Source organism: Lemur catta, chromosome 3, assembly GCF_020740605.2.
Source record: "Lemur catta isolate mLemCat1 chromosome 3, mLemCat1.pri, whole genome shotgun sequence".
In the NCBI taxonomy this organism is placed as follows: domain Eukaryota; kingdom Metazoa; phylum Chordata; class Mammalia; order Primates; family Lemuridae; genus Lemur; species Lemur catta.
Genome location: NC_059130.1, coordinates 3645163 through 4148565, shown reverse-complemented (window position 1 = coordinate 4148565; position 503403 = coordinate 3645163). Strand labels below are relative to the sequence as shown.

At 43.2% G+C, this 503403-nt stretch overlaps 5 protein-coding genes and 1 long non-coding RNA gene across 14 annotated transcripts; 3 read left to right on the top strand and 3 right to left on the bottom strand.

The window, feature by feature from the left end:
• The first annotated feature begins 37797 nt into the window (after positions 1–37797).
• CREG1 (cellular repressor of E1A stimulated genes 1) lies at positions 37798–48229 on the top strand. 2 transcript variants are annotated; one of them, XM_045546628.1, is made up of 4 exons: positions 37798–38153; positions 42288–42407; positions 43492–43676; positions 46997–48229. In XM_045546628.1, the coding sequence occupies exons 1-4, from the start codon at positions 37803–37805 to the stop codon at positions 46998–47000; spliced, it is 660 nt and encodes a 219-aa protein (XP_045402584.1). In that variant the 5' UTR covers positions 37798–37802; the 3' UTR covers positions 47001–48229. The 2 variants fall into 2 exon arrangements, with proteins under 2 accessions (XP_045402584.1, XP_045402585.1); XM_045546629.1 differs by lacking the exon at positions 46997–48229 and having other exon boundaries at positions 37799–38153; positions 43492–43680.
• A 14610-nt stretch (positions 48230–62839) lies between these two features.
• Positions 62840–142659, top strand: CD247 (CD247 molecule). 3 transcript variants are annotated; one of them, XM_045546627.1, is made up of 8 exons: positions 62840–62955; positions 134125–134228; positions 135350–135406; positions 136090–136170; positions 138458–138493; positions 139372–139428; positions 140293–140334; positions 141582–142659. In XM_045546627.1, exons 1-8 carry the CDS (start codon positions 62922–62924, stop codon positions 141645–141647), a joined length of 477 nt encoding a protein of 158 aa, XP_045402583.1. In that variant the 5' UTR covers positions 62840–62921; the 3' UTR covers positions 141648–142659. The 3 variants fall into 3 exon arrangements, with proteins under 3 accessions (XP_045402583.1, XP_045402582.1, XP_045402581.1); XM_045546626.1 differs by lacking the exon at positions 62840–62955 and adding an exon at positions 68350–68574 and having other exon boundaries at positions 138461–138493; XM_045546625.1 differs by lacking the exon at positions 62840–62955 and adding an exon at positions 68350–68574.
• A 13006-nt stretch (positions 142660–155665) lies between these two features.
• On the bottom strand, positions 155666–322447 carry POU2F1 (POU class 2 homeobox 1). 5 transcript variants are annotated; one of them, XM_045546620.1, is made up of 17 exons: positions 322330–322399; positions 228274–228339; positions 202771–202871; positions 197284–197337; positions 195471–195590; positions 193235–193423; positions 191654–191780; positions 186070–186164; positions 182848–183021; positions 177249–177390; positions 175898–176037; positions 174666–174845; positions 173171–173276; positions 161489–161834; positions 160656–160744; positions 156807–157158; positions 156589–156627 (listed from the first exon to the last, which is right to left on the bottom strand). In XM_045546620.1, the coding sequence occupies exons 1-16, from the start codon at positions 322388–322390 to the stop codon at positions 156848–156850; spliced, it is 2301 nt and encodes a 766-aa protein (XP_045402576.1). In that variant the 5' UTR covers positions 322391–322399; the 3' UTR covers positions 156589–156627; positions 156807–156847. The 5 variants fall into 5 exon arrangements, with proteins under 5 accessions (XP_045402575.1, XP_045402579.1, XP_045402577.1 ...); XM_045546619.1 differs by having other exon boundaries at positions 155666–157158; positions 322330–322447; XM_045546623.1 differs by lacking the exon at positions 322330–322399 and adding an exon at positions 249038–249385 and having other exon boundaries at positions 155666–157158.
• A 51544-nt stretch (positions 322448–373991) lies between these two features.
• Positions 373992–389610, bottom strand: LOC123634581. The gene is made up of 4 exons (XR_006733963.1): positions 389534–389610; positions 381465–381566; positions 376899–377090; positions 373992–374527 (listed from the first exon to the last, which is right to left on the bottom strand). It is a non-coding gene; the product is annotated as an uncharacterized LOC123634581 (long non-coding RNA).
• Positions 389611–412837: 23227 nt separating this feature from the next.
• Positions 412838–446678, bottom strand: STYXL2 (serine/threonine/tyrosine interacting like 2). 2 transcript variants are annotated; one of them, XM_045546618.1, is made up of 8 exons: positions 442953–443031; positions 442512–442538; positions 442088–442198; positions 441495–441620; positions 426706–426800; positions 423131–423362; positions 421087–421304; positions 412838–416117 (listed from the first exon to the last, which is right to left on the bottom strand). In XM_045546618.1, the coding sequence occupies exons 1-8, from the start codon at positions 442961–442963 to the stop codon at positions 413329–413331; spliced, it is 3609 nt and encodes a 1202-aa protein (XP_045402574.1). In that variant the 5' UTR covers positions 442964–443031; the 3' UTR covers positions 412838–413328. The 2 variants fall into 2 exon arrangements, 1 of the variants encoding a protein (XP_045402574.1); XR_006734016.1 differs by lacking the exons at positions 412838–416117; positions 421087–421304; positions 423131–423362; positions 426706–426800; positions 442953–443031 and adding exons at positions 443452–443589; positions 444538–444811; positions 446568–446678 and having other exon boundaries at positions 440974–441620; positions 442088–442538.
• GPA33 (glycoprotein A33) lies at positions 445105–474901 on the top strand. Its single transcript, XM_045546617.1, has 7 exons — positions 445105–445325; positions 460101–460255; positions 462415–462631; positions 467056–467211; positions 473238–473357; positions 473960–474092; positions 474590–474901. The coding sequence occupies exons 1-7, from the start codon at positions 445283–445285 to the stop codon at positions 474747–474749; spliced, it is 984 nt and encodes a 327-aa protein (XP_045402573.1). The 5' UTR covers positions 445105–445282; the 3' UTR covers positions 474750–474901.
• Positions 474902–503403: the final 28502 nt, after the last annotated feature.

The following is a 503403-nucleotide window of genomic DNA, read 5'->3' as shown; positions in this document are numbered from 1 at the left end:
GCTTGCTTATCTGTCCGGCCTCTTCTCGACAGGGAACACCCAGTACTCTAGACTCCAGCCACCCTGAACTACCTTCAGGTCCCTGAATGGGCTCTTTGCTCCACCTGGAATACATTTCCCGATTTGCACAAAGCTAACTTATTCATCTTTCAGTTCTCAGCTTAGGCTTCCTCTAGGAAGACGGTCCTAAGCACCAGCACCCCTTTCCCTACTCCCTTACCCCCCTCCCCCCGTGAGAGACACATTTCCTACGCGCTGCCTCATGCCTATACTGTCTCTGTCATTGCAAGGATTGTTTCAAAATTGCCTGTTTACTTTCTTTATCCTCCCACTAAACCTTAAGCTTAGTGAGGACGTATCCCATTCTGTCTTGGCCAAAGTTCTGTGATCAATGCTGTGCTCGAATGTGGTGAATACATACGTGTTCGATGAATGAATGGACACTAGCCCATGCAAAAAGGTAGATAGTTCATTTTGTAATCCAGTTCTTGCATGTTCACCTAAAAATGTAGCAATAGCGTAATGAGTGGTAATATAGATATAGTATAGTGATTTAGAGATCAGCTTTGAAGCCGATTTCCTTAACCATTTTGTTCCTCAGTTTCTTCATCTATAAAATGGGAGTGATAACAGAACTTACTGCATAGGGTTGTTGCAATGACCAAATTAGATTAATACATATGAAATGCTTAGAATAGTGCTCGCACATAGTAGGTGCATACTGAGTCGTTATTGTCATAGTAACAATAAGAGCGGCAACCACACTTTAGCATGAAGCAATGATTACAACAGGGGCTGGCCCAAGCAACCAACAGGGCTTCCTCGGCAACATGACTCCATGTTCGCCTCTTCCTTCCAAGCCATTCACTTGTGATTTCCACCTGCTTGTTACGAATTTCTCTGCTTGGCTACAGCCTAAGCTTGGAGGACAGATGCATCTTTGTCTTATTTCTTCTTATCTGTACCTTATCCAACAGTTCTTGAATATTCTAAGTTCAGATACAGTTCTGCATTTTATGTTTGCGCATGTCAAAAAAATAAGAAGGGGTAAGTTTTTAATACCTGAGTTTTAAGGAAATGTCACTACCTTGAATAGTGTTTCTTCCTAACAGAAACCAGTTTTGAATTACCTGGAATTAAATACTGCATAAATAAATGTCCATGGGGATTTTTCTGGCACATTTTTTCCTAAATTTTACCACATATCAAGTAGTTTATTTGCTCTCATTCCATTGTTTAACCTCACAACTTCTGGTGCCAAAGTCTTTCCCAAGATTTTACTGTTTGGGGGGATGTTATTATTACATGACCTGCTTCCTGATACGTGATGGTCTTTGAGATTTTTTTAAGACTTATCTCAGCGTATCCAATACCACCCCAGGACCCAAGAGGCAAGCACAGGGTCCCTGTCTTAAAAGAGTGCCGTTTATCTAAAAGGGCAGAATAGATCCTTGAATGTTTGAATCAGTGTATGAACTATGTACTAAATGTCCCAAAGCGGTGTATGACTGGATGTTGCTGGGCCCTGAGGAAGGCTGGTGGACAAGGACAGAGCACCAGGGAAGGCCTCCGGGGCCAGAAAAAGAGGAAGTTGACCCCAGCACGCTCAATGGGGAGTGGGGTTGTGGGCCTTGGCGGAAGCCTCTGACAGCAAAGAGCCAGGAGGCTGAGGAGGGGGGTGGGGAGGGGCGTGAGGGCCGGTCAGAGCCCCCTCAGGCCTCCTCAGGTTTGCAGGGCTGCTCCAACAGCTCCGTGCGTGGGCATGAAGTTTGGAATCCATCTAGCCTCCTTAGGGAAACCCCGCTGCACCCGCACCCAGAGCAATGTTCTGGAAGTGTGTCACGCTTGGTGTTTGCCTCTGTAAAGGTGGGTGGCATTTGATTTTGAAGGTTATTGAACTTGAGCAGAGTTTCTTCTGGTTTGCACTTTCTGCCTCTGTTTCTGTCATTGCCGGTGGAGGAGCTCTTAGGCGGCAACAAAGAGAAAGAGACAGGGTGAGAGTGAGCAAGGGAGAGAGACACGACAGCCGCTCACCTGCAGAGACCCTGCAGGCACAGGGACCGAGGTGAGGGCTGGGGACTCAAAGACCCTACCACACAGGGGGTTTGTAGAGGGCAACGTTACTTAACCACTCTCACGTTCTTATTCTACGATAGTTCTCGCCAGTCACCCAGGGATGCGGTAAGGAATTGCTAACCCCAATGACCGTAAATCTGAACCCATAATGAGATGGGTGACGCGCTAAACCTGCCCCCACACAGGCAGCTGGCACTGAAGCAGAGGGTGCAGACAGCCCCCGATGGAGGTCGCACAGGGAGATGATAGCTCCTCTCCTCCGCTGTGGCTCGGGGAATGGTGTGGGTGGCAGTGATTGAGAGCAGCGTGGGGGTGGGGCGGAAAAGGAATTTGCATCTCATGGCTCAGTCGGATCTGAAAGCTCACATCCTGTTTTGCTGTAGGTTGGGCACATCAGTAGCTGAAAGCCTCCTCTGGCCAAGGCCAGCCTCGGGAAGCAGGTGTCAACGGCCTTGCAGATGGGGACGCGGGTCCTAAGTGAGCACGCCTGAAAGCGCCGGGTCCCGCCCCCACCTGCACCAGCCCCCTGCCCACGCTCTACCCCAACCCTAGGGCTCCAGACCTCACCCCTCCTCCCCAGAGACCAGCAACAGGAAGTTAAGTCAGCTGGAACACTCTGTCCCCTTGACATTTTTGTTTTAATTCTGCAGCTGTGTTTAAGGCTTCGTGAATTATCTCTCTGGCTCTGAGTCTTCGGTCGGTCTGTGTGTCTGCCTGGTGCTTTTTCTCTCCCCGCCACGTACCGAGTCACGGTTACCCTAAGGCCAGCAGAGCAGGAGGAGAATGAGGGTTGGTGAGAAGGAAGTGGGGTGGTAAGAAAGCACATTAGGGCCTGTAATATTAGCTGTTGACGAGCTAAGGGTGGTGACCTGGTCACTTGCTTGGGAAGAGGAATTGCTGACTCGTTGACAGTGTGCACGGCCCACAGTTCTCACCCCTCACGGTGCTCACCTCTGGCTTGCGTCACAGCGGCGTGGGGGTGTCGTTCTCCTAGGTACTCTGCAGCGCCTACTCAGCCGCCTTCCCCACACCTGCACTTTCAGGAAGCAGTTGGTAACTCTCTCCTTCCTTTTATTCCATGTCCGTTTCTCACTTAAACAAAAACAAACAAGCCCCAACTTCCAAAGGCAACTTGGTCTTGCTCAAGGTGATAGTTCTTAGTCTCTTGTAGCTGCAGTTCACAGCTCTGTCTCCTTATCTGCCGAATGTCTGTCCTAGTGCTCAACAGTGTGCGGTTCCGAGACGCATCAGAGGACTGCTTTGCTCTTTCCTGGTTGCTTTTCCTTTTACTGCCTCTCATCAACATCTACAGAGAAAAGACCTCTAAACTTAGAGACCCTGAGTCTCTAAAGTCACCAAGTGCCTCGAAGAAAAGTGGTGATTAGTCTCTCCAAGAGCTACCTCTTCAACCGACCCGGGAAGAGGGTCCCCCGTTCATTACAGTGGCTAGTCCATTGGGCTCACATGTGTAGAACGTCAGGGTTGGCTTTAAAAGACCACCCAGCAAATGGCGTATTGTTGGTTATATGGATGAGTTATGCTTTGTCACTCACTCCCCTTGAAACCTAAGCATGAGAGAGCATAGCTCACAAGACAGGCATGGCCTCATATGTCTCCATAAAACCACATCTGAGGCTGGGCACGGTGGCTTACACCTGTAAGCCTAGCACTCTGGGAGGCTGAGGCAGGTGGACTACTTGAAGCCAGGAATTCAAGACAAGCCCGAACAAGAGCGAGATCCTGTCACTACAAAAAATAGAAAAATTAGCCAGGTGTGGTGGTGCATGCTTGTAGTCCCAGCTCCTTGGGAGGCTGAGGCAGGAGAACAGCTCAAGACCAGGGGTTCGAGGTTGCAGTGAGCTATGACAAAGCCACTGTACTCTAGGCTGGGTGACAGAATGAGGCCCTGCCTCAAAAACAAAACAAAACCACATACACACAAAAAACCACATCTAGAGAATCCATATGCAGATTTTCTGTTGCCAATTGATCATCCTGGGCTATCATTTCTAATGCCTGGCTAGTTTCTACCAGATTTAATATTTTAAAATCAGCCCCCAAACCCTGTATTTTAAAAGTAAAACTATATGAGGCCCACGATTATTACTAACATCATACTCCACAGGGAAAAACTGAAAGCTTTCCCTCTAAGATCAGGAACAAGGCAAATTTGTCCACTCTTGCTACTTGTATTCAACATGGTACTGGAAGTCCCACCCAGAGCAATTTAGGCAAGAAAAAGAAATAAAAGGCCTACAAATGGGAAAGGAAGAAGTAAAATTATCTCTGCTCACAGATGATATGATCTTATATATAGAAAACCCTAAAGATTACACCCCAAAACACTGTTACAACTAATAAACAAATCCAGGAAAGTCGTAGGATACAAAATTAACACAAAAAATCAGTTGTGTTTCTATACACTAACAATGAACAATCCAAGAAGGAAATTAAGAAAACAACCCCATTTACAAAAGCACCAAAAAGAGTTTAAAATATTTGGGAGTAAATCTAACCAAGGAGGTGAAAGACCTATACACTGAAAACTACAAAATATTGCAGAAAGAAATTAAAGGCACAAGTAAATGAAAAGACACCCCATGTTCACTGTTTGTAATATTGTTAAAATGTGCATATTACCCAAAGCTATCTACAGATTCAATGCAATTTCTATCAAAATCTCAATAGCATTTTTTGCAGAAAGAGGAAAAAAAAATTCAAAATTCCTGTGGAATCTCAAGGGACCCTGAATTGCCAAAATAACCTTGAAAAGGAAGAACAAAGTTGGAGGCCTCACACTTCCTGAATTCAAAACATACTACAAAGCTACATTAATCAAAGCAGTGTGGGACTGCATAAAGACAGACACTTAGACCAATGGAACAGAATAGAAAGCCCAGAAATAAACTTCTGTGTATATTGTTAAATGATTGTCAACAAGGTTATCAAGACCACATAATGGAAAAGTCAGTCTCTTCAACAAATGGTGTTGGGAAAACTGGATATTCACATGTAAAAGAATAAAGTTGGACTGTTACCTTACACCACATACAAAAATTAACTCAAAATGGATTAAAGATCTAAACCTAAGACCTAAAACTATAAATCTCCTCAAAGAAAACACAAGGGAAAATCTTCATGACATTGGATTTGGCACTAATTTCTTGGACATGACACCAAAGACACAGGCAACAAAAGCTAAAATAAACGAATGGGACTCCATCAAACTTAAAAACTCCTGCACATTAAAGGAAACAACATTGAAAATGCAGTCTATGCAATGGGCCAAAATAATTGCAAATCATATGTCTTATAAGGAGTTAATATCCAGAATATACAAAGAACTTCTACAACTCAACAATAAAGACCAAGTAACCTAGTTAAAAAATAGGCCAAGGACCTCAATAGACATTTCTCCAAAGAAGATGTATGAATGACCAATGGGCACATGAAAGGATGCTCAATGTCACTAATCAATGGAGAAATGCAAATGGAAACTACAATGGGCCGGGCGCGGTGGCTCACGACTGTAATCCTAGCACTCTGGGAGGCCGAGGCGGGCGGATTGTTTGAGCTCAGGAGTTCGAGACCAGCCTGAGCAAGAGCGAGACCCCGTCTCTACTAAAAATAGAAAGAAATTATATGGACAGCTAAAAATATATATAGAAAAAATTAGCCGGGCATGGTGGCGCATGCCTGTAGTCCCAGTTACTCGGGAGGCTGAGGCAGTAGGATTGCTTGAGCCCAGGAGTTTGAGGTTGCTGTGAGCTAGGCTGATGCCACGGCACTCACTCTAGCCCGGGCAACAAAGTGAGACTCTGTCTCAAAAAAAAAAAGAAACTACAATGGTATTACCTCCTCACACCCATTAGGATGACCCCTATAAGGAAAAAAAAAAAACCATAAAATAACAAGTGTTGGTGAGGATGTGGAGAAATTAGAAGCCTTGTGCACTGCCAGGGGGAATGTGAAACAATCATTACGGAAAATAGCGTGAAGGTTTTCCAAAAAACTAAAAATAGAATTACATACGATCCAGCAATCCCACTTTAGGATATATACTCAAAAGAATTGAAAACAGGATCTTGAAGAGAGATTTGCATACCCATGTTTATTGCAGCATAATTCATGATAGCCTATGGGTGAAAGCAACTCAAATGTCCATTGGCAGATGAATGAGTAGAGACAATGTGTTATATGCATACGATGGAATATTATGCAGCCTTTAAAAAGGAAGGAAATCTTGTCACATGCTACAACATAGATGAACCTTGAAGACATTATATTGGGTGAAACAAGCCGGTCACAAAGGACTCTATGATTCTACTTACATGATATATCTAGAGTAGTCAAAATCACGGAAACAGAAAGTAGGATGTTGGTTGCCAGGGGCTTTGGGGAGGGGGAGAGGGGGAGTTGTCTGATAGGTTTAGAGTTTCAGTTTTGCAAGATGAAAAAGTTCTAGAGATCTGTTATGCAATAATGTGAATATAGTTAATGCTACTGAACTGTACGCTTAACAATTGTTAAGAGGGTAAATGTTATATTACGTGATTTTTTTTACCCCAATTAAAAGTAAAACTGTAAACATTTGAATATGCCTGACCATAAATTGCCACCATCGGTGCCACTCCTAGGGGTTAACTTCAAAGGCCAGGCATATGACTAATGGGGTAAAAATTTCTAAGAAAGCAGATTTGGCATCAATAAAGAGAACACCTATATAACAACAAGTTTCCTAGCTGTGGTCTCCCTTGGAAGGGAGTGTGTTCTCCAGCACTGGACATGACAGGCCAATCTCAGACAATCACTTACGGGATGTTACAGAAACATCCATGTTCTGGTGGGGTCTAACTGCTTCACTTTCAAGGTAGTTTCCAGCGTGGAGATTTTTGAGATTAGAAACCACAAATTTGGGCTGAGAAGTGGTTAAAGGAGAGGAGAAGGCCCCTTAGCTTTGCGCGTTACTTCACTCTCTGTGATTAACCATGAAATTAATTGTGGAAGCCACAGACTGAAGCTACACTTGAGTGGACAGGGGACAGGCCAGCTTGACAATGTGTGTCTGGTGGGCAGGGGCCGGTGCTGTGTGGTCCTGATATGATGTGATCAGGAGGACCCAGTGACACCTAGGATGTGAAATTTGCAGAAGTAAACAAATTTAAAAAAGTAAAAAATTAAACCAAAGTCTAACCAGGCCTCTAGCTCTAACATCTAGTTTATAGGAAATATGGCAGATGGCCCATGTAAGACCCACGAGGATTCAATCAGCAAAACCAAGAATGTGGGAAATTTCTATAGATCAGATAAACTGGACTCTTTAACAAATAAACGACATTAAAAAAAAATAGAGAGAGAAAGAGCTGTTACACATTTAAAGAGACTTAAGAGAAGTGTCAACAAGATGCCATGTGTAGACCTTCATTGCATCCTGATTCAAACACACCATTGTTTTTGAGACAGTTGGGAAAACCTGAACACAGAAAGGACCTAAAATGATGTTTACGAAATCCATGTTACCTTTCCTAGGTGTAATAGTGATGTTGTGGTTACGTTATTACTAGATATAAAAGTTTTTGTCTGTCAGAGATACATACTGAAGTATTCGTGGCTAAAATTATGTGAGGTCCAGGATTGGCTTTAAACTGTGCCAGGGGAAAACGTGGTTAGGAGACAGATGAGGCAGGACTGGGAGTGTGTTGGTAGTTGTTGAAACTGGGTGCAGGCAGGTGGGAATTCACAGCACCATTCTCTCTGGGTGTTTGTATCCGTATAAATTTCCATAATAATAATAAAAAACAGTGAAAAGACTCATGGTGACCCAGGACAGGTTCTTGATGTAGGAGAAAGAAGGGTCTCGAAATTATCTCTTTTGGAGGGTTGCTTAAGGGCAGCCTCCTTCCTACAGTGGTTGCAAGAGTTACTTTATTCATTTCCTTAAAAATTGGAGCGTCTGCTCCATGACCCCGCAATTCCATGCCTGGGCAGACTCCCCAGAGAAATGGGTGGGTATACCTGTCAAAAGACACGCACACGCCTATCGTAATAGGACGAATCCCTTTCAGCCATCACAGTACAAAACTAGAAACAGTCCAACTGCCAAAGAACAGATCAACAAATTGTTGAATATTCATACAACAAAATGTTACTCAGTGATAAAGAGAAAGAAACTGCTGACACACACAGCAACATAGATGAGTTTCAGAAACGCAGTGCTGAGCAGGAGCAGGCACAGAGGGAGTGCCGGCTGTTATGCCCAAGAACAGGCATAACGAACTAGGGTGACAGATGTTGGAATGATGTTAATAGCCACCCCTGGACTGTGGCCGTGATGGGGAAGGGGCATGAGGGACCCTTTTGAGGTGATGGAAATGTTTTACACTTGATCCGGGTGCTGGGGTACACAAATGTAAGAGCTTATAGAGCTGGGCATTTAAGATCAGTGCACTTTTGTGTACTCTATGCTGTATATGTTATAACTCAATTTAAAAAATAATAATGGCAAAGAAATAATAAACAAAAATACGAACAGGAAGAAAAAACTGGAAGTGTTTTGAATTTCCAAAAGAGACCCAATGGAGTGAAATTTCAGATAACCTTTTTAGGATCTAAAAAAACTCTTCTGAATTCGCGACTCAGAAAGCTGAAGTCTCCTGCTAGGAGAATGCTGTCTGGAATGTCCTATAGCCACGGGTCAGAGAAAGGGTTCCAGTTCTACCCCCTAGACTTTCACCTTGCTTTTTCCCTTTTGCAACATGTATCAGACCTGTTTAGCCAGCTGTTTGCCCCAGTAGCAATGAAAGAATCCATTCTTTTTTGTATTTTCTTTTTCTGAAAACATTCATGGCAAAATCCTAATCGTCACCAAGTCAACACAGTAAACCAAATGAAGTGGTCATGCGCAGAATGAAGAGCATGCAGCCTGCAAAGAAGAAATGGTTTGTTTTCCTGGGCCTCGTCCTGGATTGCAAGGGGGAGAGGGGGGATTTGGGGTGGGGTGGCAGAGTTCGATAAATGGTACTAGGCTAGTTTTCTTACTAGAAGACTTGGGTTCTAAGTCTAGCTGTTTTCTGACTGGTTTACGTTTGGGGGCAAGTCACACACCTTCTCTTGCTGTCGGTTCCCCATCTGAGAACCGGGGTGACGGCCCTGCAGGGCTGCCGTGGGGAGGGGGTCACATCACTGCACACGGCGCTCAGCAAATGGTGACTAAAATAGAAAAGGAGTAGGAGGAAGCAGCATTTCCAAGTTCTTTATTTTCATCCTTCTACTAGTCCCTTTTCTTCTCCTCTTACCTCCTGGTGCCCCATGGCCCCCGGTCTTCCTGTGTCGAGCAGGACCCTGAAGGCCCTTCCCCGCAGGGGCTCCGCTGCAGACCTGAGAGGGAGCATCTCAGATGTAGCCCGTGCCCTCCAGATGCCCCTGTCCCCGTGCAGAGATGCGCAGCACAGAGAGCTGAGTGCTGGGCAGGTTCACTGAGCAGGCAACGCGGAATTCATAGCGAAAACCCCACTCAGATCCTTCCAGGCTGTGAGGCCATCGGAAGCAAACCGGAGGATATGTGAAAGGGGGAATGAAAGGCAAAGTCCAGTGTGGCTGGCCTGGTGGGGGGACAGGGCTGGATTTGGACACACGAGGGAGTCTGGATCTTATCCAGCAGGAGAAGGGGCAACGTGGCAAGGGCTGTTTTGCAGGGGTCAGATTTGCATTTTAGGACGACGACTCTGGCAGCAGAAGGACTCAGAAGCAATACATCTGCAGACAGGAAAACAAGCCAGGTCCCCATCAGCTAAGACACAATGAAGGCCTAAGCTGGAGAAGAAGAAAGGGGTTTGGGAGATATCATGAGGTTGATTTGCCAGCGGGTAAGTATGAGAATGCCAGGGTGGGAGTTGGGGGTGAGGGCTGAGTAGGAGGAGCTGAGAATAACTTAAACTTTCAGAGTAGGGCTACCAGGTTTATCAAATAAAAATATAGGACATCCAGTTAAATTTGAATTTCAGATTATCAATGAATAATTTTCAGTATAAATATGTCCCATGCAATAATTGACCTGAAGTTCAACTTGAATTTGGTGTCCTGTGTTTTATTTGGTAACCCTCTTTCAGAATCATCCCCCTAAAATGAAAATCTGATTTGTTTAAACTCTTGCTCTTTGGCTGGGCATGGTGTGGCTCGCACCTGTAATCCCAGCACTTTGGGAGGCCAAGGTGGGAGGATGGCTCGAGGCCAGGAGTTCAAGACTAGCCTGGGGAAAATGGTGCGACCTCATCTCTAAAAAATAAGAAAAAAAAATTAGCCAAGTGTGGTGGCACAGCGTTTGCAGTCCCAGCTACTTGGGAGGTTGAGGTGAGAGGATCACTTGAGCCCAGGAGCTTGAGGTTACAGTGAGTGAGCTACGATCTGGCCACTGCACTCCACCCTGGGTAACACCGCAACTACTGCTGTCTTAATTTGACTTCCCAGGGAAATAGTCCTCCTGGAAAGACGCTGTCCTTGTCACATGGAAGCAGTATTTGGGAGCACTTATATTTCTCATTTTCAACCAGAGAGTCAGCACAGTGTAGTGAAGAGCATTTTTCCAGCAGCATCTTTGTTTCTATGTCATGGACCATCTGTACTGTCATTTATTCAGTGGCTTTTTAGATCTATAGTAAATTTACTTACTTCTAAAATTTAGCATTGTCTGAAGTCATGATATCCATGAAATCACCAATTCAATGGGCTATATTTTCCTAGGCCAATTACAGGAAGCGCATGACTATATAATAACTTTTGTTATCCCCATGCTACCTAACGTTTGCATGTGCACTTGGGCAGGGAGAGCTGTGCCGGGGCAGGTTTGGTCTGACTCATACTCTACCAGCCTGGATCCCCAATCACTGTCTGGATGGGGAGGAGGAGGCCCCACTGTGCTTGCAAACCCTGAACTTGACCGGACTAGGTTAGGATAAGGGGGGCAGTCAGGCTTCTGACAAGGGTGGGCAAGCGGGGACTGGAGCTTAGCTTCCAGGAACCCAGTGGGTCCTGGGTGAGAGTTGCATGCAGGGCCGGGACCCCACGACCAGCGAGGAACCACATGGGGACTGGTGGGGGTCAGACATGGCTGGAGCTTGTGGTTGAGGCGTTCAGGTCCCCAGATGAACAACACCTCTCTCCAGGGGCTGTAAGCTGATCTTCAAGAATGCTTGTTGTGGGCTTTGGACACAGACTGTGAGCTACGTACTTGCACAATGTCTAATTGTTCCCGATTTGCTAATAAAGCTTCTCCTGATACTTGGTAGCAGTTCAGGTTGATGTCAGTGCCTGGGCTGTCCAGCATAGAGGTTTTCCCAGGTTTCTCAGTGGAGACTGGAGCCACCAGAACTGCGACACGCTGAACTTGAACCAACCAGTGACTCTTGCCCAGGCACCTCTGACCCCAAAGGTCATGCCAAGAGCCCAGAGGCTCTGATCTTGATCTCAGCACTTCATCCACGTAATAGACCCCACTGTTGTTTCCTAAATGCTACCAGGTTCTCCTCCTTCCAGGTTTCACTGACCCACTGCTGCTTATGAAATGACTCTCGGATTCTGCCAGCATGCGTTACTTGGGGGCCTCTCTCTCTCTGCTCATCAAATCTAGGCCCCTTGGTGTGAACTGATGAACCCTTGGATACATTTCCCTGGGTGCTTTTCCCACAATACTCCTGTGTCACAGGCTGCTCTGCACGGAGCAAGGCAGAGAGGCTGGGCAGGAGGGACAGTATCGAGTGTCAGCCGTGGGCCAAGCATTGTACTAAGTCATCCCTCACAGTCATCCCAGAGACAGATACCATCATCTTCATTTTACAGAGGAGGAAACCTACACTCAGAAAGATTAAGTAACTTGCATAAGACAGAAAAACAAAACAGAGCTGGGAATAGACCTCTGGCTTTCTGACCCTAACTCTGGGGTCCTTTGGATCATGACACTTGAAATCACCCTGAGAGGAAGGGTGATTGTTGGCTCAATTTTAATGCAATAAGAATCTGTGGGGACACCTTCCGTGAGGCCCAACACAGTGAATATAATTTAGACTCTGCATCAGGCAAAATCTACATGTCCTCCAGGCTTTAACTCCTATCCTTCTTTCTTTACTGTCCCATAGTCTTCTTTCCCCACAACTATTATCAGATACATATACCCACATTAGTTAGAGTAAAATGTTAGGCTTCTGTAACAAAGAAACCCAAGATACAATGGCTTAAACTTAAGCATATTTCTCTCTCACATAAAATTCCCGGTGAGTGGCTCAAAGCCAGCATGCCCCAAAAAAGCTTCCTCAGCTCCTACCATCACATTCTGCATCCCTGCCATCAGGATGGAGGAGAGTACACGACTTCTTTTTAAGGGTCTGGCCTGGAAGATTACACACATTACTTCTATTTATATCTCATTGTGGCCCAAACATCATGACACAAACAACGGTAGGTGCAAGTGACGTTGGGCAATGCAGTCTTCAGCAGAGTTGTCATGTACGCAGTGAAAACTCTGATGCCATAGAGAAAGAGAACAAATATAGCAGAGAACATACAGCAACACTACCATGAATTGACATTATGTTTTCTTTAAGAAGCCTGGACTTAGAGTCAGATTACCTGGCTTAGAGCCACAACTCTGCCACTTTGGTGTGATCTTGGCAAGTTGTGTAACTTCTCTGAATCTCAGTTTTTTTCCTCTGTACAATGAGGTCGTGGTCATTGGTCTGCCTACCTCACCGGGATGTGAGGAGGCCCAGATAATCTAATGTCTCGGAGTGCCTAGTCTCTGCTGTAAGGTCACACGGAAAGTGAAGTGCTACTGCCCTGGACACTCAGGGTTGTTTGTTTAGTTGTAAGCACTTGGTGTTGGTCCCCCAGCTTGGTTTAGGATGAAAACCGCGTATCTGAAATTGTTCTCTATTGTGTTTCTGCTCTGGGGGAGAGGGGTACTTTGGCTCCCACTCTGCCCGTGGGTGACAGTCACGGCAACCCTCCCCTGCTGGCTCCTTCTGAGCTCTAGTCACATGTGGCTGAAGAAGGCCCTGAAACTTACTCCTCCCAGCGTGGATTTGGGTGGAGAGCCCTGGAACAGGACTGGCAGGAAGAAACCCAGCAAACGGCCCCCAGCAATGCCAGTCTAAGCCATTTCCCCCACCTCGTGTGCAACAAATCACAAAAGACAACCTTGGCATGCTTTGGCAGCCCTGGTTTGCTTGTACGACAGTCTGCAGTGTGTGTTAGTTATAGCAGAACCAGTTCTTCTCTGTTACCCTCTAAGCTCCTTAAGAAGGAAGCAAAGAAACCTTTGCTCAGCATCTATTATATTGTGGGCACATAAGCAACTCGCCAGCATTGATCCCTCACCAGCCTCACTGCCAGCAGGGATTATGGCTTCCTTCTTGGCAGATGAGGAGTCAGAGTGTGAAAGAGCAGCTTGGTCAGCACCGCACAGCCATCAAGTGGAGGAGGCAAGATTTGAATCCAGGACCTCTGATGCCAAGTCTGGTTCCCTTCTCCAATGCCATGATTGTTGTTATTATAGTTGAGAATGAAAGGGTAGAAACGGGTATCCATTTTACCCTCCCCTGAGGCCAGTAGGGCCTCCAAAGAGTGAGAGTGAATGGCATTTTTGTCCATTTTATCTCTGGCAGCACACAGCACAGTACCTGACATGACAAACAGGTCATTGTATCAATAATATTTATTGAACATTCCAAAGTTGTTGGATTTATATTTTTAAAAGAATCAGCTGCATTCCAACAGTTGAAAGTGAAAGTGCCTTGCACAGCCTTCCTGGGAGCAGGATTGTCACGCGGATAAAACAAGCAGGTGAGACTGGGGAAGGTTTCCGGGGCACAGCTGTTCATGCCCGACTTCCTGACAGAGCCCGAGCAGGAGTCAACCAGGGGCCGACTGTGGCAGTGTCCGGCCATGCTCACAGCTAGCGTCTGTGGCAAGAGCAGATGGCGCCTTGGGCAGGCAACCCCCAGAGGATGGAATTTCCCATGAGGCATATGCATGGCAACCATCCATGATGGTTTCCTGGCATGGTCCAGCTTCACATCTTTTGTCCCAAAGTCCTTAGAAGGGCACCTGCATGGGGCAGGTAACGAGTCCTGCTTTTGGATTTGGGAAATATGGTTACAGCAGGCACGTGGCAAGTGCCTTTTCTTGCTTTTTTTTTTCTGCCAGTAGATCAAAGGCAGAGGGGCTGGGCCACCCAGGTCAGCCTGTGTCACCCAGGGAAGGAGAGGGCCCTCTGCTCAGGTCAGAAAGCCAGGGGACGCCTTCTGATAGGGAAAGCCAGCCAGGGCCAGGGCAGGGCTGTGTCCTGAGAATTCAGTGATTCTCCCAAAAGCAAAGAAAGTGGTGACAGGAAAGCAGCAGCAGAGGCAGAAACTGCTCTTTCGATCTCATCGTGCAAAGGAAGGAGGTGACCCAAGGCCTCTTGTGACACACGGAGAAGCAGAAGTGAGAGCTGTCCACAGGATGTCTTCAGATCAGAGGCCAACCCTGGGCAGCACCCCCGGGCCAGCTGGGGATGGGGCTCCCTTTGCACCTCTGGCTCTTTCCACCCTGGATGGGGTCACTGCTGGGGCGGGGGCCCCTCACGAGCACAAACCGTGCTGAAAGCCCATTTGTTTTCCAGGATCAATCTGTTAGCCCCTCAACTCCCAGGCCCAGCCAGGAAGGTCCCTGTGGGTTAAGCTTTGTGCTGGGGTCTCACCCTTATTCCCTAATCAGCTCTGAAGCTTTGGGTGCATCAGTTTTTTCCTCTCACCTCTGTTCTCACTGGTCCCATGAGGAGTAGGGAAGACTTACAGCGTTCTAGCGTCTTACTGCAGACTTTGTCCTGGGGTGATTCAACACTAAGAAAGCTCAAAAATGTTAGTTTTCTTCAGTCAGGTAAAATCCGTGTTATTCTACAGACCTCATTCATTCCTTTGCTTAAACACGTATTGAGCACCACTGTATGTCAACGCTGCTAAGTCACAAATGGTATTAGCTCTTCCTTCCTGAGTTCCTGCTGGGTGTCAGGTGCTGTTAGATGTTTTACATAGATCACCCCATTTAAGCGTCCCCACAGCTCTGTGAGATAATACCTCCATTTCTAGAGCAAGAAAAGTTTAAGCAACTTGCTCTAGGTCATTCATCTCTCATTCTAGGTCAGACTCCAAAGCTGGTATTTTAACACTCTAGTTCTGTTCTTGCAGAGATAAATGAGATGCAATTGTCCTGATTTCAAGGGGTTCCAACCAGCAGCCCTGTGGCCAGAAGACCAGTTTATAGGCCAAGAGCGCTGGCATTGTTCCTTGGGTACATCAGGACATGCCGCATGTGGGAAACATAGTGAGCCTAGAACACATGGCAAACCCCTTTTCTCTTCATATCCCCAGCCATGAGTTCCACAGACTTACTTTCCCACAAGAATTTCTGCACCAGGAAAATTATAAACTATAGAAATAGTGCCCTCGTGTGTCCAGAGTACAGCACACATTTGAACTCAGGAAAAAGACACATTTTAAACAGTCTTAAAAATATGGAACACTTTAGTTTTTGCTTTTGTCTGTTTGTTTTTGTTTTTTGCTTTCTGTGTCTTTGAAACATGCTGGGGAGAAGTGATGAAAAATTGCTAAACCTACAGAATTCCACCCACAGGCAAATTAAGTACTCAGACCAGCAGGAGAGAACGAACGGCGGTAACTCTGGAATATAGTTGGCCTTCTATATCCATGGGTTCCGCATCCAAGGATTCAACCAACTGAAGATCAAAATATTTGGAAAAAAAGTTTCACAAAGTTCCAAAAAGCAAAACTTGGATTTGACATGCTCCAAGTACTATGTTGAACCCACAAGAATGAAGTGTAGACATTATATAGACATTATAAGTAATTCAGAGATGATTTAAAGTACACAGAAGGATGTATGCAGGTTATATGCAAATACTATGCCATTTTACATCAGAGACTGGAGCATCCACAGATTTTGGTATCTTCTCCCTGTTCTTTCCACAAAGGATTATCAATTGTTTATTTTAAACACTTACAGTAAAAATGGCACTATATATACTTTAATGGATATGATGAAGGAAAACGTGTAACAATAAAAGGTTGAGGGTAAGACCAGTACAAAATAATGCAAACCACAGAGTCCGGTACACCTGCTGAAGTAGGTCACAAAATGTTTCACTGTGAAATTTCTCAGAAACCAAAGCAAAGAGGAAAAATAATTAGTAATTGTTTTTATCATCTCCATTAGCTTAAAATGAACCAATTGTTCTTTGGAAGTATCATGCTTTCTGATATGGAGACCCGACCAATTCTCCTACAGATGCGTATGAAGAAAGGACTGTGTTACGGTGGGAAACATCTCAGCAACAGCCCCACAGTAGCTCACTAAGGATCCCTAAAGTCCTTTCTTATTACAGTGTTCAAAGCAAGGCTGACAATGTAACTCCAGAGTACAATTCAGCAAAAACAAATCCAAACAAGGCACCAAAACAATACAATCCAAGTAGGTGGATTCCTGATACTCTGATACGTTTCAAGGCTAACATTTAGAATAGACAAAAAAAAAGAATGGACTGCGTGTTCTTAGGAAATCCACCACAGATGTTATTTCTTCTGACCAGGCTTTTGATAAAACTGAGCCCAGCAGAAAGTGAGGTTGTAACATCTCAAAAGAAGCTATGTTGCTGATAAAAAACAAAGATCGTTATGTTTTTATAATCAAAAGGGAAAAGAATAAAATCTTTTGAAGAGAATGAAGGATGCTATGCACATGCATAGAGGGTGGATAGCAGAGGGTGGATTAGGGAGTACCTAGAAGCAGAAGCCAAAGTCTCTTTCAAAAAACAGTTTGGGCACTTCTCTAGCTTGCGAAGGAAAGAGGGAGATATCAAAAGGATTCTTGAATGTTAGCGTGCAGGGCACCTAGTAGGATATTTATTAAAAGTGCAGAAATCCCAGGACCCACCCCATAGATTCTAGAGTGGGCCTATGAATCTGTACTCCAAACGGTTATTCAGGAAACAACTGGGACAGGGACACTGCCTTAAAGCAAAGCTATGATAACCCCAGCTGGGAAAAAAATGCAAAGCAAATGCTCAGGATTTCTCACTTGGACAAAAATTTCTCAATAAGACACCTTAACTTATGTTAATTTTAAGCTATAGTTTCCTGGGAAATCCTCTGTGACAAATTAGTTTAGAATTGTGTGTCCCCAGTAGATGAATGTTTTGATCTGCCGTATAGAATTGCTGCTATAAGGCAATTTATGTTGGAGGCTGCCCGCCAAAACGGATTTGATTTTAGAGTAGGTAAACTGAAGCCCTTAGATCAATTAGAATTAGGTTTGGCTGCATGTGACAGAAAAACTACAATGGCCTAAACAACATAGATGTTCTGTCTCCCAGAAATGAGGGTTGGCACTGGCAGTGCTGAGCGGGTATCGTGCTCTACAATGGCAGATACCTGGGCTGCTTTCATTGCTCTGGTCTTCAGCATGCGGCTTCCACTTCACGCCAAGGTGGCTGCTGGAGCTCCCGCGTAGTTCTGCATCCCGGATGGCAGGAAGTGAGAAAGGCAGAGGTGGATGTACTCCTGCCCTTCAAGGACACCATTCCTAGCTACAAGGAGTTGGGGGTGGGGTGGGGGAAGGGGCTGGAAAACGTAATCTTCATTTTGGACGGCCACGTGCCCAGCTAAACATGGAGGTTGATTACAAAAGGAAAAGGGGGAAATGGGTATTTGGGGACATCTACCAGGCTCTGCCACAGCCATTTATGGACATAGATTAGGAGACAAGATCAATTGTCTATTGACAGTAGGCACGATGGTACTGTCAACTAAAGAAAAAAATCAGGCTTTCAAAGAATTAAAGTTAGTTTTATTCAGAGTCTTACTGAGGATTGCAATTCGGGAGAGTCTTTCAAAGAGTTTCTGTTAGATTCCTCCGAAGCAACGCTCAGCCCTCGGCCTGGGCAGAGGTGGTGGCAGTTCTGCACGTGCTCTGAAGTTGCATTAGAGCAAAGTCTCATCAAAGTCTGGGTATGTGTGAGAGTACCTCTGGTTATATACTACAGGGGCATAATCGTTAATCCTGTCCGACATTATCTTATGTACAGAAAAGGACAAGGGCTCATTGAGCTTATCTTTTTTAAAAAAATGCAGGGATTCAGGCAAGAGACTGGGAACCTGTGCTCTGCCCTGCTTATTGTCTCCAAGGCGTTCCTCTGCAGGGCGGCTCACACGCTGAGCCGGGCTTTGGGAAGCTGTGCTGACAAGCAGAACGAGCAAACGTGGCTTCGTCACGGCAAGGCCAGCTCTGTGGCTGGCCGGAGGTACTTTGTCTCACATGGCCCGGTGGGCAACATCAAAGCCATGCCACCTCGCTTAGAAAAAAGCTTTCCTGATCTCAGTAGCAAATGCACATGCTTCCTCTTTATCTGAAAGCAAAGCAACCCATAAGATACACACCGAAAAGGTGTGAGGTCAAAATCCTTCTGCTTTTTTTCATTCTCATCATTTTGAAATTTTCCATGTGTAACACATGCTTGTTGTGACAAACCCAAGCAACACAGAAGAGTAAAAAGTGCAAGTTTCCTCTTGTCAAAACCCCTCTTTCCCCCCCAGTCCTACCGTTAACATTCTGGGCGTTTCTTTCCAAGTAAGATTTATGTCTCTCACTCAAAATTGTTGCCTGATCTATCAGGACTCCGCACTTACCCTGACTTCTATTTTGCTTTGTTCCATATTAGCATGTTTTCCAGCTACTCACTGTAAGGAGGGAGGCAGTGGGGTTCAAAGATTGCAAATGTTAAAAAGTGAAAGGGGCTTGAGAATTCACAATGCATTCTCACAAATGATTCCTTGGTTTTTGTTGAAATGTAGATAAGACTAGGCTTGGTCTTTTGCCCATTTGATTTAAGGAATTTTCTTCATTTTGTAATATTTCATTCATACAAAAGCAACTATGTAACTTATATGTTAATGTAGCATAGTAACATAATGAAACCTGTGCATCCCCACCTAGTTTGTCACCAATACCATCTAAACTACCTGTGTACCTCTCCTCTCAGCCCTTCACCTTCCCACCTGGGGTTGTGTTATCCTGAATTTTGTGTTTTAATTCATGTGGTTTTTAAAAAAATAGTTTATATAAATGTAGAAACTATATGCTAATTTTGCTTCTTTTTTAAACTAAAAAAAGGAATTTTATGGTAGACAGCCTTCTGCAACTTGACATTTTTTTCATTCAACTTTATATTTCCAAGATGCATTCATGCTCATGTAGGTAGCTGAAGATTAATTTTTCATTGTTGTACCCAATATTCCATTGGGTGAGTATTCCATAGGTTCCTTACCTCCTCTTTTGTTGATGGAATTTGGGTAGGTTCTGGTCTGTTTTGTTTTCATTTTGCTCTTATAAAATTGCTGCCCTGAACACGTTCCCTGGTGTATGTGAGCAAGAGTTTCTCTAGGGTACTATTTCCATGATGAGGAGAGGTGGGTGGAAGGGTATGTATCTGTTTATCTTCATTTAAAAAAATTTTTTTTATTTTTAAGTATCATCAAGTATCAAGCAATATTTAACTTTAGAAGATAATCACAAATTATTTTCCATAGTGGCTAAACCGATTTACATTCCCACAGTCATGTATAATACATTATTGACATTTGGTTTAGTGAAACTTTATCATTTTTGTCTACCTACTGGATATAAAACATTACTCTCATTTCTCTAATTCATAGTGTGGCTTGGCACCTTTTCATAGTGGTTTTACCCTGAACTTTAAAGTGATATAAGTACCTTTGAATGATGAAGAATCAATATTGAAGGTTGGGCATGGTGGCTCACACCTGTAATCCTAGCACTTTGGGAGGCCAAGGCGGGAGGATTGCTTGAGGCCAGAAGTTAGAGACCAGCCTGAGCAAGAGCAAGACCCTGTCTCTACAAAAAAAAAATATAAAAATTAGCCAGGCATGGTACCACAAGCCTGTAGTCCCAGCTACTCAGGAGGCTGAGGCAGGAGGGTCGCTTGAGCCAAGGAGTTTGAGGTTTCAGTATTGCAGTGAGCTATGATGACACCACTGCACTCTAGCCTGGGCAACAGAGTAAGACTCTGTCTCAAAAAAAAAAAAAAAAAAAGAGAAGAGGAAGAAGAATCAATATTCAGTATGTATAGCTTTGACCTATCAGCTGTCCTATCCACAGGGTCAAAGGCAGAGAAAAAAAAATTTTAATTAAAGAACACATTTTTATATTGATCCTGACAGATTTCCCCACAAGGTATTAAACATGTAAGTCATAGACTGAGGCTGGGTTCAAACCCACATGCATCTGGTAGGAATATTGGTCTGAGAAACCAGATTTATCAAGGATGAAAACCAACCTGGATTTTATGTGGAATACTATAGAAACTGACCCATCATTTATGGGAATAGAGAATTTCCCTCCTAACTATGAATTGGCCTCTTTTGGCATAGACTTGAGACAAATCTGATGATAGAAAACCTCTTTTGGCCTCTTATTTGAGGGTTCTGATCTGCTGCATCTGATCAGGGAGGGGCGAGGGATCAGCAAAGCCCAGAGCGGTTTCTCGTAGATTGCAAAGTCAAACAGCCTTGCTGCGTGAGAGACTAAGCAAATCTTTTGCGGGCAAATGCACCTTACATTTCCTGATTCCATGTAGACAGTTTGGCTGGTGGTGGGGAGATCATGAACTTGACTGTGTAGGTGGCTTAGTTCTGGGAGAGGGAGGATTTCTGACTAAGAGTGTTCCCTTTTGTTAGTCATCCCCAGGAATTTATGGCTCGGTCCTATAGGGAGAGGGGGTGGACGTTACAGACCTCCGAGCTGTGGAGGCCCAGGCAGTCCTGCCTTAGTGTCTGGGTTGACCATTTCTGTGTTCGTCTCCCAGCATCCTTCCCTCGCCGTGGCAACGCTGCCTGGCTTTCCCCGTCGCTCAGCCACGCGGCCAGGCCTCGGCAGTCAGCACAGTTCATTTTCTGGCGGAGAAGGGGGCGCGGATGGGAGTTGGTCTAATGAGAGGAAATTCAAGCCTCCTGGAGAACGACAGGTGCAACTTGTCCCGCCCTGGCCGCTGTGAGGTTATGATGGCTTGGTCCCACCCGGAGCCCCAGAACAACCGCAGCGCGGAGCGAGCAGAGCAAAGAGGCAGAAAGAACCGAACCCCGAGGACAGCACGTGGGCTCTCGGCCCAGCCCGGCTCAAGGTAGAGCTCCCCGTGGGCTTTTGTTCACACTTGACTTCTTAATTTGTTTTTTAATTTTTACTGATGTATACTAGTTGTACATATTCTGTGGGTACCTGTAACATTGTGATACGTGTATGCAATGTGAGATGACCTAATCAGAGTAATGGGGTACCCGTCACCTCAAACACGTATCTTTTCTTTGTGTTGGAAACATTACAATTCTTCTTCTGTTCTAGCTAATTTGAAGTATACTATAAATTATTGTTAACTGTAACTTCCCTACTGTACTATTGAATACTAGAACTTATTCCTTCCATTTAACTGTATTTCTGTGCCCATTAACCAATTTATCTTCAACCCCCCACCCCCTCCCATTCCCAGCCTCTGGTAACCGCCGTTCTATTCTCTGCCTCCATGAGATCCACTTCTTTAGCTCCGACATACAAGTGAGAACATGGAATATTTGTCCTTCTGGTTCGGCTATTTCACTTAACATAATGACCTCCAGTTCCATCTATGTTGCTGCAGATGACAGGATTTCTTTCTTTTTATATGGCTGGGTAGTATTCCATTGTGTATATATACCACGTTTGCTTTATCCATTACCCATTGATGGACAGTTCAGTTCAGATTTCCTTTCTTTTGAATATACGCCCAGCAGTGGGATTGCTGGATCTACAGTAGTTCTATTTTTAGCTTTTTGGGGGGCAACCTCCATACTGTTTTCCATAACGGCTGTACTAATTTACATTCCCACCAACCAGCATACATGTTCCCCTTTCTCCACATCCTCACCAGCATCTGTAATTTTTTGTCTTTTTAATAGTAGCCATTCTAACTGGGGTGAGGTGGTATCTTGTTGCAGTTTTGATTTGCATTTCCCAGATGATTAGTTATGTTGAGCATTTTTTCATATACTTCTTGGCCATTTGTATGTCTTCTTTTGAGAAATGTCTTCAATAACATGAATATTACATTCCTTTTTTCGGTGCTATGATCAGTCCGAATATGATTTTGCTGACAACTGGATTCAGAAAATGTCCCCATAGGTAACCATCTAAAAGAGTATGAAACAAATGACGCAAAAGAGAGGCCATCCTCCTTCTCTACCATGGCATTCAGGGGCTCTGGTGGCACAGATGGTGGCAGAAGCCCCCAGCCAGGAAGTGTGGGGTCTGCCACAGTGGCCCCCCGTGGATATATCTGAAGGGGTCAGCAGATGCAGTGACCCCCTTGCAGGGGCAGTGTTGTCTGGGGGAGTAAATGGAGCATGATGATAGCCAACGTTTATCAAGTCCTGATTTTTGCACCAGGCACTTTCTAAAGCATTTTATCTGACTATTAATCCTCACAACAACTCTATTATTGCCATTTTACAGATGAAGAAATTGAGGTACAGAAAGATTACACAGCTAGGAAGTGGCAGCATGAAAAAAGAAAAAAATAGATCAATTGGACTTCCTCAAAATTGAAAACTTTTGTGCGTCAAAGGACATTATCAAGAAAGTGACGACAACATATGGAATGGGAGAAAATATTTTCAAATCATATATCTGATAAGGGTCTTATAACCAGAATATACAAAGAACCCTTACAGCCTAACATGAAAAAGACAACCAAATTTTTAAAATGGGCAAAGGACTTGAATAGACATTTCTCCAAAAAAGATATATAAATGGGCAAAGCACATGAAAAGACACTCAGTGTGATTAGTCATTAGGGAAATGCAAAGCAAAACTTCAATTAGCTACCACTTAACATTCACTGGGATGGTAATAATCCCAAAACTGGACAATTACAGGTGTTGGTGAGGATGTGAAGAATTCTCTTTTACATTGCTGATGGGAACATAAAGTAATGAAGCCATTGCACAGTTTTGGTACCTCAAAAAGTTAAACATAGAATTTCCATATGACCCAGCAACTTCACTCCTAGATATATACCCAAAAGAATAAAAGACAGGTATTCAAATCTTTGTATAGGGATTTTCATAGTAGCACTATTCATAATAACCCAAGGGCAGAAACAACCCAAATGTCTGTCAACAGATGAATGGATAAACGCTTTGTGCTATATCCATACGATGGATTATTATTCAGTCATAAAAAAGGAGTGAAACACTGATAGATGTTATCACATGGATGAACCACAAAACCATTGTGCTAAGTGAAAGAAGCCAGTCACAAAAGGGCACACACATACTGTATGATTTCAGTTATAGGAAGGATCTAGAATTGGCAAATGCATAGAAGCAGAAATCCATTGGGGGCTGCCCAGGGATGAGGGTAGAGGGGAATGGGCAATAACTGCTTAAAGGGCACAGGGTTTTACTTGGGGGAGAGTAAAAGGTCTTAGAACTGAATAGATGTGGTGATTGCACAACACTGGGAACGTACTAATTGCCACTGAATTTTTCCATTTTACATGATTCATGTTATATTATGTAAATTTCACTCAATTAAGAAAAATTTTATTCTGCAAGCAATGGACATAGCAAAATGGTTTAAAAGGGGAGAATGCCACAACTTCTCATATCTATCCAGATTATTATGGCTCCTTTGTGGAGAATGGATTGTTGGTAAAGGAGGGTGGCAAGACTAGAAGAGACATTTAGGAGGCTAGTACAATCACCCAGGTGACAGAAAATGGTGGCTTTGACTTTGGAGCCAAGAATGAAACAGAGAGAAGCCATGGCAGGAAGAATCCACACAGTTGTGTCAGGTGAAGGAGGGGGCAAAGATGACTCGCGCTTTCAGGATGACAAATTAACTGAGTACTTCTATTCAGTTCCAAAATACAAGAGAAGATCGAGATTGGGTGGGAAGTGTATGGTTAGGCTTAAGGTTGAGACATTCGAGGGGAGGTGCTAATTAGGAAGCTGCACATACAGATTTGAGGGTTGTTAACCTGATGGCTACTGAAGCCACAGGAGAGGATGAGATTGCTTAGGGAAAGGGCGTAGAATAAGAAGGAAAGAAGGCTTACAACAGAGCCCCAGGAACCACAAATTTTAAGGTTAACTGGAAAAGGAGGAGCAGGCAGAGGAGACTAAGATGCGTCAAGCCCAATCAGGGAGTCGAGGGGAGAGAATGTTTTGAGAAGAGTGAAGCGGGCAGTTGTGTTGAACGCTTCTGAGAAGTGAAGTGTCCACTGCATTTAGAAACACTGGGGTATTGTCAACCCTTCCACGGAAGGGTGGGGGTGAAAGCCAGAGTCATTAAGTGGAAGAATGGGAGCTGCTATTTCTTCATCCTCTTGACTTCCAGTTCACTGCAGGGTTGTGCTAGATTTTGTCCTCTAACTTGTTACCCTTCATTCCTCATTTCTTCCCTGGGTGGCTTTCTCTGTATCTCTCCCTCTTCTTAACAGATAACACACCCTCCTCCCAGATTGGACGTGGATGTTAAGGGCAATTTTGTCTCTGGCCCAAGGGCTTGGTTGCTCAGGGAACACATTCAATTTTATCTTCCCCTCCTTAGTGCTAGGGCAAAGACCACCATTCACACAAAGCCCCCATCAAAACTATGCCAGTAAATGTTTCACAACCAGCTCTCTGGTGGTGATGCGGCCTGATCTGTAGTATTGGCCAATTTCTGTGGTGTAAAGACTCTCAACACAGCAAAGTTCAAGCTACTGTGAGGTCACCGGACTTGGAGACAGAAAGAAATGCACAGAATCAGCTATTAAGGACTAGTACAGACTGGCTCCAGCACACTACTGCCTCTGTTCCTACTTCAAACTTCTGCTTGGAAACTGGTTGTCTTTTTCTTTCTAATCTACTTCCTCCATAATTTATCAATTTTGCCCAAGAAGAATGCTTGGCATATAGGAGCTACTCAATAAATATTTGAATGAATGAAAGAATGAATAATCCAGGTGCGGTGGCTCATGCCTATAATCCCAGCACTTTGAGAGGCTGAGGTCGGAGGATCACTTGAGGCTGTGAGTTTGAGCCCAGCCTGGGCAACACAGTGAGACCCTATCTCTACAAAAATAAATTAAGAAATTAGGTGGGCATAGTGGTGCATGCCTATAGTCCCAGGTACTTGGGAGGCTGAGGCAGAAGGATCATTTGAGCCCAGGAGTTCAAGGATGCAGTGAGCTGTGATCTAGCCACTGTACTCCAGCCTGGGTGACAGAGCAAGACCCTATGTCAAAAAAAGAAAATGGTAAAATCATTGTTTCTTGCTCTACTAATCATGGGTGTACAGCAGGAGGCAAATGGTACTCACTGAAGAAAAAAATAGTTTAACTGAAAGGCACTCTAGACATAGAAAGGGCCCCAAACTTGAAGTCAGAAAACTTAGGTTCAAGACCTGGTTCTGTCACATATTTCTCTCACTTAGGGATGTCCCTTAGTGGCTCTGGACTTCTTTGGGATCATCTGTAAAATGAGGCTAATAAGAACCTGCCTCACACACAGGGTTATTGTGAGGATCATGGGAAATAATATAAAGTAAAAATTCCATGGTGCATCACTGTACAGCAGAATCAGAAATTCATAAAAGCAATGAATCAGTTTGTAAGGACATTCAGAAAGCAAAGTTAATAAATGCAGCTGCAGACTCAGTGCAGTGACCACAGGCGTTGAGTCAGACAGATGTGGGTTTGAAAATAGTCTCTGCCATTTATTGGCTGTGCGATCTGAGGAAACCACATCAGTGAAACGGAGATAATAATACCTACTTCAGAGGGTTGCTGTAAGAATTACAATTAGATAGTACGTCAGTCAAAGTAGGCTATTAAGAGATTATGCCATGGTAACACATAGCCCTTAAATCTTGGTGATTTCAAACAACAAAGATTTTTATTTATTTCCCCACTCATAATACATATTCACTGTGGTCACTGCAGGTCACCTTTGGTGGGGGACAGATCTACCCTACGTTACTCCAGGATCCAGGTGGACAGAGCACCCACAATCTGGAACCCGCCAGCTCCCTAGGTTGAGGAAAAGAGCCCTCTGGCGGGTCAGACACCAGCGTGGAAGTGGTACATACACATCGTTGCCACTTACAGCTCACTGGCCAGAACTGGTCATATGGCCCCACTTAACCCCACGTTGGCCAAGAACTGCAGTCTTGCCTCGTGCCTGGAAGGTCAACAGCCAGAAATGTTGGTGGGCAGCGTAGTGCCTACCACAAATAGCACACAGGCTAACCCTTGGCACAAAATGCCTACTCAAATGTTGCCCGCCCCCCGCCCCTGCCTCTTAGGTATGGAGGAATAAGATGAATTCAGCCAGTATGTCTGAAATTTATTTGATCAGCATATACTGAGTACCTACGTAAAGTTTCCCTTTGGAGTTTTGTAAACATGTAGAAGGGAGTTTAAAAATGGGCCCAGGATTCTTTTAGAAAAAGAACTACATTTCCTTTAACAAAATGCTATGAAAAGAAAAGCCATTTTGTTGTGGAAGATAGCCCCAGGGCCTTAGTGGCTGTGCTAGGAAAAGACGTTGAGCTAAACTACTGTACATATTCAAGAAAAAAAAATTTCAAGTCTCTCGTGGCAGCCTAGGAAACTTTCTAGAATAGAGATTCTGATGTTCAATTTTAAATAATTTGCTGCGGTATACGGCAATGTAACTCCACTCCCAAATCTTTAACAAAAACCTGCTATGATTTGAGTAAGTCGTGTTTGTTATGGGGGAATTAAGGCAAAGTGTTTGTTGGGTTAATTCAGGGCAAAAAGAAGAGAAAGCTTCAAGCAAGATCAAAAATCTTGCCAAAACTATTGTGAGAAACATGAAGCCCTGGGAACCCTCCATTATTCTGTGGGAAAATGCTGAGTTTCCCAGCCCAGCATATGAGATATTTTTATTTCAATATTAAAGGGAAAAGTGACCCCATTAAACTGAAGGAAATGGGGTTTTCTAGGCTGCTGCTGCTTTTTAAAAAAATAGTGTAGACCTCCAACATTGGTGGGTTTCTTTGAGGATGTAGATGATTAGCATTTTTAAAATCACAAGTGAAGCTGATTTCTTTGACCAATGCCAGCTTCTTGTTAAGGAAAACTCAGCACATAAAGTAAGGTGCTGCACTGAGCCAGTCAGGCATCGTCTCCCCGGGGGGCTGAGGCGGGAGCCAGCTCAGCCTGGGCTCCCCGCTGTCCTCCCGGAGAAGTTTCCCAGTAACCCACGGCCCCTCCGGGCGTCCAAGCCAGCAAGATGAAAGGGGGTTAACTTACCTCCACATGCCTCCTGTCAAACAGAAAATTACATTTTTCGAAATCCAAGTGGAACTTAGGGTCATAATAAGCTTATGTGTGAAGCACGTGGGGGGTTTGGGTTGTTTGTGGAACAAAACTGGGTTCTGTGAAGAGGTTGCAGTGAAATGAAGATTTATGGAGCTCTTTCTGAGAGGGGTTTTTTTGGGGCGGGGTGTCACTGAAAATTTCTGTAACATGTCAGCTGTTAAAAACACTTACCTGTGAAGAATTAGGAGGCTTTACTGAGGGTGAAAGGAGGCTCGTTAGTGGGAAATTCACCCCACAGACTCGGGGCCAGAGGAGCCCTGCGGTGGGAAGTGGCTGCTCTTACTTCCCTGCCAGACCTCGAGGCCGAAGGCCCGGCCAGAGCACTTTAGCCTTTTTAAGTATTATTAGTGTTTTTTTTTTTTTTTTTACTTTCAATAAGGGGGCATTTAGGCTTTTGTAAAAATTCTATATAATCCTTAAAGAAAAAAATATATTGTCAATGGCCAAGAAAGTCTGTCAGGGAGGAAATAAAATGGAGAGGAAAACGACCGTAGGCCTCCTCATCCGCCCTGGACAGGCAAGAAACATGGCAGTGCCAGGGTGGGCCTTCTCCCTACTCATCTTCGACTGCCTCCAGCCTGGGGCGGGACGCTGTGGCCCTGAGGGAGAGCAGCTGTGGGCGCAGCACCTGACTGAGGCTGCACGTCCCCTCTGACCCAGCCGCTGTGGGACCCAGGAGTGACTTGCAGGAGACAGGCTGTCTGTTAGTCTGCTCACTAAATGCCAGCCCTTGGGCGAGTTCCTCAACCCCCATGGGCCCCGTTGTTTCCTCAGCTCTAAGACAGGCTGACAGAAACAGCCCCTAATCCCTTACCTAAGGGCCCTGGGGCCAGATGAGTCTGGGAATTTAGGGCTTTTCAGATCTGAGAAACTAAGAAGGTGCCCATAGTATCTATTCTGTGTGTTACACGGTACCCCACAGCGGGGTCTGGAGCAGTACCCCACAGCCAAATGCACTGTGGGAGACACTGATGGCCTAGAAGCTTCTACAGAGGCCCTCGCTTGTCCTTGTCCTCCACAGCTCTTCTTCCCACCCACGCTAGCACACGACCTTAGCCCTCATCGCTCCTCCTCACTCCTCTTAATGAGATCCCAAACCAGGGCTGCTGATGTGCACGAGGAGGTCCTTCCTCTGCCAAGATCCGTCCTTCACCAACTATTCCTGAAATTGCTGAGCTAGGGACGACCCCCCTGGAATGGCCTGAATAAAGAAAAACGCCTCCCTCCCTCCTCAAGGCATTTGAGAACACTGTTTTCGGGGACTTCTCGTGCCCGGCGTTCTAGAATAAAGGCTTACGCTACTGGTGCTCTGGTTCTTTTCTTCCACAACATTCGTAATTCTTCAGTGAAGCACAGGAGTACTCACAGTACATAGGATGCATAAAAACCATAAAAGCCTCACTGAGGTAAGGTTTGCTGCCAACTGACTTCTGAAGACTTCCCCATTTTCAGAGCTCTTTGGATTTTGGAAATGAGAATATGAGATTGGGGACCTATAGTACTATCTTACAGGGTTGATGTGACAATTAAATGAGACAGTACCCAAAAGTATTAGGAACAGTGCTGGGCACACAGAGCTTAGTAAATACTTGCCATGGTGATCATGCTGAAAGGGGTTTGTAACGAAGGAGCTATTACATTGGGAGCTCAGACCTACAGGTACACAGAGTGACCACAGCTTAGGGCAACGCCATCAGAGAGGGCATCCTCTCATCCCTGCACCCTGAGAGACGATGGGGGGTGAGGGGAGCAGGGCCCCAGCCATGCCTGCAACCTGCATGAAGCTGCCTGTTCCCGGTGGAATCCCTGTGCATCCTCTATGGCTCCCAAGAAAGGCTCTGAGTGCAGCCTGTCTGTAGGGGGCTCTGGTTTCTCAGTTATTAAATTGTTTTTTTTTTTGCACGCTGCAATTGTAACAGGACTGACCTCATAACCTAAGAGCAGTCTAGAATTCTTGGGTTTCTTATTGGGGGTAGGAGGGTACAAAGATGGAAAGAATATGTTCTTTTGATAGCAGTATGGGGGTGGAGAGTGATGTGCTCTTAGATTGCACTCCACGTTACACAAACTGTAGAAGTAAACACAGCTGCAAACATCTTACATATGCCCCATGAGTTAATCACCCATGTATTCATTCAGCAGTCAGGCACTGTTCCCTGCCCTGGGGATTCAGGGACAAACAAAATAGACAAGGTCCTTCTCCCATGGAGTTTCCATTCTAGTGAAGGGGTGGACAAATAACTACGAAATATAATTGTGGCGAGTGCTAGGAGGAAAATAAAACAGCGTAATGGAACTGGGAGTGACTAGAAGTGAGTACTTTCCATGGGGTAGTCAGGGAGGGTCCCTGTGCAGTGATCTTCAACAGTCGAGAAGGTTGGGAAGAAGCCGGCTTGTGAAGAACTCAGAGAAGAAAGTTCTTGACAAAAAGAAGAGCAAGTGTAAAGTCCCTGAGGCAGAAAGTGTTTGAGATGTTTGGGAGCAGCCGGGAGACACATGCGGCTGGAGCTGGAGACTGAGTGGAGGCGGTGTGGGTGGGGAGAGAGGCAGGGGCCGGCTCAGCCACTGGGACCCCCCACCCTGGCCACGTGTGGATAACCAGCGTAAGGAGTAGCCACTGGTGGGTTTAGGCAAAGAAATATGATCTCACTTATCATCACTTAAGGAACATAAGAATTATTTTTATAGTGCATTCTGATCTAAGAGTGTTTACACACCCTTAATGGAATTTACAAGGCACAGCTTTTAAAGGGCTCTTAACTCATCCAGTTACTGTACCTGGTATTCTAGTAGTCACCCAGGTCACCAGCAGTTCCTTGAGTCACAGCCTTCGAAGTTAAATCATCTCTTGGTATGAAAACCTGTGACTATTGGACATAATGAACATGGTGTAGTATGCACGGCCTTTTCTATTGTGCAAAGACCCCTCACATCAAATATGTATTGATCAAGCCTTAGTTTAAGTGATGATGCATATGGAGACATGAAGTGAGAAGTAGAAGCAGCCTACATACCAGCCAAACATCTTGACAATTCAACTCTGTCACTACTTAGCTTTCATTTTCCTTCTCGCTTTTAGGAAACACTATGTACAGCCCCATAGGGACACTCCCTATCCCCTGACACCTCCCTGTGTCATGCATCCACTTTTTGGATAGAAGATTTTGACCCTGAGCCTAAGCCTGTTGGAGGCTGTTGACCAGCAACAAGGAGAATGCAAGGGTCAGTCACCTGAACTCAGTCCAGGGGCTGCCAGTCTAAGCCCTCTGACCAAAGCCAACTTCTCATTCACCTCCAACATGTCACTATCTATCTGGCTAATGGTTTTCCCTTCTTTCCAATGAAAGCTTTACCTACGTAGGTAGCTTCTGTTCGCCTGGGAGACAAAATGAGTCACATTACCAGTAACTCTGTGTTTATGTCCCTCATCTCCACTCACGACTGTGGGACCTCGAGCTCCCCTCCTGCCACTGTGGGTGTCTCACGGATGAGCTCAACCTCCACTGCCTGCTGGCGCCACCTCTGCCCACACAGCTGCATGAGGGCCTTCTTCTGTTGTCAAGGCCTTCGGTTGAGCCACTTTTCAGGGGGTACCATGGCACCAGACACTGCAGATCTGGGCGCTGGCCTACAACCACCAGGCGCCAAAGCTGGGCCCCCCCCACTATTGCCAAACATTATTGTTGACATATGCACTTTCAGTTCTTGTGGTTGAGGGTGCCTTTTTAGCGTCTTCTTCCCCTTTCCATCATGTTCCACTTCTAGACTGAAGGCGTGAGAACAGAGGAGGTTAGGGAGCTGGACGAGAGATAAACACGTTAATAAGTTATAGATGTTCTTCTGTCTTCATAATGACCCCTCCTCTCTGAATACTAACGCAGTGTAACATTGCCAATCCCGTATGTCCGCCTTCTTCACTTCCTGGCATCATGTCCTATATTAATTCCCTCACCTTCAGGGATGGGATGTCATTCTGAGATTACGAAAATGTTTTAAGAAGGCTCCAGCAGAGTCTTGAGATGCCTGCAGTCCTACCCGACAGCTTGACTGCAACTATCAGGAAAAACCTGAAGCCAGAGCCACTTAGCTAATCCACACTTACATTCTTGATCCAAAGAAATGGTGAAATAATACATGTTTGTTGTTTAAACCACTAGGTTTTGGGATAAATTGTTAAGGAGCCACACAAACATACACACGGAAAAGTATACAAATCAAGTGTAAAGCTCAGTGATTGTTTTTCTAAGGTGAACACACCTATGCAAGCCCCGCCTAGCTCGAGAAATGAACATTGCCAACAGCCCGAAGCTTCCCTCGTGTTCCCTTCCAGTCATTACCCCCCGAAAGGAACTGTTATTTTCGTGTTTATCACCTTAGAATGATTTGTCTACTTTTGATTTTATATAAGCTGAATCACAAGTGTTTTGTGTCTGGCTTCTCTTGCTCAACATTACATTTGTGTGATTCATCCACGTTGCTTCACGTAGCAGCATTGACAGCTGTAATATTCCACTGTATGAATATGCCACAGTTTATTTTTTGATTCTACTGTTGATGGAAAGTTGGGGGCTACTACAGATAACACTGCTATGACCATTCTTATACACATCTTTTGGTCAGTATATATGACTATAAGTATTTCAGCTGGGTATACACTGAGGGGTGGAATTTCTGGATCACAGGTTTATAGACACTGCCAATCAGTTTCCACCACAGCTGAACCAGCTCACATTTTCACCAGGAGTATATGGAGGTTCCCACTGTTCCACACTCTCACCAACACTGGGATTTTAGCTATTCCGGTGGGTACGTAGTCATATCACACTGTGATCTTAATTTGCATCTTACGAATGAGCATGAGGTTGACCACCTCCCAATAAACCGTACACACTCCAGGACTCCTCATGGGGAGGGGCTTTGTCAGTCCTGCACTGCAGGTTGACTTCTCTGCCCAATACTGTTTCCACCCCTTTGCTTTCAGAGGTGTTTATCCTTAATAAGTGCAGAGAAGATCCTTGACTTGTGATGGGGCTATGTCCCAATAAACCTATCATAATTTGAAAATAACCAATCATAAGTTGAAAATATTATAAGTCAAAAATGCACTTAACACACCTAACCTACCGCACCTCATAGCTGAGCCTAGCCTACCTTAAATGTACTCAGAACATTTCCATTAGTCTACAGTTGGGCAAAACCACCCAACACAAAGCCTATTTTATAATAAAGTATCCTATATCTCATGTAATTTATTAAATACTATAGTGAAAGCAAAAAACAGAATGATTGTCTAGGTACTTGAAGTACAGTTTCTAAGGAACGTGTATTGCTTCTGCACCATGATAAAATGGAGCCATTGTAAATCAGGGACCAATTATACTTTGCAGTCCAAACGCCTTGGTGGCGTCTACTTCTGAAGAATCCAACCTGTAACAAATTTTCTGTTCATACCATGGTCCCTACTACTGTCATATTGTCAGTTATAGTATTTTTAACTTATAGTACTTTGTCAATGTACACATTTGTTTTTCATGACACTGGAAGGTAGCAAAATCAATCTAAGTCCTATAAATAGTATTTTTTGACAAGTTTGTTAAAATGTTGTCTTAAAGCTTTAAGTTATATTTTGTTTACACATTTCTTAGTAAGATTATAGTATGTTTCATATTTAGAGGTCAAGTTCCCCCAGACTTTTTCTTTTACAAAGATTTCTTGGCTATACTTATGCAATGACAATTCCAAATAAATTTCAGAATGAGTTCATCAACTTCCATTAAAAAATTCTGTAGGGATTTTGTTTGGAATTCACTGAAATAGTAGACTAACTTAGAGAACAGCTCTCTCTATAAAATTGTATCTTCTTATCCAAAAATAAGGCATGTCCTTTTTTATGTTCTTCCTTTGTTCCGTTTGTGAACTATATCTTTTTCATTATATTTTATCATACTTTATTGCTAGTGTATAGGAAAACTATTGGTTTTTATGTTTATTTGGGTCTAGCCACCCTATGGAATTCTCTTTAGTCCTAGTAGTCTTTCAATTAATTCACTTGAATGTTCTAGTTGTATCATAAGTATATATTAATAAAACAGTTTTCTCTACCTTTCAAATATTTGAAATTCTTTTTCTGAGTTTATTCTGTAGTATGATCTTTCTAACATATGCATTTCTATGGCTTCACAAAGTTAAAATCTCCTCTCTGCATGACACACTTCCCCTACCCAGCTGAACATGTCCATCTCCCCCAACTGGTTCTCCACACTCTCTTCAACCTACAGCTGCTTTTCCGAACACATCATGTCTCCTTGCCTATGTCCCTTCCATTTCCTTTATGTAAAACTCTTCCCCCCATCAAAAATTACCTATGGGGTACAATGTATACTATTCGGGTGATGTGTGCACTAAAAGCCCTGATTTCACTGCTATATAATTTGTCCATGTATCAAAAACTACTTTATCCCCTAAATCCATTGAAATTAAAAAAATAATAAAGGGGAAAAAACTTACAACTTTTCGCCTCTTTCTGTCTCTCTCCCACCATCTCACTGTCTGTCAAACTTCTATTTATCCTTCAAGTTTCAACTCAAGGATTACATCTGATATGCAGCTCTGCTTTGAGGCAGGCCTCTGCTCCTTCTTCCATGCTCTCTTGCCCACGTATAGCCTGCCATGCCGTACTAATGACATTTAATTATAACTTGTCTGTTTGCATATTGGTGAATTAATTAGACAGAAGTTTTCTTTAAGGGCAGGGACAATGTCTATTAATATTTTGTTTCTCAGCACCTATCAGGGCTTGGTCAACACCCAATGCATACTGGTTAAATGTATAAATTTAATGCACAGATACATAAGTAACAGAAATGTTGGCATCTCTCCCTGTAGGCAAGGTGGAGAGATATTTTGTCATAGGCACCCTTTCATTTGTGCTTTTTAAAATTACTATGGTGATGATGGGAAAGGCTGGCCTTGTTTTAGTGCAAATTCTAATTTAACCATTTTCTTCTGACTCACAGATAACTTTATTTTCCTGTTTAATGTTACTCACACATTGAAATACTGGGAAAACTACTTTTCTAAAGCTTAGTTAATGTGTTTTTGATTAAACAAATGTAATCCAAAAGCTATTGATATGTCTTTTTACTTAACAAACACTATTAAACCTTTGGAAAACATGTCTTCTAGATTAAGAATTGTTCCCTAAATGCCTGGAAAATAATTGTTAGCCAAATGTAAACATACATGAAAGAGTAAAATATAAAACTCAGGGTAGTCAACAAAAGAGCAGATTTTTATTACTACTTTTTAAATTTTGGGAACATTTGTTTAAAGTAAAGGGAGATGAGAAAAACTGTAGAGGAAAGGACATCTGCTTAATGAAAAATAATACATATATACGTGCACTTTTCTCCCTCAAAGCTGGAGTGGGCTATGAAAATTTCCTCCATAGTTGCTTGGGGAGGAATTCCCAGACATTCTGTAAAGTTATTTTTTCAGGATTCTTTTTTTTTTTTTTTGCAGAGGCCACAGTGAAAGGTATTCAATCTCAAAAAGAGATTAAAAGAAGCAATCTACAGATTTTTAGAGTAAAAAATAGGAACAGAAATAGAACACAAGTTGCCAATTACTAATACATAGCTAACAATTATTGAGCATTTACTATGTTCCAGGCACTATGCTGGTTATGTTAAATGCATTATCTCATTTACTCCCCATAAAAATGCAATGAGGTAGGAGCTATTATTTTGCCCCACTTTAATGATGAGGAAAGTGTGGTTCAGTGTCATCCTATCTAAGGTCATGCTTAAGCGGCCGACTCTGAAGCTAGCTCTCTTCCCCACTTCACTAGCCATCTACTATTTGAAGCATGTATACCATGCAAACCAGAAGGTTTCTATTCTTTAAAGACTAAAGCCCGAGCAATTGCAGACAGCCTGAGAACCCTCTGCACTTGGTATAACTGTTCTGATGCAATTCATCTTGTCAACAACATGTAATGGGTGTCTGCTAGATGCCTGGCACTGCTCGATGCTGGGATGCAGAAATGACAAGGCAACACTCCTGACCTAGAAGGAACTACAGCTGGTGGCAACCTAGACAAATAAACAAGGGCAATACCATGTGAAAGAGGGAGCCTGCAGGGTGGGCTCTTCACCAGGATCGAATTCACACATAAGGAGAGGAAATTATTTCATGGTGGCCCTGCGAGGGATGGAGATCGGTGCAGGCTGTACAAATAGAAACACGAGTCAGGATGAGAAGCAGCAGAATCTGGAATGATTACTTCAGCCACTCCTGGCTAAGGGCTTCCCTAATATCCCTATGAGGATGGAAAAAGCTGACGTGCCCAGTTCTTATGCTTAAGTATCTCTATTCAGTTATCTTCACTTCCTGTTGTTGATTTATACAGCCCTATGTGGAAAGAATTTCACCAGAGATTATTCATTAAGTCAGGAAGTCATTCAATAAATATTTGTTAAGTGCCCACTCTGTGCTTTGGGGATATGGAGGTGGGCAAGATGGACAACATTCCTGCTCTCTTGGAACTTCCCTTTTAGCAGGAGAGACAATTAGCAAGTCACTAAATAAATAAACACTGTTATTACAGAGTATGATTATTGCTGTGAAAGAAATAAACAGGGTTGTCTGAAGAGTAACTGGGGAAGGCCTCTTAGGAAGGGTGGTCTAGGAGGCAGCTCCAAAGGGTGACAGATGGGTGAGATCCCGATGGGAGTGAGGCAGCCATGCCAGCAGCCGAGAGAAGGGAATATGGGGCACAGGGGGCAGCAAGTGCAAAGACAGACACTGAGGTGTGGTGCTTAAAGCTAGAGGGTTTGTAGACCTCATTCTCGTGCTCCAACGTGTGAGACCAAGTTCTAGGCGCCATTTTTGTAATGGAGCTGTAAACGAGCCTATTATTTTGTATGCCAACAATAAAAGGTGTGGCAATGAATAAAAAATACTCTTTCCATTCTCTTGCAAGAAAATTTATACTCTGAAACTTACAAAAGGCTTATATTTTGCATATTAATAGAAAAATAGGACATAGAGCTAGAGGAGGCATCAGATAGCATCTAATCTAACTCCTCATTTTAGATAAGAAAATTGAGGCCCAAAGGTGAGATAAAAGTCCCATAGTCACATGATATGATAGTGGCAGACCTGAGATTAGAACTCCGATTTGAAATTACTTGTGTCCTTTCCTTAACAGGTTAAGGATGAAATATTTAATATTTGTAACTGGCAGGGACCCCAAGTATTTGTATTAAGTATTTGTTTTGAAAGTGATGAACCTTTATTTTCCTCCTTTTAAATTTCTCCTATTTATTTTTCCATCTAGCCTGAAGCTCTTCCAATTTCAGTTGTTTAAAAGCAAACTAACTTTGAGAGCTGTTCACGTGCCTCTTAACCTGAATGTGGAAGCCGGTGTGTGTGACATCGTTTGGCCACCAGAGGGAACTGAAGACTCCTATGCAGAGAAGAGGGTCTTGTTTCTATAGAGTCCTGAGAAGTTGGCTGGATGCGAGGAGGCTGGGTTTGAGACAGGTCGTGGAGGCGGACTTCGGCTCACACAGCTGTCGCCCACACCTGCTCACATGACTGGCCCACAGCAGCTGAGTGAAAATACCTCACTGTGTTAAGCAAGGCAGCCTGACGACTCAACAGGGCCTGGACCTTCAGGGCGGACTTTGTGCCTGGTGTTCTGCTGGCAGACTCACCATCCCTCGGTGTCCGGGACACTCCCGGGCAGTCAGTTTACAAGGTCTCGAGCTTTGGGGCTTCTGCCCGACTTCGCCGTTGGGAACCTCGGCGCTGTTCGGTGCTGAGCGAGTTCAGCAGAAAAGAGGCGCACGGGTTGAAAATGCAGCATTTCCCCGCAGACGCTAGATAGCCATGTCCAAAGGCATGAAAAGAAGGGGTGTGTGTGTCAAGAAGTTGGTCTTTTCCCAGCAGTGTGACTTGGGCAAGTTGCTTAAATTTCTCCAGGCCCGCGTTTTCCAGCTGTCAAACAAAACAAAACGAACATCCCATTTAGGACATATCGACTCTCCTTAAAGAGGGCGGGGCGGAGCGATCAGAAGGCGCGTCAACAAATCGCGTCTCGCACTGGTTGTGGGGCGGCAGAAGGTCCCGCCCCCTCCACCCTGCTCATCCCTGATTGGCCCCCTCGGCGGGGGCGGGGCCCGGGCGCTCGGGGCTCCGGGCGCACAGGTCGCCGAGCCGTGACGCCCGCCCAGACGCCGCCATGGCCGGCCGTGCCCGCGGGTCCATGCGCGCCTTGCTGGCCGCGCTGCTGGCGCCGGCGCTCTTGTCGCTGCTCGCGTCGCCCGCGCGCGGCCGCGGCGGCCGGGGTCACGGCGACTGGGACCCGGTCAAGCTGCCTCCGCTGCCGCCCCGCGAGGACGCGGCGCGCGTGGCCCGCTTCGTGACGAACCTGTGCGACTGGGGCGCGCTGGCCACCGCCTCCTCGCTGGAGGAGGTGCGCGGCCGCCCCTTCGCCGACGTGCTGTCCCTCAGCGACGGGCCGCCGGGCGCGGGCCGCGGCCAGCCCTACCTCTACCTGAGCCCGCTGCAGCTCACCGCGCACAACCTGCAGGTGAGCGGGAAGCCGCGCCGCCTCCCCGCCTCGGTGGCCGTGGGGGCGCCGCGGGCTCGCGGCCCCGGGCCCGGCCTCGGGCGGGGCGGCCGGAGCGTGAACCTTCCGACTGTCGCCAAACTTCTGCCCGGGAAGTGGAGCGTGGCTGCTAGAGATAAGAATTTGAACCCGGCTCAAACGACTGCCCCCTCTCTCCCTCGCCGGCACGCCGGGCCTCCGGCGTCCCCGATGTCGGGCAGCCGAGTACCAGGACTTGGCGTACGCCTCCCCGCTGGGCGACGCACTGGGGGTGAATTCTTTCCCAGAACCGGTAGGACTTTGCATCCCTGAGTCGTCCTGAGCCGGTCTGGGGCGCACTGTCTCCATTAACCGAGTTCTTATTGTTAAAGGGTTTGCAGGGTAGAGAGGTGGTTGGGTCATTAAGCACTTTGCGTGCCTGACTTTGGAATTTCTCTTTCTTACTCTCCTTCTGAGTTAAGAATTTCCCCTTCAGCAGCAAGAAACTAATAACATCGTGGATGATTACAAGGATTACTGCAATCTTTAGGCCTCCCCATGCACAGTGGCTTCCTCAATACCTGGCAGAACTGATTTAAGGTCTGTCTCCTCATCCTCTGCCCATCTTCTGGGGCAGGGCCAAGCTCACAACTCCAGTGGACCTCTGCTGTCCCAAGGATGGGGTCACAGACACACAGCTTAGGAGGCTAGAGCCATACAGTCCAGGAATGGAGCCTGGTTTGGTGGAGGGTCTCTTTGACAAAGATCTCAGATCTGAGGCCAACTGGGAAAGTACAACATTGTTAATCAAGACAGGGTATAAGAAACTGATGTTTGATTAAGCACTTTCCACGTGCCAGGCCAGCCTTCACTTTCCATTCATTGTCTCATAATTCTTTGAAGGAGGTATTATTATCCCAATTCTGCAGATGAAGAACTTGAGGCTTAGATAGGTTAAGTTACTTGCCCAAGGCTAGTGACCTAACCCTAGTTTCATCTCGGGTCCATCTGCCTTCAAACCACAGGTCAGACTGGTGGCCTGTGACCTGAATATGTCCCATAGACCAGTTTTCTTTGGCCCACACAGAGTTCTGTCTTTAATAAATCCGAATGAGTTACCAACACTTTTAAATTGAGATTTTACCTAAAAATCTAAATTTCTGCCTTCTCTTGAAAAATTGGAAGATCTAGCAACACTGAGGACCTACATTTTCTGAGGAAAACAGAAGCAGCTGCCCCCTTTCAGCCAAGGCACATATACCCCAGTTCAGCATTTTCTTATTCCCAGCCCACTCCATTCCTTTAGGCATGTGCTCAAAGCACACTCATTCCAGTCCATCAGTGATGCTCAGCTTTGGCTGCAAATCAGTCACCTAGGAAGACTGTTTAAAATGCAGTGCCAAGGCATTTTATTAAAAACACATTTTTTTTTCCTAAAACAACACCCACTCCCCCCCTAAAAAAAAAAACCTCTCGCTGATGATTCTAATAGGGGAGGAGGGAGATTGAGCTATACGTGATCATATTTAAATTAGTGAGGTGACTAGGGAGCTGCTGGTATTACCATTCCCATTGCAGGAATGAGGAAACAAAGACTCAGAGATGGAGGGACTCACCTGTGACCAGCCAGCTAATGGCTGTCGGTTAGGACTTCAGCCCAGGTCCTTGACGTGTCCAGAAAGAGGCAATGGTGAGGACCTACCCAGGATTTTCACAATGGCAGTGAAAAGATGTGGCCACATCAGAATTTGTCTGGCTCTGATTCCATCGATTAACCGTTCAAGATTGGTTTATGTGCTTTCCACTTTTCCTCTTCTTTCTGACCTCCAGGATGCACTTCATGTCTTTGCATTGACGGGAGTGAAATAGTTCCAAAAAAACAAGAAGATCTAGTTTTGGGACCACTTTTCATGCGCAGAAGGCCTGTCGTCTCTAACTCAGAGACAGGTTGTAAGCTTCAAATGTACTTGGCCACTGGGATGTTTCTTTTGTATGTTTTTTTCTTGGTGGCATTTTTGTATAGTAAATGTTTCTAGGAAGATGTTGCTGATGTTAGCTGGTAATGGTGTCAGGTTGGGCTGCAGAGCCAGTGAATCAGAAATGAAATCTTGGGGTTTGATTCTGGGCACCAAGGTCTCTCCCTGTTGGCCTCCCTTCCTTCTTGGCACCCTTCTCTTGTGATATGACCCTCTCTTCTCTGATCACTCTTGATTTTTTTTTTCTCTGACCCACTAAAATGAGCGTCCTCCAAATTCAGTGTCTTACCTTTCTGTTCTCAGTGTGATCCTTAGAAGATCATATATACTCTCATTCACTTTATTCCCAGTTGTTATAAGATTCACTTCTAAATTTATGTCCTTTACTGACTTCTTCAAAGTTCTGTATTGCTAACTGCTTGCTGTTCATTTTCACTTCATTAGTTTACCACCACCTCAAATTCAGCATGTTTAAATCCAGTCCTTTATCTTCCTCCTGAAACCAGCTGCTCTTGCTGTTCTGCATTTCTGTTAATGGAATGATTGTTTTCTCAGTAAACATAGTTGGAATTCTCACTCCCTCCCCAAATACCTCATTTCCCAAGTCCTGACAATTTTCTGTTGTTTTCTTGTATTCTTGTCCCTTCCTTTTTATTCCTACCACACCATCCTTAAGGTTATCACCTCTTGCCTTAAAGTAACTCTTTAATAGTCTTCCTATCTGCCCTGTTCACCCTGCCCACCAGATTTTATGGTAACAAAATACCTCTCAACATACCTCAGCATTGCCCTCTGGCCTTTACCAACATCCTCTGCCCATAGCTGCCTAAGAATCACCTGGGGTGTTTGTTTAAAATGCAGATACCTGGGTCTGGAGTGGAGGCCAGGAATCAGCATTTTAACAAGCTCTCCAGGCAGATGGTTCTTGGAAAGCACTGACAAACACTGGCTTACAAAACACAATCTGGACTCCTTAGCTTGGATTTTAGCCACCCCAAACCACTTGCTCTGAAAGTCTCTCTAGCAAATTGGGTTTCTCCGTACTCTCCATTGTGTCTTAGGTGCTCTCCGTTCTGTGGTTTTTGCAGTCATCATTCCTTCTGCCTTTAATATGCCCTCCCACTTCTATCCTCACTTTGAATATATTATAAGGTTCCCTATAGTTTCTCCGTCACACCAGCCTATGCTGATGGCTCCTTATGCTGAACTTGGATTGCACTTTACCATTCATTTGCAATTAGTTATGTACTGCCTTCTGACTACTTCTCTGTCTTTTGCATTATTTAAGTTTTGTTTATGTTTGGCTTTTCAACCAGATGATAAACTCACAGAGGGAAGAGACCTTATCTGAGCATACTCCCTTTCTTTTTTTGGCCTCCTGTAGTGCATTGCTGTCTAATAGTTTCTAGACAGCAAATATTTGGCTAAATGATTTCAAGGAGATCTCTTTATTACTCACTGTTTTGATGGATCACTGTGAAATGGCAAAATTCTCCATAAGACATTTAGAGCTTAAAGAGTCTGAAATGCAATGTGCAAATTCTGCTGTAATCTGTCAACAGTGCATTTTATGAAGCTGATTTCTAAATAAGAATTAAGAATTTTGCTTACTTCACTTTGAATCCAGGATAACACTTCTCTTGTTGCTAAAGCAGGAATGAACAACTTCTACAAGTTTTAAAATCACATGACAATTTCTGCTAGCATAAGATAACCAAGCAGCATGATTCAGCTACTTTCTTGCCTAACTAGTTGAGCAACTGTGGTACTTTTATGCAATAGTTTCATATTAGAGTTTAACTCTTTAGATCTTTCAGTGAAGGCTATAGACCAGCCTTGACTTTGGGTAGTGTAATTATTAATATAATTCCTCTAATGAATATAGAACAAATTCAGAGTTTAAAGAAAAATGTGCTGAAATAATTCTTACTGAGTCAGTTAATTTTAAATATGACTCTCCCCATCTTTTGGGTGTGGGGGAGTCAGGATCAGTCTCTACGCAAGCAGTATTTTTCCCCTGACTGGAAGATGGTGTTTTACAATTCATTGTTTCATGGAAGACCGCTTGTGCTCTAGGTACATTATATATGCAACTTGAGAAATTTATTACCTCTCCAGAAACCGTATTTCACACGAGAGGGTCTTCATTTTCTTTCTACAGGGGAATCCGCACGCCACGCTGACCATGTCTTTGGCGCAGACTGACTTCTGCAGGAAACATGGATTTGATCCTCAGAGCCCCCTTTGTGTTCACATAATACTGTCAGGAACTGTGACCAAGGTAAATAGATATCCCACACGAAGAGAGATGGTTTTAGAAGGGCATGATCTTATTAACAATGAAAGAAGAGATCTTTTGAGAGTAAGGATTTGTGATTGAGATGCACAGTTAGAAGATGTTCTGTGAAGTAATTCTATGAAAATTAAAGGTTTTAGTCAGTTGCTTTAATATAGGTGCTCAATCTGGTATTTATGGGGCAAAGGAATGATTTTCTGAAGCCAAACAGATGTAACAACTATAAAGCTCCTATATAAAATTATTCTTGCTAAGGAACATCTGCTCGACCAAAGCTCTCTACTCTCCATCGTGTTTTACATTGTACAATATTTCCTGTGTCTGGGCTTCCTGTCTCCATATTTTAACAGTGGCATAGAGCAGGGAGAGCACATTAAGTAGGCCAATAAGAGGAATATCCGTTACTAAAAACTGGAAGTGAATTTAGTTTAGGATGAGTGCTGAGGGAAGAGGTTAAATGAAATTGCAGGCAGGGCAGTGAGCAGGTGCCCTGAGTGCTGATCTGATTGCCAAGCCAGCAGATTTGCTTTTTGACCTTGTCAATCACGAAAGCCTCAGACAAGCTTTATTTATGGCCTGGAAATTCTGTGTGGGTGCATCTCTGTAGTTGAGTCTCCCTCACTGGCAGGAGCAAGGGGGAGGAATGGCAAAGGCTTTTGAGCTCCATTGTGCTTCTGCTAAAGGCTTTTATCCTTCGTGTACACTCATTGATGTGTTTAACGTGTGTGTATCATGGGATAAATATGCTAATATTATGTGTCTTATCAGTAACATGTTATAGTACTTTGTGCAAGTTACTCTGGTAGCTCAAAATTACTGTTTAGCAATGAGAATTTGTACTCCTGATGGCTTCCCACTGTATTATATCTGTTATTACCAACATTTGAAATCTTTGTTGTTCTCTGCATTCTTCAAGTTTCCTTTTTTTTTGATTCCTTAAGTTTAAGATCAGGATTTATAACTAAGTAAACTCTTAGGATTTATAGAACGCTGGAATCATATATTCTTAACAAATGAGAGAACAAAATGTTACTGCTATGAGAATGTTTATTTCACATATGTCTTTTAGGTGAATGAAACAGAAATGGACTTTGCAAAGCATTCATTATTCACTCGACACCCTGACATGGAAACCTGGCCTGCCAGCCATAATTGGTTCTTTGCCAAGTTGAATATAACCAATATCTGGGTCCTGGACTACTTTGGTGGACCAAAAATAGTGACACCTGAAGAATATTATAATGTCACATTTCAGTAAGTAGTTGCACATCTTACGCCTTTCTAATATTGCGACCCTTACAGTGGTCCTCAGCCTTCTAAGGCTGGGGGTGGGGGGGCTGGGGGGTTTAACCATTTCGTGTGCCATGGACCCCTTTGGAAGGCTGGTAAAGCAAATAACTGCTTCTCAGAATCATATTTTTAAATTCATAAAATACATAGGATTACAAAGGAAACCAAGTATATTGAAATACATTTATAAAAATATTTTTTAATGTGTGGTATAGTAATATGTTTTACTAATTAACATACTGTACTTTCAAAGTAGTGAGGACTGAAGGCAGTATTTTAAGACATCTGGAACAACTGTAACATGATATGAAAGTGTATGTGATTTCTATATTTCTGTTGGGGACAGACACACTAATCACTGTGGTTTATTGCATACATTCGTCATTGAAGGGAATGATAGATACAGTGGGCACGGTGGCTCACGCCTGTAATCCTAGCACTCTGGGAGGCTGAGGCAGGAGGATCGCTTGAGCCCAGGAGTTTGAGGTTGCTGTGAGCTAGGCTGATGCCACAGCACTCCTCTAGCCCAGGTGACAGAGCAAGACTCTGTCTAAAAAAAGAGAAAAGAAAAGAAAGAAATGATAAACTTCAGTTAGAGCTTAATGAAAATGGAAAAACAAATTCCAGCCAAGTTCACAGCCCCTTGAACTCTACCTACAGGCCTGGACACCAGGCTGAGACTCCGTTCCGGGCTATGCTCGTTGGGCCCTGGACAGAGCCCACTTATGACCCGGGAAGGCATTTTCTCATGAGAATCAGACTCAGTGGCTTCTGGACCGTGAATGTCCCACAACCAAGTCTGAGCAAGGGAGCCTGTCCCCTCAGCTCCCAGTACTGAGAGTGCCTGGGGGGATGTGTGGTTTCTCCCACGAGGAAGTGCCGGCTTGCAAGGGAGGAGGCAGGGACGGAAGAGGCCGTGGGAGAGAATGAAGGAGAAGCAGAGTCTGAAGCTGGAAAGGGGCAGGGAAGGGGCTGTGATCAGATTCTCTGGAATAAGGTCAAGGTTCAAGTGAAGGAATACAAGGGACTGGTTCTTTTCCCAGGTGACAGGGAATTTTGGCATAGCTGAGGAGGTGATAACAACAACAATAACAACAGCAGCTAGTGTTTTTGAGCCTTTATTACGGGCTGGGTGCTATAGTGGTGGCTTTAAGGTATGAACTCATGGAATTCTCACTGCAAGCCTGTGAGGTAGCTACTGTTCTCCTCATCTGTGAAATGGAATGCTCATGCACAGAGAAGTAAGAGACTTGCCTAGAGCCTCACAGCCAGGAAGTGACAGTGCTGGGATTCAAACCCTGGCATTCTTGCTCCAGAGCCATCACCTCACTTCCAGCCATGGTGCTGTACTGCCCCTCTGGCTACCTCGCTGCTAGTTGGCAGGGCTCCTAATCCAGTGTGATTTATAATGCACTTTCTGCTTGTAATGACTGACTGCTGTTTGGGGAGATTAGGATGATGATACTAAGCTAGACTTGTAGGGTGTAGCCCATTTGGGGGCTTAAATTCTTAGCATTTGTTTAATCTATGTGTGATTCCATTGTAGAACAGTTCTATGCTGAGCTTTGGGTTGTTGTTTTTTTTTTTTAAGTTTTTAAAATCCCAGACGGGGCCTAAGACAGTGCATGGCACAGAGCAGGGAGCAGGTGTTTGGGAATGACTGGCTGATTATTTGAGACGAAGACGCTCACGCTCTTTGTTGGAATTAAGAATCCAACAGTCCTGGCGATTATTTTGCTGCCATGCATGTGGGAGAAGAGAAATGGGCCGTTGATCTTCTGGGCTGGTAAACACCTCTTACTTTACAGGAATTTAGAGGTAGCAATTACAACATTATTCCCAGGCAACAAATTATCAAGGACGATGACAGCAAGAATGCTGGGCCTGCTCTTTGAAGTTAAAGTTTACTTTCAGAGGACATAATCTCTGATGTGCGTTTATTTTGGTATAAATAACATGCCCAAGGGCAGTGCATGCTTTAGTCACAAAATAAAACTGTTTTCCCATAAGTCTTTGTGCTGAATAAGTGAGTTCCCACCTTATTATGCAGAGTGAGCACTTTCCTGCAGCGCAGAGATGAGACAACATTTTTTCCTTGTTCTGAGGGGAGGACCGAAGACTAGAGCAGGGTGTGAGCCCTTCTGAGTCAGTACACCAGACTCCGGGGACTGAGCAGGGCCTGAAAGCTGTCCTGTGTGACCAGGTGCCTCTGACTATTAATTGTCCATTTCAGAGTCTGGGAATGGGACCCGCTTCCCACCCACCCGGTTTGCCACCAGAACTGGTTAGTAGTCTGGGGAGGGTACAGTAATATCTGTCAGGACGAGACGTGCATATTCTTGGAAATCACTCACAGGGACCTCACGGGCATTCTGGAGCTTCCCTAAATTTGTAGCCACCTTGCTTGGCTTGCCCAGATCAGTTTTGGTTAACATTATTTCTCTAAGTACCATAAAGCCCTCTGCATCTGACATCTGTTTGGCTCAGATGAAGTCTGCCACTGGCTAGAGCAAATATGGAGCCTAACTGAACGTGGTTTGCCTCATTGGACTGTTGGGTCAAGACCCCATGAGCATATTTGCAAACCGAGTGGAAGGTTTAAATGTGTACACAGAGTACTTGCTGACACCCTTGGGGAAGCAGTTCTCCTAAGTATGAGCATCACCTCCTATCTCTACTGTCTGAGCAGCAGCCTGGTTGCGCGAGGCCTCATTTTATCACCTCTGGTGCATCCAGACATTTCCTAGCAAAGACAGAGTCATGAAAGGTCATTGATTATAACCTTGCCCAGTCTTGTTACCTAGATACGGACTTCCAGATCGGCAGTGGCTAAGACTACGGTGGGACAAGTTCACCTCCCGGCTGCACTTGGTTTCACCAGGCACCGGCTCGGCACTACTCTTTTGCCCTAATGTGAGGGCCCTTCTGTTCTCAATGCTTTTTGTCTATTAAACCTTCAGGTTTTCTTCTTAAATGAGATAAGAACAGCAGCCACATCCCAGCAGCATTTACTGAAGTGTGTTAGGATCACACTTGGAGAGGAGGGGTGCTTGCTAAAATGAGGGTTCATAGGCCCTACTCTTAACCCGTTGAAACCGGAACCCAGCAATCTGCATTTTAACAGACTCGGGTAATTGTTAGTATACTGAAGTGGCTGAAATCAACTCAAAATCTTAAACTTTTAGATCAGAAGTTTCTCTAGTCCTCCCCTAGAATGAATTAACTTTTAAGATTTGTCAACCCAGTTTAATGAAATAATTCTTCCTCTCTCTTCCTCTTTCTAGGTGAAGCAGAATGTGGCGCATTTAACTAACCACACGTGTGAAGTTCCTTAGGAGGCTCATCACAGTTACAGGGCTTACTGTTTCTCTGGAAAGTTTCCAGAATATTAGTCAGTTTTCTGTCACATGCTGGTTTCCTTGTTTGCCTGCTTATTTACCAGATAGAGTTGGACTGGATTTCTTGAGAGATGTGGTTGCTAAATTTTTTTTTTCCGTATTTTGAAGCCATTTACATGGAGAAATGTCTTTCACTACAATTAAAGAAGTTTTGTTCCATCAATTCCAAAGATGCTTCCAACAGTGCTCCTTAAAGAGGGGCAAGCACCAGATTTAGATTGCCCCTCGGCGTTGGAAGGTGCTGGAGCCCCCGGTGCTGGGAGTGTGCCCACTCAGCACCGCTGCTCCGGAGCGCCTGAGCCTGGTTCCTGCGACGGCGTGCCCAGAGAAACCTTGCCAAAACAGCAAGCAAGACGTAACACCAGTGCAGCTTCCTACTCACGTCAGTTTACGTCTGACAGTCCTGAGTAGTACTGATCCAGCACAGGACAAAACTATTTCGTATAAAGAACTTTTCAAAAACCTTTTTGCATTCTAAAATGATACTCATCTAGAACAAAAGAAGTTCGTAAGACTTTTCCTAAATTTGATTTCCCCACGTAAATGGAGACTGTATAATCAAAACACACACATTGTTTTTGGGGGGATTGCAAAAGAAAGAAGGGAATTTGGTGTGTCTCTGTTATTCTTTTATAATCAGCTTTAACTCAGGCATGGACCAGCTCTGGCTAGGGACAAAGTCTGTGTCCCAAACCACTCTGCATAGCTTTTTAAGTACTGCTGCTCCCGGCAGCGACCTAAGGCTTCGGCAGCTGCTCTGAATCTCTAAATAGCTCCTACCGCTGCTGTGACCTAAACCAGGTCATCAGACGGAAGAGAACATGGCATTTAAAAAATCACATTTCTGTGGAAGAGAAGACACTATTTAATTTTATTACCCAAACACATGATTTTAGAAGATGACATCAAGTTCCTTTTAAAGAAGTATGTCAGGAATCAAGCCACTGAATTCTTAAAAGGTAAAGAGAAAAGTTAAACATGAGTCATTATGTTTGAAAATACAAAATGAACTGAAATCAAGCAGACAGCTTCTGTTTAAGAAAAATGATTTATACTAAACTTAGTCAAATAGATTTCTTATTCAAAGCATCAATAATTAAAAGCATTATTTTAATGAAATGTGTTGGATTTATTTTCATAAACATAGATGTTAACATTTGCTATACTCTTTTTTGTCTACTATGGAGAACCTTTAGTGTTATTATTTTGACATGCTCTTAAATCATGACTGGCTATTCCAAAAATTGGAGTGACTAATACTACTCTTTCCCATTGCCAAAAAGCTCATTGTGTCCTAAAATTTGGGGGATGGTAATTAATGGAATCCAGCCCTTGTCACAGGTTCTGCCTCAGGGCTTCAGGTGCCAACGTATGTTGTGAAAGAATTAGGTTGAGGACAACTATTAGGTCATTAAATATGAAATGTCTGATTTCAAATCAAAAGTTTATTATATCTCAAACAAGAAACAGTACAATTAATCAAAGTATGCTCCTAAACTATGGACACAGTTTTGCCATCTTAACAGTAGCTTGTTTACACCAGCAGCAAAGAAGCCTGGAGAGCGAGTGGTGATGAAATTACAAAAGGTGTTTTTTCCACAGCTTGTTGAGAATTGAACATTTTTGCTTGCAAGAAGTGGTCGAAAGCCTGGAAGAAGTGGTAGTCAGTTGGTGCAAGGTGTGATGAATATGGTGGATGACAGAGAGTTTCCAAGTCCAGCCTCTGTAGTTTGAGCAGCGTTGTTTTTTGTGACATATGGTCTTGCTAGAGGATTAGCCTGTCTCCGTTGACCAATCTGAGCTGCTTAATCGCAAGCATCCTCATCGTTTTGTCTAACTGGTTGCAGTAGACATCTGCTGTAATCGATTGACCAGGTTTCATGAAGTTATAATGGGTAATACCAGCACTTGACCACCAAATAGACACCATTAGCTTTTTTTGATGAATATTTGGTTTTGGACTATGTTTTGGCACTTCTTCTTTATCCAGCCATTGTGCTGAATGCTAGCTATTGTCAAAAAGAATGTATTTTTCATCACACATAACAATACGGTATAGAAATGGTCCACCTTTATGCCATGACAGCAAAGAAAGGCAATTTTCAGGCTGATTTCTCTTCTGACATTCGTTTAATTCATGTGGTATCCATCTATCCAGCTTCTTTACCTTGCCAATTTGTTTCAAATGGTCTGATATTGTTGGAATAGTAACATCACACCTTGCTGCTGATGTATGCATAGATTGAGATGGATTCTCTTCCACTATAGCTTTCAGCTTGTCATTATCCACCTTGCTCTCAGGTCATCTGCATGGCTCACTTTCAAAATTAAAATCACCAGAATGGAAATTCCCAAACTATCAACATACTGTGTGTCCATTAGCTACATCCTTCCCAAATACTTCGTTGATATTTTGAGCTGTCAGCCCTGCATTGCTTCCATGATGGAATTCATACGCAAAAATAACGTGAATTTTTGACTTATCCATGGTTTCACAAAAATTGCTCTAAAAAAAAATTTGAAAGGTAATCACAAGCCAAAATATGCATCTGAAAGAATGAGGATGTTCCTTCACAATAGGAAAAAAACCAAGAAGTGTCAAAGTGAAATGTCAGAGATATAAACTGTCAAAAAACTTAGTACTTAAGGAAATCGGACATTTCATACTTAATATCCTAATACCTGGTTTTCTGCCTTTGCCCACTTATTGTAAATTTTGTCTTCAGCATTTGGCACTATATAAAAAACATCTATATTCAGATAAGATATAATTATCCATAGTAAAAACCAGTTTTTTCATAGCAGGTGCTGCACATTCCTCGATAACTGAACATGCAGACTATGTGCCTGTTACATTCTGATTGGCCACGAGAGGGCACTGTAGACTTGCACTTACCGTGCAAGTGCGGGGGTGGGGGGGTGGTTTACACAGTGGAGCTAATTGAGCCCCTAACAGGCTGGGTTGGGGTGGGTGGCCTTGCTGACTCTGGCTTAAAAGCAGCCCAGCAGGGGCAGGAGGAAAAGCAGAGGCCTAGTCTGCTGCTGCTGCTGCTGCTGATAGGTTTTCATGGATTTTTCACCCCCCGCCCCCCACTATGTGCTTCCCATCAGGCTCCTGTTCTGGTCCCTTTGCACCCTGCCCTGCTGCAGAGACTACAGAGCCCTGGCCTTAACAAGATAGGAGAAGAATGTCTTAGATTTGGGTGGGGTGGGGGTTGGCCTTGGCCCAGAGAGCAAGGCAGGCCTTGGTCAAGAAAAAAGTAGAAAGAGGGAATGGCTCTAGAGCCTGAAGCTACAGAGCCCAGATGGCTGCATTTGGCAGATTTTGTCTTGGCCATTGATCTGTGTTCAACTGGTCAAGGCCGTTTGTCTTTACCAAGCATGGCCAGTAATCATTTACTCTGTCTTCTAGTCTGGGTTCAAAGTCCTTTGGAATGTGGAGTGGAGAAGAATCCTTTATGAAATGAGACAAAGGTCAATGAAATAAATGCACAAATATTCTGTTGAGATTGTTAATGTCGTGTTCCCTTCTCAGTAATACTCAGACTGAAGATCACAAGGTAATTGAAGAGGAGACCATTATACTTTCCCATAAAGGAGCATGTTTTTCAGTTTTAGTACAGAGGAAATAACTCCACTCTGTGTAATGTTGGTTGATCAATATTTCTTAGGGGAATTCCAAACTGTCACTTCAAAACCAGGTGTTCTAGTAATATGAATTTTCATCAGAGAAGACAATTATAACTTACGAACTTAATTCCCCCAGACTGCAAGCTTCCCCAACAAGGAACAGAGCTTTCCCTACTAAACTTGTCAACGTGGCTGAGAGTAGTACTTTTGGGAATTAAGGGGGGATGTAAATAAAATGTCAATCTTTTAAGTTTTTTCTTTAGTATTTATTGTAAGACATATTTGTGTCAAAAATATAGAAAATAAAACATTTGAAATTCATAATCTCACCAGCTGGCATGGCTGCTCATATTTTGGTGCATATTCTTCCAATCTTTGCTCCCATGAAATGTTTAAACATAATCAAGACCATGCTGTTTATTGATTGTGTATCACTTTATCATAAACTATGTTCCTAGAAACATTCACAAGGATGGCTTAGAATGGCTGCAGAATATTTCATCAGATCAATACACCTAGGCTACAAAATAATGGTCTGTATCGGGACTCTGTTGCTAGTGACAGAAACTCAAGTTGAAGTAGTTCATTGATCTTAAAATATTCCTTCAGAACTTGTCTTCATTTCCTGGCTCCTCTTTCTGCTGTGTTGGTTTTAATTGCAGCCAGTAATCTTAGAGCAAAGAGGATGCATCCTTCCTAGCTGGGCCCTAGCCATTGCTGAGAACCACTGTATCTGGGAATGGGTGCCCTGCCCTCCCTGGCAGAGCCTGGGTCATGTGTTCTCTCCTGCAGCTGGGGGTTCCTCTCCGCACCCTCAGAATCTCAGAGAATGGGAGAATTTTGAAGGGGGACTTGGAAAAGAGTGGTTATGTTAACAGAAGTGTCCTGAGCAGGCAAAAACTAAGGGCTATTACCACTTTTTCCAGTTTTTAAACATTTAGGTTACTTTCAGTTTTTTCCTGTTATAAGAGAAAGATCTTTATGCATAAAGTATTTTCTGTATTTCTGTTTATTTGCTTAGATTCCCAGCCGTGGAATTCCCAGGCCAAAAGCTATTAGTACACGTTATAAATTGCTTTTAAGAATGTGTATCAATTGCTATGTCTAGTATTTGCTTTAAAATATTCTAGCAAAAAAAAAAAAAAGTATAGAGATTAGATGACATGACACTGGCAAAATGTTAACTGTTGGAGCTGGGTGATGTGTACCCAAAGATTCATTTTGCTATTATTCCCTTCACTTTTGTATATGTATGAAAATTACATAATAAAAAGATTTCTAAACTGAATTGGAAAAAATAAAGAATTGGAGATCTGGAGAGGGTAAGTGACTTTCCCAAGGCCACCCAATTGTGGCCTCTAGGCTGTAGCTCCTGTGCCGTTTCTTCTGCTCCACACTAAATTGGCATGTGGTCATAGTGGTGGTGTTTGAGACACAGATTATGCCAGTGCAATACAGAGCTAATGCGCATGTTTGGGGGTAGGGAGAGAGCTAGATAACAAGCTTGATTTGGGTGATTCAGGAGTCCAATAGAGATTTCCTGTATTACACAATTGATGTTGTCAGTAAAATTCTGGAAAATACATAAACTAATTCAAAGCTGGGGAAAAACAAGAATTTATATCAATTAACAATCCTGTAAGCAATATATGAAAGTGCTCACTTAGCGTGCTGAATTTGATAGGTGAAAATAGTTTATTTTAATTGTGTTATTTAATTTTTAGGTTACTGATAACACTGAACATTAAAAATTGTATGAGCTGTTTGTTTTTCCTCTTGTGAACTGTCAGTTTGTATTCTCTGCCCATTTATCTTTTGGGGATCATTTTTTAAAAACTGATCTTGGTGAACTCTCTACATATTAAGTCTATGAAACCAGGTAGTGATTAAATTTACTGCTAAGGCCCAGGTTGCTTTCCTTTTATTTTGTTTAAGATCTATAGATTTTCTAATTTCTATAGAAAAATTTTGACATAATCTAATATTTCCCCTTGACTTATTTAATTTCTTTTAAACTTCATAAGTTCTTTTCCTATGAGAAATTGGATGAATACCAGTTCAGATTTTCTTTCATTTTTAGGATTTATTTTTTTTTTATACTTAACTCTTTAACCCATTTAGAATGCATTCTGTGTATACTATTCATCATCACTTTTTCGGTGACAAACCCAAATTACACTTAGCTCTTTCAGTCTGTGTGTGAACCCAAACCTAAGCGTAGTTCTCTCAGCAGTAGGGACGAAAGCCAAGTTAGCGCCATCAGCCTGGCAGGCATTTGACCAATCTACGGGACAGTCATCCTGGGGACACTCTGCGTCCCTTAGCCTGGGCTCTGGGGACTGGGATTGGCAAAGAAGCATGGCTCTAATAATGTCCTCATAACTGGAGGTTGCCTAATATACACACACCCCTTAGCTAGATTCTCAAGTCCTACCACGATTAAACCGTAACTGGCTTTCTCCACATTATCTGCCGTTCCTCAGAGTATATCCGATGCTACGACCAGTCTGAGTTGGTCTTGCCCCAAACTTTTCCCTTTGGACTTTTCTGCTTCTGTGAGCGATCCTCCCTCAGCCAGGCATCTCCCCACCTCCTCACGCCCCTCATTCTTCAGCAGTGTGTAGTCCTTTGAAGGCAGACTCTGTGTCTGATTGTCCGATCTACCACTACAGCCCCATAACCAAGTCCCAATACTCCGTTACATGTAATAGCCGCTCAGTGAAAGTTTAATGAATGTTTTGCTTGCAGACCTTCTATTTAAAAGTTCAATGAGGCCAGGCGTGGTGGCTCACACCTGTAATCCTAGCACTCTGGGAGGCCGAGACAGGAGGATTGCTTGAGATCAGGAGTTCGAGACCAGCCTGAGCAAGAGAGAGACTCCGTCTCTACTAAAATAATAGAAAGAAATTATCTGGACAACTAAAAATATATATATAAAAAATTAGCCAGGCATGGTGGCGCATGCCTGTAGTCCCAGCTACTTGGGAGGCTGAGGCAGGAGGATCTCTTGAGCCCAGGAGTTTGAGGTTGCTGTGAGCTAGGCTGACGCCACGGCACTCTAGCCCAGGCAACAGAGCGAGATTCTGTCTAAAAAAAAAAAAACAAGTTTAATGAATATAGTGGAAGATGAAGGCTGAAACTCTAACTTGCTGTGTGACTTAGAATAAAGTAATTTATTTCAGGGAAGGCATGTTTAATCCCAAGCTTGGCAAGTGTCAGCAAGACTTTGCTTGGCACCCCAGACATCAGAGCCCGTTAAGGAACAAAATTCCGTGTTGCAGGCTTGGATGAGGTGTCTGTTTCGTGGATATACGGAGCAGCTCTGCTGCAGATGGTCCATGAGAAAGCAAAGGATTTTGAAGTGAGTTAATTATCATATCTTTGATTTTCAGATTTGGAAGACTATGTCTACCTCTTTCCATTCCCAAAGCCTGCTGTAGAGATGCTGTTGGAAAACGTCTGATGAACGAGGGCAGAGCAGCTTAACTGAGGCACAGTCTCCTTTCTTTACAGCTGCTCTGAGAAGGGAAATTTAGTGCACTGTACACATGCCCAGGGTCAGTCAACACACTCTCATTTGTTTGCCAAGAGTCATCTGTCTGTGTCCCTTGGATTCATCTTTGTCTTAGTTTACTCAGGCTGCCATAACAAAATACCATAGACGGGTGGCTTGAACAACAGAAATTTATTTCTCACAGTCTAGAGGCTGGAATTCCTAGACCGGGGTGTCGGCATGATCGGGTTCAGGTGAGGGCTCTCTTCACGGCTTGCAGATGGTTACCTTCTTGCCTTGTCCTCACACGGCAGAGAGAGAGAGAGAGATCTCTTCTTCTTTTTATAAGGCTACAGTCCTATTGGTTAGGACCCCAACCTTATGACCTCACCTAACCTTAATTATCTCCTAAAGACCCTATCTTCAGAGACAGTCACCTTGGGCGTTAGGGTTTCAACGTATGAATTTGCGAGACGCAATTCAGTCCATAGCAACTGTGTTTGGAAGAAAATAAGTGATCAGGCTTTAGTCCTCTTTGTTCATCCCAAACCCTTCCTCCTTTGATAACTCCCAGGCCCACCCACACAGGGGGATTCGTCCTCAATGGTTGCGAGTCCTTTCTTGCTCTGTGCCATGGTCTTCACGGCATGCTGGTGTAAGTTATGTCCTGCACAAAGACACTCACCGAGGGGCCAGTAGGAGCTGGAACCCAGCTCATGCTCCTGTCCATGTCCTAGTGTGAGCAGCGTCACCCCAAGGGGGCATGTGTTCTAAAATCACAATGGCAGTCTACAGGCTGAGTGCCTGGTCCTTGGGCCATTTCTTACTCTCGGTGCTTTTGCTTCCTATGCATGGGATCCTAGAGGGGGCAAAAAAAGAGCATGAGCAGAGCTCGAGGGAGCCCTGAGTTGTGCAGAAGGAAATTTACTGCCTGGTCCCACTGGTGGAAGCACAGAGTAGCAGAGGTTAGGAGCAGGACTCGGCTGTGAGAGTACCGGGCACATTCTGCCCTAGTTGTGCACCTGCTGCACGTGGCCCTGGGCAACTGGCTCCACTTCTCTGAACCTCAGGCCTCATCTGTAAAGCAAGGACAGTACCTCGCAGGATGGAGTGCAGATTAGCAAATGTGCACGTCACTCAGCACAGAGCCTGACAGCAATGATCATTGTGATTATTAAGGCCAATAAAAGAGGAACCCTCGAGCCCTGGTGGCCCTTATAGCATCTTCTCATCCAGACTTTGGAAGGCATCCTTGAAGGGCAACAGAGTTAGTGTCAAAATCAAGCACATGGGCTCTGCACACTGGCTACGTCAGTACAAATCCTAGTTCCACCCCTGACTAGCTGTTTACATCTTGGACAAGTTGCTTCCTCTGCATGTGCTGCAGGTTTTTCCTAAGTAAAACAGAGGATAATAATAGTACCTGCCCCGCCCTGCCGGCTTGTAGAAAAAAATTAAGTTAATAATAGAAGCACATGGAACAGTATCTGATATATCAAGCACTCAAAAAATACTAGTCCCTTTTCTTTCTTTTGCTTCAAATATCAATTAGTAACTGTAGGTTGAGTTTTCACAAAAATAAAAGTTATGATTGTCTAATCACTTAATTTTGTAAAAGATGTCATGCATGGTATTTTAGCTAACCCTTGCAACGAGCCCAAGAGATAGGTGGGGCATCCATTATTTTTCTTATTTCATGGAGGAGGTTGGATTCCCAGGTGGTTAGCTTGGGAGTGTGCACAGTCCTGTGTCAGACCCATTCCTTAAATCTGGCTCTGTCTCCAAGAGTCCAGTGACCCTTCAACTGCTGGGGACACATGGGTCCTTTGAAGAAATGTCTTGCCACTTGTTTTAAAAGGGCGCGGCACAGAAATGGCAAGTGCCAGGTGTTAGAACACTCTAGGCTTTCATGGGTAGGACGCTGACATCTTTTGGGACAAGGCAGTGTGAACTCTGAAGTCAAACTGCCCAGTTCAAATCCCAGCTCAACCGCTTAGCTGGGTGGCCTTAGGTAAACGCTCCTCAAGAGGTTCCCCTCTGTAAGTTGGGGGTGATACTTAGGATAAACAGTGGTCGTTGGTGTGATTTAGAATCCATCAAGGTGTGGAATGGCCCGAGGGGTTGCATGCATGAGCTAGCCAGGTTGCAGGGGAGCAAAGAAGCAGCCGTTCCCCCAGTAATAATGCCGTGGGAAGGTTGCCCCCGTCGCGTGCGCATTGTGGACATCCGCCCTCACCGTGTGCAGCGTGGGAGCAGAGTGCAGTGAGACGCTCTCTGCCATTCCGCCCTAGGGTTTCCCGATGAGAGCTCAGAGCGCCGGGCCAGGAGCAGGAAAGCCCCGGAGAACGCAGTTTGACAAAATAGCCACTAGAGGTCCCCGTGGAGCCGCATTGAACCGCCAACAGGGAGCCCCTGCCCTGGACAGGTGAGTCCCGTTTAATCCATCCTGGGCCAGACCAGCTGCGCCGCCGGAACCGGGACCCTCTTTGTCCGGGCAACCACTCTTCCTTCCCTGCAAGCTGGCGACCATCCTGAGGGGCATCCTTTAATGCTGGTGCTCCCAGGCGACCATCCTAAGGGGCCATCCTTTAATGCTGGCTCTCCCGGGCTCCTGACCCGCAGTCCCCAGAGGTGGGTCCTCTTCGGGCTTGTTCCCGAGGCGGGAGGACACAGGCCTGTTTGGGCGGGTCCCAGGGGCCAGGCTGGCCTCGGCGAGGACCTCCGAGAGCAGCTGCCTCCACCCCGGGAAAGCTCAGGGACCCTTCTCATCCTGCCCTCTTGCAAATGACAAAAATGCGACGTGCACGAGGTCAGAGCACGGTCAGATGGTGCAGAGCCTGCGGGTTAGGAGCTGGGCCCCCCGGGGAGCCGGGACACGGGCCGTCCCTGCGCCCGCCCCTTCCTCGGCGTGGCAGGCCAGCCAGGGGCTGCGCACCGCAGTGCCCGGGACGCGGCCCACAGCCACGTGCCTCACCCGGGAAGGTGACAGTGGGGAAGGGGAAAGGGAAGGGGACATTGGCAAGATGGAATTACACTTAACTATACTTTTTTTTTTTTTTGAGACGTAGTTTCACTCTGTTGCCCAGGCTAGAGTGCCCTGGCGTCAGCCCAGCTCACAGCAACCTCCAACTCCTGGGCTCAAGCGATCCTCCTGCCTCAGCCTCCCGAGTAGCTGGGACGACAGGCATGCGCCACCATGCCTGGCTAATTTTTTCTATATATTTTTAGTTTGTCCAGCTAATTTCTTTCTATTTTTTTTAATTTTTTTTTTTAAATTTTTTGTAGAGACGAGGTCTCGCTCTTGCTCAGGCTGGTCTTGAACTCCTGAGCTCAAATGATCCTCCCGCCTTGGCCTCCCAGAGTGCTAGGATTACAGGAGCCACTGTGCCCTGCCTAAACTTAAATATACTTATACTTAAATATAATTTTTGGCTAGAGGACACCTTGTGGGGGATGCCTAGCTCAGCTCCTTCATCTGATAGCTGAGGGCACCGAGGACCAGAGAGGGAAAGTGATTTGGTCAGGGTCACACAGCAAGTGAAGGATGAAGGTTTTCCCACACTGAGGGGAAGACCATTTGGTAGAGTCAGAGCTAGGGATTAAAAAAAAAAAGCCATGGCACAGCTGAGGAACTTGTTAAGAATATGGCTGCTTGGCATGTCGTTATAAACTGGTCCTTCAGATGCCTGGGGTCTCAGGGTTTGAAGCATGCTCATTTCCCAGGACGGTTTTGGGTTTGATCAGACACCCAGGCGCTGACTTTGTAAGGCTTCTGAGGTGAAGCTCGTCACCTCCAACAGTCCCAAGAACTGGAGCTATCTGTTCCTAAGGAATGTGAGGCAGATGCGTGACATTCTGACCGAGGGCTCAAGAACTGTGGGGGATGGAAAAGAGGAAGCACACGGTCCCTGCTCTGGCGACGTGGAGCTTCCCTGCCCTCCCTGTGGGGGGCTTGTCCAAGCCACCCATCATCAGCTCCACTCCACCCTTCCCCTCCGCACAGAGTGGGCAGCCCCATCCCTATTCCAGGTGCCCCTCATTCCTAGAGAGATTCTGTCCAGAGCATCTGCTGCCGAACATTGAGCAGCCCTCCGGAGTCCCTTCCCCGGGCAGACAGTGCTTATCACGTCACCTGAACGGTGTGGGAAGGAACTAACATTTCCCAACACCTGCTGTAATACATACTAGGCACATACCGTATGTCACTTTAGTCATTCCTCCAGTAGTCCAACGAAGTGAGCATTTTTAGCCAATGTGGAACAAAGGATTTCAGACATATATTAGCTCATTCGAAAACGTACACCAGCTAGTAAATGGAATTTGGAATTTGAACCTGGGTCTGCCTGTTCCAAATCTCATGTTCTCCCACTACTACGGAACAGCACCCAGAAAACTTGAGTTCTACTCCGGTTTTGGCCACTTACCAGCTTTGTGAGCTTGGGAAAATTACTTAATTTTCAGTTTCCTTTACTATCAGATGGAAACTATATATAATATTGGCAACCTTACTGGGTCATCAAGATTAAAATGACAACATATGTGAAAATGACACAAATGTAAGGCACCGCCCTTAAAGTAGAAAAAGTTCTTCTTCCAGTGGAAAGTGTTTGGCTGTCAACAGGAATATTTAGCAGGTTCATTCATCCCATCCCTTGATAGTGTCTCTTTAATCTTATCCATGTGCCCGGGTTGCTCTTTTTGTCATCTTTTTAAACTTTTATATCTTTTTACAATCTTTTACTTTCTTTTTTTCTTTTCTTAGAGGCGAGGTCTCACCCTGTCCCCCAGTCACCCAGGCTGGAGCGCAGTGGCATGATAATAGCTCCCTGCAGTCCATCTCCTGGGCTCAAGGGGACCTTCCGCCTCAGCCTCCCGAGTCGCTGGGAATACAGACATGAGCCACTGCTTCCGGCTTTTACTTTCATTTGTTTTTTTTCTGGTGTGTTTGGACATTAGGTGTGCCTTTCCTCCTTAATATCTCACCAAAGAACCAAACTTTTGTGGCTTAATATTTTAAAGGACAATTAGTTTTTTGAGGGGAAGGGCCCATTAGGTAAACGCCCTACCAAAGTGGACCTGTGCCAGTTGTGAAGTTTGCGAACACGTCTTTAATCGTATTCTCAGCATCTGTAACATTCAAGAACATTTTGATTGCAAGTTACAGAATCAAAGTCAAATAACTGAAGAAAAAAGTTGTTGACTCATGAGATGGGATGTGGGCATGGCGAGGTTCTCAGTGACGCAGTAAGTGTTCCCCCTGTCTGTGTGCATCCTTGCTCAGCTCCCCTCGGTGTTGGCTTCGTTCCCAGGCAAGCTTCCTCCATCTGGTGAAAAAGATGGGTACCAGGCATGCCTGATCTTCAGAGGGAATAAGGAAGTAGCAACTTTTCCAATAGCATTTCTGTGGGAGACAGGATCCTAGGATGGCCTCCAGGGTTTACGCACATCGGTGTATGTGCCCTGTATAATCTCCTTGAATGTGGGAGGAACCCATGACTATGAGGATCTCTCGCTCCTGTGCTTATGTGGTGTTATATGGCAAAGGAAGAGACTGTCCTCATCGGGCCTGAGCTAATCAGGCAAGTTCTTTAAAAGCAGAATTTTCTCCAGCTGATTGCAGAAGAGTAAGCCAGAGAGATGCACTCTGGTTGGCCCAGAAGGAAGCACTCACGTTGTGAACTGCCTATGGGGGCCACCTGGCAAGGAACCGCAGGTGTTCTCTAGGATCTGAGAGTAGCCCCGGGCCAATAGTTAGCAGAAAAACAGGCGCTCACATTTATAATTGTAAGGAAATAAAGTTTTCTAACAACCAGTAGGAGAGGACCCTGAGCCTCAGATGAACCTGAGTACCTGGGCAGAGCACCCAGGCATGCTGTTTCTGGACTTCTGACCTACCTTACTACGGTGAGATTATAAATCTGTGTTGTTTTAAGCCACTAAGTTTGTGATAGTTTTTTATGCAGCAAAATAAAACTAATACAACTTCTGAAAACCCCAACGTGCTTGTGTTATTAATAGCATCCTTTAGTTGCAAGCAACAGAAACCAACTCTGGATAACTTAAGCAAAAAGTAAATTTGCTGGAGGAGTTTTTATGCAGCCACAAAAGATGAGCAGCTCCTAGGATGGATCTGAGCAGTAGAAACAAACAGGGGTTATTTTCAGGTTTTATTTTACTCTTTTAAGATTTGAATTCCGGAGAGAAAGCAGCTGATTGACTTTATCTAACAGCCTCATCAAAACTATAACCAATGGAGGATAGTTGGCTCTTCAAAGCAAAGTTGTCGCTGTTGCTAGAAGATATGGGTATTAATGCTGGTTTGCTTTTTACTTTCTTTTTTTCTTTTCTTAGAGGCGAGGTCTCACCCTGTCCCCCAGTCACCCAGGCTGGAGCGCCCAGGCTGGAGGTTTGCATTGACGTGCTCTTCCCCACGTCAGTTACAGTGGCCAGGAGGACGGGGACTCTGAGTGACCAGGGCTGGCTCACGTGACCATCCTTGGGAGCAGTGGGGCTGCGGGTTGGCCCCACCTGTCTCGCATGCTCTGGCCAGGATTCGTATGGATGGAGGGGAAGGAAGGGATGCTCGGCATAGAAAATACATTACGTCTGCTGTAGCATCCCCTCTACCAGGAATCAGAGCACCCCAGATGCAGTCTGAACTCTGACACCGGCTAATTGTAGGATCTGCAGCAAGTCCTTGTACCTTTCTGGGTCTCAGTTCTCTCATTTGCAAAATAAGGGCTAAGATTAGATGACTTCCAGCCCCTATCTAACTGGACAACAGTCTGTGACTCAATATTAAATGCTTTACACCAAGGTATAAATAACTGGTAAGGCTTTATATATTTCTCAAGGGTGTTTGCTTCTGAATGGCAGGAAAGGGTTTCAGTCAATGGTGTTCTGGAAAATGTTTAAATGAACCCTGGAAAAGGGTTTCAGGAGCATGCTGGGGGAGAGGAGCGAACCCTTACGTATCACCATGGGCAATTTCAAGCCACCAGTGGTTTAACAACCAACCAGCTTGAGAAATTGCTGAAAATGTAATAGTCGGCTCTCACGACGGGCTGATACGAGCCAGCTCCAGCACAGCACTACCTTTAGCTAAAAGAATGGCTCTCGTAGTGTGTATTTCAGGGGATTAGTGAGTGAGTGGAGAAGGGGCACTTTGGGGATGGGAAATCCTTCTTGGCACCACTGAAATCACGTTCTACAGGCAGTCACTGTGGGCCACACGCAAAGTCAGCCGAATTCAGCTCAGATGAAGTCTGGCAGTTGTTGGTAACTAAGTTTACTCAGCCTCTAGTCCCAGCCAGTGGGGGCTCCTTCCGGCTCTGCCCCCTCTTCCAGCTTTGGTGAGACAAGAAAGAGTCATGGAACCCATGGAGTCCGTCAGAGCCGTGAGATGTGGATTTGTGTGGGGGAGGCAGCAGGCAGCCTTGCTTGGCCTAAATGTAGCATCTTGGAAGGCAGGTACCTGGGACAGTCACCAAACGGGCACTAGGCCCTCCCCTCAAACCCACCCTCTCACCCCTCTTTACACCAGTAGCGGGGCTTCCGGCCCTCGTTCATTCAGTAAATGTTGATGCCGCACCTTCTACGTACCAGGCGCCGTATTCAGTTCTGGGCATTCAAGTTGCCTACGGCGCGGTCTCTAGGCCCAGAGGCTGAATTTCCCACAAGGGAGTTAAGTTTTGTTGTCCTCTACTCTCTGCCCAATCTGGCTTTTGTGCCAGGAATTAATTGTCCTCTCTCTCTCCCCGTTTCTCATATTAAATACCAACTATGCACTGGACACTATAGATTACAAAATGAATGAGGCCCCTTCTGTAGCCTGGAGAGCCACCATGCAAACGTCTACGTAGACAAACAACCAAGGCAGAACAGTGACAAATGCTTTTTAAAGAAGCACCAGGGGCGTGCAGTGGACACGGCTGATGGATTCAGTGGGGGTGGACAGGCTTCACAGTGAGGGCACATTTGAGCCACATCTGAAAACAAGTCCAGGTGGAGAAAAGGCGGCAAAGGGGTTCCTGCCAGCTGAGGCCTGGAGTCACAAAGGAGGGGCTGAGACACCGGGCATGCCTGGGGACAGCGCCAGGATCCCGCAGGACGGGCAGCTCCTCAGGGGCCTGTGCCTTCCCGCCAGGGCCCGGGTGGTGCTTCCTGTCAGAGGGGTCTTGAGAGGGGCAGCTCTGGAAAGCTCGAAAGGCAGAAGCCCACCCTGTTTTTTGTGCTTCTGTCTCTGACAACCAGGAGCCAGGGAACTGTTGCTGGAAAGGGAGAAAGAACTCAGGACAACCAGAGGCGGGAAGGGCCCCCCAGGAGCAGGGGTCACGGGAGGGGGCAGAGCCCGCTCCCCTCGGAGCAGCCTCCATCTAGTTGTAGGCAAAGCTTCCCCCCAAAATTCTGCTCAGCCCAAAAATCACGGAGAGGGATTTATTGGCTCATGTTACTGAAAGGCAGGCAAGAGGGCAACAGGAATGTGCTTCCCTGGCCCATCTCCGGGCTCTGCTTTCCTCTGCGTTGGCCTCATCCCGTCAGGCTCCCCCCACGTGGGAAGTAGATGCCCCCTGGCTCCAGGCTTGCGTTGCCTCCGCAGGTGCCGTGCTCCGTGGAGTTCCAGCAAGAATCTTGCAAAGGGCTCTCGTTGGCCCTCCCTGAATCAGTCTTCGTGGACAGCAGGATACGATGCTCCCACACCCACAGCTGGAGCCCACTGCTGGTATAAACCCCGCTCAAACCCCTGGACCAAGGTTTGGGGGAGATGTGGTCCTCGCCAAGGGAAATGAGGTTGCAGCTTCCTAAAAAGGGGGAGGAAAGAGGTGCTGGACAGGTTGAAATAAATATTTCACCGGAATTACTTATTTGAAGCGTTAGGAGACTTCACTTACACAACATGCTGCTATGTCTTCCTTGGCCCCTCGCTTTGCACTGTCTCTGCAGCTTTAGCCATTTGATGTCCACCAGTTCAGCCCTGGCCCTGAGCCCCAGCGCCCACCCCATGCCTGGTCTTGACATTGTCTTCGTGCTGCCAAGTTCCCTGGTCACCCCACAGTGCCAGGGGCTCTTTCCCCTTTCCCAGCTGCAGCTCCGTTCGCCAGTTCTGGATTCCCCTGGCTGTGCTCTTCCCAGCAGCTGGGGCACCTTCCTACTTAGTGCTGGACTTTCTGTCTTCTGAGACATTATCATCCCACCCGGCTGCCCACCCACCGACCCATTCATCTATCCCCCCACTGCCCTCCCATCAAAATGTATCAGGAGCCAGGATTCAACTGTGAGGAAGATGCAGGTCTTCCCTACAAGGGACTCACAGCTGCTGATCATCGTGTTCTGTTTGGCGTCCTCCCAGCTCCTGCCCCAGCCCTGTCCTCCTCTACAAAGCCTGGGCCTCACTCCCGCTGCCAGCCCCTTCCCGGTGCACACACCAGGGTAAGGCCGGCTGCAGTCCACAGTCATTGTTTTATATTATATATGCCCAGAATCCTTTCCCTCCCTTTCTTCTAGTACAAATGATTCTGCTGGGGGCTGTTAACCACAGCGTCCCAGCTCCAATCTTGTCTTGTCCCCCTGGGAACAATGGTTGATACAAGGAGTGAGCATAAGATCCAAGACGAGCCAAATAGAACATTTCCTGAGATTGACGTGGGGATAGCTAGGGTGTCAGTTATCTGTTGGTGGGTTACAGTCCCCCCAAACTCAGTGGCTTAGAACAACCGCCGTTTTAGTTGTGCATGATCCTGTGATCAGCCACCTAGCCTGGGCTCAGGTAGACAGTGGGTCCGGCCTCACCTGGGGTTACTCCTGGGGCTGCAGCCCTCTGGTGGCTCACCGGGGAAGAGATAGGGTGAGATGGCCTTGCTTGTCTGGAAGTTTGTGCTGGCTGCCAGCGGGGCCCGGTGTCTCCAGCAGGCTAATGCAGGCTGCTTCACGTGGAGGATGCATCCCCAAAGCAGCAAGAAGTAAGGCAAGCCTCGATGTGCAAATGCTGTGTGCCTTTGAGAGTTTTTGTTTTTGTTTTGTTTTACAGTGGGAGAAATAACATGCTTGTAACTTATAGGAATGACTCAGTTTAGAAGAAAATGTTGCCATGCAGGAGAGAAAAGAGAGAACTTCTGCAGCAATGTCCTTGGGAAGCAAGAGGGGAGGGAACCCAGTGGGGAGATCGATGGCAATCTGATAGGTAAAGAAATATATTCATTGTAATTTTAATTTTGATTTTCCCATTATGGCTGATGTTGATATATATACTTTTTAATTTAAAAGTATTTGTTACTTCCTTTTCCATGATCTTTCTGTTCAAGTCCTTTGGTCATTTTTCTAATGTTGTTTTAGGTTTCCACCAGCTTGAAAATTTCACGAGGGTGAGGATTCTTTGTTCACTTTATTCACAGTCCTATCTCCAGCCTATAGGAGAGTGCCAGGCCCTGGGCGGGTGCTCGAAAGGCATTCGCTGTAATTGGATACTGTTTAGATGCTCCTTGTCACAGTGGTACAAGTACCTTTTTTCAGTTTGTAGTTTGACTCTGAAATCTGTTACAACAGATTAGTTTAGATTTTATAGGATTTTATATAAATGGCATCACTCAAAATGTACTTTTTGCCAAGCTTCCTTCACTCAGCATAATGATTTTGGGATTCAAATATTTTGTTGTGTATAACAGTAGTTTATGCCTTTTTATTGTTGAGTGTTATTTCATTGAATGGATATACCATAATTTGTTTATCCATTCATTTGTTGATAAGTATTTGGGTAATTTCCAGTTTTTGAGTATTGCAAATAAAGCTGTTGTGAATATTTACATACAAATCTTTGTATAGGCATATGTTTCCTTTTCTCTTGAGTAGAGAAATACCTAAGAGTGGAATGGCTGGATCATATCATGGGTATATTTAGCTTTTTAGGAAACTGCCAAACTGTTTTGCAGAATGGCCACACCACTTTCTATTCCTGCCATCACTGTGTGAGCATCCCTGTCCCTCCCCATCCCAGGCAACACCTGATATGGCCAGTTGTTTACTTTTAGCCATACTAATAGGTATGCGGTGATATCTCGTGGTTTTAATTTGCTTCTCTTTAATTATTAATGATGTTTAGTATCTTTTCATGTGGTTATTGGCCACTCATTTATCTTTTTTTGGGACTTGTCTATTCAAATCTTGTGCCCATTTTCTTATTGAATTGATTGATCTTACTTTTCAGTTAACAGAGTTCTTTATAAATATCCTCTGTCTGATATATGTGTTTGTCTGATGTATGTGTTTGCAAATAATTTCTCCTAGTCTAAGTTTTGATTTTTTTCATTTTTCTAATGGTGTCTTTCAATGGACAAAAGGTTTTAATTTTGATGAAGTCCAGTTATCAATTTTTTTCTTTTATGGTTTATGCTTTTTGGGTTCTATCACAAATATTTTTCTTCTATGTTTTATTCCAGGAATTTTATAGTTTTAGGTTTCACATTTAGGTCTATGACCCATTTTAGATAATTTTTGTATATGGTGTGAAATTAGGGTCACTATTTTTTTTTCTATACAGATATCCAGTAAGTAGGTCTAGCACCATTTATTGAAAAAACTATCATTTCCCTGCTGAATTTTTCTTGTACCTTTATGGAAAACCAATTGACGGTATATGTTTAAGTCTATAATACCATAAATACTTTATGGCAATTACACCACTTTGTAATGTTTGATATCTAGCAGAATTATGTCACTCTCCTTACTCTTTTACAGAGTTTTCCTGGCTACTCTTTTGTTTGTTTTAGCATTATTTTTGTATTGAGATATAATTCATATAACAAAAAATTTACCATTTTAAAGTATATACTTCATTGGTTTTTAGTATATTCACTATGTTGCACACCATCGCCACTATCTGAGTTTAGAACATTTTCATTGTCCACCAAAGAAACCTCATACCTGTTAGCAGCTAGTCCCAATTCCCCACTCTTCCCATCTCCTGGCAACCACGAATCTACTTTCTGTCTGCATGGATTTGCCTGTTCTGGACATTTCAAATTAATGGACTCATGCAATGTGTGGTCTTTTGTGTCTGGCTTCTCAGCATAATGTTTTCAAGGTTCACCCACACTGTAGTATGTGACAGTCCTGCCTTCCTTTTATGGCTGAATCGTATTGCCCTGTTTGGAGTTACCACCTTTGTCGATCCGTCTCTCAGTTGTGGTCCTTTGAATTGTTTCCAGTTTGGGGCTATTATTAGAGGGATGCCACTGTGAACATTCATGTGCTAGTTTTTGTGTGAACACATATTTTCAATTCTCTTGAATATACTTCTCTTGAGAAGTAGAATTTCTGGGTCACATAGTAACCCTATGTTTAACTTTTTGAGGAACTGCCAAATGGTTTTTCACAGGGGCTTCACCATTTTACATTTTTGCTAGCAGTGTACAATCTCTCCACATCCTCACCGACACCTGTGCTGTCTTTTTTATTTTGCCACCCTAGTAGGTGTGAAGTAGTATCTCCCTGTGGTGTTGACTTGCCTTCCCCTAATGGCCAATGATGTTGAGCGTCTTTTCATGTGCTTATTGGCCATTGGTATAACTGCTTTGGAGAAATGTCTATTTAAATCTTTGGTCAATTTTTAATTGTTTTCTTAATTATTGAGTTGTAGGGGTTATTTATGTATTTTGAATACTGGACCGTTATCAGTGTGAGATTTGCAAATATCTTCTTTCATTCTGTGGGTTGTCTTTTCTCTTTCTTGATAGTGTCCTTTGATGTACAAAAATTTTTAATTTTGCTGGGCACGGTGGCTCATGTCTGTAGTCCCGGCTACTCGGGAGGCTGAGGCAGGAGGATCGCTTGAGGCCAGATCTGGGCCATAGAGCGCTATGCTGGTCAATGTGGTGGCCTCCCAGGAGGGGCTGCCAGGTTGCCTAAGGAGGGGTGAAACAGCCCAGGTTGGAAATGCAGCAGGTCAAAAAAAATTTTAATTTTAATGAAGTCCAGCTTATCAATTTTGTTCTTGATTGCTTGTGCTTTTGGTTTCTCGGCCATTCTTGTACATTAATGTTTTTCATATAAACTTTGGAATCATATTATCTTGTTCTCAAACTTTTGTTGGTATTTTCAATGAGATAGATAGAATAATTTAGGGAGAATTGTGGTGTTCTTAAGAGGGAGCTTTCTATCAAAGAAGAATATGCCTTTCCATTTATACAAGTCCTTTCTATGTTCTTCAGGAGTGTTTTAAAGCTTGTTTCATACAGATCTCTTTCAACTTTGTCTTTTTTTTTTTGAGACAGAGTCTCACTCTGTTGCCCGGACTAGAGTGCCATGGCGTCAGCCTAGCTCACAGCAACCTCAAACTCCTGGGCTCAAGCCGGGCTCAAGCGATCCTCCTGCCTCATCCTCCCGAGTATCTGGGACTACAGGCGTGTAACACCATGCCAGGCTAATTTTTTCTATTTTTAGTAGAGACGGGGTCTCACTCTTGCTCAGGCTGGTCTGGAACTCCTGAGTTCAAGCGACCCTCTCTCCTCTCGGGCTCCCAGAGTGCTAGGATTAGAGGCATGAGCAACTGCGCCCAGCCTTCTTTCAACTTTTTATTAGGTTTACTTCTAGGTTTTAATCTTTTTATTATTTATAAATTACCCCAATGTTTAAATGTTGACAAGTAACAAATGTGTTTAAAATACTATATGAGCTATAGTATTGCAAACTATTTTATGGTCCAAATTCAGGCCAAGGTCAGATCTGCCACCTCAGATCTACTCCAGCTCTGATTTATAGAAAAAGAAACTGAAGTCTAGAGATGTTGAGTGATTTGCTCAAGGACACACAGCATGTAGATGGAAGGTAGAGATGTCATTGAAGCCTGACTCTGAATCCAGAATGCTGTCGTTTTATCAACCTCCATAAAATGTGTGACAGTCCAGGTAGACGGCAGATGTTCTCGCGTGTGTCGGGAACTTGCCTTTGCCTAGAAACTGACTTCACCTGTCAGAATAGAAATTAGACAAGAGTTAGAAAAAGAGGAACATTAAGACAATGGTGAAATGAGAGAAAGCAGAATTCAGACAGACAGACCAATGCACACACACCCCAGCCCTCAACCCTCCGGAGCTTCCTGCCCGGGAGCCGAAAGGGGGAGTGCGAGTTTCTCAGCCCGCAGGCAGGTGCTCTCAAAGGCCCCGCCGTCCTCCACTTCCTGAGGAGGCAGCGGCAGAACAAAGCCAGAAGAGACCCCTTTTCTCTTCCTCGTCCCAGCCCCGGCTGCCCCGGCCTCTGCCTCCCGGCCCCCCCCCTGGGAGAAAGGACAGGATGAAGTGGAAGGCGCTTGTCACCATGGCCACCCTGCAGGCACAGCTCCCAGTGACAGGTAGGGCGGCGATGTGTCGCCGGTGGCGGGGGACTTCTAGAGACTCTTTGTGAATGTGCACGGGGGGTAGTGGAGGGACGGCGAGGAGCTGGGGTCTCCCTCGCAGCCTGCCCTCCCCAGATCGAGGGGCTGCTGAGCTGGGAGGGGTCAGGGCCTGAGCTGGCATCAGTGCAGAGCCGGCTGCTCCAGGTGTTAATTCTTCCAGTGATAAAAAAGGAGAAAAGTCTGTGGAGGGGAAGGACGAGGAGGAAGGAAGCAGGAGAGCAGCTGAGGCAGGCCACGGGTAGAGAGACGGAGAGGGAGTGTGGGACAGAAGCTGGGTGGGATCGGGAAGTGTCAGCCAGGCCATTTTCATGCTGCGATGTTCCAGTCTCTGCGTCGGCTTTCACCCCCTGGCTGGCTCCGTCCCTCAGCCCCTTGCTTTCTGCTCCTGCCGACAAAGAATGTTTCGTGGGCCTGAAGGGAGCCTGGAGGCCCAGTCTTCCGTGGAGCCTTTGCCTCCTCGTGGCCCAAGGGTCCGCGCCTAGGCTCAGCCCTGTCATGGCTGCCCCCGTGCCCCGGCCCAGGGCTGCCCTGTGACGCAGCCATCCAGGGCTCGGTGACTCACCCGCCACCGTCCCCTCGGGCAGCTCTCTCCGAGCCAGAAAGCCGGTGACAGAGGGCAGAGGAGAGGATGTGCTCTGTTAAGCCTCCACCGTGAGCCACAACCGGCCACCAAGAGAACTTACTCCTGCCACCCTCCCGCGTGCGGAGCCTGGCCCCTCTGCAAGCCGTTAGCTTCCGTCATGTTTTCTAGCCCCAATAACGAGGAAGACAACAGGGGAAAAGAAGGCAAAGTGGACCCCTCCGGCATTGGGCATTTTTGCAAGAAACGGGACAGGCCGTGTTTGGATGTAAAGAAATGGGGAAGGTAGTCACAAACGATGTCCTCCCTCCACTTGACGGCTCACCTAAGTGTGGGAGTTTGTTCGGTGACAATGTCAGTGCTTGTGTTCCTCCCAGGGGGCACGGCACCGCCCTGGCCGGCACCTCGGGGTTCAAAGGACCGTGTAACTGCAGGGTTTGCTGCAAGATCGCAGCTCTGTTCTCAGAAAGGCCTGGCTGGCTATGAGTCACCCGGGGCTGTGGGCTCAGGGCACCAGAGCGAGGCCAGAACAGTCCGTCCTTGTGTGCAGGTACGGGAGGGTCCCTCACAGCCTGGGAATTTGGTGATTTCCGGGGAAAGAGCTGAGGGCAAGAGCTTCGGACTCTGGGCTGCAGGCTTGGGACCCTGCACCGGGGAGGTGATTTCCCCTTTCCGGGCCCTTACCTGCAGCCTCCTCGCTGGCCGTTTGTTTGCTAGGCGCAGGGCGAAGGCAGGGGCGAAGGGGAGTTAGGAAAAATGAGAGGCTGCTTGGGTGGTGGTGGCTGCGCAGCGTGGTAAGCAGAACCCCACCCAGCGGGCAAGATGGGGCCGAGCCCCGCGCCCACCAACGGGACAGGCAGAAAAGACGTTGCACTGACTGGATTTTTCACTTTCCAGTGCTCCTCACTTCGCCTCTGTGGAGACTGACATTTTGGCTATTTTTAGATAAGGCTAAATGATGAACATTTTCACATGTCCTAGCCCAGCAACAACACGCAGCAAGGCAAGGGGCGCTCAGAGGCCCCCACGCGGAGGGCCGCGATGGCACTTGTGGTGCCTGGGAGGACGCCCTCCCCAGCTTGCCCTGGCAGAAAGGCCGCCGGCAGACTGAGAGGCCAGTGTTCCCTCCTCTCTTGCTCAGTTAAGTAACTCGTCTCCTAAGCCCTTTAAAACATCTATTTTTCACTAAGCATTTTTCCAGTCGCGTGTCTTTGGAAATGCCCAGATCATGACGATCAATGGGGACCTCGTCTGTCCACAGAGGCAGGCCTCCCTGAGTGACAGTCTGCCAAGACGGCCAGCTGAGGCCAGAAGCAGCTAAGATGGCGCCGGGTGGTGGCACGGCTACGCTTTTGCCTGCAGACCCCTCAGCTCCTCATTGCCCCTAACGCTCCGTCCCGCGGCGGCCTAGAGTGTGCTTGGTGGTCCAGTGAGGAGATCGATGCAGCTCTGACATGCGGGCTCAGGAAACGCAGGACCCCCAGGGTTGTGAGTGGCCCTGCTTTTAGGTAGGCAGCTGGACGTGGTGCAGAGTGAGGCCAATCACAGATGGAATCCCAGCACTGCCACTTCCTATCTGTGCAACCTTAGGCAAGTTACTTAACCCCTCTGGGCCTCAGTTTTCTCCCCTCTAAAGAAAGGCCCGTAATACCCTCCTTGCAGAGATGGGAAGATGAGAAGTGATTGTAATGTGCCCAGTGCATAGTGGACAGCCAATAAATGGAAGCTGTATTTATTATTACCATTATTACATCTTGGACCATCTTCTTATTCTCAAAACCCGGAACGGGAGATGGAAACCCGTGGCTGAGATTCTTAATCTGCCCTCGACTGGGTTGTAAGGCAGCAGTGGCATTTTCTCCGCCTGTGAAATCCATTCGTCCCCCTTCTGATTGCCGGGCACACCCATCCCGCACAGAAACACGGCAGCGATCCCAGCGCTAGGACCAAAGCTTCATCCGGTCATAAGGTGACCATTGCAGCACCGCTTTAATTGTTTAAAGACACTTACTCTATAGGGGAGTATTTTCCCAAAGTGAAAACATGTCTGAGAAATATATATTATAATAATATGAATAGTCAAGGGGGAGGACATTAGAAACGAAATCCACCTGGTCATCGTTGGTTGGGGCGGCCAAGCGCATTCTGAAGCCGGGTGGTTGGTGTGGGCACTCAGTGACTGGGCATCTACATGCAAACCCCTGTAGCCCCAAATCTTTGCTAAAACTGCTTGGAGGGGAGCTGGAGGCAAGCTTTGGCGCAATGCAGTGCAAGTGTTTCGTCGATGGCGTTTTCACCATCAGCTTGTCTTGACCTCCAATGGCCTTGGCTCTGCTCATCCAAATGAGCTACATGATTTTTCTACCTTGGTGTGTCTCGGACTTGCTGCCCAGAGACCACGTGTGCAGCTGCCTAACACCCCCAGAAATAGCCCTGGGAAGCACTGGCCTAGGTGAATAACCACTGCTGTCTTCATTTAAAAATGCTTTTTGTTTTTGCTTTCGTTCTTTAAAAAATTATTTAATTTTTATTGGATACACACTTTTACTTCCTGAAGTCACCCAGCACCGTGTCTTGTGTTTTATTTAGAAGGGTCCGGGCACCATGAGGGAACTCTCTTGGATTAGAGTTGTCCAAATGTGTGCTTTTGGAATCCTTTTTCTCCCGAGCTGTATTTATCTATGAGTCTGCTAATTGATTTAATAAATGCCAGAAAGAGTTCAAAATAAATTTCTTAGCTCTGCTTGGGCAAAGGCTAGTTCTTATTAACTCTAAAGTGATAGTGTTAGTCAATTTGAGCAACATTCAGGCAATGTGGTTAAAAAGTAATGATGATTAAACCAGTCAGTTGACCTGTTAGTTGAAACAAAGTGATCACTTTAGTCACTGCATGGACATCGCGTATCTTCCAACCTAAAACATGACTCCAGGTTCCCTGGGGAACAGATGTCCCCATCTTGCTCCCAGCTGTGCCCCGGCATGTAGCACAGTACCTGGAGCAGAGTCAACATGCAATAAATATCAAGTATTTGTTGAATGAATTAAAAGTTGGGTGAATGAAGGAAATCTAGATGTTTCCATATGATTCAATTAACTTTAATGATCTATTTGGGGAGGATGTTGAATTGGCATTATTTGGACCTTTCCTCTAGAGAATTTAGTATGAAATGACGTACTTTAAAAACAAAACAAAAAACAGAAATTAAAGTGCAGACAGGGCACTTTGAGTGAATAGAATGATTCGAAATGAGTTGCAAGAATGGTTTAAGATATTGAAATTTTCCGGTTGGACCATATGAAATTTCCACTCTTAATTTTTTTAGACCTACAAAAGAGATAATTTCATCTGATTCAGCTAACATTATATCTAGAAATAAATAAATGTCTTCCTTTTTCTGATTTGGCTTTAACACTGGGGAAAAGCAGAAAATAAAGAAGGCTTTTACAGTTGGAGATCGTTAACTAATGAACTGATAAACTAATGAAAGGCCCCAAGGAGAAAAAGACTTTGTGGATTATAGTATAAATCACAGCATCCAATCACTCAGTTTCCTCAAACTATGTAAAGAAAAAAAAAAGCAGAATATCTAACCAGTATAGTTTGGTTTGATTTCGGTCGCTAGATAAATATTTCAGGTAGCTATCATTCCTTTCTTCTCTTAATTTGAGACATTTTAACAAAAATATCATAAAATCATTGAAAGAAGTTAAAATTTTCTTAAAATCCATAACAAGCCCTCCCGATAACTTCTTATTTTCACTTCTTTATATTCTATTCCAACTTTTTTTTATAAATGCATGATATCTTTAGATAGCTATTATCATAAAAAACAGTTTCATGTGCTTTTTTCTTACTATTTTATTATAAGCATGTTTTTTTCATGCTTACCCTCTGTGATTGTTTTTAATTGCTATGTAAGTTTTCATAGCGGATATGCATCATATTTTCTTCAGTATTTCTTATTTTGGCGCAGGTTGGGCGTACTTCTAATTTTTGTCGTTATAGCTAGTCCTGCAGGAGATTCTTTACATATGTATCTTTTGTTACTTCCTTGGGCAAATCCAGGACTGACAATTAAAAGAACAGGTTACAGTAAAAGAGCATGTCACAGGATACTCTAGATGTCTGTTGAAAACAATCCCATCGAGGGAGGAAAGTGTTTTTCTGTCTCTCTGTTACCACCTGCAAGTGTTGCGTCCTCTCTGGAGCAGGCAGTGGGGTGGAGGGACAGAGGAGCCTGTGGGGCCAGGCAGCTCTGCCCTAAGCCCCAGTTCCTCCAAGGCCTTTCCCCGTCGCGAGCGGCCCACCCCAGAGCCCCGTCCTTCCTCTGCAAGATGGCGGCTGTGCTGTCTGCCTCACGCAGGGTGCTGTGCAGTGGAGACACATCTGGAAGTGCCTACACACAAACAGTGCTTGGAAGGCCATAGCCATTAGCACGTGTGCCTCAGTTTCCCAATCTGTAAAATAGAAAGCATATCATTTCCCCAGTGCAATAAAAGAGGACCACAGAGTCACACTAAATTGCAGTGTAAACTTGCACAGCAATTTCTCTCTACGTTGTAGTTTTCTCATCTGTGAGACGAGAATTGATAAGAAGCTTGAAAACCCCTTGTAGCCACAAGATGCATTATGTGTGGTCTTGCAATTGCAAAGTTTTTAAGAACATTTAACTACCTGTCCCCCCCACCTACCTTACCTCACGGGTTATTGGCTCTCAGAATCTAGAACCTAAACTTCATTCTTCCCTCCTGCTCCCAATACATTTTTTATCTGGACTCCCACCTTATGACAGTATTTTTAACTATCCAGTGGGAGCCTCTGTTGTGAAAAATCCAAGACCAAAGTCCAGCATTTTCTAGCTCGTCCCTGATGCATGTGCGTGGGCTGCAGATTTATTGAGGGCCACACAGGGACTTTTGTTCGTGAGAACTGACTTGACCAGAAAGCAAATTGCTGCCCGAAGCAGGCAAATTGCAGTGGTGGAAACGTTAGGAGTTTTCACTGTCCTGTTTGCTCGCCTGTTATGATTTGTGCTACTTGGCAACTAAATTTCAGGCTCGAGGAGAAGAAAATAAATAGAAAGCATCAGGACAAGGACAGGCCGGGCCCTTGCCCAGTCGAGACTGCCATTCTCAGATTTTTATTTTGCAAGATGCCTGATGACGCCGTCCCTTAAGGGATCCTCGTGACCATGCGATGGCAAGTAGCAGAAAAAGCTCCAGGAATCTCTTCTTATAAATGAAGAAAATGAGACTCAGAGGTTTGGTGACTTGCCTAAGAGTACGACCAGGCCCCAAGCACAGTTCCTCTGAGCCCCAGTTTGGGGCACCCACCCTTGGCCGCCCCGTTGGCATCTTCACACCATCATACGCCCCCGATGACTAAATTCTGAACAGGCTGTTTAAGGTATTCCCCTTAGTAAGCACTTACTACTATTTTCCTCTCAGTTGTTGGGGTAAGAAATAATTATTTTGATGCTGAATGTCCTCATTTCATATATATTTTTTTCTGCTGAGTAGGAAATGCTGGCTTGTTAATGTAGAACTAGGGTTTTCTCTGACATATTACAGTTCTGAACTTACATTTTCTCCAAATCTGGTAAATACGTATTTTCCATTTTACTCTTAATAAATACCCCTGTTTTGGAGCTTTTCTTGAGAGGGATGGGCTCCACTTTGCGGTTGAGTCCATTCCTACATGTGCAGGTATATCCTCCCACCCCGACTTATGTGTAGGTACAAATAAAAATGTAAATTAAATCACATTTAAGGGACTTCAGCCCTAAATAATTTGCCAGTGATTAATCTGTTTGATGAGAATGTATTCTCATGTGGTGCGGAAGGTTATATGTGTATGAGATTTTCTGAAAGAATAGCACACCATTACACACAGACTCTGAGTTGTGGTTTGGTTTTTCACTAAATCCTCCAGGAGTGCGAGAGTTGTCTTTGAGTGACAAATGTCTGCCATCAGTTTGCAATTATTTACGTCAAATTTTAGGCTTGAGTCCGCTTGCGTCTGCCGAGGCTGGGCTCGGGTATTGACTGAAGCAAAGCAAACCACAGTAAGAAGGCTGCTGCCCAGAGCAAAATGCAAGAAGCATTACAGAGCCCAGGATGCGATACCTGTGACTCTCACTGTGGCCATCCCCAGAGGCGACTGGGAGGAGGGCTGGGGAGAGGGGAAATGTCCAGGAGCTTCAGCAGGACATTGGTGCTGGGCTGTAGATGCTGTTGCTTTTGCCAAACCATGGGGGTGGGGAAGGGGGCTCGGAGTGTAAACCCCACTGCCGTGTAGGGTTAAGCCAAGTCCTACTCCTCTCCCTCTCTGTATCTCACCAGTTCCCCACTACATAAATGGACTGGCTCTGAACTATAATGTGAATCACAGCCCCGAGTTGGGCCTGCCCTGTCGCCGTCCAGGCTGGTGCTGATGATGCAGAGTTGCAGGGAAGAGCTGTAATAAGGGAAAGGGCAGAACAGACAGGCTGGGGGAAGGGCGTGCAGGAGGCTGACTGGCCAGCGCAGCCTGCAGCAGAGAGCCAGGCGAATCCATCACGGGAATGGCCTCAGCCCAAGCGCTACGGGTGGTAGGCTGGTGTGGGCACTGGCAACATGCATGCCTGCGTGCGACTGCCTGGTGTGTGTTCTGATGGGCTGTAGGTGAATGTGCCCCAGTGTGCATGTGCTGCTATGTGTTTCTGTATGTGTTCTAGTGTGTGCCTATGCAGGCGTGTGTGGTCCATGTATATGCCCACTTATATGCTGACGGACGTGTGCCTGTGCCTGCGGGTATGTGTTTTTGTGGGCAGCAATGAGTGGTTTTGTGTGCATGGTGTGTGCATTTAATTGGAGTTTGGTGGCAGCAGGACAGCTCCATAGAAGGGAGGGCAAATGTCACTTAAGCTCAGAGCTGGCAATCTGGGTAGGTGAGTAGACGTCACTGAGCATATTCCAGGGATTCTATGGAGGAGGGGGACAAGAAAACTTCTGTCCCAATTGTACTGTCTGGGATCATGGAGAGGTGGGAGCAGCTTCTTCATGGCTGCGTAGACCTCGCAGGTTGGTCTGGCCTGAGTCCCCTCAGCGTTCTCCCGTCTCCCGAGCATGCCTTGTGTCATCCCTTCTCTGCACCTTCCTTCCTCCCAATTCCCCCGACTTGCAATGCACACTCGACACTACCTTTACCTGTGGAAACCTTCCCCACTCCTTAATTCTAAGCTCAGATGTGTGGGGATCTCACCCTCTGCTAACGTTGTTAATAGCGTTGAAGTGACAAAAGAAGGTGGAAAGTTGTCCTCAGAACTCGGGGTTAGGAAACCAACACAAATGGTTCCCCAGGATGAGCCATTCCCAGGGTGGGGAACAAATAGTTTCAGGAACACTTTCCTGTCAGCAAAAAATGTTACTAGCTCCCCAAATTCTCACTAGATCTTCCCAAAGTGGCCACCCTGTGTGATTTGGCTGAAATAGTCCAGATGAATTTGATGCTTTTCTTCCTTCGTGTCTTTAGAATAGACTGGCAAGAGATCCAATAAGGTGGCTCCTGGTGACCCACTCTGGCCATCAAGATAGTTGCTAGAACCTGTAGACCAATAGTTATTTTTAATACCTGATTATTTAAACCATCTGGCCGGCCACTCAACTCAACAGTGAGTAAATATTGACCAACTACCTCTCCTGTGCCTCGAGTCAAACAAACAGTCCTGTGGATGGTTGGAACCCCCCAGCCTACGGACAAAGCCAATGTCTTGGAGGTGAGCATTGAGTGATCGCGAGCCCATAAGTAAAAGAAAGCTCCTCTCGTCCCGGAAATCATGTTCTCAAATTTTGCAAAAAAGTCTGAATTTGCCTTCAGGCTCACTTCTTTTCATCATTTTGTGGCCCTGTGCTAATTTCCGTGCTGAGTTTAATAGCAAAAGAAGTGTATTTGGGGGGTTACCACCCAGGACAGTTTTGAGTTAGGCTAGAGAGCGTCGGAAACTCTCTTTTGATTTCTTCAGAGTAGAGAGCAATCTTTGTCTTTTCTCCCACTTAACTATCAATGCTTCAAAGCCCGGACCTATATAAAATACACAAATGCTTTCTGGACAAAATGAATCTTGTCCGTTTTCTTTGGGTTTCAGTGGGAACAATAAAGATCGAGCTACAAAAGGTTGGCAAAGAGGATTATTCTTTTTCTTTCTATTAAGCATAGAGGCTTCAAAAGAACAGCTCGGAAAGTCAAATAATTGTATCCACCACCGCTCACCCATCCATCTCCCTGCTGACCTGGCCTGTGAAATCCCTTTTAAAAACTTGGCTAGCTTTCACCTGACCATTGCAAATGCTGTATTGTTAAATGTTCCCATCTATAATTCCATGAGGGAGGCTGCTATAAAGCAAACTCCTTCCGTTTCAACGGAGCATCTCATCAGGGAATAGCTCTTTGGGGTGGGAGTCGTGGGGTGCCTCTAATTTTCAAAGCTTTGTGATCTCACGTTGGAGAGAGAGCTACTTGGAAACCAGAAATGGACAGTGAATAGAGTTACAGCCACAAGTTCTTGCAGTTCAAAGGGGCCAGCTGGTGGGGAGGACTTGGAAGGGAAGATTTAGGGAGCACTTTTTGATCTTCATGACAATTTCTTGATGTCGTTGGTTTGGAAAACACATCTTTTGTTTCTAACTATGCCTCTAAACACAAAGTCTCAGACTGGAAGCTGATCTAATTCCTGTTTTGATTTCAGATTGTATCTTCCTCAGAAAATTCCCTCAGCCATTTTGAAGAGCATAAAATGGCGTCTATACTCCAAGGGACAGGGGGAGGATTTGCTATTTAGTGGTTTTTAAATTTGGAGTTGGACATGTTCTAGCAGCATTCAAACCTGGAGTAATTTCAATAAGAAAAGAAATCCAATAGGCCAATCATCTAAAATTCAGTGTTGAATGATGACCAAAGGAAAACAATATTGAGTTGCTGGGCTTTTCTATGGGGTCAGAAAAGAGGCCTGGTTTGCTTGGTTCTGGATGGTTTCCCTGGAGAGTCCCTTCAAACCCGTGATCTTTCTCCACCAAATTTGACCCTGGGTCATCACCTCGCTCTCCCGTTACCTCTATTCCTTCTTTTTGAAGGTTAAAAAAATCCTTTCCAAGGGAATATACAATAAGTCATATTTAATGGGATTCTGAATTATATGAATTTGAAATAGTATGATACAAAAATTTAAAAGGTCTCAGTTTGTGTGTAGTTTTCAAAATAATGAAACTCTAATTTTACATTTATTTCTATGAGAAATTAATCAGAATTTTGCAAAGTCTTCGGGAATGTACCTCTCATGTAAGTGTAACTACCGTGTAGTCAGAAGTGACCAGTGGTAACGTCATGATTAGGCCGGGTGGAGGTTAGGGACGCGGCCGCTGGCTCTTACCTTCAGCGATAAGAGTAGTAGACAACACCTCTCTGGGAAGATTTTCTGTGATCAGAGTGGGGCTGGGCCAATATGTCAGAATCACAGCATATTTGAGATGAAAAGGGTCATAGACACCTTCAAGTTCCACTTCTGGATTTTGCCAGGGTAGAAATGATGGCCCAGGAGATCAAGAAACCAGCCAAACAGATCAGGAAGCTGCCACATGGTAAGCATGTGGCAGAGTCAGCACTTGAACCCAGGACTTTTGACTCTTGCCCTAGCCCTCTGTCCTCTGTGCCACCCGGCCGCCCTGTTGTAAGTAAATGGCGCTTCTGGAGCTGGCCGTGTGGGTTTCAGGTGTGTGTGACGAGGCCCCATATTGGAATGGCAACCACAGAAGAGCTGCAGGTGGCTGGTTCCCGTTGGCTCAGCCTGCCTGCCCATGAGGCCCTGGTGGTGGCAGACCCGCCACCTCCACTGGCCGGAGGATGGCCTTCAATTGTTTCCGGGGTTGCAAAAGGCATCGAGTCATCCCTGCAGTGAGGACACGCCCCAGACAGCTGTCCACCCTGCTGAAGAGCCTCCCTTGGTTTCCCTCCACTCCAGCTGTTACAGGCCAAGTGGCCAATGTCCTTAGATATTTTTGCCCTGTAGTGCCGTAGGCCCCGATCTGCCTGCCCACAGAGCAAGGGGCTGCGGGAGGGCGAGGGGCGGCCCTTGTGCCCTGCCGCACAGAGCTGCTCCCTCGTGGCTTTCTGGAGAAGATGAAGGTGGCATTCCCCCGGAATCCTTTCAGGAACAAAGCAGGCGGCTGGTCAGGCAGAAAGAAAGCTATAAACACACATGCCTGCAAACACACATAAGTGCATATAGCCAGACTGCTTTTTGTTTATATAGATGTTCAATAAGTTTAATGAGTGCCCAAAATACCATATTAATATATCTAGGTTTAGAAAATGTCTTATATGCAAGTTATACCTCGAAAAAGCAGTTTTTTAAAAAAGAAATTGTCAGCCACATACAAGGGGACCTTCCCTCTCTAGGGGAGCCCCTTAGAAAGTTTTGTGCAAGAAAATATTATAACAACATTTAAATCTACTTAGGAGAATGTTATTTAAAGAAAAGCTAGAGTAAAGTCTTCAGTATTATGAGAACTCGTTTTCTAATTTAGTTGTTTTCATGAGTGTGAATTTTCATTTGTTGGATTTCTGTAGAATTGACAGATATATTAAATTTTCCTAAAGAGAGACATGCCCAGATTTTCCTGTCAGTTGCTTACCAAAGGGTGAGATCCCTAAGCGTAGGCAGGATGGATCTCTAGGTCTTGGAAGAGTTTCCTTAAAGGACTTTCTATAAAGCCCATTCTAAGTAGGATCCCCACCCTCCTACCCTGGTGGCCCATTAACGACAAGGAGGGACAGAAAAAGCCTGTTTGTGCTGGTAAATCAATGGCATCTCCGATTCTCTGCTGAGACTAGCCAGGACCACAGTGACTGTGAGAGTGGTGACCCTCTCTAGGCTCCGGCAGCCAACTTGCCTCTAATAGCGATAGGGTGTCGTGTTAGGCTAAGCTAGTTGGGGACAGAAGACTAAAACCACTTAGAGAGAAACAAGGAGCTTTCCTATCAGTGAAGAGGGTGTGTTTTAATAATACCTTTCATTGTCAGAAATATTGTCAGAGATAGAAATAAAATACAGAGTATAGCCGTGCATGAATTCATTCTAAATGTATTTTCTGAGCAAGCACTATTATACCGCACATGCCGCTGGGTGGTCCATCACAATTGCTGCTCTTAAAGAACTCACATTTCTGGAGGAGACTAAGCCTGACACTTGTTGGGGGGGGGGCTCATGCTATGTGTTGTTTACACGTGTGAGGTCCGCCAATCCTGTAGCACTTTTATTGATGTGCCCATTTTACAGGTGGGGCACTGAGCCCCAGAGGTGCGTGGCTGGCAGGAACAGACTGGCCTTTGGCCCCAGGCAGCCTGGGCCCGCCATGAGCCACACTGCCTCTTGGTGGGGGGCGTACACAGCACTCGAAGGGCCCAGAAGGAGGGGTCTGCCTGGTGCTTGGTCTGTCTGATATTTGCCATAGACTTTGAGGAGGGAGTTGAGGTTTATTTGGCACGTGGAGGAGGGAGTTAGGAAGGGCAGGTCTGGTGGCGGGAACAGAATGTGCTCCCCCAGGAGACCAGGAAATGCCAGCTGTGGCTCTCTGTCTCCCCTACCCCCTCCCTGAATGTCACGGCCCACCCTCAGGATGGTTCTGAGAGGAAGAGGCTGGGGCACCGCTCACTGGTGGCCCTCGGCACGCTGATACAGAGGCCACCCCTCTTCCGGGCCAGCTCCTGACCTGCCTCCGCCGGGCCAGCTCCCAGGAAGACCTGTTGCCACCCTTCCTCATCCCGAGGAGCTGGCCCCTAAAGAACTCATTCCCCGCAGTTCCTATCAAAGGCGCTGTTTCCCAAACTGTGCTCTGCAAGACGGTAATGCTGTACTGCAGAAAGGGAGCACACATTTTGGAAACTCGAGCAAGCTCACTGCAGAAGGGTTTTGTTTGTTGTTGGTGAGCTGCAGGACTTTGCTAAAGCTCCTGTCTGCAAATGTGCATCACACAGTCCGGGGGCCGGGAGGGAGATGTGGTTACGTAATACTGTGCAGACTGATTTCTCCCCATTTGGCATTCGGTTTTCAGGGAACACCTGTTAAATGGCTGCAGGAATACGGTGCCAGGGTCTCACAGGGGGTTCTAAGGAGGCCGGGCTGCAGGAGTAAAGGGAGGCATCGCGGGGAGGGAGGATTTAATGCAAGAGGAGGGGAAGACACCCAGGAAGGGGAACCTGTGTGATCAAGGGCAGGGCCACAGCCTGAGGACAGACGCGCCAGGCGAGGGCCTCCTAGGCTCTGTTCCTTTGGACGCCCCAACCCGCAGGAGCAGACACAGCTGCTGCCCCTTGTGTGGCAGCGCTGAGGCACCTGCTCCACAGTTTCTTAGAATTTGCAGCATGACAAAGCTCCACTTGTTAACAGTGGCAGCTAGCCCGACATGCTCCCCTTACCGACTTCCTTCCCTCTCCTGCCTCCCTCCCCTACTGCATCAGTTCCCTAGAGTTGCTGTGATGAAGCACCACAGACTGGGTGGCTTAAAAAACAGAAATTTATTATCTCTTAGTTCTGGAGGCTAATTTTTTGTAGAGATGGGGTCTTGCTATATTGCCCAGGCTGGTCTCAAAATCCTGGCCTCAAGCGACCCTCCCACCTCATTCTCCCAAAGTACTGGGACTACAGGCGTGAGCTACCATGCCCGGCTACGACACCCTTTTAACGATGGTCCCTTGGAGGTACAGAGAGATTGTGAAATTTCCCTAGCACCATGTAGGAAGTCCCTTGAAAAAATCCTGATTTGAGTCAACACTGTAATTTTTTACTTAAACACAAGAATATGCTTCTCAGCTTCTCCTAAGACTATCCGGAGATGTCGTTTCTATGGTGGCTCCAGTTGTTTGTTTTGGATGCTGATTGCCGTCCCCCGTGCTGAGGCTTGACGGGGAAAGGAAAGGGTGTGTTCAGGTGTTTGCAGGGGGCTTTGGCATCAGGCGTCACCGAGGCAAGGACACTTCCCGTTCACTGCACGGACATTCGTGTCCAGCTCGGGTTGTTTCTCAGGCCCCCGCTGACATGGCTGGCACAGACGCAGAGCCGGCTCTGCCCCCCTGCTGGGTGGAAGGGGGAATACGTGCGTGTCAGGGCGGGGGGTGCCCCCCATCGGGAGCACCGGGGTTGCCCTTTAGGAAACATCGCCGGCACATTCTGCAGTCTCGAAATGAGTCTGAGCGGTAATCCAAGCAGCAGGGCTGTTCCGGGTTTCACAGTCTGCCTGCTTCAGGCCCCCTCTGTCCCCGTTCCAGCCCTGCCATCTCGGTCCGCAGAGCCACGGTCCGAACTGGCAGAGGGACCCTGACAGGCGGAGAAGCCGCGGTGGCAGCTGTGGCCGGCCCCACCTGCCTTCCGCGTGGTCGCCTTGGCTGGCGAGGGAGGAACACACAAAGTAGTTTTTCCAGGTCACAGCTGCCAGGGCTTCCACCTGTGGCGCGGGTGGTTCCGGTTCAGTCCTGTGTCAACAAGGGCTTCAGACGTGCTGTCCCTGGGAGAGATGGCAGGAATCAGCCGTTTTTCTCCGTAGCTTTCGGTAGTCAGTGGGCGTTTGAGAAACTGGTTTAGGGTTCAGCCCTGACTTGCAAGACTGTGTGTTTTAGTTAAGAGGAAATTTTAGTGCTAGTGAGACCTGCTTGTTTACAAAACAGATGTATAGGCCGGGACTAGGGGGCCTAGGGGTGACCTCGGTTTTCTCTGCCATTGCAGGAAGCTGTGGGGTGCGTGTGAGAGAGGTGAGGGGTGCGGAGGGAGGGAGAGGATTAGGAGGCAGGGAAGGAGCAGGAAGATGTGTTAAAAGCATATTCATGGGAAAGAATATATACTTCCGGGATGCTTTGCCTTTCTTCGTCAGCAAGCGGTATCTCTGGGCAGCTCTGGACGTGGGCGTGGCGGGGTGAGAGGAGGATGCGTTGACCGGGAGGGGCACTGCTTTCACTCTGCTGCCACACGGCCCCCTGCTGTAGGTGGCCACTGCCAGGTTCGTGTGCTCAGCCAGGAGCCCAGCTAAGGCCCAGCTGATCCTGGAGAAAGGACCTGCAGAGTGAGGAGGTACAGTCTTCATTTATTCCAGTGTCCATCCCCTGTTGCCAACTGTGCCATGTACCTTGAACTTCCATCTCTAATGACATTGATCACCGGCTTAAGCACGCCTGGTGTTGTCACATGCAGTCCCATCCGTAGCTCATTCGCGCCTATGACAACCCCACAAGGTCAGCCTTGGCACTCTATTTTGTGGGTGAGAACATCTACACGACTAAGAGATTCATCTTGGGACTTACAGCTAGTAAGTGGTGCAGCCCAGGTTTGGATCCCAAGTCCCCTTCCAGGGTCCTCACTGTGTGTAGTTCCACCACTATGACAGCTGCAGGGAGACGGGCCATTAGAGGACGGGCTTACGGTCCTGGATGTTGAGGCCGGACCTGAGTCTCTCCTCCAGGGGAGGGAGGCCACACTTCTCCCCATAAGGTTGTCGGACAGACTGCCTCAGTCCCTCCCTAGGGCACAGTGACCACCGCCAAGCCACCTGCAGCCAGCATCTCCTGCCAGCACCATTTGCCCAGGTCCCTCCCACCAATGTGTGGTGACTGGGGCGGATGCCGTTAGCCGGGGGCTGCATGCAACACCTCCCGGACGCTCTGAACGGGGTCTGGGAGCAGTTGGTCCTAGGAAGGACCTGTCCTCTGGCCAAGTGGTTATAGTAGCTGGTTATATACGTGTAACTAGCTGATTATAGTTAATGTGTAATGTAGTCTGTCTCTCCTGCAGGGAGGACTGTTTCTCAGACTCTTTTCCATCTTCTTGGCATTGCTCCTCCACCCCCAGCTTAGAAGCCTCTGCAGCCCAAACCAGGCGGTAGGAACACCTCCCTTCACGGAGCTCCTGATGCCGTCACCGTCTGCCCCTCCCAACTGATGGTTAAGAGCACAGGTTCCAGGCCACACATACGACCTTCAGTGCCTTTCAGCTGCATGTCTTGGGGCTCTCTGCAACTCGGGCTCCTTATCTCTATAATATGGATAATATTATCAACCTCAAAGGGATTTTTGTGAGGAACAAGCTTTAAAATGAATGAGAAGCATTAATATTGGGCTTGGCACCCAGCACCCGAACACTCAACATCTGCTGGCTAGTAAGATTGTCGTACTGTGTTATTGTTGGTAGCTGACCCATGTCATCTTCCAACTTTTGTGTTATTAATTAACTTTTCATGTGGCTGCACTTTGCTTTTTCAGCTGAAGGATTCTTGAGGACCCCGATATTTATTTATTTGTGTCCCCTGTACAGCTGAAGTATTTACCACTGGGCTCTCTCAGATGATAAGCCTGTGGCTAAGCAGTGGTCAGCACACTCTCCAAAGGATCCGAGAGTAAATATTTTAGGCTTTACGGGCCATACAGTTTCTATCCCAACTGCTCCACTCTGCTGGGGTAGTACCAGAGCAGCTACAGACGATACGTAAACAAATGGACATGGAGATGTTCCAATAAAACTTTATTTATAAAAACAGGCAGCCCCATGTATTTGGCCCGTGGGCTGTATTTTGCCAGCCCCTGGGGATCAGAAGTCAGATGGCTGGGTCCAAATCTACCTCCTCTGCTTCATACTCCCAGTTCTCCATCTCTGCGTGAGAGGAGGCCCCGTCAGTAAGCATCTGCCCCCTTCTGCCTGTTCCTACTCCCCAGCACCGGGGAGACACCTGAGGTCCCTCCGCAGGCAGCCACACTGCTGGGGTGGGTGGTTGGCCTCAGTGAGCAGAGAGCACAGAGGCCAAGCTAAAACCCAAACATGACAGACGTCTGTCGAGGGTTAGTAACCCTCTCGCTCAAGTGAAATGGAAAACCAAATGTGATTTAGCTAGCCTGAGTGATAAAAGCGTTTGTTATTATTCTCTGATTTGCTCTGCTCGTGGAGAGTTTAGTCACAGGGGTTTCTATTCTCGGGAACTCACAGCACATCACAATACACAGTTCATTTGTCCTCAAAATAATTCTGCTCGTAACGAGGTGTGGAGGGCAGTTATGAGAAACCATGTGTTTTAGAATTGCTGCGAGCACTTTGAGATCATCAGATAAAAGCCAATAAGCAACACAGACGTGTACGGGCCACCTCTCTAATTCATACTAGAAGCTCTGGTTGTAATCAAAGAATGGCATATTCTGTTTTAAACTTTTTTATAACCTTTGAAATTATGTCTGTTTTGGAAGTAAAAATCCAGCATCCTGTTAAGGGATGATGAAAATGGGCTAGAATTAAAGAGCAACACGAGTCTGGATAAAAGTGGCAAGAATTATTGTAGGACGTAAAGTGTTGGGTAATGTCAAGAATTCATTGCTTGGAAAATGCAAAGCTGCAGCATAAATGTTGTCTGCCTAATCATCCTAAGCATGCTCATTTTAATGGGATGTATTGTCCTCTTAGAAGCAATAATTTTTCCTTTGGGTCATGAGTAAAATAACTTGGGTTCAATGTTTCCATTTTATGATATAAAGAATATTTCTCCAGTGCCGCATAAGAAATAGAATATCACCCAGGAGAAGCTTTACATAGGCAACAATAATGTGGGGAACTCTAATAAAGATAACCCCATGCAGGGGAGACCCTCTGTGTGTGATTGTCATCGGGTGAGCAGTTAGATCATGCTTTGTGGTTTTGCCAAGTGCTTTTACGTAACTGACTGCATGAAAAATCCACAGCCCTGTGGAAATGTGTGGGTATAGCCCCCTTTTACTGATGGAGAACTAAAGCTTAAAGAAGGTAAGCGATTTGCTCCAACTGCTCATCCGTAGAGCTGGAATTTGAACTCCACACTTCTGGATCCAAATCCCAGCTCTCCCTGTGCACAGTTACATGTGGGCAGGTTGTGCAGATGTGGCCCGGAGGGAGGGGGTGCGGGGGAGTGAGTGTGAGTAACCTTTTAGGAAGGAATACCCTGCACTAAAATTTGTACCAGAGCTTCCATTATTACACACGCTTTTCGTTTTCTGTTTGTTTTCCTCTTAGAGGTTAAATTTTCCGTTCCTGATTTTAACCCAAAGAAAGGCTAAGTAAATTCCAGGGGCCACTCTTTAAAAAGGCAAACTGGAAAAAATACACAATGCCCACTCTCTTGCCTAACAGGACGTCACTCTCAGTCATGGCTAGATCTGTACAGTTTAACCCTGGCAACAATTTCCCAGAAATAAAACAACTACTTTTTCTGATCTTTGGTAGTCTGCAGCTGGGTCAAGTCCCTCCTGATTAAACGCTTGGAGCAGGGTTTCTCCACCTCTGCACCGTAACATTTGTGGCTGGATAATTCCCTGCTGGGGGGGTTGTCCTGTGCATTGTAGGATGTCAGCAGTATCCTTGACCTCTACTCACTGATGCCAGTGGCACCTCTCAAGTTGGGACAGCCCAAAATGTCTTTAGACATTGTCAAATGTCACCTGGGGACAAAATCTACCCCTGGTTGAAAACCAGTGGATTGGAGTCATCATTTTTGTTGGTCAATCACTCAGTGATGATTAGGCCATGATGGACAATTCAGGCTGACTTTGTTTCGGTCATTAAATTGACCAGGAGGCTGGCAGTGGACCCATTCCTAAGCCCTTTCCTCAACATTAGCTGCAGTGACAGCCTCTTGGCGCCGTGTGAGCAGGGCTTTTGGAATGGTTCTTCTCAAGGACAGCCGTAAACCATGGAAAGCAACCATTTGACTTTGGGTGTTCCCAGTTTGCAAGTGACTCCTATATCTTCCATCTGCGTTTCTGTCTAGATGGTGGGGTTGAGGAAGGTCAGTTTCGGGAGAAAGTGGGAAAAGCCTAGATTTATGAAGCAATCAGACCTAAATTTTGGCTTTATCACTACCTGGCTGTGTGACCTCAGGCAAGCTCCTTGACCTCTCTGAAACTGTCTTCTTCTATATAAAATGAAGATAACTCGAGCTGCCTTGAAAGGCTGTTGAGAAATGAAAGGCAATGCATGTAAAGGGCCCGGAGGAAGCTAGGCCCACAGCAGCACAGCATGATTGACTGAGCAGATAGGTAGAAGCCAAATGCTGTGCCCGAGCTACCTCCACGGGGAAGGCCAGTGGCCACGCCTGTGTGTGGCTGATCTCAAGGGCCCAGTGACCCCAGAGCGCGTGCTCATTCCAGTGCCCTTGAGGCCCCCCCCGACCCGGCCTCGCCCCAGTGTTCCTCTGACGCTTGAGGGACCGAGCACTTCAGAACAGAAGGTTGGGAAGCTGTGGGTACAGGTAGAAAGACGCCAAGGCACTGTTGGTTTTAGCACTGATGTCACCTGGGGTGTGAAAAGCAACCAGGTTCCCTGAGCCACAGAGAGAGAGAAATGTGCACAGGTGGGCAGCCCCCCATCCGAGTGGTGCAATGGAAGCCGCTGCCTGCGGCCAGGCCTGCAGCACACCTAAAGGGCAGGAGACCGCAAGACCAAGCGCAGGCGCCACGGCCCGTCTGCAGCAGGGTCTGTAGCAGGCACCAGGGACAAAGGGCCAGACCCTCAGGAAACTGTGGCCAGGACAGCTCGAGCTCAAACCATGAAGGAGGCTTTTTTTGGCCTCTTTGTGTTCGCCCCGGGGCATCACGGAATCTGTGCTTGGCAGGGAACCCTGGAGGTCCCCTTCACCTCAACTGTTCCTCACTGGCCTGAGAAAGGCGGTCGCAGAATGGCAAAGCTGGCGGCTGAGCCGGAAGGACGTTGTCGGTAGAATTCAGGTCATGGGTGGGGCTGAGTGCCCCTTAAGGAGAGAGTTCTGAGTTTGTTCTAGTTGAGAGTCTGTGATTCTAGATCTGGCCCCCGGGACTGACTGTCAGCCCAGTGCTCTTTCTGCTGGGCCAGGCTGCCTCTCTCATTCTACGTCTTATTTTAACTCCTACTGTTTCCAAATCAAATACCAACAACAGTGACAACGGTTCGTGTCCTTAGTTATCTAATGCTGCCCCTAAAAGTAGTAATTTACCACTGAGAAAGCCTTCCTGGCCTCATTTTACTAAAGAAAACAAGAACTAAGCAAAAGGGGACCTAGAAGTCAGCAATTCCACTGCATCCTATCTAGAATGAATGGACCTTATTTTCTGCTTTTAGAACCTAAAACACATGCACTTTAAAAGATGATATTTATCATATTTTACAAGGTCAAAGCATATTTACTGCAGAAATCTTGGAAAAGAGGGAAAAGAACAAAAAGAAAAACAATCATTTTTAAAAATATTACCCCTGAAGACTCATTAGTATGTGTGTGCCTATCCTTCTAGACTTGGCCATGTGCATTTAATTTTGTGACTGTTCTTTTCATATAACAATAAATCGTGGCCATCTTTCCCTGTCATAAAATGTGTCTCTACATAGATTTTAGTGCCTGTGGAATGCCATAATTTATTTTGCCACTGCTTTTAGTCAGACATTTAGATGGCTTCACATTTTGACGCATTATGAACAGCGTCGCTATGGACATCCCTGTGCGCACATCTGTGCCCACATTCGTGGTTATTTCCTTGCAGTACACGCCTGGCAGTAAAGGTGCTGTGTCTCCCCTCACTGTCTGTGGCCCTGCTCCCCGGGGCCTGCCTCTGGTGCCTTTGTGGGCCCAAATTTTGCATCCTCCTTCTCTGCTGTGAAGATTCTTGAACTCCAGCCTAATGACATCATCAGCCTGTCTGCATCGGATGGAGCTCTTGTGTGTGACATGGTGACATCATACCCCCCAGCCTGCTCTGCAACAGACAGAGCTGAGGACCATTTAGGAACAGTCCTCGCAATTCTAATGACCCGGGTCCTTGTTTAGCCTTCCTGTCTTGCCTGGCTGTGTCCCGGCTATGTGCCTCCAGCCCTTGCCCACCTCTCAGCCCCACCCAGGAGGCCCAGCTTGCCCGTTGGCCTTGCTGATTTCTGCCTTAGCCCAGCCCATCTGAGATCCAGCTGCTTCCTGTAGGTTCTTTCTTCCACAGTAGAAAGAGTCAGACTCTGCATGGGATGGAGCATGTTTCAAGGCCAGAGACATATACAACCTTATCCTTGCTTCAGGACTTGGCAGAAAACTACTGCTTTTGAGCAGACCTCTACCCAGGCGGGTTCAAGTGCTGACCCAAAGTCACAGGGTTCCAGCGATTCTAGCAGACCCAAGCTAGGTACAGCCGTCGGATAGTTGGAGGTAACTTCAAGGTCATCTCATCCAAGCTCTCTTCCAGCAGAGCTAACACTCAACAGCATCTTTGGTGGGTGGAGATCCAGGCTTCTGGGAACTCTTCTGTGATGAGCAACTCACTACCTGACTACCTCCAGCGTCATTCCACAATTCTGGCCATGCAAAATGAACAAACACACAAAAACCACCACTAATGCCATTCATTCACTTATTTATTCAACAAATATTTATTGAGTATCTCCTATATGCAAGGAACAGTAGATGAAGAAACTGAGGCTAAGAGAGGTTATGCAACATATCCTAGACCACACAGCTAGTAAGTAGTCAATCAGGACTTAAACACAGGACTATCTCACCCCAAAGTCTGCAATACTAACCACCATGTTGTTGGAAACTTTTTCTTACACTGGACTTTGAAAGTTCCTCTAGGATAGTACCAGACGTCTACTGAAATCTTTCGGGTGGCTGCCTGGGCCACCAGCCCTCCCCTCCTTGGGATCTACTTCCCACCCCGTGTGAGTGGAGGGTCCAGCACTGCTCCTGGGACACGAGATCTGAGTGGGAAGAGAACCAAGTCCAGCCCAACCGGGGCAGGTCATCTGGCCTCTCTGGACCCCAGACTTCTGTGCCGCAGAATAAGGCCCTGGGCTTGGTCTCTAACCCTCCTTCCAGCTCTGAAAGCCACCGATGAGTCCATGATCCGATGTAATCATTACCTCATCTTTGGGTTTTAATAAGACCTTCATGTTCTTTTTTTTATAAATAATTTTTTAATTAAGCAAAAACTTAAGTAGTCACATATTGTGGTGGAGACAAACTTCAGAGATTTGGTTCATACAAGTTACTAAATCAACAAACAACAATGACAACAACTCTCATAAAAAATTCAGAATCTGGAGTTGCTATAATGTATTTTCTAAAATGTCCAGTATTCAACAAAATAATTATGAGACTGTAGAGAAATAAGAAAGTGTAACCTATACTCAGAGAAAAGAGGAGTCAATCAAAACTGTCCCTCAGTGTTCCTCTATGTTTATTTTAACAGAGACTCCAGTTGCTATTGTAAATGGCAGCACAGAGAAAAGGAGCCACATCTGAAGAATTAAAGTATGATGCCAGGGGCTCAACAAATAGAGAGTCTCAACAGAGAAATTCAAAGTATAACCAAAAACCAAACAGAAATTCTAGAATTAAAAAGTAAAACAACTGAAAGAAAAAATTCACCAGAAGGGAACTTGCTGTTCTTCAGTAAACATTTCTCTGTACCCAGCACTTACAGGAGATACAAAACGCAAAGCAAAGCACCTGCCCTCTGAGAAACATGATTCAGCCTTTTTGATACTTGAGACAATCCAGTGACATGGACAGTGTGAAGCCGCAGTGCAAAGTACAACTAGGAAATTGCAAGAGGAAGACCCCGTACCTTTGAATGGTGCTGCTCAATATTGCGCCTCCCCCACCTGTTTTCGCATCGGACCCTCAGAGCAGCCCCGGGAGGTCGCCAGGGTGAGGAAATTATCTCCATATCACACATGGGAAAACGGCAGCCCAGTGAGCTCTGTGGTTTCTCCCAAGGTCCTGCTCACACCAGTGTAGTGTAGCCACCATATTTATTGACCCCAAATCCTCTGCCAACCCAACACAGTCTCTAGAACATTCCAATTACCTGGCCGTTCTTCATTCAGGAGACCATCTGACCCTTTCGAAAAAAATGAAAGAACTTGTTGGCAGAGGTTTTGCTGAACTGGCCCTGGGGATTCCAACTTGCTTGGAGCTATTTACACAGATGTCAAAAGACTCTTGGGAAATCATGTTTTATTTACCAGCCACCTCCATCCCCCGCCCCCTTCGTCCTCTACAAGTCACTCCTGACCCAGTTATCCCTCTGCGGGTTCTGCTCTCCTTATAACTCTGGGGGTGCAGCCCAGACCTCCCTAGCATAGCCCCATACTCTGTCCTCACTTTGCAGCCTTGGGGGCCCCCACAGCTGAGCCCCGGGAAGAAGGTCCAGGGTCCCTGAGGCTGCACCTGCAGACACAACAGATTCTGCAAAAGTAAGAGCATCTCAGTGTCACCGGTCTCTGGTGGCGTTCTGCTGATTCTGTGCCTGGTATTTACCAAGCACCAGGGTAAGTGCTTGGTAAATACTTCCTGGAGTTAATGCTTCTAGATACGTAAGACTAGCAGACACCCACCTATGGAACAGACCTCTAGAACAGGAAGAATCTTGAAATTAAGAAGCCAGCTTCTGGTTCTGGGCTCTGCTGCTAACTAGCTGGGGGGCCTTGGGCACATCTCTTGGTGCCTCTGGTCCTGTTTTCTTCTGTACATTACGGAGGGTTTAGACAGAAATGATCAGTAAGATGCCTTCTAGCCAGACTGCCAAGGTTCAAATCCCAGCTCTGCCACATGCCAGCTGTGTGATGTTGGACGAGCTACTTTACTTCTCCTAAGCTTCAGCATCCCTATCTGTAAAATGGGCACAATAACATCTATCTCATATGGCTTTTGTGAGGATCCAAAGATGCAACAGGGCCTGGCCCAGGGACAGCGCCCAGCTAAGTGACTGTTTCTAATATGCTGATGCTTATTCTGTGAAGCAGAAAGAGGATGGATGGAGAAGGAAAGGGGAAGAAAGGGAGGAGAAAAATTAAGGGAAATGGGGCAAAATAGGGAGTGGAGAAAGGCAGGAAAAATTTGAAGGTGGCAACTGGAATTATTTTCACCTGCCCAAAAGTAGAATGCTAAGTAGGGACTCCTCCCCTCCCTCTCTGCCCCCAGCAGACTCCATGCCCCCCACGAGGCCTCCTGTACCTGTGGGGCATGTTCCTCCAGGCTGACAGGACTGGGGGCAGGAAAGGTGCCTGCTCAGCCTCCCTCCCCCACGCCCACCACCCCAGGGATCCCTCTGAGCTGACGAGTGGTTTCCCACCTCCAGCTGGGGAGAACTGTCAGTTCAGGAAGGAGGTTTTGGGGATGAAGTGTCTCCCGTCTGGGGCTAACTTGGGCTGGGGAGGTTGTTTATGATTTGAAGCTGAGGACGGCAGCCTAGGTGACGTGACTGAGAGGAAAATTCCCCTCCCCGCTAGGTAGGAGGCTTCACAGAAGCTCACCAGCCTGTTGTTTTCTTTCTTTCTTTTTGTTCCTTTGTGCACACATCAGCTTCTCAATTTCACAAGCTGTTGCCTCCCTTTATCTCTGAAAGCAGTAGAAGGTGTTGGACTCACAAGAACAGGGAACAGCCAACGAGGGGAGGATGGGGGGAGAAGCGGGGTCTCCCGGTGGCTTCCTGCTGCAGGGTTGAGCCTTTCCCTGATGAAGAGGCCCAACGCCAACCCTTGCGTGCCTCTCCGGTCACTCCCGGTCCTTCACAACGGTGAAATGCAAACATTCTGTAATACTGACAGGCCAGTCTTGTGCCTAAGGCAATTTTATAGTATAGACTTCTACTTCTTCCAGCTTTTTGTGTGTGTGGTAAAATACACACAACATAAAATTTACCATCTTAACCATTTTTAAGAGTACAGTTCGGTGGTATCAGGTACATTCATATTGCTGTGCAACCATCACCACGACCCGTCTCTAGAATTCTTTTCATCTTGTGAAACTGAAACTCTGTACCCATTAAACCATAACCCTCCCGTTCCGCTCCCCCACCCTTGGCAACCACCATTCTACTTTCTGTCTCTATGATCTGGACTACTTTAAGTACCTCATGCAAGTGGAATCATACCATATTTGTCCTTCTGTGACTGCCTTATTTCACTTAGCATAGTGTCCTCAGGGTTCATCCGTGTTGTAGCAGGTGTCAGAATTTCCTTCCTCTTGAAGGCTGAATGATATTCCATCGTGTGTGTGTAACACGTTCGGTTTATCCATCCCTCCGTCCATGGACACTTGGGTTGCCTTCATCTTTTAGCTGCTGTGAATGATGCCGCTATGACCAAGAGTGTATAAAGATCTCTTAGAGACACTATATTCAATTATTTTTAATACCCAGAAGTAGACTTGCTGGATCATACGACAGTTCTAGTTGAAATCTGCTGAGGACCCGTCACACTGTTCTCCACCATGGTGGCACCATTTTGCATTCCCACCAACAGTGCACCACGGTCCAGTTTCTCCACATCCTCACCAACATCTGTTATTTTCTGTTTTTTTGACAGTAACCACTCGAATCGGTGTGAGGTGATCTAAAATTTTTAAGAAGGAATAAATGCCAAAACAAGGATGTCAGAAATTGTAAATATAGAATAAAATATGCTCCTTTATTTTATTTGTATTTTTTAGAGATAGGGTCTCCCTCTGTCGCCCAGGCTGCAGGGCAAGTGGCAGGATAATAGCTCACTGTGGCCTCGAACTCCCAGGCTCAAGCGATCCTCCTGCCTCAGCCTTCCAAGTACTGGGATTACAGGGGTGAGCCACCATGCTGGCCAAATATAAAACTTTAAATGTGACAGATTAATTTAACAAATTAATGATTTTAACACACACATAAAAATATAAATGTTATTCATAAGTGTTTTTCAAAATAATGTTCAAAGAAGGGAAGGTAGACAGAGAGGAGAAGATAGAATGAAAGGAGAAAAATTAGGTAAAATGAAGCAGGATTGAGGGGAAAGGTCTGGAATAATTTTTTTAGAGATGCAGGGCTAGGCCGGTTGGCTTTCCTCATGCTCCTGCGTCCTCCCACCGGAGGCCCTGTCTGTATACATTCACTTGGGGTCACTGCTTGCTTCCGCAGTGTGGCTCTGTGCTCCCAGGGACAGGATGCAAAGATGAACAAGCCGCAGCTCCTTGCTTGGGCCAGAAGGTCAACAGAAGGGGTGGGCTGGGGACTTGGCAGCCTAACTGGCCCTGCCTCCTGGGGCAAAAGGCCAGCTCCCTCCCTGGGCCCAGGTGGCCTGACACCTCAGTGACACCTCCACACCTCAGCACAGGCAACAGGTCAGAGGCCGAACCGGGTGGCCTTCAGTCTTGGGTTTTCATGCATTTTTAAGACCGCTCTGGAAGGAGCAAATGCATCACGGTTCTTTCATTTCAGGGAAACGGCCGTGAGAAAGGGGGAGGTGGGGGAAGGCAGCGCCGGAGGGGGCTGCCCTGGGCTTTGTCTGACGAAGCCGCAGCTGGGCTCTCGTCCTTGAACGCCAGTCTCAGAGCCCCTCAGCCTCTTTGCTGCGAGCCAGTGGCATCGCATTTTACAGATCTCAGAAAAGGAGACCCAGTCCCTGCGCTGGGTCACTCTGGGTTTGTGCCGTCATCTCCAGCACCCTGTTTTTCTGGGCAAACACAGCGTCTAGGTGAACAGTAGTATTTTGCTTCTCTCGTCACTGAATAGGGTCAGACTTGCATGGAATTCCGCCAGCAAACCGGATGAATAGCACGGAACGAAACTGAGCCCACTAAATAGGCAGGGCATTGCCGGTGGCTCAATGGGAGTGTCACCTGCTCACAAAGCAAGCAGGAAATCTTTAATTAACCCTGTTTCCAGACACAAAAGACCTCCATAACATGTCATCCTCTTTGAATAAATATTTTCAAAGAAGGTGATGTGGGAGCCCTTTTATTTTTGCTATTGGAGTGCTAATTTAACACTGTATGCATTTTAAGCTATCACATAAGAGCACAAAATCTCTACGCATCAACGCAGGGTATGGGGGCAAAATCCTTCTAGGAACTCTCCTTCATTTCTTTCATTTTTATTCCGCAGTGACACATCCCTCTTGGGAAAATCCTGCCCCGGATTTTTATTAGTCTTTTGTAGGCTGTCTGGTATTAAAACCTCACAATCCATTATGTGCCTCTCAGCGTTGCCTTCCAAGTTGCTTCGCCACGAGGTGTGGACTAATGAAACACCCGCAGGAGGAGCAGTTGTCCTCGGCCTCTCAGAAGGGGCTGTCCCCGAGGAGGGCCATCCTTCAGGAAAACCCTGGCTCGGACCCCTCCCCGGCGCTCACTCACCCTCACTCCCAGGAGCTCTTGTTCAGAGCTGCTTGAACCACAAGAACATACTCGTGTACAGGGCATGAAAACATGCACACGCATGCAGGAAGGAAATATTTGTTTTGCTCCATCAGAGAAGGTCTGTCTTTATTTTTTCAGAAATTTCTCAATATTACTGTTATGTCAACTGGCAAATATTCTCCGCTTGACCAAAATTTAGGCAGACTTCGGAACCTTCTCCTAGACCCATCTGTGTACGTCCCTTGTAAAATCCAGTTTTAGTAAGGAGCTCCGTAAGTCAGTTTTAGCAAGAACCCACACACTCAATATCTGCTCACTCTCAATTCCTCATCATCCTCCAGGGATGTCTGATCACCCTGGCCTGTCTAGGCCCGTGTAGCCAGAGCCCGCTCACCTGTGATGTTTCCTCTTAGTACTTTTCTGCCCACTGGCCTTCACCTTGCTCCTTGGCTATTATGCCCACTTGCCCACGCCGTGTTTGGAATTTAGTCTAATCTCTCTTCCCCACTGCAAGACCCATTGCAATGGTCCTTATACCTATGGCCACAGTCCTGAGTAAAGTCTTCCTTACCATGCTTTAACAAGTATCAGTGAATAATTTTTCTCTAACGTATCTTAGCACTAACATTATTTTAAAAATTTCATTAGAACATGTGACAATAATCTCATAGCCGTATCCTGATTTCTACTTCACAACGTGTTCTTATAATATTATCATCTCATTTGCCCCTGGTAAGACAACCCTTGAAAGAGTGATTGTCATTTCCACTCGACAGATGGGGAAACTGAGGTTCTGGGGGTGCTGAGTGAGTTCCTCAAGGGCACACAGCTAGAAAGTAGCATCGTGGGACAAGGACCTGCATCGTCTAACTGCTAACCTGCTGCTCAATCCGTTTGGCCACGTTGTCATGAAAAGATACTTGACAAAGCATTATTGCAGAATGGGGGGTCAGGCCCCTCGCAGAGTGAGATCAGGGCCCACTTTGGTCGGGATATGCAGTATGATTATTTAGCCTGAGCCCTGGATCGAGGCGCCAGGCTGAGGCTGCCAGTGCGTCCTGGGCCCGGCTGTGCCTGATCCCTGGCAGTGGGGGTCCAGGGGTTCCCGACTGGAGGAAGGGCCTCAACTGGCCTGGGCCTCCCCTCTGAAGAGCTGCCTTTTCCTAACTCACACAAAGGCAGCAGAGCGGCTCGCAGCGGGTGGCAATGCGATCGGAGCTCTTTCCCTGGGGGCTTGGTGGGGGGATGTTCCCTGCTGACCCCTCAGCGGGCAGCGAGTCCCACAAGCCAGAGAGAAAGGATGTGATGGCAGAGGCTGGCCTCTGTGTGTAGCCTGGGAAACAAACCTGCCTGCCCTTGGTGGCATGCCTGCTGAGCTCCAGGGCTGCCAGACAGGGGCTGACCCTGAGGACATCTGGGCTCTAGTCCCCGTAGTGCCACTGACCCCCTTCCATTTCACTTTCAGTTTAAGAAGTATTTTCACATGAGCAATCTCTGCTGATCCCCACAGCAGCCCTCTGGAGCTGTCCCATCCCCCGGTTTGCTCTGTTGCTCAGAGAGGTTAAGTGACTTGCCCAAGTCACTTAATTTGCACTTCTGCCTCCAAGGCCAGGGCACTTTGTGTCCCCTGAGTTGCTTCCCACTAGCCGTGGTGATTCAGGCAGGTCCTCTGTCCCTTCTGAACTTCTCATTTGAAAATTGAGGGGGTTGGTGCAAGAATCAAACCAGTTTTTTGATCTTACTGTGATGAAAACATGTTTTCTTTCCACTGACTTTTCCATGTCGCTCATTTCTTTGGCCCGACAATGCCTCTTCTCTTGCTCTGTCTTGGGAGCAGCCGAGCTGAGGCCACCTGCCCCTCAAGCATGGTGGTGTGTCCTTGCAGGGGTCAGAGGGCAGTGTGCACGAGGGGATGTGGAAGGAGGCTTCTAGAAGTTAGCCCACAATGAATCTTATTTCTCCCCCCCAACCCTCCAATCGTTTTTTGTTGTTGTTGTTGTTGTTGTTGTTAATGACCTAGTTGTTCCATCTTCTGGTCAGCTCCGTGGCTTCTTTCCTCCACTCCCATCCTCCCCGACTGGTCTCTTAGGGCTCAGCCAGAAGGAATCAGAGAGCAAAATTCTTATTGCTCGTGATGGGAAATAGTTAAGAAGGACCACACCCACCAAAAGGCACTGGTGGGATTTGGGACTGGAGATGAGACTGAAACAGGGATTCCTGAGCCTGGGACCTTTCAGGGTCCCTCCCCCCTGCCCTGGCTTTAGCCTCCTGAGCCCTGTTGGGGGGGGGGGCACCCTGCCCCTGGGAGCCTGGCCGGCGTGCGGATAGGAAGAGAAGACAGCTGCCTAATCTCAGGGAGCTCCCAGCATTTCAGGAGAGGCGGATGCGGGACACATCATTTCCTTGGGTCTCCCTAAACCTATACCCCACCCACACCCCCACCAAAGGTGGGAGCTTCCCCTCCCAGAACCGAACCTTGGCCTCTGTTTTGTCCTTCTGAGATGCTGAGTGGCGAGCAGCCCCATTCTCTCATTTATTCCACAAATACCCACTGAGCACCCCGGGCCCCCCAGCAGGCGACAGCGGCACAGAGACCTGGCGCAGCGAGCAGGACACGTGGGGTCTGTCTGCCCTTTGATGGGCTGAGTGTGATGCTCTTCCCAAAAGCTTCATTTTCATTTCAAAATGTCCCCGTTAGACATTCAGGTGGACTCACAGGTCAGGCGAGGGGCGAGCTGTGGCTGCATGCGGGACCCCAATGCCCCGTGCAACCACAGGGGTGCGACGGGCCTGGCTGTCCTTCCCAGGGGTGCGCCTGGGACTACGAAACCCAGGAGAGGGCCAGCATTTGGCCTATTGTGTCCTGGTTCCACCAGCCTGAGGTGGTGGCAGAGCCGCAGGGAAAGAGCCACTCCGCGAGCAGCCAGGGACCAGGCCGTCCCCTAGGCGCTCAGCCTCCTGAGAAGCCGCAAAGGGAGCAGTCATCCTACCTGGTCTCACCTCCAAGTGAACATCTGAAAGCCCTCCTTAAACCCTAAATCATTCTACCCGACGTAGAGCTTCCATCCTGTAATGTAAGGTGGGGGTGGCCGCTGGGAAGGGCAGGTGCCCCAGCACCACCCCTGGGTGGCTGACCAGCTCCTCCCAGGAGCTCAGGCAGGGCCACCTTCCCTTGAGCACCCAGACCCTCGCTTGCCTCTGTTTTCCTAGCGTGGTGAAGGGGTGGGAGGGTAAATGTAGGACATGGCTCTCAGAGTGCTCCTGCCAGAGTGCTCCTGCCAGCTCCTCGTCCTCCAGGACCTTGGCCTCCGAGCTCCCTGAGGGGGAGGGGACACACAGGGGCCTCAGAGACCCCGGAGAAGCCCGGCTTTCCCTGTAACTGAGGTGGAGCTTTAAGGAGCCTCCAAGAACAGGGGCAGCCTGCGGGGAAGGGGAGAAAACAGAGGGAGGGAAGAGGAGCCGGGCGGGTAGGAGACGCCTGCTCCTGGATGGAGAGGAGGGGTCTCCAGAAGACCACGTTACCCACCGAGAAGCAAGAAGGAAACAACGGGAGCGCTGGCCGCTGCCTGCGCAGAGCGACAGGGGTGACATTGGGAGAGCTGCACACCACCAGCATGGTCCCACCTCCGGTCCCACACTCTCCACTCTGCCGCAGACCCCCACGGCCCCTGGCCCGGCCCACGGCCCAGGCCCCCGGGCCGATCCCCTCGGGGCCACAGTGGTGGCAGAGCAGGGGGACACTTCCGTGGACAAACTGTTTCTGCTCAGGAAGCCTCCCGCTGCCGCTGTGCCAGCCGAGTGGGCAAACCATTTCGCAGGTTCCTCAGGAAGTGGCTAAGGTGATTCTGTGCTGGGGACGGAGGGGAAGCAGCACCTCTTCTTGGACTGAGCACAGACCCTGAGTTCAGAGCCGGGGAGCAGGGCTGCAGGGTGCAGAGCAAATGTCAAATACTTTCGTTGTCATTTTCATTGTCATCGCTGGACACATTGTGCCTCCTGCCAGGGCAGGTGCTACACTGCAGGTGACACGGGCCTTGCCCCGTCACAGAACAGCTCCTCTACCTACTAGCTGTGTGACCTTGGGCAAGTAACTTAACCTCTCTGAGCCTCTGTCTCCTCATTTGTGAGACGGGGAGAATCGGACCTATCTCCCTGAGCCGGCCCGGAGGGTTCGATGAGATAAACAGTTATAACCAGTGCTGGGAACATAGGCAATCGTAATAAATACCAGCCCCCTCATGGGAAAGCTAACATGAATTTTTTAAAGGCTATCAGGATCTTCAAGGTTGGTGGGAAAGCAGGGTGGGGGGAGCGTGGCTATTTTTAGGGTCCAGGCACCAAATCCCTGAGAGGGGCCCTGACTTTCTTCATGTGCACTGTAATTTATCAGCTCATTGGCAGCACAGTTTGTAGGATGACGATCAGATTAGACATCGCAGAAAGGGCTGAAACCACCCCGCCTGCCCTTCCCAGGGTGGGGACAGCTCAAGGCCTCTGTCCCAGGAGAAGAGACACAGAGCCCTTTGGACACACGTCTCTTAAAATCACTCTCTGGCGGCTGGAGGCCCCTGGGGCTGCTGCTTCCGTAGCTGGGGTGCCCTGCTGTGGAGTCACGGCTCCCCACTCTGCAAGGTCGGCCCCTGGCCCCAGCCTGCAGGGGTTTTGCTTCTGGAGAGGAGAGAGGGATGCGGGCTGATGGGGGAGAGAAAGCGTGTACCCACCCACGGGGCAGAAATGTGTTTGGGAGACACCCAGAGAGGAGAGCAGCTCTCTCAGCTCCACCCCCGCAGAGGCGAGATTCAAAACAAACCCAGGCTGGACGGAAGCAGGTGCCAGGACTCTCAGGCAGGCTGTCGCTGTCGCTGTCGCTGTCGGTGGGGAAGAACCGCCTTCCTTCTCGGTCGTCAGCACCTGCCAGAGCTCAACATCTTGTGAGCACTGGGGAGAACCTGTGGGGCTGCTGGCTTGGGGTTCCGAAAGCTTACTGAGAAGGCGGGGAGACGTCCTCTCGATCCCTTCGCTCTAGAGTGGCCAGGGACAGTGCTGTCCCCAGTGGGGCAGGGTGGGTTCACGGCCATCCTCAGGCCAGAGAACCTTTCACAGGGCCTGGGGAAGGCTCTAATTCCTGCTCAGTTCAGAAGGTTGAGCCTCCGTCTGAGTCGCCCAGAGGGGCAAAGAACAGGCCCCCAGGAAGTCTTGGCTGAGAGGCAGGGCAGCGGGGGCAGGCTCTTAGGCAGCGGTCACACCCATGCAAGGTGGGTCACACCCACTGCCAGACCCGGGCAGGCCCTGCTGCAGAAGACACAAGCCAGCTTGAACCGAGGCCTGGGGTCCTTCTCAGCACCCAGCCTTGGGTTCTGTCACGTCTGCCCCAGCTGCAGTGTGTCCCTGTGAGATGGGCCGACAGGAATCCCTGGCCAGCCTCACAGGACTGTGCGAAGTGACGAGTGTAGTCCTGTGACCCCCACTGCTTTTTCTGGAGAAAGTCAGGACAATGGTGCCATTTGCAACATGGCTCCACCTGGAGTATCGTGGGTCAATCAAGTCAACGAGCTTCTTCCTAAGCCCCTGGTGATCACTCCTGGATTGCATCATGCACTCGCTGCGTCTCTCCTCAAGAAAACTGTGGTTTAGAAAAGAAATAAGGCATTTCACACAAAACGATCAGAGCAGTCATTCTGAATTTTGCTTTCAACCTCAACCCACATTATGGCTGGCACCAAAGTGTGCATTACCCGTGTGCTTGCTAAAATGCCTCACCCTGCTCCCAACTTTCTTCCCTGAGGCAAGAAATCTTTCGGAAAGCAAATGAGAGAAAATGATCTTAATATACATACAGCTTTGATCCCTCTTTAGATTTTTTAGTAGAAGTAAGTTATTTCCAAGTTTTAGTATTCTAATTACTATAAACAACAGTTTTCTTTCAACACCTCCTAAGGATAATGGTTGAGAATCATACATAGCAGGAACTGAGTCTAGGACAATACTATAGTTGTGCCGTATGTCAGCCTTGTTGACTCAAAGATTCATGTAAATCTTACATGTGAAAGCAGGCTGTAGGTTAGTTTTTTCGCATCACAAATGGTCCCAAGAATGCAAAATAAAAGCCAAGAAGTTGCAGCTAATCATAAATGAATTACTTGTAACTAAATTTCAGAAACAAAATTATAAAAAATATTTTCAAATCTTCTTTATAGCAAAATAACTGCATATTTGATGTGGAACGAGCATACATTTTCACATTTAATTTAAAGCAGGGTGGGCCAAAGAGTTAAATGTCCTGCTTTAAAACTATGCTCCAAAATATGTCCCCAGTCACCTGAGAAGGATATTCCACAGTCACTTTTGTTTACATGCTTCACAGTCTGAGGTTTCAGGTTTAAGAAGTTGCAAACTAAACTTTTGGAGCTGGAAGAGATCTTGTGTTCTCTCCTTGGCTGGTTGATTAGGGAGAGAGCTCCGGGTATTGTGGGGGGACACTGGGGGGGGGGAGAGGGGACAGTCCTGAAAGCTGAAGTGTCAGTAGTGTCACAGCTGCCAGTTTTTCTTGGTATATTAAAGACTCCAGTGTGGGCTCATCTCAACTTTTTTTCCAGCTACGTTAACTCTATTTCATTTATTTTTATTCTACTTTCTAAGGCGCTTCCCATTTTCAATACCCTCCCAAGACCTCTGCAGCTCTCTAAACCAAACACCAAATGCTCAGAGAAGAGTGAGAAAACCATGTTTCTTTCACTCCAGGGTGGGATTGTGTCTTCGCCGACAAATAGCCTTCAACTCACAGGTCTGTCTTCCCAGACCCTCTGAGTGTATGTGCCATCGGTTTGTGGGCTACGGTGGGACGGGGGCGTCGGACCACGTGCCCGGGCCGTTGAGCCACTGTCATCGGGCCTGGGCTGTTTCTGGATCCTGTGTACTCCCTCATCACCAAGCTAGGTGTTTTTGTTAGGGGCGATAAAAAGAGAAGCTGAACATTCGGCCCCACGGTCACGAAGCTCGTGTGGGAGAGGCACGCAGCAGCATGGAATGCAGTCGTGCTGAATTGTTTGGTGCAGGTGAAGAACTGGCATTTGCAGGAGGAGCTCAGTGGCTGGAGTGGAAGAGGCGACCTTGACCCCTGGGTAGAACACAGATTGGTAGGAGGGAGGGCCCTTCCCGGTGAGGGATTGGTGACAGTCTGGGCGGGGCCGGAGAGGGCGGGTGTGAGTGAGTTCCCAGCGATGTGGGCCTGGCTGGATGGAAGAGACATGGAAAATGCAGTGACCAGAATGTGAGACCCTAAAGCCGCACGGTGGGGAGGGGAGGTCTGCAGCGTGACACAACAGCAAACCTAACGCCCTGGGTGGTTTTTGAACAGGGGGAGGAATGACCACCGTCCGGCCGTCTGTGCAGCAGATCGGGTGGATGTGTCAAGCATGTAATTGCCACCATCGTGTGGTCACAGAATCAGGGTCATGGAAACTAGATCAGCAGGTTTATGGGGGCCTTCGAGCTAACCTCGGCTGACCTCTTTCTCTTTTCATTGTTTTTTAGTTTAGTTTTCACTTATAGTTAATCCTACCCCTCCTCATTTTTAAGGCAGTACACATTTAATTTAGAAAAATCTTAAAGTACGGAAAAGAATACAGAAACAAACAAACTCTATTCACCCATCTCCCCAGAGTAACCACGGTTACCAGTGTCACCTGTTGCCTTGCAGTCTGTATTTTCATACACGAGTTTCTTCACATGGTTGGGATTAAAGAGTATAAATACCCCAACTGTCCAGCAGCTAGATGAGTTCAAATATTTTTAGTAACAGGGCGGTTTAAACCCTCTTAGTAACTAGGATCTCACTACAGTTTTAGGTACACTATTACCTTTTTAAATAAAGATCACATTATAAAAATGTTTTTCTATTTATGAAGTAATATGTGCTTATCTAGAAAATATCCAAGATTAAAACTTTAAATCACCCATAATCCTATTGTCCAGAAATTACCTCTGTTAATATTTTGTGGCCTATTCTTCTAGTATTCTTCCATGATAATGTGCATCTTGAAAACAACATTGGAATCACATCATATGCAATTTGGATCTTGCTGCTTTCGTTCAACGAATTAGAGATGTTTCCATTTCAACCTAACATTTACTGAGTACTCAGAATGGACCAGGCTCTTCAAAGCATTTTACACATATTAACCCATTTAATCCCCACAACAGCCCTCGGAGGGAAGTGCAGTTTTTTGTTTCCCCTTCGCAGATGGGGTAGCAGAGGCACAGAAGGTGGGATTTGGAGCCAAGCAGTCCGACTCCGGAGCCGGCGTTCGTTCCTGTGCACCGTACTTACTGCCTCTCTCACTGTCCTTCCCTGACGCTTCCTTCTGCCTGTCTGAGCTCTGTGCTGTCAGGCCTGGTTCCCCCCTTGGAGTCCTCCACCCTCCCAACACACACACACTCTCTCTCTCTCTCTTCCATGAAACAGCCTTTCAAATACAAAGGCACCTTTGAAGTCCCCATGTCTTTTCCAGACCTGACGTCCTCATCCCAGCCCTTCTTTGCAGCCCCCTTCGCCAGGCCGGCTACTCAGGCAGGTCTGGTTCTTCCATGTGCCTTTCACTGGGTGCTAGAAACAAACGCATGGCGGTGAGGTCCCTGCCCGAGGGAGGCTGGAGCCAGCCTCTCCCTCTGTGAGGGCTAGACAGGGGACACCCGTCAGTGTAGCCAGAGGCGCACTGGCTCCTCCACACAGCAGCTGTGTGGGATGAACACAGAGTGCTTTCTGCATGTCTGTGGTCTGGCTCATCTGACCTTTTGACTCTTTGCCTGGTTCTGCCAAGCAAAGCCCAGGAGAAGACAAGAGTTGCCAGGGTCCTTAGCGTGGCTTGGAACTTCCATGACATCCTGGTGGGGACCAAAATGGCAGCATCTGGCCTGCCTGGCCATCAGGGCAGGAGGGGACACCTAGGCTGCCCATAGGGTTGGCGGCGGCGGCGGGACCAGCAGCTACCCCAACAGCACCAGACGGTTTCCAAGTTTTCCTTTTTTTTTTTAGACAGAGTCTTTTTCTGTCACCCAGGTAAAGTGCAGTGGCATCATCATAGCTCACTGCAACCTCAAACTCGTGGGCTCAAGTGGTCCTCTTGCTTCAGCCTCCCAAGTAGCTGGGACTACAGGCACGTGCCATGATGCTCTTGGCTAATTTTTCTATTTTTAGTAGAGATGGGGTCTTGATCTTGCTCAGGCTGGTCTTGAACTCCTGAGGTCAAATAATCCTCCCTCTTCAGCCTCCCAAGTAGCTGGGACTACAGGCGTGTGCCATCACACCCGGCTGATTTTTCTATTTTTTTGTAGAGATGGGGTCTTACTCTTGCCCAGTCTGGCTTCCAAGTTTTGCACCAAGATGGCCCGAGGAGTTATCAGAAGTCTCCAAGACGTCAGAGCCAGGCTGGGAGAGTCTGAGCTGGCGGGAGGGATCGGCAAGGAAGGGATCTCCCGGCAGGCGCTGGAGTAGCACAAATCGCACATCCAGTAGGGGCCATCTTCCATCTCCGGGTCTGTCTGAGGAAAATAAAGGTGGCTTTGTTTGCCTTTCTTCTGGCACTGACCACCTGAGGTTGGGATCAGGGTGGGCTCCAGGTAAAATCACCAAGGTCAAGGACTTTGTCCTTAACACCTTCCTCCCTTGTGGTGTCTCCTGGCCCAGCCACTCCGATCTTCTCAGGGTCCTGACAGAGGAGGAGGAGTAAGCTGATAAACTCATATTAAGGCATTCGGGGTGGGCAGAAGTCAATGTTTTAACCTTCTCAGGGTCATTTCCATTTTAACGTTGAACTCTTGGAGACCAAATGCCTCTACCTAAAGACATTTTCAGCAGGAGGAGCTTCCTGTTGTCCTTCAAATTACAATAGTGCGGCCAACAGGCTCTTCCATCTACGTATGATAAGAACAAACACTATAAACTTGGCACCGTAATCTTTACGTCTCTGTGCCTTAAAGTCCGCATTTGTGAGATGAGGACAATCAGCACATACCATAGAGGGCTTCATGAAAATTGAATGAAATAATCATGTAAAGCTCTTAGAATTAAACCTGGAACATAGCAAACCTTCAATATGTGTTCAATATTATTCTTACTGTGAATTAGTTTAATTACAGAGAAGATTCAGATGTGTTATGCCATCTTATGCTTACAACAACACCGTGAATTAAGAATGATTGCCCTCATTTTAAAAAGAAAAGAAATTAAAAGATTACGTATGCAGCTAAATAAGACCTGACACAGCTGAGAGCCCTGGGAAAGGATCAGTCTGCTGGGCCTGGTGCTGCAGAGGGTATCAGAGAAGCCCAAGACTCACCCTTGGGAAGCTCACCGGGATCTCAGAGAAGGTGTCAGCAGCCTGAAAAAAAACGCTGTTTCAACCCATAATGTTGACGCTTCACTGTTGATCAACTCCTTTTCCTCCGAAGGGGAAACCAGGATGACTTTCCAGGGCAATGCTTTCTGTTTCAAACGTATATAAAAGTAGAGAAAATAATATAATGAACTACATGTACATATTTTAGTATGTTTCTCCAAAAGATAAGGATTCTTTTTTAACATACTATAATACCATTATCCCACTTACACAATCTATAATAATTCCTTAATATCATCAAATATCTAGTCAGTGTTTAAATAATTTCTCCAACAATCTCTCTTTTTTTTTTTTTTCTTACTTTAAAGTGTGTTGACTTCAGGTGGCTTGTATGTTTCTGCATCTCTTTTATATCTAGAATTTCCTTCCCTCCAACTCCCCACTCCCCTTTGTTTCCTTGAACTGTGTTTGTCGAGGAAGCCCGGATGTTTGTCCCATAGAACTTCCCACAGTCTGGATTTTGCTGGTCGCCTCCCTGTGCTGTCGTTGAACAGGTTCCTCTGCCGCCTGTATTTTTTATAAACTAGTGGTCGGGTCTGGAGGTTTACTTACTTGGATTCAGGTTTGCCATCATAGCAAAGAATACTTGAAGGTGGTTGGTGTCCTGTCCTCAGGAGATGCGCGATGTCCCACGCTTTCTTTCGGTGATGCTAAACACTGTTGATCATTGCCTACAGCCTCTGTTGTGTTAGGGGTTATCTCTTTTTTCGTTTATGTGCTGGAATATTTCTATAGAGAGAAACTTCCCCTTGTCATTTGGTTACCCTGATAAATACCCAGGATAAATGCTTGATTCCTTCTCATTATTTACAATGATTTGTTATTGATAGATGAAAAGATACAATGCCTATGATTTGGTTCCAAATAATTCAGAAGAGAGGGCACTGGGCATAGAAGAACAAGAAGAGTTGTATATTGGAGGTTCCTTGTACTATGCTACTTTTGTGTATGTTTGATAATTTTATAATAAAAGTGGCTTTTTTCAGTAAAAAAATTAAGTAATGATTTAGTTCTCTAGAATCCTCCAAAGGTGAGCAATGAGTCTGTTGGTTGGTTGGCTTTAAGGTTGTGATGAATGCATGATTTAAACATATTTAAGTGTTTTAATCTCTTGCAGTTCTTTTTCTTATTGATGCTGGTTTTTTTTTTGGTCTCACTTTGTATCCCAGGCTGGAGTACAGTGGCCTGATCATAGCTCACAGTAGCCTTGAACTCCTGGGCTCAAGCGATCCTCCCATCTCAGTCTCCTGAATACCTGGGACTATAGGCGTGCACCACCACACCCGGCTAATTTTTTTAAAAATTTTTGTAGAGATGGGGTCTCACTATGTTGCTCAGGCTAGTCCCAAACTCCAGACCTCAAACAATCTTCCCACCTCGGCCTCCCAAAGTGCTGAGATTATAGGTATGCGCCACCTCGTCTGGCCTGTTGATACTTAAATTGTTACATCATTGGTCAGTGGGAGCCTCTTCAAGTCGGCTCTCAAATTCTTTTTTTTTTTTGAGACAAGGTCTTGCTCTGCCACCCAGGCTGGAGTGCAGTGAATCCTAGCTCACTGTTAATCTCTGTAATCTCGAACTCCTGGGCTTAATCGGTCTTCTCCTCTCATCCTCCCAAAGCGCTGGATTACAGGCATGAGCCACCGTGCCTGGCCCCAGATTCTTTTTGAAACAAGCCCAGCAGTCTTCGATAGTGCCCATGCTTTCAGTATGACAAGGTGGCCCGTCTGTGCTGGGCATTTCCTATCCAGAAAATGGAAACTCCAAGGCAGGGCTCCTGGCTTTTGCTGAAGGTCTTTTTTGTGGCCTGATTCTCATCATTCCCACCTGGCCACTGTTTTCTAGAAAGGTCTCTTTGAGGCTCCAGTGAGGCTCTGTGGCCAGGAGCAGAGTCTTCCTCCCCACGCACCAGGCAAGTGTGCCTCCCTCCACCCCCACCACGTTTCACTCCCACCCGCTCCGAGCAGGTGTCTCAGTGGTGCGTTGACGGTGCTGGTGGGTGGGTGGAGGGGAAGAGAGATTAAAATCTGACTTTAAAGGCTCAGGCAGTAACTTGCTTGAGGTCGGCTCCCCCTCCCCAGCCCCACCTCCAGCCTCAGAGCCAGGGAGAAGGAAAGGGGGCAGTGAGAGTGTGCAGTATCTCTACCTATCTATCATTAGGCAGGTTATCTTGCAAAGTAGATCAAAGAGAAATTTTTAGGAAGGAGGCAGTGGGGTAGCTCTGGTTCACATGGCTTTATCTAATCTCCTGGGGCGGGGGAGGCAGAGGGTGTGCAGAGCAGGCAGAGCCCCCCAGAGACAAGTGTAAGATGAAAAAGGGCCCGAAGACCAAAGGGGAGCAGGCCAAGGCCAGCCTTCCCACATGTGAGGGCCACCAGGTAGAAGACAGAGCGTGCTGGTTAATTTCCGAGAGCAGAGCTAGCTAGTGTGAGGGTCAGTGTGACAAGGGGGCTGGTGACCAGTAAGAGCACCCAGCAAAGGAGTGAGGGGCTGCCCTTTGAGGCAGGGGGTCCGCTTCATGGTGAGAGCACCCCCAAGTCTGGAAGGTCTTAGGAATGTTTAGGAAAGGGGTGCCCATAAACCGGCCGGACACACACCATCATCTGGCAGAACACTTGGCTCAAAGAGAAGGCGTGGATTTGCAAGTGGCAGAGCAGAAAAGACCCAGGACTCACAGATCTGTGTGAACTTGGTCTGGTCAGTTCCTTCCCATTTTTCACAGTGGGGATAATAACCACGTCTCACTCTCAGGGCTGCTGCGGGGAATTGGAGGAATGGGTGAGCTGAGAAGCTCCGTGCAGCTCTGGGTGTGAGTGCGGCTAAGTGACCCCGTGAGCATGGAGAGTCTGCCACGGGGCGGGAAGCAATCACGCTTGTTTTCAAAGCAACGTCCAGGTTGCAGGTGCCCTCAGCTGCAGGACGCTGGAAGACAGAAAGGCCCAGAGTGGAGGAGACGGCAGGCAGAGGGCGGGAGAAGCCGAGCTCACCCCTGGGGAGTGGACAGAGGCTCTGGGGCAGCTGATCGTCTTGGGGCGGAGAACCACTGGGAGGCCCTAATGGAGGGTTTGAATGTGAAACCACTGCTTTGCAAGGAAAGGCCTCGGAACAGATCTCCCTGTAAGACTACAGGTGTGTTTGTGCATGCACGCGTGTGTGTAAAATTTAGAGAAAACAAGTGGTGGCAAACACCTCAGGGGTCGGCCTCTGCTAGGCCCGAGCTGCAGGTTACTGTGCGGGCTGGAAGGTGAAAGAGAAGCAGGCTGGCCGCCAGGAGGGCAGGCTAGAGCCCACGGATTCTACCCTAGCGAGTACGCACCGTCCTTCGTGCTGGCTGCACAGGGTGGACACAAAGAACCCTCTCTAGGACATGGAGGTCACTAGGCCATGAGGCCACCAAGCCAAATAGCCACTGGTGGCATGTGAGAGGGCATGATCAGACCTGAGTTGGGAGCCGTCACACTCAAGGACATATGCTCATTTAAAGCGTTTCCGGCAAATGCCTCTGCCCACTTTGATTTAACTTCTTTAGAGAAAACTGTGATAAATTAAATACAAAACCTATAGGAGGACCCAATTTTAACAGCAGCAAAATCCTCATAGAAGCGTTTTGATGATACCTTCCCTAACGCAGCTATAACCCAGCACGAAAAAGCAATCTTGGCTTTGGTGTTACTGTCCTTGAAAAAAAAAAAAAAAAACCACAATTTTCCCTTCTTAATTTTAATGCATTGAAAGAGGTAAACTGGATTTTGCTAGACTTGCTTTCCTCCGTGTGCACACTGTGTGTGCAAGTGTGAACACATACATTTGGCAATAGGTATGATTCTGCCAACCTGGGCTAATGCCTAAAACACTTCCTAATTTTTGATTGTTTTTTCACAATGCCATTGAAAATAGTACCCCCATGAAAATATAAGTGAATATATATTTGATCTCAAAATGAGAATAGGTTTTCTAAGCATAAGAGTAAAAGCAAAAATTTGACTACTTACGTTTCAACTTCTATGTGTCAAAGACACCAAATGAAAGGTAGACGGCAAAGTGGGAAAACAGTCACAATGTACGCCCTGGGAAAAGGGCGAATATCCCCAGTATAACACTCTTAGAAATTGCTTCATAAGAAGGCGCATCCAAAGAAAAATAAGCAAAAGTCATCACCACACAATTCATAAAATGAGAAATACACATGGCAAAGAAAACACGTAAAAAATGTTAAACATTACTAATAATCAAAGAAATACAAATTTTAAAATGAATTTCTGGTTTTTGCTTACTGAGTAGGTAGTTTTGTTTGGTTTGCTGTTTACCTGTTTAATGATAATACCCAGTGTGGTGAGAATACAATGAATTAGAATCTCTTAAAAACTGCTGAATATAAATTGGCCCTGTCTTTCTGGAAAGTATTTCAGCCCTAAGTTTAAAGAGTCTAAAAAAAATTTTTTTTTCCTTTTGGCCACATATTTCCATGTGTCTTAATTTATTCTTAAGAAATAACCAGAGGCATAAAACTATGTTCAAGGATGTTTATTGCAGCACTGTGATACTCAAAATCAACAATAATCTATATTTCTAACAACAAGGGGGTAGCTAAGGAATTATATAAAGCAATACATCAAAGTAGTAAAAAAATAAGTAGTACTGAGAACAGGCAAACAAAAACCCTAAGGATACTATTTCAATTTCAAAAAAGAAATGTATTCGAATAAACACTGGAAGAAAATATAGCAAAATGTTAACAGTGATTATGTTTGAGTGGTAGGTTTGTGGGTAATTTTTATTTTCTTTTTCATACTTTTCTATATTTTTTAATTTTCCTACAATTAACATTTTTACTCCTGTAAGTGAAAAAGTCGTATAGAAAATTTAAAAAATATTTCCACCAGTTTTGAATTGAGAAATCAAATGCCTCCTACATTCCCCAATGGCCCCAGAAAGAGCAGGTTTGGTGTGTGGGGGGCGGGGAAACAAGGAGTTCTGCTCAGGACGAGGTAAACCTGAGTGGCCCATGTGACATCTGAGTGATGTTCAAGTCTGGAGTCCAGGGGAGAGCTGGGGCTGCAAACATAATGTTGGGGCTGATGGTATATTGGTGGTGTTTTACAGCCCTGAGAATGAATACATGAAATCACAAAAGCAGTGAGTGTAGGAGATTAGAGGTCCAAGGCCTGACTCTTGACTTTCTTCAAGACATCTGGAGAGGCTGTAGCCAAGGAGACTGTGCCCAGTGACCACAGGGTGCTATAGCTGGCACTCAGTAAACAATTCTGCAGTGACTAAAGGAACAAGCAAATGATCTCCAAGGATTCATTTTTTTTAAAACCTCAGATCATTTGCCTGAACACTTTCGTTTATCTCTCCCTCTCCTTTCAGGCCCAATTCTTAAAAAAAAAAAAAAAAAAAGAAAAGAAAAGAAAAAGAAAAAAGCAGGACATGGCGGGAGGCATTGTTCTTGAAAATAAAAATAAAAACGTGTTTGGATAACAGAAAATATCAGAACAAAAAGTGCTGATTCAATGTGACTATCTTCATGAGCATGTTAAGCGTCTCAACATCAGCAAGAACCACTTTGCCATGCGCTGGGAGGTGCTGGGAGGTGATCCAGTGCAGAGGATTTTCTTCTCCAGTGAACCCCCTTGATTAAATGTTCCACTGGATCTCACTGCTAAGTATCAAGTAGGTCTCCATCTTGCGATCCAACTCCTTAGTCCTGTGGGCCCTTGGTTTAGATCTGGCACATTTGGACTATTTAAATGGACTTGGCCTCACAAATGTGTAAATCTTTCTTGCCAAACTTTAAAAAAAAGATTTATTTCAAAACATGATCGTGTCTTTTTTAGTGGTAGGAACTTCTGTTTTTGACTGCAGTTTGCTTCTTCTCTATGTTTGGAAATACACCTTCCTTTCCCTGCTTGGAAGGAAAGAGAACACTTTGTTTCTCTGTTTCCTTCTTTCAAAACGGATTGGCTAGGTGGAGGACCTCTGTCTAGAAGCGACTGACTGGGAACAGAGATTTTAGCCACCGCAGATGGGTTGGTTACAATGTAGCAGAAGGCAGGGCTGGCAGGGAAAGTGGAAAAAGAAAAGTGAGCTTCCTTAGCCTCGATTTCCCCTTACTGGGAGCAAGGTATCGAGGGTGGAAATACCCGTTGCCCAGGGGTTAGGTGGGTCCCTGAGAGCAGCCAGGTGATGGGGGCTCACTGTGTAAGTCACTGGACGTGAGGGAAGAAGGCCCTAACTCGGCTCCTGATGGGTTATCGGGAAGCTGACTTTGAAGAGTCTTCACATTAAGCTGATTGATGGTCTCTCCGTGTCTGGGAGAGGTGTTTTGGCTCCGTGTCAGAGCTCCCATCAGAAAGGCCTGAGCTATGAGAGGTTTGAAAAATGGTTCAGATGAAAAAATTGACTCTGCTCAATAATAAATTATAACGATGCTTTGTATTTATAGAGCATCCTTCAACTGACGGAGCTCTAAGTTCTTTATGGATATTAACTCACCTTTCCCACAATAGAGAAAAGATAATTTTGTCAATTCAATATTTTCGTAACCTTTTTTTTTTCTTTTATTGAGGGAGGAGGATGGCTATTACAGAGACGTTTCCTTGTATTAATTTGGAGGCAATAAATCTTCCTTTCTTTTTTTTTTCTTTTACCGAAACTCTTTTCTTATTGGATATCACCTAAGGAATTAAAAATGAATAGTGATGCCGAAAATGTATGTGTATGTGCATTTATATGTCGGTGTGGGTGTAGTAGCTTCATAAATATTTAATTTTTATGGTCTAAACCTTCTCCCTCAGTTTTCATGAGCTAGAATTTATTAGCTACTGAACAGTAGAGCTATTATTATTTGCTTTTGTGCCTAAATGATTTAAAAGTCAATTATGAATTGGCCAAGGGGATTGGAGAACCGCGGCGTGTAATATGGCTCTCGCACTTCTATTTGTTACCAATGTCTGGAATGAGGAAGTGTCCACGATGGGAAATGGCCCACAGAAGTGCCACACCGATATTAAAGCGACCAGACGGAGGCCCCGGGTCACTGGGATATGAGCAGCTCTGCTGGGTTTCAGGGGGTGGGCTGGGGGGCTGCGGGAGGACGCCGGAGGGTGTGCAGGCAGACAGATAAATCTGAGAATAAAGCAGAACCCGGGGCTGACCAAAACAATGACTTAAAATGGGCAAGCCCAAGAGGAGGCTGCTCTTCCAGCCAGCCCCCGACACTTGGGCTGTGCTCAGCGTGGACCCGCTCCTGGGTCCCCTGAGGGAACGTGAACATTTACAGTGTTTGCTGTTTATCTTCGAAGTGCCCGTCTTCCGAGTCACTGAGGCAAAGCAGCAGGCTGGAAGGTGGTAATAGCCCAATACAAAAAAAAAAATATCTATCGAGCAGAAAATCCCCCTATGGAATTCATGTCTTTTGAACATTCCAAGGAGGAGATGGGAGTTTTCAGGTGGGAAAGTCACCAGGCACAGTTCACCCGCCAGGGTCCTCCACTCGGTTTTTTTGATGTTATGTTCGCCTGAGGGCTGCTGAAAAGCAGACTTGCATTAACCTCGAAATTAGCTGGGAGCAAATGGCAGATCTTTGTTAACAAGCTTGGAGCCAATGATAAATTTTAAAAGTGCACCACAATGAGCATAAATTGTCGGTTGCCTCCTGGTCGTGGTGTGGAAGCTGGAAAGTGTAAAGTACTTCTGGAACAAGAGCCAGGCCTTCCTCTGCCTTTGCGTGCAAACTAGCTAGTGCTAACTAGCCGACCAGGGCACCCCAGCCTGCAGAGCTCACGTTGCCCGGTCATTACTCACTTGACTTCTTCACAGTCCCCACCTTTGGAAATGGAAATTGCTGTGCACATACATCACACACACACACATAGGTATGTATGTGTATATGAATATACATTTACATGTGTACCTCTTTATGTGCATATATATACACACATACCTATGCACACATACATACATGTTTTCCGTCATAAGTGAAACTGGATTAAACCTTGTATTCAATATTTGGGTGACTCAAAACTGAGAGGAAAAATTGGGGATGAAAAAGCAGGCAGGGCAATAATTATTCTGTAGATTATCTCTAAGTGGAAATGTCCCCATCAACATTAGTTCCCAATTCTAATATTAAAAAAATCTAATGTGGTACAATAGAAAAGGGGACTTAAATTTAATACACAAAACAGTCAGCAGCCTGGGTCAGTCCAAAGACAAACAGTTTTTTTTTCTTTCTAAAGACTATCAGAGTTAACTCTGGCAAATAGTCAGAAAACTGTGCCAGGGAGAGAGATTCTTCTGTTTATTCATTTGCTTGATTTTAAGTACTCTACTCCTAAGTGCTGTCATTGGTACCAATAATGAGATCTGTACTGAGCCACAAACTCCAAAGCTGCAACCTGAGCCCCCCGCCCCCCACCCAAGAAGTTAATTAAGTCTCAGTCTTGGGCTCCACAGCCAGTTGATGCCAGAATAAATCTACTGAGTTGTCAGCAGGCTGAACCAGAAGAGCAGAGCCCCAACAAAGAATTTCTATGCAGTAAATATCACTTAAATTCCTCTCAAAGTTGGAGCTGGTGTCAAAGTCCAAAAAAGCAATATTCCCTGGCAACTGCTTTCAAGAGCGTGTGTGTGCCTGGCCATGTATCATCTGAACACTCAAATTAGCAGAGGAGAAAGATAGTGAGTTAATATCACCCAGCTGACTGCTCCAAGAACTGCTTTAACTGTAGCCAGAGAAATATGGGGAAGGCATGGCCAATCATCAATGACCTCCAAATGACTAGATGCCCAGAACTTTCTGGCAGCCTGGGCTAGATAAATAATTCCTGCTGCTGTGAAATAAATAAATTCCCCCAAATATTTCAGGGAAACCGATTCTTTCACTTTCCAGTCACTGAGCTACAAGGAGCTAGAGAAACACTACAGGTGAAGAAGAAAGGAAACCTAGGAGCGACTTTCTTTCTCACTGATCTCCAGTTTATAGGGGCTGGCCACCCCAGGGAGGTTGGTCTGGCAGGGTGAGGGGGGCGGTCTTCCAAGAACTCTGTGAGGCTTGTGAACACATGATTCTGTGTCTGGACAAGTCCTTGAAAGGGAGGGAAGGAGGAGGGGAAGGAAGAAAGAGAAGGAGGGAGGAAGGAAGGAAAAGGAAAGAAATATTGGGAGATTGAGAATGGAAGAGAGAAGAGAAAAGCAAGAGACAGTGAAAATAAAAAGGAAATCAATGAAAAATGGAGAGAGACGGAATAACACCATGTAGCGCTCCAAAGTGTGCCTTTTCCACAGAGCACACACTGCAGATAAATATTGCAAGTTTGAAGTGTTTTCAGTAACTGTACTTCTAATAGTCTTTCCGTTTGCTTCTTTTCTACTTTAATGAAAAATGTTTGCCTTTAAAACAGGTTAGGGCTGTCACCCTGCATGTGCAGGTGTTTCGGAGCTAGAACTACAGGCAAAATTCTTCCTTTTGTCCCCCTCTTGTTCCACTCACCCTGCTTGCCTGGCCTTTTGCTTTTAGAAAACGGGTGGGAGCTAAGAAACAGAAAAATAGGGGAGTTCCAGGAATTTGGGCCCCTAAGTGCTTTAGGAGGTAGCACCCCCATCCAGGGCAGAAGGCAGCCAGTCCTGAGCCTGAGAGAAGCTTCTCCCCAAAGAGTTTCCCAAGGGAACCATTTCTCAGCCATTCTTCGTGGAAGCAATCCCTAGAGATGTTCAGAATTGGAACTAAATCCATCCTCCCCTGAAGAGAAACGGGGGTTTTTAGGAACGCATCCCGCAGCAGGGAAGCAGCCTCTGTATTTGGAGCTAAGCGTCTGGGGGAAACAAATAAGTTGCCTTTAATATCGCGCAAGCTGGGAATGCAAGAAGACTGCATCCTCGTGCTGGGCTCCATTGCAATCCCAAGGCGATCTTAGTTCAAGGAGAGTGGCATTTGCTTGGGGGAAATTATAAACTTATTATTACCATTTATAAATTAGGCTTCTCAAAGGAAGGGAACTTAACGGTTTTATTACTGTCCACTGAAAAGACAATTGCTACCGGCCACAATTGGCTCATTCTGTAGAAAAAACAAGCACAACCAAACATACGAGCCATTCCACTACAGGGGTTTCTTTCTGAGGCAGTTATTAAAGGCATGTGTCTTATTAGCTGGTGTCAGGATTTCTGGGGGTGTTTTGTTGTCTCAGGTAATGAGAAGGCCATTTCCAGAGCTGTGTGCATCTGAAGTCAGCAAACAAAACATCAAAAACAAACAGAGCTCCTTTTCTTTTTCACCATGTCTCTGACTATTCCCTATGAATTTGTAGGACACAGCACTCACAGAAAAAGGAAATTCATTAGCCATATGAATCCCTGGTTTAAATTCAGGCAATAGGTTAACATTGTCCTTAATTTAATAGTTTTAGGGAATAAATCTGTGTAGATTCAGATCAAATTCTAGCCAATCATTTCAATATGGTCTATTTTTTTAACGTACAAAAGTTTGATTTTGTTCCACAAAATCATGACTCTTTGAATTTGGTGTCCAACTAATAAATTAGCACAATTCCGTTCAAGTTCCCGCTAAAGTGGAGGCTGAAATGCAGGATCAAGAGAAAAGAGATGCAAGTTACAAACCTAGATTCTAAATAACCCAGCAGACTAACTCCATGAAACCATCTTTTATTTTTTGTGAATAAGTGTATGTGTGTTAGCTTCCCTCTCCCTTTCTCCTTTTAAAAAAAGAAATGATGACTTTTTCAGGTCTCTGCTTCCAGATTTGAAGGGCTTTAGGTATTTGAAGTCAGATGGGAGGCAGGAACGAGCGCTACTAATTGGGTGCATCCTGGTGTGCTAGTATAAAGAGCAGCAATGCAGTGGTGGGTTTCTGAGTTTGCTGTCTGTACCTGGCCGGTCTGGGGATTAAGAAAGGCTTGGGGGCCCCAGGCCACAGGTCACGTTGCAGACTTCACTGCAATTCCCTGGATGATTCCTGCACCAGAGCAGATAGTGTAACCTTCTGTGCTACGTAGCCAAGAGAAGCTCATGCTCAGTGGCCACCCAAAGGCTGCACACAGACCCTGGGAAGGGTTGCCAGGACGGCCCGGGGACTGCCTGTCCTCCAGAGAGAGCCGGATGAAGCAAAAGGAGCAGTCCCCAAATTCTTAGGGCTAAGGCTGCCAGGCAACCTGTCACCCAAGGCTCTCAAGGGGACAGGCAATGAGGCTACCTCAAGAAGTGAGCATTTGGCAAAAGAGGAGAAGTAAAGGAACAGGTGCAGGTGATAGAGAAAAAAATAAGGCTGGTGGGAGAGAATGCGGGAGAAAAAAGCAAGGGGACAACTGAGAGAAAAACCGGAGGGAAGGAGTGCCCCAGCCTGAAGACAGGATGACAGGGGAGGGACAGGAGGAGGAGGGCTGGAGGACTACTTCTCCAGGGGACAGGAGAATCGGTCTGGCCCCCTTTAACAGTCTGGTCCCATTCTTCTGACATTATAGAGAGAATTCTGGGGCGGGTGGCTGGGGGAGGGCCCAGAGGCCTCGTTATTGTAAATGGTCTGGAGCAGAGACTGCCCTTTGAAGGACCCCGTCACACCTCTCCCAGCACGGGCTCAGCCCCCAGCAAGGAGCATTTCTCCTCCTTTTCTTGCCGAGACACTTACTTCTGAGAGCAGGGCCTGCCCCGGTGCAGCCCCTCTGCTGTGGGCTCTTGTGTAGTAGACACACCGGCTTACACACATGCAGAGACGCCCAGGTCCCCGGGCCGGTTGTCCTTCCGTGTTGAGGACAGCCACAGAAGGCACAGATCTAGCAGCATCCCTGCCCATAGCTGAGGCCTTGTTTCCTGAACCACACTGGTCCGGCTGCGTCACTGGAGTCCCTGTCTGGCACGCAGGGCCCCAGCTGCATTCTACGAAGGGTTCTAGGACTGCCGATCAATGACCCCAGAACAACCCCAGCCCCCAGCCTGGGCCTTGTCCTGGAATGTGAAAGGAGAATGTCAAGCCCCGAGTGGGACAATAAGATGACGTGCTCACATCAGCCCTCTGAGCTTCAAGGGAGCCAGGTAGGGAGAGGGCCTGGGCTCCATGCAGGCTGGGCACCAGCCAGCCTGTGACAATGACCACGTTGCATGTGACTTATACCATGCTAAATGTTCAGCTTGCTTCCTGTGGGCTTCTCATACTCTGTGAACTGGTCAGAACCAACCTTTAACCCTGCATCCCACCGGCCACCCCCCTTCCTGCTGGTCTGTGCATGAAGAATGCAGAGTAATTTAGATACTCTTTGACATAGAGAGAAACTAAGGATCTGCGGAGGGGGCGCGATGGAGGTTAACACAAGGCATCAAAAATGTACTTTGACTACTTTCTCTTATTTCAAAATTATATTTTCTTATATACTGTAGAACTTGGAAAATAAGGGAAAGCATGAAGAAAATGTAAATCACCCGTACTTTCACAAACCAGAGATGAAACCACCGGTAACAGTTTGCAGTACTTTCTTCCAGTCTTTTTTCTATGGTGATATCCGTATCTCTAGCTGTCTACCCTTAATATAAACCCAGATTTGGAATAAGGTGAGAAGAAGCTCCAGGGTGCTGCAAGTGTGCCCATTGGCTCTGCCGGCGGATCTCACCGATCTGGGGCCGTCCAGGTGCAATGTCCTGAGGACCCCAATTACGGGGCAAATAAGAGAGCAAGAGAAGGGGGGACATGCCCGGCTCGCCGCCGCCGGGTAGCCCACCCAGAGCAGGGGGCGGCCCAGACTGGGTTTGGAAGCCGCCCGGTGAACTCCCTCCCTTGGGAGAGAGCGGCGACGAGGTGGCAGCCTAGCGGGGGGCTCTCAGCCCACGGTCGCCCTCGCCCCCAGCGCATCCCGGTGCGGCAGCTGCAGGAGCGCTGGCTTTGGGGGCCTTTGATCCGCGCGAAGCCCGTCTGGCGGGCGTGGGCTGGGCACACCGAGGTTGCCGGACCCCCAACACACCCCCAGGAAAGCCTCCCGCCCGGCCGGGTTGCAGACAGTCTGACTGTGAGATGCACTTGCCCTGCTCCCGTGCCCTGCCCCCCGTGCCCTGTCCCCGTGCCCTGTCCCCGGCGCTTCCAGCCCAGACTCAGGAGCGGGACCAGGCAGTCACCCAGTGTGGGGCAGGTGAGGGGCTGGGTCTCTCTCCCGCATCTTGCCACACTCGGGGGCAGATCTTTCTGAAGTGCACGTGTATTTCTCTTCAACATCTGAGACATAAAGCTTTTAGTCACATTTCTTCTTGTCAGACTTTTGGGGGGGATTAGGGAGGGAGAGTTGAAGACACAGGAATGATGGCCGCAGCCCACTCTGGGTTGAGCCCCAGAGACAAGAATGCCCAGAAACCCACTTGACATTGTCATTTATTCATTCATTAAATCCTTATAAGCACCTACTGCACGCTGGCTAGTTAGGGATTGAAGAGTCAAAGAAGAATAAAATATATCCTGGGCCTTGTAGAGTTAGTTTTCAATTTTTAAGGAGTCAGACAGACCTGTCATCAAATAATTAGTGAAAACTGTGCCAAGAACTAGAGTGTCTGAAAAGTCAGAAATATTACCATTAACTTATTTTTTAAACAGAATTTAAGCTACATTTTCAAATAATATGCTCAATATGTTTTTCTTCAACCTTCGCATGCATACCTTTTCAGGAAGTACCTCTAAATTTAAAGCAACGAGTCCAATTGTTAATGTAAGAAAAAGTGCAAGAAATACGTTACAAAGCGTCCAGAAAACCTGGAAACGCAGAGAAAGTGGTGTATTTCTTGTGCCTTTTTAAGAGATTAACAACTGGAACCATTTCCTTACATTTAGAGTTACTTCACTTGAAAAGGTATCTGAAGGTTGAAGAACAATATGTCGAATACATTATTTGAAAATGTAACTAACATTCTGTTTAACAATAAATTTTACTCCATGATTCTTGACTTTTAGGTCACCCAGCAGAATAGAAATAGGTGTCCGTTTAAGGGAAATGAGTTCCGTCTGAAAGTACCACAGAAGTTTTCTCAAAGAAAGTAACATTTGAGCTAAGCCTTGGAAGATAAGTAAAAGTTTGTCAAACTGAAAAACTTAATGGTAGGATGAGCTGAGCACAGTCTTATTCTAAGCAGTAAACTGGCCCAACCACAAAGCTGGCAGCCCCTTTCAGATGAACCTCGGGCCTGTTCTTTGTCCAGGCATTAGAAGGATGCTGTGCTGGGGGGGCATTCCTGCCCCAGCAGGGCCTATGCCTGAGTCAAAAACAGGGCCAGGGGTCTGCTCGCAGCCTGAGACCTGACCCGTGAGAAAAGGCCCTGCCAGCTCTCTTCCCTCTGGGGTGCTACACCATCCCAGTCCCCACTCACTCAAGCCCACATCAGAGCCAGCCATGTGGGGACAACAGGGAAGGCAAGGGGCATGTTTGGGAATATGCCACTTTGTCATGGCTGCTCATTAGGAAATCAAAAGCAATTTTTCTCCTGATGACTATCTTAACACTGGATCCCTGAGCAGGGCACAGCTGGAAGGAACCACAGAAATTATGATATTAACTCCTTTATTTGGAAGCAAAGATACCAGGGGTGAAGTAACTTCCCTAAGGTCACACACTTTGAGTGACAGCATTGGCCTACGCTCCCATAAAAATGGTCTCTTCCAACTCATAGTTTCTTTGTAATGTAAGGAGCCAAATTCATTCGTTTCATGGCATTAAGGACCATTAATCAATCAGTCAATCTCTCAATCATCCAGGCAACTATGTAATTCCTGAGTCCCGGTGATGCCTGCAACTGGCCTTCCTACAGTGGCAGAAACACAAGAACTAGGAACCACAGTGTTTGCCCTGGAGCAACCTGCAATCTAGATGAGTAGGAAAGAATGCTTTTGACACAATGAGAGTAACAAATAAAGTGTTCTTTGCACTTAAAAACGATGAATGCAATTGTGTTGGCAGTGGGCTGGAGCCCTGGGAAAAGGAAGCCTTAGGGGAAGGTGAAAGCTCAGAAAGGCTTGGAAAGGATTAATAGCAAGGGAGAGGGCAGTATCTGGATGGGGAACTTGGGCAATATTTAGGAAAACTCAAAAGGTTTGTCACAAACAGACAAGAGTGTGCTCCCTCCTAATCACACAGGCTCACTGGCTTCAATCTCAGCCATGCTCTCCTTTCAGGCTTGGTAGGTGATTTGGCTCCTCCTCCATGTGGGATCAATCAGTGAAGGATAGACGACCCAAGATTCCAGCTCCATTGGCTGCAACATTTCTTTGTTCTTTTCTCTTTTGCCGGTCATTCTGATCTGTTTGGGAATTGGACTTGCTCTCTGTGGCCAACTAACCCTGCCAGGGGTACCAAGCATGCTGTGGGGTCCCACACCCCCATCCCATTTCCACCCAGCCCTGAGCAAACCGCTCAGAGTCCCCAAGTTGTCCAGAGTAGCTTGTGGCACGGTACCAGGAGCAAAAGCAGGCTGAGATCGTGCTGACGCAGCATGAGACCCCACCCCAGCTTCTGCCCCTAAGCAGGCTAACACCTCGCACCGCTTTCAGAATCTTCCAGGACACAGCAGGGGCGAGGTCTCCCAGGCCGGGCACCAGCACCCACCAAGCTGGTCCTGAGAATGACTGGATGTGAAGAAAGCAGGGCTAGAAGGAGAAAAAGACATTCCAGGACTGTTCTCATACTAGTATGTTTTAAACAAAGTAGGTCTTCAGGTAGCCATGTTGGCTAAGGCATGATGTCCGCATGAGATTACACAATAACATGACAAAATTGGGGGAATGAACAACAGATGGCCCTGTAACATCAAAGTTATGGCTCACTCAGGTGTTTATCTGACAAAAGAGACAGAGTGTGTGCTGCCGGCCCCTGTTGACTTGCCCTGTGTCTGCAACAGAGCTCTGGGGCTGCCCTCCCTCAGGAGCAGCCTGTTTGCAAATGCTCAGGTGCCGCTGGACACGTTCATAGAATCTTCCAGATCCATGCAACCCAGAAGACAGTGGTCCCCAAAGAGTAGTGTGCATGAGAATATGGGGGGACGTGCTAAAAGGCAGATTCCTGGGACAGCCTTCAGAGACTGATTCAGCTGCTCTGGGGTGACTGAAACTCTGCTAAGGACTTGGAGTCTGCCAGAAGCCAAGAGGAGTAAAGAAACCCCTCTTCACCCTCCAACTACCTTTTTCTGTCTCTCTAAAATTTGCAAAATTCTCTGTATCTGTAGTTTTCCTAAGCACCTTGTCACGCAACCTGGTTAGCTCAAGTCAGAGAAAACCATAAGAAGTTAACAGTTACCGTCGCCTTGGCCCCTTCCCTCCCCAGCCTGGTGGCCCTTCAGCCCCGCAGCTGGGTGGGAGACAGCACAGCCCCAGGCGCAGGCGGGGCCGGCGTGGATTCCTGGAACTCCGCACAGAAACGGGCTCTGCGTAGGGGGAGCTGAAATTCGGGGCTCCCCCCTTGCCGGAGATGTGCGCCAGGAAAGCCCTGACACTTCTGCCTGCAGAGCTCTGAACTGAAAGCAGCCACTGATTCTGAGAGTGGCGGGTCTGACGACATGCGGAGTCCCCCTGCGTGAGAACAGAGAGACCCCCGTGCTTCCTGGGGGTCTCTGACGGATGGGCAGGAGCCCCGGGGGCCCAGCCGTGCGGGCCTGCGTCCTTCTGGGGCCCTCACCGTCCTGCCACTCACCGTAAACCTGCGTGCCGGCCGCGCCAGAACGAGGCCTTATCCTGTCACTGTCCCCACCCCAGGCAGGCCCCGGGGACTGCCCTCTCCCTGCCTCCCTGAGAAACAGCCCCTCGCCCCGCACCCCGAGCCCGGCCGCGGATCCACGCCGCCCCTGGGCGTCCGCAGCCCCGGGCCGGCTTCTCGGCGCGGGGGCCGGAGGCGGGTGCGGTTCGGGGAAGGGACCGCAAGTGGGGGCGGGCGCCGGGCTGTGAGAGCGGCTCCGAGGGCAGATCTCGGGCGATAACCCAGGCCGGGCTGGCAGCGCTCGACAGGAAACCTCGAGCGAGGAGGCAGCGAGGGGGCCGGGGCGGGGCTCGCGGCAACCGCACGGGCCGTGGCGGGACCGCGCGACAGCGCGTGGGGAGCCCGCCCGGCCGCGGGGCGCGAGGGCCCGGAGGCTCGTTCCCGGGGCGCGGGCCTCGCCTCCCCCGGGGGGGGACCTGCCCTTCCCGAGCTCGGGTCGCGCCCGGGCTTCGCGCGGGGTTGGCGAGAACGCCGGGCGCCGCAGCCCGCGGGAGCGCCGGGCGGGACCGACCCTGGACGTGGGGACGGCAGGGGGCGAAGCCCGAGCGCCGCTTCGCAGACGGCGGGTCTGTTTAGAATCGGAGGGAATTGTTCGCTCTGTCTCCCACGGTATCTTGTCGGTTTTCAAACCAAAATGCCATTTCCTCTCCCAGCGTCCCGGAAGCCTGGGGCCGCAGGAGGCTGCTCCATCGGGGGTCCCCCTGTGCCTGGTGCCCAGGACGGTTCCAGAGGGGGCCCGAGGGGCGAGGGCTGCAGAACAGCCCCCTGTGGACCCCGCTGGGTTGTCCAGGCAGCCTCATCTCCCCCGGCGCGGAAACCTGCTGGGCCTCTGGGGTCTCCAGCTCCCAGCCTGGGGTGGGGACCGGCTGCTGCCACTCGCCAGCGGCAGCGCAGCGCGTGCGCCCGAACCAAAAGCATCATTCCTGCAGCACTGCATGATAATAACAATGATGATCATGCTATTTGCAGCAGTAATAGTTTTTGTATTCATACATACATGTAATCTTATGCCCCAAATACCAGTACTGTGAAATTTTCCGTATAGCAGAGGTATTCCAAACCCCAGCAAGTATCACCAGAAAGGTATGGAGCCACAGCCCAGTTCAAGGTGCTTGGCTGGGTGGGCCAGTTTCTGCCCCTCCCCCTGCTGCCCCGCCGGGAACTTTGCTGCACACAATGCTTTGAATTAAGGATTCACGTTATTTGTTTTTGTTTTGGTTGTTTAATATTATGAATGTAATATACTTTCATAGTTAGAGTTTCAAAAAGCACAAAAAGATGCAAAGTGGAAAATAAGTAAAATTCTCCCAAGCTCTTCCTCCCCTGGCTCCTCTGAAGAAGTAACCACTGTGGATAACTTTTGTGTGTGTGTGTGTGTGTGTGTGTGTGTGTGTGTGTGTGTGTGTGTGTGTGTGTAACAGTCCAGATATACATATATTTTTAAAATTTTTAAAAATTGTGGTAAAAATACATAACAAATACTACCATTTTCACCATTTTTAAGTGTAATTCTATGGTATGAAGTACATTCCTGATGTCATGCAACCATCACCACTATCCATTTCCAGAACTTTTTCATCATTCCTAACAGAAACTCCATCCAGATACATTTTTATTGTTTGTAGGTATACAGGCCCAGCGTGGTGGCTCACACATGTAATCCTAGCACTTTGGGAGGCTGAGGCAGGAGGATCGCTTGAGACCAGGAGTTCTAGAGCAGCCTGAGCAGCACAGCAAGACCTCATCGCTATAAAAAATAGAAAAATTAGCTGGGTGTAGTGGCACACATTTGTAGTTCCAGATTCTGGGGAGGCTGAAGCAGGTGGATCACTTGAGCCCAGGAGTCTGAGGCTGCAGTGAACTGTGTGAGTGCACAACTGTACTTCAGCCTGGGTGACAGAACAAAACCCTGTCTCAAAAAAAGAAAAAAGAATATATATGTGTCCTACATAATTTTTTTTTCATACACAGACATTTACATGCCATTGTAGAGCTTGCCTTTTTTTCTCTAGTGCTGGGACTAACAGGTACATGCCACCGTGACACCTAGATAATTTTTAAAAATTTTTTATAGAGATGGGAGTCTTATTATGATACCCAGGCTGATCTTGAGCTCCTGGCCTCAAGAGATCCTCCTGTCTCAGCCTCCCAAAGTGCTAGGATTACAGGCATGAGCCACTGTGCCTGGCCTTGCCTTTTTTTTTTTAAGCCTAATTATCTTATAGATCTTTCCATAGTAGCACATACAGTGTGTGTTTTTTTAACTACTATATATGAGTATACCAAAATTTATCAGGCTCCCAGGTGGTGAATGTTTGCATTATTTTCAGGTTTTGTTTGTTTGGTTTTTGCTTCTGTAGATAATGATACAATGAACATTTTTGTACATAGGTCTCTGTGTCCTGTGAGAGTTTATCTGTAGAATAAATTAAATTCTCAGGGAAATGGCAAAATCCTGCCTGGAATTTTGACATAAGGGGGTTTGATCTAAAGTAGATTTCTTTTAAATGGTGCTGATGTTCAAGAACAAAATGTGAGGGCTATGTGCTGTGTGGGAAGGAACAAAGGCCTAGCAAGACCTGGCCTCTCCTCTGGGCTCTGCCACGTGAGCCATGTGACTGCAGGAGAGTCACTTCACCTCTCTGACCTTCAGTCTCTTTATCTGCAAAGTGGAGCAAATAAGATCTGCCCAGCTTACCTCATTCAATTGTTGTTAGGATCAAATGAAACAAAAAATATGAAAGGGTTTTGTAAACAAAGCGTGGAGCAAATGTTTGGTGTGATGATGATTGTGATAGTGTGGTCCCTGCAGTCGGCCAGGGAAAACCACGTGTCCAAGCTTGCATCAAGAGGTAAGAATATGTCTCTCTATCTCTGTGTGTGTATATCTCTGTGTGTATGTATTTATCATACATATATATTGCTCCTTCTGTATGTATATACACACATGCATACATATATGTATGTATTATTCTGTGTATGTGTATATATGCACACGTACACAAATGTGTGTGTGTGTCTCATACTATGTGCCTTGCACATAGCAAGTACTCTCTGCTAACTCAAGAGACTTGTCCTTGGGGGGGCTGCTGGGGGAATGAGTGGAGGGAACTGAAATAGGAAACCTCCTGGCCAAGGGAGGTCACTTGTGGGTCCTTGTCTTACTCCCAGAGTGTGGCTGCAGGTATTGTCCCCTCCCTTGTGTTTCCTTAACAAGCTGTGTCCCTCTCTCGTGCCCACCTCCCTGCTCAGCTGCAGGACTATATCTGTGTCTTTCACCTCCACCCTCACTGTCTAGCACAATGCCTGGAACTTCCTCTTAATAATAGTGGTCACCATGTGTTTTGAGCAGCTACTATGTGTCAGGCACTCTGCCAGGTGCTAGCTTACATGTTATATGCCCCCTCCTCACAATTACTGGAAAGTTAGGAATGATGGTGGCTATTTTCAGAGGAGATTTTCCAGGGCTTCCATGACAGAGCACTACAGACTGGGTGGCCTAAACATCAGAAATTAGTTTTCTCACAGTTCTGGAGGCCAGCAGTCTGAGACTAAGGTCCGCAGGGTGGGTTTCTCCGGAGGCTGCTCTCCTTGGCTTGGAGATGGCCTGTGTCCTCCCGTCACCTTCCCTCTGTACTTGTCAGTACCCCAGTCTCCTCTTCTGAGAAGGACACCAGTCATATTGGATTAGGGCCCTTCCTAATGACCTTATTTTTGACTTAATTACCTCTCTAATGACCTCATCTCCACATACAGTCACATTCTGAGGTTCTGGGGGTGAGGGCTTCAACATAAGAATTTTAGGAGGACACAATTCAGCCCATAACAAAACTTATGAGTGATCACTTAGTCATCAATAGGTGTTAATGAATGGTGCAAGAACAAAAGAATGAATGGATTGACATGCCTTAAGTAGAAATGGAACCACTTCCTGGGTGGAAACCGTAGCTCGGTTTCTGGGGCAGGGGCAGGGAGAGATGACCATCACTACGTTCGGGGGAGCACGGGGCAGATGGCAGCCTCACAGCACAGTCCGGGTTTCGGGCCCGTCCTGCCGCTGGCCAGGGCATCTCCAGCTGGCCCAGGGGACCAAGGCAACTGTGAACCTCGCCTTGTTCCAATTGGCTTTAATTTTTTCTTTGGAATTTTATTAACACTTTTGAAATTTAAAAAATAGCATGTACTTGTAAAAAGAGAAAACACTGCAATTGCTCCCCATCTCATTCAGAGTGAAAGCCACTGGGCAAGGAGGTTCTACCCAATGCCCCACACTCTTGTCGCCCTCCGACCTGGTCTCCCAGCACTCCCCCTCACTCATGCCACCCTGGCCACACCCACCCCCTTGCCGTTCAGATGCGCCAGGTGTGGGTCCACCGCAGGGCCTTGGCACCTGCTGGTCCTCTGCCAGGAGGGCCCTTCCTCTCCATAGCCTCACAGTGGAAACTTGCCCAAACCACCAGGAAAAATAGGATCCATCTCCTTGGCATTTTATACTTTCATCTCCTTGACCAGTAGTGAGATGGAGTGTCTTTTTATATGTTTATATGCAATTTGTTTTCCTCCTCTGAGAATTGCCTAGTTATATCTTTTGCTGATTTCTCTCTTGGACTATTAGTCTTAGCTTTCATTTTTCAAGGATTATTGATTGAATTCTAAATCTGTAAAAAGCTTTAGAAACGAGGCTGTTCATCACAGAACTATTTACAATGGTGAATAATTGGAAACGAATGACCATCCATGGGGAATGGTTAAATAGTGGAAGGATTATTAGGCAACCATTAAAAATGATATTCAATAAAACCATGAAGTAACATGAAATATGAACATATGAAATAACTAACATGAAATGCTAAATTATAATACTAACTGGAAAACACAAGTTTTGTCAGGGAAAACATTTTGATATAAAATGATTCAATTTATAAATAACAAACACTTTGGAAGGCAATCTGCCATCATATTAATAGTGGCTGTGTTTGAAAGTGGTATTATAAGTGATTTTGATTTTTTTCTACTTTTCTGCGCTTTTATGGCGAGTTGATTTACTCAAAAAGAAAAAGAAAAATGATCACAAAGTATTGCATGAACTATAAAAACTTTAATGGAAATAAAAATATAATGTAAGAAGGGAAACATTTGTCCACAATCTTGCTACCCCTAAGAAATCACGGTCCCTTTCTTCCCCCTTCCCTTGGAACTCTTTTCTATGGGAATCTATATTTTGTAGGCAATTGTGACCCAATGAAACATGAATATTTGAAATCCAGCACTGAGGAGAGGGATGAGGAGGTTTTGGCAGATAAAAGTGAGTAGCAAGACATTACATGTTGCCAATGAATTAGGTAGAGCTGCTCTGCAGGTCAAGGTGATTAGGGCGTCTCTAGGTAGGTCGTCCGAGATGTACACTGGCCAGTGTGGGTCCTGGCCTCACCTTTGGTAGCAGGCCATCGCCATCTGTTACCCCCCTAGGACTGTCAGCCCCGTCCCCTCAAAGAAAGGAGGCCAAGTGTAGAGTCCGGACATTACCTGCTGTAAAGGTTCCAGCCTCAGAGAAGGAAGGAGTTCACAGCCCTGTGAGGACTCCTCCCCCCAGCCCTGAGGACCAGCAAGTCGTCCAAGGGCAGTACCAAGTGGTGGTGAAGACCTGGACGATGGATCCAGACACACCTGGGTTCAACCCTGGCTCCAGCCCTTAGGCATGTTATGAACCTCTCTGCGGCTCAGTTTCCCCAGCTGTGAAGTCAGAGTCACTGTGAAGACCGAATGGAAAAACTCACATGTGGTTCCTGGCCCAGAAGAAATCTTCAGCTAGTGGTTATAACTATTACTCTGTGTGTCTAGCCTGTCTCTTTCCTGCTGCAGTGAAAATTAGTTGCTCAATGAAAGGGAGCAGCCCCCGGAGGGGGAGGTCTGGTGCCCCTGGGGCTGTGGCCATTGGGTTGGCCTCACACCCGGCACCCTGCCTGACACAGGCCCCCCATAGCTGCTGCCACTGCCTTCCTGAGGACACGTGACTTCCTGTTTTCGAAATTCTTAGCCTGCAGTGTCATTGCCAGTTGTATCTGAGCCTGGGGGCAGAGCTGGGCAGCAGCAGGCCCCTGGGCTCAAGGTGGGAGGTGCAAAGGGAGGAGAGTCAGGGGACTTGGAAACTGGCCACTCCCACCTGGATCGTGGGCTACTGTGATTAATATCGATTCCATTGGCTCCTATGAACTGAGCACTTACCAGTTACCAAACCCCTCCCATTTAAGTGTCTCACACCCTGGGAGGTAGCTACTATGACGCCATGATCACACAGTAACAGACCCAGGGCCTGGACTCACGTCGCCTACCTTCAGAGGGTTGGTTCTTAACCTGCAGTGCTGAAGTGCTTCCTGTTAAAGTGGAGACAAGCTGGAGGGGGGATTGGGAAGGCTACCCTATACAATCTGGAGGATTTGTGTAATTTGTACTTCTGAAGGCAGAACTAAGATCAAAATTATTTTTAAAAGACTGAAAATCAGAGCTCCCCACCAGTGCTTGGTGGGTGGTGAGCTCCCTGTCACCCGAGGTATTCAAGCAGAAGCCGAAGTTACCTGCTAAAGAAGAAATTCCTGCAAAAGGTGGGAAGCTCTATGGATGAGGGGAATCCCAGGGGCACTGGGATAAGGTGGAGAGAGCAGGGACTTTGCGTCAGATGCACTCAGGAAATTTCTAGCTGTGTGATCTATTGGAGCCTCAATTTCCTTTTCTGCAAACTTGGTAATATTTCTGCCCTTCGCATACAAGTTTGTTCTGAGGATTAAACCAGATGATGAAAGGGCGGAGAGTTCTCTAAACTGTATGCTGAGTGCAAATGTAAGTCACATGCTTATCATTTTGTGGAGTGAAGAGTTCTCAGACTGTCCATGCACTACTGAGCTCCTACTGCATGCCGGGCACTTTATACATGATCGTTATCTGATTTTATCCTCACACACCCCTGAAGGGTGGGTATCCCCTTCCTGAGCTGGGGATCTGCCCAGGTTCTGTCCCCAGCCCTGGCAAGAAGAGGTGGGAGGACCTGTCCACTCCTGCTGCTGCTTGTACCTGCAGAGCCTCCATTGTGGCAAAGGCCACTCAAGACCTGTGGGCTCAGCATGGCCACGGTGCAGGGCACCTCCCCGCACACTTCATTGCCTCTGCTGTGCACCGCCACCCTGTGAAGTCAGTCTTATTAAACCCCTCTGCAGTGCGGGACTGAAGCTGTCCCAGAACGCTAAGCCAGTAAGAGGCAGATTCCAAATTTGAGTCTTTCAGTCTTTCTGACTCGAAGGTCTATGTTCTTTCCTCTTCTCAAGCGGCCTATGATGTGCGAGGGGAGGAGGGGAAACGAGTAAGTGAAACCAAAATGCACCATCTGTGCTTTACAGAGCCCGTTGGTGGGGGGAACTCCAGGACGTGAAATGTTCACAAGCTGCTGTGACCAAGTGTCAAAGGCAGGCAGACAGCAAGGGGCTGTGAGCTCAGAGGTGGGTGAGAACTCTGGGTCCCGTGGCCACAGGTCAAATCACCTAAGGCAGAGAGCTAAGAAAAGTACCTGGAGTCAGGAGACCCAGTAATCCCATCCAGTTTTGTGTCTAACCTGCAGGCGTCCTTTGGTGAAGTTGCTTCCTCTAGTCTCAGTTTATCAACCTACGTATTGGGTCCAATAATAACCCCCTACTTACCTCTCACGGGAATCAAACCTGATCAGGCACAGGAATTTCAAAAGTACAAACTGGGGTTCAAATAAGAGGTATCCTGAGTAGTTGGATGTGAGGGCGTCCAGCGGAGGCCAGCTCCTCAGCAGGATTTGCTGGGGGACGAGGCTGGCTGGAGGCGGAGATGGGCACCAGTGTGTTCGCAGCTTCGGGCTGTGGAAGAACCAGGTTGATTAAGACCTAATAATCCTGTTTGCAGAAGTTGACAATCTGGCTCAGAGACAGACGATACAGTTCAAGTAAATTTCACTGGCAGAAGTCAGATTCTATAAGGACGGGAGCCTCCCCCGGGCTGGCCGCTGGGGCCTCAGAACCTTCCTGTTAATGGTCAGTGCCGTGGAACTTCCCACACTCGGGGCTTTTATGAAGATGGAGAAAGGCCGCATAGAGATAGCTAGGCTCACTCACACTAACTAGACTCATAACGTTTTTAGACGCAACGAACCACACGGCTGGATACTTTGTGATCAGCTCTGGCTGCCCCTGGAGCCTCCTCTGGGCCACTCCTGTGGACCATTCCAGGTGTCCTGCTACCAGGCAGGAAGGCGACAGCTTGTGTGCACGTGCTTAAAGTAAAAACTGTGACAATAGCTAACATAATGGAGCACATATCCTTATGGGGTCCTTCACCCCATAAAAATGATCTGATTTAGTCCTCACCCCATAAGAGTTAATCGTATTTAATCCTGTAACACTGTCTGCTGCTCCAGGGAAGCCCCTGTACCCTGTGTGTGACCTTAAGCCCACGAGGGCTGGGACTCAGAAGACCCTACCCAAGCGTTAGACACCGTTGTCTTTATAGAGGAAATAGAAGCCCTGTCATTTACAAAAACACCTACCAGTGTTATCTCATCTGATTCTCACCACAATCCTAAGGTGGATAGGATTTCCCTCCGCTTCATAGAGGAAGAAACTGAGGCCCAGAGAGGGGGGTTGACTTGCCCAAGACCACACAGCTAGTAAGTGGCAGGGGAAGTCCTAGAACCCATTTGTACCAATCCTGGGCTCCTTCTCTTCCAGCAGCCCCTGGCACAGAGCAGATGCCCAGTGAATATTTAATCAGTTATGTCATCGAACTGGGTCCTGCGCTGCTGCGTGGAGCTTTCTGGGCCTTCCTGAGCCCCCACCCCCACCCCCCAACACAGGCCCAGCGGACCGAGGAGAGGGAAGGCCCTGCCCGGGGAGCGTGCTGGGGTTCATACGCTCCCCTCTGCCCACCCGCACCCAGCACGCTTGTCATGGGTCATAAAATCATGCTGCTCTTAAAAAGAAAGAAAGAAAACTTGTCCCTATTACTTATCTCCAGGGAGGCGCCCCATTCCCCTGCCCCCCACCGCGCTGACTCTGCACAACACGAAGAAATATTTCTTCTTATTTGTGCTAAATTTACTGCCCAGTAATTTTTCTGTTCTCATTTTCTGCGACAGGCAGCTCTGAGCGATTTTCTCCCAGCTTTTTTTCTGAGTCTCAACAAGTCCCGTAAATCGCCACTGCCATTTCCTCTGCAGTCCTAAAAGGAAAAATCACCCCAGCTTCGGTGGCCTTCGAGGGGGGCTGGCTTGTCTCCCAGAGGCCTTTAGACCCTACCTTGGGTCACTGGGGACTTGCGGCCCTGCCTCGGGGCCAGGGGACAGGCACACCTCCCTCACTGGCCACCTCTTGCTCACTGCTGGAACTCAGCCCTGAAAAACCCCAGGGCATCAAGTGATTGTCCTTGTCGCGCCCTTCACTCTGACGCCGGGGTGGAGGAAGAGGCGAAGATGCAGAAGAGGCGGCCATCGGTCTCCAGTGCTCACGGCCTAGATGGCCTAGATGCAGGGGCATCCTGGAGTCCTGCTGAGTTATGCTTGGCCAGTGCGTGGTGGGATGCGGGCTCTTGCACCTACACCACCCGCCGAGTTTTCCTAGGCCCCAGGTGTTGGGAGTCTGATTTCGGCAGGTGCTGAGGGGAGGGTGCAGCCAGCAAGGCCAGTCCTGGAAGAGGAACCAGCTCAAAGCAGCAGGGAGGGAGGAAAGCGCTGGTGTGTTCACGGAAGAGTGGAGTGTGAAGGACAGGAGCGAGGGGACCAGAGTGGCAGGAAGGCGTGGCCCTTGCAGGGCGGGGCTGGCAAGGCAGAGCGCTGACGCGGCTGGACGGTGGCTCGGACTCCCCCCCCCGCGGCTGGGTCCTCGGTGGCCTTCGAGCAGGGTCTGCGGGAAGTTTCTGCAGAGATAGGCTGCCCGGGACCAGGACGGGGCCCGAGCTGGGGTTGGAGTCAAAGGCCCGAGGACGGAGGGATGCGGGGTGGTGCGGGCGGGGACGCAGGGGACAGCCTTGCATCTCCTGTTTGCGTGGCTCGCGGGGGATCCAGGGGATGGCCCGGACGCGCGGAGGGGCAGACGGGCGGGGCTGGGGGCGGGACGGGGGTCGGAGACACGCCGGGGCCGGTGCTGGGCCACTTGGTGCCTTCCGTGCGCTCTCAGCCTGGAGTCCTCGGTGCCTCAGTTTCCGTGCGTGGCTGGTAGGACCTGACAGTGATTGCATCTCAGGCAGTGTCTGGCTCCGAGTGAACACTGATGAAACGGAACAGCTTTCACTCTGTGTAACAGAAGAGGCAGCTGAAAGAGGGTAAATAGCTTGCCGCAAGTCACGCAGCTGGTAAGGCTGCGACAGCGCTCCAGCCTGCAATGTCCGCGCCTCTGCCCCGGCGTGGGCCCGCGGGCGGCCACCAGGGGGCGCCCCGGCCTCGGGAGACACTCGGGCCGCCCGAGCCGCCCTGGGGCCTGGGCCCTCCGGGTCGCCAGGCCGGGGAGGAGCGAGACGGGTGCTACACCCCGTCTCCCAGATTGAGTTGCTGCACACCCGCCTAGTGGGAAACACAGTCGAGACTAAAATCTGCATCTCCTCGTTCACAGCGCTGTGATCTTTCGAATAAAAACGCACATTTTATTTAACTGCAATATTTGCTGTACCTGGTTCCCCAACCCATTTTATGCCAATGCCAGTGTCAACTAAATGTGCATTAACTACAGTTGGACAAAGGTTAAAGTGGCCGTAGGGGTTAAGGGCCCCTTGGAAATTTGGGGTGGGAGAGGATAAACAGAGGGGAACGCTGAGCTGCATTTTGTAGGATGCATTCGATTTTAACAGCTGGCAGAGCTGCAGGGAGAGAAAAGGAGGGAACGTGAAGAGGGAACAGTGCACGCGAAGGCAAGGGGCTAATAGTCTGGGAGAGGAGACAGATGAGGCTGAGGCCACGGAGCAAGGCTGGTGGGCAGGGAGATGCCAGGCCCAGGAGGGGATGGGACCACTGAAGGTACCTCTGTGCCTTGCCCGTGAGACCCTTTGGGGCTGGGGAGGGAAGCCAAGCACCAGACTCCACTGCCCGGTGTGGGACAGTGTCTGGCTCTGAGGAAGCAGAGAGTTTGGGGGAAGTTAACCTAAATTCTCACTGTCCTAATTAATAGTTAGATAGTACCACCAAGTCTCTGAGCCCCACCCCTGCCACCCCCCAGAGCCCCGTTCTCTCCCTGCAGGAGCCCTCAGGAGCCACACAGCCTGGTCCGGGTGGTACCATTCATCCAGACCCGGGCATCTTCCCGAGGCTTCCAGAGTTCCTGGTTCCCACAGGGGCTCTCACACACCCGAGCTCCCATGCCCCCCGAGGCAGAAGCCCTGTGCACAGGGGTCGGGGGACAGCTTCACCTTCCCACCTCCCCTCCTGTCTCCCCAGGCTCTGTGACCCCACCAGGGGCCACATCTGCCTTGGGGCAGGCTGGGTTTTTCCAGGGGCTAGTCGAGGTGGGAGGGAGGAAGGTTGTGATCAGCCAGAGGTATAGAGATTGGATCTAGTCTCCTTGTCATGATTTCTTTGGCCATCCTGGGGTGATGGGGACATCTTCTTGTCACCCTGGGCCTGGCTAACCAGCTTTGTCTCTTGGTACAGAGGCACAGAGCTTCGGCCTGCTGGATCCCAAACTCTGCTACCTGCTGGATGGAATCCTCTTCATCTACGGTGTCATTATCACTGCTCTGTTCCTGAGAGCAAAGGTGGGTACCACTGGGCTCTGGGAGGAGGATGTTCTTGGAAGTTGCAGGCTAGGGTGGTACGTGGGGCTTAGTATTCATGGGCAAAGCAGGGACCAGCCAAGTACTGGGCAGGCTAAGGAGAAGGCAGGGGTGCATGTGTGGCTGAGCCAGACAGGGGAAGAGGGAGAGCCTGGTGCTGGGTGTCTCAGTGAGGAGATGTACAAAGATGTGCCATCACAGTGGCAGGGGATACTGCTGCCAAGAAAGGGGCTTACATGCAGGCAATTAAGAGCAGGGAAGTGGGGACCTGTGGCCCCTTCCCAGGTCCTGCTGTCCAACTGCTAATGTCCGCCTTTCTCTTGAAACCTCAGTTTCTCCATCTGTAAATGGGAGAGTCGGCCCAGAGCACCGGTTTTCACCTGGTGCCTTGCAGACCCTGCATTTGTTGGAGGGGCTGCGCATGGTGTGGACAGAGGGTGTGGACGGATTTAGGGGGAGGGGGAGGCTCCAGTTCCTATCATCTCTTGAGCGCCCCCAACCCATTTCTCTTTTGAATTTCAAACTTTGGCACAAGATTTTATTTAAAAAACAGAATCTTACTGACTTTTTAAAGTTTAAAAACGCTGCCCTAGATGACTGCTAAGGTTGTTTCCAATGTTCTGACTCTGTAAGATCTTGCAGTTTCTCTGGGCGGAGGCGGCGTGAACCGAACACAGGGAGGATGTGTGACCTTTCAGCAGATGCTCGGGACACTAAGCGCGTGCGAGCCCGAGTGTCGCCGAGCAATAGCAGAGGGCTGGGCGAGCGGTGCACAGAAAGCGCCCGGCCCCAGGGGCCAAGGTGGGAGGCAGGACCCTGTGCGGCCGCAGTCCTGGAACTCGGCCGCCCGGATGCCGGCACCATCCGGGGAATCGGCTCCCGCTGGCCCCGGGGCCGGCCTTGTGGATGCTCCTGTCGCCAGTGGGAGGAGAAAAGACAGCTGAGCTCAGAACAGGGGCTGCCACGTCCCTGGGCCTTGCAAGGGCTCGGCCCCAGCAGGCAGAGCACGCGCTGTCCATTGTCAAGGACGGGAGCGGGGCTGTCCCCAGGGTGGCCCCAGGGTCGCGCTGAGCAGTGACGCGCTGTGCTCTCGTGTGTTCCAGTTCAGCAGGAGCGCTGCGGTCCCCGAGCACCAGCAGGGCCAGAACCAGCTCTATAACGTAAGTCGGCCTTTCCCGAGACCCACGCAGAAGCCGGGGACAGTCCTCTCCCGGCACGTGGGGGACGCGCCGGCCAGACTCTCAGTCTGGGGTCTGCTCCTCGGCTGTCAGCTCTTTGACCCGGCGGCAACTTGTTCAACCTCAGTGTTCTAATCCCTAAAACGGGAATAGCGGTGGGACCTGCCTGGTGGGGGTGGCCTGAGGGTCGCACGGGCGCTGTCACGGTCGATGGCTGGAACGCGCCCAGCAGCGCTCCGCGCACCCCCTGCCGCTGACGAGCCCCCAGATCTGCCAGGGCTGGAGGGGCGCAGGGGGACGGTCCCAGCATCTGACCCCGTCAGCGGAGGGGGCAGCGGCCTCACGCTCCTGTGCGACAGGCCTGCGGCTGGATCCGCGACCCTCCCTGAGCCTCCGCTGCTTTCTTTGCTCCGTTGCTTCTCCCGATAGACCGACCCGCTCCCAGTAAGAAAAGCACTTGGAGACCCCGTCCCCACTATGGTGACGCGTGTTCTTTGCCGTGTCCCCTGAGATGATGGCGTCCGGATGGACCCATTACCGCCCCCTGCTCAGTCCCTGCCCCTTTTCTGTGAGCCACCACGGAGAGGGACACCAACCCCCCCGTCCAGCTGGCCCGTCCTCCTGAGGTTCCTTTCCTGCGCCTGACGCTTTCCTGTCTGTTTTAGGAGCTCAATCTAGGACGAAGAGAGGAGTACGACATTTTGGATAAGAGACGGGGCCAGGACCCGGAAATGGGAGGGAAGCAGGTAGGGAACCCCCCCTCTCGGCCCCTGTGTGGGGTGTGTGTGTGTGTTGGGGGGACCTTCTCAGCACCCACACACTCTGCAACCAGACTCCGCCCTGCCGTGTGTGGGCCGGGGGCAAGCGGACAGGTGGAGACCCACTTTCGGCCGCCCTCTCTTCCTGCCTCCCTGGTTCCATACGGGCCTAGGGGGGCCTGGTGCCAGAAAGTGCCCCTCCCCCCATGTCTCAGCTCCACCCGCCTCCCCTCAAACTGCTCCTTGGCCACCCTGAGATGCACACCGGTGGCACCATCTGCCCTCGGAGAACAGACCGGGTGAAGAAGGGGCCCAAGACCACAGGGCAGGGAGTTCTGGGTCCTGGGACCCCTGCAGAGCATGGTCAGGGTATGGGCTCTGGGGCTCTTTCCCCCTACGTTTTCCTCTAGTAGTTTTACAGCTTCAAGACTTATGGTTAGTAGGCGGGCATGGTGGCTCACGCCTGTAGTCCCAGCTCCTTGGGTGACTGAGGCAGGAGAATTGCTTGAGTCCAGGAGTCTGAGGTTGCTGTGAGCTATGGTGATGCCACTATACCCCAGCCAGGGAAACAGAGCGAGACCCTGCCTCAAAAACAAAACAAAACCAAAACATACAACCAAAAGACTTATGTTTAAGTCTTTATAATAAGTTTTGAGTTGATTTTTGCATGTGGTATAAGGGTCCAATTTCATTCTCTTGGATATGTATATCCAGTTGTCCCAACACTATTTATGGAAGAGACTGTCCATTTCCCATCGTGTATCTTTGGCACCTTTGTCAGAGATCAACTGACTGTAGGTAGGGAGATCTTTTCTGGGCTCTCTGTTCTGTTCCATTGCTCAATGTGTCTATCTTTATGCCTTTAACATTCTGTGTTAATTACTATCACTTTGTAGTATAGTTTGAAATCAGGTAGTGTGATTCCTCCACCTTTGTTCTTTTTGCTCATGATTGCCTTAGCTATTTTTTTTTTTGGTGGGTCCAAAATGCTGGAGAAGAAGAGCATTTTTTCTGTTTTTCTGTATTTCTATTTTTTCTATTTTGAGCATTTTTTTCTATATCTATGAGAAATGATGTTGGAATTTTGATGGGGATTGCATTGAATCTGTAGATTACTTTGGGTAGTATGGACATTTTAACAATATTAATTCTTGCAATTCATGAACATGGGATATCTTTCCATTTATCTGTATCTTCTTCAATTTCTTTCATTATATAGTTTTTGGTATATAGGTCTTTCACCTCTTTGGCTAAATTTATTCCTAAGTATCTTATTTATTTATTTATTTATTTATTTATGTAGCTGTTGTAAGTGTGATTGTTCTCTTGATTTCTTTTTCAGAAAGTTTGTTCTTGTGGAGAAAAGCTACCGATTTTTGTGTGATTTTGCATGCTGTAACTTTATTGAATTCCTTTATCAGTTCTGACAGTTGTTTTTTTGTTTTGGAATCTTCAGCGATATCCATGTATAAGATCATGTTGTCTGTAAACAGGGACAGTTTAACTTCTTTCTTTCTGATTTGGATACCTTTATTTCTTTCTTCTGCCCAATTGCTCTAGCTAGGACCTCCGGTACAATAGTAAACAGAGTTGGGGAGAGTGGGCATCCTTGTCTTGTTTCAGATTTTAGAAGAAAAGCTTTCAACTGTTCCCTGTTGAGTATGCTGTTAGCCGTGGATTTGTCATCTGTGGCCCTTATTGTGTTGAAGTATCAATACATTCTTTCTATACCTAATATGTTGAGAATTTTTATCATGAAAGGATGTTGAATTTTGTCAAGTGCTTTTTCTGCATCTAGTGCAATGATTTTTGTCATTCACTGTGTTAATGTGGTATATCACATTTATTGATCTGTGTATGTGGAACCATCCTTGCACCCAGGAGTCTCACTTGATCATGGTGAATGATCCTTTTAATGTGTCATTGAACTTGGTTTGTTTGGATCCTCTTTAAGAGCAGGGCTCAGGACAAAGGCCGGGGCTGCCTCAGCTTAAGGGCGGTACTGCCTGATGCTGCGAGTGGCCTCAATGTTTCTGGTCACACGTGTCCGTCAGCCCTTGTCCAGGCCCTCTGAGACCTGTGCGTGTAACCAGGTATGGGCCATGTTGTGCTGTGACCGATGGCGGCCTGACAAGGCTGGGAGCCCTGGCAGGAGAGAGGCAGGGGCAGGGGCAGGGCCCGGGGCGAGGGTCGGGGCAGGATGGGGCTCGCTGCACTTTCATGGCCTGGATTCACCTTTCTTTGCCCTTAACTTCTTCCCCTTTGTCTTTCCTAGCAGAGGAAGAGGAACCCTCAGGAAGGCCTGTACAATGTGAGTGGAGGAGCTTTCACATTTCACTGTGGAAAGTCAGAGGCAAGGGCTGAAGGAGGGCTCTGGGTGAAGGCGTTTCTCTACACTCGGTCATCTTTGTCCAGACCTTTCCTTCCCGGGGTCAAGCACTGTCTCACCTGCTTGCTGCCTGCAGTGGCACCTGCTTCTAAAAGGCCCCTTAAGCTGAAAAGTGACAAGTTATTCCCCATTCTCTTGCCTTCCCTCCCTTCCCCCTAAGCCTGCTGCCAGAGTTCCTAGGTTGGTAGCCTGGGGTGTAGGGGACACAGTGAGGTCACGCTGGCAGGCCCCTCCGAGGGCCCCCTGGTCCCAAGTGCAGAAGGTTCTCCCGAGTGTCTCCTCTGGTTGAAAGGTCAACCTCACCACCCTGGGTGTGAACCTGACTGTGGTTTTTGATCTGGGTCTGCCACGAAGGAGCCCCGTGCGGGTGGTGGCCTGCTATAAACGGAGCCACCTCCCCGACCTTCCTGGGCAGAGGAGGGTTGATTTCAGCCCCCGGCGTTGGCTGTGTGAAGGGACACCTGCTCACATAAATGATGCTGGGGGCCCCAGGTGAGCCCATGTGTTGTCCGATACCGAGTCTTTCTCTAGGATGCCACATCCTGTCTTTGTGAGCCTCACCTGAGCTTCTCAGCTCGGTGCAGAGGGCTGGCAGCTTAGAGGAGATGCCAAGGGGCTGCAGATGAGGGGGTTGGGCTGGAGCTGGTGGTGGGCAGAGAAGTTTGTGTGAATTAGGTTTGGAGCCTTGACTGTGGGAGCCTCCTGCCCACTTGGGGATCGATGGGCTCCCTCTTGCGGGGGACCCACCGTCTTCTGCATTAGTTCGTAAAATCAGAGTCTCGTGCCCTCTTCTTCCCCAGGCGCTGCAGAAGGACAAGATGGCGGAGGCCTACAGTGAGATTAGGGTGAAAGGCGAGGTGAGTGTGGCTCTCTCGTCATTCCCAAGGGAGTCCCGCGTGGGCTTCCAGACCCCCTGCCGCGGCCCTTCTTTCCCACCCACTCTTCCTCCCACCTGCAACGCCGGTGTGGCGGCCGCCAGAGGGGGGTGAGCCCAGCTCTCGCCTGCTCGGACAGCACATTAGAAACTAGGGCAGGGCCGGGAGATTCTCTGATTGCCTAAGCTGTGCACAAGCAGGTCACGTTTAATAAGTATTGAGAGCCGAATGTGTGTTCAGTGCCCGGGACTGCAGGTCTCAGGGCAAAATGAAATGGGGGGCCCCTGGTTCACAAATGATTAAGAATTTCAAACTAGAGCAAAACAGTGAACGTTTCTGAGCAGGGGCCCTGTGTGGTTTTATTTAATCCCCACAATAACCGGATGAGAAACACGTGCCCTTTAAGACAAAAGGAAGTTAAGTAATTTACCCAAGGTCACATAGCTAATAAGTAGGGGAGCCAGGATTTGAACCGACTCTGTCAGAGCTCGTAACTGCTCCTCACGGCTCGTTGCCATTCCCAGTGAGCGTGGGTGACTGGCCAAGAATTGTCATAGCTGAAGGGAAGCCCATTTATTCCAAGCAGGGAAACGACACGGCCAGATCCCGGGGGCCCGGACCCTGGCATCTGATGTTTGTGACCATCTGAACAGGGCTGAGCAAACCCGGGCTGGTCAGAGCCCGGTCTCATAGAGCCGAAGGCCTGACCGCGGCCCGAAGACCCTTCCCTCCGGGGGCAGGGGTGCTGCTGGGAGGGATCCCCTCGGACTTTCTGGGGACTCCTGAGCAGAAATGCCACTGCCGACTGCCTGACTTTCTAATCCTGTTCTCGTTTCACTTCTGAAGAACCAGCGGCGAAGAGGCAAGGCGCACGACGTGCTGTACCAGGTAGGAGCCGCTGTGTCCCTCTGGTGGGGCCGTGGGGGGCCCATCTGACAGGGGCAAGGTCAAGGCTTCCACTTTTTGTTTGCTGGTGGCACCAGCTCTTGCCAACAGCCGGACAGGGCAAGCCCAGGGCAGCCGTTCAGGACGGGGGTGGCTCCACGGCCAGTAACCCCCCAGAGCAGGGCTGGGACTCCGCCCCTCCAGCAAACTGCCTGGCTCCAGCCGGGGCCTGTGGCAGCCCCCGTGCACTGTGCGGCTGTGGCAGACGCAGCGGCAGCTGCCCGGGGGTGTGTGGTCTCCCCAGAGGCGCACACGCACGCACAGGATGCACACAAGTGATTCCTGCCTCTTCACCCACCTCTCGGGCCCTTGCAGCAACGCGGCTCCGCCTGGTATCCTTAGTAAGATGAGAGGGTGGGTGGGAAGAGTGAAGAAAAAAGAAAAGTGACAACTTCAGAAAGAAAATGTGATTGTAGCCAGGTGCCTGGCTTATGCAAATCAGTGCAAATAATTATGCAAAGGAAGCACAGTCAACCTACTTCTGTAAGACATGATTCCCAGTGGATCTCCTCTCCTCCTGGCTCCCGGGCTGCTCACAGCTCGCTCTTCTAACCCCAGAGTGTCAGGGTGCCGAGCGTGGCTGAGCTCAGAGCGGTGTCACAAGGGCCCCGGAAACGTGCCTGTGTGTTGATCTATCCCCTTCCTGGCCCCTGGATCAGGGAGGGAGGCGTCCCAGCGAGGCTGGGGCCAGGCTTGCCTGCCTGTGCCCTGACAAAGGACGTACTGGAATAGCTGGGCCTGGGGAGGAGAGGGACACAGAGCAGGGCTGAGGCCAAGGAGCCCCCGCTCACTCCCTGTGCCAAGTCCGGGCTGCTTGTAGGCCTAGGTACCCGGGACAGCAGGTTCTCTGGGGTGGGCCTGGCCCTTCCCCCCGATTCCAGCTCAGTATTTGGGGTGCGAGGCCCTCCTTCCTCCCTGGTCCGACAGGAAGTTGGCTGGGTCCACGCGCTGCAGGGCCCGGCGCTTGGGAAGTTGGGAAGAGGGGTGAGAATTTAGCTGGAAAGGAGCTGTCACAAGGCCACTCCCGGCAGGGCGCAGACCCACATCTCCTGCAGTCCTCTCACCCAGGGCTCCCGCTGGTGGGGCGGGAGGTTCTCCCTGGAGCCGGGTGGGAGGTCAGACCCGCGGGGCTCTGCGTCGGTCCCTGCCCGGCAGCCTCCTGACCTCCTCTTCTGATTTGCCACCAACAGGGGCTCAGCACGGCCACCAAGGACACCTATGACGCCCTCCACATGCAGGCCCTGCCCCCTCGCTAACGGGATTTCACCGCTCCCGGGGCAGACCTGCAGACGCCCAGATTGTGAGACCCGGGATAAAGCATTTACAACCCACTTCTCTCGTGTTTCTCGGCCTCCCGAGTATGCCTCTTTGTGATTGGGATGCTTTGGTCATAGCTGATCCCAAACCATCACACCCAGAATCTTGTCCCTGGACTCTCTAGGGGAGTGTGCACCCCAGAGGGACAGCCCTGGTCTAGGGCCTTCTGGTTTGCTGGTGACCGGGGGCAGACCCCTCTCCCGGCAGCTCCGTGCTGTCCCTGGGGCCCGGCACAGTCCCTCTCACAGCTGTGTTTTGTAAAGTCCCCGGAAAAACCCCAGTCGCTGGCACATGTCCTGATAGTCTGCAGTATTTGAGTGGCTTTGCTCTCGCTGTAAATTTGGTCACCCTTCCCCTGCTTTCAAGGTCACCTGTAACCGGGCTGTGTCGCGCCTGCCTGGGAGGGGGCTGGGCGCGGGGGAGGAGCCTGGGCAGGTGCGTGGCGGGGCCCTCGGTGGGGAAGGCGCGGGGCAGGGAGAGGTGACAGGGCAGGGAGAGGTGACAGGGCCAGCCGGGCCTCCTTCCCTCAGGCCGCCGTCCCACACTCACACGTGTGTGCCGGGCACCGGAAGATGAACAACACCGCCCCTGAGCTGTGCACAAACTGGTATAAAAAGTGTCATCACACCGCATGCACAGCGCGGGGGCGCAGCGGGAAGGCAGGCGACCGCGTTCTTCCCAGGGCCCTGGCTCGCCTCGCCGGCAGGGAAAGACGGAGAAACCCATCCCCGCGGAGGCCTCCAAGGAAGACCCTGCACCCGGGACCTGTCGGGACCCCAGAGGACAGGGGCACGACGCCGAAAACCTCAGTCCACCTAACTAGAGCCTTGCTGTGTGACTAAAGGGCGCATGACCGCGGAAGGAAAACCCTCTCCGCTCTGCTTGGGTTTAATTTATACTGGCTTGCTAAAGCCTTGCTGTTTTGCATAATAAAGGCTTCGGTGAAAACGCTGCTTGAAGCTTTATTTCAGCGGTCAAGCCTGTACGGACAGTTTAGTCTTCGGGAAACCAGCAGGTTGCCCGTGGGGGGGGGGGGGGGGCTGCGGGGCCGCTGGATTCTGGGGCAGAACAGGAGGCCCCTCGGGCGGGCAGGTGAGCGCAGAGCCGGGCCGGTGGCTGCGCCTCGGGGGAGCAGGGCAGGGCTGGGCGCGCCGCGATTTTGTGTCGTGTTGGGCCCGGCCTTACAACAGAAGCGGAGAGGGCCAGGAGAGGAGCGCTGAGGGGTGGCGCCCAGCTTGCGGGGTGCAGGAAAACCAGCCCGTGAGCAGAGGGTGTCCGGGAGTCCCCACAGCAGCTCGGGCCGCAGCACAAAATGCCTCGGTCCTATCATAGGGTTTGGGGGAAAGGCAGAGGCCAACAGAGCTCTTTTAGGTTAGTGTCTCTCACAAAAGGTGGCCCTGTCCCCAGCAGTATTTCCTCTAACTGCAGTGGCTATATATAAGGTCCCAACTCATCAAGCGTACCAATCAATATTTCATAACGACTTTGAAATCTATATCTTGATTTTTTTCAAACTAGAAATCCAAGGCCATGACCGTTAAAAGCCCTTGAAAGTTTGGAATTCCAACCGGAGCGATGCCTACCGCTGCCAGGCACGTGTAACAATTCACAGGCAACCAAGCAAGAGGCGGTATTTGATTTGTAACTTGTCTTCAGGAAACTTCTGCTACTCACCGGGATTTTAAAACTGAAGTCTGGCTCATCTGTTAGTGAAAGCGAGTGAGCCTCACACTTAGGGCTTGCTAGACCTGGGTTCAAGGTCAGCTAAGTTACAGACAGGCGATGTGACCTGAATGGCTGCTCTCATATTGAAAATAAGAGCTTGACCTCATTCTGTCAAGAATATGTCTCAAGTGGCGAGGAGGAAAGCTGGCACTGAGCTACGGTGCTGCAGCTAACCTGGGGTGTGGGGCATGCCAGGCTCCATGCATGACAGTGGCACAGCCCGCCGGCTGGGGGACAGCCGGGTGGATGAGCTCGCAGAAGCACGGCTGAGAAACCCGAGTTCCTGAGAGAGTGAAGTTTTGGATTCAGGGTGAGAGAGGCTACCCCTGGAATCGCCAGGATTCCTGCCCTCCCTGAGGGCTGGCAGTGCCCTCTCCAAAGCACGACTGTATTCCCTCCATCCCAAGACACCATTGATTGTAAAATACACTATCAAGTCATTTCAAGGTAAAAACACTCTGCTAAATATATCCACTGTAAGATGTAGCTCTGTTTTATTTGCTAAAATGTGAAGCTGTGTCTCAGAATCAGGGAAATACGGAATTTCGCTTGTATTGAGGAACCAAAATATATAAAGTCACCTCTCCATATTTTCAAAAGTGCATCATTTCAATGTCACTAAAATCAGAGGCAGGATGTGACTATTTCTGATCACTTTTCTTCTTAAGAGTACAATTCAAGGTTATTCTTGGAAGACTCAAGGTTCTTCGTTTGTAAGATTCCTGTGAACAGAGCAATACTTAAGACACCAAAGCCAGGCACGGCGGGGAAAAAAAGGGCAGATGGCCAATTTAGCTAAGAGGACAACTCCAGAGGTGATTTAAAGCCTTGTCATTTGGCCAGCTGTTCAGCTGTAGGCCTCATTCTGTCCATGACTTGTGATGTGTTTTGGTCACTTGGTGCTGGACATTTCAGTTGTTGATCAATAACTACTTTTGTGAACCCATGACAGTTCCCAGCACAGATGTCCTATAACTTCAACCCCTGGTCTTTGGAGACAGAAAAGGCTCTCCAAAGAGAAAGGAGTAATGGCAGATACTACCCATGTCAGCTCTGTCTATATCCCCGGATGTGGGTTAGAATGTAACCACCTTTTAAAAAAGGACTACAGGGTAACAGAATCTAATCAGTAGTTTATCCTCCTTCCTTAGGATGTGACAAACGGGTTTTGCTTGCTAAAGTCTTTTTTCTGTTAGTGAGCATGACACTGTCTCTACCAAATAGAGGATTTGTTAAACACGTGAAATTACTTTAAGAAAATAGCTTTACAAATGTAACTGCAAACCATAAATGTAAGAAGGGATGGAAAGGAAAGGAATGAGAAGTTCTTTGACATGGGAGCAGGGGAGAAGAGGACCCAGTGTTTACCTTCCCATTTTGGTCCCTTTCCGGGACAGCAGGCACATCTTGTGGCCGCTCTCCCTACCTGTCCCCTAACTCGGTGGGAACACCCAGCAGCTCGTCAGCACGTGCTAGGGAACTCCCCAAAGTTCTTTAACAAGCTGAGGCTTTTTCTCTGTGGGAAATTCATTCTAAGATCCAAACTTTCCTTTTTACGAAATCAATGAATGGTATTACGACACTGAATGCTAAGTAGCATGATAAGCCAAAGGACGCGAAGTCGTGCACCCTCAAAGAGGAGGACCAGCTGCCAAGTTCAGGATTAGCTCCCTGCACAGGACTCCCAGGAGAATGAATGTTCAGGACTTGGCAAGACATGCTAGAGGGACATGGCAGTTTAAACAATAAATTCGGAAAAGTCAGTTCAATCTCAGTTCTGCAGTCAAATACATGGTGAGCTGGGAGCTTTGAAGAGCTCTCTCGCAGGATCCATCAAGGGCCCGCGTGTTTGATCACACAAAGTGCTCATGTCTGGAGGAGACTAGTGCTACTCAACTCGGGGCCCCACTAAGCCACACTGAGGGGCGGTGGAGGGACAGACCAGTGGCCCCCCGCTCCCTGTGGAGCCCAGGGGAGAGCCTGAGGGCAGGGGCTGGCTGGGGCAGGGCGAGCACTTGGTGCTCGGGTGATTCTGGGCTTCCCGAGAGCATCTGCTAGTAAAAAGGACCGGAAGGCCTGCAGGGCAGTCTGTGAGGATGCGTGTGTGAAGCATCCAGAACCCCAACACAGCGACTTCAGAGAAACTCAAACGGTATGAAAACACTTGGAAAATGGTTTAATGATGTTTTACAACAGAAATGAACTGTACAGTTACAGTCAGTTTAATATATATATAAAATTACAGCAGACAAATGCATCTACACAAAAGCTACCATTTCATTCTGATTCACTGTCACCTACACAATCTCTCCCAAGCCTGCAGCACCCTGCAGGCAGCCCCAGGAGGGAATCACAGAAAGGGCACTTTTAAAGAGACAGCACCGCTCATATTCCCCGCCGCCTCCTCAGGCCTCAGGAGGTATCATCAGCTAATTCCCCAAAATGTAAAGTTGCTTGTGTTTCGGGTTTTCAAGACCAAGAAAACTTGTGTTTCCCAGGGGCACAGATAACAAGGTCCAGCACTTCAAGTTATCAGCTGATTCTTACAAAATATTCCTCCGGGGGAAATGGCTAAACAGGCGCTCTGGGGCAGTGAGGCTACAAAATAGCCACCCAGACTGCAAAGTGATCTAAGGAGAAATGTAGAAGGACTCCCAATAACCTACCTAGGAATTGTCACTGCCTCATTAAAGCTGCTGGACAGTTTTGGAAAGAATCATTTACACCACATCTTAAATTTCCACAAAGAAGAACTCAAACTCACATTTTAAAGTACATAAAACAAAAAGTTCGGGGAGGCCAAGGGGTCAATCAATTCCCCTTGTGTCCCTCCCTTGACAACAGTGGAAAAACACCCCTGAATTAATAATTAAAAAAAAAAAGAAAGAAAGAAAGAAAAGAAAAGGTGAGGAAGTTAAGATATTTAAAGACAGAGAGAAAGAAAACATCTTTAGAAAAACACGATCACTGTCTCTTTAAAACAAAACAAAATCCCAACTGGGAACAGTAATCAGGAATAGGCAATCCAAATTGACACCTGGTGGAAGATTATTATGGAATATTATGTACACTCAGAACTTTTTCATTTTCTTTTTTATTATGAACACCTAGGCAGTGAAAACTGTTATGTTAATACATACATAGACACACCCAAAACATACAAAAATACTATTATTTCAAACTACTAAGAATAGGACAGTTCAATTTTCATGCTATGACTTTAAGAGCATTACACTGAAACAAACAAGAAGTTAAACGACATTTTTTTTAATATCCCAGAAATATACCAAAATATACATCTAAGCTTTGGAATTACTGAGGTTAGACTAATGCAAGTGCTGGGTAATCGTACTTAATACACAAGTCTAAGGTTCTGCAGGAAAGAAATTATCTTTGGTATCTGCATCAGGCTAATATTATTAACATTTGGATTTTGCTTTGGGATAGAGCTTGTATGACCCTAGAACCAAATACCCCCCTCCCCCAATCAACTGAGATTAAAAAGATCCATGTAAAAAGTTCCTTCATTTGCAATCCCCCCACCCCCCAAGTTAAAAAGTCACAGGCATCTACCTAGCACAAAAGGTTGTGAAATACAATGCATAGTTGCACAGTGGTGCTGCAAAAAGGAAACAAAACTACAATCAAGAGAAATGAAAAGCTTGATAATCTTTCTGCATGTTTTCTCACAAACAGGACGGCCACTTCCAAGCAGTTCCAGTAAAGGAAAAGAGAAGAAAGGCTCAGAAGGGCCCCTCAGCGCGCATTCGCCCAGCCCCAGAGGTTAGAGCACCCAGCAGAGCAGCCAATCGTGCACCAGTGTCTTCAACCTCCCCCACTCTGTGGAGTCCTCGGCCAGCCCAGCAGTGGCTCCCACCCTCCCTGGTCCCTGCGGTGACCCTGGTTGTCGTAGGGTGGATTGCAGTGGTGACGGGTTTTGCCTTTTGTTTTGGAAAATCCGCGTAGGGTGGATTGCAGTGGTGACGGGTTTTGCCTTTTGTTTTGGAAAATCCGAATGCCAATTTGTGTCATAGCACGCTCACAGGTCGGCAGGGGCCGGAGCTACTGAGCATGCACCTGCAGAAAAGCCCAGGAGGCGGCCAGCGGCGTGCCTGCCCCTTCTGATCAGCCAGAGGCTCCCCCTGCCCGAGTGCCAGGACGCCACAGACTGGATTGATGCTGAAGACTTCCCTTTTCTTTGGTTTTTTTGTTTGTTTTGAGTTTATACAATCATTAAGAAATCTTTGGTTTTGGCTGGAAATTTAAAAAACAAAACAAAACAAAACAAAGAAACCACCCTCCCCTGGCTTATAGCAGCAGTATTATGACCTGGCTAAGCTTTTTTCAACACTGGGGGTGGGGACTGAAGGTCGGGAACTACATTCAAAGAAAAGGTGAAAGGGCTGGGGACGCAGCTTCTGGAGAGCCCACTGGATACAAGATTGTCAAATAATAATAATATTAATAATAATAATAAACTTAAATATTTGGATTTTTGGTCATGTCAAAGGAAAAAAAGCAAAATGCGCACGCAGCAGTCAGCTTGCAGGAGCCTTTGGTGTCTTCCCTTCTGCCCAAAGTCCTGACTGGAAACAGAACCCTGAGGCCTCAGAGGGGAGGGGACGGCCTCTGCCCCACCAGGGAAAAGGCAAGGACAGAAGGTGACGTGTGGCCAGCCATCAGGAACGCGGGCTGGGGTGGGGTGCATAGCTGGCCAGCCCCTAAAGGCAGGGTGGCCGGGAAAGCAGATGTTAAGAGACCTGTGAAGACCCCTTGCAACGAAAAGAAAGAGAAGATTGCAATTTGCCCTCAGCTGGCAGTAGCTTTCAAGCAGCGACATTCAGAGGCTTGTTTCGGGGCTCCCACCCTAGGCTACAGGTCCCGTGATGCTATAGGCCAGAGCTCGACATTACTGAGAGCAGGGAGGGCAGACTTGGCAACTCTGTAGGGGTTCGAGAAAGTTAAAGCAAGTCACTCAGTCACGAGTTAGAAATGAGGTATACAACAGCTCCTGGACTTGTGGTGGGCAGAGCAGCCCACGCTTACTCGCCTAGCCTTCACTACCGCCGCGGGGGGGGGGGGGGGCCTTCCTGCAGAGCGAGACCTTCTGTGGGGCGCAACGCACGCACACGCCCGTACAAGCAGAAGTGAGAAGCTGGAAGTCTTTCTCCCCCCGACAACCTGACCTTGGGGGAGACACACCACTTATGCTGTAGAAAGCCAATGTTGCAAAGTCTTATCCTCACACCCCCCTCCCCGCCCCCCCCCCCCCCCCCGGCTGTTTATCTCCAACTCTTTGCAGTTTTAAACCCAACCAGGCTGGCACTGGTCCACTCTACTCTTAGAAAGTATGTGCCTTCTGCAGGCTGATGCGGGACTGGAGCCAAAGACACGGTACCCGCCCCCCCCTACGACTACAGCCTTTTGTAGCAGACACTGTCATTTCAGCTTCTGAAAGTGCGTTTCATTTCCTCCTGTATTTTTCAGACCTTGAGACACTTCTAGCACCGGGTGGAAACACAAAGTCTTTTCTCTACTTGGCTCTGTCCTTTTTCATTCGAAAGAGATCCCGATTTTAAGGAACTAAAGTGTATGGATGTCTCATTTTTTACACAGCACTGTATCCAGCTGTCTGCCTGCAGACTTTGGGATAAAATGTTTGAGAACTCAATGCCGCTGCCAATTTACGGAAGGAAGCCTTAAGCTGCTTTTGTGAGGGTGTGGCCAACTTACACAACGATGAATAAATAAACAAAGAAAACATGGGAAAGCTTTGCAGCAGACCTCAACGTTTTTTTACAGTAAATTAGTTTAGGGGGTCTTAACTTTTGACAGTGTCCTGGGTTTGAACCAGAAGGTGGCAGTGGGTGGTGGAGCCCTGTGCAGAGCGGGCAGATTCAGGGACACAGAATCATAAAACACGTCTTCCCTCCCAGGCCCCAGAGAGCTTTGTTTCCCTGCTCAAAGTGGCGATCCACTACACACACCTTGTTTGCCCATAACTTTTGTTTCAAGTGCTCTCATCTTCAATATCACTATTATCTACTTATAAACCTATCTAGCACTTTGAAAAATCACACAATATTAATACCACCTTTATATAAAGTCAGAACAATAAGATTATTAGTAAAGCTTTCATGAAGTTCTGCAACCTGATCATTTTTGGATGGAATATTCAGAGAGCAATATATTTCTCTTCCCTCTCCCTTCCTGTGTCCTGCCAACGCACACACCACAATGAACTACTCAACTCCCCAGAGCCCAGAGATAAAAACATTTCGGAACAAAACCGTTCAACAGGAGAGAAACAGAAGATCTTCTGGTGTTCCATGTAATCATGCTCTTGAAAATGCTCATCCACCCTGGGGTGGGGAACCTGTGGCCTTGGGGTCACATGTGGACTTCTGAATCCTTGAGTGCAGCCTTTTGACTGAATCCAGATTTTACAGAACAAATCCTTTTAATAAAGGGATTTGTTCTGTGAAGTTTGGATTCAGTTTAGGGGCCGCACTTGGGGATATGGAGTAAACAAAAAAAATTCTTACCCCCATCTTTTGCCCTCCCCAAATTTCTGAGCAATTCCAAGAATGCTACACAGAGCAACCCTATCCATCCTTACAGAGCCAACAGAGCAAAATGAAATAAATCTCTTTCCCAACGCCACGATAACCAAGAAGACTTCCTTCAAAGAGGGGGGAAGGAAAGGGGAAGGAAAGAGACAACATAAAGCTTTTCCAAATTTCAGCTTTTTGCTCCTATTCCCTCTGCCTGTCCTGAAAACACAAGGATAAGCAATGAGTGACATAGCAGTGTCTTTGGTATCCAAACCAAATCCCACGTAAGTTCTGTGAGATAGATCAGTTACTTACAAAAATAGCCTTTCTGGAGATACAGTCTATGTGTGAACTCAAGGAGCTGAGGAAGTTTTGTCCCAGAGTACGGGCAGAGAGGGCTTGTGATTTTCCCTAAACCAGCGTCGTTTCTCATTCCCATTCCCATCGAGAACAATATACTCTCCTCAATCCCACCAACCAGCCAATCGTAAAGGGTCACAGCCATATCACAGATGTGAGGTGCGCAGCTTAGCTTTCAACTTCTTGGTTTGGTTTTTGTTCTGTTTGTGTTTTCAATCTAGAAAGAACTAGCCTCGGTATGAGGAAAGCAAGTTAAGGTTTGAAAACACTGTGCTACTAGCACACCTGGTAACTTGACAGAGGGCGACAGACAGAACCTGTTTCACTTCAGTTTTCCTAGATCAAGATACATCACTCACTCACCTCTTCTTTCCTCTCCCAATTAATTGGTGCATGTTTATTTCTGCCTCTATTTCTCAACTGCACACCCAGACATTCATACATTCATCCTTTGCCTAAGCTTTTGCTATGTACAGAGGTAATGAATCATTACGAGAGGCTGGCAGGTCTGGGGGACACAGGCAGCCGTAGGAAGGGATGTAAATGCACCCTCAGGGCCCCTGAACCTCCTGGATACCCCTTATGTTAGCTGCAGGCCACCACACACTGTGCTGCAGATCAGACCACAGAGAGGCCAACGAATCCCAAACCCAATCACAGGGAAAATCAAGTTTCCTTTGGCAAGACAGATAATAAGAAAAAACAAACATACACACACGAGCAACATTTTCCTTCTAACATAATCAACTTCTCCTCTTACCTCCCCACCCTCCCTAACCCTATAAATTGTAACCTATAAACAGGATCCTCAATACATACAGCATCAATCATGTTTATCAATCATAATAAACATTAGTTCAACTAAATGCTACAGCTAGAATCATTTCCACTATTTATAAAGGTTTTTCTTTTATTTATATGGTTTTTAGTTTAAAACCAGTTCTGCAACAATGCTAAGCTATGCTGAGGTATTTTATGAAGGTGCCAGAAGCCAGCTGTTACCCAGATTAAGGTACCACCATTCAAAGAGAAAAAGAAGGGAAAGAAAAGAGAAAAGGAGATCCAGGTTACAGAATCAACATAAGGTTCACTCAAATTTACTGCTTTTAACAAAGGCCAAGAGTAAAAGAGCTAAAACAAGGAACTGCTTTGTGAATACGGTCAGAAGAAAGCAGCCATTCACAAACCATACAGAAAACTGGTACGAACCAGACAACTCTGAGAAACACACATTCCCTGCCTTCCAGTGGAATCTCTTCCAGTATCTTACTGGGAATCTCAGGGTTGTCCCATCTAATTTCTTTGGATTAAGAAAAGGATGATTAGCTTTTAATGATGAAAGCGATTTATTTATCCTATTACTGTCCCAGCTTACATTTGTATTTTGTGCGCTGTCTATGCAAACCTATATAATAACTCATCTTAGGTATTCTTCTTAGAGGAATGGCAAAGAATGATTTTTTTTCCTCCTCCAGAGGGAAGGTAAATGCTAAGAAAGACTTATCACTTTATCAAGTGTCATCCTCAAAATGTTTTAAGACTGAAACATGACTCCAAACAGCCAGGATTACGATTTTACATGAATGTCACATATTAAATGCTTTTCACACATACATATAAAAGTGAACTCTTATCAGTTATGAGGAAATTAACGCAAAAATTCTTGCTCATTTGGAAAATTTTAAGTTTCAGGTCTTTAGTCTTTTTCTCCCCTTTTAACGTTTTCAACTCTAATAAACAAGGTTTGAAGAACAAATAAACTTTAAATTCATTGTTTAGATGATTTAATGAGAAACTATCTGACCAAACTCTCCTAATGAATCGTTGAGGTTTGTCTTTAACTGCAGACTGGTCTTTGGAGAGCCTCTAAGGGCTGAGGCCGAAGGAGCCTGCTAGCAAGAGGGCCTGGCCTTCCAACGTCATCTCCCTGGCGGCTCTTCTCTTTTTTTGGGGAGAAACAAAAGAAAGAGGCTTCTCTGTCTTCCTATTTCAATGATCTTATTTCTTTTCTTGGTCAAGAATGTTTTGTGAGGATGATATAGTTTGGGAACAGCTTTAGATTATGAACCACAGAGAGTTTCTTCTGTAAGCCAAGTATTTGCTATATACTAATTGCAAAGTTTTCTATCAGGATTTATAACTTTAAACATTTACATGAATTCCCTATGTTAGCAAGTGTATCTGGCTTTTCCAGCAAGTTGAAAAGAAAATATAATGTTAAAGATTGGGCTGAATTTAAATGTTGTGTCAAGCAAATATCTGTGCTTCTAGATAATACAGACAAGGTTTCCCTTATCTTCCCAAATGAATGAGGGATAATGGGACAAAATAACGTTTAAAAGAGGTATAATTGTGCTTTTTATCCCAACAACGAATGAATGATGTAGAATAAATTGGCAAGATGATGTCACTAAAAATCTTTTAATCAATCTTACTTTCCCTTTTTTTTTAAAACAAAAACGATTCATTTCTTATAATGCTACCATGAAGTATAAATAGGTATGGTCCTATATAAAATGAAAGTTGGATTCCTTTGGTTCCATTTCTCGAGTAACGAGTTGAGTAAATTGGGATGGTATTGATCTTTCTGATAATAAATAAAAGGAAGTGTGTATTATATCAATGAATATAAACAATTTTTTTCTTAATTCTAAAAAGCTGCCTATAGAACTTCAGAAACATTTAAACTAATATAGCACTCAACTTAGTTCTTAGAACAATATAGTAATATTGTTCCTGTGAGAAGCCCTTTTTTAGGTCTTCCTGCTCTGTCCTTCAGATTTATACAGGGTATAAATAAAGTTTATGACCAAATTGCACCACTTGTGACAAGCAGGATTCAAACAATTACATTCACCACTCCCTACGGAGGGCCCATTACTATGGGCAAATATAGTATTACTATAAATGCATTTAGAATTAGTCTTTGGCTTAGTATGTGTTAACCAAATTCAGGGATAAAATAAAACTTGCATAAATATTAAGTGGGAACAAAAAGAAGAATGATGCAATGAATTGTGATGACCTATCTAGCCTTTCTTCTTCAAAATGCAAAAACTCTACCAAACACCTCTTTTTGGTCAAATAGCCCCTATAGTTTCCAGACTCTGCCTTATGTAAGGCGGCTAAAAGTTAAGTTTGAGTACCTTAGTTTAGGAGATAGTTCATTCAATTCAAAATGCATTTCTTGAGATGACAAAAAAAGATGATATAAAGTAAAAAATGACTAAGGTGTTCATGAAGCAATATGATCAGCAGAGTGTCTAGGGATGGTGGTGGGGAGTTGATTTTAAACTAAGCACCCACCAACAAGCTATATTAGTGTTTCATGTGTACACGTGTACATGTACCTTTCATTTCACAACTTAGTTTTAAATAAGTGAAAAAAGAGAAAAAATTTTATCTTTGCCTAAAGATTTACCTTTGTCTAAAGATTATTCTTTTAAACAGATTTTTTTATGCTGGTTTAAGGTACTACCCTCATCAAGTGATCTACACACCAAAAGGCAGAATCCCCTTATCCCAAATTGACTAGAGAGAGAATACAGAACAGGGCATAGAAATAAATGACCACTGTACTGACATTTAAAGCTTAGTATCTTTTTTAATGTTAAAGTCTTTTGTTGAATCTTATTTGGGAAAGGGATCATTTTTTTTAACCACATGTGGAAAATAAAAAACAAAAAGCAAAACAGTCTTTCCTTGCCCTTCTGCCTGACTCACTGGGCTTGAGTCCCTGGGGACTCCACACTTCCTTTGGTAGCAATTTTGGGAAATTAATGCTATAACCTCTAATCCAGTGTGGTGAGTATCAGCATTTCCCTCCCCAAATCCTTCCTTCTAACTTTCGCCACTCCCAAGAGAGGGACTCATTGCCATGGGCAGCTACAGTATCACTGACAGCCCTAAAATCATTTGCACAGACTAAAGTTAGAGATGGCAAGTCAGAAGAGAAGATTAAATTTAACTACAACAGAGAAAAAGCAGATGGAGAGGAGAGAAATTAGTAACTGACACTGCCATTCTATTTACACACCAACCTAAATAAACTAGTTAAACATCAAGTTAATGTCTGCCCAGAAGATATTACAATTTACCAACATAAAAGATTAAAAACAAGCAGCAACTTTTATATAAAATTAACAAAGACAAATGAAAAAGAAATTGTCAGTAGCATCTATCTCCTCGATGTGTCTGAACTGCACATTATAAACTAGTCCATTAGTACAGCAGCTTGCTAAAAATTGACTTTGGTTCAAGCTTAGTTTAAAAAAAAACATAAAAAACACACCACACAAAAAAGGTGGATGGACATTTGTTAATTTCCCTGCTTGCAGTTCACTGATTTTGGAGGGATTTTTAGGGAAGGTGAAGGGTAAGAAGAGGAAATTTAGGGGTGGTAATTTAAATACTTTGTGAAATAAAATAAGACAGAAAAAAAAAACAAAGAAAAATTTAAAAGGGGTCTAAAATATTTCTGACCTTTTAATATTACTGTGACTGTCTCCCATTCGAATCACAAATAAAAGTCCACACTGTGTCTGTATTACTGCCTTTCTGCACAATGGTGAAGAGAGACAAACACACAGAATCCAAGCTCCCTTGACAGCATCAGACTGAAAACCACCTGTAAGCTCTCGCTACACCCTCAGCTTGAAAGGGAGAAAAAGTGCAGTCTTGGGACCACTGGAGATTTAAGCAAGCACCCATAGACACCAAATGGGAACCTTGAACTCCAATAAGAAGGGGACTTTAGATGAGCTGCACTGCAGTAATCCAGTCTTTTGGAAAATTTTTTGGTACAGATGGTACAGAAACAGTACATTGACAAAAAGGGGAATTTAATCTCCAAGTTACCCTCGTTCCTCTTCATCCACTTTCACAAGCTCTTCCTTTTCAGTGGGCTCATTTATATAGTCTAGAAACACCTGAAAACTATTACAGGAGCTAATCACTTCCTACACTGAATAGAGATGTGAATTACCTAGCAGGAGCATCACGAACAAACCAAGGAGACTCTTAAGATGTGTGCAAAGTTCCTGCTCAAAGTCCTTCTTTAAAGGTTCTACAGACCCCATGCCCGGCTATTAAGTGCCTCCTTTAGTCAGAGAACCAAGGAGAATCTCAGGGTTAGAGGAACTTATAAGCCATCCAGTGGAAAGGAAGTCTGCAGATTTCTAGAGGAAAAGGTGGTAACCTCAGACTCTTCTCATCACACCTCTTTTGGATATATAATTGATGGAAAATAGTCTAGTAGAATTCCTTTAGAAAATAAAAGAAGGGAAAAAGTTCCCCAATTTCAGTAAGTCAGTTTGTTCTTTGCCAAGTAAGTTAAAGGAAGTTTCGATGAAAAACTTCTGAAAAATGGAAAAAACAAACACACCAACAGTAGGAGCATTTTTCAGGAGATAAGAAATCAGGAGAACCACCAAGTCAGGTGTCTGCAGTAGTCTTTGCTCTTCGGAACCAAATCCTGCCCTGCAACATGTACAGCTGTTCCCATTGAAAGTAGCAGAAAGCAGCACTGTTGCACCGCAGGATCTGGGCCTCAGGGTCATTCAATGATTTGGGGGTGAGTGAGAGCTACAGTTCAGCAGGAATTCCTTCCTACACAAAAGTGCTCCAAAGGCACCACCTGATGGGGGGAGGGGGAGGGGACATGTGTGGAGTAGGAGTGTTTGCACACACTGTCTTCAGCTTCTGCACCAAGCCTCTTGCATAAGTGGCAAAAGAAAATAATTTTCTAGCACCTCTGTAAGAGTCATCAAGGATAAGGAAACCAGCAAGAACATTCCCCGCAGTTAAGAACAGAAGTCTCCCCTTACCCCGAAACCCTCCCTCCCCACAGTGTGGGAGCTCACTGAAATAGGATCCAGGAGCAAGAGATAAACATGTCCAAACTATATATATATATATAAAAAAAACGATAACAACAACAACAATAATAATAGAGATACAGTAATACAGGCCTGCCTAAATTGTACCAGTTAAGAAAGGAACCCCCAACACAATTGATACGATTATAAACACCTTGTTATGACTTAATGGCCTGTACAACAGACCCATAAAAATGATTTTTTTTTAAGATAAAAAGAAATTTAGATAAACAAGAAATCCCCTTCCTATATTGGAATTGGTAACCCACCTTAACTTGTCATCACGACTGCTGGAAATGATAAGTAGTCCTTTCACTTATTTTTTTGTTTGTTTGTTTTTGATTTTTTGTTTCTTTTTTTTTTTAAATTTTTGGTTAGAAAGTTCTCCAATCCATGAAGCAATCCTGAAAAGACAGTGTTTTATTATAAAATTAGGCAAATGTTGTTGTCCCATCTCCATCCTTTCTTTTTTTTCTGGTATGTGTTTTCCTTCTCTCCCTTCTCTCCTTTGCCCTCACAACATGGCGAGAGGAAGCCGATCACATTTTTCAGTTTATTGACCTGGCTGGCAGCCCAATCTCACCGCAGAGTGAAAAGGCTCCCGGCAGCCCAGCTCCGCCCAGCTCACTGTGCCTTGGAGGCGGTGGTGGTGGTGGATGCAGCCCCGCCGGCAGAGGCCACGGTGAAGAGAGAGTTCTGGATGGACTCGGCTGAGGTGGAGGTGGCGTGAAGGCTGGCTACAGGTGCAGAGTTCCCTGCAGAGGCTGCGGCAGCAGAGACCAAGCTAACCGGGTTGCTGGTGAGCAGAGAGAGGTTCTGAGGGTTCAGGAACAGAGGGGCGGTCACGATGTTGGGGGCTCCTCCGGCATTGGCAAACACCAGGTTCCCAGTGGCATCCAGTGACGTTATTGGAAGAGAGCCACCAGAAGCAAGAGCTACAGACAAAAATCCGAAAAACAGGCAGTAAGAAGAATGTTAACGTCATCCTGGAGAAGCCAAACAGATTCAAAGGTCTACTGAGTTTTCCTATAACTCAGCAGGAAAAAGTGTAGCCCTTCACTGAATTTTTTTCTCAATCACAGTACTGTATTGACACAAGTTATGGTTTTTTTTTATAATTTTGAAGAGCCTAAAGGACAAACAAATCTAACTTATTTAATGAGTATGAGCAGGGTACGTTAAGAGAGAGAGTTAATAAGAACTTTCTAATGAATCAGAGTCATGTTTCTATCTTGAAATCTCAGGTTTATTTAATTTACCTGGACATATTTGATAAATCTAATAATTTTATCTTTAATGAAGAGTGCTAATTTTAAACTACCTCTATGCTAGCTAAAGTAATTAAAGCATTAAAAATATATTTAGCTTTTATAAATCAACTGGTCTTATTGATAAATTTGACATATAGGACAAAAGCCATTTTTCAAAAAAGGTTTCATTCTAAAATAAATTATACATCACCAAATAAAATAAAACTTTTGGCCCTGAGAACTCTCATTTAAGTACAACTATTTTATTTTTATTTCAAATTTTTTTTAGAGATGGGGTCTTGATATGTTGCCCATGCTGGAGTGCAGTGGCTATTCACAGGTGCTATCATAGTGCACCGGAACCTCAAACTCCTGGCCTCAAGTGATCCTCTACCTCAGCCTCCCATCAAACTGTTTTAATTTTAAGAAAAAAATATTCTCTGATTAATATAGTGATGTCTCTCAAATTGTTTCCTTGAATCACATAAGAGCAAGCATCTTCAGACGCAAAGCTTAGATGCTAAACAAGGAAAACCCTTCACTGTGTGGAATGAATACTGTCCTGGATAACATGCTAAAAGGCTGAAAGGGACGCAACTAGGCTTGGAAAAGAGACATTATAATCCAAGAGAATATGTGCTCCCACTGACAGGGATATAAAAAGAGCAGGACCTAACAAGAATTGAAAGTACCCTTGAAGTCCACCTAATGTGCTCCAATGTTAACTCATTCATGATAGAACTTTCCCATGGCTTTCATGAGGACTTGGGAAGTCTTATTTGGACAAGTTTGCCTGGAGAGGGGTCTTAGATGACTACTTGGATAAACTTACGGGGGGGAAAAATCTGCCTCCAAGTCTATTCACATAAGATAAATATCAGCATAAAAGTCTTGGATAAACAAAATTGATAGACCTCTCGCTAGATTATCCATGAATACAAGAGAAAGGACCCAAATAAGCTCAATCAGAAATGAAAAAGGAGATACTACAGCTGATGATATCACAGAAATACAAAATATCATCTGTGAATACTATGAAATCTCTATGCACATAAACTAGAAAATGCAGAGGAAATGGACACATTCCTGGAAACACACAACCTCCCAAGACTCAATCAGGAGGAAACCGGAACTCCTGAACAGACCAATAATGAGCAGCAAAATTGAAGCAGTAATAAAAAAATCTTCCAACAAAAAAAAGTCCCGCACCAGATGGATTCACAGCTAAATTCCACCAGATCTGGTATCCATACTGCAGAAATTATTCTATAACATCGAGATGCAGGGAATCCTCCCCCATTCTATGCAGCAGGAAAAGACACAATAAGGAAGTGAAAGATCTCTACAAGGAGAACTACGAAACACCGAGGAAAGAAATCACAGATGACACAAACGGGAAAACATATCACGCTCATAGATCAGTAGAATCAACCTTGTTAAAATGTCCATACCATCCAAAGTGATTTACAGATTCAGTGCAATTTCCATCAAAATACCAACGTCATATTTCAGAGATCTAGAAAAACTAATTCTACATTTCATTTGGAACCTGAAAAGAATGCAAATAGCCAAAACCATCTTAAGCAAAAAGAACAAATCTGTCACATTATCAGATTTCAAACTATACTACAAGGCTACAGTAACCAAAACAGCATGGTATTGGTACAAAAAGAGAGACATAGACCAATGGAACAGAACAGAGAACTCAGGTATAAAACCATCTACATATAGCCAACTCATCTTTGACTAAGCAGACAACAATATACACTGGGGAAAAGAAGCCCTATTGAATAAATGGTGCTGGGAAAATTGGATAGCCACACGAAGAAGAATGAAACAGGATCCCTCTCTCTAACCACTCACAAAAATTAATTCAAGATGGATAAAAGGCTTAAATGTAAGACATGAAACCATAAGAATTCTAGAAGAAAATGTAGGAAAAACTCTTCTAGATATTGGTCTAGGCAAAGAATTTACGAAGACCCCAAAGGCAATTATGGCAACAATAAAAATAAATAAATGGGACTTGATTAAATTAAAAAGCTTCTGCACAGCTAAGGAAATAATCAACAGAGCAAATAGACGACCTATAGAATGGGAGAAAATATCTGCAAACTATACATCCAATAAAGGGCTTATTACCAGGATCTATAAAGAACTCAAATCAGCAAGAAAAAAAATAAACAACCCTATTAAATAGTGGGCAAAAGACATCAACAGAAGCTTTTCAAAAGAAGACAGACAAATGGCCCACAATGAGATATTACCTTAGCCTTGTTAGAATGGCTTTTATTAAAAAGTCCAAAAACAATAGATGCTGGTGTGGATGCACAGAGAAAGGAATGCTTATATCGTGTTGGTGGGACGGCAAATTAGTATAATCTCTACGGAAAACAGTATGGAGATTTTTCAAAGAACTAAAAGTAGACCTACCATTCAATCCAATAATCCCACTACTGGGTATAAACCCAAAGGGAAAGAAGTCATTTTATCAAAAAGACACCTGTACTTGAATGTTTACTACAGCACAATTCACAATTGCAAAGGTCTGGAATCAACCCAAGTGCTCATCGATTCATGAGTGGATTAACAAAATATGGTATATGTATACCACAGAATACTACTCAGCCATAAAAAGGATGAATTAATGCCTTTTGCAGCAATTTGGATGGAAGTGGGGACATTATCCTAAGTGAAGTATCTCAAGAATAACAAAAAATAAATACCATATGTACTCTCTAATAAACTGGAACTAACTGATGGGCACACGTGTGCACAGAGGGAAGTAAAAGTCATTAGAAATCAAGCAATGGGGAGCAGGGAAGAGGAGAGGGGAAAACCCACAGTGAACACTATTCAGGTGATGGGCACACTCACAGTCCTGACTCAAGCATTACAAAAGCTGTCCATGTAACAAAAACCTTTGTATCCCCTTAATATTTTGAAAAACAAAAAACAAAAAAAGTCCTGGTCTCATACAATATACCCAACTAAGTATATTTCCTGTTCTCACTCACAAACTAAACCTATATTTTTCTTACAAAGCTTTTTTACAAGGACATTTTCTTGGTCCTCAAGAACAAGTATTTGTCTTTCCCCATTGCTTTCACCTCTAGCAAAGCAGGCTTCCTCCATTACACACACACCCACACAAGCTACGTAAGGAAAAAGGTTCCACTGACCTTGAATAGTTGCCAGTGTACTGTTGCTCATCAGAGCTGGGCTGAGAGCACCGCCCAGGGTCCCTGGATTGAGACTGAGTAAGGCACCTCTGCAAGTCCAAAAGAGGGGTCACTTAGTACCATGCAGACACATCTGTCAGTTTGACAACACACCCAACAGGGATAAAGAAAGAAAAATGTAGCTAGGGAAGTATGTGGAAATATCTGCTATTTTCCCTCACTCTGACATGGTTTGGCCAATAGTTCTTGGTTACTGGTTTCCTTGATGCTTACTTATACAAACAAGGTTTCACTCAGCATAAAACGTAAAACTTTTACAGTCATTCTGACTCTTCTTTGAATGACTTCATTCTCTTTTTTCCCAAACAAAAGAAAAAACTCCAGAAGAAAGGATATATTTACAAGATGATTTTTATAATATGGTCGACAATAATATAAAAGTGGGACTTTTATTACTATCTCTCTTATCTATGTTGGAGAATTAGAAAGCCGACAGTAGAGAGAGTGCAATGGAGAAAACAGAGTCAGGAATTCTGGGCTTTCCTCCTGGCCCCATCACTGAGGGAATCAGTGACTTGGTAGTCTAGGTTATAATCTGGAAACAAAGGTATGACTACTGCTCTTTCTAGGGTGTTAAGAAACTTAAGCTCAACTATAATCAAGGTCCTTGCATGATCAAACAACAGCCCATTTCAAAGATTTCAAAGAGATTATCATTTTAAACTGATGCTTTTTTCATTTAAGATGGTGATGAAAAGTCTCCCCTACGAGCAATGCCAGGCATGACGTCCTAGTTGTTTCTCAGCTGTGAATGGATGAGAGAAGCACCGTACCCAGCCGCGAACTGCGAGGGCGCCATCAGGCCTGGGTTTAGTCCTGCAGCAGCAGCCATGGCAGCAAGACTGGCGTTTGCTGGCAGCTGTGCAGCTCCTTGGAGGGCGGCAGCTGCTGCTGTTTGCAAGCCTGATGCTGTCACCATCACCTGGCTGGTCCCGAGAGGGGAGGACAAAGGAGTGGAGGTGGTCTGTGTTGTGCTGGTCTCACTGGCACTGGATGCCTCGGAGGTGGAGGCTGAGGCAGAAGGAGACGGACTCAGAGAGGGGGAGGTGACTGCTGAGGAGGCCGGAGGTGCTGTGGAAATCACGGTTGCCGTGTTGTTGGAGGTGGTGTCTGTAGTGCCTGAAAAGAGAACGGGATTAGAAAATGACCTTCTGTGAATGATTTTTAGAAAAATGATAGTTTTATTCAGCCATACTCTAGAACCAATGGCATAATTGAACTAAATTGAACCTCTAAATTGGTCTTTTATTAACCTAGTCTAGTATTTCCATGGAAAGTAACCACAAAAACAGGCATTTTAGAACCAAAGCTATGAACCCTATACTTTAAGATACAAGAGCAATAAAGTAACCATGAAAGAAACAGACTAGTTTTCCATTGCCAGTTTCCTATTCAAAAAACAAAAGAAAGAATCACAGAAGCTCTCATTACGGAATAATGCTCTGAGGAAGAAACATAAGGCAAAAAGGGAAAGATTCTGTAAAGCTCTTTTTCATTCATACTAGGGAGACTCCCTAGTAGTTTCCATAGGAAAATCAAAACAACAAGAAAGACTGCACATTAAGTACTTTTCTAAGAGTTAAGTGTCAATAATATACAGAGATAGTATATAAATAACTAAAGGTATATGTCTAGATGCCTTGCTTGCATTAGAAAATTCAATTAGCTCTCAAAAGCCCACTGTGGTAAACCTTTTCTTATTTATTTATAAAAAACAACATACAATGATACTATGAATCTCATAAAAGTTAGCACGTAAAATGAGGATCTATGAAATTATTATTTGCATGGCCTTAAAAAAATCAAGGTGCCTGGATTTGTGTTTAAGAAGAACAAATGTTTGGATATAAATGACTAATTGACATTAAAAATATCATTATTAAACACTAAAACACATTCACTGGGATTGTTTCATGTTCAAGATCAGTGTTGCCTAACAGAAATACAATACATACGTAATTTCAAATTTTCTAATAGCCCCATTGAAAATAGTAAAAAAAAAAAAAAAAAGTGAAATTAATTTCAATTATACATTCTACCTAACCTAATATGTCCAAAATATTATCATTTCAAGATGAAATCAATATTAAAAAATTAAGTTATTTTGCCTTTTTCCTTTCTAAGTCTGGAAATGGCATGCATTTTATCATTACGGCACATCTAAATTTGAACTAGCCACATTTTAAGTGCTCAAAAGCCACTTGTGGCTAGTGGATGACATATTAGATACCAAAGGTCTGAAATATGTCTGGAAGTTAGGTCTGCAGGGACCAGAGGCAAGTGTGACGTAAAGAATGTTAAGTTACTCTGCCTACGGTAGAAATGGCTCATAAGGCTCTCGTAGGAGAGATAACCCTCCACAAAGCAGAAGGCATCAGCTCTCCCCAGTGAGCTGTAATTTTGATGCTACCTATAAAAGACAGTATGTATAGAACAGGCCCTCTTATTTCAGTTACCAATAAATGCTACATATTACAAAAACAGGCTGTCTAAACTAGCTGGAATTTAATGAAATTCATCATGTTCTAGGATATAATCAATCTGTTACCCACGGGTTCCGTTCTGTGGATTCAACCAACTGTGGATTGAAAATATTTGGAAAAAAAAAAACAATAAAAATATTATAAATTAAAAAACAATACAAAATAACTATACATATAGCATTTTCATCATATTAGGTATTATAAGTAATCTAGAGATGATTTAAGTATATGGGAGGATGTGCATATGCTATATGCAAATACTCTGCCATTTTATATAAGCAACTTGAACACCCTTGGATTTTGGTATCTGGTGAGGGCCCTGGAACCAATACCCTGAGGATACTGAGGGATGAGTGTACATGTATAAAGCAGAACCTAAGCAGCATTTCCTCAGGATACAGAACTCAAAAAGACAAAAAAAAAAAAAAAAAATCCATAAATTTTCAATATAATATAATCTTCTGAGGTATGGAAGACTTTCAATATTAAATAACTCAGACCAATCAAAATAAATATTTTAAACCTATAAGGGTATGACACATTGGAAAAATTTTATGTAAAAGATAACATTTCTTTGGTGATAAATCTATTACTAAGCTGCAGAACACTTTCTTCTCTCATAATAGCCTTACCACAAATTCAGACAGTTTTGTTCTTCCAAAATCTGTTTTGATGCCTTATTCTGGTCTATTCTAAGAACATCTAGAATTGAATTCTCTTCTCATTTCTACTCAGTTTTTTTCACATGTCATAGAGCTAGGAGAAACTCAGATATCATCTATATCAGCATTAACTCTTAATCTCCCTACCTTCTGCAATGCTGCACAAGAGTGGTTATGTGCTTGCTGAATCAATGAAGGAAACATATCTTTCTTATTGCTAATTGACAAGGGAGGATTTACTCTTCTTTCTGCCCTTCTCAAAAATATAAATGATTTCTTCTTATTGCAGCTTCCCCTAAATATAATCACATCTTTGTGGATATTATTAATCATATTTTCATTCTTTATTTTTTCTGTTCTAAATCTGTCAGACCCATCTGTATCACTGAACATCTGATGCTGTGTTGGTCCTGTGTTTGGCAGATTCATACACATTTTTTCACTTTTATCCTCTTTTCCTATTCCTTATCTTACAGAAAGGCAAACACCTTTTCTTATTTCTCCTCTACTGCTAAGAAATTTCAACATACTTACAATATTTTCTTGACCAATTTCTCACTTTATCTAACCTTATTTTACTGACAAGCACTACTTCCTTTCAAAGTTCTGAAACTGAAACTGCCCATTTTCATAAGAACTAACATCTTGAGGTCAAAAGGCTTACAATGGCTATTTTTTTTACTCTCCACTATGACCTTCAAATCATTCAGTATCTCTTTTCTAAAATCCCGTATGTTTACAAAGAAAATCTCAGTTAAATTTTATCAGTGAATTTAACCTGAGCCAGGAGATGATGATTCCAGAAACTATACAAAGTTGTTTTTTCTGGTTGTAATTCTCCAACCACATTCTGGGTATCTTCAATATAAACGTCATATAAGCACTATGGTATAACAATTTAACATGATCTTTAAACTAATTCTCCCAGCCAGTGAGTCATGTTTTAATCAATATACATCTTATATGACCTTAAATTCTTGGCAACTTCGCAGTTTAATTACTTGGGCAACTCTGATCAGTGACCTTAGGTTTGCTGAGCCTCAGTGTCCTCAACAACAGAGTAAGATGCCACCACCCACCTCACAGAATTGGTAGGATGTCACATCCAAGCACTGTGTACGGTGTGTGTGGCACTCTCTTGTGCTTTCCACCTTTTTTTAAAAAAATAGCTTTACTGAGGTACAATCTATATACCATAATATTTGTCCAATTTAAGTGTAAAATTCAGTAACTTTTCATTGATTTACACTGTTGTGCAACCATCACCACAATCTAGATTATGACATTTCCACCTCCAAAAAAGATCCCTTTGCCTGTTTATAGTCACTTCCCACCCCCACCTAGTCATCTGCTTTTTGTATCTATAGATTTTCCCTTTTTGGACATTTCATGTAAATAGAATCACAGAACATGTACTCTTTTGCATCTGGCTTTTTTAACTTAGCATTTTGTTTTCAAGGTTTATACATGTTGTAGCATAAATCAATACTTCATTACTTTTTATGGCTGAATAATATTCCATTGTCTAGATATACTGCATTTTGTTTATTCATTTACCAGTTGTTAGGCATTAGCTTGTTTTCCAGTTTTTGGCTATTATAAATAATGCTGTTATATGAACATTCGCATAAAAATTTTTGTGTGGAAGTGTTTTCATTTCTCTTGGGGAAATTGCTTGGTAGGATGGTAAATTTATGTTGAACTTCTAGAGGAATTGCTAAAGTGTTTTCCAAAGTGGCTGTATCATTTGCCATTCCTAAAAGCAATGTGTGAGAATTCCAGTTTTTCTGTATCTTTGCCAACGTTTATCATTTTTGGTCTGTTTGATTATAGCCATTCTCATGAGTATAAAGTGGTATCTCATTATAGTTTCAATTTACTTTTCCCTCAATGTTGAGCATCTTTCCATGTGCTTATTAGTCACTCCTGTATCTTCTTTGGTAAAATGAGTATTAAAATCTTTTGCCCATTTAAAAAACTGGGTTGTCTATATTCTTCCTATTGAGTTGTAAGAGTTCTTTATACATTCTAGACGCGATTCGTTTATCAGATACATAACTGCCGATGTCTTCTCCCAGTCTGTGGCTTGTCTTTTCATTTTCTTTAAGGTATCTTCTGAAGCACAAAGATTTTACTTTTAATGAAGTCCAATTTATCTTTGTTTTTTCTTTTATGGACTGTGCTTCTGGTGCTGTATCTATGAACTCTTCCACCTGACCCAAGGTCGTGAAAATTTTCTCCTACTTTGTTTTCCTAAAAACTTTATAGTTTTAGCTCTTACATCTGAGCCTTAGGTCCATTTTAGTTAATTTTTTTGCATGATATGAGGTAAAGATCTGAATTCATCTTTGTGCATATGGATGTCCAGTTGTCCTAGAACCATTTTCTGAAGACTACACTTTCTTTATTGAATAGTCTTGGCACAGTTTGTCAAAAATCAATAGAGCATAAATTTAAAGGTTTGTTTTTCAACTCTCAATTTTGTTCCATTTCATCTATATGTCTATCGTTATGTCAGTTTTATACTGTCTTGATTATTGTTGTTTTATAGTAAGCTTTGAGATCAGGACCTGTAAGTCCTCTAAGTTCACTGTTTTTCAAAATTAGTTTGGCTATTCTGGGTCCCTTTCATATATATTTTGGAAGGAGTTTACCAATTTTTCAAAACAAAACTAAAAAACCCCACTGGAATTTTGACTACGATTTTGTTGAATCTATAAATCAAGTTGGAGAAAACTATCATCTTAAGAATGCTGAACGTGGAGCACGAAAGGTCTCCACATATAGATTTTAATTTCTTTCAGCAAATTGTAGTCTTCATTGTATAAGTCTTGAACATCTTTTGTTAAATTTATTAACTAAGTATTTTATTTTTTTAACACTGTTTTGTATAAAGTATTTTCTTAATTTCATTTTTGGACTGTCCATTGACAGCATATACAAATGTAATTGGTTTTTATATATTAATCTGGTATCTTGCAACAATACTAAATTGATTACTGATTAATAGTTTTTTTTGTGGATTCCTTAGGATTTTTATGCATATAGAATAATACAAATAAAGACAGTTTAATTTCTCCCCTCAAATTGGATATCTTTAATTCCCCCCGCTCACTAAACTGGCTATAACCTCTAGTACAATGTCAATCGTAAGTCCACAAGAGCAAAAGTTCTTGCCAGATTCCCAGTCTCAGGGGGAAAAGCAATCCAGTCTTTAACCATTAGTAGGCTGTTTACTGTAGGCTCTTGGTAAATGCTCTTTATCAGGTGAGGTGGTTTCCTTGTATTTCAGGTTAAAGAGCTTTTATCATGAATGGATTTTAAATTTTGTCAGCTATCTTTTTTGTATCTACTGAGATGATCCTATTTATGTCCTTTCTTCTATTGCTATAGTACGGTACGTTAATTGACATTCACATATTAAACCAACCATACATTCCTGGGAAATAAATCCTCTTTGGTCATGATGTAGAATCTTTTAATTTCTTTACGTTGCTGGGTTTGATTTGCCAAGATTCTGTTGAGGATTTTTATATATATTTTCATGAGAAATATGAGTCTATAATTTTTTTTTCTTGTGATATATTTACCTAGCTTTGGTATTGGGGTAATATTGGCCTCCTACAAAAATAGAGGAGGAATGTCACTTCTCTATTTTCTGAAAAAGACTGTTGAAAATGGATTTTATTTTGTCTCTAAATATCTGAAAGAATTCACAGTTAAACCCATCTGGGCCTATGCTTTTTTCTTGGTGAGAAAATTAGTTAATAATTCAATGTTTTACTTGCTTTTGGTCTATTTAGGTTTTCTATTTCTTTTTGAGTCAGTTTTCGTAATTTGTGTATTTCTAAGAATATGTCTATTTCATCTAAGCTACCTAATTTTTTTTTAGCATTAAGATGTTCATAATATTGCAGTATGCCACATGATATAGCAATTTTACTCCTAAGTATATATCAACAAAAGAACTGAAAACATATACCCATATCAAAACTGGTATATGAATGTTCACTACAGCAGTATTAAAAATAGCCCCAAACCGGAAGCAATCCAAATGTCTACTAATTCATGAATGACAAACATAATGTGGTATATATCCATACAATGAAATATTATTCAGCCATTAAAAAAGAATGGAGTACTGATATACTCTGCAACATGGATAAACTTTGAAAATACAATGTGAAAGAAGCCTGAGATATTGAAAAGGCTACATATTATATAATTCCATTTATATGAAATGTCCAAAGTAGCCAATCCATGGGGACAAATAGACTAGTGGCTGTCAGGGGTAGGGGGAGGAATAAATAAGAACTGATAATGGGTATAAGGGTTTCTCTTTTGGGTGATGGAAAGAATCTAGAATTAGATAGTGGTGATGGTTCCATAATGTTAAGATTATATTAAAACCCAATGAATTATACACTTTAAAACTGTATACTAAAAAAGGTATGTGAGTTATATCTCAGTAAAAAATACTACATTATAATCTTTTTAACTTCTGTATGTTCAGTAGTGATGTCCCCTGTTTTGCTGATTTTGAAAATTTGTGTCTTTCCCCCTTTTTTTCCCTTGGTTAAAATTCATTTGTCAATATTATTGCTTTTTTCAAAGAAGTAATTGTTAGTTGCACTGTTTTTTTTTCCTACTGGCTTCTTCTTTTATTTCATTAATTTCTGCTCTAATCTTTATTACTTCGTTCCTTTTGCTTGCTTTGGGATTAGTTTGCTCTTATTTTTCTATTTTCTTAAGGTAGAAGCTTGGGCTATTTGAAATGTTTTTTCTTGTGTTTTCATTTTCATTCATTTCAAAGTATTTTCTAATTTCTCTTGTGATTTCTTCTTTGACCCACGTGTTAGTTTAATTCCAAATATGTGGGGATTTCCCAGATTTGTTGATTTCTAATTTATCTTAGTTGTCATCAGGCAACATGCTTTGTATGATTTTAATCCGTTTAAATTTACTAAGACTTGTTTTATGGCTAAAAACATCTTAGGGGATGGATGTTTCATTCATGTGTACTTGAAAAGAATGTGTTTTCTGCTGTTGTTGGATTAAGTGTTCTACAGATGGCAGTTGGGACAAGTTGGTCAACACTGATCAAATCTTGTATATTCTTGAAAAAAAATTTTTTTTTACTTAGTTCAAATTAATCAAATGTCTCCAACTATTATTGCTGAATTGTCTATATCTCCTTTAAATTTTGTTCATTTTTGTTTCCTGTATCTTGGGCCTTTGTTGTTAGGTAGCTATATAATTATAACTGCTGTATCTTCCTGAGGAATCAACTCTTTTGCCATCATGAAACATATTTTGGAAAAATAATTAGAGTCTGAGCATGTTTAGTTGAAATTTTTTAGGGCTGTGGAATTTTTTGCAAGTTTTTGAGGCACATCAGAACATTTGTCTTTCTGGAGGAGAAATCACAGTCATAATCATTCTTACATTTATTCTAGAAATGTTCACCAAGGATCTTATTATATATTATGCATTATGGGAAAATAAAGATGACCACATCAATCAAACAAGATTTTTCTCAGAAGATAATACACTGAGGATACGGTTTTTCCCTTTGTTTCCAAAATCCTATTCCAAATGATACTGAAGAAATATAAAAAGGGAATAAGATCTTTGGTGACAGATATCAAAGGCCTTGAGATTTATACAGATTTGCAGAGATGAGAAATAGGATGAAATCAGGTGGTGGAGAAACCAGCTATAGTCCAGAAGGACATAAGAGAAGGCTCTAACAGAGGTGGAAATTATTCACTCTGACAGAGCCCTGAGGAGAGTCCAAGCTCAGAGTTGTCAGAAACTGACGTAGGTGTAGGATACAGGGTCAGGAATAGGGTGATTAAAGGTCTGTTCACATAGTAACTCGGCCAGTGGGCCTTTCCCTTTCTGTACCAGACCTCTCATGTGAGTAGAACCAGTGTCACCTACTACTCTTCAAAGACAATAAAACTCTGACTGTGGAAGGCTAAGAATTCTAGTGTAGGCACTGGCATGCATGAGTAAAGATCCCTCTCATTTTGAGAAAGTGTGAGGGTAGAGCCTTGCTTGCTTGCTTCCTACTCCTATACCCTGAAATAGTTTGGCAGTTCTCTCTCCAACATTCACAGCTCACTGCTACCCCTCCATTCAGAGGAGAGGACTGTTGAGTTACAGAAGCCACACAATAACAAAGAAATCCCTTACAATCTACTGACCTTAAGTAATACAGTCTTACACTCATCAGTATGAACAAATAACCAAAACTCACCAGCCAATGAAAACACAAATGGCACAAAATGAATAAACAGAGCCAATGCTAGAAAAAAACACTTTACATAAACAAAGACAAATTACTACAGCTAAAGAAAAACATTACTTCAGATTGAAAATACTCTCAGAAGACCAATGAGGATAATTTTTTTTTTTAATGCTTAACATTTTTTTAAAAAATAGATTTAGGGGGTACATATGCTTTTTTCTTATGTGGATAAATTGTATTAATATAGTGGAGAAGTCTACGCTTTAATGTACTTGTCACCTGGATCATGTATACTGTTATCCAGTAGGTAATTTTTTATCCTACACCTCACTTCCAGGGTCTCCAAAGTTCATTATGGAGGACAAATTTTTAAAAGGCCCAATCCTTGAAACCTCCTAGTGAAATTTCAGAACATTAAGGATAAAAAGATCCTTGAAGTTTACAGAGAAAAAAACAATCAAGAAAAGAGAGACTGAAACCAGACCTTTCATTAGCAATACTAGATGTTGAAACACAACAAAGCAATACTTCCAAAGTTCAAAGACAAAGTAATTTTGCACCTAGAATTCTATTACTGAACAAACTAGTAATCATAAATTTTACCTCCCATGTAACCTCTCTAAATAAAGAAAAAAATTACTTGAGAATGTGTTCCCGACAAACAAAATGGAATCAAGGATAGAGGAAGACATGGAATCTAAGAAACATTGGATCTAACTCACGAATACAACAAAAAGAAATTAAAATAAACAATCACAGGAATCCCAAGAAGGTCTTCAAGAAGAAAATACATTCCATTAGATAAGTGGTATGATTAAGACACTGGATATCTTTAGTAATGCAATAAAGGAATATGCTACTTTTGTCAACAGAGAGAAAGAAAGGCAGTATAGAAATGTCAGAAGAAAAGAGGCTATATAAGGAAGTCATGGTCCAAAGTAGGAAAAAAATTAACATGGGGTAAGATTTTGAGCAAGTGTTGAAAAGAAAAGAAAATCTACTTGACACTAACTCTTGTAATTTTCTCTTTCAAGCAGTAATGTTTAAGTACCATAAGATTACATTTTTCCTCCTGTAGATTCAATCAGGTGAGCTGGCCCTATACAATATTTATACAAACATAATATTACTGTATTCATTTTTTATTGCTGAGTAACAAAGTACCACAAATTCAGTGGCTTAAAACAACACAATTTTTATCATCTCATAGTTTTTGTGAGTCAGGCACATCCTAACTGGGTACGCTGTGAGGATATCACAAGGCTGCAGTCAAATACTGTGCTGTACAAACACTTTGGAAATTCTATATATATGTACATATAAAAATGATTTAAAGAGAAAATAAAAAATTGTACATGTGATTGTGTTTTTCCTGTTTGAATTTTCTGTAAGGTTAAATTTTTTAATAATTAAAGAAAAATTTCATTCCAAGAAGAATCAGCAAGATTTCAGAAAAGTCATTAAATCTACAGAAGTGGGCTGAGTAATTGAGTTCAAGAAAATGACTGATTGGTCAGTTGAACTCATCAAAAACTGATACAAATTTTTAGCTAGTTTTGAGTATGTATATCTCCTTAAAATTACCTTCTATTTGATTTCCCCTATATTTTAAGAAATCTGCAAAGCTACATGTTCTTTAGGTCTAAACTACTAGAAATTTTTCTGCAAAAAAATGGGTATCTTTAGACCTAACACAATATGACTTATAATTTGTTGGGAAGGCAAAGTTCAGCTCATAATTTACCAGATTATTGGAAGTCAGTGTAGACACTAAGTTCCTCAGAGGCAGGAACTTCATGTTCCTGTGCCCAGCACAATGCCAATCAATCACTGACAGTCTGCTATTTAAGCTGAAGTGCTGAATACTATACACACTCTAGAACAGAGGTTCTTAAAATTGGAATCTGCAGGCTCCCAAGGCATCCACAAACAGCCTTAGGGGCAGTGGGAGGGCTGATGGGGGTTGTCATTTATAAACACCCTTAAATTTTACTAAAAATTGTGAGTATGTCTACTTTGTAAGAGGAAGAGTCCATATAGCTCTCATATTCTCAAAGAGGTCCAACACCCAAAAGAGGGCAAGAAGTACCGTCTAAAATAAAAGTTATGAGATTTTCTAATACTTGGAAATGTAATACAATATAAAGCCATTTATTCACTTTTACATCACAGTTCATAGAGCAAAAGAGGTATTATGAACTCAAAACATGAGTAGGGAAAATCAAAATCCTCAACTCTTGCTTAAAGCAAGCTTGATTATGAAACATCATAAATGCATGTCTTATGCACTAAGTGTCACTAAAAAACATTTGATGATAATGCTAAGCCATTTTAAACATATTTGGAAAATTTGCTATTTAAAGCAGGCTAAAGGAAAAAATCATTTTACAATGAGGTGTCAAAAAGAATACTCAAATCTGTCAAGAAGTGCAAAGTCTACTGGGAAAGACAGATGTGTAAAAATATAATTATTTATGACACAGGTAGGTGGAAATAAATAGTTTCCTGGGGAAGTTAAAGAGTATTTCCAAGAAAAATTGACATAGGCTGGAATAGTTTTACCAATACCAATCAAGAACTACAGGCTGGGTCGGACAACACTGCAGGGTACAGGGATGTTTACAAAGGTACGGCAGGTGAAAGACTCGCGGAAGATGAGGTCCAGACTGGAAACAACCTGTTACGAATTGATGAATTTGGATGTTTTTCTGAATGCAAAACGTCATAGCTATTGAAGGTTTTTAAGGAAGGGAGTGACTTGAAAAAAAAATTGGTGTTTTTTGAACGATAACTCTGGGAGCAATGTAGAAGATGAACTAATGGGGGAAAAAACAAAAGAGGTTAAGAAAATCCTTGAGTGAAAGTATTTTTTTCTGACAAAATTAATTATGCCTGGTCTTTTTTAAAGTTCAGGTTTTCATACATAACTTTTTTTTTTTTAAAGCCATCCATATCTTTGGTTAAAACCTAAACTCGCAATTTACTGGCAGATTCTCACAAAAGCCTATCCTGGGTCTCCCGCGTGCCCGGCAGCGGTGCGGCCTGGCTGCTGCTTACCTGTAACCGGGAGACTGGTCACCGCAGCACTGGTCAGAGGGAGGACAGGGCTGACCGTGAGGGTAGTGGCTGCGCTGCTCGTCACAAGGCTTGGTGTGGTTGCCACCTACAGGTCAGAAATGAAAGTGAGGACAAAGCACTTAAAATCAAAACTTAAAAATTTAAACCCATATTGTGGACTTATTTTGCCTATCAACTTTTGAAAACTCTATGTACAACAGAAAAAAGGGCCTGAGAGGAAATGATTTTATAATCCCTCTTTGATTTTGGAATCGAGAAACTTGGCATCGTATGTTGGAAAGCTGCTATTAGAAGATGATTTTTCACTGGTATCACAAGTAGCTTTGCCCAGGTTTTAAAAATAAATAATAAGAAACATTCCTAAATCTCAATAATGTTGAATCAAATACACTCTAAGTCAGTAAGAAATACACTAATTATCAACTTTATATAAATAAGAAAACTATTTGACAGGATCAGGGAATCTGGGGTTCACGTATTACTTTTATTTTTGACTCTGTGGGGGCAGAATTGCCTTATGTTTGTTTTTAATTAAATGAAATTATGAAAAGAATGTGAAGCAAATTTTTAAAAAACTAAGCTTCTTTTTGAAATAAAAAATGTCCACAGTTCTGCAAGAAAGTCTTCCATCTAGTACCGATAAATCTAAAACATAAAAGTCAGCTATACAAAATTATTATTTAATAATTATCTTTTCCATAACTATCTCATGAACTTTATCATTAAAGACCCACCATTTAACAACTATAAATTTCACTTAAACTAATATGTGCTTTTAAAAGCTGCCTTTAGTTTTAAAAGCCTTCCAGTATGGAATGATATTCAAATAAAATGAAAACAAATTAACAGAAATGCAAACTTGACAATCTTCTCATCTTTTGAATTCTGGTTGGCAATACTAAAAATCAAAGGAGTCACACTCTAGGAATAATATTCTAACGTAAACAGCAGAAGTTACTCAATGAGATTACACATGACAAGGGCTGCATGGTGTTTCAGAGTGAAGATCCGACTGAGATGATTGTCTTAATAGGAGTTCAGAGCTAAAGGTTACCTGGGAATTTACTGCTACTTAATCATGTAAGTGTCAGTTTAATAAATTGGGCTTTAGGCCTCAACATGAATAAAAACTAACTGAAGATTTTTTGAGATAACTGGAATCAGCAGCAAATTTACTCCCATGGTTACAGAGTAACCTAATAAACCACCAGAGAAGTGTATCATAGAAATGCAATGAAACAAGAAAGAATTAAAATTTTCACTTTCAGAAATAAGAAAAACCACAGTTTTTAGGTCAATAACATGAGATTTCATTACCTTGGTAACAACTAAAATACAATTTTATACACATTTATTCAACGTGAATATATATAGTAAATTCATAACTGTTTTGAAATAAATTGATTTAACAGGTCATTTGTAAAATGATAAAAACTAGCCACTGAGCTTGTGCTCCCCTATTTGTTATACTTACCAACGAGGTTGGGCTGGGGAAAATTGCTTTGATAGGTGAGCTGCTGGTCCCGCCACTGCTTGGAGGGTTGATTCTTTTTTCCTTCTGGCGGCGGTTACAAAACCAAACACGAATCACCTCCTTTTCCATATTGAGCTGATCAGCAATCATAGTGATCTCTTCCGAGGTAGGCTTTTGATTCTTAAGGGGAAAAAAATGTCATCCTTTGAACTACTGGCATAATCGTGTCAGAATATAAATAAACAAATGGGGAGGGACAAGTCATAAAATGAAGCCCGGATATATATGACCATATTGGGCCACTTTCAACAAAGAGCCTCTGTAGACAGACGTTCTCATGAACACTACACTTACTAAACTTATTCATATTAACCAAGAATAGGTTGTTCTTGTATATTTACATTTTTTCATTTTAAGGTCTATTAATCTTGAATAAAATTAACAAAATACTAATATAACCTTATGTATTAATAGGAATTTAAGTTTTCTCTGTGCTCCATGCTATCTAACTTGGAGCTCACAGTAAGCATGTGAGGCAGGAAAAGCAGGTATGTCACAGATGAAGGAACTTCAGCTTAAAGAAATCAAGTGATTTGCCTAAGTATACAGTCAACAAGTGGCAGAGCTGATAAAGACTCCTGATTCAGTGTCCTTCCAAGGTGCTCAAGCCTTTTCTGAATTAGAGAAGTCAAAATTTCATTGAAAGCTTTGATTATGATATTGCCTAGTACAAAAAAGAAATTGCCAAATATCTGTTCCATTAACTTAAATTCCATAGCCTAATATTCAAGGTCTCTGGTGTTCTGGTCTCAAACTACCATTCCAGGCATACAGATACTAGAATTTAGCCTACCAAACTACTAGTGTTTCTCTTGATAAAAAACCACAGTTCCCTCCCTGAGTCCCTCTGCTCACGCATTTCCTCTGCTTGAAGTGCTTTCTTTCCACCATTTCCAGTGTGTGAGATTAATTCCTATGCATCCTATGGTAGCTGCCACCTCTCTCACACTGAGTGCTCACATGGATGTGACTCTGGTCTCTCCTGAACCCTGCAGAACTCTGACTCTGTCTCCTATGTCAGTAACTTACTTACTTCATCTATTTTCTCCTTTATGTTGTAAGTGTCCACAAGGACAGAGGCTGACATACCATCTTTCATCATCTACAGTTTCTAACACTAAGTACACTACACACACAATCCCACATACATGAAAAGTAAAAACCTCACTGACCTCCAAGAAACTCTTCTCTAAGGCCACACGAATGTTGGTCTCTATGCTGGTGCGTTTCTTCCTCCTACGGTTCAAGCCCTCAATTCCTGGAGAATTCAGGGCACTTGGGCTGGAGAGGGCCGAATCAGATGAGAGGTTCTCTGTAAGAATGAAGAAAACACAAAAATAAAATTAGCTGAACACATAATGATTCCTGTGCATAATACATACATTAACAACAACAAAACTGACAAAATAAGCTACAAGCAAACATGAAAAAGTTTTCATATAACCTATATTAAAATACTGTTTACTACTAATCCTGGTTGACTATACGGTCACCACTACTTTTTGATTTCTGTTTCTGAGAGAGCAGAAGTTTACTATTCTTACCCTTAAACCCAGCTCTATCTCTTTCAATTCTGCTCTTACGTTATGTTTGCTTGTTTATGAGCTCTGGGAATAAAAGGAAGACAGTTTTTTGGAAATTTTTGAATGTTAAATATTTATCTTGTAAATGACCTTTCATTTCATTGGTATAATCTAGAGTAAAAAAAAAAAAAGAAAAGAAAAGAAATACTTATAAATTCTTTAAAGTGAAAACACAGTTCTGCCATTTAACAATTTAATAACCCTGGGCATGTCAAACACATCTCTGAGTTTCTTTCTGCTACATGTAAAATGAGATGGATGGAGCAGATTGGTGGTTCTCGCCTGTGGAACTCAGGAAGATTACAGATGGCCTCACCCATAGCTACTGAATCACACTGTCTAAGGATGGGTGTTTCAGGTTTGTCTTTCCCAAAGGCCTAATTTTTGTTCACATCTACAACGAAGACCACAGTCTAGGGGATCTCTATGGTTCCTACCGCTCTCACAGTCTATAATTCTGTGACTCAAAATTCAAATTTCCAAAACGAAATTTCAGTACACACACAAAAAAGTTAAAACAGCAGCCCAACTTTTTTGTATGAAATATGTGGTCATTTTTAATAACCAAACAAGAAATATTAGCAGGAACAAGTCCTATGGTAATTCATCAAAGAAGAAAACAATAAACTCGTTCTTCAAGTTTATCTAAATACACAGGCCTTCTTATCCTGTCCCTTCAACTCTCTGTGTATCCCTAACCCTGGCACAAATATAAGAAATATTTCAAGGCTGTAAGTTATCACTGATTATTTATACTGCAATTACTAGAATATTTAAATGAATTAGCTTTCTGATTTAAACAGCCATAATTTATAATGATCCTCTCAGGATTAGTAGGCTTCAAGGTTCTTTAGTGTCAATAATATAGTAAGAAATATAAATGCCAATGTATATAATAAGCCCAATGAACAATGAAGGAATGTCCTGTATATTCACTTACCTGCATCATTTAGCCACTTCTCTAAAAGTGGCTTTAACTTGCACATGTTCTTAAAGCTGAGGTTCAAGGCTTCGAAGCGAGAGATGGTAGTCTGGCTGAAGTCATTTCCGTACAGTTTCCCCATAGCAAGCCCAACATCACCCTGCACGATAATACAGAGCAGGAGAGGGGAGAGGAAGATGGAGAAACAGTCATCTCACTAACATTTACAGCATTCCCTCACTCTGGACTGTCACTCACTCCAATGACTGCGCTCGTGCCACTTTCTGGGTCCCACATAAATCCCATTCCTAAGCCAGTGACAGGACTCCAGTGAGGACTTCCTTAGGCCTTGATCAGGACAATGTGCAACACTGTCCCACATACTTCCCATTTTGAATCTTTTCTTGCTACCTTATGTAATAATCAAGATACCAAAATTTCTACTAAGTAACAAAAGAGAGTGCTGATATTCTAACAAGCCCCTTAATGGATGCAACCAAAGTGATTTAAGTAATCTTTAAAAATCAATTTATCCATATCACCTACAGGGATTAGAAATAAACTGTCTAAATAACCCTCGGTATTTCTGAATTAACCAAACTTCCCATAAATCACTTTAAAATTTAGAAATGATCTCTCACTCTTTTTTTTCTCTATAAAGCATTTCTGGAAGCTGTGAAAAAAATCTATTTTCACCCTTAGTTTGGATTTCAAAGTTGGTTGAAAAAAACAGGTATTCTACAAGGCCACTTTTGTAACCATTACAGAGATAGAAATTCACAGTAGAGAGGTTTGACCCATTTAGTCAAACCTTCATGGGCCCTGGAAACTTGGTAACCTTACAGCAATAGAACAATGATCCCCTGAATATATTACAAAAGATGTCTTTCTCTATAAGCCTATAACCTTTGAAATGTATACAGTGCTTCTCTTCCAGCTGAATATCTCTTGTTCAAGCTGGAAAAAGCCATAGCTTAGTGGTTATTTTATATACAGGTAATAGAAGCTCCTGGAGTTTAAATGATTTATCTACTCATTTCAATTAGTTTAGTGACAGGGCAGAAAGGCAACAACATTCTGGTCCAAAGTACTACAAAACTAATTCTACGACAAGACAGCCAACTCTCAACTATCCTGGCAATACTTATTTTGAGTTGGGATTATCCCAGTCCTTTGATTCCTGGCCCTCCAATCCATGTTTTGGATATTACATTGTTTGTTAGCACCTGCATTAGGTGGTAGTTGGGGAAAGAAAAGAACATTTTTTTAAAAGTCCATTTTCTTACTGGTGAGTAACTTCTGATAAAAAGTTAAACAGAGGAGCAGTGTTGGAACTACAAGATAAAATGAGGCATAGAGAATACCTGAACGTCAAGTGATCTGTATCCCATGCCTCTGTATAGGATAGTCACCAGCCATGTATGGCTGTGTAAATTTAAATTAATTAAAATCAAATAAATTAAAAATTTGGTTCCTCAGCACCACTAGCCCTTCTAAGTGCTCAATAACCACAAACAGATAGTGGCAATTGTACTGGACAACACAAATTCAGAACATCCCCACCAGCACGGAAAGTTTTAATGATAGCTCTGAAAATACTCTAACTAGAACTGTACCATTTATTGATTTCCTTCCAATTACAGTAAAACTGAAAGAACCAGAATAGTGTGAGTGGGGCATAAATGTCACCCATTATATCTATACTGTACACAAAGATCTAAAGATATAGATGGATATGTTTATCTCTACCTATATCTCTATATATTTATTAAATGCTACTTCATTCAATCCACAAGTATTCACTAACTGCATACTATACGTCAAGCACTGAACTTAAGCTTTGTGTATCACATATATTCATGTCTTGGTCACTTTATTTGTTTGGATTATAGTTTTCCTAAACACAAGAGCCAACTAAACTTTGTAATTATGTAAGTATAAGATCTTTTGCAGCAGTTAGATGGCAATAAGTGTTTTCTGGCATTGTAACTGCACAATGTACTACCAATTTTTCACAAATTTCCATAATACATTATATAAAATAATTATAACAAGTCAACAAAACATAAAATATCTATTCAAAAATCACATCATAGTAAGTATAACAAACAATACTCTAAGGTAGTACTAGAAATAAAGACATTAACTATTAATAACTAGAACCATGACAATAAATGACAAATCCACTTACTTGAGATTTATAATACAATGCTACTTCACATTTAAATTATTTAATTGAATAAAAAGCAACAGGTCCCTCAGTTAACATACTAATTTTCATTAATTTGGTATATGCTTGGTTTGGTGCTCTTATAACTTACAACCATTTTGCATTATCTTTCACAAAAGTAAATGTTTTAAGCAGCTGATTCATACACAATCTGAACTATATTAAATCCCTTCAATATTTTTACAGGGTAAAAAAGGAAGAAAGGAACAAAGATTGGGACTAGGAAATAACGGATGTACCTGGCCGAGTGCGGTGGCTCACGCCTGTAATCCTAGCACTCTGGGAGGCCGAGGCGGGTGGATCGCTCAAGGTCAGGAGTTCGAGACCAGCCTGAGCAAGAGTGAGACCCCGTCTCTACTAAAAATAGAAAAAAATTATCTGGCCAACTCAAATATATATAGAAAAAATTAGCCGGGCATGGTGGCACATGCCTGCAGTCCCAGCTACTCGGGAGGCTGAGGCAGTAGGATCGCTTAAGCCCAGGAGTTTGAGGCTGCTGTGAGCTAGGCTGACGCCTCGGCACTCACTCTAGCCCAGGCAACAAAGCAAGACTCTGTCTCAAAAAAAAAAAAAAAAAAAAAATAACGGATGTACCTCATGTGATAAATGTATTATACTATGACATGCTTTCTAATTATGCAATGTCATCTGTAGTAATCCTTTAATAAGCAATTATGTAATTAGAAAATAACTGTTTAAAACATCTAATAACATGTATATTTACTCAGAGAATTGAGATTTGTTTCAACAAATATAACTTGAATATCTAACTCTGTATGAGTATGCATATACATATAAAAAAACTGGATACAAAGCAACCTTTGAATAACTACAAGTGAGGTATCAGACTTAAAAACAGAGGTTGATTGGCTGATTTTCCCATCCTGCAGCAATAGTAGTCAAAGTTTGTGAACCATTGCTACTGCTGTTTCATAATCATTTTGAAAAATAAGAAATGGTCATGCCAAAAAATAGGAAAGAACCATAAAGCAAAACATCAGACCACAAGGAAGCTCCTTTACATGGAGGGGGAAGGAAGGGAGGGAGAAACATAACACTGGCAATATATTGGGTCAAATGCCATAGGAAAGCAAACAACTATGCGAGTGAATGTTAAAGATTTTCAGAAGTCATAACATCTTTGGGATATCACTTAGGCAGCAATCATCCCAGGGAACACAAGAGTACGCTGTGCTAATAGTCTAACACCTGAAGCACTGTTAAACATGCTAACTTTACACTTATTTCAGCTTAGTAACTTACCCCTATCAATCTAGTTTTACCTTTAGCTTCCTAAAGCTAAAGGTCAGATCACTTAGATGCTTCAAAAATATTAAAATGTTTCTGTAATTTTTTTCATAATTGAAACTCCTCACAAATGTAACTGCATTTCCTTTAAGATTATACCTATTTTAAAAATCATTTTATGTTCCCAATATACAATTAGTTTCTTTGAGCAAAAATAAATTCCCAAAGAGATATATGTCTATTCCTAAAAATTCCCAGAATACATGCAGGGATGTCATACTGGTTTCAGACCCACCAGAGTAGGTGGAGCATTACTGTACTTTCAACACAAAGTAATTTGAATAGTATTTAAGTGGTGGCTTAAAAACTCCACACATTAGGTTTTTCCTGATTCCATAAAAACACCAATCCAATCCTCCAAAAAACTTCATTTTTTTTTTTCACCTAATGATCTTTTTTTTTTTTTTTTTTTGAGACAGAGTCTCGCTCTGTTGTCCGGCTACAGTGAGAGTGCCGTGGCATCAGCCTAGCTCACAGTAACCTCAAACTCCTGGGCTTAAGCAATCCTGCTGCCTCAGCCTCCCGAGTAGCTGGGACTACAGGCATGTGCCACCATGCCCGGCTAATTTTTTTCTATATATATATTTTTAGTTGGCCAGATAATTTCTTTCTATTTTTAGTAGAGACAGGGTCTCGCTCAGGCTGGTCTCGAACTCCTGACCTCGAGCGATCCACCCGCCTCGGCCTCCAAGAGTGCTAGGATTACAGGTGTGAGCCACCGCACCTGGCCTCATCTAATGATCTTAAATCATTTTAGCTGACATTTAAAAAATTAATTTGGATTTTGATTAATTTCAGTTTTTCATTTTCAATAGATTCTTATTTGATTAATTAGTTTCAGTACAGCTTTAGAAAGGGTGCATGCATATTCATGCATATGTCTCTATTATCCTCCTCTCTCCCCAAAAACTATTTTTACACAAGACTTTCAAACTTTTCCTCGTTTAGTTACTTTTATAAAATACCCTGTAATCCTTACTCTGTCAGCCTTACATATGCAACACTAAGTTCTACAACCCGATGTTCTTCAAATAACAAAACCCTCAGTATAGTCATATCATTCCCCAACATCATCTTTTAAAACTCTCACCATTTATTGATATGTTATAATAATGATTTCAGAGACCTGTGTTCTGAGAGAAATCTTAAAGATTTAACTTAACATTAAATGATAAACTTATAATTAAATGTATACAATATTCTAAACATATAAATGCAGGAAATGGCTAACAAACAGGTATAGTTTAAGACCAAAAAACAACATGGTTGAGAAACACATTGTTCCTTAGAAGCCTCTTTCGACACATAAAGCAAATACAGTTGTCTCTCGGTATGCATGGGGGGTTGACTGGTTTCAGGACCCCTCTCAGATGCCAAAATCCATATATGCTCTAATCCTCAAGAGTATAAAATGGGGCCGGGAGCAGTGGCTCAAGCCTGTAATCCTAGCACTTGGGAGGCTAAGGTGGGTGGATTATTTGAGCTCAGGAGTTTGAGACCAGCCTGAGCAAGAGCAAGAGCAAGACTCCATCTCTACTAAAAATAGAAAGAAATCATATGGACAGCTAAAAAAATATATATAGAAAAATTAACTGGGCATGGTGGCGCATGTTTGTAGTCCTAGTTACTTGGGAGGCTGAGGCAGGAGGATTGCTTGAGCCCAGGAGTTTGAGGTTGCTGTGAGCTAGGCTGACGCCACGGCACTCACTCTAGCCCGGGCAACAGAGCGAGACTCTGTCTCAAAAAAAAAAAAAAAAAGAGTATAAAATGATGTATTTATATATAACCTATGCACATCTACCTACACACTTTAAATCATCTCTAGATTACTTATAATACTTAGTACAATATAAATGCCCCGTAAATAGTTTTTACACTGTATTGTGTAGGGAATAATGACAAGAGAAGAAAATCTGTACATGTTTGGTACTGACACAACCATCCGTTATTTTTTGCCCCTGAATATTCTGAACCAACGGCTGGTTGAACCCGCAGCTGTGGAAAGCAGGGATAGAGAGGGCCAGCTGCATTCAGACCTGCCAAGGGGGGGAAATCTAACCAAGGGTGGGTTCATCCTACCTGAGTAAATCCGAGTTTGATTCGTCTTTGTTTGAAGGTCTTGGCAAACTGCTCAAGCTCCTCAAGGTCACTGGGCTCCTCCAAGCTGGGAGTATCGATTCGCTTTGGTGTTGACTGGCTCTGTGGAAGTGTCTGAATGGGGGTTGCGGCTATTGTGCGTGTTGGGGTTGCTGGCTGTTGAAGAAGGAACAGAATGGTGAGAGCAAACATACAAACAGATGTTTAGGTTTACAACTGGAATGTGCTGCAAGCAAACAACTTAAGGAAACAGCTATATTCATGGAGAGTGATGAAGACCATGTAACACTACAGAACGTACAACATAATGTTCAGTGGGAAAGGCAGACTGTGAAATTCTGTTCACTATCACTACAGTTAAGGATAAGCATGTAATTCTATAGAAAAAACTTGAGACTACACAAAAATGAAATATATCATATCTGGGTTTTCAAAAGGTCTGAATAAATGTATCTTATGTCATTAAATAAATTATTGTAAAAACTCTGTTTCATAAATATCCCACTAAAACTGTCCAAAACAATAAAGACCATATCTGTCTTGTTTATCACTATCATATCTCCAACATGTGACGCTATTATAAGATTATTTAAACTATTTTAAGGGGAAAAAGTAAATCATTTGTGGTTTAAATAACTTAGGTTGCATTCTGCATTTTTGTTCAAGTTTTTTTCCACAGATCTACATTTTTAAACCTTAACTTAATTTTGGTGTACATAATTTTATACTCTGCTTTTCTCACTTAACATTGCTTTAACGTTTTTCTATGGTATTTCAGTCTTCTTAATAATCATTTTCAAAAGCTGACTGAGGCAATATTATAATTTATTTAACCAGTTCTTAATTGCTGAACACTTTTCATTTACGCTTTCACTAACATAGATAATAGCACAATGAAAAACTTTATACATATTAGTTCTTTTTTCCACCTATGTACGTAATTAGTTCTTTGAGATAAATTCACAGTTGATTTTCTGGTAATTGCATAAATAATTCCATGGCCTTTTTTTTTCTTTTGAGGCAGAGTCTCACTCTGTTGCCCAGGCTAGAGTGCAGTGACATCATCATAGCTCACTACAACCTCAAACTCCTGGGCTCAAGTCATTCTCCTCCCTCAGCCTCCCAAGTAGCTGGGACTATAGGCACACGCCACCACACCTAGCTAATTTTTAAAACATTTTTGTAGAGACGGGGTCTCGGTATGCTGTTCAGACTGGTCTCGAACTCCTGGGCTCAAGTGATTCTCCTGCCTCAGTCTCCCAAAGTGCCAGGATTACAGGCGTGAGCCACCACGCCCGGCCAACAGTTTCATGGGTTCTGATACACATCACAACGTTGGTGCCCACTATACAGCACTAGTTTCCTGCACATGATTTGTGTTAGCAGTTTAAAAAAATGTTTTGCTAATTCAGGGAGTAAATGGTACTTCACTGCTGTCTTAATTTATATTTCTCTTACTACTCAAAGTTGAAATTTTCCCATGTTAATTATTATCTGTATTTCTTGGATGTGAATTGGATTTATGTCCTTAACCCATTTATATATTAATGATATCCTTATTCTCATTCTTATCCCTGAAGAGATCATCAAATGTTATAGATTGACTCTTTGTCAATGCAAATAATTTTTCCAATCTGCTTTTTTCCTTTTATTCTTCAGTGTACATAAGCTTTAAATTATCATTTGCTTGAGCTTCTTATTTTCCTTTCCAATATCATCTGTTGCTTCAAATCTGAGAAGGCCTCATTTGTTTTTAACTATGATAAAACTCCTTTTAATCTGCCAGTTTACTCAGTGTATTTTTAAAACGTTTAATTATTTAAATCCATTTAATTATTTATTTTGGGCCATGAGAGTATAGGTTCTTTTTTAAAAGAAAATATTAAATTTTCTCATTACACAGGGCTATTCTGTTCTCCTCACAAGCCCTGAGTGGAACAAGGCCTCTGAGTGTTCCCTAGTGGGAGGTACGAGCTTGACTCTGCATCTTAATTGCTCAGTTGATCCCTCCTGCGAACGGCAGCCCAAGTGAGAGACACTGGAAATAGTGTTCAACGTATAGGTCTTAAAATATTGTTAAGTTTATCCACTATAAATTTTTTCTTAATTTCAATTTCCAAATGATCATTGCTAATGTATAGAAATATAAATGATTTTTGTATATTGACTTTGTATCCTGTGTACTTGCTAAACTCACTTATTCCAGAAACTTTTTGGGGTAGATTACTTAGGATTTTCTACATAGATAATTATGTCATCTACTAATTAAGATAGTTTCACTTCTTCCTTTCTAATCTATACATAACCTTTAATTCTTTTTCTTGTCTTATTACACTACTAGCACCTTTAGTGTAATACTGAATAAAGGTGGTAACTGGTCACCTTGCCTTGTATCTGATCTTAGGGAAAAAGTATTCAGTCTTTCATTATTAAGTGTGATGATGGGGGTTTTTATGGTAGACGCTCTTTACTAAGTTAAGAAAGTTACTCTCTATAATATCTAGTTTGCAAGAGTTCTTATCATACATGGATGCTGAATTCTGTGAAATCTAGCAATATGTTAGTATTAAGTGATAATTCCATACTGCAAAGTCAGAGTGGGAAGGGGATTCAGGATTAGCCAGTTCAGTCACCTAATTTAGAGATGAGAAGATTAAGTTCCACAGAGGAAAAATGATATGCTCAAAATCATAGCTAGATAAGAAGCAGAACTGGGTCCATAATTTAAACCTCTAGATACTTAACACTTGTGCTTTTTATATGATTGTAGTATTTACATGGTCTAGTGTAAATGAGCAAATGTAACTAAGTATTGATAGGAAAGAAACTAGGGACCAGAGCTTCTTTGCTATTTCTCAGAAAGGGCAAAGGATAATGATGGGTTTTAACTGAGGTACTAGGTTTCCAGTTCAAGTGGTAACATCTACTGCCAGATATGGTAGGGGGAGGTGTCACAGAATCACAACTCATTACTCATTTACTGCCAACACAGTTATAAGAAAACAGGGACTCCTGATGATTTTCAAAGACTATATCACTTTGGTAGCACTGTTCTATCAAACTCATAACCTCAGCTTTGAATGTCTGGTTAGTTTTGAAGACCGAATTATTTTTATTAGATTTTTCTAGGGTTTTTAAATCAAATAAAGTCCAAAAGTCTCCCAAAACAATAGGGCAAGAGAACCTCCACAGAAGAAAACTGACCTGGGAGGTGAGGGTGATGCTTGGCTGCGACTGTAGGAGGTTGGCTTGGCTTTGCTGAGGTAGTTGTGTTAGAAGATTTTGCGCTTGCAGGAGACCTGTAAAACACAAGCACGTTGTGCAGGAAACACTGAAGATTATATTGAACACATGGAAAGAAAGAACATGAACGTGAACTGAAAATTTCCAACTGATCTGATAGTCTTATTGGTCTCAAAATTATTATTTGCCTAAAATTCAATCTTATTAAATACAACTTGGGCAAGAAGATATGGAACATTAAATTAAAACTGATATGTTTTTAGCATAATGTGAATAAATTCTCTGATAGGCCAATTCTTTATTTTAATAAGGAATGGATAAAAGTGAAGAATCATTCAAAATGGAAGCAGCTGTAAATTCCAAAAAAATCTTAATTTCTTTACCTAGAATCCATTAAAATCTGCCAGTACATGCTGGACCTGAGTCTAGTTCGTGAAAGGAGCACGCTATCCTTTAGGTGGGAAAAAAAGTTGTTTTCAAGTTCTCCTTACCAAACATTTGCCTTTTGGTGATAGTAAAGGTGAAATGTAAAATATTCTGCTTGCATTAAATTTAAAATTTTAGTTTAAAAATAATTGATAAGTAATACCAGCAATGCTTCATGATGACAAGTGATACTCAAAGTAGAAATGTGAAAACTTGACATGTTTGTAGTAAATGCCCAATTACTTGAGTCTATGGCTTTTTATTTTCAGAGCCTTATAAAAAGAGGACCAACCCAGAATGTCTGTATTTAAGAATTTAATCTGTAATACCTAGTTTCTAATATAATGCTGTTGCTATTAATCAAATACTAGATATAGGATTATGTCTGCTTGGATTAAGATCAAAGGTAGAAATTATCCAACACAGCAGATCAAACAAAAGGGATTCTACCACCTTTAAAAATATGTGGTAAGATTATCTGGAGCAACACCTATCTTCCTAATTATGATTTCCTTAGGTTACTAAATTTGGATATACTGATTATTGGAATATGTAGGACAATAGCCAAAAAATGTAAACCTTCCACAGATCAGTCACAGGGTCTGTCATTTATATTTGTAAGTAACTAAGCACTGCCTGAATTTTTTTTTTTTTTTTTTTTTTTTGAGACAGAGTGTCGCTTTGTTGCCCTGGCTAGAGTGAGTGCCGTGGCGTCAGCCTAGCTTACAGCAACCTCAAACTCCTGGGCTTAAGTGATCCTCCTGCCTCAGCCTCCCAAGTAGCTGGGACTACAGGCATGCGCCACCATACCCGGCTAATTTTTTCTATATATATTTTAGTTGGCCAGATAATTTCTTTCTATTTTTAGTAGAGACAGGGTCTCGCTCTTACAGGCTGGTCTCGAACTCCTGACCTCGAGTGATCCACCCGCCCTGGCCTCCCAGAGTGCTAGGATTACAGGCGTGAGCCACTGCACCCAGCCTGAATTTAAGGTATTAAAATAGATTTATTTCATAATGTAGATCACAAATACGATAAACATATAAAGTAGATTTGGATTTTTCTAGAGAACCCTGACTTTTGTTGATCTGGGAGAAGTGAAATATATTTTGAAGCAAATACGATTAAATGAAATAAAATTCAGTACATATTACTACATGTTTCTTAAAAGGCAGATTGATGGAAGTTTAAATGACCATCCTGCTTCCCCCAGTGTCTCTCTATAGTTCAATCTCCATAGAGAAGTTAGAGTGATCTAACTGCTGCATAGATTTTATTGAGGCCATGACAGCATCTGCAGGTAACCTTGCCTGGTCTAGTTCTCATACATCATCTCCCATCACTTCCTTTCACTCACTGAACTCCAGCTACACTGGAGGAGTTCAGCTACATTTTCCCCCATACCTCCCAATTTGGTCAAGCTCTTCCTATCTCAGGTGCTTTGCATTCCTTTGTCTACAAGACTCTTCACCCAGATCCTGGGTGTGGCAACCTCCCCATCATCATTCAGTTCCTAACTCAAATGCTGCTTCCCCAGAGAGGCTCCATAGGCCCGTTCTTCCACAGGTTAACCATTACCAGGTTACTCTGATCTGCTGCCTGCCTGGTGCTTACTGCTATTTAAACCATTTGTTCACATGGTTACTATTTGACTCCTAATGAAAGCAAGGACTGTATCTTGTTCCAAATTACATCCAATACTCAGAGCACTGTATGGCACTTAACAGGCACTCAACAAAGTGTTGAGCAAATTAATTAAAATATTAAATTTTACTGATTTCAAAAAACTGAAGGGTAGTCTGAAGAGAAAAATAAAACTATATTTTATGTCAATGATTAAAACTAATTAAATGAAATTATTTTGAAAAAGCTAAAGACTAAAGAATATTCAAAAATAATAAAAAATGAAACAGAGGAGCACAAAGGTCAGAAACGAGGTCTCATCATTAAGCACAGGCTATTTCAACACATGAGTTTCTCTAAAGTTTAATAATGAAAGTTAGTTTTTATTAATCTGTAAGTGACAAAAGCAGATATTTTTAAAATGATTCCTATCCAATCAGAAGTTATAATTCCAAATGACTAATTTTTGTTCCTAGAAGCATATTTTATAAATGAATTCAAACCTTAGGTCTTTTGCCCCAAATGAGCTCAGCTGAAAATGCTAAAAGGGCCCAGAGAGGTTTAAAACTTCCTTAAAGACCAACCCTTTCTATTTCCCTCCCCACAAACAACAAAAAAACCAAAACAAACAAAAACCAAATGAAGAAACAGTTTTTATAACCAAGAATATTTCTTTGATTATTTTAAGAATAAATGGCAAGAGCAGAAAGGGCAAAATAAAATCTCCAACAAATTATGACTCAAGTTCAGACAGGTATCAATAAGAGTTTACCCAAGAAAAAGAAAGAAAAATAATCCTGGTATTTCTGGAAAAATGGATTTGATTTCCCTTGCTAGAAATTAAATTCCAGACAGAATTATATGATCTTAGCAATACTGTCAAAAATATAAACTGTACTTCAAAAGTTTTAGATTAATAAATGAAAAACAAGGGAAAACAGAGCTCAAGCAATCAATATTGAAAGGCTAATCTCATGCTGGAAACATTATTACAATTTCAACAGATCAAATCTTTGTCCTCCATCATTAGCTAAAAAAACAGCTATTTAGATTTTTTTCAGCTTCTCTGATGCTATTAATATTAATTACAATGAATTCCCCTCCTGGAAATGTTTATATAAACGTGAGTGTTTCTACTTTTCACACCCTTTACATGGTTGAATCATCTTAGAAAATAAAATCTAGGTCATATACTACTAACTGATCGATTACAATCAGCAGCAGTGGTACAAACTGATTCTAGATTACTTTCAAGCTGGTTTTTTTTTTTTAAATAAAGGTACAAACTATTTTCATTCTCTGAGTTACTGCATCTATCATTTCTTGACTGATAATACTGGTATCATGATAATGTCATAATGATAACAGCAGGAAAGACTCAGAGAGGTTACTATGTATGAGGCGCCTTTTACACGTATTTACTCAATGAATCTTTACAACTCTTTGAGGTAAATACTAAAAGTATCCTCATATTACAGACAAGGAAACTGAGGGACAAAAAGTTAACTTTCCAAAGGACACAAACAAAAAGTGGCAGAGCCAAAATTCAGAGAGAAGAAGTTTGCTCTTAACTAATAAAACATTTTATGTAATTCACTCTTATAAGTGAAGGGGAAGATGAGAAGAGAAAGATCAGAAACTCAGAAAGGTTAGGTGAATTATCCAAGGTCACTGGCTCTAAACTCAATCAGTATTATATACTTTGTGCTACTTTCCTAGTTTTATAAAAGTCTGTGGGGGTTGGGAGGCGTTAAGAACATACAAATACCTTTGCACCTACCACAAGATCAGAATGAATAATTATTAGGTATTCCTAATATTTTTGGCTTTACTCTTTGAAATAAAATGAGGTCCCAGATTTGAAAACGGAAAGACAACACCCTTGTCTTTGTCACAAGTAAATGAAGGCAATCTTATTCAATTGTAAGGCTTTAACAATTAGCAAATCTTTTTTTTTTTTTTGGTGCCATCTATCACCCCGAAGATAACCAAATCTAATACATACACTTCACTCTTGACCTTAAGTCTCCCTGATCTAGGTAATTTTCTCCTTTCCTCTTGGAATTCTCTTCTATTGTAATTACCACTCTCCACTAATTTTTTACATCTCAAATCACAGTATGTTCTCCTCCTCCTCCTTTTTTTTTTTTTTTTAAGACAGGGTCTTAATCTGTCACCCAGGCTAGAGTGCAGTGGTGCCATCACAGCTCACTGCAACCTCGAACTCCTGGGCTCAGCCTCTCTAGTAGCTGGGACTACAGGTGTGCACCACCACAGCCTGCTAATTTTTAAAGTTTTTGTAGAGATGGGGTCTTGTTGTGTTGCCCAGGCTGGTCTCAAACCCCTGGACTCAAGGAATACTCCTGCCTCAGCCTCCCAAAGTGCTGGGATTACAGATGTGAGCCACTGCGCCCAGCCAGTATCTTCATCTTCATCTTATTCTTCCTATACCTAAAGGGCTGGGTTTTCCATAGCTCTTTTAATACTACATACACATTTTTTCTATATGACCCCATCCACCCTCACAGTTGCCTAACAACCCAAGAATTACCTAGATATCTCTTCCCTGTCATTAATCAAATACAACTGGCCACCAGGTCCTGTCCATCCACCCATTTATTTACCAAATCATCTTGTCTTTTTTATCCCCACAATCATAGTTCAGCCTTTATCAATCCTCAACAGGACTGTTGCAATATTCTCCTAACCAGTATTACTCTCTCTGTTCTTATTCATTCTAACTTTTCCTCCCTAAGTTTCAGCATGAGCTTTCTTAAAACAAACCTGGAAATGTCACTTTTCTGTTTAAACCTTCTGTGATTGTAGAAGACTTATTGGAAGGTACTGGGCTACTCAAGTTAGAATCTCTAAAGTGCTCATTAAAATTTTGGGGTGAGGCTCAGGAAACTACTTTCCTAATTTCCCAAGTGACAAACAATCAAACCTTGGGAACCACTAAGCTATGGGATTTAAGGCCAAACTTCTGGAAACTTAATGTGAGGTTCTTTACTGATCTGGTCTCTGCTAATTTTCTGGCCTCAAAGATCACTATTACTCACATATACAACTTAAGCTGTAGTGTCCAAGGCATTATTTATAGTTCTCAAACACAGCTTACCAATTTTTCTTCCGTGTTTCTGAGCTTTTCAAATGCTATTCATTTTCTACAACTGACATTCTCTCCTTTATAAGCCTGAGTGCATGCTCCCAAATTCACTGTGATCACAAGCTCTCTGCTTGGCTCCCACAGTGTTCTGTGCACATGAAGTCTAACACTTGTAATGGATCTATTTCCCTGTCACTAGATTGTGAGACCTCTGAAAGTAAAAACTGACTTACTGATCTTTTAATCTTAAATATATGCTAGAATAAGTATTTACATGACAATATTGTTCTAATGGATAGTTTCAGAGTCAAAAGGACAGCAGCCAATGTGCACACCAACATTATGTGGACAGCCTTCTGCACAACTAACATGCTCTAGGGAGGAGCTTACCCTGTTGGCCCTGGGGCGTCTGTGAGATGATAAACTGTGCCGGCTGCAAGTTGGTAGTCGGATGCACCAACACAAACTGCTGCAGGTTGAGATTCTGCTGTTGAAGCTGTTGCAGCTGTTGAAGATCCTGAAAAATCAGAATTAAAGCATGGATTGGATTGGAGATTATAAAATAAAGCTCACTTAATCATAAGGCTTCCAGCTAATGACTTCTGTCACATCCAAATAAAGAAAAGTATATAATTAGCATTCTTTCATATTTCCAAAGAGGGTGTGCTCCGGGTGTGTCTTACAAAGTATGTGAAGAAACCTGGAGCCACTGCAGGAACTTACTATTTTTGTGCAATGACATATATTGTGTCATGGCTTATGCTAAGCCTCATTTTCAATAGTTCTTTAAAATTCCCTCAGAACAAATGGTCATAGTTCTGTTTTTTAACATATATAAACCAATATGGGTTTTAAAAATCAAGTGAGAAAAGAGTTTTTAAAATATTTGATTTTTCTTGTTTAGAAACAATTGAGAATGCCATGTCTGAATTTCCATCAATAAATTAAAAGCCCTATAATGATTATGAATTTGAGACCAGCTTGTCTAACAACTGAGAAATCAGTGTTCAATTTTTTTAAAAAGAAAAATAGCTATCCATATAAAATTCTGCTCCATAACATAACAACAGTACCTTATATTGGCTTAGTGTTTTATAATTTTCAAAGTGCTTTCATGTATATTATCTTATTCAGACTAATGTCAACATAGGGTCTCAAAACTTAGGCACTAAAAGTATTTGGTGCTGAAGAACGTGGTCAAAATCAAATCATTATCTTGATAAAGACTGTATATAACAGTAATAAAAAATTAGTCTGACATGTAATTAGTTCTTCCTTAACTCTTGCTACAATTTAAGTCCATTTTTGAGTCTTTTCTGGGGGGATAAAGATAGGTGTCTAGTACTAAACTCATAATAACTCTTCATGTAGATTACTGATATGACTACTTATATCTTTCTTTACCTTTTTCCTCTTCTTATGATAAAAGGATTTCACTTATTTTCCTCCTTGGTACTCTAATGTCTATGCCTCTCAAATGAACTTTTATTATCTCTGGATACTTTGCCCTAAAATGTGAAAATCAAAACCAAACTACATTCTAATACAGCTCTGCATAATGCTAATCACTCTGTAGCAAAGAGATGACTTGCTGTCTTTCTCACACATGGGTGGCAATATTCACTGCAGAGCACATGAAAGAACCCATGCCTGCTATAATTAGCTAATTAAAATAAATACAGTAATCCCCTGCTTCTGAAATATGCCAGCTAATTATTCAAGAATTGTCACTTAATATAAACAGTCACTTATTCAAATAATCAGCTATGCGTTTGTAATATCAACTCAAATAAGCACACAAATGGCTTATTTCTAACTTAGTGGTAAGGAAGGGCACCACTTACCGCACTGATTTACAGCTCCTCAGGCCGTCAAGGGCCCGTATTAACAACTGGAAAGTAATTTAGTGTCAAATAAAATCTGCCACTTTATTCCCACCTGCTGCCCCGCTCCCGCGCCCGCGCCGCTCACCTGTGCGATCTGTATGGGCTGCGACAGCGGGACCTGCGTCATGGGCGTGGCGGCGGAGGCCGAGATGGAGGCCCCGGCGGCGCCGTGCTGCCCCGCGGCCGAGTGTTGCTGCACCGCGGCCGCCAGCAGCTGCGCCTGCGCCTGCGCCTGCTGGAGCAGCAGCTGCTGCTGGGCGGGCGTCAGGGCCAGCTAGACGGAATCAGAACACAAAATGGGAAGGTGGCAGCAGAAGGGCCCCTAATGCAAGCTAGCTGCTTTGAAATAGGTAACTCAAGTGGCATTAGTCCCTGGCTACCCAACTTCGTGTGGTCAGCATGCGGCTACAACGTTCATCAGCGACATTACCACTACTGGCAGAACATTTAAATTAAAATGGTGGTCCTTGCTCTGGATTTAAACAATCATTCAAGCTTGTCCAGGGCCCTAGGGTTCAGGCAAAAAAAGTAATTAACTAGTAAGCAAGAAAAAAAAGAATCAATGCTGACAGGATATGAAAAGAAATTTACACCCAGCAAAACAGCAAGTGATTAGTCAGATGAATGAAGAACAAGGATGCTGGGTACGACCGAGGGAAGAACTGATAAGGCCCAGCTGCTTCCCATTAGCACGAATCCCTGCCATATTCCATCATTTCCATTATGTGCTAAGATATGACTAGAGAATATGAGCTCCATTTGTTTCTTCTCCAAGTCTCCCTACAGGCCCCTCCCCAACACAATCTTTTCTGTTATTGAAAGCATTGAGTCTCTGCAACTTTACATCCCCTTTCCAACATATTATCTCTACGAAACAGGTGGTGACAGCCGCTCTCTTTATATGCAAATGAATCCTAATGCCCCAGTTTAATAGAAGCTCCAGCCAAAGGAACCTGGAATCCCAAGTGCCCCTTCTTATTGTATTGTAGACTCTAGTCACCAAAAACAAGACCAGCTTTAAACTTGCTTTCATAATGCAACTTATCTGAAACACGCCTAAATCATACTAGTAAGTGTGCTCTACTTTCCTTTTGGTGATATGTTCTGATCAACTGAGAAGCAACCATGTACTATTCTGAAGTACATATATGGTCTCTTAGTGGCACAACCCTCCTTCTAAAAGGGTCCAACACAACTTGTGCATTAGAAACATATGACTTGAAATCAAACCATTCAAAAACTCAATACCCATAAAGAGATATGTATGTATATACAGTATATATATTTATATTTTTATTATAATGTATATACAGTATATATATTTATATTTTTATTATAATATATATATATACATATATTAATCTCTCCTGATGGGATTTTTGTAAATAATTTTCCAACAGTTCTTAAAGGGCCATTCCCCTGCCAAAACACACTTAACGGAAATGAAGCAGCTACAAAATTCTGGGGGTTGATGTGATGTGAATTGAAAATTCTTCCTCATAATTCCCCTAACCACCCCCCTAAGATAACCTAAAACACAAATTTTCAACATTGGAAAAATATTCTAAATGGTGTCTAAGAGCAAAGGCAGCTGAATAGTTAAAAGCTTAATATATTCACACAGACCAATTCATAAACAATAAAAATAAATGACATTTATCGCTTCTCGTCTTTTGGCTAGGATTAAGCGTAAAAATAAATGACATTTATTGAACGCCACATACCAAGCACTATTCTTTGAGCTTTACATATATTATTTCTAATCTTTACAACAGTTCTGTGAAATAGGTATTATTAGTATCTCCATTTAACAGAAGGAAAACTGAGGTACAGGGAAATGAAGTAATTAGCCCACAGGGTAAGCTGCAGAGTCAGGCACGAGACATGTTTTACTTGAGAACATTACATTGTAGTAACTTAAAGAAAATGTTTTTCTTTTGTAAGTGCTAATCCATTCTTTAACTTTGACCTTGCAGTGATGCCATAATGCCAAACTGACAACGGCCATTTATTCCATCAATGTAATGGTCTCCACTATACAATAGTGATTCTATTGCAAACAACACCTGAAATGTGGATTTTAAAAAGTACTTAGTTTATCAAGAGCATCTGCAATTGTAACAAAAGATATCCAGAGAACTTATGACAAAGATAATTCCTTTTTCAGAGCTGCCTGCAGTATAGAAAGCTCCTTGAAGACACAATCGTGCCAGGCATAGCCATGTTACTGCCAGCTACGGTGAACAGTTCTAACCAGATATCGGCCAATGGCAGTTTTGACACAGAGAAAGTTTATTACAATTCTCTCAGGGAAAACTTACCCCGGTTATCTGCCCTCCAGCCAGCATAAGCTGGGTCTGGGGAATGGCTGCCTGCACTGAAGGCTGCTGAGAAGGCTGACTTGGCTGCTGGGAATCCCCCGATTCTTCATTAGATTTGGACTGAGGTGGGTGGGGCAGAAGTAAAAGATTTCAAATAGTTGATTAAAAGAATTGTACTTATAACCCCATAATTGAAGAATCATTTAATACATAAGACTTTTTCTGTCCTAAGTTTTCTGGTTTCCCTCTTTTCCTTTCTTAGAAATCTTTGTATCATCTTAGTTTTATATACTAAGTTTTTAGACTTTTTATTTCAACGCCAGCAAAGCTGCAATTATAATTTTTAAAAAGAAAAATATTAGTCAGTCCTCCACATATCAACAGAATTTTTCACAACCCCAAATAAGGAGTAAAGGGAAGAATACATTTTCAATCCATCTCTGTATTAGACCCTCCATACCAACATTTTCACATACACCTGGTGGTCAGTCTGAATCTTCATATACCATCTTAAAGATGATTACTTGACCCACAGAACTTTTCACCTAATATTTTAAAGAATGGTGAATCTAGCATCTCCCATCAAGTAACATACAAGCTTAGAGGGAAAATGCTGCAGTCAAGAGAGAAAGAGAATACACTCCTGAAAGAGGCACGAAGAGAAAATTTTATGGTAATTAAAACTGGTTATGCAGAGTATTAAAATTCTGCATAGATTTGCATATTTCCCACCACCTGTTTTGGGGACTGCAGCAAGGCTAATTAACATAAAAGCTCTGATTAATTCTGCCAGTCATTGAGAGATAATTACAGTGCAGGACTGTAAACATTCTGCACTGGAGATACAGCCTGTTTGCCAACATCTCTCTAAGGGATGAAAGTTTACCATGGCAACCAAGGCAATTTTCTGCCTCTTCTCCCTCAGAAAGGAAGGTCATATTATCTCCTTTTCTTTTTTCTCCTTGTTTCTATGTGTTACTAGTTCCATATTCCACTGAGTTTCATAGAATGCTCAACCTGAGGTCTTTAGTCATTAGCAAGACTGAAATCAATCTTCCAGAATACTGTTTTTCCCTCTTGACTGTTAGTTACCTGAACACTATAATGAAAGAAGGCAGCAGGTTGACTGAAATGTTATGGAGTAATACCTAATATTTGAACTTTGCATACTGTGCCATCTGGTTCACAGAAGCAAAGTTGCCAGATTTAAGTTTTGTTTTAAAATTTTGACTACCCACCAATGTCTATAAACAGGTTTAATTACAATTCTTAGAAGTATAACATTTTAGAGCAGAGAGGAACCCTAGCAATCTTATAAATGTCCCCACTTAAACGCAGAGAAGAAAAACTGAGCCGCAGGAGGTTAAGTGATTTGTCACAAGTCACACAGCGACTCAGTGGCAGAATGAGAATTCAAACGACTAAGACCCTTGTGTCTCTCAGTGCAGTGTTCTTTCCTCTGTACTATAATGCCTTTCTAAGACATGAAAAATGATAAATAAAAAGACCTTTAGAAACAAAAGGGAATTCAAGAGATTAGTCTTTGTGTTTAGTTAGGTATGAGTTTTAGCTGTATAACTTAGTAACATGTTCACTGAACTTACATATAAAACTTTGAAAGTAGACTTTTCCTGTCCACCTTTGGTTCATGGCAATAATTATCATTATTTGGATCTTTATGAGATTCAGTAATTTCAAAAAGGTAATACTTTTAAGTACTTCCTATTACAAAACTATATGCTTATTACAGACAACAGAAAAATATGGAAAAAATAAAGAGAAAATTGACCCAAAATCCCATGTCCCAACTTACCTGTACATTTAAAGACTGAGCAGCGGCCTGTAAACTTGTCCCCGCGAGCTGGACCTGTAAGTAAAGTAATCAGGGAAAGTTCTAGTCTAATCCTGTTGACATTCATCACCAGAGGTTGTCACCAACAAATATTTCAAGAATTTCTACTAAGTGTATGTCACTGAGTTAGAACTGAGAATACAAAGAAGTTTGCTTAGGGGGTTAAAATTCTGTGGAGAAGCTCCGTTCCTCCACCCCCATCCCCATCCCCTGCCAGCCCCAGTGAAAAAGGACGTTATCTTTCCTGAAGCTGTTTTCTCATACTAAATGAACATTATCAGGCATGCCACACTTTTATGGGATGTTCCGTTTATAACATTCTGTTTGTACTCATAGGATGCTCAAATTCTAAAAATTTAATTTCTCTTCCACACTGTGTTAACATGTAAGAACAAGGTACCTACATACATTATTTATATTGTTATAACAATCTAGAACTATCTATACTTATTCTAATTTCAAAATTTCTATTTATATACTAGAGTGGAAATCTTACATATATACATACCTACAGCCAAGTCCTTAAAACATTTATAGTTGTAACTTAAAACTCCTAGCTAAAATAAAGAATCTGTCACATAAACCAGCCATGCCCAAACTTTTTGGCACCAGGGACTGTTTTAATGGAAGACTATTTTTCCATGGACCAGGGCAGGGCAGGGGACGGGGGTGGGGGTTGGTTTTGGGATGATTCAAGTGCATTACATTAACTGTGCACTTTATTTCTATTATTATTATAACATATAATGAAATAATTATACAACTCACCATAGGTTTGGGACCCCTGATATAAACCTGTGGTCCCCAACCCCCAGGCCCTGGACCTGGTAGAGGTCTATGGCCTGTCAGGAACCAGGCTGCACTGCAGGAGGTGAGCCGCAGGTGAGCAAGCAAAGCTTCGTCTGTATTTACAGCCTCTCCTCATTGCTCCCATCACCACAAAAGCTCCACCTCCTGTCAGATCAGCCACAGCATTAGATTCTCTTAGGAGCCTGAACCCTACAGTAAACTGCACATGCAAGAGATCTAGGTTGCGTCTCCTTATGAGGATCTAATGCCTGGTGATCTGAGGTGGAGCTGAGGTGGTGATGCTAGTGCTGGGGAGCGGCTGCAAACACAGATTATCATTAGCAGAGAGGTCTGACTGCACAATAAATGTAATGAGCTTGAATCATCCTGAAATCATCCCCCACTGTCTGTGGGAAAATTGTCTTCCATGAAACTGGTCCCTGGTGGCAAAAGGTTGGGGACCGCTGCTATAAACTACACATGAAAGTCTGTCATAATATTTAATACTCATATTTCACACAGTCAGAAAGTTCAAATCATGGTTATATTAAAATAAGGATATTCATGGAATTAGAAAACCATCATTTGGCAACTATGATAATAACTGATTCAGGCAAGAGTCATCCTTGGACGACGGGTGAAATTTGAGGAGTAACAGGATATTTACATAATCTCATCTCTCTCTCCACAGATACTTATTAATTTCAAAGGGCAAAATAGTGACTTTATAGTGGAAAAATCTGGCAGACAAGTGAAAAAGTGACCACGGAATGCCTAGGAATGAGACACACGCCTTCTGCTATAACGCACTGAGATGAATACATAATAGCATTGCTTATGTTGTTAGAACTTGAATCCAATAATGATTGAACACCAAACTAAAACTGAAGAACACTACAAAATAATTGGTTTGTATTCTTCAAAAAGGTCAATGTCCTGAAAACAAGGACAGACTCAGAAGGCAGAAAGAGAACATAAACTATGCTAGAATAAACAGAAGCCTAAACTAGAATAGTGGCAATGGGAATAAAAAGTAGGAAACATGAAAGGTGTTACCAGGTACTACATAAGGATCCTGGCAACTGATTAGATATAGATGAAGAAAGAGTCATGAATTACTCTTGGGTTCCAATCTGGGAGACTAGAAGATGGCAGTGTCATTAACAGGGACAGAGAAGATAAGGAGTTCCATTTTGGACATATCACATAGCATCAAAATGTCCTGCATTTAAATGTAAGTGTTGTGGCCTTGTGTGGTGGCTCACGCCTGATCCCAGCACTCTGGGAGGCTGAGGCAGGAGGATCGCTTGAGGTCAGGAGTTCAGAGACCAACCTGAGCAAGAGTGAGACCCTGTCTCTACTAGAACTAGAAAAAATTAGCCAGGTGTGGTGGCACATACCTGTGGTCCCAGCTACTTGGGAGGCTTGAGCCCAGGAGTTTGAGGTGGCAGTGAGCTATGATGACACTGTTGCACTCTAGCCAGGGCAACAGAGTGAGACTCTGTCCCCAGGAAAGGAAAGGAAAAGAAAGGAAAGGAAGGAAAGAAACAAAAGAAAGAAAAAAAAAAAAGAAAAGGAAAGAAGAGAAAAGAAAAGGATAATCCTGCCAGGAGATAACCCTCAAAAACAAACAAAGAACAAAATTCAGAGATTAACGAAGAACACATTTTAGATACGGTGTAACCAGCACAGGCCTATCTGAAGAGGTTATACCTGAAGGCTAAGAAGTCATCTGCCAAAGAGCCTGAGGAAAGAGTTTCAGGTACAAAGATTTGAAGGAGATAAAGTTTTTATGTGACTTTATTTAAACCATTATGTTCCTGGATAAAAGCATGTTGAGGAACAGGGTATTTGCAAAGTTATTAAAGGAGTGCCTCACAGATTATTAATTACAAGGAGGAAAAAATATACCTTTAAAGTGGACAAATCTGATAAACACTAGCTTAATCAAGTGGTCAAACTTAATATCACAATACTGGGACAAGGCAATATCCTATGCCTTCTGATATAATCCACTGAGAGGGACTTAACATCACTTCTGTTGTATTCCTTTCAAAAACACACAACTTGAATCCAATCATGAGGGAACAATCCAACCCAAATTGAGGGGCATTCTATAAAACCACTGGCCTCTACGCTTCAAAAACATCAATATCATAAAAGACAAAGAGGCTGAGAAATTGTTCTGGATTAAAGAAGACTAAACAGACATGACAACTAAATGCAAGGTCAGATTGTGGACAGGAAATATTTAAGTATGGACCATATATTACAAAATAATATTATATCAAGGCTAAATTTCTAGAATGTGAAGTTGGTACTGTAGTTTTATACGAGAATACTGTTTTTAGGAAAAACATGCTGAACTATTTAGAAGTAAATGGTTATAAGGTATGTGACACTCTTAAATAATTTAGCAAAACACACACACACACACACACACACACACACACACACACACAGTGATAAAGCAAATATAGTAAAATAGTAATAGTTGGTGACTCCAGGTGAAGGGCTTTCAGATGAATACTGTTCTACTGTTGTAACTCTTTTGTAGATTTCTAAGTTTTTACAGTAGAAAGTTAGAAATAAAAAAATGAGAGTATCCCTTTACCACTCTACTTAGCTAGTTTCCAACATCTTTCAAGATTCAGCTCAAAAATCACCCTCTGAATGTCTTAAATTGTACAGATTGAGCTAATTATTTCTTCTTGTGTATTCCCATATACTTTACAATTCATTAATCTATTAATTTATTCCACAAATGATTACTGAACACTTACATCGGGGGCTCTTTGGTAAACGCTGGGGACACAGGTAAACAAGGAAAGGTTCCCATCTTCATGGAACTCACAGTTAATGTGGTATCAGATCTAAAACAACTGATTTTGCATATGTATAGTGTAATTATGGTAAGGAAAGGTTCAGGGTGTTAACCATGACAGCAGGTAAGTGTCACACTGTATGTTAATTATGTATCTAATCTGATGGTGAACAATTATGCAGGGAGTTGTGCTTTGATAGGGAATTCAATGGTGTCAAGGTTTCAAATGAAATTCTTTAGTTTGTAGCCCTTTGGTTTGGGTGGTACTGAAGGATCTATGATTTTGGTAATCAGTGGATAGATCTGGAAGCCTTGGAGCTGGTTCAAGAGTTACAATCATCTTGGAATTTGGACCTAATGGGGAGAAGACTGCGTATCATCTATGCAACTCCAGGAATTTTTTTTATACATTTGGACGATCACATATTTAAGCCAGATAAAGATGCTTACATAAAGGTGCCACATAATTGACTAAACTTCATCAAAAATCCTATTCCTCTTAGGAAACTGGAAACCTTGTTGGAGGCTTAACTACGTTCTTAGAAGAAAATCAACAAGAAAACATTTTTGTTTTTCTAGAATATATTTAAAATATATTCTTAAATTCATTTTAGATATTAATTACTCTTAATATTTTATCTGGAAGTTGTATGTAGAGGTTTCTCTATTTCAAAGATACAAACAAAGCTATGTGCCTGAGCAGAAGTGTGTCAACTAGGCCTCACTCATAACAGAAGATGCTAATTGCTGTCTACAAGATATCCCTTTGAGTTTGTGAACAAATAAATGGGCTGTAGAATACCTTTCTAGAATATCACCTGTTTTCAAGCAAAGGAGCTTCTTTTATAGTTCGGGTACACTGATGACATATTTTGATAAAAAGACTTGAGCCAGTAAGATCTATTATTTCAGTTCCCGATAACTTAATAGGTTAATATATAACCTGAAAGTTTTTAGGTCCACATGGATTTTTCACTGATTCGTCACCACCACTACTACTACCATCATGCACCACTGCTAGCACTGCTACTACCAACATATTTTGAGTACTGAATTAGTCCTAGGTTTTAACTGCAGTAGAGACCACCAAGATGTGCAAAGTATTGCTCTAATACATAATTATAAACATAATCCAAGAGGTTGAGACACTCTGATAATTCATTTTTCAACTGTTTTCACTGTTTGTTTTCCATTTTCAACAGGCTCCCATATACCAAAACTACTCAGTAGCCAATGTTTGTTTTTGTATTCCCTTTCCCCTTCTCTACATTATAGCTAAAACATGGATGAATAGAATCCATGGTGTGTTTTGGACTCAGGAAAAAAAAATCATGTCATAAAGAGTAATAAAGTTGAAGCAGATCTTTTCGAACCCCAAACCAGGGGGATTCACAGTCAAGCAAAAGGCTCAGTAGTTGATAAAAATTAAAATGGTCTAGAACTGTTTTAAAGGAGAGATATGAGCTTTGAGGTCAGAGTCTTAATACTGCAGGTTTCAGGCAATGGTGGCTACATCATTTTGGATGACTCTGATAATTAACTGCCTTCAGTTAGCCACCACAGACTTACTCTGATAAAAACAGTAACTCAGTTGTTATGCACATTCCATTTATAACAAGGAATTCTTTTCTCCACACAGCTGTGGTGGTCAATGCTATATAGTCAACTGAACTATAGGATTCCATACTAACCATTTGGAATGATACAATTAGATGTGATTAACAATAGGCTTTAAATAATTTTAAAAGTCTCACATTCTGAAATAACTTCCCCAGGTCCTAGCAATTTATGCCTCCATCTTTTACGCTCACTTATGGTGGAGCAGAACATTTCACCTGATGGAGATGTCCAAGGAAAGCCTGGGCCTGGGCTGTTGAGATTGCTCCTCCGACAGGCACAGGCTGCTTCTGAAAGTCCAGACCATTGGTTTGTGTGCCTAGAAAGCAAGCAAAATAATTATAACTATTGAAAGAAAGAAACTCAAACGTTACCAGCATTCACAAGACACCTATTTTGTATCAGCACTTTTCTAATGGTAGAGACAGTTCCACAGAGCTGCCTCCACGCTCTTCTAAATTCTCACCCTACTCTGTATTTAGCTCCGACACAGAAGAAATTCACTAGTGACTTTGCCAAGAACAAGAAGGGTTTACTATTAACTTAAACATTTTAACAAATAATCAGATGGCAAAAGCAACCCTTTACAAGGCATAAGGAAAACAAAATAGTTGTACTAATTTCTTTAAACCCAAAGTATACACTGTTGCATACATCGCATTAGCAAGGGCTCTGCTATGACTATATTTTTTTAAATGTTGTGCCAGTGCTTTTTTACCACTTATGCTGGGATTTGAGGTTGGAATACAATTAATTTATAGAATGATATCCCACCCTAATACCCAGCAGTATTTTCTAAGGGATATAATACACTGTTTCTGAATTACTACATCCAGTTATTATTTAGAAAAAGCCAGAATACTTTGTACTAAATAAAATATGACAGACCACAGGAACATGTAAGAATCATCCTAAGCCCATGGATATAATCTTACATTTCTATTTCCTACCACTCGAATGCCCTGTCCTTACACCTATGTGTGCACACATCAGAGCAAACCAGTTAGGAGAGTACAGGTTAGAACCTTAAAGCAGTATTTCTAAGAGAGTGCTAACTGCTGCCATTATATATCCTAATTTCTGGCAAATATATCACTTGAGTGAGAATAATTTGGTATATCACATGACCACAAAGGGCTATTTGTTTCCTTGAGACAACTGCAAAAGATATGCATGCGTGTGTCAAGTAATTTGAAACATGAAAGTAAAATTTAAATAAATTAAATTTAAAATCACTCCCATAAACCACGCATAGAAGTTTCACTATTTTAACATTGTGTATTTTGTCATTAGTTGTAGGAAATCATTACCCATGTAATGAAGGTATGGTGTTTGTACTGTAAATGCTTTTAAATTTTTTATCTTTTGACATCTTAAAAAACCTTTCCAGCTGGGGAGACACTGCCCCTTCCGGGCCTACTCCATTCTTAGAGATAGCAAAGGCCCCAGCCAGGAGTATGTCTTTGACATGAAACTAACCAATCCAGAGCTATACCTCCTCAATCGGACTTTGGATGCAATATTCTTCTGTCTTAATCATCTCAGTGCCAGGTACCAGGCAACTAGAGACCACCCTGATAGCCTAAAGCCCTCCAAAATTACTCAGACTAGCCGATCCCACACCGTTTGCCTTGCCCTTCCCTCCCTTTCCCGCAGAAACCCCAATAAAGGGAGTGGCGTAAACCTTCTCCTCCCTCTTGACTTCTGCCCCCTGACCGCCGTGGCACCTTCCCCATGTGGCCCTGCGTGGCATGCCATGCCTCCTGCCTCCAGGACCTGTGAGTATAACAAACTTTGTGTTCCTGAGGTTCTCTTGTGTTGCCTCTTGTGGTTCCACCTGACTACCCATCTTGTAAAAGAATATAAAACAGGATTCAAAGTCAGTAAGGTAAAAATAACACTCTTAGACAAAAACTCAAAGAAGAGATTTAAGATGCAAAGACAGGTAACTTCTTTTAATAATTGAATTTTTATAATTAAAATTTAATAATAATTTAATAATGAAAATTTTAATAATTTTAATTGAGGCTCCATTGGAAGATGAAGGGTAGAATTTAGTACGCATTACACAGAAATTATTCATGTAAAACATAAAAGACCTAAACTGGGCTAAAAAGAAAGGAGAGGGGGAACGGTTACACACGCCTAACACAGTTGGAATTGAGTATGAGATGGGTATGAGGAGACAGGGGTATTGGGAGCCAAAAGCAAGTAAAATTTAGTTTTAGTGCCTGGGAGAACAGACGCACCAAAATAAGGAACAGGGGGAATTAGCACATTGGGGCAGGTGAATCAAGTAAAAAGATTAATATAAGATATACAGTTTGAGAAACCCTGACAAAACACCTAAAAAAAAAAAAGTGGTCCAGAAGGCATTTAGAACAGAGTCTAGAGCTAAAGGTTGTATAAGGTTGTCACTGGAATAGTATTACTGAGCTAAACCACAGATGAGGATCTTGTATCCAAAGCTCCAAAGAATCTTACATGAATTGTTCAAGATGTCATAGCTTGTTAATAAAGAGCCAGGTTACAAGGACTGGGTCCCTTGATGCTGCCAATAACTCACAGAAAAGTGACCGTTGAAATTAGGAGAGCAAAATGCCTATCAATTAAGAATGGATGCAGAAAAAAGCAGGTTGAAGACAAGGGAGCAGCTACATTAGGAGATGTAAAGACAAAAGAGAGACAGAAGGAGCAGTTAGAAAAGTAGGGAAAAACCTTCCAGACTAATGTGTTTCAGGAGCCAGGGGAAAGAAAGCTACAAGGATAGGGCAGTTTAATACTGCTAAATGGTAGAGAGATGATAAGGATCAGAGCACTGAGAAAGAAATTAATCCAAAGAAAATAGAGGAAAGGTAGTAATAAAGGTAAGATCAGTAATTAACAAAACAGAAAAAACACACAACAGAAACACCAACTTGGATTTTTCCAAAGAATCACAGAACTTACAAACTTCTGGTAACATAGAATAAGAAAATAAGGGAAGGAGTGAGTAAATAATTTAAGTATAATAAAAAAAGGCATAATCAAAAAATGCTGCTGATAAAAAAATTAAGAGGATACTATGAACCACTTCATGTCAATAAAATTTAGAAATGGATAACTCTCTGGAAAATATAACTTATCAAGACTGATTCAAGAAGAAATAGAAAATAGAAAGTCCCATAGCATTTAAGGAAACTGAATTAGCAGGTAAAAAATCTTCCCCCAAAGAGAATACCTACAGCCAGCTGATTTTTGACAAAGCAGACAAAAACATACACTGGGGAAATTTTTGACAAAGCAGACAAAAACATACACCGGGGAAAGGATGCCCCATTCAATAAATGGTGCTGGGAAAACTGGACAGCCACATGCAGAAGAAGGAAACTGGATCCCTATCTTTCACTATATACAAAAATTAACTCAAGATGAATTAAAGACTCAAATGTAAGACCTGAAACCATAAAAATTCTAGAAGAAAATGTAGTAAAAACTCTTCTGAACAAGAATTTTTGACGAAGACCCCCAAAAGCAAATACAGCAACAACAAAAATAAATAGATGAGAATTAATTAAACTAAAAAGTTTCTGCACAACAAAGAAAGAAATCAACAGACAACCTACAGAATGGGAGAAAATACTCACAAACTACACATCTGACAAAGGACTAATATCCAGAATCTATAAAGAACTCAAATAAATCAGCATGAAAAAGTAACAAATAACCCCCTCAAAAAGTGGGTGAAAGATACGAACAGATTTTTCCAAAAAAGATAAATAAATGGCCAACGAACATGAAAATATCCTCAACATTACTAATCATCAGGGAAATTACAAATTAAAAACACAGTGCGATACCACCTTACCCCTGTGAGAATGGCCATTATTAAAAAGTCAAAAAACAACAGATGTTGATGCAATGCTGTGAAAAGGAAATGCTATATTATAAACTCTTCGTGGGAATGAATGTAAACTAGTACAGCCTCTATGGAAAACAGTATGGAGATTCCTCAGAGAGCTAAAAGTAGACCTACCATTCCATCCAGCAATCCCACTACTGGGTATCTACCCAAAGGGAAAGAAGTCATTTTATTAAAAAAAGACACCTGCACCCGAATGTTTCTTGCAGCGTAATTCACAATGGCAAAGATATGGAATTAACCTAAATGCCCATCAACTAATGACTGGATTAAAAAAATATGGTACACACACACACACACACACACACACACACACACACACACACACGCTCCCCCACCCCATGGAATACTACTCAGTACTCAGCCATAAAAATGGATGAAATAATATCTTTTGCAGCAACTTGAACTGGAGACCATTATTCTAAGTGAAGTAACTCAGGAATGGAAAAACAAATACCACATGTTCTCACTAACAAGTGGGAGCTAAATGAGCGGTATACATGGTCATAAAATGGTGTCATAGACGCTGAAAACTAAGAAGGGAGGGGATACGAGTGGAGTGAAGTATAAAAATCTACCTATCAGGTATAATGTATTCTGGTGATGGGTACACTAAAAGCCATGCCTTCATCATTATACAATTCATCCATGTACCAAAAAACACTTGTATCCTAAATCTATTGAAATTTTTAAAAAAGAATACAAAATCCTAACAAATTTTCCCAATAGTGCTTCCAAAAATTCAAGAAAGAAATAACTACAATCTTTTACAAATTTTCCCAGAGAACAACAACAAAACCAGGGAACACTTCCTAACTCATTTTATGAGGACAGCATAACCTTGACTCCATAACCTGACAAAGATAAGTATGAGAAAGGAAAAAAATACAAGCCAGTTTCATTCATAAACATATATGGAAAAAATCCTAAATAATAATAGCAAACCTAATCAAGTAAGATAAAATATTATGGCTAAATGTGGATTTATTACAGAAATACAAGGTTGGTTTGAGGTTTAAAAAAAAATCAATTAATAAGATTCACCAAATTCATCAAAGGAAAAAATCATATAGTCACCTCAAAGGATGTGTAAAAATCTTGAGATAAATTTAATATCCACTTAATATAAAAATTCTTGGGCTGGGCATGTGGCTCATGTCTGTAATCTTAGCACTCTGGGAGGCTGAGGTGAGAGGATTGCTTGAGGTCAGGAGTTTGAGACCAGCCTGAGCAAGAGTGAGACCCTGTCTATACAAAAAACAGAAAAATTGGCTGGGTGTGGTGGTGCATGCCTGTAGTCCCAGCTACTCCCATCTACTTGGGAGGAGGATCAATTGAGTCAGGAGTTTGAGGGAGCAGTGAGTTATGGTGATGGCACTGTACTCTACACAAGGCAATAAAGTGAGACTCTGTCTCAAAAACAAACAAAACAAAACAACTAGGCATAGGAGTATGCATTAAAAAATAAATAAGCATAATACTTCAATGGTGAGACATTAAGAGTACTTTTCTTTCTTTCTTTCTTTTTTTCTTTGAGACAGGGCCTTACTCTGTTGCCCAGGCCCCAGGCTGGAGCACAGTAGCACCATCACAGCTCATTGCAGCCTCCAACTCATGGGCTCAAGCAATCCCCCTGTTTCAGCCTCCCAAGTAGACTTGCCAACTTTTAAAATTTTTTGTAGAGATGAGATCTTGGTATGTTGCCCAGGCTGGTCTCAAACTCCTGGCCTCAAGTGATCCTCCTGCTTCAGCCTCCCCAAATGCTAGGATTAGGGACTAACACTTCCTTTAAGATTAAGAACAAGATAAGGGTACCAGCTACCTCTACTTCTTTTATACTGGAAGGCCTATCCAGCAAAACAAGGCAAGAAAACACCTGAATTGGAATAAAGAAAGAAAACTATCCTCTCAGATGATCTGATTATGTATATTGACTATCCTAAGTAATCTAACAAATAGACCAGAGCAGAGAGTCCAGAAACAGAGCTACACATAGGTACTACAAACATGACAGAGGTGAGAATGAAACATGACAGATCAGTGAGGAAAGGATGGAGTTTTCAACAAATGAGTAACTGGTATCCATTTGGGAAAAAAGAAAATTAGACACCAATTACGATACCAAAAAAGGGGGGGGAATAAAATTTCAGAAGGATTAAAGGCCTAAATGTTAAATGCAAAACTACAACATTTTTAGAAGATAACATAAAACAGCATCACTATAATCTTAAGAAAGGGAAGGATTTCTTACCAAGACTCAAAAAATGAAAAGGTACAAATTTAACTACTTTAAAATTAAAAGCTTTGTTCATCAAAGGGCTACATAAAGTGAATGAAAAAAAGAAATATTTACAATCCATACAAATAACGAAAGATTAGTATTCAGAATACAAAAAGAACTCCTAAGAATCAATAAGAAAAAGTCAACCCAGCAGAAAGAATAGGCAAAAGAAATGAATAGGAATTTCACAAAGGAGGGAACACAGATGTCCCATAAACACAAGAAAAGACGCTCAATCTCCTTGGAAACTAGGAAAATACAAATTAAAATCGCAATGAGATACCATTTTACACCCAATAAGTTGGCTAACATTACAAAGTTGGTTAATATCAAGTTGTGGCAAGACTGTGAAATTCTCATCTGTTGTTGGTAGCAGTATAAATGCAGTATAAACCAATACAGATGCTTTGGAAAACTGGCTGGCAGGACATTAGAAGAAATTCAGCAATTACACTGTAAGAAAATACTCTGGAGACTTTTTCACATATACACACCAAGAGATAAGTATAAAATTTATTTATAGCAATATTATTTGTAATACTAGACATAATCCAAATGTTCCATCAATAATAGAATGGACATGAAAATTGTGACATATTCATACAATGGGGTATTATAGACAGTGAAAATGAATTACAGATATATGTACTAACATGGATGAGTCTCAAAAACAACGTTGAGCAAAGACATAGTACAGTATGATTCGATTTATATCATGAGAACAGGCAAATCTAAGCAATTTATTATTTGAGGATAAATACATAGATGGGAAAAAATTTTTGAAAGAAAAGCAATGTGACTATTAACACTAAATTTAGGATGGTAAATTCTACCATTCTTTGTGGTAGAAGAATGGAATCTGATCAGGGTGGGCCTACAGTGACCTTGTGAGGAATGGTAACATTCTAGTTCATGGCTAGAGTGACACATACATGAGTGCTTAAATACAACATACATGCTTACATACAGGTTTTTACAACTATTACTTTTACATAAAATAGTAAAAGAAAAACATCAACAATGATAAAACAGTGCACTTTTAGGTACACATCCAGATTACAAAGAACTAAGGAAAAGCAGACGGTAATGAAGCCAAAGAAGTGAATGGGGCTCATTCCTTTAAGTCAGTTAGAGGTAGAAGCAAAAGAGAATGGTAATTCAAAAGGATAGATATACTGGAAGGAAAGGTTTTGGGCTGATGAAATCTGAGCACACTTAAAGACTGAAAGAGTCTATAGAAAGGGACACAGTGAAGATGTAAGAACAACACGTGGGTTAAAAGATGGGGCAGGAACCTGAAAGATATGATAAGAGACAGAATTACGAGAAGTAGAGGGCTACAGTAATGGAAAAGAAGAAAGATATTTCTTTGTATATGAAAAGGAGAAGGTGGGTAAAAAGAGAAAAAATATAAAGTGCTAAGGAGGGTGGGGGTGGGACTCAGTCACAATTTTCTCAGTAATCAAAGGGTAGTCATTTTTAGAAAACAAAAGAGGCAAAACAGAAATAGAAAATATTTGGAAATATGCAATGAAGAATGTGACAGGGAATAAATTAGATAAGAACCCAATGACAGCACCAGGTAGAATGAAGGTTCAACTGAGAGAAGTTTGGATTTATACTAAGTTCAAAAATTGGAGGGTCTTCGTCTCCCAGAAAATTCTATTTCTGTCTTCATAGCCAGCAGTCAAACATCGACTAGGCAAAAGTTTACTCTCTTCATAAATAACTCACACTACTCAGTGCTGCACAGGTTTCCGGCTGTCTTTCAGCACCCAGCTCAAGTGCCGCTGTCCTCCACGTTTTCCACTCCTCTAACTCAAAAGCAAGAATCTATACCTCCTGTTTACAAAATCTATACCCCTCTAACTCAAAAGCAAGAATCTATACCTCCTGTGTTTACAAAAACATATTTGGTATTTCCCAACGTTTTGTGGGAGGGAAGAGGAGGGAGAGAAATAAAATTGAACTAAAATATACACAATACAGATGAATATGTATCTGAAACATACTATGCTAAGTGAAAGAAGCCAGATTCAGAGGCTACATATGTATGATTCCACTTATATGACATTTTGGAAAAGGCAAAACTGAAATGGACCGTTAAAAAGAACTAACCAACCTCCCTGTTTTACAAATAAGAAAAGTAAATATATACAGAGATACACCTCAACTGAAATAACTGAATAGTAATTGAGCTCAGAGCCTTCCATCCATCCCCCAACCCAATTGCTCTTCCTACCATACCATCCTACGACCAAGGGGTCCAATTCAATGCTTATTCACAAAGAATATTAAGTGATTAACCAGTCACTGGAGCCATGATCAGGCTTATAAGGAGACATTAGATCATAAGGTATCAGAATTTGGGGCCTTTGGTTTCTACCTCACAGCATGTTACCCCAGCTACACTTCTTTTATACCAAAATAAAAATTTAAAAAAGGAATTAAATCAAATTATATAGCCCATGAGAAACATTACTACACCCAATAAGGACGACTTTGGCAAAAAAAAATCTCCAAGTAGGAAACACGAAATGTTAATAGTGAATCAATTATTCTGTATTTTTCAAATTCTCTACCATGAGTATTACAGTCAATAATTACAACTTAAATTTTTGTTCAGTTTCATTTTTCCTAAAATGGGCTTCCTTTCAATTTATCCTTCAATGTCATCTCCAAAGTGATCAGTCTCCAAAGTGATCTGTCTCCTAAACGAGACTGATTTCTATTTGGGTTCTACCCAGGTGTACACTTAATTTTTTTGTAGGGGGAAGACTATCCTCTCATTTATCCTATTCCTATTGTCTTTTCTGCATAAGCGAGAATGGAAATCTATAGCCTATGAACATTAATTTTAAAATGTGCAAATGGGAGAGGAAACACAACATACTAGGGAAGGAAGGAGAAAGGTAGAGGTTGGAGAGAAGGGATTGGGGAGGGAGAAAGAGAGTCAGGGAGAAAGTTAAGGTGATACCCTCAGTGGGACTAAAATTTATTTAATAGATGCCCTTCACCCTCTTCTTTAGCTCAGAAGTCCCAGTCATTATTCAACATCCAGCCTGTAATCTACTTGCTTTAAGACTTTAAGAGCCAGCCTAACTATAAATAATCCTTCCCTAATCTTAACTCCTATAAAATCTAGTTTTTCTTAGAACACTTAATCATTACTTATGAGATAACATTAATATAATAGTTTCCAAACAGATCAACTCTTTGGCCAGAAATTAAAACTTACATAGTACATTTTTGTAATCTCTTCAGGAACCACCTATATCTAAAGGAAAATGTGACAATTTAAAAAGAAAAAAATTTTTGTTCCATTGTCAGTGACCCCATATTCTTTAGCTAAGTGCACAGAAATTCATTTGTTAATGTAGGTCTCAGACCAAGTATGAGGATCACACAGATCACAACAAATTAAATCAGAGTAAAGAAGCTGGTTGCAGAGAATCGAGTTTTCTGGAACCCTGAACAATATTTGTAAAATAGTCCCTGTTTCCAACAGAAAGAACAAAAAGATTTGTTCTCAATGGAGACCCAAACATTGAATACATGAGGTTCCCTATGCTCAGATCTGATACAACCTCACTTGCACTGTGTCGCAGGCAGCTGCCTGCTCCCACTCCCACCCAATTCAGAATGTTGGGGGTAAGGAAAGCTACACTGAATAGAGTACACCTGTTCTGAAATGACTTTCCTCACAGTAACATTTAGTGTCACTGGCTAATTGGGAACCTAATTTAAGTTGTGTATGTGATCTTTAATTTTGAATTGGAACTCACCTATATACAACCTTTATTTTTAATCTACTCCAATGCCATGATTACTTGAAATATGGATATAGGAATTATTCAGCTGTTCTCCTAAATCTTGGTCAATAGGGGTGTTCACTTTTACAATTCAGTAGAAAGTTCTCTTTTCTTGAATAGTTTTACCTTTATAAAAAATGACTTTTGATAAAACTATTGTTGTGCCTATACATACAAGATTTACTATGAATCATCTCCTACTTTCAATGAGACAATTCTTTTTGCTTATGTGCATTTTCTATTTTCATATAATTATTTAGGTATACAACAAATGAGAACCAAGAATACCATGTAGAAAAAAGATCCTGCTGTAAGAATAAATGGTACTTTCAACAAATATCTACTGGGCATTGATATTCTAGATACACAGGTTATAAAAATGAATACAGCTACAGTCCTTGCTCTCAAGCAGTTCTTAGGCTTATTCATTCATTCATTTATTTTAAAAAAAATACTTTATGAGCATCTACTATGTGGCAGACATTGTTTTAAGGGCTGACACCACAGTGAAGAAGAGAGACAAAAATCATGTCTTCATAGAGCTTACATTCTAACGTGGGGGAAAGGGACAATAAAAATGAAAAAAATATTGGATATTAGATAGAAGTAAATGCTATGGAAAATAAAGAGGGAGGGGGGAGGAAGTTTGTTGGGGTGCATAATGACTGTGGTTTCAATTACATAAAAATAGTCATACAATGTAGACAGCGCAAAACAAATAGACATAGAGCTTTACCAAAACATTTAAAAGAGACTTAAGGGGAAAGGGAGAAGGCAACATCATGGAAGCTTTGTGGAGGTGACATTTCCATTGATTCTTAAGAAAATGAGATGAAAGTAATTGGAAAAGGTTGAGTCGGGGAGGAAAATGCCAAGCATTTTGTACCACAAGTAGAAGACACTACGACCAAGTTAAAAAATAAAATCCAAGAATTTTAACTAACAATTTTAGGGTTAGTTAGGTCCTAGGGTTACAAAGATAAATAAATCATGTTCCCATACAAAAAGGAGCTCACAGTTAGGTATGAGTGATAGTCAAGAAAGTAAATAACACAAAAGACAAGTACTACAAAAAAAAATCTACAAAATGACAGAAGGTAGAACATGAACAAGAATAACGTACTGTCACTGCTGTAAAGCAGAACAAAGCAGAAGGTACTTGCTCTAAGAAAGGTACAATGTGCTTTGAGAGATTTGTTAATAGTATGGCTAACAAGAGGGAGAGATGGGGTCGTAAAGAGAGTCCAGGATAACAAACTGAGGCACAAATCACCAGGGCGAGGAAAGTGAGGCATCTAACTGTTCAGATGTAAACCTATTTTATTACTGACAGTTCTCATCTCATTATTACAAGATATTTTGACTGTAATATAGAGGGAGATACACAAAAATACTGTTGGGAAAAAGGAGAAGGTTTCAGTTTCTAATATTATTAATTCCTAGAGAAAATGAATGAAGAGTTGCTACTTTTAAAGTATATTATCTAATTCTAACCATTGGGATGGCTATAATTAAAAACATGAAAGTAAATAAGTGTTAGCCAGGATGCAGACAAATTGGAATCCTTGCACGTTGACTGTGAAAATGACAATGGTTCAGCCTCTATGGAAAACAGAAAACAGCCTGGCAGTCCTTCAGAAAGTTAAACATAGGGCCGGGCATGGTGACTCACACCTGTAATCCTAGCACACTGGGAGGTCAAGGCTGGAGGATCGCTTGAGGCAGGAATTGGAGACCAGCCTGAGCAACAGACGGATCCCATCTCTACCAAAAATAGAAAAGAATTAGCTGGGCGTGGTGGTGTGCACCTATAGTCCCAGCTACTCGGGAAGCTGAGGCAAGAGGATCGCTTGAGCCTAGGAGTCTGAGGTTTCAGGGAGATATGATGATACCACTGCCCTCTAGCTAAGGGACAGAGAAGGACTCTGTCTCAAAAAAAAAAAAAAAAAAAAAAAGTTAAACACAGAATTACCATATGACCTAGCAACTCTATTGCTAGACACACATTTATGCACTGTGTGACAACATTTCAGTCAACAACGGACTGCATATGATGGTGGTCCCATAAGATTATAATATCGTATTTTTACTGTACCTTTCCTATGTTTAGATATGCAAATATCATTGTGTTATAACTGCTACAGGATTATTAGCTGGGAGTAGTGGTGTGTGCCTGTAGTCCTAGCTACTAGGGAGGCTATGGTGGGAGGATCACTTGAGCCCAGGAATTTGAGGCTGTAGTGAGCTATGATCATGTCACTGCACTCCAGCCTTGGTGACACAGTGAGAACCCATCTCAAAAAACAAAAACAAACAAACAAAAAACTGCTTACAGTATTTGGTATAGTAACATGCTATATAGGTTTATAGCCCAGGAGCAACAGGCTATATATACCACATAGCCTAGGTGTGTAGTAGGCTATACCATCTAGGTTTGTGTAAGTATACTTGTGATGTTTGCACAATGACATAGTTCTCAGAACATATCCCTGTTATTAAGTGATGCATGCATGTATACCCAAAAGAACTGACAACAGGTACTCAAACAAATCCATATACGTAAATGTTCAGAGCAGCACTATTCATAATAGCCAAGTGAAAACAACCCAAATGTCCATCAAGGGATGAATGGATAAATTGTGGTACATCCATACGATGGAGTATTACTCAGCCATAAAAAGGAACGAACACTGATACTATGCTAAAACACGGATGAACCTTGAAAACATGAGGCTAGGAAGCCAGACACAAAGGGTCACATACTATATGATTCCATTTATATGAAATACATAGAATAGGCAAATCCGTAGAAATGAAATAGATATTGGTGGTTGCCAGGGGCTAGGAAGAGGGAGACAGGGAGCCACTGCTTAAGGGGTGTGGGTTTTCTTTTGGAGTGATGAAAACATTTTAGAACTAGAAAGAGGTGGTGGTTGCATAACACTGCAGACACATTAAATGCTAATGAATTATTCACTTAAAAATAGTTAATTTTATGTTATGTGTACTTCACATCAATTTGAAAAGAATCTGGAGTTCCAGTATAAATCTCACAGCTACTGTTCTATTTATTAACCTGCCTATAGCAGCCAGCCTCACTTGTCTAAATGGCTGCTTATAATCTGTTATGAAATGCACCTCTGTGGGAATTGCATGTGAAAATAAGAATAACACTTTCTTGAATGAGGGTCTGAGAGATTTTGGAACATGAAGTTTGTGAAAGCTATTTTTCATCACTTAGCAGCTATATTTTAGATAGTACTATACTTAACTACATTTTAATCTGTACTGAAAATCATATACCACTACTTTAATTAAACCTATATAATAAAGAAGAAAAGTACATTATCCACAGATTTCTATTTATCAGTAAATTTAAGGCAGTCAAGGTAAAATTTACCAATAGCCTAAATTTCAGATACTGTATAGGAAACAATGACTGTATCTGTGCCTATCACTACATTGCCTTGATAAGCAAGCACAAATTCCAAATGAAGTTCACAGAAATTCAAGCAACCAGGGGACATAAATAACAGCTAGTAAGATCTTCTAGGAAACCTTAGTTTACTGATCATTTTTGGTGTGTTTGTGTGGAGGTGGTTTCTTCCATCTTAGCCACCATAAAAATGGGAGGAATCAGGGAAAATGGAAATCCAGAAAGAGAATGACTTATCACAGAGAGAGAATCACAGAAAGATTTCATGCCACTACAAAAGCAAGACATGTAACCAAAATGGATGACAGGTCATCTACAGCTGTGGTACTGGTCCGTGGCTTGTTAGGAGAACAGGGCTGAGCATCACCGCCTGAGCTCCAACACCACCGCCCCACCACCCCCCGCAGAAAAATGTCTTCCATGAAATCAGTCCCTGGTGCCAAAAAGGTTGGGGATGGCTGAATGGCTGATCTACAGGATGGATGATCATTACATATCTGCTAAAAATTCCCAATGATTTTACTATATATCCTTTACTTCCTAAATAACAGTATGTGTGTTATTTTTTAAATGGCTCTTATATGTCACCTGTAGATGAATGCAGATCAATGACACATAACAAGATTTCTACAGGTAGCTAATGTCTGTTGAACTGTTAAATCTATTTGGATAAAAGATTCTATTAAAACAGACTTTTAATAACTTTATTCTTAATTGTAGAAAAATGAATGACTTGTGACCTACCAGCTATCGAGACTTTTTCAAATAACTGAAATATTATGCATAAATGGAACGCTTTGAGGACCAAGAAAACCAGAAGGTCTTTATTTTAATATCCTAATACCACATTAACACTTTTTGTTGGAGAAGAAAAATGTACCAACATTTACCTTTCTTCATCTCCCTCCTGCTTCCCAACCTAGTCAGATGCCCACTATTCACCTTTACCTTTAAGATGTAAGCCAGTTAAATGGTGGCAGCTTCATGCCTTCCTTGGAAATACAAAGAAGTCTCTGAATGTGGCAGTACACTCTTTACCTTCTGATTATATCTAATGTCAGGATTCCTAGCTTGAATTATGACCCTTTGCTACAAATCCTTCTCATATTATTTATTTATCTGGATAAACTATCTACTCTTAGACTTTTTATTTATTTTTTATTTTTTAATTCTTATTTCAGCATATTGTGGGGGTACAAAAGTTTAGGTTATGTATATTGCCCTTGCCCCCCCACCCTGAGTCAGAGCTTCAAAGGTGTCCATCCCCTAGACGGTGTGCATCACACTCATTATGTATGTATACACCCATCTCCTCCCCCACCCACATTTGCCTGACACCCGATCAATGTTATTCCTAAATGTGCTCTTAGGTGATGATCAGTGAAACCAATTTGATGGTGAGTACATGTGGTGCTTATTTTTCCATTCTTGGGATACTTCACTTAGTAGAATGGGTTCCAACTCTTTCCAGGAAAATACAAGAGGTGCTATATCACCATTGTTTCTTATAGCTGAGTAGTACTCCATGGTATACACATACCACGTTTTATTAATCCACTGATGCATTGATGGGTAGTTGGGTTGTTTCCACATCTTCGCAATTGTGAATTGTGCTGCTATAAACATTTGGGTGCAGGTATCTTTGTTACAGAATGTCTTTTGTTCTTTTGGGTAGATGCCCAATAATGGGATTGCTGGATCAAATGGTAGGTCTACCTGTATCTGTCTAAGGTATCTCCATATTGCTTTCCATAGGGGTTGCACTAGTTTGCAGTCCCACCAGCAGTGTCTGAGTGTTCCTGTCTCTCCGCATCCACGCCAACATTTGTTGTTATGGGACTTTTTGATAAAGGCCATTCTCACTGGAGTTAAGTGATATCTCATTGTGGTTTTGATTTGCATTTCCCTGATGATTAGAGATGTTGAGCATTTTTTCATATGTTTGTTGGCCATTCTTCTCTCAGACTTCTTTATTGCATTCTATTCCCAGTTTCATTTTCCCTGTATCATGAGGCTATCCCTAATTGCCTCTGTTCCTAACCCTATCTAGAGTGCTTTCTTATATTCCTTTCCACCTAAAAACTTATTATCTACATCTTTTTTTCCTTTTTAAAAATTTTTAAATTAAATTATTATTATTATTATTTTTTTGAGACAGAGTCTCACTCTGTCACCCTGGGTAGAGTGCACTGGTGTTAACTAACTGCAACCTGAAACTCCTCGGCTCAAGTGATCCTCCTGCCTCAGCCTCCTGAGTAGCTGGGACTACAGGCGTGTGCCACAATACCCAGCTAATTTTTCTATTTTTAGTAGAGACGGGGGTCTTGCTCTTGCTCAGGCTGGTCTCAACTCCTGAGCTCAAGCAATCTTCCTGCCTTGGCCTCCCAGAGTGCTAGGATTACAGGTGTGAGCCACTACAACTGGCCAACCTACTTCACTCTCCTATGTCTCCACCAAAAAAAAAAAAAAAAGGACCTTCCCTACAGTAGGCTACTTCATCCACCAGTGTTCTGAAACCCAACACCTTTTTGATTCTTGAATCACCTGTTCTTTATTTACCATTCTCCTCCTACTGGCTCCTCTTCCTTAACATATAAACATATTCATATTGCTCCACTAGGAGGACTTTTCTAACACCCTCTCCCATTCTCTCCCTTTTACTGTCATCATCATCCTCACAACAGATAGCGAACACCGCATAGTTACTGAAACACATCTCTACTTGCTGTATTATTATTTATCTCCATTTATAGCTATGAAAAACTGTGGCACAGAAAAAAATAACTTCCCCAAGGTAATACAACCAGGAAGTGCAAGAATCAGGCTATGAATCCATGTGGTTTGATTTCAGGTTCTGAGCTCTTAACCACTGTACTATACAGCCCCACATACAGCTTCCACCAAAAGAGCTGCCTACATTTGTCATTCCCCTTCTTCAACCATTCACTTCTCTAACCACAGCAATTTCTTTCCTAACCATTTGCCTAAAACCTTTTAAAAGGTCCCCAGTAACCAATAATTGTCAAATCCAAAGGTCACATTTTAAGCCTTCTTTGGCAGTACTTGACCACACTGAATACTGACTCCATGAGCTCACTGTCTGGTTCACTTCTGATTTCCATGGTTGTTCTTACTTATTTGACTTAAGCACTGTCTAGTAGAACTTTCTGCGATGAGGGAAATGTTATAGGTATGTGCTATCCAACATGTGGCGAATGAGCACTAGAAATGTGGCTAGTGGACTGGGGAACTTAATTTTTAATTTTATTTAACATCCTACTGGACAGTACTCTTTCTCTGCCAGTCCCTTCAACGTTGTGGAAGAGTTCTCTGTCCTTGGTCTTCTCAGTTTACTACACTCTCATCCCAGCATCTCCCTGCTAAAGTCTCCCATACCTCCACAAGCAACCCAGAGTTCTCTCCTCAGGAACCCCCCCCCGCCCCCCCCCCCCCCGTCTCTCTCTCTCGTCAGTCGCCCACTTCTTCACCACAAGTACCACAAGATATCCCAAATGCAACATTTTCAGAACTGAAATCCATCACCTCATTGCCAAGTCTACTGCCATCTAGTGCAGTCCCTACTCAGAGAACAGCATCATATCTATCCCGGCCACAAGCCAAAACACAGGTATTCATTTTAGATTACTCCCTCTCCTCCTTTTCTTTTTTTACTCCCCTCCCTCTCCTCTCCTCCTCCCCCCAATGGCTCATTAAATTTGACCCCTAGTTTCTACTGCCACTGCTCTAGGCCAGGATGCTATATAATGGATCTAATTGAAAGAGTAATGGAGTCTAGTTTTTAGCTTCAAGCAAGATGTAAAGTATAACGTGGCTGGAAAATCCTTTTGTACCAAAAACTCTTTAATACCTGCTGGGAAAAAATATATGAAAAAAATGACATGACAAAACTAAGCTGCTCTCCAAGAGAAGAGGGAAAAAATTACAGACAATCTCTAATAATCTGTGCCTAAAACTGTTTAGAAACAAATCCTCTCATTAATGTTCCAAATTTCTTTAGCAATGAATAAAAATGGACACTACCCCTAAAATTCTAAATTTTTTATTGGACTATCTCTTGCCAAAGGGATCAATTGTTCATTCACTGATTTAACAAAAGTATAATCTTAATCCAGATGCCACTTACTATTCTCACAGTTTCAGTAATTATAATTCCCTCCTTCTCCACATATACCTAAAATTTAAAAATCCCCATGTGCACCAGTGGGCAAGGCCAGGGCAAGTTTCTTCACATGTAGTGGTCATAATCTCTTAGAAGTCATACCCTGTAACTGACATCTATCAAACCGAACACCAGAGGAAGGTCTATCTTTTCCTATAGGTGTCTGATGTTTGCTTCTAGATCACTATGAACCTTCACTGTGATCCTAAGGCTCTCTGGAAGCGTTCTAGTCACTTTCAATGACCCATGAACTACCCACTATTTAAAACTTCACTATAAAGAAACTCCAAAAAAATTAATATTAGTACTTCTACCCACAGGCTTATAGGAATACCTTGGCCAGTACAGAACATAGTCTACATGGTAAAATATGTAATATATTCTAAGATAACAACAATAAGAGCAATAAGAATATTAAAAATGGTCCCTAAATAAACATAAGTTGAAAAGGAAAATAGTTCTTCAGACTCTGAAATTTTCAATTGTTCCACTCCGGTTTAATGAGAACTTATTTGAGGCCTGTTCCTCGGTGATATTCTGAGGCTTCTCCTAAAAACACTGGTATTTTATCTGGAAATGTTTCCCCAACAAGTGTTGGTTCGAGACATCAAGTTCTTGAGTTATTACGAAGAATAGCAGGTATATTCACTGGTGCCCTGGTCTTCCAGGATGCTTTCTCTTCATCTTGGAGAAAATGATGTCTGATCATGCTCTTTTATAAACATAATTTCCTAATACCAGCCATGACACTAGTAAACCCCACAGAACTAATTTATCACTGGTTACCAGGAAGTTTGGATGATGATATTTTTGGAATGCCATTTCATAAATGTACATTAGGTTGCACTAATAAATTTCTTTGGCCTTTTCATTTGCCAAAACGATCTTGATATTATCCTGAGTGAAAAAATCATTTAAATGAAAAATCAATTAAAAAAGAACAGGACAGGGGAGCCTTGACTCCGTCATAATTCAGATGTAAAAAAAACTTACAACTAATTGACTACAAATTCAATAAATAAACAGATGAGTCAGCTACTTTAAAAGAAAAGTGTTAAAATTTCAAAACAAATATCAGAAAAAATTTATATTAAATTTATAAAAATTTAAATTAAAAAATTTGTCACTTTTACCTTTATTAATTATAAAAATAATTATAATAAGCCAATGATACATTTTCAAAAATAATAATAGGCCAATGGCAATTGTAATGGATGCACTGAATTCTAAAGAACTGGAATACTGTCTCATTCTGTGAATGACTAAAGGATAAAAGATCTAGAAATCACACGACATGATGGAAAAATTCTGAAGGAATTAGAGACGTTTAGTACAGATTTCTTCTCCATCTCAGCTTTTACTGTTTCTTCATGCTAAACGTACACTGCCTACCACCACATGTAAATCCTACCCTGCCTTCAAGGTATAGTTTAAAGTCCACTTTCTCCAAAGCCTTCCCTGACCCTGCCAGCTAGAAACAATTTCTCCCTGTGTTGAATTCTCATGGATTCACGTATACTCCTTATGAATCTTCTCAATTTCTATTATATTACATTTTCATACCTATTTTCTCTACAAGATAAATTTGAAGATGCTATATATATGGCTGTGAAGATGGAGAAAGGGGCCACAAAACAAGGAATGCAGGTGGCCTCTAGAACCTGGAAAAGGGAAGGAAATGGACTCTCCATAATGCTCCAGAAGGAATGCTGCCCTTTCAACACCGTAATTTTAGGACTTCTAAACTACCAAACTGTAAGATAATAAATTTGTGTTGTTTTTATTTTATCCAGCAATTCCATTCCTAGGTATATATCCCAAAGAATTGAAAACAAGGACTCAAACATACACTTACACACCAAAGTTCACTGCAGCATTGTTCACAATAGCTAAAAGGTGGAAACAATCCAAATGTCCATCAACAGATAAATGTATCAACAGAATGTGGTATATACACACAATGGAATATTATTCAGTTAGAACAAGTAATGAAGTTCCAATAGATGCTACAACATGAATGAACCTTGAAAACATTATGTTAAGTGAAATAAGCCAGATATAAAAGGACAAATATTATGCAATTCCACTTAAATAAAATATCTAGAATAGGCAAATTCAGAGACAGAAAGTAGATTAGAGGTTACCAAGAGTTGAGAGGAGGGAGAAATGAGGAGTTAGACTCTCCCAAGGAAAGCATCCTTGGCAGCATTCTCCTGCACATCCTTGTGTGTGTTGTAAGAAATATCATTACTATTTTCTCTTATATGGATGGGTTTTTCATTGAAAGGATATTATTTGTGCAAAATAATCCCATCTTCCTATTTTCTTCACTCCTCATTTGGGACTGTTGAGCTGAGCTACGGAAAGGTCACACAGTTAAACCTTTACCAACGCAGGGGTCGGGGTGCTGACTCCCCACACATTCAAAAATCCAGATGCAGCTTTTGACTCCCCCAAAACTTAACTACCAATAGCCTCTTGTTGACTGGAACGCTTACCAATAACATAAATAGTCAATTAACACATATTTTGTATGTTATATGTATTATATACTGTATTTTTACAATAAAGTAACCTAAAGAAAATGTTATCAACAAAATCATAAAGAACAGAAAATATATTTCCTATTTATTAAGTAAGTCCTAGTCTTCACATTGACTATACTGATGAGGAGGAGGAGGAGGGAAGGAGGAGGAGGAGGAGAAGGGGTTGTTCTCGCTGTCTCAGGGGTAGCAGAGGTGGAAGGGGAAGCAGGAGAGGCAGGCACACTCAGTGCAACTTAATAGAAATACATAATTTCTGTAGGACTTTTTCACTTCTCTAAGAATGTTTCTGTATAGTACCAATTCTTCTTCCATCACTTACTTTAGTTTGAGTGCCCGTATCATAAAAGGGTCCATGTCATAAAAGAAGTCAAAAGCAGTCTGGAATAAGACATAGATAAGAGCAGTCCTGATCATAAACCCAACGGCATCCGCAAAAGAGTTAGCCTATCCCTTCTTGCCTTAAATCCAGGTGCTCGCTTCTCTTCCTTACCTAAAAATGTCCTCCATGGCAATTTTTTCCAGAACAGGGCACTATCATTTTCATTATAAACTGTTCAGGCAGATATAGGTATCTTTTCTCCTCAATGATTTTCTTAATGGAGTTGGGGAACTCGTTGGCAGAAGCAGCTTCTCCTGTTATCCTGACTTTTTTAAGCCAAACCTCTTTCTAAAATTATCAAACCATCCTTTGCTGGCATTAAATTTTCCAGCTTTGGATCTTTTACTTTCCTTTTGCTTTAAGTTGTCACACAATGACTTTGCTTTTTCTCAAATCATGTCAGAGTCTATAGGGATGCCTGTCTTATGGCAATCCTGCACCCACATAAAAGTTGCCTTTTCAATACGAGATAAGGTATTTGGCAAAAAGTGCAAGATTTTCATGCCTACTGGCATAGCTGCAGTGACAGTTTCACAAATTACTTTTTCTTTTTTATAATGGTCCTTACACCATTTATCTTGAAATGGTTGACAACTGCAACTGCAGACCTCAATATAAGGTACCTATCGAGTAATTCAACTTTTTCTCGTAATGTCATGACTTTTCTCTGCTTCTTTGGAGCACTTCCAGCATCACTAGTGGCACTTTGTATGGCTCCCACAGTGTTATTCAGGGTTAAGGTTATTGCACTAAACACGATGAAAAATACTTAAGAATCGAGAGGGATCACTTTTTACTGTGACACACAATTTACTGGAGACAAACTGCTCACGTGGACATGACTAGCATCACATGACATTTTAAGAGGATACTCCACAACACCTGAGATCACTGCAATAGTAACAGGAGATGGCTACAAAATTATTACAGTAGTACAGTAGATACTATAGTTAGTTTTATCCACAGCATGATTTAATACAACATATCTGAGTTTGTTTACATTTCTTGCAACTGTGAATGGTGCCATGTACAGTCTTTAAGTGTTTGTCTGCATAAGTTTTTATAAATTTTAACTTTTTGTAATAGATTTGAGATTATAGTAGTAAATGTTAAAATAGACTAGCATCGTAATATATTTTATTTTATGCATTCATAACATACCTAATTTTTAAATGTATTCAATATTTCTAGGCTACACAGTTCATCTGGAAGTTTTTTCAAATTGTTATAAATCTCTAAATATTTTCCCAATGTATTTATTGAAAAAAATTCTACACATAAGCAGGCCCACACAGCTCAAATCCATGTTGTTCAAAGGTCAACTGATAAATATGTTGATTAGATAAATTACACATTTATTTTCTTTAATCTGAGCCTGACCCTCAGCAGGCTTATCAATCCTTTTTGTTTATTTCAATCAATTCCTTAAAGGTAACTACGTCAAAACTCATTCACTCTACCCAAATCCCCAAACCCATTTCATTCAGTCTTCTAGCAAGGCAGTATGAAGTAACGAAAGGCTCATGGTCTTTCAATCATAAATTACTAAACCATCATGAATTTAGTTCCCTTACGTGTAATATAGGCATAAACCTACTTACCTTATAGGGGTAGTTTAACAATTATGACATAAAGTATACATAATAAAGCAGCTAGCCAAATACCTACAGTGAACGAATTCAATAAATGGTAACTGCTGTCATTATTATTACTATTATCCTTGCCTTCCTCTGAGGATCACCTCAACTACTTTAATGAAAAAAATGAAGTAATCATGTAAATCATTTCCCAGTTTTGCTTCTCCCTTCTACCTCAATTTTCTCTGTCATTGTTTAATCTTTACTCCTTCTCCCTAATCTTAGAGAAAGTGGTATATCTTTTTTCACTTGCAAAGTTAACCCTTCATTCTGCACCTTTGATCCCAGCCCTTCACCTCTACCTTGGTCCCAAGAGTTCTTTTGCTTTCTTTACTCTCCTACTTCCTGGTGATTTTTTTCTATCTGGCCTATAAAGGCACTTGAATTTCCTCAAACACCTTCTTAATTCCACCATGGGACTTTTCTATGCCCCTTCTTGAATTACAATTACCATAATCTATCCAGAATCAGTTATTTACATATTTGTCTTATCTCTTAATGAACTGTTAACTCCTTGAAGACTCAGGGTATCTCACCTGCTTGTACTGTATCTTCTAATAACACCAACTGTAATATTTTACATATAGAACAGGCACTTACTGAATAAATAAATAAAGAAACCTAAGCTATAGATTCTCTATGGACATATAAGGGCTATTTGACAAAAGCACATTGTCAGATTTAGCTTCTCAACTTAAATAAATCATTCTGGCAGTAGAGAGGCAAATAAGTTTCCATATCAACACAATCTTAAATAAGGTTACAATATCATTCTTAAAATTTCACAAATTAAAATTATTACAATCATAAACATTTCAGGAAAAAATGAGCTATACAGAAGTATTCTGAATCCAGAAAATGTGAGACTTCAGTTTTATTATAATGTTAGGAGTTCTTTCCCTTAAAAATTTTACTTCTTTTCCATAAACCACTAAAAAATAATAAACAACTAACAAACAACTAGACGGTCTGTAGGTTCATTTGTTACATTTTTAAATAAAAATCAACTTGTAAGCATGTAATTATCTAAATAAACTGTGATTTTATATCTAATATATCAAACATGGTAATTTAATATGCAAACTGGAACTCAAATGTATTTCTATATTCCTAAACTAATAAACTGGTATCAGTGGGAGATGCTAGAATTATAGTGACAGACCCTTAACATTCAAGGTTTCTGTTATTCTGAAGTGAATGTAAAGGTCCATAAAATGGAAGTTATTAGAAATTTTACTAAGGCAACAAGTGCTACAATAGACAAATAGGAAGTGAGTGGCTATGCTTCACAGTAAGGATGGGTGACTGGTTCACATCTGATCCAGCTGCTATGTATTATTTCATGAGCAGTGACTCTTAACAAAAAAGCAATAAAAATTTTCCGTCTTTGTGGAAAAAAGAGAAAATCAACTGCCATTGCTGGTGATGGAAGTAGAGAAGTCTAAGAAAGTGCCAGAGTTTAGCTACAAAATTATAATTTCAGAAAACTACATTTTTCTGAAAGTAAAAAAATCTATATTGATACTGTTCAACTCTATGGTGGGAATGAGTTTGCCATGCATTTCATATTAAAACAGGATAAGAAATTCACAAGACTTCTAACAAGTGCTCCAGCCAGAATTTACCTTACATAGATCTGAACACATACAAAGTGCTGGTTAAATTTTCAGTTTTATTTCCGTTCATGGGAAAAAACACATGCAGGCTGCAAATCTTAAATCTGCCTTTATTTCCTGGATTTGTGCCTCAAATCCCCATTCCTTAAAATAGTAATATCTAATTTGTCATAAGAACTTAAATTAAAATCAGGTAATGTATACAGAGCTTAAGATTTTTAAAAACATGTCACAGGGGTTTTATTAAATGTTACAGGTGCTCAAAAAATGGTAACTACTGAAACTGCTATTATAGTAGTGGCATTAAAGTAAATATGGGGATTCCTTGAGTCTGATGCAGTAGATACTTTCCATATTCTCCAATCATTTAGTGAATCTGTTTCTCCTCCCTTAGAGAGAAAAATATGCTTCCTCTTTGAAGCTGTCCTTTAGGCACAGGTGTCCTGCCCCGTCTCCCCTGGCCTCTTAATGGGATCTACTGCCCTATTAGTCTCTGAAAACAAGTCCTACCCATAAGCTAGGTGGCCAAAGCACCTGCATCAGCACAAGAACCAGTACTGCAAAATAGAGGAAGAGGGGCCCAAACAGGGGACAGAGAAGTAACGGAAAGGAGACTGTGGCTGATAATTTAGAAAGAAAGAATACAATGCTATCCTTCCCTTTCTCAGGAGATACTACAGTAGTCTACTTGGGTAGCCTCAGGTAGAATAACATGAAACATGTTAAATACAACAGGGATGAACACGGAAGCCTCACAGCTCACTTTCACATAAAGAGGTAGGTACATTTCAGAGACTAAAAGATATATAAGCATCTTCGGATACAGAACAGTTTACAATGGAAGACATGTAGGCAGGAAACTGCCTATATTGGTCCAACCTATCCATTTACTACAAATTATTAATAAAAGGTTTTATGATCCATAAAAATAGAAAACAAAGACAGCTTCCAAAAGTGCCTCTGTTTCTTACCCATCTCCCATAGTCAGGCATTTTGCAAAATGATGGCCAAAGAGGGAACCCTCTCTGCTAGTGAAAAACCTAGCTTACTTTAGAAACAGTTACTTTCTGTGCATCCTTGCCCATAATTCTCTTCTTATTTGGTTTAGAATTGTATTTCTGCCTTGATCAGAAACTGGGGAAGTCCCTGTATCATCTCTGGCAGATAATAAAGATACATAGCCAAATGTCCTCTAAGCAACACACTGAATTAAGAATATGGGCTGTGGATACAAACTATCCTTTACGGATTTACCTTTCTCTCATGGGGCCTCAGTATTCTCATTTACATGATAATTAATTTTCTCCTGATAAAAGGTTTAATCAAATGTAAATTTTTTTAAATTACCAAATAAAAGGATGTATTGGAAATGGGTATGTTTTTATATTAATAACTGACACTATCATAACTTTAATATAATTCATATCAAATGTGAGGTGGATAAGATTTACTATTTTGATTAATACCTGTAACAAGAGCAACACTTTACTGAATGGTTGCTGTGCTGCTGGCACTTTGCTTAACATTTCACATTTATAATCTCCTTTAATAAAATGACCTCTGACATATCTTATCCCCATTTTATAATTGAATAAATTACATTTCAAAAAGATTGGAGAAATTGCCTAAAGTCACACAGCTAGTAAGTGGCAAATCTATAATTCACACCCAGAACTATCTGACTGAAAGGACAATTCTTGTAACTACCTGTTGTTTCTCTGACAGATGGAAGCAAAAAGATGAAGCAATCTGCAAAGAAAAGTAGATAATCTTAAACAAACATAATCTCGTTTCCTGCAAGTACTAAATCATATCTGACAAGTCAATACTCAAATTGTTCTGCATTTGCCAAATGCAAGTTCTAGTAAAGTGGGGAGTTTCTTCTTTCAGCCCCACTAGATCTAACTAAAAAGCTAGATGAGAGAGCTCTTACCCGTGTTGCCATCTCCACTCTCCACAGATGGTTTACTGGGTTCTGACGGATTGTTCATTCTTGAGTCTGAAATGAACCACAAGTGAATAAGGTTTGTTAAAATTTGAGACTGGAGATGGGGTTAAGGAGGCAAAATCATGGCAGAGGAAAGGGTTAACAAATGTTACAGTTAAAGAGAAACAGTGCATACATGTCAGGCTAAAACATCAGAAATTGTAATAAAAGGTTATCTGAAGGAAATCCAGGATTCCCTGGACCCTGAAGGGATCCATAAATAAACTGTCTTTCTAAAGAATTTTAAGATTCTTTGAAGAAAAACAACAGATACCTAACCTGAAAAAAACTGTATTAGAAAGTTTCATATGTAAAATAAGTAAATGTTTTATAACATCAAGTATAAAATGTTAAAGAAATAAAACCGAGGCTGGAGAGAAACACCTCAAAAGTAAAAAAAAAAATGTTATTCTCAAATAAAGTATCTTTTTTATATAAGCAAAGATTTTAATTAATTACAACCCAAACAATGCATTAGTAATCTTGATAATAGATGAGATAGTAACTCAACCTAATAGACCAAAAGAAAACATGTCTGAGAAAAATGCCCCCATATTTATTCCCCTCCCCAACCAAACTGGAGTCTAAGTGTGAATATGTCAAATTCATACTTCAATCATAAACCAGTATAAGAAACTGTGCCAGAGCTATAAGAGATATAATAATTTCAAAATTGAATCATAATCACACCCACTTAAAAATTATACTTCAATATCCTAAATGAATTTACTAATTTGGGTTTATTTTTTCTAGAGTTATCTGTTAAATGAAGGTTTGTTTCCATAGTAAAAAGTTTTCATCAAGCAGTATTAGGTATCCCAGAAGACATGCAAAAGAAAAGAACAACTCTGCTCTTCTTCTACCTCTCTAAAGGGTAAAAAACTGTATATACCTAAACACGATCTCATTCTACTGCAAACTCAAACTTAGAATATTTATAATCAAACTCGTTTACTATCAAAGAAGTTCTGCCATTTCTCCTGAGTTAAGAACCATTTAACTACAGTTATTAAGAGAGAACAAGTATTTTAACTTTAATGCATTTGATTTTTTGACCAAAGAGTACGTTTTGTCATCTGCTTAAACATTTATTTAACTAGGAAATCAAAAACATCATTAGACAGAAGTCCCAACTGTAGACAGTTGTCCACAGTTGCATTATCCACATGCATAAGGGATGAGAAAAAATCTGGAGTCCTCCTCTTATAAATTTCATTTCCAACCTAGAAGCTCTGTAATGGCTTTTCTAATACAGTAAGTTTTTACAACTGATGCTTGTCTTATGGGCTTAAGCACCTCTGTTACATCTCTGGCTTGTTCTTCAAATGTTAAATTCATATGTCTGTGGTCACAAATGAGGGCAGTTCTACAACTTCCTTCACCCCTACTGTCCAGAAAAACTTAAATATATCATCTGAAAACATACTCAGGTTTGAAAGGAACAGGTGTACAACTTACTGAAAATTGGCTTTCTGAATGACTTAAACAAAATCTTATGAAGGTCAACAAAGATCACAACAAATATAACAATTACACACACTACTCAATGCTTTCTTTAAAATGAATTTTAAAGTAAAGTGGAAAAAAGGATAAATCAGTTAACATTCATGAAAAGGATAATATTTTCCCAGATACATGGACACCAAACAAACAAAGAAAGAAGCATAATTCTTAACAAGTCAGGACCCTAAGCTTATACAATTCATATCCTAATTTCCTCATCTATAAATTATGACACAGGTATTTTATGTGCATCTTTTCAGAATCTTTCATTGAATTGTCAAGGGCTTCAAAGGCGTTTAACAAAATTACTTAACAAACAAAAAAGAATAAAACAATAAAATTTTGATTAACTGTATAACACAATAGGGAGAGATTATTTAAATCATATTTACTATTAACTGAAAGTAACAGATATAATTTCCAATTCTAAAAACATGCTAAAAATATTTCAAAAAGATATTTTCCTTTCTTTTCCTCAGTTCCCAACTTGGTAAATGTAAAAGAGTAAATACAGATAAATCCTTTTTTGATATTTGAAGTATTTTCTCTCTCTGAACAATATAAAAAAATATGTCTACGCCATTGAGCTGACTGTAAATAATGAGTCCAACACACAGTCTACAAGTTGCCATTTAATTGAATTCTCGAGATAATTTTTTTGTGTCATTCACCCATTACATACTGGTTTTTACTGTACTAGACAAGTATCACTACTACCTCGGATTTAGGCCATGCCTTTTGCATAAGAATTCAAACATTTTCAGAAATATCATTTTACTTTATTCTTGGCAACTATGAAGGTAATAGGAGACAGACTCAATTTTTAAGTGTGGAAAATGACATACAGAAAAAGTCATTTGCAGAAGTTTTAAATGTAAGATATCCAAGTCCTAGAGTTGGTATCACTCAACTTTCCAGATGACTATAGAAATATTCCAATAACTCTGCACATAAACACACAAAACTACATACAAAATATGGCCATCATCAATCATGTCTAAAAACCAAAGCACTTCTCTTTTAAATCTTAGTCACCAAAGACTGTTTTTAAATTGGACATCTCCCTCCCCAAAACTAGGCTAGCAGATTTCTAAAGAGCATAGTTGATTTTAGAAAATAAAAAAAGGTTAATATTAGCAAAAATTTGAAAAGTTAATAATTTCTAAAATCTGAAAATTGATCAACAGATCTACTGTAGTAAACAGTACAATTACGCTCTGTATTACTATTTAAGGGAACAATTCTGCACAATGACTCCACCTTGTCTTTCACTGAGCATTTCTGCTTTTTGTATAAGACATTCTCATTAGGTATGAAAAACATTTTTATTAATATGTATATATTAAGTACAGTTTATACCTTGTTTCAGACTTAAAATGTTTTTAGAACTACATGAAATGCTCTCAATAGAAATTTCCAAAACTCAAAAATGTCCTTCACTCAAGCTGAATTCTAAATCCACACTAGTTACTGAAAATACCCTCTGAACCAGAAGAGCTAGTCACAGGGAGGGACCTACTACAAATTCAAGTATGCTTGTGCTTTGCAAATGCTTTCCTCCTTCCCAGCTCAACCCAGCTCTCCCCCTCCCCTGCACTGGCTGCATATGCGATTAAGCATTTATGCATAGTCAACCCCACACATGCGATTTCCATATTAAAGCTTCTAAGAAAAGAACTGTGCTGGTACCCACCTAAAACACAGTCACTGCAGTCCAGCATTGCTGTGAAATCTTCTAGAGGTGCAGACAGTCCAAACAAGGAAGAAACAGGTAGCGGTTTGGGGTGGGGGAAAGAAGGTACTACTATTTCTAACAAATCTACACTATGTTCTTAAGAGAACAAGGGTGTGGGGGGTGGTGATTAAGGGGAGAAGCAAAATACAACTTCTTCGGTTACACCATAGCAATCTTCAACTGAATAAGGAAACTTCAGTTGCTCAGAGGAGTTTTAGTCTCTCCTACCAGCTAGGACTGACATTATCAAGCCAACTGAAGCATGAAAAGTTCCCCTTTTTGTAATAAAATAGAAACAAAGATTGCAGCTGGCAGTTTCCATAATGAAGCTTAATCAGTATGCGCGTGATTAGGGCCTTATGCAAATCTCCCCTCGTTAGCACTGCAGCCAGCACTTTGAAGTCCACGAACAATTCATTTACAGAATATACTGAAAGCACTCCCTGCATAATTTAAATCATTGCATAAATATTTATCAGCTCATTTGCATATTAATTGGCAGTGCATGAAGGGAAAAATTATCTCCTGAGTGCCAGCATAATAATTAGGAGGATAAAATGAGATTTCTTCCAATGGCCTGGCTTCTTGGACCTAACTTGAGATAGTACCAGGGGAGAAGGGAGGGACAGGAGACAGAGTTCTGTTAAAATGCCACTGAAATGACACGTACAAATTAGAAACAACTCTACAGACTTAAGCACTTTTAATCTTATTCCTGCCGGCAACAATGACTTCAGTAATAAGAGGATTTGCAAAAGCTTTCTACACAATCCAAATAATCCCAAGGAAACAATTAGCAAGGTAGAAGCAGAACACAGGGCTGTCAAGATGGTGCTAGTCTACTGATAGGGAATTTTCCAGTTGTTAACATACACTGTCAGGAGAAAGTCCTACTTTAAAACAAGGCATGAGTAAATTCAGAAGCAGTGCACGGTGTATAAAGGTATCTTCAAGAGTATGGAAATTCATCATTTACAAATCTTTTTATACTACCAAATTAGCAGAATAGATTAGTTGAAAGGTACATATTATGCGGTATTCTTTTCCTATGAAAATCAATCTCAAGTAGAGAGAAGAGTTTGTTACCTAGAATCTTGATCATCAAAAAATGGGCCATATAAATTGTGGACTAATTTAGTAAACTCAAGTAAATTTCACTTAATGGACACACACAAAATCCTTATTAAATATTATGTTTATTCAATTTAAAGTGAATTTACAAGGTAATCATCAACTCAAAACTTTTCAGGCATTACAATACAGCAACATTATCTCCCATTCATCATAGATAATTCAGGAGAAAATTTATAAAAACCCTATGGAGTAAGCATTTATTTAGCCCCTTTTTAATAGAGAAACTGAGGCAAAGAGAACTTAAAGCACTTTACCCAATGTCACACTAATAATTTGGAGTCAGGATTTAAAACTAGATTTTGCTGACATATTTAAAATCTGAGCTCTTGGCTATTACTATGCATTATGGATGAGTCACACATTTAGAGAACTGTGGAGGGGGTGAGTTGACTAAAGTAGCAGACTGAAATGGCTTGTTTTCAGTATAGTAAGGAGATCAGTAACTGGTAGCAAAGACATTGTGTTTAAAAGTCGGGTGTGTACACATACATGGAAGAGTACAATAGACTTGGAGAGTTCTCAAGGGTGTCATTCCATTAATAACTGCTTTTATTTAGAACTAGTCTTCAAGCATGTCAAATGTCTGATTTTAAAAATACGTATGCACCTTTTCCCAACATTAAGGTTGAAATTAAACTCAACATGTATATGAGGAAATGAAAGACAAGATTTTTATAAGGGGCCTTTAAAAAGATTTCCTTGCCAGTCAGTAACAAAGGACCAAAACCTTTCTTGACTTTTACATCAGCACTTCATTCATATTGCTAGTTTTTCTGTTTTACAGGATCACAAAATGCTTATGAGGAGCCAGTTTGGAGGAGAAACTTAACACTGCCATTTAGTACCTGTGAAATGTGTTTAAGTTTCTTCCCTTTTCTAGTCTTAATTTTCTCATCTGTAAAATGATAAGAATACTCCTTTCATGAAGTTGCTGTGAGATACATGTGTTTGTGCTTCTCAGATTAGAAGCATGAGGCAGTTGTATCATGAGAGACATCAAATCACTGGATACACATGGTACGTCTTTTGAGAGCATCAATTTTCATAATAATTCACATCACTTTGTATTAAAATAAGCAAGAATATATCAATAAGAGAACACAAATTTTCAAATGAGTTTTTAAGGTAGAATGTATTGGGTTGCAGAAGTTCTGCTTGGTGGGAAAAGATGAAAAGCAATGGTGAATGTGACTAGAATGTAGATGTCAATAAATATTTCTTTCCCTCTTCTTCTATCTTAAAAAAAAAATTAAATCTATCACCTGCACTTATTACAGAATATCTCTGCAACTTTACCATCTGCCATTTTGTACTTTATGTAGTAACACCTTTCTTAGGCCAGTTTGGTCTTTCATACATCAGCTGAGGATGATTTGGAGCTCTAGCCAGATAATTACTGCCAATTGAGGAGTGTTTGCTGGTAGGTACCCCACAGGGGGAACGACTTGGTAGTGTAATAACCTTCTTCCTCAGGCCAAGAGAGTCCCACAGGGCCTCTGCTCAGATGGGAGGCTGGAGCTCACCAACTCACACTGGCTACTGTCTAGAATGGGACCCTCCTCCCCTCTACTGCAAAGCTCACCCAGGCAGCTGACTTTGGTACAGTGGGAAGGACAAGAAAAATTCCTTTCTGCCACTCTTGATCTAGGTACCCTGCCCTTTCTAGATGGTAGGTTTAAATACCAGAAGGTTGTCCGGGCCTCTACAGGCAGATTGGGGGAGGATGGCCACAATTTCTCCCCTGTACTCTCCAACCATTGCACATTTACATCCAAAGAAGAAAACAGACAGCTTTCCCACAAAGTCTCAGATGTTCACTTCACTTGGTCTTCTGTCTGAAGTGTCAATAAAGAATCACTTACATTAAAACTTAACCTAGAAAGAACACCATTTTTAAAAAAAGAAAACCATTTCTGGGAGGTTTGTGGGTTTGTCACTCACTCACATTTCGGCATGAACTAATCCAATCTAATTGCTTTCTTTTTATACCTAGTTTAGGAGTTGATTAGTGAGGTGATGGTTGTTCTCATTGAAGAAGAAGCCAATAAATGCTCTAACTGTTGGTTAGGTGACATGGATGGGGCTGGGGTAGTCATGGCACAGGGTTCATAGAAGGTAGGAAGAATAGGAATTAGTAACATAGGGAAGTATAAAAAGGAGCTGAAAGGGCAAAGTCCAAATTCACATATTTCAAAATTATGCCTAAAATTCAGCCTTTTTTCTAAGAGAGGGGAAAAATGCTCTCTCCTGATCCAGAATTCATGGACTAACACTTTTAGTATTAAAATAATTTTATACTCGTGATCTTATGGGCTAGTCTAGCTCTCATTAGAAGTGAGATTACAAACTAGCATTGAGGTCAGCTTGTACTCTACCTTACTAAATCATGGACATCCAACCTGGTCATATTCCATATGAGCAGCCATTTATACACACTATTCTGTACTGACTGCGTACCTAGTCAAATGGGTAGAAATGTCTCTGACTCAACAACTATTCCCTGTCACCTCCTTTCTGTCTCATGGGGGCATTTTGCATCTTACAGGTCCACTGGTTTCACACCACGCAATCTCAATTGTACAATAATATCCTTTTAAATTTTCATCTCTTTTCAAAATCTACCTAGACTTTTTCAGTGTCCTACTAACTTGTATATAAAAACACTTAATAACATTGCTTCAGTCACTGTTCAGTAATAAAAGTACTTAATATCTCAAGAATTATAAATCATTATTTACAAAAACTCATCTAAAAAACTCATGACCCACATATAGCTGAAAAGAATTTACTAATAATGTCCAAATATAAAAGAACATTCCAAGATTTGAAAACCTTAGATTCAGAACCAAGTGATTGGCATTGCCAGCATTCTTGTGCACTATGTCACAGTACATGTGGAGGACACCCTCTAAGGTTATAATGTAGGGCTCTCAGTGCTTAAAAAAATTTTTTTAATAATGTAAAATAGAATTCCTACCACTTGATAAAAATCTAGATGGGCAGATACCAAGAAAGGTATTTTATCAATTTAGCTGGTGAGCACTGCCAAATAACAAGACATCTGAAGGATCATCTTATTTCATAAAAAGTAAACTGAGGCCTAGAGAATGACTCTAGGGTCACATAACTATTACATGGCAGAGTAATAATACGTGGCAGGAAGTGGGGGAAAATACAACAAGGAGGCATGAGAGGAAAAGAAGTAAAATAGGCAGAAATTCTTATTCCATGAGACTGAGATCAGTAGTTGGTTAATCAACAAAATCAACTTAAATATCATAAAAACACATGCTTATTTTATTTTAACCCAAAGCACATAAATATACAGTCATTCACCATTCTTCTGATGTTGGAGCAAAGCCTTTTCTTTGAGTTTGGACCCAAACTCAAAAGTTTTTGAAGCTTTTCACTGAAAGCCACATTTTACATTGTACATATATGCATAGCATAAGTATAAAAACCTCAAGGCCAGGCTCAGTGGCTCACGCCTGTAATCCTAGCACTCTGGGAAGCCGAGGCTGGTGGATCGTTTGAGCTCAGGAGTTCAAGACCAGCCTGAGCAACAGCGAGACTCCGTCTCTACTAAAAATAGAAAGAAATTAGCTGGACAACTAAAAATATACATAGAAAAAATTAGCCAGGCATGGTGGCGCATGCCTGTAGTCCCTGCTACTCGGGAGGCTGAGGCAGGAGGATCGCTTGAGCCCAGGAGTTTGAGGTTGCTGTGAGCTAGGCTGCTGCCACGGCACTCTTTATCCCTAATACTTTACCCATCTAATTCAAGAGTAATTTTTAGTAATTAACCTTTATAAAATCTTTTCAAAGCGTTTAACTTATGTTTTCACAGAAACATCATCTCTTTTTGTATTCTTTTACTTGGTTTATATAATAATTATTTAAATTGTATAATTAAAATAAATAATACAACTAGCATGAACAAGCTTAGGAGCACAAACAAATATTAATAAATGACTCTTGACAACTTTACCACTAAACTAATAGAAGCAGATATGGACAGACATACTATGAAGTAAGAATTCAGCATGCTATAGGGCATCAGATGGTGTTTCATGCAGGAATAGCAGAAAAAAGCAAACTCTCAAAACTCAACCCTAAAAAATAAATCCTTTAGCAAACAAAATTTTTGCATTTTTTTTAGAAAAATCCAGAAGAAAGGATTAGACATGTCACTGAAGAGGATATATAGATGACAAAGCGCACGTTAGCCATTAGGAAAATACAAATTAAGACCACCATGAGATATCACTACACACCTATCAGAATAGCTAAAATAAAAAATAATGACAGTACCAAATGCTAGTATAGATTCGAAGAAACAGATCTCTCATACATTGTGGGAATGTAAAGTGATACAGCTATTCTGAAAAATATCTGACAATTTCTTAAAAAATTAAACATACACACACCATATGACCCAGCAGTCTCATTTCTGTGCATTCATCCCAGATAAATAAAAACTTATCTCCACATAAATATGTATATACAAACCTGCTTTACAAATTACAGAGGAGAGTCCTTTATCAGATATGTGCTGTGGATCCTGACTTTTCATTTTCTTAACAGAGTTTTGCACACAGCAAAAGGTTTTTGGCTTTTTTTTATAAAACCAATTTGTCAATTTTTTCTTATATGGATTGTATGTTTGGTGTCATGTTTAAAAACTGTTGTCCAAGCCCTGCATCCTTAAGATTTTCTTTTTTTTGCGGGGAGCAGGGAGAATGGTTTCTCCTGGTATGAGGTTTAGGTTGAGTTTCTTTTTTTTTTTAAATCATTTGTCAAAATGACTATCCTTTCTCCATTCAACTGCTTTTGTACCTCAGGTTCAAATCAGTTGGCTATACTTCAGTGGGTGGATTTCTAGGTTCTCCACTTTGTTCCACTGATCCATCGATCAATCCCACTACCAATAAATTCCTTCAAGCTTGATTTCTCTAGCTATAGTCTTGAAGTTGGGGAAACTGATTCTTCCCACTTTATTCCTCCTTTTCAAAATTGTGTTACCTATTCTAGGCCCTTTGTATTTCTATATTTTTTTATTTCAGTATATTACAGGGATACAAATGTTTAGGTTACATATATTGCCTTTGCTCCACCCAAGTCAGAGCTTCAAGTGTGCCCATCCCCCAGATGGTGCGCACCACACCCACTGGGTGTGAATTTACCCATCCCCTCCCCCCCACCTGCCCGACACTTGATGAATGGTACTACTATGTGTACACCTAAGTGTTGATCAGTTAAGTCAGCTAATACCAATTTGATGGTGAGTACATGTGGTGCTTGTTTTTCCATTTTGTGATACTTCCCTTAGTAGAATGGGCTCCAGCTCTATCCAGGATAACACAAAAGGTGCTAGATCGCCATTGTTTTTTGTGGCTGAGTACACATATACCACATTTTATTAATTCACTCACGCATTCATGGCACTTGGGTTGTTTCCATATCTTTGCAATTGTGAATTGTGCTGCTACAAACATTCTAGTGCAGATGTCTTTTTTATAGAAATGTCTTTTGTTCCTTTGGGTAGATACCCAGTAATGGGATTGCTGAATCAAATGGTAGTTCTACTTGTAGCTCTTTGAGGTTTCTCCATGTTGCTTTCCACAGAGGTTGTACTAGTTTGCAGTCCCACCAGCAGTGTATGAGTGTTCCTGTCCCTCTGCATCCACGCCAACATTTATTGTTTTGGGACTTTTTGATAAAGGCTATTCTCACTGGAGTTAAGTGATACCTCACTGTGGTTTTGATTTGCATTTCCCTGATGATTAGGGATGTTGAGTATTTTTTCATGTGTTTCTTGGCCATTCATCTATCTTCTTTTGAAAAGTTTCTGTTCATGTCCTTTGCCCACTTTTGGATAGGGTTGTTTGACTTTTTTTCTTGCTGATTTTTCTGAGTTCTATATAGATTCTAGTTATCAGCCCTTTATCTGACGTGTAGCATGTGAATATTTTCTCCCATTCTGTAGGTTGTCTGTTTACTCTTGTAATAGTTTCCTTGGCTGTGCAGAAGCTTTTTAATTTGATCAGGTCCCATTTATTTATTTTTGTTGTTGCTGTGATTGCCTTTGGGGTCTTCTTCATAAATTCTTTCCCTAGGCCAGTGTCTGTGAGAGTTTTTCCAGCATTTTCTTCTAGAATTCTTATAGTTTCATGCCTCAGGTTTAAGTGTGTAATCCACCATGAATTGATTTTTGTGAGATGTGAAAGGTGTGGAAGCTAAGCACACTCGGGCCTGGTTAGTACTTGGATGGGAGACTGTATTTTCATATTAATTTTAGAATAATCTTGTCTATATCTACAAAAAAGCCTTGTGGGGATTTTGATAGAAATTGCATTACACCTATATATTAATTTGGGGAGAATTGCTCATTCTTATGTTGAGTCTTCTAACCCATGAATATAGTATATTCTCCCTTTCTCTTTATTTTGCTTGATTTCTCTCATCAGCATTTTGTAGTTTTCAGCATATAAATCCTATACATGTTTTGCTGGATTTAAAACCAAGTATTGTCATGCTTTGTTTGCTTAATGACAGGGATATGTTCTGAGAAACGCATCAGGTGATTCCATCACTGTGCGAACATCACAGAGTGTACTCACACAAACCTAGATGGTACAGCCCACTGCACACCTAGGCTATATAGCTGCAGTCCCCAAACCCCGGGGCACAGACTGGAACTAGTCCATGGCCTGTCAGGAACCAGGCTGCACAGCAGGAGGTGAGTGGCAGGCAAGTGAGCCGCTCCCCATTACTCACCTCACTGCAGAAGCTGTGACTCCTGTCAGATCAGCCACAGCACTGGATTGTCACAGGAGCATGAACTCTGCTGAAAACTGCGCATGTGAAGGGATCTAGGTTGCGGCTCCTCATGAGAATCTAATGCCTGGTGATCTGAGGTGGAGCTGAGGTGGTGATGCTAGTGCTGGGGAGCGGCTGCAAACACAGATTATCATTAGCAGAGAGGTCTGACTGCACATTAAATGTAATGCGCTTGAATCATCCGAAAATCATCCCCCACTGTCTGTGGAAAAACTGTCTTCCATGAAGCTGGTCCCTGATGCCAAAAGGGATGGGGACCACTACTATATAGTAAAGCCCATTACTCCTACGCTACAAGCCTGTACAGCGTGTTACTGTATTACAATGGTATTTGTATATCTAAACATTGAAAGGGTATAGTAAAATTATAGTATAGAAGATTAAAAATGGCATACCTGTTTAGAGCACTTAGCATGAATGGAGCTTGCAGGACTGGAAGTTGCTCTGGGTGAGTCGGTGAGTGAGTGGTGAGTGAGTGTGAAGGCCCGGGACATTACTGCACATACACTACAGTAGACTTCATAAACACTGTATACTTAGGCTTACACTAAATTTAAAAAATATATATTTTTCTTTCTTAAATAATAAATTAACCTTAGCTTACTATAACATTTTTACTTTATAAACTTTAAAATTTTTTTAAACTTTCTGACTCTTTCATAATAACACTTGGATTAAGACACACATGTACAGCTATACAAATATTTTCTTTCTTTATATCCTTATTCTATAAGCTTTTCTCTCTCTCTCTTTTTTTTTTTTTGAGACAGAGTCTTGCTCTGTTGCCTGGGCTAGAGTGAGTGCCGTGGCATCAGCCTAGCTCACAGCAACCTCAAACTCCTGGGCTTAAGCGATCCTCCTGCATCAGCCTCCCGAGTAGCTGGGACTACAGGCATGCGCCACCATGCCCGGCTAATTTTTTCTATATATGTTTTTAGTTGTCCAGATAATTTCTTTCTATTTTTAGTAGAGACGGGGTCTCGCTCTTGCTCAGGCTGGTCTCGAACTCCTGAGCTCCAGCGATCCGCCTGCCTCGGCCTCCCAGAGTGCTAGGATTACAGGCATGAGCCACTGCGTCCGGCCTGCTTTTTTCTATTTTGAATTATTATTTTTTTTAATTTTAAACTTTTGTGTTAAAAAAGTAAGACACAAACTAGCCTAGGCCTACACAGGGTTAGGATCATTAAGACATTACTAGGCAAGAGGAATTTTCTTAGCTCCATTATAATCTTATGGGACCAGGGTCGTACATGTGGTCTGTCATCGACCAAAACATTATGTGGTCCATGACTTATTTCTTTCTTTCCTTCTTCCTTTTCCTTTCCCTTCCCTTCTTTCTTTTTTTGGCCATTCTTTTAGGGTAGGTGTGCAGGAGATGAATTCTTTTTCTTTTCCTTCACCGAAGAATATCTTGATTTCCCCTTCATTCCTGAAGGATATTTTTGCTAAGTATAGAATTTGGGATTTTAAGCTCTTTCTATACCTGAAAAATATTATGCCAATGCCTCCTCGCCTCTATGGTTTCTGATGAGAAATCCACTATCACTGAAACTGTTTTTCCTCAGAAGTAAGGTGTCATTTCTCTCTCATGCTGTTTTCATGATTTTTCCTTTGTCTTTGGTTTACAGAAGTTTCATTATGATTTATCTTTTTTTTAATTTCAGCATATTATGCAGGTACAAAAGTTTAGGTTACGTATATTGCCCTTGCCCCCCACCCCCCAAATCAGAAGCGTGTCCATCCCTAGACGGTGCATATCGCACTCATTATGCATGTATATACCCATCCCCCGCCCCACATCTGCTAGTGTGTCCTAGAGTAGATTTCTTTGGGTTCATCCTGTTTGGAATTTGCTCAGCTTCTTGAATCTTTATGTTTATAATCTTCTGCCAAATGTAGAGTTTTCAGCCATTATTCTTGAAATACTTTTCAGCTCCACCCTTCTTTCTCCTCTCCTTCTGAGACTCTTATGAATGTTAGAATTTTTGTTGTAATTTTTTTTGTGGTAGTCCTAAAAGTTCCTGAGAGTCTGTTCACTGTTATTTGTTCTCTTCTTCTTGTTTAGACTGTGTAATTTCTACTGTTCCATCTTTCAGTTTACTCTGTCTTCTCCATTCTGCTATGAGCCTATCCAGTGACGTTTTTCTTTCCAGTTATTACAGTTTTCAGTTCTAAAATTTCCATTTAATTCTTCTTTATTTGTTCTATGTCTTTACTGGGGTTTTCTATTTCCTTGCTCAGACTTCATATTTTTTCATTTGTTTCAAGTGTATTCATAATTACTCGCTGAAGCATTTTTATTACAGTTGCTTTAAAATCCTTGTCAGATAATCCTACCATTTCTGTTATCTTGGAAGTGGTATCTACTGATTATATTTACTTATTAAAGTTGAAATTTCCTGGGTTCTTAATATGATGGAGGATTATCGATTAAAATCTGAACATTTTACTTACTATTCCTGGATTCTAGATCTTAATTAAATCTTGTTTCCTCATGGTTTACGGCTCCAGCAGACAAGTTTCGGGAGAGGGACTACCTTGATCCTCTAAGGTTCAAATGGAAGTTAAGGTTCCCCACATTGTCTCCCATTTTAACAGGGAAGGTGGGGAAACTCCTGTTACTGCTGGGCAAGGGTAGAAATTCCAGCTCCCTGCTGTACCTCCACTGACAACCACCCGGGCTGGGAGGGACAGGAGTGACTCACCACTGCTCCCACAAGGCCTCCATTGACACCAGGAGGTGGGAGGGTGGCCTCATTATTACTGGGTGATGGTGAAAGTCCTTCACTCTCCTCTATGCCTCCTCTGACAGCACCCCAGTGAGAAGGGGTTCATTACTGCCCAGAAGGGATGAACATCTCAGCTCTCTATTGAGTCTTCTCTGGCACCACTCCAGCAGGAGGGTTGGGCTGCCCTGTTATAGCCTAGTGGGAGTACAAATCTGCGCTCCCCACTGGGCCTGTGCAGGCAGGTTCAGGAATGGAGCCAGTTCTGTTCCATGGTATTGGCTGAAGCTGAGTGGTTACTGTCTAAAAAGTTTTCTAACTTGCTACAGGCCACTCCCTTCCTTTTCTTTTGACTAAATAACAGCCAGCTTTTGTTAAGGCTTTTTGTTTTCTTTTTTCTGTGTCTATTGTTGATTTGCCAATTTCTCTAGCACTATACCTAGAATATATGAGGCCAAAAGAAAAACCTAGGAATTCACCTCCATACATTCCTCACGTAACAAGGTCCCTAGCTAGTCTGCCTTTGTCTAACTTTCAGTCTTCTTATACTTGTTTTATACACAGTGTTTAGGGGTTTTAGTTGTCCTTAGTGGAAGGATTAGAGAAAAGTTCTTCTACTTCATCTTTCCAGAAGCATAAGTACCTGTTTTATGGTATCATTCACTCGTTACTTGTCACTACAGCTAGTTTTGGATGTGAAATTATCTAGTATTACCTTTTCAGTTGGCTACCAAAGTTATCCAAGCTTCTTAAAATGACTTGAGTAGTTTTTTTTCTATAAGAAATGGATTGTTCCTCGAAGGTTTATTAAAATTTCCCAATCAAAATAGGTAATTCTGGTGCCTCACTTGGTATAGAGTTGATAGGTTTCTAGAGATGGGAAGAGAAGAATTGTTTTTGACAGGTACCTCAATTCTTTTAATGATTATTGCCTATTGAGGTTTTCAATTTCTTCTCAAGTCACATGGACAACTCATAATTTTCTTTAAAAATTATCCATTTCATCTTGTTTTCAACCTTATTAAAATAAGGTTGCTCAAATAATTCTTAATAACATTTAAATATATAGAATCTGTATTTCTATGCCTTCTATTGCTAACGGTTTAACGGTACCTTTTCTTTTTTATCTTAATCATCTTAGATAATAGTATGTGTACTCTGCATCTTTTCAATAATTGGCTTTTAGTTTGTTGTCCATCACTTTTTAAATTATTTTTATTAGTTTCTGGTTTTATCCTTATTTCCTTCCTTTTACTGTTTTGGTGAGTTTAGTCTCTCCGTGTATTCCCCACCTCCTTATTAACTCATTTATTTTCAGTAGTTCCCTGTTTTCTAATGACTGCACTTATGGCTAAAAACTTCCCTCCAAGAAACATTTTAGCTGTAGCCCATAAGTTTTGATATAAAGTTTTTCCTTTGTTATTCAATGATACATTTTTAACAATGCCCACCATGTTTCCGTGAGGTATTTAGGAATACATTTTTTCAGTTCCTTTTATCGTTGCTATTTTATTTTAATGGCATCGAGATAACGCAATACAGTTTATCACTTCTATAGAACTTGTAGAGACTTCTTTTACGACATGTTTGAGGTCAATTATTTCCAAAGGTTCCATATATACATAAAAATGATGTTATTGTGTGTTTCCTCAGGGCAAGGTTAACAGTATTATTCTAATCTTCTATGTGTTTGTAGAGAATGGAATTATCAGTATTTGCTATATATACTTTTAAATTATATTTTCATGTATAGGGACATTCCTGTTGGTAGACTGTTCCTTTATCACCTTAAAGTTATCCTCCTTTATCCACCTCCCTCCTTTTTTTGGCCTCAGAATCCAGTTATACCAGGCTTCTCTTTGATACTCTTTGGCACTTCTTTGTACATTCATTAATCACCTTTTCTGTGTCATTTGGTTTTAAGTATGTCTCTTATAAAAAAAACATAGATGGGATTTTGATTTTTTAAAAAATCTAATCTGAGTGTCTGCTTTTACTAGGTTTGTGTAACCCATTTATTTCCTTTGTGATTACTGATATAGTTGGTCTTTTCCCATCATAACACTTTAGAGTTTATATTTACTACCTGCCCCTGTTGCTGGTCTTACCTCCCTTCTTTCCTGGTTTGTATTAGACGCATTTTCTTTATTCCCCCACTAAGAGTTTGGCAGTTATACATTTTCTTTATATTCTTTTAGTGATTGTTTTTATCACTAAAAGAAATTTATATTTCTCTACCGAATTCTAAAGTCAATCAATATCCCTAAACCACTTCCTAATGAGAAAAAGTCCTTACATAAATTATCTTCACACATACAAACTCCTTGAGTTTTCTGGCATTCATTTTACACTCTGGCATTATTTGTTCCATAAATAATGTTCCATGAAAAGAACTCAGAGATGATGTAACCTGAACCAGAATTAACCTAAAAACATTTAAAAGTTCTCACTGTTCTTCATAAGTGAAGGAATGTTTTCATATCATGAAAGCAATCCATTTTAAACTGATGATATGCCTTGAAATTAAAAACAATCAATGTACAGAGCATCTCCATTACCGTGCTAATTATCTTTTACCCTTTAAAAGTAATAGCTCCTAAGACTAGGATCAAGATAATAAAAAATGCCTAATTAAACTTAAATTTTCAAAAAAATCCCTTGTAAATAGGCTGTTATAGTAAGCCATCAATAACAAAGAATTTCTATAAACATGGAACTAGTAGGGTTCCAAATTAAAAATAAATAAGAAGCAGCAAATTAACCAAAGGTGATGCAGCAAAAGCAAATTTGTCCAATTTACTTTAATATCTGTCATAAAAGAATGAACTTCCTTTTTATCATAATTCAGCCCAAAAGCCATCAGATGGGGCTGCGTAAGGCAGGCATCCAAGCTTAGGGAAGTGAGTGGGGGACCAGTAACGAGGAGATTGGTTATAAACTGGGAGATTAATCTAGTAAGTAAATATATTAAGGATAATGAGAGCTAAGTTTGTCACTGCTGGAGAAGAGAACTAAACCCAAAGAGAGAAAAAACTAGAATGAATTCTATGATCCTGAACTGGAATTTGAGGTTTTGTTATGAACACAGCGGTTTTTAAAATATATAAATACAGAGATAAATATACCTTTAAGTAAATACGCTCCCATCCATATAGTCTATCCTCTAGCTCTGTCTACCGAGGGCCTGGGGGCTACAGTCCTCCCACAGCAATGAGCATACTTGGCAGCCAGACCTTGATTTCTAAATGCCACTCTAAGGAACCAGGGATCCTCAAAGGAATTACTGGTGGAAGTGGTTTACAAAATTATGGGAATATGTGAAAAAGATACCTGGAAGACAGTTTGAAGGGATTCCCATTAGCCAAATTTTAAACAATTTGGACAAAATATATAAAAATAATAATGAATGAACTATAATTATTACTTACAGGAATTCATGAGTTCATGCTGATATAAATATATAGAGAGAAGATAAACCTTTTCCTTACAGTAGAATGCCAAATAACATACAATAAATAATATAATTAGAAAATCAACATTTGAAAACCATTACAGTGATAAGCAGTTCAGTAAGAAACACCACCATACTAAATGTAGTGGGTAAAAAATTGGTGATGAAAACAGTTTTCCCACAATAATTATTAATTACAAAGAGAAGTATAACTTTACAGTGGAAAAGCCTATTGAACATCACCTTAATCAAATGATCGAAGTTAACATCATCAGTCAAGGGACAAATCAAAATTGTGCACCGCCTGAAAGGATGTAATCAGAAGAGTACAACATCATTTCTGTGATATTCCTGCCAAAGATGCATGACCTGAATGATGAGGAATCATCACATAAACCCAAATTCAAAGACAATCTATAAAATGTATTCTTTCAAAGTGTCATGTTTCTGAAAATCAAAAAGACTAAAGAACTATTCCAAATTAAAGAATAGTAAAGAGATATTACAACTAAATGCAATACAGGATCTTAGATTGGATTATTTTGTTGCAAGGGACATTTTGGGGACGAGTGACAAAATTTGGATAAAGTCTATGAATTAGCTGATAGTAATGTATGACTGTTAATTTCCTGAGTTTTATCTTTATACTGTGGCTCCATAGAAGAATGTCCTTATTTGTAGGAATTACACATTGAAGTACTTTGGGAAGATGGAACATCAAGTCAGCCACTTACACTTAAAAGGTTTAGGGACAAGTTATTTGTACTATTCTTTCAACTTTTCTGTAAATCGGAAATTATTTTGACAGAAAAAATTTAACAAAAGGAGAAAAAAGAAACAGATCAACAAACTACCATAAGGTGACTTTTTTGTTATCCTAGTGTAACTTTTCCTTCCCCATCCCTCAGAAACCCTTAATTACAATAACAGATGTATATTAACATTGGCAAGACTACAATTCTTACAGAATTATGAAATATACAGATAATCTACCATCAAAATGCACTTGCAACAATTTAAACAGTATTCTGATGGGCATCTCAAGATCTTATGGAGGAGTGCACATTTTAAAGACCTATATTTTATTAATGGAAGTTCAGATTTAAAGTCAGATCTAAGCACTGAGTCTTGAACAATTTTCCATAGTTCGTGTCATCATTTATTTATTATCTGGAAAAAATAAAAAGTTTGAAGACCATTATAACCCAAAATTCTATTAACTATTTTAGAAACTTAGTTAATTTTAAAGAAACTCTCCTCAGATATAAGACAATATTAGAAAATGAATTTTAAATGTGGTACTATAGATTATAGATATGTTCTTTTATAACTATCATTTTAGTGTCACTAAAATGTGATGCCTGACTTTCCCACTTAAAAAACTCTTAATTATCTGTTATGAACTGAATTGTGTCACCTCAAAAAATGTTAAAGTGCAAACCCCTTGTACCTGTACCTGTGAATGTGACCTAATTTCGAAATGGGGACTTTGTAAATGACCAAGTTAAGATGAGGTCAATAGGGTTGGCCCTATCCAATATGATTGCTGTCCTTATAAAAAGGGGAAATTTGCACACAGAAACAGACCCGGTATAGAGGGAAGACAAGACAGGCATAGAACAGATTCTCCCTCACAGCCCTCAGCATGAGCCAACCCTATCTTATAACTTGGACTTCTAGCCTTCAGAACTGTAAGACAATAAATTTCTACTCTTTAATCCACCCAGTTTGTGGTATCCTGTTATGACATCTCTAAAAAACTAATCTAACACCTGAACCTTAATTTCCTCATTTGAAAAATGGGAACATTTATGCTATCTCCCAAGGTTGTCTTTAAAATGAAAATGAAAATGTTACTTTGAAAATAACCAGGAATTGTAAAAATGATACTATTATACTCTCTTGATAAATATTTAATAAATATTATTGTCAAGATTTTTCTCCCAGTATAAGAAAAAATTTTAAGTGCTGCTCTTGAATATTTTCATGCCTTTTAACTAACTTTTAATCCATAGGCCAGAAAATCATCTTTACTGTACAAAGTAAGAATACAAAATCTTAACATTGTTAGGACTATCTGAACATGTCTGAAGTACACGTTGGTTTTCTTTTTTATTTTCTCATGTTTTAAACTCTAAATAACATTTCTTAAAAAGTATAAAATTTTCTCTTCTGAAAACTTAAAATTTGAAGGAAAAAAAAAAAGTTGCCCCTTTGGTGGCCAGGTAGGCATGGTACAGCAATCCCAGGCAGTTATGATTCAGAGTGCTGGAAACAATCAACAGCATTTGGTGCTGCCAAAAGCAGATGAAAAAAGAATATGGAAGATAAACAAGTTGAGCATCCAAACAAAAAGGAGGAAATAATCTTTTGCACAATGCTTTCTTCTTTTTGCTCTGCTTCCTGTACTTCTACGTATACTAAAAACGAAAGAATATGTGTGAAGGTTATCTAACATATGCCTAGCATAGGAGGAATTCAATAAACATTAGCTGCTCCAGCCCTGCCCCACCTCCTCCCCTTCTACTCAGAGGATGATGAGTAGTTGCAAGTAATACTTAGGGTAGACAAGTAACTTTGTAATCTTTCCAAATTGCCAGATAATGTCAACAAATTTCACATCATCTTTAAAAGCTCTGGTTAGAAAGAATTTTACTAAAAAAGAGTACCAGTCAATGTATCTCACCTTGTATAAAATCCTAACATATGATTGCCCACAATAGAAAGGTATGAGGCAATCTAATATACAATCTAATTGTTTCTCATTATGAATAGCTTAAATGCACATAAATTACAATTCTTTGGTATAAGCTCTCCACATCTTACCAGGAATAAATGTTTTATGACATGAGCTATTAAGAGACTCTAATCTTCATGTAGGTGATTTGTAAAATGGTAAAATATAGGTTATAATATTCTGATGACTAGATTAGTTTTATAAAACTATTATTTACAGAGTGCTTCTACAAAACTATCATAGATATTATTACAAATGTTATATTATCACAGAATAAAGATGATATAAAAATATATTTATATACTCTATTTGTATTTCACAACTTTTTCAGAAGAGACCGGAGTCTAACCTAAGTACTAGGGCCAGTCCTAAACTATTTTCCATTGCTGGCTAGGTCACAGGCATCCCAAGCATCACTCCATCACATCAACAAATGTCAAACACATTGCAGAGTTAAAAATTTTAAAAAATATATATTTGATAAGTTATTTTAATAGCCATTCCACAAAATAAAAGGCAATCAAAACACCTGGATTTACCAGAGGCTACTAAATTAATAGCTTTATTTAGCAGAAAATATTTACCAGGTATAGAAAGACTGCATTCTTTCTTTGAACTGATTCATTGAAAACTGAGAGTAGTTTGGTAATTAAAAAGGCAGGAAAGCTCTTCTTACTTTTCCAGTCTATGAATACAAAAAGAGAAAAAGGCAAAACTGAGTAAGCTGTATAAAATGACCTACTACTTTAAGAGGGCACAATTATACACAGTGGGGAACACCAAATGACCCATCAAGGCATGTTTAGCTGCCTTATGCAAGCACCTCTCTTGTGTCTGTTTCCTCATCTACAAAACAGAGATAACTAGTACCACCCCTTGCTAAAGGAACAGGGAGGTAAATAAGAAAGTTGTTTGAACATGTATTGTAAGGTCCTATTCTTTCATGAAAGCTGGATAAAACACTCTACTTAGATTTTCTTTAAAGGTTGCATTTCACTAACATAAAAAAAAAAAAAAACCAAACAAAAAACTGACCAAACCCAACTGTTTGGGTTTTTAAGTATCTACTTCAATTGGCTTTATATAGATAGACAGATAGATAGATTATAGATATAGATTGACTGATATAGGTTGCTACAGTTGTGAAGTATTCTAAAAAAAGGTACAAGATCACATTTTATATTTAGAAAACGAGAAAGGTCAACACTTGATACACACAAGTGTGGAAATTCACCGTCACTGGTTGACCACCAACCACACTCCTTGTCATGAGGCCTCAGAATCCTGATCAGTACAGAGTTCACGCAGCCTCAACCAACAAAGAGGAATTGATACATGCTCTGACTCTCATTTGCCATATACCTATACTGTATGGCTATTTTTGAATTAGTATAACTAATTAGTATAACTGGTATAAATTAGTATGACTGATCAAGTAGTATAAGTAATTAATGAAAACCATATCAATTTTATATAATCAATACTCACATAACTAGCCCATATCATTTTTTTCCATACATTCAGTGATGTTCCTATTTCATGAAACTCTGAACCAACAGCTTGGGTTCATTGGTGCAAACAAAATCAAATGTATAAATAGCTCAAACTGTCTTCTTAAAAAGGAGTTGTTTTTGTGACAGAAGTGGATCAGAGTGGCTCATACTACTTAAAAGTAGACATCACATAACCTTCTACCATGATTCTCTAGCAGTGGTCAAAAACTTACTAAGATATTTTATTATACAATACAACTGAAAAGAAAGAAACTGAATTCTTTTTCTCTTGAAAAATTCTGACCTGTACATACTTTAAGTTCTCTAAGAGCATGAAAAGAAAATCTTTAAATTTTAAGAGGATATACCTAAAACAAAATAAAACAAAAAGTACCTTAAGGAAAAGGGATAGCAAGACATTGAGAAAAACAAATACACAAAACAAATTCAAACTTGAACAAACGTACCCACTAAAACCCTCCAGAGTAGGATCTGTAGTGAATAAGGAAAACCCACCCCCCCTTCCAATATAGTGGTTACAAACTGACAAGCTCTTTCTGAGTGCCCATTGGCACATATTGAGACTTTTTATTCTTTTGAAATGTCCCCCAACTTAAACTGGATGCAAATAAGCCAGGTGTAGTCCTTATAACAGTAATCCTGCTAGTCCCTACTGCGTCTCCACAGCAACATGCACAGCTGGCAATGGCAAAGAAGTTGTACTGGCCTCAAATTGGTTTAAAAAGTTTCAATATTCATTGAGTGAAATAACAATTACAGTATCTTACTTAAGAACAAATACGAAGCAAAAATCCTATCTTTACTTGAAATATTAAGCAAAATCAAAGCAAAGTGTTTTCTGCTAGTCCAATGTGGCTCTGAGCCTAGCAGCAACTAATGGGTCTGTGAGAAGTTACAACATCATCACCAAATGGTAACTGTCCTCTGACTTAAAAACATTCCCTGTGTGTTACTTAATGTAAGAAGTAACACGGGGGGGGGGGGGGGGAGGGGGGAGGAAACAGGGAGGGAAACAAAATAAAGTCTAAACAGTAGTAAATCTTTTCCTTAAATAAATTTAATACCACTGCTCCTTGCTTTTATTAATATTAAAAGTGTTTTTACAGCATTGATTCTCAAAGGGCAATACTTGGGTCAGCATCAGCATCACCTGAGACCTCACTGGAAACGCAGATTCTCAGGCCCTACCCCACACCTCCTGAATCAGAGACTCTGGGGGTGGAGGATCCAGCAATCCGTATTTTAACAAACTCTCTAGAAGATTCTGAACCACTGATTTACAGTGTCAAACTTCAGAGGAGACTGAAATATGAAATTAAAAATGCAATGCTTTATCCTACTCCTTGCAATTAAGTGAGGGATAATAGCAAAATAAAATGTGAAGAACTCACTGGCCTCCTGAATTGAGTCTGCTGGCTAGTATCTCACTGTCTAAAAGGCATCCAGAGATTAGCAGTGGTTCAGTGTGTCCATCCCTCCACATGTCAAGCACCAAGGGAAAATCAGGTGTCTTTTCCCGATTACTCAAGGAGAGGAGGGTTCTTGCACACAGGACGCTACATACACTACCATTCGTAACCCATTACCAGTCACAACCCATGTCCAATCACTGAGGTCTTCACACACAACTGCAAACCTAAACTAACCATACATTCCTTTATAAGAGAATAATAATTTTTCTAAGATATTAAACATGTAAAGATGAGTATGAAATTTGAGTTATAAATTTTAACATTCCTTACTACTTGTAAGAATTTAAAAAAATATATAAGGATGCAGTTCTTCCTTAGTATCTAACTGATTAGATACTGCTTTCATGTACTACAAAATACACCTTTCACTTTTCCCTTAACTTCAATATAACCACTTACAACTCCTTCCATTATTTCTTCTCTTTCCATATTTCTAATGGGCAGCACTTCAGAGAAACAGCTAAACCAGTGACATTAAGAGAGACCTAATGGAGAAAAGCCACTGGGTAAATCAAAGATGCTATATGCTGTTAAAATTGATGAATTCAAGCCAACTAAATAGTTTTTTGAAGCTCATAATTAAAAATAAATTTCTAAATGCCTTCAATATTATACCCAAAAATATACTTTTAAAATTATTTTAAGTGAATATAAAGACCAGCCAAAATTTAACAACAACAAAAAAGAAAAAAAACACCAAAAACAAAAACAAAAAACCCGGAAATTCAAAGGAAAGTGTTTGTTTACTCTCAGCATTATCTTGTGATCTGTTTTATGACAAGAAATATGATGAAATTTACTCAAAGGTCAGATTTTTGACTCTACATACAAATTAGGAAACAAAAGAATGTACATTTAACTTTTCTTCTGCTTGCCATTTTTTTTTTCTTAAATTAGAAAATGCTTGCATCATAGGTACATATTTAAAACTTTCAAGGAGCATTTTTACTTAAAGAATAAATTCAAATCTCAGTTTCTAAGTTTAATATATTTCCAGCATTTACTCTAGTCTTCTGGAAAAAGAAATGCAAAAGAAATGAATCCTGGAGTCATCATTGTCTCATTCTACTATCAAAGCAGCAATGCAGAATAAATAGGAAACGATTTACAGGCCCCTCTTGCGCGCTCTACTTGTTAAATGTTAGTGTTCCTTAGGGTTCATCTTCAGCCCACTTCTCACTATACCAGTGATTGTCAAAATAGTGTCCTTGTGCCACTAGTGGGCCAAAACAGATCCAAAAATGCTGATTCTGTTGACTGCAGTATTTGACAGAGGGGTACACACTAGCAGTGTATGCTGGTTGCCATTCGAACTCTCCCCAACTGAAGAAGAGCTGAGACATTTAGAAAATAACCTCAGCTGAAAGGAAGGACCTGAATTATTTATCCCACTCCCCTAGCTAATGACCTGCTCAAGAAGAGACTGTATTTCAGAATCTTAATTCTGACCAATGAAATCAAGGACAGACAGAGCTCCTGGACTTTTCTGGGATAGTTATTTTCACTTTTAAACGAGAACACTAAGTGGTTACTTTCCTTTCTCTGGACATGAACAAGAAAGTCTATTTCCCTGGAGGCTGCTGGCAGTTATCTTGCAACCATGAGGGAAAGAACCTGAGGGCAAACACCTACAGCCCAATCCTACTGTCTCTGAAGCTCCTGGTCTCTGACTTTATTAGCCAACCAAACTCCTTTGTGTTTAAGCCAGTTTGTCACCTGAAACTGAAAGCAACCTACCAATAACAAATACATAAGTTAGGAACGCTTATTAATTTGGTGTTCACAACTTGAAATTAGAGAGTTACCAGAGTTTACTAAGTATTTTTTCAGTGTTTTGGTAAGAAATGTGGCTGCCACATACTGTGCAAAACTCATGCATGCATAATACGGACAAATTGTAATTCTCAAAATTTGGTCTTGTTATTAGTACACAATCCATATTAAGTTATGGTTTTCAATTTCAACTATTCTTTACTGTCTCACATATCAATTCAGTTATATACTTACATATCTGTACCAACATTTCTAGCCTATAATTTTCCAAAAATCAGCCTTCATGATACAAGTCATTAAAGTTCAATCCTCGTATTTCACACTACAGTGTTCTGCATATAATTAGAATATGCAGGATGAGCTATAGGTATGTTTTACTTTTATCTATACCTATAGACATATGTGTGTACGTGCAAAAAAGGAGTTGTAGGTTTATACCAAATGGTTAATATTTACCATATACATTTCTATTTTTTTTTTGTTTCAATCTTTCAAGGAAGATTTTTTTCAAATACAAAGTTCAGGTTGCTTAGAAATAATATAAATCTGGATTCTTTCTGACCATCTCTCCATTTGGCCTGAATTTAAGTCTCGTGTTACCTGAATGCAAAAAGACTAATTGGATGAACTTCTAAAATGCTGCCCTTACTGAGTCTCCACCAATAGTCCATCTCCTCCAGTAGGGTAAATTCTTTGTCCAATTGATGACCTAACGGTATGTGAACTAAAGAAAACTTTCTACTTGTAATGTTTTTTGTTAGATAAAATTAAATTTTTTTTTTTGTTTTTTTGAGACAGAGTCTAGCTTTGTTGCCCGGGCTAGAGTGAGTGCCGTGGCGTCAGCCTCGCTCACAGCAACCTCAAACTCCTGGGCTCAAGCGATCCTCCTGCCTCAGCCTCCCGAGTAGCTGGGACTACAGGCATGTGCCACCATGCCCATCTAATTTTTTTTCTATACATATTTTAGTTGGCCAGATAATTTCTTTCTATTTTTAGTAGAGACGGAGTCTCGCTCTTGCTGGTCTCGAACTCCTGACCTCAAGCGATCCACCCGCCTCGGCCTCCCAGAGTGCTAGGATTACAGGCGTGAGCCACCGCGCCCGGCCGATTGATAAAATTAAAATTTTAAAGATTTCAAAATATTATCGCAGCTACTATAGACCCTGTCTAAATTATCTTTACTAGAAAACAGTAGCTCCAGAATGTATCTCTTTTATAGGCTCTACTTACTTCATATTCAAACTCCCTCATCATGCAATTACAAAAAAAAAAGTTCACTATGACCTTTAAGTCATAGTTCTCTGTTCTCTGTGGTCAAGAAAAAGGCCTTCTATAACCCATTCAGAGTATACTGGTTATGATAACCCAAGTAACTGACTCAACAGGACATTAAGAGAAATATTTTATTACAATTTTGGCCTCTGAATCATGTTCATACTCCACAAAAATGATAGCAGAAATTTCTAAAGCTTTCCTTGGTGCTCCAGAGAGTAAACTTGATGTACATAACAGCTGTCAATAACGTTCAAATGGAGAGTGAGCGTAAAAATTCTAAGCAATGAGGAATGGTTATTATTTAAAATGGCATCAATAAATAGGGTAAATTTTAGCTAAATCAAATCAAGATCCTATCCTGAATTAGTATACAGTCTGTGTTGTCATTCTTCCTTCTAATATAATAGATACTGCAATAGAGATTTTTTTAGATGGTAACAGAAAGGCAAGTCAAAAAAGCAGTATCTACTTTACCTATAAGAAGCCTCAGCAGCTCTTCCTCCCTAGTCTAGAAGCACTGAGAAGAGACAAGGCAATGTAAACATTTGTGAGCGTGTGTGTGTGTGTGTGTGTGTGTGTGTGTGTGTGTGTGTGTGTGTGAACACATGCACTTTTCTAACATGAATTTGAAAGAAAACAAGTCAGACAACACAACAGGCATGCCAGATCTCAGGAGTCCCAAGCCAGCAGCACGCCTACAGGGTAGCCAGAATTCATTTTGGCTACCTAGAAGACAAAAGAGCTCCTATAGTATTGTCCTACAAATAACTTCCCCTACTTCAGACTGTTTGGGAGGTCATATGAGGCTATTAAAATTCTTTGTGCTAAGCTTTAGTATGCTAGTAAATTGATTTTACTTTCACCTTGGAAAATTTCCTAAACAATATGCTAACATGCTATAAGAGAATGTTACACTTGATGTGAGAGAGGCACCTAGCACCTGCCCTCATCCTGAAAAATTAAAATCTTAACATTTGTTTCCCTTTATTATAGATCACCCCCCACAATCTCCTTTTACTTAGAGACTGTCAGGATCCAGACATTTTTACCATATTGCCTAGATCCATTCTTGCAAACCTTATCACCTATTTGCCTAAAATAATCCCAATATTAAGTAACAAATTAAATAGGTAGATAAAGAGTACAGGCCATTAAAGAAAATAAAAAGAGAACAACTAATCATAACATATAATCAGCTTGTGCAAACCACTACTGAATCTTTTCCAGGGTTTTCTCTTATCACTGAACAAAAACAGTTTAAGCACTGCTGTCCTGTATCATTAGATTTAGACTTAAATCTAACATAAAAGGCAATCTTTCCTAGTTTTTGCAAATAGCAAAGGATAAGAGCTTTAGAGCAGAGAGAAATGTTAGCAATGATCAATGCAAGCCCTACACTGTATAAACAAGGAATGATGTGCAAGGCACATGATTTATTTGAGGACACTGTGAGTGAATGGCACAGCTGAAATTCAGATCCATTTTCTGACTCTTAGTTGAGATAAGTGTTCTTCATCACATTGACTCCTCCCCTTCAAAAATGCATATTTTCCAACAATTTTATAAAGTGACTTTTTAAAAAGTAATCAATGTTAGCCAATCTTTTAAAGTATCCTGATTATGAGTAATTATTCTCAAAAGATAATTGTATGGTAAGTGTTCACGCATTCATTCATTTACTCAATAAGTAATTCTGAGAGATTATTATGTATAGGGCACTATACTCTGCTCCATAGGGCCAGAATGATGAATCAGATGTGATTCTGATCTTGAGAAGCTTCAGTCTGGGAGACTGAAAAGCCAGAACAGATATTAAAAATCTGTAATTTGAGTAAAAGCTAAAAAATGTTTTTACTTTGGATAAAAGGGTACAAACATATGCACATCTCAACACAAGAGAAAATGTAGTTTTCATGCAATCTTAAAGGTTTCTTATTCATGTAGAAAATCTATATATATTTACATACTTACAGAATAAAGTTTACTCTAAAGAAAATAGACTAAATGCTTAGATTATATAACATAATTTGGGATTTTGGATACTCCTTCAAAGGGCTTCTGTATCTAAGACACTGTAATTATCAGTCACTATCTTTTATCTATGTAAAAACAGATTTATAATTCCACTAATTTAGCAACTATTTTAACGTTTTTGTATTATAATGGGGTCACTGAAAACAGTATGAAAGAAGCAGACCACAAGCTAGCAAATACATAAGACATCTTAGACCAAATGTTTTCCATCTGTGTTTGAGTTCCACTGGCCAAATATAGACTAGGCTAAAAATTAGAGTAACTCAACACCTGAGTCAGTGAAGGATAAGACTTTATGTTATGACAATCTAGCATGATTTTTAGACCATCATAAAATCAAAATTAATTTCCACAAAACATGTCAGATCACATTAAGCATAAAGCTAATATACCCTCTCAGCACTTACAGTACACAGGAATGCACACCAAGCTTATTTACATGAGCCTCACAGACTTTGCGATTTCTGTTCCTTCAGCTGAGGATGCTCCTGTCCCAGTGGCTTCTTCTTGATATTGCAGTTTCTGAATGTCACCTCTTCAGAGAGATCCTCCCTTACCATCTAATCTAAAAAACACTGCCCCCCCAAATCAGTATCTAATACTTGATTGTATTTTCACTATGTACATCTAACCCTAATCACTAATACCTGATTGTATTTTCACTATGTACATCTCATAATTTTAAAACTTGTTCATTTGTTTGGTTTCTATTTATCCCTACTAGAAGGTAAGCTTCCTGAGCGCAGGCACTTTAGTAATTTTGTTCACTGCAGCAACCTTAGTACAATGTAGAATATGGCAGGTGATCAAAAATGTTTGCTGAATGAATGAATGGTGCCCCAACAGTCAACAAATATTAGATCAGAGATATTAAGACTTAAGTCCACAACAAAACTCCTTGAAAGAAACTAGTTCTAAAAAAGACAGAAATATATGCTCAGAGCACTCACCCCCTCACAGAGTATCTAAAATTCAAAAGTTTGAAAAATAATAAAAACCAAAACGTGAAAACACTGTTAAAAAATACTTCTTTTTTAAAGTTAGGGCCATAGAGACAAAGAATAGCTTCTGGTTTGTGACGTTCTTGGCCATTTAAAGAGCAACAAGTTCTATTTTATTTATTACATGTCTATAACATTTCCTCAAGATTAGAACAGGTTCTCAGAAACAATCAGTTTAGAACTGTCTTCAAATTAATGGATGTGAAATCTAAGAACATTTTGAGTAGAAATTCCAGATTCAAATTATAAATCAACACTAACATTTAGGATGTTGGTAAATACGAGGCAGGGTCAGTTAATACATAAATTAAAATCTGCTCAGCAGCCTATAAGTAGATACAAATCTTTTAAGAAACCCAGCCATTCCAAATCACATCCTAGAGACACTGACTATATCTCTTTACTTTGCAAGATAAGACCAATCATGTTACGAGTCCTGTTGAGATTCCAGCTTCTCTCTGAAAAATTCTGAATACGAAGTCAATCCACTGTTTGCATTGGTTGAATAAGAAAACACACTACTTCGGGAAAATTTATTTTTTATCTCTCTGTAAGTCAAGCATTTATTATGTACCAAGGACTTAAAATAAGTCTGTACAGTTTACTTAGATTTACCCACATTACCAATTTCTTTGCTCACCATTCCCCCTCACATCACACTCTTTCCTTCTGAGTTCAATTTCCTTCTCTTGTAAGTACATCCTTTAAAAGTTCTTTCAGGCCGGGTGCGGTGGCTCACGCCTGTAATCCTGGCACTCTGGGAGGCCAAGGCGGGTGGATCATTTGAGCTCAGGAGTTCGAGACCAGCCTGAGCAAGAGCGAGACCCCGTCTCTACTAAAAAAATAGAAAGAAATTATCTGGCCAACTAAAACATATATATAGCAAAAATTAGCCGGCCATGGTGGCACATGCCTGTAGTCCCAGCTACTGGGGAGGCTGAGGCAGGAGGATCACTTGAGCCCAGGAGTCTGAGGTTGCTGTGAACTAGGCTGACGCCACGGCACTCACTCTAGCCTGGGCAACAGAGTGAGACTCTGTCTCAAAAAAAAAAAAAAGTTCTTTTAGTGAATGTGTGATGGTAGCAAATTCAGTTTTTGTTTGTCCAAAAAGGTCACTTCATCTTTACTCTTAAATAAAAGTTTAAAGTGGGTAAAAATTTAAAGGTTGGCACTTATTTTCTCCCAGCATTTTATAATTTCATTATTTTCAGGTTTGTACTGTTGCTATCAAGCACTTTAAATGTGCCTCTTTTATGGACAATTATCTATTTTCTCTATTAAGATTTTCTGATTATATTTGATTTTTGGTAATTTTACTATAATGTCTAGGTATAGAATTTTGGGGTTTCACTATGCTTCCCAAATCTGAGAATTCATGCTGTTTATCAATTCTAGAAAATTCTCAGCCAGTATGTTTTGAACTGATAACAGCTGAGAACTACTCCAATTAGATTCATTTTAAACTTCATTCTATTCTCCTTATCTCTTTTTTGTATTTTTCATTTTTAACTACTAGTACTACATACAGTTAATTTCCTGAGCTTTTTTATTAATTCACTCCTCAAAACACATCTAATCTACTGCTGAATTTGTCCACTGAGTTTCTAAATTTCAATGACTATTTTTTTCCTTTCTAGAAATTGTTTTTTTGCCAAATCTCTCTGGTCATTTTTAGTTTGTGTCCTTGTTTTCGATCTCCTTTTAATATTAAAGTGTTTTTAAATTAACTCAAATTAATAAATCTGATAATTCCAATAATCTGAAGTCCTTAGGGGAGGAGGCTGTCTACTTCTATTGTTACTTCTACTCTACTCTTTGGCCATAATCTTCTTTTCCAACCTTACCTTTCTTTACTCCTTTACCTTCCCTAATCCAGTCAAATGGAATTAGTCATAATCATGATTTTATGCACCTGTCCTATCTCTGTTCTTCTTTGTTCATGTTCTTGCCATTGGCAACCCCCATACTCTGTAAGTATTCAGATTCTACCTCATCCCTCAAGATCTATCTTCACTAAAGAAAAAAAAAATCTAGCTTCACTGTCACTTTTTCCATGAAGCCTACTCTGAATAACCTTGACAAGAGTATCTGTCCTGATTCAACTCTGCAGCTTCCTGTAAACCTACCGCAATGCCTTGGCCAAAGAAAAAACAGCAACTGAGAAATAAACACTTGCCCAAGATACTAGAGAAGAAATTAAATTCTTACAAGAGAGACTGGGCTTGAACTCTGATATCCTCTCTAATCCTAAGGTTTTGTGATTTTATAAAACCTTTATTAAAATAGTCTTAAAATATATCTGAAGTACATACTGCTGTTTGTGTTTTAATATGGCAAACATTACTGAACACCCTACATGTGTTAGATTGGGTTAAATGTGATCCCCCTTTTTTTTTTGAGACAGAGTCTCACTCTGTTGCCTGGGCTAGAGCGCAATGGCTTCATTAGAGCTCACAGCAACCTCAAACTCTGGGCTCAAGCGATCCTCCTCCCTCAGCCTCCTGAGTAGCTGGAACTGCAGGCGTGGGCCACCATGTCTGGCTAATTTTTCTATTTTTTGTAGAGACAGGGTCTCACTTTTGCTCAGGCTGGTCCTGGTCTGGAACTCCTGACCTCAAGTGATCCTCTTGCCTCGTCCTCACAGAGTGCTAGGATTACAGGCATGAGCCACCTCGCCAGGCCATCTTCTTTTAATCCTAACAAAACCCTATAAAGCAGTCAGTCTTTATTTTACAGATGAGGAAAGGAGAATCAGGTAGATAGTGCTAATACAAATGCTCTGCAAGTGGCAGAATCAAGCTTCAAACTTGATCTTTTAACTTCAAGCCTACTGCTCTTATAGCAACATTACAGCTGCCAAGTGATTTAGAATATAATTTAATTTTCACATCTAAGTAAACAAAGAAAAATATGCTGAAAATATCAAACATGAACGACTCAAGTATGCATACTAAATAACCAGAAGTTATTCTTTTATACTTGCAACAAAAAATGTTTTTCAGCAAAGCAAAACAACTCATCTACTCAGCATGTTCAATTCAATTCAACAAACATTTATTGTGAAAAGAGCTAACAGAATTCTAAAAGTAAAAGGCTAAGAATAATATTAAAGTGGAAAGTCTACCATTGTACGTCTTAGGGTTTATGGTGACATTGAAGAAGATTTTATAAGACTAAAACGTCAAGTTATTCTCCATTTTCATTAAAAAGCCCCTTTTAAGAAAAAAAATATAATCTAATATTGACAAAATCCGCAAAATATTGACATAAAAATAAAAAATCTTCACAAGGAAATGTCGTACAGGAGCAGTTTCCCACTTTTGCCTCCACATCAGAACACAGCGACGTGAAGACTGCCTATGCTGAAATGTATCAAATCATAGTTACACCAACGATTATCTATTTTTTGAAAAGTTTCTTGGACCATTCACCGTGCGAATGTAAGCAGTGCCCCACTGAACAAATTCAATGACCCCTATGTAATCTATGTAATCACCTTCCGTAACTAACTACTTGACCTTTTGAGCATAACAGTTCCCCAGAAATGGTGGATTTTAATGCACATGGCTCCTAGTTAGTGACATCATGACCTGCCTCAAGGCACATGGCCCCTCCTTTAAAAGCCCATGATCTCCATTGTCAGAGGGACCATTTGAGGCAGCTTCTTACACTCTCCTGTCAACAGAAAAGAACCCAAACTCTGTAAAATAATTTAAAGAGGTTTATTCCAAGTGAAGTATGAGGACCATGGCCCAGAGTCACACCCAAGAAAGAAGGCTTGAGAAGCGGCCTTGCTGTGGTTGGGTTACAGTTTGGTTTTATACATTTTAGGAAGCCAGGAATTCCACGTAAAGCCATAAATCAATACACAGAAGGCGTACATTGGTTTGGACTGAAAAGTCAGGACTTCTCAAAGTGGGGAGGGAGGGGGAATTATAGGTTATAGGTGGATTTAAAGATTCTTTGATTTGTAATTGATTAAAAAAATGAAGCTTTGTCCAAAGGCTTGGAATGTTTTAAGGTAAAGAGGTCTGTTAATCAGAAACAAGTCACCGGATATATACTCAGAGTCACGAGATCTATTGGGTAAACTGAGGACCTGCAGGTATGGTTCAAGCTTTGTCTTGGGTAGCCGTAGGCCTATTAGTTGAGTTATAGACGGTATCTCCAAGAAGGGAAGAGGGCATGAGGAGGTATGTCTGATTTGCCTTCTCATGGCCAGCAACTCAGCTTTAGGGTATTTCTGGGGTCCCCTTGGTCAAGATGGGGTCCATTCAGTCATCTGAGGACCTTAAGATTTTGCTTTAGTTCACAGTCCCAAGATATCTGTCGTATTAAAAATTCCCTTTTCCCCTGGCAAACGTCATTGTCTCAATAATTGGACCTAGACCAAAACCCCTTGTGGTTTCAACAACAGAAGGGCAAGGTGAGTACAGTAGCATATTTTCAAATAACTGAAAAATAAACTAGAAATGGATTTTAAGTCTTGATCATTATTATTCTGTCAAATAACAATGGAAAGAGTGCAATACACAAGCCCAAGTTCAGCATAACAATTTAATTGAAGATGGCAAGCTCTCCACTACATAAAAGCCAGGACAGCAGGAGATGCAGGGTGGTCTACCAGAGAGCGAAACAGCTGAAGCCAAAGGGCTGGCTTTCTATCTCTCATTCTACTGCTAAGAACCTTCGTGATTTTTAAATAATTGACCAATCTGTGAAATGAAAAAGTTGCCAGACATACTCTCTATGGTGCTTTTCAGATCAGAAACATCCAAACAATTTTCAGTTAAGGCAAAAAAAACCCCAACATTTTTTACATTTGGACATTAAGACATACACTATTTAGAGCAGACAGAAAGCTGAATCATTAAGGAAATAAAAATTACCTCATTTGAGAACACTGTTCCAGACCCTTACAAACTTACTTAAATACCCTCTTTTCTGTGTTTCCTTTTCCAGCCTTGAACTCTCCTCCTTAATTCAGATTACTGGAATGTTCTTCCACATTCAGCAGACCAATCTTTTGTTATTCAAACAATTCCTAAAACTTTAAATAAATCTCAAGCAGCATAATTACATCCCAGGGCTCTAAAAGCATGAATATTTACATGCTCCTGAAAGGCATTCTTGGATACAAAATCTCCACTGGACAGGTTCTTCACTTTGCCAATTAAATTTGCCTAATATGTCCACCTGGTGTAGTTGTACTAATATCTTTCACCTGTCCAATATTCAGTTCTCCATGTCTTTAAGAAATTCTGATATTCTTCTTCTTAATAGCTACCACTTATTGAGCCCTTACCATGGTCCAGTACTTGTTCTAAGCATTTTGCATACATTAGCCTTAAAAAAGCCCAATTTACAGATCAGGCAAGAGAGGTACAGAGAGGCAAGGGACCAGGACTCAAACTCAGACGGTCTGGTTCTATTACAGAACTGCATTCTTAACCCCTGCCTCCTAAACGATGGTAAATACTGCATCTACTCCACCTAGTCAAGATTTTATGATCTGAGATCATATATAGTCTCAAGGTTTTATTTGTTTTGTATTTTTTGTTCTTTTGGTTTTCTTACAAGAGCGTAAGAAAAACAAACTAGTGAGATAGTTGTTTGCACAGATTAGTATGCTGACACAGGCATTATTCTGTAAGTCTATCACACGGCCTATATATAAAGTTGCTCCTCAAAAAACACTGGTTAAATGAATTCCTAAAACATCCTAAATTCTTATAATAATCCAGATTAAAGTCCTTCAAATATTTTGTCTTTCTGGCCTTTAATCATCCCTTTTCTGGATTTTCCTTTACTGATGCACCCCCAAATTTCATATGGTGGAAACTTAATTCCCAAATTCATATGTCGATTAGAGGGGGGGCCTCTGAGAGGTAATTGGGTTTAGACAAAGTCATCAGAGTGGGGCCCCCATGATGAGGCTGGTGGCTTTGTAAGAATAGGAAGAAAGACCTGAGCTGACTCCCACACTTTTGCCCTCTGGCCATGTGATATCCTCTGCCATGTTATGACACAGTAAGAAGACCTTTGCCAGATGTTGCCACCATGCTTTTGGTCTTCTGAGCCTCCAGAACCATAAGAAATAAATTTCTTTCCTTTATAAGTTATCCAGTCTTTCTGTTACAGAAATAAAAAACATACTAAGATAAATCTACATATAGTACATAGAGATCATTTTGGTACAAGAACAGAAAAATACTTTGTTGCCAATAACCTTTCTCTTAAAATCCAGAACTAATCTTTTGGCCATAGTACATCAATCTGTTATCTTCAAATAAATGGCAATGACTTTTAAATTCTCTCTTTAGTAATAACTTGAAAATCATCATCCTACAAGTATAAACTGGATTCTTTTCCCCCAAACACTTTAAACTCTCACGCTATAGTTCTTTTACCATTTTTCCTTATTCAGACAATCACAGGCATTTTGTTACCACTTCCAATACTTTGTGTACATTTTAAATAAGACTGGTATATAAATGGACCTCTGGAGAACTGTATAACTTACATTTCTTCATCTAAACCAGACCCAAATAGAGACTGAACACTCCACTCTCCTCCTATGGGGATGCAATCTTAAAGCATTTAAGGCTGGTGGACCAGGACCAGCTGTGCCTGTTAGGAGCCGGCCCACACAGCAAGAGGTAAGCTGTGAGCAAGTGAAGCTTATCTTTACTTACAGCCGCTCCCCATTCATTGTTCCCATCACCACCTGAGTTCTGCCTCCTGTCAGATCAGCCACAGCATTAGATTCTCCCATCCAAGTACTAACCAGGCCTGACCCTGCTTAGCTTCCGAGATCAGACGCCTTCAGGGTGGTATGGCCGTAGACACAACATTAGATTGTCATAGAAGCACAAACCCTACTGTAAACTGCACATGCAAGGGATCTGGGTTATGTGCTCCTTGCAAGAGTCTAATGCCTGAGGATCTGAGGTGGAGCTGAGGCAGTGATGCTAGTGCTGGGGAGCAGCCGCAAATACAGATGATCATTAGCAGAGAGGTCTGACTGCACAATAAATGTAACGTGTTTGAATCATCCTGAAACCATTCCATGCCCCCCTCCCCCCATGGAAAAATTGTCTTCCATGAAACTGGTCTCTGGTATCAAAAAGGTTGGGGACCACTGATTTAAGGTATTTAACTTTGATGGAAGGGGGGGGCACAACGCTATTTCTATGAATGCCTTTGAAAATATTTGCATTAGTGTTACCTGGCACTTTAAAAGCACTTAATAGATGTGAGTGCTATGTGTTCCTACTTTATTGCTACAACACAGCACAGTAACAAGCACATACGGACACTTAATAAATGCCTTTGGCTTGAGGGCTGCTTGAAATCTAAGCTGATAATTTAGCACAATTAATTTCAGAAAAAGGGTTGGAAAGAAGGAAGAGCTTCCTTTTTATGTTTAGTGAGGACTGAAAGAAAAGGATGAGAGTACTGAAAGACCATGCAAAGGAAACTAACTCAGGGAAAAGGCTGAAGAGAGGTCAAAGGCTACAAAAGGCTAAATTAAAACCATTTCAAAGAAAAGAAAAATTGGTTTGTAACACGCCTTGACTTTCACCTTTAAACAAAGTAAGGGTCATGTAAAAACCTAATGTTTACTATCTTTTTAATGGTAACTGTCACAGTATTGTTCATACCTTTAAGTAACTCTGGCTGACACTGGCACAGATTGACCGACTTTAGAAATTGCTTTGTTGAAAGCCTGACATGTTCACTAATGGGAAGTGTTCAGAGTTATTATTCTATATTCTCTGAATGAATAGACTAACTATAAAAACTGAAAGTCTTAAAAAAAAACACATTCACTAATGATAACAGGAATAAAATCTCTTAAAAAATAAATCAAGGTCAAAAACACCAAGCATTTTTGCTACATACCACATCCACTATTATTTTCACAAGACCAAGAGAAGAAAGCCTTATTATATCTGATATCACACATTAATAATATGGTTTCAAGTACAAACCATTTTATCAAGTCAGAGTTCTTATCCTATGTTTCCAAACATTGTTTCCACTAATCACCACTTTTTTCTCACTCTAGACAAGTAAACCTGCTTGCTAAACCTTTTACTTAGCCCCATCCACCATCTCCTAACTCCCATTAATATTTGTTTGTTCCCTTTGAAACATTTAGGCTACAGATCCCTCTATCAAAACTGTATTTCTCCCCTGCTCTAAGTCATGTCTCATCTTACCTCTAAAGTATCCCTTAAACTCTTATAACTAAATTATCAAGTATTTCTATATTTATGTGGGTTGCAAGGGAAGGTCACAGGTTATTCCCTTAGCTCTGGTATGTATTCTCTCATTGGGACCACAGCATCTGTAAGAAAAAAAAATGGTTCTTTTTCATAAACTTACATTTGATAACTTAGAACAGCTCTTGTCTGCATCACATTACATTTATTTTAAAAAGGACTGAATTTCTTCATCAATGTTAAATCTTTTTTATTCATGTTTGCTGCATCTCATCAGTTACATTTGTTACATACCACTAAATGCCTGGGAAGTATTCCACATATAATGTGTGCTTATTAAACTTTATTAGGCTTATGCCAGAAGCATTGTGTACCATTATTAGTTAAAGGGAAACAGAAGAACTTCGGCAAAGAGAAGAACCTAGAGACACCAATCTTGTTCCAATAGCATCTGAATACCTTGAACATACATAATTAAGTATTCTCTTTAATTTACCTAATTACAGTTAAATAAAAAAAAACTTTCATGTTTTCATTTTATTTGTAAAGTGCTTTGTTTAAAGTAAGAATCACACTCAAAGACACAAATATGTACCACGTTAAACAGAGGTCTTGAAAACTAAATCTAGGCTTAATATTACTTTAAATTCCATTACTACAGAAACACAAATGAAGGAGGGTAGCCAATTAAAGTCTGCAAAGTGACATATTGTAAGCACTGAAATGTTTGCCAGCTTAAAGCAAAATCTCTAAGCTGGCATGTCTTCTTCTTTTAGGAGAATTTCAGGACATATAAAAATGGAGTTCCCAATATGAATAGATTCAATTCCAGCTCCGAAACTGGCTGATTTTACCTGATCTTTAAGTTCCTAAACTGTGTCAAACGATAAACATTACATTGTCTTCATCTTTGAGGCCTAAACAGATTATGCTGCACCCTAAAATTTCCTGAAAATAAAATTTATGAACCAGTGATGGATACCTTGAATCTAGAGAAAGGACAATTCCAGTCATTTAACCACTATTTATGAACTGCCTACCATGTGCCAGGTGCCAGGGATACAGCAGTGAATAAAACAGACACGGTTCCATCCCTCTTGGGAGTTTTCAGTTTCATCACAGAGATATATAATGACAAATTATGATAAATTCTATAAAGGAAAAAAACAGACTAGTAAGAGACCATATATCAAGAAGCAGTTTTTCTATGGAAACTGTCTCTGTGTTGAGATGTGAAGAATGAAGTGGGAATTGACTAGGCAGAGAGAGATGTGGCAGGTCAGACTACAGCACCTGAGAGAGTATGAACAAAGGTCCGGGTGGCTCAAGTGCAGAGAGGAGCATAAGAAGGAGGGCTGGAGAAGTAGGCCTGGGGGGTGTTAGTCTTTATCCTAAGAACAGTGGGAAACAATTTTAAGAAGAGGAATGACATGATTGGATTTGTACTTTCAAAAGATACCCTACCCCAGCCTCAATGTAGAACCAAAACAAATAAAAGAAGGGTCATGGAGGACCACTGTGCTGCAAGGAGGAGAAGATGACTACTTAGACTAGGAAAGCAGGGAACAGATTTGGGAGTTACTAAAGGAAAACACAAGCCTTGGTATAGTAAGAATTTGGGAAATGAAGGAAAGAGGGTGTTGGGAATGACTCCTAAGTCTCTGGCTTAGACAACTGGAATGAATATAAGATGATGCTATTCACTGAAATGCAGGGCACTAGAAGATGGCGTGTAGCATTAGCAAAGAGTACCTGAGGCCATGGGGATAAATATACTTGCTACGTTGTAGAATAAAAAGAAATGGAAGCCTACCACTGAGCCTTCACGAACTCTGATACCTAAGGACAACAAAGGAGACAATGCCAGGAGTTAGCAGAGAGATGAGAAAACCAAGAGAACATAATTTCACAGCTTCCAGGGAGGGGAAGGTTTCAAGAAAGAGACAGTGGCCAAGAGTGTCAAATACTGCCAAGAGGTCAAATAAGAAAAGGTCTGAAAAAAACGCCCACTGGACTTCATGACCTGGAAATCACTGATGATCTTAAATATTTCCAAGAATGGTGAATTATTCCATGGCTTACATCAGCAGTAGAATGTGACAAGAATAGCTCTCTCTCTCAACTTTTTGTTCTACCTACTCATTTCTTTCTTCTCACTTACTGATTTCTGCCTTTATCTTTCTCTCCCTTACCTATTATACAATATGGAACTAAAAATGCTTCATTTTTTATTCAATACTTTCTATTCTTCCTGTTCTTAATTTTAAGATTTTATAAACCTCTGAATGGTTGGGAATAGTGGTGGTGGTGGCAGTGAAAAAATTTAACTGCTTTTACTTATATAGAAGTTTTAGAATAATTTATTTCAAAGAGTATGCCAATGGTTCTAATAGGAAAGGATTTCCTAAAAAGCTGAACTCTTCATACGTAAGAATAAAGTAACTCCCATAAATAAAGTAACTCTCATATAAGAATATAGTAGCTGCCCCTTAATTGTGGGGGATACATTCCAAGACCACCCACTGTAACTGGCATAGTACCAAATTCTATATATACTGTTTTTTCCTATATATACTTGTATCTATGATAAAGTTTAATTTATAAATTAGGCACAGTAAGAGATTAATAATGAAACAGAACAATTACAACAATATGCCAGGATTACCACTCTTGTGCTTTGTGGCCAATATTAAGTTAGACAAGGGTTACTTGAACACAGGCACACTGCAAGACAACGATGACTGATCTGATAACACACACATCTACTAAGCAACGAAGGGGTGGGTAGCATATACAGTGTGGATATACCGGAAAGGGGCTGACTCATGTCCTGGGTGGGACACAGCAGGACAGCATGAGATTTCACCACACTACTCAGAAAGGCGTGAAACTTAAAACTTATGAATTGTTTATTTCTGGGATTTTCCATTTAATATTCTGCGGTTTCAGTTCCCAGCTGACCACCAGCAACTGAAACTGCAGAAAGTGAAACAGCAGGTAAGGGGGGGACTACTGTAATCTTCTAGAATTAAGTTAAATATTTTGCTCTTAGATCGCTAACTTCTGGATGTTATGTGGCCACACTACCATCTCTATTATAAAATCTTGAGACAAACAAGTTATTAAATAGCATTCATTTAAAGTAGTTTCTCCTGAATATTTCCAGGGCACAAGGGTATTCCTACACAGAAACTCAAAATGGAAAATAACTAAGGCATAAGTGATGTTTCACAGTGCCATTTAACAGTTTTCCATGTATTATTTAACTGATCATTATTCTTATCGCATCATTTTTTTTAGAGGGAGGGAGGAAGAATGATAGAATTTAAAATTCACCATTACTAGGACAAAGTGCCAGTAAGCATAGTATTTTAAGATGTCTTTTTTTTTTTTTTTTTTTTGAGACAGAGTCTCACTCTGTTGCCTGGGCTAGAGTGCCGTGGCATCAGCCTAGTTCACAGCAACCTCAAACTCCTGGGCTCAAGCGATCCTCCTGCCTCAGCCTCCCGAGTAGCTGGGACTGCAGGCATGCACCACCATGCCTGGCTAATTTTTTCCATATATATTTTTAGCTGTCCAGATAATTTCTTTCTATTTTTAGTAGAGATGGGGTCTCGCTCTTGCTCAGGCTGGTCTCGAACTCCTGAGCTCAAACGATCCACCCGCCTTGGCCTCCCAAGAGTGCTAAGATTACAGGTGTGAGCCACCGTGCCCGGCCAATTTTAAGATGTCTTTATGGCTTGCCCTAAAGCTCCAGAACTCTGCCAGGTGGCTGAAACATAAAGAACCTGTAACCCTGCTTGCATGGTTAGGCTCAAGCAAACACTAACACTTTAAAAAGTGGGAATGAAAAATGTGAATAGTTGAATCAAAAACAGTACCTAGCCCCATCTTCCAACTTCAGAAAGAAGAAGTGAAGAGATTTCATAGCTACTGTGGCTTACTGTGGTCTTACTGCAGAACGACGGGCATTTCCAGCTATAATAGAGTTTTTAAATAAGCTGCAAAAGGAATATATGCCACAAGAAAACACTATTGATCTCATCATAGTTCTTCTACTATCAATAATTATTACATTCATTTGACTAAGATTAGCCCTGGAGTTCATTAGCTTGCAATTCATTAGCTGCAAATCTCAGGACAAAAAACAACATGTTCTAGAAGAGTATCTTCAAAAAGATAATGAAAAAGGTAGAAAACAAGAAAGGACTGTAAAGAAAAACAAGAGGATTGCCAAGATTCTTGGATGAAAATGTTGGCGTTAATGAAAAGCAACAAGAATTCTTCCAAGAACTGGATTTATAAAAAAGCATGACTTTACCATAATTCATGCTTTGTCCAGACAACTGAATAATATATGAACAAATGACAACCAAACTACTTTCACTCCCAGTGCTTTTGGTAACAAAGTTGAGTCCATAGAGAAGTAAGTCTACTAATTAACAAACATATTAACTATTAAAATTCACAGTAGTAGGTAGGCTTCTGGTTTCTAGGGCAGAATATAGAACAAATGCATAGCAAACTCATCTAAAAGCAAGTACGATAAAATAACAGAAATAGGTAACTTCCTATTTAAAATGAAACCAGCCTCTTGACTATTCTCACATGTCCTACAGAAATTTATCAGAAAACATAAATTCCAGGCAATATCAAAGACCTAAAGGGAAAGAAGAAGAAAGGAAGTAATTAGGAAAAGGAATTATCTAAAATAACCAAGCTGATTTCTGTTATTAGTTTATATAGATTCTTGATAGTTTCATTCTCTACCCAGACACATTATAATAAAACTCCTTAAATTTTACCTAAAGCAACAGGGGGGGACTAGTAGACAGAAGCAATGGAGTAACAGCAAAATATTACATGCTAGATAGAGATTATAATCCTAATAATTGAGGAAAAAGTACATAACTGGTATAAAGTAGTCAAAAAAGTTCTGCATAGAGTAACCCTTACAACGTGAATAATGCAACCACAATGAAGTAAAGGAAAATATCAACCTTATTACTGCTTAGATATGATAAGGAACAAGAAAACCTAGTAGATAGGGGTTGGGAGGAATCACATTTTTAGTTAGAAGCTAGTGGTCATTCAGAATAAATCAAATGTTTGATCTATAATTACTACCCTTGTTTTTTCACAGAGATTAATGAGGAACAATATGCTCCTGGTTCAGGCTCAATTATTTAGGAGAGGAAAGAAGATAAGAAAATAAAAACATATTTATTTTGAACTATGACTTTTATACCTTTGTCAAACCCAATAATTTCTTTCACTCTTACATTTTAAAATCTCTAATTTTTCTATCTTAAGCATGTGAAGCTGACAGGAAGAAGGAAAAAAGAATCAGGAAAAAGGGATTACAAGTTTGAATTCTTAACCATACACTACTCCCTCCATCCAGGTAAACTGTATACCATGGGTTATCCTAGCTTTTCACATAGAAGTCTATGAGAGCTCCCAGTTATTTTCCCAACTGCCACACTTCTACTAAGCGAACAGAGCAAGGACAGAAGGTACTGGCCCTGAGGCCAAGAGAAAGAAAAATCAATCTTTTAAAAAACAAGTCTAGAATATGATCCTCTTAATGCATCTTAAAATGCTCAATTTACAAGTTTTAGAAGTCCTAATGCTTTCAAGAAAAACTGATTGCCTATCTCAATGTGCTCAAATGGGGCAAAATTTTCCTCTCTAAATCTAAGTTCTCAAACTTTTCCAAACATTAGTAAATAGTTCTTCTGATGTTCAAGCAGTGTCATCTTCCATGTTCTAAGGAAGAGGGAGCAACATAGCTCTCAGCAAACTTAGAAGAGAAAGTTTGATTGAGTTCTGAATATGGTTTGATTTTTTTAAAAATCCTAATGTGTGGGAATATACTTATGGAGCCAAAGTAAGAACACTCCCTACCAAAAAGGGGGCATTGTCAAGCCAAAAAAAAAAAAAAAAGTATTTATTATTTTGATATCTAGGAGAAATAATTAAATGGCTCACTAGAAAAGGCATAAAAGCAAATATAAAAACACAGAAAACAAATTTATTAAGGACAAATATTTATACTCTTAGAACTATATACTGTTCACTCTAACATACTGTACACAATCCTTTATTTCTACGGACAGTACACTTGTCCTGTGAAGTGCCAGAAAGTGAACATTTTACTCTATGGTCCACACGGTCTCTGTCACAACTACTCAACTCTGCAGCATAAGAGCAGCTACAGAGATTAAATAGATAATACATAAACAAATGGATGTGGCCATATCCCAGTAAAAATTTATGAATACTGACATTTCAATTTCATATAATTTCAATATGTCATGAACTATTATGCTTCTTTCTATTTTTTCCCCATTAAAAACTGTTAAAACGATTCTTAGCTCATGTGCCATACGAAAACAGAAAACATGATGGATCTGGCCTGAGGACCATTTGTTTGCCTATCCCTGCATTATTTTCATCAATGCTTGTGGAAATAAAAATTTACAAATGTCTATAAAAATATTGTTTCTTTCTTGATATTTCACTAATTTCTTTTCTCCATCCCAGTTCTGAGTCTTCCATGGAAACTTTCTGAAGTCCTCATTTCATCACATTTCTTCTCTCCTTGCACATCCGTCTCCCCAGGGCACAGCTTAGATGTTTTTAAATTCAAATATCCCATGTCAGAAAAAAAAGCCACTCACCTTAACATTTTATAAATCCTATTTCCTTCATCTACTGTAAAGCTCAAATCTTTTCATGCTCAATTTTTTTTTTTTTTTTTTTTTAGAGACAGGGTCTTGCTGTTGCTCAGGCTGGAGAGCAGTGACATCATCATAGCTCACTGCAGCCTCAAACTCCTGCGCTCAAGTGATCCTCCTGCCTCAGCCTCCTGAGTAGCTGGGACTACAGGCGCCTGCCACCATGCCTGGCTAATTTTTCTATTTTTTATAGAGACCGGGTCTTCACTATGTTGCTCGGGCTGGTCACAAACTCCTGGCTTCAAGTGATCCTCCCACCTGAGCCTCCCAAAGTGCTAGGATTCCAGGCATGAGCCACCGCACCCAGCCTCAATCTTTTAATAAATATAAATTTATTTTGCCCTTCCTTATTATGCCCTTCCTCTTTCAACCATCATTTACACTTAATTCTATCCAGTGAGACTCCTGTGAGGTACTGGCAGTTAGGCTGCCCTGTTGAGAAGGCAGGTTTTAGCCGCACATACATTTAATGTTTAAAATCTCTCTAGTTACTATTCAAATGGCTTCTAAGGAAACTTAGGTAAAGAGTCAGTTTTTTGCTTTTAACTGCTTCTCTCTCTACTTTTCCAGTTAGGTGTTCTTTTCTCTTGTTATCATTTTTAAGTTTATTATTTACTTTATTTTTCTAAGGACTTACTATGATTATAAAAATATTAGGACAATGACTGAAAATGCTTTTAAGACTTGACATCTCTTTAAATCTAAAGTCACAAGGTTCTAAAATGTTAAATTATTTAAATCATTAAAACAGTATAAACATATATTCAACTTAACATAGTATAATATTTGAAATACGTTAAATTAATACTAACTCGGAAAGGTACCATGGCAAAACTGGAAAATGTCAAGAAATCATTTCTTACACAGAAGTGACCCTGTATGTGGGGAACTGGGTAAATGTACAGTCTCTGGTGCAGGAGAACTTTCAGATTAGCACAGAGAAGCATTCAAGAGTTAGTGAAAAGCCGTGCTGTAGGGGGCAGAATTGTGTTCTTGAAAGATGATGGGCAGGAGATGGAGCATTCGATAAAGAATGAGATTTCACTCTCCACCTCTCTTCATCCATAAACAGTAAGTGTTTAAATGCACCTATATTATTATTAATAATAAAACTGTTCCCAGTGAATTCAGCATAACAGTAACCACAAAAAATGCCACAATTTAGCAGCCTGTGTTTGCTTGTGAAGTGATTTCTTCTAAAGACAGATGCCACCTCAAGAAACAAAAGCAGTAAAACAATCCAACATATTACCAGAGGCAAAACCAAGAAAAGATTAGAACTGCAAGTGTCTCTCTTCTCTCTCTCTCTCTCTCTCTCATCTGAGACTTCTGCTTACATCTTTAGAACATCCAGCACAGACAACAGAAATGGTAATTTCTACATAATACAAAGCAAGAAGCTCTCTGCTTTTTATTTTGCTGCCAAGTATATAAACTAAAGGATTCTTGCAGATTACTGTACCCCTCAAAACAAGAAACCTAGGAATGGTTCCTGAAAAGCAAAATCCAGGGTCTATTAAAGGTCAAAACATTTCCCCAAGAAGTTAATACATCTATTATTTTTTTTTTTTTAACTTCAAGTGCACTAGTCAGGTTTTAATGTTAAATCCTTAGGACCAAAAGAAAGGGCTGAATGTGCTATGTATTTTTATTTGAATGCCACGTGGGGGAAAAACTAGAATACTAAAAATCTCCTCATGAAGATTTTAAAATAAAATGTTACTACTGCTCCTACAAAGGAATTATTTCTTCAATTACTTTAATGTTTTTTTAACTCCACTGAATCACCTCACCTCTATAATCCTAAAAGGGCAGACTAGCAAACCAGCAAGAGTTCAAGACAGTCATAAAACGTTAAGTCATAAATTGTCCATCATTAGTTCAATATCAGATAAAAAGAAAACATACATTGCCAAAAGTTCAACTCTCTTGCTCTTTACCATATGAAAATAACAGTTGTAATTGAAAAATAATACTAAAAAAGAAATATTTCTTCTCCCCATTGTCACTCTTCTTCTATCTTTTTGCCACCTCCCCTCCCTACCACAAACCACTTACTGACTGTCCAATATCTTTCAAAAAATAAAAATAAATAAAATCATAATCCAAACCTCCAGTAATCAATCAGCTGTTTCACCTTTGCTGTGAACTAAGGAGGTCTCTGGCTATTGCAATAGACATGCTAATCTGACAATGATTTTCTCAATGATTAACAGTAGGCAAATATCTAGAACCACACACTCCCTTGCAAACACAAATGAAACTTGTCAGCAACATTAAAACAACTTTACAAGAAATAGGCTAATTTCAAGTGTGTAGAAAGTCCAATAATTTCTCTCTCAAATTTTAAGTTTGGTTCTACATAGGTTACCCTTTTTCTTATTTCCCATTTAAAGCTTTTTTCCTGTTATTTCTCAGCTCACTCCCAATGAAAAATAATATAGAACAACAAACCTATAGTAAAGCCATCTACATGACACTAAAGAGCAAACATCCAATGACAAATAGGAGATTAGCAAGAATTTCTCATTACATGAACTGCTCTCAGCAATTAAATTTATTCCCATTTGTCTGTTTTGTTACATGGACAAAGAGAGGAGAAACTCACTCACCGATCTATAGTGAATGTAAATTAAAGTTATTATTTAAAAAATACAGGATACTAAAAGGCACAGAGTAGAAGAATAATAGCAGTAAAATCTTTGGTTCCTTCCACTTGCCCTGGATTCTTGGGTTGCAGCTTCTCTAACAGCTAATTTTCCCTTCTTGTGGGGTTTTAGTTGGTGGCATTCCCCCCCACTTCCATTTCTACCCCTCTAGTTTTTTAAAAGGAGATAAAGCAACTGTATAAGAATGCCTAAAGACATCAAAGACCTAAAGCTTCACTAGTTGTGTGTGGCACAGGAGGATGAGGAGGAAAACGTGAGGTAATGAGGATCTACTGTATTTACCTTATGTGCAGGGCATGTGGGCAACAATAGAAACCATGTAGGGTGCACTTTTGGTCAAAAAAGAACATGGCAGCCTAATGGGAGGCCTTTGTTCTTCAAAAGGGTCTCCTTTCCCCCTTTTGTGCTTCACTTAATTCATGGCATCAGAGCTGCTCTTGAACTTGACAGACTGAGAGAAAGAAAGGGAGAAGAGAGGGGGGAGTCAGACACACAAAGAGAAGGGAAAAGGAAGGACTTGAAAGAGAATTCATTTGAAAAAATTAGTTGTACTGCCAGTTTTGATGAAGTTTTGGAATTTTAAAGGAGTTAGAAAGTACTGAACTGTTGAAATAAATTTAATTTTCCCAGAAATTATAATAAATAATAAAGTAGAAAAATAAGGCAGAAGATGAATTATGTCCCAAGAATTTGCTTTAGATTTTTTTCCTGCTACATGTATTTCTTGAAATAACAGTATGAAAACATCTGATTTTTAACAATTACATGAATAACAGCATTCTACAAGCAGGACTAGTAATTAAATGATTTCCTAGCTCAGGGGAATTTTATTTGAGTCGCATTAAAAAACAGCACAAAACCACCAGCGCCACCTGCAGGGTAAATACAGATGAGCAGTCTACAACATACATATTTCAACCTAAGATTTTTAAAAGACACAACTAAACTGTGACATTCTCCCTTTGAAGTCAAGAATTAAATTTTTTTTAAAGTAGCAAATAACTTCGGATGGAGAACAAAACCCTAAAAATCTATGGCCAATTTTAGGTATTTGTGAATATAAATTAAAAAATTGCAGAAAGATCCTTAGCTATGTACTAATACAAAAGGTTGCTTCAAAACCTTAACAGATCTGGTTATAAAGTAAAGTGAATATCCTAGGGCTTTAAAGCAGTTTTTTTCCCGATTGTAAAACACCCATTCATTATAAAACTATCAAACAAGTCTGAAATATAGGACGTTATCTTACTCCCATTAGATTTAGTATTTATTCCTCCAGGTCTTTCTTCTATGCATATCCTACATATCTAATTTTGTATTATATGCCATACCTGCTTGGGTTTTTTTCTTTTTATGGCTTCCTTCCTCCACCTCCCATGTACTATATATATAGCTCTTTCTGTAACAGTACAGATATACTTCAATTTTTGGGTGGTGTATAGTATCCCGCTACACGGGTGTACTAATGATTTATGGTCAATATGGTATTGATAGGTATATTGCATTGTTTCTATTTTTTCCACTTTACAAAGCAAGCTTCCAGAAATAGCACTATTTGTGTATCTTTCCTTACTGGTGCAAATGTTTCTGTAAACAAAGGGCTAGAGATAGACAGAATTCCTAAGAGAAAGGGTACAAACATTTTAAAATTAATATTCTCAAATTGATCTCCAAAAGTTGTGCCAAGGTACTTTCTCAATATTATGTGAGAGTGCCTGTTTCCCTTGATCCTAGACAACAATCTCGTAAATATTTAAAATTTTGACAAATACTGGTTTTGTTTAAATCTTTCTAGAACATCTACACATACTGTCCTTCAATTGAGCATATAATACATTTATTTACTGACGAAAAGATTTCATAGAAGCATTACTTTTAAACTACCTTTAGAGCCAATTACTATTTTATAGTCATATCTCAAATTCATCTTACAATCGAATTACTACCCAATCTCATTATTCATCACAATGTATTCAGAAAGCACTGGGTATTTCCAAATCTACCCTCAGAAGATAATTTGGTACCAATAAGGAGATTTAAAGGGTTTGCTTCGGATCTCAAAGAGGCAGAATTATACAAATGCATACCCTTTCCAAGAAAACTATTTTGAAGGTGTAGCTTTCAACTGGATTTATGTGTTTGCATGTGTGTCAGTTACAGCACATTTGTTTACAAGTAAATGCAACCATGCTGTACACCTCAAATAGACAAGAAGTTGTCCAAGCATACAAGTCTGTGGATATAACAGCATAACTGTAAGTTTAGCATCGACATAAGCTGAAGTCTGAGTTTCAATTCTTAAAGTAGGGTTTCTCGACCTCAGCACTATTGACATTTTGGACCAGATAATCCTTTGGGGGGAGGAAAGGAGGCTGACCTACACATTGTAGGATGTTTAGCAGCATACCTGGCCTCTTATCACTAGATGCCATTAGCATCACCCTTCAAGTTGTGACAACTAAAAAGGTTTCCAGATATAGCCAAATGTTCAGGGGAGGGATGATTCATCCCCACTTGAGGACCACGACCCTGGTGTACTTAAATTTAAATGAACTATCACATACATTTCACTACTGCATGCGTTGTATTTACCAAATTCTTATTAACCTTCACCATATTCTGCAGCCATCAGTGAATATGGCAGCATCCAGTAGATAGACTAAAACAATGATGTTTTGTGGTGGTTTAATGGAAAGAACACTACACTTGTGAGGCAAAACTGTAGTTATTTTATCATTGTCAACTATCCTACTGATTCTAACTTCAAAATATACCTTGAATCCATCGTTTCTTGCATCGTCCACTATCATCTCAGCCACCATCATCTCTCATCTAGACACAACCTTTTAGCTGGTCTCTCAGCTTCTACTCAAGACTCTACCAAGCCATTCTCAATTCATTCAACAAATGTTTACTGAATGCCTATTATATACAGCACTCTGTGTACTGAGAATACATCAGTATGCAAAACTTACAAAAACTCTTGATTTAGTGAAACTTACATTCTAGTATAAAATGTTAGGTGAGAGAAAAAACCAGAGAAGGATGGGCAGGAATGGGGTCTGGTGTCAAATATAGTGGCCAGGGATGGCTCTGCCAGTTGTATAAAGACCAGAAGGTGGTTAAGAAGTCAACCACATGGCTATCTGGGGAACAGCAATCCGGGCAAACAAAACAGCCAGTATAAAGACCCTGAGGTAACCTGTGAGGCTATTCTGAGTGAAATGGGAAACCACTGGAAGATGCGCAGTGGAGAAGAGCCATGCTCTGACTAACATTTTAAAGGAAAACACTGCTAACTATGTGGAGAATAGGGTGTAGGGCTGGCTGCAAGGGTGGAAGCAGAGACTAGTTAATTCATGAGATTTAGACTAGGGTAAAGGATAGTGAAGATGATAAGAAGTGGTTGGATTTTGGCTATATGATTAATCACAGTGAGTTTTTAAAATATAAATTGGATTATGTCACTCTTCAAAAGCCCTTCAACTGTCACTTTCTTCCCAATGTACTTCACATAATATAAAATACAAAATCAATATGGCCCAAAGGCTCTGTATGATGTGGTTCCTACCAAACTCTTCAGCTTCATCTTACTCCTCAGTAATCAAAATATGTTCTGGCCACATTACCGTTTCAGGTCATCTGCTACCCCAAATTCCTTTCCACGTGGGGGCCTTGGCACATACTATTCTCCCTGCCTGGAATGAATGCCCTTTTCACTCTTTGCCTTGCCTACGGGCTCTCTCATTTCAGTTCTCAGCTTAAAATTCACTTCCTCAAAGAGAACTTCCCCTTACATTTCACTCTAAATTAGCTTCACTCCCTTTCCCTAATACATTATATATATTCTCTTAAAGCATCCCAAGGTACTTTTCATTGATAGGACCCACGCTAGTTTATAACAACATTGGTTTCAATTATACCTAATGGTTAATGTTTGTCTCTCTAGATTGTAGACTATAGAGAGCAAGGACCACTCTGTTTCATTTACTATTATATTTCCAGGATTTGGCACAACACCTGGTAAACAATAAGTACAAAGAATAGTTGTTGTACAAGTGACAGAGCTTTCATCCTAGCTCTGCCAGATAGATATGACCTAACCACTTAAGTTCTCAAGATCACAACATATTGCAAACCCCCCCATCTTCCCCACCCCAGCTTTCATCTTAAGACTCTATGAAGGTCACAAGAACTAATTTAAATGAGACAAAGAAGTCACAAGGAGTCTTAAGAACAGTTTGTCTGAAGCAGTCAGGGAATGGTAGGGGAGATGAATGAGGGAGGGCCCTGTCTGCTGGGTTATGAAACCTGGATTTTATCCAGCAGCCAAATGGAGGGCTAATGAAGGCTTTGAGCAGTACAATACACCAGATCAGAACTATGTTTTTGGAAGATTAATCTATCTGTGGAGTATAACTTGCTGAAGAAGAGGCTGAATGTAAAAGTTTGAATTAGAAGCCAACATAGGGTCTCAACCCATTTTAAAAGAGTTGGATATGAGAATACAAATTAAGTATTTTTTCTTGCATATTCATTAATAAAGATTTTTAGTGTTATTTGGTAGCTAAATTAAGCTTACATTTGTCTTAGTTATGATTATAAGGAATACAAAAAAAGTGACCCAACAATGGAAAATACTTTCCTTTTTCTCATTCATTCATTACTGACAATGCAACCAGATTAATCTTTCAAAAGCATAGCTCAAATCATATTACTCAAAAAACTTCAGTGGCTCCCCACTGTCTACTGAATTAAGTCCAAACACCTTAACCTGATTATTTAAGACCCTACATAAACTGGCTCCAACTTATTTACTTTTATTCCCCTATATTCTAGCCAAATTGAACTACTTTTGCCCCAAACATAGCCAGCTTTTTCTGCATCTACCAGACCTAGCTTCTCACTCTTCCTTCTTTTTGAAATGCAATCCCACCCTCCACTCCTAGTCTATCTGTCAAATCAAAATCCTACCTTCCTTATTCAGGGCTCAACTCACATGTTACTGCCACTCTCAGTATCTTTCTCTAATCCCCCTTAAGTACAAAATGATTTCTCCCTCTTCCATAGCTGCCCCCATCCCCAGAGTTTTGTAACTCACCACATTCTATCTTGAATAACTTTTTCCTTATAGGTTTGATCTCCCCAGTTAAATTATAAACAACTTCTAGGCCCCTCCCTTTCCTAAACTAAGATGGTACATACGTATGTAAAAACAAACTCTATTTACACCTTGAATTGTTTGTTCTAAGAACCTATTCCCTTTGAGGGCAGGAAGTGTTTCTGATTCATCTTTTTTTTTCTTTGAACAAAGTATATACTTTGTTGAATAAAACACTCAAAATTTTAAATCAGCCAGGCGTGGTGGCTCACACCTGTAATCCTAGCACCCTGGGAGGCCGAGGCGGGTGGATCGCTTGAGGTCAGGAGTTCGAGCCCAGCCTAAGCAAGAGTGAGACCCCGTCTCTACTAAAAATAGAAACAAATTATATGGACAACTAAAATTATATATAGAAAAAAAAATTAGCCGGGCACGGTGGCACATGCCTGTAGTCCCAGCTACTCGGGAGGCTGAGGCAGGAGGATCGCTCAAGCCCAGGAGTTTGAGGTTGCTGTGAGCTAGGCTGATGCCACGGCACTCACTCTAGCCGGGCAACAGAGTGAGACTCTGTCTCAAAAAAAAAAAAAAAAAATTTAAATCAAGTATAAAATCTGCCTTACTTGTGCCACACTAAAAGAAAGAAGTGCCAGGTGTGGTGGTATACTCCTGTAGTCCCAGCTATTCAGGAGGATGAGACAGGAGGATCCCATGAGCCTAGGAGTATAAACCTGCAGTGTGCTATGATCACACCTGTGAATAGTTACTACAGTCTGGCCTGAGAAAAATAGTGAGACCTCATCTCAGAGAAAGAGAGACCTCATCTCAGAAAAAGAGAGACAGAGATGAGAGAGACAGAGAGAGAGAGAAACATATTTATTAAACATCTGCACTGTAGTTAGCTACTGTGCTAAGAGACTGTGGAGATGATTAAAAATAAGTGTAAAACACCATCTTGTCCTAAGAAGCTTCCATTCAGTATTCTTAGGTACGTCAGACATATTTTCAAAGCAATCAGAAAAATAATAATAGTGCTATCAAACATAATCAAATTATAAAGTGAGTATGAATTTCAAAAGAGCTGGTATAGACAACGAGTACCATGGGCAATCCAGAATAGAGGCCAAAGTTGGCTGGCTAGCCTCAATGAAGAGTGCTTAATAGAAGCTTGGCTAGAGGGCAAGAGGCGGCAAGACTATCTCAAACAATGTGTTTCCCTAGCTTGCTCCAACAGCCATATCCATCTTAACATCTTGCTTTTAAAAAGAAAACCCATGCAGAGCTGCACATCTCCAACCTATAAATGTTCATGCTCACTGGCCCTACTCTCTTCATGTAAGAGGCCTCTACCAGTCACACATAAAAAAATCCAGAAATCTAAAAGTACAACCATTTTCCAAAGTAAAAAGTCATTTTCCTCACATGCAATGTGTCAGGGGGCAGGGGTAGATCTCAAAGATGACCATTCTAGAAAGCCCAGTTAAACTCTAAAAACAAACTGTAATGAGTCCTTGTAGCCCCTGCCTGACTTGTTCTAAAAATTACTGCCTTGAACATCAGTCATCAGACAAATGTTAGATAGCTTATGGTCGCCTAGGAGCTGCTCTCCTGTTCAAAAGTCTCAAATCCCAAAGTCATTTATAAATCAAATGAGAAGCACTATAGCCTAGTGATTTAAAGTTGAGACCCTGAAGCCAGCTGGCATGGGTTCATAATCCCAGCTAAGTAAGCTTCCTCTAGGCTTCAGTTTACTCATCTCTACAAGAAAAAAAATACTTAACTGATAGTACTATTGCTGGGACCAAATGAATTAATGTATTAAAATGATAAGTATGCTAATGTGGCATACAGTAAACAACCAAAACATTGCTACCTACTATTATTACCCAAAGTAATTAAGGGTACTAATTCAGTCAGGACTACTTAGGCAATAATATAGTAGCAAACAAAAAGTGCCAGCTTTCAAAGTGAAAACTGGACAATATTCCTGTTAATTAGCATCAAAAGAAATGTAGAACCTATGTATACTTGGAAACTCAATATATGACAGAGTTGGCACTGTAGGAAAGTTGAAGGGGGGAAAATTCAACAAATCATACTGAGAGAATTCAAAATCCATATACTATAAAAAAATTAGATCCCCACTTCACATTATATACAAAAATCAATTCTAGGTAGATTAATGATCAAAATGTAAAAAAGCAAACTTTAAAACTTTGAGATAACATAAGAGAATTTGAACATAGGAAAGAGAAGACATAAAAAATATAAACCATAAGGGGAAAGGCTGATAAATCCAACAGTATTAAAATTAAGAACTTTTTTCATTAAGAGTCCATTTAAAAATACAAATACAAACCACAGACTGGGAAAAGATTAGAACACATATAATCAACCAACAAAGGATCAGAATTTTAAAAATCCTACAAATCAATGAAAGATATATGAAATGTTCAATTTCCTTAACTACTAAGTTTGATAGTTGATATCTCTGACATTTCACTTTGACACTTCCTGTTTTATTTTTATTGTGAAGGTACATCCTTATTCTTGCAAACATACACATTTTGGCTTGTGATTATCTTTCAAAAAAAATTTTAGAGCAATTTTTGTGAAACCACAAATAAGTCAAAAATCTGTGGTATTTTCAAATAGGAGTTCCATCATGGAACCAACACAGCACCGACAGCTCGAAATATCAACAAAGAGTTTGGGAAGCATGTGGCTAATGAATGCACAGTACATCCTTGGTTTGAGAAGTTCCGTTCTGGTGATTTGAACCTTGAAAACAAGCCACATGGGTGACCTGAGAACAAGGTGGACAATGATGAGCTGAAAGCTGTAATAGAAACAAATCCATCTCAACCTACACATGAATTAGCATCAAGGTGTGACGTTACTATTCCAACAATACTGGACCATTTGAAACAAATCGGCAAGGTAAAGAATCTGGATAGATGGGTTCTGCATGAATTAAATGAGTGTCAGAATAGAAATTGTCTCAAAGCTTGACTTTCTTTGCTATCACAACATAAAGGTGAACCATTTATTACCACTGTATTATTACGTGTCATGAAAAATGAATTCTTTTTTACAATCGCAAGCATTCGGCACAATGGTTGGAAAAAGAAGAAGTGCTGAAACACAGTCCAAAACTGAATATTTATCAAAAAAGCTAATAGTGTCTGTTTGATGGTCAAGTGCTGGTATTATCCACTACACTTCATGAAACCTGGTCAATCGATTACAGTGGATGTCTACTGCAACCAACTGGATGAAATGAGGATGCTTGCGATTAAGCAGCCGAGACTGATCAATAGAGACAGGCCAATCCTCCTGCAAGACAACGCTCATCCGCATGCAACCACATGTTGCACAAACACTGCAGCTCAAACTAAAGAAGCTGGACCTGGAAACCCTCTGTCATCCACAACTTCTTCCAGGCTTTGGACCACTTCTTGCAAGGAAAAATATTCAATTCTCAACAAGCTGTGGAAAACGCCTTTTGTGATTTCATCACCACTAGCTCTCCAGGCTGCTACACTGCTGGTATAAATAAGCTACTGTTAAAATGGCAAAACTGTGTTGATAGTGTAGGCACATACTTTGAGTAACTAACTGTACTGTGTCTTGTTTGAGATATAATAAACTACACTTTTGATTCAAAATTGAACATTTCATATTTAATGACCTAAATAAAATAAAAACAAAAAATGAGAAAAATATGTTAACTGGAAATTCACAGAAGAAACAAAGAATCAATAAGCACATGAAAAGAGACTTAATCTCAATAATAAGAAAAATACAAATTAAAACCTTTATGAGATGCTGTTTCATGCCCATTGGGACAGGTAAAAATTAAAATATCTTGACAAAGATATTGAGCAATAAGAACTACACTACTAGCAAGAATATAAATTGGTATAGTCACTCTCACAATTATCTAGTAAAGCTAAAGATGTACATATCATACAATGCAACAATTCTACTTCTAAACTTATGTATGTACTATACACACACTTTGTGCATACTCTTTTACACACACTCCCCTTAATGAAACTCTTGCACATGTGCATAAGGAGATATTTATAAGCATTGCTTATAAAAATGCCAAGAAAAGGAAAAAGTCAAAATGTCCATCAAAAGAAGAATGACTAAATCAACTGTAGCACAGTCATTCAATAAGATACTATACAGTTGTGAAAATGAATTATGGCAGACTGCTAAACTGGCTGCAATTACTCCCTCCACTGTACCCATGCCATTTTGCACTGTGCCTTTGCAGCTCCTTCCATCAAGAGCTGCATCCCTCAAATCTAGGATGGACTTGCAACAGAATGAGGTGAAAGTGATATTATGCCAGTTCCTAGACTAAGTCTAAAAAGGCCCTGAACACTTCCACTCACTCCTTAATAAACCTGCTCAGCTGCCACGTGAACAAGACCAGGCTAGCCTTCTGCAGGATAAAACATGTGAAATGGGAACACGCTGTCTTCACTGAAGCATCTTAGCCTACCCAAACTTCAGCCAACCCAGCAGCTGGTCATAGACACATGAGCAAGCCCAGCCAAGATCAGCAGAATCACCTAGCTGACCCCACAATCTCCACAATCTCATAAGCAATAATAAATGGTTGTTATTTTAAGTCAGCAAGTGTTGGGATTTGTTACAAAGCAATAGGTAATCGACACATGAATTAATTAAAGCTATACATATTACTATGAATAAATTTGACAAGGTACACAAAAATATCTAAATGTTATACTATATATAATATTTTAGAAAGCATTGTTTAGAGACATATTACATATGTATGAAGACCGGTGGTCACCTCAGGTTTTGGAGGGAGGAGAATGCCATTCAGGAAAGGTAAACAACGGCTTCAAGCTTTTTTCAGTGAGGACTTCCTTAGCCACCCTAAGTAGAACTGCAATTCTCCCCCAAACTCTATAATCCTATATCCCCTTCTATGCTTCATTTTTCTACTTAGCACTTAACACCAGCTAATTTCATAAAAGCATGGAGTTGGATTGTGTTTGTCATTGCTTCCCTAGCACCTAGAACAACAACTGGCAGAAATTCTAATTCAAAGCTTCCGAGGTGACTCTAATGAGCACCCCAGATTGAGAAACACTGTTCTAATGAGAGTAAGCAGCACAGCAGCAATTAACAACAGCATTTGGCAAATTGAAGCCTGTGGGCAAAATCTGGCATGATACCAAATTTTTTTTTTTTTTTTTGTATGGTCCAAGAACTAAGAATAGTTTTTACAGGAGAACATTTGCAATAGATTTGCAATAGATTTGATATGGAACACTAACTTTGGACCCCAATGAAGTAAAATGCTCTCCCTTCCCAAAGTAATTCTATCCTTCTCATTAGTAGACCTGTATTACAAGAATTTTTACTGTTACTATAATATATATTTATATTTTGAACTTCATCAATTAAAAATGTATGGAAATATGTTCTCTTTTTACATAAGTACCTACATAATATCCTTGATTTTGCCTCTTGGCCTACAAAGCCTAAAATATTTACTATCTGGCAAAGATTTGCCAGCCTCTAATTAAAAGCTTACACAGGTCCTCCTGTGTGTGTTTTTCTACCAGTCAGTCATATGGCCACTACGTATGTACTAGATATTATCATTTACGAGGAAAGCAAAACAAAGAAATTAATTAAAGGGGTTTTTGCAATTTATAATAAGTGCTATGAAGGAAATAAAGGATCAAGTTAGATAATAACCAGTTGTCAAAAAATTCCCAAGAATCACATACAGTGTGGCATATTCAGAAGGGGAAGAAATATGAAGGAGAAAGTTGCTGATTTTGGTCCCCTTAAGTCACCTCCCCCCAAAGATGGAGATGCTCCCAGCTCCCAAGCTATATGAAATAGCAGGAAATGAGGCAAAGTTTTACCCATGTTCACTTCTAGAGTCACAATACAACCAGAGGTAAGAGCATATTAGCTCATCCACAGCTGTAGCATATTGATTAACAGTGAGGACATGAGAATCAGCTTGCCTATGTTCAAACCTCGGCTCTGACATTCACAGCTTGGCTTGGGAACTTTGGGCAAGTTATTTCACCTAAATCTCAAGATTCCTCTTGTGTAAAATGGGGGTCAAAAACATCTACTTCGTAAGACTCTTGAGTGTTAAGTAAGATAACACAATTAAGCACAGTGCTCGGCACATCACCAGTGTTCAACAAATGTTGGCCGTTATTATAATCATTGGTTGTCAAAGTCTTGGATAAACAGATCCCTATTTCCTACAATCATTTACAGTCTATTTTTCCATTTTCACCCATAGTCTTTTGCCTCAAATAATTTTAATAAAGCTTTTATTTCACTTCTTAGCAATCTCTTCAGATTTGAAGCTACTATATATACTCAGCCCTATATATTTCCAACATTTTCAACTGAAAATCAATGTTAGCGCTCAAAAGATGTTTTTCTAGGGGAAAGAATTACAGTAACTGACATTAGGCCAAAATGCCATCCACTTCTCATCATTTGGACATAGGTATATATGTTACTATAGTGCTTTTCTGTGTTTTTATTTTTCATAGAGCAAATAAAATAGAGCCAATGCCTCAAAAAAAAAAGTTGTTTTTAAGTTATTTTCTTATGCTGAGATGAGCATCTGCTGGTTTTTCTGTTTAAATCAAAGAAAAAGCAGTGTCAATGTCAGATTTTAAAGTGAGAGACATTTGATGCCCAAAATGAGACATGATTCCTCAGCACTACCTATTCTTGTACAAAACAATAAATGGTTCCCTGCAGGACACAGTCTACAGCTCACCTACCCAACTTAATAACAATCTTATCACCAAAAGTACCGTGAGCAATAGATAGCATCAAAAAGTGGCTCTGTTGTAAATTTAGGAACAAAATTAAAGGTCCTAGGGAGACATTTTCCACAAGCACATCCAGACAGTGAAAAGGGACTGCCACATTCAGACAAGATTTTACTGCTTTATAAGTATCTCTCTCCCTGAAGTGACTCAAAATTATGACTGCCTCAAAATAAAGATTTGTGTAGCCATAACCAGTGAACCCAGACCCTAATATATCAATCGGTATTCACTCAGGCTCTTCAGAGCAGGAAAGCCATTGTATTGCTATATCCCAAAGAGTTTTCCAAATACAACAGCCAAAAAAAAAAAAAAAAAAAAAAAAATTTCTTTCCCTTTATCCACAGGCAGCTCATCCAAAGATCCTTTCTTAACTTTTCAGCTGGTGCAAGTGAGATTATACAGCATAAACTCACTGAGCAGAAGCCTCAGATCTGAATTCTAGTCTCAGCTCTGACTTATCAGATTCATGACTTTCATTAAGTCATTTAACCTCAGTTATTCTCAACTTGGAACTCAAGGTTATTTGGTCTGAATATCCTCACCAAGTCTTCATCTAAAAATTCATGTTATCTCCACTATCTATTCTTCTGTCTCAACAACAATCATTATAATTTCTATTAATATATCAGTTAGGACCCAATCAATTTCAAAGGACAGAAAACCAACAAAAACTAAGCAAAAAAAAAAAAGAAGACGACGACGATGACGATGATGACAGAGATGAAGGCGAAGACGAAGACGGAGAAGGAGAAGAAGATGAAGAAGAAGAAGAAATTGTCTCAAGTAACTGGAATAGCAAGAAGTAAAGCAGAAATCACTTCAGACACTCAGGCAGTATCTTCAGGACCTGATATCCATCTCTCTCTCTCTCTCTCTCCCCTCCCCCCCCTTATCTCTCTTCTTATTATACTTTGACTTTATTCTCAGGCTTAACATAGTGGCCAGATACAGCCACTCTTACCGTTCATCAGCCCCTAGGTTTAAGTACGTATACCTCATATTCCTCAAACAAAAGCAGAAGCTGCGACTGGCTTCACTTGAGTAATGTGCCCACCATAACCAACTGCATGACTCGGGGAACAAAATCCTAAATCCTGCAACAGAGTCATTCAGCATGGACTAAGAGTAGGGAAGGAGTGAGTCCCTCCTCGCAAAAACACAGGTGTTCTCTACACCTTCTCTTAGCCAAGGTAAATGCCTCCACTTAGGCTCCTGTTCCCATTTCCCTCTCCCATCAACTATATCACAGCACCCACTATTTTCTTCTTCTAAAACCTAATCATCCCCTTGAAACCTTCACCTTGATGTTTGGCACATCATCCATATTCTTCATGTAGGTGAGAAATCATTTTCTCTTCCTCATCTCCTATATCCAGTCACCAATTCCCAAAGATTCCACCTCCTTAGGCTTCTTTTTTCCAATCCTCCTCCTCTCCAACTATGACTCCTTTAGTTTAGGTCCCTGCATCACTCTTGTATGGATTCTTGTGACTATTCCAACCAATCCCCCTGCCTGTAGCCTTATACCACTCCAATCTATGCTTCATACTGTCACCTGTGATCTTTCTAAAGTTCAAGTCTACTCTTATTCTCCTTCCTTTATATTATTCAATGTGTCCTTGCTTTCTGCAGCATAAAAACTATCTTATATCTGACCATCCTCACCTTTTAGTCTAATCATGCCAACTACATGCAATTTCCAAAATTCAGTAAACCGTTTCATACCTCTATCCTTTTGTTCACATTGCTCTCCAGACTGGAATTTACTAGTGCTACTCTGTGGATTCAAGGGGTTCCCCTACTCTAAAACACCTGGGAGAACAAGATTCAGCTAAGGTGCTTCTCCTCTTATGCAACCTTTCCTGAGGTGCCCAGTACGACTTCTTTCTTTGCTCCCACGATGTACCAACAAAGTTCTCTCTCACGGTATCTATAAACCCTTGGTGCACTTAGCTACAGACTTGCCTTGTACCTATGGTTCTCAAAAGCAAACATGCTTTAGAATCATTTGAAAAGCTCTACATACCGATGGCCTGAACTCACACTACACCAAATATACCAAACCAGAATCTTCTGGATTAGGGCCCAGGCATGTACACCGTGAAAAAGCTTCAAGGTGATTTATGTTATCCATTCACATCTTTACAGATAAAAAACACTGACAGATGACAATCTGCTTAAGAAAAACAATTCCTACTAAATACATCCATTACCTCACTACTTCCTGGCAGTAGGGAAACAATAAATGTCATAGAATGAATGAATAGGCAAATGAACAATAAGTCTTACACACTGCTGTGAATTATTGTCACCAAAAATCACCCAATGAAAGAAAATGAACAATAACATACCATTTTCATACCATTTTATTTCAGTTAAATAATTTTTTTTTGAACATTGGGAAAAGGGGAGCCATTGGTGAAGGGATAGATAAAAAAATTACCTGAATCACCTTTTTCTCTGATAAACGAGAACGGAACATTATCCTATATGTGCAATTGCTGAAGCCAGGGATAATAAATGTTTCTGATTTTAGCTTCAAGGTCTTCTATGGTTATGAGTCAGACTCTGAGTAGTACTTACTGCTTTTTAACAATGAGTAAAACTAATACTGCCTCCTGCATAAGCTTTCTATGCAGTAAAAATCAAGATAATGTGAAACACGATTATGGTATAAATTAAACTTAGGCAATACACAAAGAAACAAAATTATCCCTACATCAAAATTTGGTTGATAAATATTTTCTGCCCAACTTCAGGCCAGACATCAGTTTAGTTATACTTAGTAAGGTGAAAAGAGGCACAGTGGCTGCCCTCAGGGAGCTGAGAAACAAATACATTGCAGCTAAAGCACATTAGTTTCATTGCTCAAACTTACATTAAATAGAATTGAGACTGCCAAATGTTTTATTTGTATTTCATCATAACCTTTAAATCAGATTAATATTCTTGTTTTATAAAAAAAAATAATTTAAAGAATACTAAGGCATTTTCCTGGTTTAAAAAAATATTATCATAAGTTTTTCTCTTTAAAAACTGAATAATACGTGAACAGGCTTTAAAAAATGAAAAGTGCCATTGAAGCAATTTAATTCACCATATTATATGTAAGTCTGAAATATTTTATAAAAGGACATGACCAAGTCAAGGAGATTCCATTCCACATTCCAGTCAAAAAACAAACTGATAAAAATTCCTAGATGCAACTAGTCTGAGTGTTCCTAAAATTATCTTTTTTTCCTACTTGTATCAGAAAAGCAAGGAGCAAATTAAAAAAATGAAAATATATATTACAGCAAAGACATAAAAACTTTTCTTCAGCCAACATTTTCTATCCTTTTCCCCACTGAAACAGGCAAACTTGGCACCAAGTTAAAAAGAAAAAAAAAAAAAAACCTAAGATAAACTTTATTTCTTTAAAATAAAAAATTCATAACCAACTATAGTCCCATGTTTCACTCTGAAAAAAAAACTAGAAAAATAAGGGAAGAAACATGATAGTGGAAAAAAATGACACCTTGTTCTACAAGAGTTAGTAAATCATTATGAAATTCACAGAGGCTAAAAGTTTTGTTTCTGACCCTAAAGTATAAACTCTTTGGCTGATAAGAGATAAAAACATAGTAATTCAAACCATTAAAAGCAAGAACAGTAAGCTTTTCTTTGAAGTGGAACTCTTTTGGCCTCTTAAATTAACTTGTCCCTTGATAATTAAGTTTGTCCAAGTTTCAGGAGTATTTCATTAGCAAATTCATCATAACATGCTCTTTGGGCTATCCCATTTTAAAATACGCATTGTAATGAACACTGTACTGCAATAAAACGAGGCTATTTTTTAAAAATCCAAAGGCTCAATTAGGTTATGTAAATTTGAATTAAATGTATACATAAATCAGTCAATAGCCAAAGCTCCTGGCAAAATGCCAGCCAGCACAGTCTTTGGCATAGAAACATCAGAAGTGCCATCCTAGAGGGATATAGGGGTTTTTTTCCTACTGTCACCACACAACAGATCCTAGTCATCCATGTTAACTTGACTCTGCCATAAGCAAGAAACTATCAAATTCAATTATGGTTTTTTTTTTTTTTTTTTTGAGGCAGTGTCTTCCTCTGTTGCCGGGCTAGAGTGGCGTGGCGTCAGCCTAGCTCACAGCAACCTCAAACTCCTGGGCTTAAACAATCCTCCTGCCTCAGCCTCCCGAGTAGCTGGAACTACAGGCATGCGCCACCATGCCCAGCTAATTTTTTTCTATATATATTTTTAGCTGTCCAGATAATTTCTTTCTATTTTTTAGTAGAGACGGGGGTCTCACTCTTGCTCAGGCTGGTCTCGAACTCCTGACCTTGAGCGATCCTCCCACCTTGGCCTCCCAGAGTGCTAGGATTACAGGCGTGAGCCACCGTGCCCGACCTCAATTATGTATTTTTTAAATGTTTGAAGTTCTTCTAATGACCAGAACTTCTTTGATTCATTTTGCCACTTGTGGCTCAGTTATGAACATTCCTTGGTTTGGAGTCTGCAACAAAGGAAAAAGCTAGATATAATAAAAGCTGTACTATAACTATATAATTATTCAGACTATAGATAAATAATTTGGTTTGTGTTCTCAAATTATCAATAATGGAGTTTAATATAGTGCTGGCTCCCCTTCACAGTGAAAACATTAAAAACAGACTTGGGGATCTTAGGTCGTCCTACCAAATATATTAGTGATTCCTTTTTTCTTTTCTTTTTTTTTTTTATGGACTTCCTATCCTGAAACATATTAGTGATTCCTGCATGGGCTTCTTCAATATGGAAAACCACATAGGAATAAGAGTGTGGATAGCACTTTGGAAAACACACTTGCTATCTTCAAATAAGTCTTTTAGTGGTGATCACTGTTTCATAGGCATATTCTACAAACAAACTCCAACCATCTGTGCTTCTCTTTTACAAAGATATTAACACATGAAAACTGGCTGTTGGTTCTAAACTCTAAACTCTCTGCAGAGGTCTGCAGGATAACTTTCTTTTGTAGATGCTTCTAAAGAAAGAGATTCTGTTATGAGATAAAAGGTAAGAAAACATATTTTAAAACATGCAGAAAACTGCCAGACCTCAGAAAAGAAATACATTTGATTTAAATAATCAACATATAAAGAAGAAACAGGAAAAATAAAGTTTAATTACTTTACAGCATTATCCATGGTGAAGCCTGAAACACCATATATTCAGTAATGGATGACAAAAATGATATGGTGTTTTGCAAAACCTAATATGTCAAACAAGAAACCTAAACATATCCTATAGCCACACCAACAAGCTCAGTCTTTCAGATCAGGAGAAGATCCAAGAAGTATGACCCTGTAGTGGAAAAATGCTAGTAGTCCTAGTATTCGATATATAGAGACCTTGAAAGAAAATAAAAATAAGTATGTCCCAATAATATACTGAAACTACCTCTTCAAACTCACAGTTGTTAAGTATATTTCTCTTCATACTGAGCAAAATAAATATATCAATTTGATAAGTATTGGAACTAATTTGTTAAGACACATATGAATTCAAGATTAGTTTTCAAGCTGAAAACCTCATGTTGTGTTCATGAGATTTTCATATAATACATCTCACAAAAAGAAACTTATTTATCTGAAACTGCTGTTATTTAAATCTTTACTTATCTTTTCAGAAGCACAATTCTGAAACTACTCAAAAAAAGTATTAATTTACTTTTAGAATCCCAGCAAAACAAACTAAAGTCTGTTATGTGAATTCATTTTTAATCTATCCTAAACTGAACATAATTAGGGAAGGTAACAAAATTTGAAGAAATAAAGCAACTTACAATAAAAAAGACAAGATGTTATTAAGATACATTTTTAAACATAATGCTCTGGTACACCAGAAAATTGAAGTATTTAAGATATTCTGGGCCCTCATATTTCCTCTATTTCTCGGATTACTAAAAACTACTTTTTAGAGTCAGTTTGATCGAGCTCTATTGATAAGAAAATGCCTCCACAGTCCACTAAAGCAGCGGTCCCCAACCTTTTTGGCACCAGGGACCGGTTTCATAGAAGACAATTTTTGGACAGACCGAGGGTAGGGGGATGGGGTGTCAGGGTGGGTGGAGGTGGTGCGGAGCCCAGGCAGTGGTAACTGCGGCCCATTTCCTAACAGGCCACCAACCGCTACTAGGCTCCGGCCCAGGGCCTGGGGACCACAGCACTAAAGGTTTAGCTATGCCAAAATATACAGAAAACCTTTGTTATTTGTATACATCAGTGTTCAGCCCCAAAGTGGTATGCTCTCAGGGGAATGTTAACAATACGCTATTTCTCTCAAAACACAAGACTACATTTTTTTCCCTCATGTTCCTGGGATGACATCCTCAAGAATAAAAATGCTATTAGGTATCATTTGCCATTCTTACCTAAAATTTAAACACCATAATTTAAATTCTGAGAAGTATCTGTAACATTGTAACTATACACAATTACAACAAAAAAATAAAAAAATAATTTCCCAAGCCACAATTACTGTTTTCTAGTTACCTGATCCAGGGTGGACATTCCCCAAAACCATCAGCAAAATTCTAACACCCTGAATTAAATATTAAGTGCCCATCCATTTGTTCTTCATCTCATATCCTTTTTCCTTTTTTGTTTTCTACAAAGAAAATGCCAGAACAGATTGCCCAGAATGACAGAAAAGGTCAAAATACTGCTAACATAAGTGCTATGCTAGGAAAAACACTGAAAAGATGACACATAAAAGAATATGATCATATAGACAATGCTCCTTTTCACTGAAGACTTTGCATTATCTTACACAAATAATAAAATATCAGCAAAATAAACATAACCCCTGTTAATAAAATAAATATCTACCATCTGACAGCAAGCAATGAGCACCTTGCAAATTATGCTTTCATTCTTTCACTGTTCATCACAGTGCTCCATGGCATACACAAGGCCCATCCTCATCCTAGATGAGTCAGCAACCTCAACTCTAACAACTGTCACTTTAGTCATTTACACCAATGGCCAGATCATGAACTTTGTCATCACCCAGAACTGTTCCTCCTCTAAAACTTTCAACTCTCCCAATGCTACTCCAATCCTCCCAGATCTCTGACTCCCCTATTCCCATTACAGACCTGGTCTCCAACCCATCCAGGCCTTCTGCTCTTTCATTTTCCCCCACAACATCAATTCATTCTGTCTTCACTTCTTCTCAATTCCAGAGACCACAGGGTCCATTAATGAATTTCTTGCCAGTACTTTCCACTCCCTTGCTTCCCTGTCTCGCTTGCACATCCCACCAAAGCCCCAGTCCTGGAGGGCTGATCTCTCCACTCCTACTTCTACACCTTGGCCTGTCAAGCATTACTGGAAGAACAAAGAAAATAGAAGGCACAACCCTACAGTGCCTGGCAAGTTTCCTCCTAAATCTCTCTTTCGAACCCAGATTTCAATAGGATTAGGAAGGAATTAAAGGTACATAGCAGAGGCAGGGAGTTTAGAGGAGTTGATATTATGTTGAAGGAAGTTTGGAGATAAAAGGAAGGAAAAGGCTGGTATCTAGAGGAAACAAAGAAATGAAAAATTTGACCATGCTGAGGTATAAGAGGGCTGGTAACCAGGGAAAGTTTAAAGGTGAGAAGATGAAAGATGCCAAACATTCCTACATAGGCAGAAAAAATGGACAGGATCTATTGCTTCAAATTTTACAAAAACAATATATGTGTTTCAGTAATACAAATTAATTGAAAAAGGGTTTGGTTTTTTTTTTTTTTTTTTTGAGACAGTCTCGCTCTGTTGCCCGGCTAGAGTGAGCGCCGTGGCGTCAGCCTAGCTCACAGCAACCTCAAACTCCTGGGCTCAAGCGATCCTCCTGCCTCAGCCTCCCGAGTAGCTGGGACTACAGGCAGGCGCTACCATGCCCAGCTAATTTTTTCTATACATATTTTTAGTTGGCCAGATAATTTCTTTCTATTTTTAGTAGAGACGGGATCTCGCTCTTGCTCAGGCTGGCCTCGAACTCCTGACCTCGAGCGATCCTCCCGCCTTGGCCTCCCACAGTGCTAGGATTACAGGTGTGAGCCACCGCGCCCGACCGAAAAAGGGTTTTTTTTAAAGTTTTCAAGTACTTATTTTTTGTTTTGTTTTTCAAGTACTTATCTCCAGTGCAATCCAGAGTTTAACTTCTCATACAGCAAAAGCCCAAACTCTGAAATGAGATAACCCAGGTTTAAACCTTAGCTCTTCTACTTCCTAGCTATGTGATCCATGACAAGTTATTTCTTCTTTCTGTGCATCAGTTTCCTCATCTGTAAAACGGGGATAATTATAATACCTACATAATAAGGTTCTTTTGAGAATTAAAAGAGTTAATACACAGAATATACAAAGCGCCTGGAATAGTGACTGGCACATACTAAGTACTATATTAAATGTTAGCTATTATTATAGCTAAAAAACTGAAAATGCTATTAGATGCTCTTGTGTTCATTTAGTAGTACAAAGAATATACTGACTCCGCCCAGCCCCCTTATCCCAACCTGATCCACGGGATTATTCCTATTACCCTTCAGCTCTGGGAATCTTCTTTCAAATGTCTTCCCTGACTCTCTTCCTCTCTCTCCTCCCCACTATTACAACTGGGTTAAGTGAACCTCTTCTATTCTTACATAGCATACTGGATGATTTATATCCTCCACAGCATTTATCACAGGGTATTATAATTTTCAGTTGACTCATCTGTTCCTGCTCCCTGACTCCCCTCCCTGACTGAACTGTGAGTTCCTCCAGGATAGAAGTTATCTTTTCTGATTAAAGCTCAGAGGGTTGTTAAAAATAAGTGAAGTAATGTATGTATATCAGTGTAACATGGTACCTGAAGGGTATTTGATGATAAATATTAAATAAATGACAAAATCAGTCACTCTAGCCTTAGATGATTGTTTTCTGCTTTCTTGTATAGCATAACAAAGCAAAACAAATTCATCCACTAAGTCAACTAACTTACTGTTTTATCATTTATAAACATGCTGCAGTTAAACACTTAAGTTAAAAAACATAACTACCCACTGAGTTCTTAAGCACTGCACTCAAAAGAATTACCACATACCAATTTCTTGCAATGTTTTCTAATTTCAGGATATGTATACATTACTCAAACAACTAAGTCTTTCCAAAATAAATCTGGTAATGGGTTAAAAGGAATAAAATTGCTGTATATTCTATAAAGGAAAATACATTAACTTCCAACTATATACATCTTTTCACAAACCGTAGTTCATTGTATTATCAGAAACTGACACTTTTCTCTCACTGGCAATCAGAAATTGACTAGTGTCTGTTGTTGTTTTCTCTCTCTGTATGCAACCTTAAAAAAACCAAAGACAGCAAAATTTAAACAATATTCAAAATATGAATGGTTTCATCACATGACATAAGTATTCTACCTGCAGTTTCTGCTGAAGTTCATTTTTTTAAGCACACCTTTTCAAAGGTGTGTATATAAAATATGTATGAAAACCAAGATATGTTTCCTTTTCTTTTCTAATAAGACATAAAGATATATTTTACTTACATTATTGACCAACAATAGAATTCCTACCCAAAAGCTAATAGAATATACATGGAATAACATGTACACTGGATCATTATATTATGGACAGAATAAAAGATAACCTATAACTAAGTCAATGTTCCAACTACTAAGAAGACAGAAACCTAATAAACACTATATAGCTCAAAACTGAAACTCAAGTGAGGAATATATATTTTCAGAAATTTTGAAGCAACAAAAAACAAAAAAGGAAGAAGAGTTTTAGAAGAGGAAAAAGTTGAGAGAAAAAGGAAATTTAGGTACAAATTTTAAAATATGCAGTTTTGTAAGGGTCTTTGACAAATCCAAACTCATTTTAAAATTTGAGGATATAACAATTCAATCACATATAAACCTGATTTACTTAAAAAATTACATTTACCATTAAATCTTTTTTTTTTTTTGGAGACAGAGTTTCGCTCTTTTGCCCGGGCTAGAGTGAGTGCTGTGGCGTCAGCCTAGCTCACAGCAACCTCAAACTCCTGAGCTTAAGCGATCCTTTTTTCTGCCTCAGCCTCCCGAGTAGTTGGGACTACAGGCATGCACCACCAGGCCTGGCTAATTTTTTCTATATATTTTTAGTTGTCCAGATAATTTGTTTCTACTTTTTAGTAGAGACAGGGTCTTGCTCTTGCTCAGGCTGGTCTCAAACTCCTGACCTCAAGTGATCCTCCCGCCTCGGCCTCCCAGAGTGCTAGGATTACAGGCGTGAGCCACTGTGCCCGGCCAGCATTAAATATTAATACACGATTGTTCACAATCATGGCAACTAAAAGTATAAAGTAATCAATTTTAAGAAATCTAGCAACTTTTTTTTGTTCTTTTTAAGAGATAAGGTCTCACTCTGTTGCCCAGGCTGGAGTACAGTGGCCTGATCGTAGCTAGCTCACCGCAGTCTTAAACTCCTGGCTCAAGTGATCTTCCCACCTCAGCCTCCCAAGTAGCTAAGACTACAGGCATGTGTCACCATGCACAGCTAATTTTTTAATTTTCTGTAGAGAGGGGGTCTCGCTATGTTGCCCAGGCAGGTCTCCAACTCCTGGCTTCAAGCAATCCTCCACTTTGACCTCCCAAAGCACTGGAATTACCGGTGTAAGCCATTGTGCCCAGCCTGCAACATTTCATTTTTGTTAGCCCATGAGAAACAGACAAAATTCTGACAGAAGAAATTATCAATATAAAAGCAAAAATGAAATAAAAGATATGGTTTTCCTGTCTTCCATATAGTGCTGGCGGATACAGCAATCACTAAATTTCAGTTTTTAAAAGGCCACTACATAGAAGTAAACACATTTTACTGGGAAATCTAAATCCGGAGTCTTCTTTTAACTGTAAAACCTGGAGTTAACTCCTCTCTAAAGAAAGGAAGGGAGTCCTTAGGACTTCATCTTCTATTTATTCTTTCAGTCTTCGTTAAAAAATTTTTAGGTTTTTGCTCCCCTTACAACTTCTCTCTTAGGAAGGTACCACAAGGAATGGCTGTAAGTGAGGGCTATGGAAATTAGGGCTTATACCCTGGCTTTACCACTTAAGTAACCAGGTAGATCTCAGACAAGTTATTTCAGCTCTCCAAACCCGTTTCTTCATCTGTAAAATTGGAGTACTACAAGTACCTATCCTCTTAAGATTGCTGTGAAGATTCAAAGAGAAAGAGCCTAACATAGTTTTGGTACACAGTAGAATACCCAATTAATGCTAGTGAGCATTAACGTCTTATTTTGAAGATTTTTTTTTTTTTAAATGGCGTTACTCCTTCCATCAAGTACACAGATATATACAGCTTACTTAACAATTCCATTTAGGTTATTTCCAAATTTTACCTTTTAAAAATGAAGGAGAGATGAGCATCTTTGTGCATAAAGCATTTTCCAAATTTAGGGAATTTCTTTATGGTGTATTCAAGAACTTAGACCACTGGAGCAAAATATATAGATGTTTTAAAGCTTTACAGAAAGGTAGTATAGATTTATACTTCCATCAACAGATAAGCGTCTAATTCACTGCATCTATGTCAGCACTGAAAATCATCATTATTTTCGCTTCTTCTAATTTGATTTAGAATGTTTCTCAATGTTGCTTTAATTTCTATTTCTTTGATTATTTGTGAATTTTTTCAGTCCATTAAAAATTTTATAAGAACTTCATTTTTTGAAGGAAAGAATTAAAGAGAAAAGTAAAACACACAGATATCAGAAACAACAAATTGAGAAGGAAAGAAGATTAAAATGAGCATAAATTTAGAATGTAAATATGTAAAGTTATTCAACTAAGGCACAAACTTGGCCCTGAGACTGCTGGGTAGCTAAAGAAAAGAAGAAACTGATCTGAGCTTTGCTTGGGGAGGAAAAGCGGGACTGATGGGAGCATCTGATTCCTCAAGAAAAGCAAAACTTTTTTCAGGTATCTAGGATCTGAAAGAAACCTCCTAGATGGGTCCTCATAAAAAAGGATACAAAGTAACTTAAGGACAATATTCTCAACAACAATAAATCTGATAGAAGGGTTCATTTGCTGTAATCTTTCAGATTTTCTAGTGCTATTAAATGCATTATCTATCATTACTTCTATTTTTGGATGTGAATCTTAGATATTACAATATGGCTTAACTGACATCAACATTCTTCTCAATCACTTTGCTTATTTTTTTTACTTGTAAGGAGAAATAAACTTAAATTCTCAAAAAGTATTATTTTGTCTGGCCATTTAATAAGGAACAGATATGAAAATACAGCTTCTTCAGACAGAATGACTAATATGAACTTCATAATAAAATCTTATCACGGTTTTTAAAAACTGAGTCATATAGTGGCTTTTAGCCATATTAAAATTTATCTGAAACATTTAACAATCATTCTAAAAATTATTACTCACAATTTCTTCATTTTTAGAGTTGATTTCTGGAGTTTTCTATCAGGTAATATATACACAAAGATTTTTTTTTAAAAAAAGTTTTGTTTTGTTTCTGCTTTGCAAGAATATGCTCCTACTCTTCTCTCCCAGACTTTTACTTTTTATAACATTCACTACTCTTCCTGTCATATTTGTGTTACTTCCTAAAAGATGTTGCTAGAAAATAGCCATGTAATATTAAGATCCCTCTCTCCAGAAAATGAAGTCCATAAAAAGGGGAGACTTTCCTCATTTTACATTCACTTCCCATATACAGGCTTCCAAGGCCCAAGATCTTATCCTAGAGAACTTTTTAAGGAAATGACGTATTCCACCAAGTTAACATATACTTGGATCGGCGGTTCTCTAACTTTTGGGTCTCAGAGTTCCTTCATGCTCTTAAAAATTATTGAAGGCTCTGGAGTAGGCAGAGATAGCCCCTAGTGATTCCTGACTCCCGGTATTTGTGCTCTGGTGTAGTCCCATCCCTTTAAGCATGGGGTAGACCAAGGGACTTGCTTCTAACACATGGAACATTACAAAAGGGATGAGATGTCACTTTGGTGATTAGGTTAGAAAGGCTGTGACATCCATCTTGCTAATACTCCTTTCTTGCCAGTACATTCCCTGGCTCTTCTCACTGTGCTTGCTCTGATGAAGCAAGCTGGAGAAACCCCCACAGCAAGGAATCGAGGGCGGCCTCTGGCAATTGCCAGGAACGAACTGAGGCCCTCAGTCCAACCATCAGTAAGGAACCAAATCCAGTCAACAACACTGTGTGTGGGCTCAGAAGCAGATCCTTGCCCAGCTGAACCTTCACATGAGACTGCAACTCTGGTCAGCACCCTAATTGGAGCCTTGTGAGAAGCCTGAAGCAGAGGACACAGCTAAACCATGCCCAGATTCCTGACCCACAAAAACTCTTTCCCTCTTCCTTTACAGGCTATCCTCTAACCTAAAATGTATTCCCAATTCCATAGCTCCCAAGTCCACATTCTCATACTGCTCCAGCCCTTCAAGTCTGTAAGCCTTACACAGGGAGGACCTTTTACTGTCTTGGGTGTCCTGTGCTCAGGTATCTCAGAGCCAGAGTAAGTAAGAGACTGGCAACATGATTCAGGACATGGACAGACACAGGGAGATTCTACTCTGGGTCAGTTATGGGGGACAGATATGGATAAGAGAGCGAAGGAACAAATGGTTCTATGTGATGGCTGCTAAGATCTGTGTCTTGCATTATGTTTATTAGTATGTTTGTGGTAGTGGTCATGATGCTAATTACATGGAACATATTATAATGAAGGCTGTCAATCCTGAAACTAATTTAATCCAAGAAAACAGTTTAGTAAATATTTACTCAACATCTATGATGAGGTAAAAACTGTGCTAAAATGAGGTAAAATGACCAAAACTTGGCTTCTACCTTCAAGGAGCTCAAAGTCTAATACAGGTTGACTATTCCTTATGTGAAATGCTTGACACCAGAAGTGTTTCAGATTATGGATTTTTTTTTTTAATATTTGCATTATACTTACTGGTTGAATATCCCTAATCCAAATTTCCAAAATCTGATATGCTCCAGTGAGAATTTCCTTTGACTGTCATATGGGTGCTCAAGAAGTTTCAGATTTGAGCATTCTGAATTTTGGATTTTCAGATTAAGGATGTTCAACCTGTAATTACCTACGACTGGATAACTTAAGAGGAAAATTAAACAAAATCTAGTTTTTACAGAACAAAAATTACATGTAACATTAACTCTGGTTTGATGTTGTTTTATTTGATACAAGTAAATTTATTTAGTTTTCCACAGTTTATTGCTTATCTATTCGCAGTATTTTAAAATCAGGGAACCTTTTTAAATTTGTATAATTATTTGCTTTGTATGTTTGTAAACTCATATGACACATTAGAAATTTATACCTGTTCATACTTCTCTTTTACAATGAGGGTTCCAAGTCATTAAAAGATTTGAAAATAATAATAGCTTACACAAATTGACAGTTTCCAATGTGGCAGCAATGTGCTCAGCAATTTATATACATTATCTCACTTAATCCTAAACACAGTTATGTGAGGAAGGATTTTTACAATTAACTTCTCAGAGCCTAGGTTTTATTAAATGCCTAAAACAATGCCTAACATCTAGTAGGCATTAAAATATTTGCTGAAGTAAGAAAGTTACTGGTCAGGTATTAAAATACCAATCCATCAGATTCTTGGGCCAGTACTCTTAAATATCATGCAATAATGTCCCAAGTTAAAATATAAGACAGAGATGCAAGTAGAAAGAAAATAACATAAAGTTATATAGTGGAACTAAAGAACAGTAAATTCTGTCTCAAGTAAGAGATACTTCCTGAAAATTCAACAGAGCCAAATAAAAATAAAATTTATGTTGAGAATCTAAGGAATTTGGGGAATAGGAGGAGAAAGAAAGAGAAGAGAGAGAGGGAAAGGGAGAGAGAATACACATTTATCTGTATATATCATGTATGACTGACAGAGTTTTCTAAATTGTGTCTATGTGTACAGATATAAAGTTTATCCTATGCAAAAGGAGACATCAAACACATTACTATATCTAAAGGATCATTTCACAGCAAGGCAATTAGCATAAACTCTTGAAGGTTCTTCATTTGTTACTTTGCTAGTAAAAACAAGTAACATCTCCCAACATGAAAAGTTTTATCTATATGGTTAAGTTGTGGCTCCTGATTCAGGCTTTCACATATTAATATAAGGTAAATAAGTAAAGTTATGCTATGAAAGAAAGCACACATTTGCTTCTCTCAACTATTTCACAACAAAATTCAGGTGAGAAAGCTGGTCTTGGAGTCTTTCTGTTAATTTGAAAACTATCTGTTTTTCATTTGCTTTTCAAGTACCAACTTTACAGTTTTCAGAATCATCAACGGCAACAGGCTCTTCTATGAGGTCCATAACAGAAAATTAGTGCAAACACAGACTATCTGAAGGTATCTACTTCCTCTTGGTTCTCTTCTATCACTGTGCATAGTGCTGAAAGTTTCACTCACGGTGTTTATTTTGACTGTCACTAGATAGACTGAACTCAGGATTGACTGCAGCCTTGCAAACTCTGAAACCAAAAAGTATTGAAACTGGTGCTTCTTAGTTCATCCACAATTAGTGTAAAGGAGCAAGCAGCACTTATATGCCTAATTATCTCTAACTTAGTTTCCAAAATCCTGGTAAAGCAATTGGTAATAACAAGTAATTTTTGCTACGCATATCTTCCTTAACCAAAGCATTGTTTTAGGCACTTAAGAAAACTTAGGCTCTGAGAAATTAACTGTAAAAATCCTTCCTCACATGACTGTGTTTAGGATTAAATTAGATAATACATCCTTCCTAAAGTTAGCATGAAAACTGGAATCAATATCCTTAAATTATTTTTAACTAACTCTGCCATCTTCTAGCTATGTTAACTTTTGGAAAATTACATAACTTCCTTGTGCTTCAGTTGCCATATCTGCAAAATAGATAATAATGCCTACATCATGGTGTTAATGTGAAGATTAAATAATTCATATAAAACACTTAGAACAGTACCTGGCATACCGGAAGGGCTCAAAAGATGTCAATAATATGGCTAGTATTATAAATAAGTGCTAAAAACAAACTAGATAACTTGTTATTTTCTACTACCCAGAACCATACCATCTTTAACTAATACTGTCAACTGAAGTAGTATGTTGATTAATTTTTTTTTTATCTCAAGCAACAAACTGCTGTCAACTTATTTATCCATAACAAAGGTGCTTTCAAATTCTTAAAACAGCATCACTTCATCTATTCAAATAACTTTTTGCTGATATCACTGTTTACAGCCCGGTAGCATCTAGAATCAAGGAGATTTCTGATATTTAGTTATTTCACCTGGTACTAAAAAAAGATTCTGCAGATCTTTTTGAGTCATGCCTCTGAGAAGACAAATGGATTATAGCAGAGGAGACTGTTCTGCCTCACACTGGCCAATGAGAGGCAGATAAGTAAAACGGGAGAGGAAAGCTGGTGAACTGCGAACTCCTGGGTGAGAACTTTTTGGGATAACGTCATTACAGAACAAAAGTCCCCAAAGCAAGAGTTCCAGAAGTTGAGTTCTGAATCAGAATAGATATCCCCATAGAAATAACGTTGAAAAAGCTCTAGGGAAGGGCTTCAAACCATTGCAATAAAGGAATTTCATTAGGACACCAAAAGCATTTATTAAAGATGCTTGTGCAGGAGCACAAGAAAAAGTGAGTTAAAACAACAAGAGACTTTCAGTTATCTATGAAACACTTGTCTTGGAAGAAATTAACAACTACTACACAAGTTTAGGTAAGGTATAAGCTCATATTCATTTATCGGTTGTCCTGCATATTAAATCAGGAATCCCTTCTCTGATTGTCTCAAGGTTTTAATTATTTTTTCCACCTTTAAAGCAATAAAACTACACACAAGTATATAAAAAAAAAACACTACCCAATTACCTCTAATGATGGCCAGTATTCCTTTCAACTCTATTCTTGCCCCTAATATTTTAATTTCTCTACTACCCATCAAACCATACTTTTTCCAAGTTCTTCATCCTTTTGTTTTACATCTGAGTTGAAGAAGGTTGTCTTTATAGCAGTTTCTTAATCAGGATTCGTGTCTTTACACTCCTTATTCTAAGTGTATTTCCTATTCATATACTTTGACCATTTTTCTATTGAGGTATTTGTTATTTATTACTGATGTCTAAGAGTACTTAATACATTAAGAAACATTAATCCTCTATCTTTCATATAGGCTAACACTTTTCTACCATGTGTTATGTTAATTTCATTTGTAGAGTCTTTCAGCAGGTGGAACCTTAAATGTTTTGCATAGTTAAATCTATCAATCTTACAGTCTCAGAGTTTTATGCCATGTCAAAAAGCCTTTCCAACCCTAAAACTAAATAAAAATTATTTCTACGTTTGTCCTAGTACTTTTCTGAGTTTTTCTTTGAACACTCAAATCTTTAATCTCTCCATAATTCATTTATGTATATGGTGTAAGGTATGACCCAGACATACAATTTTTTTTCAAAAGGACAGCCAACTGTCCCAATACCACCTGGTCCTTCTACCTAATGTCAATTTCTATCATTCCAAGTTTCTAAGCTCTGGTTTATTGTTGACAGGAGACTTTCATGTCTGCATTAAAGTGATCACTTTTCAAAGTATATTGTTGTTCAAGGGGCTATGTATTCTACTTCTAGCATTTCCAGCACCTGCTAGAATGAAAATAAAAGGGAGGGTTGGAGTGGGAGTATCGAATTTGACTACAATGCCAAAATATAATCATTAAGCCACCAGAGCAGTTTACTATGTGTTTGTGTACCTGTAGTTTAAACTAAAATTACCACTTGCATTGTTGCCTATGGACAGCACTTCTAGATATGTTTTTTCCTGTGAAACAAGCAGTGAAAACTATTCAAGATAAGCATTGCATTTATTATAATTGAGAGTTAACTACATCTTGATAGCATGGCAAACAAGAACATGAGGAGTGGAGATTCACAAATAATCCAAATATCTAATCTCAACCTTATCTCCTTATTTAAAAATACTTTCTAAGTAGACTATTTAATCTACTGTTCCTGTCCTGTCAGTGAGAATGGCTTTTAGAGAGTGTGTCCAGATTCAGAATAGGAAAGGGAAGCCTAGAGAACAAAAATTTTCTGGATATGCCCAGCTGTATTTAGGGCAAAGTACACTCTAGCCAGCAGAGAAGGTATATCCTGGCCATTAGCATAATTAATTAATTTTCTTGGCCTTTACCAAGGAAGAGCCATTAAAAAACTCTTCTGATTATAATTTGGCTTCTCTTAAAGAGAGATAATGTACTGCTGAATGGCCAAGAATTCTAGTCTACTTCACAATTCTGTCTCTCATAATAGGTTAATAGGTTAACACAAACAGGCATTGTTTCTATTTCAGTTTATGGTATATTTAGTTACCAAGAATCAGTTCCCTTGAACTCGATTACCTGCAAGTATGCTGACGAAATTGAGTTTCTGAGAACCAGGCCTGCCAATGAGCCTGCCAACATAGGATTACCCTTTGAGATGCCGCCTGAGTAGCCGACTAGTCTCCCTGAACAACATGACCATCTTAATCTCTCTACCTTCAATGATACGCACCAACAAATACAATTTCAAACCCAGTGCAACCCAATATTTACTCTGAAAACATTTCTGATAGCCTACGCTGTGCCAGTAACCCTGTACTGACTGTGAACAAAACAGATGTTTATGGAAGATTGCCTAAAGCATATGTAATATCTCCATTTTTCTAATTATTCCAAAATCTTTTCCCCTTTTATGTCAGACTATTTTGAATTAGTCCTCACACATCCTCATCTCCCCACCATATCACTGCCTTTACTGAAAGTGCTCTGGTACGATGCATTCAGCCTACAGAGGGGCATTAGGAACCTTCTTGGTGCACCCATGGTAGGACCGCTGACCAGGGAGGGCGCTGTCTATCCCACTATATGAGGTCCTGTCTCTGAGGAGAAATTTCCTTCAGATCTTAGTGCCAGGAATTGCTGTGCTCTTCTTAAAACAAAAGTTTGTTTTTAAGTTTTATGGGCTAAATTGATTAAGTTTCCTTTTGTACATCATTTACTAAGAAACAGAGAAATATCTGTGCCCTATTAGAAGTAAATACTAATTTTTATATTAGTCCTTTTATATTTTTATTTTGCAATTCTTGCTTTAGTTTACAACTGACTCTCTATAAACCACCTTAAATTTTTATGGGGGAGACAAAACAAAATAAATAAATGGATAGAATTTACATCAATGCATCTCAGGGAATTTTTTTTTAATTTAAGGGATCAGAGAAAAAAGTCACATGAGAAGTCAAGGGAGAGGAAGGATTTTCAAGAATTTATGAATTTAAAAAATAAAAACCAGTCTAATATTAAATAATTGGACAAACAGGGGAAGGGGAATTACTGAGAAAAGGGGAGCAAAGGGGAAGGAAAGATCAGAGAATACCCAAAATAACTTTTTTATTTATAGAAACGAGACAAACAGTAGTACAAAATGTGTAAACTTAGACAAGCTTACTGTATGATTAAAGTCACATAAAATATTTATAAATTTATTATTCCACAGAAGTCACTGAAAATGGTAAAAATAACACACTGACAACTGATAAAGAAAACACAAAACATACTTGATAAAAACAGCCAAAATGGTACTACCAGGAAAAACAGAAAAACAAGACGCCTTCTTATCTGAACTTCTCCTCCCCGACCCCAAAATATTAGGAAAAAACCTATGCATGCAACAATCTGAGTCTACTGATCTCTCACCTTTCTAAATAACCCAGCAGACAATCTAGGTAGGTGTTTAAACTCCACAACATGCATGATCATGTTCTTGTTAAATATATGTATATTCCTTCAAGGTGGTTGTCATCTTTGTAAAGATGACACCAAGGGAGTTTACAATGCTGTCAATCCTGTGTGTCAGCCCTAGTTCACACATATCACCACTGGGCCATCTCCACTCAGAAGTTAAATACCCTCCTCATTATCAGCTTCCTTCGATTTCTTGCTCCCCATGCCCTAAAAAACCCCAATCCAGCACTGAAAAGATTTTAGGATGAGTCTAAAGTCTCATCCTAAAGATGACACTGTTCCAAGTCTTAGGTAAGAAATAAATTCCTAGACTGCTGAAACTGTATTATCTTTTCATTCCTCCTTTACCTCTCCCTCCCAAATCTTTGACTGAAAAATTATAATGTCTTTTAGAGTAGGCAGAGTAAAAAATTATGCTCACTCTAGTTCTCCTCTGCTAAAAGAAACACTTCTGTAAAAGAACAGGGTATGGCTCTCCAGGACCACAGTGTCAGACTCTGCAACCATTCCCCTGTTTGAATGAACAGCTAACAGAAGGCTGCAAGTAAAGCATCTGACTACCAACCTGTAGACCGACCCAAGCTCTACTCTCATCCCTAGGCTGCTTCTCAGAAGAGGTATAGGAGTTAGTTGAGGGGGCAGGAAGAGGAGGAAAAAAGTACTCATAGAAAGAAAATATTTAAGAAGCCACAAATTTTCAGGAAAACTACAAATATTCTGAAAAAGCTAAAACTAGTACAAGAAAATAAATTATTGTTTTACATTTGAAAAATATACAGAAAAAGAAATAAAAGTTTAATAAGATGCCCAACTTATACTATAATCATGAAAATTAAAGCAATGAGGTGCTTATCATCTATCAACCTAGGAAAAATTTAAAGGCTAATAATTAACAGTGCTAGAGAAACTGTCAAGAAACTGACACTATTAAATAGTGTAGATAAAAACATAGTTTGGTACCACTGTCAAAAGCAACCTGACAACATGTACAAAATTTTTAATTGTGTATATTCTGTTAAAGAAAGTTTACGAGAGGCTATTGTTTTAGACTAGCCTCCTGCACTAGGCCCCAGCAGACCAGACCACATCAGAATGGAATCACTTGTGCTAAGCGCCATGTAATCAAACTGAACTTTGAAACTGGCCAAGTTTTCCACAAAACAGGAGATTCACAGCAACCAATCACAAGGGGCCTAGTTACCTGAGCCCACATCAAATGGAAGTCCCTTCTGTTTTAACCCTACAAGTAAAGTAACTTTGAAAGGACCAGTATGTTCTTTGTTCCCTCTTTCTGCTTTCTTCAGCCTTTTCCCTCCATAAGTTTAGCCAACCTTCTCTACTCAGCTCATAACATTCATTCTACTTTAAAGAAATGAGTTGTTGCTTGAGTCTAGAATCACAAATAAAAGCCAATTAGATTTTTAAACTAAATTAGTTGTAATTTTGTCTTTTGACAGTTCTTTAATCCTAAAATTATCTTCCTGAAAATTTGTCTTTAAAAAATAAAACACTGTACTTGGATGTTTATAACATAACAATGTAATAAACAATGCAGTAACAAACATCAAAAGGGATCAAGTAAACAGATTGGCCCATCAATACAGTAAAATACTGTGTAACCATTAAAAAGAATGAGGTAAGAACATGGAAGAATTATTTGTGAAAAATTATTAGGTAAAAAAGGCAGGTGTTTGAAGAATTGAAAGCTGCAGACATGTCGACATCTTCCAGTTTTATAGGACAAGACAAGGTGAAAATTTTCACTCTGCTGACTTCACTGGGTCTTTCTTCCTAAGGTTCACTATGATTCTACCTAGGATCAGCAGTGGGCCACTCTGAGTGATAATTCCATAACCAATTCACTGCTTCTCATTTGTGCCATTAGAAGTCATTTCACTAAATACAGATATCTTAAAAAAAAAAAAGCCTACAAATTATCCAGAGGCTACAGCAAGGAAATAAAAAACGTTGTCTATTTTATTTACCTGGGTGAATCCTAAAGAGTAGGAAGCGATGCCAAAAAAAAAAAAAAAAAAGGCAAGTTATATAACAGGATAAAACTATTCCTTCCTTTAAAATTATGTGTGCATGCATAAGGAAGACACACACACCCAGGTCTAAGTGTGGACATGGGCATGCACTGTGCACTAATGGGTCTGTGTATCTGTATATACACAGGAACACATTCTAGAAAATGGGCTCTACTGAACTAGCACACTGGTCCTGAGAGCATTATGTAACTATTAAGATGTGATTCCAACAGCACAAGTTGACAACGGCTTTGCCACTATAGTTTAATCCCCTGAAATCATACCATGATTTCTTCCAGCAACACATAAAAATTGTTAATTCATTTTCTCAGGCTATAGTGATGTTTAAGATGTCTCTCACAGTATCAGGATTTTTACCAATTCCTTTCTAACCAACAGTGATTGGCATCGTGTGTATGTAAAACAGTCTTCCAAATCGGCATCCTACCTGGACATCCTACCTGACTGAGAGCACGAGGAGACACTCAGAGAGGCGGGGGAACACACTGAGAAGGGGGGGTGGGGTGGGGAGACTCGGCCATGTGGTGTAAATAAAAAATTTCAGAGACAAGCAGCGTAACACCAAACAGGGTGATGAAGGGCATGATTAAACAGGGTGCATATGATTAAGAACCAATGACATTAAATGGCTGACTTCTCATCAGAAACAATGATCAATTGTTGTTTCCTCAACTAAAAGCTATACCCCTGGTTTAATAACGGCTTGGGAGGGGTAATAAAGGAACATGGTAAACAAATCTATCTTTTTCTGCATAATTTGCATATCAATTTCAAGTCACAACCTATTTGAGAAACATTAAAATATTTTAAAACATGTGTTAAACAAAATAACATGTAGACAGTATAAATTCTAATTTTCTATCTCGTCAACTGGGTCACAAACAAATATTAATGATGCCCCAAATGAAAATTACCTGGAGGTTAACATCTGCAATTAGTTTCAGTTTAAAGTATAATTCTTGATAGAAATCCAATACAAACAGATTCAAAACACTTTTATAGTTAGCATTCGGAAATGCCCGAAAGCCAGATTAACTTGAGATTTGGTAATCAACTGTCCAGCTCTCCAAATTGCAATACAGATGTAAGGATGCATGATTGATTCTAGACCACACAATCTGGACTCGGGAACTGTGCAAGAGCACTGAGGATAAACTTAGAAACAACAGTTGTTAAATCCATGGGTACTGTAGCAGAAATTCTGCAAGCTCCCAACTCTACTTGATATATTCTTCACCACTGAACTGGCTTGAAGCAGAAGTCAATGGTTAACAGCCTGATAATGCTCTTAACTGCCTATCTGGCGTGCTGCTTAGCCTCTTTAAGCCTCAGTTTCCTAACCTGAAAGATGGGGATGACAAAGATACACACCCCCATGGGGACACTGTAATTATTAATAATATGAATGCATATACAGCATTTAGTACAGTAACTGGCACAAAGACTTGGTAAATGTTATTTTTTATTGAGTTACTAGAAATCAGTGCATTTGTTGAAATGTATGGCATCTCTTACACAAATTTCAACTGTGGATTTGGTTACTAGAAAGTACAAAGATCATGAAAACCACCTCATGATTTGAGAATCATCTTCAGCTCTTCTGCTAAATTTCACTCTTCCTGAGCCAGCTATGCCAAACTTCACTTCCTTGAAGCTGCTGTGTTTTCATTAATTTCAAGAATTTTATACACAATCATGTGTCAGTTAATGACAGGGATATGTTCTGAAAAATGTGCTGTTAGGCAATTTTGTCCTTGTGTGATCACAGAGTATACTTACACAAACCTAGATGGTAGAGACTCCTGCACACCTAGGCTATATGGTATAGTCAACTGCTCCTAGGCTACAAAGCTGTAGAGCATGTTTCTGTGCTAACACTGTAGGTTACTGTAACACAATGGTAAGTATTTGCGTATCTTAACATATTTAAACATAGAAAAGGTGCAATAAAAATACAGCATAAAAGATAAAAAACGGTACCTCTGCATAGGGCACTTATAGTTTACAGGACTAAAAGTTGTTCTGGGTGTGTCAGAGAACGGTGAGTGAATATGAAGGCCTAGGACATTACAATACACAACTGCAGATTTTATAAACACACTACACTTAGGCTATACTAAATTTATTTTTTTTTAATTCTTTCTTCAATAATAAATTAACCTTAGTTTCCTGTAACTTTTTTATTTTATAAACTCTTTACTTTTTACTTTTGTAATAATACTTAGCTTAAAACACATCGCACTTTACACCTATACAAAAATATCTCCTTTCTTTATATCTTTATTCAAAAAGCTTTTTCCTATTTAAAATTTTTTTAATTTCATTATTTTTTAAACTTTTTTTGTTAAAAACTGAGACACAAACACACACATTAGTCTGGGACTACAGGGTCAGGATCATCAAGACATCAATAGGAGACAGAAGATTTTCAGCTCTGTTATAATCTTATGGGACTACCATTGTATGTGTTCCGCTGTTGACTGAACTGTCATTATGCAGCACATGATTATACACTTGACCCTTGAACAACAGGTTTGAACTGCACGGGTCCACCTATACGTGAGTTTTGTCAACCAAATATGAATCAAAAATACAATATTCAAGGTACGTGAAATGCTCATAAATGCAAGGGCTGACTTTTAGTATGCAGGTTCTGCAGGGCTAATTGCAGGACTTGAGTATACTTGGATTTTGGTATGGGGGAGGGAGGGAGAGGGGTGGTCCTGGAACCAACCCCCCACTCCCCACTTGATTGTACTGAGGGATGACCATATAGTGTTCCCTTTGCTCAAAACACTTTCAATCCTATTTCCCACTCCCAGCTTTGGACTGATTAACTCCCACTTATCTTTCACGTGTCAGCATACACATCACTCCTCAGAGAGCCCTTCCCAAATCCTCTTGTCCAGATTAGGGGTCCCTACCTTATGTCTTCAGTATACTCTGAACTTCCTGTACTTTATTCATTGAACTACTACCAGTGTTACTTAATATATGACTTCCCCAACAGATTATAAGCTTTGAGAGGACAGAGACTGTATATATGTCTCATTTTCTACTCTATCTACAGTGCTGGGTGCATTACAAGGAGTAGAAGAAATTATAAATATTTGTTAAATTAAATGAATGCAGAAGGACCAGCCAGATTGGTAAATTATAATCTAGTCCATATTCACATTGAGTACTACAATTCTTGATTAAGCTTACTGCTGTTGCTCATTCACATTCTTATGGAATGTTTCAAGTTTTAAATCTAAATCCCACCTTTCGGTATGACCCATCACATATAATTTATTAATAGCTCTCTTGCTAAAATAGGATTAAGCTTATCACGTTCTATATTCTTAATACATTCATTAAAATGGTACTCAGAGGAAAGTCAAATTGCTCAACGTATCTATTAAGTTCACTAGTCTTCCTCAAAAGATGTTTTTGAGGAAGATTTATAAAAGAAAAGAATGTGAAAATTATTTATCTAGTCCAGTTCATAATTTTTCAACAAGGACCCTATGGGTTGAAAAAGTTAAGTGACTTGTTCAGAATCAGAAAGCTAGAAAGTGCTAGAAACAGATCCAGGACCCCTAGTTCTCAGTCTGCCTTTCCATTATAGGGCCTTTCTGGTACAATAATTGAGAACCACTGTTCAGGGTATTTCAAGCAATAAATAATCTCGAAATGTAACAAGTAATCATTTAATGCTACTGAATCACCTGTGAAGCCTTTTCAAAGTATGGATTTTCAGCCCACTACTGTATTAGAAACTCAGGTGAGGCCTGGACCTTCGCACGCTGAAAAAGTTCCATGGGTGATTCCCATCCCAGCAAAGACTGACAACCCCTAATTTAATCAATCAAGCGTTCATTATTTGCTAAATGCCTACTCTGTCCTTACCGGTATATTCCTCCTCTCAGGGCTCCTAAGAAGAAACAAGATTTATTTATATAATCAATTAGAGAAGAAAATAAGACAGTGTAATGAAGTGCTGAATTAGCTAAATGAACACAAATTAAGTGCTAAATACAGAGAAAGTAGGGCGGGAGCTCAGGTCTGAGACAGCTATTTGTGGAGACAGAATAATGGGCAGACAGGTCCCCAGCAGGAGTCCTAAGGATGCTGCGAAAGTGCCTCCAGGGCTGCCGTGGAAAGTGGAGGAGGATGCTTTCCTTGACCCTGCATCCAATTTTAATCAGAACAGCTCCACTTTTACCTTTAAAAAAGAACACCAAAGGCTTTTAAAAGTTTGAAATCCCTATTATTTTACAAATGCAAAATAAAAAAAAAAAAATCCGTGGTGAAGTAACTTGTCCTGAAGTTCGGAAGCTCACTGGTGACATAAAAACCAGGTCTCTCAACCCCAGTGCCCTTTTCACTCGACCACGTCACGCGCCTTGGCATCCCAAGGGAGGGAAGAGTGTGAGCAAAGGTTCTCACAGAACACCCCGGGCACACTGGCCTGACCACAACAGTGGGTTTACTTTCAAGTCGTGTGTGTCAAACTGGGACTGGGATGGGACGGTGGTAACAGGGAGAAGGCCCAGGCAAGCTTCAGGATAAATACACCACTCCTCCAAAGCAGATCTTCAAGTTTTAGGAAGACTTCTTAAAAAATTAAAACTGATAAATAAAACTGATAAAATGCTGTATCTGTGGTAGGTCCATAGGGGACTTCCTTGGTGGAATTGTTGAGTCGCGCTATTTAAGGAAGCAGTAATTGATAAGAATGCATAGACAGGGGTAGGGGCTAGACAACAGAATGCCTTGAAATCAAAGAGGAGTTTATGTATTTGCTACAGTTCAACACCTCCACTGTGTAAGTTTTCAGAAGAGTACTAAGAGGGTACACTGCCAGGATACTGGCTGCACACAGAATGGACAATCTACAGTCAGCTGCCTCACAGAATCAATCAGCTGCTCAAGTTTCTCCTTCTCTACAGCACCACAAGTAATAAAACTGCTGATTTTACTCTTGTGCTCATGTAACAGAAACTATTACAGTACTTTAAAAATGCTTCTGCTATCAATTTGTTACTCCCCACAGCATCCCTCTAACACTGCTATTATCACCATCTTACTGTTGAAGGAAACAACCACAGAAGTCAGTGTCAAAGCCAAAATGAGATGTCTAGAATTTACAATGTTCAGACTTAATGCTCAGTCCACACACACAGTGGCATCAGAATAAATCTCAACTTTAGTATTCCTATGTTTATCACACATTTAATTCATTAACAAATTTTCACAAGGAACCTAAAACCTAATAAAACCCTCCCAAACATGTGTCCGGTAACATGTCTAAAATCGGATTCATTGCCTTATTCTGGAAATGGCTCTCTCTCAACCTCCCTACATCTACTCAGGGCACTGCTCTTCTCTGGATAACCTATTCTAAAAACCTTGATAACCGCTTTGCCTCTAATCAGCTGCTAAACACTTTTAAGGGCTCTGATTATGGCACTGTCCAGAACAACAACAGCAAACATCAGTGACTCCCTACTGCCTTGCAAGTGAAATCCAAACTCTTACACCAACACAGCACTCTGAGCTTTCCACAACAGGGCCCCAGCCTGCCTTCCACCACTCCCCTACCCAGCCTAAGCAATAGCTGGCCTGGAAGTCTTGCTATTCCCCACACACTTAGTGCTTATTAAACCACATAACCTTGGGAAAGTCACTTAATCTGAGTTTTATTTTACTCAACAATAAAATGGGTATAATAATACCTGCCTGAAAGGACTAACTGAGGTAATGAAAATGAGTGCAGCCGTAAATTTTAAAGTACTATAAAAATACAAACATTATCATTATGTCATAGTTGTGGTAATTTTATTTCATTTATACCTGCCTTGCTCCAGAAAGGATGTAAGGCAGCCCACATAAAACACAAAATAACAAGAGTTTAAAGATGGAAGCAATAAAAGAAATACAAAACAAATGTACAGACAAAAAACAGAACTGAGAACGAGGCTAAGAGAAATGCATACCATAACTGCCTATGTATTTACTTCCTTTCAGGTTAATAATTTGGCTTAACATTGTAGTTTGATTGGAAAAGGAAACGAAGCCAGTTAGACAATTCAGTGTCCAAAAGACTAAAAACAAACCCACTGGTCAGAAGTAAAACAGCTCCTATTATAAAGACCAGGCAAGAATTTCTCCCAAAGGTCCTTATTCTGTATAACATAATTAGACAATATCCTCAACATCTTTACCATGGATTATCTATTTCATTATATCATTATTAGATTAAAAGCCTCTTGAGGTCAGGTAATTGCTTTATTATATTTGTATCTCTGGCAGCACTTATAGCAATTAGTCAATAAACCAAATACCTTATATACTGGTTTCTATGGATCCAATCTCTTCTTATTTCAAATCATCTTGCACATCACATTAATCCTAAAACATCACTTTTATCATCACATTGGTCCTCAGTTCAAAAACCTCGGACTGCTTCCCTGCACACAGAACAAAGGGCTCCTCATTCTTTACCTACACAGCACAATACTGAACACGACCTCCCCTGCAATGGCCTTCCCATTCCTCTAAATTCTTTTTGCCCTTTAAAGTTCAACTTAAAAATCTCACTTTCTACATAAAGCCTTTTCTGAGTGGCAGCAATGAGGCAGAGGGAGGGATTGGGTGGTGGGAGGAAAGGCAGAGGTGTTGTGTTCTTATCTGTTAGTCAACAGTTAAATGACTGTATACAAGTCACTAAACCATTGTGAGAATGTTTCCTCATCTGTGAAGCCAAAGCTTTAGGACAGATTGTATCTAAATTATCTTCCAGCTATAACATTCTAGGATGCTTTCGTTCTTTCAAACTTGGACACACCCTGATCTACCTGTCACATATTTTTATATGTAATTATATACATTGTTTTTAAATTTTCCCTGCTTAAGTAAATATACCAATGCCTCCATAGTAGTCTTATATTAATATTTTCTTCTTATCTCCAAAGACTGGCATAAGACCAGGTACATAGCAGATACTTTATATAGGCTAAGAAATGTGCAAGATAACTATTTTTAAAGATTGATTATAATATTGCTTGCTGCAGTATGAATCAGCAAAAAAAAAAAAAAGCAATTTTTTTCATTAAGCAGACCATTAAAATAAGTGTACTAAAACAAGAAAATACCTAAATCACCTTTCACTATAAACGTACATTCACTTAAAGGCATCAATACATCTTCATTAAGGTGACCACATGTTTAAGCACAAATGAGTCTTTTGACACATAATGTTCATTTCCTAGCCATTCCTGTTTATATCTTCTATTGCAAAGAGAAAGCTCACTGGGGGGGGGGTGGAATAAAAACAAAAACCCTGCCATAATTTTTATTATTTTACTGATTTAATTTCATATACTATTTCTGACTCCTACATAAAAACTAATAAAGTTACATAGAATTATGAAATAAATCATGTGACAAATTAAATTGTACTTGTTTTGATTTTCACTATTACAGGCTAAGTAAAGCCACTACAGACACTTAGTTTTGCTGCTTTTAACATGGCCTTGTTTTTTTTAAATAATGTATCTTCTCTGGATAAATATCCAGTTTCCTGGACAGTACTTTAAAAGAGAATCTGATAAACCTAGAAGTTTGCTGATTCTTCTTTTGCTCAATTACTACTCCTGTGAGCAAAATTTAGGCAACACTAAAAGCCTGAGTGTTTGCTTAAATGGAAAAAAAAATTAAAAAGAAAATAACAAAAAACAAAGAAGGTCTATCAGTCACTGGGTATACAAAGATATCCTATCGATGCTCAAAAAATTATCATCCTATAGTAAAAACACACAGAACCCTATAAACCACATGCATTACATGCAAAGAGCTTCTTCAAACCAGAGGTTCTGAAACTCAAGACAATTCTCATTTTCCAAATTCTAAATACACTGTAAATGGATCAGTAAGTCAGTTCCACTCATATTTTTGTGTCCATTGCTATTACTGGTAAAAGAGTTTATGAGAGCTCATTGCCAGTTTAGAACAGAGAAATACTTCAGTACAAAATAAATCGATTTATTCCTGAGAAGAAATAAAAATCTACAGTTATTCAATCATTTTTATTCACAAAATGTCAATGTACAAAAACGTTCAGCAAAAGATGCATAAGGAAACTGCTATTCTCTGTGAACCTTAATTATTACCACTTTTAACCACTCAAAAAATATTTATATAATTTAAGCAACATAATAAAGAATTAAGCAAAATTCTGGCCCAAAAAATTTCCTTAAGAAAAGGAAAAGGAAAGAGTTCTTCAGGAGGGATACAGAAATTCAAATCCACTGAATCAAACCCACAACTTTCAACTCTAATGCCTAATATTAGATTTCCTTGAAGAAATAAGTATGTTTGCTCAGACATTTAGCATTTAAGCAGGCATCAGAAACAAGACTATGGGTGACCAAAAAGGGGCATGTTTTGTCTGTGACTTGCTCTGTTCTCTAAACACTAATTATTTGAATAGTTCTAAATGCAATCATTTCCACCAGGAAAAACACATCCCAACTTAAAAGTAGGCTTCACTAGGGTGGGGTGAGGAAAAAATTAGGCTTCATAGCAGGTCTTTACTAATCACAAAAACTACGTAATTGAACCAATACTGATGTATAAAAGCAAATTAATAAGTAACGCACCATTATTTTTAATGGAGCTTGAAAGAAGACTAACACGTAAAGATTAGAGCTATGGGTTTTCAACATTAAAAACACAACAACAATAAGGCAATCACCACTACATAATAATAGTCTTCCAAGTACAAAGGAAACAGATACTTATGAAAGTGACCAACTTAAAAAACACAAATTCAAGATATAGCAATACAAATTCAAGAAACATTTCAAATATTCCATTTTTAAGAGAAAACACTTAAGAAAGATAACATTCAATTTTCAGTTCTATTATTTTAGAAACCACCTGCCTAAAATATTCAAAGCTCTACTAAACATCTTCGGTGGCTTGATAACAGCAGTTTAACATCCTGAGCCCTGAACTTATTCCAATATCCATTGACCAGATGAATGACAGATTAACAATTACTTCAACCTAGGCAGCTTTATACTACCTATTAATGCAGAGAATAGTAAATTTAAAATACGGCAGAATATTACACCATTTAAAACCTGAATAATAGCCACTGTTTGTTTTTTCCTTGACTACTGGGATTTTTGACAATGACAAATGAAAGGAAAGAGAAATTAATTTGAGGGAAGAGGTTAAAAATTACTTTTACAGTAATGGCTTAAAAGCAGAACAGTCCTTTAGAAATTAAAAACATTTGGTCGGCTGTCACATGAATTTTCAAAACCTTAATTCAAAAGTATCATTACAATTAATAGGTGGGCAAGTTAAGAGTGACACCAGATTTTCTAGAAACACGTGGGAAGGTACCAGATAGATGTAAAAGGAGACAGACATGCAGGTTAGAAGCTTACAAGGGCTTAAAAGTAACCTAAAATACTCTTATCAAGCTTGGATCACAAATTAGGGTCAGGAATAAACACAGCAATTCTATCACATTCCCAGGGCATTTTAATCATCACCTTAAGATAAGCTAGTTAAAAATATGATGAGAAATGCCTAACAAGAAAATTCACTAATATGTCAAAAACTGTAAGTGGAATTAACCTTGCAATGGAACAATTTTAAAAATCACTAATCAATCAAAACAAAATGCACAAACTTGTCCAGACTAATTTAAAACAAACCCAAAAAGAATTATGAATTATTTTTTTAAAAAGTGTTTTCAAAGCATATACTTTCCTGTATGTGTTCTACTTTATTTTAAACACTACAATTTCAACCTAAAAGAATATATATCCCTCATTCTCTTGAACTCTGCTTTATTCACTGAAATAGGTTCTAAAGCAAATAGTCTCTCCATTAGCCTGGGCCACGCAGCTTCGTATAGGAGTTTGGGGGATCACAATGAAAATATCTAAAATAAGCATGAATATGCACTGCTTCTACAAGCATACTTATTTAAAATCCCCCCCCCCAAAATAAATAAAACCCATAGTCTCCATTTGAGAATCTGAGGAAATGAATTTTTACAACAGCCTGGAAAGCCAAACCAAAATATAAGGCCAGTTAACAATATCCATCCTTTTCTGTATTACAAAAACTGTAAGTGAAATTTTGCTATTTGAAATTTTGTTTGTAAAACCCAATGTACATTTTATCATCTTGTATAAAATATCTACAGCCTCAGTAGTGGTTAAATTGCAGCTATAAAGGAAATTGTCCCGAGATAAATGGTTTCCCTATGAGAAAGCTTCACTGCTACACTTCACCTCAGGACAATAAATCAAATTAACTGCACCTTGTCCTCTGTCCAATGACATCATCAGTTTGACCACATCTTGGGAATCGGGTGCAAAAACATATGCTATTTTAGGCATGAAATTATATTACTGCTTTTTGTCCACCCAACACCATATCTCAGGCCTCTGAAACAGTCATTCACCTGAACATTCTCCTAAAAGCCACAGATTTTTTTTTCCCTGCTGCATTCAGGGCCTGCCCATCGGGAGTGAAAGAAAAATGGTCAGAACTGGTTGTTTGAAATTAGCTTACTTTTAGTCCACCAAACCTAGAATTTTATTAAAAATTAAACTGAAGACTAAATATCCCACAAAGTATGTAGCTAGCCATTCACCATAAAGTGTCTCAACATGATTTCAAAGGTTTAACACCTTAGTGCTAAACACCACTCCTCTAATTCTTCCCTCAACTAGCAGAGGTAAACATCCACCAATGAGAAGCAACACCATTAAAAAAACACTACAACTACACGAAATAAAAATTTTAAAGAAAACTTTGCCACAGGAAAGACCAAAAATCAAAATTATCGTTTCCTCTAAACAGGAAAAGTTAATCTGCCTCTCTCACAGGCCAACTGTCCTAAGTCTAGATAAAACATAAAATCAATTCTGACAACTTAAAGAAGAGGGGTGGGAGTGCTGGGAGAAGAATAAGTTCCAAGATCACGGTAAACACAATGCCTGTGTTTATCCTTCTATTTTCACTCATTTAACCATGACACAAACACTCAAGGAAAACATAACCCCATTTCTGTTTTCAGTAGTGCTACAATTAAAATAAGCAAATCTATGACAGTGATAGCACAAAATTAGTGCCAGCCCCATCTTGAACTAGAATGACGAGCTTAGAAAGGGAGCACCACACAGAAAAATTACCAAAGTGTTGTTAATTGGAATTTCTAAAATATTTAGCTATTTCACAACTCCTAGGGGAAAAAAAAAACTGTATAGGTTTGACAAATACTGCAAACTTTTACAAAGCCTGAAAGTGGTTAACTCGGGGGTGAGAAGCCAGGGAGAGAACTATCCACAAAACAGAGTGATCTATTTTTATTAAACCAAAATAGATTTCATAGCCTTTGAAAATTTGTTATCAGTAAGACAGACTTTTTCCTAGGCCCAATATTACTGCAAACTATAAGAAAGTCTTTTTAAGAGAAAACAAACCACCATAGAGCTGATGCTTAGCTAGGAGGCGTTTTAGTGCTGGTAAGGCCCCCAGAGGGTTTGTTTTTGCCCGCGGAGGAGGGGTCTGTGTGTGGAAGTTGGTGGGGGTAGTCATTTTGGTTATTAGTAAATAAATCAAGCAGCAGAAAACATGAGGCCTAGGCAACTGCTAGGGAAGCCAAGGCCTAGCTCTCCCCCTCTCTTCCCAGCACAGCCTGAGTTTGATCTCAGAGCCCTGTGGATTGCCAAGGAAAAAAAAAAAAAAAAGAATCATATCGAACCACAAAAGCACATGGGGCGAATGTAAAATATAAACACGGCGTTGGGCTGTGAGTGGCTGTTATTAAAGGTCTGAATTACTAAACATGAGAGGCGGGGAAAGCCAGGCGGCCATTTCAATAATATAAACCTCCCCGAATTAGACATTATTCAAATGAGAAGAGGTTCGGCTAAGCAGAGAGTCGAGAGGACCCAGCAGCCAGCAGGAAAACACCACCACGGAGCAGGGGGAGGATCCCCGTCCCGACCCACCGGCTCCCCACCGGGGAGGGGAAAGGAAGATTATCAACTTGTCGGGCCAGCCCGCGCCGGGGCGGCCCTTTGCATCCGAGTCCTCAGGAGGCCTCTGGGCGCTTTGGGGCCTCGGAGCGAGAGGCCCCCGAGGGCCACCCGCCCCGCGCGTCCCCGGGCAGGCGCAGGGGAGGGGGCAGGGAGGGGAAAAGGGAGCCGAGGATCAGACCTCGCCAGCCACCTCCGACCCAACTGCCCCGCTGAGCCGGGGCCGACGAGGAAGAGGGGGCTTTTCCAGGACCCACGAGGACTGCTGACCGATGGCCGGGGCACAGGGGCTGCCCCCGAGGACACCCCCTACGAGGGGAACTTCCCCCGAGGGCCCCTTCCTACCCAGCCCGCCCCCAGGGGGCGAAGCGGACCCCTGCGCGAGCTCCCCGCCCCCGCCGCCCCGAGGACACCTCGTAGCGCCCACCACCGCTCACCCCTACCCACCTGGAGCTCAGGCCTGGCTCAGGTCCGGCCGCCACTGGGGGAACGAGTGGGGCGCGGCCGAAGTGCCGGGGACCGTGACCCCCGGGCTCAACCCCAATCGGACCCCGTGCGGCGGCGGGGCGCGGGCAGGGCGCTCTCCCCGGGCGCACCCCGGCTGCCCTCCGGGGCGCCCCGCTGCGGGCAGAGCCCCCCGGCCCGGGCCCGCTCCCGGGGAAGACGCGTGCGGGCGTCCGGCCGCCGGGGTCCGCTCCGGCCCCGCCGCCTCCCCGGCATTGTGCTCGCCGCCACCTCCATCCGCCTCCACGCCCCCCCACCCCGCGCCCGCCCGGCCCGGCCGCCGGCCCGCGCCCCACCGCGCCCCGCCGGCCCAGCAGCTATGAATATGTAAAACGTCTTTATTGTCCTCTCCCTCTGCCCCGGCCCCGCCGCCCCGCCGCGGACCCGCTCGGTTCGGGCACGGCGGCGAGGAGGCGGCGGCGGCCGGCGGCGGAGGAGGGCCGGTGCCGGCGGGCGGGCCGGGGGCAGGAGGAGGGCAGGGGATCGCGGCCCCCCTTGCCCCTGGTCTTCCCCTCCGCCTGGCCGCTCCGAGCCTCTTTCCCCCTCCGCTCGGCGCCCGGCGGGGGCTCAGTGCTCCCCGGCCCCCCATCTCCCCGCCGTTAATTATAATAATCCTGAGTACTAATAAATTATGCTAAGTCGCGGGGGGGCCAGCGGGAGCCGGGGTTGAGTATGAATATGAATATGTAAAATGCTGTAATGATTACCTGCTGCTGCTGCCGCCGCGGCTGAACTCTCATCTTGACTCGCTGCTCCTCCGTCCGCCATTTTGAATATTTTAACCAAAATCGCCCGGTCGATAAGCCCTCCCTCGCTCCCGCTCCCCTCCCCCTCCCGCCCTACTTGCCTCCTCCCTCCTCTCCGCCCCCTCCTGCTCCCTCCTCTCCCCGGGCGCGCGCCAGGGGGCGCGCGAGACCGGCGCTGCTCTTCGCTGGCCCCCCCCCCGGAAGAGCCCCACCCCCTCGCGCTGTGCGCACGCGCCTCCAGGCCGCCGTGGCCGTTCGGCAGCTAAAGAAGCGCCCTCAACCTGCCAGTCGCCGCTTCGCTTCACTTTCTTCGTCTCGGTTCTGCACATGCGCGACTTTCTCCACGCGCCCGAAGTGCGGCCGGCGCATGCGCTCTTCGTTTTTCGCGCCCTCCAGAAGAGTAACCTGACTGTAAAGTGTGGTTATGTCGAGCGCTTGTGTCCTCTTACGGTTCTCCCTTTTCTCCTCCCGCCTTACTTCCCTCCCAGCTTTGCTACGGCTTCCCCCAGCGGCCCGTGACATTGCAAAGGACGGGTAGGGGACACAGAGGCCAACGGCGCGGGGACGCGCGGAGGACCAGTGGGCGGGCCGGCGCCCGCGTCCCCCAGCCCCGCGCTTTCTCGAGGCTTCGAGCGCCGAGGCAACCCCGACCACGGCGGGGCCGCTGCCCGGCGAAGCGACTTCCGGCCCTCGGGGCAGGTAGAGGCGGAAACCCCGGCCGCGGGGCGCGGGGCACCTGCTGAGCTCGGGCGGTCACCCCGCTTTAAATTTGAATCCGAGCTAATCCCCGCCCCCGACGCTGCGAATGCTGGAGACCAGGCCGGGCCAAAGCGAGGGGAGTGCCCGGCGGTTGTTTGAATTAGCCCGAGATCTCTTCTGCCCTACTTGTTCCTGACGCCCGACCGGCACCCGGGGGGCTGGGCGTCCTAAGTCGCGCGTTTCCGCCCCTGCCCTTGCCTCTAGTTTTCGCTGCGCTCCTGCGTTGCTCCCTGGGTCGAAACCAACGTTAGGTCCCATCTACGGATCGGTTTTCTCTCCCTTCTTTCGCTTTTGGAACATCTTTTTAAAGCCTTGAAGAGTAAACTAAATGATCTAATGAATAAACGTGTCGAAATCAGCAGTAGCTTCACATGAATTTTACTTTGCTGTATTTCTCATGGTAAATAGAATAGTGGGGAAAGGCTTTCTCCTAGAATATGTTTCTTTGTAACTGGTCATAATGTTGCTGAGATTTCTTTATCTTTGTTAATAAAATTCCCTGGACAAAATCTCAGGTCCTTTGTAAGAATTTTATGAATTCTTAATAAAGCCCGAAGATTATTTTATTTTGTTTTATTTAAGAGTGAAAAGAAAAGGGTATTTCGTGGTAAGCAAAGGTTTTTAAAAATCAGCTCTAGTTAATCTGTCTTGAAGAGGTAGATTCTGCCCTGAGAAAACAACTAATCTCCAAATGATAGTCAGCAGTTATCCTAACGGCTAAAGTTCTAACCATGAGTCCTAGCATGCTCCTTGAATTGCTTACACTGTGCAAGTACAGTTAAAGCTGTTGTCAGTGACAGCCAGTGATTTGGGGTGGGATTGATTTATTCGTGATAATTAAGGCTTAGGGTGTGTGCATGACTGTTTTAGCCAAATAATTGGACCACCCTATAATCTAATTATTTCAAACCATGTCAACCAACACACAGTTAAGAAAATGCAAAAGTAACCCATGTTACAATTAATCTCAAAATATGGCCTAAATTATATTCACTGGCATTGCTGTAGAGGAAGTCTCAGGATCATCACCCTTATTTGAAATAAGTAATGCCCCTGCTATGAGGGCAACAAATTTGAAATCATCTCCAGTAAGAAAGAGCTCAAATATCCTTATTTAAATTCCTATCTTCTATTTAATCTTAGTTTTGCTCTTTGGTTCAAAAAGTAAATTAGTATGACCTTTAGAAAGTCATTGAAGCTAGTGTATGTGCTTATTCATTCTTAACCATTCATTTCCATAAAAGGCAATTTTTGTGGAATAGATTTTTATTTAAAGATGAATAGTTCTGGAAGAACAAAAATAGTTTAAAATAGTCTTTATCAATGTTTCAGTTTTCTCTTAATGAAGATATTTATGTTTCCAACTGTGTCCCCAGTGCCTCGCACAACATCTGGGCATAGGAGGTGCTCATAAATATTTGTTGAAGAAAAAATAGTAAATATACAGTTATATATGTTGGGATTATTTTTAAAATTGATGAAGTCATTTATTCAACAAAAATTTATAAAGGTCTACATTCTGCCATGAAAATTTACTAGGTGCTAAGGATAGGAAAATGTGTAAGACACTTGCTTTGAGTTTGAGCAAACTCATATGTATCAACTCTTTTTTTAAATCCTTACAACCCTGAGAGGTATTAGGTCATTAATACGAAATGTCCGATTTCGAATCAAAACTGTAGTTTATTATATCTCAAACAAGAAGCAGTACAATTAATCAAAGTATGTGCCTAAACTATAGACACAGTTTTGCCATCTTAAAGTAGCTTGTGTATGCCAGCAGAGACAAAGCCTGGAGAGCGAGTGGTGATGAAATCACAAAAGGCGTTTCCACAGCTTGTTGAGAATTGAATATTTTTCCTTGCAAGAAGTGGTCCAAAGCCTAGAAGAAGTGGTAGTCATTTGGTGCAAGGTCTGGTGAATACGGTGGATGGCAGAGATTTTCCAAGACCAGCTTCTGTAGTTTGAGCAGCGTTGTTTTTGCAACATGTGGTGCATGTGGTCGAGGTTGCCTTGCAAGAGGATTGGCCAATCTTGGCTGCTTAATCGCAAGCAGCCACTTCATCTAATTGGTTGCAGTAGACATATGCTGTAATCAATTGACCAGGTTTCATAAAGCTGTAGTGAATAATACCAGCGCTGGACCACCAAACAGACACCTTTAGCTTTTTTTGATGAATTGGACTGTGTTTTGGCACTTCATCTTTATCCAACCATGGTGCCTAAGGCTTGCAATTGTGAAAAAGAATCCATTTTTCATGACACATAACAATACAGTGTAGAAATGGTTTGCCTTTATGTTGTGACAGCAAAGAAAGGCAAGCTTTGAGATGATTTCTCTTCTGATGTTCGTTTAAGTCATGCGGAACACGTCTATCCAGCTTCTTTACCTTGCCGATTCATTTCAAATGGTCCAATATTGTCAGAATAGTAACGTCAAACCTTGCTGCTAATTCATGTTTAGGTCGAGATGGATTCGCTTCCACTACAACTTTCAGCTCATCATTATCCACCTTGGTCTCAGGTCACCCATGTGGCTTATTTTCAAGATTAAAATCAGCAGAATGGAACTGCTCAAATCATTGATGTGTTAGGTAGTTAGGATGTCCAGCTCTTCTAGGGTCAGGGGTGCCCTGATTTAGTGCTGTCTCTAGCAATTGCTCCACCTGGGAAAAAGGATAGGGCTGGACACTCCGTTATGGTGTTGCCCCACCCTTAATCCTATCCCAAGCAACTACTACACCTGGGGAAGGAAGGATTGCTTTATCAGTCTAGGAATTCCCCAGCCCAGGCAGGATAGGCTTTGGAAAGTGACCTAGAGTAACCTAAGGATAATTATTATGTCATTAGCTTAAATTGTGGTTCACCCCCCACCCCCAGATGGGCTTTAGGAGAGGGAGCATGTATACGGAGATGGAATTTTGAGGACACCTGTTGATCATTTGGTAATATCCTCCACCTCCCAATAACCCTCCCCCAGACTGGGCCAATAAAAGGAAACAATCAGAATTGGGAGAGTGAGTCGGTCGGTCAGTCAGTTAATGAGTCAGTCTGTCTCTGTCCACTCGCAGAGACAGACCCATTTTGTTCTGTAAGAAAGAGCTGCTCACATGAAACTGCTTTCCTGCCTGAGGTTATTCTATCGCTTTGGCCCTTCCGGTGATTTTTCCAAGCCAGGAGTCAGAGGACCAGGGTAATAATCTGGACTTGACACTTTGGTATGTCTGGTCATTCTTCGGCCTAGAGCACACCAAGAACCAAGGGCAGACTGCCCCCCTGACAGATGTACTATGCATTCCTTAGCCACATCCGTCCCAAACAGTTCATTGGTATTTAGAGGTGTCTGCACTGCACTGGTTCCACGATGGAACTCATATTCAAAGATAACATGAATTTTTGACTTATCCATGGTTTCACAAAAATTGCTCTAAAAAAAATTGAAAGATAATCACAAGCCAAATGTGCATTTGAAAGACTGAGGATGTACCTTCACAATAAACATAAAACAAGAAGTGTCAAAGTGAAATGTCAGAGATATCAACTGTCAAACTCAGTGCTTAAGGAAATCGGACATTTCATACTTAATAACCTAAAGAAACTGTTTATCCCAGTTTTCCTGGATGTGAAAATTGAGGCATAGAGATGTCAACTATAACTTGACCACTGGCACACCACTATTAAACGGTAGAGCTAAAATTCAAACTCAGGCAGGGGGCTGTACCCAACCATTACACTCTGCTATTAATATTTACTTTGGATTGGGCAAAATCTTGGAGGTGTGTATAATTCAGCATAGGAAGAGAACGTATTAACAAATAATGTCCTTGTGTGTAATCTCATTAAAATAAAAATGTGTACATGGATGATAACTTAAGTTCACATAAAAACATGTACACAAATTGCAACTCTATTTTAATTGCCAAACACTAGAAACAACCCAAATGTCCTTCAACAAATGAATGAATAAACAAATTGGTACATTCACACCATGGAATACTAAGCAATAAAAAGAAATGAACTATTGACATATGTAATAACTTCAATGAATCTCAAAGGTATTTTGCTGAGTGGAAGACAGTCTCAAAGATTATAGACTATATGGTCCCATCTATATGACATTAATGAAATAACAAAACGATAGTGATAGGAAACATATCAGTAGTTGCCTGGAGGTAGTGACAGAGGAAGGTGTAACTATAAAGGATAGGTAAAGGGAGGTTTGGGGGGGTTGATGGAGTTGTTCTGTATCCTGAATGTGGTAGTGACAACACAAATTTATACATATAGTAAATACACACACAAACAGCACAGAAGTAGTACAAGGGAGTGGTGGTTACTTCTTCCTAGATGTGACTATTACTGGATGTTCCTTAGTGTTCCTTCAGTTCCGACCTAAAGTGTCAATGTGATTGTGTCCATCTGTCTTGCTAAAGTGAAACACACAGACTCCCTTGCAGCCAGCTGTGGCCATGTGACTAAATTTTGGCTATTCAATTATAAGGAATTATTGGGTGGGATTTCTTGGGAGACTCTCTTAAAGGAAGCAAGTTTGTTCTTCCTCCCTTTTGTTTTCCTTCCTGCTGCCTAGAATGCAGATGTGAAGACTGAAATTCCTGCAGTGTTGTTAGACCATGAAGTGCCATTGTTCTCAAAAGACCATACTGTGTGAGAAGCAGCAAGCAGCTTAGATATTCTTTTCTCTACAGGCTAAAGGAAAGCTTGGGACTGGAACTCACACACCTTCCTCATACTAAAAATGCTGCCACAGGCCGGGTGCGGTGGCTCACGCCTGTAATCCTAGCACTCTGAGAGGCTGAGACAGGAGGATCGCTCGAGGTCAGGAATTCGAGACCAGCCTGAGCAAGAGTGAGACCCTGTGTCTACTAAAAATAGAAAGAAATTAGCCAGACATCTGAAAATATTTAGAAAAAATTAGCCGGGCATGGTGGCACATACCTGTAGTCCCAGCTACTCGGGAGGCTGAGGCAGGAGGATCGCTTGAGCCCTGGAGTTTGACGTTGCTGTGAGCTAGGCTGATGCCAGGGCACTCTAGCCTGGGCAACAGAGTGAGACTCTGACTCAAAAAAAAAAAAAAAAAAAAAGATGCTGCCACGTAGTTTTGTTAAAAACTGAGAAACCCAGACTCTGGGAAATGTATTTTAATGATTATATAATAATTGCCTTGGGTAACTAAATTAAAAATTATCATTTTTTAATAAACACCCCCAATACTTCATGTGTTCATAAAGATTAATATTCTAATGTAGCAAATTAATTTGTTTGGTGGCCTAGGGATGCATTTAGTAACTAATTAATTTTACAGCAGAGGCTTTCAAAATACATTCCAGGAAGCCCTCAGGGCCAGCCTTAAAGTGGGATGAAAAGCCGTCTACCTTCTCTCCAGCCTGAATGGCTCTGTTTTACCTTTATTGGAGTTCAAGATGAGATTTTGTTTGAAAATACGATATCACTGCTTTAAAAAAAATACATACACATATATATATATAAAATTTACTGTCATGGAAGATTCAACCAAGAAATTTATTGCTTGAAGGTGCATATGCTATAGATATGTCATTGAAGAAAAACAAGCTTGGCAATAGTAAATTTAAAAAGTTTTCCAGATAAAATGATCGTGACCATTGAATATGAAGCATTAGAACCTTGATCTCCTTTTTGTCCATGTTTTAGTCTACCCAGTTTTTCCAAGGAAGATTTTGATCCTGCCTCAGGTATTTCCAAGGTTCTCCTCCTTGAGCAGGTAGAGAGGCCTTCTATTAAATTAATGAGTGTATCCTGGTCATATGTCTTAACATTTATAACAGGATGCCAAACTTACTGACTGTAGCTGACAGCTGCTATTTATTAATATATTTCTACCCTTAATATACAATGTAGAATATTTCTACTTCTCAGAAATATTTACCATTCATTACTCATCAGAAAGCCCAATGACCTTTATGGAGAACTAGCTGATGGATACACAGCCATTTTCCCCTCTAATTCAGGGTCAACAAATACAGAACATGACACTGCTCTTGCTACCATCCCTTCCAAGCCCCTGGGCAACTTCTGTAATCCATACCGCTTCTTAAGGTGAGCCTACACTATTGCTCAGGCATGATTCTTCCCAGACAGTGTTTCAAGGAGCCATTGGCATCTCCTCAGCATTGGCATGCAAAATAAAATCCGTTTGTTATTTCACCTCTAGATACTCTTAAAAGCCAAGCTGTCAGAAAGCCATGCACTTGAAATACATCACTTTGTCCCCTTGTAAGATTCTTTCCTAGAATTGTGCTTTGGACTTATGTCATCAGCCTACATTAAAATCATAAGAAGAAAAAACTCTTAAAAGTGTATCATATTTACTGTAGCAGTGTTTTTGGAGTGTCTGTCTTCTTTTTGAGGGTTCTTCCTGAACATCTGAAGGGCAGAGATTAAGTAACTCGCCCAAGTCTACACATTAAGGGAGAGAGATAGGAATTGAACTGAAAATTGCCTGATTCCATATCCTCTCTGCTTTTCCTCTCTGAGCCCCAGATTTGCTCCCTGTCTTGGCTGTCAGCTGCCTCCCCAACCTGCCTTCCTCCTGTGTCTAGCCACTCAGTCCTTCACTTTTTTTCCATGCATGAGGTGCCTATTTTTTCCTCCACATTTATTGATTCCATTTCTCCCCTTCCCGTTTTTTCCTGCTTCTTCCTATAAGCTTTCTCTAGATAAACTCTCCCTGCATTTACTCATCAAGCCATTATAGTCTGACATCTGCTCCAATCATTCTCCTGAAATTACTTTATTGGAAGCCACTGATGACCTCCTAACTGCCAAAGCTGATGACATCTTCACTCCTCATCTTGCCCCATCTCTTGGCAATTTGACAATGTTGATCATTTCTTCTTTCTTAAAACCATCTCTACCTCTGGGCTCAAGGATAAATTACTCTCCAATTTCTCCTCTTATCTCTCTAACCACGTCTTGATTTTTCTCACTGGATTCTCTTCTTCTTCTAATACAAGTACTCTCCAAGGATCTGCCCTTGTCCCTCTCCTTATGTTGCAAGCCTATTTGGTGTCATTATCTGTACCCACATTTTCAAATGTTATCTCTCTGAAGACAACCCCCAAATCTACACCTTCAGTCCTGACCTCTCCCCTGATTGTCAGACTATGTTACACTTGTCTCTCTCACTAGAGTATAAACTATTACAGGACTGGGCTATATCTTCTTCGTTATTTTTAATCTTTTATTCTTAATATTAACTGTATAGAGCCTGGACTTAGTCCATGCTCAACATATTTTTTAAAACAAATTTTCTTGCATACTTCCCCCTATATTTTAGTGACCATCCATTGTCATGTAAATAGCCTTTATTTATTCGTAAATATTAATCAAATACCTACCGTAAACTTGCCATCGCTCTAGGCAAAACATTTTCTTTGGATTTTTGGAACATCCTAGGATCACTACACATTTAATTCGATTCTTTTTAACTTCCAAGTCTATATCTAATAATTCTATATTTTAGCCACTCAGATGCACATTTTTTTCAGATTTTAATATCTTTGAAATTAAGGTGCAACTTACAGGGATTTGGTAAGAAAGCATTGTGTGGATAAAGAAAACCCCCATCTATTACTTGGCGCATCAGTCACCTGAGACCCCCACCCCTCACGGAAGACACGCATCAGCATAATACTAACCTAACACCTGGCCCATCAACTAATCTATTACCTGGTGCATCAGCATAATACTAACCTATTACCTGGCCCATCAACTAATCTATTACCTGGTGCATCAGCATAACACTACACCTATTACCTGACATATCAACTAACCTATTACCTTAGCCACCTGAGACCCCACCTCTCAGACCACCCCAACTTAACAAAAGTGGGAAAAATTGGGTAGACGGGGCTCAGAATTTGGTGGCGAGACCCCTCTGAGCCTGCTGGCAAATAAACCTTGATTGTCCGACTCTCCGAGTGCCACTCGGTTTGTCCTCGGGACCACCCACTGTAACACTTGCTATAACAGTGTCATAGTTTAATTGGCAGCATTTTTTAATGATACATAAAATAATGGTGCATCTTACAATGGCATTTTAAATTCTGCCATCTTACAATGGCAATTTTATACTGAGAATTAAGGTTCAGAAACTTCATACTAGTATGTTTTAACATCTGAGAAATGTTTAGTAATTCTGAGTGTACTGAACTTTCTAAGGCAGAAAAAGATATTTTCTAAGGATTTTCAACACGGGTTAAAACTAAAGGAAAAGGACTTCCACTTACTTGCACAGTAGGTTTACAAATCCAAACATTTCCTTTGCTCCAAATATACATCAATGATAGATAAAATATAAAAAGAGAAAACCAAAAGTAAACAGACTCAAAAGCAATAATCATTTCCATGCACCAGGAAGAACACATAAGTGTAAACCATGAATAGGTTAACTTAGGCCTGTTGGGCCCATTAATCCCAAGTACTGCTGCCTGCAGCCCAGAAGCAGGCAGTAGTCCTTGGGGTTTTAACATCACAAAGAGGAAGTACCAGAACCAGGCTCTGGGTCTGAAGCATCCCTGCCCCCTACCTTCCCCCCCTCCCTGACATACAACACACACATTTTTAAATACTTGGGTGAGTTTTCTTCATAATAACATTCATTTTAATAGATATATCTTACATAAATCAAAAATCAAAACTATAGCATTTTATGATACAGAAAAGTCTCTTTATTCCACTTTCCACTTCGCTTCCTCTTTAGGAAACCATTTTTATTGGTTTGCTGCACATTCTTCCAACCTCTCTTCTTGTAACTATATATATTATTTCCCTCCTTTTTTTCTTTTTTTTTTTTAAGAGATGGGGACTCAATATGTTCCCCAGGCTGGAGTGCAGTGGCTATTCACAAGTGTGATCATACTATACTACAGCCTTAAACCCCTGGGCTCAAGCAATCCTCCTGCCTCAGCCTCCCGAGTAGCTGGGACTACAGACACATGCCACCACACCTGACTTCTCTCCCTTTCTTACACAAAAGATAGCATAACATACACATTGTTCTGTACCTTGCTTTTTTTCACTTAAGTGTATGTACAGGAGATTGTTCCATATCAGGGCATGGAGATTTTGCTTACTTTTTTTTTTATGGCTGTGTCTACTGCATTGTGTGCATAAACCATGGTTTATTCAAGCAGTCCTCTCTTGCTTGACATGGGTTATTTACAAACATTCGCTGTTACAATATCACAATGAACAATCTTTTACCTGTGTCATTTCACACTCCCATACACCTTTGTAAATGAAGGCTGAGTAAAATTGCTGCCTAACTGCTGCCTGGGGCTATAGTTTTTATAGGAAGCTGAGGATTTAGCCAAATACGAAGACAAAGAGACAGCCTTGCAACCAGGAAGTGAGTGAAACCCTGGATTGTTCTAACACTACAGGAGCCCCTAACCACCACCATAAAACCTAGTTACAGACTGGCAGCTTGGGAGGTGAGATGGAGGTAACAACAAAACTAGTAAACAGCAAACAAGAGAAAGAGACTTCAAAACAAATATATACATAGATGGATATAAATATATATTTCAAAACATAGATATGTGTATATATTATATGTTAAATATATTTTATTTTATTTAATATTAAATAAATGGTAAATTTATATTTAAGTTATGCTCAAATTATGTTTGCTTTATAGCAATCGGTCCAATATTTAAAATTGGATCTGTACCTCAAACCTAGACCAGGATCAATTCCCAATGGTTCAAAGATTTAAAAGTGAAAAATAATAGAAGTTCTAGATGAAAACATCAATGATTTCCTCTATAAGAAATCTACTTTAGCAATATTATTGTCAGAAAACAAAATAAAATTTAAGGCAAAAAGGCATGACAATACATGATAACAAAAAGTTAATCCATCAAGAAGCTATAACAATTATGAATTTATATGCAATTAGGAACCTGACTTGGAAAATATAAAATAAAAACTACCAAATTACAAAAAGAAATCAGCAAGATCACAAGCATAGAGGGTTTTAATACAAAAGAAGTTCTACTTATTATTACTTAATCAGAAATGCAACTAACCCTGATGCCCACTCCTCTATCATTACACTCGAGTTGGAGCACTCAGATTGAGCCCAAACTATGTACACCACTAATGTTCCACTGTGTCTGGACATATCTAGCAGAGTGAGACAGATCAGCAGAAGTTTGTTTGCTTGAAGATCTAAGGAAGCTTCTGGGAGAAAAACTATCCTAAATGATCCTGATACTGCCAGGTTGACCATGCATCCAAGTTCATCCTGGTCTTTCAAGAGAATGGATGGTCATGCTTTCAGCATGATATTCATCCTTAGGTTAAATTTACAGCTCAGAATCCCACGAACCCTCATCTGTGGAGTCCTGTGGAGGGGTAGCTCTAGTAGCAGGGTTGGTATTCAAAATATTTAACACTCAGTATGGTATGAACATTGACTAAACAGGACAGACACCTAACCTATCAGGGCAGCTGCCAGCGATGCCCCATGCCAGGGCATACCTGCTGAATTTCAGCCCTGTCTATAAAGACCATTTCATGAAACTTTGTGTAGGACACAGGGGCACAAGGAGTATTGATACTCCTTGACATAGGTTACTACATCAAGGAGAGAAAGAGAACTCTGCCCACTCTGGCAAATAGAGGACTGCAGTACTTTAGAAGAAGGACCAGCAGCATCAACCAAAAATGGTAGCAGTGCTTGAAGAGGGAGGCGTAGGTGGACACAGGGCTATAAAACAGTCATGCAGTAGCAACCGATCAGACTTATTAGAGGAGGGAGTGTGAGTTTGGGCATCAGCTAGACCTGAGATTGATCCTGTGCTGCCTCTCACTGACTTATTTAACCTCACACAAAGAAGCCAAATGTCCTGTGATTCAGGGTCTTTTTCTGTAATATGGAGATTGCAGTGCTTTCTCGATGCTCCCTGTACTGCGGGTAATGGTAGGATCATGTGGGACGCCCCCAAGATCTCACCAGAAATACCCACAGAGACCAGTCCTGCATGGGCAGGCAGGACAAGAGCCAGTGACATAAAAGCCACCCAAGTCAGCATTGTGATCACAAGCAGTGGTAGGGAGAAAGCAAACTGAGGTTTATTGAACTATTGTTTACTTCACTTCAGTTCCATAGATATCATTTCCAGGGATAAAAACTACAAGTTCTTCCTTCAAGGCAGTTTTAGTCTATTGAGCATTCATCAGTGTGGGTTAAGTGCACACTATGAAATACGTGTAGATCAAGGGAACTCAAAGCAGATGCTGACTCCTAACTCAAAAACAATTTGGGATGGGGAGTTGTTCAGAGCCAGAAGAATGAAAGTAGAGGAGTCTTGACCACTAGCTTTTTGGTTAGGTGACTGAGGGTCCCTTAGGAAGACAAGACGTATAAGAGGGGAGTCATGGTCAGAGGTGAGGACCAGCAAACTGTGAGTGTAGGACCACGGCTTCCAAACAGAGAGGATGTAGGGCACAGGAAGGTGCTAAATGTATATTATCTCATTTAAATCTCACGCCGTCCTTGGAAGTGCTATGGTTTGGATGTGGTTTATTTGTCCCCCGCAAATCTCATGTTGAAATTTAATCCCCAATGTAACAGTGCTGGAGATGGAGCCCAGTGAGTAGTGTTTGGGTCCGGGAGCAGAGCCCTCATGAATGGCTTGGTTCCATTCTTGTGCTAGTGAGAGAGTTAGGTAGAGAGATTGCATTAGTTCTCACAAGAACAGATTAGTTCCCATGAGAATGGGTAGTTATAAAGGCAGGATGCCCCCAGGGTTTGGTCCCTCCTCACACGCGGCCCACTTCCCCTTTGCCCTTCTCCAGTATTTTTTTTTTTTTGTGAGACAGGGTTGCTCTGTTGCCCAGGCTGGAGTGCAGTGGTCTCACTCCTGCTCAGCCAGGTCTCAAACTCCTAGCCTCAAGCAATCCTCCCACCTCAGCCTTCCAGAGTGCTAGGATTACAGGCATGTGCCACCATATCCAGCCTTTCCATTATGTTTTGGCAAAGCACAAAAGCCCTCACCAGAAGCTGAGCAGATGCTAGCACCATGCTTCTCGTACAGCCTGCAGAACTGTGACCTAAATCAACTTCTTTTCTTTATAAGTTCCTCTGCCTCGGGCATTCTACTGTAGCATCACAAAACAGACTAAGACAGGAAGGAAGGATGATTTGCAATGGATGACAGTCTGAGGGACTGAGGCTCAGAGACATTTAGAAACTTGCCCAGAGTTACTCAGGCACTGAGATTTGAACACAGGACCACTTTACATCAGCTTTTCTCACTAAGGCAGGCTGCCCCAACTCAGGAGAGAGAAAATCTAGTATTTCTCATTGCCAGATAGTTCTGATTGCTATTTACTTTCTCATCTATTTTATATTATGATAATGTTTTCCTGGAATTGGATGATATAATACTAGAAATTGAAGATGTTTATTCGCTACAAAGATTATATATGCAGGCTTCCTGTCATAATCAAGAGAAGTTGCTCACATCATTTATGATTCCCAGTCTTCTCTGTATATGATAATGCTTATTTTAGGAAATCTGTTTTTACTAAGCCTGCTGATCTTCAAAAGGAAAACAGGCAAAGGCAAGGACTGTGATATACCCTTTTGATATTTATCGAGTCTGGAGTCTACCTTAAATTAGTTTGCTGGGAAGCATTGCATGTGACGAATAGTATAGCATTTAAATGATGCTGTGGATGTTTTCTCTTGTAATAAAGCAAATTACTCTAACAAAACTATTTTGTTTCATTTCTTCATACAAAATTCATGTTTGAATTCCATCGAGGCCCTAAAATTTTAAATTTCCATAACAAGTTTTATGCATTATTAAATTTTATACACCACTGCATTATGCTTTTGAAACTGATTGTAAAATCTAATTAATTCAGAATATTAACTACAATTTCCATAAAATGAATAAGATAATGTTGATGGGGTGAGACAGAGGGCTACAATCATCTCTTCCCCTCTCCCCATCACCCCAATTACACATATATTAAAAATCACTTCTCTGGAAGTCCCTCATCCAGTAACTTCAATTTGGGGGAACACAGCCAAGACCAAAAGTTAATTTAAAATGCCCCCCAAAAGACAAAATAACTGTCTTAAAAACTGTACTTGCCTCTTAGGCAAACTCTTCTGACCCTCTGTCAGAAGTTGAACCCCATTTTTTTTTTTTTTGCTTTCTTTTTAGCCAGAATTTTTGCAAGAGTTGTGTGAAAGTAGTCTATATCCAAAGTGGATTAAATATCAAATTAAAAGGATGATGAAGGTAAAGTAGATTCCTAGAAATTGCCTCCCCAAGAAAAGCAAGAACGGTCTAATGACAGTCTAATAACAATGGAAGAGAGCAAAACTACCAAAAGTGGATACAAGAAATCAGAGAGCATGGCAGTCTGAGGACTACTTCTCTTAGGAGAGCACAGCCCTAGGTATGTCATTGGACCCCGAGGGCCTCACCGTGCTAGGGTACAAAAAGTCATCAGTGCTCACGATGACTTGGAGACACCAAGGAATGATTAAATTCATTTATTCCCTCTGTTTAACAAGGTAGCAAAGTGTATGATGTATTTTGGCAGGCTTGTTACTAGAAACATTAAAATATTTTAAATCTTAAAGGGCTGTTTCAATTATTTGGAAAATTGTCTTACTGGAATATCACATTTCCTAACTACGAAATAAGTTAAGCTGTTATTATATATTATAATTCAATCCTCTTTCTTCTGTTAAAAAAAAATCACGTAAATCACATTGATATCATATACTCTAGATGTCTCAAAACGCTATTAACCTCTGGATACAAACGAAGTTAAACTTTCATCAATAATCCAAAAGTTCCTATTCACAGCACCTAGCCCCATCCCTGCAGGACATCAGCATACCCCATTCGAAGTTGTCCTTTCACGTTCCACTCTGTACAGAGCCACCTGCATTCCTGCTGGCCAGGAGAAGGTGCCTCCCGGGGCTGTCACAGCCACGAGCCCCTGGGTATATCAAACAGCTTCTGGACCCCTGCGATCTTGCCACGCTGAGGATTCAGCTGAAATGGGGAGAGAGCATTTCACCCTGTCACTGTTGAAATCTGCCACCACCTGGCCCAGAAACATCACTGCTTGTGCCCTAAGTGGGGACCAAGTACCTTAAGAAAACTGTTCTTTCAACTTTGAATTGTCCCTTCTGTCCTTTGGGTCAGGTTGGGGAACAGGCACCATTCTTAACTCTATTTCCCATCTCTTTTCTAGGTACCCACTCTAAACCTCCTTCTCAAACATCCTTCTCCAACAAGCACAGCAACGAACATAGATTCCCAGGGATGTCGGCTGGTGCACTCAGCAAACACACTCAACTAAAATCTGGGCCTGGGATTCGGCTAGTGTTCCCCAAACTTTTTGGCACCAGAGACTAGTTTCCTGGAGGATAAGTTTTCCACAAATGGCGGGGAGGAGAAGGGCACGGTTTCTGAATGATTCAAACTCATTACATCTATTGTTCCGTCAAATCTCTCTGCCAATGATAATCTGTATTTGCAGCCACTCCCTAGTGCTAGCATCACGGCCTCAGCTCCACCTCAGATCATCAAGCATTAGGTTCTCATAAGGAGCACAACCGAGATCCCTCGCGTGTGCAGTTTACAGTAGGGTTCACGCTCCTGTGAGAATCTAATGCCACCGCTGATCTGACAGGAGTCAGAGCTTAGGCAGTGATTCGAGCAATGGGGAGTGTCTGTAAATACAGCTGTAGCCTTGCTTGCTCTCCTGTCGCTCGCCTACCACTGTGTGGCCTGGTTCCTAACAGGCCACCGACCGGTACCAGTCCACAGCCCAGGGGTTGGGGACGGCAGGGCTAGAGCATTAAGCCCCATAATATGTGTTTTGAAATTACTAAATTCTTAAAAAAAAAAAATCCCAGCACTATACGGGGAAGTGATTTAAAACACACACATACACACACACACACACACACACACACATACACACACATGTGCAAACACACAACAGTGTTTTAAAAAAATAGTGTTTTGTTCTTCTCTAAAGAAGCATGCCCTTGGTCTCTATCCTCTCCCACTCTCTCTGGCAGTCTCTATTTTGCCTGCACCTGACAGGAGTCAGTCCTAGTTCAGGAGCGCACGCAACACAACAGCAGGGATTATCTGGGCATCATTCTGTAAGGGGAACAACATGCCCACAGCAGGCAGGAGAATCCTGACTCCCTGTATTCAGGGACCCCACCCTATGTAGAGTATCTCTAAAAACCTCTATATTGAGTTTTGTTTCAGGACTTGATGAAGATAACCAAATTGAGTAATTAAGAATAATACAGCTCTCAACATGGCATGTACTCTATATAGTTTTCTAAATAACTTAGGCACAGTTTTCTAAACAATTGGAACATATCCCACTTAAAAATAATATTCAACAGTTACTATAAAAAGATTCTATTGTTAACTCTTTGGGAACCCCTTGTGATATAATTAAAAGGGGGCTCTTTACCTCGGTCCTATCTCAATCCTCCTTATTTGTCCCATATTTGAATCTCCCGGAGAGCAGGCGTAATTTCTTATTATGGTTTTAATTTGCATTTCCCTCATGACTTGCAAGATTAAGTAACTTTTAGTATGTTTGTTGGCTATTTTGTGAAATGTCTTTTCGAGACTTTTGCTAATTTTACTATTGCATTGTTGTATTGATTTGTAGGAATGCATTTTATATAGGCCCTCTGTTGGCTAGATATATTCTAAATATCTCCCTCCCACCCGTGGTTTGTCTCCCTCGATGATGTCTTTTGATGAGCAGAAGTTCTTGGTTTTAGTGTTGTCTACATTTTAATCTTTCCCTTTATGGGATAGTTAGAGTGACCAACCATCCCAGTTTGCCTAGAATTAAGGGGTTTCCCAGGACACAGAATGTCAATGCTGAAACAAGGACAGTCCCAGGTCACCCAGATTAGTTGGCTACCCTAGGCTTCACAGTTCTTGTTGTTTTGGGGGAGGGGCCCTGTCATGTCACAGATATATTTCCCAATGTTATCTTCCAGAAGCTTTGATTGTTTTGTCTTTCACATTTACATCAAACATCCATCTGGAATTGGCTTTTTGTGTGTGGTGGAGGGTAGAGGTCAACAATCATTATTTTCCCGATGTGGATAGATATCAACCAACCAGCACTAGCTATTGAAAAGACCACGCTTTCTCCACTGCTTTGTAGCAACACCTTGGTCATATAAGTCCAGTGTCATAAATCAGCTGCACTTTGTTTCTGTACTCTTTATTCTGTTCCATTCATCTATTTGTCTCTCTCTGTGCCATATATAACAATACTTTATTTATTTTTGCTTTGTAATAAGTTTGGATATCTGATAGCAAGATTGCTATGGCTATTCTTTTTTTTTTTTTTTTTTTTTTTTTTGAGACAGAGTCTTGCTCTGTTGCCCGGCTAGAGTGAGAGCCCTGGCATCAGCCTAGCTCACAGCAACCTCAAACTCCTGGGCTTAAGCGATCCTACTGCCTCAGCCTCCCCGGTAGCTGGGACTACAGGCATGCGCCACCATGCCTGGCTAATTTTTTCTATATATATATTTTTAGTTGGCCAGATAATTTCTTTCTATTTTTAGTAGAGACGGGGGTCTCGCTCTTGCTGAGGCTGGTCTCGAACTCCTGACCTTGAGCGATCCACCCGCCTTGGTCTCCCAGAGTGCTAGGATTACAGGCGTGAGCCACCGCGCCGGGCCTGCTATGGCTATTCTTGACCCTTTTGCATTTTCATATAAATTTTAAAGCCAGATTATCAATTTCCTGAAAAAAATATGTTGGCCTTTTGATTGAGGTTGCATTAAATCTGTAGATTTGACATCTTTATAAAACTCGACCTAGGCTGGGCGCGGTGGCTCACACCTGTAATCCTAGCACTCTGGGAGGCTGAGGCGGGAGGATCGTTTGAGCTCAGGAGTTCGAGACTAGACTGAGCAAGAGTGAAACCCCATTTCTACTAAAAATAGAAACAAATTGGCTGGACAACTAAAAATATATAGAAAAAATTAGCCGGGCATGGTGGCACGTGCCTGTAGTCTCAGCTACTCGGGAGGCTGAGGCAGGAGGATCACTTGAGCCCAGGAGTTTGAGGTTGCTGTGAGCTAGGCTGACGCCATGTCACTCTAGCCCAGGCAATAGAGTGAGACTCTATCTCAAAAAAAAAAAAAAAAAAACTGGACCTTTCAGTTCATGAGCATGTTATATACTTATATTTGTAAAGGTCTTTTATTTCTCTCAGCAATGTTTGGTAGCCTTCCTGAATAAATCTTTAAGAAACATATTCAAGGGCCCCATTTTAAACCTAATGAGTTAGAACCTCTAGGAATGAGTCATGGTTATTACAACTGAGAATAGTTTGGTGCATATTTTCCAGACTTGATTCAATGCTTAAACAAATATAAATGGGTATATTTGTCAGCAGTTACCTGGTCTGTTGAGATTTAAATATAATTGCCACATTTTGTGTTAACTCCAATGCCTGTCCTACTTCCCCCAGTATAATATTGCAGATTCCTGGAAGCTCATGGTCGCATGGTCACTTCTTGCACTGAGCCCTGCTCTGACTGAAGTCTGGATCTCATTTTTATGTCACTGCCAGGGCCTCTTCTTCTCTTCTCCACAACAGTCTAAAACAATCCATGGGCCTCATAAGTGGAGGTTAAACCCTTTCCTATTTCCTCTCTTTATTACGTATTTAGAGTAATTTCACTCTACACACTCTAGACTCAACCTTAGCTCACCTCTTCTTAACCAAAATGCATTTGGGTGCCCTGATAAAATGAAAGCCATCCATTCTGGGCTCCATATTTTAGCAGCAAAGACTAATGAGGATTTAAATTTTCTGTTTTCCTTTCTTCTCTTTCACTGCTCCTATTCCCCACTAGTCTCTATAAGTAGAAGGGACTAATAGGAGATAGTTATTTCCCCATTCATAAAAATTATTTTAGAATTATTCCTACTTTCACAGTAGAAGCCTCATATGTATGCTTGTGTCTGTGTTGTATGTATGAATTAATATATGCATATATGTGGGTGTGGGGCTATGTGTGTGGCACGCACACACATTTAAATTTATTTTTAAGCTAGTTCCCATACTGAATTCAGTTATGGCTGTTTTAAAAATGATTCTCTTATGATTTTCAGGTGCACAGCCATGTTATTTGCCCATAACAATAATTTAGAAAAGACAACATTTAAAGGAAGAACTATACACTCTTAGAAAAAGTGATGAACACTTTGAGACTTTGAAGGCTGCCTGCTACCCATCTCGCATTTTGATGTAAGTTCATAAAAAGACTGAAAAAGGTGTCCACTGTGCTACTTCCTTAGTGTGTCTAGATATTATATTTATTGGCGACAAAGGAGCCCTCATTTTCTGAATTTATACCATTTTTATGATGAGAGAAAAAAATGAAAGCCATTTCCATTTAGGAAAAAATAAGAGGGTGGAAGGCTATAAACTTTTTATTTTATATTTTTATATTGGCTTCTACATAAAAAAGATTGCTTACTGGTTTAAAATACAGGGATTAATTAATACAGGGATTAATACTGGTTTAAAATACAGGGATTTGCATTTTAAAAACACATCTGCCCAAGAAAGTGCTTAAGAATGTCTTCCCTTAATCCTCAAGAACCCCCACATATTGAACAGATGCTTCTGGACTTTAGGACTCCTCACCACTAGTAGTTAGAGCCACAACAGATCATTGCTTTTGGAGAAGATGAACAGTTTTGCTACAAACATGGACTCCCACAAGATCAGGATTTGGCAATCAAGCTGCCCCAAACAGATTTTTAACTAAGCAATATGTTAGTAATTTTTACCTACTTTATATGGTTTGTACCCTCAAAATTTTCTTACCGTGTAATTAAGTGGCTCTGCATTTCAAAGATGAGAAAAGGTATTTAATGACAATAAATTTGGCAGAGGGGAGGTGGATGGATGAGGCATAGTGATGGGGGCAGAGGAAAGCTGCTAAGGATATAGTTTCAAAAGGAATTCTAATCTTTGGGGTGCAAATAACAGAAGTATCCAGATTGAGTATTGAAGTCTTCTCATTTGGGTGCTTAGAACCCTGACACACATCACTCTGGAAAGTGTCACATATACGTTCCCAGAGGGATTTGCATAAATCTCATCTACATGATCAAGCACTATGCATGCATAATATGACAATTTCAGATCGTAGCACAGAGCTCGATGTATGTTATTTTGAGTCATAGCATTGTTTCATTATTGTATGTCAACAGCTTTTGAGTTCTTACTCCCTTGAAATTTTCTAATTGTTTTAAATAAGAAGAAGTGGCAACAGCTCATTTGGTAAAGAAGGCAGATCTCGCAGAGGGAGCACTTGGATGCCAGCTCTTGCCTTTGTTCTGAAGGAAGATGGTGATTTAAGTTAAGTGCAAGGGCTTATTTCTTGCACTAAAAAAAAATATTGTTTCTGACTGAAAGTGTTTTCTGACTCTTAAGGTTTATCAATCTTTTGGTAAAATAGAAAGTGAGTCAAAAGTCCTAGAGTACTCACCATAAACTAGTTTTTCAGCCTCAGGAACTAACCTTTATGGAGCACAGCTTATGAATCATGGCTTTTGCTTTTTGTTTGATGCATTTAAATTTTTCAACAACCCTAAGAGGAGGTCAGTTATACAGCTCACTTCATAGATGAGGAAACTGAGGCACAGAGAGGTTGAGTGACCGGCCAATATTCACATGTTAAAAGGTGAAGCCAGGCTTCAAATCCAAGCCGGTATGTCTCCTGAACAGTTTCCTAGACAGTCCAAGGTAGTCCTTGCCCTGTATTTTAAAATTGCTTTTATACTATATGCTCACTTAAAAAATGCCAGGAGCCAAATCTCTTCACACATGCTGTTAGAATAAACAATTATAGGTGGTATTGGCAAGATATACATCACCCATCAGCACCCCATGTAGTCTGATCACAATCTATACAAACTTTCTGTAACAATAGTTAATGTAATAGTAATGACACCTTAAACATGTACAATATAGAACAGTTTGCAATGTACTTTCATCTGTTACCTCTGTATACGGTAGATTATTTAGACCTGGACTCATACACAGATTTCAGTTTGAGTGCAGATTCCGATGACCGGCAGTGGCTGCCTGGAGCTCTGTACTGAAAAGAAGTCTGCGGATCATTCCAGGATCAGCAAGACTCAGGGCCATGACTGATGAGTCACGTCTGCCATGCCAAAGGGAGTTTGGACTAATGGCACATTTGTCAAGTGTTTGCTGCCTCTTGTCTAGTCCACTATTTTTATACATGAATAAATGCCTTGCGGATGGTCACGTAGTAAGCGGCTAAGCTGAGACCAAAACTCAGGTCTCCTTCCATTATCACTGTTAAGCCATGTTATACAGGGAGGCATGTACGTGCTCTGAAGTTTGCTATTCAAATGGACTGTAACTGATTATAAAGTTCTGAGCTCAATAACCTTTAATCCGAAACAAAATGAGATGTTTTCTACAGTAAAATGCAAATAAAATTTGCTACAACATATGAATAATTATGTAGGAATGGCCTCAGTCATGCAAGTGTCGTGGAATATACATGCTATACAGCTGGGGCGAAAGACATGCTGGGCTAGTTTCAGCTGTGTGCTGCTACCTAAGTGATAATAATGTCTGGATGGTCCAGGAAGCTCAAAACTCCATTTCAAAGGCCAAGGATTTTTTTGGATAGTGCCAGTGTGGCATCAGCATGACATGAGACATCACACCAAGACTTCAGGCTGGCACAGCAGTAATTTTGATTAATCTTTTAATTTAGAGTCTCTAGCCTATGATGGAAGTACATCCGGCTTCTTGAAGAATTTTACTAGTGCAGTGTTTACGCAACTTAGTGTAAAATGGTAAGAGAAGATTAGTGACTACACATACGCAAGCAGTGACACATAAATGGCCTTTGGGAATGACAGCACAATCTGCCAGGTTGTTAAGGCTTATTCAGAGTCAAAGTGATACAGGCTGTAAAACCTTTGACTGCAGTGAGACTTACAAAGAACAGCTATGCAGCAGGGAGACTATACTGTCCCCAGTGCAGGTCACAGGTTCAGACACTGTGGCCACACTCTTCTCGGTCAGCAGTGTTATCTTTGAATACAAAAGACAAGAAGGTACATATTATGTAGTCAGCTGTGGCTATCAAAGGCCAAGCGGCTTTTTCTTCCAGCTGAAGCCACCTGCCTCACTACACAATACCCAGGACCCAGGGCAATCTGGTGGCAGAGTACCCCACCCCACTACTTAGCCCGAGTCACCTCTGAGAGAGCAGACAGGGATTTCTTACAGCTTTACACACCGCCTTTGTCGGTTGTTTCCAAGGTGACAACGTGTTCTGTCCTTTTGCTGTAAATAAAGACAGGAGCAAAGGCATCTAACCCTTTCCTCCTCCTCTATCAGCTTGTCACGTTCAGTGGCGTGCTTCTTGTGAGGCTGTATGTGAAAGGCCTGTTTCCCAGACTCACTTTCTTGGGGTTTTTTGTTTGTTTGTTTGATGTGCATGTGGAATTTTGCTGTCAGACACGGAGCCTTGTAGCAGACACTCAAGGCCCCCTGGTTTCCATTCCTACCTCACTTCAAAATGTTTTCTCATCAGGAGGGGAATAAATTCCAACACTGTTGAAGATTTTATGATATATTTCCAATTAGTCACTGAACCTCCCTGTGAGAAGATTATATTTTCCCAAGGCATTGACACCAAGTGTGGTATGTGACATGCTTTGGTCAAATGTGCTCTCAAAGGAAGTAACATATACCGTGTCTGAGCAAAGGTTTTTAGAGCCATTCTCGTGGTTCCGCCATTGTTTTTTCCGCCCTTCTGCTCCTAGGTAGGAGCTGCTCCTTCTGTCTTGGAATGAAGAAGACACATGGAGCGCAGGCACAACGGACAGCAGCTGACGGGAAAGAAGAGTGAGACATAAAACGTGGAGTAAGTGGTAAACCACTGAGATCTTGGGAGTGTTTGTCAGCGCAGCATAACCTAGCAAAAGCTGACTGATGTCATGCTTGCAAGCGTGGGACTGGGAGGTAAATGAGCAAATGGACCAGATGGGACCTGCACCAAAGTGGAACACTCCAGATTTTGGTGTGAATTCTACCAATGTTTCAATGTCCAAACTAAATTCAAGCTAAATAATACAAGTTCTACAGCCCAAAATCAGGCATCAGGCTCTAGTTTGTAATTTCTGTTTTATGCTAACCCTCCAGTCTATTCATTGTTCTCTGACACCACTCATATTCCTTCCTTCCTGCTATTACCCTCCCATCCTCCCACCCCTTCCTAAATTTCTCCTAAATTCCCCTCAATTCAAGGTCTTTGTCAAGTTCTCTTTCCTCTGTTTCCCCAACCACGTACTCATCCCTGAACTGAGTCTGTATTGTATTTAGCATCTTGCATATCCTTCTAGTGTTATTTATCTTGTCATGCACATACTTCACTCTTTGAGAATCTACAAACCCAGTGAAACAGAAACCATAACTTATACACTTTGGCATCCTTATTGCCTCACGGACAAAGGCACCAAATTAATGTTGTTTGTACGCTGAACCAATGTTGTTGGTTCAGATGAACCCTCACTGTCAATTATCTGCTTCAGAGGTTCTTGAAAAAAATTAAAAATAAAAAGGATGAAATCCAGAAGGAGCCAGAGTGTAGGAATCTAGGTGGTTTATTATCTGTTTTTGTCATACTAAAGATACAGCTCACTAAAAAACAAACAGACAAAAACTCAGGCTTGCATGCTACACACACAAATCTTGATAACACCTGGGCATTCTTGTAGATTGAGTTTTGTCTGCAGTGACGTATACAATTTGGGAAATAATGTCAGGGTTAATCCAATTCACCTGGGATTGAGTTAAACAACATTAGCCATCCCTCTAAGAGCCCTGTTAGAACTTGCTTTATACCTTGACAATCAAAAATAGTTACAGCATTCAGCTGAGTTCTTTAAAAAGGACATTTAATTTTTCAAACCGTTGAGACATCTTTTCCAGCACTTTTTGGGGGGCTCTGCTGTGTGCCATAACCACTGCAGTGTTTTGTTTTTGCTGAGCCCTGGTATAAGTGTGTTGAATGAACAAATGAATGAATGCAATGCTGTGATACTGCAGGTGTTATTTGTCTAGCTTAGAAAGATTAAACTTTCCTCACTATCCCCATCCTCTCATCATCCACATTGGTTTAACCTCTATCATTTTTACCTTTCTTGAAGTAATTCTCTTCTAATAGTCCTCCTAGTTTCCCTAAGAACCAAATTTAAACACTAGGAGAACCTAGTTCTTTAATTAGCAAGTACTTATAATAAATATTTTCTTGTATTTTAAAAGCTCAGTGCATATGTGAAAAAGGGCCAAATAACACCCAAAGGTATTAAACCAATTACTAGAAGATATAAGACCAGATCTGTGTTACTAAAATAATATCAGAGTCAAAACAAATCACTTGGAAGTGAATCACTTCCCTTTGGCAGCTGAAATTAATTTACTCCCCCCACCCCACCCCCATGGTTTTGCTCGACATTTCTTCCAAATGCCAATGAGCCCCTCACTTTGTCAAATTAGCTAAATCCAAGCTGTTGGTATTATACAGTTTTGAAGCCATATGGCCATATGTCTAGGATATTCCAGGACACCCTGGTTTCATATAATTTAAATCTTTTTAATAAAGGCAATTTGTTAAATGTATAACTAAATATGAAGTCATTTTGCATATTCACAAGACTTCATATAATTAAATTCACCAGTAAGAATACACTCTCTATTACCATTCAATTCAATTCAACCAACATTTACTGACTATGTCAGTATCATAGAGAGAAATGATACAATCCCTGCTTTCAAGGACCTTACAAAATAAACAATAAATTACGATTTGGTGATTCATATATAACAATCAAAATATGTTTTCAATCACGAGGGAGCATAAGGGGTAGGGACTAACTTTATTTAGTCTGGAGGTGGGACAGTGGCCAAGAAGGCTTTCCAGAAGAGGTGACACTTGGACTGGGTTTTAAAGGATGAGTAGGAGTACACCAGGTACATCAAGGATAGAGCCTCAGCATTCCAGGCAGAGAAGCACCCTGAGTGTGTCCTGGTTTCTTATTTAGAAAGATAGGACCACCCTATAGCGATAATAGAACCAAGAGTCTAAAACAGAGCTATTGGCCTTATGATATTTATTGTAGGTCAGAAATGCCTCTGAACTTGTAATTTTTATTTAAAATATTCTCTAGCTAGTCTCCTTTGGGAAGAAAATTTATTATTGGGTACAGTTTTATTTAAAAACTATGTAAAAAACACTTTGGAGATTTTATTTTGTTGGCAATAAAGAAGGAGGATAACTATTATCTGATTCTTAAAATATATATTCCGAACAGCATTCATTTTTAAGCATTGAAAGGAGAAGGCATTTGTCTAGACATCTTCACTTGTTCATTTCCCATGCATATACCGAGTGCCCACCGTGAGCAATGTGTCAATGCCAAGTCGTACGTGACCTTTTACTCTCCTTGAGGAACTTCTCATCCAGGACGGAGGGAGATCCTCTGCCCTGGGGTTGGAGCACTCTCAGGGTCTCACAAGATGCTTAGAGAAACACTTCCAGGCAGCTTTTTGGAGATTTTGGATGATCACGAAAGCTTTTCCACTCTGTTCTCCTCAGCTAGACTGAGAGGGAAGGCGGCTCCGCTCCGGCAGGTGCTCGTTCACACTGTAGAGAGCAATGAATCCTGCCCTGCCTCACCATAAAAGCTTCCTGAGCAAAATAAATAGAAACTAATCATTTTCTGTATTTCCATATGTACAGTGCTCTCAGTGATGGTCTCATTGCTAGGGGTTATAATAACTGATTCTCATTTCATCCTCCAAATCACACAAATCAGTATTTGAAGCTAAATACACTCTGTCTCTTTCTGTCTGTGTTTTGTTTTTTGCTTATTTTACTCCAGACCGATGATGGTAACTAGCTCTGGCTGGCTGCCTCTCCCCACCCTCCTGGATGCTGGTAGTGCCCAGATGTATAAAGATCTTTTAACTAAAGCTCATAGGTAAGTGACATACTATGTAAATGAAGGGACTAATTCTAGCCCGTGCTCTGCAGGTCACTTCCTCCAGGATCTTGGTTGGCCCACTCCACCATTCCAACACACAGTTGTGCTTTCCGTCAGCGTGGATGGTCATGGTTTCCTTGAGGTAAACTTTGAGGGCAGAATGAAATAATAATGACAGCTAACATTTATGAAGCATTACAGCATGTTTCCATGCCCTTTTCTGCTAATGTTAACATCTAAATCAGTTCTGGGCTGGGCCAGTCCACTTCAATTGATTAATTATTCCCTTTGAACTGCATCATGCTTTCTTGCCTCCTTGCCTGCCTAGGAAGCTTTGATTGGATGCTGGACATTGGGAATTATATCTTATTGGGTGACAGATGTTTTTGTATTACAGTAAATCTTCTTGAGCTTTGTTCTGGGAGGCAGTTACTTGGAAATTGTTTGATCCTTTTGGGTCTTGTTTTTATGATTTGTTAGGCGGATCCCGGGCAGTGATCAGTCCCGGGCTAAACATCCCACTGAGGCAAGACCTTCCTGAGTACTCTACCCAATGTCCCATGAATTACGAGTTTTTCAGCTGAGTGAAATAACACAATTCAGCGCAATTCCTGGCCCTGTGTTAGGACTAGCACTGTCCCCTCTGATCCTTGCAGACGTATTCCCCTATATTTGGCATTCTGATCAGCATCCTTTCTCCACAGATCTCTATTCACTTTCTTTGCAGCTCTCTCTCTCATGTTCCGTCCTCTGAACTCTGGCTGCTTTGGTCTCCCCAGACTCTTAGCTCCGTCTTCCCAACTCAGTGAGATCCCCAGGCTCTGCCTCAGTTCTCCCTGCCTGGGCCATGGCCTGGAAACTCTCTCAAGGCAGTAAGCCAGGGTACGGCAGGGCTCATTAATTCTATGTCCTGTCTCTGCAGGAACACTGTCCTTTGTTACCTGATAGCTACTGTCTTGAAACTATTATCTCCTATGTCCCGTCTCTTTTTTTGTTGTTGTTTCAGACAGAAGAATAAAATCTGTCCCTGTTACTCAGTCCCAGCCAGAAGCAGAAGTCAGAACTTCGTGTTTGAAGTCACCTAAATGCGGATTAAATTGCTGACTTTGTTCCTTAAGGCTTGTGTGACCTGAGTCCAGTTATGTCAACTGCCCGAGCCTTGGTTTAGTTTCATTTAAATGGGGCCAACAGGCCGGGCGCGGTGGCTCACGCCTGTAATCCTAGCTCTGGGAGGCCGAGGCGGGTGGATCGCTCGAGGTCAGGAGTTCGAGACCAGCCTGAGCAAGAGTGAGACCCCGTCTCTACTAAAAATAGAAAGAAATTATCTGGCCAACTAAAAATATATATACAAAAAAATTAGCCGGGCATGGTGGCTCATGCCTGTAGTCCCAGCTACTCGGGAGGCTGAGGCAGTAGGATCGCTTAAGCCCAGGAGTCTGAGGTTGCTGTGAGCTAGGCTGATGCCACGGCACTCACTCTAGCCCGGGCAACAAAGTGAGACTCTGTCTCAAAAAAAAAAAATAAATAAAAAAATAAATGGGGCCAACAAACCCTTCCTCGATATGGTACCGCAAGGGAAGAATGAGGAAACTCACGGAGCACGTAGCATGTGCTGCGGGAAGAGAGCGTGAGCAGCCAGGACAGATGGAAGAAAAAAGCCCCCGTGAGAGACTGAGGGTGAAGAGAGTAAGAGACACGGAGCAGAGGTACCAGGGAGGGTAAAGGGGATGGGGAAGAGGTGTGGGGGAGCAGACGACCAGGCTGGAGAGGTAAATGGAGGAAAGAGACGGCATACCAGAGAGGAGGGAAAGGGAAGGAATTCTGCAACCACACAAGCTTGTGTGGCTTGAGCTCTGCACAGAGGTGCCCAGCCTAGGCGTGAATGAGGCTTGAAATCCAACCTGACTGCAGCACTCCAGGCTGTCTTCCCGGAGGAAGGCACCTTTACCATCTCGCAGAGGATCTTCCTGCCACCACGCTGTGGCCTATGTGGCTGCATCTGCCCAGAGCATGCACTTTCCCAATGTGCAAAAAGTGCTATGTAGGCTGGGAGCCCTGTCTACAAACACTAGATAGTGTTGGGAGACTTGTCAGCTTTGAGTAAAACTCCTCCCTCAGCAGGGAACTTTGGACCGTAAAGAGCATAATGTCACTCATTCATTCGTTTACTCATTTGTTCATTCACGCGTTCAACAATCTTTATAGCCAGTGCCATGATGAGTCAGGCCCTGTGTGCTGGGGGCTGGGGATACGGTGATGAACAGGGCACAGCGTCTGCCTTCTAGAAGCGAGGTTGTCTCAGACTGTGTGTTGTGGCACCTCTGGGCTGGCATGAGAAGAGGAGTCAAGGTGGAGACTGAGAGACCACCTGGGCTGCAAGCTGGCCCCAGGACGCTGGCCAGCAAGCCAGGCTACCGCCACCAATGGGACTGGATAACGGCTGGTTTATACCCCCAATGACGCCAACTCTCTTCTTCCTATCAGACCTGGGGGAAGGATGCTGGCGTTAGGTTTGGGGATAGTGGGCCCAGTCTGGCGAGCCAAGGGAGGTGTGGAGAATGTTCTTTAGAATGCAGGGTGCCCAGTGCCTGGCATCAGCTCTGAGTGCCAGTCGACATCCCCTACATTCTCCCCAAGGAAATGAAGTTGAACTATCACAGGAAGCTACTGTCCACACAGGTAAGACTTCATCCACATTTTTGAACTTAACACCCACAGGTTGTTCTCGGCTCTCCTCTGTGGTCTCACTATCATAATTCCACTTTTATCTTTAGTATTCAGATCTATGACACATTTAAAATGCTGTGCATAGACTTACGATAGAATCTGACTGGTATTTACAGAGGGATTTTTTAAAATTTTAAATTTGTTAAATAGACAAAATAGTCACAAGTTACAACACATAAAAGCTACAAAAGGATATTTTGAAAAGTAAGTTTCCTAGCTATCGAGTTCCACTTGGAAGTAACTATTATGACCTGTTTCTTGTGTCTTTCCAGAAACTATCTTTGTACAAGGAAGCAAATATATGCATACATATGGGCAAATGCTTTTTTATGCAAGTGCTGACTCTCCATATATGAATATGCATGTATGTGTGTGTGTGTGTGTGTGTTTGTGTGTGTGTGTAGTTCTGCACTTTGTTTTTACACTTAACAATATAGGAAATCTTTCAGTAACTTTAACTGGTTGATTGAGCAATATTAACCCAATGAGTGTATGAACACGAAGGGGTTTATTTTTCTTTAATCATCGCTTTCATACGTATCCTGTCAAATATTCCTTTCTGGTCTGGTTGTATATATCTTGGACTTTCAATGCTGACTTTCTTACTTGAATCCATCTTTCCTTCTCTAGTAAAGGATATCAGTCATATGCTAGCAATGTCCCAAATGAATTCCTTTCAGAAAAGATAAGACTTATGGAATAATTAAAAAAAATTTAAAAACACTAAACTCCTTCTTGGGTCAGATCTGTTAATTCTCTGAAGATACTTGGGCCACCAAATCACATATCTTCTGTTTTTTTGAGACAAAGTCTCGCTCTGTTGCCCCAGCTAGAGTGCAGTGATGTCATTAGAGCTCACAGCAACCTCCAACTCTTCAGCTCGAGCGATCCTCCTGCCCCAGCCTCTCAAGTAGCTGGGACTGCAGGCACGGGCCACCATGCCCAGCTAATTTTTCTATTTTTTGTAGAGATGGGGTCTCGCTCTTGCTCAGCCTGGTTTTGAACTCAAGCAGTTGTCCCACCTCGGCCTCCCGAAGTGTTTGTGTTTGGATTACAGGGGTGAGCAGCTGAGCCCAGCTTTTCCTGTCTTTTTGACTGAAGCTCTGGAGCCAGGATCCCGCTCACTGAGCCTGGGTCCAGGCTCACCCAGGGAAAGGGAAGGTCAGGGGAGAACAGGGCTCCCACCCTCAGGGGTTCAGTGGCTCCTGGGTAAATACGAGCTCAGGTGCGCAGTGAGAGCCAAGGAGCCAGAAGGGAAGCAAGAATGGAAGGGAAAGAAGGAAGGAGGGAAGAAAGGTAGGCAAGGTCAGGGTCCAGAGACATGACTGCTTGATCCGAGGGGGGCTGCTCACTAAAGGTTTGTCACCTCACCTAGATCCTACCCAGCTGCTAGTCTGTGTTGGAAGAGCTGATGCACGAGAACGCCAGCCAGGGGCTTTGTGTGGGAGTTGAGCAGTAAGAAATGCTCAGGGGGTCTCAAGAGGGGCCCGTGCACTACCTGCACTAGAATTTCGTGGGGTACTTGTTATACGCACAGACTGGTGACCTCTACCCCAGTCCCGGTCTGTGGGGGGAGGACCCCAGGACTTCCCGTGTCTAACAGCCTCCTCCTAGTGCTCTGGATGCACCCTGGTAAGTTGTTCAAGCTCCAAAAACAGTTTGATCTGGGAGAATCCAGCTAGAGGAAAACCCAGGTCTAAGGAAAGGAAAGCAAAAAAATTCAAGGAGGAAAATAAAGAATGAAAAAAAGAGCTCCCCCCCACCCCCCACCCCAAGGAATGTCAGGTGAGGTTCCCTAGGGAGAAGCACCGAGGGGTGGGGGCGGCTGGGGCAGGGAGCCCGAAAAGCAGCCCCTAGAGCCGAGGAGCTTCCAGAGACCTCCCTGGACAATGGGGCCCCTTCCTGTCGGGGTGTTTTCCTGGGCAGAGGATTCCGGCCAGCTCACACTTACATACAAAATGAGAAAAGGGGGAGATAGTAAGTTAATCCCTGAGGTCCTGGGTCACTGTTTTTGACCCCTTAGGAAGTCCTGTATTCTCAGCTTGTTTCTGCTGTCGGGTGCCTGCTCGCCACCTTCCGGCTGGGCTCTGGGGCCTCGCCATCCCGACTCTAGTTCTCAGCCCCTCGTGGGCTTCCTGTCCCAGCCCTAGTGAGCCCAGCCTCGGGAGCGTGGGGCAAAGGCAAAGCCCTCCCAGCTGTTAGCACTGGTTGCCCTTACATATTTTATTTATTTATTTATTTATTGAGACAGAGTCTCACTCTGCTGCCCGGGCTAGAGTGAGTGTCGTGGCGTCAGCCTCGCTCACAGCAACCTCAAACTCCTGGGCTCAAGCCATCCTCCTGCCTCAGCCTCCCGAGTAGCTGGGACTATAGGCATGCGCCACCATACCCGGCTAATTTTCTTTTCTATATATATTTTTAGCTGTCCAGATCATTTCTTTCTGTTTTTAGTAGAGACGGGGTCTCACTCTTGCTCAGGCTGGTCTCAAACTCCTGAGCTCAAACAATCCACCCACCTCTCAGAGTGCTAGGATTACAGGCGTGAGCCACCACGCCGGCCTTACATGTTTATTTTAATGAAAGCGAAACCTAACCATCTCCGATGGTCGTGCTGAGAATAAACTGCAGAGTGTATTGTAGACCTTGGTTTCACCGCCTGAGAGTGCCAGTGACCTTTGCAAGTTTCTGCTTTGGGCTCACATGACCTCCGTGCGCTTCACTGCAGGTTTGCCAGCGTCATTTGGAGGACACCCTTGCTGGAGCAAGGTGTTTTTTGTTTTGTTTTTTTTTGCCTCTGAACAAACAGCAGCAGACTAATTCAGGGCAGGTTAATTTTTTAGCCTTAATATCTGTTCATACTTATTTAAAGTTTTATATCTATACAAATGTTCAAGAGAAAAGTCAACACTTAATCTTATTAGACATGCTTAGACAATTACTACAGCAAAACATTCACCTGAAAGGGAAATTTTTGCAAATTATAAAATGACTGGTTGATTTCACAGGGATAATTGTAGAAATTATATTCAGAGATATCTAAATCCACCTTGTGCTGAGTAAACAATGTTAGCTAGAAATGCTTCCTTGAAAAGCTTCAAAATTTGTTTTTCTCTATTTCCTTTGTTTTCAATTTTTCTGTTTATCCTTGTTCCCTCTACCTCTCTTCCTTCCCCTGCCTCTTTAGTTGTTTTAGAAAATTTTGGAAAAGAATCTGAGACAAATGGAAAAGATCTTAGAGGATTTTTTTTTGTTCGTTTGTTAAACAATTCCTGTTCATCGAAATCCCTAGGATGCTTTTCCAGAAATGTAGACTCCTTGGCCCTACCTATGGAAAGTTTATTTCAGTAGGTCTAAGATGTGCCCAGGAAGTCCATACTTTTAAAAACTTTCCAAGTAATTCCAAAAGGCACTCCTAGCCAAGAACCATGGCTCTGCACATGTGACAGGGACTCAGTTCATTGATTCACTTGTTCACCCAATGTGTGTGGGGTACATTTGTGGATCAGGCACTATTCGGGGTGCTTGAGATAAATCAGAAAACCAAGCTCACAAAACTTTCTGCCCTTGTGGAGCTCACACTATAGCATCTATTTAGACAAAATAAAACAAAGACCCTAGATCTCTACACTGTCTACCAACTCATTTACACCCATAAACTCTGTCGTCCATCTTGCAAAAAAATGTCTGTGGTCTGGTCATAGGGGACTTATCTATGGAAGGATAAAAGCATGAACCCTGAAAAGTAAAACTGATGGCAGGTATACAAGAGGCATCCATCATTTCTTCCCTCTCCATACTGTCTTCTTGGAGGACTTGCCCTCAATGCCCCCTCAAAATTTCTCCTCCTACAGTTTTTGCTGAGTGGGTCCTGAGCTGCATGAGTTCTACCATCATCAGTCAAGCTGTTTGGGCCAGGGGCAGATTCATGATCACAGCTGGGTCAATCTAATTCTTTTTCTGGGGAATTTAGAATATGCACTTAGAAATTTCAGTGGGGGTGCTAATTCAAATGCCTGTCATGGCCAAGCAGGTAACAACGAGTGACACTGGCCAAGTAAAGGGAAACCAATAGCACAACTGGCAGAGAGCATCTGACCCTTGATCTTGGGGTCAGGGATACTGCTCTGGATGAAATGTTTGTGTCCCCCTGGCTTGGTTCATTTCTTGTTGCTATAACAGAATACCACAGATGGGTTATAAAGAATTGAAATTTATTTGGCTCATGGTTAGGGAAGCTGGAAGTCCAGATGGTGCCGGCATCTGGTGAGGGACTTCGTGCTGCGTTATCCCACGGTGGAAGGCGGAAGGCAGAAAGTTGAAGGGTAAGTAAGCACGCAAGACAGAGAGAGGACAGGGGCTGGAACTTACTCTTTTAGCAGGAGCCCACTTCCATGATAACTAACCTGCTCCTGTGCTAACAGCTTTAATCCGTTCACAAATGCAGAGCCCTCCAGACCTAACCACCTCTTAAAGGTTTCACCTCTTAATACTGTTACAATGGCCACATGAGTTTTGGAGGGAAAGCTCAAACCGCAACACGCCCCCCGCCCCCCGCATTTATATGTTTAAATCCTAACCCCTAAGGTGATATTATCTGGAGACAGGGCCTTTGGGAAATAATTAGGTGCTGGAGAGTAGAGACCTCATACTAGGATCAGTGCCCTTGTAAGAAGAGACACAAGAGAACTTGCTTCCTCTCTCTGCTCTCTGCCATGTGAGAGAACCAGAGAGAGAACCCTCACTAGAACCCAAGCATGCTGGTGCTCTGATATCAGACGTCTCAGCCTCCAGAACTGTGAGAAATAAATTGTTGTTTGAGTCTATGGCATCCTTGTGACGACAACCCGAACTAAGACAGATACAACAGAGAAAATGGTGGCAAGCTGAAGAACACATACGCCATGCAAAGGGGAGGCCACTATTCCACTCCAGACAATTGTTGCCACGTGTAAGCCCAGTTTGCCAGGTTTTCTGACATTTACAAAAGTCCAAACTTTATATTTTTATATGAAATCACAGAATTTAACAATGTAGAAATTATTTTACTTTAGAAAAAAATTTGTTGTCCAAAGCAAACACAGCTGCCGGGGAACACTGGTTTGCAGCCTTCGTTGCTCTTCCAGTCCCTGCTGGAAACGAGGACGAGGACGTGCGGTGAAGCAGGGGCTGGGGCGGCTGCGCTTGGTCTGTGTGTCCAGGGAAGCCGAGGCAGCAAACTGCACAGAACGAAGGGTGGAGATGATAAAAGCAGAGATTACAAAGCACACAACCAACAAAAACAAACCAAAAAATGTGGTAGATAGAGAAACCTGGGTCCTGGCAGCATCATTTGTTTGTTTGTTTTTATTCTAGATTTTATTCTAGTCTGTAGCTTCTGGACCTTGGCTTCTATAAGAGACTCCTGTTTCCTTATAATAAACCACCTTTTTGCTTAAACTTCTATTACACACACACAGTCACTGATAAAGGTTGTGGGAATTTATCTTCTTCCTAGGCAAAGCGCAGCAATATTACTGAGCATTGATGCAGCTACTACTGACTCCTCTGTATATGTCAGGGGCAACTACGGTCCTGGCATGTGGTTTTGATTTATTGAACTGAACCAGCCTTCATCTAAACCACTGGTTGCCCAACCTGGCTGTGCATCAGAACCACCCCGGCAGATCTGGGAAAAATATATGGACAACCCAGACCTAAACAGTCAGACTCTCCTGAGATGGAGCCCGGAGACCACACCACACGCTGCCCAAGGGATTCTGATCCGGTCATCCCAGGATTGGTCTGAGAGTCGGACTTCAGGAACCACCGTGAGAGACCACCCCTGAGCCAGGATGGGCGGCAGTTGCTTAGCTGTTTAAAAGGCAACTTTTTGAAAAAGATCTATGGCTTTTAGTCTCAAACCAAGTGTTCTGGTGATCCACTGCTGTGTAACAACCCCAAAAAGTTAGTTATTCAAAACACAGCCAATTAAAGTACTGATGATATGGATGAACTTAAAAAACTTATGTTAAAGAAGCCATACACAAAAGGTCACATATCATATGGTTCCGTTTATGTGAAATATCCAGAATAGGTAAATCCACAGAAGGAGAAAGCAGAGAGGTGGTTGCTAGAGGGTATAGGACAGGGGAGTAGAGCACAACTGCTTAATGGGTACAGGTTTCCTTTTGGGGTGATGAAAATGTTTCAGAACTAGACAGAGGTGGTAGTTACGCAATATTGTGACAAATGACACGAAATTATAGACTTCAAAATGATTAATCTTATGTGAATTTTACCTCTATTTTTTAAAAGCCACATTTTTATTATGTATTATGATTTTTAAGGCCAGGAGTTCTATAGAAGAGTGTAAAAAAATCTGGAGCCATCTTTAATCCAACTCTTTGAGTTTCCTTTCGTTAGTGAGGTCATCAGTTCTGGCTGCGGAGGGAAACTCAGGGCCCAGATACCTGATGGTGCTGAACAGCTACATCTTCCGATATATTTTATCATTAAAATGAATGGCAATAGTGAACAGTCAATAAACCTTCACTGAGCACCCATGGTAGACAGAGCTTTGTATTGTAATAAGAATTACAGAAGTCAATAATCAATATTGTAATCACAGCGTAAGAAATCGCAGTCTTAATGTTGTTAAATATGGTTGGGCCATACTGAATATAAATGGGACGCATCTAGAAGATAAGGTCAAGGCCAAGATGGTCCTGAGCTCTAAGACAAGAATTTATATCAGAACTGAGATCTCTGGGGCTGTGAGTTTGCTCCTTGGCCCCGTTGACTCTTAACTTCCTGACATGACACATGAACATTGGACTTACTTGGCCTTCAAGGCCTACCTCCTCCTGGTCCTACCTATTTGTTTTCCTTGTGTTTGATTTGCTACTTGTTCCTGCCCTGGGCCCTTGGGTCCCTACCTCGCTGCCCCTGATCAGCTCCTGACCAGCACATAGCCTGAAGTCTGACTTGGGTCTATTTCTAGCTCCCCAGGCTCTACCTTGAGCCTCTGTTGTAAGCGTCCCACTGTTCTACACGGACATACCTGGCCTTTGCACCCTTTCTCAAAGACTTGGCTTACCCGAAGAGACTTAGGACTCATCACACCAGTGATCCTTAACCTTATTCATTCCACTGAGGACTTTCTAGGTTTACTCCTCCGTGGCATTCCTAGATGTAGTCCCTAAGCCCACTGAGGAAAATTGAGCAGAGTTAGGCTGTGCTGGTGGTAGAGGCAAGAACTTTGAGAAATAGCAGGAAAAAGAAAGCTCCTTGGGGTTAGTGACACATTAAAGAGAGACTTAATCTATGAGCCACTATAGGAGATGGTAGGTATTTCACTGGGCTAAATATTTCAGTTCCCTCCCCATGGGAGGGGTATGCATTGCCATCCCACTGACGTCAGGCTCAGCCACAAGACTTACTTTGGCCAAGGAAGCATGAGTGAGGTAGCCAGAGGCCCCTCATGACCATTGCCTTCTGGAATTCATGCCCTTGTGTAGTCCCCTTCTACACTGAGTCAGGCCTTCATGATCCACAGAATATGGCAGAAGTGACAATGTGTGATTTCAAAGACAAGGTTATACAAAGCTTCTGCCTCCTAGGATCGCTTGGCATGGGAAGGTCATTCATCATACTATGAGAACACTAACACTAAGGCAACCCCATGAAGAGATGCACATACCCTGCTTGTTATTGGCAGAACAGCTCAAGCCCCAGCTGACAACCAGCACCAGGTTGCCAGCCGTGTGAGCGAATTGCCTTGGAAGTGGACCCTCCAGCCCCAGACGAGCCTTTGGATGATGCATCCTCAGCTACAATCTCATAAGAGACCTTGAACCAGAACCACAGGGCCTGAATTTCCGACCCATAGAAACAGTGAGACAATAAATGATTATTGTTTTAAGATGCTGCATTTTGGAGTGATTTGTTATACAGCAGTAGGTGGCTAATACAACGAGTGTAAGTAATATGAGTTGCTTCCCACAATGTGGAAACATTAAGAGTCAGCTTGTGTTTTGCCAAGTTCTCTCTCCCCTCTAATATGACACCAGCTAGACTCCAGATAAAGATTGCTTTTATCAGTTTGGGTCCTGGGATAAAGGCAACATGGAGTGTAACCACAGCTGATCCAAGATGGACATGGTGCCTGAGCAAGAAATAAATCTTTGTAGTTGTGAGCCCTTCAGAGTTTGGTCTGTTACTACAGCATAACTCAGCTTATCCTGGCTGATGCAGCTACAGATTGTCCATATTCCTTTTTCTTTTTCTTTTCTTTTCTTTTTTTTTTTTGAGACAGAGTCTTACTCTGTTGCCTGGGCTAGAGTGCTGTAGCATCAGCCTGGCTCACAGCAACATCAAACTCCTGGGTTCAAGCAATCCTCCTGCCTCAGCTTCCCGAGTAGCTGGGATTACAGGCACACCACACCGGGCTAATTTTTTCTATTTTCAGTAGAGATGGGGTCTTGCTCTTGCCCAGGCTGGTCTCAAACTCCTGAGCTCAAGTGATCCTCCCACCTTGGCCTCCCAGAGAGCTAGGATTACAGGTGTGAGCCACTGCACCCAGCCCATATTCCAAGTTAAAGTCAAACTGGCTCTGTTTTTTTTTTTTGAAGATATAGATTAATGGGGGATTACTGGAGGTAGAAGAGAGACCTGATGTATATGTGGGTAGTAAGTGCAGGGAAGGGGGAACCTACAGTTCTTTCTGAGCACCCCTGCCCTGTCCTCCCTGTAAGCAGGCCCTGGTATCTGAGAATGGCTACTTGTGTGATCTGATGAGTATATGTGGTTTGTGCCCAGAGACTCTCATCTTAAACTAGGGCCATGACTGACAACCAACAGTCATTCTTCCTGGGCTGTGAAGATGGGAAAATGAAGGTACCTTCCAAACTGTGAGTAGGATTGCTCAATGACTGCGAATAGCCATTCAATATGTTGGATAACAGTTTATGGATGAGTTAGAAAAAAATCCAGATTTTACTGACTTTGTTGCTAGTAATTATCCTCTTAGGAAAGGAACCAGCTGGAGAAAGAAGGGAGAAAAAATTTCAAACTCATCTACAAAGTTGTATGTGTTTTCCCAGCTTAGGATTCATTGCTTACGTACTCTCTTGAGACAGTAGCCTAGAACTCCATGTGAGTGCCAGTTTCCTAATTGAGAGATACCAAATTGGGGTGGCGGGAGTATATGAGCATTACTGCAGTGTTTGTCTCCAGCTGATTTGTTCAATGGGCACTGCCAGATCCAGCCTCCCAGTGTTCCAGTACCTTGAGACAGGGCCAGACAGTGTGGCTCTGGGAGGACAGGGACAGGATTGGGAAGTCATTTGCCCACAATATGATGAATCCTTGGGTAATTTTGGGAGGACCTTTCTAGCCTCCTGTGAAGGACAGAAAATCAGTCTAATTACTCCCTGGCCCTCCCATCTCCAGGGGAGACTCAATTTTATCTCTCCCCATGCAGGGCACCCCATTTTCCAACTCCTATGGCCATTCTGGTGCTCCTCTCTAAGGGTCCTTCACTGGGGTCGACCTCTCTTCAATTCCAGGCCTGAATTTCCAGCTTCCTCCGGGCATCTCCGTCCTACACGCACCTCAAGCTTCTCCATCCACCACACCAATTGGCTCCTCATCCTTTGTTGCCCATTCCCCTCGACTCCCATCTTTCTTATGATGACTCAGGCTGGAAATTCTGTAGTCCTCTCCGACAATTTCCATGCAGGCTAAGCCTCAAAAAGCCAAGCCTGTCTTCAGCCCTTCCCCGAAACTTTTCTTCTAACCAGAGCGCCCTGCTCATCCATGTGACCTTGCCTCCTTATCCACAGCTGGTTGGACCAGGGGCAGCGGCGGCAGCCAAGCCACTGAGACCATTGCTTTACAGAGACGATGGATGTAAGCTGAGTTGTTGAGATCTTCCTCCTCGAAGTTGGAACTAGAGCTTCAGAGAGCAAGTCGATTAGCCAGTAGGAAGTAGAGTTGTAAGACATACAGAGAAAAGATGGAAGACAGATGTAAAGTCATGGGTGTCACAAGACTGCAAAATCTAAGGGGAAGCAAGTTGTGAGAAAAGAGAAGTCCTGAGTAACAAACTACAGAGCAATAGAAGATAAAAGATCAACGACTAGTTGCTGCTGAGGGGCGGCAAGACCACCTCCTCCCCAGAGCTGTTTCTGGTTCCTAAATAACACACAGAAAACCTGGTTTATGGCTGTTCCTCTGTCCTTGTTTCCTCAGATACAGTGATAACTAGTCATTGCTTGCTGCATTTGAGTAAGAGTCTGTTTTGCACAATTCAAAGAGTCTAAGGCACCTCCCACCCTCTGGGACCCCCAATTCAATCAGCAGACAAGTCCCAACAGTCCTACTCCCAGGGTACCTCCTATCTGCCGCCCCGTCTCTCTTCCCTTTGTCACCGCTAGGTCCAGGCCTTCGTTCTCTCTCACTCAGACTGTTGTACGAGGCTTCTAACTTGTCTGCTGGCCCTCCCTCCTGCGGCCTTCGGAGTCGTCCTATTTAACACGCATTTCACGGCTCCCACTCTCTGTCATCTCTAGTGGCACACTAGTGCCGACAGGCTGGTCCCCGTTTCTGGACAGGGCGCTCGAGGCTGATTGTGATCTGGCCTTAGACGTCTCTTTCAGCTGTGGCTTCCACTCCATCTGTACTAGTTATCTCTCGCTGCATAACCAGTTATCCCCAAATGGAGCAGTTTAAAATGATAAACATGTATCATCCCACATGATTTCTGAGGGTCAGGACGTGGGAACAGACTTGCTGGGTGGCCCTGGCTGAGGGTGGCTCCCAAGGTTGCGGTGAAATTGTCAGCCAGGGCTGCAGTCGTGGGCAGGTGATGGGAGGTCCTCAGCGTGTGCTGTCTCCACAGGGCAGCTCAGGATCGCGGCTGTTGTCCCCCAGGGCGGGAGATCCCGCACAGGCGCTGCGTGAGGGAGAGTGACCGCGAGGGGAGCCACAGTGCCTTTTATAACTTAATTCCAGACGTGGGACACCAGCCCTTCTGCTGTGTTCTGGTGGTGGCACAGACCAGCCCTGGTACTGTGTGGGCAGGCACTACACGGCATGTGACCGCCAGGGGCAGGGGCGCTGGGAGCCAATCAGGGGCCAGCTACCAAACCTCCCCTGCAACTTTTGATTTCTGCCATATTGTACCGTGGCATGGCTCTGGGCTTTAGTTTAACTCTACCTCCTCAGCTTGGGAACCTTTTTATTTATCAAAATCCTATTAATTTCTCAATGCCCAGTGCAAAGTCACCTCCTCTTTGAATCCGTGATGTCTCCAGGCAGAACGAATCACTATTACCTTTGAGCTCCCACAGCCCTCTGTTTTCTGTGTTTTACCCCATCTTGTGCAATAGTCCCCTCTCTACATGTGAATCTGCTCTCTAGAAGAGCAGATCTTTCTTTGTGATTTCTATTATGCTCATTGAAGAAAACCCAGAATACTAATATGAAAGGAAAAAGAAAAAAGAAGAAAACCAAAACAAAACTGACCTGAAATCTCAGGACTTACCCAGAGACTATTTTCCTAAGGCTGGATGTGATACAAATGATGGGGCCTGCTGGCCAGGAAGGGGCCAGGAAACCCCCCCACACACACCTTATGGTTCCAGCAACAGGCTCTTGCTGGCAGGGCCCGGGGGTATGTTTCCAGGCCCACGTCTGCTCTCAGGTGCTGCCACGGGGCGGTGCTCACCTGGGTGATGGGGCCCTGTGGAGGGAAGAACACACACAGCCCCGGGATTTCCTGGCTTCACATTTACCAGCTGTGTGACTAGGAAAGTTACTTACATTCTCAGAGCTGCGTGTTTCTTACCTATAAATTGAGAATCATCTTACCTGCTATATAGTTTTTGCACAAATACCTGGCCATCATAATCACTCAGAAGTGACTGGTCTCTGCTCCTTTCCTGGGAAACAAACTGTAATAGATTCTTCCTGTTAAGGACTGAATGTTTGTGTTCCCCCAAAATTCATATGTTGAAATCCTAACCCCCAGTGTGGTGGTATCAGAAGGTGGGGTCTTTGGGAGGTAATTAGGTCATGAAGGTGAAGCCCTCTTATAAGAAGAGACATGAGAGAGCTTGATCTCACTCTCTGCTCTCCACCGTCTGAGGATGTAAGAGAGGATGGCCACTGGCAGACCCAGAAGTGGACCCTCTCCAGACACTGGATCTGGTGGCAACTTGATCTTGGACTTCCTGGCCTCCAGAACTGTGAGAAGTAAATGTTTATTGTTTAAGCCACCTGGTCCATGGCAATTTGTTATAGCAGCCCAAATGATTAACACAGGAACTGGTACTGGGAGGCGGGATGCTGCTGTAGCAGATACCTAAAAATGTGGCAGTGGCTTTAGACCTGGGCAATGGGTGGAGGCTGGAAGAAGTGTAAGGTGCATGCTAGAGAAACCTGATATTGCTGTGGGGACTGCTAAGGACATCCTGGCGAGGGCTGGGACAGGGGAGATCTGTAGAGAAGGCCTCCTTCTTAGAGAATATGTAAGTTATGAACAGAGTATTGGTAGAAATATGGATGGTAAAGGCCTCTCTGGTGAGGTCTCGGACAGAGATAAGGAACATATCAGATAATAAAGGAAAAGCCATCTTTGTTATAAAGTGGCAAAGAACTTGGCTGAGTTGTTTTCATATTCTAGTGTTTTGTGGAAGGTAGAACTTGCAAGTGGTGATACTGGATCTTTAGCCGAGCAGATTTCTAAGCAAAGTGTTGAAGGATAGGCTTGGTTCCTCCTGACTGCTTATAGTAAAATGCAAGAGGACAGAAATGACTTGAAGACACAATTGTTAAGCAAACAGGAATAAGATCTTAAAGATTTGGAAAATTCTCAGCCTGTCCATAACAAAAAATGAGAAGTGTGTTCAGAAGAGAACACCAAGGATGTGGCGAACTGACCATTTGATAAGGAGATTAGCAGGTATGAATCACAGACTTAAACAGCCAGCTCAACAAAAGTTAGGAATGGAGATGGCTTGTATCAGCAGAAAGGTTGCCAGCTGGGACTAAAGGAAACAGAGAAAACAGGATGGGAGGAAGGAAGGCTGCAAATGTGTGCTGTCCTTCAAGACGAGGGAAGGACCCCTGAAGGTGATTCACAGATCATCGGACCACCACCTAGGGTTCAACCTCCAATGGAAGCCGTGGGGGCTTCTCAGAGCTGTGGGGATGTTGTTGCCACATTGGTGGCTGTGGAGAGCAGAGCCCTGAGCCAAGAGGATTATTCTTGAGCCTTAAGATCTCATGAGATTTGCCTTGCTGGTTTTTGAACCTGCTAGGGACCCATCCTCCGCTCTTTCTCTCCAATTTCTCCCTTTGGGAATGGGAATGTCTATCCTCTGACTATCCAGCCATATTGTATTTTGGAAGCACATGACTTGTTTGGTTTCACAGGTTCAAAGCTGCAGAGGAATTTTGCCTCAGGATAAATGGCACCTTGAGTCTCATCCTTATCTGATTTTGATGATATTTAGATAAGAATTTGAACTTTAGACTTTAGAGTTGACACGGGAACCAGCTAAGAATTTTGGGTTTTTGGAATGAAATGAATGTATTTTGCATGTGAGAAGGACATGAAGTTGGGGGGGAGGGGCAGAAGGTTATGGACTACATGTTTGTGTCTCCCCAAAATTTGTATGCTGAAATCCTAACCCCTAGTGCAATGGTATTAGGTGGGAATTTTGGGGGGCAGTTAGGTCATGAGGGTGCAGCCTTCCTGAAAAGGATTAGTGCCCTTATAAGAAGAGACATAAGAGAGCATGCTTCCTCTCTCTTCTGTCCACCATGTGAGGATATAACAACAAGATGGCCATCTGCAAACCGGGAAGAGAGCTCTCGCCAGACACGGTTTCTACCAGCACCTTGATGTTGGACTTCCCAGCCTCCAGAACTGTGAGAAATACATATTTGTTGTTTAAACAACCCTGTCTATGGCATTTTGTTATAGCAACCTGAACTGACTAAGACAGGTCCTGCTGAACTCTGTTCAGGACTCCAGGATGGCCTGTGCTGGCACTGGGCAGGGTGCTCTACCTGGGCCATTTGGTCAGCTCAGAGGCCTCACCTTCCACCAAATGCTGAAGACCTCAAATCTGCATCAGAGTGAGACCTCCCCTAAGATCTAGGCTATCAGGCTGTGAGACTTATGACAGCTTTCATCACCTGCCCTGCTTACTGGCCTTTACTCACCCCTTCAAAACAATAATGGCACTAGTCATGGCGGGAGGCAGCCGGCATGCGGGTTCAGCACTCAGACTCTGCAGCCGGACAGCGCAGGTCCTGCCCTGGCCCATCCCTTAACTAGCTGGTCTCCATGGGAAACTGTTATCTTCTCAGTATCTCAGCTCCCCCATTTCTAGAAGGAGGGTAATGATAGTGTCTCCCTCCTACATCGGACGTGAGGATTAGATGAGCTTAACAGATATAAAGTACTTACAACAGTTCTTGGCACAAACTGAGCCTTTACTTTATCAGGAACTAGCTTATTCTGTGCTTGTCATCGTTTTAATTTAATCCTCATAATAGCCTAGGAGGCTCTGAGAGACTCGTCCAACTTCAGAGCTTAAGCTCTCACTTCCACGCTGTCTTCTTGTCTTAAGACATACTGCACTGCTGAGCCTCGACCAGCGCCTGGCAGAGCCGGGTGCTCCCTCATTGCTGTTGCCACCGTACTCCAGCCTTGGCTCACCCTGCTGTGGGCTGTGCATCAGCTCTCTGCCAGGCCACCAGCCACTCTTCCGCTTTATCTTATTCTTGCCATCGAATTCCTGCCCAAATATATGCATGCTTAATACAATAAATGAATTCATAATAATATTCATCGAAATGGCTACCAAATAGTGTATAATAGGCCATTTGTTTAAAATTACTGTTTAATTACAAAAGTATTATAAATTCATTATAGAAAACTTATCTGTTTATAAACAGAGAAAGAAGGGGGAGAGGAGAGAGAGAGAAAGATTGAGACTAACGTGTCTCTTCAATGCGGCCCTTCCAGAGGCCATGTCCTCATCTTTGAGCCATATACCATAAATGATTGACATAGTTTTTTAATAAATTTTTTATTTTAGAATATTTTTAGATTTACAGAGACATTATAAAGATAGTACAGAGAGTGCCCGTCTACCCCACACCCAGTTGCCCCCATTTTTGGCCTCTTACATTAGCAGGGCACACGTGTCACAGTTAATGAACCAATTTGAATACATTTGTATTAACACAAGGCCACAGTTTATTCAGATTTCCTCAGTTATCTCCTGATACCCCTTCTCTGTCCCAGGATCCCATCCAGGAAACCACCCTGCACTTGGTTGTCACGTCCGCTCAGGCTCCTCTTGGCCGCGGCAGTTTGTCAGTGTTCCCAGCTCTGCAGAACGCCGGGCGGGTTGCGTGGACAGGGGCATCCTCCCCACCGTGGCTCCAGCTGCGCAGCTTTCCCTGAGACGGATTTTCAGATGGAGCTTCTGGAGGTTAAACGGGAGCCACGGAACCAGTTGGTGGACGACCCTGAATTAAACCTCACAACTCTTGACATCCTCGTGGGGACAATGTCCAGCCACGCCGGGAGGGTGGGTGAAGCCACGGCCAGGGAAGGAGGGAGACACACCACAGTTGAAAGTCCCCATGTGCAGTCACTTTTTAGCTGCTTAGGCCAGTTTTTTGATGTTTTTTCTCCCGGTTCTTACATTAGGCCCTCCCAAGCTAAGGACAGCCATCTCTCAGGTGAGAGCTACCCTCCTTCCACCTGCCAGCTCTCGGCTTTCCTCCAGAGTCAGACGCTTGTCTTCCCGTCCCCGCTGCAGCCCCTGCCTCACGACCACATACTGTCATGGCAGTTGTAAATCTGGGGAGATCAAAATTAGCACCCCGTCTTGCCCCTGGGCCAACGTTAACCACACTAGCCTCACTCCTCGCTGGCTTCACATATTCCCTTCCTTTTTAAAATCTCTTTCTGTTTCTTCTTTCCTCCTCCCTCTCTCCTCCCCCCTCACACCAGCTGGTTTCCCAACTCCGGTCTAGGGCAAATAAAAAAAAAAAAAAAAAAAAAGAATTTTTAAGTCTGTCACCGCTGGTCTATTTCTTTTCGTTTCCTAAGCTAAATTCCAAGTGGGTAATTGCGTTAGTCAGCCCCAAATCCAGCCTTCCCTGCAGGGCCAGCCCCTGAGGGCTCCTCCCTCACCCCTTCATGGAGCTGTGGCACAGTTGATGAAAGTCCCCACCCCCAAATTTCCACTCTGCACTCTCCCTGGAAGCTTGTCACTTCCCAGAGACCAGCCATTCTCCTTGTCACACCTGCCACCTTGCAGCCAGTTACCGGCACAGAAAGCTGGCTGATGCCACTCCGGGAAGAAGCAGGAGGGCCGGGGGGAGCCCCCCGGGAAGGAGGCCTGGGCAGGGGGCTAGGACGGGATGGAACGTGCAGCGGGACCTGCGACAGCTCGGGCTGGGTGGGAAACTCGGCATCAGCAAACTGAATCGCAGCACTGGTAACTAAAAACTAACACAAAAGTTGGCCAATTTCCCTACAAATTTGACATTTTCTCCAGAGTGGCCACGGCTCTGTGTTCCAGGGCATGGGCGATTTCCCTAAGACCGTTCACTACGTCTTCTTGTCTCTGGCTCCAGCACCCAAAGACATTGAGATACTTGAAGGAGCCACCACTTGTCCCTGGGAAGATTCTCTCACAAGCCTCCGTTTTGCATTTTCTCCCCTGAGCCCATGGGGGCCCCACAGTCCACAATTCCTTTTTGAGGAGGGATATGTTTTTGCTGTGAGGCTTGTAGTCAGAAATAAAGTTACTTGTGATGTATTACTTTTGTTATTTAAAAATAAATAGGATGATAGATAGATAGAGATAGAAAGATAAATTTTTTTTTTTTTTTGAGACAGAGTCTCGCTCTGTTGCCCAGGCTAGAGTGAGTGCCATGGCGTCAGCCTAGCTCACAGCAACCTCAAACTCCTGGGCTTGAGCGATCCTCCTGCCTCAGCCTCCCGAGTAGCTGGGACTACAGGCATGTGCCACCATGCCCGGCTAATTTTTTTTCTCTCTCTCTCTATATATATGTTTTTAGCTGTCCGTATAATTTCTTTTCTATTTTTTTTAGTAGAGACGGGGTCTCGCTCTTGCTCAGGCTGGTCTCGAACTCCTGACCTCGAGCGATCCTCCCGCCTCAGCCTCCCAGAGTGCTAGGATTACAGGCGTGAGCCACCGCACCCGGCCAGAAAGATAAATTTTTAAAAAAAAAAGTTACAGGAAATTCACTGGACATCAGACTCCAGGTTATTACCCATTCTGGGCTGAGAGCTCTCAAAAATGACTCGTTTGCTCTTCTGACACTCGTTTCGTGTGTCCTGTGCCAGACTTGGTGTCAGGTGCTGGGGATACTGAAAGGAACAGGACATCACCCTGCCCTCAAAGGGCCCAGGAAATAGAGGGAAACAGACCTCTTAGAAAAATTATGTGTGTGCAAAAATATGTGTGTGTGTTGTGATAGAGGCACTAACAGATTGCTATAAAAGGACAGAGGGGGAGAAGCTAATTTTGGGGGAGTCAAGGAAGGCGTCACCAAGGAATTGACATTTATGCTAAATTGAATAAGTAGGGTATTCTGACACCCACTCGTGCACTGCAATTAAATTCCGGCATTACCCACCCGGAGTGAGTGCAGACTTCATGTGATGGTTAACTTTAGGTGTTAACTTGACTCGATTGAGGGGTGCCTCGATGGCGGGTGAAGCATCGTCTCTGGGTGTGTCTGTGAGGGTGTGAGTTGGAGGCCGAGAGAGGAAGATCCACCCTCACTGTGAGCAGGCGCCATCCAGTCAGCTGGGGCCCTGCCTGGCACAAACAGGCAGAAGGAGGAAAATTTGCTTTCTCTCTCCCTTCCAGGGGGGGAAGCTTTTTCTCCTCCTGCCTTTGGACATCAGACTCTAGGTTCGTCAGCTTTTGGATTCTGAGACTTGCGTCAAGTGGCTTCCTGGGGGCTGCTGGGCCTTTGGCTTCAGACTGAGGCCTGCACTTTCAGCTTCCCTGGCTCTGAGGCTTCCAAAGGTGGACTCAACCACGCCACCAACTTTGAGCTACGCTGCCGGCTTCTCTGGTTCTCCAGCTTGCAGGCAGCCTACGTCTGGGATTGTGCAAGCTAATTCCTTCTAATAAATCCCCTTTTATGTAACCTATTGGTTCTGTCCCTCTGGAGAACCCTGACTAATGTCCCCTCTAAGTTGAGGGCACTGCCCGAAATGTAGACACCGGCCACAAGTTCAGGGGGTCCCCAGGTCACTTGCACTTCTGACTGACTAGCTATAAATTCAAGGATTCTCATGACCCCTTCAGGTTAGATAATTTGCTAGAATGACTTACAGACCTCAGGAAAGTTCCATACTTCCAATTACAGATACTTCTCAGAAAGGAGTCAGATCAGGACGAGCCAAACGAAGAGACACGTAGGGTGAGGTCTGAGAGAGTCCTGAGGGCAGAGTTTCACTGCTCTCTTCTCATGGAATCTGGACACCTCACCCTCCCAGCACTCCAGTGTGTTCATAAACCACAAAGCTCTGCTGAACTTCAGTGTCCAGACTTTAATTGGGGTCTCGTTATATAGGCATAATTAATTAAATCATTGCCCCCTTGATTAAACTTGATCTCCAGTCCCCTCTTCTCCTTAGAGGTTGATCTGGTTCAAAAATCCAACCTTCTAAACAGTTGGTTGGTCTTCCTGGTGACAAGCTCCCACCCTCCATCCTAAAGCTATCAAGGCGCCTACCTGTGAGTTGCCTCATTAGCATAGTGATAGCAATTGCACAGGGATCGAGGGGCTCATGAATAGCAAAGAGACTTCTATCACGCAGGGAATCCCACGGGTGTTAGAAACTCTATTCCAGGAACCCAGAAAAAAGACCAGATAAATTCTCTATTATACAACATAAGTTATGCTGGGTATAAAATTCTATCAAATGATTGAGGGTTGCTGGAAGCATAGATTTGAAGGTCATTGCCCTAAAGTGACCAAACCTAAGTGGAAGGTTTTCTTGGTTCCTGTAGACAAGGTAATAGGTGAGCTTAGCACCTTTGTCTCTTCTCTCCCTCTTCCTCGGTTTTGCATGTCCCTCCACTTCTCTTTCCTGTGGTTCCTTTTCATTAATCCCTTCAATCTTTCCTGCCTGAATTGCTTAAACTACGGCACAAAGCCCCAAACCCCAGAGGAGCCACCATTACTTCAGGAGAGTCCTCCTTTCCAACTGCCCTCCTCCCAGGGCTGCAAGTCAAAGATAACAACCATGGAGTCCCACCACTGTGTCGCTCATCAGTTGCCAGAGCTGAAATCGTGTGGGGGTTCACAGAATTTCAGATTTTATATTCTTTAAAGCAGTCACAACTCAGAAAGAAAAATCTGGAGCTTTTTATAGTGGCTTTAGAAAGGACAGAGAAAAATAATGTTCCCGAGGATCTCTGTGATGTGAGCTGTGTGCCTCACATCACACTCCTCCCTTTGTCACCAGCTTCATCCTCAGCCTCTTCTGGGAGGTGGGAAAGAAATTGTCATTGTCGTTGCCCGACAGACTGAAGGTTTGTTCCAAAGGGATTGCCATGAAAGAAAGGAAGATTCCTTTGATGGCACATGAACTTGCACATGTCCTCTTTCTCTTTCTCTCTCTCTCTCCCTCTCTCTTTGTAGGATGTTAGGGTGTTGGTAGAAAAAACTATGAAAAGAAGGGGAAGGTTCAAACTATATGTGAACAAAAACATTTCTTTCCATGAAACAAAGATATGAAATAAAAACTCTCATTCTTTTCAGGGACATTGTGAGATTGGGTAGGGAAGGAGGAAGTTTGTCTGTTTGTTTTCTCTCATTCATTTATTCAACAAATTCTTATTGAACACCTATTATGATGGTTAATTTCAGGTGTCAACTTGACTGGATTAAGGACTACCTAGAGAACTGGTGAAGTGTTATTTCTGGGTGTGTTCTGAGAGTATGCCCAGAGGGGACTGGCATGTGACTAGGTGGACTGAGAGTGGCAGATCTGCCCTCAATGTGGGCAGGCCCCATCCAATTGTCCGGGGGCCTGGGCAGAACAAAAGGGCAGAGGAAAGATGAATTCTTTTCTCTCTCTCTCTCCTGGAGCTGGGACACTCTTCTCCTGCCCTTGGACATCAGAACTCCAGGCCCTCTGGCCTTTGAACTCCAGGACTTACACAGCGCCACCCACTACCCCCATCTGGGTTCTCAGGCTTTCATACTTGGACTGAGAGTCACACTGTCAGTTTCCCTGGCTCAGACCCTTTCAGACTTGGACTGAGTCATGCTCCTGGCATCCCAGGGCCTTCAGCTTGCAGACAGCCTGTTGTGGAACTTCTCAGCCTCTGTAATCACAGGAGCCAACTCCCTTAATCAATCTCCTCTCCTCTCTCTCTCTCTCTCTCTCTCTCTTTTTCTTTCTCTTTCTCTTTCCATATCCTATTGGTTCTGTGCTTCTGGAAAACCCTGGCTAATATACCTCCTGTGTGCCAGGCATTGTACTAGGTACTTGAAATACAGCCAGGAATGAAATTGAAAAAGTCCCTGTGCTGGTGATGTTTACATTTTTTTGAGGAAAGACAAACCAATAAATATACAATATGGCAGGTGGTGATGACTGCTACAAAGAAAAATAGAACTGCTATGCAATTACAGAGAGATGGAAGAGGTGGATTTTACAGGGAGACCAAGGATAGCCTTACTGTGAGGTGACATTTGAAGTGAATTGAGGGAGCAGGATCACTGAGGAGAGGTACTAGTGGAGGCGACAAGTTCAAAGGCCCTGAGGTAAGAGTCTTTAACTCTCACAACAACCCTGGAGAGTCAGAACTATTATTATCCTTTCTTTTTTTGTTGTTTATCTCTTTGCTTCTCCAGTTCCTCCATCCCTTCGGTCCTCTTTTTTCTGCAATCTGTCCCCAACCTTTTCTTCCTTCCCCGTCTTCCCTTATTTTCTTCCTGTTAATACCAGCCCTTCTAAACACTGTGTTGGACTAAACCTGATCTTGTCAGAATATGCTAAAGTTAAACAAAAGTGGGAGAGTGGGGTAGAATGAGGAGCTGTGTCTCAGTGAGTGACACTCTGTCTACATGTGGCCGCCACGTGACCTTGACATGCTTCGAGCTGCCAGAGAGCCCTTCTCTGGCTCTGGGCTGCCTGCGGAGTAACCTCAGCTCTGCACACCGCGGGTGCTCCGTTCTGCCAGTGTCTCTTGCCAGCTCTGAGGATCGTGGGCAGTGATGTGGGATGGAGAGGAAGGGGCTATAGAAATCATTTCTCTCTGTGTCAGCAGCTGAACTGGAAACCCACCAGGATCTGCCAGGAAGATTTCCTGGTTCATGAATTAAAATCAGAATGCTTAACTCTGCTCAGCTGCTTCTGTGACAGAGGAAACGCAAACTGGTTAGCTTGTATACAGTTTCAGAAAATGCACTGTAATTTATAAAACAAAGTGAAAAGTATCTTTTAAGGGCATGATTTCCACATCCTCTGCTCTTTAACCTCATGAGAAAAGACGTGCAATGATTAAGTCCTTGGCCCTTAAAGAAAAACTCCGGTTCGTATGTGCAAAGATCAGCATTGCCACAGACATTAAAGTTTAGTGTGTCTTCGAAGACACTGTTAAGGAGGGAAATGCCAGTGGGGGTAGTGCCTGCCACGCAACAGAGACTGAAGATGAATTAAGAAACAGTCAACCCTAATTTGTTGCCTGTTCTCCATTCTCACGTCCTTAAGTTCCCCTTCCGATCCTGTCTCTGCTCTGTAGGCCCCAAACTCACTCACATCGTTCCTGTGGGAAACTCTCCCTCACCTCCTCCGTGGAGCACGTCCCAGCACCATCTGTACCTGATGTCTCTGCTGCATCCCTTGCCGCACTGTAGGGTCGCAATTCATTTCCACGTCAGCTGTCCCTGCTAGTCTGTGGTCCCTCACAGTCAGCCTCCAGTCTCATTCATCTCTGTATGGTCTAGTCCACTTTGTAGGCACCGAAATGGCAGATGAATGGATGAGCAGGCGCTCATTAGGAAGGAGGACTCGCAGCCGTGCCTGCGTTTTACTTCTGACATTCTCACGTCACTGCCAGGGCTTTTCTTGAGGCGGTTCTTGACCTTGAAAGCTCTTCTGGGTGCTAGAGTTCATCCACCTCCTGCTACTTCATGATCTTCTCCTCGTCTTTGCGTTTTGTTTGATTATGGATGAAGAGGTTGCTGGTTTGCATCTGCAGAGCACTCAAGATATTTCAAATCTGCAAAACCCAACTCTGAGTTTACATAGTCAGTAGCAAGCTGTTAACTCCCAGCACGTGCGGAATCATCTGTTAGAGTTGGAATGGTGCCCTGGACGGCTTACATTGCTTGTATGTCAATGAAAAGGAAGGAAGGAAGAAGATTAAAAGAAAGAATGGAGATTATTTAAAAAGGAAACACTGGAAAATGACTTCATTTGTTCATTCACTCATTCATGTATTAATTGAATAGGGAAATTTATTGCATGAAAGCAGGAAATATTAATTGAGCCCCTATTATCTCAGACCCTGTTCTGGGTACGGGGAGGGAACATGACATATGTGGCTGCAGGCCTCACGGTGATTATGGTCTGGCAGCCCTCGGGGGGCGGCTGGGCAGTATGTGTGGAACAGGTCACATAGCTGGAATACCTAGCAGCTTTCCTGTTGCCCTGGAGACCCCAGAAAGAAGAGGAGGGAAGTCCTTTCTGGTATCTTCCGGTAGCTTCCAACATCCTTTGGTCTCGGCCTGGGCTGCGGCCTTTTCTCCCGCTGCAAACACCCACACTGGGCCTCTAGGAAAGGGAAAAGGAGCAGCTGACCCCAGGGGGCCCCAGGCTGAGGGTGACGTATGCTACAGAGGAGGAGGAAGCTGGCGCTGCCTCCAGGCTGCCGAGCGGAGCTGCCATGAAGAAAATTATGAGGTGAATTAAACTTTAATTTGATTTTTATTTGGTTTCAGCAACCAATAAAGGGACAGCAATTTTCCAAGCCCTGTCACTGGTTGGAGGAATGCTTTGAGAACATCTGTTTTATTAACAGCAGCAACAACAAAAGCCAATCCTATATTTGCAGAGGGGCTGCCTTCCAAGGCCCTTGGCGCACACTTTCGCTGATCTTATCTGCTCTCCTTTCCCACAGCCGCCCCAGAGAGATTGTATTTCCTTATAATTAAGCTTAACCCTGACCTCTCCTGCCCTCCTCCCCACTGCAGCCTGCTGACCACTTGCACCGCAAAAAGGAAGCCCGGCAAGGTGGACGTGGGGGGAGGTTAGAGGGAGAGAGAGGGAGAGGGAAAGAGCGAGGGGAGACTTTCTCTCCCTCTTCATTCATCCTGGAGACTCCGCCAGAGCCAGCGCAGCACTGTGTCCTCTGCGTCCTCAGGGGTTCGGAAGGTGCACAGAGACGGGTGGGCACAGGGGAAAAGTGGAAAACCATTTCTGGTTTGCACAGAATTCTGTTTTTCTGAAAGCACAGAAAAATATAGACATTTCCTATTTTTTCCCATTCATCTTGCTGAGGTGCCTAAATTATTTTTAAAAATAAAGACATAATTTATACTAATTAGTTGACAGAAACAGAAATACATTTCCAAATTGACTGTAGTTTAGGTACTAAAAGTGATACTGCTTTAAATTCTACCAGCCCGATGAATAAACAAAAAATGGTTTAATCCGTGCAATGGAATATTATTCAGCCAGGAAAAGGAATAAAATACCGATGCCTGCTATATTGTGGGTGTACTTTGAAAATATCATGCTAAGTAAAGGAAACCAGTCATAGATGACAACATATTGTATAATTCTACTTATGTGAAATGTCCAAAATATGCCAATGCATGAAGACAGAGAGTAAGTTAATGGTTGCCGGGGTCTGGGGGAGAGAGGACTAGGGAATAATTGCTAATGGGTATGGTGTTTCTTTGGGGAGGTGATGAAAATGTTCTGGAATTAGCTAGTGGTGATAGTTGTCCCACCTTGTGAGTATATTGAAAACCTCTGAATTGTACAATTTAAACAGGTGAATTTTGTACTATGTAAAATATACCTCAGTAGGGCTCTAAAAAAATTCCACAGGCCTGGTGACTGAGTGTGATCTCAGGATCTGGGTCACCAAGCAACTTAGTTCCAGACCCTTCACAGCTTGCGTAAGGGGTTTGAGATGACTCCCTGTCCCCTGAGATAGGGAACGACAAGTGTTTAGTGATGGGACAAATCTTGAAAGTACTGCACTGGCCGAGCAAAGGAAGAGATGGTTTGGCACGGAATAGCGCTGTGGCATCCACGTAGACAGGAAGGACGTTTGCACGTGGAGCAGCGATACTCACGCGTTGTGTGAGGGCGCACACAAGTCTCTAGACATGCGGCACATGTGGGTACCTGGGGGCTGGGTAGAAATGAGCACCAGGAATGCAGGGAGGGGGTCTTAAATGGATTGGTGACAACAATAATGTACCACAATTGAGTCTGATTACTTTCTAAGGTTATTAAAATATTGCAGAAAAGATTCTTAGAAGAGAAGCTGGGAGGATTCTAAAGGCTAACATAAGACAAAATGTAACCTGGGCTCCTAAGTTATAAATCAATAGGGAAAGGTAGTCACTGTTTTAAAAAATTAAAATTATTTTTTATTAAAGAATATTATATAAATTTAAAGTATAAAGAAATGTGTTTATTGCTATCGTTTTTTCTTAAGCCTACCGTTTTGGTAGTTGTTGTTATTTTTAAAGTTATACTCACATTGCAACCCAACATTGTAATTACTTTCTTCAGTTCATGTTATAAGAAGCATTTATTCATGTTCTTAAACATTCTTAATAAACATCACATTAATCGAGCAACTTTTTGATTATATGTGCTGTTAGAGGGAAACATTAGAGAGTTCTCATTTATAGAATAAATTTCTACCTTAAACACCATGCAACGTTCTAACCAGGGAGACAGGAAATACTATTAAAAAGCTAAACAGTACAAAGGCAGAGTTATTATATTTTCCTCACCAGTGTCTGAGCAATGATTTAAAAAAAAAACAAACAACAACAACAAAAACAAACTCTTCCCAAGATAAGGGCAGACAGAGGCTGAAACAAAGGAGTCAAGTGAATTGTCTAACAGGGTTGTTTGAAACTCATAGCTGAAACAATAGACTTGAAAGACAAGGCACCAGAGAGTGGGAAGGTTTTTTCAATTCCCAAACTGGCTTTGAACATCAAAAGCCAAAGCCAGAAGGCAGCTGGGCATAAAATTTATCCACAAACTACAGCGTAGGTAAGAAAGCACAACAAAATAGGCTGCCTCCCTAGACCTGTTACTGAGATAAGGAGCCTATTCCAGAATGTAAATCAACTTTATCACTGTGAATACTCTTTGGTTCAGCTGGTACTGTTGTTGTTGTTGTATCAAGACTTCCTGAGGAAGGAAGCAATATGTTGATTCATATGCTGACACAAACCCGGGCTTACCTTGTTGCAAACCAGAACTTTGAGTAGCCCTGAGGTAAGAGAGAGTTTTCCATCCCAAAGGGAGAGGGAATAGAAAATTGGGAAAGGAAAGGAAGAGACGAAGGTACAGCTGAGCTTCCCTGTGAGAATGTTCAGAGTCCAGATCTCCCCAACCCCGACCCCACCCCCTGCCGCTTAGTCTCAGCAGTTGGGTGTAGGAAATGTGGATAGAAACTTCTGAGCTTTAGGAAGGTGGGGCCCGAGATAAGAGGGCACTTGTGTTTTGCTCCTCCAGGTGTCACCTGGGAGACGGTGAGGCCCTTAGAGCAGCACGCTCACCCCATCCCCAGTCGGGCTTGGTGCCAGTGTGATGGTCCCTGCAGCAGAGGGAATTACCTGAGACTACCTCACGGTGTCCTGACAGCCTTGAGGTCCAGAGATCTGGTGTGGAGGAAGGAGAAGGGTTGTGAGAGGGCTAGCAGAGCCCAGAGACCTTGAGTTGAGATGCGGAGGGGGCAGAGTGGCGTGCTGGAGTTGCAGACATCCACCACAGAGGCAGAGAGGACAGAGCCACATGGCCACGAGAACCTGCAGAGGAGAAGAGAGCCGGGGGGCAAAGGTCACCTCCTGTGCCTCTCTTCGTTATGGGACACTTTACTTTTTTTACCCTCTCCACTATCCAAAACTTAGATGCGGGTAAGGGGTGGCAGAGTACATCTTATCTTTATAAATTACCTATTCTCAGGTATTCTGTTATAGCAACACAAAACAGACTAAGACATATAGACTAGCTGTTTGCATAGAACCTGGGGTTGAATTTTGACTCTGCCACTTGTCAACAGTAGCATGAACTCAGCTGGCTTACTCGACCCCTTTGACACATAGGGTTTCCCCAGGGGCAGAACTTGGAATTGGCCAAGTATTCTCCTCTCACAAAATGGCCGAGTATTACACTGAAAGTGAGTTGAATGGCAAGACTAAATGTTCTACTATTGGTGGATGTGGGGGCTTGAGAGTTAAGTTCAGTTGAGGAGAAATAAAAGTACAATTTTGCACTCTGTAGGTTGTGACCCCATCAGTCAGGATAGGCTAGATTATGCTGTAGTATCAAATAACCCCCAAATTTCAGGCGTATGACATATCTATGACGGGCTAACTAGGACTCAGTTTAACGTCATCCTCACTTCAGGCCCTATGCTGATGAAGCTTGTCAATCCAAACTAAGTGACTGAAGAAACGATCTCAATCAATGGAGGTTTATTAAGCTGAAGTTTGAGGACACACCTGGGATAAACACAAGGAACAGAAGTATCTGTGACCTGTACTCTCCAAAGAAGGATTTGGGGAGTCAGTATTTTAAGGGGAGAGGACATACAGAAAGAAAAAGGAGGAGGGGGTGGGCAGTGAGGCAAATGGTTACATTCTTGTGAGGCCCAGGAAGTCTACATTTTACATAAGGTAAGCTGAATGTTTGAAGAGAAAAAGGGAGGAAAGGAAGAATTAATTATGTAGGTGTCCCTGGGTGGGTGAAAGAAAGATTGATCCTGTCTCGTCTCTGTTCTACACCTGGGAAGGTAAACCTGTAACCAACATTGTTGGGGTGGAATCAAACAGACTTTAGCTTTAGGAGCTCCACTTAGCCTGCAGACCTAAAGTTATAATTTGCACGTCCTTATTTATGGGAGATCAGCAAAGAATGTCCTTATGTGGGGGCACATTTCCTCATCGGTGGCAGCAGTCCTTGTAGATGCCTGAGGGTTTCTAACTTTCCATGAAGATCTGGCTAATGCATAATGTTAGTAACAGACATTCATTTGGAAGGAGGTGTTGCATGACTCAGTCTCCAGGCTTGACCTTTCCTTTTATATAAGGAGTTGGCAGGGGAGGGTTGTCCTGAAAGTTTTATTTTACTTTATAAGCTGTAACTTGGCCATTTGCAGAAGGAAAGAGAGCTCTGGAGAAACTCCCATCAATGATTAAATGCCGCCGTCCAGCAATGACACACATCACTTCTATTACTTACTCACAACTCATTAGCCTGAATCAGTCACACGGCCACACCCAGGAGGGGGCTGGGAAGTATTGTCCTTCTCTGTGCTCACAAGGGGCAATATAAAAATATCTGGTGAACAGCACTGAAGACTACCTTAGTAGCTGTAAAATTCTTACCCACTATCATGATTTAGGGCTTAAGAACAAAAAACTTACAAACAAAAAAAGCAAGATGTGTGTAATGCTGTGGTTTGGATGTTGTTTGTCCCCAAAAAAAACTCATGTTGAAATTTAATTGCCAATGTAGCAGTGTTGGGAAGTGGTGCCTTTAAGAGATGGTTAGGTTGTTAAAGACACATTAATGTCTTTCTCATGAGACTAGGTTAGTTCTCATGGGAATAGATTAGTTCTGTGAAGTAAAATAAAAATCTTAAGGCTCACCACCCACCAGCTGACTGAAGGGACCCTCTCTTGGCCAAGGAGATATCCTAAAACTAAATTGCCTGCCACAAGGAGGGAGGTCAGCCATGCCTTATCATGCCCCCCTCCCTTCTTGGGACATCCTTTATAGCCCATTAGCAGGCCTAAGGGTATGCAAGGCAAACCTGCAGGTCCTCAATTTATACAACAAATCTATGTCCCCTGGTTTGTCTCTGATAAACAGCTCCTTATCTTAAAACATTCCAAGCCTTTAGACAAAGCTTCATGTTTTTAACCAATTACAAGTCAAAGAATCTCTAAGCCCACCTATAACCTATAAGCCCCCACTTCGAGATGGCCCACCTTTTCGGGGCAAACCAATGTATGCCTCCCACATATTGATTTATGACTTTACCTGTAACCCCTGTCTCCCTGAAATGTATAAAACCAAACTGTGACCCAGCCACAGCGAGTCCACTTGCTCAAGGCTTCTTGGGCATGGCTCTGGGTCATGGTCCTCAAATTTGGCTCAGAATAAATCTCTTAAAATTATTTTATAGAGTTTGGCCTTTTTTCCGTTAACAGTTCCCATGAGAGCAGGTTGTCACAAAGTGAGGCTGACTCTCATGTTTGCCCTTTTTTGCACATGCCTGCCTGCCTCTCTGCTTTTCCACCATGTCATGATGTAGCATATGGTCCTCACCAGAAGCCGAGCAGATGCCACTGCCACGCTCTTGGACCTTCCAGCCACCAGAATCATGAGCCAAATAAACCTCTATTCTTTATAAATGACCTATTCTCAGGTATTCTGTTACAGCATCACGAAATGGACTAAGACATACAGAATAGCTGTTTACAACATGGAACTTGGGGTTGAATTTTAACTCTGCCACTTATGAACGGTACTATGATCTTAGCTAGCTTACTTAGTCTCTTTGGCACTTGGGGTTTCCCTAGGGTTGGTGTAAATATTATATAAAATAACTTCCTGGCACATGGAAATATTATTTTTATCTTTTTTGCTATTATTTGTTTCTTTTCTTAATTATTATAATCCCAATTAAGAAAATGTGCTGGTTAGTGGGATTCTAGCTATTATTAAAGGCTTTTTAAAAAAGTTTATTTGTTTTTAAATATATAGTCAGACACTTATATTTAGCAAACCACATATATTCACAACAGTGGCCTTCCAGGGGTCATTCTGAATGATGGACACCTGTCCCCCATCCTGGCACGGCCCTGTGCTGTCAGGGCCAGTGGTCAGTGGCTGAGGAGTGGGCTACATGTGGTTTTGTGTGCTTTGGGGTTGGTAGTAATTGGGAATGATTGTCCCCCTCCTCATCTTGCCCCCCCCATGACTGACAAACATGAAATTAAGGAGAAAGTAAACAACGGAAGTGGGCAGAGCGGGATACACAGCAAGAGAGCACCCAGGCCCCTCCACCTCCATCCTGTCAACAAGTGGACTGCCGCCTCTTTAGAATGAACCCAGAAAGTCCATGTGCTATATTTTGGTTTAGGGTTTGAAAAGGTGCCCAACAGAACCTGGAAATAGCAGGACTGTCCATCCACTTCCTATTGGAGTGCTCTGGGGTTTTAGCAAGGACTAAGGGCAGAAAGGCAGGGGAGGGCTTGCTCCCAGCCGCCTGCTGTCTTTTAACATAGCTGTCTCCTCTTCTCTGACCACTTCCTTCTCCTCCCACTCTGACTCTAGACCTGCACCAGGGAGGTGGAGGAAACCACAGCCCCGAACTCTGAGACATGTTCAGACATCTCCCTCTTTTGTCCTTCCCTCCTCAAGGAAGAGGTTCAGATTTGAACAGCAATAAAAAGAACACTTCTGGAAGGCACACTTCTCCCAGAGACTAAGAGAGAGAGAGAGAGAGAGTGGGTGTGTATGTGTGTGTGTGTGTGTGTGTGTGTGTGTGTGTGTGTGTGTGTGTGTCTAGGACAAGCCCCGTGTTCTTTTTAATCACTGGGGACCAGTACGATAGTTGTGAGCTAGATGCTAGACACCGTCTCAAAGTAACCATCAAGGTGAACAGGCTTGGCCCGAGGCAAAATGATGTTTTGTGTAGAGACGGTTGCTGCTGTTTCAGGATATCCTCTGCCAACCCGGATTATGTTGCAAATTGAACTCAGACAGAGAAGGAGGATGCTCCCTTAGGTAAATAGTGTCATCAGGTCACCCATCCCCCAAACCACCCAGGAATAATACAAAACAGAGGCACAGAAAAATTTTTTCCTATAGACCAATCCCCAGTACACATTTTGCAGAGGAAATAAAAAATGTCCTTCAAGGAAGGACAGCCTCAGAAACTGTGTTCTCTTTTAGAATTAATTGTAAAATCTAGTGGCAAGGGTGGGGAGAAAATCCTTTAGCACACCTTACACAGCACAGGATAAAGTCAACCACGAATAGCAGAGTCCCTCTTCTAACAGTTTGAAGTAAGGGTGAGACTAAGACCACGAGGCAGAGAAAGACACATGGAATAAAAGAAAGATTTCACAGGAAAAGGACAACAGAATGCTGAAATAAATTAAAAGTACCTGCAGAGTGGGAATTTAGACCTCCTGTAGGACACAGATGTCCTCTGAAAGTCCTGCGTGGAAATGATGTTGGAAAGGTGAGATTCAGCGGCTCTCCGCCTCCTGAAGCAACAGAGCAGAACCAGAAAAAAGTCTTTAGGTTTAGAGGGTGAAGCCTGGAGTAAGCAACTATTAATCAGGAAACCAACACCAGGGTTGGCCACAGCTTTGGAAATCGACTGGGCCAAGGGCAAAATTCCCCGCGCGTGCACGCACGTGATCAGTCACAAATGTGAGGGAGTGGAGGAGTAGTTGAAAAGTCCTTGATACCAGAAATGGAAATTGTGGCAGACACAGGCAGGACTAATCCCTTCCTGAGGTCCTATTCTGAAGGTCCAGACCAGGGAGAGGCATATGGACAGCTATTTTCCTGACCTGCCCACTCAGGGTAACAGAATGGTGGATGCCATTTAGCTGGGTCCATTTAGATCTGGTATCTCTCCCTACACCATCCAAAGGGTTTTGTTCACCTATGACTTTATAGAAACAGCAAAATAATTCACTGAGAGTGACTGTACCCACATTATTGGGACCTGTGACCTGATGGCACTTTGTATAATGGGACTATAAGCACCAAACTAAATAAATGAGTGTATTTTTTTTAAAGATTACAGGGGTACAAACGTTTTGGTTACATGAATTGCTTTTGTACAGTTTGAGTCAAAGTTATAAGTGTGCCCATCACCAGATAGTGTGCATTGTACCCATTAAATGTGAATTTACCTGTTCCCTCTTGCCATCTCAACTGCTTGATTTCTGTTGAATTTTACTACCACATGTGCACATAAGTGTTGATCGATAGCTCCAATTTAATAGTGAGTATACATGGTGTTTGTTTTTCCATTCTTGTGATACTTCACTTAGAAGAATGGTCTCAAGTTCAATCCAGGTTGTTACAAAAGGTATTAGTTCACTATTTTTTTATGGCTGAGTAATACTCCATGGTATACATATACCACATTTTATTAATCCATTCATATATTGATGGGAACTCGGGCTGATTCCACATCTTTGTGACTGTGAATAGTGCTACGATAAACATTTGAGTTCAAGTGTCTTTTTGATAAAATGACTTTTTCCTTTGGGTAAATACCCAATAGTGAGATTGCTGGATCAAATGGTAGGTCTACTTCTAGTTTTTTGCAGTATCTCCATACTGCTTTCCATAGAGATTGTACTAGCTTACAGTCCCACCAACAGTGTGTAAGTGTTCCTTTCTCTCCAGATCCACACTAACATCTGTTGTTTTGGGACTTTTTGATAAAAGCCATTCTCACTGGAGTTAGATGATATCTCACTGTGGCTTTGATTTGCATTTCCCTAATGATTAGAGATGTTGAACATTTTTTCATATGTTTATTGAACATTAGCATATCTTCTTTTGAAAAGCTTCTGTTCATCTCTTTTGTCCCCTTTTTAATGGGGCTGTTTGATTTTTTTCTTGCTGATTTGCTTGAATTCTTTGTAGATTCTTAGCCCTTTCATGGATGTATAGCATGCAAATATTTTCCCCCATTCTGTAGGTTGTCTATTCACTCTATTGATTGCTTCCTTGGCTGTGTAGAAGCTTTTTAATTTAATCAGGTCCCATTTATTTATTTTTGCTGTTGCTGTGGTTGCCTTTGGGATCTTCTTCATAAATTCTTTATGTAGCTGACATCTATAAGAGTTTTCCCAACATTTTCTTCTAGAATTCTTATGTTTTATACCTTAGGTTTAAGTTTGTTATCCATTGTGAATTAATTTTTGTGAGTGGTGAGAGGTGCGGATCCTGTTTCAGTCTTCTATATGTGGCTATTCCAATTTTCCCAACACTATTTATTGAATAGAGATCCTTTTCCACAGTGTATGTTGTTGTTTGCTTTGTCAAAGAACAGACAGCAGTATGAGGATGGTTTTGAATCTGGGCTCTCTGTTCTGATCCATTGGTCTATGTCTCTGTTCTTGTGCCAGTTATAGTAACCATGCTGTTTTGGTGACTATAGCCTTGAAGTATAGCTTGAAGTCTGGTAAAGTGATGCCTCCTGATTTGTTCTTTTTGCTAAAGGTTGATTTGGCTATTTGGGATCTTTTCTGGTTCCATACGAAGTATAGAATTATTTTTTTTAGATCTGAGAAAAATGATATTGGTATTTTAATGGGGATTGCACTGAATCTGTAAATCACTTTCAGTAGTATAGACATTTTAACAATGTTGATTCTGCCAATCCATGAACATGATATGTTTTTCCATTTGTTTATGTCTTCTGATAATTCCTTCCTCAGTGTTTCATAGTTCTCCCTGTAGAGGTATTTTGCCTCCTTAGTTAAATATATTCCTAGTTATTTTATTGTCTTTGTTGTTATTGTGAAAGGTATTGAGTCTTTGACTTAATTCTCAGCTTGACAGTTGTTGGTATATAGGAATGCTACTGATTTGTGTATACTAATTTTGTAACCTGAGACCTTGCTGAATGTATTTATCAATTCCAGGAGTCTCTTGACAGAATCCTTGGGGTTTTCTAGATACAAAATCGTATTGTCAGCAAAGAGCAATAGTTTTATCTTTTCTTTCCAATTTGGATACCCTTGATTTCCTTCTCTTGCCTAATTGCTCTGGCTGGGACTTTCCAGCGCTATGTTGAATAGAAGTGGTGACAGTGGGCAACATTGTCTGGTTCTAGTTCTAAGTGGGAATGCTTTCAATTTTCCCCCTTTCAGTATGATGCTGGCTGTGGGTTTGTTGTATATGGCTTTTATAATTTTGAGGTATGTTCCATCTATGCCTATTTTGTTAAGAGTTCTTATCATAAAAGGGTGCTGAATTTTGTGAAATGTTTTTTTCTGTGTCTATTGAGAGAATCATATTGTCTTTGTTTTTGCTTCTATTTATGTGGTGAGTCATATATTTGTAGATTTGCATATGTTGAACCATTCCTGAATTTCTGGGATGAAGCCTACTTGGTTGTGATGGATTACTTTTTTGATGTACAGCTGAATTCAGTTTGCTAGGATTTTATTGAGAATTTTTGCATCTATATTCATAAGGGACATTGATGCATAGTTTTTTGTTGTTGTTGTATCTTTTCCTGGCTTTGGTATCAAGGTGATATTGGCTTCATAGAACAAGTTAGGGAGGATTCCTTCCTTCGTGATGTTATGGAATAATTTCTGCAGTATTGGTACCAGCTCTTTGTAGGTCTGGTAAAATTTGGGTGTGAAACCATTTGGTCCAGGACATTTTTTTATTGGGAGATATTTTTATTGCTGTTTCCATTTCATTACTTGATATTGGTCTGTTCAGGAGTTCTATTTCTTCCTGATTGAGCCTAGGGAGGTTGTGTGTTTCCAAGAATTTGTCCATTTCCTCAATGTTTTCAAGTTTATGTACACAGCGATTTTTATAGTATTCAGTGATGATATTTTGTATTTCTGTGGTATCAATTATAAGATCTTCTTTTTCATTTCTCATTGAGCTTAGTGGGGTCCTTTCTTTTCTGTTTCTGGTTAATCTACCAAGAGGTCTGTTTAATCTTCTGTGTAATTTTTTTGTTTTCAATTTCATTTAGCTCTGCTTTGACCTTAGTTATTTCTTTTCTTCTGTTGGCTTTGGGATTGGTTTGCTCGTCTTTTTCCAATTTCTTGAGACGATTCAGGAGATTGTTGATTTGTAATCTTTCTGTCTTTTGAATGTAGGCATTGAAACTATGAATTTTCCCATTAGGATTGCTTTTGTTGAATCCCACAGATTTTTATAACTTGTGTCCCCTTTGTCATTTAGTTTGAAGAATCTTTTGATTTCTATGTTAATTTTCTCCTTAACCCAATAATCATTCAGCAGTAGATTGTTCAATTTCCATGACTTTGTGTAGAGTTGAGTGTTTTTGTTGGAATTGATTTCTAATTTTATTCCACTGTAGTCTGAGAAGATACATGGTATAATTCCCATTTTTTAAAACTTGTTGAGACATGTTTTGTGCCATAAGATGTGATCAATCTTAGAGAATGTTCCATGAGCTAATGAGAAGAATGTATATTCAGTAGTTTTGGGGTAGAAATGGTCTGTAAATGTCTGTTAGGCCCATTTGTTCTAGAGTCCCATTTAAGTCTATTATTTCTTTGTTTTCTGCTTGGAGAATCTGTCCCATTCTGTCAATAGGGTGTTGAAGTCCCTGGCTGTCATGATGCCACTGTTTATCATTTTGTTTAGATCAAGCAGGGTTTGCTTTATGAATCTGGGTGTACCTATGTTAGGTGCATAAATATTTAGGATCATTATGTTTTCTTGTTGAATTGTTCCCTTCACCATTATATAATGACCCTCTTTGTCCTTCTCTACTTTTACTGATTTGACATCTATGTTATCTGATATGAGAATGGTTATACCAGCTTTCTTTTGGTTTCCATTTTTGTGGAATACTGTTTTCTATCCCTTCACCTTGAGTCTGAATGAATTCTTATGGGTTAGATGTGTTTCCTGGAGACAACACATACTTGGTTTGTATTTTTTTTTTATCTATTCAGCCAGCCTATGTCTTTGAGGGGGGAATTCAAGCAATTCACATTTTTCAAAGAATTGAGTAAGTGGGGTGGATTGGTGTTCATCCTGTTGAGTAGAACTATATTGTCTTGTTTTACTTCTTGAGTCATTGTGGTATCTTGGCTCTGATCATTAGTTTTTGGGTGATTTTACAGTGGTTGCTGTCTATTGTGTTGATCCATGTATAATGCAGTTCTGAGAACTTCCTGTAGGGCAGGTCTGGTCTTGAAAAATTCCCTCAGTGTTTGCTTGTCTGAGAAAGTCTTTATTTCTCTCTCATTTAAGGAACTTAGTTTTGCAGGGTACGAAATTCTAGGTTGGGCATTATTCTGTTTGAGAAGACTGAGAAGGGGGTCTCAATACCTTATGGCTGATAAAGTGTCAGTTGAGAAGTCTGCAGTTATTCTGATGGGTTTTCCTTTGTAAGTTATCTGATGCTTTCACCTTATGGTTCATGGGAATGCTCTTTCCTGTTTACTTTGACCAGTCTGATGACTATGTCTTGTGGCGACTGCCTCTTCACGATGAATCTCAACAGGAGTCCTTTGAGCTTCCTGTACCTGAATATCTAGATTTCCAGCAAGGCCAGGGAAATTTGCCTCAATTATTCCCTCAAATAGGTTTTCCAAGCCTTGTGTATTTTCTTCTTCTAATTCCTCAGGGATGCCTATGATTTTTATGTTATTCCTCTTTACATAATCCCATCTTTCTTGTAGACTTTGTTCATTCTTCTTATTTCTCTCTTCTTTCTCTTTGACTGACTTGTTTAATTCAAAGGTGTTGTTTTCAAGCTCTGAGATTCTTTCTTCTGCTTGATCTAGTCTATTCTTAAGGCTTTCCACTGTGTTTTGTATTTCCTTGAATGAATTTTTCATTTCTAGAAGTTCTGTTTGATTTTGTTTAAATAATTCGATTTATTTAGCGAATTTTTCATTCATTTCCTGTGTTGATTTTGTGGTCTCTTTGTGTTGGGCTTCTATTTTCCCTTGTATTTCATTGAGCTTCCTTACAATCCATATTCAAAATTCTTCATCTGTCATTTCAATCTTTTCATTTTGGTTGGTATCCATTGGTGAAGAGTTATTGATTTCTTTTGGGGGTATCCTTTCACTCTAATTTTTCATGTTTCCAGAGTTCTTTCCCTGATTCCTTCTCATCCTGGCTTCTCAGTCGAGACCTGGGGGTGCTAGGCCTGGCTCACGAGCCTGTCTCCAGGTCCCTGAAGATTAATCCCTTAGCATGCCAGGGAAAGGAGTGCTGTTCCTGAGCTGTCTATGGGGTATTCTAGCAGGTTTGATGAACCTCTTGGGTTGCCTCTGACCTCCTCTCTTCACTTCTTCCCAATAGTATGTAGTGAGTTAGGTCCCCCATCTTAATCTCCAAGATGGCGGGGGGTACTTGCAAGCAGGAATCAGCTGCTCCCTGTTTGCTTAAGTTGGGAGGCATTATGCTCAGCTATGGATTGTTCCCCCTGTCATCGACTGACGTTTGCGTGGAAGAGCCAGCTACCGAGATGGCCTTTTGTGCCCATGGTACGCTCTGGTCCTCCAGGTGGAGTACACAATTGGTCCAAGCTTTGGGGAGAACCCTGTGGCTCCCAAGGAGTTGTTTGACCTCTACTCCCCCTGAGTTGGAGGAAGAGCAAGATCAATTTTGGCTGAATTGCGAGAGCCTGAGAGGCTTTGCAAAGCTTCGGTGGGGCTCAGAGTTAGCTTATCTAGCTGCTAGTAGGAGCGGCTGGTATGAAGTTCAGGGCACTCTATCCAAGCCAGGAAGGCTGCTCTTGAGGGAGGTGCCCAATCACTTGAGTGCTAAAGCTCCAAGCCAGGCTCTTTCTGCCCTTGTCCACTAGCGCAGTTTCTCTGTGGGGTGGGGTGAGCACCCTCTGTATTCGCTCCTTGGAACTCCACAACACTCTCTCATCAGATCAGTCCACGTGAGTTCCCTCACCGCCTGAGACCAGCTGCTCTCAAACTACCCCTCAGTCCGTGTGTCTGACCCACTAACATGTGTCTCCATGGGACACTGGTGGGTAGGGGGATCCCCAATTATGCATGCCTGTTCCACCACAAGACCCCAAGGGGAGAGAGATAGGCCTCTGTGTCTGTAGGGGCCTCTGCCAGGGGCATGCTTGTGCTGGGAAGAAGCAGCTACTCGTGAGTTTCTGGGCTCAGTCTGCACTCCCTATTGTAATGGGACGGGGGGACTCTCCCATTCAGCTGGCACATCTGAGGCATTCAGTTGTCATGGGAACCAGGGGCTAGGCTAATTCACTCTGAGTGCCACATCCTTATCCAACATGGCAGTTCTCCAGTGGGGATGGGGCATGGGCATGCTCACAGATTTCCCGTTCCTCAGTGCCCCTCCATACTCTCCCATTGGATATGTCCACAAGGGCTTCCTCGCCACCCAATTCATGTAACCAAAACGTTTGTACCCCCATTATATTCTTCAAAAAAATACATTCATTTATTTACTTTGATGCTTATAGTCCCTTTATACAAACTGCCATCGTCACAGGTCCCAATAGTGTGGGTGCAGTCACTCTCCGTGAATTGTTTTTCTGTTTCCATAAAGTCACAGACATCTCCCCTCTGTCTCCCTGCACTGCTCTTGTGCCTGGGGGGGCACCGGGTCCAGCCCACCTATCTAAGCTTCCAGTGTGAGATCCTGCCAAACGCTAGTGGGCAGGAAGCTTGCAAATTGTGTCGCCCTGCTCTCCGTGGCGAGCTCAGCTGGGAAAATGCACCTGTGTAGAGAAGCAGCCATCTGTGTGCTCCTTGGTTCAGAGTATTCTCATGGTTGCAATGGGGGAGAGGGGTTGTGGCTAATTGCCACCCAAGCCAAAATTACTTTCTCTGATGCCATGATTGGAGGAGGTGCAGAGGAAGAAGTGTCAAGGTGTAAGAAAGCTGGCACTCCCGTCTCTTGTCACACTCTCCTGCGGAGTGTCCCTTTTGAACATCCGAACTCCTGGCTCACTGGTTCACCCCACTTTCCCATTTAGCTGCTGTGCTTGGGCTCGTGGAGGGTGGAAGCACCTCCAATATATTTTGTGTCCCGCTGTTCACAGAAGGTACCTAGCTAGGTGAGGGGGAGGACCCCCCTTAACCTTTCACTGGGCTCCGAGCCTCTCTGGGTTTGGTCCATGCCACTGTCTTCTCCTCTCTACCTTCTTCTTTCTCAGCTTCGCAGTTTTTCTTGGTTGGGTCCCCAGTCATCTCTGTTGTCTCTCCCTGTGATACACACCCGAACTGCAATCGCTCTCTGCTCTCCTCAGTCCGATATTCTACCTTCCAGCTGGGATGATTTGACAAGCAATGTCTCTGGTTGGCCATGTTGGTTGATCTCTTCATATTATTTTTATTTTAATGATGGTTTGAAATGTCATCCTTTTTCTGATTACAAAAATAACCTATGTTCTTCAGTGTGGTTTAATGACGATGCTCACTTTCCTCTCCCTCCAGACTGAGCAGGACATTTCAGGGGTAGCCAAGGGCCCATCACTCACCTGGTGCATGTGGCCTGTCTTCTTTGGTTGGGTCGTTCTGCATCACTTCCTGATTTTCTGCTGCACCCTGAGCTCCTTTACATTCCAGTTCTGCATAGCAGTGGTCACTCCCTCATCCAGAGCCTTGGTTGAGTCCCTGTGGACTATTGTGGGAACTCTCTGAAAACACGAGGCAGCACTGCAGGGTCTTGTGTCCACTGTAATGCAAAGGAGAAAAGAGAGAGAGATGCTCCTCACATGGCCTTTTGTGCAGAACATATCAAGTTAGGGATAACAGGAGGTGAGGCCCAGCATTGGTACTTGGAGACCCAGGGCACCTGGTGGGCCTAGAGTAGTGCTCGCAGCTCTGGCTCCAGCCGGTGAAGCCGTGAGAAGAGGTCCAGCAGCAGAAGGCTGCGCTTGGCATGGACAGCAATGCCTTCAGTGCCAGCCCTCTCCTGCTTCATGGCAGATAGAATTGAAGAGAGTTGCTATTGTTTGAATGCATATGTAGCTTCAGAATTCATATCCTGAACCTAATACTCAATGTGATAGTGTTAAGAGGTGGGGCCCTTTGGAAAGTGATTAGGTCACACGGATGGAGAACCCACACTATTGGGACCTGGATTCATGCTCTCATAAAAGTGGCTTTGGCCCTTCCATCTGTTCTGCCCCGGGAGGACACAGCAGCAAGGTGCCATCTCAGAAGCAGAGAGCAGCCCTCACCAGACACTGAATCTGCTGGTGCCTCAGTCTTGGACTTTCCAGCCTCCAGGACTGTGAGAAATAAATTTCTGTTCTTTATAAATTACCCAGGCTCAGGTATTTTTTTAATAACATCCTGAACAGACTAAAACAGGAGTAGAACAGGGCAGGACATGGGCAGGGATGGCCGAGGGGACTTCGTCATCAGCACACAGAACTCCTGGGGAACTCCCCTAAATAACCGGCGGGGGGTGGTGTGGCTTGTGGGGGGGTGAAGCATGGAGACGTGGAAGGCCCCCAATAGCGAGTTAAAGCTAGATCCAGAGACATCCTGTTTGTGCCTGTTAGTATGGCCTTGGAGCTCCTGGCTGATGTGGTTATCATCGCTTCAGGGCTTTTATATAAAATATATAATAAAAACATTTTATTCTCTCTGTTCACAATTATTTTAGGTCTACCCTTTAACACACTGCCATAGTAGAAGAAAAGATTTTTTTCTTGGGGCCACAATGTTTTACTAGGAAAACAGAATAAAAACTTTTAAAACAAAAAGATCCGTTCTAATTTAATGAAAAATTTGCTATTTTTTTAATTGTTTTCTATGTGTGAGTTATATGCAACTTGAAAAGTAGTTCATGTGGCTCCCAAGGCAGAGATGTGTGAGTTCCATGTGCTTCACGAGGCCCCAGGCTCAAAACTAGTGTGAGTTAAATGCAACTCACACAGCAGTTAATGTGTTAAATGTAGACTCTTCCTCCACTGTGTTTTTATAGATTATAGAAACATAAAATAAAGGTGCAGAGCCAACTGGATGAATTCAGAACAGACCTGGGTCTGGCCATTACTCACAGTGGCTGTGAAAAATTAATCTTATCAGGGTCCTGAAGGTGATGAGACCCAGTGGTGCTGACCCACACTTACAAAGCTGGTAAAATACAGGTGTAAAAACAGAGATGCCCATTTATTAATGCGCACTGAGGTTTATAGCCACCAAAGTGACCAGGTTCTCATGACTCTTGGCCTACAGGTTCTCTCTCTGAAGGAAAATGACTGGGGAAGCTCATTTATAATCAGAAGCATTCCAGGTGACTGTGGAATCAGAGTGAGAATCGGTCGTCGGACTCCCGTGACCGGCAGCCGGCTGGGCTAGCACGAGGCGTCTGTCTGCACATACGTGCGGGTCAGAATGGAGAAGGGACATCATCTCTAACGGGCCATGCTGGGCTGGGCATTCCCCGTACCTGTTTCTGTCCTTTTTTGATTTCCAGCTCCCCTTGCCTACCACACTACTTCTTGAGGAAGTAAACCAACTCTCCAAAACACAATATACCAGTTTGCTAAAAAATAAGGTGACTGACTTACCAAAGTATTAATTCACTAAAACCTTGCTTCTATGAACTACTTATGGAGCACCTAACAGATTGCTTGCGTGAGATTGCTTTAGTCTTTGAGGACTTATTTCCAGCGTTTGTTTGGCGTGGCTCGTGGGACTTCTGCTCAGCTCTCACTGGGAATTCGGCAGGGCAGCTCACTGGGATGTCCGTTTTATGTTTTTCACCTCTTAGAGCCTGGTTCTTCTTTAATGTAGAGCATTTTATATGTGAATGGGTGAGTTTGTCCTTTAACAGAGATTATTACCTTCTCTAATTCTGAGGCTTTATGTCTAACTTGGATTTTAGCCATATTCTTAAATTTGTATATTAGACCCCCATTTCATGGAAAGATTTTTTGCTAGTTTTCACATTTGTTGGGAATATGTAAAAATTGACATGCAGACAAAAATTTTGTTCAAATGACTGATAAAGTCAGTGAAAATAGGGAAGGGTAAATTGGTATAAAACTGTTTTAAAGGGCAAACTGTTCTTTCACATATATGATGTCAAAGGAAAGGAGTCGGAAACTTGACACATGCACAAAATATTTTTTCTTTTTTTTTTTAGAGACAGGGTCTTTCTCTGTCACCCAGGCTGGAGTGCAGTGGTGGGATCATAGTTCACTGCAGCCTCGAACTCCTGGGCTCAAACAGTCTTCCCACCTCAGCCTTGTGAGTAGCTGGTACTATAGGCATGAAACACCATGCCTGGCTGATCATTTTATTTTTGTAGAGACAGGGTCTCACTATGTTGCCCAGGCTGATCTTGAGCTTTTGGCCTCAAGCAATCCTCCTGCCTCAGCCTCCCAAAGTGCTGGGATTACAGGCGTGAGCCACCACACCCAGCGCATGCACAAAATATTTGATTGAGCTTATTCACAAAGCCATGATTAACAGCCATGAGTAATAGGAAGGCGGTGAGTTGAATGTACTGGCAGAGAGAAGCTTACCTTATTTTTTATAAAATCCTTGACATTGGAGATGTGTGCAATGCATGAGATTTGAAATACCCAGGATCTTCTTGTTACTTAATGACATAGACCCAAAGTGCCAAATACACTCGGGTTTGGCTAGCCACAGTGACACAACTGTAGCAAACTGACTTATTCTAGACATGGTTTAAGGTCCCAGATTTGGCAGTTTGGAGTGAGTTAATCCTTCAGCAAATTAATATTTGACACATCGGCTTTAGTGAATTGGTCATTAAGTGACTTGACTTTTGGTGAATTGATTTTTGACAAATTGATTTTCATCCAATTTACTCAAAGTTCTTCTTTGGATTTATGACCACCATCAGTTACCATTAAATCTCCTCTAGGCTTGGGCGTGCCTGGCTCTTTAAGATGATTTAGCAAATCCCTGATTGAATCCTACTATGTTGATTTTATAGTTTCCTCTGAGGGAAAGCATTTTTAACTTCTCGAGAAACATGTCACTAACACTCGCCTGTATTGTTTATCACTGTTTTGCTCTTAGTTGCTTTTATGCTACTGAGCTATTTGTGCCATACATAGAGTTAAGGGATGTAACCTTCCACCAGTCACTTCCTGGGCTCACCTTAGACAATGATTCTCAATGGGGATCATACAGTGGGGGGGTATTTTGAAAATTTGTGTGGGCATTTTCGTGGTCACAATGACTGGAGGGTGCAACTGGCATTTTGGGGAGTGGGGGCCAGGGATGCCACACTTCCTAAAACACACAAGGTAATCCTCCCCCCCAACTGTTCTGTGTCCCATATGCCTTTGGAAAACCACACTAGACATTTGCATCCATGAAAATCCTACAGATAATTATCCAAGCCTAAAATGTAACTCTGCTTTACACATAAACAAAACATTTTTCACGTAGTTTTGATATACACTGAATTTTCTAGGATCATACTGTGTGAATCAGGGGAAGACAGTATTTTATCTTATTCAGAATTCTACCAAGAGTTGTTCACAATTTTGGAAAGGCATGTTCTGACAGCAACACTTCTCATAATATTGAATCACCAGTTTACCCACAACTGTATCAGTCTGTGTTTGAAGCTGTTATGTTCACAATGATTTTAAGGAAAGGGTGCAAGCATTTGGCTATGTCTCTAGGGTAGTTGTGTACCAGCATCCACATGTTCACACATATTTTGTTAGCCATTACTTCCCTTTTATTTTTCTTTATATTAATATTATAGGAAGGGCATTACATGGATTTAAAAATTAGATGTGTATGTAGGTTATACATATAAGCACTTCATCTCTACATAGTGAAATGGATATTATGAAATATTTCCTGTAAAAGTGAAGTACTGTGTCTGAGAGGGTTGAGGACCACGGTCCCAGACTTGCTCTCTCCCTGCCCTGCTCCATTTTCACGTCCTGCCACTCCGCTTCGTTCTGTTTCTCTAATTGCTCTGAGAGGTGGAAGGAGCTTTGTAGCCAGCCCAGGCTTTGGGGCAGGAAAGAACAACCTCCAAGATGGACTGACCTGCCGAGTGCTCAGGGGCCCCGAGGTCACCGACTTGCTCAGGCTTCCTGTGCTGCAACATGAAGCATCTTCCCCTCCGCCACCCACCCAGCCACCCGGCACCTCGTCCCAGCCTGGCCGCCGAGGGAGGTTTCCCGGGGAGCACACTGGGCTCCCACCGGGGAGGCAGCAGGGGAGGGGCCGTGTGCTTTAGGAGAACACAAAGCCTGGCCGAGCCCAGTGTGTCTTTGCTTTTGGACTTTAGACTAAAAACTACAATATCTCTCAAAAATATCTCTCTCTTTAGAAACACGTCACCCGGGAGGAGTAGACTACAAAAGCCTCGGCACTTACTACCCGAGATTACTGGGCTGGCCAGGCAAGCGAGGGCAGGCCTCTGCGGAAACAGGCCCTGGTGTGAGAAGGCAGAGAGTCAGGCCTGAGGACCTAGACCCTGCCGGGGTGGCCCTGCAGGGGTCGCCTGGACGGGGAAGAGTGGTGGAGTGCGGCAGCCAGACACAGATTTACCAAGAGATTGCTAAAGGCCACTCTCAAGTCATGACACTGCCGGGGAAGAAGAGAGACAGACCATTCCCCACAGGAATAGGCCTGGAGAGCTGACACTATTGCCACATCAAGGGGGGCTTTGCAATAAGCATAGCAGGTGGGAAGGAAAACAAACATTTATCTCTGTGGCTGGAATCAGAGGGGGTTTTTATTCCCGTCCTTTTCCTTTTCTCTATTTCGTAGAAAACAGTAAGCAGTACGTACACGTAGACTGCTTGGGTGTGAATCCCAGAGCTGCCACTTAGGAACTGTGATCTTGGGCAAAATACTTGACCTGTCTAAGTTCGTTTTCTCAACTGCAGAATGGGGATAACAATAGAATCGACTTCATAGAGTAGGCTGGAATCCTAAATGAGCTAACACACACAGAGCACTGTGGTCCTCAATAGCTAAAATAACTGCAGTGACCATAAGTTTGAAGGAGTGGGTTTCTCTGGGGTTGTTCTGGCCCAGCCATGCCTGGAGTGGAGCCCCTGAGGTGGTCACTGTCTCTGCCAGCTTGGGCCTGACTCCCTTGCTCGAGGGAGCCACAGGCATCTGGCACCACAGACATCCTGCTCAAGTCCTCTCCTGCCCTGAATAAACAAATACGTGGGACTGGACCGGTGCTAGGAGAAGCCCAGGAAGTGGGCGGCAGATGCAAAGCAGGACAGAGTGGGCAGCTGGCCTGGGAGGGGTCAGCAAGGAGAGACATGGCCACTGTGGTGACCAGAGCTGGCCTTGGGCAAATTGTGGCTCAGAGAAGTTGGTCATCAGTGTCCTCTCAATGCCACTTTCAGCCCCACCTTCCTCCTTGTTTCTTTTGAAGTGCTCATATTATAGGCTGGAGCTACAGGATATTCTTATATGGGATTTTCCCCTTACCTTCCATCAACATTAACACAAATCCTAACTATAAATCATCTGCATTTATTTTTAAATACCATTCTCCTCAACCTTTTTAGCCACACTGAGAAACTCCATCCATTTTTGCTCTGGTGATTCTTGTTTTGTCCTCCATTAAATCCAACCAATACTTACTGAGTGTGGGTTCCTTATGGGATGATAGTCAAGTTCTGGGACTGAATCAGTACAGGCTCTTAAGGTTTTCTTCAGGCACACTAAATGCTGAGTTCAGGTGACAGGAAGGGGAACCTGCTTCTCACTGGGAAAGTCGGTAGTGGCTGCGCTACAAGTCCTGAGAGCAGGAACATGTGTGAATTCTAGGCTTACGAAGGTGTGTGAGCATGGCAGTGACGGGATATTGGGTGGGATGGGTGGATGGCAGTTTGGATTCGCATGGAAAGTACTGGAATACTTCCTGTCTTAGTCGTCAGAACTCTCCTACCTTTATGAATTAATTCTGTTTTATCGTCAAACTTTTCACAGAACTTTCGCTCTATCACTTTCCTTTAACTAAAAGCTTATCACAGTTCAAGGACCTGTTTCTTTCACTGCTCTCCTAAGTAGAAGATTCTCACCTCAGACTCCATGTACCACAAGACCCAGAAAGTCAACTTTGTAGTTTACTGGGTACAGAGGTCTTTAGGGGCTTGTTTCCTACTAACCAAACTTATAGGAGATTGGTGTATAAATCTGCATCACGATTTTTCCTTTCCACTGGGAGGTACATCTAACCAGTGACATCTAGGGCATCCTACCTGGTACATGGGTGTTAGGAGTTTCCTTCCACGGTTAGCAACAGCTCTCTGGAACAATAATGGCTTACAGAAGGTTGAAGTTAATTTTTCTTGCATGTAAATGAAATTTGGATATGGACAGTTGAAGGCTGACATGCTGGCTCTGTGGAGTCAACAATGCTCCTGCCTCCTACAATAAGCCCTCTTAATTGCACGGCTTCCATTCACAAGGTCACTTCAAGGTCACAAGTTAGACATTGCATTTCCAGCCATTGAATCCATCATCCTGGCAGGAAGAAAGAGGAAGGGAAAAGGGCAAAGGGGATTCCCACCTGATTCAATACTCCTTTTTTAGAGATTTTTTCCCAAAAGCCCTATGTGTCAGAAGCCAGAATTTAGTCATAGAGTTATCCAATTTCTGTAAGAGAAGCTGAGAAATTCAGTTTTTCAACTGGGAATATCACCACTCCCTGCTCCTCTCAAAATCAGAATCATGTTACAGAAGAAGGAGAGAGAATGAACATTGGGTAGACAACTAGCAATCTCAGCCATTATTACAGAAACAGGATTGGACAATTTTAAAGCAAGTGTAGAAGCAGAGATTAGCCACTTACATACTGTAAAGGAAAATAAAAATCTCAGGACCACCCCTAACTCCTTATGCAAAAGGAAGAGTCAAGTCTAGAGCCTGAGTCATGCAACACCACCTTCCAAATGAATAGCTGTTACTAACATATTCCATGCAAATAGTAACCAAAAGGGAGCAGAGGTGGCTATGCTAATATTAGACAAAGTAGACTTTATTTTTTTTATTTATTTTTTTTTTTTGAGACAGAGTCTCACTTTGTTGCCCGGGCTAGAGTGAGTGCCGTGGCGTCAGCCTAGCTCACAGCAACCTCAGACTCCTGGGCTTAAGCGATCTTACTGCCTCAGCCTCCCGAGTAGCTGGGACTACAGGCATGAGCCACCATGCCCGGCTAATTTTTTTGTATATATAGTTTTAGTTGGCCAGATAATTTCTTTCTATTTTTAGTAGAGACGGGGTCTCACTCTTGCTCAGGCTGGTCTCGAGCTCCTGACCTCGAGCGATCCACCCGCCTCAGCCTCCCAGAGCTAGGATTACAGGCGTGAGCCACCGCGCCCGGCCCCAAAGTAGACTTTAAATCAAAAAAGTTTGCAAGAGACCAAGAGGGATGCTATCTATTACAGCAGGGAGATATAACAATTATAAACATTTACACACCTACTAAAAGACCACTAAAATATATGAAGCAAAAACTGACAGAATTAAACGGAGAAATAGACATTTCTACCATAAGAGTTGGAGACTTCAATACACAATTCTTATAATTTTTATGTTATGTGTATTTTACCACAATATAAAATTGAAGGGGGGAAAGCTATTTGACTGTTCTTGATAACTGCATTGTGGCCATGTAAGATGTTCAAATAAGGGGAAGGGGGATTTAAGGGAAGTCTTCACTATATATATATATATATATATATATGTATATATATATATATATATATATACACATATATTTGCAAATTTTCCATAAGTCTAAAAGTAGTTCAAAATGAAAAATAGCTATTTTAAATAGCCGCTAATGCTATGGGAAAAAAACAAAAAAATAGTCAGTGGGCAGGATTTGGCCTTAGTTTGCTGGTCCCTGCTCTGTAACCTATAGACACTGAATATTTATAAAAATTAGCACACTTTCAGCTACGAACAACTGAAAAATTAATAAACACTCAATTGGAAAATCTAAAATTCTCTTTTAAAATTGTTTTTCAAGTAATTCCTGGGCCAAAGAGGAAATAAAAATTGAAATTGCAATATATTTAGAAAATTATAGTAATAAGAATAGTAATAACAAAACTTATGAGAGGTAGCCAAAACTATGCTCAGAGTCAAATTTGTAGTCTTAAATAAGTTTATTACAAAATAAATATAAATAAAAAATAAGTGCAGTAAGTGTTCAATTCAAGATTTTAGCAAAAGAACAATAGAAAAACTCAAGGGATGTAGGAAGAAGGAAATAATTAAGAAAAAAGCAGATACTTATTAGTTAGAAGACAAATAGTAAAATATAGTCATTTCTTTGGACAAAATACACAAAAAGCAGATAATCTATCATCTAATCTAAAACAATGAGTAAATAAATATAAAAAATTAGGAAGGAGAAACAGAATATAGAACAGAATATAGTCATAGATGGAAATGAAATGTTTAAGTTTTAAAGAGTATACTTTGCACAGTAAATTTGAAAATTTGCATTAAACAACTAGTTTTTAAGGAAAATATAAACAAGTTAAATTACCTCAAAAAGATATAAAAAATAATAAGCCAAAAACTATGGGAGATATACTTTCAATACTGCATAGAATAGCTAGACAGAAGATCACCAAGTAAATATATTTGAACAACATTATAAACCCACTAGACCTAATGGATATCTATATTACACTACACCCAAGAAAAGCACAATGTACCTTCTTCTCAAGAGTACATGGGACATCTCCTGGATAGATCGTATGCCAGGCCACTAAACAAATTTCAGTAAATTTAAAAGGATTGAAATAATTCAAAGTATGCTCTCTCTGGGAAGGAGGGGGGATGATGAGAGGTAGGTTAATGGGTATAAATATACAGTTAGATAGAAGGAATAAATTCAGTTTTCGATAGCAGAGTAAGGTGACTATAGTTAACAACAAAATCTTGTGTACTTCAAAATAGTTAGAAGATTTGAGATGTTCCTAACACAAAGAAATGATAACTGCTCAAGGTGATGGATATCCTAAATACTCTGACTTGATTATTATACATTTTATGCTTGTATCAAAATATCACATGTACCCCATAAATATATACAAATATTATGTATCAATAAAAAGAAAACAGTAGGCTCTCTGACCAAAATGAGATTAAATTAGAAAACAATAACAGATGGACATATGAGAAAATTAAACAACAAATCTATAGGTTAAAGAGGAAATCACAAAAGAAAGTAGAAAATGCTTTGAGATGAATGAAAATGGAAACACAACATGCCAAAACTTATGGGATGTAGGTAAAGCAGAACTTAGAGGGAAATTTAGAACTGTAAACACGTATATTAAAAAGAAGAATGGTTTTAAATCAATAACCTAACCTACCTTAAGAAACCAAAAAGGTACAAAGTAAACACAAAGCAAGAAGGAAGGAAATAAAGATTAGAGCAGATATAAATGTAATGGAATAGAAAAACAATAGAGAAAAATCTATAAAAAGTTGGTTGTTTGAAAAGATCAACAAAAGTGACAAATCTTTAGCTAGACTGAATAAGAAAAAACTGAGAGAAAACAGAAACGACCCAAATGGGGAATGTAAAAAGAGGACATCATTGCCAACCTTACAAAAATAAAAAGGATCCTAAGGGAATACTATGAACAACTGTATGCCAATGAATTAGATAACTAAAATGGACAAATTCCTAGAAAGATAAAAACTACTGACTCAAAAAGAAATAAAAATCCTGAATATACCTATAAAAAGTAAAGATTGAGTTGGTAATTTAAAAACTCTCTAGAAAGAAAAGCCCAGGCTCAGATGATTTTACTGCTGAATTCAACCAGTGTTTAAAGAAGAATTAATATCAATCCTTCTCAAATTCTTCCTAAAAATAGAAGAGGAACGAACACTTCCCAATTTATTCTATAAGCCAGTATTACCCTAATACTAAAACCAGACAAAGACATCACAAGAAAACTTTATTACAAAAATACACGACACCCTAGGAACAGAACTTAAGTTTTATTTTTATCCAAGTAATACATGTACGTTGTTTCATATGTACGTCATCTTGAGTGGCCAGGGTGGCTGACGTGTGAGCATTATCAGATGAAAGAGGATTAATGGCATTGAGTTTTAGTTTCCAGCCTCTTTGAGAGTAGTGCACAATGGCCTGGGACAAGTGGCTGGGCTGATGGAAGATCTAAAAATGGTGGACTCACACCTGCTTCTAGGAAAGCATTAGCACAGTGCCTGGCACACTGCAAGTCTTCAATAACCTTAGCCATCATTAGCATCTTTATGTTGGCCAAGATGAATGTGCTTGATAATGCCAAGCGCAAGTGGGAGTGTGGAGAACTAGGTACTGTTGCTGATACTGAATTTATATAAACTTTCTCAAAGGCAATTTGGCAATACATTACAAAGAGGTTTTTGTTTTTTAAGTATATATGCATTGAGGAGTAACTTTATAGGAATTTATTCTGAAGAATAACCAGACAGATAAACAACCATCTGATTCACCTCAGTGTTGTTTATAACAGGAAAAACTAGAAGATGTAATTGTTCAATAATAGAACTGGTAAAATATATTAGCCCCAGTGAAAAGACAGAATATTATAAAGTTATTAAAAATCATGTTGTGGGAAAGTGTCCTCTATGGGAAAATGTTAAGTGAAAATTAACTTTTAAAATAGTCTGTAAAATATCATTTTAAATATATGAAAAACAAAATTTTATATACATAGAAAAATGTCAACAGTGATTATCTCCCATTCGTATGATTACAGATAGTTTTTATTTCATTTCCTTTTTGTGTTTTTCTGTATGTTCCGTGTTTGCTTTAGTGAAATTTTCTTTTTTTTTTCTTTTTTGTTAGTGGAGGAGGAAAAAAGTCAATAATGTTATTGAAAAGAGTACAATGGTCTATATTCCCCCCATTCACACGTCATTATCTGCTCCCTTAATATTCTCTAATTGATTCTCTAATTGATCCTTGAGTGTTAGTTTTGTCTTTTCCAACCTGAAAACTGTATGTCTTGTCGGACCCTTTGACATGAGCAGTTTTCTGTTATTCTCAGCGTGTCTTTCAGACCAGAGCACTTGACCCTCTTTAACCAGCGGCGCTCTGGTCAGTGACAGCAGAAGTATGCAGAAGTTACTAGTCTCACCAACATCCCTTAGCCGCAGCCCTTGTAATTCAATAATGGGATTACTGATTGTCTGCAATAGGTACAGATCTCTTTTCTTGGCAACGTGAAGAGGGTACCTCAGCTGCAGAACGGCATTAACATGAGCTACATTTTTCTTGTCTCCTTCAAAGTACCTAGAACATCAAGTATCCGCAACTTAATTAAGAAAGCTGATAGTGGAATTACTAACAAAGGCCATTCTTGCTTTACATGAATATTCTCAAGCAATAGGTATTATAAATGTTTGTGGTATGCACCAGCGAATCTGAGGAAGCATGTCTGATACCTACAGCAAGCTTAAAGCAAAATGAGAAAATTGTTCCAGAAAATAACAGATGCTCTCAGACCAAATATATTTCCCCAGAGGAAGAAGAAACACACAGAAAATAACCTCAGATATGATCAGACATCCAACTGAGGAAACATCAATTTTATAGACCATTCAATTAAAAATTATATGCCCAGGGTTTATTTGTGGTATTAGTCCTTGATTTGGGGACCTGGGAATGGTAGATAAAATAAATTAGGAGTGTTGGAAAAGTCTATAAACTTCCAAAAATCCCATCCTGTACCTGTTAGAACATTTTGTAATCGAGAGGACATACAGGGTGGGGAAGAGGGTATTGGCTCCAGAGTCAGTCAGAAATGTATCCTAAGGTCAGCCCTGACAATCTAGCTGTGTGGCCTTGAGCAAGTAATTGAACTTCTCTGAACCCATTTTCTCATCTATAAAATGGGTGTAGAAATACCCATCTCTAGGGTTGGTGTGAATATCAAATAAAAGAATGTACAGAAAATATCTAGCATAGTGCCTGTTGTAGGCACTCCACAAATGGTGGCACTTAGCATTTTTGGTAACATTCAGGCACAGTGCACAATATCATATAGAGAAGCAAAAACAAACACAGATGATTGGGTGCTTTAAAGAGGTATCGAGTTACTTATTGGAGAAAATAGCAGAACACTTTTGTTAGACTAATCATGGGGCTAGACTGCTGAGTAACTATGGATTGTAACTATACCTAATCTGACACTCATATGTTTATGGAAATCTTGAGTTCAACTCTTCCACCTTAAAGTCCACACTCAAATTGTGGCCAAGAGATACCACTATCTCAGAAATTGTTTGGGGTTGGGGAGAGTTGTCTAGAAATTTTAAAGCTAATCTTGAGGAAACTCACAATTTTATTTAAAGAGGAAATTTTTTTTTAAATGCACCCCAAGGAAATGGATCATATTCTGAAAAGTTCCTAATGGCTACAGGGTGGGAGTAGAAGTGAAAAATGTGGAAAATCATTTTCCTGATCCATAACATTAAGTTTTTAAAAACCTACAATGTTGTAGTAGACACATTTTAGTTATTAATTAATTATTTTTAATTAAAAATTTGAATACCTTTACATATTACTTAGGATTTAAAACTGAAATAAATAAGGGTGACACAGTGGAGAAATTGTGGGATCTAAGGTCAAAGTTATAAGATGGATCCCCTACTCCCTACTCTGTCTTTTCTTAGTTGATTAACCTTGGGCAATTGACTCAACTCCAAACCTGTTTTTCCATCTGTAAAATGATTAAAAATTCTTACCTTTGGTTGTTGTGTGATTGCTGAGATTATGTAGATCACAAAAGCTGGAATATGCTGGCTTTGCCTTACATACAGGTCTTGGAAGGTCCTGGGAAAAGCGGGGTGGAATACAGGCTCTCAGAGACGAGCGGAGAGATTCTTGTGGAGACGTACGGAGGAAGGCTGAGGGTGCAACCAGCGCAGCTAAGTCCTTGGGTAAGTCAGGGAGGGATTTCTGGAAATTTCTGTAAAACTTTAGCCTTAGAGAAACATAATTATATTTAACAATGAAAAAGATGAAAGTACAATGCGTGATGCCATTTTATTCTAAGATTTTCTTGATCATTTCTTAACAAAAGGGAAAGAATTTTTGAGTGATCTCCATGGAATTCAATCGTCCTGGTCACTTGCCTTCCGCAGGGAGCTCCGCTTGCTTTGCCAGACAGGGCTGAGAGCGCGGAGGGGCGGTGGGGAGCTGATGGCCAGCCCATCCCCACTCATATGGAATTACATGGTCTCCATCTGGACAGAACTTGGTCCTAAAGCTGAGATTTGGTTGAGGGTCACGCCTGCAAGGCCCGGGTTGTGAGTGCTTTAGGTCATAGTGTTGTTTGTTATGAGGTGGTGAAAATATTTCATTACAGTAGTTGCAATTTTTAAAAAGTATCCAGTTTGCAATCACATTGGAAACAATTTTTTTTGTGTGTCCAGTAAACAGTATCACCTAAAACTCCACAATTTCCTTGATCCAATAAAAAGCCTTGATTGGTTTAGCTGCACCATCGACACACAGACTTTACACAAAAGCATGTTTCGGTGGTGGAGGGCCAGTGTGTCGGCAGCGAGCTCTGGTCTGTCTTGTGACCGGCTGCACCGAGCACGGGACGCCCAGGTGGCAAGGCTTAAAACAAGAGCCAAGAGAGGGGTCGCCTCGATTTGCAAATGGTCCCATTTGCCCTTGTTCTTCCTGACACAGCTTTCAGGCTCCTGGATCTTTTGATATTCCTCCACCAAAACGTACGTTCTCCATGTCTTTCCCTTTTCAAAGGATGCCGGCTAATCCATGCCACTGAGTTATCTATCCCTAATTCACAGACCTTTTAACGTTAGCTAGGGTTTTAACTCGAAAGAGTAAGCCTAACGCTGTGATTTCAAACCGAGGTAGCCTCTGGCCTTGGAGTGCCTTCCATCATCAGAGAACTCACTGGACTTGCATTCAAACCCTTCAGAGGAAGACACTGGCATTTCCAACACCCAGGACAATTCTTGTCCCATAGTAAGTACTCCATGAATGCTTGTCAAATGCAAGGAGTGAATGAAAGAAGCCAGCAAGGGAGCTCTTTCATGGTAGGTCTCAAATCATTGCTTATTAATTAATATATTTTAGTACATATCTATTAGATAGGTCTATTTTTAGACCCATTTGTCTAAATTGTGGCCTTATCTGAAGTTCTCATTCATCCCGACCCCACGGCTATCAAATTGGTGGCGATTTTCTTTGTTCGAGAGACGCTGTGAGGACAAGGGATTTGCCTAATATCTCTGTTTCTGTCTCTCTCACACATACACAGGCAAACACAGACCCCAAAATAGATCTGGGGACAGATCCTGCCTCGGCCCAGAAAAGCCCTGCGGAAGCTCCCCTCCTCCAGCTCTCTGCCTTTGCTGTTTCCCCCAGCCCCCAGCAGCCTTTGTGATGAATCGAGAGCTACATAACTACCTGTGCCCTGCAGCTTTAAAAAGAGAAAGCTGTCTGAAAGACACACAAATATTGTGACTCCCCGGAATGAAAGCTTCTCTCCCGGGAGTCGGGAAGAGAGAGTGCACAGAAATCTTAACCTCTTTGAACATCCTGTCCTTTAAGTAAAGCTCCTATTTAAGAGCAGTCCCTGGGGCTCCCTGCTTGTCATCTTCCCGACACTCTTTTGCACAGGACTGTTTATTAGCGAGACGGCTAACATGGAGGACGCAGGAAGGCCAACGCGAGCAGGGCTTTGTTCGGGAACTGTTATCTTCTGGATGGCCAATCCATCAGCAGCCCTGTACTCGGATTCCAGATTTCTCTGCAATTGCCGTTTTAATCCCTCCCTGGGCATAGATCTTTTTAAAGGCAACATGGTGTGGTAGAAAAAGTGGCTTTAAAATCAGACATAGCTGGGTTCAAATCCTTGCTTCCCTACTTATTATCTGACGCTGGACGCATTACTTAATCCCCTGTCTTAGTCCCTTCAGGCTGTTATAACAAAGTACCATAGCCTGGGTAATTTATAAGCAACAGAAATGTATTGCTCACAATTCTAGAGGCTGGGAAGTCCAAGATCAAGGCTCTAGTAGATTTGATGTCTGGTGAGGGCTCACTCTCTGCTTTTCAGATGGCATCTTCCTACCATGTCCTCACCTGGCAGAAGGGGCAAACAAGCTCTCTTGGGTCTCTTTTTTGGGGGCACTAACTACATTCATGAAGGTGGAGCCCTCATGACTTAATCTGCTCCTCCTTAAGTCTCCACCTCTTAATAGTATTGCATTCAGGATTAGGTTTCAAAACATGAATTTTGGGGAAACACAAACGTTCAGACCATAGCACCCCTCTAAATATAAATTTTCCCATCTATAAAATGGGGTAATAATACCTGCCTTGCAGAGTTGTATTGGTCAGCAGAGTTGAATGGAACTTGGCTGAATGGTGGTCAGTCAGCCTTCCCATGGAATTCCAAAAGGAAGAGTGACCCAACTCTGGGGGCCTTGCTCACTATGTCCCTCTCTGGGGCCACGAGGGCCGGGAGCAGGAAGCCATTTGCATTGTCTTTCTGTTTGAGAGCTTGTTGGCTTTGCATTTGTGTTTGAGAAACGTTATTAAGGCAACGATCCGTTTAAGCCACAAGTTCTCAATGTCCTGCAAAGGGCAGTGAGTCATGCCTGCTGTCTGCCCTTTTGCTTGCCGCAGGGGTTTCAGTTACTCTGTGTTCCTTTGAGGAATGCCTGGTTCCCCCAGAACAGCTCTTAGCAGCTTCATGGGAATGAGGTCACCGCAGGCAGGTTGTAGCTGGCGTGGCACAGAGCAGGGCACCAATTACTGCCGCGACAGCCTCTGGAGCTGCTTTCCTTTTCCCTCCCTTCTCCTCCACCCCAGCCTCTGCTCGGCCGTGGACAGCGTGGACATTTGTCAAGACTGGCTATACTGAAGCACATGCAGCATCCTCGTGGCTTAGAGAGAAAAGCTTTCAGCGACTCTGGCCCAGCAGTCAGCGGGGGTGAAGTGGGGGCTGTTCTCCCAGGCAGTTGGCTACACTGTTGCACCTCCCAAAGATGCGTGGAATTCCCTCCAACCTTGAGCATCCTGTGACGTACTCTCTCCCATCACACCCTAACCATCTTGCTCACTCATCAGAAAAAAAAAAGAAAAAGATTACTCTGAAACTAAACAGAAACAAATTGATTTCTTTGGGTTCTAAATATGACCCATGCAGAATTAATTAGCTAATCAATACTTCCATGCTTTTAAAACAAGATTAAATAACTTACAATGCAATGGAGGATGTAATAGCTTACTGTGCCAGGCATTGTCCCAAGCACTTTACAGATGTCACCTACCCTGTAAGGTATGTGGGTTCTGAAGTCAGACTGTCTCAATTTGAATTTTGGTTTTGATACAAAGTAGCCACAGGGCCCTGGGTAATTTATTAGTTCACCTCCTTAAGCCTCAGTGTCCCCACCAGTTTCCCTGTGCAGGCTGCCTTTCCTCCGGGTGCTTACCTGGCTGGCTCCACCTCACCCTCCAGGTTTCAGCTTAAATATTACCTCCTCCCAGAGATGTCTCCCTGATCGCCCTGTCTTAACACCGCCCCCACGCCCCACTGCCGTTGTTTTCCATCACATCACCCTGTTTATTTCCTTCATTGCTCTCATGTCTCCAACCACAATAAATGTTTGTTGAGAGTCCTCTTTAGACCAGGCTTGGTTTCTAGTTGCAGGGCACACGGAAAGGAGTAGCAACTACCTCCACGGAGCGTGCGTTCTAGTAAGGACAGGCAGACAGAGAAGTGGGCAGGCAGATAACAAATAAATGATATTCTAAATATTCTAAACTACTTGTTTACAGCCTATCCCCCTTAATAAAATTGTTAGCTCCTTAAGGGAAAGTTTTAATCTGTTTTGATTTCTGCTGAATTTCCCAGTGCCTAGTATAGTGTTTAGCACATCTTATGCTTAAAAAAATAAGTAAAGGATAGAATTTTGAAAAAGATAAAGTAGAAAATTCATGCTAAAGTTCTTAGTGTAGTGCCTGGAACATGACAAACACTTGATATAAGTGTTGGCTGTTTTCAGTTAGGTTAGGAAGTTGTGTTCTAACTACTTTACCACCTTGTGTCTATAATGTTAACAATAATAACTGATTGTTATTATAGAGTTATATATGACAATGTACAATTACTAAATTCTACTGCATGCCACCATCTGTCTAGGCACATTAAAATAATATCTTAATTAGTTACAATCCCACAATAATCCTGAAAGGCAAGCATGCTTATCCTTATGTATGACCTTCCTATAATAAAAAGCAGACCCTGGCAAGCATCAGACAGGTACAAACTAAGTGCTGCGCGGTTTCAAGGTAGCTGAGGAGGTTTAATGGAGGAGAAGCGCCTAGAAGAAACGTGGAGGGTGGCAGGATCTCAGCAGGGAGATAGTGGGGTGGAGTGGGGAGGCTGAGGCAGAGGGACAAGCCTGAGGAAGGGCACAGAAGAGTGCTCTAAAGGATGTGCTGTTCACAGGTGGCCAGACCGTGAGGTGCACGAAAGGAGTGATATGATAGGGCTGGAAATGGGAGGGAAGGTGGCCCTTGGATGCCACACAAAGGAATTTAAGATTTATGTCATAGGTAATGGGGAACCATTAGAGTTTTTAAGCAGAGGAATAAAAAGAACCAGAATTGTGAACTTGGGAAAGTTAATTTGGTCCTAGACTAGATGGGGAGGAGATGAGGCTGGGACTGGTTAGCAAGCCTGTCCCAATAGCCCCGTGGCCGGGTGCTGGATACGAGGCCATATTTGGGGAGGGGGTGGTGATAACGGAATGAAGGCAGCAAATGCAATGGGCGGAACTACCTGGCCCAGGTGCAGGCAAGAGGCCAAGGGAGGTGCCAAACCTGGCTGTGAGATTTCAAGCGTCAGGGGTTGATGCTCCTCTGATATACTCAGCACACTGTTAAGCTCAGACCCAGATAGGTTGACAGCTCTTTAACTCAGACAATTTCTCAAAAATCCTTTCTCATGAGAGACTTAGGCCTTTCTGTTACTCAAGATCGTCTCTACCTTCCACTGCTTCACATGGCATGTTCTCCTGACAGCACAAGGCCCTGGTGCAGTGCTAGGAGGAGGCTGGCATTCAGGCAACGTTTATCAAGCTGAGCTAAATTGAATTGCATAGCTGGTTGAGGCCACTGTCTTGGTCACCACTGAAGGTGGATCTAGCTCCTGCCTTCAGGAGCCTAGAGGTAGGTGAAGCTAAACCAAGTGGATCTGCCCCCTGCTCTGAGGGGCTGTGTCCACTCTGGGTCCAGGCTAGACGGCCGGCAGGGGGACGGCCGGCCACTGCATCAGCAGATCGCTATGTACACCTTCTCACAGATGCTACAATACCGCAGCATCTGAAAATGGCTATTGGTGTCTCTGGAACCTGTAAGAATAAGTTACAGGATGTTGTTAATTACCTCCACAAGCAAAAATGGCTGGATAGGCTTACGCCGAATTTGGCAGGTATTTTGAGGGATGATACGACTTAAAATATGTTTTAATGAAATTCACTTGTGAGTGTGTGTGTGCACGTGTGTGTGGGGTGGATGGTTCTAGGCTGGCACCTGGAACAGGTGGCAGACATCCTGCAGAGCAACTGGAGCTGAGGAAAGGCTTGCCACGGTGGACGCGCAATAGATGATGCTTTAAACACCAACCTTGAATCGAAACCCGGAAGAGCAGATGTTCCTACGAACAGGCATAGATTTGTAGTCAAGATTCTTCTCACAAAGGCAACTCTATGGAGCATGTTTTAAGGCAGGTTGTGACAAGAACTGGTCATTTAATTGTCATGGGTTAATAATTCTCCCAGGCAACACCAGGGATAAGTTTCAAGAGTCCAGAGAAATTCACATTCCCTTTTATGCTAATATTCCAAGCATGAAGAGTAGGGTCTTCATAACCCAGCATCAACAATATGTCACAGGGTAACTGATGCCCTGGCCTGAAAGTTAGCCCTTGGTGTTGGATATCTTCCACCTGCCCTTCCAGATCTGCACGCACCCTTCTCCCCACCCCATCCCATGCCCCATGGGGCTGACCAAATGGGCTGCGTGCACCAACTCCCTTCCCTGTGGGTTTGGGTTGGATTTGACCTGTGGGGAGGCGGGCAGGAGACTGGAGTAAGAGAGGCTGCGTCCTCCGGCTCCTGCCCTGTGGGGTCCTGTCAAGCTGGCTCCCTAGACCAGAGGCCTCAGCTCTGTAAGGCTGCCCCCTCCCCCACAGTCCCCTCTGTCTCTACGGTCCAGTAACAGCTGCCTCCCCTTGTCTCCTGAGGCCTAGGAGTCACCCCTGTTCCTGGGGTGTGCACTCTGCCTTGTGGTTTCCCTACACCAAGATCACCCCTTTGTAAATAGCTCCCTTATGAAACTCCCCCTTTGAATTACCCTAATCTGGAAGTGGCTTCTGTGTCCTACTGGGATGCTACCTGGTACACCTTGTTTCTTCACAGCCCCCACACTCCCATTCTCTCTCCAGGGCCTTACTTTGGATGAAGAAAAAAAAAAATCTGTTTTCTCCCTCTCTCTGTCTCTCCCCACCCCCCACCTCAGGATTCTGTGCAGGATTTTCACTCTTGCTGGGCCCCTTTCTGTGCACCGATCTCTCCCCTATCATGGGAGTTTTCTCCTAGCGACTCTGTATGACTCAGGAGTGGACAAAGCCCATAGATGCAGATCTGTCTCCTCTTTTTTTTTTTTTTTCTCCTGTAAAACAACATCACTGACTCTAGTAGTTGGTTCTGTGTATTGGAAACTCTGTTCTAATTGTTAATTAATCCTTAAGAGTGCGTCACTTTTGTGTTCAGTGTACAGTGTATTCCGTCATTTAACACCCATGGAGGCCAGGCGCGGTGGCTCACGCCTGTAATCCTAGCACTCTGGGAGGCCGAGGCCGGTGGATTGATGGAGGTCAGAAGTTTGAGACCAGCCTGAGCAAGAGCGAGACCCCGTCTCTACTAAAAATAGAAAGAAATTATCTGGCCAACTAAAAATATATATAGAAAAAGTTAGCCGGGCATGGTGGCACATGGCTGTAGTCCCAGCTACTCGGGAGGTTGAGGCAGTAGGATCGCTTAAGCCCAGGAGTTTGAGGTTGCTGTGAGCTGGGCTGATGCCACGGCACTCACTCTAGCCTGGGCAACAAAGCAAGGCTCTGTCTCAAAAAAAAAAAAAAAAAGACTCTATGGAGATGGCCTTTCCACTTAAACATGCTAACATTTGTGCTGCCAGTTCTCTGCCTCTCCCAGACTACTTCCCATCCTTCTCCAGCCTACTAGGCTCTCCTACCCACAGGCTCCCGGCCAGGCTTGGCCAAGGGAAATGACTAGCGTGAAATCAAACCCAGGAGGAGGAGGGGTTGGGACCTTGATTCCGCCCACTCCTCTGCCAGGTTGTCAGGCGGCCCCTCTGCGTGGTCCTGGCTCTTACTGGACTCTGGAAAAGCTTCTTCCCTTAGCCCCTTCAGTCCTAGGGGGGGCATCAGTTTCTCACTGTTGCTAATCCCTGGGTCTTTTACTATTCCCTCTGGGCTCCCATAACCCTGCCTATGCCTCTGGAAGTAGTCCCTGCATTAAATTTTTGTTGGTCACCACTTTGGGGGTGCCATGTGTTTTCTGTGGGGACTTTTACTGACATAGGCCTTTTAATGTCCTTCAGAGACTGGAAGGCTGGATTGCAACTTGTCATCCTGGGTTAGGGATAATTCAGAAGTCACACTTGGGATTCTAGCACTTCAAATCCCAAACATTTCTTCAAGCTCATCATAAATCACACACACTTTCTATTGATGTGCTTTCCCAAAATAGACTCTGGACTCCAGGAATAGGCTGAATTCAGGATCTGGAATTCTCGGACAGACACTTCCCCGAGTACAGGATCCCGAGGCAGCTATGTTTGGGGACACAGAAAGCAAAGGCATTTCTCTTGGGTTTGGCCCTGACCCCACCTGGTTTCCTCCTCTGGTGAGCTAAGCTGGGCTGCATGTGGCCCATGGGGCCATTACTACCCCTCTAGGCCTGACAGCTCAACTGAGAGCCGACCAGGTGGTCTCCTGACTCTGTTTCCCCAGGCTCCCATCCAAGGCTGGAGAAAGACTGGGGCAACTCTTCAAACCAATGTGCTTTACATGTTTGTTCAACATTTGTTCCAGGGAGTATGAGTTGGGATTGACTAAGAATGGTTTTAAAAATTTTTCTTTGTCTACCTTGACATGAGTGAGGTCAATTTTTATATTTTGTAAGTTATAGTAAAAAAAAAACAAAACAAAAAAATAAAAAAGACCCAACATGTATAGGAACCTGAGCTAAATGGCTTATTACGGATGGGTGTGGGGGCCCATCCAAGGATATTCTCATTCTTCCCTCCAGATCAGCCTTGGAGAGTAGATACTCTGTTGATTGGCTGTGCCTGTATCAGCAACTTCCCCATAAAAGTGAAATGAGAAAGGAAACCTTGAGTTCTCCTAGAAGGTAAAATGGGCCACAACCAGCCTTCTTGCTCTGGGATGTAGTAGGATGATGCTTTTTTTTTTTTGCTGGAGTCTCACTATGTTGCCCAGGCTGAATTCCAACTGCTGGGCTCAAGCAGTCCTTCTGCCTCAGCCTCCTGAGTGGCTGTGAATACAGGCGGGAGCAACCATGCCCAGCTGATGCGTCGCTTCATATGGTGAGAATGACCCATCAAGCGTTGGAGACTAGGGACCGAGACAAAGTAAAGATGAAGAAAGGAAGGAGGACAGGGGCAACTGGGACGAAGGCTGAGCAGTACTCTTTTTCAAGGCCTCTTGTTCCCTCTCAGTTGGTGGAGGGGAAGTGGGGAGAGTGGTAGAGGAAGAGCAAGCAAACCTATGCAGTTGCTTTGACAGCAACTACATGCAATTCTGAGTTTGCACTCACGCCAGCTCCTGTTTGCCTTGGTGTATTTACCTTTGTGCTCTTTAAAATGTGTGATGCTGAGCTAATCTCCATGGGAAGGTTGCATGATCTCCACGTCCCATGGATCTCAGTCTGTAGAAAAAGTGATGATTATTACTTACTCTTTGTCCCATGGTGGATTCCTCCTTAATCTTCCTCCTCCCATTAATCATTTCCTCACCAGCTGTGTCTCCTGAATTGAATTTTTTGATTGATCAAGACATCTCAGACTCCTGCCTGGCACATGCCTGTTTTCAAATCCTGCAAAGTGTTCTAGCTTGAAAGGAGCTGTAGAAGCCAGTTCATCAATGACTGTTGGAACGCCTGCTTGCGTCAGCAACCCAACCTGTGTTTTAGGGGCAGAAATGCCTTGGGAACAAAGGATAAAGAATTCTCACCAGCCTAGCCCCTCCAGAGTCCAGGGAAGAATCAAGTGCACTATTCACTAAATTATCCAATGATCCGCCAAGGAATAAAAAGCAAGGATGGCCGCTAGATTTTATTAATATAAAAATATGTTTCCATCTCCTTGAATTGAGCTTTTTTTATCCTCTCCCCCATGGTCTGTTTCGTTTTTCTGTCATTCCAGAGGGACTCTCTCTCTATATCTTGCCACCCTCACCACAGTAAAACTCACTCTCTCTTTCTCTCGTTCCCTCTGTTACTCTCAAGGGCTTTCCTAATGTAGTCTCATGCTGCACTGAGGCTAAATATTTGCCTATTATCTTTTACAATGAGATGATGATGGCATTGCCTGGAGGCACAGCTTTTGTGGAACAAGGTGAGGCTAGCTCATGATAACCCATTTGTGTCTTTTAAAGTGAGTATCCCCTAATATTCAAAGAGCTAAAAGTGACCAGAAGGAAGAAGAAATATTTGATAACATGCCAATTTAATGGAGATCCAAAACAGTAAAAAGAAACAGCCAGCACTGAGCATTGCCAGGAGAGGTCAGACTTGCCACAGGATAGATTTCCTGGGTCTCATTACTGCACAAACAGAACCATGCCCTGCATTCATGGGCTTTCCGGATGTACACTGGAGTCTCCGACGAACCACAGTACTTTGTCAAGCTCACCTCTCTGGTCTGGGATGAGCACTATCAAATACATTCAGGGAAACACCGAAGCGTGCAGGGCACTGGGCAATAGAAAATAGAGTCAGCTAGTCCAGCATTGGGGCCTCACATTGATGGCTCTCCTCCCCCCTCCTCCACCCCCAGTGCCCTTATGCTTGGTACCTCTCATTTCGACTCTGCCCCTCTGGAAGATCCCCTCTGCCTCCTCACCCCTTGGCGGGTGGTGGCAACATGTGCCCTGAGCCCTGTGCTAAGCTGAACAGCGTCCTCCAGTGCTCTCAGCCGCTCCCTGGCTCAGTCCTCCCTCCTTCTCTGCAGCTTAGTCCTGGTTTCTTCTTGCCGGCGCCTCCAAGCAGCGATGATGGCTTCATCGTCCATCTCCTCCTCTTCTTCCCCGTCAGTGCTTCTCCGATACTGGGACCTCCGCCCAGATGCAAACCTCCCTTCTTCTCTGTTTTCCGTCCTCTCTTTCTCTCCCTCCTCTTCAGACCTCATAAAGCTCTGGGTGAATTTCCTCTTGGCTCCAAATTCCGAGAAGTCTGACTTGGATGACTCTTCCACGTCTTCCCAGTCCCTGGCGCTGGCCCAGTGTGGGCGCTGTGGCTCCGGGGACTCTTCCCGTTCAGAGGGCTCAGGGGTCCGGCGGAAGAAGTAGGGCTCTGGGCTCTCCTCTCGGGAGCTTGAGGTCTCACTGAACTTGGACCTGGAGAACGTGTGCATCTCTCTGCCCTCCCTGGTGGAAGAAGAAGAGAACCGCGAAGTGCTTCTTACGGAGTTGCCGTTTGCCTCGTGGTAGGAGGAGGTGTCTTGTTCCTCCGACAGGGACTTGGAGAACTTATAGCTGGAGGATTTAGACTCCGTCTCCCGGAGCAGGGAAGATCTGGTGTATTTCCCCCTGGAGCTTCCAGACCAATCACTGGGGGGAGGAGACTTTTCCTCTGTCCTCAGGCCGCTGAGCCACTTATTGATACTGCTATCCATCTCTTTGCCAGCCCTGCTGCCACTTGCGTAGTGATCACCGACGGCCAGGGAGGAGGAGGTGTCTGTTTCAGGTTTTTGGGAATTACTGCGGGAAGAATACCGGAAGCTCCCTATGGCACTGTCAGTGTCCTCGTCCCTATCATCCATGCCGTCATCCTCATCCTCTTTGACCTTCTTCTTCTTCTTGAAGAGGGAGCTGCGTTTGTTGTCTGAGGCCAGCTTCTCCATCTTGCACTCGAACATCTTCTCCCTCAGCTCCATCTGCATCTCCCTCTCCTTCTGCCCAAGCTCCCTGAGGTCCACGTTGTCGGCGAAGAGGCTGTAGATGGGCTTGCTGGTCCCCCCCACTCTGCTCCCGGTGCCCTCCGGCCTCGAGCTCAGCGTGGTGTGGGAGGACAGCACAGACTGCGCGTCGCTGGGTCTGGCCTGGCTCTGGGGCAGCAGGCAGCCGCCCAGGGACGAGCTGCTCTGTCCACTGAGCGTGGAGACTTGGTCATCCCCCGGGCAGCCGGCTGCTGGCGCTGCCTTCATGCTTGCAACGGACGGTGCGCGGGACAACAGCAGCATTTCATTTTGCTTCTGAGCGAGAGTCTCACTGACTACATGGGCAATCCAGTTCTGGATGCTGGCAATGGAAACGGTGTCACCAGGCCCCACCGGCAGGTTAGGCAGGGGTGAGGCCGAGCATGCCCCCGTGTTGCTTGCAGCCTGAGACAGGTGGGAGCGGTTGCTGAGTACGGACGCCGTGTCCCCATCGGCACCGACCGAGGGGGCTGCAGACCAGAGTGCAGACAGGGGGATGCTCGCGCTGGCGGCCGAGCTGTCCGCCCCCCAGCCTGCCAGGGACTGGCTCTCCTCCAGCGTCTGCCTGCTTCTCTCCAGCAGCTCCAGCCTGCGCTGCCTCTTCTTGGCCAGGGCCGAGTCCTCCCCCTTGCTGAGCTCCACCACCTCCTCCTTGTTCTCGCTGCCTATCTGCTTCTGGTGCTTCAGCTTCCAGGCCTGGTAGGCCGTCAGGCTGGCGTCAGGGGGCTGCTTCTGCCGCGCCGCCGCCTCTGCGCCCGGCCCACTGCTGCTGTCTCCTGCTCCCGAGTCTTTCCTGTGAAATCCAAACTGGATTCTCTTGATCTTCCACCTCTCGAGGGCAGTGAGCTTGTCCTTGTTCCTGCTGCAGAAGTTATAGAAGGAGGGGGCCTCGGAGCACAGGCTCTCCTGGTCATCCTCTCGCGCCCCGCTCCCCGCCTCTGAGCCCGCGGCCGCCCCCCTGCTCCGGGCGCGGTCCCCGCGGGCGGCCTCCCCCTCGGTCTCCCGCAGCCTCTCGTCCCACGCGTCCCAGGCGCTCTCGGCGGACGCGGAGTCGGAGCGGCGCCTCCCGCCGCGGCTCTGAGCGCTCATCGCCAGCTGCTGCTTCAGGACGCGGATGTCGTGGCTGGTCACGCTGCTCTCGCTCAGCGTGTGCCTCCGCCTTGTCCCCGCGAACCAGCCCGCGTCGCTCTCCTCCTCCTCCTCCTCCTCCTCCCGCCCCCACCGCCGGTGCCCTTCCGCCTGGTAGCGCTCGTTGCGGCTCTGCCACTCCTGGACGATCCTCTCCACGTCCTCCTCGTCCTCGAGCTCCTCCCCGGCCCGGCTGGAGGAGGCCGAGCGCCTGCCCGCTCCAGCCCGGGGGACCCTGCCCGCGGGGAGGCCCTGTCCCTTCTTCCACTCCTCGTACAGTCTCTCCTCCTCCTCGTCGTCGATGAGAGTGAGGGGCTTGGAGGCCCGGCTGCCCGTCCCCAAGGAAGAGCCACTCAGGTGGCTGGTGACGTCGTCCTCCTCCTCCACCGTCAGGGCGTGCACGGTGGCGCCGAGCGTGCTCCCTGCCTCCTCGCCCTGCTCAGCCTCGTCTGTGCCCTCCTCCTCCTCCTCCTCCTCCTCTCTCTCCTCCATCAGCTTCTCGTTGAGCTCCCGCAGCTGCTTCAGGAAGCCGTCGTTGGGGTAGATGGCGCGCTTCCTGCGCACGGTCATCAAGGCCTCCAGGACAGCCATGTCGTGGAAGATCATCAGGTAGGCCACCACCAGCACGGCCGACCGGCTGATGCCCATCTCGCTGCTGACCAGCACTTTCCCTGGGAAGAAAGCACAAGAGACAATGACGGGGTTGCAGCGCCTCCCTTGCACTGGTTTGTTTTTAAAGTGCGGTTTTGATGTGCTGAACTTAATTAAAGTGTTTACTTTGCCTCTGTGTTCATCCAGGCTCAAGTCACGGGACGGATGAGCACCACTGTCCCCACGTTATGGGGAGACAGAGCAGTCCCCGCTGCCCTGCGTGTGAAACACTGCAGTGCATGTCTACGTCTCCCACCAACTAAGCATTGGAGAGAGGGGAGATGAAAGAACTGGGGAAGCAGAAACGGAAAGGGAGGCTAACATGAACGAGTCACAGAGACGAAGAATCTCCGTGCTGGGGAGCACCACAGTCACAGTCTAGACTGGAGGGTTCCCTTTACAACACCCCGATGCTGGGTCACCCACATCCAGCCTGTGCCAGACACTTCCGGTGACGTGGAGCTCAACAGCGCACACAGACACACACCTCACTCCCTATTTGGACCGCTCTAATATTTCTGAAATTCTTTCATACATTAGGGAAAAGTATACGTTTCTGTAACAGGCATCCGGTGCCCTTTGACATTTGGAGTCAATAAGGAATATATCTACGGACCAGGACTTTTATACAAAAATCCTTAAGAAGATCACTATTATATTCTTTCCTAACTTTTTTTCTTTTCCTAGCTATTCTGCATCTTTCAATCATTATTTGAGCATCTTTTCATGCTCCCTTACTATTCTAGCTACTCTTCTCCAGGTCAAAACTTGAATTTATCAGTTTTTTTGCTGAGGAGTTGGTGCTCAGGAGGATGGAGCAAGATATTTCAGCTTTGAACCGACCCACACAGAGTAGAGTGGGCTCCTCACTACCCTTGTTCTGGGCACTGGGACTTTATGATGCCATCTAAGCTTGCAGTGTAGGTGAGCTATGTCACACAATGAACTCAAATTATCTTTTATATCCACCAAAACCTATAAAACTTAAAAAAAAAACTGCAATTAAGTCATATCTCCCTTATCCTGTAGCATTTTTTAAACATAAGGATAACTTTACAAATTCCTACTAATAATTTTTGGTAGATGTAGTCTGTTTTTATAGCTTACAGAAGCCTTTGCAAATCTTGACTCTGCCATTCAGTCGAGCAGTTATCTCCTGGGCTCACTTTCTGCTTTGCATCCTTCCTGAATGTGACAAACATGCCTTCTATGCCTTCATTCTAATGACTGTTTAAAATGCGGACTGGGACCACTGGAGAACTTCCTCCTGGCTGTCATCAATCTACTTGCCAACAGCCTTTGGGGATGTTTGCTAAATCAGTCAAGAATCCTATCTAACTATATGGGATGGGCGGTGACTCTTTTATTATTATATGTTTGCATCAGTTAAGACCATGTCTTTGTCACACAGGAGGTCAAAGACCAGGAAGATTTGGGGGAGCTGAGGCCCAGTAATGCTGAAAGGTGTTATTGGCAAGAGCCAGCAGCCACTAGAGGGAGGTAAGTGAGCAGAGTCAAAGCCTCCAAAGGAGCATCCACAGATTTGCTGGTCTTTTCCGCTCCCACCTTCAGCTCAGGGCTCAGCTGTCTCCCAGGGCCCTCCCGTTAACCATCTGAGCAGGCCACCATCTACTGCGGCTAGTCCCAAAGTCTCACTGTCTTCCTTTGAAGGTGGAATCACCAGGCCAGCTCACTCCAGGACACTTGGGTATGACCAGCCAGTCTTCCTCACGGGGCATCAGATACTACTGAGACTCAGTCTGGTAGAGACCAGGGTGGGGGGAGCCACGCTTTTCCCTGCTGTGTTCCCAGCACCCTGAAATTCCTCGGAGTAGCCTCAGGGGCAGCCCGAGGGACAAGGGCGAGGCTGGGAGGGTCAGACTCTGAGGTCTTTACCCACTTCGCCCTGAGCAGCAATAGGATCTTCTGTTTTCTCTGTTAGGTACAAGTCCACACTGATGTTACATAGATTATTCTCTGCAGGGGGCACCGTTCTCACCGAAGTGGAAATATATTTGGTTATGATGAAAATTTTCCATCAGTAAAATGGTTTGAGGAAGGTGGTCTTTTTCTAATTTGCCGAGTCACCATTTTGACTAGCAACAGGACTAATGGAGGGGAAGGTCCCTGTTTTTAAAACTTGAAGAGTATGCTTAGTGGAGAGAGCACTGGACTTGAGTAAGACCGGGTTCAAATTCTCTCTACTCAAAATATACGTTTATATGACAGGCGGCTGTGTGTGCTCTCCCAATTCTTAATCCCCACTTTCCTCAGAACTTACCCCCTCTCCACACTCCAGGAAAACAAGAAGTATTTGCCCAGAGGCCACCCCACATGTCACTGTTGATAGAACTCAGGGCAGACAAAGGACCAGCATCTGCCAAATTCTCCAGATAATTTGGAAATGGGACCGAGGCAGGATCACCTAGGGCCGTTTGCTATTTGAAGTAGAGAGAGAAAGAGGCCGGAAACTAATAGGAGTCCTGAGATTGTTCACTTCTTGTTCCAGACTCCTGGGGTGCCACGTTTCTATTAATATCTTTGGATTCCTTCCTGTATCTTCCTAATTAGTGCCTTTGCTGCTGGTAAAGGAGTTTGAGATGGTTTCTACTTCCTAGCAACCAACAGAAGCTTGATTATTATGCGGTGGCAAAGTCACTTAACCTTCCACGGGTCTCAGTTTCCCAGTCTCTGCGATGTAAATAGCAACGCCCCTCTGGTGGGGTCAGCGCGATCACTGTGTGCAACGCCCGGCGCCGGGGGCTCGTTTCCCATCCCTGCTGGGAACCGACTCCCAGGCCTCCTAGACTAGAGGAAACCACAGCAACGAAGGCTGGGGTAGTTCTAGGGATGCTGCAACTTCTCTGCGGTGACAAAAGCGAGGCCCACGGTAGCAGCAGGGGCCGTTCGCCGCCTCGCAGGCGCAGGAGGCTGCGTGGAGAGGAGACGCCCGCGGGGCGCCCCGGGCCCCACGGGGAACAGGGACTCCCGCGCTGCGACCCGGGTGTCGGGCGGCGGGGCTGACGCCCTCGCTCCTGGCCAGGGCGACCGGGCCCGACGCGGGCATCCTGGAGGGGAGGCCCCCGCCTTCACCCGGCCCTGCAGGAAACCTCCCGCTGCCGCCCGCGCAGCTGGCACCGCCCGGGCCCGCGGGTCAGGCGCGCCCTTCTGCCTCCACCCTCTCGGCTGGCTCTCTCTGTCGCTGTCGCTCTCGCTGTCGCTTCTGGAATTCCACTCTCCCCTCCGCGAGGTGTCTCATCCGCCCTGGGATGGTGCGGGGCGCCCGCCGGCCGGAGGCCGTGTCTACACGCGCTGTCTCCCGGGCCTGCCGGGTCTGGGTCTCTGCCGGGAGGGCGGCGGGTGCGTGCCAGGCCCGAGAGAGCAGCCGGCAAACTCCCTCTGCCACAGACACTGGACAGACAATCCCGCAGGATTTTTAAGCATTGACAAGGAGAGAAAACTTTTTACTTCCTATTATATATATATAAATTTATACACATGTGCATTGTGTGTGTGTGTTTCCCATTAGAAGTTACCCAACCTGGCCATTGGTGGTGACAAGCAACGCCCTGTCAAGGAGTCATTAACAGTATTATCAGAGAAATGGCTATAATTTTTTAAGCATTTATTATGTGCCAGGTGTTGTGCCAAGTAAGCTCTTTTATATGCATTTTTTAAAATTTATTCCTCACAGCAACTTCAGGATTAGATATTTTTATCTTCGTTCTACATACACGGGAGCTGCAGTTCCCAGGGATAAAGGAAATGGCCCAAGGTCACATCGTGGATAAAGTGTAGCAAATCCTGGATTCAAATCCAGGTTCCTGAACTCTTACCTGCAGGGCTGCTGCCCCCCTGCATGGGCTCCAGCCTCTCCCCACTGAGCCCGGCCTGTGAACTCCAGTCTAGTCTCATCCCTCTCACTTGCATACGGCGGTAACCTCAGCACTGCTTTCCCCCTTCCCTACTCGGTCCATGCTCCGAAGAGTGAGTTTCCTAAAACATAAATCAGATCAAGGTGCCGCAGCCTCCTTACCCTGGCCTTTAATTTCCTGTGTGACGGCAGCCTGCATCTGCTATGCCAACCCACGCCAGCCTTTTAGTTCCTGAACACGCCAAGTTCATTCCACCATAGGATCTTTTTTTTTTTTTTGAGACACAGTCTCTCTCTGTTGCCCTGGCTAGAGTGCCGTGGCGTCAGCCTAGCTCACAGCAACCTCAAACTCCTGGGCTCAAGCAATCCTCCTGCCTCAGCCTCCCTAGTGGCTGGAACTACAGGCATGTGCCACCATGCCCAGCAATTTTTTTTTCTATGTATATTTTTAGCTGTCCAAATCATTTCTTCCTATTTTTTAGTAGAGATGGGGTCTCACTCTTGCTCAGGATGGTCTCGAACTCCTGAGCTCAAATGATCCGCCCGCCTTGGCCTCCCAGAGTGCTAGGATTACAGGCGTGAGCCACCGCGCCCAGCCCACCGTAGGATCTTTGCACTAGCAGTTCCCTTGGCCAGGAATGCTCTTTTTCCAATTTCCCTTTACTAGCTCCTTGTCACGTGGCTCAAATGTCCCATCATCAGAAGGACTTCTCAACTGCCGTCGGCAAGGATCTGGCCAGTCCCTCTAGCTCATCATCCTAGTTATAGTCTCTGCCTCGCACTTGTCACCGCCTGACATTTTAATTTTAATTTTGTTTTCTGCTTTTTCATTTTCATTTTCTCTCTCCTCTCTACAGCATAAGATTTAAAGGCCGGAAGCTTACCTTCAGTCTTTCACCGCAGAGCCTAGAGAAGTATGTGGCACGTGTTAGGCCCTCAGTAATTACTTACTGGATGAATTATTGCCTTGTCCTTTCTCTTCTTCTTAGAGAAAACCGCCTTCTTAAGACAGATGCCCTCCGGTCACAGCGGATAATCAGGAGGTTTTCATAATATCCCCACCTTGCTTCTCCCCAGTGGAGTTCCAGCCACCTGGAGCAGCAGACCCCCCTCACCTCTGTAGGTCAGCAGGGCCTCATCCAGGAACTCAGCAGCCTTCCGGAAATGCTGGGAGATGTCCACCTCGGGGAAGTCATCCACCTCCACGCCCAGGTACTGGATCTCCAGGCCAGTGTAGAATTCAGGGCCAGTGTAAACGCCGGTGCCATGCGCAGCATTCAGGATGTGGGTGATTCCCAGCCTCTTCAGCCTCCCCTTGTTCACTGCCACGCTCCTGGGGGGAGAGGCAGGGATATGTGAGCCAGAGGCAGAGCTAGAAACGTGTTACCGCTGCGGTGGGGGGCCTGCCTCAGCTGGTCAGAGGGCCCCAGCTGGGTGAGAGCCTTTTTCTCTGATCCTGGGTGTCTGGGATCATCGCAAATACCATTATTAAAAGGGTCAGTGACTTGGCGGCAGCAAGAGAGAAAAGAGACAGGGAGCTAAGCAAGGGAGGACAAGATGCAGAAGAGAACAGAACTGATGTATAAGAAAACCTTTGAATGCTCCAGAGACCTTTAGTGTAAGACCTCATGCCTCAGGAGTGGACATTCATCAAAGACAAAAAGGGCAGACAAAAATAATGAAATTAGGTATATTTTGCATTGATACAGCGTGCTTATATCTTTTGAAATCTTCTCACATGCATTATTTTATTTTATCCCAATACTGAACTTGAGAAGTAGATAGGGCAACTATTTTTATTCCCATTTGAAGATTATAAAAATGAATCCAAGCTCTTATCACTTCCCCAGACTGTGAAAGGAGAAAAAAACTCCGAACAAGAATTGGTGTTTCAGATTTCTAGTTCACAGCTCTTTTTGCTGCAGCTGAATAAATGGAGCTTAGTTTGAAGAGGCCCCGAGGACAGGGTTGCCCAAGAAGGAGCAAGGGGCTTCAGCTGGGGATACCTGAAGATACCTGGGGCCCCTGGTGACCACAAGGTGAATGCTTCTGGATCGGCAGATCTATTTAATCACTTAGGACGTGGGGCCCAGCTCTGGGGATCGAGTTCTAGGCAACTGATTACTCGATGGTGAGGATAACACCCGATGTCCAAAGCTGCCATCCCGACTGCCATCCCTTGGGCCCCAAATTCCGTCCTTTACTTCTGGATACATGGGTAATTACACTGGGAAAACATCTCATTAAGTAGGCAATGGATCAGCAAAAATTAGTTGCACAAATTAACCTATTGGTACCAATTATGCCCTGGAAAGATCCTGAAGGAATAGGATGTGAGTGAGTTCTTTTGTTTTTGTTCTGCAAACCACTGATAAGCTTTTTTTATCAGAGGCAGAGTCTTGCTGTGTTGCCCAAGCTGGAGTGCAGCGGCTATTCACAGGTGCGATTATAGCACACTACTGCTCAAACTCCGGGCCTCAGGTGAGCTCTTAAAAAAATAACAGTTTTCTGACTACAGAAACAATGTCTACTCTAGGAAACCTTTACAACTCAAAAACAATCTAAAAAAGAAAATAAAAGCCCCCTTTCAAAAAACACCTCCCAGAGAGAAATATTGTTAACATTTTGTTACATTTCTAATTGTTCTCTATGCAAAAACATGCACGCGCACACACCGCCCGTAAATGTTAGCATCATACTGCTAACATCATACTGCGTATGTATTCTCTTGTAATCTAATTTTTTCATACTATATTGTGAACATTTTCACATGTTGGTAAATACATGTGCATGTCATTGTCAATGCTCCTAGTGTCCTGTTCCGTGGTCGTTACAGATGCCACGAGGTGGTGGAGTTGGCAGGACTCGGTGGCAGGCCTGGAGGCCCAGAGAGGGCCTTCCGGAGGGGCACAGCTGTGGCAGATGGCCCTGGCAGGGGGGCGGAGGGTGAGCAGTCGTGCCAGCATTTTCCCTGGGGATCTGTGTGGGCAGGGGTGCGGGGCCTTCTTCCACGGCCAGGGCAGAGTAAGTGGCGAGGCAGCCGCAGCGTGCTGGGTGGACCCATGGGGGCCTTTGATGAAAGCTGGGGGGGGTTCATCTCTCTCAGGCACTGACCAGAGGGTGGGACAAAGGGTCATGACCCCCCGCAGTCAGACTCACTTCTCAGCTATGAAGACGTTGGGCCAGACCTCATCCACCTCGTTCCAGGGCGTCTCTTGGCGGTCCTGAACCAGGGCCCGCTGCAAGTCCAGGATGCAGGGGGTGTTGTACAGGCTGGTGCCGTCCATCTTCTCCCTCACGCGGTTGTACAGGTCCTCCACCAGCAGCTGCTCAGCGGACTCCAGCATGCCTGGGCACTCTGTGTCCGCTTTGAGCTCCCGCGGCTTGAGTTCTAGAGGGGACAGGTGGCATTCTCATCAGAGAGTTAGGAATACCAGGGCCTTCCCTGTTCCTCGGGAGAACCTGCTCTTGGCCGGTTGGCTGCGAGGACTCTGGGCGCGCACTGAATGCCAGCAGGATCTGCCAGAAAGGACTTCATGGGGCCTGGGGGGCCTGTTGTGTTGGCCCAGACACCAGCAGTTGGGGACAGCAGCAGGACTGTATGGGTGTGGGTGAAGGGAAACCACCTTCCCCTACTCCCTCCCGTGCTTCTCTGAAGCTGGCTGATGGTCCTTAAGCACTAGGTGCATGTCCCATTCGTACTTATAACTCCCACAGTGCCCGGTACAATGTGGGTACTGGGAAGTGTTTGCTAAACGGGTAAATTGTGTACTTTCATAACATAATTCACTCTCAGTATGATTCCTTTACATATGGATTGCAAATAACCCTGGGAAAAGTAAAACTTCCAGCAGTCATTTATGTGATATTACCTCCTAATATACATTTAATTTGCTTGTTTATTTCATTCATTGTCTGCTTCCCCCCAACTAGAGTGCAAGCACCTGTGATTCTCAGCCTCCCAGCCCTTAGACAGGTGGCAAGAGTTTGTCATGAGCCCCCCGTGCCAGTCTCAAAACAGGACTCAGGGCCTTGCTGACAACAGAAAAGTTCTGCATGAACTCAAATCCCACCTCACTCACATCTTTTAATAATATATTTGCTCACAATTTATCAAATGTGGGGGAGAGTAAAATGTTTCCTTTCTCTAAGAAGGTAGACAAGAATAGGGGAGAGCAAAATCTTTCCTCTCACTTGGTAGCCGAAAATACCGACTAGAGAGAAAGAGAGAAGCAGCCGGAAAGGCGTGTCCCCTGTGTTAGCCGGCTCCTCTCGCCGGCTCCGTCTCTTTCCCTGACGGATGGTCTCTGGGCAGACGGCTGCAGGGAGAGGCCACCTGCAGCCTTGGGACCACATGGGGCCTTCCCTTCCGGATCCTTGAGTGTGGCCTTTTGACCGAATCCAAACTTTGGATTCAGTCGAGGGGTTGCACGGGGGGGATCTGGGGGGCCCCAGGTGGCCTTGAGGCTGCAGGTGGCCCACCTGGGCCCTAATCACGTTTGGAAGACAGGCTTGGCCCAGCCCTTCGCTGAAGCGGCTCCTGACAGGTGTGGGAAAGCTGGGCTTGCGGTTCCAGGATGTGAATCCTGGGAGCCCTGGCTTCCGCCTGGCGCTCGGGGTTTCATTTCCCTTCCCGCTTTCCCCATCCAACCCCCCTGACGGGCCACGGCCTCCCAGCTTCAGGTCTCGGCTCTAAACGTTCTCTGATCTCCATTTCAAAAGCAGAAGCAAGAAAACCTTGGCAATCCCAGAGCTCTGTTTTGTTTAAAAATAGATGAAGTGTTCCTATTTTCTCCGCCACCCAGTTTTCTCCCCTAGCTCTCCTGGGGACTTACACAGCACATGTAAAAGCCCCTCTCCTTCCCTCCCTGCCGAGATATCCCATCTTTCCTTTACACAGGTGAAAAATAAAACTCCCGGAGCCTCATTAAAATATACAGTATTGTCTGCCTCAGCTATTTATCTAGCAGGTTGTTGTTTTGATTTCTTTCCTTTTCAGTTTAAAACCAAATGTCCCAGCCCCTCACTCCTCCTTTCCCTAGGTCTCTGGTTCACACCTCCGCCTCCTTAGACCCCACCTCCCGGCATCAATTTCTCCCATTACCTGAGGTTTCTTCAAAAGAAAGCAGAGCCTGCAGGTTCTCCCTGCACTCTCTCAGATGCGTGGCACAGGCACACTTTCATGAACACGGCGGGGAGAGGGGGGGCTTCCACGTACGTTTTCACCCTCTGATCACTAGCCGGCATGGTAACGTTTTGAAATATCACTGGATACATTTTCCCTTCTCTGTAATGTATTGTTTTTTCTTTCCCCGCAGTCCATCAACCACTAAGGCTAATGAAACTTAGGCTCAGTGCCCCAGAAAAGGGGAGAGTGCATGAGATCTAGAATTTAAAAAGGCTTTGTGCATCTTCCGGTTTCAAACTAGGCTTTGAATGTCCACAGCATTCTATAGACTTGAAAGTGAAGCTTTCAAAGAGAGAACATGTTTTTCTCACAACTCCTAAAGCTGGACTTTTATTTCTCAAGAACCAAAACCTGGAGAGTGGCCCCCAGAATGAAGCAGAGAGCAGGGGTAGTACAGGGTGGAAGGTCACAGGGATTCCCAACCACAAAGGAGGGAGAGAAGACCTTCCGGAACTGGGGTGGTGCCGGGAGCAAGTCAGGGGGAACTGGACCAGCGCGAAGGCACTGCCTGGGCCTGGAGGCCTTGGCCTGGCTTGGAGCAAGATAACAGAGACCCCAGGTAGGGAGGGAAGAAAAAGAAACCCCAGGGTCAGAGGGGGCTTTGAGAAGGTAGGGCCTCCCAGAGTGCCCAGAGCAGCCAGCAACAACAAACTGAATTTCTGATTCTCTGTGAGGTGTGGTGTGAGACCCAGATGTCCTCCGGAGACCCTGGTAGAGACCCAAATGGATCAGGGAACCAAGAAAGGCCTGGGATTAGGGCGGAGTAGGAGGAGCATGTGTGGTTTTCACGACTAAAGGCCAGGGAAGGGTTGGTGTCACCAGCGATGGGCACTAGGTTAAGGCCAAGGCCAGCGGGGCCCTGTTGCATCAACAGTGCTGCCTCATCCTACCTCCACCCCCCATGTCACCAGAAGTGTGAGAGGCCACCAGGCAGAAGGAGGAGAAAGGGGAGGAAAGAAATTGCAAAAGGTTATTTGCCCAAAATTGACTAGGAAAAGAAAAATCCATGCAATCAGGGTAAGCATCCTTGAATAAAATACGGTATGTTGTCGTCTCCATAATCTACTGTGTAACGATTAACATCGCTGCCCACCCCACCCTTCCCTCACTCCTCCCCATGCATCCTTCGGTTTGAAGACCATCTTCAAGCACTGGTGGAAATGCAGCTCTCCATCTGGACATCCCTCTGGAAAGAACTCTCCGGGTGCTCCTTGCTACTTCTTGGGCCCTCAGGTCTGTGTCTCTACTATAAGCCACCTCAGGGCCCTGGGGTGACCAAACACTGAGCGGGAGGCCCCACGGGCCGATCGGAGCTGCCTCCCTGGCCGCTGACTAGAGGACTGTTCACAGTGACACATGACAACTGCCACCTCTGTCCCATCACAGGTGATGATGAGGGGTTGGCAGAGCTGCCCTCTTCAGATCTGCACCTCTTGATGTGCCGGGCAGCGCCTGGGAGGCACATCCACGCCTTGCAGTGAGCCCCTGCAAGGGTCTGCAGATGGCCCGGGCTCTCCCCGCTGCCACCACCCCTGGGTCGCATTACCTTCCTTGATGATCTGTTTGGCTGCGATGGCTGAGGACAGGTGGATGGGCTCCATGAAAATGCTTTCTGTGTCTGCCCCTGAGGCCACCGAGTACCTAAAGAGAGAGGGCATTCGTGTGAGATGAGCCCGGCGGCAATGGAATGGAAGACATTTCTATCTTCCAAGGAGAAAGCTGGATCTGATTTTAGCCACAAGTGGAAACAGGGAGAGATACAGGGAAAGCCTTCCTCAGTCGAGGGAACCCGAGACTGCGGAGCCTTGGGTGTCCTGCAGCTCAGTTGCGCATCTATTTTCAGGCCAGAGTTGGCACCTGTGGGGTGTGGGTTGACGTCTAGTGACAGGGCAGTCTCTGTTGGGGGAAACCCACCCTGACCTGCTTCACTTTCCTCGATGTCCTGCTCTCATCCTTTTATTCTCTTGTCTCCCGTTTCTCTGCTATCGATACTATAGGATGCCCCAGCTGTGCCTTATGGGGGTTCTGCTGGGTTGGTGGGCTGAGCGGGCTGCCACCATGTCCTCGGTTCCCCGTGTCTCCCCCTGCTTGTAAGGGCGTGGGCTAGTGATGAAGGACTGGCACACCAGTGAATGCCTGAGATGTGCCCAAGGGCACAGGTCCTGATTCTGAACATGAGAAATCAAGAGTCAGGCTGAGCCCAGAAACGCAAAAAAAGTAACTTGGGTAAATATCAAGGCAATTTCCCCCAAAAAATTCAGTCAAAGTATCAAAAGAGGCCTTTGGGGAACATGGAGACTCTAGGGCAGAGACAAGGGGACCACATCATGGTTCACGAGCAAACTTCTCCCTTGTGAGTTCTCCTGTTTTCCAAGTGTTATGCTGAGTTTGGATCTTTTTTCTTTCTTTTTTTTTCTTGTTTAGTCTAGTCTTTCCTTTAGGTCCAGAGAGGCTTAAAAACATGAGTGGATTTAATGGATTCCATTTATGAGTGGCTTCTGTGAATTTAATTGTGACAAACCCTCCACAAAGTATGTATTATTATTATTCCTGCTTTACAGTTAAGAAAACTGTGGCTCCGAAAGGTGAAAGGCGAAGAAAATTGCCTAAGGCAGTAGGTAAATGGCAGGGCTACGTTTCAGACATAGGAAGTCCTGCTCTAAGTCCAGTGTTCTCTCCACAGTCCACTGATACCATCAGATCCGAGCAGGGAGGTGAGTCGGCTGGTGGGAGCAACCCCAGTGGGATTCCCAGGCCCAATGTAGACTTCGACAAAGAAAAGTACTTAAGAAATACTTGCTGAAAGCATGGATGGATGGATGGATTGAGTAAAGTTGAGTTGAGCTGAATCTACCTACACTAAACAAAGCTAACTTGAGCTAAGTTGGGATTGAATTAAATTGAATTGATTAGCAGAACAATTCTCTTGTAGTAAGCATCCGTAACCAAAGAGTCCACCCTTGGGAGAATGGCACGCTCAGTGTTGACGAGGCCATGGAGAGAGAAATGCCCTTACCAGGAGTGAGGAATGGCCTGTGACTCTACCCAGGACAAGGCCAGATCTGCCCATGCAGCCTAAGGGACAGCACAACACAGTGTCATCATCCGTGGTTCCTGAGAGTTTTCTGATAGCAGCTGTGTTGAATCATTCCCATCCTTGTACCATGTACTCCTTTGGACCAAAAGATGCATTTGCGAATAATTATGACTGGGGGGATTAAGGATGGGGCTTGTGGGATATTATCCTTGAATGTTAAAACCAGAGAGGTCTTCAGAATCTCAGTGCTTGGTGAAGGTAATAAAGACTAGAACACGGGAGGGGTGGGAGGAAGCCCTATAAAGGTACAGATTAGGTGTCTCACTTACCCCCTTGTCTCCAGCACGTGGGAGGTGACCAGTCAGGGCTCGATGACTAAGGGGGTGGATGGGTAGATCGATGAACAGACGGATGGCTGGATGAATGGATGGAGTATGCAGGGTGTCCACACACCACCTCAGGGATCAAACCCGATGGTCTCCAAGCCCCTGCAGTCTCTGGCCCCTCATCCCCCATTTTTCAGATTTTAGTTCAATCATCACTTCTTTAGAGAGGCCTTCCTGATCTTGCATCACACACCTCTTTTTTATGGCACTTCTAGAAGATGCAATTTTACATTTATTTTTTAAACCCTTTGATAATATCTGTCTCCTATACTAGATCTTACCCTCTGAGAGGGCAAGGACCACGGCTGGGTATTTTGTTGACCGCTGTGTCCCCAGCACCCAGCACAGTGTCTGGCACAGAGTAAATGACTAATAGATCTTTCCCGACTCACCGATGGACTGAGTTTGTTCTCAGGAGCACTCTGCTTAAGGGAATGCAGCAGTTACAGCAGTCGGCAACAAGATCTGTTGAGAATTTGCTGCAAGCTCATCATGTCACTGGGATACCAGTAGCAAGCCCAAAAGCAAACCCAGGATCTTGGCTGTGTCTGGTCCATGCCGACTCTCTGTCCTTCTGAGGCCAAGAGGTACACAGTCTCTAAGCCCATGTTAGCAATTAGCAAGTTTTTCTTAGGGCAGGTTAAAGGTGACTGCAGATTTGTGACGGTCCTTGCAGAGAGAGGTGGGGTCTGCATCCACTTCCCTTGAATCTGAGTGGTCTCTGTGACCGCTCTGACCAACAGAATATGGTAAAATTGATAGTAGCCCATTTTCTGAGCCCAGTTCTCCAGGGAAGCTTCCCTCCCTGGCTCTTGGCCTCCTCCCCGGGAGCCCTGAAGTCCCACTACCCTTGACCACCAGCCTAGAAAGGCCACTCGTCAGCAGTCCCCGACGATGCCACATGAGACAGATAAGCTGCCCAGTCAAGTCCTGTCCAAATTCCTGACCCCCAAAAAAGGGATCAAAATAAAATTATTGTCTTTAGTCCTTACGTTTTGGGGTAATTTGTTAAACACTAATATTTAACAGGAACAGTGCTATTCCAAGGGCGAAGTAGTGAGTTTTGAACAAAGGCTAAGGCACTCTTCTCCCTATGGTGATAGGGAACCTAATAAATATCAGTGACTGACCCAAATGCATTGTGGACAGGAAGTAACAACAACGCAATGCCAATGTAGGAGAGTAACCTTGCCTCTGTACCAGACCTTGAGGACATTCTGAGCCCTGGATTCAGGACAGCCTTGGTTTTCAAACACCAACGTTTTATAAAAGGAGAGTGAGAGTCTCACATTTTATATAAATGTGAGTCACATTTTCCATTTCAATAATGTTCAGTACGGGAGCTTTATTATTTTATTTTTAAATAATTAATATTATTTACACAACTGTTCATAAGATATTCATCATTTTATTTATTAAGGGCTGGTATTATGTAAAATGAGGTTGGGGCAAAACAAAACCAAGCCAACCCATGCTGAGGGGGATTGTGTTGCAGGGGGATTATGAGGGCTTCCTCCTCCTGGCACAGCCCCTCCTTTCTCCCACGTGGTCAGTTTTCTTTGTTCCTTCCTGGGCCTCCCGGGCTCCGCATTCCAAGGAGGCTTTCCCATGTCTGTGGTCGTTCCAAGCAAGGGACACAGACGGCAGAGAGGCACAGGGTGCTCCCTCACCTGTCAGGTGTGCAGAAAGGCCCCACAAGGAACTGAGCAGGTGCGTCGCTGGGATCCGGGCTGGGGTCATCTCTATCCAGAGCCCTTGATCAAGCCATTTCCCCCAACAACCTTGACTTTACATGGGGAGGGTTTTAAGTGACAAATACTAGGGATGAGGAATCTGTCCTAAATATTTCTAAACTCTGAGGGTGTGAGTTTGATAGAGGAAAATTTGAAACTAAAATTTGCCAACAGAAGTGACTGAGAATCGTCTTTCCTTCGCGTGGGTGGTAAAGACTGAACTTCTGCTGATGAGTCGGCAGATCTGAGCAATCACACGTGCGGCCCCGGCCGGTGAGTGCACTCCAGAGATGCTGGCAGCTCCGTAATGGAGAAAAAGGGAGCACAGATTTCCTTCCCAGCCCCACAATGTTTCTGTCTTTGGCTACTGATGCTAACAATGCGAACAACAGTAAACTAAGCTCAGTATTACCCAGCGTGGAGTGTGGGATGCAGATCACAAACGCTTCTCTGAGTCAAGTGCAGATGTAAACCTAATAGTCATAAAACTGTTTTGCCACAGACACAGTTTATTAAGTCTAATAAAGAAGGGTGTGAGGGTGAGACCCAGTGGGACCCTTGTTTTCCACAAAGAAGCAGGATTGCAGAGAAGGAAAGGAGGAAGGAGGGAGAGACCTGCACCACTGGCCCTGTTTATATTTGCAAGGCCAGTGGGATGGCAGCCCGGGAGGTTTTGATTTATGATCATGTCTGTGCCCCAACCAGTGTGCCTGAGAGGGAGTGAGATGACACTCACGCCCTGATTAGACAGCAGCGAGGGCTGGCTGTTCAGGAAAGACAGGCTGGGAAAAAGAGGACCTGGGATCCATACATACCTCATCACAGGATCAGGAAGCAGCAGCTAAAAAGCCTTGAGGGCGAATTGAAAGAGAAACAATAAAGAGTTTGATGGACTTCCTAACCAAGAGCTGGAGACCGGTGCAGCTTTCTTTAAACCTGCGATTTTCAAAATTGCAGACTGTAACCGATTAGTGTATCATAAAACCAATTCAACGGGTTGTGCCCAGCATCTGGGAAAGAAAGGAAAAAAGGAAGGAAGGAAAGAAGGGAGGGAGGGAGGGAGGGAATAGCACCATCTATTGTAAGGATAAGTGTAGTTTTGTAAAACTTTTAAAAATTTATATATATATATATATGTATCTATCTCTGAGTTGATATGCACATGTAAATGGCATGTCCTACTGGAGATTACGGTCAGCGAAGTTTGCAGACCGCTGCTTTAAGCCAGTTGCCAGGCTGTCCAGACACGGAACGGAGCGGAACTGGGGTCCTTCCACCCTGACTGCCCTACAGCTGCGCACGTCCTATCGAGGAGCCCCTTGGAAATGACACGGAGGCAGAGTCCCAGGAAGGGAGTGCCTTTCTTGATTTGGCTTTTGCAAAGAAGGACCAGGCTTCTGAGCTCTCTCTAAGTGCTCGGTCACTTTAGAGAAAGTGACCACACACAGGCTCTAAGGAAAGAGAAAAGTCAGTAAACCGAAGAAAATCGATTTTTAGCAAGCTGCTTCCAAGCAGGCTTAGTGAAAGAGCAGAGGTGGGAAAGTCTTCACGGAAAGAGAACTGTAAAAGAGAAAGGGTAGACAGAGGGTAGAAACAGGACAGTGAGGACACACAGAAATCACACCCCACGGCCCCCTCTCCTACCCCACCCACCGGCCGGCACACAGTTGCTCGCTCACCGCGGGAAAGGCAAGAGAGCGCGGTCAGGGAGCTTCACTGAAGGGCCGGGGGAAAATGCCACCATGACAGGAAGCCTGACCAAGCCTCACCAAGGAGTTCTCAAAAACTGCAAAGTCTTGAAAAATTCAGATCTGAAAAGCCAAAGCAAGAAATGGATTTTGACTGGCAAAGATATAAAGGGAAACAGAAAAACATTCTTCAAACCAGGAACAAGAAAAGGATAAAGAAGTCTTTGCTCCTTTATTTAGAAAGAGAAAACGGTGTTAGCTGAGGAGGAAGAAGCCGAGGCGGGGGTTGGTTTGCATCCCAGCACACTTGTTTCCAAGGCTGTTTATTCGGGTGGCCGGGGAGGTCTGACGGGGATGTGTGAGGAAGAAGTCCCCACCAGATTGCCCCGCTGACAGGGGGTTTTAAATTTTAGTGTCAACTCATGAATTACCCAGGGAAATTTGCCTGGCTGGGAGATGGATGAGTCTCTAGCCACACGGTTTCTTGCAGAGAGAGTGACTCACAGCGGAGGGGTTTGAATTTAAGGTGCTTGAGGCCAGTGCCTGACTCAGGCAAAAATGAAGAGTTGACGCCCCTATCCACTGCCTACACCCCTTTCTCAGGTTCTTAATTCACTCGAGGGTGAGGTTTACAGATGAAGCTGGAAATGTCAAGGCTCCCTGCCAGGGCAGCAAGCAGGCTTCATCCCTGAACTCATTTGGGCTGCTCGGTACTGGCTATCTGGCACTGGATGAAGTTTTGCAAGGCTTGTCCTGGTTCCACACGACAGTACAGTTATGGCTGCCAGGGACTGGATCTAGGGCAGGAGTGGGTTGGACGGTGGCCCTCCACCAAGGTATGTCTCCCCGAGCCTGTGGATGTAATCTTTGTTGGAAAAAGGATCATTGCAGAAGTAATTAAATTAAAGATCTTGAGACAAGATCACCCTGGATTAGGGTGGGCTCTAAAGCCAGTGACAAGTGTCCTCAGAAGAGAAGGGGAGAACAGGGCAGAGGGCCATTTGAAGGAGGGGGCGGAGGTTGGAATTACGCTGCCGCTGCCGTGAGGCAAGAAATGCCTGTATGCAACCAGAGCTAGGAAGAGACAAGGGAGGACTTTTTCCTAGAGCCTTCGGCAGCCACCTACTTTGCAGTCATTTGTTACAGCAGCCCTAGGAAACTTGAGTCTGGTGGTGAGGTGCTGACTCGGTGCCTAATTTAGTTTTAAAAAAGATGCAAACCTTTAGCTAAAGAAATAAAACAAGGAGGATGACATTTCAGGCACTTGTCAAGTACAACGAGGACTGTTCAGGATGGGGACCACGAGCAATAAGTGACGATCTGTTGCTCAGACTATAATATTTGCTTGTGGCAGAATTAGAGAAGCATGATGTCTTAACTAGTGTGTGGGGGACTCTGGTTGAATAAAAATTTCTTGACATCATGAGTTACTGAAAATAATTGGTTTCAGATGTCTTCCTCTGGAAGAAAAAGGGAAGAGAACCACCGTTTATCAAATACCTAATGTGTCTTTATATATATCATGTTATTTATTTTCTACCACTGGGTAAACTGGTATTCCAACTCTGTGATTAAATAATTGATGCACACTCTCGTGGCTAACAAGTAGGAGAGCAGATCTGACCGCAGTTTTGTCTCAACTACACCACTTAAGTTCTTTCCACAGCACCAACGCTGCCTCCCACAAGAGGGTTTTATTTATCTTTTCATGGCTTTAAAAAAAACAGCTTTATCTGAGATCTAATTGGTATACAAACTACACAAATTTAAAATGTATAGGTTGGTTAGGTTTGACAAGTTGACACATGTAAACATCTGTGAAACCATTACCACGATCAAGACTGTGAACTTGTCCGTCATCCCACAATGTTTCCTCATGCCCCTTTGTAAGCCCTCCCCAGGCCACCGCTGATCTGCTTTCTGTCACTGTAGAGATTTCTTTGCATTTTCTATAATTTTATACACATGGAATCATATAGATGTACTCTTTGTTGTGTGACTGCTCTTTACTCAGCATACTTATTTTGAGGTTCATCTATGTTGTATGAATCAATAGTTTATTTCTTTTTATTGCTGTATAGTATTCCTGTTTATAAATATACCACAGTGGTGTATTTATATATTCGTTGTTGAGGAACATTTGGGTTGTTTCTAGTTTCTCGGCTCTTACAAGTAAAGTTGCTGTGAACATTCACGTACAAGTCTTTGTATGGACATAGGCTTTCATTCCTCTTGGGTAAATACCTACAAGTAGAATGACTGGATCATATAGGTGTGGGTGTGTATGCTTGGGTAGGTGTATGTTTAACTTAGTAAGAAACTGACAAACTGTAAAATGGTTGTACCATTTTAAATTCCCACCAGCAGTGCAGGATTGCTACCGGTATTCCATATTCTCACCAACATTTGGTATGATCAGTCTTTTTAGTTTTACATATTCTAATAGATATGTAATGGTTGCTCATTGTGGTTTTAATTTGCATTTCCCTAATGACTAAGGATTTTGAACATCTCTTCCCGTGCTTATTTGCCATCCACATATCTTTTTTGGTAAGTATATGTTCAAATCTTTTGTCTAGTTTTAATTGAGTTGTTTCCTTATTATTGGGTTTTGAGGGTTTTAAAAAATGTATTCCAGATACAAGTTCTTTATCAGAACTCCCAGTCTGTGAGTTGTCTGTTCATTTTTTAAAACACTGTAAAGTCAATCATCTGGATTTATTTAGGCCCGGTTCTGTGCAATGCAGTGGGATTGATTGGATGGTGCTCAAAGCCTGTGCAGCTGTAATAGTTTATACTTCCTATTTTATGATGGCATTGTGGGAACAGATAGCTCATGAAGCATCACCATGTGTTCATCTCCCTGAAACTTTCTGAAAAGGGGTAGCTAATTGGGATCAGCTTCTAGAAAGCAATTTCTCAGTGGTATACACAAACCGAGAAGCTCATCAAAACCAATAAGATTCAGCAGCAGTCACTGAAAACCTGGAGGAAGTTTGCTCTGGGTGTGAGACCATGCTTTAAGGCAGCTCAGCCCATTCCACATGTAAGTGGATCTTCCAGGCTGAGCCTGTTTTTGCCTAGGAAGGGGACAAGCTGTTGGAAGGGCTAAGGATTGAATGCCATTGGAACTTCCCTATTAATAAATGCTTTTTCTTGGCTGTGCAGAAGCTTTTTAATTTGATCAAGTCCCATTTATTTATTTTTGTTGTTGCTGTGATTGCCTTTGGAGTTTTCTTCATAAAGTCTTTGCCTAGGCCAATGTCTCTAAGAGTTTTTCCAACATTTTCTTCTAGAATTCTTATAGTTTCATGCCTTAGGTTTAAGTCTGTTATCCACTGTGAGTTGATTTTTGTGAAAGGTGAAAGGTGTGGATCCTGTTTCAGTCTTCTTTGTGTGGCTATCCAATTTTCCCAGCACGATTTATTGAAACTATCACCAGAGCAAACAGACAACCTACAGAATGCGAGAAAATATTCCCATGCTACACATCCAATACAGGGCTGATAACTAGAATCTATATAGAACTCAGGAAAATCAGCAAGAAAAAATCAAACAACCCTAACAAAAAGTGGGCAAAGGACATGAACAGAAACTTTTCAAAAGAAGATAGACGAATGGCCTAGAAACATATGAAAAAATGCTCAACATCTCTAATCATCAGGGAAATGCAAATCAAAACCACAATGAGATATCACTTAATTCCAGTGAGAATGGCCTTTATCAAAAAGCCCCCAAACAATAAATATTGGTGTGGATGTGGAGAGATAGGAACACTCATACACTGCTGGTGGGACTGCAAACTAGTACAACCTCTGTGGAAAGTAATATGGAGAAACCTCAAAGAGCTACAAGTAGGACTACCATTTGATCCAGCAATCCCATTACTGGGCATCTACCCAAAAGAACAAAAGACATTCTATAAAAAAGACATCTGTGTTTGAATGTTTATAATGGCACAGTTCACAATTGCAAAGATATAGAAACAACCCAAGTGCCCATCAATACATGAGTGGATTAATAAAATGTGGTATATGTATACCATGGAGTTCTACCCAGCCACAAAAAACAATGGTGATCTAGCACCTCTTGTATTATCCTGGATAGAGCCGGAACCCATTCTACTAAGTGAAGTATCCCAAGAATGGAAAAACAAGCACCGCATGTACTCACCATCAAATTGGTATTAACTGATCAACACCTAAGTGCACATATAGTAGTAACATTCATCTGGTGTCAGGCAGGTGGGAGAGGGGAGGAGGAGATGGGTATATTCACACCTAATAGGTGTGATGCACACCGTCTGGGGGATGGACACGCTTGAAGTTCTGACTCAGGTGGGGCAAAGGCAATATATGTAACCTAAACATTTGTACCCCCTAATATGCTGAAATAAAATAAAATAAAATAAAATAAAATAAAATAAAATAAAGTAAAATGCTTTTGTCCTGTGGCAGGCTAACTTGATCTAAAACTGTGAAACTAGCAGAATTGGTCTTCCCTGCTTCCTACCTCCCCTTTCAGTGACTACCCCACCCTTGCATCATACTCACTATTGGCCTTCCCCAACCAATATTCTGAGACTCTCAGTCACAGCAAAGTGATAGGCAGTTAAGAAAATTCATACTCTGTAGGGCAGTGCTATGGTTGGTCCCCACCCAAACTCATGTTGAGGCTTGGTCCCCAGTGTGGTAGTGTTGGGAGGTGGTGCCTTTAAGAGGTGATTAGGTCTGTAAGAGAGGTGAATATCTTTCTCAAGAGAGTGAGTTGTTACCCTGGGGGACTGGGTTCTTTATCACAGGAGCGGGTGTTATGAATTGAGGCTGCCTCTTGTGTCTGGTCTCCCTGCACATGCATTCTGCTCTCTCTCACATGCACTCCCGCCATGTGCTGCCACACGCCGTATTATGGTGCAGCACGAGGCCCTTGCCAGAGTGGCCACTTGATCGTGGACTTTCCAGCCAACAGAAAGGTGAGCCAAATAAACCTCTTTTCTTTTAAAATTACCCAGTCTCAGGTATTCTGTTAGAGCAACAAAAATGGACTAAGACAGGCAGTGTTTAAAATATATATAGCAGACTTTACCCAGCCTGTCAATTAGTCAGTTCATAGTATTGTTTACACATTGTATATCCTTAATGACTGTTAGCTGCTAAAACATTCTAGCACTTATCTTCTGGTGCACATATGTACTTACTTCTGCTAAATATGATCCGGAGTGAGCCTTCTGGGTCAAAGGACAGCCATGTGTTTGGCTTTAGTAGATACTGAGAAATGTTCCAAAGGGTTGCTAATTTACACTCTCACCAGCAATGAATAGTTCTGATTGCTTCACATCCTCATTAATATTTGCTATTGTCAGTCTTTAATTTTAGATATTCTAGTGAGCATGCACTAATATTGAATTATGGTTTAATTTGAATTTCTATTATTTCTTTTTTTTTTTTTAACCTATTTCTACCTTCATTCTTCTATGGTCAGAGAACATATTCTGTACGATTTCAATCATTAAAAATTTGTTGATATAAGTATGGTCCAGTATATGATCTATTTAAGTGAATGCTCTATGTGTACATAATAAAAATGCGCATCCTGCAGTTGTTGGGTACGTGTTCTCTAAATGCTAGTTAGGTTAATTTTGTTTATTGTTTTGTCCAGATTTCCTACATTCTTAATAATTTTTTTGGCCTCATTCTATCAGTTGCTGAGATAGTTTTTAAAAAAATATGTACAGTTAACTAAGATTGTGAATTTTAATTTTTCATTCAGTTCTGTCAATTTTTTGCCTTATATATTTTGAAGTTATATTATTAGACAGAAATTTTAAATTATTATATCTTCCTGGTGAACTGAAAGTTTGATTATTATAAAATGTCACTCTTTGTCTCTAATAATGCTTACATTAAAATCTGCTTTGTTTGATATCAATATAGCTTCACTGGCTTGCTTTTGGTTAGTATTTCCATTTGTGGCAGCTTGTATTTTCCAGAGATGATCACAATATTTCCCATCCCCCTCACTGTCTTTAGGATATCACCTTGCTACCTTTCATGGAGTCATGGAGTCTGTGTTGCCGACTTTTGAAACTTTGTGGATCTTTGTGACAGCAGAATGTGGCAGAAGTGACACTATGTGATTTCTGAGGCTAGATAATGAAAATTAATAAACTTCTGTCTTGTTCTCTTGGATATAACTTTTGGAATTTAGCTACCATGCTTTGAGAAGGCCCAAGGTGGCCCATATGGAGAGACCATCTTAGATATTTTGGCCCACAGCCCAGAAACATCCCAACATGAACTGCCAAACATGTGAAGATGCCTCTATGAGCCACCCTCAGCCTTAAAGTCATCCCCAGTCTTCAAATCTTTCCAACTGAAGCTGCAGACGTCTTGGGGCAAAGACAAGCTACTTCCACTGTGCCTTTTCCAGGTGCAGAACATAATAAAATGTTTTTTTTGTTGTTGTTTATGCCACTAAATTTTGAAGTTATAAGCAATAGTAACTGGAACAGTGTAGTATAAGTTTTCTATTTTTTGTTAACCTTTGTATGTCCTTATTTTTAAGGTATGTCTCTTGTAAACAGTGTGTAGGCTTTTTAAAAATTGAGTCTGATAATCTTTGTCTTTTAATTGGAGTAGCTATTTACATTTAATGTAATTACTTATATATTTGGGTTTAAATCTATCATCCTACTATTTTCTTCTTCTTCTTATTATTATTTTTTTTTTGAGAGAGAGTCTCATTTTGTTGCCTGGGCTAGAGTGAGTGCCGTGGCATCAGCCTAGCTCACAGCAACCTAAAACTCCTAGGCTTAAGTGATCCTACTGCCTCAGCCTCCCCAGTAGCTGGGACTACAGGCATGCGCCACCATTCCCGGCTAATTTTTGCTATATATATTTTTAGTTGTCCAGATAATGTATTTCTATTTTTTTAGTGGAGACGGGGTCTCGCTCAGGCTGATCTTGAACTCCTGACCTCGAGCGATCCACCTGCCTCGGCCTCCCTGAGGGCTAGGATTGCAGGCGTGAGCCACCACGTCTGGCCTATTTTCTTATTATTTGTTATGCTACTTCTGTATTCTTTTTCTCTTCTTCTTTTGGATTGATTATATTTTATTTTCTCATCCACCCTTCATTGGTTTGTTAGCTTTACATTCTGTTGCAAAACTTTCTAACAATTACACTAGAAACAACAACATGCATCCTGGGTTTCCCACCCAAACTTACAGTTTCAGATAACCTCTCCAGATAGCTGTCATTGAGTTGAGACAAGGAAGCAAAGAAATAAATCAGGATGGAAAATTATATGTAAGAAAGAACTTTGAGTGTGGTTACTAACACAAAGAGTTGTTTGGTCTACATAGATAAGAAACCTACCGAGTTTTTTGAAGCGATCATGCTTTCAAAGAAACCACGAGCTTTATAAAGCCTTTGGGTGGTATGAGCCTGACAACAGCTTTTGGGCCCCCCGATTTCCATGAGCAGGACACAGTCTGCAAAACTATACCGCCTTCAAGGAAGACATGCCCCCCACGCCACTTCAGATGTGGCTACTGAGGGCAACGGACAAGGAGGAAGGCGCGGACAGTAGGGCGACAGGCCAGAGGAGAACCACCGACAAGGGAGTTCCTCCCAGATATCCAAATCCAGGTCAGATCTAGGAAGTTTCCCCACATCTGTGCTAGCCGTGCTCATTAGTCATAGGATTTCTATCGATATAGCTCCCATTCCTTTCTTTATAAAACAGGAGCCCTTTTGGCAGTTACCCTAGCGAGACCATAAGGTGTTACCTTCAGACCTGAGTGAGAGAACGCACATCCCTCGGAGAACCCAGCCTTAGAACCATGTACGCAGCAGTTGGTGGGGGGGGAGCTGGGGTTGTCTCAGTTGGGAGGCAGGAAACATGTGCTATGAGTGCGGAAAAGGGTAACGTGGGTCGACTGACTCGAGGGGTATATGTGGCTGAGACTGCTATGGGTCAACGAAATCACTTCCTCTTTTTCCTGGGCTAACGGATCTTATTTCTCATCCTTCCTTGCAAGAAAGCATGGCCTTGCTGAGTTCCAGCCAACGGCATTTGAGTGGAGGTGAAGTGGCCATTCTCAGATCTGGCCCAAAAAACCTCCCGGGAAATTCTCTGTTCCCTTCTCCATTCTGTCTTGATACTGATGAGCACAGAGACTTTAGAAGCCGTGATTTAAAATGGCACATCCACGAGATGGAAGGGGCCTCAGTTCCTGAATTACTGCTTAGGGTCCTGTTTTGGAACATATTTGAGCAAGAAAGAAACGTCCTTTTGATACAACAGCTAACATTGCCCTAAGTAATGCACAAAACTGCCACCTACCCCAGCCACACACCCAGCTACCTCTGCCTTATCCTGGAGTGTACAAGGAGGGAGGGGTGTATTTTACATCTCTCAATCCTGATCATTTTTCTAAGTGACAACATAATGCTGGGTTTTCAAGAGTCCCCAGGCTCCATTTAGGCCACGTGCCCTGACCCGTGACTGAGGAGCACCTGCCTTGCTTCCACCCTAACCCAGGGGCGAGGACTTTTGAATCCCGAGAAGCAGGAACCAGCAAGACTCCAGAACTGAGAAAAAGCGAAGTCAAACAGAGTTATAAATACTTAAAGTTACTTTGAGATATTTTTGTTGGGCCTTTCTTTCTCTCTTCACAGACAAGGAGACACAGGCTCAATCGTTTGAGTTATTCTTCTCATCAATTTGGTGACAGAGCTATGATTAGAAGTCGGGTCTCCCGCTATCATTTATAGCAGAAGAAAATGGACAGGCACCCACTATTGTTTTAGCGGGCAGTTAAATACGACACTTCTGTAATGTCTCATGATTTGTCTTAAAAATTCATGCAACTTTGTCAGTCAACATCATAATATTTTCTCAATTATTTTAATGTAAATAAGAACGTTTTAAATTACTTGTCATACAATGAAGAGGACTCCCCGGGTAGATGCAGTGTGTTTCCCTATCTCTCGGCACCCTGCCACGTGCCCCCGGCATGCACATCTCCCAGTTTGAAAGACACAGTTTGATCGTGGATAAAAAAATTATTTTAGGGCTAGGAACTGTTCTGGGGGCCTCTTCTGTGATCTATGGCCTGTCGCCCCCACATGCACCCCCAATCCCAATGAATGAAGCACGAGCAGGTGGATCTGCCAAACTCCTACTCATCCCTCGAGGTTCAGGTCCAGCACCCTCCAGGAAGCCTCCTGTGACCCTCCCAAGTCCAGCTGTTCCCTTCCCTGGCCCACCACACGCTGGCTCCTAGACATACTAATATCTAGCACTTTCCAGGCCACACTGCAATCTGTTTGCGTGTTTGCCCCTCTGGAAAGTACGACCCAGAAACGTACTCGGTTACGTTTGTTAACTGAGTGGACTTAGACGGTGGCTGTGGAGTCCGGGGGCTCGTGCTGCTCCCAGCCCTGCCCCGCGTGGCTGCGGGGGTGTGGGAGTCCGCGTGCACTTACTGGCTGGGGGAGGGGCTCCGGAGGTAGTGGGCCTGCACTGCCCTCACGGTGGCTTCATCCTCCTCGCCTGGGACCACCTGCTCCTCCTCTGGGTCCCCACTGGTCGCCATGACAGCCTGCCAGCCGCTGTAAGTTTGGCAAGGAAAAGGCAGTTGGAGAATCATGTTCTAGAGGTTTTTACTGGGGGCGGGGGTGTCAGTGATGTCACCTCAGTGGAACTAGGAATGGGAAGGTCACCACATGCTAATACCCCGGTGGACAAAGGACTCCCAAGGAAAATCCAGTCAGACCTGGGCCAGCTATTGTTAACAAGACACCAAGCAGCACACGCCACACACACCCCTGCACTCATGCGCACAGCTTTGTCCCTGCTGGGGGAGGTGCAGCTGGCCTTCCTCGGTGACTCTAACCAAGGCCACAGGAGTCAGGGCCTTTGGCTCAGGCACCATCCCGCAGCCTATTAAGGGACATGAAATCCCCCAGCAGCTGGTCTCAGACATCATGGCAGGGCCTGGCCCTCAGGACAGAGCCGCTGCCCCTGTGGCTGTGACTCCCAGGCCCTCCAGGACAGGTGAGGGGAGAGGGGCACTCACCGCGGACCTGCGTGTCCGTCCACGCCAAGGGCTGAGCCACCCGGATCAAATGGACAAAAGCTCAGCCGGTGAGAGAAGGCCGGACCTCCTCCTCTCTCGAGTGCTGCTTCTCTGAGGGGCAGGACAGCTGTTAACAGGAAACCTTAGCCACCCTCTAAATTTAGTCTCTGGCCCCATAGGCTGGCAGACCCCTGAGAGGAAGGAATGCAGGCTCAGGACCGACAGAACGAACACGCAGGCCTCGATTAACTCCTTCCCTCCCGGCTGGCTCTCCCCACGCTGATTGGAAGGGGTTCCCGCTCGGTGGACGGAGAGGCCTAAAGAAAAGGTTTCCTCTCCATACCCTCCTGCCTGGGGCTGCCTATTCCAAGTCCTTCCAGAAGATAGTCCAAATCCAAGGATCCAGAAGAATAAACAAACTCACCTCAGCCTCGTGTCAGCTTGGAGAGGCCTAGAAAAAAAAATAACAGATTTATAGAACGGGGAGGGTCTCTGAGAGGTAGGTATTGGGAGAGAACCATGGTGCGATTAGAGTGGTCATTGCTGGTGACCAGGGTGACATTCCTTTTGACAGAGCCATCTCTGGACAGTACACTGGGCTGTTGTGTTCACCCTCCACATTCCCTCCCCCTCACTCTCAGCCCACGGGATGGTCAGTTGGCAACTCTGGGTGGTACAAAGATTCTGTGAGCTTCGTAAACTCCTAGTGAGCACGTAACCTACCCTACCCCCATCACTATCATCAAAGCAAAGCCCGGCAACGCAACGGTCCGCACCTCCCATCCTGCACATTCTATAATCACCCCTTCCACCCCCTTGTCAATCCATCCACTTGTCTACCCACTTACAAATACTTACTGATTACCTACTACGCATCAGCCACTGTCTGACCAAAGTTAGTAAGACACATAGCTTAAAGCTGTCTTTCTTCCTAGCTAGGTGGAATAATGCCTGGCACATAGTATCATTAGAAACCTGCTGAATGAATGAGCTCACAGTTTATTAGGAGGAATGAGACACAGACCAAAAATAACTCGAGCATAAGACAGAATGGAGTTAGTGCCCTAAAAGAGACCCAGAGTGCTGTGTGAGTTCAAAGGAGGGAGAGAGCCCTTCTGACTGAGAAAGTCAGGAAAGGCTTCATGGAAGAAACGGTGATGTATGAGCTGGCTTTTGAAGGACGAGTTAGATTATAACAAGTAATCACGGATTACAGAGAGGATGGCATGGACAAAGTTTTGGGGTAAGAAAGTCCGTGTTCCGGGTATAAAAAGATGTCTGACTTGCTCAGGGCGTAAGTTTTACACATTATGGAAGATCATTTCTGGAAGGTAGGCTGTGGTAGAGAGCAAATGCTAGAATACCTCAAAGGCCAGTTTCAGGAGCTGGATTTCATTTGTTAGGTTCTGCAGAGTCATCGGTGGGCCCTGACCAGACAAGTGACATCATCAGGGCTGCGTGTTAGGAAGACTAATGTCGCGATGGCATCATAAAATGTGGGGCTGAAAAATTATTACATATTTAATAAGGTACCTGAGAGAATTCAGTAAGTTACCTGAATGAAATGTAATAAACAGAAAACAGCAACTTTTGTACACCAACAAAACCTAGTAGCCAGAAAAGACTTATGAAATAATTTATGTAGGAAATTCTGAATTCACAATACAAAGAAATAGTGGGGACATTATCTGCAACACTTATCATATCTAGAAGTTTGTTTTCCTAATATATAAAGAGCTGTTAGAAATCAATAAGCTAGGACCAATGACCCAATAAAAATATGGGTAAATGAGCTACCTAGTCTCAGAAAAGGAAACACAATTAATGTACAACTATTTAAAAAGATTTTCAATTTCACTGCTCATTTTTTAAAGTAAATTATATATACATATCATTTCTACTTAGATTGGCAAAGAGCAAAATGTTTGATAATTGTGTTATCAATGTTTGATAAGTGTGTTAGTGTGTTCGTGGGGAGATAAGCATTCTTGTATGCTGCTAATAGGAGTGTAGGCTGGTAACATCCTTATGGAGGACAGTTTGGCAATATCTATAAAAATTATAAATGTGCATAACCTTTGCGCCATTTCAGAAATTTTATTTTTAAGAATTTATCCTACATATATAATCACATGTGTGAAATAACATAGGCATAATAGATATTAGTTGCAACTCTTTTCATAATTGTAAAAGGTGAGGCAAAACATCCTAAAAGTATAACTCAGTTAAACAAATTATGTCACTCATATATTATCATCCATTAAATAGACAGTGGTAGTACTGTATGTAGTACCATATGTACTGATACTAAAAACTCTCCAAGATACTTTAAGTGAAAAATAGAAAATAAAACCAAATCTCATTGCAGAACAGTGTATATGGCATACTATCACTTGTGTATATTGAATCATATGTATATTAACAGAATATCTATGGAAGAAACTAGTAACCTTGGCTGCTCAGGGGGAATTATGTTCTCCACAGCGTTTATCATTCTTTGAGCAGGGTGACCAGCATCTCAATTTGCTTGAGACTGAGCGAGTCCCTTGTGGTTTGAAAACTGAGAGGGTCCCAGGAGAACAGAGATGAGTTGGTCACAGTGTCTCCAAGATGATCTTCGTTTACTTGTGTACTCACGACTTTCCCCACCAGACTATAAACTCCGAGCGCAGGGACTTTCCATCTTCCTCGTGACCGTATCTCTAGCGGGCTGGGGGGTGGGCGCTGTAGAAGGAGAGAGGTAGAGAAACAGAATATATCGTGTCTTGCTTGAAGTGTTTCGGTAAATGTGGGCAACACCCTTCTTTTATTGGCTTGGACCCTACCTCTGAGCGCATTTCCTTTTCTATTGCGAGGAGACAATTTGCCGTCGGTTATAAGAGAGGACCACACCTTAGTGAGGAGTCCAGGACTTTGTACACCTGCTACCCAGGGCAAGGCAGGGGAGGGTACCGGAGAGTCCTCTCGGGACCGTGGTGGCGTGTGAGGCCCCCCCACAGGTGAGCTCACCTGCCAGTCCCGCTGAGGGGCAGGGCCTGTGGGCCAGGCCGGGCAGAGGCGAGTGGGAAGAGGAAGAACTGCAGGGACCTCAGGTGGGGCCAGGCCCGAGGCTACTGTCGCTTTAACCAGCCAGCCCAGACCTGCCTGGTGCCTGCCGGGGCCAGGCTGGGTTTGGGGCAGAGAGAAAGCAAGGCCATGGTGGAGAAGATGTGGCCCGTGCTGTGGACACTCTGTGCGGGTGAGTAAACCTCTTTTCTGTCCAGCACCTGGAAGCTCCTCAGCCCGCCTGCTTCTTTGGTCATTGAAAACTTGGGAGAGGGGGAAATGCTCCCAAATAGAAATCAGACATTCATGGATATGTGGTTGAATCAAGTGCTTAACAGCAAAGTCGCTGTGTGGGGACCTGGGGCAGCTGAGGGTTGGAATGGGAGCCTCGGCGTCCAGGTGCCCGGGCATGGGAAGGAAACAAAACGGAGACAAGGAAGTTGAGAAATGGGGGTTGGGGAAGTTTTAGGAGAGTCTTTAGTTCAGCGTGTTTGGCCATCAGCTTACAATTCAGATTTTGTTACGGGCTTCCGGGATCCAGCAAGGATGAGGAGGAGGTGAAGAGCTGTCCCAGGAAACTCAGGGGCCCCAGGTCTAGGGGAGCAGGCCCCGGAGGCTGTGGCTTAGAGCTCACTTCTCAGCCCAGAGCCCCTGGCCCACAGCTCGTAGAGGTTCTCCCAGACCCCCAGGCTCCCCCTCCACCCTCATCTCTCAGAGCCTGGCCTTGGATCCCTTGAGCAAGGTGCAGCCTGGTGCTGGGTCAAACGGTCTGCAGGTAGAACTAGAAAAGACCATCAGCTCAGGCTGGCCCAGGCTCTGCCAGGAAATCCATCTGATGAAGGCAGGAGGCCCCTCTTCTTCAGCTTAGATGGCCTGGTTGGTTTGTTCCTTCATCTGAACAATTCTTTACTGAGCACATAGTTTGTGTAGGCACCACAGGAGTGAGGAGTCTGGAATGATCAGTCACCAGTGAGCCCGTCTCAGCTGTCAGATCCAGACAGGGAAGATGCTTCCAGGCCTGAGGGAGGGAGGCTGAGAAGAAAAGACCATCCTCCCTGGCTGGGCCAGTGACTTTCTGATCTTCTGCTGTGGCAGAAGCCCTCCCCCAGCCATGCATCCTGCGCCATGCACCCCTCCCCCTGCCATCCCCTCCCACCCATTACGTAGTAGCCATAGCCCTACGTTTATAGTCCGGCTGCATCCATGCATGAATAAAAAGAAGTAATTTGGCTTGGCTTAGAATGAGAAGAGGCCCTGACTCTGGGTTGCCTGCAGCAGGACATTTTGCTTCACCCTGTAAGAAGGTAGGTGACCGCTGGGTGAACTCACCCAGCAGAACCAGTTCTTGGGCATGTTTTCAGACACACCGATGAAGTTGTCCCCACCCACTTCCCTCCATCCTCCCAGCCTGCCTGGCCCAGAATCATGTGCTCACCACCTTGTCTTCCTCTACATCTTACATGAAGGGGAAGCAGCCAGAGCAGTGGGGCAGCAGAAGCCAGGCTTGGTGGCCAGGGACAGAGTTTGCCCAGCAGTGAGATAGCCATTGCCGTCTGCAGGTGCACGAGGAAGGCCTTCAAAGATCAAACCTAAAAACAGCCAGGCAGCCTCCCCACGATGCCTAAGGAGAGGACACAACCTCCTGCTTTGCATAAGGGAGGGCCAGCAAGGAGCCGGGGTGTTAGGAGAGGCTTCCCGGAGGAGGTGGAGCCTGCGCTGGGTTCCAGGGCACCTACTGCCTTTACTCTCCCTCCTTCCCCATCTGACCTTGCCTGGGAATGGATTGCGCTGAGACCTGGGCAGGGAACCTCCGGGCTGATGAGAAGGGGTCCCAGGACTCAGTGGGACTTTGGGAAGCAGATGATATCACATTGGGTCGCTTGGAAGCGGCACAAACATAATGTGTGCAGCAAGGAATTTAAAAACAATCATAAAACTGACTAAAAGTTGGTCCACTTTTTATTATCACCATGTGCTGACAATTCTAAACAAAGTCGGTGACAAAACACACCTTGCTCCTGCCCCACCATCCTGCCCTTGAGGGGGGCTGGCCCCGTGCCTGCTCCTTAACAGACTGCAGTGTGGTCCAATGACCTCACCTTGCTAAACCTCAGTCTGCTGGTCTGTGAAATGGAGAGGGTGATTTGCAACGTGTAAAATGCACATTGCGCCTCCCGTAGGGTTTTTGTGGGTGTTACATGAGTTTGTACGTGTAAAGATCGTAGAACAGTGCCCGGCACATCATAAGCACTCAGTAAAGGCCAGTTACTAGTACCGTTGTCACTATTAGTGAGGGCAAGTTTAAGTTATAGGAAATTAACTAGACTTTGGTGACCAATCATCTGCGAGTTCTGATCTGGCAGACATGTGCCAAGGAGGGAGTCAGTGGTTGGAAGTCATTGTGGCTGGGCCCTAAATTATCACCAAAAAGGTCACCATGTACCAGGCCCCTCCCAAAGACTGCCAGAGAAAATGCTCCAGTGTGTGCACAATATCAGGGCTCTTCCACTCTGGGGATTTTTGCAGTCACCAGACTCCGTGAAAGATTTGATGTGCTGGAAAGTACAGCTGTGGGAAAAGAGGTGCATGAAGAGGAACCCACCAGGGAAGCTCCAGGGGAAAAAAGTCACAAAACAGCTCTGCCCAGGGCCACTGAAATCTCTGAAGACCCCATAACACACAAACACACACACACACACACACACACACACACAAACATACACACACACACACACATACGTCCTACCTTCCTAGACCTAGAGGAAACTGCCTTGTTTTTCTAAATTAAATTAGAAAAACTTAGGAAAGTACCATTTTACACAAGAAATAAAGGAATCCATCATGACAAAATACCATACCAGATGAGAAAAAATATTTTTTCTTCCCTCATATATAAAAGTTTCAATCAATCCATAGATGTTTGATCCGTGGTAGATTTTTGATAGGAACTAAGTTTCCACATTGCTGGCTTTTTGAGGCTGATCATGCCATTTTAGAATCCTTCCCTGGCACCTTTGATAGAGGCACAATACCCAGCAGTAGGAGAATTTTTCCTAAATGTGGTGCCCTATACTCTCCTGCTATGAAGTGCCACGTTCCTGTTGGTCACACTGGCTTGGGTTGCTCCCTGGGGTCTGCCCTAGCAGAGTGGCATATCTGAGCCCAGTGTCCCTTACGTGTCCAAGTTCTATGTAGTGGCCTGGCCCAGCCCATGTGGTTTAAGGAGCTCAGCCTCAGACGTGCACGTCTGTTGAGAATCTGGACCCCAGGAGCATGGTAATTAGGCCAGAGCCAGGGTGGTGTCAGCCTGCAAGTGCAACTGCAAGGTGGCAGCCCACCCTCCCTCTGCTCCACGGCCCTGAGCCCTTTTGCCACTCCAATCCCCAAGGCCTGGCTCCCAGCTGGGGCCTGAGCACCACCTGCTGGCACCAGAGCCCCAGTCAGAATCCAGTGCTCATAGGAATTGCTCACATGCCTGGGGCAAATCACATGGCCTGCCTGCCAGAGAGACAGTCTGGATCAAAACATCCCAGTCCAGTCTCAGTCCCAACCTCAAAGAAATGAATGGTCAGTCTAAGACGGGCACGTGCTCAAAAGGGGAGGAGTGACAGTTTAGGGCAGTGGCTATCAACGCTGACTCCCATGAGAATCACCTGTGGGGTATAAATACAGATGCCCGGGCTCCCCCTAGCTTCTGAATCAGAATCCAGAGCGGCAGGATCTGGGCTTCTCTCTGATTTTTGAAAAGTTACCCAGGGGGTTGTGATGTGCAGTCTAGTGTTTAGAGTTACAAACTGGGGGTTTAGGAAAAGTAGATTTAATGAACGGTTGCCTCTGATACTCTGCATGTGACTTTCAGCTCAGTTCTCTTCGTCTGGCTGCTTCCCTGCACTGCTGTCCAACTCCTGGTTTGGTGCCTCCACTCGGGGGGACCACTGCATGCATTCTCCCATTTTAGTGTTCAGACAAGCCAGCTGGGGCCCTCACTAAAGTGCAGACTGATTCAGTAGTGTCTGGGTAGAGTCTGAGAGTCTGCATTTCTAATGAGCTCCCGGGTGATGACACTCCTGGTCCAGGGACCTAGGGAAGAATGGGTTCATGGGCTCAGATGTGACCCTCATCTTGCCTTTGCCCTCCAGAGTGCCAGCCCAGGGCTTCTCGGCAACCCAGCCACACTGCTTACTGTGATGCTGGTCACCAGGAGGCCGGGGGAAAGTGTGCCTGGCCCAGCATGTGTGTGTTCTCCTGGCAGTGTTGACCCTGCTCAACGCCCCCTCCTTCCTGAGACACGCTATTCCGTTGGCTCCCATGATACATCTTCCCCTGTTCTCCTACATCACTGGTCCTGGCCTTTTCATGTGTCCTTTGCAGCCTCATCCTCCTCTGCCCTGCCATAAAATGTCAGAGCCCCCACGCTCAGTCCTAGGGTCTCTTCTATTGTCACTCTACATCCAGGTCCACACCCAGAGCTTTAGTGGCTGCCCGTTCCCAGCTGACTCATAAATTTCTGTCTTCCAGCCCGACCTCTCTCCTGAGCCATAGTTCTACAAGTCCAATGGCCCACATGATCTCTCAACTTAGATATCTCAAAACACTGCAAACTCACAAGCTGAAAACCAAACTCATGATCTTTGTCCCCAAGCCTAGGTCCCTCCCAGTGACCTCTCTCAATAAATGACATCCATCCATCCAGGAATGAAAGCTAGAAACCTGGCCATCATCTGTTACCTTATCTATTGCTGTGTTATAAACCACCCCAAAATTTAGTGACTTAAAGCAATACTAATTATTTATTTTGCTTGCAGATCTGCAGTTTGGATGGGGCTTGGTAGGGACAGCTTGTCTTTGCTCCATGCAAAGTGTCAGCATGCAAAGTGTCACTGCATGACTTAATTGGGGTAGAAGACCCACTTCCAAGATGGTGCACTCACTGACTGGCAAGTTGGTGCTGACTCTGGCTCCTCTCTCTGTGGGCCTCTCCACAGATAAGCCTGGGCTTCCTCACAGGATGGAGGCTGGATTCTAAGCGAAAACATCAAAAGAGACAGGAAGTTACAGCTGCCGGTTTCTTAAGGGCTCAGCCTAGAAACTGACCCAGCCTCACTTCCACTATATTCTGTTGTTGGGCAAGCAGTTGTGGAATCCAGTTCAAGGGAGGGCACATGAACCCCACCTTTCGATGAGAAGAGTTTCAGAGAATTTTGGGACCATATTTTAAAACTGCCACACCACCCTTGATCTCTTTCTCCCTCACCTACAAATTCCAGTCGTCACTCTGCCTGATGATTTAGCTCTCCAACATCTCTTGAATCTGTTTATTTTTCTCTATTTCCTCTGCCACCCTGCGGATCTAAGCTGCTTCTCCTCACATACAGCCATAGCCTCCTAACTTGCTTTGTGAGCCTGTTTGCCTCTTCTCCTATCTTTTCTCCGTCCTGGAACCAGGACGATCCTTTAAAATATTAATAAAATCCCAACTATGTCACCGCCTTTGCTTAAAGCCCTTCAGTAACTTCCCGTTACTATTAGGATAATGATTCATGTCATTGTCATGGTCTGTGAGGCCGGGGCCCAGCCCACATTTCTGGCCCCCTGGCTGTGGGATGGATGACTCCAGAGTTGCCTGTCGGAGGACTGTGGTGCGGGGCAGGCAACCTGGCTGAAAGACAGCAGATGGCAAGATTCGTTCTAAACTGCCCTGATGGGACAAGGGTGCTGTTTTCACCTGGCCTGTGGTTTGTTTGGAATGACAGTGGGGCTAACAGATAGCACACGGGGGAATCGAGTACCCTCAAGCCACCCTCTTGGCCCCATCACTACACATTGGCCTGTTAAACTTCTGGAACATGCCCCACTTCTGCTCAATGCTCTTCCCTCCCCGACCCTACCTCTTCTCCTGTTTCCTCATGGTTCACTCCTGCTCATCTCCACTCTCAGCTCACGGGCCCTTCCTCAGGGCAACCTCTCCTCATCCCCAAATCCTCTCATCGAACACGTAACACTGGTTACCAGGGCGGTTTTACATTAATTTCTATGATTGTTTATTTATTACTGTCTGACACCCCCTCCCCCCGAGAGCAGGAACTGAGTCTGTCTCTGCCAGCCACATACCCCCAGAGCCTGGCACGGTCCTGGGACACGGTGCCTGGGACACGGGGCCTGGGACACAGGGCCTGGGACATGGGTCCCAGCAGCTGTTTGCTGGGTGGCTGCTGGTGGCTGAGCCCGGCCTCCTGCCTGCCGTTCCTGCTGGCCTCCAGTCTCCGCTGCCCCTGCTCCTCTCCAGGCTCCCCTTCCCCCACTCGTTTCTCTCACATATGCCTGCCTTGTGTCCCCTTCTGGGGTTCGATGGATAAGGGGGACTAGCTGGGAAAGTGGGTTTGTGCCGTAGGTGCGAGGCGGAGGGTCATCCAGCGTGTCCGCCCTCCGTCCCAGGCCTCCCCTGCGTTTTCCCCGGAGCTCCAGCGCCTTCTCTCAGCGACAGGGGTTTTAGCATTGACACGGCTCGTGCCCCAAGGCCACATTGGACTTGGAAGGGAAGTTTCGTTGCCGCTCAAATCACCGCACATTGGCAGCGCTCAGGTTTTGTCCCCATCTTGTTCTCTGCCTTCTCTGCAGGGCTCTGTTCCCAGATCACCCCCCCTGGAGCAGCCCTCTCTGCCCAGGGCACCAACCGTCACACTTGGAACCTGCCTCCTTCCTGAGGGGCTTCCTCTTCTGCCACCCCGTGGCCTTTGGGCTGCTTCCTCCTCTTCTGCCCTGGTGAGTCAGGGATGCCATAAATACGAGGGACAGGCAGACACTCCCAGTTGGGACTGTCACAAAGTTCACTGTGGCAGGAGCATAAAATGTGCATCCCTCGAGCGCCTTGCCCTGCCCTGCACCTGCCCCCGACTTATCTCCGTCTGTACCCAGGGAACAGTGACACTTGCGGTGAGCCAGCGAGCCCCCCACCTGTGCCCCGGCCCTCCCCTCCTCTCCTGCCCCTCTCAGCCTGAGTCACAGCCATCTGGCTTCTTCTCCCCTTTCAGTCTCTACCTTCCTGCAGCCCACAAGCTGCCCCAAGGCTCTGCCTCTTCAGTCCCAAAGGGGACTAAGAAACCTGCTCAGGATCCGTTGCGCCCTGTGGTCTCAGCTTCCTCGTCCTCGTGCGTTAGGCGAGCCCCTGACAGAGTAGGCTGCCGTCTCCATCTCGGCATCCTCGCCTCTGCTTAGCGTCACAGGGACAGGAGAACCGTGTGTTGTTGCAGAGCACTTGGAGAGTAAAAGCATGCCAAGAAGAAACCCCGATTGTCCCATGATCCCAGAGTCCACAGATAACTGTTATTCTTGCTGTATTTTGGCATATTTTCTTCTGGAATGGGCTCTGTCTCTCTGTGTGACTATGTGGCATTGGGATACTGTTGTACTAATAGACACAGTTTGGCATCCTGCTTTATTCCCTTCTATATACAGTTCCACACAGTGAGCTGTGAGCCCCTCGGGGGCTGTGTCAAGTCCTACTTCTTTAATAAGCCTTGCCATTAAAATCTCTTTTCCTGGTTTTAACGTAGCCCCTTCTCTCCCTGCCTTACCACTTGCTGTTTAACACTTAGGCTCCATAAGTGACCTCTAACTGCTGCCTGGGCAGGACTGTGCCACAAAGCAAGCACTCAATCAACAAGGCCCTATTAGCACCCGGCTCCCTGTAGATACCTCGCGGGCGGAGCTGGCATGTGGTGGGCAGAAGGGCCGCCAGAGACACAGCCCCTGCTCAGGGGAGCGTGCCATGCCCTCCGCTGAGGGGGAGCCCCCCCCCCCCCCACACACAGACCTGCAGCAACCTGAGAATTCCGTGTGCCTGCAACACCTGCCGCCCGAGGCGGTTCAGGAAGACCAGCCAGCAGTGAGGGCTGCGGTGGTCGTGGTGGGCTTCCAGAGAGGTGGGCCAGGGGCATATATACCTCTGATCGTTTTCCCAGTGCCTTGCGCCAAGCTAGGACTTAAAGAGAAACTCATTTAATCTATCTGGATTCCTAAAGTTCCACGTGGAACAAACAGTTCAACAGACTTTTATTGAGTCCTAAACCACCTCCCTCCCTGCCTCTGGATCTCTCCTCTCCCAGCTGCCGGTTTGACAGCAGGCAGGGAGTTTCCCACCTAAGAAGCCAGCACAAACCAACCTGCGTGTGTGAACTGCCTCCTTCTCCCTAGAGACTGGCACTTTCTCAACCCCAGCGCGTAGCTGCTAGCCCTGGGCCAGGCTGGGCCCCTCCTGGCCTCCCTACTAAGACTGTGCTTTCTCTGAGCAGATGGATGTTCGAAGTGGAGGCATTACTGCCGGTTTCCCAGGGGCTCCCGTAATGTGCTGTGTGTGCCTCAAGCAGCCAGTTTCATCAAGCATTTCATTATCCTCCTCGGATATATGACTTTCGGTTTAGCTCTCAAGAGACACTTTATTTTCTCCTTAACAAATCTTAATTATTTACAAGCAATCATCGAGGCCTCAAGCTGGGTCTCCATACCCAACCCATTGAAGGAGGTTAAATGACCTCTCCTGTTTCCATCTGGGGTATCTTCCAGACTCTGCGTCCCCTCTCCGGGGCTCCGTTGGTCGTTTGTTTAATTTTTGATCAATTTCTAGTGATTCATGGGACAAGTTCTTCCGCCAAGTTTCTCTGGTTATGAACCCTACCCATGCTTTAGGCTTAAGTTCTCTGTACCTCATTCCTTGGCTGTCAAAGAGCACTCGTCTGAGACCTCTTATGTGCTGGTCACTTGCTGAGTTCTGGGGATGTGAAGATGAAGACAACTCCAGCAGAGGAGGAAGACGCAGCATGGAATGCACGTAGCGTCCTGCTTGTGTGCCAGGGTGAAGGCTCTGCACTCTACGTTAAGTCACGCAACCAGGAGTTAGATGACATGGTGATGCTCATGCTGCAGGTGAGGAGACTGAGGTGCAGAGAAGTTAATTCAGTCGCCCAAGGCTACCGCGGTCATGCAAGTTTAGAAGGCGGAGCCAGCCCGGACAGTGCGGCTCCAGCGTTTGTGCTCTTGGCCTCTCTGCCACGCTGCTGCGTAATAATATAAGTTTCATGAGAAAGTGGCACTGGGAGGCAGGTACTAGTAGGTGCCACAAAGGACAGAGTGATCAACTCTGCTTGGGAGAGTTACAAGATTCCTTTTAGGGCAAGGCATGTGCTCACAACACCTTCTTTTGAAAGCTGCTATAATGCTGGAAGATTTTATGATTCCTTCTTCGCAGGTAAAAGCCCTTGTTCTTCCCACTTGTGCAACTTGTCTCCCCCTGGAGGCTAACGCATCAGCCCAGTAGCAGGTATCAGCACCTTACAATGAGGATGCTCTTTTTGAGAGCCTTGAGAAGAAGGAGAGTGGGGTGGGGGGCGAGGAGGGAAGAAAGAGAACTGCTGGAGCACGAGGGGCACAGGCCAAAGGAAGCAGCAACAGGATGGAAGAGCTGCAACTGCCGGAGGAGGGTGGGCTCTGGGCAACGGGAAAGGCGACACCCAATGCCAGTCTCTACAAGGAAGTAGGAAGGGAGGCAGTTGGAAGGCTCTAGAAATGAACCTCTCTACTTCCCAGCTTTCTAATCACAGACTAAATGTCCCACCTTGTGCTGTGTCCCATCCGCTGAGTAGGGATGGGACATAGCACCCCTAGAAGACCCCACAGAAGAGAGAATGAGGCTGCAGGGCTGATAAACACAAAGCCCACGGAAAGGAGTGGAAGGAGCTGGATTTGCTCCAGATGGAGGTGAGAAAGCTGGTGATTACAAAGATTAGCAGCCTCTGAGTATGTAATGGGAAATGACTGAGAAGTCCAGCCAGGTGTCTTCGTTGCCAGCCATATCAGAACAAGAGGAAATTGACTGAATCTGTGGAAAGGATTTAGGTTCGCTATAGAGGTTCCCAACATGGCTGTTGGCATAAAGTTCTTAAAACACGGGATAACTTCTCATCTAGGATCATGGAAAATGTAAGTGTGCCTCGGGGCATGGGATCAGCCTTTTAAGATCCTTCTCAGGTTTACAAATAACATCTGAAGAGCGCTCTGCATTTGCACAAGATGGTTTCTTCTTTGTGTGCTCTTTGTCATCCATGCATTTCTGTTTCCTTCCTCACAAATCTATTACCAGAAATGGATTTTAACTCATTGCTATATTGATCCCTAAAACTGATCTAGTCTTTAGTTACAATCATTATCAATTACTCTTCCTTTCAGAGAGCTTACTCGTGGTGACAGTGGGTGGGGTCTCCTGTGATTAACTTCTACCAAGGGCGTACCTCAGCAGCAGACTGTTAGATGAGGAACTAGAAGTGATTGTATATGAAATATATATATAATAGTAAACACATATAAGAGTAACGGTCATTTATTGAGCACTGATGATGAATTAGGAGCCATTCTACACCAAGTTCACATTTCATGTCACTTAGTCCTCACTCAGCCCATTTTTCCAGTGAGGACTCTGGCACAGAGAGGGTCCGTAAACTGCTCAAGGTTAAACATTCAGTAAATAAAGAAACTGAGGTTCCAGCTAAGGCATTCGAGCTCCAGAACCTGTGCATTTGAGCCGTACGCTATGCTAGTTCCTGAATCGGCCACGAGAGGCTGTACAGCACGTGTAGAGTGCTACAGATCCGGGAATAAAACTCCTGGAGGGACGTTTCTGAGCTAGAAGAAAGGGAGAGCGTGAGAGACAAGAACAGGGGTCAGGAGTGGTTGACGGGAGTGTAGCCCTCCCGGGAAGGGGTATTCAGAGACTTCCTGAGTCCAGCCAGTCCGGCCTGCTGCATTCCACGAAGGCTCATCTCTCACCAGGATGTGGGGGGCCCGAGAACCGTGAGGTGCTGGCAAACAGTGGGTGTGGTTTCCATGCAGTCACCAGCCCCAGTTCTTCTCCTACACAAAGTCCACACCGATTTCTCTCCTGTGAGCAAATACTGTACTTAGAGTTCAGCCAAGAGGACTTAAGTGTGTGTATCAGTCTGGTCTATGTCCATAAACTCTGCCAGGGTAAGAAGATGGCTTTGTGGGCATCTATCTCGTCTCCCAGAACAGAGCAGGCAGCGAGTTTTAGGCACATATTAAATACCTGTCACATATTAAACACCTGTCACATATTAAACACCTGTCGGTGCACTGAAGAAAGCACGTCAGAGTTCCAGTGACAGGGGTGAGGGGTGTGATGTGGTCAAGGAACAACGTAGGAAATGGATTCTGGCTAAGGGATGACTTGGTGGGTTGGTTTTCTTTGCTGTGAGAGTGAGAATTGTTACGATCCTATCGAATGTGCCACAGTGTGGGGGACCAGCCCTGCACGGACCACGCAGGTCCTGCCAGAGGCAGCGGTCCCTTAGTGCGTAGTCTGTGGGTAGTATGCCAGACACGATGGGAACCTTTATGCAGGTCATGGAGGGGCTCGAGAGTGGTCTCCCTGAGGACAAGGCTCCAGGAATGTTCTGGTCCAGGCAGGGATAGAAGAGGTGAGGTAGAGATCAGTGGCAGCTGCTGTGACCTCCGCCAGGCATACAGGGACCGACGTCTAGACAGGCTCTCTGAACGGGGTAGAGAGCTATAGCCGGGAGCTGGGCCGGTGGCATCAGAGGGCCCCGCTCAAGCAAACAACCTTCTGAAGAAGGGTCACTTGTGAGTAAAGACGAAGAATGTGTTTTCTGCTACATGAAGGTGGTGGAAAGACCACTGGGGGTCTTTGACTGAGGGTCATTGATAAGCCTTGGCCACGTTGGAGGCAACTTCCGGGACAGGGTGAGCAACTCGGGAAGGCAGCACTGGGACCGATTCCCAGGCGCTCCAGGCACTGGTGTCACCGTGAGGAAAGTATGCCAATGCCAAAGAGGGGAAAGCTGGCTTTGACAGCTTCCTGTCCCTCTCGCCCCCATACCCGGTACTCTCTGACGTCGCCAGGCGGCCCCAGGAGCTCGCCCGGTGCCTGCTCTGGCAGGGCGGCCGACTGTCACGTCACGAAGTCCTGCGCACTATGTACGAGCAACCCGCATGCTTCAACTGTTCCCCAGGAGCTATGTGCATTTTAAGGGAGAAGCGTGTTAATGCAGCTGAGCTCTGATCAGACGGTGGAGTCCTGCCAACCGGGCGGCCTTCAGCAGGGCATTTTCCTCCCTTGCGCTGCAGCCTCATCATAGGAGCTCTCAGGAGGAAACTGCTCGTCCTCCTACCGCCAAATCCACCCACCCACCTGCGTCCTTAGCCACGTCCCGCTGCAGGGGACGATGGCCCCAGGGCCTTTCTCAGGCCTGCCCTCTCTAACACCCTCTTCCCGGCCCTATTTGCTCCACAAGGACAAAATTTCTGTCCCCATTCTCTCTTGGCTCATTCTTTTCATCAATAAGCACTGTGTCAAAAATATTTCTTAAGCCATCAAACACATATTTTGGAAAAGAAAAAGGCACTAATTTCTCTTGACCCTATGGCCTCTTTAGCCACCACAGCCCCCTTTCTCTCTCCCCTTCCAGCAACTACTGTCCACATCCTCTCGTCCCCTGTGCTCTAGAGCCCGCTCCACTCAGGCTCCATCCCCACTGCCCCACTGCATCTGCTTACACCAAGGCCACCTCCACGCTGCCACCCTCAGTGGTCACTCTTGGTCCTCGGCTCCCTGGTCCAACAGGCCAGCAGCATTCGAGCAGTCGGCCCCCTGTGCTTGCATGAAACTCTTCCTGCCCCGCCTCTGGGAAACACTTGCCCTGGGTTCTCCTCCTACCTCCCTGGCCAGGCCTTCTCCTCCTCCCTTGCTGACTGCTCCTCATCTTCTCCATCACCAGGCACGGGGGTGCCCCAGGATGTCTAACAGCATCTCAGGCTTCATCGTGTCCACAGACAAACCCTGATCTTCCCCCTGAACCCTGCTCCTTCCTCAGCCTTTGTCATCTCGGAAAATGACAATTCCATTCTTCCAGCTGCTCAAGCCAAATCCTCGTATCTATCCCTGACCCCTCTTGTCCTCTAACACGCCAAACCCACGCCGCAATCCAATCCCGTTGGCTGTGCTTCCTAGATACGTCCCACTCCGGGTCACGTCACACACCTCCGCCACCGTCTAAGCCGTCATCGGAGCTCATCTAGACTCTTGAAACCAACACTTGCCTGTTTTCCCTGGTTCCACTTTTGTCCCCCACCCCTTCTGTCTACTCACCTCACATCCACCAGAATGACCTTTAAAAATGTCAGATATACAACCTCTGCTTAAATCCCCCCCAGGGCTGCCCACCTCATTCAGAGCAAAGCACACAGTTTGAAAGAAGGGCTCCAGCACTGCATGCAATGAGACCCCTACTTCTCTGCCCGTCTCTCCTCCTCCCTCACTCGCCTCCCACCCCCACTGCACTGGCTGCCTTGCTGTTCCCTGTGCAGGGACCAAGCTTACACCTGCCTTGCTGCCTGTCCCCTGCTGTGCTTCTGCCTGGAAAGTTCTCACCACCAGTACGCACGCAGGTGGCTCCGTGTGCCAAGCATCTACTCTGCATAACAAACCACCCCAAAAGGCCGGGCGCGGTGGCTCACGCCTGTAATCCTAGCACTCTGGGAGGCCAAGGCGGGAGGATCACTCGAGATCAGGAGTTCGAGATCACCCTGAGCAAGAGTGAGACCCCGTCTCTACTAAAAAATAGAAAGAAATGATCTAGACAGCTAAAAATATATAAAGAAAAAATTAGCCGGGCATGGTGGTGCATGCCTGAAGTCCCAGCTACTCGGGAGGCTGAGGCAGGAGGATCGCTTAAGCCCAGGAGTTTAAGGTTGCTGTGAGCTAGGCTGACACCATGGCACTCTAGCCTGGGCGACAGAACGAGACTTTGTCTCAAAGAAAAACCAAAAAACAAAAAACAAAAAACCACCCGAAAACTTAGTGGCTTAAAACATTAACAATATTTATTTCACTTAGGAGTCTCCATTGTGTGCAGGGCTCTGCAGACACAGCTCAGCTCTGCACCCCTTGGCATCAACTGGAGCGGCTGGGCAGCTGGGTTTGCTCTTCTCCGGGTCTGGGAGTTGAAGTTGTCTGTCCCAAGGGACGTCAGTTGGCGTCCCAAACACCTGCCTGCACCTTACACTCTCCACGCGGCTGCTTAGCTTCCTCACAGAATGTCGATTGGGTTCCCAGGACAGCATCTCAAGAGAACCAGGTGAAGTGTATGGCCTGTTGCCAGTTAGTCTCAGAGCCACGGAGCATCCGTTACACTGTGGTCACAGGTCCACCCAGACGCAGAGGGAGGGGACGCAAACCCCACCTCCCGATTGCGGGAGAGGCAACATCACACGGCCAGAGCATGTGTGATGGGAGATGCCGGTGGGGCCACAGTCTTTCTCACTGTTTTCTCATGAACTTATATAAAATAAACTCTCCTGGGAATACTCTCTCTCTCTCTCTCTCTCTCTCTCTCTCTCTCTCTCTCTCTCTCTCTCTCTCTGTCTCTTTCCCTTGATATAATCTTATTCATAAAATTCTTTACCACGTGTTAACAGTCCATGAATATTTGTCAGATAAATGAATAAATCATCACCACAACAAAAAAGATGGCGGGTAACCTTTATCAAGAGTTTTCTATGTGCCAGGTACTAAGAAAAATATTTACACATAATATCTCCTTTACTTTCCCCCACAACTCTGGGAAGGAAGTATCAGGACTCTGCGGGTGAAAACCTGAGGCATAGGGAAGCTCACACAGGGGGCAAGCGGTGAGGCTGAGGTTCGAGGCCAGGCAGCTTCTTCCTGCAGCCGCAGGGTGGAGCTCGGGCGACCGAGGTGCAGAGTTTGCCTTCGCCCCAGGCTTGGAGGAAAGCGCTGCCGTGCGGGGCCAGGGCACTGGTGTAGCGCGTTTAGCTGTGGCCGCCAGGACGGCCCTGGGCGTGCCCGCAGAGGCCCCACAAGCCCTGGGTGGCTGTGACTGTGTCCTTCACGTTTCCCTCCCGTTTCCTGCTTTCTTTCCAGTCTGGGTGACTGCCGGTGCCATCTCCGTGGAAACCACACAGGACGTTCTTCGGGCCGCCCGGGGAAGCAGCGTCACCCTTCCCTGCACCTACCACACCTCTGCCAAGGACCGAAACGGACTGATCCAGTGGGATAAGCTTCTCAGGAGTCATTCGGTAAGCACCCTTAGCAAGGCCAGGGGACCATGGGGGAGAGTGTCACCTGACCGTGACCTCCTGGCAGGCAAGCACTGCCAAGTCTTTCAACAAATGTCAAACGGAATAAAGGTTGGATCCCGAGCTGGGGTGTACGGGGAGGCCGTGGCGATGCTGGACCTATGGAGGGTCGGATTATGCCACCTTTATTATGAAAAAGTCACCTGCCCTGAAATATCTTTCCGTTGGCCAGTCTCAAATGACCTAAATTGTACTATTCAAGTCAGTCACTCCCTTTGATTAGCACAGCCCTCTCGCCGAGGCCAAATTTTATTTTACAGAGTGGTTTTTTTCCTCCTGTTTGGATTCTTTTGGAGGATGAGGAGGAGTTTTGTTTTATTTTCTAATTCTATTTTTAAATAGATAATATAGCCCCATGGTTTGAAAACCAAAACGTCATGAAAGGTGTGCACTGAGAAGCCAGAATGCTCACTCCCATCCCTGCCCGCCAGCCCCACCACGCTGCTCCCACACCCGCATCCCTCTGTTCCCCCACCCTCCTCCACCCCAGGCCAGGCACATACACACGTAGGTATCATGTGTCTATGTACACATGCATATACATATATGAATACACATGTTTACATATACTACACACATACTGTTTTGCACTTGGCTTTTTTCCTCTTAATAGTATATCTTGGCCTCTTTCCACATATATAGTACACTCATATCTATCTCATTTTTTTTTTTTTTTTTTGAGACAGAGTCTCACTCTGTTGCCCGGGCTAGAGTGCCGTGGCGTCAGCCTAGCTCACAGCAACCTCAAACTCCTGGACTCAAGCGATCCTCCTGCCTCAGCCTCCCAAGTAGCTGGGACTACAGGCATGCACCATCATGCCCGGCTAATTTTTTTTCTATGTATATTTTTAGCTGTCCAGATCATTTCTTTCTATTTTTAGTAGAGACGGGGTCTCGCTCTTGCTCAGGCTGGTCTCGAACTCCTGACCTCAAACGATCCACCCGCCTCGGCCTCCCAGAGTGCTATATCTCATTTTTAAACATTTGCAAAAAGCACTTCATTTTATGAAAGTACTATATGTACCACTGATGGACATTTGGTTTGTTTCTTATATTTTGCTGCTACAAATAATGCTGCCATAAATATAAATATCCCTGGCCAGGCATGGTGGCTCGTGTCTGTAGTCCCAGCTACTTGGGGGACTAAGGCAGGAGGATCACTTGAGCCTAGAAGTTCCAGGTTATAATGAGCTATGATCGGGCCACTGCACTCCAGCTTGGGCAACAGAGCGAGATTCTGTCTCCAAAAAAAGAAAAAAGCAAGGTCTTTAAAAATGCAAACACTCCTGGAAGAAGTACACGTGAGGTCCCTGACCACTCAGAGTGGAAAAGGACTTAGCTTCTTCTCTGACGAGACAGAAGGGGTGAGTAACCTCAGCACCCGGAAGAGACTTTACATCTGGTTTGCTACATACATGTGCTGGTGAAGGAAGGTGTCCTGCAGTTCCTGCAAGCTAAAGGCAGAGCTTTCCTCTTCAGGTTTGCACCCCGGGACTCTGGGAGCCCCCAGGAGGGGTGGCCATGGTCTATCAGGGTCCCTTGGTGCATCAGGCCAACACTTGTTCTCCTTCCCTGTCCATCCTGTCGCTCTAGGACTTAGGCGTCCTGAGCCACCCCAGGGAAGGAGAACAAATAAATTCCAAAGGCAAGAGTCAAGTACACGAAGGGGGCTTGGAAGCCAAGGGTGGCTGCCTAGCATGATGCCTGGGACACAGTAGGTGCTCAGTAAACACCAGCTACTGAATGAGGGAGAGTAGAAAATGGACTGAAATGGAGTGGACCAGAGCAATGCCGGAGGCTACAGAAGGTGAAAGTGCTGGGATGTGAAACGGCCCCATTTACCTGCAGGCGCTCCTGTAGTATGACCTGCCTACCTGCCCCCACCCCAAGTCTTTCAATATCTTCATTTAAAAAAAAATTAAAAAATTTATATAAAACAACAAAAGAAATCCTCAAATGGGTAGCAGGTATCGGAGCGGTTTGTTCTGAGGGTTGGCGTGGTGGCTCTGGGAACGAGGGTACGGGTAGTCAGGGTAGGCGGGAAGCACCATGCCAGGGCCTTGGGGTGAAGACCGAGTGGCATTTCTTCTTCCTCCCAGGAAAGGGTGGTCATCTGGAATTTTCTGACCCAAACCTACACCTACGGTGACCGTTACGAGAACCGTGTCAACATTTCGAAAAACTCCCAGCAGTCAGACGCCTCTGTCACCATCAGCCAGCTGACCATGGATGACAACGGCACCTACGAGTGCTCCGTGTCACTGCTGTCAGACTTGGACGGCACGTCCAAGGCACGCGCCCGCCTCTTGGTCCTCGGTGAGTGTCTCCATTCTTTCGTGATTGGTGGGAAGAGGGAGCAGCACTCTGGTGGCAAGATGAAGCCAGAGGTAGCACCGTGCCCTCCTGTAGCGCAGTCTGTCTCAGGGCAGGGGCCGCTGGTCCTCCCTGTGAACTGAAGAATGCTGGGCTCTCCACGAACTACAGATGCCCCCACGGCAGAGGAGAAGGCTGATCCGGAGTGGGCCCTGCTCTGTCTGGTGTTCCTTCCCCCCGCAACTCTTCCTATTTTCATACCATAGCTACAAAGAGAAGAAAGAGGAAAATCTTAAATTCTATTGCAAAGACTCATTGTGCCTTAATTTGGTCCTCTGAGGGCGGCATTATGACTGTCTTGCGGGGAGTGTCCCTGTCCTAACTTCAGTGACCCTGTGCAAACCCTCCGCACCACATCCGCATACCCTCAGGCCCCAGCAGACACGCCATCAACCAGGGTCTGCTGCCTTGGAAATATGCCCTAAGATGACATTCGTTTCACAGGAGTGACTTTCTGTTGGACTTTATAGTTTGGGAAGGATATGAAAGGTCACCTACTTTAATAACCTCATTTTGTAGATGAGGCCCAGAAAAAGGAAGTAACTGACTCTGCCATTTAGTGAACACGTAGCCTATGTCCAGTCTAAGAAACAGCACCGCCCCTGGGAGGTAGCAGCACCTCAAAGCAAAATAGTTGATCATTTTTCCTTTCTTCTTTTTCCCTTTACGTTACTTGATGGGATTTTATTTTTTAACTGCATAAGGTGGTTGCCCGACTTTTTGAAAGCATTGTATAGAGAATCAAACTACACAGTTACACAAACTAGCACTGTACGAAGAATAACTAAGAACTCCTCCTTCCACCCTACCACCAATGAGGTAGCCAATGGCAACGCAGGTGGGTTTTCTTCCCTACCCCTCTTCATGTCCTCTCAGCACCATGCACGCTCTTGCATACTTTTCGCCTTTTCTTTCTTTTCTCTTAAAAAATGGGATCGTATTATAAAAATCACTCTGCAACTTACTTCTTTTTAAAACAATGTTTCATACATATTTCTCTAGATGAACACATGGATCTGTTAACAGCATATATTCCGTCATATGGATATACCATGATTTATTCAATTGGTCCATACTGATGGATATGCAGGCGGCTTCCATTTTCTTGGCATGAACAATATACTACAGTATACCCCCCCCCACACACACACATGCACGAATGTAGGTTGGGGGGTCCCTTAAATAGCTCCCATTTCCTTCAGCGAATGTCAGCACCAGCGTGGACTCCACCCCCCCTCCCTCAGCATAAATGCGATCGATCCCCCTTTCCCCCTGCCGGGGCCAGAGGAATCAAGTTTAATCTGAGATTACAGAATTTGGTGAAAGCAATGTTCTCCTTTTTTTTAAAAAAAAAAAAAAAAGAAAAAGAAAAGAAAAGACATAAAAGACAAAGAAAGAAAGAAAAGAAAGAAAAAAAGAAAAAGGAAGGAAAAAAGAAAAAAAAGAGAGAGCCCATTTTGTACTACATGTTAACAAATCCAGTAAAAATTTAAAAAAAACCAAAGTTTTCTTTCCCGCTGGCCTTGCAGCCGGCCCACCTTGAGGCGGAAGGGCTTTGATCGCGCAGGCCGGGCCACCCGGGCCGGTGACCGCCCGGGGCCCCGAGGCGAGCAGGGGGCGCCCAGGGGGGCCGGGGCCGCGGGGACACGCGACCCGCCGTGTCCCGGCCTCTGGCGCCCCCGCACGGCTGCAGCGGGACTTGCGGCCGGCCCTCCCTGCCCTCCCCGCGCCTTCTGCCTCAGTTGCTCGTCCGCGCTCGGCTCGGGGCTGAGACGCGCCGGCTGAGAGCGGGACAGCAAGGCCCGGAGGTCCCCGGCCCCGCGCGTGGAAGCTCGAGTTGAACCAGATCTGTCTGGTGCAAGGTCCTCATGGTGTCAACGGTGGGGGCTGAGACCAGAGACCCCCGCGAGGGATCTGGACCAGCGAGGCCCTGCCGTGGCGGGGGGGGCGTTTGGGGGCTGCGGTGAAGGGACAGGGGGGAAAGGACCGACACATTCCTCCCTAAAGCTGAGCTCGTTAGGGGTCGCCGGTCCCTTGTTTGTCATCATTGCTACTTCTGCCTCGGAGAGAATTTAGGATTTGCCCTTTGTATTACAGTTCTCCCTTAGCAAACGGCGGGGTAACGCAGAGCTGGTCTTTGGACGCCTTCGAATGCTTTTTAGGTTTCTGTCGTTGACGGGGGGCATCAGTCACTTTCTTTCCCTTTTTGTCCTGCATCCCAAAGAAACCTGGTCAGAGAAAGGCTCTGCTATCACTCATGCACACTTAGCATGTGCCTTCCGGCAGACCTGGGACTTCTCAGGTGGTCTTGGTATTTGGGGACAGCTCTCTAATTGTGGGATGCAGGCTTAGGCTCCTGTTTAAGGCATTCCCGGGAACAAGGGTGGATGGTCAGGATGTGGAGACAGGGATTTTTCTGGACCTCTGAGGAGCTCAAGAGATAACGCTTGGCTCAGTCAGCCTGTCCTAGAGCAGGGTCCTCCTGTCCCCCCTGGAAGTGCTCATCTTCTCTTGTCCTCTGGGGACCTGCTTGCCGGGCCAGCGGGGTGGGCAGGAGGCTGCAGGTCAGAGTGGTCCTCGGGCGGCAGCCTCCTCCTCCCCACTCTGCTCCAGTTCCAGGGTCCCGGCCAGGATAGACGCAGTCTGGCCTGGAGCCTGCGCCTCTTAGCTTTAGGGACTGTGCAGGCGGGAGTGGCAGTTAGGGAGGGCCTCTTGTTTCCCCCCTGCTGGCCCCACGCCTGGCTGCCCTCACTGTGGCAGCAGGAGATGTCGAGCACACCCACAACAGCCTGCCTGTTTCCAAGAGGAGACTGAGGCTGCTGGGCTGGACGGGGGAGGTGTGTCCAGAGAGCTTCCCCAGTGACTGCTGGGAGGGGCTGAGATCGGAATGCCTGCCGGATGCTCAGCGGCCCACCGTGCACCTGGGGTGTAGGACAGGCAGCGCTGTTCATCGGGCAAGCCAGCCATCCAAGGGGGCATGGAAGGAAAGACGTAGAGGGGACAGGCCTGCAACCCAGGGATCCCAGTAACAACCTTCTCCATGGTGTGCCCTCCCCTTCTCACCCCAGGGACAGTACCTGAAGTCTCAAGCACCCTCCATGCTTCTTGCCCCAGTGCCTTTGCACCTGCTGTTTTCTCCGCCTGGTGTGCCCTCGCTTCTCTTTCTCTGATGACCATCAGCACCTCCACCACTGGCCCTGCTGACGCTCACACTCCCTTCAGGTCACAGCTGACGCTGTGTTGGGTCAGTGCTCGGGCCTTCCCTGCCCCTGCAGCCTTGCCTCCTGCCCGGTCACTGTCGGAATACTTGTCTTCTGCCCCCACTGCGTTCCCTGACTCACTTACTGCGTCATACCGGTGTCCAGCACCGTCAGGCACACAGTAGGTGCCCAAGGTTTGCAGACGGAACTGCTCTGCACAGTGGTGTGTTAACGACGCTGAGTGAACGGAACAGGCTTAAGATCCCCAGGAACTTGGGGAGATCAGGTTAGGATTGTGAGCTGAGGGTGGCCTGCTGGTTTTGTAACCTCTCTGTGGACTTCCCTGTCCTTATCTCTGCCCCTGCCCCCTCCCTCCCGCTCTCCACCCAGCGCTTATCTCCACCAGGCCACTCCTGGCAATTGCATTTTATCAGCAGAACACCAGAAGAGGGTAATGCCTTAACCCCAAGAGAACATTCCTAAGAAGTTAGAGTTGAAGGGCCTCGGCGATCATTTAACCCAGAGGCAGGCAAACTAGGGATCAAATCCAGCCCACAGCCTGTTTTTACAGTTCTAAAGCATTATTAAAAAAGAAAAAGAAGCAGCAACAGAGATGATATATGGTCTGCAAAGCCTAAAATATTGCCTTCTGGCCCTTTACCGAAAAGGTATGTTGTCTCCTAATTTTACAGATAGGAACTCTCAGGTCCAGAGAGATTGAGGATTTCCCTAAAATGGCACAGAGGAGTCCATGGCACAGGGAGCTCATGTGGGTTGGTGGAGAGAGCACTGGGCCTGGAGTCACAAGACCTGGGTTCTAGTTCCAGCTCTGCCAGGACCCGAGAACAAGTGTCCTCTCTGGGCCTCAGTATCCCCACCTGTATAATGGTCATGTTGAACTATCTTTAAAATCCCATGGCTCTAGAAAACACACGAAACCACACCTTTTAAAGCTACTGTATCCAGCCCATGAGACTTCCCACTGTCCACACTGCCTTTCTGTGATGGGGGCAGGCCACCAAGGAGATATTTTGGGGAGAATTGGTTTTATAGCATTCCATCTCACCACTAAGCTATGGATTTCTCTGCCTGTAACAGACAAGGCGGTCCATGTGTGTTCGGGGTGGCACCTGATTTATGCCTTCGCTTTGACCCTCCTCTACACAGTGCCGCCCTCCAAGCCGGATTGTAGCATCCAGGGAGAAACCATAATTGGGAACGACATCCAGCTGACCTGCCAGTCGACGGAGGGCTCCCCGGCCCCTCAGTACAGCTGGAAGAGGTACAACCTCCTGAACCAGGAGCAGTCCCTGACTCAACCAGGTAATGGGGTCAGCAAGCAAGGTGGTCCCCACACCAAGGTGTAGCTGATTGGCTAGGGCTGCCAGGGGAGACCTGGGATGACCAATCAGATCCCCCTGCAGGCTGCCCCATCCCCTGACTCCCCCACCCTGCTGTTGCCACTGTGATATCTGGGCCGTCTCTCCAAGCACTGGTTTCTCATCATAATGCTTACCTCATAGTCCCGGTGAGAAATAAAAACTGATACAAAGCACTCAGCAGAAGCACATAGTAAATGCCAAATTGTTTCCTCTATTCCCAATACCTCAATTCTCTTGAATAAGCTTGTATTGACGACCACTTTGTGCAGAAGCACCGGGTGGGGTTTTAATTTTGATTACGATTATGTCCATAGTGATATACTAGTACATCGTTATGATTATGATTAGGTGCACACGTGCGGCCCCAAGTCTAACTCTGCGGCTCCCCCCACGGGTGAGGAATTTCTCATTTCCATCCTCCATCCAGGCTGGTCCATCTCAGACTCCACTGACCCCACCACCCCGAACACACTCCCCGTTATGGCCCCACCCAGGTACCCGTCCACGTCCCGTGAGGGTCCCACGTCCTAAGGGAAGGAGATGGTAGGCTCCGCTACAGTTGCCAGGAGACCTGTTTTGTACTGGGCAGCTTGGCTTGTGACCTCTCAGTCAGGAAACAAACTGCGGGGGGGGGAAAAATAAAGCTATATAAACATCCTGCTGTCCTTACTCCGGAGCCAGCGGGTTTGAATCCCTGAGCCCCTTGTGCCCGCTGCTGCACCCAGTCCCCTGGCCATCGATCAGGAAGGACAAGGCCTGGAAGGTCCACTGGATTTAGCTTGCAGGAGGGCTTCCAGGTCAGGGTGAGTGGAAGAGGAAGCGGGAGGGGGAATGTGGAGAGTGGAGCCAGCAGGGCACACGGCTGCTCCGAGCAGGTGAGGTTTGGGCTGTAGGAGGTATGTCTGGTGTCCGGGTGGGCTGGCCGGGTGCATACGCACACCGGGTTCACTCAGACCAGGATGAACTTTACCACTCCAGCTTTGACTCGTTTGGTGGCAAACCAATTACTTAATAAAAACAGAATTAGTAGAACCCACTCAACCTAATGTAAAATAGAAGATACAATGTGGATTTCAACAAGCTTCCAGTTTTGTTTACATGTTTCTGGTTGGCAAATTTTTATTGAATGTGTCTGGAATTTTCATTGAAACCACCTGGCAGCTGTCCCCAGGCTCTGGGGCTTCTTCTCTCTCCGGCCTGTGAAGGACCCAGTGACTTCAGTGGTGGTCATGGTAGGTCTGCTAGGGACACTGGTTGTGTCTGAGCTTCCTTCTAGCAAAACGTTTGTGGGGGACCCACAGCTGAAGGTCACAGGGGATAAGCGCCACAAGAGTGCAGACGTAACACAGTGACGTGTAAGAGGGTCAAAGATGTCCCCAAGGAGGGGGCGTTGGAGCTGGCAGGACAGCACGGTGGTTAAGAGCAAGCCATGGGCTTGAATCCTGGCTCTGCCACTTGTTAGCTGTGTGGCCTTGGCACGTTGCTTAGCTTCCTTTTTGCCTTAGTTTCTACACCAGTGAAATGGGCACAATGCTAGTTTAACTTCATAGGGCTGTGGTGACTTGCCTGGTACATAGTAAGTGCTCAATTAATGCTAGGTCTTATCAGCTGTTATTTGAGCTGGGTCCTCAAGGATGAGTAGGCGGGGCAGGGGGGACAGCACAGAAATCGTGACCGTTGCGTGCGGCTGAGGGGCAGGGTGCAGGGACGGGCAGGAACGGCAGGAGAGGCTGTTGGGGGACGCAGTGATGCAAGACTGTGGAGGGCCAGTGCCTCCGGCTGGGGGTGGCCTTTGCCCGGTAAGCCATGGCCCGTTCTGAGCCACCTGGCCCCAGCCCTCCTGCCTCTGGGAGACTCCTCGGGTTGGTAGAAGCCAAGACTTCGGGTTTTCTGTGATCCAAAAGGGGAGAATCCTGAGGGCGTGAGAGGAGGTTAAAGGGAGAATTCTCCCTTTAGTTTGCAAAAGCCTCATCCTGTCTCTGGTTAAGATTTGCTCAGTCAGAGGGGACCTGCGGGTGACAGAAAAGAATGTGGTTAACGGTACCGGGTGCTGTTGTGGGGTGAGGCTCTCAGAGCCTTCTGTCTCCACCCTGCACACAGAGCCCTCGAGACCCTCAGCATCTTCTTCCTCTGCGGGTCAGCCCACACCCACTTCAGACTGTAAAACACTTCAGTCCACTGGGGATGACGTGGAGAGGAGGGTTCCTCCGCCCTCCTTCATCTGAAGACAGAATTTCCAACATTACAGATTGGTTCCCTTGAGCAGTCGGTGGAAACCAGCTAACAGGGAGAAGGTCAGGGACTCCGGAACCAGGAAACAAGGATTCGAGTGTTGAATTCTCCACAGCCTCTCTGACCGTTAGTATCATCGTTTGAAAAAAAACTGGGATGATCGTAATACTACTCCCCCCGAAGGCTGTGAAGAGGATGAGAGGCGATCACACATGTGACAGCTCTGAACATAATTTGTAAACTGTGTCCCAGTCTGCTGGGTTTCATGCACCAGATAAACAGGAGTTTGGGTATCAAGGAAATGTCAGGGGCACTCCAGGAGCTGGAGTGCTTTGGTGGGGAGGTTGTGAAGAATGGGGACGGGTCCAGGGAGGATCTTGAGGGCCCTGGGTGAGGGTGACAGCCCGAGCTTGTTGACAAGCCATGGAGGGTGAGGGAGCAGAAAAGTTAGATCTTGTCAACTTGGTGAGACCAGAGTTTTCCTGGCGGGGAAGCCACACCTGGAGTAGAGCGGAGACCGGGGACAGATGACTTTCCTGCACATTCCCCCTCTTGACCACAAGGTGTCACCACTGCAGCGGAAACATTAGTTTTCTCTGGCTTTCAGAAATGACCCTTTCCCAAGGAAAAGGGGATTAGGAGCCCCAGCTCCGAATCAAAGCAGGTCCCGTGGCACTGGTTCATCCCAGAACAGCGTCTGAGCTGCGCTGTTTGCATCGGAGAACCGGGGAAGGAAAGCTGACTCAGTAGACTAGAAGTCCCACCCTAAACAAGACCTGGAGCTCAAAGCTGGGCTTGGATGACCAAGAAGGTCCTCAGTCCGTGTGCCGTGTGCTGCACGCGCCTAACACGCAGACTTTCACTCCCTGAAGTAGTGGGACTCTGTTAAGAGCTCTAGACCCAGCTCTGTGTCCAGGGTCACAGAACATTCCCCGAAGTGTATTCCTGCCAGATGCCTCTTGAAAATAACAAAATACAGTTAGTGTAGAAAATGAGACCATTAATGCCATAACCCCCATCAGAGATTCCCAGTGCTCATTAGCATATTAGGAGCTCTGAAAGCTCATCCCTTAAAAACCTTATTTAACCCTAACTCAGTGATTTCTAAACCTGCTTTGGTTATGCACCCTTTGTCAGTACCATACACTGATGTCACTTGTCAGCAATATTCCAGGACATGCACTGAGGTGCGGCATCCTGCGATGGAAGGGCAGCACCTTACAGAGAATGAGCACCCAGAGAGTAGCGCCCCGGGCTTCAAGAGAAGAATTCGGAGAAAATACAAGTGAAAAGACTGGAAGAAAAAACCCCAAATCAAAGTGCTGTTATTTCTGGGTAGTGAGATAATGAATGATTTTTATCTCACTCTCTCTTCTTTATGGCGGCTTTCCTTGACCTTTCGGAGAAGATCAAATCTCCTCGCTGTAAACTCAAATAGCACCTCCACTTTGAACTGTGACCGCCCATGAACTCACCATAGTCTCTTGTCCGTCTTCCTTCATTGACTGAAAACACGAAGAGGATAGGGAGCCTCTTCATGTGGTTTATGGCTGTGACCAGCATATATTTTCTGTATTGAATTGAATTGAAATAGTTTCATGTCATATATAAATTCTTCTAATGAGCATACATTGCTTTTATAATATAAATTTTTAAAAGAAAGTTGCCAACAGCTCCAGGGAGTTCTAGGCCTCAAACAGGATTTTTGTTCCAGCTTTGTTACGTCTGAACCTTGCGACCTTGAACAAGTCTCCAGTTAACTTCTCTGAGCCTCCGGTTACCTCCACGAAATTGGAGACTGAAGTATTTGCTCCACCCACCATACCAGACTGTAGGAAGGATGAGAGGGCATCGTATTTGAGGACGGGTACTGAGCAGCACATCCAGACGAAGATACGATCTTGCAAGACAGTGGCAGTGGGGCAGGGAGAGGGCAGCTCCCCTGCTTGTGCCCATGGGACACCGGGGGAAGTAGCAGGAAATAAAGCTGGCGCGATTGCCAGGGCCAGATCTATAACATTGCCACTGTATTAGGAAGCTTGAACTTGTTACTGAAGATGACGCGCAGCCTCTGAAATGCCTGAACAGAGCAGGGACAGGATCCTCGCTGCAATTTAGAATGTTCCTGTGGATGGAGTGTCACCACCTGGTGGCAGCAGGGATCATACAAGGCTGGCCCTGCAGCTAACTTAGAGGACTCCAGTCTCTAACTCTTCTCTCAAAATAGCGGTCATGACAGAGCATCTTTGAGGACAGGACGTATGCGTATGTCTAAGTGGAAAGCTCTCCCTTTCAAGATGAAGAAATTCACGGATCGTAGCTTTAGAAGAAAGGTCTCTCATGAGGACACTCTCGTCCCTGCCCCTGGGTTCAGGAGGATCAGGTGTTTGCCTGCCCACATTCCACAGCTCAGGGAAGCTAAGGCTTGCTTAGGTGGCCGCAGGTGCAGCGGAAGAGTCTCCACCGACAGCCCCGTCCCGCCCCCATCCTGCCCCCCTGTCCTGCCCCCCTGTCCTGCCCCCGTCCCGCCCCCTGTCCCGCCCGCATCCTGCCCCCGTCCTGCCCCTGTCCTGCCCCCGTCCCGCCCCCGTCCCGCCCCCGTCCCGCCCCAGCACCTCACCAACACACACCACACACACTTGCACCTGCCCACACTTCCCCACACACAGTAATACCCGGTACACACACCACACACCACACACAGTAATACCCGGTATACACACACACACACACCACACACAAACCACATTCACATATACCATACATACCACACACCACAGCCCACATACATCACACACTCACACACACCATACACACCACACACACACACTACACATCACACACAGACCACATGCTACACACGCCACACCCCACATCCACCACACACTCACACATACCATCTGCACCACACACACACCACATACACCACACACACTCTACACATACACACACTGCACACACCCTACCTCACACACACACCCCACATCTATCACACACACACCACACACTACATATATATCATACACACCACACACACATCACACACAACACACACCATATACACACTACACAGTGCACACATACACATACACACCACACACACACACACCACACACACACAACACCCACAATACAGACCCCACACACCCCACACTCATACCCGTTCGTGACAGAAATCCAGAGATCAGGGTTCTTGATTTCCCGAGCCTTCTTTCATGTGAGTCCAAGCTAAGAGATTGAGTTTCTGAAGATTATAAAAGTGGTAATATTATCGTCTAATTCGAAAGCATTTTCCTGTACTACATAATGCATATTATGTTTCCTGAGCACTTACTCCAGGTTGGGCATTCTGTTGTGGGCTTATATTTATGAGTAGCACCTCATTTTGTGCTCACAGGTACCCTGTGAGGCAGGTACTATTATTTCCATTATGGATGAAGAAATGAAGTTTCAGTGAAGCTCAGTTACTTGCCAAAGGCCCCAAACTCATAAATGTCAGAGCCAGACGTCGAACCCGGGGTCCCTGACTGAGTTCTCAGCACTTCAGTGCTAACCGCCTGGTTTAATCATCCCACCGCCCTAGAGGTGCAGCTTTTCTCCACGTCACAGACGAGGCTGCACCTTGGAGAGGCTCAGTGGCCCTGCTCACACCTCCCTAGGAGTCCGGGCCTCCCGCGTCCTGGCTGTCTCCACGCCACTGGGTGTCCCTCTCACCCCGACCGTTCTTCCTCCCAGTCTCAGGTCAGCCCCTCCACCTGAAGAACATCTCCGCCGACACGTCGGGGTACTACATCTGCACTGCCAGCAACGACGTGGGGACGCAGTCCTGCAACATCACGGTGGCCTCCAGGCTTCGTAAGAGCAGCTTGGGGAGGGAAGGGTGACGAAGGCCAGAAGGTGGCTGGCTGGGGTCCAAAGAGTCATCTGAGACCACCAAGGAGATGAACTGGGGAGCCCCTTTGGGGCCACCCACCTGCAGGGTGGCTGCGGTGGCCTGGGCAGGACAATTCCCGTCCGAGGTTCCCCTTGCTCTGAGGCCAGTCCTGTTCCGCTGGTTCTTTGGCAGTGGAGCGTAGGACTGACTTCTGGAGGCTTCCTCAGGCCTGCCTGCCCTGAGGGCCACTCGGTGAGCACGGGGACGTGCCCAGAGCCAGCTGCCACAGAGTCTGGCCCCCATCCTTTCGGTGGGGAGATGCCACGTCTAGCTCAGGGAGGTGGCAGGGCTGACACCGAGGACTTTTTGAGAGCCTGGGCAGCCCAGAGAGTGTTAAGATACGAAGTTGTTGGTCTGTCTGTCCCTGTCTGCATCTCCGTCCTGAAGAGGACTCCCTGGCCATGTCTGGTCACATCCCGCGAGACCAGGCCTTTCATGGAGCTGGCGCTGCTGCTCCTCCGGCTGGGAGGAGGGCTGGGGGCCAGGCCGGCTCGGGGGCTGCAGCTGCCCTGTCCTCTGGCAGCCTCCATGAACGTGGCGCTGTACGCGGGCATCGCGGGGGGCGTGGTCGCAGCCTTCATTGTCATCGGCATCGTCATCTACTGCTGCTGCTGCCGAGGGACGGACAAGGCTGAGGACAAGGAGGACGCGAGGCCGTGAGTGTCGGGGCGGGCTGCCTGTTGGAAGGGGCTGGGCGGATTGGAAATGCACATCCCAACTCCTCAGGGCCTCTCCCACTTGCAACACCCCTGGGGGACAGCACCCCCATTTTGTGGCAGGGAAAAGAGTGACCTGCCTGTCGTAAAGTGTGCCTTGTAGCCCTGGGACTCGCCTCCCTGGTGTGGGGTTTCCCAGGCTCAGAGCTCAGGACAGGGCTTCCTGGGGTGGCCCCAGAGCCACGTGTGGGCTGGAGCCTCCGTCCCGGGGCCAGTCCCTCCTCGGCTAGTGGAGCCAGCCTGACCCCGTGACCCCTCAGCTCAGGAGTGGAACACGTCGTGGCACCCTCCTGTCTCCTCTCAGCTCTGCCCTTTGCGGCGCGAGGGGGGCGCTGACAGGTCTGGGGGCTGCTCTTGCCATAATGTGCACTAGGCCCAGCTCCCTTGGGGGTCCGACTGGGGGCACATCCTTCAGCTCCGTCCTCACTGCCCTGTAGGAATCGGGCAGACTACCAGGAGCCACCAGAGCAGCTGAGAGAGCTTTCCAGAGGGAGGGAAGAGGAGGAGGAGGAGGTGGAGGACGAAGACCCGAGGAGCTCCGGGCGCGAATCCCCTGACCCCCCTGGCCGTGAATCCCCTGACCCCCCTGGCCGGTGACGGGGCCTGCTGCGGGGTGGCGTGGAAGAAGATTAGGGGTTCATTCTCCTCCTTCCTGGCATCCCTCTCCTCTTCAAGCCCCAGTCTCCTGACCCTCCACCCTAGACATTGATGGGATGCTTCTTCCCTGTGTCTCTGCTGGGTGACTTGGCTGGCCCGGTGAGGGGGGTCCCTCCTGGGACTGGCCCTGCCAACCACCCTGTCCTGTGAAGTGACACCTCCCCACTGCCACACCTAGTTCAGGGCCCGGCCCTCACCCTGGCCCAGGCTGCAGCCCCCACTCCCCAAGTAGCTGGTAGGAGCCCCCAGAAGCCCAGCGCTGCGCGGGGCCCTCCTGCTCCAAACGCTCCGGGGAGGCAGTGTGGCCGCAGGAGGCCTGCCCCGCTCACCCGTGTGCCCAGCACCTCGGGGAGGCCCTGGCAGAGCGTTTGCACTCAATGCATTTTTGTTGAGTGACTGAAAGAATAAATGAGTATGTGAAAGATTCTCTATTATTTACCCAACTTAGTGCAGACTCCTTGCTTAGGGCCCTGCACCGGCCTGGCCCCGTTTCCCACGACTGCCCCTACATCCCAGACCCTCCTGGCAAGGGCCACCCCCCTCTCCTGCTGCACACGCCCCCGTGGGACTTTTGCCCCCACACGTTCCATCTCTGCCTGTGAAAACCCTACCCCCATCTCCAATCACAGTGATTTCTACAGCCCCATCCCGATCGCCCACACACGTGGACACACTCCTGCCACTCTGCCTGCGCCCAGTCATGGGCCACACGGTGCCACAGGGTTCGCCCATCCGAGCGCACGTCTTGCTATATCTGAGTGCCAGCTCTTTGGGGCAGGCCCGGGCCTCACGTCTCCTGTGTCCCCTGGAGCCCTGGCAGCTGGCGCCCTGTCCTACCAGCACTTAAGCAAGTTTAAGAGACACTGCTTGGATAGTTTGGGCCTTCCCCTCTCTGGTCTCCCTGAGATGACTGTAGACACAAGCATGGCTCCCACCTCGGTTACTTGAGTGAGTTACTAATAAAAGCGAGTTGATTTGAAATGAACACGCACGCAGGAGCACGCTTGCGGATGGCCCAGGTTCTCATGTAGGGAGACTCCTGGCAAGGCCAGAATATTTACAACCGGCATCTCTCCCTCCCCACCCACGCTGTGTTCCCGGTTCCTGACGCCTACCCCGGCCCCTCCCAGCCCTCCCGGGCTCGGCTTTGCCGGCTGGGCTGTCCTGCTGTCCTCCCGAAGCCATTTCCTCTGCTCCTGGGAGCTCAGGCAGCGTGAGGGCTGTTCGGTTTCGTTGCCCGGTAGCTGGTCTCACCCCAGTGCAGTTTACTGTTAAATAAATATTGTCGTCTTCCCTGGGTGATCAGAAGAACTATTCCAAAAGTCTATGGTCCACTTGTGATTTTTTTGAAAAAGTGTATTTTTATATATTTTTTTAAATTCTTTGCTTCATTAAAAATGTTTTCAGTAATAATAAAATTGTTGGTGGAAATTCTTACTTCTTTTTTAATGCGGGTTTTGTTCACACTAAGGTGGAGCCTGGGTCTGGTGTGTCTGTGTCTACCTACCACGGGCCTCTCTGCTTCCTGGGAGCCAGGTGATGGCGTCGAGAGTCCTGGGGTCACTCGCTTGTGGCCACAGTAGGGTCACGTGGTATCCCTGGGGGTTGCCGGGAGAGGACAGAGCCCTGCCTGGTAGTAAACGCATAATCCCGGTGCCTGCAGTGCCAGGAAGACCCTGGCAGGCCTGGGAGTCAGTCCAATGCTTCTAGAAGGACAGTGGAGATGCTCTTGCTGTCTATGCCCCTGTGGCAGCCCTCCTGGGGGGGCACCCTCTTGTTCTGTCAGAGAGAACTGGGACTCGTCTCCCCCAAAGCAACTTGGCTCCACAGTCAGATCTTGGCTCTGACATTGACTCTCCTGGGACACATTCAAGGTCCTCTCCTCCAAGCCCTTCCCGTGGGGCCCTGTGCTCCCTTCCCTCCCCGCGCCTGTTACACGGGACTGTCGTGAGCTGTGTACAGGGCTGGCTCTGCCTGGGCCTGTGTGATTCGGGAGGATGGGAACTGGATCTTACTCATGGCTGGCACGTGTTGACTCGTGATAAAGGTTTGTTGAATGAATGTGTGGAGTCACAGCATCTTACCCAAAGACATCCGTCTCCTAGAGCTCTACATGCTTTGAGGTGCCTTCCAGCCCTCGTGGTGGAAGGGTCCCCAAACATGTCCTTGAGGCAGCCATGGAAGGGGAGGCAGCCACCGTCCCCCAGGTTTGACCTGACTTTTCTCTCTGCCCCTCAAAGGGCTCTGAAGTTTCACCTGCCTTAGCTCCAGGCTAGGGGAGGAAAATGAGGACAATTAGTACCTGTTACATTAATTCAGCAACAAATATTTTGTGAGCACCTACTATGTGCCAAGCACTGTGCTGGTTGCAGGGTACAGAAAGGTCGCTAGGACACTATCACTCAGCAGAAGGTGACAGACATGGGAACTTAATTACGTGAGAGAGGGAAGGGGCTGCAGGAACGCAGCAGAGGACCGGAGTAACTCAGCCTAGGGGCGTTGGGGGAAGCTCCAAGAAGACGTGACGTTGAGCTGCATCTTGAAGAAACACAAGTGGGAGAGGGCTGGTGCTGACACTTCTCCTGTCCTCCAAGGCAGGTCTCTGTTACTTGGATGTCAAATCGTGTTATCAGTTGGTAAGACTGTAGTTTGCTGCTGAATTTATTTCAGTCCACAAACTCAGTGGGAATTAGATTATTGTAGGTTCTTACATGGTCAAAGTAAGGCCAGCAATACAGTCTCCTTAGGCTGCTAGGCCTCCCTTCCCAAGTTGTGGTTTCCAGCTGACAGTTCAAAGACTTTATGGTATTTTAGAAAAGAGACAGAGGCTATCATTGAATCAGGGAAGATTGTGTACTAGACACCTGTTAGGCACTCGAGACAGTTTTTCATATAATCCTCACCTACAGTTTCAAATATTAATGTATATGGCAACATTAGGTGTGTGTGTTACCACTGGAGGAAGGACTCTGGCTGTCCAGTGAGGTCCCTGCAAAGTAATTATTCAGCTTGGTAAATTAGCTACTCTTCAGGGTCTTGTTCTTGTTTTTGTGGTACAGTGACAAGGCATCAGTTCTCAAAGGCAGAGTCACATTAACCAAGATCACAGAGCCTGATGTATAATACTAACAGCAAATGCCTAGCACTTGCTCTGGGCCAGCCACTGTTCTAAACACTTTCCATATAACGTCTCAGAAGCCTCACAGCAACACTATGTGATAAGTGCTATTTCTGTTCCCATTTTACAGATGAGGCAGCTGAGAGGCACAGTGAGTTTAAGCAATTTGAATAAGCACAGAATGTCAGCTTGTTACTTACAGCTGCCAAGTAGACTCTTTCTACCCACCTGGCCCAGCCATCTCACCCATGGGCACCATGCCCTCAGCTGCTTACTGGGCGACGGGGTCAGAACAGGAGAAGGTGGCTACCTTCAAGGAACCCTCATCCTCTACAGCTGTATGTATAACCAGGCGTCATATCACTGGTGAAGATTCTAGAAGACTCTCTGGCGTTGGCGCCATTGTTGGGTATTCTAGATCAGGACCCAGACATCTGCAGAAGTGATTCCACTGGGAGGTGCAGTCCTGCGGGAAGGGCCTCTTTGGGGACCCTCGGCTATTGAGTTTGTTCACCGAGATTGCCTCCCCTTGGGTTGGTTTCCAGAAAGGCCCAGGCTGGTTTCTCTCTGGGATGGTCCTTCTTTTTCACTTCTCAGCTAACCACATCGCCCCTGCGACTCCCTTCTTTCTCATTCATACACTGCCTTTGCCCTTGCCAAAGCTTTCCTCTAGTCCAGCTAAGTCAGTGGTTCTGGGAACCTGTCTTTCCTCTTAAGGGGAAACTGAATATTTCTGCTGTGATCTAGGATGTACTGATTTTAAAGTTAAGAGGAGATCTTATTTCACTGACTGCCATGTTGTTGAGCGGATTTTTGGTCTTCATTAAGATATGCTAAACGGCTATGAAAAATGGACTAAAAATGTATGATGGCTCAAATACAACAGAAGTTTCTTTCTCACACACCTGACAGTTTTTGAGAGAGACGCAGGGGCCCCGTCTTCTGTTTGTCTCCAACTCCTCACCGTGGTGGCTCTTCCATCGTCAAGGGCCTGGACGTGGCGGCGGCCAGCAGCGAGGAAGGACAGCACAGCAAGGGCCCCGCTGCTTCTTCAGACCCCATCCGGGAGCGGCCACGCTGACGCTGCCCGCTCGCCATCGGCCCCTTGGCGAGCTCTGGCCACAACACTGCACATTGTGCGGGCAGACAGGGAGGTGCAGACTGTGACCTTGTTGTATCTGCTCGGGAAGAAAAAGAACTGGCGGTTGGCTCCGCTACAGTTGCCTGATGCTAAGCTCTGCTCACCCTCCCCCTTCTACAGCCGAGGAGCCGGAGGCTCGGAGAGAGGACAGCGTCAGAGGTCGCGTTGCCGGTGGGTGCCGAAGGTCAGACTCAGTTCTGCCTGACTCTGAAGACCCTGCTCCTTCCACTGGAACACACTTCGTCCTGGCCCCGTGCATATGTGCACGACCACGACGACTGAATGTGGAAAATGTGTGAGTGGAGACAGAGTTAGGTACTTTTCTTGTTTTAAATCTGAATAGAGCAGCTGTTACCTATTATTATGTAATACTGGCATTTCAGATATAAACTATATATGCATTTCTGAAAAACCTTGCCTTCTGCAAAGTCACACACTAAAATTAATAGGACTTACAGAAATATTAGGATTAGAGGCAGACCACGTAAAACCAATGGGCCTTTGTAACCAGATCACTTTTAAAACATTAACAATCCTAGTGAAAATACAAGTAGTGACATTAAATCTACACTGTTAGTACAAAGCACCATAGTTAGTCAAACTTAATGTGTGCGTTCATTTCTGTAGAGACCTACATATCAAAATTTATAAATTATCCATACTGTTCATCTGGCTATAAAGTTGGCAAGGGGTCTCTCCTTTAAAAATTTGGCTTTTATCATGTGTTGATTTTTAGCTATGTGTTTATCTTTGTGCCTGAGTTTCCTTGTTAGTATAGAGATATGTCCTGTCTTTGTTGGTCATGGGAAAGGCCCGGGGTATGTTGCAGAGTGGGGTGTACCATTAGCTCATCTTTCAAAAAAAACATGATCCAGAGTGTGGTCTTTTTTATTGATAATTTTTTAACGTATGACCTGAGGAAAGTGTCTTTTGTATCAGTCAGCATAAGCCAAGTTAAGCTGCAGTAACAACATAAAATCCAGTGGCTCACAACAAAGGATTATTTCTTGCCCATACAACATGGTATCTCAGGTTGGCTCAGCTCTGCTCCTCGTCTTCCTCATTCTGGGGCCCCGGCTGAAGATCACCCTAGCTCCTGGGACAGTGCTGGTCTCATGGCAGAGGGAAAAGAAAAACAAGAGAATCATGAGATGACTCTTACAAATTGTGCTTAACAAGAGCTCCTGTCACTTCTGCTCCTACATCACTGCCAGATCGAGCCACATGCCAACAAGTTTGGGGTTTACCAGCCTCCCCTGGGGAGGGGCAATGGATATATTGAACAATCATACCATCTCCTTCATAGCTTCTTCCTCTGGACTCACAGCTTCCCTTCACAGCTTAACATAAAGCAAAGTGAATCAATTCTGGAAACTGCTTAACTGAAAGCCACCCTTGTTGCATGAAACAAAGGTTCTTGTGCAGAATATTTAGCTTTTATCTTAAGGCCACTATGTATTTCTTAGCCTTTGCCTTTCATTGTGGAAAAGCATGTTCCTAAAACATTTATGTGCTGGGAAAACCATCACCATCGAACCAGGCATGAAGGGGCAAGGGGAGAGAAGGGGGTGAACTCTTGCAGAACCCCGTGAGAGTTGGCAGCATGGAGAGGGGTTCCAGCGAGAGATGGAGTCACGGAGTGATGGCACTGTGAGGACAGCAGCGCCAAAGCAAGGAGTGAGCAGGGGAGGAAGCACCAAGGTATTCTCTCCTCCCTCTCTCCCATCCTGCCCCACCTCCTGCTGGCAGAAGCCAGGTAGAAGCTGGACGACAAGGGAACAGGCCCTCGGTGGGGTCGGCGTCCTGCAGCACAGAGTGGGGACGGAAAGGAAGAACAGAGGTGGAGGGAGGGGAAGGGGTGCAAATGTAGAATAAGCAACACACCTGTCTTCACCTACGATGGATTGTGAGCATCCTTGTCAGGTACTCTTCACCCCCCATCTCCTGCACCTTCCTAAGAGGTGGGGGCTCAATCTACCTTCTAAAAGAGTTAAAGCTCGTTCAGAGGTAACCCAGGCCCTAAGTTCCAAAAAAGGAATTTCAGAAACATTCATATCCTATTTTGAGAGCCTAAAGGACAAGTGCCAGTCAATATCTTTTCAGTTCCAGAAAACGGGGATCTCGTCCTCAGATGGCTGGCCCTGCAACAGGCCCGTCCTGGGTGGCTGGGGGAGGCTGCAGGAGGGACATACATGTACACGCCAAAACTACACAGGAAGGTGATGTGATTCCACACTGTCCCTCCCCTAGACTTTCCCCCTCACAATATTTTTCTTGAAATAATCTCACACGAAAAATAAATACAATATAAAGTTTTTTTTTTCCTGAACCATTTGAGACTAAGGGGCCCCAATTACTGACTACCAAATACTTTTGCGTGTATTTCCTCTATACAGGTGTGCTCTCCCCCATAACTATAACACAGCTATCAAAATCAGGAGATCAGCACCCATATAGTATCACTACCCTAATCCTCAGAACCCATTCAATTTCACCTATTTTCAGTAACGTCCATTACAGCAAATGAATCTGGTTCAGAATTATTCATTGCACTCAGTTATCATACGTATTCAGTCTGCTTCGGTCTAGGACAATTCCTCAGTCTTTTCTCAATTTTCACTACTTTGACACTTCTGATGATTACAAGCCAGTTATTTTGTAGAACATCTCTCAGTTTGGCTTTGTCTGATGTTTTCCCCTTGATTAAACTCACGCATCGCTGACAAGAATGTCACAGAAGTGAAGCTGTATTCTTTCCACTGCATCCTATAAGATGACACAAGATTTTAATTTTCCTATAACTGATGATGTTAACTTTGATCACTGGATTAAGGTGGTGTCTACAAGATTTCTGCACTCTAAAGCTGCTTATTTTTCCATTGCAATTAATAAGTATTTTGTTAGAAGGTTCTTAGAAACTATGTAAACATCTCATTTCTTATCAAACTTTTAGTTTATTCATTAATTTATTAAGTCCCTATTGGCTCCTGCATTTCTATTTTATTCACTGGGTTATAATCCATTGCGATCATTATCTATTTTGACACTCAAATTGTCCCAGATTTGGCAATTGGAGGATTTGCTAGCTGGCTTCTTTGACTGACCTTTGACATACCCCTATAATTCTTTGTGCACTGCCTTACTTTCTGGCATAAGGTAGTCCAGGCTCATTTTGTACTTTCTCTGTCCCAGCCCTGAAATCAGCTGTTTCTCCAAGGAGAACTTGTCCCATTTAGGGGAGAATGGTATTCAGAAATGAAGATCTCAGACCTAGGTGTGCTCATTGCTACTAAGGAATCACTGTTCTCAGGCTCCCTCAGCAATGGAAAGATATAGTGAATGAAATACACACACACAAATATTCTCTTTTTTTTCCTTCAATGATCAAGAGCCGGTACACAAATATATATATATATATATATATATTTTTTTTTTAATTTCAGGATGCTATGAGGATACAAACGTTTTGGTTACATTTTATGTCTTTGCCTCACCCAGGTGAGGTTTAGAGCCTTGCCCTTCCCCTCTACAATGCTCACCGTGACCATTAGTTGTGAGTTTGCCCCCCCACCCCCCTAATCCCTGGAGAATATTACTACTGTGTGAGCACCATAGTGTTGATGAGTTAGTGCCAATTTGACGGCGAGAACATGTGGAGGCTATTTCTCCGATCTTGTGATACCTCACTGCAGATAATGGGCTCAAACTCAATCCAGGAAAATATAAGAGGTGCTAGATCACTGTCATTTCTTATAATTGAGTAATATTCCATTGTATACATATACCAAATTTTAATAATCCACTCATGAATTGGGTTGTTTCCACATCCTTGCAATAGTGAACTGTGCTGCCATAAGCATTCGGGTGCAGATGTCTTTATTACAGAATGTCTTTTGCTCTTTTGGGTAGATGCCTGATAGTGCTATTGCTGGATTGAATGGTATTTCTATTTTTAGCTCTTTGAGGTATCTCCAAATTCTTTTCCACAGATGTTGCACTAATTTGCAGTCCCACCAGCAGTGTAGGAGTGTTCCCGTCTCTCCACATCCTCACCAGCATTTGTTGTTTTGGGATTTTTTGATAGAGGCCAATCTCACTGGGGTTAGGTGATATCTCATTGTGGTTTTGATTTGCATTTCTCTAATGATTAGAAATGTTGAGCATTTTTTTATATACTTGTTGGCCATTATCCTGTCTTTTTTTGAAAAGTTTCTGTTCATTTCCTTTGCCGATTTATTGATGGGGTTGTTTGATTTTTTCTTGTTGATTTTTTTAAGTTCTAGGTAGATGCTTATTATCAGCCCTTTATCAGATGTGTAGAGAGAAAATAGTTTCTCCCATTCTGTAGGCTGTCTATTCACTCTAATGATAGTTTCCTTGGCTGTGCAAAAGCTTTTTAATTTCATTAGATCCCATTTATTTATTTTTGTTGCTGCGGTGATTGCTTTGGGGGTCTTTTTCAAAAATTCTTTGCCTAGGCCTATGTCTGAAAGGGTCTTCCCAACATCTTCTTCTAGAATTCTTAAGGTTTCATGCCTTAGGTTTAAGTCTGTTATCCATCTTGAATTGATACAAATATATTCTTGACCTCCGTATTTATTTGTATATTTATCTCTGTATATTGAAGACTATTAGTTCACACCAATGCCTCCAATTCCAATGCAAAACACAACAGGGGTCATTTGAGTTTTCTCTGGCAGAAAACTGGACTCTCATTTTCTTTTATTTATTTACTTTTTTTATTTTTAGAGACAAGGTCTCACTCAGTCACCAAGACTGGAGTGCAGTAGTGTGATCATAGCTCACTGCAACCTCAAACTCATTGGCTCAAGTGATCCTCCTGCTTGGCCTACGAAAGTGCTAGGATTGCAGGTGTGAGCCACTGCCTGGTCATTTAGTAATATTTACTTATTTGATCAATTTCCCTGTGTGTAACTAATTTCCTTTCACTGTCATTGCTCTCTCACCCATGTGGATAACCTTCTAACCCTGCCCATGTTCTGACTTCCCTATTTAGAAGAATAATTTGCTTACAAAGACATTCTCCTATGTCTCTTCCGGAGCATTGTAGTTTCAGCTTTCACATTTATTTTTTTTAATTTAAAATTTTTTTTTTATTGATTTCCTCAGAAGCTTTGGATGAGTAAGCTTTCACATTTAGATATCTAGTTCATCTCATGTTGATTTTTGGGTGTGGAATGAGGTAGGGGTTGAAGTTATTTTTTTTCCATGTTTATCCAGTTGTTCCAGCATCATTTATTGAAAAGATTTTTCTCTTCCCCATTGACTTGCCTTGGTACCTTTGCAAAAAATCAATTGACCATATATGTTTGGGTCTATTTCTGTTTTTTCCTCTTTTCCATTGATCTGTTTGTCTATCTTTGTGTCAATACTACACTGTCTTGACTACCATAGGTTTATAATAAGTCTTGAAATCAGAGTCCTCTTAGTTCTTCTTCTTCTTCAAAATTGTTTTGGCTATTCTAGATCTTTTGCTTTGCTACACAAATTTGAGAATCAGCTTTCACATTTATAAAATAAATTCTTACAATTTTGTTTGGGATTGCATTTAATCAATAGATCAAGTTAGGGAGAATTGACATCTTAATAATATTGAGTCTTCCAGTTCATAAACATGTCGTATCTCTTCTATTACTTTACTTTTTCTCAGAGGTGTTTTGTGGTTTTCAATGGAAAGGTTTTGCAGGTATTTTGTTAAATTTAAAAGTAGTTTATATTTTTGACACTATTATAAATAAAATTGGCTCTTAAATGTCTATCAATTTTGCTTAGTTTATTTTGAAACTCTGTTACTAGGCACACATACTTAAAATAGCTATGTCTTCATACTGAATTGATCTTTTTGTCAGTAGAAAGAAATGTCCCTATTTATCTCTGGTAATACTCTTTGTCTTGAAGTATATGTTGACTAATATTAATAAAACAACTTTATTATGCTTACTGTCTTTATGGTATATTTTTATCATATTTTACATTCAACTATCTATGTCATTATATTTAAAATGGATCTTCTTTTAAAAATCCATTCTGACAATCTGCCTTTTAAATTGGAGGACCTAACTCATTTACATGTAATGTAATTATGAATATGGTTTGTTTTAAGTCTATCCTTTTGTTATTTGTTTTTTATTTATTCTATCTGTTGTGTTTTGGGGTTTTGTGGTTACAATTCTCTTTTCCTTCTTTCTTTTGGGTTAATGAAATATTTTTAAATATTCCCTTTATATTCTTTATTGGATTAAATATAATGCATTTAAAAGTGTCTATGATGTAGACATATATATATGTGTATATATATATATATATATATATATATATATATATATATATATATATAGTAGGCATGCAACAGATTATTAGTTATACTTTAGTTTTCCGTCAGGAAAATGGGACTTAGTAAATTAGTCTCACACAGGTTCCACTGAGAGGATAGAGTAGATTTGGCTGAAAGTTAGCTGCTGTGGCTCATATAAAAACCTGTGAAATCTCTCGGCTCTTGGGCTACCCTTTCTAAGGCCTCTGATGTGGGCATGGCAACTCAGGAGTCGGAGGTCTTTCTCTTTCCAGATAGAAGTTTGGAGACCATTTCCCATAGAAAGTTCAAGGGAAGTATCCTGTCCCTGATGTCCCTCAGTAAAACCTGCCCCCTCCAAAAAAAAAAAAGAAAGAAAGAAAAAAGAAAGAAAAAAAAAAGAAAAATTATGAGAAAATACTGCACTTGGATCTCAGCAGTAGTCCTGAAGTCATTTGCCATTTTTGTTATGGAGAATTCACTAGAGTTGCAGGAAAACAAGAAGGTAGTGGGGAAGAAGAGAAAGAGAGGGAAGGGAAAGTGATGTTAGGCTAGGCTCAGGAGCTGCCAAAGTGAATGCTGTAATTTCTGGACTCATTTTGGTGTTTCTGACCCTGAGTGGTATGGTTTGTCCTGAAGCTCCTTCTTATCCTAGACAGCCAGCACTGTCCCCTCTGGCCTCACTGGGGCACACAGCAGGGAAAATGCAGCTCCACAGTTGCTCCTCTTCCCTTCATGAAGGAAGTGCCCATCCAGATTTTCACCCTTACTCCGGGAAAGGCCTTCCCCATGATGACCAGAAGCTTCTATTTGTATGAATATCTTGACACATAGGCCAATGAGTTGAGGTAACTGAAGGCCAACAGCCATGGTATCTTGGCTGTAGGACAGAGAGGTGACCAATTCAAACTGAGGTCTAAGTGTGTCTTTGATCACCAGATGCCAAAGGAAATGACCTGAGGGCAACATGCTTGACCGTTGAGCTAATCTTCCCCCTACTTCCTTTGCTGTAAGGCAGCAGAAACTGAACGTAAGGGGTCAGTGAGAAGGGACTTGAAATCTACTCAAAAAGTTAAACAAAGACAACCTAACTTGAACATTTGTAACAAATTCCTTGTCTCCTCCTCTTATTTGCATAATGACACGTGTACTTCTAGCAGCCAGATTCTTAACACTTCTTTTATATTTTCTGTTACTTTATGCCCTCCTGGTGCCTTTTTGGAGTAGTCCTTAAACTCAGTCTTCTAGCTGCCTAGTTCTAGGGTAGGGGCTGGCTTAGTTTGGGTTCCTATGACCGCAGAGCCTGAGATCCAGGTGCCTGTCTTAGGAGATGATGTCAGGAAGCCAAAGTGATGGAGCAAGGAGAAAATGTCCACAAAATCTGTGTTATCGAGCTGGTTATCATGCTGGGCAACGAGGGCTCAGTCCCACTGGTGACCCTCTGAGAAACTGCAGAATGTGTCTCCGGATGTCCCACTGAAGGGATGAACAGTGGGGGCACTTACCTACCACTCCCACCCCAGATTCTGCGGGTTAAGGGTCGTTCCTTGGGCTGCCCCTGCACAGGTGGGCGGCAATCCCCTGAGGCAAAAGGAAGAGCAGTCGTAGCACGTGCTTGAGTAGGTGCAGAGGCCTCGTGTGTGGGCCTGTCCATCATAGCGGCACTGAAATCTGGTGACCAAGGGCATGAGGTGTAGGGACAAGTGTTCTCCCAGGACCTTGCCCCCAGGGCTGAGAGCCTACAAGGCTGCCCCGCTGCAAGCAGACCCTGACCCCGGGGAGCCTCTTTATACCTCGCCCTCAGCACTGCCCCTCTCCAGGAGCCCTGGCCTCTCGACTGTGGTCACTCGGCCTCAAGGGTGTGTGTGTGGTGGGGACCAGTCAGGGTCCCTCTCGTGTGGTTTCCTTTGGGGAGGCACTACATTGACACTTGCAGCTTCTCTCCTCTCTATCAGTAGTGACTGGACAGGGAATGACTTGCCCAGGGCCATCCAGTGAAGGGAAAAGGGCACAACATGACAGTTTCTCCCACCCTGAGAGTCCTCCTAGACTCCACGTTCCCTTGTCAAGTGAACCAGTGGCCAGTTTTGAAGATTCCACCCCTTTAGCTTCTTTGAAGAGTCCTCCTCCTCGCCATTCTCCCTGCAGCTGGAGTGTCGTTCCATGGCCTGGAGACCCAGGCTTTGTCTCTCTTATATTCTTGGTTTGGAGCAAACTTTGGACTGTTTTCTGCTCATTGGTAGCCCCTCAAGTCAACTCCATGCAGACACGGGGCAGTGGCTTCTGCATAGGCAGGTGTCTCAGGCATTGCAAACTTTATAAAAGGAGGTCACTCTCTTTCCCACCCCCTGCCCCCTTGGCTGGCTTTTATCTGCACTTAAACCTAACTAAGAATATTTGCACCCTAGAATCGTCAAGACATTTGCACCCTAGAAACTTCAAGAGATCGTAACTTTGAACTCATTGCCAATCAACAAATTTCAAAATTTCTATTGAAACAAATAATACTTACAGAGAATTGTACAAAATATATAATATTCTTTGCTGTTCCCTTGTCTCAAGCCAAGCCATCAGATCTGCATACTCTATTTGTACCATCTTGACTCCTGGAATTCTTTTACGTAACTGCTTTAGCATCATTGCATGGGACACTATTATAGGAAATTGTTAGAAACAGTATTAAGGTCTCATTTTTGTATTTATCATTAGGATGTTGCTGAGGACACTGCTCACAACATTGAAAATTACTTGTCGATGAGAATCCACTAGAGAATTTTCTCTCAGGTCAGGAAAGTTTTTTCTTCTTATGAACAACAAATTTGCTATAGATATTGTTTCAATTTAAGGACACCACGAACTACATATGTGTACATATAACTACATATATATAGATACAACTTGTGTTTTCCTCTTTGCAATGATTGCTAGGAAGCTCAAAGTCAAACTTATGCATGTCAAGCAACTGTCTAGAGTTTTTCCAAATGGAGTTGGTGAACTTTGTCCATGATTTCATTTTTTTTTCCTGCTCTCATTTTTATCTTCACATTGATTTTGCCTTTATTCAGTTTTCATCTTTTTATGTATGTGTGGAATCCACCTTAAGTCCTTTTGAAAACAAGATGGGATTGAGTAGCAAGGGATAAGAAAAATAAAAGCAGCTGCAGGGAGTGAGGTGCAAGCGCCTGGAGGTCGAGGAGAGGTCTGCTGACTCAGTGCCTCGGGAGCCACAGGCATGGATGAGGGGCAAAGCCTGGACGAGGAGGAGATGCCCTGGGTGAGGGATGAGCCCTGAGGACATCTTTAATGGTGGATGGAGGAAGGGTACTCGCACAGGAAGTGAGAATGAAAGGCCTGCAGGAGGTTGGAGAAAAGCCCAGAGAGGATGGTCTAGCAAGCAGTAGAGTGTAGACTCTTCCCTGTCAAAGTATTTTTTTTTTTTTTTTTGAGACAGAGTCTCACTCTGTTGCCCGGGCTAGAGTGCATTGGCCTCATCATAGCTCACAGCAACCTCAAACTCCTGGGCTCAAGTGATCCTCCTGCCTCAGCCTCCCCAGTAGCTGGGACTACAGGCATGCACCACCATGCCTGGCTAATTTTTTCTATATATTTTTAGTTGTCCAGCTAATTTCTTTCTACTTTTAGTAGAGACGGGGTCTCACTCTTGCTCAGGCTGGTCTTGAACTCCTGACCTCGAGTGATCCTCCAGCCTCGGCCTCCCAGAGTGCTAGGATTACAGGCATGAGCCACCACGCCCAGCCCCTGTCAAAGTATTTTAAACAAACCCATCATGTTTCCATTCCACGCTTTTCCTCATAAAATCAACCAGAGGATTTCCACAGTTGAAAGACTTAATTAGGCACAGCTTATTCAGCGTGACAGTCCTCTATTTTTTTTTTCCTGAATCAAAAAAAAAGGCTACCCACGGAGAGACAAGCTTTTCTGTTTCCACCTAAAGTTCACTTCCCACGTTCCCAGCAGCCTTGACAGCCCCCTGGCAGTCTGGGCTGAGGCCAGGGAGAGCGAGCCTTCCAGTACTTTCCGGCTGATAGCCTTCCCAGCCCCCCACCCCCGTCCACCCGCGGACCCCGCAGGGAGCCGGGGCCCAGAGCTCTCTCCAAGCACCTGGGGCCGAAAGTGACGTCAGCGCCCACCGGGCATCTTGGAGCAGCAGCGAGGCGGAAGTGGATTTCTGCAGGGAGACAACTGGACTCATAATTTAGGCTACTTTCACTTCCTCCCCCACTTGGCAATCAAAACCGGAGATGCTTTTGAGCTTCCTTTTGTGCTGCCTGGAGAGGAGATGGGCTCATTGTGCCGATGGGTAATTATTTCACACCGCTCTAAAGAGCGCTGGCTGCAGCTGCCTTGGAGCAGGAGCTCGGTGAGGTGGATTCAAAGTGTCCCATCTCAGCAGAAATCCAGGAAGGGGCTTCCGACACCCTGCTGGAACACTTACTGAGCAAGTGACTTTTCAGGAAAATGATCCTCAGTGAATCACAGCTAGTCAGTCTCCCTATCTTAATATCTTGTAGCATGTGCGTACATGCTAGAGGTTGCCAAGGGTGGGACAGTGTATCAGAGGGACATGAATAGCCAACTCTGGAAATGAAAGAAGGATTGAGCTTTATAAAGCATATTCAAAGACATGACCCATTTTAATTTTCACAGCCACATTATCAGCCAAGCATTAGCAATCCCGATTTGCAGACGAAGAAACCGAGGCACAGAATGTTGAAGTGACTTGTTAAGAATTATGCAGCTAGTTAAAGACAGAAGTTAGGGCCTAAACTCAGGTCCAACAACTGAAGGTATTGGCTTTATTATAGAATTTTTTCTTTCAGAGAGCGATCCAGACCCCTAAGTAAATATAGTAGTTGCTTAAGTACGCTTGTTCATATCATGAGCCTTAGTCCTTCCCTTCAGGAACAATCTATACGGTTTATCAGCTCAGGGCAGCCTTCCTCCTCTCCCAGCATGTTACTTTCATCCTCTTGCTCCCACTTTTCTCTAACTGGCTTTCTTTGTCTCGCTCCTGCAATTATTATAAAAACATCCTGCAGTCCGTTTGAACCTGTTCCATGACTCAGGAGAGCTCTGTGGCTTGGCCAGGGAACAGTCAACCAGGAACAATGCCACCACCAAACACTGCCCCAGGTGCCATTAATAAGAGTTGTTCTCTGGACCAGATGGGACCAAAGGGCAGGGTTGCATTTGTGTTATTTTTGCTCCCTTAACTTCTCTACAAAGTTGATGCTGTGGAAATAACCCAGGAAGGCCTGAAAATCAGAGGCCCTGGCTCTGTGTGACAAGATCTCTGGAATTTCCCCCCCTCACTGATAAAAGAAGAGGCTAAGACAAGAGGTCCAAAGTCCTCATCTAGTGCTAACAGTCATCTCTACGGGGGGAAACCAGGATTTTCACTCCTGCTTTTGACTCAGTGGGGTTGATCCCCAATTTCTGTATCCTGCAAGTGGAAATATGAGGAAAATCATATGAAAGAACAGCATACTCTTTTAGGGATGATCTTTCAGCCTGAATTGGGAGAATAATGTCATTTCCTTCTCCATTGTTTTCTGAGGTAAGAGAATAAGTTCACTGCTGTATCTCCAGTGCCTGTAACAGTGCTTGGACATAGCGTGTGCTCAGTCAATATTAATTGAATTACTGAATTAATAAATTGAACTTAAATACCCAAGAAATCCAATACTTCTTATCTCACAATTCAAAATCCTAAACAATATTTGAAAATATTTGTGCTTTTGTCCATGTGCTAAGTGCACGTATGTGATACTCCATGGTCTCCTTATCACCCCAAACTGCAGATTCAACAGGATCTAAGGTTTCTTTGGCATGTCCTGTTCTTGCTAGAATTTGAGGCTGTGTTAATTAACAGAAGTATAATAATTTGAAACATGAGGAAAAGCCATATCAGAGACATGAACAGATAACGCACAGAAAAAGAAGTGAAAATTACACTTAACCTTTGGAAAAGATGCTCAACATCATTCATTTATCTTATAAGATAAATGCCAATTAAAGCTACACTAAGACACCATTTCCCACCAGGAAAATTGGCAAAAATCCAAAATTTGGACCACATAATCTTCAGGCCAGTAGGAATGAAAAATGGCATCATCCTGATGGAAGGAAACTGGGGAAAATTTAGAAAAATTATATGTATGTCTACGATTTGGCCCAGCAATCACACTGGAAATTTATCTTTTAGGGATCTAGATTCTAGAATACAATTTCAAAGCCACATTAGCAAAAATATGACAAGATATATGCACAAGGTACTGTTATAGCACCATTATTTGCAATAACAAAAGACTGGCAACGACCAGAATAAATAACAGAATAAACAACAGTTAAATAAACAATGCCTCAGCCAAACAATGATACACTACAGTGTGAAAAGGAATGAAGATTGTCTCTAGATACTGCAGTGAAGCCATCTCTAGGGCATACTGTTAAGTGAAAAAAGCAAAGTGAAGAAAAACATGTATGGTACACTCCCATTGACATAAGAAGGGAAAGAACAGAGTCTGTCTATCTATCTCTGTAGGTATGCATTTGCTTACATTATAAAAACCAATAAAAGAATAACAAAAAATTTAAAAATTGTTTCAGGAGCACAGAGAGGAACATCTTTGAATATTCTAAAGATTTGTTTTTACAAACAACTATTTTTTTAGAAGTACAAGACAAAATTGAATAAAAACTTAATCTCTAAAAAGCAAAAACAAAATAAAACAAGTGATTATATCTGTGTATCCAGTTAACGGCATTATCAAAAAGAAACTATTTCAAATGATTTTAAAATAGCAATTTGACCACATATTCCCATTAGGATCAACCCTAAGGACAAAGTGACAGCAAGCACAAAAGCAAAACCTTGAACCGTTTTCAGTAATCATACTGTTGGTAGTAGAGTCGGTATTGCCATTCTGAGATTGCTGTGTTGCAGGATAAAGATAAAGAAAGGTGATTGTTTGGTTTCATTGAGAATCAGATATTTTTGATGTGGCTGAAAGCAGATGCAGATGTAAGATTAATGAGTTTAAGTTAGAGCCAGTAGACCTATACTTCATTGTACTATAGACCTGTATTTCCTACCTGTCAGTATGAAATCATAATGTATTTGATTTAAAAAATACGCATTTTCTAGTTCTGCCTACTGAAGAGACCCCGACTGTAGTCAGGGTCCCCAGGACCAACTTGAGGTTTAATGATTCTCTAGAAGGACTGACAGAACTCAGCAAAGCTATTGTACTCACGGTTACAGTTTATTACAATGAAAGAATAGAGATTAAAATCAGCAATGGAAAAAGGCACATATGGAAGATTCCGAGAGAAACCAGACACACGGATAGCCTTAATTTTCTCAGCAATGATGTGTGGCAACACACACGAAGTATTATCAACCACAGAAACCTAGATGTCAAGTTTTTCAGTGGGGTCAGTCATGTAGGCATGACCCTGTGGCCCAAGGCTCCTTCCACAAATCGCACTGTTAGGATAGACTACCTGGTGTGGCCAAAGCTCCCACATAGACATTCTTATTGGGAAGGATATCCCAAGGGCTTAGAAGTTATATCCGAGGAGTTGGGCAAGGGCCAAAACTTTCTGTGGAATGTGCAGGGTTTGGATAACCCAGACCTGCTGAGTTAATACTTGACTGCAAACTGACAGTAAGGTACCACCAGCACATAGACTGTGGTCTTTAAAAACTATTGCCCACAAAAGAAAATGGGGCTTTCTGGAGAAATGGCTGAATGTAGGTCTAGGGCAGGAAGTGTATAGGGTGAGCTTAGAACACATTGTTATGCTAGAGAGTAAATAAGGAAGTTAGCAAAGATTATTGGAATTGTGTCACTAGGACCCAGAATTCAATCTAAATAAGTTTCCACTGTCAAAAATGAGACAATTTGTGTAACAATAAAGATAATTGTTACAGTAGATTAAAGTACATTAAAAACACACACATCCATTTTTTATAGTGATACTAAAATAACCACAGCAACTCATTGGTCCTCTTTGGAAGATGCTAGCAACAACTTACATCATTAATTTGAAAATAGGTAAATGAAGTATTTGTTCTCTTTCCAAAATGATTAGAGAAACTAGGTAGTTGATGTGGGGTGGAGGTAGAGGGGTTTCTCTTTGTAAAAGTATTTCAGATGGAAGAAAAAAAAGGAAAAGGGAATGATAGAATTATAATATTACTACTTTCCTTTTTTTATTTCAGCATATTACGGGGGTACAAATGTTTAGGTTACGTATATTGCCTTTGCCCTGCCAGAGTCAGAGCTACAAGCCTGTCCATCCCCCAAACGATGTGCACTGCACCCATTAGGTGTGAATATACCCATTCCCTCCTCCCCCCATCTGCCTGACACTTGATGAATGTTACTACTGTATGTGCACGTAAGTGTTGATCAATTAATACCAATTTGATGGTGAGTACATGTGGGTCTTGTTTTTCCATTCTTGGGATACTTCACTTAGTAGAATGGGCTCCAGCTCTATCCAGGGTAATATAAGAGGTGCTAGATCACCATTGTTTTTTGTGGCTAAGTAGAACTCCATGGTATACATATATCACATTTTATTAATCCACTCATGTATTGATGGGCACTTGGGTTGTTTCCACACCTTTGCAATTGTGAATTGTGCTGCTATCAACATTCAAGTGCAGATGTCTTTTTTATAGAATGTCTTCTTTTCCTTTGGGTAGATGCCCAGTAATGGGATTGCTGGATTAAATGGTAGTTCTACTTGTAGCTCTTTGAGGTATTTCCATATTACTTTCCACAGAGGTTGCACTAGTTTGCAGTCCCACCAGCAGTGTATGAGTGTTCCTGTCTCTCCACATCCATGCCAACATTTATTGTTTTGGAACTATATTACCACTTTTCAAACACTACTAAACCAGCAGATTTGGGCAATAGTCATCAACCCTCCCAAAACAGAAACAACAGAGACTGTTTCTCCTACTAGAAGTGCAGGCACCACCTGCAAAGCAGGCTTGAGGGGAAAAAAGAACCAAAATGTGAGAAAAAAGCATCTAGATCTAATTACCAGTTTATAGATGATACAAGGGACAGAGAAACATGTTAAATGACCCAGAAGGGCAGCCATGCAGTGAGCAAAATCCAGACTGTGGGAAACTACAGTACAACTACAGAGCTCATTTTATAACAAAAAATTTTAAATTTAAATTTGCAGAAAATAAAGGGGGAACCTATAGAATAAAAGAGACATATCAACAAATGAGAATGTATGATACTTATTTGCATCCTAATTCAAATTATTGAAGTGTAAAACAAAAAGCAAAAACAAAGCCATTGCTAAGACAACCGGGAAAATGTGAACACTATTTTAATGATATTAAGAAATTATTATAAATTGATTTTAGGCGTGTACTGAGATTGCCTCGTTTTTTATTTTATTTCATTTTGAGTCCTTATCTTTCAGAGATTCAAATTGAAATCCTTACAGATTAAAATGACAGGACAGACGCCACTGCACTCTAGCTGGGTTGACAGAGACCTTGTCCGAGAAAAACAGGATCAGATTAAGTTTAGGATTTGCTTCCAAATAATCTGGTGGGAAGTACAGGGAATGGGTGAGGTTATAGATGAAACAAAATTGACCATACTTATATTGATAATTGTTCAATCAGGGTGAGACGTACAGTAGGTTCTCTATATGTTCTTCCTACTTTTGTGTGTTTGAAAATTTCTATAATAAAAACAAACAACAACAAAAAACAGAAGCCCTATATCAAATAACAAGGTGGCCCCAGTGTTTAGATTGAAAACAAAAGGATAATAAGTAACCTCATTCATTCATTTATTCATTCAACAAATATTTATCCATCATCTATACTGTGCCAGGCAATGTAAAAACAGCAATGAACCAAGAAAAGGAAAAATTCCCTTCCCCCATGGAGTTTATGTCCTAGTAATGGGAAAAGGCAATCATAAATAAAATGACTGTGTAAAACAAAGCATGGCAGATGCTTGTAACTGCAACGGTGAGTAACCAATCATGCTAGACTGCTAGGGAATGTGGGGAAATGCTATTTTAAAGGAGGGGGCCAGACCTCACTGAGAAGGGAATGTTTAAGTAGACATATGAAGGAGGTGAGAAGAGAGCTTCACAGAATATCTGTGGGAAGAGCATCCCAGGCAGATGGATCAGCCAGTGCAAAGGCCCTGGGGAAGAAGTGTGCCTGGAGCACTTAAAGAAGAGCAAACCCAATCAGGGATAAATGAGTGATTGGGCTCAAGAGACAACAAGAGGAGAGGACTGGAGGACAGGAAGAAAAGAAAATTATTCTCAGAATTATTCTGTGGCTGCAGTAGAGTGAGCAGAGCTGAGGGTGGAAAGCAAGGCCAGAGATGCCGTGCAGGCCTTGGTGGCCCCAGAAAGGACTTTGCTTCTACATGAATTGAGATGAAAAACCAGGGTTTATTATTAAGCAGCTTTATTGAAATATGTATTAGTTTTCTGGGGCTTCTGTGCAAATTACCGTAAACTGTGTGGCTGAAAACAATAGAAATTTATTCTCTCACAGTTCTGGAAGCTAGAAGTTTGCAATTGGGGTGTCCAGAAGCTGAGCTCTGAGAAATGATAAACTTTTGAGGAAGGGAGCTGAGGAAGATGCAGCTAAGACTGAGGAACGACGGGAAGAGAAGACAGAACCAAGGGAATGTGGTGTCCTGGGAGCCAACTGAAGAACTCGTTTCCACTGTGTCTAAGAACTGTGGCTAATAGGTTATTTAAGATGAGGACTGAGACGTTGACCATTCAATTTAGCAATGTGTAATCACTGGTGACCTTAATAAGAGTAATTACAGTTGAGTGACAGGGACAAATGCCTGACTGGGCTCAAGAGACAATGGGAGGAGAGGAATTGAGGACAGGAAGAAAAGACAATTATTCTGAAGAGCTTTGCTCTGAGTTCCCTTCTGAATGCTTCTTTCTTAGTGAAGTGCAAAGCTGGCAGTGAGGATGGGAAGGAAATACTGGAGTTTTAAGGACAGAAGAGAAGCTATGAAACAGTCATCTAGAAGACTGAGAGAGTGAGCAGACTAGGACAACACAGCATGTCTGGTGTGGGAGTGGATGAGGGAAATGCAGAGCATTCAGGGTCCCCTTGAGGGTGGTGGCTGTGAATTCACAGTGAGACCGGGCAGCACGGCTGTGCGCGTTTCTCCAGCTTTGTTCAGATGTGTGGGAGTGGACACAGAGCAGGCAGAGTTGGGGTTAGCAAGGCTTTGGATTGTGCCACACAACTGATGAGTAAGGGAGGTGGGGCTGCATCCAAGGGGGTGATTATAACACTTAATTGTGGACTTTTAACATGGTAAAGGTCAAAGTGAGAGCACCAGTATACTCAAAGACAGGGGAAAATGGTGATTAAATCAACAGTTGTGGGTCCTCCTTGAACCTACAAGTTCAACCATAGAAGAATCGTTGAACGTGGGGTGCCAGAAGGTACGCGCGCAAAGAATGGCGGTGGTAAGCAGGGAGTGTCGTGCTTGTCATGGAATGTTCGGAGGACTTGTGTTACGGGTAACGATAAGGACTATGATGTGTCCGGGAAAGCAGACAGCAGAGGTGGGATGAAGGAGATGAACTTCACCGAGGAAAGGAAGTCAAAGAACTGAGACATCAAGATTTGAGATGATCATCTCCATGGAGATGAAATTCCCAAGAACTTTGGCACAAGTAATATTGAAGAGTGTGACAGAGGACAGACAGCCTAGAGCTAAAATTGTCAAAGAATGAGTGGGAGTGATCTGGTGGGGTAGATGACACCAACAGTGAGGAACAGTGGTGACAGAACCTGTCAACAGGGGACACTAAAACCTAGATGTTTTTAGGGAGAAGGAAGGGAAAATGGTGTCTAGGCGCCAGGAGGAGCCAGGGGACACTCACCTCGCTCTGGGCCTGGGGTGTGAGGGATGGGGTGGGGAACCAGCCGCAGTGGAGAGGACTAAGGAGCATGGAGGTGACGGGGCCAGTCTCCCCAGAGGTGGTGCAGGCAGGAGAGTGTGCCCGTGACTGCCCTGGAGCCCCAGAGGGCCGAGTGGAAGGGTTTTATGGCTGGGGAGGGCTGGGGGATGGGGCCAGAAAGGAAGTGTACGGAGCTGGGAGGGGATTCCAGTGTATGGGAAGAGGGATGACCTCGGAGTCTGGTGTCTGGGGGCACAAGGTGAGGGATGGATGATATGAACACAAATAAATGTCCCAGTAGTCTCAAGGCAGATGGTGGTGAAGCTGCCACGTGGTGGGTGTGAGGGAGCGGTGAGGTCTGGGGCCATAGTGACAGTCCTGCCAATCAACCCGCAATGAGGGGGCTGGGGATCCTGTCTTACCCCGAGCATTCAGAGATCCCCAGAGGCCTGAAAGTTGGGGTGAGGTTGTCTTACCCAAAACTTAAGTGTGTTAAATCTTTTAAACCTCACAATGACCCTATAATGTAGTTGTTATTATCACCACTTTTAGAGGAGAAGCATAGAGAGGTCAAATAATTTGCCCAAGGTCACACAGCCAGTAAGTGGTGGAGCCCAGATTTAAATGGCAGCACTCTGCCCCAGAGCCCACGCTCTTGACCGCTGCACCCTACTGATATGTGACATTCATGAACTATTGCTCTGAACTTTCTAAGAATAGGAACTGCTGTTCATCTTTTTCTCCCCTGCACCTGACATAATACCTGGTATTAAGTGTTTAATAAATGTCCCAATGCACAAATGAATGAATGAGTAAATCAACATGTGAAACAGGCAAACCTGACCTTGGGAAAGGTAGAGGTTGGGTTAAAAATTGAGTGAAATTGTTCCTTTGCCATATCAGATATTAAAAACTTGTTGTAAAGCTATAATAAGTAAAATGGCATAAGAGCGCATGAATTGAACGGAACATAAAGTCAGGAATTTATGAATTTATTATATGAAAAACCAGCATTTTGAACTAGTGTGAAAATATGGATTACTTAATAAGTGATGTGGGGAAACTGGTTAACCATCTGGAAAAAAAATACAATCTGAATCCATATCTCACATTGTCACGAGGATACAATTTAGATGGATCAAAAATTAAAATATAAAACAATGACATTCTGATAGTCCGAGAAGCAAACATGGAATATGTATATTTTTCATCTCAAATGGAGGAAGGCCTTTCTAAATGTAACACAAAACCCAAATGCACACAAGATTTGTAAATCTGACCAAATGAAATTTAAAATTTCAGCATGGCCAAACCACAATTAGCAAAGATAAAAGATATATAACAAGCTGGGATAAAATATACGTAACTCATATCATAGATAAAGGGCTCTTACAAATCAAGATTAAAATAAACAACTCAGTAGCATAATGCACAAAGGATAGGAAACAGTTAACAGTAAAGGAAATGTGGCCAGTGGCTCATGCCTGTAATCCTAGCACTCTGGGAGACAGAAGCGGGAGGATTGCTTGAGCTCCGGAGTTCAAGAGCGACATCGAGACTAGTCTCTACTAAAAACAGAAAAATCAGCCGGGCATGGTGGCGTGCGCCTATAGTCCCAGCTACTCAGGATGCTCAGGCAAGAGGATCACTTGAGCCCAGGGGTTTGAGGTTGCTGTGAGCTAGGCTGACGGATGGTATGGCACTCTAGCCTGGGCTACAGAGCAAGACTCTGTCTCAGGAAAAAAAAGGAAATGTAAATTACTCTTAAGCATAAGAAATATCCTTGGCCTCACTCACAATAGGGGAAATTACAATTAAAATTATTCTGTAGGCACAGCAGCTCACACCTGTAATCCCAGCAATTTGGGAAGCCGAGGCAGGAGGATGGCTTGAGTCCAGGAGTTTGAGATTAGCCCAGATAACATAGTGAGACCCTATCTCTAAAAATAAAAAATAAAAAAGCCAGCCAGGAGTGTTGGCACGCACCTGTAGTCCCAGCTACTCAGGAGGCTGAGGCAGGAGGATCACTTGAGCCCAGGAGTTTGAGGCAGCAGTGAGCTATGTTCATGCCACTGCACTCCAGCCTGGGCAACAGGGAGAAGCTCCATCTCTAAAAAAAAAAAAAAAAAAAGAAAATTTTACTGTAATACTATTTTTATTTTAGAGATGGGCTCTCGAAACGTTGCCTAGGCTGGTCTCGAACTCCTAGGCTCAAACAATTCTCCCACCTCAGGCTCCAGGGTAGCTGGGACTACAGGTGTGCACCACTGCAACCAACTTGAAATTCTGGCTTTGTAATACCATTTTTACCTATCACACCAGCAAAAATCCAAAAGTTTGACAACATTGTATCATGAGAAGGTGGAGAAACAGACACACTTATGTACTTACACATGCGCAAAATTACATATGTATAAGGATATTCATTGCAGCTTTTGTAACAGCAAAACGTAAGAAGCAACTAACTGAACATGAAGGGGAATATGCTACACCCACACAATGGTATGTTGCTTCATGCACGCATAGATACATGCACCTGTTCAGAAGAATGAGGACATGAATGGTATGGAATGAGCTACCAGATACATCAGGTGAAAAAAAGTAAGATGCAGAGCAGGGTATATAGTATGCTACACTGTTTGGACATACTACTCCAAAATATAATATTGAATATTCTAAGCTGAAAAAATTTGAGAAAAATTTTCAAGAATTTTTCTTGAGAATTCTGACCTACCCTCTGACCCTGCTCCCCCGAAGGAGGTCTTAAACCTAGGAAGAATTTTCTGACCTTCCCTTGAAGCAGGTTGTTAACAGAAAAGAACCCAAACTCTGTAAAATAATTTAAAGAGGTTTATTCTGAACCGAATATGTGTGACCATGGCTGGGGGAGCCACGCCCAAGAAGCCCTAAGCAAGTGGTCTTGCTGTGGCTGGGTTACAGTTGGGTTTTATACATTTCAGGGAGACAGGGGTTACACATAAAGTCATAAATCAGTACATGAAAGGTGTACACTGGTTTGGCCTGAAGAGGCAGGACATCTCGAGAGGCATTATAGGTTACAGGTGGGTTTGAATACTCTTTGATTTGTAATTGGTTAAAGAAACGAAGATTTGTCTAAAGGCTTGGAATGTTTTAAGATAAGGAGGTCTGTTAATGAGACAAGCCACCAGACACAGACTCAAGTGATCTGTTAAGTAAATTGAGGACCTGCAGGTGTGCTTTAAACTTTGTCTCGCACGGCCTTAGGCCTGTTTATGAGTTGACAAAGGATACTTCCAACAAGGCAAGGGAGCATGAGGAGGCGTGTCTGTTTGACCTCCCTTTTCATGGCCAGCAACTCAGCTTTAGGGTATTTCTGGGGTTCCTTTGGCCAGGAGGAGGTCCATTCAGTCAGCTGGTGGGGGGCCTTAAGATTTTATTTTAGTTTACAAGGTCTTAAGACTCTGATGTGAGAGGTGCTCTCCCTATACCCGGAGAAAAGGAACATCCTTATCTCCAGAGACCGAGATGCCAAAAAGAATCCGAACAAACAGACCTCGCTAAGTTTCCTCCAGTCTATTACCATTAGATCACACCCTTTTTGTCCTATTCTATTTTTCCATGACTATCTATCTATTCTTCATCAAATATACTATAAAGAACACTCAGGTTTACCTGTTTATTCAAGTCTCCATTTCCTTACAAAGGCTTCCATGTCATGCAGAACTTAGAAATTTATATGCTTTTCTCTTGTTCATCTTTTTTTTGTTATAGGGCCTCAGCCGTGAACCTAAGATGGGTGGAAGGAAAGACATTTTTCCTCCCCCACATTACCATTTCTATGTTTTGAAAGAGGGGATAAAGAATATATGAATGTACTCCTGATTGTTACGGTACTATAGGTAGAAAACCCTTTGGAAAGAGATGCAAGAATGTGGCCACACTGGTTTCCTGGGGAAAGGAACTGAGTACCTGGGGACAGAGGTGTCGTGCTGGTGTACCCTTTGTATCTTTTGAACTACATAAATATAGTGCCTATTCCAAATAATAGTAGTGAAGTAATTAAAAAGATTGTATTTTGTCCTCAAGTTGGGGAGACAAAATATACAAATACTGCTTTACTATAAGATGGAAAGTGGTAAGTGCCCCAAGAGAGGTGATGAGATTGTGCTCTGGGCTTGGCTAAAGTCAGGGCTGGTGGAAACAGGCAGGCAGAAGTGTGAGCTGGTATTTTGTTTAAATATACTTCAAAGGGACTGGAACGAGTGCTCTAATCTCCAAGTTCAGTTATGTTCCGTAGTGCTTTAGCCTCCAACAAGTTTTTTTGGTTAAAAGAAGGTGTCAGAAAATTTAAAAAGTTCCATAAGAGTGCTGATAGCATCTGGTAAAAGCCAAGGGTCTAATGGTACTAGTTAAAGGTTTTTAAGTGCTCATCACCCTCCTTTGTGACGGGTTCCAATGTTAAAGTAGCTGCGCTTAACATCATTGTGTGCCAGCGGGAGACAGAAAATGCATGTTATTTTTAGCAAATTCTAGTACAACTGGTAGATGCTCTTTGGACTTTCCTGGCAGATTTGCTTCTTAGCTCCTGGGAAGCTAAATTTATTTAAATTGCCATCCTTGTCTGTCACCTCGAGTGGTGAAATGGACTTTTTAGAGATTTCTCAAACTGTGATGTGGTGGGTGAATAAAATCCCAAGGTGGTATCCAACTAAGGCTGGATTGAAATTTTTGAGGTTTTTTTTTTTTAAAGCTAAATAAGGACATAAAGTCTCAGCTCAGCAGCTGATAAAGATATCTAATTAACTAGTAAAGCACACAGAACCCTTCTGCCTTTCTAAAATAGAAGAAAAGTCTCAGGTAACTCATTAACTCTTTAGCTCTATCCATATGAACTAGAGAAAACTGTCTTAAAGAAAGATTAACATACCATAACTTGAGATAAAAAAAATATATTTTACTATTTTATTGCCTGAGTCATCAAAAAGCCTCTATTAAAATTTTTATTATCTCTCTAAATGTAATATTTGACATACATTCCTCTGTTTTCTTGCTCCTACTCTGCAGGGGCAATCGCTACCTTGAATTCTGTACTTATAATTTCCAGTTTCTTTAAAACCTCCCCGACTCCTTTGGGAATTAAAAACTGCATCCCTGCTTCAGGCCAGTGGTCGGGAGGGGCAGGGGAGTGTCCTTTGTTCTTTGTACCATAGGAGACCACTCACGGGAATTGTCTGGTTGGAGGTCATAGGATTGTCTTAGCCAAAGATGGGATGAATCAGAACCATCAACTATGGTTGAACAGCAATAGCCTGAAGCTGAAAACCTGCCCTTTAAAAGCTCTGCATTCCAGCTCAGAGGCAGGACGTTGGTACTTTGAGACAGGAGTCTGAAAACCTCCTCATTTGTCAGCAAATTAATAAACTTTTCTTTCCTTCTCCTCAAACCACTTGTCTCTTCTTCTGATGTGGCCTTGGGGACAAATGCCAAGCTTTCAGTAACACTGGAAGTCAGAAAGATATTATTTGACATTTTCCTCTAGAAGTTTTGAAGGTTTCCTTTTTACATTTAAATCCTTAACCCATGTTGAATTGTTTTTGTGTGTATGTGAGAATGGGGTGGGAAAGGGGTCCAATTTCAATTTCTTGCATTTAGGCATTTACTAATTGCTCCTGGACAATTTTCTGATTAGTGTCATTGTTCTGAAATGCCATCTCTATTATATATCACAGCTCCATAAATGTAAGAGTCTTTTGATCTGTACCGTTGGTTGATTTGTCAGTCCTTACTTCAGTACCTCACAATCTTAATTATCATTATAAGCTTTTTAATAAATTGAAGATCTGGTGGGGCAACTCCCCTCCCCATCATTATATCATTCATTCTTCTATTGGAGCATCCTGGCTTTTTTTTTTGCCTTTATTCTTCCTAGAATTAGCTTGCGAAGTACCACAAAAACAAGGTTGGTATTTTCATTGGAATTGCACTGAATCTACAGATCAGTACAGGGAGAATTGAGATCTATATAATAGTGAGCCTATCCATAAACATAGGCATCTCTACTTATTTAAGTCCT

Coding starts and splice junctions, on each gene's coding strand:
- CREG1 (XM_045546628.1), top strand. CDS start 37,803: ATGGCCGGCCGTGCCCGCGGGTCCATGCGCGCCTTGCTGGCCGCGCTG. Junction 38,154..42,287: donor TCACCGCGCACAACCTGCAG/GTGAGCGGGAAG, acceptor TTCTTTCTACAG/GGGAATCCGCACGCCACGCT. Junction 42,408..43,491: donor TGTCAGGAACTGTGACCAAG/GTAAATAGATAT, acceptor TATGTCTTTTAG/GTGAATGAAACAGAAATGGA.
- CD247 (XM_045546625.1), top strand. CDS start 68,517: ATGAAGTGGAAGGCGCTTGTCACCATGGCCACCCTGCAGGCACAGCTC. Junction 68,575..134,124: donor GGCACAGCTCCCAGTGACAG/GTAGGGCGGCGA, acceptor CTCTTGGTACAG/AGGCACAGAGCTTCGGCCTG. Junction 135,407..136,089: donor GCCAGAACCAGCTCTATAAC/GTAAGTCGGCCT, acceptor TGTCTGTTTTAG/GAGCTCAATCTAGGACGAAG.
- POU2F1 (XM_045546619.1), bottom strand. CDS start 322,390: ATGGCGGACGGAGGAGCAGCGAGTCAAGATGAGAGTTCAGCCGCGGCG. Junction 191,781..193,234: donor AGCCCATACAGATCGCACAG/GTGAGCGGCGCG, acceptor CTGATTTTTCAG/GATCTTCAACAGCTGCAACA. Junction 186,165..191,653: donor GACGCCCCAGGGCCAACAGG/GTAAGCTCCTCC, acceptor TGTGTTTTACAG/GTCTCCTGCAAGCGCAAAAT.
- STYXL2 (XM_045546618.1), bottom strand. Junction 423,363..426,705: donor CAAACAGATCATCAAGGAAG/GTAATGCGACCC, acceptor TGTCCCCTCTAG/AACTCAAGCCGCGGGAGCTC. Junction 421,305..423,130: donor AACGTCTTCATAGCTGAGAA/GTGAGTCTGACT, acceptor CTCTCCCCCCAG/GAGCGTGGCAGTGAACAAGG.
- GPA33 (XM_045546617.1), top strand. CDS start 445,283: ATGGTGGAGAAGATGTGGCCCGTGCTGTGGACACTCTGTGCGG. Junction 445,326..460,100: donor GCTGTGGACACTCTGTGCGG/GTGAGTAAACCT, acceptor CTTTCTTTCCAG/TCTGGGTGACTGCCGGTGCC. Junction 474,093..474,589: donor GACAAGGAGGACGCGAGGCC/GTGAGTGTCGGG, acceptor ACTGCCCTGTAG/GAATCGGGCAGACTACCAGG.